The 576,716-nt window shown below is 36.7% G+C and overlaps 4 protein-coding genes and 1 long non-coding RNA gene across 17 annotated transcripts; 2 read left to right on the top strand and 3 right to left on the bottom strand.

Moving 5' to 3' along the window:
- Window positions 1-53,988: 53,988 nt before the first annotated feature.
- On the bottom strand, window positions 53,989-70,366 carry MACIR (macrophage immunometabolism regulator). Of its 3 annotated transcripts, XM_061188031.1 has the most exons (4): window positions 70,156-70,366; window positions 63,119-63,208; window positions 56,936-56,985; window positions 53,989-55,099 (listed from the first exon to the last, which is right to left on the bottom strand). In XM_061188031.1, exon 4 carries the CDS (start codon window positions 55,074-55,076, stop codon window positions 54,453-54,455), a length of 624 nt encoding a protein of 207 aa, XP_061044014.1. In that variant the 5' UTR covers window positions 55,077-55,099; window positions 56,936-56,985; window positions 63,119-63,208; window positions 70,156-70,366; the 3' UTR covers window positions 53,989-54,452. The 3 variants fall into 3 exon arrangements, with proteins under 3 accessions (XP_061044014.1, XP_061044015.1, XP_061044016.1); XM_061188032.1 differs by lacking the exon at window positions 56,936-56,985; XM_061188033.1 differs by lacking the exons at window positions 56,936-56,985; window positions 63,119-63,208.
- Window positions 70,367-107,555: 37,189 nt separating this feature from the next.
- On the bottom strand, window positions 107,556-187,446 carry PPIP5K2 (diphosphoinositol pentakisphosphate kinase 2). 3 transcript variants are annotated; one of them, XM_061188027.1, is made up of 31 exons: window positions 187,176-187,446; window positions 179,251-179,636; window positions 176,222-176,417; window positions 173,655-173,745; window positions 172,317-172,402; window positions 170,794-170,948; window positions 169,464-169,565; window positions 168,164-168,325; window positions 166,623-166,744; window positions 165,259-165,360; window positions 156,889-156,975; window positions 156,214-156,289; window positions 156,021-156,130; window positions 155,209-155,294; window positions 152,713-152,838; window positions 152,453-152,574; window positions 151,999-152,181; window positions 146,764-146,905; window positions 145,937-146,160; window positions 135,647-135,774; window positions 134,948-135,062; window positions 129,520-129,627; window positions 129,314-129,430; window positions 126,238-126,405; window positions 123,705-123,878; window positions 122,333-122,405; window positions 120,644-120,763; window positions 119,683-119,745; window positions 115,912-116,052; window positions 112,638-112,763; window positions 107,556-108,269 (listed from the first exon to the last, which is right to left on the bottom strand). In XM_061188027.1, the coding sequence occupies exons 2-31, from the start codon at window positions 179,362-179,364 to the stop codon at window positions 108,157-108,159; spliced, it is 3,732 nt and encodes a 1,243-aa protein (XP_061044010.1). In that variant the 5' UTR covers window positions 179,365-179,636; window positions 187,176-187,446; the 3' UTR covers window positions 107,556-108,156. The 3 variants fall into 3 exon arrangements, with proteins under 3 accessions (XP_061044010.1, XP_061044011.1, XP_061044012.1); XM_061188028.1 differs by lacking the exons at window positions 119,683-119,745; window positions 187,176-187,446 and having other exon boundaries at window positions 179,251-179,376; XM_061188029.1 differs by lacking the exons at window positions 119,683-119,745; window positions 120,644-120,763; window positions 123,705-123,878; window positions 187,176-187,446 and having other exon boundaries at window positions 179,251-179,376.
- A 149-nt stretch (window positions 187,447-187,595) lies between these two features.
- GIN1 (gypsy retrotransposon integrase 1) lies at window positions 187,596-217,483 on the top strand. Of its 2 annotated transcripts, XM_061188025.1 has the most exons (8): window positions 187,596-187,660; window positions 196,867-197,012; window positions 198,624-198,817; window positions 200,436-200,741; window positions 209,090-209,281; window positions 209,377-209,553; window positions 210,034-210,319; window positions 217,208-217,483. In XM_061188025.1, the coding sequence occupies exons 2-8, from the start codon at window positions 196,871-196,873 to the stop codon at window positions 217,480-217,482; spliced, it is 1,572 nt and encodes a 523-aa protein (XP_061044008.1). In that variant the 5' UTR covers window positions 187,596-187,660; window positions 196,867-196,870; the 3' UTR covers window position 217,483. The 2 variants fall into 2 exon arrangements, with proteins under 2 accessions (XP_061044008.1, XP_061044009.1); XM_061188026.1 differs by lacking the exons at window positions 187,596-187,660; window positions 196,867-197,012 and having other exon boundaries at window positions 198,779-198,813.
- Window positions 217,484-252,691: 35,208 nt separating this feature from the next.
- On the bottom strand, window positions 252,692-533,225 carry PAM (peptidylglycine alpha-amidating monooxygenase). 8 transcript variants are annotated; one of them, XM_061189486.1, is made up of 27 exons: window positions 533,029-533,225; window positions 492,235-492,342; window positions 404,323-404,767; window positions 403,251-403,371; window positions 366,488-366,545; window positions 354,735-354,822; window positions 342,800-342,885; window positions 341,204-341,287; window positions 317,656-317,704; window positions 316,232-316,299; window positions 315,068-315,148; window positions 314,717-314,793; window positions 314,266-314,369; window positions 308,095-308,279; window positions 306,605-306,670; window positions 294,184-294,504; window positions 286,077-286,206; window positions 275,625-275,741; window positions 273,856-273,928; window positions 272,586-272,796; window positions 271,990-272,190; window positions 269,912-270,027; window positions 265,277-265,376; window positions 263,146-263,199; window positions 257,283-257,486; window positions 254,163-254,219; window positions 252,692-253,519 (listed from the first exon to the last, which is right to left on the bottom strand). In XM_061189486.1, the coding sequence occupies exons 3-27, from the start codon at window positions 404,409-404,411 to the stop codon at window positions 253,344-253,346; spliced, it is 2,916 nt and encodes a 971-aa protein (XP_061045469.1). In that variant the 5' UTR covers window positions 404,412-404,767; window positions 492,235-492,342; window positions 533,029-533,225; the 3' UTR covers window positions 252,692-253,343. The 8 variants fall into 8 exon arrangements, with proteins under 8 accessions (XP_061045469.1, XP_061045472.1, XP_061045473.1 ...); XM_061189489.1 differs by having other exon boundaries at window positions 254,163-254,216; XM_061189490.1 differs by lacking the exon at window positions 254,163-254,219.
- Window positions 533,226-535,123: 1,898 nt separating this feature from the next.
- Window positions 535,124-535,587, top strand: LOC133090888 (uncharacterized). Its single transcript, XR_009700826.1, has 2 exons — window positions 535,124-535,274; window positions 535,446-535,587. It is a non-coding gene; the product is annotated as an uncharacterized LOC133090888 (long non-coding RNA).
- Window positions 535,588-576,716: the final 41,129 nt, after the last annotated feature.

Below are 576,716 nucleotides of genomic sequence, written 5' to 3'. Positions count from 1 at the left end.
TTCTGTTGGCTAGTATTTTGTTGAGGATTTTTGCATCTATGTTCATCAGTGACATTGGCCTGTAGTTTTCTTTCTTTGTAACATCTTTGTCTGGTTTTGGTATCAGGGTGATGGTGACCTTGTACAATGAGTTTGGGAGTGTTCCTCCCTCTGCTATATTTTGGAAGAGTTTGAGAAGGATAGGTGTTAGCTCTTCTCTAAATGATTGATAGAATTCGCCTGTGAAGCCATCTGTTCCTGGGCTTTTGTTTGTTGGAAAATTTTTAATCACAGTTTCAATTTCAGTGCTTGTGATTGGTCTGTTTATATTTTCTATTTCTTCCTGGTTCAGTCTCAGAAGGTTGTGCTTTTCTAAGAATTTGTCCATTTCTTCCAGGTTGTCCATTTTATTGGCATAGAGTTGCTTGTAGTAATCTCTCATGATCCTTTGTATTTCTGCAGTGTCAGCTGTTATTTCTCCTTTTTCATTTCTAATTCTATTGATTTGAGTCTTCTCCCTTTTTTCTTGATGGGTCTAGCTAATGGTTTATCAATTTTCTTTACCTTCTCAAAGAACCAGCTTGTAGTTTTAATGATCTTTGCTATCATTTCCTTCATTTCTTTTTCATTTATTTCTGATCTGATCTTTATGATTTCTTTCCTTCCGCTAATTTTGGGGTTTTTTTGTTCTTCTCTCTCTAATTGCTTTAGGTGTAAGGTTAGGTTGTTTATTTGAGATTTTTCTTATTTCTTAAGGTAGGATTGTATTGCTATAAACTTCCCTCATAGAACTGCTTTTGCTGCATCCCATAGGTTTTGGGTCGTCGTGTTTTCATTGTCATTTGTTTCTATGTATTTTTGATTTCCTCTTTAATTTCTTCAGTGATCTCTTGGTTATTAAGTAGTGTATTGTTTAGCCTCCATGTGTTTGTATTTTTTACAGACTTTTTCCTGTAATTGATATCTAGTCTCATAGCGTTGTGGTCAGTAAAGATACTTGATATGATTTCAATTGTCTTAAATTTACCAAGGCTTGATTTGTGACCCACGATATGATCTATCTTGGAGAATGCTCCATGAGCACTTGAGAAGAATGTGTATTCTGTTGTTTTTGGATGGAATGTCCTATAAATATCAATCAAGTCCATCTTGTTTAATGTATCATTTAAAGCTTGTGTTTCCTTATTTATTTTCATTTTGGATGATCTGTCCATTGGTGAAAGTGGGGTGTTAAAGTCCCCTACTATGCTTGCATTACTGTTGATTTCCCCTTTTATGGCTGTTGGTATTTGACTTATGTATTGAGGTTCTCCTGTGTTGGGTGCATAAATATTTACAATTGTTATATCTTCTTCTTGGATTGATCCCTTGATCATTATGTAGTGTCCTTCTTTGTCTCTTGTAATAGTCTTTGTTTTAAAGCCTATTTTATCTGATATGAGAATTGCTACTCCAGCTTTCTTTTGATTTCCATTTGCATGGAATATCTTTTTCCATCCCCACACTTTCAGTCTGTATGTGTCCCTAGTTCTGAAGTGGGTCTCTTGTAGACAGCATATATACGGGTCTTGTTTTTGTATCCATTCAGCCAGTCTATGTCTTCTGGTTGGAGCATTTAATCCATTTATATTTAAGGTAATTATCAATATGTATGTTCCTATTACCATTTTCTTAATTGTTTTGGGTTTCTTATTGTAGATATTTTCCTTCTCTTGTGTTTCCTGCCTAGAGAGGTTCCTTTAGCATTCGTTGTAAGGTTGGTTTGGTGGTGCTGAATTCTCTTAGCTTTTGTTTGTCTGTAAAGGTTTTAATTTCTCTGTCAAATCTGAATGAGATCCTTGGTGGGTAGAGTAATCTTGGTTGTAGGTTTTTCTCCTTTCATCACTTTAAATATGTCTTGCCACTCGCTTCTGGCTTGCAGAGTTTCTGCTGAAAGATCAGCTGTTTACCTTATGGGGATTCCCTTGTGTGTTATTTGTTGTTTTTCCCTTGCTGCTTTTAATATTTTTTCTTTGTATTTAATTTTTGATAGTTTGATTAATATGTGTCTTGGTGTGTTTCTCCTTGGATTTATCCTGTATGAGACTCTCTGTGCTTCCTGGACTTGACTATTTCCTTTCCCATATTAGGGACGTTTTCGACTATAATCTCTTCAAATATTTTCTCAGTCCCTTTCTTTTTCTCTTCTTCTTCTGGGACCCCTATAATTCGAATGTTGGTGTGTTTAATGTTGTCCTAGAGGTCTCTGAGACTGTCCTCTATTCTTTGCATTCTTTTTTCTTTATTCTGCTCTGCAGTAGTTATTTCCACTATTTTATCTTCCAGGTCACTTATCCGTTCTTTTGCCTACGTTATTCTGCTATTGATCCCTTCTAGAGAATTTTTAATTTCATTTATTGTGTTGTTCATCACTGTTTGTTTGCTCTTTAATTCTTCTAGGTCCTTGTTAAACGTTTCTTGTATTTTCTCCATTCTATTTCCAAGATTTTGGATCATCTTTACTATCATTTTTCTGAATTCTTTTTCAGGTAGACTGCCTATTTCCTCTTCATTTGTTAGGTCTGGTGCGTTTTTGCCTTGCTCCTTCATCTGCTGTGTGTTTCTCTGTCTTCTCATTTTGCTTATCTTACTGTGTTTGGGGTCTCCTTTTTGCAGGCTGCAGGTTCGTAGTTCCTGTTGTTTTTGGTGTCTGTCCCCAGTGGCTAAGGTTGGTTCAGTGGGTTGTGTAGGCTTCCTGGTGGAGGGGACTAGTGCCTGTGTTCTGGTGGATGAGGCTGCATCTTGTCTTTCTGGTGGGCAGGTCCACTTCTGGTGGTGTGTTTTGGGGTGTCTGTGGCCTTATTATGATTTTAGGCAGCCTCTCTGCTTATGGATGGGTTTGTGTTCCTGTCTTGTTAGTTGTTTGGCATAGGGTGTCCAGCACTGTAGCTTGCTGGTCGTTGAGTGAAGCTGGGTCTTGATGTTGAGATGGAGATCTCTGGGAGATTTTTGCCATTTGATATTACATGGAGCTGGGAGGTCTCTTGTGGACCAGTGTCCTGAAGTTGGCTCTCCCACCTCAGAGGCACAGCCCTGATGCCTGGCTGGAGCACCAAGAGCCTGTCATCCACGTGGCTCAGAATAAAAGGGAGGGAAAAAAAGGAAAGAAAGAAAGAAGAAGATAAAATAAAGTAAAATAAAATAAAAGTTATTAAAATAAAAAATAAAAAATAATTATTAAAAAAATTTTTTAAGTAATAAAAAAAAAAAGGAGAGACAGAACCCTAGGACAAATGGTAAAAGCAAAGCTACACAGACAAAATCACACACAGAAGCATACACATACACACTCACAAAAAGAGAAAAAGGGAAAAAAATATTTATATCGTTGCGCCCAAAGTCGACCTCCTCAATTTGGGATGATTCGTTCTCTTCAGGTATTCCACAGATGCAGCGTACATCAAGTTGATTGTGGAGATTTAATCCGCTGCTCCTGAGGCTGCTGGGAGAGATTTCCCTTTCTCTTCTTTGTTCGCACAGCTCCCGGGGTTCAGCTTTGGATTTGGACCCGCCTCTGCGTGTAGGTCGCCTGAGGGCTTCTGTTTTTCGCTCAGACAGGACGGGGTTAAAGGAGCAGCTGATTCGGGGGATCTGGCTCACTCAGGCCAGGGGGAGGGACGGGTAGGGAATGCAGGGCAAGCCTGCGGCGGCAGAGGCCGGCGTGACGTTGCACCAGCCTGAGGCGCGCCGTGCGTTCTCCCGGGGAAGTTGTCCCTGGATCACGGGAGCCTGGCCGTGGCGGGCTGCACAGGCTCCCGGGAGGGGCGGTGTGGATAGTGACCTGTGCTTGCACACAGGCTTCTTGGTGGCGGCAGCAGCAGCCTTAGCGTCTCATGCCCGTCTCTGGGGTCCGCGCTGATCGCCGCGGCTCGCGCCCGTCTCTGGAGTTCGTTTAGGCGGCGCTCTGAATCCCCTCTCCTTGCGCGCCGTGAAACAAAGAGGCAAGAAAAAGTCTCTTGCCTCTTCGGCAGCTGCAGACTTTTTCCCGGACTCCCTCCCGGCTAGCTGTGGTGCGCTAACCCCTTCAGGCTGTGTTCACGCCGCCAACCCCAGTCCTCTCCCTGGGATCCGACCTCCGAAGCCCGAGCCTCAGCTCCCAGCCCCCGCCCGCCCCGGCGGGTGAGCAGACAAGCCTCTTGGGCTGGTGAGTGCTGCTCAGCACCGATCCTCTGTGCGGGAATCTCTCCGTTTTTCCCTCTGCGTCCCTGTTGCTGTGGGATCCGCGCTGATAGCCGCGGCTCGCGCCCGTCTCTGGAGTTCGTTTAGGCGGCGCTCTGAATCCCCTCTCCTTGCGCGCCGTGAAACAAAGAGGCAAGAAAAAGTCTCTTGCCTCTTCGGCAGCTGCAGACTTTTTCCCGGACTCCCTCCCGGCTAGCTGTGGTGCGCTAACCCCTTCAGGCTGTGTTCACGCAGCCAACCCCAGTCCTCTCCCTGGGATCCGACCTCCAAAGCCCGAGCCTCAGCTCCCAGCCCCCGCCCGCCCCGGCGGGTGAGCAGACAAGCCTCTCGGGCTGGTGAGTGCTGCTCGGCGCCGAGCCTCTGTGCGGGAATCTCTCCGCTTTGCCCTCCGCACCCCTGTGGCTGCGCTCTCCTCCGTGGCTCCGAAGCTTCTCCCCTCCGCCACCCGCAGTCTCCGCCCGCGAAGGGCCTTCCTAGTGTGTGGAAACCTTTCCTTCTTCACAGCTCCCTCCCACTGGTGCGGGTCCCGTCCCTATTCTTTGTCTCTGTTATTTCTTTTTTCTTTTGCCCTACCCAGGTACCTGGGGAGTTTCTTGCCTTTTGGGAGGTCTGAGGTCTTCTGCCAGCATTCAGTAGGTGTTCTGTAGGAGTTGTTCCACATGTAGATGTATTTCTGATGTATTTGTGGAGAGGAAGGTGATCTCCGCGTCTTACTCTTCCGCCATCTTGAAGCTCCTCCGAAGCTCGAATATTGATTCAATCATTCTTTAAATCTCAGTTTCTTCATGTGAAAATAAATTTGCTGAACTAGATGATCTCTAAGTCCCTACTAGAAGTAAGATTCAGTTTGAAACTCTGATCCTAATACTAATATATCACATATATGGTATAACTTGATGCTAAGAAATTTCCTCCATTTGAATATTATCCTCAAAAATATTTTGAAAACTATAATGCACCTTCTTTTTTCCCCTAACTATGCCAACAAGAACTGATCATGTCCTTTTTTCTTTCTGAGGCAGCCACTGTGAGCCAGGCTGGGAGAACAGCTCCTTGTTCCTAAGCTAACAAAACAATCAGGCTGGAAGTGGGTTCCTAGAGACAGCTGTCCTGGGGAATGGGATATAAGATCTCGAATGGATTTCAGAAACTGAGAAGATGTTTACTGTTGGTTTAATTCCACTTAAACTTTTTAATCACCCAAGATTTTTTATTCACTATTTACTCCTTTTTCTCTAGACTTCCTTTCATTCCTTTAGCAGTTTAAAATATTGACTGCAATTAAAAGAAAAATGAGGATGTCTTTTGTTTTACACTTATTTTGTGATTACCAAAGCACGACATACCTATTATAGAGACAGAAAAGACCTTCGCACCTATAGAAAAGTATAGAAAAGACTTTCTTGTCACCTATAACTACTTCTTATCTAAAGTCACTTATTCAAGAATTCCATTTTTTGACAAAAACTTCTACATTTGGAGCTTGCTTATTCAACTACTCCAAATTACGGTCAATCTTCAACCTTTTTGGAAACACATGTCCACTGAACCCTCTGTTTAGTGTCAATACATCAGGAGCACGTTAGGAGCCTCCCCTTTTCTTCATGTATCCAGCTTAGGTTACTTGGTCCATCATTACAGGAAAAGTCCTGTCAGTATTCTAAACTCTCTTGCTCCTCTGTCTTTATATCTCAGTGGTGTGGCAAAATCCCACCTCTGCATGTTTTCTTTCTCCATTCCTGCCCTGAGTGCTGAGCACTGCTGGAGAAAGTCCACCATCAGGGCAGACTAACATCACTATGAATTCATAGTATCAACTCCAAATGAGCTCTACCTGACCGCCTTCTACCTGCCTGCCTATGGTATTCCTCAGAACCTCATGCTCACTTTCTAAAATGACTACATAAAGTGCCCTCATTTTTCTCAAGCCTCCAACATTCCCACTCTAAATTATCCTCTTTACATGAAGGACATGACGTGTCCTTCTATTTCACAGAGGAAACAAAGATCATCTTGCTCAGTATGTCAGCTTACTTCTAAACCCTTCCCATGACACCAGTAAGAAAAAAGATACTGCCCATCTCCCCTCTGAGAACTAACTCTCTTCCTCGGCTTTTATTTATTATCCTCAAAAATATTCATTCAGGACCATGGTAGTATAGATAGATAGTTTCATCTAGTAGTTTCATCTCCACTGACCTTCACAAAAACTTTATATAATAGATTATTTCTTATCTTTCTTATATTTTCAAATCACACACATGCACACACAGACACATACACACACACACAGTCTGAATTCATCTTTCCCAGTGGGACTTAACCAAAGTCAAATCCCTGGCAATCAATCAATCAATCACTTCCCTTTATCCCCACATCACCCTTTATATATTATCCTTATCCCCTTACTTCCCACTCACTCTTTATCAAAATAGCTCTTGCTAAGTTAACCAAAGGCATTCACTATCTAAACCCAAAGGGCATTTTTGTCCTCACCATACACAACTTATCAGCAGTTTTGACATGGTTGACCTCTCCCTCCTGGTTTTCAAGACAGCATCTCATCTAGTTTTCTTGCAATCTCTCTATTTCTCTGTGTTCTTCCCCCTTCTTCAGAGTCATTAAATGGAGGATTTTCTATGGGTTTTTTCTATGTCATCTTTTCTCCTCATTCTATATTCTGCTCTTAGGAATTTTATCCAGTAGGATTCAGTTATCAATCATAAGCCAATGACTCCAGTGAATTTATTTCTCCAGCCCATTCATTCATTCATTCTATAAATATTTATTAAATGCATACAATATTCTAGTCACTAGAGATAAGAGAGTGAATGAATTCAGACTTTTCTGAGTTTAAACCCATATATCAACTGCCTGCTAGTATATCCACTTGGATGTTTCAAAGGCAATTAACATGTCTTAAACCAAACACATAATCTCCCTCTCAAGTCTAATTCTCTTCCCAAATACTTACCTTAATAACTGACACCACCTTCCAAACAGTTGCTCAAACTAGAAACCTAGGAGTCCTCTTCAGTTTTCCCTGATCCTTCACCTCCATATATAATCCATCATCAAGTCCATTTCATTGTTACCTCCTAAATATATTTTGATTCAATCCATTTGATGCTGTGTTTCCACCTTCATCTCCTTAATCCAATGTACCACCATCACTTAGCTATACTGCTGCTATAATCCCCCAGTTAGGTTCCCTGATTCTGCTTCTCCTCCTTCTAATCTCTTTTCTATACTGCACAAGAGAATGAAATTTTAAAAACACAAATCTTATATTATGCTCCCTAACCCCTATGCACTACCATACTCGGCCCCCTTTCACTTCTTCAAATGCTCCATCCTACTACAGGGATTGTACAATGCTGTTCCTCTGTGAAAGAATGCTCTCTTAATCGTCCTACCCCATGCACCTGCTAAAATCTCCTACCCACAAGTCAGGTTTTCGTACATTTGTCAGTTCTTCAGTGAACTAAACCCCCAATTATGCTAGGTTCCCTATTGTATGCTCTCACGGTGCCCTTCTTAGCACTTATCACAGTTGTAATTTTACATTTATTTGTGTGACTTTTTAAAATTAATGTCCAAACATTTCTCTGGATAAATTAATCGAGGTCCAGTGTCCTGGGATAGGGTAAGAGGTTAAATAAAACATTAAGGGCTAAGGCTTCAGGAAGGTGAAAATATCTGGAATGCTGTATACTCTCTCCCTGCCTTCTCCAATTATAGGATTTCCCTTTGGGAGGTTTTCACGCAAGAGTCTCAATTAGAAGAGTCTATTAACAAAAACAAAGCCTTCTAGACAAGTGTTTTTTGCAAGAATATTACATTCAAAACAATTGCAGCAACACTTTCAATAATATGTTTATAATATTTCCGATGCTTGCTATAAAAGTCACAATCAGCCATTTTTCATTCTGAGAAGATTCAATTCTCAGTCTACTATGTAAGCACACATCAAGCTAGGAAAAGAAATCTATGCACAGCATGACCTACTTTTGATGTACTGAATTTCTTCTCAAAAAGAATTAAAAACTGTCATTAAAAAAATCTAGCCAGAACTGCATTAATACTATGGATATAAAAGCATATTTCACCATAGTAAGAATGAGTTGTATTTTTCATGAGGTTGTACAACAATAACTTTTAGGTGTATTTTGCTGTTATATACACTAATATAAATCCTCTCAGTTCTCAGAATATATTTAAATTCATAGTCATATCCTCAGTTGCCTATTCTGGCACACAATTCTTTTTGTAAATGAAAGAACAGCCTTTATTAAGGTAGGTTAAATTTTGGTACTATGACTATTCACATTTTTGTCATACTATTACCATGTTTTTCATTTAGACATGCTCAGAGATACCCTTGCTTTTATAGCAGAATTTTATTTTTATTACCTAATTCTTCTGCTTTTGTTGTTATAAAATGCATTATAGGTTTTAAAAATTTTTTTCTAACATTCACAACTCCATGACATATGCATATATACCCATTTTACAGATGAGGATATTGAAGTTCATAAATATTAAATAATCTGCCTAGAGTTCAGTAACTAGAAAAGAATAAAAGCAGGAGTTGAACCAAGTTCTTTTGGGCTCTACACCTCTGCTCTTTCTACTACATCAGGTAACAAATCACACGACTGTGCTACCTGTAGTTGTGAGCATCACTGATGATGTAATTTTTGGCCTGTTTTTGGCATTCAGTAAATGACAGCTACATATCATCATCATTTCTATTGTGTCATCTAGATATGAGCGTGACTTCACCAGAAAAATATCCTATCAACAAGTCCTTTTCAATCATAGCATATTCTTTTCCTTGCCTATGCCTCCTCTCTCTTACCCTAAACAACCTACTACATGAATGATGTATCATTCCATATTTTCTCCTCCACGTACACAAGTTAAGGACAGTAGTAGTAGAGCAGAAAGAACACAGGTTTTTGAGTCAGGTAGATCTGCACTTGACTCCCAACATCACCACTTACAGGTAAATAACTATGGACATTACTTAACTTCTCTGAGATGAAGATCTTTTCATCTATTAAGGGAATAACGATGCCTGTCTTAGAGCGTTTGTAGATTAGAAACAATGCATGCATATAGTAGGTACTCTGTCAATAACTTCTCTTAATACCCTGTTTCAGTTAAATCAGACCACATACCATCCCCCCCCAACCCTACTGTCTGTGCTTTGCCACACCACTGGTCTGTAATTCTCTCCCCAGCCCACTGTCATCCAATTCATTATTCAACCTTAGTTCAAAAGTCACTTCCATTAAGCTTTCCCAAGTCCCACTAACCAGAAAACAGCTCTCTTTTATCTGAACTGCTGTAGCACTTGGAACATGCTTATTTTTTTAGATCCACTGTATCTTATTTCAAAATGTTTATTTTTATCTAACTATGTCATTAAACTGTAAGAACTGTAATTACATGGACAACAATTTAATCTTCTGTTTTCTCCAAAGCACCTAGGTAGTACCTGGCACTCAATAAATGGGTGAATATATTAAATATATAACGTTTTTATGAAATCTGTTTTCTTTCTTTAATAGTCTCAAAATCACTTAATTTAAAATGTGCAGGAACTCTTGAGTTAACAGTTTTAAAGATATGACCCATTTTTAAAGTGACTAAATAAAAAATTCTACTCCTTGACCCTTCTCTAGAGAACATCTCTACGAGGATAGATATGAATAAACTGGAATTTCCAGAAGAGCCTTAAAAGCACTGAGGTACACTGTGGAAATGCAGCCTGAAACAAAAGGGTTGGGAAGATTGCAACGTTGTGGTCTAAAAAGGAGAAGTGATGTGGAAAATCAGGCGGAAAAAAAAGTGATTCTAATGAGAATGAACATCTTTTGGTCAAGAAAACTTCTTAATGTATTTGTGAGAAATCAAACAATTTTATTCGTTATTGACTCTGTATTAGTAAGGGTTCTCCAGAGAAACAGAACCAGTAAGTGTGTGTGTGTGTGTGTGTGTGTGTGTGTGTGTGTGTGTAAAAAATAAGGAATTGACTGACGTGATTATGGAGGCTGAGAAGTCCCATGATCTGCCATCTGCAAGCTGGAATCACAGGAGAGCCTGGCGGGTAGTTCCAGTCTAAGTCTAAAGGCCTGAGAACCAGGATCCCCAACGGTGTCAGTCCCAGCCTGAGAGCAGGAGAAGGTCAATGTCCCAGCTCAAGTAGTTAGGAAGAGAGGGAGGCAAAGAGGGAGGGAGGGTGAGAGGGAAGGAGAGAGAGAGAAAGAGAGAGAGAGAGGGAAATTGAGATTGAGAGAGTTCTCCCTTCCTCCATCTTTTTGTTCTAATCAGGCTCTCTAGGGATTGGATAATGCCCAGCTGCATTTGGGGAGGAAAATCCGCTTTATTCTGTCTACTGATTCAAATGCTAATCTCATCTAGAAACACCATCACAAACACACCTAAAAATAATGCTTAGCCAAATACCTGGGCACCCCATGATCCAGTCAAGCTAACAAATAAAATTAACCATCACAATCCTCAAGTTTAAGAGGATGTAATTTTGGCAAAAATAGGAAATTCAGCAACCCAAACCACAGAAGCTAATAGCTCCTCAGCCTGTTGCTGAACACAGCCACAAGTCTGCAGGTGAATCACTGAAGAAAGGCCCTGGGCTGAGGCACAAAGTAGGCACTGAAACTCAGCAGGTACTCAGCCTGCCAAGCCCTACCAAGCTGGCCTGGGGCTGCCCGCACCCGGAGGAAAGGTGCCTTTTTAAAATTTGCTGAGTAGCTAAAACCTGAAGGGTTGTAACAGGAGACCTGGAAAGCTGTTCCAAATTGTCTCCTATGATCGACAACAGCCTGTCGATAAACACTTCTGGCATTCTGATAAAAGGTTGCCTCTTCTTTTCCCTAGTAGATATGATTCCCTTAAAACTGCCTGCTTGTAAACTGGGGCTGTAAATGCTAAAAGGGTTCAAAAATATTCAGTGTGGCAAGACCTCACCTGTGCTTTCACTATATATAAATTATTTTAGGGCAAGAAAAACATCTAAAAGTATTAAATATAGATAGTTCTTTGATGAATCTTTGAGAATAGACATGCTTTCAATCTATTGTTTTACTTAAGAATAAAAGAGTCTTAAGTGGGAATCCCACTATTTCTGCATAAGGCATCAGATAAAGACTTGTCACATGTGCTCCTGAGAAGGAAACTTTCCCCCTACTCCTCCCACTTCTAAAGAGGCACTCTCTCAAGCTTGTTTCTTTAAAAGCTTTAGAAAGTAGGGGGAAGAAAAAAGGATGACAATGTCATTCCATGTGACAGGCATAGCGTACAATGAAAACTCCTCTGCCACTCACCTAAGTGTATTACATTCCACTGAGAAAAATTCTGATTCTCTGCAATCTTGACCTCAAACCACTAATAAAGTTATCGTAATTGTGAACTTGCATCCTGGCTTGCTTAGAGCCTCCCTCCCACACAAGCCATAAAAGCAGCAGTATCAGGAAGCCTGAGGGTAGGATCACTTTGTGTGGGACAGTGAGAGAACAGAGGGCAAGAGCGCAGAATGTAGGGTCTGTGCTCTAGGGCGTCACAGAACCTTAGGGAGGTGATGGGAGGAGCCTTCCCTCCCTCAAAGGCTGGAACAATGTGGAAACAATTACACAGGTGAGAACACTGAACAAAATAGGCCAGGAGAAGCACCACGTAGTTCCTGCTCCCTGGGGTGCCCTGCTCTTCACCCTACCCTGATGGGAATTCCACCCACCCTTGAGGACCAGATAAATGCCCCTCCAGGAAGTCTTTCCTAATCTTCCTCTTCTCTCTTTCCCCTCCTTCTTCCTCTCCTCCGCTAGTACATGCTGAGAATTCAGCTTGACTTCCTCAGTAATATCAACCTATATTGCACTTACCCTCTTTAGCTGTATTTAAGTTTGTCTTGTTCATTGTGGTGGTATCCTTCTGTATTTATCCCCCATATAAACCACAGATGACTTGGGGGTGGGACCAAACCCTGTTCATTCCTATACACACCCAGCACTAGGCACATACAGTGCTAGGCATACATAGGCCCTCCCACGGGCTGCTCCACCTCCCCAGAAAACACCTCCCTATTCTTGACCCACCCACCAACCCTTTAACCTAGTTTACTACTACTTCTTAAGAGGGAAACATTTATCACCCCACTCCTCATACATCTGTTTGTGAGGAACTCCCATCGTGATATTTATGGCCTTTGGTCCCGCTCTGACTCATTCCTCCATCCTAGGACAAGGACTGCCACCTGCAGTGTTTGTGAGAAGGGAATAAGTACACCCAGCCCTGCCCTTGTCTTACTCCCTATTCCAGGTTTCATGAGGTTGTATTCTGGTCTGCAATCTCGCCCTCAGTCTTCAAGCACAAACTCAGTTCAGAGGTGCATCAGCAGGCTTACCTGACTACATATGTAAGCCATATCCTAAACTGTATCAGTAATAAGTTGACATTTTGATTTCCATCTGTCTGACTCCTTTGTCTTTCTCTCAATTGTTTTCAAACTCAAGCAGGAGGGGGTGTTATGTACTGTCCACCTAATATCTCAATACTAACTAGTCATACTTCAGATTGTAACAAACATTTCACTTCCTTGGAAATGCTTTCCTGACCATTGACACTTGGTTGGGTCTTCCTGTACTATATATATATATATATATATATATATATATTTTTTTTTTTTTTTCCCTCATGGAACTTATTTAATAGCATATTTGTCTGTAGGACTGCTTTCTTAAACTTTTTATTACAGAACATTTCAAACATACCCAGAAGTAGAGATCCCCACACACCCATCAACGAGCTTCATCAATTATCTACTCAATTTCATTTCATCTACAACCCCAACCTCCCCCACAAACCCAGACAACTTTGAAGAAAATATGCCAGACATCACATCATTTTATCTGTAAATATTTTATCTGTAAATATTCTAGCACATACCTCTAATAGATAAGCACTACCCTCTGTTAGTTTTTTTTACTTAACCTATTTGTGGGATCATTTATTTTGATGATTGTTTCTACACACACCCAATCCCTCTCTAGGATTAAAAACTTCATATGTCAGAGATATTGTCCATTTTGTCCCAACTATATACCTGGTACATGGTAGGTGCTTGATAAATTAAATGTAAAGAAGAAATTTTAAAAGGGAATACAGAAAACCACTTGCAACTTGGGGGCCAGCCAGCATCTAGTCCCCTTCTTTTGGTAACAGTATCCCAAATTTTCCCCAACTCTCAGTTCCTATGATGCAAAAAGTACTGGCTACCACCCCCAGCTCCAGGGGTATGGCACATGGATCAGGTCTGACAAAACAGAACAATGCAACCTCCTGGTCAACAAAATTGGTTTAGTGATGAGCACAGGACCCAATCAAAAACAATGCAATGCTGGGAACTTGCTGGGAAGCCAGGAGAGAGGCAAGTACTTTCTCCTACTGGACCTGAACCTGGAGAATGAGAGGCTAATGTCACTGCAAGGACAGAGTGTATTTGAAAATGGGTCTGACGCAGAGGAAACAGAACAAGAGATGGAGGGAAAAATCAGGTCCTGGAGAAAGCACTTAAGTACATGAGTCAGACCTCATGGGAGTCAAACCTACCTGTGGATTTTTAAAGTTTCATTACTCAATAAACACACTGTTGGCTTAAACAAGCTTCAGTTACGTTTTCCTGTAACTCAACTTAAAGTTCCTGTCAGATTACAAGGGAAGAGGGAAAAGATAAAAAGCAAAGAGAAACCCCAAAGCCGCTTGAACGATAAAGTATATCCTTTTTCAGTCTAGTACTGTGTCTAGTACTCACATATCCTGAGTCCTCACGGCAGATCAAGCCTCTAGGTCTCAGATCCCTCATTTATAAGATAAGGGGAACTAAGTGGTCTTTAAATCCCCTTTGAGAGATTCTGTGAGTTTAGTGGGGAAAGCCTGGGAAAGCACATGAGGGATCTGGACTTCCTTGCTGGAATAGCATCTGCTTACTGGCATGTCTATTTTTTGGTTTAATTAATTTTTTTTGGGGGGGGGTGGTGGTGTTTATTTATTTATTTATTTATTTATTTTATGGCTGTGTTGGGTCTTCATTTCTGTGCGAGGGCTTTCTCTAGTTGCGGCAAGTGGGGGCCACTCTTCATCGCGGTGCGCAGGCCTCTCACTATCGCGGCCTCTCTTGTTGCGGAGCACAGGCTCCAGACGCGCAGGCTCAGTAATTGTGGCTCACGGGCCTAGTTGCTCCGCGGCATGTGGGATCTTCCCAGACCAGGGCTCGAACCCGTGTCCCCTGCATTGGCAGTCAGACTCTCAACCACTGTGCCACCAGGGAAGCCCGGTTTAATTAATTTTTAAAGCATTTTATATCTTCCAGGAAAAAAAAAACCTTCCAAAATGAGAAAGACCCCTGCTCAGCATTTCTCTGATAGGCAGTACATTCTCTGTAGGAAAAATAAGTTTTTCCTCGCTCGCTGTGGCCCAAGATTGTAAGGTCAGCATCATGAAAACACATTCAGATATTAGACATGATCAACAGGGAGTCAGAGGTATGCATTTTTAAATTTTCCCCAGCAGAGACTTTGCCTTCTGCAAAGAATAAGCTCGCCTTAGCTGCCATGGAAATCACTTGTTTCCTCTTAAACACATGTGTCTTTATTTCAAACACCTCTTTTTGGAACAGTATGAAAATGTGCACCTGGTTGAGAGACAAATCTCAGAATACTTAAAGGAAACAAAAAAATTCAGCTATATTTAGGATTCTCTTGGCTTTAAAGTCTGACATGATTCTTAAATTCTGTTAGGTGAAAATACATTTACGGAATTGCATCTGGAATTTACTTTTATTGAAGGGGGTCAGAATAAAGTGTGGTGGAAAAAATGACCTCAAGAAGCACAGAGACAGGTCCTTGGCTATAGGCCTCCTATTTGCTACCTGGTCTCCCACTGTGTCGGAAGGAAAGATACCTAGACAATTAAACAACCCACTTCCCCTTTATATTCTCCTCCACAAGAGGATACATGAGCTGAAAATATCGGTCATTTGAAAGACACCTCCCTTGATCTCGCTGAGTCTGTAGTTATCCAAATTTCTAGTTGTAAAGATTCATACAATCTTTCTAGGGGGCAGTTTGACAATATAGATATCAAAGCCTTAAAAAGTAGGCATACCCTTTGTGGCATCTCAAATGGCTCCAAATAGTCCTTGCTGCCTGTATTCAACCCTTCGTGTAGTTCCCTGCCGCCAGGAAGTGTGGGTATGAGCCTGCATTAGCATCCTATGGCTGCCGTAATAAATTATTACAAACTGAGTGGCTTAAAACAACACAAAGTTTATTATCTTAGACTTCTGGGAGTCAGAAGTTCAAAATGGGTCACAATGGGCTAATATCAAGGTGCTGATAGGGGTTCATGTCTCTGGAGGCTCTAAAGGAGAATCTGTTTCCTTGCTTTTTTCATCTTCTAGAGGCTGCCTGCATTTTTTGGCTCGTGGCCTCCTTCCAGATAGCAATCATTATCACCCCAACATCTGCTTCTGTAGTCACATCTCCTCCTCTGCCTATAATTCTCCTGACTCCCTGTTTTACTTATAGGGACCCTTGTGGTTACATTGGACCCACCTGGATAATCCAGGATAATCTACCTGTCTCAAAATCCTAATTTAGTAATATTTGCAAATTCCCTTTGGTGATAAAAGATAATATATTCACAAGTTCCATTGTTTTAGGACATCTTTGAGGGGCCATTGTTCTGCTTACCACAGTGACCAATAGAAAATGGCAGAACTAACAGTATGTGATTTCCTTTATGTGGTCATGAAAGGCATTGCAACGTCTGTCTTGCTTTCTGGAATGTTTTGTTCTGTGGAAGTCAGCTGCCACATATGAGGACACTCAGGCAGCGCTGTCGAGAGGCTCACGTGGAGGAGAACAAAGCCTTCCCACCCACAGCAAGCACCAGTTTACCAGCCATGTGCATGAGCCACTATGCAGTGGATTCTCCAGCCTTGGTCAAGCTTTTAGATGACTGCAGCCCAGCCAACATCTGACTGCAGCCTCAGAAAAGACCCTGCCTAGCCACTCCTGAATCCCTGATCTAATAATAAAGGGTTATTTTCATTTTATGTCTCTAAGGTTTGGGGTGATTTATTATGCAGCATTATAACTAATATACCCTTTAACCCAACTATTTCACTCCTAGGAATGGAGTCAGTTGTATGTGGAAAGTATCCATATAAAGGATGAAAATGTATCATGTTGCATAACATAAAAATCATGTTGTCAAACAATGGTTTTCAAATTATTTCTAGGTAGAACCTCTTGTTTAAGTAAAAAATTTAAGAGAAGCTTGTACAATAAAAGCTGACAGCAGAAACTAACACAACATTGTAAAGCAACTATACCCCAATTAAAAAAAAAAAAAAAAAAGGCTGAGTCTTTCCAGGTTGATGTTCAGGTTGAGATAGGTCAGATTCCCAGAGCCAGAGCCTGGCTCATGATGGGATTCGTGTCCTTATAAGAAGGAGAAGAGACCAAAGCTCTTTCTTTCTCTTATGACCATGTGAGGATATACTGAGAAGATGGCTGTCTGCAGGCCAGGAAGAGAGCTCTCACCAGGAACCAGATCTACTGGCACCTTGATTTTGTACTTCCCAGAAATAAGGGAAATAAATGTCTATTGTTTAAGACAGCCAGCCCATGGTATTTCATTATAGCAGCCCAAGCTGACTAAAAAAGGGCCCACTCTAATGCTGTCACTTAACCGTGATTACTTCTTTAAAAGTCCTATCACAGTCACATTCTAGGTACTGGGGGTTATGATTTCAACATATGAACTTGGGGGAGGACACAATTCAGCCCATAATAGCATTAAATACCTATTCCAACTAAAAAAATAATTAGCTAAAAAATAATAAACTGACGCCATGATTGCTAGGATCCGTGATACTCAGGAATGTCATTGTATGCTATTACATGTTCATACTGGTTATAACAGACTTTTTAACATAAGTAAAAGTATAGCTCTCTTAAGAGTGGCTATCAGACCTTCACAAAAGTTAACTCAAAATTAATCACATTTTGTAAAATGCAAAACTATAAAACTCCTAGAAAATAACATAGGAGAAAACCTAGATGAACTTGGGTATAGCAATAACTTTTTAGATACAACACCAAAGGAACAATTCATGAAGGAAATAATCGATAAGCTGGGCTTTATTAAAATTAAAAACTTATGTTCTGCAAAAAACAATGTCAAGAGAATAAGTCAAGCCACAGATTGGGAGGAAATATTTGCAAAACATACATCTGATAAAGGATTGTTATCCAAAATAGATAAGAACTCTCAAAACTCAACAACAAGAAAACAAACAACCCAATTAAAAAATGGGCCAAAGACATGAACAGATACCTCAACAAAGAAGATAAACAGATGGCAAATAAGCATATGAAAAGATGCTCCATAGCAAATGTCATCAAGGAAAGGCAAATTAAAACAATAAGATCCCACTACACACCTATTAGAATGGTCCAAATCCAGAACACTGACAAACCAAATGCTGGTGAGGACGTAGAGCAAGAGGAACTCTCATTCCTGACGGAAATGAAAAATGATGCAGCCACTTTGAAAGGTAGTTTGGCAGTTTCTTACAAAACTCCATATGATCCAGCAATCCTGGTCCTTAGTATTTAACCCAAAGGAGTTGAAAACTTATGTCCACACAAAAATGTGCAAAAAGATGTTTATAGCAGCTTTATTCATGATTTCCAAAACTTGGAAGCAACAAAGATATTCTTCAGTAGTAGAATGTGTAAATAAACTGTGGTATATCTGTATAATGGAATATTATTCAACACTAAAAAGAAATGAGCTATCAAGCCATGAAAAGACATGAAAAAACTTTAAATGCATATTACCAAGTGAAAGAAGTCAATCTGAAAAGGCTACATTACATACTGTATGAATCCAACTATTTGACATTCTGGAAAAGCCAAGACTAGGAAGACAGTAAGAAGATCAGTGGTTGCCAGGGTTTGAGGGGGGAGGAATGAATAGGCAGGGCACAGAGGATTTTTAAGACAGTGAAAATACTCTGAATCCATAATGATAGATACATGCACCTATACATTTGTCCAAACCCATAGAATGTACACCACCAAGAATGAACCCTAATGTAAACTGAGGACTTTGGGTGATTATGATTGCCAGTGTATGCTCATCATTTGTAACAAATGTACCACTCTGATGGGGAAATGTTAATGAGGGAGGCTATGCATGTGTTGGAGCAGGGAATACATGGGAAATCTACCTTCCCTTCATTTTTGCTGTGAACCTAAAACTGCTCTTAAAAAACTGTCTTGATAAAAAATTTTTAAAGTGCCTATTAGCTGAATCTGAGAAAGAGCATCTTGTGTTCCCAGAAAATAAGAAAGTGCTAAAAAAACAAAAAGCAAACAAACAAAAAAAAACACACACAACAAAAGTTGAGGTTATGTCAAAAGGACACAAAAAGCCACCTGAAAGAGTTCCCAACTGCGAAAGTTGGAACATTTTGAGCAACAAAATAAAGCAGTATTGGATTATAACCCATTGTATAACATAAATATACATGAATTCACACTGATATAAATAAATTATTGAATAAATAAATAAATAGGTAGAAAAGACAAATCTTCCTTACAGAATTCCAAGTAGTACATGCAGATACACACCCCCTTCAAGAAGTGAAATTTAAATTAACCAAGATGGCGGAGTAGAAGGACGTGCTCTCACTCCCTCTGGCGAGAACACCAGAATCACAACTAGCTGCTGGACAATCATCGACAGGAAGACACTGGAACTCACCAAAAAAGATACCCCACATCCAAAGACAAAGGAGAAGCCACAATGAGATGGTAGGAGGGGCGCAATCAGAGTAAAATCAAATCCCATAACTGCTGGGTGGGTGACTCACAGACTGGTGAACACTTATACTGCAGAAGTCTACCCACTGGAATGAAGGTTCTGAGCCCCACGTCAGGCTTCCCAACCTGGGGGTCCAGCAAGGGGAGGAGGAATTCATAGAGAATCAGACTTTGAAGCCTAGTGGGAATTGATTGCAGGACTTTGACAGGACTGGGGGAAACAGAGACTCCATTCTTGGAGGGCGCACACAAAATAGTGTGCGCATCGGGACCCGGGGGAAGAAGCAGTGACCCCGGGAGAGACTGAACCAGACCTACTTGCTAGTGTTGGAAGGTCTCCTACAGAGGCGGGGGTGGCTCTGTTTCACCGTGGGGACAAGGACATTGGCAGCAGAAGTTCTGGGAAGTACTCCTTGGCATGAGCTCTCCCAGAGTCTGTCATTAGCCCCACCAAAGAGCCCAGGTAGGCTCCAGTGTTGGGTTGCCTCAGGCAAAACAACCAACAGGGAGGGAACCCAGCCGCACCCATCAACAGTCAAGTGGATTAAAGTTTTACTGAGCTCTGACCGCCACAGCAACAGTCAGCTCTACCCACCACCAGAGCCTCCCATCAAGCCTCTTAGATAGCCTCAAACACCAGAGGGCAGACAGCAGAAGCAAGAAAAACTACAATCCTGCAGCCTGTGGAACAAAAACCACATTCACAGAAAGATAGACAAAATGAAAATGCAGAGGGCTATATACCAGATGAAGGAACAAGATAAAACCCCAGAAAAACAACTAAATGAAGTGGAGATAGGCAACCTTCCAGAAAAAGAATTCAGAATAATGATAGTGAAGATGATCCAGGACCTCGGAATAAGAATGGAGGCAAAGATCGAGAAGATGCAAGAAATGTTTAACAAAGACCTAGAAGAATTTAAGAACAAACAAACAGAGGTGAACAATACAATAACTGAAATGAAGAATACACTAGAAGGAATCAATAGCAGAATAACTGAGGCAGAAGAACGGATAAGTGACCTGGAAGACAGAATGGTGGAGTTCACTGCTGTGGAACAGACTAAAGAAAAAAGAATGAAAAGAAATGAAGACAGCCTAAGAGACCTCTGGGACAACATTAAATGCAACAACATTCGCATTATAGGGGTCCCAGAAGGAGAAGAGAGAGAGAAAGGACCAGAGAAAATATTTGAAGAGATTATAGTCGAAAACTTCCCTAACATGGGAAAGGAAATAGCCACCCAAGTCCAGGAAGCACAGAGAGTCCCATACAGGATAAACTCAAGGAGAAACACGCCGAGACACATAGTAATCAAATTGGCAAAAATTAAAGACAAAGAAAAATTATTGAAAGCAGCAAGGGAAAAACGACAAATAACATACAAGGGAACTCCCATAAGGTTAATAGCTGATTTCTCAGCGGAAACTCTACAAGCCAGAAGGGAGTGGCATGATATACTTAAAGTGATGAAAGGGAAAAACCTACAACCAAGATTACTCTACCCGGCAAGGATCTCATTTAGATTTGATGGAGAAATCAAAAGCTTTACAGACAAGCAAAAGCTAAGAGAATTCAGCACCACCAAACCAGCTCTACAACAAATGCTAAAGGAACTTCTCTAAGTCGGAAACACAAGAGAAGAAAAGGACCTACAAAAACAAACCCAAAACAATTAAGAAAATGGTCATAGGAACACACATATCGATAATTACCTTAAAAGTGAATGGATTAAATGCTCCAGCCAAAAGACACAGGCTTGCTGAATGGATACAAAAACAAGACCCATATATATGCTGTCTACAAGAGACCCACTTTAGACCTAGGGACACATACAGACTGAAAGTGAGGGGATGGAAAAAGATATTCCATGCAAATGGAAATCAAAAGAAAGCTGGAGTAGCTATACTCATATCAGATAAAATAGACTTTAAAATAAAGAATGTTACAAGAGACAAGGAAGGACACTACACAATGATCAAGGGATCAATCCAAGAAGAAGATATAACAATTATAAATATATATGCACCCAACATAGGAGCACCTCAATACGTAAGGCAACTGCTAACAGCTATAAAAGACGAAATCGACAGTAACACAATAATAGTGGGGGACTTTAACACCTCACTTACACCAATGGACAGATCATCCAAAATGAAAATAAATAAGGAAACAGAAGCTTTAAATGACATGATAGACCAGATAGATTTAATTGGTATTCATAGGACATTCCATCCAAAAACAGCAGATTACACTTTCTTCTCAAGTGCGCACGGAACATTCTCCAGGATAGATCACATCTTGGGTCACAAATCAAGCCTCAGTAAATTTAAGAAAATTGAAATCATATCAAGCATCTTTTCTGACCACAACGCTATGAGATTAGAAATGAATTACAGGGAAAAAAACGTGAAAAGCACAAACACATGGAGGCCAAACAATACGTTACTAAATAACCAAGAGATCACTGAAGAAATCAAAGAGGAAATCAAAAAATACCTAGAGGCAAATGACAATGAAAACACGACAATCCAAAACCTATGGGATGCAGCAAAAGCAGTTCTAAGAGGGAAGTTTATAGCTATACAAGCCTACCTAAAGAAACAAGAAAAATCTCAAGTAAACAATCTAACCTTACACCTAAAGGAACTAGAGAAAGAAGAGCAAACAAAACCCAAAGTTAGCAGAAGGAAAGAGATCATAAAGATCAGAGCAGAAATAAATGAAATAGAAACAAAGAAAACAATAGCAAATATCAATAAAACTAAAAGCTGGTTCTTTGAGAAGATAAACAAAATTGATAAGCCATTAGCCAGACTCATCAAGAAAAAGAGGGAGAGGACTCAAATCAATAAAATTAGAAATGAAAAAGGAGAATTTACAACAGACACCGCAGAAATACAAAGCATCCTAAGAGACGACTACAAGCAACTCTATGCCAATAAAATGGACAACCTGGAAGAAATGGACAAATTCTTAGAAAGATATAACCTTCCAAGACTGAACCAGGAAGAAACAGAAAATATGAACAGACCAATCACAAGTAATGAAATTGAAACTGTGATTAAAAATATTACAACAAACAAAAGTCCAGGACCAGATGGCTTAGTAGGTGAATTCTATCAAACATTTAGAGAAGAGCTAACACCCATCCTTCTCAAACTCTTCCAAAAAATTGCAGAGGAAGGAACACTCCCAAACTCATTCTATGAGGCCACCATCACCCTGATACCAAAACCAGACAAAGATACTACAAAAAAAGAAAATTACAGACCAATATCACTGATGAATATAGATGCAAAAATCCTCAACAAAATACTAGCAAACAGAATCCAACAACACATTAAAAGGATCATACACCACGATCAAGTGGGATTTATCCCAGGGATGCACGGATTCTTCAATATACGCAAATCAATCAACGTGATACATCATATTAACAAATCGAAGGAGAAAAACCATATGATCATCTCAATAGATGCAGAAAAAGCTTGTGACAAAATTCAACACCCATTTATGATAAAAACTCTCCAGAAAGTGGGCATAGAGGGAACATACCTCAACATAATAAAGGCCATATACGACAAACCCACAGCAAACATCATTCTCAATGGTGAAAAACTGAAAGCATTTCCTCTAAGATCAGGAATGAGACAAGGATGTCCACTCTCACCATTATTATTCAACATAGTTTTGGAGGTCCTAGTCACGGCAATCAGAGAAGAAAAAGAAATAAAAGGAATACAAATTGGAAAAGAAGTAAAACTGTCACTGTTTGCAGATGACATGATACTATACATAGAGAATCCTAAAAATGCCACCAGAAAACTACTAGAGCTAATCAATGAATTTGGTTAAGTTGCAGGATACAAAATTAATGCACAGAAATCTCTTGCATTCCTATACACTAATGATGAAAAATCTGAAAGAGAAATTATGGAAACACTGCCATTTACCATTGCAACAAAAAGAATAAAATACCTAGGAATAAACCTACCTAGGGAGACAAAAGACCTGTATGCAGAAAACTATAAGACACTGATGAAAGAAATTAAAGATGATACCAACAGATGGAGAGATATACCATGTTCTTGGATTGGAAGGATCAATATCGTGAAAATGACTATACTACCCAAAGCAATCTATAGATTCAATGCAATCCCTTTCAAATTACCAATGGCATTTTTTACGGAACTAGAACAAATCATCTTAAAATTTGTATGGAGACACAAAAGACCCCGAATAGCCAAAGCAGTCTTGAGGGAAAAAAATGGAGCTGGAGGAATCAGACTCCCTGACTTCATACTATACTGCAAAGCTACAGTAATCAAGACAATATGGTACTGGCACAAAAACAGAAACATAGATCAATGGAACAAGATAGAAAGCCCAGAGATAAACCCATGCACCTATGGTCAACTAATATATGACAAAGGAGGCAAAGATATTCAATGGAGGAAAGACAGTCTCTTCAATAAGTGGTGCTGGGAAAACTGGACAGCTACAGGTAAAAGAATGAAATTAGAACACTCCCTAACACCATGCACAAAAATAAACTCAAAATGGATTCGAGACCTAAATGTAAGACCGGACACTATAAAACTCTTAGAGGAAAACATAGGAAGAACACTCTTTGACATAAATCACAGCAAGATCTTTTTTGATCCACCTCCTAGAGTAATGGAAATAAAAACAAAAATAAACAAATGGGACCTAATGAGACTTAAAAGCTTTTGCACAGCAAAGGAAACCATAAACAAGACAAAAAGACAAGACCCTCAGAATGGGAGAGAATATTTGCAAACGAATCAACAGACAAACGATTAATCTCCAAAATATATAAACAGCTCATTAAGCTCGATATTAAGGAAACAAACAACCCAATCCAAAAATGGGCAGAAGAGCTAAATAGACATTTCTCCAAAGAAGACATACAGATGGCCAAGAAGCACATGAAAAGATGCTCAACATCACTAATTATTACAGAAATGTAAATCAAAACTACAATGAGGTATCACCTCACACCAGTTAGAATGGGCATCATCAGAAAATCTACAAACAACAAATGCTGGAGAGGGTGTGGAGAAAAGGGAACCCTCTTGCACTGTTGGTGGGAATGTAAATTGATACAGCCACTATGGAGAACAGTATGGAGGTTCCTTAAAAAACTAAAAATAGAATTACCATATGATCCAGCAATCCCACTACTGGGCATATACCCTGAGAAAACCATAATTCAAAAAGACACATGCACCCGAATGTTCATTGCAGCACTATTTACAATAGCCAGGTCATGGAAGCAACCTAAATGCCCATCGACAGACGAATGGATAAAGAAGTAGTGGTACATATATACAATGGAATATTACTCAGCCATAAAAAGAAATGAAATGGAGGTGTTTGTAATGAGGTGGATGGAGTTAGAGTCTGTCATACAGAGTGAAGTAAGTCAGAAAGAGAAAAACAAATATCGTATATTAACGCATGTATGTGGAACCTAGAAAAATGGTACAAATGAACCAGTTTGCAGGGCAGAAGTTGAGACACAGATGTAGAGAACAAAAGTATGGACACCAAGGGGGGAAAACCGCGGTGGGGTGGGGATGGTGGTGTGCTGAATTAGGCGATTGGGATTGACATGTATACACTGATGTGTATAAAATTGATGACTGATTAAAAAAAAAAAAGAAGTGAAATTTAATTCCCACCTCGTCCCCTTGAGTGTTGTCTGGACTTCGAGACTCCTTTCTGAAGAATAAACCAGGGAAAGGAAAAATAGTACCTTTATAGTGGATGAGCCTGGCAGATATCATCACCTTGACCACATGATGAAGGTTAACACCCCCAGCAGTGGCATGTGAATATCATGTTCCCCTGATATGATATAACGAAAAGGGCACTTTGCCTCTAAGATATTCTTTCCAGAAACCCGTAACCGTAGTATAGCCATGAAAAAAAGAAAACCAGACAAATCTAGATTTGAGATATTCTATAGGATATCTGTTCAGTATTCCTCAAGACTGTCAAGGTCTTGTGGGGGGAAAAAGTAAAGATTGAGAAACAGTCCAAGACCAGGAGAGACTAGGGAGAGAGGATGATGAAATACAATGTGGTTCCCTGTACTGGATCCTGACACAGAAAGATGACATCAATGGGAAAACTGGTAAAATCCAAATAAAGTCTAGAGTTTAGTTTTAAAGGAAAAATAAAAATTAAAAAAAGCCTGTAAAGAATAGAAACTATATTCTGATATCTAACTTCGCAGAAAAAATTCTCACAACTCCCTAGAAGCAGGTAATATTCTCAATACAGGAACGGCAAATGGGTCAATAACCTCATCAAATCCACAGAGGAAGTCTCTATTACAATTCAAAGTAACTTGTTGGGGCCCATGTTTGTGCAAAGTGTCCTTTAAATACAGTGATTTTGTGGATGTATTTGGGGACCTTATTTAGAAGGTCTACAGCTTGATAATCATTTTTTATTTGGATTATCTGCATTCCTTGTAATACGTAATTCCAACATGGAATGCACTTCATTCAATATGAGACAGGAAATATAAACTAAAGAGACCAGTTGTTTTATGGAATTTGTTCATGAGGAAGCCAGGGCTTAGTAGATGATGGCCTTGGTCATAGCACTGAACTCAGAGAAAAAGGTGGATCCCATCAATTCAGGACACAATGCCCTCGGAGTTAAATGACTACCTCACAGAGGGATTTTCATCTTTAAACTGACTCTTGTTGTCAATACTAATGCAAAATCACTCCCAACACCTTGTATTTATGTGGTACTTTACTTTTTAAAAGCAATAGTTCATTCCATAAACAGGTAATGTGATCCTACAGTAACTGAGATATAAAGGAAAAATGGCATTAGAAGAATGTACAATGTAGTGGGGAAGATAAACATAAAAGTAGGCTAAATACATAATATTCTAATAAATAATTCTAAATAGAAAAGATGGGGATGCTACTAAATTTGTTATCTTATTAGAACCCTCCTGTAATTCCTTGAGATAAGTAAGGAAAGCATTGCTATCTGCATGTGATAGATGAGGAAACAGTCTCTCTGTTGAGTGAAGGGCTTTGCCTGAGGTCACGCAGCTGCTTGCTGGCATAGCTGGGGTCCTATGATCCCTCAGTCGGTGCTCTTTGTACTCTGTGGCACTGACCCAAATCACAACACAGTATTCTGGCATAGAATTGATCTGCTTCCATAATTGCTATACACTTGGTACAAAGAAGAAGTTAGCTGTCAAAAGTTGGCCTGTTAAGAGCTTTCTCTGATGTGAATTCAAATCACATTTTGGAGGGCACATTTCAGATGGTATCTAAATAAGGCATCCTTGGGTTTTTGCATTTTCATTAAAAAAGGACTATTAAAAAAAGATAACTTGGAAAATTTGCCTCCCGTTCTGTGTACATTAGAATCCTCTTGATAATTCTTGTAAAGGTATATTAGAAAAATAACAAATTCCTTTCCATTCTCCCTTACACATGCCACAACCAGAAAGCCAATTCAGCTTTAAGCTATGTTAAGAGGTATATTACTTACTCAAAAAAAAAATTCAAGTTGAATTAATGGAAATCTAAAGCTATTCACATAATGTGCCCAATGTTAATACAGCTTTAACCCCTTTAAGGAAGATTGTCAAGAGGTACAAAACTTCCAAGAAAAAAATTAGTTAATGATTTAACAAAAAGAAAAAGTCATGTATAATCTTGTATAAGCATATCAGAAGAGAAATTCTTATAAACTTAAACAAATCAGCAGAATAATACTCTTTCATTTCAGTGGTACTATAAAAAGCCACCAAATTTAGAAACTGTTCAAGGACTCTTTCAGGGAGGGAGCTACTAAAAAAAAAATGCAAGTACATTGTCTTTTGCTCAGATAATCCTTTACATTATTCAAGCTGCTGCCCTCTTTTTCTGGCCTTTTCCTTTTTTAATTCCTTAAATCTATCTTTCTCCTCCATCTAAAATCAGAGAGCATAGTTAGAGGGCATGTGGCTCCACCTTTTATGGAAATATCTATACTCCTTATTTGCATGTGTTTGGACCCATTACCAGCTGTCCATAAAAGCAGCAGAGTGACCATTCCTCCTTGTTATCCAGGCAGATTCTGTTCAAAGCCAAAAAGATTAGAACAGTGCAAATGGTAGAAAATAGCTTTTTTTCTCTGAAAAATACAAGAGCAGTTTAAAGTGAATAGAAATTAGTGGATCAGTGAACTGGAAGGAAATGTTATTGCCTCTGAAATAGCCTTGCTCCCACTCAACTTTGCATAACAATATTCCGTTTGCTATTATGCAGCACGACTTCCAGCCTGCTTCCCAGCCCAAATCAGGAAAAGTTCCCCCTCTCTACCGTTAGACTGGTGGGAATGAAATACACAATGTGACCAAACATAGTTAAACCTTTTAGAGAGGACATTTTTTAAATCCAAGCAATTATTTCTGCTATTAACAGGTGTAAAATGTCTTCTAACAAGAAAGTGCAAAACAGCAAATGTGCTTTGGAAATATGCAGCACAAGTTGCATATAAATAAGACATTCTAGGAGTCGATCTGCTTCAATTTTATAAAGCAGATGTCTGCTGTCCTAAGCAAACAGTTCAAGTTGTTTCCAAAATATGGAAGCAAAAAGCAATAGAGGTACCATTTACACACTCATTAGTAAGAGAGGAAATGCATCTGCTTTGGAAAATTGCTGCTCACTAAAAAGCAAGTTTCCCTAGCAACGGGTACATCACGAAACTCTTAGACCACTTCTAAGCTGTGAGAGAAATTATAGGAAGACATATAAAAAGATTTTTATCAAATATATTTTATCTTTTCCATGGGAACATTTCCCCTAAATTTAGAAATACCTAGGGAACTTAAAACTTGCCATGCATTAAAAAAAAAAAAATAGATGTATCTAGAATCACCCCTCCTTTGTTAAGGGCAAATCTAAGGACAAAGAGAAGGAAAGCCATTCTATATCATCAGATAAGAGAGAAAGAAAGAGAGAGAGAGAGAGAGAAAAGTAAGAACAGGGAAATGGATAGGGAGAAGATTCACTACCAAAGGCACCATCTCAGTATGGGGTAAGTTTGGTTTGGTGACCTCTGACTCCATTCTTTTCTTTGTCATTAGCCAAAGGATTGTTACAATCAAAGAATTTCTAATTGGATGATAACAGAGTTGATAGGTAGAGGCTTTAATCCCATAATTCTGTTTATAGTTACTTCATTTCACTCCCTCCCCCAGCCTTACCCACAGCTGCCAGAGGTGACATCAACACAGGAGGTGGGCATCTCTTTTGTCATTCCTCCATTTAAAGCGTTCATTACTTAAAAAGGCATTTAGAATTCTCTCAAAGTTCATAAAAATCCAATAGGGAATATCTTAATTTTTCCAGAAAAAAAAAACTATAAGTCTTTTTGCCATGAGTATTGAACTATGTCTAAAAATAAAGTGGAACATCTAAATTTGTCAGCATTTCTGGGTTGTTCTGATATGTATGTGCTGTTTTAACTGAAATATTACTTGGGAACATAGCATATTTATTTTCTCTCAGTGAATTGTTCCCTTGTAATACCATACTTGAATGTATTTAATTGCTGATACCTGTTTTAACACCATTAACAACAGCTTGTTTGAAATGTCTTTTAATCGTACCAAGTAACTGTTAATACAGCTTATCTCTTTCTAAAGAATCATTTTCAGTCCTGGATATGAGGGAGCCAAGATAGTAGGAGCAGTTTTCAACTCACCACTTTCACGGTACTCTGAGACAGAAACAAAGAAACAAAGCAACAAGTACATAGATGTAAATTCAAATGCACCATCCTACAAAACCCAAGAGGGCAGCAACAGAGAAAAAAATGGAGTTGAGATCTTCGCAGTACCTATTCTGTGCCAAGCGTTGTACCTACATTCTCACTTTGGTCCTCACATCAACACCCTAAGGTATTATTAAAGGCATGCTTCAGATGAGGGTTTTGAAACTCAGAGATGAAGTAATTTGGGCACTATCACATATGAGTAATAGGAGAACTGAGATTCACATCCAAGTTTGCCTAAAACCAAAGCTTGTGCTCTTTCTGCCCCTCCAGTAGGAGGAGTGGTATTGGTCAGCTGTTCATTTTTTCACTTGGAGTTCTCCTCGGCAGGGGTCACAGATTGTTGAGGTTTTGTTCTCTTCAGACAAAACAGTTTTATTTAGAAATGTGAATTAACAGCCAAATTTAAAGCAAGAGGATTTCATATAAAGATTTGGGGCTTCTCCTTAAAAATAAAAGCATCAAAAGATACGACAGCATCAGGAATCCCTCATGGCAACTGACAACTAGAGCTGAGGAATGGCTGTGCTCTTTCTTCAGGGTTGATTGTCTCCAGGACACCCCAGCCTGTCACACACAGTTAAGTGCCTGGCTCCGATGAGCATCTGAGTTTGCCATCTCTGGATGAATGGTATCAAGTAGAGTCACCTAACATTCACTGAACATTATCTACAAGCAAGGCCAGTGCCTTACAACTTGGAAACAAGTGCAGGGGGTAATGGCTGGGAGCTGTAAGACAGAATGAAGGAAATAGGACTGAAGTGAATTCATTGAGACTTGGTCATATTCTAATCAAGGGAGAGAATGGGTCAATATGTTTGAAAAGTAGTCATAAAAAAATTAAAAACCTGTCCTAAGCTGAGTAATGATCTTCCATGAATTTAACTAAGATGATTAAGAAGAACAGGGATCCAAGAATCCAAAAGCTAGAATTCTCATCTTCATTCAGTTACTAACTCACTTTTCAATCTGTAAGTAGCCCTAAGCCTAGATTGGCTTCAGGTCCCATATCTGCGCATGGAGATAACTGGACTATTATGTGAGCAGCAGCTATGTAGATAAATAAAGGAATAAAGGAAGACAGTGGTGGGGGACTCGGTCTAAGCATAGGACACTAAAGTAAAGGGCAGCTGCTGTTCTACTCCAGACCATTGTCTCCTAGGAGAGTCTGGGCTTAGGGTTGTCAGATCATCCCACTTTGCCAGAATAGCCAGAAATATGTGTGAGTTCTGTAGGTGTGTGTTTTAATTTGAAACGTCTGACTTTTGAAAATATTACTGACTAATTCAAAATTTTAAAAACACCACGTAAGCCAACCCTTGACAGTGAAGCAAAATATCTCTGGACTACCCTGGCCCTCAGGCCCTCCGTTTTCTGCCATTCTATTTAGCATTAGGATTCTGTGATTTTAAGGACTGAGGAGATATGATCATCTTTGAGAAGAAGAGAGGGGTGTCGATGGGTATATTTTCAGTGGAAAAGCTCAAAAAGATTAGCATTCACTAAGTGGCCCATTTTGCCATCCTCCTCTGAATTTCGCATTTCGTGAACACGAAGCAGGACACGTGGGCAGATGCAGCGTGTGAGCTTCACTCAGCGGAGACTGTGTGCGGAGAAGCTGCTGGAGAGGAGAAAAGGGAGAAGAAGGTGGAATTACTCTCCGGGGAAGGATGAGAATTACACCCATTTCGAGGAAAGCCGAAAAAGGAAGTAGGTAAGAACATTTTAAAAACATGTACTATGTGCTAGGTGCTTCCGATATCTCATTTAGCCCCTAGATCTTTTAAGGTGGATGCTGGTATTACCCATCATTATAGCGACAACAATGTACTGTGCGTTTTTCATGTACCAAGCATGGTACAAAGTGACTTAATTTATGTCTTGTCTCACCAGCGCTGTGAGAGAGATTCTTTTATGGCCAATATACAGATGAGAACATTAAGACAAGAGAGACTCAGCAATTTGGCCCCAAATCCTCAGGTAATTAATTAGCAGTGTTGAGGTAGGAGATAGATGGGCCCCTGGGCTGGACAGCTGGTGTCTGTCAAGTGGAGTAAAACCGAAGCTGTGTTCTCACCCAGACACTCCAAGACAAAGCTAGTGGCAGAAGCTGAGCTCTGCTCAAGGAAAGAGATAAGATGACCACTCCTGAGGTCAAGGAAAACTTCCCTGTCTGCACATGCGCAGGAAGGCTCCTTGGGGGTCAAAAAGGGAGGGGGCGCCACCCCATAATAAGTGTGGACATACCCCAGCAAAAATTTGCGCATGCATGTTGGGGAGGATCCTCGGACAGGTCAGATGTGGGAAAAAGGAAACAAGATAATTGGCCAAAGTGAACAAAGACCCGGAAGGACTGTCCTATGTAAGTGATTTAAATCACCTCTTTACTGCGCTCCTCCTTCAGGACGCCCACACTCCTCTCCCGGTGTGTTTCTCTGCCTAGTTTCTGACTTACTGAGCTCCTCCTCAGTAGAGAGGACGTCCACACCCTTTCTCTCTGGGTGTGTATCTCTGCCTAGCTTCAGTCTTAAACTGTTTCTCTGTCTGCTCTCCCATACATTGTGCTGTGTCTCTAATAATAAACTTTGCACCTGTTTTTACAGTTTCTGCCTCCTTGAAACATTCTTGCTTTCAAATGGGGGAAAGAGCCGGGGCCGCTTTGCTTCTAGCCTCCAGCCCCTGGTGGTCTAGTGACTAGGATTCCTGCTTTTTACCCAGGCTATCCAGGTTCAATTCCTGGGCAGGGAACTAAGATCTCTCTTCAGGACCGTTCACTGCCATCTCTCTGAGATCAGTGGGATTCAAACTGAGGTCTCTGTCTACACAGCACTCACTCATCACACTTTTCTTCTTCTCTAAAAAGTCAGGGGACTGGTTCAAGATCCCATTACCAGAAAGCAAGAGTAGAATGGAGATTCCATCACAACTTGGAGTCCTCAGAGCCTCTGGTTTCTTGTCCTACTTTCTATCCCCCAGTAGCACCATGCCAGACTACCTATCCCCAGGGGATGATGCACTTGAAAACTGTCCCCCTGAATTTTTCTTGAATTCACAAACTTCTATCCTTTAGTTTTCAGTTATCCTTCTATGCTTTATGTTTCTGGAACATAGTGTACATAATCCCTGGCTCACTCAGAGAGTGAAAGCAACACTGGGCTAAGATAATTAGATAATGTTTAATAATGATTATTTTTCCTTCCCCAATGAGGCAAAAATATTGGACAGTGTGAATGACACAGTACTTAATTTTAAAAACCAAACAAATGTCGAACATCTGAAAAAACGTGCTAGTGCATAGAATATATTTTCTATTCAATTTGCCACTTGCTTCCAGTGTGAGAAAAATATTAGACATTATTTCTGAATACATACAAATGCAAAAACAAGCTAAGTATAGAAACTATTTTGATCTAGGTAGATCACACACCAACACAAACACCAACGAGCACACACTATGTGCCAGGCGCTATTCTAGGCACTTTACTTGTATTATCTCATTTCATCCTCACCACAGCCCAACTTTTCAGATGCACACTCTGAGGTACAAAAAGGCTAGAGAACATGCTCAAAATGACACAGTTAGTAAGTGGTGGATCCAGCTTTTAAGCTCAGGCATGTGCTCCCAACACCTTAACAGCCTCTCAAAATTGTCAAGTGACAGAAAGCATGGTCTAATTTGGCCAGGTACATCATGATTCCAAGAGGGTGCTTGGAATTGCACATTTAATAAAGTGTTAAGTAAATGGATATACTCACAAACCAAGATAGGTACTTACTTATATGAGGCAGAATCACACAGTGTCTGCTTAATAAATGTCTGATGAATGCATATTGTATCTTTTTAAATTAATTTATTTATTTATTCATTCAACAAATGTTTATGTGGTGCACCAGGCACTGTTCTAGGCAATGGAGATACAGTGCTGAGCAAAACAGACGAATCCCTACCTTCATGGAGTTTACATTCTGATAGAAATAGAAAATAAACAGAATAAGTTAGATATTTAATATGTTAGATATACAAAAAAACTGAGAGAAAAAAATAAAGCAAAGAATGTACTGGGACAGTTGGAAGCGGTTTTTCAGTTTTAGATATCCCTGATATCTAAAAGGGAGGGTATCCTTGCTATAAAGGGTCAGTGCTTTTATTTATTTTTATTTTTTTATTTTTTAATTGAACTATAGTCGATTTACAATGTTGTGTTAGTTTCTGGTGTACAGTGAAGTGATTCAGATATATATACATATTCTTTTTCATATTCTTTTCCATTATGGTTTACTAGAGGATATTGAATATAGTTCCCTGTGCTATACAGTAGGACCTTGTTGTTTATTTTATATATAGTATTTAATAGTTTGTATCTGCTAATCCCAAACTCCTAATTTATCCCTCCCCCACCCCCTTTCCCCTTTGGTAGCCGTAAGTCTCTTTTCTATGTCTGTGAGTCTGTTTCTGTTTTGTAAAAAAGTTCATTTGCATCATACTTTAGATTCCACATATAAGTATTATCATATGGTATTTGTCTTTCTCTTTCCGACTTACTTCACTTGGTATGATAATCTCTAGGTCCATCCATGTTACTGCAAATAGCATTAATTCTTTTTTACAGCTGAGTAGTATTCCATTGTATATATATTTATATATATGTACACCACATCTTTATCCATTCATCTGTCAGTGGACATTTAGGTTGTTTCCATATACTGGCTATTGTAAATAATGTTGCTATGATCATCGGGGTGCATGTATGCTTTCAAATTAGTGTTTTCTCCAGATATATGCCCAGGAGTGGGATTGCTGGATAATACAGTAACTCTATTTTTAGTTTTTTAAGGAATGTCCATACTTTTTTCCATAGTGGCTGCACCAATTTACATTCCCACCAACAGTGTGGAAGGGTTCCTTTTTCTTCACGCCCTCTCCAGCACTTGTTATTTGTAGACATTTTTTGTTGTTGTTGTTGAGGCAAACTTTATTTATTTATTTATTTACATCTTTATTGGAGTATAATTGCTTTATGTTGGTGTGTTAGTTTCTGCTGTATAACAAAGTGAATCAGCTATACCTATACATATATCCCCATATCCCCTCCCTCTTGTGTCTCCCTCCCACCCTCCCTATCCCACCCCTCTAGGTGGTCACAAAGCACCGAGCTGATCTCCCTGTGCTATGCAGCTGCTTCCCACTATGTATTTTACATTTGGTAGTGTATATATGTCCATGCCACTCTCTCACTTTGTCCCAGCTTACCCTTCCCCCTCCCCGTTTCCTCAAGTCCATTCTCTACGTCTGCGTCTTTATTCCTGTCCTGCCCGTAGATTCTTCGTGACCATTTTTGTGTTTGTTTTTTTAGATTCCATATATATGTGTTAGCATATGGTATTTGTTTTTCTCTTTCTGACTCACTTCACTCTGTATGACAGACTCTAGGTCCATCCACCTCACTACAAATAACTCAATTTCGTTTCTTTTTATGGCTGAGTAATATTCCATTGTATATATGTGCCCCATCTTCTTTATCCATTCATCTGTTGATGGACACTTAGGTTGCTTCCATGTCCTGGCTATTGTAGATAGAGCTGCAGTGAACATTGTGGTGCATGACTCTTTTTGAATTATGGTTTTCTCAGGGTATATGCCCAGTAGTGGGATTGCTGGGTCGTATGGTAGTTCTGTTTTTATTTTTTTAAGGAACCTCCATACTGTTCTCCATAGTGGCTGTGACAATTTACATTCCCACCAACAGTGCAAGAGGGTTCCCTTTTCTCCACACCCTCTCCAGCATTAATTGTTTGTAGATTTTTTGATATGGTCATTCTGACCGGTGTTAGGTGATACCTCATGGTAGTTTTGACTTGCGTTTCTCTAATAATTAGTGATGTTGAGCATCTTTTCATGGGCCTCTTGGCCATCTGTATGTCTTCTTTGGAGAAATGTCTATTTAGGTCTACCCATTTTTTAACTGGGTTTTTTTTGTTATTGTTATTGAGTTGTATGAGCTGTATATTTTGGAAATTAATCCCTTGTCTGTAGCATAATTTGCAAATATTTTCTCCCAGTCCATAGGTTGTCTTTTCGTTTTGTTTATGGTTTCCTTTGCTGTGCAAAAGCTTGTAAGTTTGATTAGGTCCCATTTGTTTACTTTTGCTTTTATTTCTATTGCCTTGGGAGACTAAGAGTCAGTGCTTTTAAAATAGTGACCTTGGTAAATATTTTTAAACTTACTATTAAACATTTAAATTTTTAGTGCCCCTATATGTGTGGTAAATTCAGCCTAATAACATATTCGATTAATAATGTTGGGTATTTTTTATGTTATGTATGAGAGATGTGATTTTTCTAGACTCTTCCAGAATAAATTGTAGAAAATTATAAAGCATGATAGAAAAATAGGATAACTTACAAATCACTAAAGACAGGTCCAGATCATTATGTTTTGCTTATTTATATCTATGTCTGATGCATCAAAACTGGATGTATCTCCAAATCAACTCTAAATAAATAAGTAAAATGCCATCTGGAGCCTTCTTGAAAATAATCCACTCTTGCAGATTCCTGCTGTCCTTGTGTGACCCCTATGTAGTCTGAGTAGCATTTGAGGGAAAGACTGTGTGACATGGTCTGTAACCCACACACAACCCTCCCTAGTGTCAGCAAAGCAAATCATGATGCAAAGTGCTTATGACCACCAAGCAGATAAAGCAGTTTTGATTTTTTTCATCTCTCTCTCTCTAATGTGAAGACTCACTAATGAAAAAACATCTAGTACTAAATTGAAATAATTTCACAATATCAAGGCCTTTGAAAGTGGATATTATGGAACTTGGGGTTAAAACTGAGGCTGGGATTATCACTCAAGACAAAACCATCTGTAGCTAATTCTATATGAATGATGAGAAAAAGCCCTATGCACCTTCTCAGGGTTTACCAGCCTTATGAGTACTCAGTACTGCGAAATTGCCCATTGGGCTTGGCAAACATGTTTAAAGGGTTTTTTTATTTTCCATTTTTATTATCATTTTATTTGTCCAGAGAAACTTTTATCAAGCTTTCAGTCTGTGAATTTGTCTTCATTTGTTCATTGCTTCCTACAATATGTGTCCACTTCAAAATAAATAAATAGGGCTTCCCTGGTGGCGCAGTGGTTGAGAGTCTGCCTGCCGGTGCGGGGGACACGGGTTCGGGCCCTGGTCTGGGGGGATCCCACATGCCGCGGAGCAACTGGGCCCGTGAGCCACAATTACTGAGCCTGCGCGTCTGGAGCCTGTGCTCCGCAACAGGAGAGGCCGCGATAATGGGAGGCCCGTGCACCGCGATGAAGAGTGGCCCCCACTTGCCGCAACTAGAGAAGGCCCTTGCACAGAAACGGGGACCTAACACAGCCATAAATAAATATATGAAATTATTTTGTTTTTTAAAACCTACTAAGCATTAATGGTTTCTCCCTTTGTCATACATTTCAGTTATCTTTCTGATTTTAAGTTCATTTTCACACACAATATATGGTTGCATTCTAATAACTGAAATGTGCAATTTAGATATTTAAAAATATATCCCAAACTTAATTATCTGACCAGTAAGCCTTCTAAATCCATTTGAATAAAGATTGCATATTTACCATTTAGGAAATCTACAAAATTCTTTATTTATTATTAGGCACATGGAGAACTACCCAAATGCATTAGAAGTGAGACCATTCAAGTACTTAGCCCTCACCACTTCAGCTCTACTAAAGATATTTCACTCCAGTTTCTAACAGTTAAATGTCACAGTTCCATGCCAAACACATCAAGGACTTTCCTGGCACCAGTGTGCCTACTTTAGAATGAGCGATATTTCAGAGTCATCAGAATTAATCACCCACTAAATTCAATTTAATAAGGCTGCATCATCCTCAGTGTTTCACCTTCATGCACAATTTATTATAATTTCATATGAAAAGCTAAAAGCTCAGAACACACATATACTATCTTATTCCTAAAAAGAAAGCCCTTTTCTTGAGCAGTTCTAGACACTGGATAGCAATTCAGACTGTAATTGGGTGTCTTCTCAGATCATCTGACAGAGTTCACATTGAAAAAGAGATTAAAGACAAAATGTCAGGGTATTCCAATTGTGAGGAAATCCCTGCATTCTCCTTCAGCCTTCAGCCCTTCAGCACTGACAAGATGAGAAGCCTCAAACAAGGACTCCCAGGGCCTTTCTGAAAGCAGACACAGTCTCTAGCTGTCCTCAGGAGCTCCCTGTATACCTCGGAGCAAGGGAAGACATGACCACCTTATGTGATTTCAAATTAAGTCTAGAAATGCACCTAATCTGCATGTGTGTCTTTTCTTAACTTTTATTTTTTATTACTTTCTTCTGTTTTACAAGAAGGAAAAACAACAGACACCACAGTACACACAAAAATTGAGAAATTCTTTATTTAAATTAATAAAGTAGTGTGTATCTCTTATTCCCATATTCCTGATTTGTCCCTCCCTTATTCCCTCTCCCCTTTGGTAACCATAAGTTTGTTTTCTATGTCTGTGAGTCTGTTTTTATTTTGTATATAGATACATAAATAGATAAGCAACAAGGATTTACTGTATAGCACAGGGAATTATACCCAATATCTTGTAATAACCTATAATGGAATATATTCTGCAAAAAACAATGAATAACTATGCTACATACCTGAAACTAACACAATATTATAAATCAACTATACTCCAATAAAAAAGAAAAGAGAAAAGAAAAGAAAGAAGTAAACTATAAGTAGGGACTGTCAAAAAAATCTATATTGGAAACATTAACAAGGATGTAACATCTTTTGTTGGCCTCTAGGTAAAATGGCGCATCCCAGGTTATTTTAAATTCAGGATAATGGCTACATTGAGACTTCATAGGAAGGTGCTAGTTAGATGTAGGTAATTCAGATACAAAACTCCTGTATTTAAAAAACAGGAACTTTGGGACTTCCCTGGTGGTGCAGTGGTTAAGAATCCGCCTGCCAATGCAGGGGGCATGGGTTCGATCCCTGGTTGGGGAAATAAGATCCCACATGCCACGGTGCAACTAAGCCCATGCATCACAACTCCTGAGTCTGCGCTCTAGAGCCCGTGAGCCACAAATACTGAGCCCGCGTGCCACAACTATTGAAGCCCACGCGCCTAGAGCCTGTGCTCCGCAACAAGAGAAGTCATCGCAATGAAAAGCCCGTGCACCGCAATGAAGAGTAGCCCCCCGCTGACTCGCCGCAACTAGAGGAAGCCTGTGCACAGCAACAAAGACCCAACGCAACCAAAAATAAAAAATAAATAAATAAATTTATTTAAATAAATAAATAATTAATTTAAAAAAATTTTAAAACAGGAACTTTAAGGATGGGGGAGGGGAACTGAATCTTCTCCATGCTGACCTAATTCATTAGGTCGGTCACTTGTTACCAACTAGATATGCAGGTTGTGTGCTCATCTTAAAAAAGGGCTATGTTTCCACTGGAAAAGCAGAAACCAACCACAAGAATGTCATTTTCCCGACAGTACCAGTGTGCAAACAGGTATCTATAACGGGCAAGGCAGCGGGCGCCACAGCACACCAGAGGTTTCCAGCAGTGCTGACACGCTGTTGCGGTACTCGCCCTAGTCTTACACATTGAACAATAACTCAGATCCATCACAAGATCACTTGTCATTCCTCCTCGGTTAAATGGGTCTTTATTTTTAGAGAACAATGGGAATTAAAGGAAACTGGAGGCCTTACATCACAGAACTATAAATAGTTGCTGTTAAATGCAGCCTCATGTTTTTGTTTTTCAATTTTAAAATGAAGTTGATATTTGAGAGGGGTTATTCATCTGCTGAACAGTTTATGATGCCCCGGTGATGTCATCTTATCTAGGTGATTAAGGACCTATTTAGTTTTTCAATCAGACAAATCACTAGCTCTCAACAGAAATTTTAATCAGGATTGCTTGCTGTGCTGAGATTGTCCCCAGCAAACACAATGTTACTGACCTTTCCTCCACAGGAAATTTAAATTTGCATCATTTGGCTGGTTAGGATTTCTGCCATTTCCCTGTGGATCAAGATTAGAGATGAACTTTCAGGTTCAGTCATACATTAAAAACACAAACATAAGCTGTGAAAAGCCAGAAGCAGAATGATGTCTTTCCCCTGATGCAAAGGTCACTGCTGTTTTTTTCTCATTCATTCCAGCTGACCACAGGCTTCTACACCTACTGCCCCCATTTAGGGAACTCAAACTGGAAAACAGCCATACTTACAGGCCCTCAGCATGTTCACTGCATTAAGATTATCTACTACATTTAACTTTGCTCTCTCATTTGTATGTTAAAGGAAAAATTATTTTCCTTGTGACAAACTAGACCTAACAGGACATTTTTTTAAAGTGTGTAAATGAGGTTATATTTATTAGAATAATTCTGTTTTGGTCTAGAAAGTTCCTGCCTTGTACCACCAAGGGAAAAAAGAAAAAAGTCCCAAGTAAACATTCCCTGGAGAAACCTGCTACTCTCAAAATAAGCAATTTCAGGGCGCAAACTCATAAAACTGCTGTGACATCAAGTTTTTAATTAAGTAAAACTTGTTTAGGGAATCACACAGAAAACACATCCCCGACCCCAACAGTGTCAATAAAAAGTAACTTAGGAAAGCTAGTTACCATGATCTCCAGTTTTAAATTTGCAATTGTTTTCATATTTCCAAAAGTGAATTCATAGATCTGTATAATTACAAAACACTGCAATCTCTTAGGATCCTATACAACATTCACTTAATGATTTAGGACTAAGAGAGAAAAGGTTAAAAAGTCTTACCCTAGAATTATACTAAAAATGAAGCCAATTTAATAACCAAAAAAAGGACTCAGGACTAACGCTTTATTATACCTTATTTAAAAGTAATGTTGTTTGAAACCAAGGTAAGCCTACATTTATTTCTACCTCAACACTTAGCCTCTAAACAAATTTTCAATTTAATCTGTTTAGCTACACTACGATAACTGATTCCAAGAGAACATGCATTTAATTATCACTACATATCAGAAAACATTAAGAAAATATTTAAGAAGTGTAACCCATTATAACTAACCCATAAGTCTAAGCTCGGAAGCAATTTAGAAATGCCTTTTAAAAGTTTATCTATAAATTATGTAATTCCATTAATTTTGTAATCTGTATAAAAGATGCTTTGTGGTTTAGTCATGGAAGGGCAGGGTTTTTTTGTTTGTTCTTAAAGAAATTTAAATTAGTGGGCTAGAGCCTGTTTCATCTTAATAAACAGGTTTGATTATGCATTGTTTTTATGAATTGCCTTCACCATTAAAATGAAGCACACAAATGAGAAAGAGGAAAATCATTTCAGCAATCAGCTAGGAGCAAATGCACAACTGCTTGATTCAGATTTGACATCAGCCATATCACTTCTATTGCACAATATCAAATATAAAAGACATCTTGATAGGATAACTTCTTCATAACAGAAGAAAATGCCCCAAACTGTTCTTTTTAAATTTATTTTATTTATTTATTTTTGGCTGTGTTGGGTCTTCGTTGCTGCGCACTGGCTTTCTCTAGTTGCAGTGAGCGGGGGCTACTCTTTGTTGCGGTGCATGGACTTCTCATTGCGGTGGCTTCTCTTGTTGCAAAGCACGGGCTCTAGGCGCCCAGGCTTCAGTAGTGGTGGCTCGTGGGCTCTAGAGCGCAAGCTCAGTAGTTGTGGTGCACGGGCTTAGCTGCTTAGAGGCATGTGAGATATCTTCCCGGACAAGGGCTCGAACCCGTGTCCCCTGCATTGGCAGGCGGATTCTTAACCCCCGTGCCACCAGGGAAGCCATCCCAAACTGTTTGTAAACTGAGCTTTCATGGTCTGTGACATGCCATGGCATTACTTTAATTATAAAAAAAAAGAAAATTAATAAAAGTCAATAAAAATGAATGACGCAAACATCCTTAATTACATTCCAAAGGCGAATAGATGTCTGTTTCTTTATCATAAGTTGGAAAAAAAATGAGTAACTATTGCACCATACACTGTGCTAAGTGATTACCTGGCTTACATCCTGCACAATAAATTTTTAAAAAGTGAGTCCCAAAGATAGCTCAAGGTCATAGAGCTTCAAGTGTCAGAGCCAGGGTTCAAGCCCAGAATACAAATCCAAGTTCTGTCCGATTTCAAGGCCCATGTTCTTTCCATTGCATATTCTGCTGTTTGGTTTCAGATTGACCTGGCTCCTTAGAGTTGTATAGCTTTCAATGGGATGACCAACCTTAGCAGCACTGTATAGATGAACTGCATGCAGAACAAAGATAACTGCTTCCCCAAATTCACCTTGCTCTTTCCCGGGAGGTTTCCTCGGACCGCCCTACCCTGTGAATTCTGGGTAGGACACTCTGGTCCCTCTCTAAGTGATTACAAGAAGTGCCCAAGCTAAACAGTGCATGCAAAGAGATTTTAAAGTCATTCCAGCGTAATTATCCTAATCAACAAAAACCAACTACAGCTCAATCAAACTTTAGAGAAGAAAAGCTTGTGTGGGAGTTAAATAAATTGAAGTGTAAGGTCAGGCTTTCATAAGGCGTTCCAGATTCTATCACCTTGCTCTAATTCTTGCATATTTCAGCAGTCACGTTTTTTGTGACTTCACAGAAATAACAAGACATTTTAAAACTCCCAAGATGGTTACAAAGTACTGTTAACACACACTGTGCATCCACATATAGCCCAGGGCACTGAGAACATTGGGATAAACTTGGAAGTCTGCAATTGAAAAGTTATTTTTAAATATAAACCAGGTGATAATTAAAAAAGGGGGGGGAGGTGAGTGTAACTGAACCAACTTAGATTTTTTTCTCAGTTTCCATACTGTTTGCATTGCTCCTTTCATTCCTGACACTATCAATGTCATAAGCGTTTGAACAAATCTAGAGCAATTATTCGGAAACCCTCACATACAGGCTGACTTGATCATTCTGAGGCCTTTTATTCACATACTTCTTCAAACATTGAGTGAAATTATTTACTTGCAAAGATTTTTTATCTCTTTTTAGAAAAATAATTTCAAAGTTTCTTGACTAGTACATCAATAATAGCATATGACTATTATCAAGTTGTCAAACCGATGGTAAAACTATCATGACAACTCAACTCCATGATACCTTTGGTTATATGTACACAAAACAAAGAGAATGGAATATTTAACTAAAAGAAAATTCATATTCTGAACATTAACTGTTATACTTAAGAGCCACCTACTACCTAATTTGGTTCAAAGTCAAAGCATTGTGTGCACACAGTAGATTCTCAATATATAACTTACATAAACCTAAACACTCAATCTAGGAAATGGTCAGAGGAAATAAATATACTAACCCTGTAACAGTGACTGACTTCAAAACAAAACACTGATAGAATGAGTATGAGGCATGGCAAGTATGAGGCAAATATTGAGAAGGGGCAACAAGACTTCCCAGGTACACTGAATGCAGGCTGTGAATGGGAAGTTATTCATTAAATAGCCCACACAAAGACGCGTGTTAGCACAAAGTTTTGATGGAAGAACCAACTGCACAGAGGGTTGTTACAAACTCTGATTGTGTGTCTAAATATGTATGAATGGAATACTAAAAGCCTTTAGGTAGAAAATGTTTTGAGAATTTCTGTAATTTCTAAAAGGTCCAATCACACACTCAGCAGAGCCCTCCTCCACCCCAATTTTCCATTGCTTCAGCTGTTTTTTATTAAAACTAGCAGCTACAGAGGAATAGTGAATGCAGATTTAAGCTAAACAGGCTATTTTGCCTTTTCCATTTGCAACCAAATAAAATTTTATTTTTTAATTTTTTGCCAGTTTGTCCATTTTTCAGATATATCACCAAGCCTCAAAGGTAAGAATTGATATCATTTTGAGTCTTTGTCACAGAATGAACAATTCTACAGTTGTGCATAAAAAAGACAAATTTGCTTTTACGTCAGAAAGTACGAAAAAGTAAGCTGCACCAGGCATAGAGATTTTTGGAAAAAAGATCAAAAGATGGCTAATATACTTCTATACGAAAAATGAAGACAAGCTGAAGTCTCAACAGTCCTCGTCAAAGTCAGTTTGCACAGTGGCTAGATGACAAATAAGGGCATTGTTAGCAACTCAGGAAAACTCCAGCAGAAATAACTGAAAATTTCCCCTCTGGGTTCTCAGCTTACCGCAGGCAAACTAAAACAACCCTAAAAACAGAAATACACACTAGTAACAGGAACAGGCATTGGGATGACAGCCAAACAAGTCTAATGGAGAGATGTAAATATGCAGGTTATGGTACACACAAATATTTTCTTCATTATAAGGAGAGTAAAGAAACAATGAAAATGGATCTCCTTTCTTATTAAGTAAAAGTAACATGTATGCTTTACAGGAAGTTAACCGGGCTGTAGCTAACTGTAGCAAAGTTAACTATAGCAAATACAGTAGTCCCGCTTATCCGCAGGATACGTTTCAAGATCACCAGTGGATGCCTGAAACCTTCGATAGTACCGGACCCTATATGTACTATATTTTTTCCTATACATACATACCTATGATAAAGTTTAATTTACAAACTAGGCATAAAAAGAGATTAACAATAACAACTAATAATAAAACAGAACAATTATAACAATATACGTAACAAAAGTTATGTGAATGGGGTCTCTCTCTCTCAAAATATCTTATTGTACAAATTTAATGCCTTTCCATCTTAACTAAGCACTTATCACGCAACTGTGACCATAACTTTTGCAGTGTGAGGTGTGACAGCAAAACCAGCAAGTTTCTTTCTCCTTCTTGCAGTTTCACGGATAGAAGATTCATTCTTGCCGTAGATCTTAGCAACCTGAGCATATGATTTTTTTTCTTTATTAAGTTGAGAACTTTCACCTTTTCACTTAAAGGAAGCACTTTACGGCCTCTCTTTGGCATATCTGAATTGCCAGCACTGCTACTTTTCCACTTTGGGACCATTATGAAGTAAAATAAATTACCTGAACACAGTGATACGTCCACAGTCGATCCGGTAACCAAGATGGCGGCTGAGCGACTAACGGGGACGTCAGATCTAGACAGCATGAGATTTCATCACGCTACTCAGAATAGCTGTGCAATCTTAAACATATGAATTATTTCTGGAATTTTCCATTTAATATTTTTGGATCTCATATCACCTCACACCAGTCAGAATGGCCATCATCAGAAAATCTACAAACAATAAATGCTGGAGAGGGTGTGAAGAAAAGGGAACCCTCTTGCACTGTTGGTGGGAATGTAAATTGTTGCAGCCACTATGGAGAACAGTATGGAGGTTCCTTAAAAAACTAAAAATAGAATTACCATATGACTCAGCAATCCCACTACTGGGCATATACCCTGAGAAAACCATAATTCAAAAGGACACATGTACCCCAATGTTCATTGCAGCACTATTTACAATAGCCAGGAAGCATGGAAGCAACCTAAATGTCCATCGACAGATGAATGGATAAAGAAGATGTAGTACATATAAACAATGGAATATTACTTGGCCATAAAAGGAACGAAATTGGGTCATTTGTAGTGAGGTGGATGGACCTAGAGTCTGTCATACAGAGTGAAGTAAGTCAGAAAGAGAAAAACAAACATCATATATTAATGCATATATGTGGAATCTAGAAAAATGGTACAGATGAACCTATTTGTAAAGCAGGAACAGAGACGTAGACATAAAGAATGGACATGAGGACACGGGGGGAAGGGGAGGGTGGGATGAACTGGGAGACTAGGTTCGACGTAAATACACTACCATGTGTAAAATAGATAGCTAGTGGGAACCTGCTGTATTGCACAGGGAGCTCAGCTCAGTGCTCTGTGACGACCTAGATGGGTGGCATGTGGGGGGGGGGTGAGGGAGGGGATACATGTATACATAAAGCTGATTCACTTCATTGTACAACAGAAACTAACACAACATCGTAAAGCAATTTTACTCCAATAAAAATAATAATAAAAATAGTATTGTCGGACCTCAGTTGACCTCGGGTAACTGAAAATGTGGGAAGGGAAACCGTGGATGAGGGGGCAACGACTATAGTTGTTTCTGGGGTACGTTACACTGTATAGTTTGATGAGAGCAGGACGGTGGTAAAGATGGAGAGAATAGTGTAGGTTACCTGGAGGAAGCGCTATGGACCACACCTAACTCCTTGCCTTGAGCTGGAGCAGCCTGGGTGTACAGAGGGTGGGGGTCAACTCTGGCTCTTAGAAGTTGCAGCAACACAGGGAAAAGAGGGCAAGCAGCTGGAGAGGGAGACGAGTGGGAGGAAGAAGTCACCTTCTAGACACTTTGTCATTGTTGCCAAAGTTCCTGACAACAAAGTGTATCAGAACACAGTCTCTGACTCAACTCTTTTTTTTTTTTTTTCAGGATAGGATAGGACACTAATCATATGAATAATTTAGCTGTCAGCACAAGAGAAATCGACCACTGGGGAGACATATGCTGTAAGGGTGTCACACGCCAAAGAATGAGATTAGGAATTCTGCCAATCTTCTTTAAAAGAGATCTTCAAATTATCAGAGATGGCTGCCTGAAAGAACTGTGGGATGAGAAGTAGAAAGTTCTGCAGGGCAAAGCAGTATCATGCTCTTAAAAGACACGACTAAACAACCATCACCAAGAACACAACCTCACTCGAGGCACTAATAATGGATTCTGAAAGTAGGATGTTCAGCAAATATTTCACCACATGGTTCAGAAGTCCCTAACCAAAAATATAACATGTGCACAAGAAAAGGTTCACAAACTTCAGAAACCTATCAAGACAGGTGGGTTCTCTTCTACTATTTTTTCTTTCCCAAATTGTATCAAGACCTCAAATTAGGAACTAGAAAGCAAATCCAAGAAATTGAGGAACGTACTGCATTGGATAGAAAATAACTAGCAAAAGAATGTAGAATAAGAATCAAAATAAAACTGTCCACAAATATTTTTAAATGGTCCTTATTTTTTAATCTTCCTAAATCTCAAGGCTATGTTCAAACATTTAATAAGATAAAATTCTAAGAAAATATTTTGACCTCAACAAGAAGAATTTTCAGGATATAATAGATGTGGCTATTTACTTCAGCGATTTTCAAACTCATGGTCACGAGTTAAAAAAAAAGTTTAAAAAAACTGAGTTGATATTTCCAATATATTATATTATATTTCCAATATAATGTTTACTTATTCATCTATTTCATGCATTTATTATTATACTGGCAAACTACATACACGATGTATACAACAAATAAAAAGGTTTTAAGGATAAAATTAAAAATATTTTAAAAGCAGTCTAATATTTTCTTCCCTCTCCCAGGTGGATCATGTTTGCACCGCTTGGGATGTTCGCAGTTCAGAAAGCACAAATTTAGTTCATTAATTGGATGTGATGGGCAACATATATTCACCCATAACTTACACTCACACACACGTTTGAGATTTTGCAGTATTTTATCCAAAAAACTTGAATTTAAATGTAGTGCTTTCATATTACTATGTAGAACCTTTTTAAAGCAGTTGTGGGGTGAATGAAGATACAGCAAATCAGGGTTTCAAAGACTTTTTATTACTGCCGATGGCTACACTTTACTCAGCAACTACTATGTGACAGGCATTTTATATTACATGTATTATATCTAATTCTCACAAGAACTATGAAGTAAAAATTATTTTTCCCATTTTATTAAAAAAAATGAAATTAATGATCAACCACATCCTGCAAGTAAGTGGTAGAGCCAGGGTGGGTATCTTTAAAATCACAAAATCAAGATGATCACAATTACAGGACATTATGTGAAGGGCCAAGCATTTTAACTGTTTAGTATTTTCTTTGTTTACAGCTGGCTCCTTAAAGCAAAGAGAGGGGAACTGAGAAATAAGCTGTTAACTATTAAAAATTCTTTAGATTAAAAAAATAACCGCTCCCAGACATTTCCACCTGCTTCTCTTCCCCTCTCCTTCAGCAAACAGTACTTTTAAGTCCTAGAAAGACACCTGCAGGAGAGATTTCTGGGAGTGGTTACAGCAGGTACATTTCTACTGATGCAGTTGCCCGAAACCTTAGAGCTTTGAGTATTGTTTCCCAAAACATCCTTTAATCTTAAAAGACAATTTTTTAAAATTTGTTTTTATTTATTTATTTTTGGCCACGCAGCTTGTGGGATCTTAGTTCCTCGATCAGGGATTGAACCTGCGCCCTCAACAAAGAAAGTGCAGAGTCCTAACCACTGGACTGCCAGGGAATTCCCTTAAAAGAGAATTTATTAAGGATAAGTTTTGGAGCTTGCAGAGCAGGGCATTCATTCTGTTCTGCACTGAAGAATAAGAGCAGGAGAGAGAAAGCCAGCTAGATTCCCTCCCCACTCTTCTTACCAGGCTGATTGTGCACTAGGAGCATCTTGGACTTCCACTCAGGACACAGAGTTTCCAGCTATGTTCCCGAACAGGGCCTGAAACTGGCTACTTGGTACCAAAATGCTTATTCCTCGTCCAGACACAGATGCAGCTAATATCTATGAAGTCTCCGGGCTGCCAAAGTCCCACAAAAGATGAGAAGGGTCCATGAGCCTGGAGAGGCTACTTTACAGTTAAAAGTTGGTTGAATTAGGAGAAATGCTAACTGTAAAATGTTGTTTGCCAGTTTAAGTACCATGATTTGAAATTTCACTGCTAAATTCACCAGAAAACATGGATTAAACTACAGTAGTGATTCAGCATGATTTCCTTTGCTGGAGATTTTTTAAAAGCTATATGACTGCTGTCCATTCAGGCATTCTCTTCTGCCTGGGAAGTCCTCACCTCCCCTACCCACCTGGCAGATTTCTCTTCACTCTCCACACCCAAGCATGGTTTCCCTAGTGAAGCTTTCCTCACACGTAAGCTAGAATTAGGAACTTTCTCGTCTGTGTGCTCAAAAAAATCTTAAATCTGTATTTAATTAGAACCACTCATTTTAAAATGCAACTATTTGTTCTTGACTATGGCTTCTGTGTTTACTCACCTTGTATTCCCATCACTTACTACTGTGCCTGGCACATAATATATCACAACAAATATTTGGTGGATGAAGAAATAAAGGTTGAATCATGAATCTGAAGGAGCACTAATTCCTACAGATAAATTATAATAGATTCGTCTCAATGGTTCTATTTCAAACAAGGATTTGTTTGCTTTTATACACCTTATATAAAATCCAGAGGCTTCCCTGGTGGCACAGTGGTTGACAATCTGCCTGCTAACGCAGGGGACACGGGTTCGAGCCCTGGTCTGGGAAGATCCCACATGCCGCGGAGCAACTAGGCCCGTGAGCCACAATTACTGAGCCTGCGCTTCTGGAGCCTGTGCTCCGCAACAAGAGAGGCCGCGATGGTGAGAGGCCCGCGCACCGCGATGAAGAGTGGTCCCCGCTTGCCGCAACTAGAGAAAGCCCTCGTACAGAAACGAAGACCCAACACAGCCAAAAATAAATATAAAAATAAATAAATAAATAAATAATACCCGGCACAACCAAATAAATAAATAAATATTTTTTAAAAAATAATAAATAAAAAAATAAAATCCACCATAGTTCTTTGAACATTCTCTTTGTAGCCTTATAAGATCACTATATCTGGTTGTCAACATACAAAGGAACCCTCTCTCATTACTAGTCACACCACAAGTCTAGCCTAACACAAATGAGATAGCTCTTACAACTTTTCTATTCACAAATTAGGAACCATTATCATCTGCAGCATTTCCTATAATTTCTAAACAGAGTAACCCGGCCCAGTGGGGAAAGTCATGTTTTCAATTGTTTATTCTCTGGCATCTCTATTCTAGTCAAAAGGTTCCTCAAAAAAAAAAAAAGGAAAATTTTAAAGAAAATCTGAAGGAAAAATACACAATCTCACCTATTTACTTTGAAGGCTTGATCTAGCAAACATTTAAGAAATGAATTTCTGGTGAAAAAAAAGTAGTTAGGCAATGTTATACCAAATGTAATGTGTGCTCTTGCCCTTAAAAAAAAAGAGTCAGTCTGTCACGTTTAGAGAATATCTTTCTGAACTACGAGTGGATTACCTGATGTGGCCTGCCAGAAAACAGTATTCACTTCTATAAATACCTAATCCCTTAAACATTTCCCCCATAACTGCATTAATTTCTCATTAGATGAGCATGTCACTAAACATATATGTGAAACATAAGAATAACAAAACTCAAACTTTATAAATATTAGAAAGTAAAATACAGAAATCTACCAACAAATGCAGGGTTCTAGGTGGTCATTTCAAAAACAATCTGTATTAGGAAACTTCTTGAGCAAAACACTTACCATATAGTAGTTTCATTTCTTAACACAAACTACATCAAGGATACACATTTTTAAATGTACTTCAGACCCTAAATAATTAAAGCAAACCTCTCAGTCACCGCCCCCCCCCAACCCCAGGATAAAGGGCAATGCAAGAGAAAACAAATCACTAAAATATCCATTTATTCTCTCATAGGTCTCACCTCCCCTGTCCCCAACTCCAATATTTCAGTTCTTTAACTACCCCACCACCTTAACTCTTCTCTTCTAGAAAGTGGGTCAGTCCATCTTAGCAGGCCACCTGGAAGAAAGGTGGAGGTAACCACTGAACGTTACTGGCATGCCCTGATCCTTCTCAGATTCAATTATTTTAAGATCTTGCCTTCCCCATATTTTTCATCTCCCCAAACTTCCCCATCAAGTCACTTTTTTTCACTTTCTACACAGACAGCAATGTTAAGTGAGCACATTCAGTATATAGGCCAAGCTACTGACAGAAAAATGAATAAGATAGTTCTCAGATTTCAGTCCCATAGGATTTAAGCTCCTATCTTAAATTAATATTTATTCTACAAAACACTCACTTGGCATACATCTTATGCTACCTCGCCCTACCTCTCCCAATAACAGGCATGTCCTTGAAGGTGAAATCCATCTTAATCTCTTTTGTCCCCAGAATGCCTGCATATTCTCAGTAGGCGCCTTGTGAATTCTCCTCCGTTCTCTGGTTAGAAGACTGGGCCCAGAATGGTCTCCTCAAAAACGTTCAGACCATTTTTAAATTCACACTGTAACCCATTGCAGAGGGTGTGGTGGGCAAACAGGTTTTATCTCCACTGTAATGTTGATCAATTCACTAGCAGCTGCCTAAAGTGCTGGGTTAAGAAAGATAATAGGGTCACATTTGGACTCAGAGAGAGAATGTACACTGATACTAATAATGGATTAGTGATGTCTGCCATATGCATAGGTGAGGAGCATGGTGGTATGCATGCTCAGTATTTGCCACCTCAACTCTAAACCCTGAGCCAAAATCTGAATTTCATTAAGTTCAAGAACTTCTTACTGCCTAAGTTCCTTTCCCTAACTGAAGCAATAGACCAGGCACGGAGGGTTCAAGGTCTTCCAAATATATATTTCCATGTATAATCCTTTTACGTAAAAGTTTGGTGAAGAATACTCTTCCCGGTGAATTAGACTTAAAGGTCAACATCATGGACCCAGTGTTCCCCTCCCTCTTGCACCGGCACACAGTAAGAACACTTTCTCGAGCATTGGGTAGCAACTTTTAAAGTGCCGCTAAACTTTTCCACAAAATCAAAAGCATCGAAGCTCTTTATTCCAGAAGCAACCCCAGCCAGGATCACTTAAGGATTCCACTGTCTGTGCAGCAACTCTTTCATTCCAGTAGATGTTGCGTTCTTCTGTTTAAAGAGTTCCCTTTTCTCATCCTGTGCTCTCCGATAAATCTGTACATCAAAGACAACCCCAAGATCGGGGTGACAACATTTAGGAGATCTGGTTTCAGATCTTTCCTCTGAAATAATTTAACAAAACCTGACACAAAGTCATTTTACCATGGCGAGAATACAAATTCAACATTTTCCCCCCAACTAAAGAAGTGACCTGTGAGCCCAGCAAACTCAAAATAACAAATCAAACCCATTCTTATTTTGTTTCTAGTAGTGTTCTCGTGAGCCAGAAAAATCCTTAATTTTTTTCTAATGTAATGCATCACAAGAACCATTTCATAATTCTAAAGCACACTACAAAGTAGAAGGTGCATCCTTAAGGGCTGACAACCTCCACTTCTAGCTTTATAATCATATTTATTTCCAAGGCAATCTTCCTCATTAATTTCCATTACCCTAATCCAATTACATTGTTTAAAAAGGCAATTCTACTTAATACTTGCTGTCCTCTCTGCATTACAGTGACGTACATCCTTGCTCTCTCTCCACTCCAACTCTTCTAGAGCATTTAGGCCATTTATGCTTGACAGTCTTGTCTCCTCCCTTCCATGACTGAGAACAAACCACTTAGGCCACAGTCATTTCAAAGTTCCCTTAAAAAAATTTTAACAGCTATAATGGAATAAAAGCCCTTCCAAGACAAAAGTATGTTAGAATGAGAAAATTAGTAAACATAGGTTGCTTTTCCCAAGATCTCAAGTAATATTTTCTTCAGTGAAAGGCCGATTTGCCTTTAGAAGTTCACTTAGAATCTTCTAAAAGCTCCCACACCTCAAATATTGAAATCATTTAAATAAATATCTCAGGGAAGGAGAAGACACAGCGAGCCACACTTGGGCATTAAAGGGCACACTGGGCAATGGAGAGGACTCAATGGGTCTCAACAGTAGCCTAGCTGAGCCAGAGGCAGGAAGACATGGGGGTTCTGAACAGGTTTACATTTTAATCCATCCCCATAGTCTTTTCTTCCCTGACTGCCGACGCTGGGAGCCCTGGAACCAGAAGTACAAATGCAGCAAAAGTCGAGGAGCAAAAGAAGCTCACCTGAGACTGAGGCAAGGACTGAACTCTATTACTACTTTAATGCATCAGCTGAGCCTCTAAAACATGGTATTTTTGCCAAAAAAAAAAAATAATTAAAAGTTATGTGATACTGCAATGTATTTTAAGATAATATCAGCAGGTATATGATGGACAGAAGTATGCCCTGTTTAGTACAGAATATCAAATTGAATGAAAATGGAGGGAAAAAGAATTTAAAAATAGAAACCATATTAAAAGGCTAAAGAAAATGTGATTTTTTCCCCCCCAGCTTAGAGATCCTCCCTAACCTTTTTTCTTGATAGGATACTACTACCTACTACTGGAGCATATGCACAAAGTGTAGGGAAAGCAAGACTGAGCTAGTGAAGGGGCTCTGCAAACACATTCTGAAAACCACTGACCTTGAGTTTCGAAACTTTCTTTCTAGGACACCAAACTTTAAATTATATATATTTACTAATCACATAATAGAAAATATATCTCAAACTTTTAACCTCCCCTCATTTTTGCTACAGAGTTTCACACCTGTCTTTAAAAACAAAATGAAACAGCTACATATTTTTATTTAGCTTAAGAAATTATGTAGGCGCATGGGCAGAGACAGATCTCACAGTCACACAGTTGTGTGACTCAACACATACCATTGCCATGAATACATCCTTTACCTTGAAATGTGAACGAGCACCAAATGCAAAATTATTATTTTATTTTCTTTAACAAAAATGGAATCTAAAAATAAGTGCTTCGGTGAATCCTTGAACAGTAACTGGCCTGTTGATGATGGACCTCTTTAAAGCACAACACAACAATGTGTGTTTATATCACCCTTTTATTTCATAGTTAGAAATAATACAGTTCCACAGGGTAAGTCATCAATAAATAATGGTGTTTAATCATTAAACGTAAAAATCCCAACTCTTTGGCATCTGACAGGATTCTATTTCTTGTCAAACTAATGACTGTATAGATATAGTTAATCTTAGTGATCATTCGTCAATACAATATGTTACAAAGGTGCAATTTACTTTAAAATGTACAATAGCTGAAAATTTCCAGCCCATCAAGAAATCTGATCAACTCAGTAAGATATGGGCCAACTTCCCTGAGGCTCTTTCACATGATTTGCCTCAGTGGAAGTATAATAAATGTTGATTAAGAGTTCCTAGGGTTTTCTAATACTTATTCTGCTCTAAATAGAGTTTGTCATTCATTCTGGCCAAAGAAAAGTCACAACTACACCAGGAATGACCCACTCATTTAAATTAAAAGGTGTTCTTATTTTATAAGCAAGATTGCTGACACCTTAGAAACTCACAGCCCCCAAAATAAACTTTAAAATAAGGAGGTCTATGCTGCCAGAAATGCCAATTCAGTAATAAATTGCACCTTCAAGAGTCAAAAAAGAAAAAAAAGAAATAGAAACTTTTACAAAAGGTACATTACATACATATTTTTTTCAAAATATATTCAAGAATAGTTGAGCTGTATTTGTTACTAAAGCCAGGGCATTATTTCTTTAGCAACAAATTAAACCAGTGCAATTGACATAAATTGTTAAGTAATCCAGGATTAACCCATTAAAACTGCAGAAGCACTTTAGGCTCCTGCACTAATCCTAGAAAGTGGAATTTCAATGAGTGCCTGTGCTGCACAGAACTAAAACTGAAATGACCCGATGCCATGCTGAATGGTATCACTTCATACTTAGTTTAAGCATTTGAGAGTAGAAATCATGAGTTCCTCTATTAGAGTTCCATTCACTTACAGAACATTCAGATGCAATCAGTATTATGCCTATAATCCACAATTTAAAGAATCCTTTCCATTTTAAAGTTCCAGATGAATTTTAAATTAGAAAATAAGCACTAAGGAAACTTTTTCAACTTATGAAAACTTCATATTGGAAACTTTCCTGTAAAGTTTCCCCCCACCCACTGTAAAATAAATACTTTGTATCCCAAATTTAATTTTATTAAGACACACTTTAATAACGCTATAAAGAAATATTTTACAGCCATAGAGATCAATAACTTTCCATGCGGAAATAAAAAATTCATTGCTCAATAATATTATTGAAGCAAATGAAGAAAGATTATTCTCTTGTCAATTTGAAATGTTAATTTTTTTCAGTGCAAAACCAGTTATAAAATATTTAAACTCAATATTTAAAAATAAAACGTGGTCCAATTTAGCAATGTTCAAGTTCTAAATTTCATAAAACAAATCATTACATATATTTTATAGTAAAGTACAGAGATTAAAGAAGTACTTGAGTACTTAAGATATAAATTTCTAATGAATCATACATACCAAGTCAGCAACAACCAAGCAGATAACATTCCCAATTTGAATATTAGAATTTTAAAGACGATATTACTGTACCAAAGCCTTTTTTTTCCCAGCTAAAAAGCGATACAAACTAATGGTCAACATTCTGTTTTCCTTGCAGTTGCGTGCTCTAGAATGATTTCACCTCAAGTACCTGTGATTTCATTCCTGTATTCAAAATTTGATCCAATTTTTATGTTTCAGGAACACTTAGCTGATTTAACCATCTATAATGTAAAGAGTCCTGTACAGAGTACAACAGTGGAATTTTCAAGCCAAGTGTAGGCTGACCTAAACTGGTTTACATCCCCTGCAAGTCACTCATGTATTATTCCTAGCAAACACACGGTCCCCTCTGAGGGTTAGGTGTTGAAGCTGGTACTGTAGCACTTCTGTGTCAGCTGGCTCCTTGATGTTCATTTTATCTAGATTGAGGTAGTCCAGAGATTTGGAGTGAGCCCTCTTACCTTTAAGCAGACAGAGAGGCAGAGGCCCATGGAGGGCCTTATAAGGTTCATAAGGTAAAGATTTAGTGCACTTGTCTCCTGAGCTGGGCATCCGCCTTCGCCTCCTGCCATTGACAGCTGGAATCTCGTACGGCTGGTAGTACCTACTTCTGGTTTTATACAAACGAGAGGAACGAGCAAGTCCTGCATCCAGCTGCTTGGCGCGCAAGGAAGGCACGGCTTCCCCCTTACTCTCTTCACCTCCGGTGCACTTCTGGGCTAACTTCAGGAGCTCCTCACCAGTGGCGAAGCCAACCAAATAGTTAGAGTCCATGTGGAGGATCTGGTAGCCTGACACAGTCCGGCGCATTGGCGAGCACGGAGTGCTGGAACAGCGGGGCTTCTCCACCTCTGCCTTTCCCGGGGAGCTCACCTCGGCCGCGGGCAAGGGCAGGGTGGTCAGGGTACTTCTGGACTCTCCATTAACATCTACTTCCATTTTAGGCACCAGTCTGCACACTCCTAAAAGCAGACAGACTCAGATTAGAAGAGTGTAACGCTCAGAACCTCGGGCCAAGCTGGGTGGTTTGAGAAGGCTCAGGGAGCATGAAGTTAACACCGGCCTGAAAAACAGCCAATGTACATCTGACAGATTTTTATCTATGTCTATTAAATGTTCCACAGCAAGCATGAAATAACTACTACTTCTCTGCCTTCAAGAACTCAAAGGCAGGTTAAATTAAAGTCTGAAGGACTACTGAAAGGTTCGTGTGGAGAAGCGTTAACAGAAAACAACAGCAATACTTCTCTAAATGCAGCGCTCCATTCAATCACACAAAGTTTATTCCTTGATGCGATTATTCAGCAAATCAAATACAGAGCTCAACATAACGAAGCAAATAAAAATAATCATACACAATTTCACAAGAATCCACACAATATTTCCAACATAAAAATTAACTTTAAAATTAACCCTTCAACTGTGTTTAAGGGGCATACCATAAAAGATAAAAGCTGATCAATTTCTCCAAAGAATCCAATTTAGACCTAAAAAAATTTTTAAGGTATGGAGGAGTCTTAAGGGAAGGTTCCCACAAACCTTGTAAATGTTCCTTATTCCATATCTCCAATCAATTATTTAAAGAAAACCATTTTGTAGTTTAAAAGTTAATCCTAAATCCAGTAAATCAGGCCAATTTTAATATTAAACATATATAAAAATCAAATGTTATTTGACTATTTAATCCTAAAATATACCACAGATTTGACAGTTATTTTATTCTGTAACACCTAAGACAGTGCACTTTTGAATAGTTTGGTAAATGGCAGAACAATTCACAATGAATACTAGTATTATTTATTCATCACAATGATCACATTACATAACTTGGAAAACCCTAGCAACCAGAAGTACCACAAACAATGGCCAGGTTCCTAGAAACTTGTAGATAAATCGAATTTTGGAAAATAAAATCCAAGGGAAACTGAGTGACAATGTCACTTCTGATAAACTTTACTTCTACTTGATCTTCAATTAGAAGTAGGTGGCACAGTTTTAAATGTCTCAGATCACTAATAAAAACGATGTCAACTAATAACATGTCAAAAAATAATGTGATTTTAAGATTAAATATTTATTGAATTAGGCTATTATATTAAATAACTCTCACGAATCCCTTTGTAAAACAAATAACCTTTTCCTAATTGAATCATTTTCTAAAATTTGGGTATTCATTCAAAATCTAAGCAATCAGAAAGCTAAAAAAAAACGTCCCAACCTTATTCCTTCATTTGCATGCTGTATTTTCTTTTCCCTCATTAGAAAATAAATAAACCAAGACTATGAAGAAGTTACCAGATGCCATCCTGTCCTCACTATGGTTCACACATCTCTAGTACAACTGAAAACTAATATCAAGAATGATTCCTGAGATAAAGTAAATGTCAAAGGGATCCATATAGTTTTGCTTATTACTTACTTTTTACTCTAAATCTTAGACTATTTCCAATTTTAATTTAACCAAAATACCTTAGTCCCTCAACACTTCTAGATTTAAATTAATTGGCTTTACTCTGTTTTATTAATGTAAAAATAAATTTATATTTAATTGCATAATTTATTTCTCTGTTGAGAGGATGGGAATAGGAGGTGACTACCATGCATACTTTGATATGCATGCAAAAACCTGAAGATTTCTCATCTAATAAACTTTAGAGGGCCATATGAAACCTCATCAGATTTTATGCTGAACAAACAAATGTTTACTCTAAGCCAAATGACAAATTAATCCTTCCTTTCCCACTAATTCTGCAGTCCAGAAAGAGCACAAGAGGACAGATCCAAGGCCTCCAACATACCTAACCTGACAGGCAGCTACAGGCGGGAAGTGTTTCTCTGATACTTCATTCTGAAAGAGAAGGAGAGGAGGGTCAGTGAAACCTAAATAATCAGGGCTGTGGCGGAGATGGAGACCACCCAAGGAGAGTTACCCAGGTGGTGACACTCAAGCAATCAGTCCACATTAAGTGACACACCGGTCTAGGTTTCTTCCAAATCTGGCAGTCCATGACAGTCCATGGATTTCCACCAGTCACCTTACTGCATTCCCTGGTATATTATAAACTTCCTAAAATTCATGAATTCACACTTCACCCATTCTGAATTGGGTGATAATTCAAAAAGAGGCTAAGCTGGAAGTCATCTTATTTGCCCCTTAGTATAAAAATTGCTAAGCAAGCTAACAGTGTGCAAAGTCACAGTAAAGAAGAGTGGGCACAGGCTTCTCTGGTCAACGCAATCATCAAAAGTTTGCTCCCTCACTAAGTCAATCCTGCTCCATCAAGGCAGACCAAGAGGAATACTTAGAATCTCTAGGGGTTGAGGATAATGAATGGCAGGATACAAAAGTTTGAGAGAAAAAGCCAGAAATTATACACCGGCTTAAAAATAAGTACCTGGAAAATTAGAAAAGTGAAGAAAGTGAGTGAGACAATGTATAAAGGTCAAGATTTGACGTAACAAGAAAAAGACACTTCTGTTAGATGAGTAACTATGACTGGTTAAGTTTCCAGCAGCCAAAACACCATAAAAAATATCACCTGGCTTGGGCAAAACTATCCAACAGGATCTTCAGACATCTAACCTGATAGACAATGATTTAACCTAGATTGTTCAGCAGAAAATGTAGTTTAAGAACTCTGGAAATTTCAACCAAGCAGCCTACCATACTTTAAGAAAACTTACCATATGTAAGAAACCTACTACACTTTACTAACATAAACAACACACTCCCTGTAGAAAACACTACTTAACCAGAAAGTTAAAGAAATAAGCACTTCTAATATCCTCTAACAAAAATTTTTAACCTAGGAACTAAGGATCAATACTCTATGTAACACTTCTGAATGAGAGTCCTGCTGTACTGGAACATGAAAAAGCTCATTTTAGATATTACATACATAATAGCTGCTGCCTGCTGAACCTCTGATGAGTAATTCTAAGGGCTGGAAAACTGCAGTTTTTAGTTATAAAACCTCAGGACTCCTGCTCCCAACAATTGCATATTCTCAAAACTAACAGCTCTTTGAGGTGCTTTCGTGGTCTCTGTAGCATACTGTCCTATATACAAGAATATCTTCAGATCTTGACACTCATGTAAGAATATGAATGGTGCAACCAGGACTCAGCAAATTGCATAGATTTTTTAAAATGATCCTTTTTACTTATATTTTGCCTCTCTAAAGAACATCTACTGTGTGGCACTAAGAAAGCTATGTGGAGGCTAGCTGATTGGCAAGTAAGTATTTCATTTTTAGCTGGGGAGAGTGTTGACTAAGCAGCATAACCTTCCATTCCTCAATGTGACCGAAAACAAAACTTTTTATGCTATTAAATTGCCGAAAATTTCCTGAGTATATTTAAATATTGGAGCAAGATCCTGAGAGCAGTTACACAATCAACGTTTACTTATCTTTTTAATGGGCAGAAGTAGTGTAGGTACTGTCCCATCAGAAGAGGGGGAAGTACCCTCTAAAAAAATAGGGGTGACGTGAAAGACAATAAAGACTGAAAGGTCTCAAAGTCAGCATATATGAATGTCCAATAATTTTCACTGCAAAATTTCTTATTAAAGGCATTCATCAGGGAACTCGGCTACCGTGACTACATCGGATGTAGCCTGTGTTAGCAGTATATTCTTTCTCTATTTTTTTTTTTTAAGTAACTATTTTTAATTTTTTAAATTTATTTATTTATTTATTTATGGCTGTGTTGGGTCTTCGTTTCTGTGCGAGGGCTTTCTCTAGTTGTGGCGAGCGGGGGCCACTCTTCATCGCGGTGCGCGGGCCTCTCACTATCGCGGCCTCTCTTGTTGTGGAGCACAGGCTCCAGACGCGCAGGCTCAGTAATTGTGGCTCACGGGCCCAGTTGCTCCGCGGCATGTGGGATCTTCCCAGACCAGGGCTCGAACCCGTGTTCCCTGCATTGGCAGGCAGATTCTCAACCACTGCGCCACCAGGGAAGCCCAGCAGTATATTCTTTGTATTTTACCATGAAAACTCTGCTTATGGGTTTGTTATTTTTAACAATATTCATGACTAAGCATTTTGTTTTATATTCTAAAATAAAACTTGTATCAAAAAAACATACTGCCAAGATAAACAATTACAAAGCACTCTCTGTAAATATTGCAGATATATGTGCAACAGGCACCACGCCCACTGCATCCTTAAGAATAAATGTGAACCGAGAAATCAGGCCCACTGCTAACTTCTGCACCGCAGAACACTACAAATTGGAGACCAGCAACAGAGACCCTTACTGTTTCCATTAATGCCTTTCATATGCAGTTTAGAGCAAAAATAAAAACTGGAAACAGAAAATATGATACCAGAAGCAGCAATATTCTGTGGAATAGAGTCTAGAACAGAAAATGCAACAAGCATAAAAAAGTCAACTTGTAGTTGAACACTGCTTTTATAACTGAGTTTCATAAACAAGTACCAGAAACAACTGTAATTTTTTTAAATGACACCTAAGGGTCTTCAATATCAAAGTCCCTCACAATCCAATCAGCAACAGTGGCACTCAAGTATATTTATACAGCATAGGGAAGACCTGGCAATGTTCACAGGCACCACTCTGTTTCTTTGAAATATATGAGGACTCCAAACTAGACAACGCTAAACAAGGAAACACTTTAATATTTACCAGGAAAATGTACACAGTGTACATTTTAAAAACACTGGGTACAGCATGCAATTGTGAAGTTTAGCTGAAACTAAAGCAAAAAGTCCAAACCACAACACACATGTAGGGGAACCTGATGCATCAAGACCAGCACATTCAAAAGACCGTGACCGTGTGGAATCTACTCAGCTCTGAACACCCTCCAAGAGGCCAAACTTCCTATACATTGGGCACCAGGAGCAACATTTTGAAAATATAACCTAGATGCCTCAGCTCCTTAGACCAGCTCTGAAAATAGCTGATAAGTTTCACAACTACTATACAAAGAATTCTTTTGAGAAGTACTGCATTCTGGAAGTATTTTTTTTTTTTTTAATCAGGCTTATCAAAAAAAGTCACCCTCTGTAATCAAAAAACTGCTCCAGTATGCTTGAACTGTTTTTAGCAACACATAGCAACAAAATTTAAGATAAAACAGATGTAACATAACTGTCTAAATATACAGAAGAAAGATATCATGTGAACAAAATCCTTTTCAAGAGGTACCTGAAATGAACCATTCAGAACAGAGTCATTGCTTGGGAAATGGAGTCCTTCCTAAGCATGACCATTATCAGTCCAGTGATATCTAGAACCATCTAGTTTTAGTGCCAGAGTCATCTAGGAGTTCATTTTCCCAGAACCTCCGATTACAGAGAAGAGGACATGTAAGCTGTGAAGGCAAGGGCCTACCCAGAGCCAGGTGTGCAGTTCCAGGTCTCCTGGCTTCAAGTCCAGTTCTCCTTCAATGTCATCATGCTGTGCCTCTAGCACATGGTTCCCAAAGCTATCTACACACTGACACATCCAAGGAGCTTCAATAAATACTGATGTCTGTGCTCTATCCCAGATCTGTGACTTAAATCATCTGTGGTATAGCCTGGGCTCTGATATTTTTAAAAGATACCGCAGGTGATTCTAATATGCAGACATGTTTGGGAACTTGTCTTATAGACATAGAACTTAACAGATAGAAGAATTTCACTCCTGTAAGTTCCTGCCTTCTTTTCCTTAATCAGTAATTATAGTCACATTAGTGAATATCGTTTTTGGCTGCTTCCAACTGCTAACAACCTATCCCTAAGGCCTTCTAATTTACTGTTTCTAATCCACTGCTGTGCTTAAAAAACATCTGCTAATCAAACTTGTTAAAACTGGATATAAAATATAAATAAATTAATGCACTGAATGAGAATTGGGCTTCTTCATCTGCACATACTTTGGTATAGTTATAGTTATTTTAGCTTCTTAGAAGCCTCTGTCAGGTACAGCCACTTTGGATCACAGTTGGGCAATTTCTTATAAAGTTAAATAAATGTTTATTAAACAACCCACCCACCTCACCTGTAGGTATTTACCTAAGAAAACTGAAAATATATGTTCACACAAAGACCTGAACATGAATGTTTATGACAGTTTCATTCATAACCACAAAAAAAACTGGAAACAATCCAAACATCCACCAACAGCGTAACGGACAAAGAGACTGTGGTGCACGTATAAAATGGAATACCACTCAGCAACGAAAAGGAACAAACCAGGATTACACTAAGTGAAAGAAGCAGACAGAAAATGTTATATACTCTGTGATTCCATTTATATGACATTCTGGAAAAGGTAAAACTGCTGGCACAGAAATCAATCGATGGCTGCCAAGGGCTGAGGCTGGGAGGAGAGGGCATACTACAAAGGGGCACAAGGGAATTTTGGGGGGGGGGAATGAAAATATTCTACACATTGACACTACACAAATGGATACATTTGTCAAAAGTCATCAAACTGTACACCTTAAAAGGGTGAATTTTACTGCATATAAATTATACTTCAATAAACCTGACTTTAAAAATAAGCCTGTCACACCAAGTTTTTGATGGTCCTCCAAATTTTAAAACTCTAAAATCCTTCTGTGGACTTCCTTGGCAGTCCAGTGGTTAAGACTCCATGCTTCCAACGCAGGGGGCACGGGTTCAATCCCTGGTCAGGGAACTACGATCCCACATACCGTGCAGTGTGGCCAAAAAAAAAAATCCTTCTGATACTGTTTAATCCCAGAATCCAAAGGAATCTTAACGGTTGTCCGGTCTATGTTTGAACACCTTCAATGACAGGTAACTCACCACCTCTCAAGTTGGTTCATTTCCCCTTTTGCAGCTCTGCTAGAATGTCTTTTAATGTACATATATAAGTACATCTATAACTATGCATACATACATATGTACACATATATGTATACTGTATGGAAAGAGAGATACATACACACACATTTCTGTAGCTTCTACTCATTGTTCCTTGTTTTGTGCTTTATTTCAATTGAATGAGTTAATGACCCAGCCACATCATTTCTTATTCAATATCCTCTAAAAGTACTTTGTACCTATAGTTCTCAAACTTCTTGCTCTTTTCCTCAAAACTGAAAACTTTAGTTATGCTTCCATTTTTCAATGTCTTAAATTACATTTCATAAATTTGACAGGTTATATCTATTAAATGAAACAACAGTGTTTGTTTTTCCCCCATCATTCTCTTGAATCATTCTACTGCTGACTGCTAATTTGGAGACCACTTACTATGAAACTGCTTTTTCAAAACATTATAAGCACTCTACGTGATTCCAAGACAGGACCTACAAAGATATTGAGCAAGTAGAATAACATACCAAAGCATGAACTCACACTAATATAATTTTTTAAATGCTAAAAAGGTCATTATTAAATTTTTTCCCCTTCAAAGACTTGGAGCCACATGGACAACTGTGTCAGCCCAGGTACAACAGACACACTGAAAAAAGACAACTAAAGAAAGACAACAACAGCATTGCCTATTTTTAACAGTTTAAATTCATGGTGTGATAAAAGGAACGTCACACTTGCAGTAAACTGAGAAACGACTAAGTGAAAATGATATTCCTTTCAGTTTCTTGTTTGCCATTCTTTATGTATAATACACAACCAAACCTTCTACAAATTACTTCAACAATCTTTGGAGATTAACAGTTTTACTAAAATTTCCCTGAAATTAGAGCAACTACCTCTTTACTATATTTCAAAATATTATTCCATAAGACCTCCTTTATCTTACAAGAATAAAAAAAGGAAAATCTACTCAAAAGGTCAAACATTTCAATTATAATAACGTTAGCATTTTGTAATAATAATTTCAGTTCTCACTATTAAAAATTTCATAATTACACTATATATATTTATAATAATATACTGACATTTCATATTCATCTGGTTTATATAGTACTTAAAACACATTATAGTATTATGTTCATACAACTGGTTAACAAACAGAAAAAGCAAAATATAACTCACCAGCCTAAATCCCAGAAGATGTCACTGTACAATTTCCAATGAGTCCCAAGGGAACACAGGCATAATAATTTTTCTGCTCTACTCCAGATACTAAACATGAAATATAAAAATAAACCTTTAATTTAACAAGTAATACAACTTATAAAGCAGTTATATCAATTCTAACTGCAAAGCATGATGAAGCAGGAGATACTAACACCAGGTAAAGGTTACATAGGATACAATATTAATTAATTAAAGTAATTTTGAGTTTGTTCAGCTAAATGCAACCTCAAACATTTTATCATGCTTGTTTCTCTGTGTTCTGTTGCTTAAACTCTACCTGGAGCCTAATAGTAGCTACTGGGGCTAAATGAAGAGCCAAGAAAACTTAGGGGTTTAAATGTTGGTTCCACCATCCAAATCCTATTCATGTGTTCAACAGATTTGCAGTATCCTATGGAAAATATAATGCTGAGACTGGGGTCAAAAGAAAACGTCCTAGACCTTACCTTGCTAAGAACTCTGCCTCTTGATCTGGCACAAGTAGGAATTTTTAAAATGAGGACAATTCCATCCTTCCTCCCTCATAAAGTTGTTATGTGGATCAAATGAGAAGTAGGTGAACGTGTTTTGCATGCTGCAAACCCCTTTACGAATGTGTGATATTATTATGCAATTAATTTTTAATGTCTACTCTTTTTAGCCATAAAATAGCAACAGTCCTCCCTAAGACTGCTCTGAGGCAAATGATTGAAAGGCTCATGGAAAAACATTTTTTTAAAAGAGAACAACTCAAAAACACTTCTTTATAGTTATTACATTGCTTATGGTTTCTAACATCTCTTCTGTGCCTTTCACCTCTTACTTGGGGAGAAATGTATAAGAAAATCTATCTTTATCTCGTACCTCCCTAATTAACTGGGTTAATTTCTTGAGACCAAGAAAACTCAAAGTTTCTGCCACCTGTAAAGGTTTCTTTGGTTGGTGGGTTTTCTGTTGTGCTTAACTTGTTGGGGGCAGATGGTGGCTCAAATGAGTTGAATAGATTCATTTTACCTATGTAAGTGCACAAAGCCTGAAGTGGCAACAGTTCAACTCACTCCCAAAAAGATTTGTTACTTCATTATTTTTCTAACCAGCACATAAGAGTTTTATCCAAAGGAAATGGATTATTACTGAATTAATAAAGGTATGTGCTTCCTCCGCTTGGGACCCTGGAAGGAGTTAACACACCCAGAACTATCATTCCAAGAAACCAACATGATTATTGACCTTTGAAACTTCTTTAGATTTAGTTTAGACACCTTCCCTTTCATTTTTTGTCACAAACTATTTTCAAATTGGGTAACCAAGAAACCTAGATAATTAAGTCTGTTCCACCAAGGAAGCCTCTGGTTTTAACATAAAATGAATTACAGTGTAACAAAAATTGTTACCTAACAATAATTTTTTAATATAATTACCCCCAAAGAATCTCCCCAATCCTAATGTTATAAAGTTCAAATTGATTTCTTATTCAAGTAAATGGATTTTTAATGGGGAAGGGAAATTTTTAAAACCATTTTAAAAATTTTTAGCACCTTCTACAAGCCAAAAGCTATATGCAATTTATATCAGTTAATCTTAACAACTATATAGTCCCATCAGGAAAATATTACCCCCGTTTTAAAGTATTTAATCAAGTAATACTATTTGAAAGTCAGAGCAAAAATCCAAACCCCAATTTGTCTGGTTCCAAAGCCCACTGACATCACTTTATACACACAGGGCTCTGTTTAGTGATAAGCCCAGGTGTGTAGCTTTTTACACAATAATCATGTTCCTGAAAAATGTATATTAATTTCTGTGAGTGGGATCCTATTTTAAATGTGTGGAGGGTTATTTTATTTAAAAGCTCTATTGCCTCATTTGTGAAACGGTTGGAGGACGGCAGTTTTAATTACTAACTCTAGGGTTATTTCCAGCGTGAAAAATGTTGGAATTCTAAAGCACATACAGGAGAGTCTTATACAAAACCATTCTAAATCATAGACCCTTTCTCCTCAGACCTTATAAGATTTTTTTAAATCAAAAATTCTAAGGCAGGAAAAAATGTATCAGCCAATATTTGCTGGTTATATGGTTGGATGCCAGATATAGAAAGATATCTCCACTTGATTTTTCAGGGCTACATCTATCACAAGTGAGATAGATTTCATTCAGACTTTTAGAAATCTAGACTGAAAACCCAGAAACAGGAACATTAGAAAATATAAAAAAATGTTTGATTTTAAATAAAGAATAGTTTTATAAAGCAGTGTAAAATCTCAAACTTTCATATAATTTGCACCATGTTTCTGGTGATATGTTCTTCTTTTCAAGCTTTTAAATGCATTGGAAAAATATATTTTCCAATATTTTTTCAATACTAAAAGGAAAATCAACCTAAAACTTCATTCTGGATTTGAAAGCAGAGGAGCTTTAAAGTAATTATCCAACTCTTGCACTAGAGCTGATGTGGAAGTCTAGGAAATGGTCGTAATTTCACAGTAAACAAAGTGTAGTAACTAATTATCCCTATTATGCCAGTGCCAAGCCAAAAACAGAAATACAAACAAGAGTCCAAGGGAGCAACACAGGGCGAAACCAAGGTGTAGGAACTTGGTTCCATTTTTTACTCATTTCTGACTCGGCTTACTGTTTGGTGTGTAATTGCACGTTATCCATGCACAGGTGCTAAGAGGATGGTGATGATAAAGATGGTGAAAAAGAGAAAAAATTTTAAAATAAAAAGAACGAGGTCAGAAACTAGTATAAGAATATAGCTTCTTTAAGAGACTTCCTATAAAAGAACCTAGTAAAAATTATAATAAGGATTTTATTCTCATCTCCCATTAGAAAGAACTAAAAGACTGTAATTCAAAAGTCCCCAAAATATATACCCTCCAAATAACACTTTTAGGATACTTTAAAATCTGTAAACCTCTAGCACTTGCAATTGATTTTGGCCAATGTTTTGAACATGAAGCTTTGGCAAAGTATCAATGGATCTTCTCTCAAAAACAGCCAAAGGGAAAAGAGCTCATGTGAAATTCTTACAAGATGGACTAAATACTGCATAAAAAACAAAAGGAAGTAAAACTAACACAACAATGTAAAGCAACTATACTCCAATAAAAATTAATTAAAAACAAAAAGCAAAAAAAACAAAGGGAAGTAAACAGAGCAAAGGCTAGAGTACATAACGCTTCCAGCTATAAGCAGCTGAAACAAGCAGAAAGTCCTGTGACATAATCCTGTAAGCAATGAAAATAGGAAAAATTAAGCCTGGCCAAGAGCTACCCATAGGCCTCTGGACAGGGAAGCCATGGGTGACTAAGCAAAAGACACCCAACATCTGACTGCAAATGAAGCTTCTACAAACAGAAAAGTCTGCAAACATTAACTAGCAAGTGTGTCAAATTTTCTCAGGCAAGGTGATAGATACCATCACAGGAAAATAAAGAAGAATGTCCTTCAAAAGTCGGGTGACCATATGCCTCAGTTTATAGCCAGTGCCCTGGCATAATTATTTACAGCACCCCCTTTATCTCTCAAACCTGTCCCAGTTTGCTAATTGTATTATCATCCTACTCAAAAGTAATATATAACAATGGAAAGGCAATGAATTAAAAAAAAGGGAAGAAAGACCCTTCTGCTTGCATAGTGGCTTTCTTTACAGTTCCAAGTAGTATTTCTTTGGGTGTATCCACTCAGCCATTCAATTATTCATTTACTCATTCAGCAATATTTCTTGGGTCTTACTGTGTCCCAGCATTGTACAGGTACTGGTGCAAATATAAAAAGTGAAGCCTGAGACCAGACAAGAGGGGAAGACAAACAGACATGGAAATACATAAATCTAACACATATAACAGTAAACTTGAATGGCACTGGGAACCTAAAGGGAGTGATTTTCCCCAAAATATAGAAGCTCCATATGGAAATTTTCAAGCCCACACAAAATCCCTACACAGAAAAAAAGCCACAAATCTCTGGCTTCATCATAGATCCATTAACAACATAGCAATATGAAAAAAATTAACAAAATATCACTTCCAAAAATCATAAGGTTATAAATATGAAGGCGAGCATATAGCCCTCAAGAATTTTGGTAAATAAATCTCACAAATCATTAAAGGTTATATTACGAAAAGCAAGATAAACTTCAGGCAAAGAAAATTGGTAGAGAAGTTACAGGTTCTAATTCTAGTTCCCAAAACAGGAAGGAAAAAAAAAAAAATGGAAGCAGGTAGTTTCCTCAGAGTGGCTATTTGAGGAGAGACACATAGTGAAAAAGGACTTGGCAAAAAATAGCAATTTTTAAAAGTTCCATTCAGACTAATGAAAATATTTTGCTACCAATGGTCTCAGAGATTACTCTAATAATAAAAAAAAGAGGACTAAAACATCTCTCAAGTAAGAGAACACGGAGCAGAAATAAAATGGTTTAACTGCCAAAGTACAACATTCACAATGAAAGTAAAATGCTTAGCTATACTTATGTGCTCGTATTAAAGGTTACTTTACAATTATCTTACTTTTCCACTTGCAACTCATAAAAACTAAATCATCAATAATTTTCAAGAAGAGTTAAGTAGGGTGTGACTTTTCTGAAACCATTCTTGACCTTACAAACAAATCATTAACCACACCAACCTGGAAAGACAACCCATAATTGGTTCAGAAGAAAAATTGTGTTTCTCTTTCTAATATCAGTTCTTTTAATAGCAAATTCCTTAAAGGGCAGCATTCATTTTCTTTCTATTTCTACTAGTAGAAATTAAAGAAATTACCAATGGCTTATCATTATGTGAAATCATCCTTCTACTTTTAGAAAAAAATTCAGTTTCACTACAAATATGACTGACAGTAACTGGAACTGCAGGTCTACATGCAGTCTTTACAAGAAATTTGCCCCTTAGGAAACATAACTGAAATAGGACAGGTGTACACAGTGGAATCGGCTAACGTTCCAGATGAAAGCTTAAAACCAAGAACTTATTTTGATACGCTGGTGACGAAATCAGAGCTCTCTCTAGAGGAAACGAGCTGATTTTCCCCCAGAGGATATAAATCAGCAAAAAAAAAAAAAAATTAATCCTGTATATAAGGTTTTATTACTCCCACCACCCTAAATACTTTTAAGGGTTAATGTGCCCACTAGCTCTCCAAAGTATACAAAATTATACAGAGAAAGTAAACAAAATCACTGACCATTATGTAAGGTCAGTAAATACCCTCTGTCTTATACCCTGGAAGAGATACTACTAAACAGTCTCATTTACAATTAAATAACCTAAAATGTTGGCAGAAGCATATTTTAAACACCAGTTCTTATCAAATCAAGAGGTCTCCGGGCTCATTAATCCTTGTATTTCATGCTGGTCATTTTATTAAGTTTATAATACATACACAGTTACATAATAAAAACAGAGAAATCTGTGAAACATTCATTAAGTATAATTGTGTAAGCATAAATCATGGTCTTGAATTAAGAAAGTACCAAAAGCTTCACAATAATAACCAATACTGTATTTTGAAATGACTGGGAAAACAAACTTTGGGAAGAGGTCATTTCTATCTCCTTAGTGTCTAATCTGCTCTACAGGGTTAAAAAAAATAAATAAAGCAACTTACAACTGAACTGTAGTGTGGCTTATCTGAGAAAAACAATGTAAAATGAAGAGTCTATAGAAACGTCGGAAATGTTGTGCAAGAACTGTTCTTTCGGCTAGGAGTAGCGAGCACGCTATAAAATGCTACTGCCTCCATTCTTCCTCTTTCCTCGAATGATTAAAAAGTTCCCAGTCCAAGTGTTAACCTGTGCGCCACAGCCATACACATACACACTCAGCATCTTGGCTCGACACAAATCAGTAACCAACCCGAGTGCAAACTGGCGTGACTGGAGAAGCGGAGACACCCTAAGGATGTGGAACATTTACAAGGAGAAAGGGACGGGGCCATCATTCCCTTCGTGTTCCCATCTCCTTTCTGGCAGAGATTTGCAGATTCCACCACTAGAGTTTGGCAGCTTCACAATGGGGCCGCCTTCTCAAGGTCTGACTGCCGCCCGCCCGGAAACCCCTTTCCTCCGCTTCCCACCTGGCCCAAAGTTCATCCGCGACAGGTGGGGCGAGGGCGGCGATGCCCAAGGACATCTGCCGCTTTCGCTTCTGGCCAGCACCCGGCCCCAATCCACACGCGCGCCCACGGCCACGGCCGGTCTGCCCGCCCCCGCCAAATCAGCAGACGCGCAGCGGGCGCTGGCTGCGGGTTCCCGGACGGCCTCGCCCCCCAGACTGCTGCGCGGACGAGGAGGGCAGGCGAGATAAGGCTGCCAGGGATTGCCCCGAGGTGCTATCTGGCCCGGGCAGTCGCACCCGGCGCGCGGCCCGGGCAGACAGCCAGAGGCGCAGCAGGCCCGGGAAGGACCTACTTCTCAATGGGGCCCCCAGGCCCGCTGCCCCGCGATGCGGCCACGGCGGCGGAGGAGCCAGCGTGCGCGCCAACGCGCGCCGACTTCCGCACCGCCGCACCGCGGGAGACGCGCGATGGGTCGTCGAGTCCCGCACCACCCCGGCGAGCGCACGCCGCGCGCACACGGGGGCGCACGCCCCTGCACCCTCACTCACACGCGCTGCACACTCACGGCGTCTCCAACCCCACCCTGGGCCAAGAAACTGCGGGCTCCCGGCACCCCGCCAGGGCCCCACCCAGTCCACCAGACCCTATCCCCCTGCTCGGGCGCCGGGGAACCAGACCGCCGCGGCCAAGGGCCGCTGAGGCCGCCCGCCGTCCATCCCGGAGGCCCGCCCGGTCAGGGTTCCCCAGCACCGCGCGGGCACCGCGCGCCCGACCCCGAGACGAGGCAGGGAGGAAGGGGCGGCGCCACGACTGGAGCTGGCACCGAGGATCGATGACTGAGGCAACCCCCCTAACCCACGCACCCACCCACCCATCATCATCATCACCACCACCTTTTCTGCAGCACAAAAGGTTGCAGAAGGAACCGCCGTCCCCGTGCAACCTACCAGTGGCCCACAGCTCCGCCGCCTCCGCCGTGCTTGGGACCGCGGAGACTGAGACAAGGGATCGGGAGGCGCAGGGCTGCGGCGTCGAGATCCGGGCTGAGGCCGCCAGCCGAGCCAGCCGGGTACCCTCTCCGCTCCCACCGCGCTCGGCGCCAGCTACGGCCCGGCGTAGTCCCCGCCTCCTTCTCCTCCTCCGCCGCCGCCGCACGCCTTCCCGCCCTCCTCCCTCTGGCTGCAGAGGCGCAGCCCGTCAGCGCTGAGCCCGCCTCCTGCGCCCAGCTCACACACCCTGAGGAAGGGCGGACCCGAAAGAGAAAGGCGCTCGGGAACTGGAAGAAGGGGGCTGGGGCGAGGGGGGTGGAGCTGCCGGCTGCGGTGGTTGAGGGGGAGGAGGAGTCGTAACCCCCGCTGCCCAGTCCAAACCCGCGCACAACAATTCAAGTGCTCCCACTCGCAGGCCTGGCAACACTCAAGTTGCCCTACTTATGTGTTGTGGCGATGTTTGTCGCTGGTGAGTCTCCGCTTTAAGGACGCAGCACTGAGCTGAAGTAGAGAAGACTAGAAGCCCATGAAATTACAAATTATAGGGTCAATCTTAGAAAAATGCTAAATATCTAGTGAATGTGGGGAGGAGGGTAAAATTAAGATTCTGATTTGATTAGCCCCTTTTTGAATCCTCAAGCTTGATCTTTTCCATTCTTGTAAGAAATTCTTTCCTTTGATCATTCTTTCCTATTCTCGATTCATGTACATCTATCTCCTCTGCCAAACCGGTTATCAAACTCAGAGATAAGAATAATTACGGACATTTATTTAGCCCTCACTGTGTGCCAGGCCTTTTTACATGCATTTTCTAATTTACACTCCTCAACAATTCTTAAGAGAGTGACCAATTATGATTCGCGTTTTAAAGATGCAGAAAATTTAATTTCCTCGAGGTCACACACACGGAGTTAGTGGCTGAGGTGGGTTTGAACCCAGGCAGTGGAACCCCAGAATTGTTTATAAATGATGATAATTTGTGTTCCAGTCTCAATCCAAGAGAGTTTGTTGTTCTTTCTTCTTGTTTTTTTTTTTAAGAAAATACTTTATCTGAACATAAAAGGCATAATCTTGGTGTAAATTAATACAAATGTAAACAAATATTGATTCACACTTGTTCCAAAATCTATATATGCCCCTGAAACTATAAAGACAAATCTGAACACCCTTATTTCAACAGTGATGTCTGGAGGCTCCTCAGCTAGAAGACATTTTATACTACTTTATGTGCCCTAAAATATGTATGGGAAGATTATAGAACAATTTTAGGAAAACAAATTATTTCTAACAGATATGTGTAACTTCTCAAATATAGAACCTGGCACGACGTAGTATGTGTTAAATGAATAAATGAATGGACTTTTTTTTCATCAGCACTTTAGGAGAACACTGAAAGTTATTTCAGACTATAATCTGTTTGACACAGTAGTATATTGTTCTGATGATCACTTCTCATAAAACCACCTCCAAAACATAGTATATTTTATATTCAGAAACTTACTTTCATTCTGTTCTGTCTGAAATCTTGTAACCTTTTCAGAAGAATGCCTTGTACTTGCCCTTTGCTCTGAAAGGTTGTCAATGTTCTTTGGCCAAAAGCAGTAAAGTTCTGATTTGCCTTTAAATTTATGAGGCTCAAGGCTAGCTCTCTTGAGGGGACATTGTGTCCAAATTGCCTCCCTCCCTGGGTGGTGCTTTGTTTTCCCATCCTAGCCCTGACTCATCACCCAATCAAAACTTCAGTCAGTTCTTGAGTGTCACAAACACCCAATAAACCAATTCACCAGGTAGTTAATGGCTGATAATAGCTTTATGTGTGGCCCCTCCTGATGTGTCTATGCCACCTAAAGACTCTGACTGGGTACTGTCTTAATTCAGATCAGTTGTGGCTTGCAAGGACGTGGCTGAAGAGGGGAATCGGGGTGGGGGTAATGCAGAAGCCCAGAACAGAGCTTTTCCATGTTCTGTGAAGATCTTTCAATCTATAAAGAAAAATGGCATGCTTATAAAGAATTAGGCGCAAGTGTACCATAGATAGACCTTGTGACCTGAAAGGCCTTCTGAACCTGGGGAGTCAAGACACTCCATCTCAAATGCCCCTTTTGTAAGTTACATCTTTGCCTCAAGCCTCCTTCCCAGAAAAATCACTTTAAAATGATGGTTGTCTGGAATTCCCTACCGGTCCAGTGGTCAGGACTCCGCGGATTCGATCCCTAGTCGGGGAACTAAGATCCCACAAGGCACAGGGCGCAGCCAAAAAAAAAAAAAAAGAAAAAGATGGTTGTCTGGGAAAGATTATACATTGGTTTAAAGAGCATCGCCTAGCAAATAGTCAGTTTGAGAGAACAGGATAGGTAGATTTGATAACAACATAGTGGGTATAAAACAGAAACTACAAAGCCAGGTGTGCAAGAAATGCCACATCACCACTTTTCTTTAAATCCACTTGTTTCAGGCAGGGGCTAACAGGGAAAATAGAGATCATTTCAAATATTTACAAAGACAATTGATGCAAGGAATTGATAACACAGGCCACGGAAGAACTCAGAAGCTAAGCAGGGGTTGACGAGGTAATCCAGAAATTAGCAAGTGCAGCTCCTAACTGGAGAAACAAAGAGAAGAGGCAGGGTTACTGGAGCCCAGAGGTCACCCTGATGGAAGCTGTAGCCACAGAAGGAGAGACAGCTACTGCCAAGGAAGCCTTGGTTATGTAAATGCTCTGTATCCTGGTTGTGCTATTGAACTATAGCATAGTATTGAATATAGTGTTCCATATTGAACTATAGTTGTATAGTATAGAATACTATATCGTATTCTACTGTAAATTACCAATGGGGAAATCTGGGTAAAGGGTATATGGATCTCTCTGTATTACTTCCTATAACAGCATGTGAACATACAATAACATGTTCTTAAAAACTGAAGGAGTTTAAAAGCAACACATCTGTATATTTAGAACATATCTCTAGAAGCATAGCCAGGAAGAGAAAAATATTAGTTGCCCCTAGGGATGAAAAGTTGATGGCTGGGGAACAGAGGTAAGAGGTCAACCTTTTACTATATATTCCTTTGTATATTTTGAATTTTCAACCATGCAAAATTAATGCCTAGTCAAAAAATAAAATTTTAAATATCAGTTTTTAAATTCCTCAACCAATCAAACCTTGATGCTTTCCAGTTGTTAACAGTCTTGATTACACTATTACTTTCTATTCAGAAATTATATAAAGTGGCTTTTTTACCATTCTAATCATTAACCTACTACAGTATTGCAATTTCTTGTTATTCCTGAACACGTAGCCAAAATCCTTATCTTTTTTAATTATGAAGATTCACTTCTGTATACTCAATCTTTTCCAGAATAAAAAGAGTTTATGGAAAAATCTTTTTTCCTATTTGTTACTATTGCTGTGAACTATTTGCACATTTATGGGTCAATTGACCCATACCTACCTTGTCATCGAATTACTTTACAAGATACGATGTGATAAAATCAAGATAGCCTGGACTTTGAAATCATGCAGTCCAGAATTTCTAGCCATGTGACCTTGTTCAAATGATTTAACCTACCGAACCATATTTGCTTCCTCATCTAGAAAACAAACATAATAATACCCATTTTTCCAGATTGCTTTGAGTATTAATATCACCTACATACAGTACCTAAGACATGGTAGTGACTCAGAGCTAAAATTATTGAAAGCAAAAAGCTTAGATGCAAAAAACAGAGGTCCACCAAAGTAAGGGTGGGAATATTTTATGGACACATATCTCAGAAAACAAGGGCAGAAAACAAAGTACAGCCAACCTTGTGGAAACTTAAAAGTTAGCAGGACCTTAGAAGTCTTTTCTCTCTATCAGAGGCTTCATGGTCTGTGTCTCTGTTATATTCAGCTTCTCCTCCAAGAACAATATTGGGGAATAGAAGCTCCTACAGCAAGGAAGTACCGGGTGCTATGGAAGTCTGTGGAAGGGGCACCTAATCTCACCTTGATGAAGCCACTTTTTAAGTAACACCGTGATGATATTCATCTTATAGAGAGAGGACATCTTTAGAATATTTGAGACATGAGGTAATGTCACATTTTTCTGTTATAATGTGGCAGATACATATTGTTTTCTGTAGAGCCTCATGCTTCTATTTATAGTCATTGCTGGCTCTTTCATAGAAATTTTTTCACTGGTACCTATAAACATATGGTTTCCTTGAGCACAATATTTAAAACCACAGTTCTCTGACATCTCCAGCAAGTCCATATCCACCTTTCTTGTTCTGCTTGCCTTGAAAGTATTTATGGCATAACCCATTCATTTAATTGATCTTCTTTAGCATCTGTTTCCACCTCTAAAATGTAAGCTCTATGAAGGTAGATATATTTATTCCTTTTATTTACTGCTATATTTCCTAGCACCTTAAATGTTCCTGGCACATATTAAGCACCTGGTAAATATTTGTTGAGTGGAAAAAAAGAATTCCTCCATTTCTCATTCACCATAAAGAGACCTCCTCATTGTTGTTTAGATATTTATATCTTAGTCTTTCAGAAATCTTATAATGTATTATGTTAATTCTAGATTTAATTCTAAAATTTCCTTTCAGAGATGTTCCTCTGAAGTCTTCAACATTTTTTCATTTAATTTGTTTGTTAACTCAGGCTATCCAATGAAAAACCACTTCTACATCTTTGGACTACCAATTATACTTTTTTCCAATTTAATGACTGTGCAGTTATTAGGTCTTTGAGGCTCAACTCCAAACCCAGGCTTCTTCACTCTGCTCTGCAATGCCTGGCCTCTGCAGACATTTCTGCTTTGCCTGGTGAGCTCTGCCAGGACTTTCTGATGAAGTTCTCTTGATATTGTTCCAGATCAAATATGTCATTGAAAATATATGATTGAAGATGATTTCATTTTCTGGATTATACTCTTTGGAGGAAGGGGATGGAAACTAGGGCAAAACAAATCCCTGTAGGGGCTGGCAATAGAGTTTTACTAAAAGGAGAGGGGTGCACATTGAAGGTAAAGAAAAAGAAGGCAGGAGAGCAAGACAGACATGGTAAATGGATGTCGCCCAGGGTGTTGGTGGTGTATATGCCTAGTTACCTAGCAAAATGGTTCCCTCTGCAGGCAAATACTTTGTGATTATATGATGCTAAACATGGATGATAATTGTATCACAGTTTTATTGGGGATCATTCAAGAATGCACAGCACACAGACTCATCCCTCAACTTCACTCCTCCATCCCTATTCTAATATACATCACCGGAATGATGACATTCAGGACCATAATTCATCAGCACATGTCTTTCTCCTGATGTATTGTGTTTCATACCATCTCTTTGAAAGCGACACAGAATTCCTAGTGAGCAAAAACCCATAAATAATATTACAATTAAAAATAAAAGATTACTTACAAGGTAAAAAAAAAAAAAGACAGACATGGTGTGTGCCCTTAAATGGCCCTTTGTGAGGGGCTGAATTTGTCTTTTTTTCTTCTCTTGGACTAGGGAAACAGACATATTTGGGATATAATATTAAAAGGTTTTTAAAATATTATTTCTGTTGTAATTAATTTTCTTTAATTACTCCCAATTCTTCAGGGAAAACTGTTTCACCCATACAGCCTTGACTGCTGGTGCTCTGGGGGAATTAGACTATACAGTAATAAAACAAGGTGTGGGATTTTCACATCACAGCAACATGTAGTCCAGCCCAGTACCCTAGCATGGAGCAGGGAGCTCTAGACGGCAGTGGCCAAAAGTGAAACTGGGAGCGGTGAAGAGGATGTAGTGTGGAGGAGTGGTTGCCAAATTGAGGCCCCAGGGGTGGATGTAAATTGAACCTTCTCCTTTGCAAATCTCATAAAGAGACAGCAGAGCCTATAAAATGGGAGATTTCCACATAGATCACACTGGGTAGACACAAAATACCCCTACTCACAACATGAAAATCACCATTGTGACTTCCCTGGTGGTCCAGTGGTTAAGACTTGGCCCTTCCACTGCAGGGGGCTCGGGTTCAGTCCCTGGTCGGAGGAAGTAAGAGCCTGCATGTGGCACGGCACGGCCAAAAAAAAAAATCACCCTTAATAAAAGCAACCTGATTCCCACATTTGCATCCCCCCTTCTTATCTTTGGTGCTTTCTTTCATTACAAGTAAACTGCCAATGTCAGAGAATTGTCAGATGTGTAGCCACCTAACCAAATAAGACAACAAATCAATCTGAGCCCATTTTAACAGGTTAATTCCTATTAAATCGGTAGGGTAACACTGGTAATATGTTGATCTACATGAGCATCCACCTTAATTGAGGATGGCACCGACAGAGCAGTTCCATAAGACATTAAGCTGGTGTACATCAAATCAAACTTATGAATATATAAGTGATATTTCCTTGATATTTCTGTATTTTCATATTACTTCAATAGGCACATGTGTTAGATGTGTTTCTGAAATGCTGAAGGTAAAGAATACATTTTTAAGATGCACCTTTTACCATAAGTTTGCAGTTGCCATTTAGAAGTTTCCACAATAACACATAACTCTTAACATTCACTACCCAAAGTATTCCGCCCTGGTTGATAACTGGCAAGTGTTAAGTTCTTAGGTCAAGCTATAATTTAGTCAAAAGGACAGTCAAATCACAGAACTTTCATATACCCATTTCAATAATAGTACAAACATTAATGTTGTTAATGTGTGCCACACAGGTGATTACCATTTCTTAGACTTCTTTTAACTCTAAGAGATTTTTATATTGAAGTAATCATTCTACCTCAGTATTCAGCAGAATTCATGAATAGAAAACTCCCAGAGACAGAACTGTATAGATCTCAATGTTCACTAATCTCAGTGTCACTCTATTATTTATGAAAGAGATTGTCTTATTCCAAGACTGGACTCTCCTCTGTTGTACATGACAAAGGCTTTGAAATGTTGTTGCGAGGTATGTAGTTTTGAAGGATAAACGGGTGCTCTAAAAGTATTGTGCAGTTTCTTTTCTCTCAGACTATGCTACTGTTTGTGATTTTCCAACTATCAAGATCAACTCACCCACTTCCTGGAAAAATTCACTACCCAAAGTCATACAAGATGAATTTGGAGTAGAAAGTCCACTTAATCACTTCTGAAGGGAAATATTTCTTCCTGGTAGAGAAAACCAATTTGACATTAGAAGCCTACTTATTTAGGACTTGGGTGAGAACTGCACATACCATCATAGGTTTGGGCAGATTATCAAGGTCCCCTTGTTGGCCCATTTGAACCTCTGTCCTGGGGAACCCTGAAGACAAGAGCCGTAAATTGTTCCCAAGCCTAGATTCCATTTCTTCAAGCTACACTTTCTGTTCTTTGAACATCTAACTACTTACTTGAAAAAGACCCCTGGCTGTCTTACAGAGAGATCCTCCCTGTATTAACCTCTTTTACATCTGACAGTTTCTGGTCTTTTAAGGAAGTGGTACATACACCCCCATCAATTTAGTGAGTTTAATCAACGTATTATCATGTTAAGTACCATTAGCAAACGGTTGGATGACTGTGACTTCCTTATAAGGTGCTGTGATTTTTGTACTATCACTTTATTGATTATTTTTGAAACTTAAACCCATTACTAGTGACTCATCAGCTAGAAACCATAAATCTGCACTTTGGTTCCTATGCTCCTCAGTAGCATAGCCATCTCAGAGACACTACATTTTTAACCATAGCATAGTTACCAGGCAAATGAAGGCCTTTGTTTCTCAGTGCTAAATCATTAGAGTCAGATAGAAAGAGTTGGTTCTTAAAATCACAGTATATGTGCTTAAGGTTAGTCCTTGAGTCGAACCTCGGGTGTGTTTGTGTATGTGTGTGATATCTGTGAGAGAATGAGAGAGAGAGAGTACATGCCTACATTCCTGGAGGAGTTGCTGATCATCTTTTCTTCCCTAAAAGCTAGCTTACCTTTATCATATCTCTGTAGTCACATTTTCTCCCTTGTTTTTCTATTGCTGCATATCCTGGACTAGCAACATTCTTTGTTCCCACATCCTGGGAACATACCTGTGACATATAATCAGTATCTCTGTGGTCCGGAATTTCTGCTTCCTCAAATCCCCTAGCTCCCAGGACATTCAGCATAGGACAGCTGAGCATGGAACAGTTGTTCACCAATCCTTGAGGTCTTGTAAAAGTCAGGGGCCATAGGTTTTTTTTTTCTCTTTTATCACCGACATCATTCAGTGCTGGTACATAGTGACTGCTCAGTAAATGTTGAGGAAAGGAAAGAAGGAAGGAAGAAAGGAAGGACGGAACATTTTGAAAATGATTTGGCAAAAAACAAACAAACAAAAAACTGGGCACTTATGCTTTAAGGCATGGTATAAGGAGGTTGGTGGCAAGGAAATCCCAATACTTACACAATCAGAAACAAGCCTTTGCCATTTTATATGTTTGTGGATAAGGAGGGGGCTGGGAATACTAACACCCATGAGGGTGGTGATGATAAAGATGATGGTGAAGATGATGACGACAATGATGATAATTCTTACTTAAAACACTGATTTTTAGCTGGGAGACCAAAAAATGAGAACAAAAATTTCGATTGACTATAAAATGTTACAATCATTTACAGGAACTGCTACCTATCTAAGCCAGGTTACTTTGCAATATGATAATGATGATAAACACTATTAAATGGATATGATTACTTTTATTATAATTTTCTCCCATTAGAATATTATTCTATATATACTTCTTCATAGTTATCACACAGCATAATGATATGTTCATTCAGAATGTTATATGCTTATGACTTTAAAATAATCAAAAAATATGGCATCTATCCAAGGAAAAATATATTTTCCCTGTTCTTGTTGAATAAGTTGTTTCACTCTCATATTAATTATTCATGTCCTCAAACCAGGTTGGACTATCTTTATAATCAGCCTTGGTAAACAAGGCTATTTTGTTTCAATTAACAGGCAAATTGATAGCTTAGAAAAATAACAATTTCTTATGAACAATATATCACCTTCATATTGCTTAACTTTTCTATTTTCTATATCATTATCTTTTCCTGTTTCCTTCTGGGAGAGTGCCTCAATCAAATTTTCCAATTTATTAATCAATTCCTCAGCTGTATCAATTCTACATTTTACCTCATCTATTGTGTTCTGTATTTCAACTACTGCATTTTTTACACATAATATTTCCACTTTGTTCTTTTTTTTTTTTACATTTCCTTATGTTTCATATTGCTCCTGTCTTTCCTTATCTGTTTTGCTATATTTTAAATGCTTATTTTGAGTCTTTGTCCCATCAGTTATAAAACTTTTTTTTTTTGATGGACTCTGACATCTACTTTGCTGTTTTCTTTTGAAAGAGCTGTGCTCCCCAGCTATCCTCTTATTTTAACTTGTCAGTTAATATTCCTCTTGGGATATTCATTGCTCTGTCCAGAAATATATATGGGGGAAAGCTAAAAGTCAAACTTCAATCTGTCTCAGACCTGATGTTTGTGGGGTAGAATCTCCATTGAGCCTGCAGGTGGAGCAGCTTGGGTACCAGAAAACCATCCTAGTGTGTATCACCCATCCTGGAGGTTTGGGTGAGGGGGCGGGGAAGAGACATGACTATCCAAGGCTTATCAATCATCGCAAGTTTTTGATGCTCTTAATCAGAATTTGTGCTGCCAACATTTTATGCCTGAGGGCAGTTGCATTTACGTGGATTCTGGCACCATTGATAGCCCCAAGGCAAAGTAGAGAAAAATGATATCCAGAGCAAAATGCCCTAGACTAGGACCATCATCCCCTCACACAACAGCCCTCCATTTTCCCAGGAATTTCTGACAGTTTCATGTCCCTCTTGATGTTTCTATTTCGGCTGGAGTTGATCTTGGGGGAGTGACTTTGTGGTACTTAATAATACAATGTCTTGACTGGAAGAGGTGATTAAAACTTACTTTACTCAAGCTCTGTAGAAAATCATTTTTTAGTGCTCCAGGTACTTCATGGAATTGTTAAAATTTTGTATAGCCCACAGTGGTAAGATGCCTACTGCAACGTGCTGATAATTGCAATGTGGAACTTTTAGGTATGTAAATTGTGTTCCATGATTAAATATATTAAGGATGTGAGATTGGACATGGTAAATCAATACATACCACCAAAAAATGTTGCTATGTGTTTGTTTTATCTCTTCTATCTGAGCCACGTGATTATGTTGTTTTTCCAATTTACACGGAGAAAACACTTTAAGATAGCATCATACCTGTTTGTAAGAAAACACTTTAAGATAGCATCATACCTGTTTGTAAGCCAACACCACCAATGGGATGGACATTTCACCACCCCAACACTTGGCAGGGAAAGAGAGTGAAAGGACATCTTCTATCTGCTCTTCCTGTACCTTGGCACGGACACCAGCCACTGCTGCTCAAAGCTCATTGGCTACATGTAATCGAATTTCCATGTCTGCCTACAAGGGGGCTGGAAAATGTTTTCTACATTCCTGGAAGGAGAGCAGAACGGGATACAAGTGACCACCAGTAATGTCTCTCATATGTCCTAAATGCCATGTCAATTATATTAATAATATAAGCTCGATTTCCAAGATGACATGCTGCTCAGATTCTCCTCTTATCTTTCTTATTCTCTCTTTTCTCTTTTTGTCCACTGGATTTACTTCTTCCATATCCCTTATAAATGTGTTTACCAGGGTTCGGCTACCTTTCTTATATGTGCTTTCTTGTAGATTTAAGAATCATGCATCATGGTGTCTCTCAGAGTTCCTTAACTGTAGAATTTTAATAAATTTTGAATGATCAATGAACTAAATGAAACATCAGCTCAAGGCTAAACAGTGATTTTAGAAATTACATATTTGGCATGCATGTTTAGTAATCTTTCACACTGAATAGTAGAAATCTTCAGCCTTCCACCTCCTCTTTCTCATATTTCTTCCCTCTCCAACTTTTTTCACCTTAACACCTTAACTTTAATAGTTTTTGAAAAAGTATTAGCTCTACAATGAGCTCTGTCCTTTGATAAACCAGAGTTTGTAAGTAATAACAGCATGAGGATATTCAAATTATGAAAAACTAGATAAGAAAAGATAGTATTACTTTTTTTTTTAATGTCTTTATTGGAGTATAATTGCTCTACAATGGTGTGTTTGTTTCTGCTTTATAACAAAGTGAATCAGCCATACATATACATATATCCCCATATCTCCTCCCTCTTGTGTCTCCCTCCCACCTTCCCTATCCCACCCCTCTAGGTGGTCACAAAGCAAAGAGCTGATCTCCCTGTGCTATATGGCTGCTTCCCACTAGCTATCAATTTTACATTTGGTAGTATATATAATGTCCATGTCACTCTCTCACTTTGTCCCAGCTTACCCTTCCGCCTCCCTGTGTCCTCAAGTCCATTCTCTACGTCTGCGTCTTTATTCCTGTCCTGCCCCTAGGTTCTTCAGAACCATTTTCTTTTTTTGATTCCATATATATGTGTTAGCATACGGTATTTGATTTTCTCTTTCTGACTTACTTCACTCTGTATGACAGACTCTAGGTCCATCCATCTCACTACAAATAACTCAATTTCGTTTCTTTTTATGGCTGAGTAATATTCCATTGTATATGTGTGCCATATCTTCTTTATCCATTCATCTGTCGATGGACACTTAGGTTGCTTCAATTTCCTGGCTATTGTAAATAGAGCTGCAATGAACATTGTGGTGCATGACTCTTTTTGAATTATGGTTTTCTCAGGGTATATGCCCAGTAGTGGGATTGCTGGGTCATATGGGAGTTCTATTTTTAGTTTTTTAAGGAACCTCCATACTGTTCTCCATAGTGGTTGTATCAATTTACATTCCCACCAACAGTGCAAGAGGGTTCCCTTTTCTCCACACCCTCTCCAGCATTTATTGTTTGTAGTTTTTTTGATGATGGCCATACTGACCGGTGTGAGGTGATACCTCATTGTAGTTTTGATTTGCATTTCTCAATTGATTAGTGATGTTGAGCCTCCTTTCATGTGTTTGTTGGCTATCTGTATATCTTCTTTGGAGAAATGTCTATTTAGGTCTTCTGCCCAGTTTTGGATTGGGTTGTTTGTTTTTTTGATATTGAGCTGCTTGTAAATTTTGGAGATCAATCGTTTGTCAGTTGCTTCGTTTGCAAATATTTTCTCCCATTGTGAGGGTTGTCTTTTCGTCTTGTTTATGGTTTCCTTTGCTGTGCAAAAGCTTTTAAGTTTCATTAGGTCCCATTTGTTTATTTTTGCTTTTATTTCCATTTCTCTAGGAGGTGGGTCAAAAAGGATCTTGCTGTGATTTATGTCATAGAGCGTTCTGCCTATGTTTTCCTCTAAGAGTTTGATAGTGTCTGGCCTTACATTTAGGTCTTTAATCCATTTTGAGTTTATTTTTGTGTATGGTGTTAGGGAGTGTTCTAATTTCATTCTTTTACATGTAGCTGTCCAGTTTTCCCAGCACCACTTATTGAAGAGGCTGTCTTTTCTCCATTGTATATCCTTGCCTCCTTTATCAAAAATAAGGTGACCATATGTGCGTGGGTTTATCTCTGGGCTTTCTATAAAGTATTACTTTTTATTTCCTGATATTAAACCATTGAATGACTATTTTCATTTTTAGTTGTTTCCAATTAGTGTTGCACAAATAATGCTAACTTCAATACCAAACAATTTTGGAAACAGCATTTATTTTATTTAGCATCTTGAACTTGGAGCTATTTAAGACTGGTGTTTTTCATAAATAGTAGCAACTCTTAGGGCTATAGGACCAAAACAAAGTTACTTTTTAAATATTGGAAGACATTTTCACTAAAAGTCTTCTACATGAATATGAAAGTAAATTGAGAAACAAGATTGCTCATTGATTCATTTGTTTTCATTGATTCATTTTTAAAAAATCTTTATTGAACACTAACTGTGCTTTAGACATCTTATTAATAAATTGACTTTGTGATCTCTGACATCCAGATACCAATGACTAGTTTCCAAAGAATCTATTTAATCTCTAGATGGATTTAAATTTTTACATCTCTGTATGTTATATGTCTGTATGAATATATATATATATACATACATGTATGTATACATATGTGCATATGTGTCTATATATATTTTTAGAGACTAAGGCAGATGATTGTGGCTCTCTTCTTGCTGTTTTGTCATTGGGTTTCACCGGCCAGAAAATTTTTATTCTTGCTTTTATGTTTGTTTTTTGTTTAGTCTAAATATGTATCAAAGGGAAACTGATTCTATATGAAATTAGAGATAACATTTTTACTCTATGCCAAACATTTTCATAGAAAAAATTTACATAAATCAGATTCATTTTCAAGTAACATATATTGAGTGCCTACTATAAGTGCCTACTATAGTGCTAAATGCTTTTATATCTTTTATGTTTTATAAAGAGCCAGAAAACAGTACCTGATATACAACAAATACTTTATGTCTGCTATTACACATTTTTACAGGTTTACTCAAGTATAATTAAAATACAAACTGCACTTATTTAAAAAGTACAATTTGATAAGTATTAATACATGTACACACTTGTGAAGGCATCCCAACAATCAGGATAATGAAGATATCCATCAACTCCAAAAGTTGCCTTGTGCCTCTGTCATCCTTTTCTCCCACACCTCTCTGCACTACCACCCGACCCCCCATCCAGGCAACCAGTGATCTGCTTTCTGTCATTAGATTTGTTTTTATATCCTATAATGCTATGCACATGAAATGAAAGTATGCTTTTCTGGGGGGTCTTGGTTTCTTAGCCTCGTAATTATCATAATCATGTGGAGATTCATTAATACAGCTGCATGTATCTACAGTTGGTTCTACTTTAATGCTGAATTGTATTCCGTGGTATGGATATATCATAATTTGTTTATCTATTCACCTATTTATAGATTTTACAAATAAAGCTGCTATGAACATTCATGTTCAGGTATTTGTTGCATATGCTTTCAATTATCTTGAGTGGATATCTAGGAGTGAGATGACCAGGCATATGATAGACATATGTTTAATTTTTAAGGAAGTTGTCAAACTCTTTTCCCAAAGTGGTCATCCCATTTTACATTTCCACCAGCAGTGTATGAGGGTTCCAGTTGTTTTGCTTCCTTGACAACACTTAGTATAATCAGTACTTTTAATTTTACTCATTCTAACAAAGGTGTAGTGGTATCTCATTGTGGGTTTAATTTACAATTGCCTAATGATTAATGATGTTACATATTTTTCACATGCTTATTTAATATCTATATATCTCTTTGGTGAAGTATATATTAAATATATTGAAATATTTTGCAAATCTTGGTGGAGATTAAAGGAGTGTTCTTTATACTACTTTTTGTTTTGCAATATTTTAAAAGTCTCAAATTATGTCTGAATAAAAAGGTAAAAAATTATAAATATGGTCACAATAATTATTACAAATGTTAACAAATCATCTTTATATATATGTATATATGTAAAATATTAAATAATACTTTAAACCCCAAAATGATGTATGAAGAAATAGAAACACAGAAAACTTCTCATCCATATAAGTGGGCTGAGTCAAAAAAGTGCAATTTCAATCTTGACTTGCATAATTAAGTCCTATTTGTTCAATGCAAGTACAAACAAGAAGTGAAAACCGGGCTTCCCTGGTGGCGCAGTGGTTGAGAATCTGCCTGCCAATGCAGGGCACACGGGTTCGAGCCCTGGTCTGGGAAAATCCCACAGGCCGTGGAGCAACTAGGCCCGTGAGCCACAACTACTGAGCCTGCACGTCTGGAGCCTGTGCCCCGCAACAGGAGAGGCCAGGACAGTGAAAGGCCCACGCACCGCGATGAAGAGTGGCCCCCGCTCGCAGCAACTAGAGAAAGCCCTCGCACAGAAACAAAGACCCAACACAGCCAAAAATAAATAAATTAATTAATTAATTAAAAAAAAAAAAAAAAGAAGTGAAAACTATACAAATCACTGTAGAAGACAAAGCCAAAGAACCATATTCCTTATATTAGAAGACAAAGAACACAGAACATGGCACCAAAACAAAAATAAACAACTTAAAACAAGATAACAGACAGAACAATACTACAGTTATACAAAGATTTTCTTGAGACATGGGAAAATATCCACAACATAATGTTAAGTAAAATGTGTAAGATGTAAAATGTATTCAGACTTCAATTGTGTTAAACACACACATATATATTCAATAGAGAAAAAAAAAGGAATAGAAGTAAACACATCAAAGTAATTGTTTTTAGGTGGTAGAATTATGCATAATTTTTATTTTCTTAATTATAATTTATGTGTTTCCAAAATTGTCTGTAGTGAGCATGAATTACTTTTATACCAAAATATGTGTTGTATTTTTAAAAAAGAAAAATATAGCTTTCCAAATCCCCCTGTCTCTTGAGCTAAATCTGATTAAATGGTGCATGAAATGACATCAAGACCTTCTGCCTAACATTTTTCATGAAAAATGTAAGTCTGCCCCTCGGGCAACATTGCTGAGGTAACAAGTTTTATCACTTAAGTTTTACCTGGAACGCGATCCCTCACATCAATTTTAGTTTCATCTTGGGTATATAAAAGGTCATATCAAGACGTTATAGGAATAAACATTAATGTCAGTTTTGATTAAAGTGGAGAACTTTCTCCCATTTCAGAGAACCTAGAAGAGGGGGAGTTTTTCCTTAGTATTTGTAATTGTTTGTACTATTAAATGGCTTGGGATCACCTCCAGCAGCATCCCGTTCTACTTCATGTATTCACAAAGGCCGCACAAGCACAGATTAAGAGCATGGATCATGGAGACATGATCTGGACTTGAGTCCTGGCCCTTGAACAAGTTAAATATCTTTGTGTCCTAGTTCCCTCATCTTTGAAATGGGGATGAAAGTAATAGTACCTACCTTACAGTTAATGTTGAGAATTTAATGAAGTAATATTTGTAATCTGCTCTGAACAGTGCCTGGTACATAGTGAGTGCTAGAGAAGTCTTAATTAAATAGATAACATTTACTGTAACTAAATTATAGGCTGTGGCACTTTGATCTTCTTCCAGTCTTTTGTTCCCTACAGCAACATGAAATAATATTTCTGAACCTTGTCACATACAGAATTGTGAAATACACTGCATTTCACCATTGGGCTGCTGCTCCCTTTGACCTCTTAATCTTCCAGATACAGTAATCTCCAATCCTTTCTTGATCCTCCATCATCTCATCAAAAACTACCTCTCCCGATGGATCCTGCTTCCTGGCAGCCCTGCTCTCTACTTTCCATAATCTAGGCTGGGGAGAATCTCCACGCTAACTTATTTACATATTGTTCCTTTGCGCAGGGCCTTTCTGGAGATGATGCCTTAGTCCTATGTAACCAGAATGGCGTGACACAGAACACCAGTCAGAGGGATGTTAGCAAGTGTGCTGAGAGATAAGGTGTTCTGAGCTCCTATAAGGTCAGTAAACACACCGAGTTTAGCAAAATTAACCTATGCAATTTTGAAGACTCTATAATATGCTAATATGTATGTCCTAGTAGTGAGGACAATGTGTGCAGAATTTCCCAAACATTTGTCCTGATAGAAACTTTTACTTTCTCTCTGTATCCCTGGCAGAGTTAGCAGAACACCACGGAAAAATGCTGCCTTTGCTGAAAGGAGGGATGCTCTGTGTGAAAACACCCGTCTTGTAGGACAGGAATGTTTCTGAAGGCACCATTCAAATGACACCATCTTACTTTGGTGTCCAGAATTGCTTCATCCCCAAAATCCCAGAAGTAATTCAATCCCCCTCATCCTGCCCCAGTTCGTCATGCAAGTACTCAATCTACAAATGCTTGGGGAGGGCCCACTCACGCCAGGAGCTGTTCTGGATGAGCACTCCTGCCTTTGTTTCCTTGCTCGTGACTACACATCTTACCCAACAGCTCACAAGGACTATGTGCTGAAGATTGGAAAATATGAATCAGACTTTCAGGAGAGAGACTTGCCCCCTCCTTTGGGACCCTAAAGAGCAGAGCCAGCCTCTGGGTGTGGATGGATGTTGAGGGAACTAAGGAGTAGTGTGAGTTCTGCTTGGTCCACTCTTCACTGTTATTTTGGCGTCCTTGGCAACCTTCTTTTAATCTTTAGTATAAGAGCTGTACAACTGGGAGTCCAACAAGCTACAAGGGCTGATCATAAGAACAATGATGAAAATAGAAAATATTTACCACATTAAGCCCTTCATATATGTTAAATCTATTTTTACTCTACTTGGAGGGCTAAGTATTTTCTTGTCCCTGGTTGAAATCTCAGGCAGGTGCCATAATAATTTTTAGAATTTTAATAATAACATGAATCCTCTAATCCCTTCTAGGCACAGGAATGTTCTCATTTTAATAATTAAAATGTTCAGTGCAATTATTAATGTTCTAAACTTTCTTCCGAGGTAGTGTTCCTTCCCTGTCCTAGTGGGGGCAAATCCTCACGCCCTCACTTCAGAGTTGGAATGAGGATGGGAGAAGTAAGGGATGGAAAAGCTCTACTTGGCTGGCACAGACATAACCTCTGGGGCTCTTCTGTGTTTGTGGATCCCCAGGGCTGATTCTTTCCCTAGTAGAGCTCCTCAAAGGCACTGCTACTGGGGCCTTCACACTGTGATGCTGACAATGCCTGGCCCCAGCTGGTCATCATGATTCCTCCCTCATGCCCTGGGCAACTACCTGGCAGCCCATCTCCTTTGTGGTGTTAAAGTAATTAAATAAGGACGCCATTATACCAGGTGGCTCTAATGCCTTGGTAGTCTACAAACCGAAACCTAAGCCAGAGTCAATTCTGTAAATGCACTTGTGTGGAGAAAACAAAATTTAAGAATAACCAATCACAAACAACCAACTAGGTTCTCCCAAATAAGGCAACCACTTAAGCTGTAGCCAATAAAATAATTTCCTTGCTTTGCTTCCTTCCATGTCTGCTCTATAAAAGCCTTTCCCCTGGCTCCTGTCAGAAGAGGCTCCTCACCACTTTGTTGACCTGAAACAAATTTACTGCCAAATATTTCTCCAGTAAAGATGAGTTCACTGGGGATCAGCAGAGAACTGCAATTGGGGTCTACAACGACAAGCCACATGCAAGCCCCCACTTGGCAAGGGAAGGAGAACTCTCCTATAGAGAGGAAAGGGAAGATGGGAGGGCTATAGTAAACATAGAGTCCATGGCTTTTCATTGGCTGTGTCCTTGTCAGGAAAGAAGAGGAGCTTTCTTCTTCCTGTTGGGCTCTGTTACTATCACAGGGCATGAGAGCTCCCCTTTCTGGTCTCCGAGCTCTATTTAATTGAGGTTTCTGTTTACTAACTTTTTACAACTTCCAGTTTGGCACTGCCTGATTCCAACTGTTTGCTCATCTAAACCCTTGAAAATTTTAATGTGCCTCACTTTATAACAGAGGATATCACATTGTCCTTCCAGATAGGGATTCCTCAGAGTGCACATCTGGTCCATGAGACACGCCTGTGCTTTTATGCCAGTCGGCTACGGCAGTGTACCTTACTTCCAGTGCAGCTCTCTTCTCTCAGCTCTGTCACCTCAGGCTTGAGCAGCCACAGCCTCTCACCCAGTTTTTATGTGCCTCAACTCCAGGGGACTCATGAAGTGATTCTCTTGAAGATCCCTTTCTCATTTAGGTGAGAAAGCATGTTTCCCACTCTTCACTATGGTGATGTGATGGATATGTGCAGTCCTCCAACAACTTTCTCCAAATAAATTATCTTTAAAAACAATCCTTTCTTTCAACCTATCCAAGCTTTCTTATATGCTTGAGGTAGGTGCTAAGCTGAGCTTTGCAGTTGTTGACATCGCCTTTCCAGGTTCTTCATCAATGGTCTATTGAATACCTTGCCATAAAATGTAGAGCTACTTTAAACCCATTGTTTTGTTCTGCACCTTTGGGAATTCAGTGAACACTGAGGTAGAGTGTCACTTTAACATCCTGGTACACAATCAGTCTGATTTTAAATGTTAACAGTTCTTTGCTTATTCACTAGAGTCTAGTGACTAGAGTATAGGCCTCATGAAGGCAAGGATATCTGTTCTTTTTTAAAATGTTATATCCCCAGCACCTGGAACAATGCCTGACATATAGAAGCTCAACAACATTTTGTTAAATGCATATATTATTTTACAGATAAGAAAACTGAGGCTTAGAAAAGGAAAGTAACTTGTTCAAGCTTATTCAGCTAGAAAACCATGGAGTTATGATTTGAATAACTAGTGATGGAAAGCAACTAATGATAATCAGATGCATTTTACTTAAGCTTCTCCTTTTTAAAAAAAAAAAAGCTTTTGTGTATATTTCTGTGACCTTATATAGGATTATTTGCACAGAGGTTTTAAATTTGTCTTAGTTTCATAGAAATCTTCTAGAATTTTGCTACCTTGTGTTTCAGATACTGATGTTGGCTCATCAACCTGATTACATGGCAACCTAACCTTGGATGGCCACACTGCCATCTGGTGTTGGATATATGAATTGCAAGTTCAATGTCTGTACTGTACATCTTTACATCCATTAACTCATTTAATTTTCACAACAACCCTACAAAATAGGTACTATTTGCATACCTATTTTATGGATGACATACAGTGGCAGGACCAGGACTTGATCCCAGGCTAATTAGCTCCAAATATTACTCCTTATTATAGTCTACTGTTTCTCTAATACAGGAATATTCAAGACTTTCAGATTTAGGAACCCACCACTGAGTAAGCCACATAAACTTTTATTAGATAACAATGGTATGTAAAAGGGCAGATTTGATTAAAACATGAATCACGTACAAGCCTCCATAAAGAGTTATCAATATCTATTTTCTTTTGTCCTTCCAAGATCATGGTATTGGCAGGTTTGGCTTCCTCTAAGTCCTCTGTCCTTGGCTTATAGATGGCCATCTTCTCACTGTGTCCACAGAGGGTTTCCCCTAGGTCTATGTCTTAATCTCCTCTTCTTATAAGGACCTCTGTCATATTGGATTAGGGCCCACCCATATGACCTCATTTTATCTTACCTCTTTGAAGACCCTGTCTCCAAATATACTCACATTCTTAGGCACTGAGGGTTAGGACTTCAACATATGAATTTGAGGGGGACACAATTCAGCCCATAACAATTATATTCCATTTTAAGGGAATATTATCAACCAACTCACTCTATTTCAGTAATGCTAAATGTCTTAGGACCTCTGCTTCCTCGCTTTTCTACAACCTGCTTATTGTCATTTTATGAGGTTATCAATATCTCCACCAGCCTTCTAGGTGATAAATGCTAGGAGGATGAAACTCAAAATCATTTTATTATTTACTCACATAATTTTCCTTCCTCATTTCTAAGTATTTTAATGCTAATCCAAGTGAGAAAAATTTTAGTCTGGTATTTCACCAACTATATGAAGCCTACTCTTTAACATTTATCATCTCTAGTTCAATAAACACTATGCAAGAATTCACATGTGATAGTGTGACAGAATAATGAACCACATGGAAACCTTTGCCTCATTACTTTATGGTTATTTCCCCTAAAGTTAATACTTCACTATCTGAATGGCTTGGAAGAGAACAACTCTCCTTTGCTGAATCAGGGAATCTGATTATTACACATCATTAATCTAATGTCAAAGCACATTCTTAAAAAATGAGCAGGTCAATAATTCTTAGTGAGATCAACTTTTAAAGCTGTAACCATAATTTTCATAATGCTTATATCTTTAAAATGCCTTGAAATTTACAGAACATTTTTGCACAGTTTTTTTTGTAATCCTCATAATTATGATTTGAAGTATTCTCATTTTCATTTACAGATGAGGAAACTGAGGTTCAGAAAAGTTTTTGTGACACGTCCAGGGACATAGTTAATAAACAGCCGAGCTCAGACTATAACTCTGATTCTAGTCCAGAGTTAGCCTGTTTTAAAGGCTTTCCTAATATTTATACTAATGTCAATTTCTAAATGATCTCTCTTTCCCAAAAGATGCCTTCATGAGAAAAGAATTTCATGGTCAAATACATTTGGGGAACACTGTCTATTAAACTCCCCATTGGAAGAATCACAGACTTGTTATTTTTAAAGGCTGCGAGGACTCCTGTAATAATGAAGCCCATTTAAGTTTGTTTAATCTAAGCTTATTCCCAGATTTAATTAATCGTTGAACTTTTTTCCCCAAGTAATTGCTACTAACATCCAGAGGACCTGCATTAATAACGGTTCTAAATGAACTGCTTTTCATCAACCACTCAAAAAGGCCTGGGTGCTACCAATACTATTACATGTGAACAGGCCGTATTTTGGATAAGAGTTTAGTAAAATTAGAGGAAGTGGCCAGAAAGAACAAAAAGAAGTGTTTGCTTTTGTTTTTTGGTTCTTAGTCAAAAGAATTTGCTACACTATAAATGCCATGAAACGAAGAACCATTTCTAAACTTTTTTTGTGAGACATATAGTGCAATCCACTATCAAAAACATGTGTTTAAAGGAGAAAAATTGCATTAATTTCTCAAGTCAGTTTTACTAACCATAAATAATTGTTTATCAGAAAATAGAACAAATTTAGCTTATTTTTCTACTTATCAAGTGGCATAGCACTGAGGTATTCTGATGGAGAAAGATCATTTGAAAAACTGCTATATGTTTAAGGGGCTTTAAGGGTCTTGTCATCATCACCACTCAGTGATGTGATAAATGTCCCATACAAAATTTTCTCAAAGGGCCACATTGTTGCCAATGATATACTAGAGGGTCTTCAAATATATTAGAAAATAAATTATCTTGCAATTGGAGAGAGGAACAATTATTTTCTATGGTACTTTTTTGACTTAAAAAATCAATCTCTTTCCTTTTTTACCCCCTTTTCTATTCACTCTCGTTCACCTACCTTAATCGATCCAAATTCCTTATTTCAGAACTCTACAGTAAAGGAATTTAAAAAGTCAGGCAGAGTGGGTAGAAATTGATAGGGTTATATATATCCTCTTCAGTACATCAAAAGTGCTGGGACCTTTGAACAATCACAAATACAATCCACCGCACAGATACATATTAATTGGCAGATTCTGCTCACCTCTCCCTCTACCAGAGTGGAACAGAAAGCTTAAATCTAAAACTTTTCAGTCAGTTCTCTCAGATGAGTATTCCATGCTGGGCACTAGACTCTATTCTTAGCTCCATTAATCTTCCAGGAATGATAACTCTGCTTGTGATAAAAGGTCAAAAACAATTTTGACCAATTCAATTTTTCTCTAAACATTTAGTTCTTGCCTGCATGAGTGCCTACATGTACACACACACACACACACACACACACATACACAGAGACACAGAATTTATTAAATTATTTCTTTCAAAAAATGGTGTTCCCATTGGTAAGAGAATTTGAAAACCCAGCAGCCAGAGAGAAAAATCTGAAAACAACTGGTGGACTACCAAATTATAGTGAACTTGGATTTAACCCTTGAGCTTTCTCCCTATTACTCTCATACATGAAGACTAAGAATTTCACCTTGCTCTGATGTTAAGCACCCTTAAATTGCTGTCATAGTGGAGATTTTTACTAAAGGTCAACTTGTATCATTCAAGCAAATGAATCCTAACAACAGTTCAGGCTGAAATTTCTTAAATGGCCTTTCACTTTCTTCCTTATATTAGCCCAAGAGGTATCTCTTCACCTGTTCTGTGGTACTGAGGAAATAATACTATCTTACCTAGGTGGTGTGCTTTACAATTTACCAAACATGTTCCCAAGTATCATCTTATTGTTGCTCATCACAAAAAGCCTAGTAGAGCAGGAAAAGTAGACGTTATTCTCAGTTTTACCTATGATGCCACCAAGGCTAGAGAAGGATGACCAATTTGCCCAGAGTCACGTACCAGCAGAGGACAGGGCTAAGACAGACATGCTGCCCAGATCGTCATCCAGTTCTCTTCCCATAACCACACCACAAAGAGTTGAAATGGAGGCTAAATAAAAGACAAAACTGAGCTATGTTTCTTGAATGAGGACTTCTAGAACCAAGTCTAGCTACCAGAATTTCTGTGCACTAAACTACTTCTTTTAATTTAGAAAATTCATTTTTAATTGTTGCATCATGAATTACAAAAACCAAATGATATTCCCCGAGAACTATGGCCACTGAGCAAGGTTAGAAAGTTAAAGTAATAAGCACTGAGAGAGATAATTACTGAGAGCTAATTCTGTGAGACAAAAATGCACAGGAGTTATGGCACTGCAATTCATTCTCTGACTCACTATGTTTCCTCTGGCAAACTCTCTGGACGTCAGCTTCCTTATCTGTCAAGTAAGAATACATGCTCTGCTAACCTCCTAGGGCTCTTTGAAGAACCCGGCAAACTAATTTATGATGAAGTTGAAAAGAATGTCTCTCTACAAATGAAAGTCCTGTGGTTGAATTGCCCGACTAGAACTTCAGCTCTTTAAGCCATGGGAATAATACATAGGCTTAGCATTTTTAATTGTGTATTTTGTTTATGGTAAAATGCACGAACAGTCAGAAAAATGTGATTAATTTTATGTTCCTTTCTGATGTTCTAATGACTACTCCCATCTACTCTGTTTTTGCTTGTACTTTTCTTTTTTAAAAAAGTGCCATTGAAGGTGAGATGTATACTCAAGGAAATATTTAATGGTTCATCTGTAGTTTGAGGAGAGTGAAGCAAGAACAAAAAATTGGGCAGGTTTCGATTCAAACAGATTTTGTAGTAAACTAGTCTCTTTAAAATGAAAGCAGAAACAGAAAAGCTAGGAATCTGTTCTGTGCAGTTTTGGCAATCAACTTTTTGGTAATATAAGTAGGACGATGAGGCAAGGAAACCATTTTCCCATTCATTCTAGTTTAATGTCATTACCTAAAAGCTGGCAAGACTCTGGAAAGGTACAATAACTTTGCATGTGTATTACAAAAGACAGTGAGAGAACTTGTTTTTATTATAATACCACTTGCTAAGCTTTAATTAGGTGCAAAAAGCACTGTTCAACCTTCAGATGCCTACCCTAGAAAGCCTTGAGGTCGTGGACACTTTAATAAAACTTAGAATTGATTTGATACATTGAAAGTTTCAAAATGAGAGACATTTTAAGGATGGAAAATGGTAAATAATGGAATTAAATTTATTAAGGAGGTTATGGAACAGGATATTAACACCAAGGGGTCTACTTTTTTTTTTTTTAAGCCATATTTATACTTAAAATTTTACTTATTTACTTTTATTTTACTTTATTTACTTTGCAGAGTATTTTGATTTTTGGAATAAATATTATTCCTTAATCTGAATTTGGGTACTGGGACTCAGGTAGATTAAAAAATAATTGCTTATCACACTGATGGCAATAAATAGAATTAACCGTTGAATTGTACCAAAGCCCACACCCTTTCTACTACCCCACATTGTATCCTTTTATAACTTTTGTCCCCATAATTCCACCTCTTGTAATCTACTGCAAGGAAATAATTCACCAGAAAACAAGCTGAGAGGAAAGAAAAAGAAGAAATTTAAGTGCTCTACAATAGGGACTTTAAACAAATTATGGTAGTTCAGCTAGTAGACTGTTAATACATACTGTAAAAATGATGGGAGTTCCCAATAATGAAAGTTGAACTCATGCAATTTAACTACAACTCCTTCCCAAACCACTCTAAAATGACAAGAAAGGAAGAATAAAAAACAATAAATCATAAAGAGAGTATGAATGCAAAGAACATCAGACGAGAGGTGTCAACAGATTTCTGGAAAGTAGAAAGCACACAATTCACATTACTGGATTTAGAGAGCAGAGGCAACTGCAACCGAAGGCACCGCAGATGGAAACACCAAAGAAAAGCAAACCAGCTGCTCCAGGAAACCAATAAACCCTGAGGGCTTGGGGTATACGGTATACGGGAGGCAAGGATGGGATGGGGCTTGGGGGAAAGGTAGCAGACACCAATGGTTTTCTACTCAACATCTATTTCTCACCCAGCCCCTGACATGCTCACCCTTCCTCCTTCCTGGAAGAATGCTGAGTCCTTCTCTTAGTGTGACGGTGTGGCCATGGGACTCAGAGGAAGACATGGGCATAGAATCTGAAAAACATGGAGCTAACACAGGAAAGTAGTGGAAGCAGGCTTAGAGAGTAATCAGCCCAGACTGGAACAGAAGGACAGCAGACTTTGTTAATGTGAGAGTTCTGTAATGCCCTCAAGGGCAGCCTGGGGGCACAAAAAATTATTCAGAGCGCACTTTGATTTTTAAAATGTTCCATTTAGTAAAGTTACAAATTCAAAATTCCTAAGCACTTAAGTTGACTTTAACATATTATTCTATTTGTAAATCTAGCAAATTTTAATTACTTTTGAAGGATCCTTTTATTAATATTCAGTCCCATTTACTAGCTTGGTCCATAACACCTGTTTAAGTATTTTAAATATTTAAATGTCTGACAAATGTTCCAAGGTGCTCACAGAATTCTTATAAATCTAATAAATTAAGTTTGATTTCAGCTTAAAATCAAATTAAATCAATTACACATCTTAAAATTGGAATCGCAAGCTGATCTAACTCCAACTGACCAAGTTTTCTTAAATATCATACTTACATAAAATACAAAAATGCAGAGATTCTCTAACAAAAAAAAAAATTGTTATTTTAAGTTTGAGTCCCTTAAATATTCCTCTACTTAATTCTAAATCTTCCCAAAGTTAAAAGATAAATGACTCTTTGCCAGTACGGAAAACAATTGTTACCCACCACCAAAATCTTAAAGTTACCATCCCATGTCATTTTTGTGGCCAGCCTTTCAGCTTGTTCAAAGTTTATGTTAAAACAAAACAAAACAACCCCAAAGTTTCTTTAGGTTCAGAGAAGACTTTGGCCTCTCTTCAGAGAGATTCTTGCCTTCAACACTGACGGGATTTACTGAGTACCATTTTATAGTTGCTGTATTAAGCACTCTGTGCCTAAAGAAGAAGTAGGTTTTTAAGTAGTCTGCCATCTCTTAGACTGGAAATGTATATACCTTTCTGTCTACTCATAGACGTCTTTAAGTCTGTCACCTCCATCTAACTGACCATGTGACTTGACTGGATTTTGTATTTCTCTGGCTCTTCTTAAAGTATAAATATCTCCCTGCCTAGCTTTAAAACCTGAACTTTATAAATCATTCATTCATTTCAAATTTTTCCTGACTGGTAGGACCACACAACTCTTAGGAATAGTATGATAACATTGGATTGATTTCTGCATATCTGCCATTGCTTTTTTCTAACTTGGTGGGCCCAACTTCTAAAGTTATTCTACTGACAAGATACAGGAAGGATATATTCAGGGGAAGAAAATGGAACTAATTGGTTTTCTATTATGTTGAAAATAACATTAAAATCTGCTCCACATATACACTGGAGAAACTGAAGAACTAGCAATGTAGTAACTGAATGAAAACCGATGAAACAATTAATTCCAAGAAGAAACCAAAATTGTACAAGACAGGAAACAATCATAGTATACTACTTGGCTCATCAATAAGCAATATTTACATAGCCACGAACACTGATTAATGATTTTAAAATATTATAATTTTCGAGGGTAGGAAGGAAAAGTAGAGTTTAGAAAGTTAAATTCTTACCGTAACAAGAAGTCAACAGATAATATCTAAAATTGGTAAATCAAAACACAGATGTATAAGATTATTATATAGAAATACGGAGGCAAATATATGAAGAAAAAGCTAGAAAACTTGTAGGGAGAAAATGAGACTTTAAGAAACGAGAGAAGGGATAAGGGTGGATAAAGGTCAAGGAAAAGAAGAGGCAGGGAACTGAAGCTCTTTTGTTACATTTTAGTAACATTTGACCTAATGTGCTATATTAGTTAATAAATATATTTTTAAAAATTTTAAATAAAATACCAGAGTTTATTTCCTAGGAATAAAGAACCTGGGAAAAACAAAATTGTATGTTTATGGCACAATGATTAAAACTATGTAAAGATGCAATAACTGGAAGAGACAATGGAAAAATGAAAAGTTTTATTAGGGTAATGGGATAATAAATGACTTAAAAATATTTTAACTTCATGTTATATTAGCTTAACATCACTTTATTTTGAAAAGCTTTTACAACTTGCAGAATAACATTTTAGAGTATACACTTTATTCGGGATCCAATTAGGAGGACAACCATCCCTGTCTCCAGTAGTTTATACTCCAGCGTTTTGAAATTCTTGAAGCCTCCTAAATTAAAGCCTCCCAACCAAGACCAGCCCAGGAATATTTATGAAGTCATCATTGTCTGCCTCTCCTAGCTTCCCCTCTAAATGCCTCTTCCTACCCCAACCTTATTTTGTTCCTTATATGCCACAATCACACACCACCAGCTAGTTCCTCAGATAAGAAGTCTCCTCTCCTAGGTTGCCAACTGTCTCTTGCGGTTTGCTCAGGGGATTTTTGAGTTGTTTAACTGCGAGATTCCCTTGAGTGTGATTTTCTATTGTGGGAATGCCCTGTGTGTGCTCTGGATTGTGAAAGTGTCCCCACTGTATGTTTTGGTACTTGCTTCTTTTTATGGTCCCACAGGACTTATCAAGATAATGAGCAGGCATGAGATTCTAACAGTTCTGATTACCAACAGTGAAGAGTGTTTCCTGCTCTCTCCTTTATGAATGGAGCCCAGCTCCAGTAACTTGCCATGCATATAGTTTGCAACCACAATCCCTATTATATCTTCTCAGGAGTACCCTTAGCTATAGCCCATGTTGACTAAATAAATTACCCCTGAAAAATCAGAGATTGAGGTACCCTTTGAATCCCTTGGATAAAAAGACTTCAAGCTTGATTTAGCTGTTGATTGTTTTTATATTTTGGATACCCTCTGGTTTTAATTTGTTTTTGAACTGTTGCATTTATTTTCAAAATATTTTATCCAGAAGTTTTAAGTGTTTGGAATGGAAGAGCTAATTACTCAGTCATTTTGCCATGGATTCTGATTACTTTAGAGCACTTGGTCCTCAGTGGACAGTAAATTCCTTAAAGAATGAAAACAGAACTTTTCACCTTTGTTATCACCAGGGCTTAGCACAGTAACTGGTTTATAATAGGCATTCAACACACACTTGGTGAAGAAATGACTATTCTCAGATGACTGAGAAAACCATTTGATTAATTATGGGGTTAATGGCTAGCTTAATGAGTTAAACCTTCCAAGGGTATTTGCATTTTAAAAGGGGCTATCTATGTGTTCACAGGGGAGTTCACTGAGCTTTCTTAATGATTTTTTCCCTCAAACCATCTCCAGTGTTGACACTTCAGACACTAAATCTAGCAAGTAGGTGAGATATTTTGAGCAGATAAATTCCCACACCTTACTCGGCAACCAAATTTTCTGCTTATGTAGTAGCCTCTTGGCCCAACCCAGTAATATGAGGTCATCTGATTCCTACGGAGTCACTCTAGTTTTTTAGGGATAATTTGTGTGTGTGTTTGTGTGTGTGTGTGTGAAAATGAGTTACAGCCATTTATAACCAAGTGTTATGATGAAATGATACCATGTACTTATTTGTGATTGCAGGATTGGTCAGAATATAGAAGACAGAAGATAACAAGGGAAAGAACTTCCTTAGAATCACAGCATCATAGACTGTAAGTGAGAGGTCAGAACCCACATGATCATTCTACAGATTAATTTTACTGATGTTGGTTTAAACAACCAGTTGGACAAGGGTAATAATGCATGTGTAGTAGGAATATGGAACATATTCTATACACTCAAAGATTTCCCCTTACAGTCATTTGCTTTTACACAGCCCATAGGACTACATCACCCATAAGGATACTGTGTATAAATATTTTTTTCTTGCTACAAAAACATTTCCATAACTGTATTTCATTTTATTAAGGCTAATATGAAGAAGAGTTTGCATTTACAATACCAACCAACATCCAGAAGTAAATGCATTCTGGGTAATAAAGGGAAGCTATTAAGTAAATATTCTCATGTTGATAATTCTCAAAGTTATTATTATAAATATTGTAGCATTAACTCTATTAACAGTAAATTCCTCAAAAGAACATCTGGGGAACAAGAGGGAGTAGTAATGTGAATTAGTACCACTAGCTGTTTTTTGAGTTATGCTATCTACCTAAATAAGTGTTCAAAAAAACACTTGTTGACTATGATAGAAGAAGAGGGAGCTAGTGATATTAGAGAGAAAGGTTAAGGTTCTAGAATTCTGTGGAAGGGAAGATAAAGCAAGTTCATAAAAAGTTTTAGAAGAAAGGGCCTCAGGCAAAACCTCTGGATGCAGAGATAAGGGATCTGGGGACCAAAGAAGTATGGAGCATCACAGTCTCCCAGACAGCCAGTAGCAGACCCGGGAGGCAAAACCAGGTCTCCTTTCTCCCAGTCCCGTATTCTACCTTTCATAGCAATGACTTTGCTCTTTCTTCCTGAAGAGGCTTTGAAAAAATGTGGAAAAAAGCATTATAGCCAGGCAGTTCAACATGCATGTTTTTACATACACAAATTTCATTGCTAAAAATGGAATTAAAGCATCTATCTATTCAGTGCTCTATACTCTTGCCCAGCCTGTGGAATGATCACATGAGGGCATTTCAGTCACATAATTCCAATCTGGACATTTAACATTTCATACAGGATTTCTGAAATGACTCCGTGCTTTCTTTGAGCTATTGATTCTTTCAATTTTCACATTTTTAAAGTGATTGCATTTCCCACAGGTGGAGCAGACAGTTCTCTTTCAATATGGGTACTATTGTGTGGTTTATTCTCTCTTTGTGGCTTTTCCATCTATTCCACTGGGATGTAGGTATGGTATATGGGACTTTCAAAAAGGTTTCTACCTGACCAATGAAGAATCAGTAATAAAAAAATTGTGATGAGTTATAACATTTGAGACTGGCAGGTCTCATTTTATTGTCATGAATCTTGTGTCAGACATTATAGGACAAATTAGCATTTCTATGTGTAATGAAAGAGAGTCTTTAATTATTTGGTTTCCAATTTCTTCACATCAGCAATGATGCTTTTTGATAACAGTAGAGCCTGTGTTCTTTTATTCTCTGCCTCACCTCTCCCTCACTTTCTCTCTTTTCTCCCCATTTTTCCATCCATCCATTTACCTTTATCACTGAGCTTTCTATTCAGCAATGACTAGCTGGAGAAAAATCTATGGGTTTTAAAAGCAGCAAAACCCTTTCAGAAGGCACATTGGGTTTCTTTTTTCTTTTAAAAATCATCCTTCCATATGTCAAGCACTCCTGAAGCACCTTACATAGAATGATAAAGAAGTAGCTCACTTTCCTCATCAAGATACATGCTTGTAAGTGCTTGAAAATAGGTATCTAAACTGTACAACCATTATCCCACCAGGGTCATACAACTGTTGTCATTCACACCACACACAATATGAGATGGATGGGTGGGAGGGCAGGCCTGATTAAATACTGTGTTGCTTTTTTTTTAACCTGCTTTAAGAAGGACTGTACTGCCTTATTTTAAACATTTTATTTTTAAAAAGGGAAAGATGGCAGAATAACCTTGATTTGGGGGTGGGGGTTAGGTTTTGTTAGATTGTTACTAGGCAGGCTGTTCCCATGGCAACAAGAGCAACCATAAAGGAGTATTAGGAGCTGTCCAGAACATCCTTGACTGAAAAATGCTGAAACACCATTGAAAACAGGCCTGGTCGACATTTGGACTATATACAACTCTAGTACAACAAAAGAATGCAAACAATGCTTCGATTTTGTTCTTCCCTTTATGGTTTACCAAATTAACATTTCATTTGATCCTGCCAACATTGTACTGCAGGCAGGACTGGCATTATTAACTTCATTAATAAAATATAACTGTGATGAGCAGACATGGGCTTCTCCTTTTCTCCTTCCTCCTCCTCCTCTTCCTTCTTGTTAAAGGACAGTAACAAAAAAAGAAGCAATTCCCAGTTTGAAAATAAAGGAGGAATTATTTCTCAATAAAAAAATTATCCCCAAATATAAAACAGAAATATAAACTGTCTTCAACACAACCAGAAGACACCTGTAACCTTAACCACAATATATGAGAAAGGGATGACATATGTAGTCAAGGTCAAACAGGATGATGCCTGGAGAGGATGCTCACACTGCAGATCTCAAAGTCACTAGACCAAAGACTCCAAAATAGATGGCATAATCGGAGGGGCAAAACCAATTCCTTGTCTGAAAAAATGGAAATGGGCTGAGTGCCAGCAGGAGGGAATTTTCTTAATACTACCTGGTACCACAGAGTAGCAGGAGAGGCAAAGCCAAAGAAGGAAATATAGACATGCCACGTACAAGAAGCAATCTGTGGATGAGTCAGAAGGGAGGAAAGAGATTCCAAAGGTGAGTAGCTCTGCAGTTGCCAATCCTTGTTAGCAGGAGAGAACAAAAGGCTCAAAAAGCTCTCTCAGACCCACAATCCTGTCATAAGTAGCTTCACTGTAACCCAGGAAGAACTATTAATCCAAAATGGTGCCCTAGGGACTTCCCTGGTGGCGCAGTGGTTGGGAATCGCCTGCCAATGTAGGAGACACGGGTTCGAGCCCTGATCTGGGAAGATCCCACATGCCGCGGAGCAACGAAGCCCGTGCGCCACAGCTACTGAGCCTGCACTCTAGAGCCCGCGAGCCACAACTACTGAGCCCACATACCAAAACTACTGAAGCCCACACGCCTAGAGCCCGTGCTCCGCAGCAGGAGAGGCCACCGCAATGAGAGGCCCGCGCACCGCAATGAAGAGTAGCCCCCGCTCACCGCAACTAGAGAGGGCCCGCGTGCAGCAACGAAGACCAACGCAGCCAAATAAATAAATAAATAAAACAAAATGGTGCCCTATCCACCATATGAATTTATACCAAATAGGTGAGCCAGAAAGAAACTTACCTCATTTAAAGAAGAGTAATAAATGAGAATGACCTCGCACAGTGCTAACATAAACACGCTTCAAGAAAAGGAGGAAAGTAACAGGAGAAACAACAGCAGATAAAACCATTCAACAGAGAAAATGAATTCGCTGAGCATACAAAATATGTGACCAAACATACCATCAAAATTCAAAAAATTTAAGGAAGTGAAAAGTTCATCCAGACATACAGGTGATCAGAAACCACCTGGCAAAACAACCAAAGGCAATGCAATATGAGCTAACAGAGTTCAGGAAAGAAAGAGAAAAAATAAAGATATCCTGGGCTTCCCTGGTGGTGCAGTGGTTGAGAATCTGCCTGCTAATGCAGGGGACACGGGTTCGAGCCCTGGTCTGGGAAGATCCCACATGCCGCGGAGCAACTAGGCCCGTGAGCCACAACTACTGAGCCTGCGCGTCTGGAGCCTGTGCTCCGCAACAAGAGAGGCCACGATAGTGAGAGGCCCGCGCACTGCGATGAAGAGTGGCCCCCGCTTGCCGCAACTAGAGAAAGCCCTCGCACAGAAACGAAGACCCAACACAGCCAAAAATAAATAAATAAATAAAATTAACTAAATTTAAAAAAAAAAACTGTTAAGTAGGTAAACATTAAAAAAAAAAAAAAAAAGACATCCCAGAAATAAGGTCACACCAGAAAGAATACAGAGGAAATAAGCTAAACTAAGAGAAGGCAAAGAAGAGATAAGGTGAAATGATTTCTTCATCTTGATTAACCAGGGGTTCAAAATACAACATTTAAATTGATAAGCATGTAATAAGGCATAAAAATATTTATAAAAGTTAAACACAGGAAGAACCAAGGAAATCAACCAAAATTGTGAAGTAGAGAAAAGGTAGAAGTATACTAATTGGACATTGCTCATAGCAGGGAGTCAGTAGCACCTAAAAAATTAAATGTATAATACAAAATTATAGTTAAAAAGAAAACTATTAGTGGAACCAAAGAAACTATAGCAAACATGGATAATATAATTGATAGTGTACAGTTTATATTGATTACTTATTCGTTATCCATCCCCCTACCTCTCCCTCCTATCAGAACCCTAATTTGTGTCATATATCCATCCTTTCTTCATACTGTCATGGGCTCTAGGGCACTGTTTCTTAACTGAAGGTGATTCTGCCCCTCCAGGGGACACCTGATCGTGTCTGGAGATGTTGACTCTCACAATTTCGGGGGGGATGCTACTGGCATTTAGGGTAGAGGCCAGGATGACGTGACTGGCTCCAGGCCAAAATCCTGTATGTGATCTTTCAGACCTTATCATAGGCAATTACAAAGGCTTTGCCTGACAGGATTCATGGGGAAAAGCTGCCCTTCCCACATACAGTCTTCCAAGGGAGTTATAATCAATAACCTCTGGGCCTGCATGCTCATATGCATATCTGCATTCCTAGCCCAGGCACCTCCATTCACAGGCCTCCTTATCAGGAGACCTTGGCTGAGACACATTTTAGATCTCTCCACTGAGACCTCCTTATGGGGCAGGCCTTGACCAAGACACTTTTCTCCACTATGACTCAGTTTTTTCACTCATAGCCTTTCCTCTAGTCCCCTTGGTTCATAAAATGGCAGGAACCTTTTATTCCAGGCTCCTCAGCAGTAAGACAATTTCCTCCACCTGTACTACCTGTCACTTGATTGACCCTTGCTCAGTGCCATTCTACGGGGAGTGGGGGTTTGGAGCAGTGAGGAGCGGGCACTGTTTTCCTACTTTCCTTTTTGGCCTCTCGCTTCTCACAGTCAGTAAATAAAGACTTGATTGTTACTTTCATTTTGGCTCACTGTCTTAACCCTTCCAGCTTGGTGCAGGGATACTGCTAAACATCCTACAACGCACATAACAAGCCTCCCACAATGAATTAACTGGTCCAGAATACCAACACTGCTGAGGCTTTTGGGGATATCTGACCCCATCACCAGCTCTAGGGCCAATAAGTTCATAGAATTCTCCTGGTGAATGTTATTCATCCAGAAAGTGGACAAATGACCAAATAAGTTAGCCCAATCACACTGAAGAAGACGACTTACTATTCCATGGTTGAAGGAGAATTTTCCTCAATTTCTGTTGTGTTGGACGTGAACAAGGCAACATGAAGCCACTGGCAACCATCTTGTGAACATGACGGAAAACAACTTTGGGATAACGTTTATTCTATGCTAGAGGAAACAGGGAGAGAACCTGGGCCCTTGATGACATGACTGATAGAACTGTGGCTGAAGCTCACCATCTTTGGACCTTCAGAAATGTTTAACAGTGAATTTCCTTATGATTTTAAGTCAGTTTCAACTGCAGTTTTTCCTACTTGCAATGAAAAGTATTCTTTTACAAAAAGATAAACTAAATAAGCAATAAAAACAGAAAACATAACTAAAAGCAAAGATATATTACATATAAATAAATACAATTAGACTATACTAATAAATGAAATAAGATACTAAAATAGAATCACAAAGCAAAACCCACTATATAGTAAATTAAAATCAAATACCTAAATAAATTGACACTATAAAAAATAAAAGGATGAATAAGGGTATATCAGGCAAATGCAAGCCAAAATAAAACAGGTCATAATCTTAATATCTGACATTTCAAAAGCATCCAATGAGGAAAACAAATATTGTTTTAATGGTAAAGGTAAAACCCACAATGGAAATTTAACAGTTGTGAATTCATATGCAACAGAAAACATAGCCACGTACTGTACAGAAAAAAGTAAAGTAAAAATCACAGATAATAAGAGGAGAACTTAACAGTAATCTGTAAGTGGAGAGTTTAACTTACCTCTCTCTCAAGTCATGACTAAGCATGTGGACCAAAGGAAAAGGCTATAGAAAATCTAAATAATATCTTTAATCAGGATATAATATATATATAGTATAAAACAATAAAGAGATTTTGTATAGTCCTCCATTCTCTGAAAATAGAGACTAGATCTTCCACAAAAATTGACCCATGTAAAGAAAACTTTACATGCCAATAGTTTGGTACCCAGGATTCCATACAAAGGGACAGCTGTTTCTACTTGGACTCCTTATCACAAGGGACTCCTTCAGAAGGAGTGTAAAAATTGTTCCCATGGGCAAGAATGCTGCTGTTTGTGGTAGCACCAGGTACAGAGAAAGAGAATTAGAGAGAGGCTAGAGAGGGAACTGCTGGGCCATCACAGAAGTGATCCCAACCTGACCAAGAATAGTATGGCTGCCTGCACTGTCCAGATAATAAGGCAAGGGTAAACTGACAGAAAACTAATGAATGCTCTATGTAAGGCAAACTTTGATAAGCACACAAGTAAAGATTGAGAACTTTTTACCAAAGTATGAACACAAGACAAAAACGTAAAATCTTAGTTCAAACTGGCATGGAAATAAATAATAGTGGAAGTGTAGGGTAGATCAGAGTCAGCAGAACCTGGAGAAAAATCTAGGTGAGCTTGATCAAAAAACTCTTCCTTTGTCTAAAGAGTTTTAACAAGAGAGTTCTTGAAGAACTATCATTTAACTTTTCTCTCATAATTGCCATCTATCACCCTCTTGCTCTAGGTATGTATATATTAAGCATACTGCCACATGTTCTCTGTTCATTTACTGTCTACCTTCTGCCTCCATTTCCTACTCAAAGGAAACATGATATAAAGTGTTCAGCATACTTTTCTCCATAACCCAAGATTGTACAACACCGCCAAAACATTTTCTAGTGGTTAAGAATGGACTGCAAGAACTCATTAGAACCAGAGCAGCAGAACCTGCTGGCACTGGACTTCAAGGGCAAAAATTAGGTTTGAGTTCATATGCAGGGTTTTTAAGGGGAAAAGATTGAATAATGCATTATGAAGACTAACATGCCAGGATAACTGAACAGTACCTCAAGCTGGGTTTTCTCATCTCTTTGCTGGTTGGAGGATTAGCTATGAGAAGAAATATCTTCTAGTATTTAAAACAAGCAAAAAACACACTTTACAGGGATAGAATCAAGTGAGAAACAGATGCTTCAGTCAAACTTCCATTGAATGGTGATAACTATAATTTCTTTTTGTTTGTTTTGGGAAATGAATCTAAGGTTCTTGCAAATAAAACTGTCCTGTCTACACAGCAGTTATTACCAAGTTTGGCGACTACAGTGAAATCATAGTTCTTGTATATCAATGGAAAAATGTGACTTGTACTGAACTTTCTAGTTAGTTCCTATTGCGATAACTATGGCCAATACTAAGAAATTTTATCTAATATCTAAGATGAGCATTGTTTAATATTAAAATACTTTTCCTCATTCTACTTTGAAAGTTAAAAGTAAAGGGTCAAAGAAAAGAATAAAAAATAACTTGCCATTTAAGCCACCCTCTGATTCTAGAAATAAAATATTTTAATTCAGTTCCACTTAAAAAATAAAAGTAGTTTCTTTACTCTGACAATGAGCACATTAACCACATTTTCACATACAGAAAGCTTAGGTACATTCAACTGTTTACAAGACATGTCTCCATATAATACATTTACATTCATGTGAAATATATGAACTTATAGAATTGTATATATTTGTGGCTTTTGCATCTGGTACCTTTTAAAATAAACACGTACTATGCTTATTTTCTAAAGTCAATTCATTATGATAATTTAAGGTTAGGAGAGTCTCTACTGAAGGATTTTAATAGCTGCATTCATACGAGAATTCAATAATTTTTCTAAACATAAGCCTCAAACTAAAGCTTTAGCAATTTAAGTTACCTAACTGGCAATGGATGCAATTCTTATCAGGATGTACTGTTTGGTTTACAGTTTAAGTCATTTCAAGTGGTTTATACAATAATTATTTGTGCATCAGGGGAAAGTAAGCACCAAGGATAATAAATATTTTTTCACATCATAGATGAAATCACAATGCAATAATCTCAATTTCCCTTCAAAATCTAATCATTTGAAATGAGCATGTATTTCAAATGCTCAATCTTTAAGTTATCTTAGTGAGATCAACTGATATTCTAGAGATAAGAATGGAAATGGTAAAAATAGGTGCTATACATAATATCTACTAACAATGGAATTCAGATACTCTTCTTACATTGATTACCTCCATTCTGGAACTCAGTTTTTTAGATCTAAAAAGAACTCTGAAAATAACTAACATTTATAAACTTGTCAACTATATCTTAAAAAGAAACTCTAAAGATCTCTTTCTTGCCAATATACGAAGAAAAATTGTCCTGATGAACAAAAGCACCTTATGGTAAGGAAATATATAAAGAAAATATTTTCTACAAATTAATATACAAATTTATGTGCATAAAGGTATAGTTATCCCAGCTGCATATGTAATATTTTAAATAATACACAATAAAAATTCAAAGCATAGATTGAAAAAATAACCCATATGCCAATACTCCAGTTATTAAATATTGCAGCATATATGTAATCATAACAAACAATTGGGGAAAAAAAGGTTTCTAATCTAAATGGTCAATGAAATCTCTTTGGAAATATGCTTTTTAAAAGTTCCCAGTATGGCCATCAAATTTCAAGCTATAGGTTTTTGCAGCCCAGATGTGATCCTGTGAAAGTGAAAATGTGTACAGAGGCCACCTCACAGGTTCTTCAGCAAACAGCATTACTGTGTGACATTGGCACAGGCCGTCTGGGCTTTTCCGTTCCTCTTCTTTACCACAGGCACACGGTAAACATCACATTCAGAACAACAGACCTTTATCACTATAAGTTTTACTACTCATAAAATGCTAATAAACATTGTTTTAAACATTTCCAGATCATGACAAAGGCCTTACCTGAATATATACAAAGAATTCTCTAGATGTCATATATCTTTAAATTAATACAGAGATGTATAAGGAGACACAAATTACTTGCTTTGATACTTTTCAGTCAAGGTTTATTATGTGTCTCTTTCTACTGAACACGTGATTTTTTATAAGTATAATGAGTTCCAGCTTCTGCTAAGAAGATTTCATTTTTTTTTCGCAGTGTTTTTTTTGTGTTCATGCATTTCTGTTTTGCTACTCACACCCTTTTTCCGAGATGAGGTATTAGGAACAACCGTACTAGAAGGTCCACTGGGAGCTATACATAAAAAGAAAAACTACTGTTTAGATTTTCACAAGCAATCCAAGCTCAGATAATACAAAACAATCAACAGAAGTTCAAATAACATAAAACAAACTTCTCTTTTTCCCCCGCATTCTTCCTGGGAAACTAATTTATTCCATCATTTTTAATTAACATCTAATGTCCTAACGACCTTCAAATTTATACTTCTGGCCCAGGCCTTTTCCCTTACCTCAAGATCTGTATATCCTGTACATCCTACTACAAACCTCTATATAGACACTTGACAGGAAATATAAACTTACCATGTTTAAAACTGAACTCATCATTTTCCCTATAAACACCTATTTTCTTCAGTATCTCCTATCTTACCACTATCTAAAAAGCTGAAAGATTAGAGAACTAGAAACATTCTTGACTTGGGAATCAGCCTTTTATATCCAAACCAACATCAAGCCCCAATGAGTTATCAAAAAGTTATTCTAAGCCAGGTTACACTTTTGTATGGATGGGTAAATTCCTGCCAGACCAATCCTCCTCCTGCAGGTAACAAGTTTAAGCGCAGGATAAAATATGAAAAAAACAACTACCTGAAGACATTGAAGAGTGAACAAAAGCAGGCATATACTAGAAAAGAATCAATATTTGGAAGAAGGGAACAACATGGAGTTAGTCCCCCGTGCCCTTTTTAAAAAAGCTTTAGGCTTATGGACAGGATCCAGTCTGCCCCATGTGGAATGGCTAAAACTACAACATAAAACTCAGTCCTACTAGCATGAAGAACCAGAAGAAAAGTATTGGGGCAAAAATAGCTGCTTGGAAGTCCAGTGGGGAATCCCAAATCTTTGTGTAAACCCTGATCAAGTGTGTGACTTGAGCAGAGTAAGCTCCTAAGAAGTTCGGCTCAGGCTAAAAGAAGTGAAGTGAAATTTGAGCTGTCAGTCACTTCAGAAGACATAGGTTTGCAATCTGAGTTCAGCCAAGGTTAACTCTTTGCTTTAAAAACAACCTAATACTCTTTGGAGGAACATAAGAGAAACAACAGAGTCCAGCGTTTGTCTAGGATACAATCCAAAATTACTCAGTATATGAAAAACAGGAAATAAACCTTCCTTCTTGGGAATGAGAAAACTTATGAGACCAATCTTGAGATCAGCCAGATTAACAGACAAGAATTTTGAAGCAACTATTTTAACTATGCTCAAGAACAAAGGAAAATATGCTTATAATGAATAAAAATATAGGAAATCTCTGAAGGAAAAAAAACTACAAAGAAGAATCAAAACAAATGTCTAAAACTAAAGAATAAATATATGAAATAAAATTTCACTGGATGGGTTTAACAGCAGAATAGAGATGACAGGTAAAAGTGACTATCAACCAGGATTTTATTACCAAAAAAAAAAAAGTCCTAAGCATGCCATAGTCAGACTTCTGAGAAGCAAAGATAAAGGGAAAACACTGAAAGCAGGCAGAGAAAAATAATCCATTAACCCATTGCATACATAGGAACAACAATTCAAATTAACAAAGACTTCTCATCAGAAACAAGGGGAATGACAAGATAGTGGAATAACATCCTTAAAATGCTGAAAGAAAAAACTTTCTTCCCAAATTCTCTGTCCAGCAAAACTACCTTTCAAGAATGAAGGTAAAATAAAGATTTTTTTTCAGATATAGTAACAGATCTGAAGTATAAGAAATGGTAAAAAGATTCTGGTTGAGGGGTAATGAAACCAGATGGAAACAAACACTTAAAAGAAGAAATAAAGAACATTAAAAATAGCAAATATGTGGATAATTAAAGACTTCTTTCTCTTTTTAATTTCTTTAAAATACATATGACTCTTTAAAGCAAATATCATAACATTGTACTGTAGCCTTTATAATACATGTGGAAGTAACACATAAGGGTAACTATGTGTAAAAGATGGGAAGAAGGGAAGGTAAACACACCTGTACAGTTGGAAGGTTTCTACATTTTACGTTAAGTGGCACAAAATTGACTCGAAGTAGACCATGAAAAGCCAGAAATGTGTATTTACTGCTACCAATAAAAGAATAATGCAAAAAGGTATAGCTAAAAAGCCAATAGATAAGTTAAAATGAAATTCTAAAAAATACTGAATTAATAAAAAAAAACAGGCAGGAAAGAATAAAGGAATAATAATCAGAAGGAATAAACAGAAAATATAATAAAAGAGTAGACCTAACTCAACCATATCAATAATTACATTAAATGTTAATGGACTATAAACACTAACTATAAGGCACATATTGTTAGAATTGCCTTTTCAAAAAGCCAAATATATGCTGTCTAAAAAAGATCCCCTTAAATATGAAGACAGTTTGGTTAAAAAAAATATACACACGCATGAAGACCTAAATAGTCATTTCTTCAAAGAAGACATACAGATGACCAATAGGCAAATGAAAAGATGCTCATCATTGCTCATTATTAGAGAAATGCAAATCAAAACTACAATGAAGTACCACCTCACACCAGTCAGAATGGCCATCATTAAAAAGTCTACAAATAACAAGTGCTAGCGAGGGTGTGGAGAAAAGGGAACCCTCCTACACTGTTGGTGGGAATGTAAACTGGCGCAGCCACTATGGAATACAGTTTGGAGGTTCCTCAAAAAACTAAAAATAGAGTTATCATATGATACAGCAATCCCATTCCTGGGCATATATCCGGAAAAAACTATAATTCAAAAAGATACATGCACCCCTATGTTCATAGCAGCACTATTTACAATAGCCAAGACATGGAAACAACCTAAATGTCCATCGACAGATGAATGGATAAAGAAGATATGGTATATATATACAATGGAATACTACTCAGCCACAAAAAGAATGAAATAATGCCATTTGCAGCAATATGGACGGACCTAGAGATTATCACACTAAGTGAAGTAAGTCAGAAAGACAAATACCATATGATATCACTTATATGTGGAATCTAAAATATGACATAAATGAACTTATCTACGAAACAGAAACAGACTCACAGATACAGAGAACAGACCTGTGATTGCCAAGGGGGAGGGTGGGTGGGGGAGGGATGGACTGGGAGTTTGGGATTAGCAGATGTAAACTATTATATATAGAATGGATAAACAAGGTCCACCTTTAAATTAAAGCACAGGGAACTATATTCAATATCCTGTAATAAACCATAATGGAAAAGAATATGAAAAAGTATATACATATAAAACTGAATCACTTTGCTGTACAGCAGATAGTAACACAACATTGTAAATCAACTATACTTCAATAAAATAAATTAAATATATATATATATATATACCATGCATACAGTAGTCATAAGAAAGCTGAAGTAGCTAAATTCACATTAGATAAAATAAACTTTAAGACAAAGCGTTACTAGAAATCAAAGAGGGAAATTTCATGATGATATTGGGGCAATACATTAGGAAGTCATAACAATCAAATGTGTATGCACCTAATAACAGGGTTTCAAAATTCACAAAGTAAAAACTGACCAAATTAAAGAGGGAAGCAGACAATTCCACAGTTGTGAGTAGAAACTGCTCTCTAAGCAACTGCTAGAACAATCAGAACCTCCTCTCCCTTGTACGTGTTGCCATCCCCCCAAAATGGTAAATATGCAGAAGATCTGAGTAACATTATCAACAATCTTGACCTAATGGATACTTACAGAACATCAATATACTATGATGTATTATTAGTGTATTATTAGTGTATAATTAGTGTATTATTCCATAATACACTATGGAATAGCTACATCAATAAACTATGGAATAATTCTTTTTTAGTGTACTTGGTACATTTATTATGCATCTAAAATATAGAGAACAATGTACCATGATTCAAAGAGTATTCAACTCTTAGGTCTACTGACTACTAGCTACATGAACAGGGACAAGTCATAACCTCTCTGCAACTTTCTTCATCTGTAATGGGCAACAACACAATCAAATATGCCAAGTAAAAACAGAAAAAAGCTGATAAAAGGTAGTTGAATTTGGTAGTTACAGCACCAGACTGAGAATGGAGAGATTAAAATACTCTAAAGAAAGAGAAAAAAAAAATCTTTCAAACAAAATGATTAAAGTGATGCCTTGGCTCAACAGAAAAGCAAAAGAAGACAAGACAGTCCATAAATCAGTTTAGAAAAGTATGAGTATGAAATATATTTTATTAACATATGTGAGGGGAAGGGGGGATAATTAACGGAGGAAAAAACCCCCCAAATATGTAAATAGGCTACAATAACAGAGTTCCTAGAGTCTAATGATCCTACTTAAAAACAGATCTTTACATCTACAAAGCAAGCTATTATTACTCCTCTAATTGTTATATCGAATCCACAAATTCACACACACTCCTAACCTGGTTTGCTGCTTGCTTTAGTACTCTTTATGGTAGCTGCTGGCATTGGGAGGATCTTTGCAGGTGTATATGTATTTAAAGATACTTTTCTTCTTATTATTGGACTGGAACGTGAAGCCGAAGAGGCTGGAAAAAAACAAACAAACAAACCCAACATGGTAATTCAATAATTTTCTGACAATTCTATCAAATCTAAACTAACTAGATTACAAATAATTAAATCAGATTGTCTTCCTATATCACCCAGATGAGATTTATCTTCAAGCAAAAGAAATTTAAAGATTTTTTTTTTTCTTTCTAATTAAGGTGGGGAGATTGAGAGGTGTGAAAAGGACAAGTAGGTACAATTCTTAAGTATGAAGTCCTCTGGGAAAGGATAGGCTGGAGTGGGGGAGCTATTGGCATGAGCTTTTGGGTTCCTAAACAAAGGGAGTTAAGGAGATAACAAAAGACCAATTTGCCTATTTTTGCAATTTTGGAAGAGGACCTGATAGCAATAAACACTGTGTCTCTGAAAAATCAATATGTGGGCCAATTATGGCAAATGTGCCTTTGGTGGTTGATACCTACACTGAATGAGTATAAATTTCACTGGCAGAAGATCAAAGTAGCCACTAATAAAATAATACACAAGTGATTAAAAAGTGCCTAAAACATCCTATAAAGCACCACATCATTACCTAGCTCTTTTCTGCTTGCATTTTTTATCCTATCATAACTTCCACCTCTAACTTATCCAATTAGTATTCTCACACCTTTTCCACCAACCTGATATTGTCAGTGCCTCATTGTAAGCTATCTACTAGTTACCACAAAATTAATTCTGTCCTAGGTGAGAAAAAAATCTGTGAATGACAGATATTAACAATGTCTTCTCCCTTGTTATGAATGCCACAAATTCAGTATAGTTCTATATTATGATGTTACTTCCTTGACAATCCAGGGAATTAAGTATAAATTACATAAATATATTGTGATTACTAAATATTTATTCTGCAGTTACCCTATAAAATACAGGATTCAGATACTTCCACCATAATTGGAACCCTATTTTCTTTAATCAAAGAGAATGGAAAAACCATACACTTTAGGAGACCTGGGTTTCAGTCTTGCTTGAGCACTAACTGGTTAATTTCCTCAATGGTGTCTCTAAGTTTTTCTCTTAAAACAGTAAGCTTTTCTCAAATGAAATCTTAAATAAAACGGATCAAAGCAGATACTCTGATTGAAGCAACCACAGAAGACATAGGCCTAATCACTCAGCATCCTTCTCTTCCTCATGGAACTTCCTAAAGCTCTTGGGAATATAGTTTGAAGACCAATGAATTAGATTAACTCTAAGGTTTATCCAACTCTATGAACTGCATTAACTATATTTACTTTCTCATCTAGTTCCCTTAGTAAGTAATGGAATGAAATTTTAAGAGAACTAGAGGGGTTGGGGTACAACTTGTGTCCATAATATAGAGAAGAGTTAATGAGAACTAGAAAAGGAATTTAATATCCTTCATTTCATTAATATACCTCAATAATACACTCTGAGGAACTGAATTCACTAACCACAGAAATGAAGCCATCATAAGATAGCAATGCCACAGCATAAACATTCAAAGGTTATCTTTTTGTAAATATTCCACCAAAATTCTCTTTCCAAAACAGATGTCATTACTGCTACTTTACCTTTAAGTCATTTACTGAAGATCTGCTAAATTCAAAGCAGCATTAATGCCTACCCTAAATTCTTATTTACTAATTACAGTCTTTCTTTAATCTCTATTTTAAGATTATAAATCCCTGACCCAGGGAAGCATTGACATGTCAAGTATAAAGAAGGGTAAAAGAGAAAATGAGAATTTATTTATTCAGGTTCTCTACTGCGTTCTGAGGAGCAGCATTGTCCATTCTATCAGCTAACAGAGAACATAAAAGGAAGAACATCCTTCAGTTTCCTGACTTTGACTTTATAGCTTGCAGGTTATTTCATTTGGAGTATTATCGAGTCTCAGAATCAGACACATTCATATGTACATTTAAAACTGAAACCTACTTCCCCAAACCATTCCTAAAGAGAAATGTTTTAGAACATTCACACCAAGATACCACTCCATTACCCTTAATGGTTAAAAGCTGACCTCTACCACCAGATGTGAAAGAGAAAGGCAAAAATGCAGGGGGCACTGTTTGGACAGAATACACTGAATAGAACTCTGTAGAATAATACATTGTGGTTCCCCAGGAAAGGGAAGAGAGTAACAGCAACACACGAAAGTGGCTTTCATCCCAAGACCTCCAATTTCATTCTTGGGAAAAACTTAGTTACAGCATTCTTCTTACAAAAAGGATTTGGTATACATAGAAAGTTTGTACCTTTCCTAAGATATGACTAGGACTAGCAAGACTCTTAACTCTAAGCAGAGCATTCTCTTCCAGAATGAATGCTTCCTAAACTGGAAATTCCAATGTGTCAAAGGATCCTACAGAGCTGAAAATGACAACAGCCAGCTGACTTCTCACATCTAAAAAGGTAGCCCTGAACATTTCCCAAACTGAAGTCCCTCAGAATAGTTCTACATGATGTTTAAATGCATTACCAAAAAAGTGTTTTCTCAGCAAGTAAGTTCTGGGAAATGTGGGTATATAGTTTTCTTTATAGAAAGAAGAACCTTAGCTGTTTATATGCTGATGAAACTACACCTCTCGAAAGGGAGGTGGGATATAATAAAGTTTCCAAAACTTACTTAGCCACAAACCCCCCCTTTTTTTTTTTTTGTTTTACACAGAGGAATTAACCTCTTCAGAATATTTTCTGCAGAACACAATTTAAAAAACTGTTGTCCTAATTTGCTCTCTTTAGTTAAGGGCTCTTTCTGAGTCTATATGACTGCTTATCAAAAGTGGTGAAGGGATGGGCATGTGGCATGTGTAGGTTAATATAGACTGATGTTTTGTCATTTTTAAAAAGCTTATTATAAAATGACATACAATAGGAATGTGAAAATAAGACCATGACTCTATATTACATGTTGCTGATTTTATTGCTGGGTCTTAGATTTTTCCCCCCTTTCTATAAAAAAAAAAAAAAAGTCTTTGCGGAAGAGTCAAGACAACAGCCTGGTACATTGCATATTACACCAAAGAATTCTAAATAATGTTCTTCTCTTTCTCTCCTAAAATTCTATTTACTATCACTATTGAATTTATGTTTTTATAATTATTTTTATATTCAGATAATCTCTATTGCCTAAAAATCAAATAATAATAATAATTTTCCTACAAATTTCAGGGGTCTTCTGTGGAACTTCACTTGATGGAGAAGCAATGGAAGCAAGAAATTCATCCACCTGCTTTAAAGACAGGGCATTGTGAAGAGTTTCTAGAGGACAAATAGATGGCACCATCGAATACAATTCAAAGCCTGAGGGGAAAAAAACAAAAACAAAAACAAAAACAAGAGTTGGATATCTTAAAAATCATTAATTAAAAAGGAAGAAGACCACTGCTTAGAACTAGACAGTTTAGGTCTTTTCAATCTATCACATGCAAACACACGAGATCGCTGAAGTCATGACACCAGATGCTATGCAGTATGGGGTTGGATCAAGATGTGACAAAGATTTCATTTTAAATGTAACCACATAGTACAGCATGCACACAATTTCATTCTGTATTTTGGTAAAATCTAAGAATACTACTTAAAGAAAAAAACCTGGGGGAATAATAAACAGAAAAAAATACAGGTTTTTCAGTTTTTACTTTTTAGAATCAGGTCTATTTGATAGGTGAATAAGCTGATGCCATAATGTGTCCCTGATGCCAGAATGCTAAAGGTAACTTCTTGTTGAAAAACAATTAAGCGATTACTTGTGAAGAGTGATTTTAAATACTTTTCTAGTCATAACAAGGCCAATAATACTCTCTAGTGTGACCCCAAAATAACATCCATTCATTTACGCTGCAATTAAAATTCCAAAACATATTTCACCTACCTTTATTGAATTAACACAATAATTCTATTGTTGGAAATTGCTAGCTGAGTGAAGTCAGGCCAAGTAAAAAGTAATACAAAATACAAATATGTTTGCATTCAACAATGGCACAGAAATACAAAAATTTCATGAAACAAACCATGCAGATATGTATTAATACCATCAGTGAAACAAAAGCACTTAAATATACAGTTTTTTTAAAACAAATAGGACATAGGTTATTCACTTTTTATAAATATTGCCTATTTATTTAAACTTTATTCAACTGAACGGATTTTAAAATTGCTTTTATATACAACTAAAATAACAAGTCTTTCTGCATGTACTTTTTCAAAAATTTAAACTAGTTTCCCTCCAAAAGGAATACTTTTAATGTTTAGTTTCTACATAAAGTCTAATATTCTTAACTTAAAAGTAAAAATTAATTAAACTCAAATAGACTGGAAAACTCTCTGCTTCAATAGGCATGTGCTCATTTTAACACTGACTGATATTTATTTAATTTTGGGAGAAAATACTGATCCAAGAACAGTCTAATTCTTAGTTGCAATAGGGAAACTCTGGTTAAAAGAGAATCTAATCTTTCAATGAAAACAACAAATCCTTTGATTAACAAAACTGGTATGTTTGATTTTCAGGTGCAAACCAAAGCATGACAGAACATTACATATACTTAAAACAAAACAAAACTATAATACCATAACAGCAGCTAAAGCACCTAAGTTAAGCACTAAAGAAATTAGGCTTCCACAAGTACTACATTTCTTTAAAAGTACAAGATTCATGCAAATAAGCGCAAACCCTTTCCTTGCATTACGCTAAACTTAATACTGTGGCTTTTTTATCCTTTCCTCAGAATGTTTATAAGTCTTTTGTAACAACTATTTTCTTGCACTTGCCTGTTAGATTTTATAACAGGCAAATGACAATATAATCAAGTCCCTTTGGACTACATCTTTTTCCAGCTATCCTTAGTAAACTTTTTCTTTAATGCACAGTGAAAGGGTTAGCGCAGCAGTTTAAAAAGCCACCCTGCTGTCATGTTTAGAAGCTATAAAAACATACCACTGGAGCCTAGAAATTCCACAGAGGAAACGGACCAGCACCTATAGAGGTGTAGGTGTTCTGCACAGAGGCCCAGAAAATAAGGTAAAGCACTGTCAGAAGATACTTGTTTCACCATGTTCTTTGAACTAAAGATGAAGGGGAGGGGTAAGTCCATAATATGTGTTAAGATGGAAAAAACATGAAAGTTAAGGAAAATAAAAAGAAAGCATCAAATGACAACTCATAGGACAGATAAGACAATACAGCATAAAAAAGAAAATTTGAAACCCATAAGAAATATTTATAGAATTGAAAGGGATGCATTTTATATGCATCAAGTCACACAATGTGTGGAAAATCCACATTTTTTAAAAAGTCTAAACCAAAAGAATATAAAATTACTCTATTTTCTGTTAAACTTAACAAAAGCTTTTTTTTTTTTTAAGCTTCAGTAAACAAAGATTTCTCCTAAATAAAACTTGCAATACTGGCTATAAACACATAAGCATTTTGTACAAAAACTATAGTCAGTCTTAAAGCTTCAATGTCTCTTCTTTAGAATTTTGTGACTTCGGTTTTCTTGTGACTTCGGTTTTTCTTGTGACTTCAGTTTTTCTTCTAAGAAGTTCTTATGCATGTGGGTTCTTTAGAAGTTGCAGCTGTATCAAATAAGGACCTTTTTCTTCAAAAAGTAGCATTTAAACAGCTACAATGGAGGGAAAGCACATTTAGCTTTAAGGCTAAATTTTCACTTGTTGAGGATTAGATCTTCTTACTCCACCTTCAAGAAGTATTAGTGCACTGTTAACTCAGGTGTGCTGTTAAAGGATCCAGAAGGAGAAGAATGGCTACAAACTTGTGTTCAATCCTTGAGCTTCATAATAGTTTCTGAAAGACCTGACTTGAGTTTTTGAAAGACTTACTTACAATTAAAAAGAAAAAGAAAAAAAAATTGCATGGATAAAAACAACTTCATTCCGAATAAAAGCAAAAATGTGTATGTTTTCTTTTAAATTCTTTGATTCTGAGTTATTTAAAAATTATTAGTAAATATTCCCTCTTGTCCCACATGAAAAAAGCTCTATGTAAGAAAGCCGTAATAGTGCAAAATTCAGCTTATAAATAATGGCCACAAAACCATCCTGTTCAGCCTCAAAAACTGAATTTAATTGAACTGGTTGTCTAGATTTTTAGCCTAGTCTTCTTCCTATCAGGAGCCCTCCCAATTCTAACAAAAAGCAATGGTACCCCCCCAAAATTGGTTGCTTGACAGCAGCAAACCATATTGCCACTTTATTGAGGACGAAGTGAATGCTGAATGAAGTTTTCAGAGTGCTCCAGACCAAGTTGGGTTTTGCTTTAGACAGCCAGGGATAAATAACGTTACACAGTGAAACCTGCATCCCCTGGTTCTCAAGAAGTTTGCAAAGACACATCTCATTTGGCTATTTGACAAGTGTGGTTCTGTATTTTTGTTAAATAGCTCAATGAAACAACCATGTGATCATGGATGGGAGAATTGGAAGATTGGGAGTGACCTATATATAATAATATGTATAAAATAGATAACTAATAAGAACCTGCTGTATAAAAAAATAAAATAAAATTCAAAAATTCAAAAAAAAAGAAAATAAATTAGGAAGAAAAACACATTAAAATTATTAAGAATTAAAAAGAAAATAAATAATACTAATTGTATTTTTTAAATTACGTAGATTGATCACTTGAGAAATCAGAAGGAATTTTTAGGTGCTAATTAAGTATTAAAACTCATCATCATTGTGGCATTTAAAAGTTTGATGAGTAGTGCTAAATTATTGTGTAAATTACAGATGAAAAAGGGAGCTAGACAGTATCAATATTTTGGGTGAATAATAAGTTAGAATTGTATGCCAATTGAAATTAAGGACTGAGAAATGAATGATACTGTATACCCCACATATTTTGAAACAGAAGAAAAATAAAAAAGGATGAAGCAGGGGATTATCTTTTAAAATAAAAGCAAAACGTACCATTGGTTGGGTGTCGAGCAAATGAGATAGAAAACCTTTTAACAGCAGAACCGCGTGTGGCGTCTGAGAAAGAGAAAAACAGGTACCTGAAATTCGTAACAGCTACCAAAAGAAGGACACTTAAAAAAAGAGGAGGAAAAACAAATATATAAGGAGGTTAGAATTAGGTGACATGCAGAAGGGACAATGAGAGAGGGAAATAAGCCAAAAACTGGTTAAGAGAAGTAAATGGCTTGATGACAGAGGCAAAGTGTTTAATGAAATATACAAAAGAAAGAAAAGCAGGATGAGCTGGCAATTCTGGGAAAGCCATGTTTTACTGAGTAAAATAAATTTGTGGATACATGAGAAAAAGTTTCAAATAAAGCTAATTCAGAAAGGGCTAATAAACACTCCTATTAACAAAAGGCGCAAGCTTCTGTGAGCCTCAAGAGATGTTCTGAATACTATAATTTAAGGTGTATTAACAATAATGAGAGGATTTCCTTCTACTAGGGGTCCTAAAATATTCTCATCTTATGTTTATTCTTATAAAAATATTGCCAATATGATATTTTCTTCTACTTATAAACATTCCATTCACTTCATTTATTTAGATCAATACTAGTAAATAAAATAAGGTTTAATAATGAACAAACGTTTAAAAGATCAAAGATTTACTCTTTATAATATGGCTTATCAACTATTTAAAAGAAGAATACACATGATGTAGTTCTAAATTTCATATTTCAGTGAAATAGTCACTGAACAAGTACTGTAAGTCTAACTACAATTAACTGTTTGATGAAACATGGACCCAAGTAGTGAATAACAGAGAGCACTGATAGTCACTTAGGCAAAGGGTGCTAGGATTCCACTTGCATCAGTCAGTGGCCTTAGGCTTGCCTTTGAGAAATATCGTATGCTCATGGGTGTGTGCATGGGTGTAGGTATGAATCTGTGTGTGCATGTGTGCACATACCATCTATGCAGCCAGAAGAGGTCAGCTTTTTACGATGAGTACGAGCATAATCCTGTAGGTTAGGTGCGCTTGAAGAACCCCCGAGCACCGAGGTGCTAAACAGGCCCGCACAGTGAGACCCTGATGGGAGTTAGAGAAAATACATACAACAACGGGTGTTCTTCTATTCACATTGGGAATTCATGCAGCATGCAATAACATGGCTCTTACCACACATATTTGGCAGTGTCCTGAACAGGCTCACAATTCACTTTTAATGTCAACTTAATACAATCACCACCACCATTTATCGTATGTACAAATGGAGGCATTTTACACTGGAGAAAATGTTCTTTGAGGAAAATAATATGCCCACACAGCAATTAGATATATACATATTAAAAAAAACGCTATCATGAAAATTAATTTAGGATAATAAGGAATTCTGTCAATCAATTTGCATGAGCAGGCCATATAAAAAAACTTCTAGCATAAATTAAATCATACTAAATCAATATTTTTGAATGTATATCTGTAAATGAAGAAGCTTTCCTGATGCCCTTGAATTTGAGTTATCAATATCTATTATGAAATTTGTGAGAAGATCAGGTGAAACAATTCCTTTTAAGTGGTCATTCAGGCCTAAATCACTCTAAATTCCTAATACTTAGATGATTTAAGATCTTAATTAATAAGACCCCAATTTGATGCTTAACTTGTAGTAAAAGTCTTTATACCCAAGTAAAACTTTTACCACTGGGTAAGGATTAAGTAAATTTTTATCAGATACATTATGATACATAAAGAAAGGAGTTATATATATATACACATATATATATATACACACACCCACACACATACGTGTGTGTGTGTGTGTGTATATGGCAAGACACTGTGGGAATATCAAAAGGTATCAAATTAACATATATGTAATTAAAGAGAGATTTTTCAAGTATGTAGGCATCAATGGACGGTTCATAAACTTAGTATAGAGATATAGTACATACATAGTCGAAACATAATGAAATTTATTTATGCTGTTATTAAACTGATTTAGACAACTATTTACAGAAAATAATATGTCATTATCTCATGTAGTTTATCTATCATGAGCTTAAAACTAAAATAAGTTTAGAAAGGTCTTTTTCAATGTTGCTTTGCTTGAGTGTTAACAAAGAAACAATTATGTTATATAGGTCAATAAAGAATTAACATTGTCACTGTACATTAGTTTTGCTTTGGCTTTCCTTAAGAGATGACCAAAACCAAAAAGATAATTAATATACCCAGATAGGGTTTGAAACACTCTCCACTTAAAAAATTTTTTAATCAGAATAGTAGATTATTTTTGTATGCAATAGCATATTTTCATCTTTATCAGCTGGGAAAAATGAAGTTTCCTTCCTAAATTAAAACATGTTGGGATTTTAACTTATAGAATACAAGATTAAAAATGAGCACTGGCAATTAGACTAAGTAGTTTACATTATGGGCATTCAAAAGGGTTATGAAACAAAATTAATGCTATTTCATATTTATTTCATCAAAACTTTATATTTTGAGCTTTATGACTCAACATTTCTGAATTAGTGTATGTTAAATAAAAACTAAAGCATAGCATTTGGTCATGCTTTCACCTCTGAGGAGTTTTACATGTGTGCAAAATAGTGAGTTTAAGGTTTGGAATACAACTTCCTTTAGACCACATACCTACAGTAGGGTTCTGCTTCTGTTCTACAAGAGTTCTTGGTGTTCGCAAGTAATTAGCATTTTCAGATACAACCTGCACAAGGAAAGCAAAATAAATGAACTAAAACAGTAAAATAAATTAAAAAGTCCATACTTCATTTGCAGCCTGTTCCAGACAGACAAAGGTTAATAAGCTGTATGATAAATATTAGTAGAAATACACAAATTATGAAAGATCATGCAAGATCCCCTTCTGAAGGGAGTCCATTTCATATGAGGTCCTTGCAATGAAGTGGTGCGAAGCAGGCATTCAGAATTAAATATCATGTATGAAACAAGACAGATGAAAAGAAACAATTAATAGACTGATATAATTTCACTCTCTCTTAAAAGAAGCCAAATGCCCACTCTTAAACGGCTCCTGTATTTGAAGGGGGAAAAAACAATCACAAACAAAAGAAAGGACAGACAGACTGTTGAGATCACCATACAATTACTGATCCATGCACAGGCTTTATCAGAGTAACCTTTAAATATTCACAGCCTTAATGGATACCATAATCCCTTTTCCTACAATCAATGCATTATATTTCCAAAAGGAAATTGCTGAAATTCTCGGAAAAGTCACGTGTAAGAGCAGACCTTCCATTGTGAAAAAACAGAAAACCAAAAAAACCCATAGTATTTTAAGTTTCCAAATGTCATCACAAAAAGTCCTTCTGAAGTAATTTTATTTTGACCCCTTTTGTTGGGGCATATTGTTGATGGGCACATATACATTGTCCCCTTTTATCTTAAAGAGAGCATTAAGATATTATACAACTAAAAAAAACCCATACTGTATGTAATTATTAGATACTTCCAGATAATAGAAAGCGAGGGAGAGAACCATCAGTATTAGATGTATCCTGCTAATTAACACAGGGCCATATAAATTTTGATATTTAAAAAAATGTTCACATTCTCAGCAAATTCCAAATGGAATCTATTTTTCAATTATGGGGGAAAAGGTTATTAAATTTTCTTACCATAAAATTATGTAATTTCATTTCTGAATGTTTTAAAGAATAAATAAGTCAAAAAAAGATTTCTTTACATTTAAAAAATTTTAATTAACAAGCTAAAGTTCCAGGAGTATAAAATTTATTGACTAATTTTAAAATCCTGGATATTTAAACCCCCCCCAGTAAAAATGTTAAACACATGCAATGTAAGTGGTTTCTTTCCCTCAAATATTGTGAGACATTACAAGCATTTTTAAGTGAATTCAAAATTTAAAAACAGAAGGATTTACTCTGATGTAAAATATAAGGGATTAGATGTCCTCAAAGACAGCTGTTTGTTGCTCTGAATGCGGGGAGGAAAAATGTTTAATGAAGTAAAGTTTAAAAACCTGTTGCCATGAGCCAAAAATACTGGATGTGAAAGCCAATGATTTGGGGGAGACAGGGGAAGAAGTGATTTGTTCCCCTGATCTGCGTCTTCGACGCCCAGTACCCACACCACTGGTGTAATGCAGCCAGGTACCAGTACCCTCTGGGCTAGACACACTCAGGGGGCTCTCTTCCTGGAAGTGAGAAAGGGGCAAAAAAAAAAAAAAAAAAAAAAAAAGCAGAGCATGCAAAGTTAGATACAACAGAGCCAAATGATCAGAAAGAAAAAAAAATACAGTTTGTTTGCATTTGTTTATCAATTTTTAAAAAACTATTAAACAGTAATTTGGGAGCCAAATATTTTAATATTTGAGAGATTGATAGGAATCACTTATAAATCTAATTGTAAGTAATAATGATTATGAGAATTACATTACTATCTTAAATATACAAAATATTTATACTGCTTAATAGTTGTCGCTTCCCTCTTAGAACTGGAAAGATTTTAACAATTTTTTATCTTAGCAATGTTAAAAATATGATATTCAAGAGGTTTTATGCTACACTGGGCAAACTTTTCAACCCAAAGCACTAAAGAATCCTGCAAAGGGTTAAAGAGACTTCATTGTATATATGTATGAAAGGAAATCTGTCTGCCAGACAAAAAAAATTAGAGATCATAAGATGGAGGATTCAAATTGCACTTGTTTACACTTTCAAGCTATCTATTTATTTACCCCCTCCAAAGATTATTTATAGAGTTCAGTAGGCAAAACATGCAGCAAACATTCTCATTTTACATGTTTGCATGTTCAGGTTTCAGACAGTGAGGACAGAGTAAAATCTACTTGCACAAAATGAAGAGAATAGTCTTTTTCTCTGTATGTCTTTTGGAAGTACAAACTTCTGATATCCATGGAGATGATGGACGCTGGAAAAAGTCTTCAAGGTTTTACTTGAATAATTTACCTTATGGAAGTAAAAGTTTAGCATGGCATAGAAATAATCTCTTGAAAGCAACTATTTAAGTATTTACGAGAAAAAGGTTTATAAATGTGTTCTGCGTTTTAAGAGTTAACAAAGGGCAGTGATTTTGTTGAAGATTTCACAAATACAGATGAGGTGCAAAATGAAGACTCAGAATACGTTTGACTGTATCAGTGTTACAGACTTCTTCTGTAGTTCAGAAAAAGGTTTAATGGAGAAATTCTGAACAGTCTGATGAATTGCAGATTGCTTTGTTCAACAACACCAAAATCACTGCCCTCACACAAATGGTATTTTAGGTTACATTAATAAATGTCATTTCCCAATTTTCTGAAATTAAAGATAACTGAACATAACCCCAGGTTTCTCATTCTTTAATTAAGCTATAATAGAACAAATAATCCCAAATTCTACGATTGTTAATCATCCTCTTTTATATTGGGTTGGCCGAAAGAGCGCACGGAAAAACCGGAACGAACTTTTTGGCCAACGCATAATTAACTTAAAATATCCCATTCACAGGAACCCTAACTAGTATACATTTTCCATTGTAAACTTACAACAATCTATTTTATTGAGATGTTTTTCCTATACATAATTGTCAAATTGGGACACACACATTTGAAATTTGAGAATCAAAAGCACATATGTTTGGATAATTTGGGGCTATAGAAATGAGCATAATTCTCATTTGTTGGTGTTTATGTTCTTACCAACTGCTAGATGTTATACCTAACTCTTAAGATTGGCATATTTAATCATCAACAAAAAATATTTTTCTAACTTAAAAGTTGATGGTTCTTCCTATCTTATACTTTTACTCGAGCATTTAGAAAACATTTATAAGCACTGATCTCAAATCAGTGCTGGGGGAATCATCCTATAGAGAATATAAATAACCCAAAAAGAAGGTATTCAGAGTATAAAAATGTATACAGATGTTAAAGATTTACTTAAACTTTATTCCAACTGCTCAACTTTCCTTTTAAATGTTATTTTAGTAGTTATTTAAATGTTATTTTGTTAGTGAGCATAAGAATTAGCCTAAGTTATTTCATTATAGACCTTAATACAAAGGTAAATTTTTCAACCATAGCATCAAATTTTCAAATTCCTATACTGACTTTTGCAATCAGGTTAACAATTCAGAATTTCACATCTTAATCTACAGTGTCATTGGAATCAGTTGTTGCTGAAGCATCTCTGGCAATTCCTCACTACTTTTAACCAAAAATTATTCCTGATCCATTAAATCAGACTTTTAAAAAAGTTCTTTATTAGAATAACTTAAAGTGACAAGAAAATAATGGATCAAGTCTTCGAAAGGCCTTATTTTACTATTTCTATTCAACTTTGCTATGAAAACTATAAAGCTCCAAATTCTAAAATTAATCTTTGTATTTTCTAACTGCCTCTATATTTTAAAAAATTTATTTGAAAAATAAAGTTGACAATTAAAAATCTGTTAGGTTCCCAAGCTTGATAATTAAAGCTGTATTTTCTTTTCTGTTTTATTAAAATATAGTTAGTTTACTTAATAAAAGACATGCTCTGACATATACTTACTTCATTTGCAGCCATCTTCCTAGATCTTGGAAGTGGAGACTTCCTGTGTATATGAATTGGCTCTGATACCATAGGTTTAAACAATATCACAGCTCGATCAACCTCATCTTTTTTAGAAGTATGTGGCTCATCATCACTATCAATTTTAAAAGATCTCCTGCCTTCATTCTGTGCAGAAAGAATATAACATAATAAAATTCAGATAAAACAAATCAATCTCTTCAGATGAACAAATTCAACCACCAACTGGTGTAGTCACTTGCAGTACATATACAAGTTTGTTTATTCAAGTGAATTAATAATTGAATTCTTATGACAGCGTAGTATTATTCTGGATATTGTAAGACAGATGATAGAGTTCCCGACTTCAAGAAATACATACTCTTTGGATAAATTAAACCATAAAACGACAATAAAAAGCCATATAAAACAAAGTACTTAATTAAATTTCATCCAATGCCCAAATAAATAAGCAATAATAATAAATGACAGTAAGAAAAAAGAGATCAGTTTTGTTACCAGTAATGCCATCAACTCAACCACAAACTGAAACAGTATCTGAAGTTATAAATTTTAGAAAATTCAAACTCTATGCCAAATATTTCCAACAAATGTGATGACTGCATACTTAAATAACAACCATTTGATGACTCACTGAATATTTAGTATGTACCATGTGCCAAGACACAGATGAATAAGATACTGTCTCAAATTATAAGACTCTCACAGTATAGTACAGAAAACAGATACGTTTTAAAAAGTTACACTAAATATCCATCTAAATAGAACGGGTAGGGCTTCCCTGGTGGCGCAGTGGTTAAGAATCTGCCTGCCAATGCAGGGGACACGGGTTCAAGCCCTGGTCCGGGAAGATACCACATGCCGCGGAGCAACTAAGCCCGTGTGCCACAACTACTGAGCCTGTGCTCTAGAGCCTGCAAGCCACAACTACTGAGCCCGCGTGCCACAACTACTGAAGCCCACATGTCTAGAGCCCGTGCTCCACAACAAGAGAAGCCACCACAATGAGAAGCCCACACACCGCAACCAAGAGTCACCCATGCTCGCCACAACTAGAGAAAGCCCGCGCACAGCAACGAAGACCCAACGCAGCCAAAAATAAATAAACAAAATAAATAAATTTAAAAATAAATAAACAGGACGGATAAATTGGGTAAATTACACTAAAATACATATTTTAAAGCACTAAGAATGGGCAAACTAAAACTAATTACATCAATGAATCTTATGAACGTACGTTAGCTAAAAGAAGCCAAGTAGAAGTACATAAAAACCTTCATCAAACTAAGGGGTATAGAAAATAAAGATAAACTTCTTCAACCAGGTAAGGGATATCTAAAAACTTGAAACAATCATCACAATTAATAAATCACTGAAAGACAAGAGTGCCCACCATCACTAAATCTATTCAATATTTTGCTGGACATTTGTCATCATTCACAGATACGATGATATACACAGAAAATTCAAATGACTCTATGGATAAATTATTAGAATGAATAAACAGCATGCAGTAAGGTTGTTAGTTGTAAAATCTCGATATAAAAATGAGTTAAAATTCAATATGAAAATAGCAAACAGAAAATGAAATTTAAATAAGCCATTTATGATAACATAAAGAATTTAGGAATTACTCTGACAAAGAAAATACAAGACATTAAAAAAAGTCTTAATTTTATCAAGAACATATAAAGAATAGCTCACTAAATTCAGAGCTGTATACCAAGTCCTTGGACTAGAAGATTCAATTCTGTAAAAGTGTTATTTCTCTCAACACTGATCTGCAGAGTTTATGTAATTTCAATCAAAATTCCAAAAAGTTCACTTTGAAACATGACCTTTTGCTTTAGTTTGGGAATGCACAAGGATGATACTAAGGATGCTTAGTATCAACACTTCTACTCAACACCATACTAGTCCTAGCCAGTAGCACTTCACAAAAAGCATATTCAAATGACCAATGAATATAAGAAAAGGTACTAATCCTTATTGGTCGTGAGGGTAATGTAAATTTAAGCCACAACAAGATATCACTACATAGTCTCCAAAATAGCCTTATTAAAAACACTAATCATACCAAGTGCTGATAAAGATATGGTAGTATCTTTGGAAAGTTATTTAACTGTATTTTAAAAAGTTGAACATATGCATGCCCTATAACCCAGCAATTTTACACCTACATATATACCCAAAAGAAATGTGTATGTATGTTCAGAAAAAGACCTGAACAAGAATCTTCATAAAAGCATCCATCTTCAAACCTTGAACTGGAAACAAATCAAATGATCATCATAGTGAAATGGATTAATAAACTGCACCATATTTATTTAATGTAATCCTACATGGCAACAAAAATGAAGAACAGATGAATCTCAAACACATAATGAAAGAAGCCAAACCCACTCTCCACCCCAAAAAAGCACATATTTTGTGATTTCATTTGTGATCATAAAGTCCAAAAATAGACAAAATTAATCTATGGTGCCAAAAGTCATGATAGTAGGTAACTTTGGGGAGAAGGCAGGGAGGTTGTGAGACAGAGGGGGCACAACTGGTTCTTCTAGAATGATATTCTATCTATAACCTGGCTAGTTGTTTTACAATTGTGTTCATTTTGTGATATATCATTAAACTACACACTTATGATTTAGGTATGTTTACGAATATGTATTATAGTTTAGTAAAAAAAGTTTAAAGCTGAGTACATATTTAACTTTTGTAAGGTTAAGAATTAAAATGCAGTAATTCATAACAAGTGCTTAGCACAGTAAAGAATGGACTAGTCCTCAAGTAGGACTTGGGGACAAAAACAAAAATTATAGTTATCCATTCTAAGTACTGATCTTAAAAATCCAAAAAATCTAGAGAAAAGATAAAATATAAAATTCTAATATGCGTAAAAATGTTGTCTACCCAAATCATACTTCAAGAAATTTAAACCATCTTGCTACTTAGTTGAGATAAGAATTATAGTACATAATAGAAAATTCTTAAAGAAACCTCATTTATATTTAGAACTGTAGTAACTAAGCAATGAAAATTTCCTCTTCATTACCTCCCTTGAAGCTGGTCTATATCCATAGCCAGATGGTAAATTTTTGTCTTCTTCACATCCTTTGGCTCCTGGACTAAAATGTAATTCAACATGAAAGCGTTCCTCAGAGGAAAGATCCTAAAAAATATTACAGAACACTTTCAAAATGAGAAACTTCGAATTATTTATTTACCTCTGGTAACACACGCAAATCAAGACTCTGTTACCTTGTTAGGATCCTCGTAAAGCATGATAACAATCTGAGTCATGTAGTTGAGTTCACTGACAACATTTAAATAATCCATAGCTCGTTTCCACTGTTCATCCTTTGATTCCTGAACAAAAGGTAAATGGTAAGCATTTTCTCATATTATGTTACTTTAAAACCACTTTATTTTCATTATGGTAATTTGTTTAATCCTGATTGATACCACACAAATGAGGTGAATACTTATACACACAGTCTTTCAAAATAACTCCACTTATTTAAATCTCAATAAATTACTTAAGCTTAAATAAATTAGTTTTAAAATCTCTAAGCAGTAGTATTAGACACTCCAGTGGTAATTTTTTTTAAAAAAATAACTCAAAGTAAAAATAAAGAATCTCTTGAAATATGATACCTATAACTGAATTCTAAGGGTAAGGGGCAGTTGTTAACCCTAAGTCCCAAAGTAACTAATATAGTGTCATGCTTCATAAACAGAATACTATCGCATAAAAGTAGTGCCTATCAGTAAATATCCCTCATTAACACTATAGAGATATTTTAAAACAATCAGCAGGAGGAGGCATAGGCAGATTCTTAAAACCATCTCCTTCACCACCCCACCTGCATTTAGAGAATCAATGGTCTTTAAACATGTAATTAAAGAGCATCAGAACTGAAAGGGATCTTAGAGAACATGTATTACAAGCATTCAAAGCAGAAAATTCTATCTGAAAAGGCAAAACTATTCAAAGTTCAAACTCTACAGTCAATAGTCAACAGGGTCCACTTAGACCTTATGTACATGAGAGATAATAGCCTTCATTTTATGTCATAAATATTACAAATACAGAAAAGCATCCAACAATTTTTTTGTATACAGTAAGATATACAATATTTTGGAATTTAGTATGGAATATGCTTTGTTTTAAAAAAATAAAATTTGAATGCAAAAGCCCAAACTCAAGACCACATGCTGATTACCTATTTTTTTAAAATTCAGCACATATTTCCTTCTTAAATTTAGACATTATATATCTCTGAGGAAGCATTCCACTTCTGAAGTTTTTGGAAAAGTAAAGTTAAAGCCACATCATGTAATTTGTGTAATTACATGTATTCTTAGCTTTATTTCAACAAATGGCTATTCATACCTCTAAATGCTCTAGAGCAGTTGCTCCCAACTTAAGCAACACTCCAGAGTACAAACTCCATCTGTGTGTGTTTGTGTGTGTATGTCTATGTCTGTGTTTGAGGAGGGGATGTGTGCAAAGATGTATATACTTTTTTTTTTCAAAATTGATAGGAAAAACATAAATTAGCATAGCATTACTGAGTTTCACTAGGTGTGAATTATTATAAGTGATGGGTTTTAATTAAATACTAAAATTTTTCAAGATTGAAAAGATCTATTAGACTCTGTGATATGGCATTATTAATAAGAACACCATCTAATATCTAATTCAGTGGTGCAGTTACAGACTTTGCTAGGTCTGCTGTAATGAACAAATAAAATTACATATTTTGTAGCATCTTCCTGAATACAATTAATATACAAGAATTCATACAAATCTTTTTTTTAACAATTAAGGATCATTAAATATATTCCTTGAAATCTTGTTTATAATCTTATTTCCTTAACAAACCTTTTTAAAAGTCTATTATGGAGAGAGAGATTTTACCAAGTCTACATTGAAAAATGAAAAATTTCAACTGGGAAGAGACCAAACAAGGTTTTAAGTACATTAGCTACAGGCTCTTATTAGGATAATATGAGTTGGGATAATTAATTATAGTTCAAATAAATTTTTAAAAGTTTTAAAATTAGAAAACAGGACATCATTTTGGTATAGATCTTAATTTTCACTTTAGTAAACACATGTAATTTTTTTAAACCCCAGATTTTTATGAGAATGGAGTTGTTCAGCTTTTGTTTTAGAAATGTAGCTGAATGCAATATATACTCAACAAGCTTTCATTCTACTGCCACCACCCTAAGTCTAAACTACATCATCTTTCTTTAGATCACTGTGATAGCTCCCTAAATGGTTTCCTCATATCTACTTCTACCTATCTATTGTCTACACAGCAACCAAAGCCATTCACTTCCCTGCTCAAAACCTTTTAATGGCTTCCCAATCCTCTTAGATTCCTCAAGGCATGCCTCTCCAAACTTATGTTACAATTTTATCCATCACTCACTATTATGCTCCAATTATAGGCTTTCTCTCCATTCTTACATCTTCTATGTTCTTTCTACCTTATAAATAAGTGCAATAAAGTTAAAAGGTGACCACATAAGAGATGTATCTCTCCTCCCCTAAAACAATTCCATCATTACTAATGGATATATAAGCTCTTGCCTTGCTAATTAAGGGTCATTTTTTTCTCTATTTCTTTTATTAAATCTCCACTAATCCTCATATGTATGTGAGGGATGCCACTTTGCTATTCTATTAAGGAATAAAAAAGAAATAAAAACAAGAGAAAAGAACATATGAATTGGAAAATTTGATGGGAACAGAACACTTACATAGTCTTAGGGTAACTCTGATAATAACTATTCATCAAGGCCCAATGATAAGAGAAATTAAGAATCAGGAGACATACACCAAATCTTCATACATTTCACTGCCCTTTATTTTAAAAAGTACAAAAGAAAACAAAGTTGAATTCATTTTCTTTTAAAGATTTTTTTTTATAGATGTGTATAAATGTATATGCCAATATATACATAGAAAAAGTTTTTTAATTCTTATTTTTTGCTAGTTTGGAGATGGCTGAAAAGATATTTTTGATATATAATAGAAGTGACATTGTATTCTAGATAATCTGTGGTTTGAGTGTACTGAGAAAGAAAGGGGATATTAAAATTTCTAAGTCTGTCTGGTTATCACTTCCACTGCCAATCTCTAAAACATCATTTTTTAAATTTTTTCAAATACAAACTTCCTGGGAATCTTATTAATAGCCACTGCCTCAGCCATCATTAATATGTTGGCTTCCCAACTCTGTACCTTTAACCCAAACCTCTAGCCTTACATATAAACATACTACTGGTCATCTTCACTTGACTAGCCTACTAGTGCCTCAAATTCAAGCTATCTAACCTCATTACTTTCCTTCTAATGCCTGATACTCCCCCAAGTGTTACTTTCAGTGAATGATGGGTAATTTTGTAGATGATGCTGTTAGAAATATGGGAACCTTTCTTGACTCTCTTTTCTTTCTTACCTTCCACACCTGTAAGCAAAGAAAGGGCCTCAAGGAGAGTGTTGGTGAAAGTTAAAATGCCTCAAAAAGAGAGTGTTAGTGAAAGCCTGCAAGGGCACTGAGGAGGTTGTTGGTGAGGGACTATAGGAAGGTTAAAAAAAAATGTTACTGGAAACTATAGGAAAAAGAACCCTTGCTATGTAGTGGCATAAAGTGTAGAAACACTGTAGCCTGTAGACTGTGGAACTCAATGAGCTAGCTAACAAAAGTTCCAGGAAAAATTCTCAAAAGGCCACCAAGATTCTTCTCACTGCCTGTGATGAACTATGAGAGGAGGGAGATAAACTACAGGGAAATGGTTAATTAAAGGAGCCAAGACTTGCAGAGTTCAGAAATAAAACTGTTTCTCATTCCTAGCCTCTCCAGAGAGCAAAAAATGCTATAGTTAAAAAGTGGCTTCCAGGAAGAACAGAAACGCAGGAATCTGTCATGAAGACATGGGTGTGATTGTAAAAACGCTAAGACTTCAGAAAGATTTAAGGCTCACAGACCTTTCAAAGACGCAAAGACTTTCTCAGGATTTTACTAGCATGTCTCTCAGATACTCACTATTAAGCAATAAGGACTGCTGAGTACTATCCCTCAGTAGACACAGAGGGAGCCCAATGTAGAAATGGGCTTATTCTTAAGATTTGTGGGTGTGAACTGTTTAATAAAGTAGATTATAAATTACTCCTTTTTGTTTTGTTTTTTAAATTATACCATCTTGAACTAAAAATAAACAGACCTTTGGATCCCCAAACTTCCTTGGACAGGAAGCAGGTTAAAGAAAACTACTTAGCTGCAAATGTGAGCTACTTTTTATGGAAAAGGAAGGATGACCTAGATGAAGCAACCAAGAACCCAAAGTATGAAGCCATGAACCATTATAAACAACTCCCTGGCAGTATGACAGAGCCCTAATTAAGGAATGGGCAGTAAGTACCTAAGCAGATTTCAAAATTGCTATGGACCAGTGACCATGGTGTACCTTCTGTTTTCCCCTCTTTTGAAAAGGTTATCTACAGCAGTTATTCTATGCTTATCCCACCACTGTATGTCGAATGTATGAAGGACAGACAATTGGTATCTTCAGTTCACAGGTCTTTGAAATGAGATTGAGTTCTCTTGAGCACTCAAGGAGCTCTGCCCAAGGAGTCCCATCCATACCTGGACCTGATTTAGATAATGAGATCTTGGATGTCAAGTTTATGCTATAATAGATAAGCCTGAGGGAATACTGGAGGAGAGATTACGTGAATTTTGCATGAGGGAGAAATATGGATTGTGTGGGTAATGGACATACTGTGATAGACTCTGTTTTCCAAATATGGCCACCAAAATACATCCAATCCCAAGTATTCATCTTACAATAAGAAGTGACAGTGATACTCCACTCATCTAGTAATATGGGTCTATTCCCCACCCCTTGAACCTGGATGGACCTCTGTGACTGCCTCCACCAAAAAAGCTCAGCAGAAGTGATACTACATAACTTCATAAGTTAGGTCATAAAAATTCTTTGTGCTTGCTCCTTGCTCTTTTAGGAAGTTCACTTTTGGAACTCAGCTGCTATGTTCTGAGGAAGCAGGTCACCGGAAGAGGCCATTGTAGGTATTCTTGTCAACAACCCCAGCCAAGGTCCCACGTGACAGCCAGCGCATCAAGCACCAGACGTGAGAAGAAAGTTGTGAGATGACTTGAGCCCGAGCCACTGTCTGACTGCAACCTCACGAGAGACCCAATGCAAAACTGCCTGATCACAGTCAGCCTTTAAACCATGAGAGAGAAAAATAAAATGACTGTGGTTGTTTTAAGGCAGTAACCTTTGGTATGATTCATTACATAACAGTAAATAAGAGTCACAATGTCCAACCAAACACCAAGTCCTATTGATTCTAACCCCTAAATAATGCAAATTCATCAGCTTCTCTTTATCTCACTGCCACTGGCCTGTAACATCACCTACAATATTTTGTATTATTGTTTGCTTAAATGGATCTTCTCCAAAGGGAAGAGAACATGTCATTATCTCCAACATCTAGCAGAGTGCTTGGTATACAGTAGACCCTTGACAAATGATGGTAAATAATGAATTATTAAAAACTGCACAGTAAAAAATGGTGTTAGTGATTCGATTACAAATTCAATAACACATATTTGTTAAATAGATTTATATAACTTATTCTACTTACATCACATAAGGCACCATAGCGAAGAATAGACAGTAAAGAATGTACATGACTTTCACTGGTGAAATATAATCTGGTACGGACATGACGTTCAGGTGACAGAACACCTCTGGAATACCTAAAGTAAGGAGCAGACTGTGTTAAAACGTAACCATGCAGTTAAAACTTAACTAATGAAATTATTTTGTAAAATGGAATTTAATCTTACTAGAAGTAAAAGAACATAGTAAGCAAATCTATCACTCTTCCAATCACAATTGAGGCGTTATCTTAGCAGCTATTCCTCTAACATGAAGATAACTGGAACTAACTGGGACCACTGAGATTAGTCAAAGAAGTGTTAATATTAGTCAAGTTCACTGTAAATAGGTCATTTAAGCACCTTTATTAACAATGAAAGAGGTCATAGCACTAAAGAAGCTCACAGATGTTAATACTGCTGAATGAGGATGATCACTGATGATCACATGTGAATGATAACACACATCACCTTTCCCTGTTTGCCTCAGTTTTTTCTCCAATTTGGAGCCCAAAAGAACCTTGGTTGGAAGTTAACTATTAGAAATACCTAGGTAATATTTATTTCCACAGGGTGCCAAGTGATACACTCCTGATTTAGCCATAGGAACATTAAAAAGTAATTAGATTTGAAGAATGCAAAAACAGATGCCTATAGACTTAAATACCAGTACAGTCTCTTACACAGGATGGAGTTTATTTACAGTGTCATCATCTTGTGTCCTTTGAAGATCTGAGCGAATTTTTCTAACTAGAGGAGTACAGTAGCCTTTGGCAATCTCCAGTTTTTCAGCTTTAGTTATACCATATTCCTGAGCAGAAAATACACAACATTAGAAAAAGGGTATAATAATAAAGAACTCCAATAAAGGTACTACTAAATTTAAGAATTTTAGTGAGCGACAAGTATTTTTATTAAGCCTCTTTTGAACATTATACAATGTTCCTAGTTTACATTTCTGCAACTTCAAGTACACTATTCCCCAAAGTATTGAGTATAATTAGAAGAATTTTTTTTTGGTGGAAATGAAAAAGAAAGTAATTTCTAAAGAGGAAAGGATGAATGGATGAATGTAATCTTTATGAACAGTATTCAACTCATTCAGGTTTTAAATGTAGAAACAACCCTAAAAGAAAGATGGATTAAGGGCACAAACACTAAAGCACAGAACAAATAGTCAATAAACATACAGAAAGAAATATAAATTGAAACCATGAAATTTTTGTCTATTTGGATGTCAAAGATTAAAAAGGTTAACAAATTATTTAAAAGCCTTTGGCCAATACTGTAAAAGTTTTAACTAGTGGTTAGCCAAAAATGCCATGAAATTATCAAACTTAATGAGCTCTATAACCATTATAAGTTAATTAAATGAGGAATTACAATCCAAAGTGTTAAGAAAACATAGTAATTGTAGTAATTATAATAAAAATTACAGTTCAAAGGGGTAGATGAGAAAATGACCTGATATAAGAAAAAAATCTGTGATGTGTGTGTAGATGGGAAGAGAGGGTATATGAGGAAGAGGGCAGAAAGTGGGGTGGAGGCGGAGGGAGGCAGGGACAGAGAGGGAAAGAAGGAAGAGTAGAAAAGGGGGAAGAAATAGGCACACTCTTTCTCTCCAAGTTCCTTCTGGGATACCTGTATTTAAAGGCTACTTCCTGTTATCAGGTACTTCCCAGATGGCAAAACTTTAGTATGGATAATAAATCTCAAAACTGCCTAATAAAGAAAAGGCTGATTGATTAGATGGAAGACGTATGAAAATGGAACCTCTTGGGTCATTTACCTTAAACACAAAAGCTTGGTTGGTTAAATAATCTCACCAACATAGATGACTGTGAAATTGGTATGAAAAAAAGAAATATGTATGCAATTGTGTATGTATGTTTAAACAAAAGGAAAATGTTGAAATTAAAATCATCAAAGGAAATTTTTCTGTTGTTATTAGCAAGGTGTAATGAAACAGGCACTCTCATACACTGCTAGTCTGTAACAAAACTGGTAAAAGAGTTCTGGAAATCTTCTTGATTGTATGTAGAAGACATATGTATAAGGAGAGTGAAAGAAAGTAAAAGAATCCACATTTCCAAATGTGAGAAATTGGTTAAATAGTTATTATTACATCACATCATTCAGCCATTAGGAAAAATGAAGTATATTTAGCTTTACTGATTTGGAAAAAATTTCTTGATGCCAAGAAAATAAAATCAGGTTATAAAATAGTATGCATTTCCTGGTTCCATTTTTGCAAAGAATACATTTGTTATATATACGAATTTATGAAAAAAATTTTATCCATGAATTTAAGGGAAAAGGCCTTTTAGAATTTTCCAAAACAGTGAAATGTTTTTCTCTAGTTGGTAATGGCATACTGATTTTTTTTTTTGGCTATATCTATATTTTCTAATTTTATAACAAAGATATATTACTTTCATAATAAAAAAAACCTTTCCCTTCAAAACAGTGACATATTTTGTAGAGCTGAAAAAGCAAGCTGCCACAACCAACTAGGACCAAATAATTAATTGTTAGATACCCAAGTTCTCTTATAATTATAATATTTCTGCCATAAAAAGAACTGATTAAAATAACAGATGAAGATATTTGAAAGCTTATTATGTGGTGATATTTAATGAGAGTATCATTGGACTTTATATTGCAAATGCTATTATAAAGAATCCTCTGCATTTCATAATACAATCACCAAAGAAATGATCTTCAAACTTCAATAAATGTGTGCCATATCAATTAAGACTCTTAATAACAAATATAATCTTTAGATGTTCTTATCTTCCATCATACCATCGAGGCTCTTTTACTATTTATTTAATTTACTGAGGTAACATTGGTTTATAACATGTCTCATGCGTACATTATATTTTGACTTCTGTATAAACTACAGTATGCTCAACACCAAAAGTTGTTTCTACCCATCACCATACAGTTTACCCCCTATACTCAATTCACCCCCTTTCCCTTCTGGTAATTATTACTCTCTTCTCTATAAATACATGTTTGTTTTGCTTGGTTTGTTCATTTATTTAAAAAAATTTTTAATATTTCACATTTGAGTGAAATCATATAGTATTAGTTTTTCTTTGAATGACTTATTTATCATAACACCCTCAAGGTCCATCCATGTTGCCACAAATGGCAAGATTGTATCTTTTTTATGTATTCCATTGTATTATATATACTACTTCTTCATCCATCCATTCATCAATGGGCACTTTCCATATCTTGGCTATTGTAAATAACGCCACAATGAACACAGGGTGCATGTATCTGTTCGAATTAGAGTCTTCATATTCTTCAGATAAATACCCAGAAGTGGAATACCTGGATCATAGGGTAGTTCTAGTCTTAATTTTTTGAGGAATCTCCATACTGTTTTCCATAGTGGCTGCACCAATTTACATTCCCACCAACAGTGTACCACACTTTTTTCCACATCCTCTCCAGTACTAGTTATTTCTTGCCTTTTTGATAACAGCCATTCTAACAGGCCTGAGGTGATCTCTCACTGTGGTTTTGATTTGCATTTCTCTAATAATTAGTGATGTTGAATATCTTTTCATGAGCCTCCTGGCAATCTGTATGTCTTCTTTGGAAAAATATTTAGCTCCTCTACCCATTGTTTAATCAGGTTGTTTTTTTGTTGTTGCTGAGTTGTATGAGTTCTTCATATATTTTGGATATTACCCCCAAATTGAATATATGATTTGTAAATATCTTCTCCCATTCGGTAGGTTGTCTTTTCATTTAGTTGACGATTTACTTTACTGTACAGAGCTTTTTAGTTTGATGTAGTCCCATTTGTTTATTTTTGCTTCTGTTTCCCTGCCCAAGGAAACATATCCAAAAAGATATTGCTAAGACCAACTTCAAGGAGCATACTATGTTTTCTTTTAGTTTTATGGTTTCAGGTCTTACATTCTAGTCTTTAATGCATTTTGAGTTTTGTGTATGGTGTGATATAGTGGTCTAGTTTCATTCTTTGGCATGTGGCTGTCCAGTTTTCCCAATACTATATTGAAAACACTATGCTTTTTCCATTGTATGTTCTTGGCTCCTTCATCATAAACTAATTGTCCATATATGTGCGGGTTTGTTTCTGGGCTCTCAATTCTGTTCCATTCATCTACATGTCTGCTTTTCTGTCAATGTCATACTGTTTTGATTACTATTGCTTTGTAGTATAATTTGAAATCAGCGAGTGTGATAACTCCAGCTTTGTTCTTTTTTTCTTAGGACTGCTTTGGCTATTTGGGGTCTTTTGTTCCATATAAATTTTAGAATTTTTTGTTCTATTTCTGTGAAAAATGTCACTAGGAGTTTGATAGGAATTGCATTAAATCTATAGACTGCTTTAGGTAATATGGTCACATTCACAATGTTAATTCTTCCAATCCACGAGCACGGGATATCTTTCCATTTCTTTGGGTCTTCAAATTCTTTCAACAATGTCTTACAGTTTTTAGTGCACAGGTCTCTTATTACCTTGCTTAAATTTATTCCTAGGTACTTTATTCTTTCTGTTGAGATTGTAAATGAGGTTTTCTTAATTTCGTTTTCTGTTAGTTTGTTGTTAGTGTATAGACATGCGGCAAATTTTTGTATGTTGATTTTATGCCCTGCAACTTTTCTGTATTTATTACTTCTAACAGTTTTTTTGAGGAGTCTTCAGGGTTTTCTAAACATAAAATCATATCATTGCCAATAGTCACAGTTTAACTTCTTCCTTTTCAATTTGGATCCCTTTTATTTCTTTTTCTTGCCAAATTATTCTGGCTAGGACTTCCAATACTATATTGAATAAGAATGGTGAGAATGGGCATCTTTGTGTTGCTCCTGATCTTAGAGGGATAGGTTACAGTTTTTTCACCATTTAGGGATTTAGGAATTCTTTTAGCTTCATGAACTTGTATATCCAGTTCCATCCCTAGATTTGGGAAGTTCTCAGTTATTATTTCTTTAAATAAACTTTCTGTTCCCTTCTCCCTCTCTTCTCCTTCTGGGACAGCCAGCATCCTGATGTTGCCCTTCCAAATAGAATCAGACAGTTCTCAAAGAATTCCCTCATTGTTTTAGATCTTAATTCTCTCTCCTCTCCTACCTGTAGCACTTCCATAATTCTATCTTCAAGCTAATTCTCTCTTCCTTATAGTCTGCTCTATTTCCAATACTTTCTAATGCATTCTCCATCTCATTTCTTGAATTCTTCAGATCCAGAATTTCTGTTTGGTTTTTTTTTTTTAATATCTTTATTGGAGTATAATTGCTTTACAATGGTATGTTAGGTTCTGCTTTATAACAAAGTGAATCAGGTATACATATTTTTAAGAGTTTTTTTGGTCTCTTTGGTAAAGTATTTCTTCTATTCACTCATTTTATTCCTGAGCTCACTGGACTACCTTTCTGAGTTTTCTTGAAGCTCGTTGAGTTTCTTCATGATAGCTTTTTTTTTTTTAAATGATAGCCATTTTGAATTCTCTACCAGTTAGTTTGCAATATTCCAAGACTTTAAGTTCAGTTTCTGGGGAACTGTCATTTTCTCTTTGTGATACTGTGTTACCGTGGTTCTTTATGGTGTTTTATGTTCCTCTGCTGGCACGTTTGAAGTGTGAAGAGTTTTCTTCTTTAAGTAAAGTGTTTTTTTAAACTTCGTTCTCACAATTCAACAGATTAGTATTTAGAGGCCTTTTTTCTCTTTTCCAGTAGGTTGCACTATAGCACAAGCTTTTGGTTTTTCTTACGTGAGCTGCCTTTGGTCATATTTGAGAAATGACACTTTTGACACTCCACCACACCTGCTAGAGTTGTTACCCGGTGTGCTCATTGTCGCTATTGTGCCTCCAGGGTCGTTGGTGCCTTGTTGTTGCTGGTGGTGCTGGTGTCATTGCCTAGGGCACTGGAAGAGGAGGCACCTCCACGGTGTTCAGGGTCTCAAAGGTTTTAGGCTCCACCATTACAAGGGGACCAATAAGGTGGGGGAGGGAGCCAGGGTCACAGGTACCCCTGCTGTGTCCAGGATTGTAGCATTCAAGGGCACTGCCACTACGGGCAGTTGCAGGGGGTAGTGAGAGCTACAGGGACTTCCCTGGCTGGGGTTGCAGGCCCCACTGTCACTAATGCCCGGTTCCTTGTGGCCATGGATGCCACTGAAGCTGAGAGGCTGGAATCGTGTGTGCCACCGCTCCTGGGTTCTCTGAGGCTGCAGGCTCAGCCAACTGTGGCTAGGAGTCTGGGATCACAGGTACCGCCTGTACTGTTCCCCTGGTTCCACCTCCTCTATATGTTTCAGTCCAGCCACTTTCAGGTATACAGATGTATGGAATTTTGTGGCATGCTGGTGTGTTGAGCAGAGGCACCTTTGTTGAGTTATGCATGTTTTACTGTTGTAGATTGAAGGGGAGAGACAAAGGGAGCATGTCACACCACCATGATGCTGATGTCACATTCCACTGTGATTATTTTTAAGTACCATTTTTTTTTTTGGCCACGCCGTGCGGCTTGCAAGATCTTAGTTCCCCGACCAGTAATTGATCCCAGGCCCTTGGCAGTGAAAGCGCAGAGTCCACACCACTGGACCGCCAGGGAATTCCCAATTTTTAAGTATCATTTGTAAATCAGGGCTATTTTCTGAGCACTGAGGCTTAAAAGTTGATTTTATCACAGCAAAAATATCTACCATAATTAAAACTATTAATTCTCAAAGTAATTAAAAAATCATGTTGATCATACTTAAGCTTACATATGATTAGAATTACATAATTCACACACCATAGCTATAAGAATTAATGCAATGTAAGAGTGAAAATTGATTTTTTGGAGACATAGCAGAACACATATACATTTTTCCTGAAAAGATAGCAATACTCTCTTAATCTAGTCAAAATATTACACTATTTGACTAAGTCATCAAGTCTCTAAGCTTGAAATATTCTTTGTCAAGTAAACGTGCAAATTTCTCATTTTTTCCATTACAAATTACAGCTTTATTACAATTACTATAAGTATGTTTACAATTTGAGGTATCTGTTCAGTGATTGAAAATACCTAAATCTTGTCCATGGAGACTAAAGTAACAAAGCATAATATTTACTTAACTGAATTCAACAGTTCTTTAAAAAGGAAGAAATCCCAAGTTTCTGCCACAATAAGGAATGTCAAAGCAAAAAGTTAGGGAGGTAAATCCCAAGTTGTCCTCTCCTCAATTTATAATCTTGGAACTCGAGGAAAGCATAATAAAAAGACCTTTGTTTTTAAAGTTATAAAATTTAATTATGAATTGAACAAAACTAAGACTGATTCCTGGAAGCTTGGGCATAATATTGTCCAAAGAGCCCTAAGACTTCAAAGATAATTTATCCAAGATAAATAATTGGAGATGTCTTCAAATAAGTTCTCAGACTGTTGAGAAAATCTAACCTAATTGCATCATAAGACAATTACTATAAGTGAGACTGAGAATAGCTGAGCATGACAGATAAGTTGAGTGATACAAATGATGTCTCAAATCTTTCCTAACCATCTCTAATCTTTAGTGTTTCTTCTAATTATAATGCTTTAAAAAAATTCATTATAAAAATTTAAGTTACAAGGAGATGGTGGAAATTTCTTCAGCTATGTAACTAATGTACCTAAAATACAGACACTATGTAAGTAGGAAAAATTATCATCTAAAACTCATTAATACTTAAGTTTTCTTTTGAGCCCAACTCTTAGAAACAAACTTTTCATTCCCAATTCTAGAATGCTTAGTATACATAACTGAGAAAGAAGAGGCTTGAGATTAAATAAGCCATGTAACAACACAGACATGATTATGCTAATAAATCATTAGTGTATTTATTTAGCCACTGAGTAGGTGAAACATTCAGATATACTGAAAGCCTACCTTGAAAAATGCATATAGCTACAATAAATATTTTAGAGGGTCACATATTTACAGCCTATCTGTTAAAAGTATACTTTGAAATAATCTTCATTGTGAGAATAAGTACAACTAAGATGCACTGAGCTTGGAATAATGTCAAAGCAATCCAAAATGATGAAAAATAATCAGTCTTATGTATACTTCCAATGCAAACTAATTACATGCTTACCAGAATTAAGAGTAACCATTCTTTCTCAGATTTACTAGTAAGTAAAATTTGAATGAATTCTCTATCTTGAATTTCATAACAAAGATGGATGTTGATTTAGTAACTTTACCGAACGAGTTATAATGAAATCAGTGTTAGTTCTATAATATCTATACCATGTAGCTAAAACCGAGTTCTGCAGAATTTAGTGTGTTCATTTTGATGTTAATCTTAAAATATCTTATCTGTTATAAAAATACAACTTTTTATTGTGTAAAATAAAACCTCTTTTGCAGAATAAAACTTCTCTTCTATTTAGCAAATGAAAGATGTTGTCAGAGACTAAGTCCTTGTTTTCTAAGTCTATGTTTCTTATAGTGAGGCCCAAAGACATATTCCTGCAGTATGAGATATTTTTATCCTCTTTTAAAGAGAATTTATCTTCAAATCACTGATTTATACAATATACTTAAACCTGTCTATATCATGTATACTGACCAAACAAATAAATAGTTGTTCTTTCACGCTGAAAGAATAAGCTAAACTTTAACATGTACAGAAATACTTATAGGTAAGTTGTGCAGTCTGAATTCCCAGTTTTTCAAAGTCTCTAGTTTTTCCTGGATACTCTGTGAATATTAGGAAAAGGACACTGAAGTATAGTTTTTTTTTTTGTTTTTTTGCTGCGCTGGGTCTTCATTGCAGTGCATGCATTTCTCATTGTGGTGGCTTCCCTTGTTGCGGAGCACGGGCTCTAGGCGTGCCGGCTTCAGTAGTTGCAGAACGCAGGCTTAGTAGTTGTGGCTTGCAGGCCCCAGAGTACGCGGGCTTCAGTAGTTGCGGCTCATGGGCTCTAGAGCATGTGGGCTTCAGTAGTTGTGGTGCGCAGGCTCACTAGTTGCAGCTTGCGGGCTCTAGAGCACAGGCTCAGTAGTTGTGGCACATGAGCTTAGTTGTTTCTCAGCATGTAGGATCTTCCCGGACCAGGGATCAAACTCATGTCCCCTGCATTGGCAGGCGGATTCTTAACCACTGTGCCACCAGGGAAGTCCTGAAGTATAGTTTTAATTGTAGTAGATTTACAGTATTGTGTTGGTTTCAATTGTACAGCAAAGTGATTCAGTTATATATTGGGTTGGCCAAAAGGTTCGTTCGGGTTTTTCTAGAACATAAAAACCGAACGAACTTTTTGGCCAATCCAATATTTTCTCAGATAATTTTCCATTATAGGTTATTACAAGATATTGAATATAGTTCCCTGTGCTATACAGTAAATCCTTGTTGCTTATCTATTTTATGTATAGCAGTGTGTATCCCATACTCTTTATCATTCCCCCTCTCCCTTTCCCCTTTGGTAACCATAAGTTTGTTTTCTATGTCTATGAGTCTGTTTCCACTTTTTAATATAGATTCATTTGTATTATTTTTTTAGATTCCACATACAAGTGATATCATATAATATTTGTCTTCCTCTGACTTAATTCACTTAGTACGATGCTCTCTAGGTCCATCCATGTTGCTGCAAATGGCAATATTTTGTTTTTATGGCTGAGTAATATTCCATGGTGTGTGTGTATATGTATGTGGTGTGTGTATGTATATATATGTATATGTGTGTAGATATATATATATGTATATATACATACACATACCACATCTTCTGAAACCAATCATCCATCGATGGGCACTTCAGTTGTTTCCATGTCTTGGCTATTGTAAACGGTGTTGCTATGAACACTGGAATGCATGTATCTTTCTGAATTAAGAGTTTTTATCTTTTCTGGATATATGGGAGTGGGATTGCTGGATCATAAAATAGCTCTATTTTTAGTTATTAAGGAACCTTCCCACTGTTTTCTATATATGAGTATCTTTAAGTGAGGCTACTTTTATATACAATCTTTACACTTTTCATGTACAGTGACCCTTGAACAACGTGGAGGTTAGGAGCACCAACCCTGCACACCATTGAAAATTCGAGAATAACTTATTTGTGGTTCTGCATCCATGGCAGATTCACCTGTGGATATGTGGATCGTGCAGTACTGTAGTATTTACTATTGTAAAAAATCTGCATGTAAGTGGACCCACTACAGTTCAAACCCACATTGTTCAAAAATCAACTGTATTTCATTTTTCCTGCTTTTTAACTTTGGTTCACAGTTGGAATGTGTGATTTACTCCAATCTCCCTTTTACAATGTCCAAATGATCTTTTAGTAATTGAGTTGAAAAAAGTTCTCCAAAGGGCATCTGCAACTGTTTTCTTCTAACACATCTCTTATCTCAACTTGTCTTGTCACCTGTCTCTTTATTATCATCTGATTCCCTGTTTAATTACATTTCAGTTATCTGAATTTTGGTTACACCTCTATTTTTACTCTCCTATAATGAAAAGGCCCCCCTTCCACCTCTACCACACCCCACAAATAACTACTTACATCCTGGCCTCTAAATATTATTTTCAAAATACTTCCACATAAAGTAAAAAAAACTTCCAAAATTTATATAGGTACACAACTACCTTTTTCTCCCACTTTGCACACATTCCCATAGCACAGAGCTGGTAGGTGCACAATAAATGCCCAATAAATACTTAAGTGATTTATCCCATCCTATTTTCAGTTGTCTTGTTTGTTGTTAGCATATTATTATTAAGAGTATCAATTCTTAAATTTTAAAAAGTCACTACAAACTATTAAAAAAACAAACAATGATTTAATATAACAAAAAGTTTAAAATATAAATTCATAATTAGTTACTCGCCTTTTTAAAATTATAGGTTTACTGGGACACAAAAACCAACTATCTTTTATCCACTGATAGACTTTTTGAAAGTATCTATATAACAGTACAAGAAAATTGATATGTAGGAATTACTTACCTGAGGGATAACAATATCTGCTAATGCCTTTGAAAGCCTATATAATTCCATTGTGTTTTCTAATTTCAAGGAACCATTATGCTGGACATCATATTTTATACAGTCATATATGTCAGGGATTTTACTAATATCATATCTTCCATTCTTTGTTTTAAAGTCTTTCTCCAACTTGGACCATCTACGTAGCATGAGCTCTAAGGTCTCACTATGATAAAGCTGAATATCTAAAACAACATAACAGTTTTAGTATATTAAACTTAAAAATCAGTTAAAGAATATATATTAAAAATTGGTAGTTAGAAACTTCTTAAATATCAAAGGTAAAATTGTTAACAAGCTAGGAAATGTTATCATAGGCATATACCATTAGCAACTATATATTTTGTAGACTTGAATAAAGGTATAAATACATGGGTTAGGAACTGGTTTTATAGAAGACCTTCCATATGTTACATACGTTAGTTGCCCAAGTTATGAACTAAGCTAATCTCAGAGCCAGAGCACTGATCACCTTCCTGTTGCTTGCTCCTTCTTATTATGCTGCCTATTTGCTGCTGAACTGTACAGTAATGCTACATAATTAACCAAATAAAAATGTTTTATTATCCCTTTCATGCTACCACAGATAAAAGCAATTATAACTTCACTATTATTTTTTTGCTGAATATATATTAACTCAAATTATACCTAGACATACCTATCTAATGCTAGATATAGCATTAAAGGCTTGATTTTTTTATGATTGGCGCATTTTATTTAAAAATGTTTATAGCAACTGGATAGTGCTTTTTATTTGTTTTCTAATCTAAGGAAAACAAAATATTTACCTGATGATTTGGGATCTTCCATTCGATGTCTGATTTGAGAAGTCAAACTTTGTATCAAGAAATACACTTTGTCACAGGTCTTCACAGGATTTTTAATTAAATGCATTGATTTGATAAGAGAAATGCTTCCAGATGGAGTAAGCTACAAATGAATAGAGTATATATTTTTACATCTGGTTATGCTCAATTGGCCAAGAGAACAATACATAAAATTTTCCAGTAGCTGGAGAATAACTTCAAACTACAAATTAAGATGACCCCCAAAATACAGAAATAAGATCAAGGAGGAAATTAAAACCACAAAATTTCATGTTAAAAAAATCCTAAACCTTAGCTAACATTAGATTATCCACAGGGAAAATCTAATAGAAGTACTCTAACTTACAAGGAGATTTTATTCTAACATTTTGCAGACATTTTGCTGATTCACTTGGTATTTGCAAATATGGTTTAACCATTTGACATATATTGATTGACATGTAATAACCTTGAGATTATTATTTTCATCACTTTTTCCAGATGAGGTACTTAACAGAGGTTAAAGCACCTTCCCTAAGATCAAACCACTAGTATGCAAAGCATGAGATAAAAAAGCAGGTAATCTGGCTGAAGAGCTGTGCTCTTAACCACCATGTAAATGCCTTTGTGATGAGATTTTTTACAAGTCAACAAAAGCCATTAATGACAAATAGTTTCAATTTTCACTGTTGAAACTTTGCTTGGCAAGTAATTTAACCCCATCAAATAAGTTTGTATAAATATAAAAGTGTAAAGTGGAATTCCACTTCTTGTTATGGTGAACTAGGTAGTTTAGGCCAATCTAACCACTGAAGATTAGTAAAAATCCTGGGCAAAGAACTTCTATACTTCTGCTTTAAGGTATCTGAGAGATAAGATATTAAGAATTATGGAAACCAAACTCATAGGTCAGAGATCCAGAGAATGATACTGGCTTTTAAGGCTGTTTTTGCATTGGAGACATTTGTTGATTCTGAATAGACAGCAGAGAAGAAGAGTAGAGCTTTAATATCCTTTCAGGTTAAGGGGACAAAAGTGAAGTCCAGGATTTTCAAAGGTGAGACAATGGTAAACTCTGCATTTAGGGTTCAAAAAGGGGTAAACTGGAGTCTTCATTTTTAACAAGACCCCAGATGATTCTTAGTCAAGTAAGTTTGAAAAACACTTTAGTTCTAGAGTCCTTGCTTTGTCCAGGAAGAGGATAAAAGCATGATGTAAACATTCAATTTGCAGATGTCACAGAAGCCTATTGTTATCTCTTGGGTAGTGACAAAACAAACAGTAAAATCAAATATAATTTTCAAACTACCAGGGAAATAAATAAAAAGTACCAATTCCAATGAAGCAAGAAAGGAGAGAAAAATAAAAATAGGCAGTATAAATATAAAGCACTTAAAAGGATAATAGATTCATATACAAATTACAGTAATTTATAATATAAATGAAATAATTGTCCTAAACAAAGATTTTCATGACAAATTTTTTTAAAATCTATATGCAGATTTTAAGAGATACATCTAAAAGTATAGTTTCAGAAAGACTGAAAGTTAAAAGATAAAAAAGATACTGTACAAACACCAAGTAAAAGAAAAAACAACTGTTGTAGCTATATTAATCTCAAAGTAAATTTTGAGGCAAAAATACTGACTGAAATATACCAATTCTTAATTTGTATGCATTTAATAGCATGACATCAAAACATGTAAAGCAAGGCTTAAGAGATTACAAAGACAAGAAAAATCCACAATTATAGTGGGAAATTTTAACACACAACAGTAAAGAAAGAAAAAACAGACCAAAAAAAAAATCAGCAAGAATTTTTGTTTTTACCAAAATGATACAAAGTTAGAAATAACAAAAATATAACTTAAGGGCTTCCCTGGTGGTGCAGTGGTTGAGAATCTGCCTGCTAATGCAGGGGACACGGGTTCGAGCCCTGGTCTGGGAGGATCCCACAGGCCGCGGAGTAACTAGGCCTGTGAGCCACAACTGCTGAGCCTGCGCGTCTGGAGCCTGTGCTCCGCAACAAGAGAGGCCACGATGGTGAGAGGCCCGCACACCGCGATGAAGAGTGGCCCCCGCTCACCACAACTAGAGAAAGCCCTCGCACAGAAACGAAGACCCAACACAGCCAAAAATAAATAAATTAATTAATTTAAAAAAATATATATATATATAACAAAAATGCATAGGTTTGGAAATTTTAAAAGTACACTTCTAAATAATGTATGATCAAAGAAATCACTAAGGAAATTAGAAAATGTCCCAGATGGCATAAACCTCAATTTATGAACAGTCAAAACAGTGCATAAAGGGAAATTTATGGCCTAGAGTGTGTATTTTACAAAAGATTGAACATTCATGAGTTAATAAGCATCCATCTAGTGACATTAGTTTTTAAGAATTAGAAAAAGAGCAAAATAAAATTACAGAAGTAGAAGGAATAAAATATTAAACAATTAATAAAATAGAAAACAAGTGCATAATTTAGTGAACCAACAAATCTGAAAGACAGTTCTTTTAAAGGACTAATAAAGCTGATCAACTATGGCAAAACTGATCACGGAAAAAAAAGGGGGGGGGGAAGACTGTACAATGTTATGAAACAAAAAGGAATATCTCTACTGATCTTGCAGACATTACAAACAACTTAAGAGGACTGTATACACAAATTTCTAGAAGAATGTAACTTAATACAGACACAAGATATAATAAATGGAAACTACTAAATTACTCTGGTAACCACAATTACAAGCTTTCCCATAAAGAAAATGCCCATGGGATTTACCAGTAAATTTTACCAAACATTTACTGAAACATATATACATGAATTATTCCCCCCAAACAGGACTCTCTAACTAATTTTATGAGAACAGCATAATCTTGATATTGAAAGCAGCAAAGACAACAAGAATAAAAAAGTAAAGGTCAGTATGACTCATGAACACAGATGTAAAACTCCTAACCAAAAATATTAGTAAACCCAAACCAGTGATATATATATATATATATTTTTTAAATGAGCTTATTCTAGGAACCAAGGTAGCCTCTCCCCCAAATCATATGATGTTTAACAGATAAGAAAATATAAAATTTAAAAACTTGTCATGATAAAACCTCTTAAGAAAACAGGAGTAGAATGGATTTTCCTTATTTTGAAAAAGAGTAGCTTTAAAAAAATCTACAGAGACCATACTTAATGGACAGTGTTAAAAAGATTTCCCTTTGAGAATATGAATAAAAACAGAAAAGCCACTTCTATTTACTATCACTTCGATGGTACTAGCTATTAAAGTAAAGCAAGAAAAAGAATTAAAAACATCAGAACTGGAAAGGAAGACAAAAACCTGGGGATATGCTTTGAAAAGATTTTTTTAAATCTACAGATAAATTACTAAGTTAATAAATAAGTTCAATAAAGTTGACACATATAAAGTAAATATTAAAAAAAACTATTTGTACATAGCAGCAACAGACAGTAACCTTTTTAGAGGGAGCGCTTACAAGTACACAAAATTTTTTTTTAAAGATGTAAGTTTTCACAAACTATAGATCTAATGCAATCTAAATCAATATTCCAACAGGATTTTGGGCCAGGTTATTTTAAAATTTATACAGAAATACAAGAAAAGCCAAGAAGAATTTGAAGAAGGACCCATGTGGGATTTGGGAGATCTTATTCAATGGCCTAAGAGTCAACAAAAGAATACATTCTAGAAATAGAGAACACACATATGATAAAGCTGGCACTACAGAGTAGTGGGGAAAGGATGGTCTTTTCAGTATGTGGTGTTGAGACACCTGAATGTACATATGGTTGGGGGGAAAACATCAATTTTGACATCCTTATCTAATAGCACACACAAAAGTCAATTTTAGCTAGATTGTAGATAAATGTGCAGGGAAAAACAGTAAAGTTTATAGAAGATCATATATGGGAATATCTTATGACCCCACATTAGAAAAAGGTATTATAAATAATGCATTAAAATGCACTGAACATAAAGGAAAAAATTGACCTTGAAATACATGGGAAAAAAAAAAAGAAATACATGGAAAATAAGAATTTCTGCTTATCAAAGGAAATCATTAAGGCTCAGAGTAGGTGGTAGTATTTAGAACACATAACAAAGAGCTCATATCCAAAATAAACAAAGAAATTCTACTATTCAATACGAAAAACACAGGCAACTAGTAGAAAAAAAGGACAAGACTTGAAGAGCAGGCCTTATGAAAGAAGATACCTAAATGGTCAACGAATATTAAAACCACAATGAGGTACTACTATACATCCACCTTCAGAATAGGCAAAATTGAATGGTCTGAAAATACCAAGAATAGAGACTATGTAGAGGAATAACAATTTCCATGGACTTCTGGTGGGAGTATAAATTGCTTCAGTGACTTTGGAAAACAGTTTGACATCTACTAATATCGAAATATTAGCACACTGTGGGGCACAACACTTCCACTCCTAGAATACACCGAAGAGAAACATATGCTCATATACACTAGGAGGCATATATAGATATTCACAGCAGTATTAGCATAACAGCCCCAAACTATAACAATATTAGAAAGCATATATAAATTTGCATATACTCATAAAATAGAATATGGATCAACAAACTAGGCCAAACATGACCTGTGATAGCCTGTGAGCTAATAAATGGTTTTTACATTTTTAAAAGGTGGTTTAAAAAAGAAAAGAATATGCAACAAGCAACTATATGTGATCTACAAAGCCTGAAATATTTACTATCTGGTCTTTTACAGAAAAAGTTTGCCAACCTCTGAAAACAATACTACACAGAAATGAAAATTAATTCTGAAAATTCTCAAAACTATGGATGAATTTCACAAACATAATATTGAGAAAAAGAAGCCAGACATAAAAGAAAACATTCTATTACATGAAGCTTAAAAAATACCCCAAACTGAGACTATGGTAGGTACAGATACATACTTAGCCAAATAAGCATTCTGGGTATAAGACTATAAAAAGTTAGGATAGTGATTATTTCTAGCAGATAGGGAAGGGGCTGCAACTAGGAAGGGACACACAGAGGCTAGAGTTGTTCCAACGTTCTGTATCTCTGTAGTGATTATACAACTCTTTGCTTTATAATATGATAAGCTCTAAGTTTACATTTTATGCACTTTTCTATGTGTATGTGCATGTAATATTTGACAATGTAAGAGTTTGGTAAGACCCACCTTTTCATAATCTTCAGCAGTAAAATCTCTGTCTTTCTGAAGTATTTCATGAAGTCTTGCTTTCACACGTTGCTGACAACTGCTCAAAGAGTCACTATCACTATCCAAAAGGCCATTCATGTTTGCACTTTTCACCATCTGAACAAGAATGGGTGTAAGTTCTCCTTCTAGAGCTAATAGCCCCTAAATACATAAAATAAAGCCAAAACAGATTAAGAATTAGTATGCAAAATAGAAGGTATCTTAATAATTATCTTGTTACATGCTGAATTTCACAAGGTATAAGCTTACTATTTACAATAAACTTTATTAATAATGCAATTTGTCACTGCCATTTCAGGGCTTTAGTTAGAAGTTTCAAATTTAGAATATTAAAATAATACCTTAGTAAAAATCTTTTAAAATGCTATATTAGATGAAAATTCTAATAATTCTAAAAAACATTTATTTATACCTTTGCAAAAGCAGCTGCAGTCATCTGGACTCGTCCTTCATCAGAGGCGTATATTTTAAGGTCATGTCGGTAGGTACTATGTAATCTAAGTAAACCACAACCAGGAAATCCTGCATAATCTCCTGAAAATAAATCCTCAAATCACTTAAGCTATATTTTTATCTCACTGTATTTCTATAAATATTTAATAACATCTCAGAATTAGGATTTGAAAATATGATGTATGAATTTAACTGAATTAAAGAAACTCCAAGATTTACCTTGACCTCCAGGATACATACACCTGAAAGCTCTTCCAAGTTCTTCAGCCTGGACCCTGCCTGCAGGGGTTAGTTCTCCTCCCCATTTTAGAACCAGAAGTAAGGATGGCTCTTCTCTTCGGCTGTCTAAGATACATGTGAATGAATAAAGCAAATGTCAAGTTTTTTTCTTCTAAACAGACATATTTCAAGATTAATTTTTTCTTTGTGTCTCTTCTGCAGTGGAATATGGCCCTTATGTAAATTATTTTGTTCCTTAAACATACGTATCTTGTAGGCTGTTGCTTCTGCTAGGAATACCCCTTGCTCCACCTGTTAAAATCTTACTAAAATTTCAAAATCTCTCCCACACTCTAGAAAGAAGCCTCCTTCCCAGTTCTCTAAAAGGAAACTTCTCCCTTCCCTGCCCTCAGTGGTATGAGAGCAATGGTATTTGCCCAATGTATTTAGTTGTACTACATATACTAGATTAAGAGCTCCTTGATGACAGGATTCAGATCTTGGCTTTACATTAAGAGCCTCCTGCAGTGCTGTCACATAAAAGTTAATGTTATCTGAAGTGAAGAAGATATACACATTTTTATGATTAGTAATCAGTGATTTGCATAACTTTCAAGAAGATGTGAGATGACAGAGCTTAATATTTATTATAATTTAAACTTATGGGTGACATATACAATAAAATATAGCCAAGAACAGCTTTTTAAATTTGGAGTTGTAGAATCTGTATGTTCCAGACCAAAGTATTTTCTCAGATATAGGGGAGGTCTGAGTTTCTATATTTAATTTTGACTTGCTCTTTATCACGTCCTAAGATCTGTGTTGGATTACAGAAACAAAGGTCATTTAAAAATTAGCACTATAAGCACTAAAGAATTTGATGATTCATTAAAAGTGATAGAAAATCACCCTTTCCCCTGGGGCTAGTTAGTAGTTGTATGTGCTTTACCATGCAAGCCAACATTCATTTATAGAAAGGTAATTAATTGACTTGTTAATTATAGTTGTTTATGGATTTTGATATAAACATCAAAATATAGAAAATTAATCTGTGTTGCTATTAATCACAAGGTGTGACAAGAGCAATATATCAAATTTTAGAATATATAAAGATCAACATAATCAAATTTGTTTGCATTTAAAATAATCATTACTTCAATTTTTGCTACTATAAATAATGCCACTATGAATATCCCTATAGAACAATCTTTCCCTCAATATCTGATTACCCCCTTGGGATAGATTCTTATAAGTAGAATTAAGGTCAAAGCATATGAAAAATTTCTGAAGTGTTTTTTTTTCCCCAGCCGCACTGCGTAACATGCCAGATCTTAGTTCCCCGACCAGGGCTCGAAACCATGTCCCCTGCAGTGGAAGAGTGGAGGCTTAACCACTGGACTGCCAGGGAAGTCCACTGAAATTTTGATATATATTGCCAAATTACTTTTCAAAGAATTATGTCAAAGCTTCCCTGGTGGCACAGTGGTTAAGAATCTGCCTGCCAATGCAGGGGACACGGGTTGGAGCCCTGGTCCAGGAAGATCCCACATGCCACAGAGCAACCAAGCCCGTGTGCCACAACTACAGAGCCTGAGCTCTAGAGCCCACGAGCCACAACTACTGAGCCCACAAGCCACAACTACTGAAGCCCACACACCTAGAGCCCGTGCTCCGCAACAAAAGAAGCCACCGCAATAAGAAGCCGGCGCACCGCAAAGAAGAGTAGCCCGCACTCGCCACATCTAGAGAAAGCCCACGCACAGCAACAAAGACCCAATGCAGCCAAAAATAAAATAAAACAAAGTAAAAAAAAAAAAAAAAAGTTATGTCAATTTACAATCCTACCAGTAAACTGAAATCCTGTCACATTGTACTCTCATCAGCATTCTTTATTATCATTTGAAAAAGAACAAAATAAGAAAACACTTTGCCAGTGTGATAGGCAAGACTGATTATTATTATTATCATTATTGTATTGGGCATCTCCATTTCTCCGTAAAATGGCTTCCCAACCCCTGCCCATTTTTCTTTTGAAAAGTAAATGAACTTTTGTGCTCACTGCTCTTAGGAGACTAATTTTAAATGCTTATTCTGATTTATTGGGTGGAGAAAAATATCTATTTTAGAAATATGGTGATTACGTATTTTTTTAAACAGTCTTTTCATAGTTCTTAAGTTTTCTTCCTGTATACCCTGTATGGGATAGGGACCCATTAAGTAACATTTAGTTATAAATAAATAAGCTTTCAGAAGAGTAAAAGAGAAGTCCTAAGCAGTTTTCAAAATAATAAAAGGTACCCTTTACCTAAAGGATAAAAAGTAAAACATCTTTTATTTAAAGGATAGAAGGCATAGTTAACACAACTCCATGTTATTTTTCCTCTGTTCAGCATGCCAACCCCTAAACTATTAGACAGAAGATTACAAAGGTAATCAACAACGAGTAGTAAGTCCCTACATATAAATAAAACACAATAGGCATTAATAGTGACATACCTTCTTCTTCACTAGATGTCTTAGGACAACCATGAGGGAGATAGGTTAATTGGACCTTACGATTTATTCCAGAAAAATGGCCATACCTGAAAAATAAAGTGGCAAACAGAACAGACAATATTCAATAAGCATGCAATGCAACCTCCTAAAGAAAAACTAAAATCCACCTAGACAAAAACTAAATCTTACATATTAATGCTTCCTATTTGTAATTACCTTGCTGAATTCTTCAAAATATCCTAGCACAAAATCTGTATCCTAGGTAATTATTCTAACCACATTAAAAATAAAAATACAATAAAGTTTCTCTTTAAAAGTTGGAGAATTTTGAATAGATGCCAAAGTATATAAACATATAAAAACATAAATGTATGTGTCTTTAAAAAAATAAAAGAAATAACGATTTTAAGTGGTCAAAGAAATAAAGCTTATAAGAGGAATATTGGTGGTACCAATTTCACTTGATTAAAACATAGTTCAAAATTATTTTTCACTTAAACAGCACTGAATCTGTGGTTAACTTAGCAATGTGGCCTTCATCCTAAGTAGTACTTCATACAAGATCTAAATGTGATGCCCTCTTTTGATCTTCTCATCAAAATTAAAACTAAAACAGAACCTTCAATACAACAATCTCTTTTCTCACTGGTGAAAATAAAATTCTTGTTAGACTTCCACTAATTTCTCCTCAGCTCCAGTGATAAAGAGAAAAAAGTTCAAACTGTGAAGGAAATTAACATGAAGTCACACATATTAAAAAAAAAAGCACTATAAGTAGTTACCAAAATTATGGGTTTCAAAAAGATACTTACATCTCTAACACGGTCTTAAGTTGTTCAAGTTTAGACTTGTTTTCTTCAATTTCAGAATCATTATTTTGTCCCAACTCTATAAGAAGTTGTCGTGCAATATCCAGCACTTCCTGTAAAATAAATAAAGAATTGAATTTTTATGTAACTTTGCGATTAGCAATTTAAAACCCAACAAGAAATCAGATGCACTTGCCTGTAATTGTTTTGGTTTTTTGAGCTTTAATTTCCCAGATTTATATCCATCACACTTTTCAAAAAGATCAAAGAATCTTATAAGAAAGACAGAGCACTGTTAGGCATTTGCAACAATATTACCTCTATAAACTAAAACAAATAATTACAATAAATGATAGATATGGGACTAAAACAATAATTAATAATAGATATGGGACTTGGGGTCTATGGACTCACTGTGTGCCCTCTTTCACTATATGATGTTGCTCCTCTACTTTGATTGATAAAACTTAGTATTTTCCTAAACCGTATCAAACTAATAATCACTAGATTAACTGAAAAGAAGTAACAAACTTTCATTCTACTAATTTTCATCTAGAAGGCTGAGAAGTTAATGATTCTCAGAAAGCAATGTAAGAGAATAATAACACAAGACTGAATATTTACAACAATAAATAAAAGCTAGGTCAGGATGATGACCATATATGGATATTGCCACAGTAATTTTCAGACGCTAAAATACACAATTTAAAATGGATTTTGTTGGATTTTATTTTTTTCCAGTGGTTTAAATATTAATGGCCAAGTAGTGGTAAACAGTTTTCCTATATGAGGTATTAATCAAAATAACTAAGCACCTATCAGAAATCTTAACTTATCTCTGAAGGGTTAAATTATTCCCCTTTAAACATACTTTTGATGCCTCACTTCCATTTTCATTTTTTGTTTTGGTGTTCGGTCTCCATGACGTATGACAGCTATGACACATCTAAGTTCCATCCTAAAATTTAAAAATAACGTTCAACTTTCTGACAAAGATTTGTGTTATATAATTCAGGCTAATACATCTAATTATTTATTTAGAACCATCTTTTACCACTTTAAGATATTCTCCATGAAGCATAGTGCTTGTAACAACTAGTCTTAATTTTATCAAATCAAACCCTAAAAAGAATTTAAGAGGCTGAAGGGGGAGTAATATTAAGCTACACAATACCTGCTTCTTCTCTTGAGATGACTATGCTAACTCTGGGATAAAAGTAAATGGAGGGGAGACCTTCAAGATGGTGGAAGGGTAAGACATGGAGATGACCTTCCTCCCCACAAACACATCAGAAATACATCTACATGTGGAACAACTCCTACAGAACACCTACTGAATGCTGGCAGAAGACCTCAGACCTCCCAAAAGGCAAGAAACTCCCCACGTACCTGGGTAGGGCAAAAGAAAAAAGAAAAAACAGAGACAAAAGAATAGGGACAGGACATGCACCAGTGGGAGGGAGCTGTGAAGGAGGAAAGGTTTCCACACACTAGGAAGCCCCTTCGCGGGCGAAGACTGTGGGTGGCGGAGGGGGGACGCTTCGGAGCCATGGAGGAGAGCACAGCCACAGGGGTGCAGAGGGCAAAGCGAAGAGATTCCCGCACAGAGGATCAGTGCCGACCAGCACTCACCAGCCAGAGAGGCTTGTCTGTTCACCCGCCGGGGCGGGCGGGGGCTGGGAGCTGAGGCTCGGGCTTCGGAGGTCAGATCCCAGGGAGAGGACTGGGGTTGGCTGCGTGAACACAGCCTGAAGGGGGCTAGTGCGCCACAGCTAGCTGGGAGTGAGTCAGGGAAAAAGCCTGGACCTGCCTAAGAGGCAAGAGACTTTTTCTTGCCTCTTTGTTTCACGGTGTGAGAGGAGAGGGAATTAAGAGTGCCGCTTCAAGGAGCTCCAGAGATGGGCGCAAGCCGTGGCTATCAGCGCAGACCTCAGAGACGGGCATGAAATGCTAAGGCTGCTGCTGCAGCCACCAAGAAGTCTGTGTGCAAGCACAGGTCACTATCCACACCTCCCCTCCCGGAGCCTGTGCCAGGGTCCCATGACCCAGGGACAACTTCCCCGGGAGAACACAAGGCATTCCTCAGGCCGCTGCAACATCACGCTGGCCTCTGCCACTGCGGGCTCACCCCGCGTTCCGTACGCTTCCCTCCCCCCAGCCTGAGTGAGCCAGAGCACCCTAATCAGCTGCTCCTTGAACCCCGTCCTGTCTGAGTGAAGAACAGACGCCCTCAGGCGATGCAGAGGAGGGGCCAAATCCAAAGCTGAACCCCAGGAGCTGTGCGAACAAAGAAGAGAAAGGGAAATCTCTCCCGGCAGCCTCAGGAGCAGCGGATTAAATCTCCACAATCAACTTGATGTACGCTGCATCTCTGGAATACCTGAAGAGACAACGAGTCATCCCAAATTGAGGCAGTGGACTTTGGGAGCACCGATATATATATATATATATTTCCTTTTTCTCTTTTTGTGAGTGTGTATGTGTATGCTTCTGTGTGTAATTTTGTCTGTGTAGCTTTGTTTTTACCATTTGTCCTAGGATTCTATCTGCCCATTTTTTTTTTTAGTATAGTGTTTTAGCACTTCTTAACATTAGTGGATTTGTTTTATGGTTTCCTTGTTCTCTTCTTTCTTTCTTTTTTTTATTATTTAAATTTTTTTTATTTTTAATAATTATTTTTTATTTTAATAACTTTATTTTATTTTATTTATTTACTTATTTTTTTCTCCCTTTTATTCAGAGCTGTGTGGACGACAGGGTCTTGGTGCTCCGGCCGCATGTCAGGACTGTGCCTCTGAGGTGGGAGAGCAGATTTCAGGACATTGGTCCATCAGAGACCTCCCAGCTCCACGTAATGTCAAACGGCAAAAATCTCCCAGAGATCTCCATCTCAACGCCAACACCCAGCTCCACTCAATGACCAGCAAACTACAGTGCTGGACACCCTATGCCAAACAACTAGCAAGACAGGAACACAACCCCACCCACTAGCAGAAAGGCTGCCTAAACTCTTAATAGGTGACAGACACCCAAAAACACACCACCGGACGCGGACCTGCCCACCAGAAAGACAAGATCCAGCCTCATCCACCAGAACATAGGCACTAGTCCCCTCCACCAGGAAGCCTACACAACCCACTGAACCAACCTTAGCCACTGGAGGCAGACACCAAAAAAAACGGGAACTACGAACCTGCAGCCTGAGAAAAGGAGACCCCAAACACAGTAAGTGAAGCAAAATGAGAAGACAGAGAAACACACAGCAGATGGAAGGAGCAAGGTAAAAACCCACCAGACCAAACAAATGAAGAGTAAATAGGCAGTCTACCTGGAAAAGAATTCAGAGTAAGCATAGTAAAGATGGTCCAAAATCCTGGATACACAATGGAGAAAATACAAGAAATGTTTAACAAGGACCTAGAAGACCTAAAAAGCAAACAAACAATGATGAAAAACACAATAAATGAAATTAAAAATTCTCTAGAAGGAATCAATACCAGAATAACTGCGGCAGAAAAACGGGTAAGTGACCTGGAAGATAAAATAGTGGAAATAACTACTGCAGAGCAGAAGAAAGAAAAAAGAATGAAAAGAATTGAGGACACTCTCAGAGACCTCTGGAACAACATTAAATGCACCAACATTCGAATTATAGGGATCCGAGAAGAAGAAGAGAAAAAGAAAGGGACTGAGAAAATATGTGAAGAGATTATAGTTGAAAACTTCCCTAATATGAGAAAGGAAATAGTTAATCAAGTCCAGGAAGCGCAGAGTCCCATACAGGATAAATCCAAGGAGAAACACGCCAAGACACATATTAATCAAACTATCAAAAATTAAATACAAAGAAAAAATATTAAAAGCAGCAAGGGAAAAACAACAAATAACACACAAGGGAATCCCCATAAGGTTACAGCTGATCTTTCAGCAGAAACTCCGCAAGCCAGAAGGAGGTGGCAGGACATACTTAAAGTGATGAAAGGAGAAAACCTACAACCAAGATTACTCTACCCAGCAAGGATCTCATTCAGATTTGATGGAGAAATTAAAACCTTTACAGACAAGCAAAAGATGAGAGAGTTCAGCACCACCAAACCAGCTTTACAACAAATGCTAAAGGAACTTCTCTAGGCAAGAAACACAAGAGAAGGAAAACACCTACAATAACAAACCCAAAACATTTAAGAAAATGGGAATAGGAACATACATATCGATAATTACCTTAAATGTAAATGGATTATATGCTCCCACCAAAAGACACAGACTGGCTGAATGGATACAAAAACAAGACCCATATATATGCTGTCTACAAGAGACCCACTTCAGACCTAGAAACACATACACACTGAAAGTGAGGGGATGGAAAAAGGTATTCCATGCAAATGGAAATCAAAAGAAAGCTGGAGTAGCAATGCTCATATCAGACAAAATAGACTTTAAAATAAAGACTATTACAAGAGACAAAGAAGGACACTACATAATGATCAAGGGATCAATCAAAGAAGAAGATATAACAATTGTAAACATTTATGCACCCAACATAGGAGCAACCTCAATACATAAGGCAAATGCTAACAGCCATAAAAGGGGAAATCGCCAGTAACACAATCATAACAGGGGACTTTAACACCCCACTTTCACCAATGGACAGATCATCCAAAATGAAAATAAATAAGGAAACACAAGCTTTAAATGATACATTAAACAAGATGGACTTAATTGATATTTATAGTACATTCCATCCAAAAACAACAGAATACACTTTCTTCTCAAGTGCTCATGGAACATTCTCCAGGATAGATCATATCTTGGGTCACCAATCAAGCCTTGGTAAATTTAAGAATATTGAAATCGTATCAAGTATCTTTTCCAACCACAATGCCATGAGACTAGATATCAATTACAGGAAAAAAATCTGTAAAAATACAAACACATGGAGGCTAAACAATACACTACTTAATAACCAAGAGATCACTGAAGAAATTAAAGAGGAAATCAAAAAACACCTAGAAACAAATGGCAATGAAAACACGACGACCCAAAACCTATGGAATGCAGCAAAAGCAGTTCTAAGAGGGAAGTTTATAGCAATACAATCCTACCTTAAGAAACAAGAAACATCTCAAATAAACAACCTAACCTTACACCTAAAGCAATTAGAGAAAGAAGAACAAAAAAACCCCAAAGTTAGCAGAAGGAAAGAAATCATAAAGATCAGATCAGAAATAAATGAAAAAGAAATGAAGGAAACAATAGCAAAGATCAATAAAACTAAAAGCTCGTTCTTTGAGAAGATAAACAAAATTGATAAACCATTAGCCAGACTCATCAAGAAAAAAGGGAGAAGACTCAAATCAATCGAATTAGAAATGAAAAACGAGAAGTAACAACTGACACTGAGAAATACAGAGGATCATGAGAGATTACTACAAGCACCTACACGCCAATAAAATGGACAACCACAAAGAAACGGACAAATTCTTAGAAAAGCACAGCCTTCCGAGACTAAACCAGAAAGAAACAGAAAATATAAACAGACCAATCACAAGCACTGAAATTGAGACTGTGATTAAAAATCTTCCAACAAACAAAAGCCCAGGACCAGATGGCTTCACAGGCGAATTTTATCAAACATTTAGAGGAGAGCTAACCCCTATCCTTCTCAAACTCTTCCAAAATATAGCAGAGGGAGGAACACTCCCAAAGTCATTCTACGAGGCCACCATCACCCTGATACCAAAGATGTCACAAAGAAAGAAAACTACAGGCCAATATCACTGATGAACATAGATGCAAAAATCCTCAACAAAATACTAGCAAACAGAATCCAACAGCATATTAAAAGGATCGTACACTATGATCAAGTGGGGTTTATCCCAGGAATGCAAGGATTCTTCAATATATGCAAATCAATCAATGTGATACACCATATTAACAAACGGAAGAATAAAAACCATATGATCATCTCAATAGATGCAGAAAAAGCTTTCGACAAAATTCAACACCCATTTATGATAAAAAACCTCCAGAAAGTAGGCATGGAGGGAACTTACCTCAACATAATCAAGGCCATATATGACAAACCCGCAGCCAACATCGTCCTCAATGGTGAAAAACTGAAACCATTTCCACTAAGATCAGGAACAAGACAAGGTTGCCCACTCTCACCACTATTATTCAACATTGTTCTGGAAGTTTTAGCCACAGCAATCAGAGAAGAAAAAGAAATAAAAGGAATCCAAATCGGAAAAGAAGAAGTAAAGCTGTCACAGTTTGCAGATGACATACTATGCATAGGGAATCCTAAAGATGCTACCAGAAAACTACTAGAGCTAATCAATGAATTTGGTAGAGTAGCAGGACACAAAATAAATGAACAGAAATCTCTTGCATTCCTATACACTTATGATGAAAAATCTGAAAGAGAAATTAAGGAAACACTCCCATTTACCACTGTAACAAAAAGAATAAAATACCTAGGAATAAACCTACCTAAGGAGACCAAAGACCTGTATACAGAAAATTATAAGACACTGATGAAAGAAATTAAAGATGATACAAACAGATGGAGAGATATACCATGTTCTTGGATTGGCAGAATCAACATTGTGAAAATGACTATACTACCCAAAGCAAGCTACAGATTAAATGCAATCTCTATCAAATTACCAATGGCATTTTTCACAGAACTAGAACAAAAAATTTCACAATTTGTATGGAAACACAAAAGACCCCGAATAGCCAAAGCAATCTTGAGAACGAAAAATGGAGCTGGAGGAATCAGGCTCCCTGACTTCAGACTATACTACAAAGCTACAGTAATCAACACAGTATGGTACTTGCACAAAAACAGAAATATAGATCAATGGAACAGGACAGAAAGCCCAGAGATAAACCCACGCACATATGGTCACCTTATTTTTGATAAAGGAGGCAAGAATATACAACAGAGAAAAGACAACCTCTTCAATAAGTGGTGCTGGGAAAACTGGACAGCTACATGTAGAAGAATCAAATTAGAACACTCCCTAACACCATACACAAAAATAAACTCAAAATGGATTAACTACCTAAATGTAAGGCCAGACACTATCAAACTCTTAGAGGAAAACATAGGCAGAACACTCTATGACATAAATCACAGCAAGATCCTTTTTGACCCACCTTCTACAGAAATGGAAATAAAAACAAAAATAAACAAATGGGACCTAATGAAACTGAAAAGCTTTTGCACAGCAAAGGAAACCATAAACAAGACGAAAAGACAACCCTCAGAATGGGAGAAAATATTTGCAAAGGAAGCAACTGACAAAGGATTAATCTCCAAAATTTATAAGCAGCTCATGCAGCTCAATATCAAAAAAACAAACAACCTAATCCAAAAATGGGCAGAAGACCTAAACAGACATTTCTCCAAAAAAGATATACAGATTGCCAACAAACACATGAATGGATGCTCAACATCAGTAATCATTAGAGAAATGCAAATCAAAACTACAATGAGGTATCACCTCACACCAGTCAGAATGGCCATCATCAAAAAATCTACAAACAATAAATGCTGGAGAGGGTGTGGAGAAAAGGGAACCCTCCTGCACTGTTGGTGGGAATGTAAATTGATACAGCCACTATGGAGAACAGTATGGACGTTTCTTAAAAAACTAAAAATAGAACTACCATACAACCCAGCAATCCCACTACTGGGCATATACCCTGAGAAAACCATAATTCAAAAAGGGTCATGTACCACAATGTTCATTGCAGCTCTATTTACAATAGCCAGGACATGGAAGCAACCTATGTGTCCATCGACAGATGAATGGATAAAGAAGATGTGGCACATATATACAATGGAATATTACTCAGGCATAAAAGGAAACGAAATTGAGTTATTTGTAGTGAGGTGGATGGACCTAGAGTCTGTCATACAGAGTGAAGTAAGTCAGAAACAGAAAAACAAATACCATATGCTAACACATATACATGGAATCTAAGAAAAAAAAATGGTTATGAAGAACCTAGGGGCAGGACGGGAATAAAAACGCAGACCTACTAGAGAATGGACTTGAGGACACAGGGAGGGGGAAGGGTAAGCTGGGACAAAGTGAGAGAGTGGCATGGACATATATACACTACCAAATGTAAAATAGATAGCTAGTGGGAAGCAGCCGCATAGCACAGGGAGATCAGCTCGGTGCTTTGTGACCACCTAGAGGGGTGGGATAGGGAGTGTGGGAGGGAGGGAGACGCAAGAGGGAAGAGATATGGGGATATATGCATATGTATAGCTGATTCACTTTGTTATAAAGCAGAAACTAACACACCATAGCAAAGCAATTATACTCCAATAAAGATGTTAAAATAAATAAAGAAATTAAATAAATATTAAAAAAAAAAAAAGTAAATGGACTGTAATCCCCTAACTTCCTTAATTATCTGTCCTGTAGCATAGATCACTATAGACTGAGATTTCATTAAATCAAACAAGATAAAGCTGCTATATTTATCTTGCGCACGTAAGAAGAAAAATATATCAAACTCAAGTTACTGGAAGATAAAACTGTCTTAGCAAGAATGGTAGGGTATAATTTAACATTTGCCAAACTGTGAGACACAGAACACAACTCTATAGAATAAGTTACCCAAAAACATGTTTTGAGTTAAATAAGTTTGGAAATATTGGTTTAAAAACAAAATTAAGTATTTTTGTCCTCCTCTCCGCCCCAATCAGGACTCCTAAGAATATTTAATACGTTAACATAAAGCTCTAAGCTGGGAATATGAAGCATTTGGTCAACTCACCTGACAGGTGAATTTCAAGCAGTAACTTTCACTAGAATTTATGAAACACTTTGGCAATGTTGGTCTAATTAATTTACTTCAAGATATAACTGTATATTTTTCCTTTACATGCTGAGAGCACCAAAGTTGTATGACCACTGACCACGAACCTTTAGGGAGCACATCTGCTGGCACCTCCTTTATTCTTATGGCTTAATTCAATAGTTCTCTAATTATCTAAGCATTTTTCAGGATTTTATTTGTAACAACAGAAAAGATCTTTAGTCTAAATAGCCCCATGTAAAAGCATATAATCTATTTCTCCATCTGCAAAGTCAATCATATGAAAACATACACAGTAGAGTGTCTAATAATTATTCAGAAATGTAATCTTCCCTGTAATAGCACAAACCAATGGGGAAAACCCAAGGAGTTTCTAAATGAAAATATTTAAACTTACATAGTTCCAGATGTAGTTGGTACAATCGGGATATCTTCAGCTTCTAAGGGTATCGACCAGGGGATATGAAACTGTGGAGCAAGCTCTCGCATTACAATATTCCTTCAAGAGAAAAAGAAAAGAAAAATTAAACTAGTTCATTTTAAGACAAACCTGGGTATTTAATGACAAATAACTGAGTATTATAGGAGTTAAAGTCAAACTATCTAGTGATTATGTGAATACAGCACATAAAAAGTAACCTAAAAAATCAATCCTGATGAAGAAAAATTAGATCAGCAGTGCTAAACTGTTGTATAGAACACACTAACAGGATGTCATGAATTTGGCTTTACTTATTTACTCTCATTTTAAAAATATAAATTACATAGGATTCAAGTAAATCACTGTAACTGCGTATCTACTTACAAAGATTCTGAAATCCAAGATTATCTCTTCTGTGTGGCCATTGATCATTTCTTTCAGTTTTTATTTATCACCTGCAAAGCTATTTTAAACACTATTGCTCATGTTTAACAAATTTCTTACTACTCTTTGCTAATAAGGTTAATAATGAAAACATGTTTAAGTAATTATAAGACATTTTTTGTTTTGTTTAAATTTAGCATTTATTTATGCTAAAATTTAGTAAGCTCCCCCAAATTTCACTTTAAGAGTAAGTTCACAAACCTTTGAAATATACTATAACAGCTGACCCCAATTATTAAAATACATTTTAAAATGTAAGTTTTTTACGGCTTTGTCAAATATACTTTGAAATGGTTTAAAAATAGTTCTTGTCTTTCAAGTCGTCTAAATCAGGATATAAGAAAATAAGTCAAAGAATATAAAAATGGCATTTCTATATGCAATAATTTCTTTTATATTCACTTCATAATCTCATGAGATTATTTTAAAGTAACATATGCGTGTAGAAAGCAGAATCATTCAAAAGAATTCTAAATTCCAAATATTTCTATTTTATTCTGGTTACTTATTCTGGTTAATTTTGTACCATTAAGTACTATAATTACATATCAAAAACTTGAGAAACAAAATAATCAAATAAATTAGCCATTTTGATGAATAACCACTGTAATAATCACTAAAAATCACTGTTACAGCATTTCTAAATCTATGAAGTTAAATACCTTTAAGCCTTTATCTATACTGGTCATATATTGATTTGTCTTTCATAACCCAAAGTGTAATTCAGAATTTGGCATGGTCTTTGGGGATGTCATTTTATGAACACTGATTTTTACTCTGCAGTGTTTACAAAACCCTGATCACTTGACGTTTACCATTATTTGGTTTCTGAATAACTAGTATGCATTAGCTGTAACAAAAGTAAAGAGGAAGAAATATAAAGAAGAAAATCTTACCCAAGTATCTTTGCACAATCATCATAATACTTCATGGAATTTTTCACAAAACTGAAGCCATTGACATCACAGACATAGGACTGTCCATTGGCCCGTAACAGATCAAAGCCACAAACTGTTTGCTATTTAAAATAAATTATAAACTTTAAATTTCCATTTGAATTATGACTTAGTTTTCCAGTCTTATTAGAACACATCAAATTTTATAACTGCCTAAAAGTATATTACTGTTTATCAGTTTACTTCATAGTAAGTAAAAACAAAGAAACTACTTATCTGTAACTTGAATACTCTGAAAATATACATGTCATATGATTATTTAAGTTCTTCCTATGAAGTAGATGTACAACAATAATGCTTACGGGACTAGAGAGGCCAAGAAATCAAGAAGTTCTTCAATTAACATTTTATTAAAAAACAAAAGTAAAAATTTTTAAAGGCTTCGATAAATTCTGTGCTAGTAGAAATTATATCATTTTAATCCAAAAAATAAATAAATAAATAAACAGGAGAAAGTTTTGAAGACATATCCCGGAGAAAATGTCCCATTATCCCCATGAATCTTTTAAACCCTGATAACCACAACCACAGGTGCTCATCAGGTGTGAGCACCTGAAATAAATTTACTTTATTTGGGAGAAAACAGTTGAAAGGTATGAATTTCCTGCTTGGGCTCCAGGAATTTTCTGATCTTCTACATTTTATATTCATATATCACATATTGGTATAATGTGATTTTAAGTCAAGGCTTTTGGGATCCTGGTATTACAAAATTAAAACAATTCAAATAAAGCTATTAAAACATATTTCAGGCTAAGATTCCTTCCATGAGAGACTTCAAATTATTAAAACACAAAGAACTTATTTATTATTTAATAACCAGTAATGTACACTAGTCTTTAAGTTACATATCCAAGGCAAGGCTTCAACAAGGTACAGTTTATCCTTTATTAGATGCAAGTTGAACTACTCTATTTAAATCTTTACTGTACAGTACAGGCAAAGTCTAATAATACAGATTGAGAGAACTAGTCAAATGTCATAAGTAAAAAGTTTTCTTTAAGAAGTGTATTAGTATAGCTTTCATGAACATATTTTACTATATATAATAGGCTAAAGGATCAATTGCAAAGGCTAGAAGACTGATGATATTTTTTATTTAAAAAAATCATTTATCAACTCTGAATAGATACTTATAACCAGTTTTGGTTATAGGGGTATGTTAAATAATACTCCTGTAATTCTACTGTTTCAGTTAAGTTTTTCCTCTGTAATTGTAGTTTCTGAATAAATTGACAAGGTTTCCTTCTATATAATACAGAAAGAATAAAGAGAAACAAAGGTCTTCATTTATTATATATTTTTAATATTAATGGTACTACAAGAATCCCTTGAAAAGTACATAAACCATTCAGATATACCACTTTATTTTCTCTGCTGATCTCTCCTGTTATAAACCCAAATAACATCTCATTTACTCAAAAAAAAAAAAAAAAATTAGAATTTTTACAAGGGTCTATATGGCCTGCATAACATCTTACCTTAAATGCAAGGCAGACTTTCCAAGCAATTAATTTCTCTCGTGCATTGAGAATAACAGGGTATCTTACTTCTTTTCCTTCACTATCTCGCTCCACCTTGCCATCAAGTGCAGGAGATTTTCGAGCTTCAGCATGGGCATAATCTGGACCTACTGTATAAACCTTTCAGAAATATTAAAATACATATTTTACTTAAAAAATATATATATATATAAATAAAAACAGCAGACAAATTCAAATAAAAAATAATAAATAAAAAATACCTCAGTGTCCAGACTATTTTTTCACACATCTTTCTATTTTACATGTGAAAATTTTCAATACACTGGAAAAGGTTCTAAATAATTAATTATACAGCAAAAATTGGTAAAGTGAGGTTCTGTTCTCTATAAAAAATAATTATACTGAACATTATGAGGGAATACTAGAATGCATATGATGTGATACTTCTCAAATTGTTTTAGTTTAACAAAGTAGAGGTACAAATAAATAAAAAAATTACAGAAGGAAGTAACTGCCAAAATAAAGATTTAAAAGGGGGTGGGGGATGAGGGACAGCATGAATTCAAAAGCAGACAAGAGAGGGAAACGCACTCTAAGCAAAGGTAATAAACACAGAAAAAGGGCAGAGAAACAAAACAGCATGATGTATTCAGGTAACAGTACGTTATTTGGTATGGTTTATAATGTAAGAAATAAGGTTTGTAGGACAGAGGGCAGACTGTGAAGTATCTATGCCAGCCTTATAAATCTGATTATCACCCTGTGGTCAATGAGGATCCACAAGAGAATTTTTAAAAAGAAGTTCATAATCAGGTTTACACCTAAGAAAGAACTCTCTAGACACAGACTGGTTGAAGGTAAAGCAGTTAAGACCTTATTTGTCACCAACAGAAATCACACCTATTTTTTTTTTAATCACATTATAGTTGTCAAAGTTCTCAAAATATCATTTACACTGATCAATGCCTGGAAACATCGTGGTGGCTATTAGACCCTTACCCACTATATTTTGGGTTGGTTTTTAAATATTCTGATAACTTTATTTCAATAAAATTTGTCTCCTTGGTAATCCTGTGTGGTTTATTTTAAGCATTTAAGAACATTATCCTATATAAAGGGTCCATAGGCTTCAGACTGCCAATGGCATTCATAATACAAAACAGATTAAGAATCCCTAGTTAAAAAGAAAGAGATTCAGAATAGAGGTTAGATATAGCTAACTAAAGGGTAATCTCTTTTTCTGAGATCACTGGTAAACTCAAACTACAAAATAAAAATATACTTTAATCAATCCTACCTTAACATCAGTACCATCTGTGGGCATAAACTCTTCATATATATATGAGCCTGTTTTTCGTACATTGCTTTCTGGGGAATAAACACTACTTCTACTGCCAATCTGAAAATAAAAGAAGTCTATCAATGTAAAAACTAAATTATTCTCCTCATTTTTATAAAATAACCCTTTTTACCATCTATTTCCATCACTGATATTTCCAAAAATTTTTTTAATCTACAAATATTTAACAACACATTACATAGTTGACACTATATTATTTTCTGCTGTAATTATAACTTGAATAGCATAAAAATACAATGAACACTAAGAACAGTGTTTCTAAGATTCAACCATATTGCTGCATGTAACTACTTTCTTAATACTATAGAACTTTCCTCTGTATAAATAGCCCATAATTCATTCATTTGCCTATCAATATATATTTAGGTTGTTTTCTAAGCTTTAGCTAGTAGAGCAACGTTGCTTCGAACTTTCTTTTAAATATCCCCGTGGCACATGCGTGCAGGAGTGTTTCTAAGGCATATACTAGAAGTGGAATCGCTAGGTGATAGAATATGCTCACATTCAACTTACAAAATAACGCCAAAATCTTTTAAAAACTGTTTTAATAATTTCCAGTCTCTCCAGCAATGTATAAGAGTTTCTACTGATCTACAATTATCTATATTTGGTATTATCAGACTTCCTAATATTTGCCACTCTAATGAATATAAAACAAGTACCTCATTGTGTTCTTACTTTGCATTTCCATGATTGTTTATGAGTGAACGTGCACTTTTAATCCTGATATATTGCTAAGTTATATTGCTAAGAAGAAATGTTGCTAACAACGTTTGGGCTTGTACTTGTTTTCCAACTACCTCAATCTTTTTGATCTTGCTAATTCAAAAAGTAATTCAATGTCATTATCTTTTAGACTTGATTTACATTTATTCTATTATGGGTGTAAAATTTTGAGCATACTTTCATGTATTTAAGAGTTCATTGGCATTACTTTTTCTATGAACTATCCATTTGGGAGGCCATTTTTCTTAAAAAAATGCTGATCTTTACCAAATTTCTCACATGACAGATACATAAATGGAAGGTAGAAAGAAGATCAAATAACTTTCTTGGTATTCTGTAGGTAAGCTTTTGCATAAACAACATTAAATAACTAAAATGATGACTTGCTTTTCTAACAAAGTATTGATATGATATCAGTTTTATTAATTTATCTCTAAATGATACATTGTTAATCTTAGTTTTACTAAATCTTGATTACTTTTAGTAAAATTTATACAACAATGTATTTAGAATAGTATTCACTAGGGTAACAAAGGTTTACCTTTCGAAAAAGTCTTTGACTTCCACCACCAGCAGATGTTGGATAATAAATGTAAACATTGTGGTCTTCTGCACTGACTGGCTTTTCTACAAATGGCTTTTGGAAAACTTCCCCATTTACTTCCACATGATCTTCCCCTTCAATCAGATTACATTCTATAAATCAAACACAATAGCAAGGAAAATTATATTTTGTATATTACCTAGATATAATATGATTATTGAGGACTTTTTTTTTTTTTTTTTTACTATAATAGAGATTATAAAGAAAAGTAACCTTGGACAATGTACTGATTTGATTTTAATTAAAAATATTTATGCAGGGCTTCCCTGGTGGCGCAGTGGTTGAGAATCTGCCTGCCAATGCAGGGGACACAGGTTCGAGCCCTGGTCTGGGAAGATCCCACATGCCGCGGAGCAACTAGGCCCGTGAGCCACAACTACTGAGCCTGCGCGTCTGGAGCCTGTGCTCCGCAACAAGAGAAGCCGCGAGGCCCGCGCACTGCAATGAAGAGTGGCCCCCGCTTGCCCCAACTAGAGAAAGCCCTCGCACAGAAACGAAGACCCAACACAGCCAAAAATAAATAAATAAATTTTTTTAAAATTTAAAAAATAAATATTTATGCAAACATATGATCTAATAGTTCCTAATGCAAACATTAGGAACTATATTCTTCAAAAATCTGATGGACCTGCCATTTTACCCTGTCACCCCATAGAATTCAAAGTTAGATATGAAATGATACACAAGAAAGATCGAGAAATAACTCCATAATGCTATCATCTTCCGAAAAATGTATGGAATCATTATACCACAGATACCATAAAACATGAAATTATTTAAGTTAGAAAATTAACCAATATACAGAGTAAGCAAGCAATCCAATCAGCAAGTTGTACCTCTAGACAAATGAGAAAAGTTCCCTGTTACAGATGGTACTATGTCTGGTTTTTAATAAAAGTTGCTCTAATGTACAATAAAGTCATCAAAATTCCCCAAAATAGTTATCAGAATATTAAATATTAAAACATATAAACATTTATCTTGCCTTTTTAGACTAAGTGTAACTTACATGCTATGTTTTGATAACCAGGAAAATGAAGCAAAGGGTACTTTAAAATATTAATAAATAGTAGTATTTCAAAATTCCTACTCATCAGAAGTTTAGTTGTGGCATACTAACATGAAGTTTCTAATACTTAATTCAATAGTCATAGATGAATCACTCATTTACCCCAATCAATACAAATTTATTAAGCATGTAATTTAAAAATTCTTCTTTATGATTCTGATACGTCAAACGTAGACCAAAGAAATGTAGGATATACAACTCCTGATTATTAGTTAGCCTTGTAGTTCATAGTGTCACATTTTAATTGAAATTTAATTGCCTCTTTGGATCATTTTTAAAAAATTGAATAGAATACCATAATTTAAATCCTTTCCATTTAATTATAGAAGAGAGTGGCTCAAAAGTATGTTAAGTGACAAAAGATAGCTTGTTTAAAATCTCTTACTCTTACCTTTGGGATTATTTGGGTCACGATTCAAAATTGCGTAACGAGGAAGTAAAATACCTTCAGCTTGAAGAATACTATATACTTCTCTCCTGAAGAAAAAAGAAAATATCCTTATTGTTTTATTGCTCTGTTTCACAATGAGTATATTACTGTACTGTTCATAAAGTACATTATTACTGTTCTATCACTAAAAAAGGCATGCATATAAAGTCTTTAAGTAAACAAATATGTCATTTAAAATATTGAAAAACTGTATTCTAAGTAAATATTCAGCAATATTAGAACAAAAGTGTATGCACAATACTTTTGTGGCATATTAAAATACTAATTTTTAAAATTGGGAATGTAAATGTATAAAAAGAAATGGTTAAAGTTACTATATCACAATGACAGAATATTACCTAAGTATTAAAAACCTTATACAGTACTCAAAGAATATTTAACAATGTGGGAAAATGTTTATAGTCTTTTAATAGAAAGGTGATCCTAATTTTGTAAAATGTAAGTGCATATATGTATTGCTTTCTATATTAAAAAAATATGGTAAACGTAGTGGCAGGGTTAAATGCCTTTCCTCATGATTTTATTTTCTAAATTTCTTAAAATGAACATGCATTTATATATATACATATATATTTATAATATATAAACATGTAAACCTAGGAAAAATGTTATAAAAATTGAGATATTAATAACATTACTATCTGGAAAAGGAAAAAAAAACAAAAATAGAAAAACAAAAAACTATAGGGCCTTACACTTCATACAGCATTTTCATATGTATAACCTCATATTGTAATGCTAAGACAGAATAAAATAGAATACTGGTGAAATTATAAGGGTAGCCAGTAGAGTGAAACACCAATTAAATTAAATATATAAATGCATTTGTATTTTACAATTTCTTTTAAATATCTATGCTTTTGACCTGTTAAATGAATTGCTAAGATATACAGTAAAATATTTCTCAAAATGGTTCCACTTTACCATTAAAAACCTAGTTATAATGGGTAAAGCTGTAGCTTCATCATCAGTCACATGACAGAAAAACTGTTCATAATTTTCAATGGTTTAGTAGGGTCTGGAAATTAAACAGACCTGGTTTAAGTCCTTGTCCCACTACCTGAGAAACTACTTGTGACTTTTGGCAAACTAAATGATCTGCCTGATTCTCAAGTTTCGTCACCTGTAAAACTGGGTATAAATACCTATTTCTAAGTATTATTTCAAGGATACCACAAATTTATATATGTATAAAAACACCTGATACCATGTCAGCCTAAGTAGATACTAAATAAATGTTAATTTTCCTTCCTTAATTTAGCCAACTTAACCACTCACCTATCTTGTATGAGATACTGCATATTCAAGTCATTGATTACAAATGGATTCCTGAGTTTTGCATAGGCAACTGCTTTGTCCAGTGGAAATCCTAAGAACACATATTATTAACATTCTGTAGAATCTCAAGATAAGTTGACATCTATAACTTAATCAACTTGAATTTATGCCACTTCCTATAAAAGACTAATTCATTATGCATGTAACTGCTTTCTTTATAAGACAGAATCATAAATACACAAAACTTGATTTATCTTGTACTAGTAAATAAATCTTATTTTTTCTTAGTGAATTTGATTGATAAGGCACAGCAAGCCAGTGGTTACGTAACCCAATTTAGAGCACTGACATGTTAGTTGATGCCTGATTATTCAAAGTCACCTGACAGAAGCTAAGACTACCTCATACACAAATAGAAATCTATATATAAATAAGTGTATCACAATCACCTAGTGATTTTTTAAAAATTTATATAACTCCTCTTCTTCTCACTAATGATATTTTGATGCATATATATATAAATTAGCTGATAATTCAAAGAACTTAAGCATCTTCAAAAACAGCAGAAGAAAAATTAGTTTACATTCAACAGATATGCTCAAAATATAAAATATATGAGCAGAATCATGCTTGCTGTTAACTAGGTCAATGTTAACACAGCAGAAATTAAGTCCTTAAAGACTAGACTTTGGTAAAATTACTAATTACAATGAAAACAAATCAAATGGCAGATATAGTAAGAGATCTAAAAAAAAAAATCTAAATAATTTTAATGATTAAAGACTAAAAGACTCCAATTTTAACCATCAACGTATAGTATATGATTAAGAATGGCAGATGTTAAGAGCATAAACCAAGGTTCAAATCCTAACTCCATATTTCATTAGCTATGCGACCGTGGGCAAATTTATTTAATATCTCCAAGTCTCTGATTCCCAGCTGTAAAGGGGTATTTTAACTAAAAGGGTTTTGGGGAAATTAAATATAATAGTGTATATAAAACACTTATTACAATACCTGGCATAATAAGTGCTCAATAAATATTAACTATAATTATTCCCTAAATAACAATATTTTAATAAATATCTAAGCAAAAGGGTAACAATCATCAGGCATACATAGCTTTAGCATTTAACTATAGTATGCTACAGTGTATCTGTGAAGACACTATTTTGTAGCATTATCAGAATAGTTAGTAGAGGAAGGAAGTGTTAAAGCCTACTGAAGTTAAAAAAACAAAAACAAAACAAAAAGCTATGGTCCGTTAAAAAAAAGATTTATTCCTAAATTCCTCTTAGCTTTTAACATTTAATTAGAAGTTCTCTATACCAAGAATCAATGAGCCACAAATCACAAACCCATCTAGTTTTATAGACTCTAAGAGTTCATCACTTACTGTAAAGATGTCTCAATGTCTATGGTTTGAAGCCTTCTAACAGAATTCAGGAAATAAGAAATGCCTATATAGTCATTACCCTGCTTTTGTTGCTGTTAAAAAGGCAGCATGTGGGATATGACCTTAGGTAGTATCTAGTTTTTACAAGCAAATAACTAGCTTTAACTTAAATAGGAAGACCCATGTGATAGTAAGTGAAGAACACCTTACCACCAAGCATAAGCAAATTTTAAGATTCTCTAAAATGAATGACTTCAGTCTGTAAAGAAGACCAGGGACTTGACTTCTCTATGAAATAATGAAAATCAATATAGTGTATGGGAGCACAAAAAGTCTTAACCTGCTGCATCCTCTTCTTGCTGAAGGGGATGCTTTTTAAACACCTAACTAAAGTGAGACTTTAACACACCTGGAGGCTACATTACTTTGGTAACAAAAACGATTTAATATGAATACATTTATAACTGAGTGTATATCTTTTAAATTAGAGCTCTTAATGAAAATTCACTTAATTCACAGATTCTTAGGTTATAAATTTTCAGACACATACTTAATAACTTTTGATTAGTGGACTTTACTATGAATACTTAAGCTTAATTGATATTCCAGTTTGATTTATAAAAGATAGCAAGGAAAATATAAAATTCAAATATTAAGTTCTTAAGAAATAAAGCATGAATATGTATTGAGGAATGACAGATTATCTTCTATATGGCAAAACATATGGGCTTATAATATTTAAAAAATCAAGAATTTGTCCTAAGAAACTTAGAGTTGTAAACAAAGACATACATTCAAAAAGTTCATCACAACCTTATTTTTAATAGTAAAAATTGGAAACCATCTAACTTTTAAGATATTGGTTAAGTATGATATAGTACATCCACAGGATGATATACTATGACACCATTAAAGATCAGGTTTTTGACAAATGATATAGAAGGGGAAAACCTCTTGATGTAATTAGGTTAAAAATTAAATATAGTATTACATATATAACACAAAATGTGTTTTTAAAAAATACACACAGAAAAAAAGATTGGAAAGAAGTATATCAAAATGTTAATATCACTTATCTGTGAGACTAGGTGAGTTTAATTTTATTTTTCTATTTTATCTATTAGTTTTATAGTTAGAAAGGATAAAGAGGTTTCCCTCCCTGTTTTACTACCTTTAGAATGAAAAGAAATAAGACAATCACACAAAGGCCAGTTTTCCACGGGTTCATTCAAAATAACATCTTCTTCAAATACTACTACTGTGATATATTTAAATAAGGAGATCCGTTCAAGAATTTCCTTCATTGGTTTGGATTTGGATTTCTTTGCCATGGAACATATTCCAACCACAATCTGCCTTTCCGGTGGCTAAAACAGAAAGAAAGCAAAAAATCAGGTTGACTTGATAACAACTCCAAAGTACAGCTATCTTAAATCTCTGTCCGAAGTACATAAAGCATGTGATGAATCAATAAAAGTGACACATTACCCAAACAGGCATTTTTCAAGATTATATTGTTATAATAAATACTTAATAATAATAGTTTTCTACAAAGGTCTGGAAAAATTTTTTTAAAGTTTCAGAACACTGTTACTGTTTTCATTCAAATTTCAAACTTAAATACTTCCTTAACTGTCTCTAGCATTTATTTGCTAACTAACAATTTAGCAAACTGTTAAATTGCTAAAGGAGCAAATAAGGCCTAAAGGGCCAATAGGAGTGAGATAAAGAATTATCTTGCCTAAAATAAGATATTTTCACTACAAAGCTATGCAGTGTTAAACTATTTTTGTAGATTGAGCTTAAATATGAGTTGGTCACCAATGACAACTCAGAAGGAAATTTTGGAGAAAGCCACGCTGCTAAACAGAGGTGTCTATGCTCTTTGACACCCCAATCTTCGTACTCAACATTCCTAGTTTACGGTGTTGCTCTCCTCTGGCACCCTTGCTACAGCTCAAAGGCCATGATTCAGCCTGAAATTTAAAACGCAGAATATAGAAACAACTTATGAGTAGCTCATGGGTTTATAAAATTACTCAAGATTCATTCTGAGGTCTTTGCATTTAGGTACTTTGAGAGTTTTATCAAATATAAAGCTGTGTCCAGTTTTCCATTTCAGTTCTTCTCTCTTCTATATTTATTTATTTCATACGACATTATAATCTGGGCCCAAAAGTGTTTTACTAGACTTTCTCTTATTATAAATCTAAAAATAAAACGGGGCAACATCTGAATTCTTCTTCTTCTTTATGCTCAGCATTATTCCTCTCACTCATATGAAATTTAGAGTTCAAATTGGTATTGGATTTGATGTTACCATCAAAGATTGTAAATCCTAACCTCCCTGGGATCTGCTGTCTTTCACCCTCTGATCATCTACTTTTACGTTCCCTTATTCAATTCTTTCCTGATCAAAAGCCTCGACATAGCTCATTATGATGTTCCTTAAGTAGATTTCCCTAGACAACAAGAGTACTCAACCTAACGTCACTGATATCTTAACAGAACGATCTGGAACAAATCATTTTATCAATCTACAGGTCAAATGAACCAAATCAAGCTCCTCAAAATGTGAACTCAATTTAATTAGTACCAATATTCCAAGAACTATGCTAAGCACTGAAGAGTTACATATACAGAAACTACCTGTCATCAAGCACTTTGAATCTAACAGGAAACAAAGTAATTATACAGTACATAGTGATACACAGAATAGAAGTATATAGTCAAGGTATAGAAATGGTATTGAGGAAAAAATGTTCAAGTTTCTCATGCGGAAAAGAGTAAGGAGAGGGGGAAGACTGAACAACATGAAATCTGAGGTTTTGAAGAACGAAAAATGATTCACAAATTATCCAAAAAGGAGGGGCATTTCACAGAGATAAAGAAGTACATACAACAGCAAACAGGCATGGTACAAGATGGAATATGTGGGAAATAAAAATCTGATATTGCTAAAACATAAAAGGTAAAAGAGAAGAGAGACAAGTACAGTTCTAGACATAGGAGAGAAATAAAAATCCTTATATGGAAGAAGACTGGACTTGATTTATCAGTGGTGTTCTCATGTGCTCAGAAGAACTCTAAAGAAAAGGGGTAAGCGTAGCAGAGGCAGAATCAAAAGTACTTCTAGTCTAAGTCAGTTAGAGAAGCTCTGCTTTTATGTTTTAGTTACTGGACTTCTACATAAGACTTTAGATGAAGAAAAGTTTTGGCTGGCATGAGAAATTTGAAAACCATCATTTTTTTCTAGGGGTGAGGTGGGGGGGGTGGGATAGATTTTAAATGGGTGACAGTCTGATTTTGCATTTCAGATGTATAACTGCACTGTGAAAGGTGTTGTTAAATAACAGTGAAAAAGAATTTGAAGAGTCATCTAATAGCTATTTTTGGTTCATTTTTACTACTTACATCAAGTAAAACAGGTTTTTGTTTTAAAACAAAATTCTCTTTTCAATTGGAAATATAAGAAACACATATTTTAAGTTTGTATTTTAAATAGGTTCTCAAAGTAAAGCAATCTCTAATTGTAAAGGGACAAAAATGATGAGTAATAAAAATGTTGAGCTAACATAACCATAGCAAAATAAACATAATAAATGTGTGTTACTCCTAAAGATCCAGTATGGTTTACACACACACACACACACACACACACACACACTCACGTAGATACTTGAGGTAGTTTCTCCTAGCCACACAGTTTAGACTTCTGAATAGCTAATAAAAGGGATATCTTCAGGTCAACCACTACTTGTGTTGACAACATGACAAACTTAATGAAGCTGGTTAAGCAGTTCTTTTTTAATACCTTTAAAATTCTTTATCTTGATGTATTTGTTGTAGCACTTCTACATACAAGGAACCCTTTTGATTTATGGCCCTGATTACTCTTTCTCCTTGTCACTTTTTCTACCCAACCCTGTGTTATACTAGGCATATCACCGAAAGACACTAAATTAGTCATTATTAAACAACTTAGAAATCTGACCTCTAATTGTCTTTCTTGAAGCACTACAGATTCAGTAATGTTACTAATGAAACACAGTATGCTTTTTCAGTTTAAAAATTTCCAACAAATTTCTATGTGAAGAAAAAAGTCTTAATACTTTAAGACAATGGTATCAATTCCCCTTCCCAGTGATCAGTAAAAAGCCTAGACTGTATTGGTCTTCACTAAACAAACAAACAACTTACAGATTCATCCTCCTCCTCATCATCTTCATCTGCATGGTGGAAGAAGTGTCGATAATTTCCAGGGTTTATTTCTGTATCCTCAGGTCCAACAAAGAATCTGGGGGCTTCACTCATTTTTATTTCATTTGATATAAATATAACTTAAATGTGATATACTAGAACTGTTTCTAAATAAACAGCATCTGAAAAAAGCATTCTCTCTGTAAGAGTTGACACATGGGTCTGTTGCAGCTTGTTTCTGCTTATACAATCACTTGAAATTGTGATGACAGTTAGTTGGCAAATGTTCATTTGTTCTCAGATATTATTGCTTCATTGTTGATGCAGTTTAAAAGACAAGACAGTGACACTATTGCTTCAGTGAGTTGATATGGCAATCTTTTTACCTAAAATGCAATTAAAAAATTAATTTTGGAGACGGTACTTCAAAATCACTCATGTAAAAATAACTTTAAATGACACTTGTAAAATCATTACCAATAACTTGATGTATACCTTCAAATGAAAAGACATTTTTTTCCATAAATTTAAGAAATTTAGACTCTCATCTTCAATAATATATATCTTGGCAATTTGACAAACTGATACAAAATAACAAAAAAGAGTACACTAAATTCCTCAAGTCTAAAAATATCTAAGGAATTAGGAGAAAATTATTCAAATTATAACAAAATTACACTAAAAGCTAAATCCCTCTGCGCATTGTTCAGTAATATCTGAATAGAATGGAAAAGGATAAAATATAATGTGGATTTAAAAATCATTAACAACTATATAGCAATCTGAAATTACATTAAATCAATTTTTAAAAGGCTTCAATTTGTAAAAGTTCAATTTGCAAACAGGTTTTTTGGGGTACATAACCATTCTGCATTTTGGTCTCACATATAAATCAACAAAACAAGATTAGAATGAAAACAAGATTTCATTATAACAGCAGCTCAAAGTTTTAGAGTCAAAAACTCTTTTGCAATATTTTATAATAACCATAAATGGAGTATAACCTTTAAAAATTGTGAATCACTGTATTGTACACCTGTAACTTACATATTATATGTCAACTATACCTCAATTTAAGAAAATAAAGGGGCTTCCCTGGTGGCGCAGTGGTTGGGAGTCCGCCTGCCGATGCAGGGGACGCGGGTTCGAGCCCTGGTCCGGGAGGATCCCACATGCCGCGGGGCGACTGGGCCCGTGAGCCACAGCTGCTGAGCCTGCGCGCCTGGAGCCTGTGCTCCGCAACAAGAGAGGCTGCGACAGTGAGAGGCCCGCGCACCGCGATGAAGAGTGGCCCCCACTCGCCGCAACTGGGGAAAGCCCTCGCACAGAGGCAAGGACCCAACACAGCCAAAAATAAATATAAATAAAAATAAATAAATTTATAAAAAAATAAAAAGAAAAAAAAGGAAATTAAAGATAAAGCCTAAAAAAAACAAACCTGCGGCAAATCTACTAAAATCTATGGATCGTCTCAGAAAAAATGCACATGTACACTAAATTCTGCAAGCAATTTTATGTGATTGACAGACATCCAAACTTTTCCACAAAAACAGATGCCCATGAACATCAGTTTAAGAACTATCATACAACAGTGATATAACCTCAGAATATTCCTTAGCAAAGCTGTTTACATGTACTTGGTTCCTTGGTCATATAAAAACTAATCACCCACCAAGATGAAACTACATATCAAATACTTTATTTGATTACTGGCAATACCAGAAATTACTTGATAAAATATTCTTAAGAGCTGAATAAGCTAGCTAGAATTGCAAAGTACAATGCCAAAAGTCCTATCCCTAAAGATCTAATTCCAGTTTAATTGGTGGCTCCCTATGAAACATTAAAACTAGTTTACCTTGGGCTTCCCTGGTGATGCAGTGGTTAAGAATCTGCCTGTCAATGCAAGGGACATGGGTTCGAGCCCTGGCCTGGGAAGATCCCACATGCCGCGAAGCAACTAAGCCCGTGCACTACAACTACTGAGCCTGAGCTCTAGAGCCCGCAAGCCACAACTACTGAGCCCATGTGCACAACTACTGTGGAGCCCGTGCTCCACAACGAGAAGCCACGACAATGCGAAGCCCGCGCACCGCAACGAAGAGTAGCCCCCACTCACCACAACTAAAGAAAGCTTGTGCACAGCAACGAAGACCCAACACAGCCAAAAATAAATAAATAAATAAATAAATTTATATTAAAAAAAAAACAACTAGTTTACCTAGCCAGGCAACTACATTGTTATGAAATTTAAAACTTTGTGATTAAAGAATAAAAGCAGAAATAATTCATTTTATGTATCAGTGCTTTTTATTCCTATTTCCCTTGCACTGTTTCATATATAAAAGATGTTTGCTGAAAAATAAAAAGAGAAAGTTTCCAACTGTTGTAAAACTTGATGGTAGTGAATAAGCTGATCTCAGTTCTTCTGTTTTGTATCAAAAGGCAAACTTCTTTGGTTTCTTTTTAGTTTTTAACCCCTCCCATCCACCTAAAACCAGCCCTAATATTGAATATTTAGTAGCAGAAAGGGCATGTGTTTTAGAGTCAGATATACCTATTTAAATCTGTCATTACATAACAAGCAACTTACGCTAGTTTCTCTAAATTTCTTCATCTATAAAAAAGGGGGTATCATAGTACCCTGTAACTTTGTGAAGAGTAAGTAAATGTTTGGCATACACTAAACACTCAATAAACCTTAGTTTCTATAGGCACTCTATAAACCAAGCTCCCTACTAACATAACATAAAATCTAACAAAATGAATATTGCTCATTATTTGTTGACCTAAATCACAAATAACTTTTAACCTATTACAGAAGGCACAGTATTAGGTGCTGGCAATATAAAGTCAAAGTAAACATGAACCTTTTTCTTAAGCAGCTTAAGGTCTAGAAAGAAGACAGCCAAGTAAATTAACGTTTTCTGTTTTAGTGTGATAAGCACACCAACAAAACTGACAATAGAAATATGCAATAATGTCTCACTTTTCATTTCAGAACGGCAACAGTGGGAGATGTATTTCAGTGCATATAAAGATATATGTCTACTTATATATATGCATGTATGTACATGTGTACACTTTTTTTTTTTTTTTATGGCTGTGTTGGGTCTTCGTTTCTGTGCGAGGGCTTTCTCTAGTTGCGGCAAGCGGGGGCCACTCTTCGTCGCGGTGCGCGGGCCTCTCACTATCGCGGCCTCTCTTGTTGCGGAGCACAGGCTCCAGACGCGCAGGCTCAGTAATTGTGGCTCACGGGCCCAGTTGCTCCGCGGCATGTGGGATCTTCCCAGACCAGGGCTCGAACCCGTGTCCCCTGCATTGGCAGGCAGATTCTCAACCACTGCGCCACCAGGGAAGCCCGTATATGTGTACACTTTATGGCATGATTTTAAAATTGTACTTTCTTCTAATTTAGGTGCTTTAATGAAAGTGATAATAATCCTGTTCTACAGGCAGAGCTGAAAATTAATTTTCAAAAACTGTAATTTTAGAGTGTTCATCGTGAAAAGTCTAGAATGCATAAAAATGAAATTTTAAAAGTCAGTTAATAATACCATGACCCAGTGGCAGAACTACTGGTTGTAGTTCTTAGTTGTGGAATTATTGGGTTGTATTTTCTACTAGTCCCTTTACTATATATTCTCCCAAATTTTTGAGCTACTTTATACGTGTATTATGTGAGTAGAAATCAGCTTTTGGAAAAAAATGTGTATCCTGCACATTTTTTTCCAAGAGTATAAATGAATGACTGATCTGTCCCCTTCTCTTCACTTAGTCAAATTCTGTTTGTCTTCAATGCTGCTTCAAATACATATATGTCTTCAAATACATATATGTATGTCCCCCATCTGATTATGGGTTTAGGTCTGAAACCATGTCTCATTCACTCATCTGGAGAGAGACAATAGACAAATCAACAAATAAATATATGTTAGGAAGACCTCCCTAATATGGTGACATTTGAGTAGAAATCTGAATTAATGAGGAAACCAGCCATGGGGTTATATGACAAGAGCATTCCAGACAAGAAACAAACTCTAAAGGCCCTAAAACATAAATATTTGGTATATTTCACATGATAAAGGAAAAGTAAGGAGAACATTGCAGCTGGAGCAGAGCAAGCAAGTAAAGGAAAAATGGTAGAAAATAAAGTCCGAGAAGTAGCTAAGATACATACAGAGGACTGAGAAGCCACGGTAAGAATTTTCAATTTTATTAAATGTGATTGGATTGCTTTTAAAAGAACGGGAGAAGAAGAAGTAGAGACAAGCTATACTGACAATTCTTTTGAAGGGCTTTGTTATAAAGGTAGGCAAAGGCTTTCTTTTTTGTTTTCTCTTCTGATATATGAACGATACTTACAAATACTAGAAACAGACTGAACAGGCTAGTGGTTAATAGTATGGATCCTGGAGCCAAAAACACTTGGTGTTAAATCTTAACTCCAGTAGCTGTGTGACCTTGAGCAAGTTAATTAACCTCTAAGAGCCTCAGTAAATCGTACCTATCTTTCAAGTTGTTTTACAGATTAAATTATATTTAGAAACTTCTTATATCCCACCGCTCAGGCAATACTCCATACCAATTTTATCAAAATATTTGGGTGAAAGGCCCAGGTATTTTTAAGGCTTCTCAGATTCTAATGTGCACCCAAGTTTGAGAACCCCTGTATAACTCAAAAAAAGGAGGGGGAGTGTAGAACAATGGGAAGTACATGGCACGCAAAACCTGTGTTTGCCATTGTTATGAGAGCATGCTATTATTACAGGAGATCTGATGATCTGATAAAAAAGCAGACAAAGCTGATGAAGCAGAGTCTTTGTCTTCTTGATGCTTGGCACATCTCAAGTACCCAAAAAATATTCCCTCACAAACCTTTCCTTAACAATTTCCAAGATTTCTTCTCTGAATCATTCATTTTGCCCTTTGGTCACCTCTAACCTTGGCATTATTTAGCTGTTTTGGTTGTGTACATCCCTTCAAAACACAATAAGCTTCAAGAGAATGAACATTTATTCACCATTGCTACCTGGTACGTACTTAATTTGTTAACCCAGAGCCTCCCAACACATTGCCTCACCATGAATGAATACTTTAAGTATGCCAAGTATGGCAGCTGGAACCCCCTGGCCAGTTGCCTACAACACCACTCTCTTCGTTTCTCCTGGAAACAATGTACAAATACTATCACTTTCTATGCATACTCTAATATGAAAAAAGTTGGGAAGCAGTTATGACTTTGTGATTTAACAATTATTCTCAGCAATCCTGGGATCAGAGAGATTTTCCTCGTTTTACAAATGCTTGCAGTACATAGATAAATGTCCATCATTTGATTATAAATGAGGACTTGAAGCTCACAAAGTTCAAGAAATTTGACTGTAACCACACAGCCAATAAGACTTGTAAAAAGAAATCAAATCCAGGTCTGTTTAAACCAAAGGCCATCATGATCACTTAAGGGCAAAATCAGGACTCCACAGTCCTTACCACAGCATTATACATATTGAATAAATACTTATAACACTAAAAGTATGAAATAAATGTACTTTTTGTTTCCCCTACCCAAGTGATATGTATACTGTAGTACAAGATGAAATTTTATGGGCATGATAGGAAATCCAGGATATTCTAAATGAATTGCTATTTCACCTGAACCCCTGACAAACCAAATATACCTTATGCATTTCCACATTATTTAGCATTTCGACCAACCTACATCCTCCATCATAAATTCCAAAACATATAACTGGCCTTAAAGATATTACATTATTCAAGTATCAAAGTTGAGCCTTTCTTATTTTTAAGATTCTTTCTATAGCAGTAGTCCCATAATAGACTAGCTACATCAGAATTATCGGGGACATCTGTAAAAACTCAAGTTAATAGACCTCCCACAAATTTTCTACAGCAGCATTTCTTAACCAGATAATCTATATTTTAACAAATCAAAGTGTAGCCAGGTTTGGTAATCTGTTTAAATTTGTGCAAAAGACAAATACCTATTAAGGCTGATTTCTAAATTTGAAATCAGTATAATGCTACTAAAGTACCCACACTCAAAGCACTGGTTCTCAAACTCTAGAATGCACTGGAATCACCTGGAGGGCTTGTTAAACTACTAAACTAAAAAGTCTGGAAGTCACGCTTTTGCTAACCCCCAAATACACATCAGCACCCTCTCCCATCCTCTATGCTCCACAGCATTTTGGATCTATCTTTACAAATATGTTTCCACTACAGTTATGGTTTTCCTCCCCAACTTTTTATTGTGAACATTTTCAAATATTCACAGAAATTGAAAGAACAGTTTACTGTAAACACCCATATACCCACCACTGGACTCAACAGTTGCTCTACCATTTGAAAGTAAGTTGTAGACATCAATATGTGTCATCTCTAAATACTTTACTATGCATCTCCTAAAAATAAGGACATGCTCTTACATAACCACAGTATCATTTCCACATAAGAACATTAATAGTTCCCCAATACTATTCATATGTAGTTGCATGGGAGCTTTTCGAGAACGAGGATGTCATCTATATATTCCCAGTACTTAATTGGTGCATAGCATTTATTTGGGTGATGAATAAGTGTTCCACCAATTGTTAAGTTTAATACCCTCACAACAACTACCCTGCAAGTCGTGAGTTTAAAACTTAAACAGCAAGCTTTGATTGTACAACCTGCACCTTCTGCCCATCAGTTTAATCACCTGCTTTAAACAAACCCATGCAAGTTTAAGTATTTTGGTTTCTGAACTATTTAATTCTGCATCAATACTGAAGCTCCATGAAGACAGACATCACATCTGTCTGCCTTCAGACACCTAAATAGGCATACCAAATATTTTTCTAATGAATACTTTCAGCTACTGAAAATGTTAGTGAAGAAGTTGGAAGCAATGAAGCACAACGGTAGGACAATGGTAATGTAATAGTTAAGAATACAGATTTTGAAGTCTGAAAAACCTGCTTTCTAGTACAGGTTTGTTCAAACGTTTACTAGTAGCAAAAATTTACTAGGGCAAGTTAAGTGAGGCTTAGAGATAAGGCTCAGTTCCTACCTCTGTAAAATGAGAATAATAATCTAATACACCTCATGGAATTGTTGAGAGAAGTATATGAGAAACTATGTAAAGCACTTGGCACACATAAGAACTCAGCGAATGGCAGCTATCATTATTTTTTTTATTTGCTTGAAACAAAACCTTTATTTTTCATGAAGAATTTTCAGTAGCAAAGCAAAACCCTATCCCACTGTAGAGCAAGGATGCTAGGTGCTTAAGTCAGCAAGGAGGCTTCCTACTCCCACAACGAAGCTTTTCAATAAGCTAAAGCCAAGGTAAGTATCATGCACGGGACTCTAAAGGTCGCAAACTCCCAGGAAGTCCTAGTATATGAGATCCAGTGGTCACCACCCTCGCCCCTTCTCCCTCGAAGCGCGCGAGGATGCAACACTCCAACCGATTAGGGGCGGCAGTGACCTGCAGCCTCCTTCCCTACTCTGGAAAGCTGCAAGGGAAGGGGCTTTTGGTCTCTTGGAGTGGAGAAGGCGAGGTGCAGAAGGACAAAGACTGAGGAATGAAAATGAAAATAGCCATCTCTACCCACAGCAGTCCCCAAACTCGAGACTGCCTACTTCGGTGGAACGAGACCGCAGCCTGGCGTACCAGCCAGAACCTCGGCAGTTCCCTTCAAGCTAAGATGAAACCTCCGGTATCTCAAACCCAAGAAATGCAAAAGGAAAGTAATGGAGGAGGAGGAGAAATTAAGACACGGAAGGACCCTCAAGGCTGTACTGTCACTCCTCCACACCCACGCTGCCTCTCTGGCACATGCCCCTAGGAGAAGCGCGTGTCTAGGCTCCCCCCAGAGTGCAGCAGGAGACAAAACAACTGCCCAGCAGCGGCCGCAAACCTCGGGGGACCAGGTTCCGCATCTTGATTCCTTCGGTCTCGGGGCCCGCACCTGCCACGGCTGCGGTCGTCACGCGAACTGCAGGAAATGACCGCGCCCATTCAGGCCTCGGTTTCCCCTTTAATCCCCGGGACAGAACTGAGGTGTTCGTCAAAGAGACTCCAGCTGTTAGCTTGAACCTGGGTCTTCTCTCTTCAATAGCAGCTGGAAGGAAGGCCACAGAGAGATACTGTAGGCAGCACTACACCTCGCCGAACACTGGTCACGCCTCTTCCCCTCCCGCCTCGGGTCTCACACAGAAACCTCACCGGGCGGAACGATTTCCGGCAAGAACCAAACGATCCGCCCTAACCTTTTCTGACCGGAGCTCCGAGGCCCCCGTTATCACGCCTCTCTTAACCACACGGGTAGTTCCGCTTCCGGCAGCACCACATAAGTCGCGAGAGGAAGCTTAAATCTTGACGCTTGCGTTTAGGACCACTTCGGTGAGTGGTCGTTTTGGTGTGTTCACACCTGATGATTTTTTAAAATGAGGCGTGAGCTGACAGTAATTTCAAAACCATTCGCGTCAACTGGTTTAAAGAAGGGTTTAATTGACTTTGTGGAGATTGCGCACGCGCCCTTGGAGCGGGAGGGCCTTGCTTGGGCGTTGCGATGCCCGCGACAGCTGAGCAGAAAAGGGAACGAGTTCCGTTGTCGGGCCTAGGGAGGTGCTTTCTCCGTGTGACCGAGTTTTACTTATTGGTCATTTTCTTGCCTACGCTAAACTTAGCTGGACCTTGCCCTTAAGAATTAGTTAACGAGTAACCCAGACTCTGGAAATGCTCCCTCAGAGTAGCAAATTCAGAAGTTGAGTGCTGCCTTTGGCTGACAGTAAAGAATTCTCCTCCTTACTTTATCATAGTTGTCATTTCATCTTTTGCCCCAGATTAAAATCTCCTGTGGCGGAGAGAAATGCGAGTTTAAGGGAGAATCTTGCCCTGTTGTTTTAAAGGAAAATTACTATCTCTGTGGATGTTCTTTGAGCATTTCTGAACCAAAGTAGAGAAATAATTTTTAAAATTTAAATTCATTTATCACACGTGGCTTCATGTGTATGCATATGGAGATGAAGGCGTTTTTGTTAAATGAATTTGCACGTTGAAGTGAAGCAGATTATAGGGAAGTGTATTGTGTAATTAGATTTCCCAGTCGTTTTCGTTACATAAAATTGTGCACTTCCAATTTTTCAGAGATTATAATAGAATAATTCGGAAGTAAAATTAATGATCCCAAGTAAATATGTTTATCGAAATATTACAGATTTTAAGTTTTGAAGTTGGGACATATGCATATTATAACCTTTAGAGGCTTAAATTTGGTTTTGCCCTTGGTGAAACAGTTCAATCCTAATTTTATTTAAAGTGGTACCTAACTGCCTTTATTGCACACACAAGATAAAATTATTAAAGGAATCAAGTAATAAGTATTTACACCTACAATAAGTATTCATTGATTTCATTTAATATTGTACCAGGGACACAGTGTAAAAAGCTCAACCAAATTTGACCCTGACAGTTCCTCAATTAGGATTTGTAATAAGACACCTTTACTGCCTTTTCTCATCCCTACGTATTTTAATACACGAGTAATTATTTTTTTTAAGAATTCTTGAAAATATGAGCATATCCAAAAAAGGTGTAATGTAATCTTCGTGTTTATAACTCAAACTACTTAATTCTCCCTTGTAAATGATACCTTTGTTTAATAATATTTGGGAATAGGAAGATATTTATCATTGTTCTGAGTATTATAGCCTAAAGCCATTTGCTCATATTAACTATTCCACTGGATGGTTTCTAGGGACCAAATAGTTCTTTTGAAAAGGAAAAAACTATTAGTTCTTTAAGTTATACCTATATATAAATAGCAAACATTAGCAGGAAACTTTTAACCTTCCACTTAGAGGACTATACTTCTTGTGAACTGATTTTTCTTTCTTATTCCTTTTCTATTTCTCCTTGTCATCTGTCTTTACTGCCAGAACCATAAGCTTGTGAACCCAATTAGACTATAAACTCATTATAAAGTATACAACTCTTGATTCTTCTGGGTTTCGTGTTTAGCAGTAAAACGTAAATAAACATTGCTATGAAACATTAATCTTGTTCCATTAATGAAAGGAATGAGATTTTAAAATCTTTTTTTCCTTGAAGATAAAGGTTTTGAGACAAGAAAGTTCTCTGCTGCTTTAAACAGTTTTATATGGATGATAATACTTAAACATTTTAACAATAATTATATATTGCTTTACCATTTGCAAAGGACTTTTCAAATTCATAATTATCTCATTGATCTTCATAATTGTGAAAAAGAAAAGATAAGTATTATTTCCTTTTTGTCAAACATGGATACTGAGACTTAGGTAACTGTCACATGCTAGAAATTCTGACTCCTAAAAGCCATACCTTCTTAGACAGGCCCTACTTGTAGTGCCATATATCAATACATGCAAGTGAAGTAATGTTTTCTGAAGTGAAATAATAGTCACCTTTGGAACGTGTGCTCTTTTTAAATTCAATGCTACCTCTCCTGTCAGGAAATGCAAGTAATTCTTACTCATTTACAAATAGTTGAATGTCCACTGTGTCCTGAATACTATATGAAACAATGTAATCATTAAAAACTAACAAGACCTTCTCATTCCTCATTTATAGCCTAAATTATTTATTACAAAAATCATTTTAAAACTTTTCTAGCAGAGGCCTGAACCAAGTATTATGAAAGCTGAGGATGACAGATAATTAAATTTAGAGAGACCAGAGCAACAGAGACCAAGGTTTAAATTGAAGTCAATGGATGCATTCACTAACTGTGTTGCCTTGAGTAAAGTGGATAATCTCTCTCAACCTCCATTTTCTTATCTCTAAAACAGATGTAAAACTAGTACCTGCTCCGTAGCATGTTGTGAGGATCATCACAGTAAAGTGCTGTATAAATGTTTGCAATTATTTTTTAAATCTGCTTTAGTACTTATTTTTCAAAAATTAGTTCAAAAAATTGTTTCCTCTCTTTATAGTTTCAGCTTTTCCAGATGTCATAAAAAGACTGGCATGTAGTATGTATGTAGCCTTTTGTGTCTGCTTTCACAACACAATGATTTTGAGATTCCTCCCTATTGTTAAATGTATTTGTAGTACCTTATTGCTGAGTGGTATTCCACTGTGTGGATCTACCACAGTTTGTTTATCCATTCACCTGTTGATGAACTTCTGGATTGTATTCAGGTTTTGGCTGTTATGAATAAAGCTTCTAGAAACATTCACGTACAGATTTTTGTGTGAACATATACTTTCATTTCTCTTGGGTTAAACTGTTTTCCAACATGTTTACACCATTTTTTATTCTTACCAGCAATGCTTTGCATGCTTGGTAGTACTTAGTATTGCCAGGTTTTGTTTTGTTTGTGTTGTTTTTTGCCATTTTGGTGGATTTGTAGTGGTATCTTATTGTGGTTTTAATTTGCGTTTTTCATTGTCTCATGGTGTTGAACATCTTTCCATGTTTTTATTTGCTAACCATATCTTCTTTGATGAAGTGTCTGTTCACACCTTTTGCCCATTTTAAAAATTGGATTGTTTGTTTTCTTATTATTGAGCTTTGAGAATTCTTTATAAATTCTGGACCCAGGTTTTTCATCATATATGTGTACTGCAAATACTTCCTCCGGGCTGTGATTTCTCTTATTTTCTTAAATTAAAACAGAAGTTTTAATTTTTTCTTTTATGGGTGGTTCTTTCTGTTTGCTATCTGGGAGTCATTGCCTAACCTAAGCTTACAAAAATATTCTTTTTTGTTGTCTTCTAGGAGTTCTATAACTTTAGGTGTTACATTTAGGTCTGTGACCATCGTGAATAATTTTAATTTCTTCATATGGTGCAAGGTATGAGTTGAGATTCATGTTTTTTCACATGGATGTTTAGTTAGTTGCTCCAGCATCATTTGTTATAAATATTATCCTTTTTCTATTGAATTACCTTGGCACCTATGTCAAAAGTCAGTAAACACCATTTCTGTGTGGCTGTATTTCTGGACACTCTGTTCTGTTCTGTAGATCGATGGCTGTCATTTTGCCAGTACCACACAGTTTTGATTACCATAACATTAAAGTAAGTCTTGAAACCAGGTAATGTAAAATTTTTCAACTATATTCTTGTTTTTCAAACTCGTTTTAGCTATTCTGAGTCCTTTGGTTTTCCATATCAATTTTAGAATCAGCTTGTCAGTTCCTACAAAAGAGCTTGTTGGGTTCCTGATTGCATTGCTTTGATTCTATAGATCAGTTTGTGGAGAATTGACATCTTAGTGACCTTATCCAGTTCTTTTCTCATTGTTAGGGTAGGAGTGACTTTTTTTCCAGCTTTCTGCCTTCTAGGCAGAAGCCTGTATGGGAATTTTTAAATGCTGTTTCAGAAAGGAATAATTTAGTTCCATTGTTGAGTATTATAATTTACCAGTCAATTTCAATCTGAATTAACCACTTGAAGTCTTTTTTCTTATCTGGAAAATGGGATATTGAATCACAGTCGCTGGGCTTCCTTTCGGTGCTATATTAATGTGTTCTTTAGTCAAGATCTAATTTTTCAGTGTGTGATGTGGTATATTTAATTTTTCAAAAATCTGTTCATCTTTCCCTACTTCTTGAAGATTAAATGTATTTTAATATCCTTTGCTATATTATAATTGTGTGAAAGATGCAAAAGAATAGAAATAATGAAATAAACTAACTCTCCTGTTAATAATGATTGGTCTTTCAAATTAGAAAGCCTTATTTCCTGAACTTTTTGGAAGTTAGAAGTACACATCATCAAGAATGATGTGTATGTTTTAAGAAGTGTAAAAATTAATTTTACAAAGAGAAAATGAAATAAGAAACCTTTTTCTTCTGTGAAATTACCTCTTGCCTTTTTTCTTTATTTAGGAAGTGCTTAGAAAAGAGATATATGGAATTGACCTGATAGGTGCATTTTGTTATACACTTATAGAACTTAGTATTAACATTGTCATCTGCCAGGTTTTTTTGATTCCAGTGAAAGGAATGTCGAAAACTTTTAGTCTGTACCTCTGAGCGACCTATAATTTATAAATATCAGTGTTATCAGTCTACAACCTTTCAACATCCAAAAATTTAACTTAATAAATCCAATTTGTATTCACTTGTTAAATGCCTTAACTCACAATTGTCAAGCTGTGTGCCAAGGCTTCCTAGGGCATCATAGTGAATTCACAGGGTGCCATGAAACATTTTAAACTTTCAAAGGAAACACAGGTGTATTCAACATCTATCATATCCCTTATGGACTACTAGTTCACAGTTTCAACATTAGGTCACACTACAGTCCTTTTTTTATATCTTTGCAAAACTGGTTTTTGGATGTTTGCTGTGGTAATAATGCAGATACTGTATGAAAATCAGTATGGAAGAAGAAATGAGGGTGGCAGTGTCTAATCTAATTCCAAGGTTTGAGAAGTTGTACACTGACCAGAGGTGCAGGCATGCCATTAGTAAGTAACTATAGTTACCTCAATGCTATAGACAATGTTTGTGTGCCCCCAAAATTCATGTGTTGAAATTCTAACCCCTAATGTGATGGTATTAGTAGGTGGCATCTTTGGTAGATGATTAGATCCTGAGGGTAGAACTCTCAAGAATGGGTTAAGTGTCTTTATAAGAGAGAGCTCAGAGAGCTTCTGAACCCCTTCTACCATGTGAGGACGTAGCAAAGATGCCATTTATGAACCCGGAAGCAAGCTCTTACCAGACACCGAATCCACCAGATTGTTCTTGAACTTCCCAGCCTCTAGAATTATCAGAAACAAATGTTTGTTATTATTAAGCCACCTAGTCTATAATAAATTACTATAGCAGCCCAAATGGACTAAGATAGCCAGGAGAAGGGAAATGGGAGGGGTTTGGTGGGAACTTAGAAGAGAGAGGTTTTTAAGTATAAGGGCAAGATATAGACATCACTGTGCTTTATGCAGACATTCATGTTTTCCAATGGCCAATTTTTTTCTACCAGTTACAATTACCCACATCCCTCTGTGTTTTAGTATGGTGTATCACATTGATTGATTTGCGTATATTGAAGAATCCTTGTATCCCCTGGGATAAACCTCTGTGTTTTAGGACCTGTACTTCCTTTGAGGTGTGAGAGTTTGGTCTTTTGCTCCTGCGGGCTTTTTAGAGGCCTGAAAAGGCTTCTCCCCTTTTCTTTTTAATGTCCTTCAGGAAATTTTGCAACCTTTACTGGTCTCTGAAATGGAGGTAACAAAGGATTTTACCTTTTTTAAATAAATTTCATCCTCCTACAGGTACCATGCTCCCAGTGGCTAGGCTGGGATGTTTTAATGTTCTTTTAGGTGATTTAGAACATTGGTGGTCCCAAAAGCCATTAAGGGAAAACAAGAATTTGGGGTCATTTATAGTATATTATAAATTTTACAGAATATAGACCATAATGATTTAATGTAAACTAAGAAAGAACGGGTCTTTCTATCTCTTGGACTTGGAAGAGCTTGTGTCAGTGTATCCTAGAGATGAAAATAAGACAGAGAAAAATGATTTTTGCCTGTTTTTTGGTTGATTTTTTAAGAGTTAAGGAGAATTATTAATAATACAGAGCTAGAATGACAGGCAGGCAAATGGATAGGTAGACTGACAGTCTATATTCCATACTTAAAACCACACAAGTCTTCCTAAATTGAAAATTGATGAAGGGTGGGAGTTTGCCACAGAATCTTTTGGCAGAGGAAAGGCTGTAGATAGGATGACATGAAAATAAAGGCATCAAGGGGTCTATTGTCACAGATTTCACAGTTAGTTTGAAAAGCACTGAGATTTAGAGCAACACGGAACTGGAAAACAACAGAAGTGTCTAGGGCAAGGACTGAGGATACACAGGGTAAAACCTCTTGATGCCTTTACTGTTTCCGGTTAGGCATATTATGACTATAAAACATCTATGAAAATTTTTATACACGTCTTCTGATACTCATATACTCATTTCACTAGGATATAAACTTAAAAATAGAATTGCCAAGTCCTTAGGGTAAACATGTTTAGCTTTAGAAGAAACTGACCGTTTTCCAAGGTGGCTGTACCATTTTTACACTTCCACAGTGTATGAGAGTTTCGGTTACCTGTCCTCACAACCCCTGGTGTTGTCTCTGTTTTTAAATTTAACCTTTTTAATAGTGTGTAGTTGTAAATCATTTTGGCTTTAATTTGCATTGCCCTAGGGGTAATGATGTTGAGCACATTTTCACTTGCTTATTAACCATTTGGATATTCACTTCTTTGAAATATCATGTAAGATTTTCTTCCCCATTTTTTTGTATTGAGTTTTATCCTTTTCTTCTTGATTTTGTAGTAGTTCATTATATATGCTGGGTATGAGTCTTTCGTGAGATATATATATATTAAAGATATCTTCTCCCAATCTGTGGATTACCCTTTCCCTTCTTAATGGTCTTTTGATGAACAGGTTTTGATTTTAATGAAATCCAACGTGTTATAATTTTTTTCTTTTATGAATAGTGCTTTTTCTGTCCTGTTTAAGAAATCTTTGCTTATCCCAAGGTTTTGAAGATCTTCTTCTGTGTTTTCTTCCAGAAGCTTTATAGTTTACTTTTCACTTTTAGGTTTATGATTTATCTGGAATTAATTTTGTTGATGTAGGTAGGTGGTCAATATTAATTTTTTTTTCTGATACAGATATCCAATTGCTTCAGCATCATTTATCGAAAAGACCATCTCTTCCCCCATTGTATTGATGCCTTTGTTGTAAATTAATTGACTGCATACATGTGGATTTAATTTTGGACTCCCTGTTCTATTTCAGTGACCTGTTTTTCCATCCATAAGTACTGGCTTATGCCAATACTTCACTGTCTTATTTACTGTAGTTTTATAGATGGTCTTAAAATCTGATCCATTCATTTTTGAGATGTTTTAGAAACTATAAGGTGCATTTGTTTGATTTAGGGGTACAACCATTTATTATAAAATGAAAAAAATTTATGTATTTAATTGAAAGTGAATTAAACTTAGAATAAGCTAACTGTTTTATAGAGATAATTGACCTGTTTTTTAGGTTATGATAGGAGAGAATTAGCTTTGCAGAACCTTTGCTTTTCAAATGGCTTACACTTTATGCTAACCTAAGGTTAAGGGATGTTAGAAATGTACTGATATCCCAAAGTTATGAAAAGATCGGAAAGATGGTTATTAAATGTGCAAAGTGCTGTATCATTGGGAAAGAGAATTAATAAGCTTTTTAAGCCATAGTTTATAAGCATGGTCTATTCTGCTTTGTTCTAACTTTCTCTCTGCAGTAATATTTTCTTGTAGCCTTATCCCTGCATCTTCTAGTGGTCAGTAAACATCTGTATCGTTTTTTGAAATTCAGAATTTTAAGCATTTGTATCAGTTATAGTTCTAGCAGGAAACAGAAGATATACTCTGCTAGGATTTTAAAGAAAATTTAATGAAGTTCCTGTTTATAAACATATGATGGAAAGGGTCAAAGAAACCAACATGGCACCTGGAGACTAGCAACAGCAGAAAATAGCAACCACCTCTAGGGCTGAAGCAGCAAGAAGAAGAAATGTCATTACAGACTTCCAGTGAGAACTAGAGACACAGAAGATGGGCTTCCTGACAGGAGCTATGATTGTAGAGGGTTGCAGCTTAAACCAAGGAAGGAGCCGGGAAATAAATATCCTGACCTCTTTCTTCTGCCATCTGATTTGCCTGCTCGTACCTCCCATTGGACAAGTCCAACCAGAAAACTATAAATGCAGTCTGTAAGGGTCAGTCTTTTAGGGTACAGCAGCAGGGAGAGAAAGGCCAAACATGTATCTGGATCAATGGGGATGGTGGCAAACAGAATAACCAGCACAGAATAGTTCGTTTTGACTGAAAATATGAAAGAAAAGGTTTTTTCTTTTGAATGTAGTAATGGTTTTCCATATGGCTTAGGGTCTAAAATAGAGAAGTTTTGTTTTGGCCAGTCCAGCCAGATTTTCCTTTATAACATAGGGAAAGTACACACAGAACAAAAATCATTTCTGTTCAAGAAAAATTAGCTTACATGTAGTTCAGAAGAGTGTATGAGATCTAGCATAGCTAAATATCTTCTTTGCCATTTATCATTTGAACATTTCTAAAATGTATCTTTCTCATAAATGATTTGAGAATTTTTTGCATTTTGCAATGACCATGAATATATTTAGAAGTAATATAAAATTACATTTTCCCTCTTATAAGCTGTCATTTGTTTAAATGTCACATAACAGAACCATCCTATGTAAGTAACATTTCAGTTGATGGTAATTAGAGACTTTAAGCAAAACTTCTTGAAGTGTGCTTGTTCATTTCCTTTTTTCCCAGTATGTGGAAATTTTTCAGTATTTCTTTTCATATGGAAAGAGACAAGATAATGTGTCATGTTGTGTCTCAAAAATAGCATTTGAATATTTTAGTTCATATACATCACACACTTTTCTGTACTACAATTATCTCTGTCACAGATAATATTCCGGGAATGTTCAGGTCACATGTAAGCAGAAATATGACAGAAGGCTAAACTGAAATAGCAACTGAATTAGTTTATCATTTAAATTATATCTTTAAATACCTTTTACCTAGGTTCATGATGGTTCGTAGTGGAAAAAATGGTGACCTTCATCTTAAACAGATTGCATATTATAAACGAATTGGTGAATATCATCCAACTACACTGCCTAGTGAGAGAAGTGGCATAAGAAGAGCAGCAAAAAAATTTGCCTTCAAAGGTAAAATTAATGCCCCCAATTTTTAGTATAGAGTTTATATAGATGTTTCTCCATATGTAATTCTTTGTGGAATCCTGAGAATTTCTGTAGTAATTGGTCGTTGCTTAACAATTACCATTTAAATTGATAATGCCATTCAGTCAAAAGCAAAATAAAAATCACATTGAAGCTAACTGAAGGCCAGTAAATGTGAAAAGTGTATTTTAAATCATAGAAAATGATACCATGAACAAAACAAAGCACTTACCTAAATTAATGTCACCTGCTTTTGTCCTCAGGTGATTCCTACTCTAGTGGTACACTTGCAGGCACTCGTGTCACTCTCAATGAAGAACTTATTTGATGCCGAATATGAAAATGTTGACAAAGTTAACTTATTTACTATACTTATTTCTGTGGTTCCTCCCTCTCAGTGCCATTAAATAGTCTCAGGATCATATTTATTTTTGAACTCCTAATCCCCCTGAATGAATTAAATATTTGAAAGACAGTAGAATATTTATCTTGAAAGATTATGATAATTTTCCCCTCTTTCTCCTCCTCCTTCAAAGGGGAAGAGAAGTTTGGGATGAGATAAGCAAAGAAGTACAATGACCAGATGACTAAATGAATGTTGGTACTATTAATGGGAATCAGGCTTTTCTCAAAGCAGGTCAAGAAAATTCTAAGATAATAAATAAATACCTGCTTATTTCTTCCTGTGTACACCCCTTCCAGTAACTCCCTTAAGCTTAAGAACAGGCATACCTATTACATCTTAGACTAAAGAGGACTCATTCATTCATTTATTTAATCATTTATGCAAGAAATGTTTACTGAGTTCCTACTGTGTGCCAATCACATTTTAGGCCTTGGGAACATGTTGATGAATAAGATAGATAACTCCTGCCCTTAAGTTGCTTACTTTCTAATTCAAGTAAGGAATGTTCCACTCAGCATGTGCTTAATTAAGCACACTAATAGCTTACTGGTGTATTTTGGAGTTTGAATAGCTACTCATCCACACTGGAGAATTGGCGATTCTCTTCCTGCCCTGATTACTTCCCAGCCGTAGACTCTTTCCAGGTCTCCAAAGGAAAACAACTGTCCTGAGGATTAAGGTTTGCCCACTTTCTTGGCTTTATGAACCCTATTTCCTACCCAAATCCGGAAAAACTTAAGAGAGGTGGTTGCTTACAAAAATACAGCTATGATGAAATGCTATTTTGGAAAATTCTGTCCCAGAAGTTGCTTATTTGTACATAATTTATTTGCTAATTCCTGCCTTTTTTAGGAGGTGCCTGCTGCAAGTATTTTTCTACTTTGATTACTCCCATAGAAAGATAATTTTATACTCCCATATTTATCATGTGCTTTGGTGAACAAGCTAGCCCTACTTGTGTTGATAGCTACAAAACTATAGCAGCTAGTTCTCCTACATATCTATTAGTAAGTGTAACAGCTGAGGACCTTTCAGATTGTATGGTAGCATCTTCACAAATATTCTATCTTAGAGGGAAAAAGATTTAACAAAAAAAACCTCATGGTTTGAAGATAAGGCTATGATTATCTTAAAACTATATAGATATCTAAAATTTTCAATTATATCTTTTTGGTATTTTTTTATTTCAGAAAAAAAGCTGTTTTATGTCGGAAAAGACAGAAAACAAAATCGTTTGGTAATTGTTTCAGAAGAAGAAAAAAAGAAAGTCCTGAGAGAATGCCATGAAAATGACACTGGAGCCCATCATGGCATATCCAGAACCCTTACTCTAGTGGAATCCAGCTACTATTGGACTTCTGTGACCAATGATGTCAAACAGTGGGTATGGCTTATGTATTTAGAATATTTTGAATAATGTTTTTGTAGTATATATCCAAAATTCATTTTTGCTCCAGATTAACTCTAGCTATCACTTCTCATTAAGTACTTTTTGTCTGGGTAGTTTTTCTGCAAAACATTTAAAGGGAGTTTTATTTCCCCTCAAAAATCTTCTTTAAAATCACTGAAATATAATTTGAACTAGAATAAAGCATTATTTAAATATTTGAAAATACTCTGTTTAGATAGATTATCTAGAACCAGATTTTCGTCATTGAACTATCTTGTGTAGGCAGAATTTAAATGGGGCTGAAATTTCTTTGACCAAAAGTTAATCATTACCTCTTTGATGGCAGTCATATAATCTTTTCTTGAGAGGAGAATATGTTCATTATAAGTCAGGCCCCATGTGTGTCTCCTCTTTTGTCCCTATATTGTCTTGACATAGAAAATGTCAAATATGGCAGAAACCCCAAACCAACTAATTGCAAAATCAAGTTGTGAAGATAATGAAATTAGTCTGAGTTTTGTAACTTTATAACCCATTAGGACCTCAACTTCTTCTAATAGAAAATTCACCTAGGAGTTCTGGGATTCTTGCTGCTAGGTCAATTGATCCCTACTCTTTCTAGTGTGCTCCATATGGCAAATGATAGAAATTCCTTAGTATGTATGTGAGAACCCTTTAATAATCGTAATAGTGCATTAAAAAGACTGTCATTTCAGGCAAAAGAATTAACCCAACATTTAATTTAAAACTAAGTATCATTTGTGAGTCTGTGCAGGTACTCCAAAGACCTCAGTTTTTGTATTTGCCCTTAGAACCTGCCACACATTCCTTTACAGACGTTCAATGAAATCTTTGTCACATCTTTATCATTTGAAAAATGATTTTTGGAAATAAGGTTATTTGTGATGAGAACTAGTTTAAGTTAGAAAAGCTAGAAAATAAAAATTTTGATCAAAAGTAACTATAATGCAATAAGATCGGTTTAAAAATTTTGTTCAGGACTTGGTTTGAAAGTAGTTTCCAAAGTGTAATTCCAGAAATATGTTGAACAATGGCACCATCCATATGTTGATCAATTGATCTCTTCTCTTCTCACACAAATGAAAGCTCCATGACAGCATGGGCTTTGTTTTTGTTCATTCTCTTTTTCCAGGACCTAGAGGAATTTCTGGCATCTATAAATATTGTTTGAATAAAGTTATATTTTAATGAATATTACTGCATACATGAATGAATGAACTTAGTAGAGTGATAACTTTAAAAGAAAAAAATTTTTTTGCTTATAGAAATTATATACTCACATATTGATTTAAAATTATAGCAAACATGTTTTAAGATCTATTCATTTAATAAATATTTATTGATTGTAAACCAGAATTATGTTCCATGTGAATAAGACCCCTTAAGGCGGTCATTGAATAGTAGTAGCAAGTAATATTTGCTTATATTCTGAATAGGTTTTATTTTATTATGAGAATAGTCCAAAAGTTTCTCCTTCAAAACACAAAATACCTATCAACCATTTCAAAGTTCAGATTTATAAGACTGCTTTTATTATATTGAATATATTAACATTTGTATACCTTTTCTTTATTGTATGCCTGTTTTATAGGTATATGCTTGTCAGCATTGCCAAGTGGCAAAAAATACGGTTATTCTAGCACCTAAACAGCACCTTCTCAAAGTGGAGAATCCATGGAGTATAGTTACTGTTGATCTGATGGGCCCATTTCATACAAGCAGCAGAAGTCATGTATATGCTATAATCATGACAGATTTGTTCACAAAATGGGTTGTGATTTTGCCTCTTTGTGATGTTTCAGCATCAGAAATTTCTAAAGCTATTATCAATATATTTTTCTTATATGGACCTCCTCAGAAAATAATAATGGACCAAAGAGATGAGTTCATTCATCAGGTAAGACAAACTACTTAGATCTAGGAGCATATTTTACTCACCTTTCAGTGAGCAGCGCAACTTATATGGTACTTAATAAGTTTAGATAAATTCCTACAGATATAGAGGTTTAATATTGTATAGTACAAAGGTAGTTGGACTGGAAATTAAGGATTTTAGTACTTAATGTGCCACTAAGTAATTGTAAACCTATCTTTAGTTTTCTTCAAACTAAAATGAGGAGGTTGGACCAAAGAGTCTTTTTTTGCTTCTAGCTTAAAAATTCTATGATTGACATGTAGAGGGAGAATTGACTAAATGGAGAAATACAGTCATGTTCGTGAATGAGAATATTCAATATTGAAAGATACCAATTTTTCCCAAATCAAAATTAATTTATATGTTAATGGATTTCTAATCAGCATTAAAAAGGAGGGAGCATTTTCCCTTGCCCTGGCCTTTATCCGGATTAAAGTTAACCTGAAAGAATAAGCAGACAGGAATACATACAAAAATTCTAAAAAAGGAATATAACTACTATACTTAAGGCATATTATTAAATTTTTATAATTGACAGGGTACTGGTGTAAGAAAATAACCAGACTGTCTAGGTTCACAGCACCTTTGATATCTCAGTCCAAAAGAAATACTTAAACTGATACTTATCAAATAGTTAGGGCCTGTGCCGGGGGTCCCTAAGGTTATCTCCAGGTTTTATAATTCACTAGGAGTCCTAGGAGGACTCAGCAGATGGTCATACTATGGCTAAGATTTATTATAACTAAAGGATACAAAGCAAAATCAGCAGACAAAAGGCTCATGGGGATAAGTCCAGGGGAAACTAGGAACAAGCTTCTAAGACATCCTCTCCCAGTGTAATCACACAGGACATGCTCAATTCTCCCAGCAGAGTTATAGCAACCCATGTAAATTGTTGTCTACCAGGGAAGCTCACTAGAGACTCGGTGCCTAGGATTTTTACTGGGAGCTGATCACATAAGCACCAAAAATTCTAGATTCTCAAAAGAAAGAAGGTGTTCAGCATAAGCCACCTTGATTGTATAAACAGTTTAGGCACTGTGAGCCACCCTTAATCAGTTAGGGAATGGTGGAAACCCACACGAAATCCAAGGTCCTAGACACCAGCCAAGGGCCAACTTTGTAAGCAGGACTTTCACAGGATAGCAGCCTTAGTTCTGCTATGTTAACTCTTTTTCTGCACAGGTCCAAACAACTTAGTATTTATGTCCTAACCACTTAGCCATTTTAAAAAATAGTAGTTATAAATTGAAAGAAATAATATTTTCATTTCATTCTTAAATAACCACAGTTAGTTACTAATGGGATGTGTATACCTGTTTACCACTGCTAAGCTTTTCAAACTTTGGAATCAGTTTAGACACTGCCATCCTCATTTCCTGTTTCGCATTGATTTTTATACAGTCGTTGCTTTTTATCATAGCACCTGTCAAAAAACAGTTCTGTAAAGATACAACATCATCAAAAGGAATATAGTCTTATCTAATGTTGAAACCATAAACTACCTTAAGCTAGTAGTTTTCAAGGTGTCCAACAGATGTTAAGGAGGCCCTTTGGCACAGAGTTTAGTAACCATGTTTAAAATGGTAGAGCTGGTATCACAAATGCGTGGAGTTAGGGAAGGATTATTTAATAAATTTGATTTAATTAACAGCATAGATAACAATTTTCTAATTATTTCTAGTTATTTCTATAATATGATTTTAAAATTACTGCATACCAAAATTGTTTTCAGGTAAATTAAAAATTTTGGTTTTTTTAATTGAAACAAAAAAAAATACAATTGACTTTTTTTTTTCAATCTCTAGAGACTGAGTTAACTTTCCAAGCTTAGGGAATAGTGGCATAAATTTAAATGGAAAAATCACCAACTTTGGCTGTTTAAAAATTAGAAATTTATATGTGGTAAAATAACCAAAACATACAGGCCAAGAAATAGGCCAACAAAAATAAAGCACATTCATGCAGGAAAGGGCTAATGCCTTTATTATAAAAGATTCAAACAAATTAAAAAATTTAGTCAATGGCAGAAATGTAATTCACAAGAGGGAATAAAAATAATAAATATGGAAAAATGTTCAAACCCAATAGTAATGAGTAATATAAATTAAGACCATTTTTTGTTTATCTAAATCAAGAAAAATAGTAGTAATACCAAAAATACCAAATAGAGTACAGATAAAATAATATAGCCTTACATTACAGGTAGTATAGCAACTTGAAACTAACTCTTGTAAAGCAGTCTGCCAAAGGTCCAGTAAGAACCATATATATATATATATATATATATATACTGATGAACGATCCTATTCCTAAGAATTCTAAGGTGATTATCCAAAGTATAGAAAAATAGCTCTTTTATGATATTATTTACCACAATGCTATGTATATTAACGAGAAACAGGAAATGACCTAAATATCCAAACAAAGTGTTTCAGAAAAATGTCAAGCCACATGATGAAATATTTTGTAGTCATTAAAAATGTTGACAAAGAAAAGGAAATAACATGGACACTGATTAAAACATGTTCAGTTAAAACTCTGGATAAAAGATTTTATTACATATATTATGTATACATATTTTACATAGATGTAAAGAAACTAAAATAAAAATTTATATGGTTAACCATGGAGTTTTTAAGAGTAATGAGATTATAGGTTTTTTCCCTTAACTTTTCAGTTTATATGTTATCATTATGTTGCTTTTATAACTATTAGTGATTAAAATATACATAATCATCTGTTGTTTTGTGATATAAATTACTAGTGCTTAGCAATAACTAGTTCTCCTAGCCTTCCAAACATAGACGACTGTCCTAGCCTCTTGCAGGTGGGCAAGCCCAAGTAACACATCTGGGCAAAGAAGTTGAATGGATGAATGTGTGCCCCTTTCAGCCTGAGGTATTGAAAACTTCATCCTCGATTCTTCCTTCTCCCAGTCTTATTCTGTCTCTGGAGAATTAACTGCATATTTCAGATATTACCTTAAAGGGTAGTGGATTTTCTCTCATCCAGGATTTCTGAGGCACCTAGGTGCTTTGGAGAGACACCCTGACCTACAGCTGACCTTGTCTGAGCAAGTAGTAAAATTTTTGAGTTAAACCACTGAGCCTTGAATGTGTTTTTTAACTGCAGTATAATGTTGCCTACCTTGACTGACATAGCAGTGGTCTGCAAAATGGGGTGTGCAAGACAATCTAGTTTGTAGGATGACAATATTAGAACTTTTGTTTGTAATTTTTATCTAATAAATAAGAAAGAAATGAAGCTTTTACTAATAATATATAGAGATTGATAATAGCATCCTGAATCAACAAAGCAGATGATTGTGTGTCACACATGGTATGGGAAGGTATCTTGGGAGAAAAGTGAGAATCTGCAACATGTGGGAATCCATAGTGGTTCCCTCACTCATTCTTTTGCTTTAGCAGCAGTAATTAAATTTATGGATATTGTCCAGTTTTTGCCAAACTACCCTTCATAGAATAGCTAGGTGGCTTAATTTTCTTGCAGTGAAACAAGATCATACGAATAATAATGCAATCACCTTTCAACCACAGGAAATGATAGAGCTGACACAAGTAACTTCTAGTACTAGCTCTTTCACAGATACATTAATGATATAAAAATAAATGTGGACTAATCAGATCTGATAGGAAATTGGCCACCAAAATTCAAAATTATCAAGAAATCTATTTGAAATATTGTCTTACTTTCACCTTTATTAATGAAAAGCCTCATCCTAAATGCATATAGTACTTCAAGATACTAGGTAATGACAATATGAAACCATTATGAATCACCAGCAGTCTTTCTAGTCGTGTTTAAAGTCATATGATATATACATTATTGGTACTATGTATAAAATAGACAACTGATGGGAACATACTGTGTAGCACAGGGAACTCTACCTAATGCACTCTGATAACCTAAATGGGAGGGAAGTCCAATAGGGAGGGGATATCTGTATGTGCATGGCTGATTCATTTTGTTGTGTTGTTAATTAAAAAAAATTAATTAAATCTGAAAGTGAAATTAAGAAAACACTCCCGTTTACCATTGCAACAAAAAGAATAAAATATCTAGGAATAAACCTACCTAAGGAGACAAAAGACCTGTATGCAGAAAATTATAAGACACTGATGAAAGAAATTAAAGATGATACAAATAGATGGAGAGATATACCATGTTCTTGGATTGGAAGAATCAACATTGTGAAAATGACTCTACTACCCAAAGCAATCTACAGATTCAATGCAATCCCTATCAAACTACCACTGGCATTTTTCACAGAACTAGAACAAAAAATTTCACAATTTGTATGGAAACACAAAAGACCCCAAATAGCCAAAGCAATCTTGAGAACGAAAAATGGAGCTGGAGGAATCAGGCTCCCTGACTTCAGACTATATTACAAAGCTACAGTAATCAAGACAGTTTGGTACTGGCACAAACACAGAAATATAGATCAATGGAACAGGATAGAAAGCCCAGAGATAAACCCACGCACATATGGTCACCTTATCTTTGATAAAGGAGGCAAGCATATACAGTGGAGAAAAGACAGCCTCTTCAAAAAGTGGTGCTGGGAAAATTGGACAGATACATGTAAAAGTATGAAATTAGAACACTCCCTGACACCATACACAAAAATAAACTCAAAATGGATTAAAGACCTAAGTGTAAGGCCAGACACTATCAAACTCTTAGAGGAAAACTTAGGCAGAACACTCTATGACATAAATCACAGCAAGATCCTTTTTGACCCACCTTCTACAGAAATGGAAATAAAAACACAAATAAACAAATGGGACCTAATGAAACTGAAAAGCTTTTGCACAGCAAAGGAAACCATAAACAAGACCAAAAGACAACCCTCAGAATGGGAGAAAATATTTGCAAATGAAGCAACTGACAAAGGATTAATCTCCAAGATTTACAAGCAGCTCATGCAGCTCAATAACAAAAAAACGAACAACCCAATCCAAAAATGGGCAGAAGACCTAAATAGACATTTCTCCAAAGAAGATATACAGATTGCCAACAGACACATGAAAGAATGCTCAACATCATTAATCATTAGAGAAATGCAAATCAAAACTACAATGAGATATCATCTCACACCAGTCAGAATGGCCATCATCAAAAAATCTAGAAACAATAAATGCTGGAGAGGGTGTGGAGGAAAGGGAACACTCTTGCACTGTTGGTGGGAATGTAAATTGATACAGCCACTATGGAGAACAGTATGGAGGTTCCTTAAAAAACTAAAAATAGAGCTACCATACGACCCAGCAATCCCACTACTGGGCATATACCCTGAGAAAACCATAATTCAGAAAGAGTCATGTACCAAAATATTCATTGCAGCTCTGTTTACAATAGCCAGGACATGGAAGCAACCTAGGTGTCCATCATCAGATGAATGGATAAAGAAGATGTGGCACATATATACAATGGAATATTACTCAGCCATAAAAAGAAATGAAATGGAGGTATTTGTAATGAGGTGCATGGAGTTAGAGTCTGTCATACAGAGTGAAGTAAGTCAGAAAGAGAAAAACAAATACAGTATGCTAACATATATATGGAATCTAAGGAAAAAAAAAAAGGTCATGAAGAACCTAGTGGCAAGACGGGAATAAAGACACAGACCTACTAGAGAATGGACTTGAGGATATGGGGAGGGGGAGGGGTGAGATGTGACAGGGTGAGAGAGTGTCATGGACATATATACACTACCAAATGTAAAATAGATAGCTAGTGGGAAGCAGCCGCATAGTACAGGGAGATCAGCTCGGTGCTTTGTGACCACCTAGAGGGGTGGGATAGGGAGGGTGGGAGGGAGGGAGATGCAAGAGGGAAGAGATATGGGAACATATGTATATGTATAACTGATTCACTTTGTTATAAAGCAGAAACTAACACACCATTGTAAAGCAATTATACTTCAATAAAGATGTTTAAAAAAAAAAAGTCATATGATAATCCAAGACTTTGAAAATTTTACCAAAAGTAACAATAAATGTTTATAAGCCTCTTTTCTGAGGTTTAACAAAAAAACTAAAAATCACATGTGATTAAGAAAATGTGTTCTTTTTGCTGTGATTTAAATGGCTTAAATATTATACAGCAGGCATAATCGTGACAAAATAAAATATTTTGTCAGCATATACTGACATAGAAAACACTGCTAAAGTATTGAAATAAGATTTAGAACATTATACACAATGTGGGAGGTTTATTATAAAGTTGATGAAAGTACAGATGTTTCTAACATATCTCAGCTTAGAGCATTTGAGTATTTGTTAAATTGTTTCAATAAAATACACAAAAACCTTTTTATAAACTTCTGAAGAAAAGAGAATTAACGTTTGTAAAGGAAAAATTATTTCTTTAACTTTAAAAATGTGTCTTATGGAAAACTAAAATTGTGACCACTAATGGAATGTCTGGTTTGATGGGGAGAAAAAAAGGCTCTTGGGGTAAGGATATATAGGTAGCATCTCACAAATGGATTCACTGGATCAGTTCTAGGCAACCTCTTCAAACAAGTTGAAGCCTTTTCCAAAAGTCAGTCATTTTTAAAACCATTAATTATGACCTCAGATTGAGGCTGACCCAAATGATACCTATTTTCTGGGATTTCTTTTAGATTACTTTTGAATTAAAAGGAGGTGGCCTAACATATATACAATGGAATACTACTCAGCCATAAAAAGAAACGAAATTGAGTTATTTGTAGTGAGGTGGATGGACCTAGAGTCTGTCATACAGAGTGAAGTCAGAAAGAAAAACATACCGTATGCTAACACATATATATGGAATCTAAAAAAAAACAAAATGGTTATGAAGAACCTAGGGACAGGATAGGAATAATGACACAGATGTAGAGAATGGACTTGAGGACACGGGGAGGGGGAAGGGTAGGCTGGGATGAAGTGAGAGAGTGGCACGGACTAATATATACTACCAAATGTGAAATAGCTAGCTAGTGGGAAGCAGCCGCATAGCACAGGGAGATCAGCTCAGTGCTTTGTGTCCGCCTAGAGGGGTGGGATAGAGAGGGTGGGAGGGAGACGCAAGAGGGAGGAGATATGGGGATATATGTATATGTATAGCTGATTCACTTTGTTATACAGCAGAAACTAACACACCATTGTAACGCAATTATACTCCAATAAAGATGTTAAAAAAAAAAAGGCGGCCTTAATTAGTACATATATTAGGTAGGAATTGTATTCCACTGCGAGTAACAGAGAACCCTTCTCTTCCCTCCAATATATAAACTCCAATAGGAGTTTATTTTATACTTAGGGAAAAGAAGACCAGGCTCTCCAGGGTTGGAAGGGTAACTCTGAATGTCATTGGGAACCCATGCTTCTAGCATTCTGTTCCACCATCTTTGAGATGTGACTCTCAATCTTATGCTTACAATATGGCATGCCACAAATTCTACATTTCTGGCAGAAAGAAAGGGGAGGTTAATGGGCAAAAAAAGCTAGAACTAGCTGAGTCTGCCCAACAACTTTCACTTAAATCTTTTTGGCCAGTACTGTATCACTACCCCACTACTATATCACTACTATCTGACTACCCCAACTAAAAATAATAAGAAAAAATAGTTTGAGGTGTAAATAAGGTAGGAAAAATAAGTTAACAGGCTTATTCTTAGAAGTTTTCTAAACTCATTTTGACTTATTAGGCCCTGCCCATAATAAATATAACAACAAAAATAATAGTAACATTAAGAGTTATAAAGTGCTTACTACTTGCCAAGCACTGTTTTAAGTGCCTTATAAACATTTATTCATTTAATCCTCAAGAGAGTCGTGGGTAGGATTTTCCTCATTTTACAGATGAAGAAACTGAGTACACAGAGGTTTGGTGATTTGGCCAAGGTCATGTAGCTGTCAAGTGGATTATGTTAACTGTGTTTGAGAAACTGTCTACTGAATTAAAATGTTATCTGAACTCAGAGTTAGTGTTAAATTCTGTTCTTCCATTTCCTTGCTGTATGTGTGTGTCTGGCAAGGCACTTAACCTCCCAGAGCTTCAACCTCCCAGAGCTTCAGCTTCTTATCTTTAAAATGGGGTTAATAATATCTCATAAGATTTTTGTCAGGTATAATGACTGTAATGTAAAGCATCAGCACATAGTAAGGACTCAATAAATGGTAATTACTCTTTTAAACAAAATATGTGTGTTTTCATAAAGACTGGCTATGGTCAAGGAAAAGGCAAGATTCAAATTCTTTTGCAACCTTTCAATCCAGGGAAAAATAAAATACAGATTTTAAAATCAGCTTTGTTTTTTGTATGTTTTTCAGATCAATGTAGAACTGTGTGAATTGTTTGGTACAAAGCAAATTGTAATTTCTCATGCCTCCCAAACTATTAATCCAACTGTAAGTACACCTAGCACAATCAAAACATTTCTTTCCAAACACTGTGCTGACTACCCAAACAACTGGGATGATCACCTAGCAGCTGTTTCATTTGCCTTCAATGTTACTCACTTGGTATGTACCTTTTTATAATCTGTACTTGTGAATTATGACTATTTCTTGGCTACATAAATGTTTTATTACAAATTGTTGTTTATTTTTCTTAATAGGAACCTACTAAAAATACACCATATTTTCAAATGTTTAATCGAAATCTTTACATGCCTGAGACTTCAGATATTCTTCGTGAAGTGGATGGTAATAATACAAGTATGTTTGCCAGAATTCTAGGTGCAATTAAAGAAGCTGATAAAATAATGGAGAATAAGACAACTTCAGTGGGCCAGGTGATTCTATCTAATAGAAAAAAACTCTATAATCTAAAAATCTATAAAGTGATTTTTAAAAAAAATTTCAGCATACACTCACATACATATGATATACCCTTAAACCAAATTTTTTCTATTGAATTCTGCATGTTTTGATTAAACAGTATGTTTATTAGCTATGAAATTCTGAGAGACATTAATAGGAAAACTATGTGTTTTGGAATCAAGGTAGAGCTGAATTCAAATCCCTGGTCTTGCTTTCTAGTTGTTTAACTTGGGCATATTACTTTATCTCACATTACTTTATTTTCTTTATAAAGTTGAGGTAATAATACTGACTTTGAAATATTGTTTTAAAAAATTAAGTGGGATTCTTGCCTAGCTTTCAGTAGCATCTCAATAAGTAATCTTTTTATTATAATGTTATCTGTATATACCTTCAAGAAACTCTAGCTCTTTCATCCCTTTGTTCTTTTTTTTTTGTTTTTACACTTGCAGATGGAGAACAACAGTTTTGATGAACTAAATAAAAGCAAAATCATTGTTAAAAAGAAACCAAAGCAATTAAATCCATTTCATCTAAAAGTGGGTCATGAAGTTTTAAGACAAAGGAAAAACTGGTGGAAGGATGGTCGTTTCCAATCTGAATGGGTTGGTCCTTGTGTCATAGACTATATTACAGAAAATGGATGTGCTGTTCTGAGAGACAACACTGGGACTAGACTTAAAAGACCCATCAAAATGTCCCACCTCAAGCCCTATGTAAGAGAATCCAGTGAACAAGGTAAATATCTGTCACTTCTCTACATTTTTACTTTCTTTGAATGAAGAGAGAAGTTAATATAAGAAATCTCCCCTGCCCCGCACCCCTCCTTTGGTTAGTTTTTCTTTTCCCTTCTCATTTTTATAAAATTTTGTACAGTATTGGAGCCCAGGTAGTCTTTTTTATTAGCATGTGTCTTCTGGAACTGTCAGGTTTGTAAGAGATTTTATTTTGATTTCTAGTGTACTTTTCACACACTTTCCCACAGTTCATGTGGGAGACACTGAACGTGTTTCACAGAAGGAAGAATTATATCTTCATTATTTTCACTTCCAGAATATTTTGTCACTTTTAGCATGAAATGATAGTAACTAAGATCAATAATGCCAAAAACAAACATACTGTCTGGAATTCTGTTGTGAGATAAATATATTAGGGGACATTTTAAAATGTGATTAATTTTTAATGTTACGTCTTAGTCACAGTCATGGTGGATGCAGGGGAGGGTGAGAGTGGGAGATACTCAGAATGCTATAAAGTGCCTTTATAAGAAGAGGTAATAGCACACTGGACAAGGTAATACTTGCCTCAAATGTGATTACGAATAGTCAAGATATCCTGATCTTCTCTAACCCTTTCTTTCATAGACTGGAGCTAAATGACATGGCTTTCAGATTAAATCCCACTTTATTGAGGCTTTTATTTTGTCCTATTGTATGTGCTCCCTAGAGTTTCTTTGGGGTGGATAACTTAGAGGGAGTGAATTGGTACCTTAGCTAGTTAATTTTGTTTTTTCTATAAAGAAAGATAAAGCATCAATATTATTTGAATCTGAGTAGCAATTAAGGAAGATACAATTTAGTACATTTTTAAACAATATAAACAACTGAGTTATTTAACAGGCTTAAGTAAATAATAATTATAAAAATGATGATCATAGATAACCCTCTTTCTTAGGATATGAAGCCCTTGGGGCTGCTTTGTAATAGCTCAACTCTGTTTCTGATCTGGGTCACAACTCTCATGTTAAAAGCTCTGAGTACCCTCCTTTCTGCTTATGGCAGAACCAGTTGCTCTAGTAGTAAACTTAGCTTGGACTGTTCCAATTCAGAAAGCTCACAGTACCTTCATTCTCGTTGTTAGAAGATAAGCACTTTTATTCCTTGTGCCTCTTCGTAGTTCTAAGCTGCCCTATATGATTTCTCCCTTCTGCAAGTTAAGTAGGAACAAAAGATTATACAGGTGCATGTTGTCCTTTCTTCTTCTTTTGATTTTCCCCTTAATCTTTGGCTTTCAGGACTTGCTCCCTTCTAATGTGTTAACCTTCCTTAATTAATACAAAATCTGTGCTTAAAATGTTGCTGTATCAGGATCTGTTTCAACATTTTGCAATTTGCTCTTGCCGAAGAATTTCTTAAGGAGACTTAACATTTTGCTACTGCTGAATATTTCAGAATCCAATTGAATAGAACAATTTCTAAACAGAAGCAGTACAATTTTTGCCTCATGCTTGAATTCTCTGCAGATTATTCTTCCAGTAATACTAAGGAAATTGCAGTATTAGTACTAGTGTATGCATATAAGGAACCTGAGATTGATGGGTAAAATTGTTTTTTCTTATTAATCAAAGGAAGTACTAATCTAGCTATCCTAGAGTCTGGTTCTTGTTTACTCTTTGGTCCGTTTTTGTCTGTTTCTCTTATTTGTAGAAAATTCAAAATAAATGTGATTTCTATCACATATTTTCCTGAAAATCTTCACGTCAAAAGCTGATTTTAAAGAGTCTTTGAACTGAATTTAAACCAAACAAAATGTCTTTGAATAGTCATCCCATTCTTTTGACATAAATTTGAACAAGGTATAGCCAAAAGAACTATGACTTTGTCTGCATTGTTGCTCTTACCAGCATTGAGATTTCATAGCTGTCTTAAAGCTCACTGTACAAAGCAGATATGCTTCCGTTGCGAACTTCTTATCCATTCTTATCTAGAACATAATGTTGAGGGAGCACATTCAGTACTAGGTTGACATTGCTATTTTAAGCAGGCCTATTTGCCTTTTTGTCTAGTTCAGTGCCAGGCACCTTTTCAAGACTGAGTATTTTAACAAGAAATTTTTTGACATACCATAGTGTCTCTTCATAATCGTAATGTTTCCCTTTGAAAGGAAAAATGTTATTGACCCATTATTCTATCTGACATAGATTTTGAGTAGTGTTTTTTGTTTTGAGTGGGAATTATTGTAATCAGTTTGTGTCTGCCTCCCCTAAAGGCTTTGGTCTGATTGCCCTTCACAGTTTGTGAAATGGTTTTTATTCTTTTATAAGTTTCCTATTGCTGCCATAACAATTTACCACAAATTTAGTGGCTTAGAACAACACAAGTTTATTATCTTACAGTTCTATACTTAGAAATCCAATGTAGGTCTCATTGGGCTAAAATTGAGGCATTGGCAGGGCTGTGTTTCTTTCTGAAGGCTCAAGAAGATGGTGCTTCTGTGCATTTTCCACCTTCTAGAGGCTGTTCACATTGCTTGGCTGTGGTCCTCTTCCTCTATCTTAAAAGCCAGCAGTGGGGGTAGAGTTCTCACATTACATCACTCCATCCTCCTATTCTTCCTTCCCCTTCCACATTTAAGGACTCTTATCCTTGGGCCCATCCTGATAATCCAGGATAATCTCCCTGGTTCAAGGTTGGTTGGTTAGCAACCATAATCCTATCACTACCCTAATTCTCCTTTGCCATGTAAGGTAACGTAATCACAAGTTTCATGAATTAGTACATGGCTATCTTTAGGGGCCCATTATTCTGCCTACCACAATTATGGTCTACACTCGCAAAACAAAATAAAGCTTAGTCCCTGTATTAGTATCAAGCCCATGAGCTTGACTTTATTATTAATACACAGTCATCAGTTGGTATCCACAAGGGATCAGTTCCAGGAGCCCTGTGGATACCAAAATACACTCGTGCTCAGGCCCCTTACATAAAATGGCATAGTACAGTACCCCCAACCTTTATCCCTTACCCCACCCGCACATCCATGGATCCGAACCCTGGGATATGGAGAGCCAACTGTAGTTTTAGCAAAGCACCTCTCTTTGGCCTCTAATTATGTAATCTCACAATTAAAAGTCATTCAGTTCTCTGTGTTAGTATTGGTTATCTGTTATGACAATTATGTGGTATGTATCAAATTGTAGTTATTTGTTATTTTATCATGAGAAAAGATGTAGTAGTATGGCAACATATTGTAATAGTTTTAGGATATCAGGCCATGTATAGGATTAGTCAAGACACCTCTCTTCACAATAAGAAAATTAATTATTCTGAAACCTTGTACTTTTCTTTCTATTTGAAAAAATAAATTAATCCAAATCACTCAGACTTTTCTGAGGCTTTGGTTTTAACTTATTTTTCTCCTTAGGGAAATTTTAATACTCTTAATCTCATTTTTTTTCTCCTTAAAACTGAATAAGAAAAAGTATGTCAAAACTGCTGATAACACCTTCCTGAAATGTCTTGAAAATACCTCTGCTTCTAAGAAACTAAAGACTTAAGTATTCAGTCCAGACAAAACTGAAATAATGCTTTCATCAAACATGTCATAATAGTAACTAAATCAATAGAATGAGAAAATTAAAATAATTAAATTCTATCATGTAATGTGACTGAGTAGAAAAGTCCTTTAATATGGTTTTGTTTGTTTATCTCTCTGTCTTTTTATCTTGGATGCAAAAACTTATCTTGTTCTTTTCTATATCCCTAACTCAGGATTGTTCTAGATCAGTACTGTCCAATGAATATATAATGCAAAAACTATGTAATATATAATTTAAAATTTTCTAGTAGCCATGTTTAAAAAGTAGGTGAAAAAAATTTTAATAATATATTTTACAGTTACCCAATATATCTAAGATAGCATTATTTCAACATGTATGTAAGGCCTCAAAAAATCTCCTTCTGGTAAGTCTTTGGTAATCTTTTTTTGAAGTTAAAGAGCATTTCTGTTGGGTCCACTAGATTTAGAACATAGTAGGAATTGAAACATATTTGACCTTTATGAATGAATGAGAATTTTGTTTTTTCCTACACAAAGAAGGCTTGAAATCTCCAGAGTAGTTTTCCATTGCATATAGAGTGATTTGCGTAGAATTTGCTGAGTATAATCTTTATTCTCTACAGTTTTATCACACTAAATTACTTTAAAGTTTATTTAAAAGAAAGTGCGTGTGTGTGTGTGTGTGTATGTATATATATTCAGATATATATTGGTTACTTTCATATAGAAGCTGTCCTCTTACAAACAGGTGAGGTTGGTAAAGTCCATTTGTTTCTAAGTCTACTGTAATTAGGAGATGCTTATGCTCAAGGTCTTTGAATGCATTTGCAGGAAATCAAAGTGATAACTTCCAAGAGCTTTACATCTATCCATAGTCTCCCTGTTGATACATGTTTACTGGACATATTTTACTACAATAGACCTGCTTTCTGTATGGAAAAAATTTTTTGAGACAGAAAACTTCCTTCATCAAAGATCTCTGCAAAGATCCAATTTGGAAATACTTTAAATGCTATATTGTAGCTGCTGTCACTAATACATTGCAGCAGTGTACCCTGAACCTATGAAATTCTTCATGGCTTATTAGAAAAATTTCATCAGCAACATTTTTACCATACCTAACCTTTTTAAGTTCTCTTTTAAATTACAACCTATCTTTCTCTAGTATTAACAAGCTAATAGCAGACTTTGATGTTGAAGCTCTAGCACACATTCTAAAAGTGTTTCAATTTCACTGATCATTTTTTCTTCTTTCCTGCTACTCTTGGGCATAGCACTTCTCATGGGTTGCATGATTTTTTTATCTTTCAGAATTGTTCTCTTGTTCAGCAATTCATCCCCTGCTAACATACAAAAATCATTTTCTTATCACCTTCAATTACCCATACTTTTATTTCCATCATAAGTATGTGTATCTTCTTAACAGCATTTTCAATCTAATTACTACTTTTGCATTAATAAGAATTGGTGGGGTTAAACTTAGAAAGCCTCTCAAAACTAAAATACCAAGTACACTTTGCCTAATGAAGAAGTAAATGGGCACAACTAAATGTCCATACAAGCCCAAGTCTACTTATGCCATCTGTTGGGAGAGAACATAGCTTTGTTTGATCTTTTTTTTTTTAAGTTTATTTATTTATTTATTTATTTATTTTGGCTGCGTTGGGTCTTCGTTGCTGTGTGGGGGCTTTCTTTTAGTTGCGGCGAGCGGGGGCTACTCTTTGTTGCAGTGCGCGGGCTTCTCATTGCGGTGGCTTCTCTTGTTGCGGAGCACGGGCTCTAGGCGTGCGTAGTTGTGGCCCACAGGCTCTAGAGTGCAGGCTCAGTAGTTATGGCACACGGGCTTAGTTGCTCCGCAGCATGTGGGATCTTCCCGGACCAGGGCTCGAACCCATGTCCCCTGCATTGGCAGGCGGATTCTTAACCACTGCTCCACCAGGGAAGTCCTGTTTGATCTTTTGATGTTTGTAAATTTAAAGTTCATAAATGTGTAACTTATAGGGTTGGAATAGATTCAGTTAGCTTTTCACATATTAGTATGAGGATGGGTAGGGGGGAATCATGTTCTGGGATATATTAGCAAATTTATCTGCTCTGAGAAACTTTCATTGATCTCTAATCTAAATGGGTAATTAATGTTCCTTTTGCTATTTCTTGAACTTAAAATTTGAGGATTCTTTAAGGTATTAAAATCTTTAAGAGAATCTGTTAAAGTTTTGGGAGAAAATCCAGAAAGAGAAGGCAGGGGTCCAGGAAGTTAATCAGCTGCGGTGGAATAGTTCCTTGTTGTAATGAATTAAAATATTATGTAGGGAGAAATTCTTTTATATAATTAACCTTTATTTATAAAGATGCTGCTGCTTTGCCATGTGTTTTTCATTTTGAGCATTTTTTTTCCTGATAGTGATGATAAATTTGCTCAAAATAGAATGAAATGCTGACAAGGAAGATTCCTTGTCACATTTTAGTATGGATTTAGCTACACCTTAAAAGGTCATGAGCATTTTAATAGTAAATTAGACTTAAGTAAGCTAAGCTTTTTAGTCTAATTCGTTGTAGCCCGCCTACTTTCACATTCCTATTATATAAGCCTGATGCTAGGAACTTAATCTTCATTTTAGTTTATCATTTCATATTGTGACAATTTAACATTATTGCCCTAATATGGATTCTATAAAGACTGGGGTATTATCTAAAGTTGTAAATGTAAGGCCTTAACAATTCCATTTGTTAAAACATCTTTCATGACCCCGTTAATTCACCCAGAAATGCTTTGCAGAAGTATATTAAGAATATCATCAACATCAAAAATATAGTTTTATAACTTTTGTTTTTAATCTATACCATGATTCTCACCCCCTCACCCACACCTACCACCCCCTCCACCCACACCTACCAAACATAGGTCAAGAGAATACTCTGTAATGGCCAAATGGGAAAAGAATCCAAAAAAGAGTGGATATATGTGTATGTATAACAGATTCACTTTGCTGTACACCTGAAACTAATACAACATTGTAAATCAACTATACCCCAATAAAAAAATTTTTTTAATCCTGTAAAAAAAAATCCCTTTATATTATTCCTTTTTTTTTAATTGGAAAAAAAAAAGTTTGGCTCTTTTAAAACCCTTGATCTTTCCTGCATTCTGTATGTATGAACTGTCAAATTCATATATCATTTTATTCATTCTTTGACATATTTATTTAGGAGATACGAGAACCCACCAGAAATTAATCTTGATAGTTAATTTGTATTACTTGGGATTTTGTTCCTCATTTAACAGTATTTAATTTTAAAGTGATTTAATTATAATTCTAAAAGGCAAACTTATGTTTCTTCTTTCAGACAGTCTTTATCTCTTACAAGGTTCAGTAGTGGCAGATCATGACTACATTGGAATGCCTGAAATTTCAGTTGGAGCATACCAAGCAAATATTCTGGTAGAAGATGCAACTATTGGAGTAGTCGACAATGAATTACTGACATCAAGCAAGGATCGTGAACTGTTAGAATATAGAAATGCCAAAATTTCTCCCTTGATAGACGATCATAGTACTCTTGAAAAGCAGACTTTTAGTCTCTTGGACTCTTCAAACCAAGTCCTTGAGTACTTAAGTTAGTGAACACCAAAATTCATTTAAAGTGCTTGTTTAGAAAGTATATCTCCTTGAATCTTGTTATCTTTTCCATTCAAAAAGGTTACTTAGAAAAAGTATCTTGACAAACTCTTAATGACTAAATCCTGAAGATTTATTTTATAACTATTTATTTATCTAAAGTTGTGCCTCATTTGAATGTCAGTGCATATATATATATATATATATATATATATATATATATATAAAAAGGCAAAGGAAGTATATTACATAGATATCATTTTTTCTTCTAAAAAGAGAACAGGCAAAGCATGCTTGCTTCTTAGGAAGTAAACTAAATTCTAGCTCAAAACTCTCAAAACTTTGTTTGATATTGGTACCATGTTTTCAGTTTTAATTTTTTTTTAATATTCCCCCCTTTTAAAAAATAAGTTTGAACTACCTAGAATTGTGTTAATAAATATTTATTAAATGTGATAAATGAAACCTCTTTCTGTGTCATTGGAACTTCTAAAAACAATATTGTAGGAAAAAATTTAGAGTTGTTTAATGGGCTCCTACAGTGTATTAGTAAGTTCACCTTGTTAGACAGGCTCAGGATTAGGATCTGAAACTATATATTGGTTTGAAAACATTTGTGCATTTCCATAGTATAAAAGTCAGAAGCATCCATTAATAAGATTTTTTCTGCAGTCTTAAAGAAGTAAATAATAATTATAAAATAACATATCAAAGATTTTAAACTATAATTTCTATGATAGTTATAACTTTGCTCAACAAATATTTGTTATAAAGCACTTTGAAGAATACTGTGGGAAAAATAAATGCTGTGTGTGCCTTGTCCCCAAGAGATACATACAGTCCAGTAGGGAATATAGATCATATAAGCCATGTACAACAGTAGTTACAAGTTATGTGCTAAGTTCCATAAGAAAAGTGCAAATAATATATTTAGGGAGGAAGAAAAGAAAGAGCTTATTTCTGGATAGGAAACTTAGGCTATTAATGGAAGAAGGATCTTTTGAGCTTGATCCTGAAGAATGAATAGGATTTGGTGAGAGGGTCCAAAAAATTAGAGGAAAAGAAATGCACAGAGACAAAGTATTGTAATGATTTACAGAAAGACAGGGCTTTTTGTTGTCTACATTGCCTCAGGTGTAAGGTGAAATGGTAAGGTATGGGGAGATAAAGCTGAAGGGGAAGTAGGAAACCTTGTGGAGGACTTTGAATACTGTTAGGGGTTGAATTGTGTCCCCCTCCCTCCAAATTCATATGTTGAAGTTCTAAACCCTAGTACCTTAGAATGTGACCTTATTTGGAAACAAGGTTATTGCAGATATTGATTAGTTAAGATGAGGTCATATTGACGTGGAGTGGGGCCTAATCCAGTATGACTGATATCCTTACAAGAGGGGGAAATGTGGTCATAGAGTCAGGGACAATGCCATGTGAAGATGAAGGCAGAGATTGGGGTAATTCATCCACAAGCCAAGGAATGCCAGAGATTACCAGAAAACCACCAGAAACTAAAGGAGAGGCTTGGAATAGGCTCTTCCTCAGAGCCCAGAGAAGGAAGCAACCCTGTCAACACCTTCATTTCAGCTTTGTAGCCTCCAGAACTGTGAGACAGTATCTTTTGTTTAAGCCACCAGGTTTGTGGCACTTTGTTACAGCAGCCCCAGCAAAGTAATATAAATACCTAGTTAAATTATTTTTTATTTTCTGAGAGCCATTGAAGGTCTTTGTATAGGCAAGTGTCATCAGGACTATGCTTTAGGAAGTTTAATCTGGCAACTAGTAAAGAACTGATTAGAGGAGGAGAGAAGCAAAGCATGGAGGATTAGTTGTTATGACTTTGAAGTGATGATGAATAATAGGAACCTGAACTATTCTAGTAGCATTAGTAATGAATGGAGCATATCTCAAGATCTACAGAATATCTAATATTTTTTGCATCAACCATACTGAACAGTGGTATTGAAAATGGAAACCTGAGGTGAGGTATTACAGTTACTCATTTAAGAAAGGTTACATTATGTTTAATATAGGCTAAAGGAAAAGTGATTGGAGGAAAGAAATCAAGGACTCCATCTTATACCACAGAACAAATGAATTCCAAGTAGAATTCCAGACAGAAACCTTAAGAAAACAGAAGCTAAACCAAGATGGTGGAGTAGAAGGATGTGCTCTCACTCCCTCTTGTGAGAACACCAGAATCACAACTAGCTGCTGGACAATCATCGACAGGGAGACACTGGAACTCACCAAAAAAGATACCCCATATCGAAAGACAAAGGAGAAGCCACAATGAGACAGTAGGAGGGGCGCAATAACAGTAAAATCAAATCCCATAACTGCTGGGTGGGTGACTCACAGACTGGAGAACACTTATACCACAGAAGTCCACCCACTGGAGTGAAGGTTCTGAGCCCTACGTCAGGCTTCCCAACCTGTGGGTCCGGCAACAGGAAGAGGAATTCCCAGAGAATCAGACTTTGAAGGCTAGTGGGATTTGATTACACGACTTCGACAGGACTGGGGGAAACAGACTCCACTCTTGGGGGGCACACACAAAGTAGTGTGTGCATCAGGACCCAGGGAGAAGGAGCAGTGACCCCAGGGGAGACTGAACCAGACCTACCTGCTAGTGTTGGAGGGTCTCCTGCAGAGGGGGGCGGTGGCTGTGGCTCACCATGGGGACAAGGACACTGGCAGCAGAAGTTCTGGGAAGTACTCCTTGGCGTGAGCCCTCCCAGACTCTGCCATTAGCCCCACCAAAGAGCCCAGGTAGGCTCCAGTGTTGGGTTGCCTCAGGCCAAATAACCAACAGGAAGGGAACCCAGCGCCACCCATCAGCATTCAAGCGGATTAAAGTTTTACTGAGCTCTGCCCACCAGAGCAACGCCCAGCTCCACCCACCACCAGTCCCTCCCATCAGGAAACCTGCACAAGCCTCTCAGCCTCATCCACCAGAGGACAGACAGCAGAAGCAAAAAGAACTACAGTCCTGAAGCCTCTGCAACAAAAATCACATTCACAGAAAGATAGACAAGATGAAAAGGCAGAGGGCTATGTACCAGATGAAGGAACAAAATAAAACCCCAGAAAAACAACTAAATGAAGTGGAGATAGGCAACCTTCCAGAAAAAGAATTCAGAATAATAATAGTGAAGATGATCCAGGACCTCGGAAAAACAATGGAGGCAAAGATCGAGAAGATGCAAGAAATGTTTAACAAAGACCTAGAAGAATTAAAGAACAAACAAACAGAGATGAACAATACAATAACTGAAATGAAAACTACACTGGAAGGAATCAATAGAATAACTGAGGCAGAAGAACGGATAAGTGACCTGGAAGAGAGAATGGTGGAATTTACTGCTGCGGAACAGACTAAAGAAAAAAGAATGAAAAGAAATGAAGACAGCCTAAGAGACCTCTGGGACAACATTAAATGCAACAACATTCGCATTATAGGGGTCCCAGAAGGAGGAGAGAGAGAGAAAAGACCAGAGAAAATATTTGAAGAGATTATAGTCAAGGAAAGGAAAAGAAATAGCCACTCGAGTCCAGGAAGCGCAGCAAGTCCCATACAGGATAAACCCAAGAAGAAACACACCAAGACACGTAATCAAATTGGCAAAAATTAAAGATAAAGAAAAATTATTGAAATCAGCAAGGGAAAAACAACAAATAACATACAAGGGAACTCCCATAAGGTTAACAGCTGATTTCTCAGCAGAAACTCTACAAGCCAGAAGGGAGTGGCATGATATACTTAAAATGATGAAAGGGAAGAACCTACAACCAAGATTACTCTACCCAGCAAGGATCTCATTCAGATTTGATGGAGAAATCAAAAGCTTTACAGACAAGCAAAAGCTAAGAGAATTCAGCACCACCAAACCAGCTCTACAACAAATGCTAAAGGAACTTCTCTAAGTGGGAAACACAAGAGAAGAAAAGGACCTACAAAAACAAACCCAAAACAATTAAGAAAATGGTCATAGGAACATACATATCAATAATTATCTTAAATGTGAATGGATTAAATGCTCCAACCAAAAGACACAGGCTTGCCGAATGGATACAGAAACAAGACCCATCTATATGCTGTCTACAAGACACCCACTTCAGACCTAGGGACACATACAGACTGAAAGTGAGGGGATGGAAAAAGATATTCCATGCAAATGGAAATCAAAAGAAAGCTGGAGTAGCAATACTCATATCAGATAAAATAGACTTTAAAATAAAGAATGTTACAAGAGACAAGGAAGGACACTACGTAATGATCAAGGGATCATTCCAAGAAGAAGATATAACAATTATAAATATATATGCACCCAACATAGGAGCACCTCAATACATAAGGCAACTGCTAACAGCTGTAAAAGAGGAAATGGACAGTAACACAATAATAGAGGGAGACTTTAACACCTCACTTACACCAATGGACAGATCATCCAAAATGAAAATAAATAAGGAAACAGAAGCTTTAAATGACACAATAGACCAGATAGATTTAATTGATATTTAAAGGACATTCCATCCATAAACAGCAGATTACACATTCTTCTCAAGTGCGCACGGAACATTCTCCAGGATAGATCACATTTTGGGTCACAAATCAAGCCTCAGTAAATTTAAGAAAATTGAAATCATATCAAGCATCTTTTCTGACAAAAATGCTATGAGATTGGAAATGAATTACAGGGGAAAAAACATAAAAAACACAAACACATGGAGGCTAAACACTACGTTACTAAATAGCCAAAAGATCACTGAAGAAATCAAAGAGGAAATCAAAAAGTACCTAGAGACAAATGACAATGAAAACACGACAATCCAAAACCTATGGGATGCAGCAAAAGCAGTTCTAAGAGGGACGTTTATAGCTATACAAGCCTACCTCAAGAAACAAGAAAAATCTCCAATAAACAATCTAACCTTACACCTAAAGGAACTAGAGAAAGAAGAACAAACAAAACCCAAAGTTAGCAGAAGGAAAGAACTCATAAAGATCAGACCAGAAATAAATGAAATAGAAACAAAGAAAACAATAGCAAAGATCAATAAAACTAACAGCTGGTTCTTTGAGAAGATAAACAAAATTGATAAACCTTTAGCCAGACTCATCAAGAAAAAGAGGGAGAGGACTCAAATCAATAAAATCAGAAATGAAAAAGGAGAAGTTACAACAGACACCGCAGAAATACAAAGCATCCTAAGAGACTACTACAAGCAACTCTATGCCAATAAAATGGACAACCTGGAAGAAATGGACAAATTCTTAGAAAGGTATAACCTTCCAAGACTGAACCAGGAAGAAATAGAAAATATGAACAGACCAATCACAAGTAATGAAATTGAAACTGTGATTAAAAATCTTCCAACAAACAAAAGTCCAGGACCAGATGGCTTCACAGGTGAATACTATCAAACATTTAGAGAAGAGCTAACACCCATCCTTCTCAAACTCTTCCAAAAAATTGCAGAGGAAGGAACACTCCCAAACTCATTCTATGAGGCCACCATCACCCAGATACCAAAACCAGACAAAGATACTACAAAAAAAGAAAATCACAGACCAATATCACTGATGAATATAGATGCAAAAATCCTCAACAAACTACTAGCAAACAGAATCCAACAACACATTAAAAGTATCATACAACACAATCAAGTGGGATTTATCCCAGGGATGCAAGGATTCTTCAATATATGCAAATCAATCAATGTGATACACCATATTAACAAATTGAAGAATAAAAACCATATGATCATCTCAATAGATGCAGAAAAAGCTTTTGACAAAATTCAACACCCATATATGATAAAAACTCTCCAGAAAGTGGCCATAGAGGGAACCTACCTCAACATAATAAAGTCCGCATATGACAAACCCACAGAAAACATCATTCTCAATGGTGAAAAACTAAAAGCATTTGTTCTAAGATCAGGAACAAGACAAGGATGTCCACTCTCACTGTTATTATTCAACATAGTTTTGGAAGTGTTAGCCACAGCAATCAGAGAAGAAAAAGAAATAAAAGGAATACAAATTGGAAAAGAAGAAGTAAAACTGTCACTGTTTGCAGATGACATGATACTATACATAGAGAATCCTAAAGATGCCACCAGAAAACTACTAGAGCTAATCAATGAATTTGGTAAAGTTGCAGGATACAATATTAATGCACAGAAATCTCTTGCATTCCTATACACTAATGATGAAAAATCTGAAAGAGAAATTAAGGAAACACTCCCATTTACCATTGCAACAAAAAGAATGAAATACCTAGGAATAAACCTACCTAGGGAGACAAAAGACCTGTATGCAGAAAACTGTAAGACACTGATGAAAGAAATTAAAGATGATACCAACAGATGGAGAGATATACCATGTTCTTGGATTGGAAGAATCAATATTGTGAAAATGACTATACTACCCACAGCAATCTACAGATTCAATGCAATCCCTATCAAATTACCAATGGCATTTTTTACAGAACTAGAACAAAAAATCTTAAAATTTGTATGGAGACACAAAAGACCCCATATAGCCAAAGCAGTCTTGAGGGAAAAAAACGGAGCTGGAGGAATCAGACTCCCTGACTTCAGACTATACTACAAAGCTACAGTAATCAAGACATTATGGTACTGGCACAAAAACAGAAACGTAGATCAATGGAACAAGATAGAAAGCCCAGAGGTAAACCCACGCACCTATGGTCAACTAGTCTATGACAAAGGAGGCAAGGATATACAATGGAGAAAAGACAGTCTCTTCAATAAGTGGTGCTGGGAAAACTGGACAGCTACATGTAAAAGAATGAAATTAGAACACTCCCTAACACCATACACAAAAATAAACTCAAAATAGATTAGAGACCTAAATGTAAGACCGGACAGTATAAAACTCTTAGAGGAAAACATAGGAAGAACACTCTTTGACATAAATCACAGCAAGATCTTTTTTGATCCACCTCCTAGAGTAATGGAAATAAAAACAAAAATAAACAAATGGGACCTAATGAAACTTCAAAGCTTTTGCACAGCAAAGGAAACCATAAACAAGACGAAAAGACATCCCTCAGAATGGGAGAAAATATATGCAGACGAATCAACGGACAAAGGATTAATCTCCAAAATATATAAACAGCTCATGCAGCTCGATATTAAAAAAACAAACAACCCAATCCAAAAATGGGCAGAAGACCTAAATAGACACTTCTCCAAAGAACACATATAGATGTCCAAGAAGCACATGAAAAGCTGCTCAACATCACTAATTATTAGAGAAATGCAAATCAAAACTACAGTGAGGTATCCTCACACCAGTTAGAATGGGCTTCATCAGAAAATCTACAAACAACAAATGCTGGAGAGGGTGTGGAGAAAAGGGAACCCTCTTGCACTGTTGGTGGGAATATAAATTGATACAGCCACTATGGAGAACAGTATGGAGGTTCCTTAAAAAACTAAAAATAGTATTACCATATGATCCAGCAATCCCAGTACTGGGCATACACCCAGAGAAAACCACAATTCAAAAAGACACATGCACCCGAATGTTCATTGCAGCACTATTTACAATAGCCAGGTCATGGAAGCAACCTAAACGCCCATCGACAGACGAATGGATAAAGAAGACGTGGTACATATATACAATGGAATGTTACTCAGCCATAAAAAGGAACGAAATTGAGTCATTTGTAGAGACGTGGATGGATCTAGAAACTCTCATACAGAGTGAAGTAAGTCAGAAAGAGAAAAACAAATATCACATATTAACGCATATATGTGGAACCTAGAAAAATGGTACAGATGAACCGGTTTTCAGGGCAGAAACTGAGACACAGTTATAGAGAACAAACGTAAGGGCACCATGGGGGGAAAGCCGCGGGGGGTTGGGGGTGGTGGTGTGATGAATTGGACGATTGGGATTGACATGTATACACTGATGTGTATAAAACTGATGACTAATAAGAACCTGCTGTATTAAAAAAAAAAAAACCTTAAGAAAACATAGTTGTCTCAAACACTGATACATATCCTGCTCCTATTAGCAGAACAAAGTTCATGATGGAGTCGTACTGAATTCTCTCTGGTAAATATAAGTGGTCAAGTGCCCTTTTCTTAGCTCAAATAAAGTGACTTTTCTTCAATGATCATCTGACTCAAAATAAATCTTTTTCCATTGTAACAGGGTAATTAGTAACGAGTCATTTTAGAATTACAATTCCTAAGCTTTTTTTTTTTTTTAGAATTCTATCTCTTCTAAATACTTTCTCATCAAACAGACCTTTATCCTGTGTGCACTGGTCATGTTGGGTTACACCATGTTGTGTCTACAAACCACCCTAAAATCTTAGTGGCTTAAAACAACAGAGTTTTATTTCTTAGCCACCCTCTTGGTTCATTAAGCCTCCATTTTCACCCTCACTCCAAGATGCAGGCTGAAGGAACCTGACTTCTGGAATACACCAGTCACCATGGCAAGGGGAGAATATGGTGAACTGAGCACTAGCTGTGAAAAGACTTGGTGTGTAATTATGCACATCCTTCCTACTCACATAACAAGGGTCAAACCTAATCACACACTGCTAATAGGTACAGGTTTCTTTTTGTAGTGATAACAATGTTCTAAAGTTAATGGTGCTGGATGCATAACTGAAAAAATACTAAGATCCACTGAATTGTATTCTTTAAAAGGGTGAATTTTATGAGAATTATATCTCAATAAAATTGTTATAAAAAGAGTCTAAACCAAAGTTTTAAAAAAAGAACTAGCCACATAGCCACACCTAATATAGTCCTACTATATTCCTTGAAGGAGGAAAACTAGAATGTAACTGCAATAACTGCCATACTCGTCTTTGTTTGCAAATTCTATTAAAGGCCACTTATGATGAAAGTTATTTTTATTTCCTGATAGTGAATATAAGCTATTCAAATAAAATGCTGATTTTATTACTGAAATCTCAGGATTCTAACGTAGAGATTCCAAATACAGATGTTAAGTAAACAAATAACAAATTATATACATGTACATAGTCTTGTCTCTAATGTTTGCAGGGCCCTGTCAAGAGTGAAAATGGATTTCAATATACCATATACCTAAATATTTAGAAGTTATAAATTGAGCTAATAAACTATTCCTACCTTGGCAAATATGCCTTAAGGTTCCTAGAATTCTTGGACTCTTCAAGCTTCACACTAATGAGTGGCAAAGCAGGGAGAGCTGGTCATAGAGAGTTCTTTGTCTCAACTCCATCCTCTCCCAAGAACAACTCTCCCCCCCTCCACTGCTGCCCCTCTCCCCCATTCAAGCTCCTGCAGATGCACCCTTTGACCAGCCCAAGCCTTTGGGATGTGCTCTCTACCTCTCTATACACCCCACTAGGAGGGAGGCCTTTGAAGAGGTTCTCCAGGGGGGGAGGGGCACGTCCCTGGGCCCTGTGATCTTTTCACCCTACAGGGAGGAACATATGCTCAAGGGGGACAGAGCCTAGCCCTCCAGCAAAGGGTCCAGAGTGAGGTCCCTCTTGCCTGGATTTAAGGGAGGTTTTCTATAAGTATATAGTAAAATTTTGACCAAAAAAATTCCAATGTCTTTATAAGGTTTTATATGCCACCTTGTGGTATTTTTATGAACACTTAAAACCATGATATAGAAAGAAATGGAAATGCTAAGCTATAATAAAGGAAAAAATTTTTTATAATTTCCTCATTTGCAAAGTTATTTTTAAATATCATAATTAACATTCCAAGTGTAAAATTTTTCTTACATCACCATCTTTAAAAAAGAAGTAACTCACTAAGATTTACAAAATAAAACTTACTAGATATTTAGTTATGGGATTCATTCATACACTCAAAAAAGATATGTATTAAATGTCTACTATGTCCATGTACTGTTTTGGCACTGAGGATATATCAATGAGAAACAAATATCTCTGCCCTCCTAGAGCTTGCATTCCAATAGAATAGTGACCAGTAGTTCTTAACGAATACATTACTTACATCCAATCTTAAAATTTCATTGATAGCCTTTTGCACAGACATCTTGTTGGGATCCCTACCGTAAGCCTCTTCCACTTATTTTTTGACTGTGTAGAAAGTTCTAACAGTGTTTTTGTTCAGAGGTCTAAAAAGGACTGGGCCACTTCCAGCTGGAGTTTCTAACCATTATGATTAGTAATTAAAAACAAAATAAGCATTTAAAAAGCAAATTTTTTCCAAACTTTTGTTTTCCACAAATGCGTCTGTTATTGAGAGGGAAATGCCAGCTTTGTGCAATGTTACAATTGATGTTAAACAGGCAAGGATCAATTCAATGTCATCAAATTAAAAAGTATCTAAATTGGTAGCTTGCCGTGAACGTGAGGACCAGATCAAATGGTTCTCCTGCTTCCTCTAATCCCTCAATTTCCTCCTCTCTCCCCTTTCTTACTTCCTCACCCCCCATTAATACTACTTCCTTTGTGTACTCACCCAAAACTTGTTTAGAAGTTAAGGAGCATTGGGTCCAGGGAACTTCCCTTATCTGACCGCCTCACTGTCCACACGTTGAAGGTCCTTGTGAAGAGCTCATAGTGAGGAGAGCCATTTTCTTGGCCTGGTGGGTAGCTGGAGGAGACCAGATAGCCAATGACCACTTCACTCCCTCCTCTCCCCCACAGCCCAGTGAAGCCTCTGTTAGTTCTGAGAAGAGGTCCCAGGAAATGAAGTGGAGAACAGAAGAGAAATGAAAGGAAAGGGAATCTGACTTCATTCCTTCCTGTGTATTATTTTGAAATAGAGGTGAAGAGAAAAATACTAAATGGAATGGTTCTCTTCCTCCAATATGTTTTCCTACTTCATTGTAATATATAATCTACAGTCTCTGGATTTCTGGAGAGTGTTTTATTCTGGGTTTTTGCTCTTTCCATTTAGAATTTCATCCTTACAAACATATGCATATATTATTCATTTAAAAATTGCATGTGGTAAATAAACAGTGATAAAATAATCATAGTGGTGGTTTATGTGACTTGGTCATAGCTAGAAACAAGTCAGTGGCAAATCTGCCTAGACTTTGAGAATAGGACTTACAGTCAATCCCCTGTTAAGCCACACTGATCACAAACTATGTTTAATAATCACTAATTCTACCTGAGGTAGTTAATATGTTATCAGTTAAAAGGGTAATGATTTCTTTTTATGTAATGTGAAAAGTCATAATATCAAGAATATATAAAAACTCCTATAACTCAACACACAAAAAGACAAGAACCCAATTTAAAAATGGGCAAAATACTTGATTATACATTTCTCTAAAGAAGATATACAAATGAGATACCACTTCACACTTACTAGAATGGCTGTGATAGTTGGGGGGAAAAAAAAGGAAAATAAGAAGTGTTGATGAGAATGTGGAGAAACTGGAACCCTTGTATATTGCTGATAGGAATGTAAAATGGTTCAGCCACTATGGGAAACTGTTTGTTCCTCAAAAAGCTAAACATAGTATTACCATATGACCCAGCAATTCCACTTGTAGGTATATACCCAAAGGAATTGAAAAAAGGGACTGGAACAGATAATTGTATGCCAATGTTTATTGTAGCATTATTCAATAGCCAAAAGGTAGAAACAACCCAAGTGTCTATCAACAGATGAATGAATAAATAAAATGTGGTATATACATGCAATGGAATATTATTCGGCCATCAAAAGGAATGAATTTCTGAATAATGCTACATGATTGACCCTTGAAGACATTATGCTAAGTGAAATATGTCAGACATAAAATGAAAAATATTGTATGAGTCCACCTACATGAAATATCTAGAATAGGCAAATTCATAGAGATAGAAAATAGATTAGTGTTTACCAGGGAATAGGGGAGGGGAAATGGGGAGTTGATGATTAATGGCTACAAGGTTTCTGTTTGAAGTAATGAAGACATTTTGGGAATAGTGGTAATGGTTGCACAACATTGTGAATGTAATTAATGTCACTGAACTGTACACTTAAAATGGTTACAATGGCAACGTTTATGTTATATATATTTTACCACAATTTAGAAAAATTAATAATGTAATATACCAAAAACTACTGAGTTATTCACTTTAAATTGGTGAATTGTATGGTATGTGAATTATATCTTAATAAAGCTGTTTTTAAAAGTTTGTGGGATATAGCTCAAATTGTGCTTAGATGAAAATTTATGACCTACATGCTTATACTGCAAAAAAATAATGGTTATAAAGTAATGAGCTAAGCATCCAATTTAATGTGGTATAAAAAGAACAAGTGAATAAGCCTAAAGAAAATAGGTTTGAAATCATGAACATAATAGAAATTAATGGAATAGAAAATAAGCTTATAATGACAGGATGAACTGAGCCAAAATTGCTTTTTTGAAAACACTAATAAATTGAGACAAATCTAGCAAGTTCTAATTAAGAAAATAATCTTAGAGAATTTATAAACAATATTGTGATATAAAAAGGGTCAGAACCACATATAATGCAGATATTTAAAAGATAAATGATATTATAACTTTATTCTAATAATTTTGAAACCTTAATAAAACTGATAAATTCTAGAAAAATTTAACCTGCAAAAGTGGTTCAAGAAGAAATAATAAGCCATATGATTTTACCAAACATTTATAACAAAATTTAAGGAATACATAATTTTAATCTTACACAAATTATTCATGGTGTAGAAGCAGAAGGACTGCTCCTTAAATCTTTGGCATGAGGGTAGCATAATCTTGATACCAAAATCTGCAAAGGACAGAATGAGAAAGGAAAATAACAGGTCATTCTCCCATGAACACAAAGACCTAAAAATAAATTAGCAAACCAAATCCAGTGACCTATATGACCAAATTGAGTGGATCCCCAAAATGCAAGTTTGGTTTAATTAATGACTGCATTTCTAAGAGATCTGGCAAAAAAGAGATGAAACACACAAAACGTTTTAACTGAAGAGAATTTAAGGAACTATTTAAAGATTAATGGAACCCACAAGGGATGGTGGGACATTTAGTAACCAGTAATAGCCAGAAACCTCTAGGCTTGAAGGGGCAAAGAGTGAAAATGTCCATTGAGAGATGAATTCATGGAAAAGAGTTTAACCATCAGTGGTGGTAGTCATAGAGGAAAGCAACATCTGCCAGAACAATACAAGTTAGAACTGTAACAACCATTGTTAAAACTGTGACCAGGGCTTCCCTGGTGGCACAGTGGTTAAGAATCCGCCTGCCAATGCAGGGGACACGGGTTCAAGCCCTGGTCCGGGAAGTTCCCACACGCCGCAGAGCAATGTAAGCCTGTGCGCCACAACTACTGAGCCTGCGCTCTAGAGCCCAAAAGCCACAACTACTGAGTCCTCGTGCCCCAACTACTGAAGCCCGCGCGCCTAGAGCCCGTGCTCCGCAAAAAGAGAAGCCACCGCAATGAGAAGCCCACGCACCGCAACGAAGAGTAGCCCCCGCTCACTGCAACTGGAGAAAGCACGCACGCAGCAAGGAAGACCCAATGCAGCCAAAAATAAATAAATAAAATAAATTAATTAATTAAAAATAAAACAAAAAACTGTGACCATAGGAGGGTACAACCCTCCCATCTCCTGCTAGAGCCTCTCATTTGTTAGCCCCCATAGGAAGTCAGTGGCAGGGAGCTTGGCGATGCAAGCAGTTAAGATCAGCCTCCTAGGGAACAGAGCAGAAAAGGGCAGAGAATGGATGTTGGCGTGTGACTTGAGAAGAACAGGCAAAACCACATGCTCAGATGTAAAAAAGAAAAGTTACGTAATCATCTAGTTAGGTGGCAAACATTTTCTGTAAAGGGCTTAGCTAGATAGTAAATATTTTTCAGCTTTGCAGACCAAACATTCTGTTGGAACTACACAATTCTGACATTGTAGTGTAAGCAGCCATATATACATACTAAACAAATGGGTGTATCTGTTTTCCAGTAAAATTTTATTCCCCCCCAAAAAATTGTGGACTGGATTTGGCCTGTGGGGTAGTAGTTTGTAGACGCTTGATCTAGTAGATGCAGAAAAAGTATTTGCTGAATGTTAACATCCATGTGAAATTTAAAAAAATTCTTGGCAAACTCAGAAGGGCATTTCCTTATCCTGATAAAGTGTATTTTATTAAGAAATAAACTATAGTAAGCATTTCTACTGAATGAAGAAAATATTAAAAGTATTCTCTTTAAGATCATGAACAAGACAAGATTACTACTATTGTATTGGAGGCTCTAGCCAGCATATTAAGGCAAGAAAAGGAAAAGTTATAAGAATTAGAAAGAAAACTAATCTTGTTTGCAATAGAAATAATTGTCCACCTGAAGAACTAATCTAAATAAATATGAAAAAGATACCCTAATATAAAAATGGGCAATAGTCTTGAATTGGTACTTCATAGAAGAGAAAGAGAACGGCTCCTGCAAGTGTCTCTTGTTTGCCCCTATATACCAACTTCCCACTGTTCCTCACCTTGTGCTCCACCCAGGATCCTGGCCTCAGCAGAGTTCCCACTCCCTCCGACTTCCAGGTGGATTTGGCCAATGGGGATTCCTGGCAAAAGAGCAGAAGGAAGGAGGAGAATGAGGTTGAGATATTTGTTCTTGTTCCCGTCCTCATTCTGGCTGTTACTTTCAAGAAAAGGCCCCTGTTTTACAGTATTCTACTCTTCTGGGTTTCCAGTAACCTCTCCTTCCTCTGGTCCATTTGGATCTAGGCGTGGAAATAGGTCTATTGGTAACAGTCCGGGTTTCTCCTACATCCCATGCACATCTTTGTACTTAGTCCCTTTGATTATCCTAACTTGTCATTTGTTCACTGTTGAAATCCAGATACAACCAATAAACACATTATAAGATGCTCAGTCTCATTAATAGCCAGAAAAAATGCAAATTAAAACCATTATTAAAGATGATTTAAAACCTACCAGATTGAGGATAATTTAAAATATTGACAAGGATGAGAACAGACAATACAATTATACATTATTGGTGAGTGTATAAATTGATACAACCATTTTTGAAAACCAATTTAGTATTATATAGCAAAGTTGAAGAGTCACAAGCCTATAATCCAGCAATTTTGCACCAGGAGCCGTGTTCAAGGAGGAATTTTTGTAATAGCAAAACATTGGAAACAACATAGATATCTATCAACAGAATGGATAAATGGATTGTGGCATATTCATACAATGGAATACTTAATAGCAATGAAAATGAATAAATTACAGGTACATAAAAAAGCATGGAGGAAGTCAAGAACACAAAAGGGAGCAGAAAAATCAACTTAAAGAAGGTGAGACATGGGCAAAGTTTTGAAGAAAGTGAGAAAAGGAGGCATGTGCATATCTGGGGGGAAAGCATTCCAGAGGAGAAGACACAGCAAGTGCAAAGGTGCTGAGGGGTTTGTGTTTGGTGCTTTGAGGAACAGCAGGGGGCCCAGGAGACTTAGAACAGAGTAAGAGGGAATACTGTATAACAAAAGATCAGAGAGGCAAAGGGGTAGAATAAGTTGTTTCAGGCCTTGTAGGCCATGGTATGGAATCTGTTTTTAGTGTGAGTAATATGGTAACTCACTCAAAGTATTTGAGAAAAGTGACACGATCTGACGTGTTTTTAGATAATCGCTTTGGAAGCTGGAATGAAAATGGACTGAGAAAGGGCGATGGAGGACTGAGAAAGGTTAGGAGGGTGTTGCAGTAATTCAGGTGAGAGATGACATGGCACTGGTAGCAACGGGTGTGGCGAGAAACGCTTAGTATCTGTTATATTTTAAAGCTAGATTACATGGAATTTGCTTATATTGAATGTAGGTATCTAGAGGAAGACAGGGGTCTGTGATGACTCTAAACATTTTAGGTTTGCATAACCGGAAGGATGGAGTTGCCACTAAATGAGATGAGGAAGACTTGGAAGAGGCGAGTTTGGGAAAGAAGAAAGAACTTCAGTTTTGAACATGTTGCATTTGTGATAAACATGCAGATGGATATGTTGGGTAGACATTTGGATATAAGAGCCTGAAGTTCAAGGGATAGGAATTTGGCATTCGTTTATGCACATTTCAGAACTCTCCAAAATAAAACTTTAATATGTGTCCTTTTGGGAGACCAAGACATTCTCTTTGCTGCAGAGAACTGCACTTGCTGTCGAGCCGCCACACTTCTCGTTAATTATTGCTGAGGCAGCGATCCAAAGCATCTGGTGATTGATTACACCTACTCGATGGCATTAGTTATACTACCTGGCAGAGCAAACAGATGCTTAAGCAAGGTTCCTAGCTTTATGAATGATGGCAGCAGAGCATTCAGCTCTCTTCCCCCTTTTGATGGCTATAGCTGATGCTAACACCACATTTAAGGGACTACAAATAAAGCAGATAAGTTCTCAAGAATCTCATTCTCATCCGCCAGTGGGAACTGAATGAGGCAGAACATTAGCCTCTGCAGCAACTTATTATTTTGCCATCACATCGTACTTTGTCTTTCCTAAGGAATTTGCAATCCAATGTAATTTACATAGAATTTCTGAAGTTGTTCTTATATCACTTTCCTATTTCCAACTCAATTTGCATTTGAAAACTGGAGAGAGAAATTTTTTCCCCAGAATAAAGATCAGATTCTTTGGAATATCTTCTCAAACTTGAAGTTATTCACCCTTAATTCTAATCTTCCTTTGAATTCCTGTCAGTGAATTATAGATTCTAAAAGTCTTAGCATTGTACATAATTTTACTAAGATACCTAAATTATCAAGGTTACTGGGATACAGGGCTTTGCTGAAGCAATACAACATTTCTGTTCACTCAGAGGAAGACAGTGTGTTTGGCTCCAGTGGTAAAAGGGCTTCATTCGAATTGTGATCAATGACTGGAAGGTCATGTACAACTAGGGAAGACAGAGTGGGCACTGAAGGCAGCACAGCAGCAGGAAGATGAATATTTTCTGTTCTCCCCACACACCTCGTTAGCTCTTTCCATAGTTAGCTTCACATCTCTCCCCACTAAGAGGCCTCTTGGGCTTTAGGTTTCCAGTCTCACAGACTGAGTCTCCCTGAGCTGAGAAAGCTAAAGTAGGGAGTAGATCTGCCTGATGGTGGGATGCAGGGGCTGGGGGCATGGTTTAATCCATGGCAAAAGGACACCACCTGGCAGGGAGATTCTGCTGTGGGACGACACAGACTTCCAAGCAAAAATGACCCCATATCTGTGAGCCTCTCCCTAAGCAAGGAAGGCAATGTTGCAGGACACCTTGGGGAAAGGTATAGAATTGGCCTAAGCAGACCATCCACAGATGTTTTCACCAGTGTAGCTTAGGTAATTACTTAACTAGGCCCCTGGAAGGAGTTGGAATAATTCAGTATTCAAAGGAGCCATGACGCAGTTTGTGGAAGCCAACAATGCATTTCCACGTGGCCCAGCTGTGACTGGGAGTTTTCAGGCCTTGGAGATGGACAATAATTTATCTGGCTTGAAGGTTATTGGACAGTTTTTTTTTTTTTAAGAGCTTTGTTGAGATAGTTTACATACCATACAATTCACTCATTTAAGGTGAAAATTCAAAGGCTTTTAGCATTCAGAGCTGTGATTTTAGTCATGTGATACAGAAACTTTAACTGTAAACAACTTGAAACCAGCTGTCGGAGGGGTGGCAGTAAAGAGCAGAAGAGAGGGATGCCTGCTAGCTGCACTCCCCTGTTCATTATTCCTCCTCTTCTTCCTCTTCTGCTTCCCTGGAATCCACGCCCATCTCTTTGTAATCTTTCTCTAGAGCTGCAAGGTCCTCTTGGGCCTCAGAGAGCTTTCCTTGCTCCATGCCTCCCGCATCTTAGCAGTGCACAAAGGTTTGCTTTGTGTGTCTAAGATCAACCTTATGGTCCGGGTGGGTCCAGGCCTCGGCGAGGGCAGTGGTGTCACTTTTATTTTTTAAAATGGCAATAGATAAGCATTCAGTGATTTTTGAATGGCATTATGTATGTACGTTTATTTTTGCCTCCTTAAGTGTTCATGTGAAAAATAGCTACGCAATTTCACAATTTTCTGTTTTCTGGTTAGAAAACAGCAGTTAGAGAAGAGCGGGCATGGGTACTGTCAGTATCTATGTGACACCTGACGTTTCAGATATTTTCAGATACCCGCTTGGCATGTATTAAACTGCACCCTGCAGGCTTGCAAGCCTTGTAGTTGCACAGCCTCGAGACTGAAGTAAGAGCTCAGAGACAGTGACAGCAACATCAATGGTTTATTGGACGGGAGATCTTACTTGTCTGAAGCAAAAAGGTCCTGGAGTGACCTCCCCACCGTATACAGCAGGCAGGACACGGCAGCAATCTTCACTGCTTGTGGGAGAAAGAGGCCACCATTTATAGAGGGAATTGATGTCAGTTCGGCTCATCAGTTACCAGAGAAACCGGCAGCTAGGGGCATTTCCTCACAGACCCTCAGGTTAACAAGTATCACAAGGGCAGATGTTTCTCTTTAATAAACTAGCAGGTGGAGACAAGCATGTTCAAGTGCGTAGGGACTGCTGGAGCAAGGGATGTACAAAGAGCAAGGGCGCAGCTGTCTTGAATGACCTGACTGTATACTCCACCCATACAGACCCTGCATGACCCTTACGATCTTGGTCCAACCCTCTTCCTCGCTAGCCCTGGAGTCAGTTATGTAGAGGTGCATTGCAACCAAATACCACAAATGCAACACAGGTAATAGCAGCTAAAGAGTATCAAGCGTTCACGAGCCAGGTGCTTATTGAGTCAATTTTTCACAGGAGTTCAGAGGACGACAACAACATCTCGTTGTAGACCCCACAATCAAATTCATTTCACAGTGGGGCCACTGTTGTCACCCAGTCAGAAGAAATTCCCTCCACTTAGACTAGGGGTGAAATGGGAGATGTTTAACAGGCACAGTGCAGGGAAGATCATGACCATTAAGTAAAAAAAAGCGGTGACCACATTCTGAGATAATACCACCCCGTGTGTCGTTTTTGTCCTGACCTGCAGAACCGTCCCACCTGTTCACCCTCAGAGCCCACAGCCCAAGCTGAATCCTGGACAGGCAGTGTAATAGAATGGCACCTTTCTCCAGTAGAGGGCCCGGATTAATTACTTTAGCAGTCTTAGGCGAGGCTGGTAGAACACCCGTGAAATCGGTAAATCTCTTTCTAATCCTCTTCCCCACAGGGCAGCAAATCCAAACCACCGGGGACTCACCTGCCGGTCCCGGAGCCATTTTATACTGTGTTCCCCCGCGGGTAGCTCCCGTGGCAAGGGCAGAAGTGAGCTATTGTCCCGACTGATAGTTGGCCATGGTCTGGTGGTCAACAGCTGAACTTGGCTGGTATTGACTAGTTGCCTCTGGGTTAACACGGCGTAGGCACTGGGATGATTGCTCCTGGATGTTCAGTTATAGCTCATACGGCTTCAGTTAGCCTCCTGGCCCACACGTTGAGAGATCAGATTTCTGGCTCACTCGTTGCTTAAGTCCATTCCTCCTTTTGATTATCTAGCAGCAGTGGGGTTCTAAGGCAGGTGGAAATGCCAGTGTATGGCTTTCTTATCAGCTCATTCCTGAACTTCATGGCCTGTGAAATGGGCTCTTTGGTCACTATTGATGTCCACTGGGGTCCCCTATTTCACACATAGCTGTTCTAGACCCGGAACAGTGTTGTTTTGCCTTTTGCTCCAGGACTCGGGTAAGCGTTTTGTAACGTCTTCCACCTGTTTATGATGCACTGTAGACTGCATATAGCTGTTGTTCCATCACACTATATGGTGGCTCTGTCCCCTTCCATAGCTGGGATCAGAAACCCAAGAGTACTCTTTTTATTATTTTGCTCTCGGAACAGGCCCCAACCAAACCCTTCGGGAAAACTGGTCACGTCAAATACACAAGCCTGTACCTGAGTGAATATCGCTAAAGACTGTGTCTGTAATTGTTTAGGGGTAATGGGTTGGGGGTATCCAGGTCCTTGCATTTTGTCTGTACTCACCAGCTATCCCGTTGCAGTCAGATGAGCCATGAGTGCAAGGCTCTGAGGTTAACAGGATGTCACCAATATAATGGAAGAGAAAGACATCTCTCATGGTAGACAGCTGTCACAGGGCCCCATATGCTAGTGGACGGCCACCTCTGAATTACCCCTGCAACCTTCCATTCTCCGTCCTTATTTCCCGACAGCTTGGTGCTCACGGGAGTTTCCCCGGCCTCCTGGCTGGCTCGTCAGTTGTTGGGCTGCACCCCGCAGGCCTGCAAGCCTTTGTAGTTGCCCAGCCACAAGACCGAAGTAAGAGCCCAGAGCCAGCAACAGAAACATCAGTGGTTTATTGGACAGGGGACTCTTACTTGTCTGAAACCAAAGGTTCTGCAGCAACACCCCTACTATAGATGGCTGGCGGCAGGCAGCATATGGCAGCAATCTATGCTACTTGGGAAGAAGGAGGCTACCAATTATAGGGGAATTGATGTCAGGTTGGCTCATCAGTTACCAGGGAAACTGGCAGAGGGGCATGGCCCTCACAGCCCCTCAGGTTAATGCCCATCACCAGGGCAGATGTTTCCCTTTAATAAACTAGCAGGTGGAGATGTTCTCACCTGAGAATTAGAACAATTACCAGCTGGGGCAAGGGGTAAGCACATTCACGTGAGTAGGGTGTAAGTGGAGCAGGGGATGTACAAAGAGCAAGAGAACAGCCATCTTGAGTGGCCTGATTATACAGCATGATGTAACCATAAAAACTAGATGACTAGCAGCATTTTAAATTATTCTTGAAGACAGAGCCGTCATTCACTGAATAGCACCTGTTTCATGAGTGCAAAAATCCATGCAAAATTTTTACTAAGTTTTACCACCAGGTGTCAGCCATTCACTGCACTGGTAACAACTACCCTGAAGCAATCTTGAAGAGGAATCTATAAATGTGGATGTCTCTTTTGTCGCTCTTTCCCTCTGTCTCTCTTTCACCCCTTCCTGCTAATGACTGTCAGTCTATCAATCAATCATCTATTGATCTAGCATCAATTTATTTACTTGCAATGCACATATTTATTTTAATCTATCTAAATAATAAAAGGGATATACTAGGTATTTTAAGAAAAGTAACATGATAAAGAGTTTAACTATTTACATATACAAATGTGAAAACTTCACTAAAAACATTTTCTAAACTTTGGTCTATAATTCAGACTCTTTTCAGCCCAGGAACTGTGGGACCAATGCAATGTTTTGCAGCCTTTGTTTTCAGAACATACTTTCAGCTGTCACCTGGAAGTTTTGTTTTTTGGAACTTTTTTTAGATTCTTGTTGTTACTCTGGAATTATATTCTTATTGAAAAAGTATCAACAATATATTGAGAAAACCATACAATACTTGATTTTTAGAAAGGCTCTAGGGTGTTTGATTAAAAAGCTATTGAAGAACTATGGAAAGAGAATTTTTCCCTACCAACAACTATCGGCAACTTCCATTTTAATTTTTTTTCTATCAAATGCCTTCTTAAACATTAACATATACTTTCTATGATCCCTTACTCCAAACTTTGTCAGGTCCCTGGTTCTACTTCTATCACTGAACTTAACACAGAGAAATTATGCTTTCTTTCTTCTCTAGATTGTGAACTACTTGAGGTTTGGGAGCTTAGCAGGTATCTATCAATAAATGATTTTTATTCTCTAGACATGGAATGCAGCCAGCCTACGGTGGATTGTTGATTGCCTACTCAGAAACCATTTTCTTCTATCTTTTCTTCCTATCTGAATTTTGTTTAGGTGTATAGGACTTCTCTTGTGGCGCCATGGGACTTAAGGAAAGTTGATTCCACCCAAGCTTTATGCATGGGACTGAGTGATCTAAAAAGAATTCCATTCCCTTTGCTAAGGATTAGCTCAGAAATCACCATGTGATACATGTTAGGGAACATTTTCTTAGAAGGTTCAAGAAAAACTTTCCTCACTCCTGAAAGAGTAGACTACAAGGAGGACTGGTGGATAAATCTTTGCAAATCCATTGTCATTTCTGAAAAAGAAACACTAGTGTTCTTGTGTTTCTGAGTTCTTTTGGGGGTTTATATGGATAAGGGGAGAGTAGGGGAGTCTCTCTCAAAATTTCAGACACCTACTAGACACATCTTTCATATCCCATAGAAAAAGCATTCAAGAGAATGAAATCAACACGGAGGAAAACAGCTGTGGTGGGGGGGGTGGGTGGGGGAGAGAGAACAAGAGACCTGATGTTATTTATCCTCTGTGTCCCTTTATCCTCTTACCCTAGAATTTTTATGAGCCAAGGAACCAAGAAATTTCTCTCTCTCTCTCATTTTATACCATTATAATCCAATGATATAAGAGCTTTGATAGGGGAAGTCTGTCTAAGCAGCTGGAAAAACGTCTAGAAGCTAGCAGGGCAGTAAGGGCATGGCCTTTTGAGAAAGAAGTTGAATATGGCTTCCTCTTGGAGTGAGAATGTAAGGAGGCCTCTGGGGGTAGAAGTCTCCTTGCTGTTCACCTATCTTTTCTGAGTTGAAACAAAATTCAGAGCCTTAGTGAAATTCTTAAAGATTTCTATGAATTTTACGGCTGTTGGAAAATATAGTAAATTGAACTTCACCAACATTAAAAACTTAGAAAAACAGAGTTGAGAGAATGAAAAGATAACCCATAAACTGAGATTAAATATTTATAAATCAAATATCTGATAAAGGGCATTTATCCAATACATATAATGAACACCACCTCATTTTCTAAAACTTTGGACTAACTTGAGATTTTATTACAAGTATAATTTGTTTTTTTCTTTGTCCTGTTCAGTAGATAAAGTACAGTTTTTAACTCTTACTAGCAGACCTCAGTAAATTATTATATGAGATAACATCAAGTATATCAGATGCAGTTAAATCCAAATTCCTCCTCATGGTTTTGATACCCTTTTTGTTGCAGCAACCTGGCTTTCCAACCCATCCACCACTGCTCACCTAAACTATCCTGACCTCTGGCCCTGCTGCTAATCCCATGACCTGACCAGCATTGTCCTTTAGCCCTCCTCTCCCTTACTTAAATATCACCTTCTTTATTTAAACTCTCTGTTCTTTTTTATCATAACTAATATTTATTATGTTTATCTTTTACCAAATATATATAAACAATAAAATACATATTTACCAGTGTAATATATAAAATGTTATATTCCTGTAAATTTTCTAAACTCAGTGCTCTTGTATCAGAGGTTTAACATTGGGTAAAAGCTGTTGGGGAACACGGTATTCACATGTCTTAAAGTGTTTTCTCTCAGAAGCACTTTCTAAAGACAAAGTGGAATGTATGGAACGTATATAATATAATGGAGAAATTTGTTGGACACCATCTTACTTAAGTGATCAAAAGTAGCATCACCAACAGTGGGGCAAGCTGACATTATGGGCCTCCTGATATGAGGCAGTGGGAGTCAGGCAACATCACAATCATGAATCAATCATGAGGAAACAGGATTGGTTCAAGATGGCGGAGTAGAAGGAAGTGGGCTTACTCCCTCTTGCGAGAGCACTGGAATCACAACTAACTGCTGAACAATCATCGACAGGGAGACACTGGAACTCACCAAAAAAGATACCCCACATCCAAAGATAAAGGAGAAGCCACAATGAGACGGTAGGAGGGGCACAATCACAATAAAATCAAATGCCATAACCACTGGGTGGGTGACTCACAGACTGGAGAACACTTAACCACAGAAATCCACCCACTGGAGTGAAGTTTCTGAGCCCCACGTCAGGCTTCCCAACCTGAGGGTCCAGCAACGGGAGTAGGAATTCCTAGAGAATCAGACTTTGAAGGCTAGCAGGATTTGATTGCAGGACTTTGACAGGAGTGGAGGGAACAGAGACTACGTTACTTGGAGGGCACACACAAAGTAGTGTGCACATCAGGACCTGGGGAAGGAGCAGTGACCCCATAGGAGGCTGAACCAGACCTACCTGCTTGTGTTGAAGGGTCTCCTGTGGAGGCGGGGTGTGGCTGTGGCTCACCACAGGGAATAGGACACTGGCAGCAGAGGTTCTGGGAAGTACTCCTTGGTGTGAGCCCTCCCAGAGTCTGTCATTAGCCCCACCAAAAAGCCTGGTAGGCTCTAATGTTACATCTCCTCAGGCCAAACAACCAATAGGGAGGGAACGCAGCCCCACCCATCAGCAGACAAGCAGATTAAAGTTTCACTGAGCTCTGCCCACCAGAGCAACATCCAGCTCTACCCACCACCAGTCGCTCCCATCAGGAAGCTTGCACAAGCCTGTTAGATAGCCTCATCCACCAGAGGGCAGACAGCAGAAGCAAGAAGAACTACTATCCTGCAGCTTGTGGAATGAAAACCACATTCACAGAAAGACAGACAAAATGAAAAGGCAGAGGACCATGTACCAGATGAAGGAACAAGATAAAACCCCAGAAAAACAACTAAATGAAGTGGAAATAGGCAACCCCCCCAGAAAAAGAATTCAGAATAATGATAGTGAAGATGATCCAGGACCTCAGAAAAAGAATGGAGCCAAAGATTGAGAAGATGCAAGAAATGTTTAACAAAGATCTAGAAGAGTTAAAGAACAAACAAACAGAGATGAACAATACAATAACTGAAATGAAAACTACACTAGGAGGAATCAATAGCAGAATAAATGAGGCAGAAGAATGGAAAAGTGACCTGGAAGACAGAATGGTGGAATTCACTGCCACAGAACAGAATAAAGAAAGAATGAAAAGAAATGAAGACAGCCTAAGAGACCTCTGGGACAACAGTAAACACAACAACATTCGTATTATAGGGGGTCCCAGAAGGAGAAGAAACAGAGAAAGACCTGAGAAAATATTTGAGGAGATTATAGTTGAAAACTTCCCTAACATGGGAAAGGAAATAGCCACCCAAGTCAAGGAAGTGCAGAGAGTCCCAGGCAGGATAACCCAAGGAGAAACACACCGAGACAAATATTAATCAAATTGACAAAAATTAAAGACAAAGAAAAATTATTAAAAGCAACAAGGGAAAAAAAACAAATAACATACAAGGGAACTCCCATAAGGTTAACAGCTGATTTCTCAGCAGAAACTCTACAAGCTAGAAGGGAGTGGCATGATATATTTAAAGTGATGAAAGGGAAGAACCTACAAACAAGGTTACTGTACCAGGCAAGGATCTCATTCAGATTTGACTGAGAAATCAAAAGCTTTACAGAAAAGCAAAAGCTAAGAGAATTCACCACCACCAAATCAGCTCTACAACAAATGCTAAAGGAACTTCTCTAAGTGGGAAACACAAGAGGAGAAAAGGACCTACAAAAACAAACCCAAAACAATTACGTAAATGGTAATAGGAACATACATATCGATAATTACCTTAAATGTGAATGGATTAAATGCTCCAACCAAAAGACACAAGCTCGCTGAATGGATACAGAAAAAAGACCCATCTATATGCTGTCTATAAATACCCATATCAGACCTAGGGACACATACAGACTGAAAGTGAGGGGATGGAAAAAGATATTCCATGCAAATGGAAATCAAAAGAAAGCTGGAGTAGCAATGCTCATATCAGACAAAATAGACTTTAAAATAAAGAATGTTACAAGAGACACGGAGGGACACTACATTGTGATCAAGGGATCAGTTGAAGAAGAAGATATAACAATTATAAATATTTATGCACCCAACACAGGAACACCTCAATACATAAGGCAAATGCTAGCAGTTATAATAGAGGAAATAGACAGTAACACAATTATAGTGGGGGACTTTAACACCTCACTTACACCAATGGACAGACCATCCAGACAGAAAATTAATAAGGAAACACAAGCTTTAAATGGCACAATAGACCAGATAGATTTAACTGATATTTACAGGTCATTCCATCCAAAAACAGCAGATTACACTTTCTTCTCAAGTGCACATGGAACATTCTCCAGGATAGATCACATCTTGGGTCACAAATCGAGCCTTCGTAAATTTAAGAAAATTGATATCATATCAAGCATCTTTTCCGACCACAAAGCTATGAGATTAGAAATCAATTACAGGGAAAAAAAGTAAAAAACACAAACACATGGAGGTTAAACAATACACTATTAAATAACCAAGAGATCACTAAAGAAACCAAAGAAGAAATCAAAAAATACGGAGAGAAAAATGACAATGAAAACACGACGATCCAAAACCTATGGGATGCAGCAAAAGCAGTTCTAAGAAGGAAGCTTATAGCAATACAATCCTACCTCAAGAAATAAGAAAAATCTCAAATAACCAATCTACCCTTACACCTAAAGGAATTAGAAAGAGGAGAACAAACAAAACCCAAAGTTAGTAGAAAGAAAGAACTCATAAAGATCAGAGCAGAAATAAATGAAATAGAAATAGAGAAAACAATAGCAAAGATCAATAAAACTAAAAGCTGGTTCTTTGAGAAGATAAACAAAATTGATAAACCTTTAGCCAGACTCATCAAGAAAAAGAGGGAGAGGACTCAAATCAATAAAATTGGAAATGAAAAAGGAGACGTTACAACAGACACCACAGAAATACAAAGCATCCTAAGAGACTAGTACAAGCAACTCTATGCCAATAAAATGGACAACTTGGAAGAAAGGGACAAATTCTTAGAAAGGTATAACCTTCTAAGACTGAACCAGGAAGAAATAGAAAATATGAACAGACCAATCACAAGTAATGAAATTGACACTGTGATTAAAAATCTTCCAACAAACAAAAGTCCAGGACCAGATGGCTTCACAGGTGAATTCTAGCAAATATTTAGAGAAGAGCTAACATCCATCCTTCTCAAACTCTTCCAAAATATAGCAGAGGGAGGAACACTCCCAAACTCATTGTACAAGGTCACCATCACCCTGATACCAAAACCAGACAAAGATGTTACAAAGAAAGAAAACTACAGGCCAATGTCACTGATGAACATAGATGCAAAAATCCTCAACAAAATACTAGCAAACAGAATCCAACAGCACATTAAAAGGATCATACACCATGATCAAGTGGGGTTTATCCCAGGAATGCAAGGATTCTTCAATATACGCAAATCAATGTGATACACCATATTAAGAAATTGAAGGAGAAAAACCATATAATCATCTCAATAGATGCAGAAAAAGCTTTTGACAAAATTCAACACCCATTTATGATAAAAGCCCTGCAGAAAGTAGGCATAGAGGGAACTTTCCTCAACATAATAAGGGCCATATATGACAAACCCACAGCCAACATCATCCTCAATGGTGAAAACTGAAACCATTTCCACTAAGATCAGGAACAAGACAAGGTTGCCCACTCTCACCACTATTATTCAACATTGTTCTGGAAGTTTTAGCCACAGCAATCAGAGAAGAAAAAGAAATAAAAGGAATACAAATTGGAAAAGAAGAAGTAAAGCTGTCACTGTTTGCAGATGACATGATACTATGCGTAGAGAATCCTAAAGATGCCACCAGAAAACTACTAGAGCTAATCAATGAATCTGGTAAAGTTGCAGGATACAAAATTAATGCACAGAAATCTCTTGCATTCCTATACACTAATGATGAAAAATCTGAAAGAGAAATTAAGGAAACACTCCCATTCACCATTGTAACAAAAAGAATAAAATACCTAGGGATAAACCTACCTAAGGAGGTCAAAGACATATACTCAGAAAACTATAAGACACTGAAGAAAGAAATCAAAGATGACACAAACAGATGGAGTGATATACCATGCTCTCGGAATGGAAGAATCGATATTATGAAAATGACTATACTACCCAAAGCAATCTACAGATTCAATGCAATCCCTATCAAATTACCAATGGCATTTTTTACAGAACTAGAACAAAAAATCTTAAAATCTGTATGGAGACAGAAAAGACCCCCAATAGCCAAAGCAATCTTGAGGGAAAAATAGGGAGGTGGAGGAATCAGACGCCCTGACTTCAGACTATACTACAAAGCTACAGTAATCAAGACAATATGGTACTGGCACAAAAACAGAAATATAGATCAATGGAACAGGATAGAAAGCCCAGAGATAAACCCACACACATATGGTCAACTAATCTATGATAACGGAGGCATGGATATACAATGGAGGAAAGACAGTCTCTTCAATAAGTGGGTCTGGGAAAACTGGACAGCTACATGTAAAAGAATGAAATTAGAACACTCCCTAACACCATACACAAAAATAAACTCAAAATGGATTAAAGAACTAAATGTGAGATCAGACACTATAAATCTCAGAGGAAAACATAGGAAGAACACTCTGACATCAATCACAGCAAGATCTTTTTTGATTCACCTCCTAGAGTAATGGAAATAAAAACAAAAATAAACAAATGGGACCAAATGAAACTTAAAAGCTTTTGCACAGCAAAGTAAACTATAAACAAGATGAAAAGACAACCCTCAGAATGGGAGAAAATATTTACAAAGGAATCAACAAAGGATTAATCTCCAAAATATATAAACAGCTCATGCAGCTCAATATTAAAAGAACAAACAACCCAATCCAAAAATGGTCAGAAGACCTAAATAGACATCTCTCTAAAGAAGACATACAGATGGCCAAGAGGCACATGAAAATTTGCTCAACATCACTAATTATTAGAGAAATGCAAATCAAAACTACAATGAGGTATCACCTCACACCGGTTAGAATGGGCATCATCAGAAAATCTACAAACAACAAATGCTGGAGAGGGTGTGGAGAAAAGGGAACCCTCTTGCACTATTGGTAGGAATGTAAACGGATACAGCCACTATAGAGAACAGTATGGACATTCCTTAAAAAACTAACTATAGAATTACCATATGATCCAGCAATCTCACTACTGGGCATATACCAAGAGAAAACCATAATTCCAAAAGACATATGCACCCCTATGTTCATTGCAGCACTATTTACAATAGCCAGGTCATGGAAGCAACCTAAATGACCATCGACAGGTGAATGGATAAAGAAGTTGTGGTACATATATACAATGGAAGATTACTCAGCCATAAAAAGGAAATTGGGTCATTTGCAGAGATGTGGATGGACCTGTAGACTGTCATGCAGAGTGAAGTAAGGCAGAAATAGAAAAACAAATATCGTATATTAACGCATATATGTGGAACCTAGAAAAATGGTACAGAGGAACCAGTTTGCAAGGCAGAAATAGAGATACAGATGTAGAGAACAAACGTATGGACACCAAGGTGGGGCATGTGGCAGGGTGTTGGGGAGGTTGTGGTGGGATGAATTGGGAGATTGGGATTGACATGTATACACTAATATGTATAAAATAGAAAACTAATAAGAACCTGCTGTATAAAAAATAAATAAAATAAAATTCAAAAAAAAATCATGAGGAAACAGATGAAGCTACGCTGTGAGACCTCGTGCAAGACATCTGGCCTGGACTCTTAAAAATGTCCATGTTTTGGAAGAAAAAAATGACAAGAGAATTACTCTAAAGGAGACTAAAGAGATATGATAAATACATCATGTAAATCTTAATTGGATCCTGGATCAAAAACAGAAAGCTCCAAAGGTCATTTAGGGGACATTGGGGGTTTGAATGTGGGCTACATATTGGTTGATATTAAGGAATCAGTGTTAACTTCTTGGTTGTAATAGTGGTTTTGTGGTTATGCAGAAGAATGCCTAGTTCTTAGGTGATACGTGTTGAAATATTTAGGGTAAAGGTTATGACGTCCTCAACTTATTTTCAAATGGTTCAGCAGAAGTTATAAATTACGGCATGTGCGTGTTTATGTGTGTGTGTGTGTGTGCACAGGTGAGGAATGGAAAGCAAGTATGGCAAAATGTTAATCACTGGTGAATCTAAGTGAAGGGTATGTGGATGTTCTTTGTAATAGTCTTCAGTGTTTCTGTAGCTTTGAAATTGTTGGGGAAAAAGATGGGGACAAAAGAACATCATATTTTGCTTTCATGTTTGTTTTGGAATGAATAGGATTGAATGAACAGCAATGATTTATCTTTTTATAACTAAAGCAACCACCTCTTTTATTAATTGTAAGCTACCTGTTTCAATCAACCTTGGTTGAGTAGAAATCATAGTATAGATATGGATTTTAGGCCTCAAATCTCTGCTCTTGGTCCTTTGTATATTTTTTATTGTCATTATTATTGTGACAAGCCAAAGCTGAGCATTTGTTCTTATGTTCAGTATTGCCTGTGGGCATTTGAGACTACTTTCACGAATACATTGGTGTAGACTTAATCACTCAATGTCCCTTTTTAATGCTATAGTTTAACCATCACACACATAGCTATTTCAGTAAACCCCTTTATCTGAAAATATGGTTAAGTGGTTATGGTCTTAAGGTAATAGTAATGAATATCTGCTATTTTTTTCTTCCCAGAATCTACCCTATTCAACTGGCAACAGTATCTGAAATTTTCTTGGGGGGAATGAATCCTTTATAAATCGGCAGTGTGGTTACTGTGGGACATGACCCTGCCCAGGTTCAATGCATCACACTTTCCCTGCCCAGAGAGACTAGTTCTGAGGTTCGTGCATGAACCGGATCAGGCCAATTAGTCAACGTATTGGAACCCTTTAGAAAGAGAAGCTATTTGTCTCAGAGTTACTGCTGGTAGGATTTAAACTTAGAGCTGCCGAATGCCACTTTTATTACCACATGTGGAGAGTCTGCATGAAAGTGAATCCTAGAGGGAGGGGAGCCAAACTGAGTGATGGAAGGAGGCAGAATCCTGATAGCATCATCTGAGTCTTGGAATCTAGCCATGCTTGGGCTTTTCAGTTATGTGTATGTCAGTAATAATCCTTTTTCTTGATACATTATTAGTTCTTGATTATTATTTTCATTATTATATATTATTAATTCTTAACAAATAAAAGTTGTTCTTCAGCCTATTTTTTTTAGGGTTTTTTTTTGGGTTTTTAAATTGAAGTATAGTTGATTTACAATGTTGTGTTAGTTTCAGGTGTACAGCAAAGTGATATATATATATATAGGTTACTACAAAATATTGAGTATAGTTCACTGTAGGTCCTTGTTAGTTTTCTATTTTACGTATAGTGGTGTGTATATGTTCCAGCCTATTTGAATTGAGCTGTAATTAATGACTGAAGAAGTCTGACTAGAACTTGTTTGCAGAGCAGAGGTAGAGTCACAGATGTGGAGGGCAAACTTGTGGTTGCTGGAGGTTGGGCGGGGAGCAGTGGGGGAGGATGGGTTGGGAGACTGGGATTGACATATACATACTACTATATGTAAGCGTAGATAACTAATAGGGACCTGCTGTGTAGCTCGGGGAGCTCTTCTCAATACTCTAGAATGACCTGTATGGGAGGGGAATGTAAAGAAGAGTGTATATGTGTATGTGTGGCCAATTCACTTTGCTGTGCAGTAGAAACTAACACAACATTGTAGATGAACTATACTCCAATAAAAATTAAAAAAAGAAAAGAAGCCTGACTAATACAATGGCATATAAAATCATCAATTCTAGAACTTGGAATTTCAGATCATTCTGATCTTAACCCAGTGTCTTTCCAAACTGAACACTGGCTAAAACTGGGCCATGCTAATGAATAACACTTTCTCCTTATCTAGAAGTGAGCTGTAAGAACCAGTGCAATTGTGCTGTTCCATCCACAGGCATGCTTATCCCATAGTTACCGCACAATATCTTTTTTTCAAAAGACATGGAGAATGTTGTAGTATAAGAGAGGAAATAAACAGAGCATTCTCAATTGACCAGTTTATTTATTTTAGGAGAGAGTATGTATAACGAAATGCATTTTTGCTCAGAAATGAAAAGGGTCCTCTCTGGTATTGTCAAACTTGTTTTTATAAACTCCTATTTTATATTTTATTTTGGTATATCAATCTTGAGTACTTTATTTTCAGGTTTTCATTGGTAAACCCCTTCCCTATGACAGTACAGTGTGTACTCAATTTTGGAGCATGGAAAATACATGTACTTGTTTTGTACCTGTAGTTTGGATATATAATTGACATCTTTGTGCTTTGGTATTTCAAAAATTTTAAGGCTGTAATGAGGAGTCACATTTACAATCATCAATATATTCTCTACAATGAATATGCTCCCTTAATTAAATCATGATGCTGGAAAAACACACTAAATGGGTTTGGTTGATTCTTGTCTCCTTTAGATGTGATCCAACCCGCCCCCAACCCCTTCACTGCCACAAAAAAACCCCACAAAAAACAAAAAGCAAACAAACAAAAAAAAACACCCACAAAAAAACAAAAACACAAAGTCTAGCATGGTGACCTGTTGAAGACATGAAGATATCACTTGCATTTTATCTTTTGTCTGATGCTTTTTTTAAAGGAGGTTATAGGGAGGCCCCTAGTAGCCTTTCTGTGTATGCATCTAAGTTATTTCCCATGGTGGGATAATCGGTGTTAGGGAACTATAGAAAGAAGCTGCTGGTAGGTAAGTTCTGGCCCTGAAGGTAATTTGCATCTACGTTTTCTGTGATCTAGGTTTGAGGAACTGGGGTGGATCACTTCTGGGCCAAACCATCACTCTACAGAGACCACATATTTGAGAAAATGGTTTTGTGTACCTAATAATTTGTTTTAAGGCTCAGCTACTCTCTGGAGAACTGTATTGCTTGGAGACAGTCCATGTAACACCTGGATCCAAATCACCAGGGATGCTTTTAAAAAATGCAGCTCTCTAGGCCCCATCCAATGTAGTGAATCAGAAACTCTGGGAATGGGACCAAGAGTCAGTCCTCTTCAAATAAGTACCCCAGTTGATTCTTACATTCATTGAAGTCTGAGAAGTATTGCTATAGGCTACATCAACTTTGACTTACATCAACTTTGAGCTACTAGGTGATGACAGTCAGGGGAGTAAGCTCAAATACCACTTCTGTGGCTTCCCTTGTCAGTCAGGTACTTAAATATTTAATTTATATAACATCTGAGTGAGACTTTAAAGATGCATGGGAACTTTGAAAAAGAATATGCTGATTTAATAAACTAAGAAGAAAGCTTAGAACAAAAGATTTTATGCATATGATAATTCAGCGCCAACTCAGTGAATGAAAAAGCTGTTTTTTTAACTCCCCCAAATAATATTCTATGGATAATTTGTTGTAATAAAAAAAAAAATCAAGCACAGCTGTTTCCCTTTGCCTTATTAAGTCAATTATGCCTATTTTAATTATCCAATTTAAAGCATTTAGCAATTAAGGCATTCAAATCTTGGTACTAACGGTCATATCAAAACACCTCAGACCCCATCTTCTCTCTCCAAACATCTGTAAACTATAATTTATGTGAAAATACAGCTATCCACTTGTAGAAACTGGCAAAGTAAAATAGCCATTCTCAAAGACAGTGGTTTTCAACTCTGGCTGCACATTAGAATTACCTGGAGAAATTAAAAAATATGACCTATAGCAATATCCTATGGTAAGCCAATCAAATCAGAATTTCTGGAGGTAGTGTCCAATCATTTTTTTCTTAAATTCCCCAGTGATTCTACTGTGAAGGAGGATCCATTCCTTTAGGCACTTCCCAGGCAGTGCAATATCTAACTCAATAAATGAAGTTCAGCTAAGAACAAAGATCAGCAAAGAGACTGCCTGAAGTCAGTGCAGTTCATTCATTTCTAGTCCGCCATCTTTATTTAAGCCAGGTTAGTAGAATAAGGGTGGTGTTCTAGGACAGGATGGTAATGCAGACTTTCTTTTTCTGAATTTTCTTTTTTATAATGCCATGTGCTTACATTAGGCATATAATGCCATGTGCTATATTAAGGGACATATGTAAGAACAGACCTGCAAATGTATTTGTCTATTCTATGGATATTGTTGAAGATTTTAATTACACAACATGGTGCTATCTTTCAGAAGATACTTGGGAGCAAATTTTTCTGATCTTATTATTAGGAATTCTAAATGTTTAACTGGCTCATGAATCATGTAACTAGTCAAGTTTTACTTAATGAGCTGCTAGAAAGTTTAGAGCCAAATTCTCCCCATGAACAACTGTAATAACAATTATTCTTGTATAAATTTTCCCATTTTTATCTTTGTTTTCCCTTTTTCTTTACCACCTCCTTATAATTTATCATTTTGATCTAGTTTTCTTTTTTTTTTTGCATCCATGAGCCACTGTAAAACTGTTTAGGAACAAAATTAGGCATACATAACTTTAAAGATATGTAACTAATAGAGCTGATGATCATCATACAGTACCACAAAAGATGGCTTAGTGCAAGTCAACTAATTTCCCCAACGTAAGAAAAGTTGAACAGCATCAAAGTCAACCTATAACATAACACATTCTGATGTTGAAATACAAACATGTAAGATATAGTGAACAGGCACACATACACCAGAATAGTGCTGCTGTGATTCTACATTTACACGTTTACCACTAACGTGGTGAAAGGGGCATAAAGGAGGGGTCAGAGGGAGGAAAAGTGTGTTCTTCATTTGAGAAGGAAAAAAAAATCTTTCAATTAGATCAATTTGGTGTCAATTATGAGGGAAAAAAATCTAGGTTAAGTTAGATATTTTAAATAACTTAGCTGGAAGACAATTTAATTTTTTTGCAAAGTACTCTATATTACTTTCATGATTAGTCAGTTAAATCTATAATATGCCACTACTAAGATACCTGAATTGCAAGTAGGCATTTTGAAGAAAGGGTTCTAGAATCTGATTATTATAAAAAGAAAAGTTATCAGGTTCTTACTAAATTGCATCGATTATGAAAAAGGTGTTTCAAAAGTAATTTGTAGTCACTGTAAGAGATGAATATTCCTACAAATACATGCGTATTTGGAATAAAATTATTCTTTAAAAAGAAAACCATTAGTAGTAACCTACACTGATGGATTAATTTGCGTATGTAATTTGAGACACAGGTTTCCTCTTAGCTATGATCACCTTTTATTAAAGTATTTACCTTCTGATTGATATACAGGCAAAAACCCTCTTTGAATGTTAAAAGAAAGCCTGGTTTTACACATGTATGTAAACTCTTAGGCTAGTTTTTAATTTATATCAGCTACATAATAAAATACCATCTTAATTTTAATACATTTCTTTTGGTTGAAGACATTGAATAGGTTTCACTATATCTGTGGTTTGTGTAATTATTACAAAAGTTGTATACAAACCCTGCAAATATGCAAAAATTGCAAAATACACTCTGACAGCTAATGCTCTGAAAACACTTTATTACACAAATTACATTCAGATTCTGAAAATAGTGATCTAACAGTGTAACCATCTAAAAATAAGACATCCCCAAAACACACCGAGGAAGAAAATTTAAAAAAAGAATTTAAATAGAGACTTCTTTTTCTTTCCCTCGTTGCAATATAATGTTAGTGATTTTAAAAAAATAGAAGGAGATTTAGCAGCTTTGTTGTCATGTAGCACAAAGTTTCTCTTTACTGCCACAGGCTGAGAATGCTGAACAGGAAAGGCACCAAAGAAAGACACTGGCAATGGAGGTGCTATTGGGAAAATACTGTGTTCAAGCAGAGAATGGGGTTATTTACAAACTACAGAAAAGTCTCAAAAATGCAGATGAGCAAACCTTCCATCATTAAATTACTAGTGTGATGGAAGAAGAGAACTGTTTATTCTACGTTCATATAAAGACAATGGCACTGTTATGAACTTTTAGGAAACTCCTCAACTAGAACCAGAAGCCAACTAAATCAAAACGAAGTAAATAAAATGTGTACAGTCCCACACAGACTAGTACAGTTTACAATTAAATACACAAAACGCTAAACGTGCTAAAGGGAAAGGAATCTGGCATTCTTGGCAAATTTCATCAACCTAAATCAAAGCCCCGTTTTCAGGAGGAAGGTGCGGGTACAGGCAGAGGTGCTGAATACTCCTCTTCTGATTCACTTCCGTCATCATCTTTCTCCTGGTCACTTCCCTCCGTGCTAAGGCGGTCAAAGCCTTTTCGGCTGTAGCCTTTCCGGCTTGCGAAGAAGTTTCCGAGGTTTAAGCCTCCACTTCCCTTTCCTGAAGAAATCGAACAATGACAGAGGATTGAGGTAACGTTTGCACAAATGATTCTCAGTTTCCTTGTAAATTCTTATGGGGATGGGAAAGGGTAGATATTAGCGGGAAAAAAAGAAGTGACATAGAGAGATACTTATCCTACAGAGTCGGAAAGATACAATTCCACAGATTCATTAAAATAAATAAGGAAAAAACCCAAAGCTCCCCAGGATTATGTGTTTCTGCAGGATTGTTTCAGATTCACTTTTCACCTCCTGCCTTTTCCAGGCTCTCGGGAATGGGCATCCCCTTGAGCAGCTCTTCATTTCAGTGACTTTACGAAAAGGTCATCTTCACCGAGACATGCACTGACACACTGACAGAAGTGATAGAAAATATAGTGAAGACAAATGAAGCCAGATACAAAGGCAGGGGAAGAGAATTCGATAATACAGAAGAGCAAGCTGGGAAAACGAAGCTGGAGAACCTGCACCGGAGCCACACACTTCGGTTGGTTCATGGTTTGCATTCTGGGGATGCTGTGCTGCACACAAGGAGTTTAATTTCCAGAGAGAAAATAAAAAATATCTCCCTGCTTTTTAAAAGACACGCACTTGTTGACTTTGAATCACATGTGAAGGATTCTAAAAGGTCACAGGCATACCTCTAAGTCTTCCCAGAACTCTTCCCGAACTTCCCTCAAGTTTATGTTCAGAATCTGCTAGAAAAAGATGGCATATTTCAAAATGAGTCCCAGTCACCTTCCTCAATCCATGGGCTCAACTTTCAACACAAAATAAGGAATTAATTCATGAATGATTAATAACAAGGCCTGGCTCTTGTCTGTATGTATTCTTAGAATTCTAAGGGAAAATAAAGGCAATATGTTATTGTGATGTATACAAAGGCCAGAGCTGGGTTTGACTCCTGCCTGTGTCTCTTACAGGCTGTGCGATCACAATAAATTACTTCTCTGAGCCTCAATTTTCTCTTCTGAGAAAAGAGAGATCAATGACAATCCCTACCTCTCTGTAAGGTTTAGATGGGATACTGCATGTGACACGCTTATAACAGGGCCTGTACACACATAGTAAATGCTCAGTAAATATTAGTTACCTTTATGAAGACAAAATTCAGTCACCAGTAATGTGTAAAAATTTGGAAGCTTATTACAATTTTAGGAATATTGGTCTGAGGTTTTTGTCTTTCTATTAAGAACAGTACCTGTCCTGCTTGAGAAAGCTTTGGATCCATGTACACCATTACCTTTGTATGTAAGACGGAAGGCAAAAAACCTGAAACCCTGAGTACTTTCAGCCATACAAGGTGACCCCAATTCCAAAATTTGGGCTCCCCAAATTCCAGCCCATCTCCATGAAGAATTGACTTTCTTTCCTTAGTCGGAGGCAGAACTCCTTATGGACTTCATTTCTCAGTGTGCTGTGTATCTCCCTGCACTCTTTGCCCTGCTTCCAACACTCCCTTAAAGGCTGTGGTCAGGGAAAGAAGGCTCAAAGTCTCTAACCAGGAGAGGGGGCAGCATCGTGGAGAAAGCTCACAGGCAGAGGACAGAGCAAAGGCAGGAGTTGATGGGGAGAGAAATAGGCAAGAAGGGAAGAAAAATCTGGTGAGACCGTTAGAAAGCCAACTAATTAGGCTGTAAATTCCATAAGGATGCGGGACAGTCCCTAGTCAGTTTTGCATCCCCTGTGCCTAGGACAGTGTCTGATACGGAGCTGACATGCTGTAAGGGTGTGCTGAATAAGTGGAAGGTCTTTCATGAGGGTTATTATTATTATTTTTTTTAATCAGTCATCAATTTTATACACATCAGTGTATACATGTCAATCCCAACCGCCCAATTCAGCACACCACCATCCCCACCCCACCGCGGTTTTCCCCCCTTGGTGTCCATACGTTTGTTCTCTACATCTGTGTCCATGAGGGTTATTAAATACCCTCAGAGACTGGATAAGATCTATCAGGAGCAAACATTGAAAAAAGGTGAGAGGCTGATCTACTTTTAGAATTAAATGTATTAGACTGAACCGTATAAAACTGTAGTTTTCTAAATAAAACATGATTGAACAATGGCAGTTTCATATGGTTCGACCTGGGTCCCTGTCTTCCCAACACACGCCTGTAAACTCAGTATCCTGGTAACAGTGCCACCCACGCGTGCTAACAGCAAACAGGGGACACCAAACCTTCTCTACTCCCCAGCCACTCCTCCTCCAGTGTGGATTGATTACCAACATTCCTGCTACCTGCCCCCAGGCCCCATGTGTTCCTGATACTCTGTGTATTTATCACTGTACTTACCACCCTCTCTTAATACCTTTATGTGTCATTTCTTTTTTATGTGTCATCTATTCTGTGAGCTCCATTTATTTATTCAGTCATTTTCCCAGTGACTATTTATCAAACCCCTAGTGCCAGGAACTGTTATTTGTGCTGGGGATATATCAGTAAACAAGTAAACATACAAGATTCTTGCTCTTTTGAAGCTTCCATCTAACTCCATGAAGATAATGACTACATTTACTTATCTTTGCCTCTGCTTAACACAGTTCCATATCCATAACAAGGGCTCCATAGCAGTCCCTTTTGGGAAGAGTTAGCTGTATTTTTGCAGAGCTTTACTGATTGCAGATGAAAAGCAAAAGAAGTCCTAGAAAAATTCCCTTTCACAAATTATTAAATTAAATCCTCTGGTTTTGTATCTGTGTCAGGGCTTTGCCATGGGCACTGAATCCCTGCCATGGTCGCCTTGGCCTGAAATACGATCAGATGCTGTTTCTTGATCAAATGCTTCCTTCCACCCTGGTCCATGGATGCCTTCCCAGGCATAGCTGTAGCCTCCTGCCTTAGGACCTGGGGACCCAGCTAAGGGACTGTTCCTGACAGGTGAGGATCACAAGTTGGATTATTTGTTTATTTATGTGGATACCTTGAAAGGAGCTCAGCTACTGGGTCCTATAATGTGATAATGATTTGATAAAATACTGACACCAGTATTGGACCCTCCCTTGTTTGGTTAGGGAAGGCTGCTGGCCTAAATTATGACTATTTAAAAACTATCAAATGGTTTCTTATAGAAATAGTTGGTTTCCTGAGAGAGCTGAGGTTTAAGACAAGTATCTTTTATGACTTATGACGTTTATTACTTTATTACCAATTATTATTCCTAATAATTATTGGTGGTATTAATTGAGCACTTACTAAGTGCCAGGTACTGTGATAAATGCTTTACGTACATTATTTCATTTAATCCTTACACAACCTTGTGAGTATTTTATCCCCACTTTATAGATGAAGTGGCTTAGAGAGATTAAGTAATTTGCCCAAGGTCATGTAGCTAGGAGCTAGAGCCAGGACTAAGGAAAAATACAACTTCTAAAAAACTGACCCAGGCATTTTGAGGACTGGGCCTGTTTCTAACAGAAGGGATCTCCTCCTTCCTGACCCTTCAGCTAATTTATACTGACTCTACTTATCTACGCAGTTTCATATGGAGACATTAAATGGGTTTAAGCCAATGTTAAAAGGCAATAATAAACGTTATATTTTAATCTAACTATCCAAATTTTGAAGCTCCAGATATATTTTCCACTGTGATACTAACTATAGACAATATGTGGAACATAGACAATGTTGAAAAAGGTAGAGAACACAAGAAAAAATAAAAAACACTGAAAAACATCACAACCAAACTTTGAGGATAATCAGGCCAAACATTCTTTCGAAGGTAAGGTTCCAAGTTCAAGGGGCTCATTTTACTTGCCTCCAAAGGCCCTTGATTTTTTCCACCGAATAAATAAGGCAATGGCCAGCAGGACAACCACCGGAATAACCAGAAGGGTTGTAACGAGAATCACGGGCACTCCCGAGCCTGGCTCTTTGATCAGTTTCTGTTTCTCTTGCATCTTCTGCAATTCTGAGGAGGCGGGTTTGTTCTCCATTTTGGTTTCAACAACTGCCTCGGATTCTTCAGGGAAAGAAGAGTTTACAATATTCAACTAACTCAAAGACTCCAAAACACTCCCACCCGCCCCTACCCAGTCAAATTAACAGCTGCTCACGAAGAACTTGTTGAGCTCAATGCATGTGGGGTTCATATTTCAATATCTGCATCTACCAAGCTGGCAATTGTGACTAGCAAATTCCCAGTGAATGATTTTTCACCTTTAAATTGGGTTTCTTTGGTTCTGCCCTTTGTTCCCTCTTTAACTATAATTCCACAAAAGATACATCCTACTTTTGCATTTTTTCAAAGTTAAAATGGACAGGCAGCATGGTGTAGGGGACAGAACTGGTGTGCACAGTGGAGTCAGATGAATCTGGGCTCAAATCCCAGTTCTCCTACATAGCCAGCGTGTGTAACTTTGGGCAAGTTACTTAAGTGATCTGGGCCTTGGAAACCTCCTCTGTATAACTGTGATGATGATAACAACCTCCTTCATGAAATTATTGAGGATAAATGTTTATCATAAAAAAGGTGCTTAGTAAGTATTTGTTTCCTTGTGTCTTCAGTTTATGAACCTCTTTCATGTTCAATGAATTATTGGTACCTCACATGCATAGTTGCACATATTAATTCTAGAATTATGAAATGGAAAAAGGAACTGTGTCCTTTCCAGGTTCTTTTCTACCATTCCCAGCAAGTTGTAAGTGCACACAGATGCACTGTATGTCCATTTGTTGTTGATGAAAATAACTTACACAACTATTCTGTGATATTGGCATATACTGGGTAGATATCAGGCCTAAAGTACTGCTTGGGAAATTGATACAATAAAATCATATAAGCAGCTGCAGGAATCTTAATAACTACTGACTTGAAAATGAGGTTGAACCTTGAGGCATTCCTGCCCCCAAGAAGCACATATATGTGTTTGTACAGGAACCCTGTGTGTGAAGGCTGGAAGTCACAACCATGTTTGCCAAAAGGCTCACAAGGTTTCTGAACTTCACCTTCTTGGTGTGCCCTCTGCTCTATGATACAGAGTGCATCATATGGCCTCATAGAAATTTTCACAAAATGGCAGGGATAAGTGGTTTAACATGATCAGGAAAATCTTCGGTTAATATTTAATATGTATGGACACAGCTTAGTAGCTTGCTGGACACTTCTCCAAGGAAGCATTTCTTAAATTACTTAAGGCATTGTAAACACAATTTATGATACACACAATTGGGAGGTCCCAGGTTTTTGCCTCAAAATTCTGAGCCAGCCTCCTTCCCAGTCTCAGTTAAATTTATCAAGCACGTACTCTGTTTCAGGCATTGTTCTCATTTAATCATCACACCAAGCCTATGAGTGGGCATTGTTATTATCACCATTTTACAGATGGCCTCACAGTATTCATTTCCTTCCCTGTACTGTGATTAAGGGGAGACCATTATTTCTCTTCCTTTATCCACTGAAGTGGGTCTTGAAACTTCAGTGGGAAAGAAGGAAAGGGATTGGTTCATAGATCTAAATGGTTCAAATTTAATCTTTCTAAGTCTCAGTTTCCAAGAGGAATATGAATGTGATTCTTACTCTTCCTGACCACTAGCTGTTTTGTCTTTTTCTTCACTGTTGTAGAAAAGGTATCCAAATTGTTCTATATTTAAGCAAAAAATAACAATAAAGAGATGATAGGATTAAAAAATATAGGCCAAAGGTATAGATTGGTAGTCAAGAACTTGTTGCCTTGGAAGAAGGGTTTATTTCTATTTGAAAGTGACTATAATCAGAGTAATTACATAGCACTTTCTACTTGTCATTTAGTGGTTTACCTACACCTAAGACATTGGCTGTACCAGTTCATATCTAGTTTCATCGATAAGGCAGAGCTAGGATTGGGCTCCAATAAAAGGAAAGAAGAACTATGAAGTAGGTGACAGACTAACAGAATCATTTTACCATTCATAGTAAGTGTGCTGAGAATAAGGTAATGAACTTGCTAAGATATGCACACTGCACTTTAGAAATTCTTGATTTCCACATCCCTTCTGTACGCTGAGTGCCATCTACTAAAAATAGTTGAACGTTCTAACTTTTGGAACCAGTTGAAGTATGTTTAGATTTTAAAAGATGCTCTACATTTTAAAGAAAGAGGATAAAAAAATTTTAATTTCCCAATATAAAAGAAAAAATTGCTGCTCTTCTTAGAAGCCTTTATAAGTGGAGTAAAAAGCCTAAAAAATCGTTATCACTTAAGAGACTAAGAATTCCATTCAAAGCGTAAAGAACAATCTAAATTCTGTCACTTTTACTCTTTATCCTAAATCCTTTAATTAAAACCCCCAGTAATTTAGAGCATCCCGGATGAAGATGGAATGGAGAAGCTCTAAGATTAGCCAGGACCTGGGGCTTCTGGAAGGTGGGGGTACCCCATGTGACATTGTGACATTCTCCTATATAAGAGGCCAGATGTATTCAATCTGCAACAAAATATGTCTTCAAACAAGCCTTCTTGGCATCTCTAGAGATACTTGGAATTAAAAAGAATTTTGAAAGCTGATGTATAGGAAGTTTTTCCCTTCTTCTTTAAAGCAATGCATTTAGAAAGAGAGGCTAGGTGCACTCCTGTGTGAGCTCACACATACAAGCACGTGCAAGTCTCTCCCCCCTTGACAGAAGGGGAGAAGCCCAGAGACCACTTGGGGGAACCGGGACAGGAAAGGAGAGACATTCTTAATACAGCAACATAGCAATTATGACCCAGTCCATCACAGCTGGAACTGAAGGCTGAAGGTTGTAGACGGCATACTGGCAAGTAACATGTTAGAAGACATGAAAAGTACATATAGCACCAATGAGATTACAGGCATACTTTGGAGCTATTGCGGGTTCAGTTCTGGACCAACTCAATAAAGCAAATATTGCAATTAAGCAAGTCACATAAATTTTTTTGTTTGCCAGTGCATATAAAAGTTATCTTTACACTATACTGTAGTCTATTAAGGGTGCAACAGCATTATGTCTTAAAAAACAATGTATATACTTTAATTAAAAAATAGTTTCTTGCTAAAAATGCTAACCATTATATGAGCCTTCAGCGAGTTCATAGTAGTAACATCAAAGATGGTGATCACAGATCACCATAACAAATAATATTGAAAAAGTTTGAAATATTTCAAGAATTTCCGAAATGTGACACAGAGACACGAAGTGAGCAAATGCTGTTGGAAAATGGCGCTGATAGACTTGCTCAATGCAGGGCTGCCATAAACCTTCAATTTGTAAAAAACACAAAGTGTGTATCTGCAAAGTACAATAAAACGAGTATTCCTGTACTCATTTTTTGGTTTGTTTGTCAAATGCAATGTGCTTCCCCTACAATGTGCTGCTCTCCATAAGGTCTAAGATGCTAACTGCTAAAAATAGAGAATTTATTTTTATTTTCTTAAGTCTGATTTGCCATCATCATCTTGTACAGTGGGGGTGGGGATGGGGTGAAGGGCTATGCTTTTGGTGGGATATTGGCATATCTATTTTATCCCTAGTAACTTTATTCGAAAGTTTCAATCCCTTTCCTAAGTTTCTATCATCACAAATTCTCTTATCCCTGAAACTCCCTGAGAACACAACACTGGTTCTGAAACTCTATTCCTGATCGGTTGTGTAACCTTTCACAGTGGGGATGAGTGTCATCAAAGGTTACTCGAATTTCAAAATTTATAATTACCATGTATCTACAGGGCTGTTAAATCTGGGATGGTGTTTCTCCCCCTCTTTGTAAGAGGTGGTTTAAATTAAGCTTCCAGATTTTGATAAAAGACAAACTCTTGGAGATCCAGAATGATTTATATTCCTTTTTGTAATAAGAAAATAATCTTTTAAAAAAAAGTTTAATGAGAGTCATACGGGTTCAAAGAGGACTAGAACAAGTTCATTTGGGTTTGGGTATGCCTAACTATTAAAATGGAACTGTCATGACAAGGCATTTCAATTAAATTGACTATCTGAGCTGCTGAGAGGTTTCTCGACCAAACAGACTCAGTGGTGTGCAGGAGAGAGGATGTGGCCAATGGGTGAGATCGGTGTGGGTGGGCTGTTCACAGCAGGTCAACCAGTATAGTCTCAGAGTTTTGGTGGGATCTATTTAAATAGAAATGGTCTGAGGCCACTTCGAAATCCCAGAGATTTCAGAGTAAACTGCAACCTTCCGCAACCTGTAGTTCCTGGAAGAATTTATGGTGAATGAATTGGTGGTATTGATCTCTCCTCAGCAGTACAGTAATAGTGGTTAAGAGCATAGCTTTGGTGCCAGACTGGTTTAAATTCTGGCTCTACCATTTAATATCTTAGTAGTAATTCTGATCCTCAATTTTCTCACATATGTAAAATGGGGATAATAGCAATTATCATATGGTTGGTGTAAGGATTAACCTTAATTCTCTGTATAGCCCATTTTTTGTGCTCCATAAATGATAGCTCTTATTAATAACAGTATCTTTTCCAACGTCTTTATTCCAGGGCGAATAGAACTTATCAATAACTCTTTATATAACAATAACAGAAAAATAGTGGATCAGGAACTTCTTCAGTATGTGTAGTATGACTGTCACTCAGTAGTGTCACCTGGGTAGAATCTCTACAAATGCCAAACAGTTGCTATTTATTTATTTTATAATATTATCTTACCCCTTTCAACCTTGAGCCGGCTATATTTTCTTATCTGCCTATATAAAATCCCTAAACTGCCTCTTGGTTCTTGCTTCTTTTCATCTCTTTTCCACCTGCTTTCATGAAAAAGGAAAACAAGTAAGCCGAGGCTTAAGTCTTAATATCTGGGAGAATCAGTTGTAAAGCAACTAAGAATTGAATCACCTTGCTACTTAAACATTAGGAACACCTCTAGTGAGTTCTTAACTACACGACAATGTCAAATCCCTGCAAATAGTAGAAAATGTATAAATATAAACTGATCCTAAGAAAGGGAGAAAATAATTTGACTGGGATTCCAAATGAACCCAGTAGTTTTGCCAGTAGCTAAATTCCATTTCCCCATGTCTTACAATACATACCAATGATATAATACTTATTTCTATATATGAATATACATGTATGTATGTACACACACACACAGAGTCCTTATAGGCTATAAGTCTCTTGAAGTCAGGCAGTTTCATTGCTATAGTGCCTTACACATAGATGGCCCTCAGTAAATGTTGGGGACTGAATGGTACTAAGATTGGAGCTTAGGGAGCAGCTAATCTTTTCAGGCCCCTATATTATTAACTCTCCAAAGATATTTTTCACTCTAAAGATTAGAGCCCATTAAGGAAGGCCTTTCCCAGTATGCTGGATGTTATTTTTCTACTTGCCTGAGGTTAAAATACTTCCAAAAGTGACTGACTGACTTTTTTTCCTCTCTGTCTCTGACCCACTTGTTGTAGATTTCTTACATCCCCAATCACTTTTCATCACTTGAAATCAGTGAGTTTGAGCTCATTATTACTATTCCATTTTATCAGAAAAAGCAGTGGCAGCATGTAGGTTTAAAGGCTCAAGTACATAGTAGAAGTTATAGATAATTTACCAGATTATATTATATTTTTAGCCTGATAATTTTTAAGTGCAATCAAGAGTCATAAAAAAATTCAACACAAATAGCCTTGGGTTTCATAGTCACAAGAGGAATCTGACCAACCTTTGATTTCCTGGACCTCAATGCCAGCCTTTTTAACTGATCGATGTTCCATTTCTGTAACACAGCACAGCAAGGAGAGAGAAAATCAGAATCCCCAAAAATAATATTTGAAAAGTTAATTTTGATATTAATTTTTCTCCGTAGATAATATTTCTTTAATTCATCAAATACATTATTATATTAGAAAAGAGTTTGATACAAATCACTAATTAGGTGCCAGGTCCATGAATCCTGGATAAAATCCTCCTAGGGAAAGCTGAAACAATATTTCTAAGGTCTTCGTATCTAAAATGAGATTTTCCATGTGGAGTTTACAATTCTGTATTATTTCTGAAATATCAAGCAGTTCTGTTTTCATGTGGACATCTTAGACTGACTACTAGTCTGCCATGTTTGATTATCAGTCTTCTAGTTGACAAATTGATTTGACTAGTTAAATACTACAATATAAATACACAAGACACTTGTTTAGTCTTCTATGGCAGTCTTATTATTCCCAAGGTACTGTTTTTTTCAGATTTATTATTTGGTTGCATTCTGGACTGCGCAGACGGCTTTTTCTCTTTCATAGCTGAATGCTATATTGTAGTGCTTCTCAATCAGGGGATATTTCAAAACAACTTGGGAAGTCTTTCCAAAATACCCATATTATAACCCTTCTTCTTTCTATAGATCTTGAATGGGGTCTGGCCATGTGTGCTTTGAAAACCTTCTCCAGGTGACTTGGATATGCATCTCTGTTTAGTACCAACCGCTAGGGTGGAATAAAGAGCCTTAGCCGGGAATCTTAACGAGTTCAAGTATCATATTCTTATCTGTAAAATGAAGATACTAGTTAGATTTCTGAAGTTGTTTCCATCTTGAAAGGTATTTATTCATTTTTTATTCTGAAAAGCCTGGGTTCAGTCATGCAATTGGGAATTATCCATCTCTCTTTGCCTTCCTGTCTGCCTACACCTTCTGGTTCTTCTTTGGGGAGGCAGGTGGTAGGAGAGGCACACCTGCAGGGGAATGTGCAGCTACTGCTGCAGGGGAATAGTCCGTGGGCACCTCTGTGCACTCAGCCCTAACTGGGTCCTTATTACAAAAGAGCAAAAATTACTCAAAGGACAATTCTGAAGACAACAGTTACCAAATTTACTTGGGCTCCAAGACCTGTACAGTTTATGATTAAAGTTTTTGGACTCATGATTTTACTTTTCTTTGTTACACCCTGTATTTTTTCCTTGTTATAATTTGCATTTTTCCTTATTATAAGTAGTATTTCTTATCTTCATCAAGTCCACAAGTCTTTATTATTTCTCTATTTAAAACTGCTGTTGTAGCTCCTGATACCTCAAATTTATTATCCGCAATTCTTTTCCTTAACCTCATCTTCTCCTACTGTTTGGACCCTGCCATATTTTAAAAGTATCTCTGGACATTCAGGTTTGTGGCCTACTAAGCATTTGGTACTGTTCAATTTAGAAAACTTAAGTTTTTAGTATGATACCGGTGGCTACGTTAGTATACTTTTTAAGAATTAGAAATAGTGCCCAAATTGCAATTAGAAATCTCCAAACTATCTGGCCTGATCCTGAGAGAGAAACTCTTCTGTCCCCAGACATAATTTTGGAGTTACATGAAAACATAGTTCAGTATTTTGAACAAGCTGAAGTCTAAAGGGAAAATGCAGAGGGCTTCCTGTTTGGGATGATATGTGTCTGACTCAGATGCTGGTCTTCCAAGATGCTCAGCAGCTACTGAGAGCTGAAGAGCCACGGGGGAAGTGATGCCTCAGTCAGGCCCTCTGCTTTGCCAGAGTCATCTCCTCCTTCTGGAACTAAGTTGGAATTAACATTGGCTTTCAATGTAATAGACATTACTTCAGGCATCAAGAATTTCCTGTGGAATATCTGTGGAAACAAGGGGATGACTGCCAGCAGAAAAAAAAAAAAAAAGTTCCTTTCCGGTTTTAAAAAAGTTAATCCCTGAAATGACTACCAACAGGTCTCTTAACAACTGCCAGTCATACCTTGATTTCCTACTCTACTCCTAGCAATAAAAAGAGACGGACATGCAAATTTTTTGACATGTTTTTAAGCAATAAAACTGAGGGAAAATGTGGACAATAATGCTGTAAAAGTCATACTTTCAGTTGAGGTGAACTTCCACACGGTGTTGCTGTGAGCGTCTCCAACATACACGGTCCCGTCTTCAGACGCAGTGACATCATGAGGCATGTCAAAGTGCTGCCAAAACAAGAAGCACATAGTGCGGTGGTGAGCCTATACTTGAGTTCTTCATGAAAAGGCAGACAAACACAGTACAGCACACAAGAAAACCATAAGCATGTTACTCAAACCAGAGAAAAAATGATTCCCATCAAAGCAACTCTAGGCCAAAAAGAGTCATCCCTTCACGCACTGGGCACTGCCTCTGCCAGACATAATTCTGTGTGCTGGGAAACACTGAGGCCTCATCACTGACTTTCAAGTCTCTTAAGAAGTGAACATTTACAAGCAGATTATTTTTTTACCCTCTTGTTTAGTTGCTGTTCATTATGTACCTAATTATTTATATTTATAAATAATAATAATATTTTTTGCCTTCATATTTCTTCTACCTTTAGTCATTGTCAAATTTGCCTGTTTTAATTTATACAACTAAAAAGGAACAGGTCTTAATTTTTGTTATTATTCTCATCAAGCTATCATAAGCTTCCTTAAAATGTATTTTTATATTACTGATAAGAGGAATCCTTTCAAAGATTCAGGACATTCAGATTATTTCTGAAATGCATACTAGGAGATAAGCAGTAAGGTCGGGTTTTCTACTCTGAAGCCCAATGTTGTCAGCAAAGGAAACAAACTGAGTGTGCCCTTCAGTATTTCCTGGCTTTTGTACTTACTTCAGATACACTGGTGTTTTAATACGTCTTCCTTCATGACACATTTCCATATCAAATCATGCCATCCCAATCATGAGGACACAGGAGACAGGGGAGCCCTTTATGTGACTTTATTGGGGTCACCGAGTTAGTTTCTTGAAGAGCAGGCTTAAAATGTGCTGCTGCCATTTCCATCTGTCTACTGAAGATTTCAAGGGTGCCACGTGTTGGCTAGTTGGCAGGATGTGGATGATTTTTTTCACCTTTGAGGCCAGGAGGCCTGCTTGAGTGTACCATTCTCAAAAATATGATCAGTGAGTATGAATAGGAACATTATCCTGACTTATGGGCTTACCAGATAGCACCTGTCCACTTTGGTTTGCTGAGTACAAAGGGCGCTAATGAGGCGAACTTCTCTTCTTAGCCCACTGTAGGAGGGGCAGAATACATGCTTTGGAGAAACCACTGGGCTTTGAAAATCAGCAACAATTTGTCACATTGAAAAGAAAAATCAGACAGCCACGCTGAGGAGGCTCATTCCTTCAAACTATCAAATGAGCTTGACAAATGTGCAGGAGAAGGACAGAGAGCCAGAAATCAAAACACTGCCTTGCTGAAATCTCCCTAGCCAGTCGTTAAACATTCATCTTTATTTTGGGTTCAGCTAATAGGTGGCAACAGAATTGCATATCACAGGGAGTTCTTCCTCTATGCCAAAATATGTTTTTAGAAACTGCTTTGCAAAACATGTGGTTGTAAAGTACTTCATATTTTCTGATGGGAAAAATATTATAATAGGTGGAGAAACAAAGGTGAGGGGGTAATGTTTGAACTATTCATTGGTAAGGACTTTGCTTTAAATTAATCACAATATGTCATCAGTTCAAGGCTAGAATAACAATTAACCTCTACCTGTGGTTCTCAAACTGATCCAGGGAGACAGGGGTTCAGCTGGAAATATTTTGGGGCCACAGGAGCGGTTCAGGGGGAAGCTTAGTGGATGGGACTTTGGGACCTCTATTCCTACTGCAATCACAGGCACTCAACTATAATCTTTTAAATGAATTATTCTACTGCTCTGTGTCATTTGAAACAAAATTATGCTGTAAGATTTAGTGTTAGGTTTTAAGACTTCAGAGTTCGACAGATTTAAAGATCTACTCTAGGCTTTGAAATCTTCTCTTGAGGTACTTCTCCCTAACAAAATAAAAGTGATCAGAGAAAAGAATGATAGCATCTTCCTGGGCATCTGGTGACACAGCCCAGGGCAATTTGCCCTCAAAATCTTATATTCTGTCTTAAAAATTCATAAGGAATTTGTGTTCTCCATATCCTATGTTTGCTCTAACACAAAATAATGTTTAAACTTACTTCATATTAAGCAAAATCAATCTCTAAGAAGTTGTACCAAGTTATGTTATGGTTTAATATATCCCGTGGCCTCAATATTAAACACATTTTAGAGTCAAAAAGACCTGAGTTTAAGATCCAGGTGTGCTACTTACTGTGTAGCTTTGGATATGTAATTTCACTTGTGTGAACCTTAGGCTCAAACACTGTCAAATATTGTGATTTTAATCTCCATTGTTAAGGTTGGAGAAATAACACGAATCTGGGGTTACTATTCCCTTCTTTCTATCTTTCTTATTTATTTTATTTTATTTTTTTGGTATGGATCAGTGGGGATTATTCCCTTCCTTTTCCACATGAGCATCCTTGCAGAAGAAAGAAGACCAAAAAACGCCTGCCTGAAGGGTGTATGAAAGCCGATGACAGGGACCATAGTCTTTGCTATGATTATGGGAGCAAGAAAGTGGGGGTGAGGGCAACTATGTATCTTTTGCCCTCAGAACTTTTTGACACCATTTGGTAGAATCATCTTCTTTATTGTCCTACTGTCTCAGCTTCCCTGCATAGAGATAAAGATGGAGATCATACATTCAGACATAAACATTCCTAAAGAATGTAATAGAAGAGGGAGAACTGAAGTATATGAGGAGATAAGTAGTGGACAGGCACAAACAGTGGCATAGACACATTATGTAAAAGTTGACTTTTGACTTGCAGGAAAAATCACTTCTTACATAGGAGTCAATACACCATATTATTCCCTTCACCCAAACTTAATCTTTGTGATGATAATCTAATTAAGTGAAAATTCTGAGAGATTCATAAACCGGTTTCAGTTTACTGAGTCAACACAGAACACATTTCTATGTTTTGGTGTAATATCAAGTCTTGTTTATTGAAAGGAAAAGCAAATTTCATCTTGGAGTTAGACTCTCTTTTCAAGTTTGCTGTATTGACTCATATATTGTGACTTATTCATCGCTGAATGTCTGATGAATACTGATGTTTAGGCACAAGGCTGTCTGAAATTTTCATTCAGGGCTGCTCACATTTTTACGAGAGCACGGCTCATTTAGAATCTAGCCTCTAGCTTAGCACTTAGTGTTGATTTCTAGATGCATAGTTGAATTAAAAGTTAATATCATGATTGACATAGTTCATTATTATTAAAAGAACAATCAAACAAACACTGTGTTAATGCAAAGTGAAGACCTGAAAGGAAGTGAAGTATCTCACTTTCTTTATCAATAGATATGAAGAAGCTCAAAGCGGCAAAACAATGAAGATCAGATAATCAGTCAGGATCTGAAGCACTACTGAGGTAAAATACCTATTATCAATGTAATGAATTTCTTTCTGAAGGGCTATTATGATTGGATATTTGATTGCTTATTGCTTTTCAGGTGAAATACTTCTACAAAAAGTCCTGTTTGTTATCTGTCAATAGAAACTCCAAAAAAAAAAAAAAAAAAAAGAAATTTGTACAGGAATCTTTACTTCAGATTCAGCTTGGTTCAACTTGGATCCTGTAAGTTTTGTTAAACTTCAACTGAGGGAAAGGCTGTGCCCTGTTCTGTTCACCATCGTATCCTTAGTATCTAGCATAATGCCTGACACAGGGTAGGTACTTAATAAATACCTCTAGAATGAATTTTAATAAATCCCAGACTGGCTGTCAGTGTTCTAACATTGGCATTGTAAAGTTTTTTTTTTTAAGCTAGTAAATTTGGTGTCTTAGGGAATACTATAAGAATTTGAGTATGGAAATACGGTTTATCCAGTGGCTTACGCTAGTTGCATTTTGATCCATTAAAGCCGATAAATCTTTACAAATTTTGAAAAATAACTCTTATTTGCAGCATTTTAGCTAAAATTTATGTACCACAAGCACATTCAGGCAGCATATGTGAGCATTCTGATCATGCTGGCAATCATTTTGCAAAGAAAGCAAACTGAGGAGACAGAGGGCTATGGGCACACTGCACCACAGTCCCTGTGTTTGTAAAAAGCACTGTTAGAATAAACAGTGGTATACCATTGTGAGGCCAAAACTAGACTTTAGTCTTTTACCTAAACCAAATCTCTAGAACTTGAATACATTCTAAGAAGTGCTATTTTCAAGTCTTGTTGCTCAGTGTAGTCATAGCATAAAAAAAGCAAACAAGATTTCTGTTGAATCTAAGAGAACTATAAAATTATAGTTTAACATATTGTGGTATCTTCTTTACTTGGAAGAAACCAAGAAAAGACTTACATTTTAGATAATCTAACTACAGTGAATTTAAACCTGCTCTTGTGTGCAAATCAACTAAGAACCTTAGAATTGCGTACAGTGTTAATTTGCATCTGAAGAAATTCATTGAGGAATAGATAAGGACATTTATTCTAAATAAAACATAGTATACAGCACTCCCATCAACCCTGCTAAGAAAGTAATCCCATGTCCTTTAAGTTTTTAAAAAATTATTCAAGTATAAATCAAATTCCAGGATTCATGTTTAGTTTTATTCTCATGAAAACTGATACATAGTTAATGTATGTGAATACCTTGCGCACTGGCTTGAAGACGTCTATAATTTCCCCATTGGAAAAGTTCATCACAAATCCTTGTACAGGTTCTTGGTCCTCAAAGTAAGGCTTCCCATTCACCGCAAAGAGCAAACCTGTGACAACATATCCCGTCAACCTTCCTTTAAAATATGGATAAGACTGGCTTTTCAATACATGCTTGTACATCACACAAACAAGAAATGTAGGGTCAACCTGGTTCCTCCAACTGGCAACAAAAGTAGAAAACAAAATACTTAGCAGATGCCTCTTTCTGAGTAATAAGATAAGGGGCAACAGGTTAGGAGACTAACTTCCTTGTAATAGAAAAACCAGGAACTGCAAAGCTTGTTCCACTTAGGAAGCCAGTAGAAATCAGGAATACATAGATATGGAGGAGATGACATAGGTAGAGGAATAGATATATAGATATCGCAGGTATTCTAAATAGGGATGGAAAGAGTCAGGTTATTTAAGGCAATCATTTTGGGGTATCAGATCTTTTAAAAAATATGTAATATCTACTATAGCTACAAGTAGAATCAGAGAAAAATACGCAAAGAAAGTGAAGTTACAGTGTAGATAGAAGAATGATCTGATTTTAAACAACTAACACTTGAAAATGTGAGATGCATATTTCAGATTATCAAAGACATTTTTTCCTAATTAAAAAAATTAGACCATCTTTTTATATTAATTCCATGAACACTCTTTGTAGTAAAATTATATTTTTTAGTATAGTAGTGTTTATCCAAAGTAATGGAAACTGTGATGTTTTGGTTAAATAAATACTTCAGATGAATATTATGTTTAAAGAATTAAAACACTAAAATATACACAATACTAAACCAGTGTTGAAGGGTTTTTCATCTTTCTTTAAGGATTTCAGGATAGGGGTCTTTAGCACATCATATTAAGAAAAAATCAACACTATCAACATCAATTACTATTGTGTAACGTTGTAGAGAGAATTCCAATTATAATACACTTTGTCTTTTGCTGAGATTCTCTTTTTAACCAGATTTCCTCTCATCTTTTCTCCTGATGTTTTTCTCCTCATATTTGATTTATTTTTTTTCATTATGAACTGGATCACCCTCTTTGTTAAGTAAATGGTCTTGCCAAATTTATTCTTTAAATATGAGGTAAAAACCAACATGAGAATTTATCTTTCATTGACATTAATGAGTCCTTTATTACATTTTTTTCTTTCTTATTCCTTAGTGAAGCCAAACTTGTTCCTATTTCAGTCACTTGAGTCCTTTTATTCCATGTCCTAAATAAATTGGGGGCTGCCTGGGAAGATAGTAGCCATACACAACTTTAATAGCATAAGAAATATAAATATTATAGTGATAATTATGTTGTTAATGCAACTGTAATATAGGTATAGATATATTTACTAAATATATTGCAAAAATTGTATATAAATTCTAGAAATATATTTTCAGTTGTTCAGTATTCATGATATAAAGAAATCTTATGCTAACTTATTTTTTAATATGAATTAAATGAACCTTATTTTGTAAGTTTGGATTATTTTTCTGAGTTTCTTTAAATCAAGAAATCTATTTTGAAAATGAGAAAAAAATTCCAGATTTCATTGATCATTTCTCCTGACATTTACACATAAGCCTCACTTACGTCACCTATTTATCTTAAAAAAATTGGCTGACACTCTTTAAAAAAATGTGAAGCAGAAGTATTTTGAATACTGGTTTTATCAACATAACCATCTGTTGATGATGTGTGAAGACATAATATTAATCATTTAATAACTAAAGCAAATGACCATAATTAAGGAAAAATAAAAATCAATGTTTGGGAACAATTTTTTAATCCATCACAAACAGTTGCTAAATCTTTTGAGTTCTTCATTATTTCCATATAAAGAACAGTGGCACTTGAGTTGAAAATGATTTACAATGCATTAACAGTTTTAAATATTTTAAGATCTGATATATGTCATCTTCAATCCCTTAATAAAAAAATTACAATAAGAGCATATAAGGATAAGACAAACACTTTTTAAGAATAGAGTGTAGTATGAAAAAACACAAAAAATAAACATGAAATACCTGGTATATATGAAATTGCAAATACACTTCTTCCAAATGATGCATGCTTAATCTCTCGCACAAATTCTTTGGTGTCAGTTTTAAAACACTGGATCCGACCGTTTTCCCTGTCTGCCACACATAATTGGCCCAAATGAGGCACTAGGGCCAAGCTGTGAGGAACACTGAACTGGCCTGGTTTAGGATTGCTCTCAGTAGACTCTACAGAACAAAGAAAAACCTCAGATTTACAATTTGTAAAATCACCCAAAGTCTGACTCTAAAGTTTTATAATTTTCAAAATTCATGATAGTAAACCACTAAGTATCTGGAACCAGGGGAAAAATAAGTTAAAGCAGTTAATGTCTCTTACCCACAAACACATTACAGATTTTCTCCCTATTTGGACAAACTTTAAAGTTTTTGGGTAGAAGCATTCTTTTTCCTCTTATAAGACTCGTGTGTGTGTGAACAGCCAACTGGATGCATATGGAGGCCCTGTTTTCCTCACTCCAGGGGACAATTACATCCTAAAGAATGTGAGGGGTGGCCAATCTCTTGATCCTAATGATGTTGGCCAATAATCATAATTAGAGATCAAGAGTCTTACTGAGTACCTTCTCCCCACTGTGTGATGAACTTTCCACTTGGTGAAAACTGCACAATCCGACTGTTGCAGTAACCATCTGATACATAGATGGTTCCTGTGTCTGGATCCACAGCTACATCAGTAGGTTGACAGAAGTGATTCTGGTCACTGCCTGGTTGCATGCTCTTTCCCAGGATTAACAGAGGGGCTTCTTTATTGTTTGCATTCAGTTTGAACACCTTTTAAAAAAAGAACAAAAGCCTTACCCACTTTGCATGGTTATAATTGACACACACCCACCTGACTAAGGCAATCAGGGTGTAAGCTCTCAGAGACTTATTTGAAAGTGGGTACTTTTCAGAACTGGATGGGACTCTAGAAATCATCTGGTCTGATTCCTTCATATGAAAAATGAGGCTTATAGAGATTAAGTGACCTGCCCAAGGTCATCCAGGTCATTAGTGGTGAATGGAGACTAGTATGGATGTCCTGTTCCACCCATCCCCACACTTCCTTTTTGTCTTTCCTTAGCTAATAGTAGAATGCTCTCCAGACAATACAAGAACAATAAATGTTTACTGAGATGATGTCTGAAGACTAGCTATGCCTTCTGAGCTCTAGTTTCTTTTCCTACTTCTTTCCCACCTACTCATTAAACAGGTATTAAACATGAGCTTATCTTTTAAGGGAAAGACATTATGATATACCCTAATGGAAATATAACTTCCTTTAAAAAGAACAAAGATTTGCTGTTTTACATATAAACGTATACAATAGAGACCTTGGTTCAATTTATAGAAGATTAAGGTAGCTTAAGAAAAATACATAAAACACATAAAGTGATTAAAAAAAAGAACTAAGACCTGGGGACAGAGGAAAGAAAAGCAGATATGGAAAGCTAAGGAGGTTGGGAGAGCCCAAACAGTTGGTAGAGTGAAGCTTCACATCTGGCCCTAAGATTCCTGCCAGCCACACAGAGAAGGGTGACTTGATCATTTACATGTAAGTTTTTCCTAGCACTGAGTTCTAAAAGCACCATTTCAGATATGGCTGTTCCATTCTTTTGTTATAAATGTTCTGGGTCACAAAGAAAGACCCAGGGGGTGGTGGTGGTGGAATGAACTGGGAGATTGGGATTAACATATATACACTAATATATATAAAACAGATAACTAATAAGAACATGCTGTGTAAAAAAATAAATAAAATTAAAAAAAAAAGACCCAGACAACTCCACAGCATTTTGAAAGCATTACTTCATTAACTTCTATTTGAATAACTGCCAAATGGAAGATTACCTGATGAAGAGCCACATCTGTGACCCAATAATTTCCATCTTTATCTATACTTAAGCCATGTGGCAAGTAAAACCTGCAAAATAAAGACAATTGTCTTAATTATATAATTACTGCCAAAGCATACATGAGAGGAAATTTTTTTGCTAATTAATTTGTAAAGGCAATATAAATTTAAAAACTGATAAATGTATACCTGTATTACTAAAGAAAAGACCAAAATGAATTGTTAAATGAAAATACCCATTTTAATAGAGACCTCCTTGTGAAAAATCTTAAGCAGTATTTAATCATCTAAAAATCTATAAATGAAGCCTATGTATCAATTACAAATATTATAAAGTATGGTATATTAAATAACACAAATAACATCAATTTGAAAACAAGTTCTAAGATCATAAAGAAATGTGTATAAAACAAATTGTCAAGAGAATTATAAATGGATTTATATGGTTTGAATAGCTTAAATATGCTGCAAGGTAATATAATGCTGTACTAATATAAAATATTAAATATATGACTGAAAAGCTTTAAGAGTACCTCCTAAAGACAGTAAAACCCAAAGAAAACAACTTCCAGCAGACATGGGCTGTGATCATCTAAGCAAAGAGAAGTGGTGTGCTGGATAATCATTAGAGAAGGTTAATCTGTTTAACAAATCAATTGGAACGACCTGGGTAAGAGAACTGTAACGTGGTCAGAGGCTCACAGGCTTAAGGAACTTGGACAGAGTTAAAAACACATGGACAATGTCTTAATGTGATTGTGGTCAAACCTGACAATCCACAAGCTACGTCTGTCAGCTTCTAGCCTTTCCAAGGTGTTGGCATCACAGATCTTTTTTTTTCATGAGCCAAGAATGTAACACCCTGATCTTGACTAATAAACTGAACTAGATCTCTCTTTTGGTGACTGAATGTGAGGGTTATGATTTGCTTTCAACATAGAAACCCTGCTGTTGGCCACGCTGATTTAGCAGCAGTTGCTCTGCCTTCCTCTTTAATTCCTTTCTGGAATGAGATGCTTCTGATTAATGGGTAGAGCACTGAAGAGACAGGTTCAGACACAATGAGTGGTGGGGCTGGTATATTAGAATTTGGCCCCTGACTCACCATCTTAGAATCCTATAAAAAGCTAATTATTACCATCTCCATAAGCAGCTGCATTCAAAGTGGATGGCTCCCCGCCTTTCAAAGAAGCTGGCTTTCCCCGTGCCTAAGCAGGTGGAGTAGGGTATAGCTCCTAAAGCTGCCAGGTTATAGCTGTTGTGGACACTCTGTAAGCAGGTGCCCCTTTCTTTCAATGACCATGATATCAGCCAACTTTTTTTGGCTACCAAATGCCATCTAGGAATAAGACCAAATAATGAGCAGCTTTCAAAGCCAAATTACCTGTGCATGCTATGGAAAGCTGAAAGTGACATTTGTTTAGTCTTCCCTTTGAGATGGGAAGAGAGAAACCTTTTTTCTTAATGGTGATTGGTTGGTGAATTTGGTTATGTAACTTTTCTGCTCAAGAATTTTTTTTTTTTATCCTTCAGATCTAGCTGAGTAGCAAGTCACTTCATTAGCATGTGTATCAATTCTCTCTGAAGCTTGACTACCTACTAGAATCACCTGGGGAGCTTTCAAACTACTATTTTGATACCTGGGCCCCCTTCCAGACTAAATCTGAATCTAATTTTTGGAAGCTTCCCAGGTGATTCTAATATTCCGTCAGTGTTTAGAACCACCTCTTTAGAAAATGAAAGACAGTCAAGTAATTTAACTCACAGATTTTTTCCACTGGACTGGAGTACTGCGGCATTATTTGGATCTATGACAAGAATAGTGTCTTCTTCAATTGGCCCGAGACCTCTTTGCTGGTAAATAAACTTACTGTCAAAAGAGCTAAAAAAAAAAAAAAAGCATTAGAATGGAAAATAAACCAATCAGAAACATCAGTGAACTTGAGAAATGCAGACCATTCACTTGAGATTTTAAATACAGAATCAAGAGAAGGGCTCAGATGTGCCTGACTTCACTCTTTGCCCTTCACACTTCAGCTATACCATTAGCCTGAAGAACTAGTGAATGGTCAGTGGGGCAGCAGCATGGGCAGTGCCTGGAGATGCAAGGTTTCAGACATACCAAATATGAATGGGCACTTTCACAAGATCCCCAGGTGAGTCATATTCACATGAGAGTTTGAGAAACACTACCTAGAACTCTTAAACTAATTTTTTTCAAAGGCTCCTCAAAATGTTTTAATTCAATAGTTATTTTCTTTCAAGCTACAAAAGAAGGCATAACAACTTTCTGTGCAATGATAAGGAAAGTGTAAATGATAGCAGGAAGGATAGTGATCAAAACTATGTTTGCTCTTTTACTTGCTGTAGGTACAACATGCAAATACATATTATTAGGATGTAGAACGGAATGTTCAAAATATTTCAAAAATAGAAAACATAATTGATTCTTGAAACAAAAATGTGTTTAGAGACATAAAACTTTTTCCATATAACAATTTTTCTATAAGTACAAAATGGACATCTATATAATAATTAATGTAAACACTAAAATGAATATGACAATTTCTGCTTTTTTAACTCTGTACCTTCCAGGTTATTATAAAATATTATGAACATGTATGTTTATACATATTTTTCATTTATATTTCTATCTGAATTGTTAGTAATATCTTTCTTTAAGTTGACAGTTATCACAGACATTGTACTTATTTAAATACCTGTTTTGGAAATTATTGGGGATAAATAACAAAGATAAGCTCTTCTAATGTAAGCTTATGTGAAAGAGGAAAATATACAAAGCGCCAAGAGACCAACTTATATTTTCAAAAGCAAAGAATTGATCAGCACATAGTTAAGCCATATGTGTGTGGGTGTTGGGGGGGGCATTAAAATATATAATATATATATTTTGCCAGATGAATATTTCTGTAAAATAGAATTTCCCTTATAGAATCAGACAAGTCTGTGAAAAAAACTATTAATATTTTGTAGTTCAACTGTATAAGCAAAAGAATCTGAAAAATATTAAATATTTATGGAGAAACATTTGCAAATTTGGAAGGCGACAGACTGCTCAAATCTGTCATACCTCTATTGATTAGTTGGTTATTATTTCTATGGAACTTATGCAGAGTCCCAGTAGGAGAACAAAAATTTCAAAATTACATTCTCTTGCCATTAAAAATATACATCACACAATTATTTGAGCTTCTTGACTGTCATAGTCTTTTGGGTATATTTTTCCTGAAAGATACTAATAAGTCCCTGAAGCAGTTCTTATTAATGATGCATTCAACTGAATAAAAAATATTGATTCAGCTTTCTCAACCTAAAACTTAAATAATATTGCTTACATACGCTATTACGTGTAGTTAAAACCACACACCAGTACGTAGAAAAAAAATACATAAGTTAACGAAATGGAAGTAACATCACTAACAGAGCAGATTTTATAAGATAGTCATGAGATCATTATTAAATTGAAATATAAAATTTTATTAGTTCAAACCAATGTAAGAATATACAAGGTATTATTAAATCAGGAGACACTGGTAAGGGGCAAACGTGAAGTAACTCTCAGTACTATGAAACACCAGAGTTTATCCTATATCTGAAACTGTATTTTCAATGTGACTTTCTGTACTAAAAACATCATACCAATTCCCCTAGAAAACAAAGGTATTGGATTCAACCATCAATGATCTATCTTTTTAACAACTTGTCTGTGATACTGGATAACTTAAGTTCAGTATGTCTAAGACTCATAGTATGCTACAGTTTTATATTCATATGTAATAGGATAAAGTCTCTTCATTTATCATTTCTTTTAAGGCCTAAGTCATATTTCTCATTATTCAGAAACATTTCATGATTTGTAGTGGCATAATGGTAATTTAAATAATGTGAAAATTATGTTTTCTCTGACTTTAAGGTGTTAAAATTTGTTTTCCCTTTTTTTTTAAAAGAAAATTTGAGATAACTGTAGATTTACATGCAGTTGCAAGAAAAAATAATACAGAGAGATTCTGTGTACACTTTACCTAGTTTCCTCCATGGTAGCATTTTGCACAACTACAGTACAATATCATAACCAGGATATTGATATTGATAAAATCCACTGATTATACTTTGAGTTCCCTTTCCATTTTGTATTTCCTAAAATTTTCTTTTATTCTTGCAGTTTATTTACTTGGGCATGGAATATACTAGTACATTACTTCACCCCACCCCCACCTAGGAGTTAGTAATATGGAAAGTTACCGAGTCCTATTAATTCTTACCAAGTGCTATCCACTTGACATGCAGACAGTGTTCTGACCCACTATGGACAGCGAATAACAGTGGCAGTCCAATTGCCTATTGCATATCTTGATAAAACTGGAGCCTATCAGACCTCAGCATCCCTAATTCCGTATCTCTTATTTGCAAAATGACAAACCATCCAGGAAGCCTGACATATTTACTTGTTCATGATTTCCCCAAGCAATAGGTTGCAGCAACAGCAATTCTTTGGTCTGTCTTGTCATTCACTTAAATATTCACCATCAGTCTTAAATCTCTGGTTCTACTATTTTAGGAAATAACATTCCTACAACTTATGATGGAGAGAAAGTAGATTTCCCCACCCCCACCTTCAGGAGCATATGTTGACCTCCTCTAATTTAAATCATGTTTTTTATAGCTTCAGCTTATTTCTCCAGACACTTAAATATTTAAAAATGCAAACTCTAGTTTAAATTACTCTCTGGCAGCCATGTAAGCTCAAAGTCAAGAACCTGCGATATTGAGCTTGGCTTCCAAGGAAACAAGCTATGTCAAGGAAGAAATATAAATAAACCCCGACTCACAGTCCTTATGCTAGTCAGAGCGAATGAAATGTTGTAGCTGATGCGTAGGTAAGAGAAAACATCCTTTATCAATGGTGCTGTTCTGCACTGCTCATGAATACAGAAAAAAGTGTATCAAGTAGTTGATATTTTGCTGTCACAAACCTAAATTGTGTGTGGGCATCTATACTCACAATCTAGAAATGTCAGATTTCTAATGGTGGGAAAAATAGCAAAATTAACTAATTTGAGGATCATACTCTTTTATTTTATTAACCATTTTTTGGTGATGTTATAGTAAATTGTGAAATAGCAAATGAAAGAGCCAAAAGAAAAATAAGTAACAAAGTAAATAAGCTACAGAGTAAATAAATCAGATTTTTATAATAAAAATTTGGATACACAGAAAATATCAGATCTCTCAACTTATCAAGATTTTTTTCTTAGTATCTCATTACAATGTAACAACTAATAATATGGTTTGTTTTTTAGTGTTTTTCTTTTTAATTATCACAAATTACTCCCATGTCATTAGCATGTACAGAGGGCATTTTATGTGATGCTTTAGACTAACCATTTTCCTATGGTATTTGGCTCTATGATTATTAGTCATAGTATTACTACACTTCCCCTGTATCCATTAAGGATCTCAGTGATTAGGCAAGTTCTTGAATTTACTGATATTAGCATCATTTGAATATATTAATTTACTTCAGTAACATAAATCACAAATAATAACATTCTAGAATTCTTAGAAAGATCATAGCTTTAAGGAATTAACCACAACACAGTAGGCCCAACCGTTTCACTGAAAATCTTTTGTGATACCATTTACCAGATGTCTATATGTTTAAACTGGCAGTATCAAGGGACATTCAGTCCCTCAGTGGATTGGTTGATGAGTCCTAATCCTTTCACTTGGGATCACTGGAGCCTCATGCAACTAACAGCTGGCCCCTGGCAGTTACACAGGGCAAGTAATAAAAGGAATTGATGTTTTTCTGAAATGGGAAAATCACACACACACACACACACACTCACATTAAATCTGCCAAATAAAGTAATTTATAAACTCTCTTCTAATTCAAAGAAAAGTAACGCTCTAACAGTTCACAAACAGATGTCAGATTATAGAGCTGGATACACTGTTGCTATAGCAAACTGCTTATTTAGTGTTCTAAAGCAGCTACCCTGCATTATATGCTGCAGAGAGGTCTTTATTTCAACCACATTTAACTTTTTACAGGATATAATAATACCCTGCACATTTCACATAGTGCCTGAAGCACTGCTGATTTCTGTCTGCTTCTCTGAAAAAGCACTCAGCGGAAAAGACTGAACTGCGGCCTGTGGGCTGGAATTCATCAGTTCTTTATTTTAGCAGTTTGAATCCCCCATTAATGATTTTGCACATTAGCAGCTAATCAAACAGTTTAGATAAGGCTGAAAAGAAATGCTTTGCAATATTCTCACACAAAAGAACTAGAATATGGAGAAAATAAACTTCTGTGCCATCAATCAAAATTAAGGAAATGCAAAATAAATAATAGCAACTGAAGACAGAAGTAAAATATAATGTTGTAATTATATAAATTAAGAGGCTAGAGAAAGGACCATAGGTTTTCAAGTGAGAAAATAAGTGGAAATGTACCCTCAACATTAGGAAAGCAAAGACATACCATAATAAGACCAAAGACTTTAAATGGAATATAATTTAATACTATGTTAAAAACACTTACTTCTGAATATATACACATTGAAAAATTCCTATGAGGAAGAAAAAAGGTGGGAAAAGAAACCAGTATGACTATTTAGTGTCCTGATGGACCTAGCACTAGAGACATCCCAAATAGGGATGAAAAGAACAAAGAACTAGGTATCACAGCACTGGGCTCTGTTCCGTCAATAAGGCCACTAGGAATAAGTCACTTAACAAAGGGCTTTTTGTTACTCAACAGAGTGAGGCACTTTTTAAAGTCTTCATTTTTTTGGACTAGGGAACAGAGTCAGGGAGTTCAAATGTCTTGATACAGGTCTCAAAGGTAGGAGATGGTAACCAAGATTCAAACCCAGGTCTCCTGTCTTCAAAAACATGTGGTTTTCTCTTACTAGGATTGACCTCACTGGACTGGAGAATCTCCCCTCCAGTTATCAAATTTAATTTGTAGATGTAGAAGAGATAGGAAGAATAGTCACATAGCCAAGAAGAATCAGAGAAAGTGGCATAAAACTGGAAGAAAATGGCTTGAGTAAAACCGGAAATGGCAATATGAGAGAAAAGGGTAGACTATGGAAACATTCTTTTTGTAGAACTCCTTACAATTTTCTCTCAGATGTGAAGATACTAAGGTACCACTCAGTCATTTTGAGTTTAATTTTCCAGGCCCAATTAATTCTTAAGATATGAAAGAATTTGCAGATACAGAAGCAGGACCTCAAGCAGATATATCTTAACTGAGACTCCAGAAACTAGGGAGGCAAAGCTTGAACTGATTTTTATGAAAGTTAGAAAGCAGACAGATTTCTGAAACAATAGAACCTCACAAGGTTCCATAAAACATTGATGAAGAGGTGGTTTGTGAACAAATTATTTGGAGGGCAAATGGGAGAAGATTCCCAGAAGACCACATCTCTAAGGACAAAACTTGCTAAACCAATCATTCAACTATTCAAATTTTATAAACAACATGTACAAAGATGTGAAAGGCAAGCTCATCAAACAGACCTAATACCAGGCTGGAAGGGACAGCTCATTCTCTGGTTAATTAAGAATAAAATAATATCTGTAAATTGAAGCAATGCTAAACCTAATGAAGTGAAATGTAATTGGAATAAAATCCTGAATTCAGTGTTTTTAAAGCACTGCATAAGTATAAATTTCCAGTAAACACTTCAGCACAATTTCATGAAATACATTTGGAGATTCTAGTAGATTACAAATTCAACACAGAGTAACAAGGTAACACAAGATATGACTGCTGAAGAAAAGTGAATAGAACCCTTTTACACTAATAGATATCTAGGATACACATCAAGGAAAGTAATTGCATTGCTGATCAGCTAACACATGAGGTATTGTGGCCACTTCTCAACCAAACACTTTAAAGGACTGAGAAACCAGAGCACCTTCAGATGAAAGTATCATGTCAGTATGAAGACTGGCTGAGGGCCTGGGGGATATTTAGTCTGGAGAAGATAAGACTTTCTTTAAATATGCAAATAATTGACATGAATAAATGGGAGTAAATTCACTTTGCATTTGGCTGTCATGAAGGTGAAGTTACAGGACACAGATGTGAGTTTAACATAATGAAGAACTTTATGACATCTAGATGAGTTCCATAACTGGAAAGTATGTCTCACATCTAGGGAATTTGTTGGCACTGAGAGTTCAAGCTCCAGATGACTATGGAAGATTTTGTTTAGAGATGTCCCAGCAGGAAGCTGGAGATGAGCTCTCTGGTGGACATTTGCTATTCTGGGTGCCCAGTGTCTACTGCCCCATTTTGTGCTAATGAAACCTCAGTTTTTTGTTTAGTTGACCCAACATTCTGAGCCTCACTCTCAGTCCACTTGCTTTTGATAATGTCAACTCTACTCTCACATTCCAAGGATAGAACAAAAAGTCAGGCTAAGCCAAAGAGTGGATTTCATTCCTCTGCCCACAGTGACTGGTTTAGGATGCAAGAAATATGACCTAAAGTCAGGTAGAACACTGACAGTGTTTTAGAACACTGAAAGTCTCCATTTAAGGATCTCCTGTTGACCTACATCAAGGACACAGACTACCTCTTCTGTAATTCTGAAGCTGCAAGTGGGGAGGAGGATCAATCAGGGTCTAAGAATGGAGCCAACCAGGAGAAAATGTGTCAAATAGGTGCTGGTGGTGTCGTTTGAGCTACCATACCCTTAAAGTTTTTATTTATACAAACTAATAAATTTCTTTCCCTAAGCTAGTTTGTGTTGGGTTTTCTCCCTTATTGGTTACAGAAAGAATTCCAAGTGATACAACTTCCAAAATCCCTTCCAACTCCATGTGAAGAAATGACAAGTGGTATAATAGAAACACCTTTTAGCACCTAAAAATTAGGGATAAAACCCATAGTTTACTTAAGAGGGTATGTGATGTGAGGCCTGCACAGTAGAACCTCAGCCATAGCTGAGATAAATAAAAGAAAGGCCAAGAAGCAAGCCTCTGACAATGGTGGTGATTTTGACAGAGACCGAGGAACAGCTGTTACTGAGGCAGGAGCTACCCAGCTCCTGCTGGGAGGCATTTAAACAGCTCTAGCTGCCATGCTGCCCGAGCACCAGGGCAGACAAGAGGCTCTTTAAAGTTTCATTACACCCTGCTGGTAATAGGCATTTCCTATTTTAGCTAGAAGAAGCATCTTAAAGTAGCCATATTGACAGACAGGGAAGAAAATGGAAATCAAATTGAGAAAGGGAGTTGACAGTCATCTTTCAGGAGGGTAAGTGTTTTATCATCATCATCATTATATTACTATTATTACTACTACTATTATTATTATTTTGTTGCTATGCTTATTTAGCATGATTAAGTAGAAAAGTAAGAGCTGATCAAGGCTATCAGGTAGAAATGAAGAGTAATACTACTTATAAAGACAGTTTTTGTGATGATATCAAAAGAGCTTTGAGTACTGAGTATTAATTAGGGATTATTATTAACTCCAAGCACTGTCTGATACTTAAAGAATGATCAACTACAAAAAATTAGGGCATATAGACTACTAAGATTTGATTTAGAACAAGCTCTAGCCTTATGGAACTTATAATTTTGTGAACATGAGAAGTATCAGGATGGGAAAGATTCTGAGGAAAATTAATACAGGATTTCTCATCTTTCTATCCAAACAGTGGTAGCAACAAGAATGCAATTTCCACCCCATTTTTAATTTCCATTGTCTCTCACTAGCACATAATAAATTTTTCTGGCAAGTGCTGTCTTTTTCTTTGTATAATCCTTGGATAGTCAATGAGGAAAAAGAAAAATTATGTACATTGTCTATTCTATATAATGTGACTTATACATGTAGGAAGGATGGTCACGTATGACCATTCAACGAGCAGGGCCCACACATCCGAATCTATTTTCCTACAAAATAACTAACAGAGTAATCCACTTCTTATTCCCTTTGTGAATAATAAAGCAGACAGTGTTAAAAGCAGAGATCCGAGTGCCAGAAGAGAACTTCCTCACAACCATGGATTGCAAAGGCTGCTAGAGGCCAACAGGAAATACAAGAGAGGCAGAAGGAAAGAGAGATAACAAATATTCTTACACCTGAAAGATAAAGAAGAAGAAAGAAGAAACAGATTTAATGAGTTAAATCAGCACGCCTGCCCTGAAGAAGTCTTGCATTTTTGGCCCTTTGTCAGTGCCATTTATCAGGGTAAACACACCGGGGCTTTGGCAATGGAACTGGAATCTATTTACACATGATACTGGTTATCTAGATGAAAGCAAGATGCCAGGAAAAAGCAGGTCTTCAGCTAGGACAGCCATATACGTCCCAGAAAATGTTCTTATGTGGCTCTTGTTTCACAGTCTTGTGTCATCTACCCCAAGCTGGCCTTTACTGATCCCTTTTTTTTTTTCTTCTATTAAACTATTCCAGCCTCTGCCGTTTACTTGGAATGAATATCACATTAAAATGGAAAATTGGACTTTGTCCAATTTAGCTTTAGCCAGCTGAAACAGTATCAATGGGAGAAAATGATGCTGTAATTTTCTTGTCTGGTAAAATGTGGCTAGAAATCCATGTGGAAAATGTAGCAACATTCATTAAAATGAAGAATATGCTACAATGAATAGTAATAGTTTGCTTTTGAAAGCACTTGTGAAAATATCATTAGATGTTCAATAATGACTAAGATGATGTAACAGAGATGTATGAATAGGGATGCTGAGTTCGACGGCTTTGAACTCTGAAGTGATCTCTTTCTCAGATTCCATTTTTGAGTGTGACAATTGGAAAGGACAATTAAACAGTAACAAAGCTATCAATCTATTTTGAAATGCTAATTGAATTCCATCTTCAACTGCACAAAGAAAACTACATACATGTGTATGTGACAGAGCAGGTTTAGCCTTAGTTTAATCAGCATCTCTGAAAATGGGGGAAGAAAACAATTGAACTGTATATGTGGATCCTCAATTTTCCAAATGAAACCCTGAAGTTGTACACTTGAAAGGAGAGATTCATTACACTTAATTCATAAGATATTAAAAAATTTACCTTCATATGTAAATTTGTGATAAAACATGAATAAATGGATATTCATTACTCAGGAGAATTAAGATAACCTGCTAAATTTTGGAATAAGCTTTTAAAAATACAATCATGTAAATGTGCTCGTAATCCTCTAAAAGGCAGTAAGTATAACAAACTGGGTAAGTGGGCCAACTCTGGAGTCAGATGGAAAGGAACTGAAGCCTGACTTTGCCAGGCTAACTGTGAGGTCTGGGGCAAAACACTTACTTTCTCTTGGTTTCTTCACCTGTAAAACATGAATGATGATGATAATAACAGTGCCTAAATGTTGTGAGGTAATTTATGTAAACAGAACAGTCACAGGAGCACAGTAAACACTCAATGAATGTTAGACTTTTTTACCAAAACTCCCTATAAGACGATAGTGGAAGATAGAATAAAAGGTTGGAAAGAGAAACCCAGAGGGAAAAGCGGGACATTAGTCTTAGTGCTATTCTTAAGTCTTGTTATTCTTAAGTCTTCGGTGCTCATGAAAAATGCAAATTTGAGTAATAAAATTAATCTGTATGGAAATGTGAAGGCCAAGGTACTGACTATTTCTATAATATGGTGATCAAGCTGCTCTAACTACAATCTCCAGAAGGCACTGTTATCATGCCAGGGAGCAGTCTGATGGAAAGGGAGAGTCCAATGGCCTTAATATGGTTCTCTACCCAGTACATGAAAATAATGAAGTGCTTTATTGTAGTCAACTAATAATTTTCTTCGTTGATCATTGATCATGATGCACTTTTTCTGAAGTCTTGAAATGCCTCAGCCATGTACTATCTTAACTGCCTTTAATGTTACTTTCCTTAGGAATGTGAAGGTAGCTTCAAGAGGGAGAGAGCAAAATGCTAAGCAGGCAGAATCACAGACTGTTATTGCCTTCCTTCCATAAACTAGTTTGTGAAACTACCTTGTTTTCAAATGCACAAGACTTTCTCTTTTCTATGTGTCACAGTCATATACTAGAAGAACAAATACGTTTTGCTCACAAAAATCAAGTTCAAAGAAAACCTTGATAGTTCTCTCACCATTATTCTTAGTTTAATGAAAAGCAATGCATGCTATTTTTATCTTCACTTACTCCTTCAAGGAAAAATTACTTACTTTCCATCCCAGACATGGTCACCTCTGTGGAAAATCACCAGATTATTCTTAGGGTCCAGAGCCACCCCAGAAACCTGGCCTGGTAACAAGTATACTCCAGGCCAATCCAGTGCCTCTTCTACATGGAAATCTAAAAGATAAATCCATACATTTAGTGTAAAAAAGAAAGCTAGTATAACCTCATGAAGATTCACAATGATTATAAGAAGTTCATGCAGTAATGTCACTAGATGCAAAGAAAAATAATCAAGCCATGCTCTACATAAAATATACCACAGGCACATGCCAAGGAGCCTCCTGAGCTATATGAATAAAGTTAAGTGACTGTGAACTTGTTTGGGGATATGCTCTTTTCCTGTTGATAAGATGCCTTGTAAAACCAGTTTATCCTTAAGTCATTAAGGGGCAAATTTGAGACTGTCTTCTTAACAAGATTCTTACTTTAAATTAGTGTCTTTGGAAAATATGGCAACATGGATGGCATCATTTTAATACAAAGCTTTTAAATGTTGTAAATAAATAGTATTCTTAGGCAATAAACCCATTTCTGTGTGTGTGTGTGTCTGTCTGCCTTTCTCATCTAACTTCTGTGTAAATTGTGGATGTTCAGAATACATTAGACCCTATAATAAACCATCATGGATAATACCTTGTACAAGGAACTATGTAAGACACCAATCTCATTCCACCTAACTTTAGTGTTCCTATAACAATGGGCATGGAGAGATATTCTTTCACTGCTTATATTTCACTGTTTCCTAACATGAGAAAGGAAAAAATAACAGAAACTCTATGAATGAGTGATTTACAATCACTCTCACTTCTGATCAGAATACATTTATACTTAGAGAATACCTAGGTTCAATTGTTAACCCCTTTTATAAAAATGCTCATGAATAAAGAGGTACCATGTACAGAGTAGCTATACTAACTGAGGATATAAAGTTCTGAAGATGCTGTGAAATCCTTTGTATCAGTGTCAATATTTCTTTCCCTCTGAAACGCTTCAACAGAGATGCTGAGAAGTAAAAAAGCAGCAGTTTGAGTCTCCTTTCTCCTTCCCATACTCTGGAGGATGTGGCAACACGCAGTGAAATCCTCAAAGATAAACATTAAAGACTGGAGATAAACATTAAAGAAAGGGAAACACAGGGCTTGTACAGTCAGCTTCTGAAAGCCTGAGAGGATGCTGGTGTGAGAGTAAACACTTTAAAATAATTCTCTCAACTATACAACAGGAAACAGCAACTTTTCACTCAAAATATTCTTACCTTTGCTCATTTAATTTTTTAAAACAAAAATTAATAACACAGCACAATCAATAGGACGCCTGGAACAGTTTTGTCTACAACCTTTGCTGAAGCATATTCCCTAAGTGTATTGTCTACGTAAGGTGTTATGTTAGATTCTGGGGACACAAAGAAATAAAGCATGGCTTTGGTCCTAGAGGGACTCATAGGATAAAATGAAAAAAAACAAAACAAAACCAAAAAAACCCAAAAAACAAACAAACAAACAAAAACCAGAAAGCAAATATTTATGACACAGTGCAATGCAGGAACACAGGAAAGGGCCCATAATCCTTCCTGAGGCTTGGCTGGGAGAGGGTAGGTGTTCTCACTTAAAGTTTATTGAATATAGAAGTAGGCAGAGAATATTTCAGTCAGAAAGACGGAAAGTGAGGATGATTATAATTGAAGAATGTGTTTCAAGATCTTTAAGTAATTTGTATGTCTTTAAGGATATCTGTGTATGTCAGGAGGGGGTATGAGAGTGACAGGCAGGATTAACAGACCCCAAGATCTAGTTTAGACTGGAAAATATACATTGTAGAGCACATGAAGGTATGGATTTAACAATGACTTAATGAATGTAGTTCTGAGCTGTGGTGTCTTGATCTATACTGTGATTAATTTTGAGGTATGCTGCAAGTACTTTATTAATAGCAGTAAAGCACAAAGCTTGGGAATAATTTATTTTGAAATATATCAGAGCACGTGAGAATGTCATTCTCACTCATGTGTGTTTTGCTATGTCTTCCTGAGTTGGGGAGAAGGGGGGCAGAGTAATAACTGGCGTGCCTAAATTTGCACAGCAGTGGATGCAAATGGGGCTGCTAGGATGAATAGCATTCATCATCTATCATGCTTATTATCTATCATAATAGGAGAAAAGGATGCAAATTGTGACTACAGGCGACTGGGAACCACTGAAGGTTTTCAAGCATGGGGTGACATGAAAAAAACTGTTTCTGAAAGTGAACTCAGGAAGCAGGGTATAATTATTATAATTAGAGATGTATGGATGGATTCCCCAAAGAAAATGTTTCAAATTATTTTTAAGTTGCTTGAATCTCAGGTTGTACTTCATTCATTCTCATCTCAGTTACAGCTTGTCTTTTTGGTGGTCATTCTGTACTCATTCAGCAGCTCCTGAAGATTCTGGATGGGCTCCAAGGGAGACTTGAACCTCATAACAATACAGATATTTAGTCGCTTTCATCAGCTTCTCAGAGCCCAGCACCACTACAACTAGATGGAATTTTGTAAGGGCAAGGATCATGTCTTATTCACTGTTTTGTCACTAATTCTTGCACAGGGCCTGGCCCACTGTAATGGCCTAAAAAATGCACTAAATTGAACTCTATGCTCCAGTCTCTACTTGCTTATGTTGTCAACTAGCATTTAAACACCTTTATAATCTTTTAGTTCACTTGTACTACCTCTTTTTACCCCTAGTATTGTGCTGAAGCTACTGTGAAGAGACTAAAAAAAAATGCTAATTGGCTAATTATTTTCATTAAAGACAATAAATAAATGGCAGGTTTCCTGGAACTTTTCTATTCAGTGGTCCACCAACAGGTATTGGAAGCGAGGTGCTCATGAAGATTCAGAGATATTAATTCTGATAGAAATATGCAATGTCCCAAATATCAATAAATATACTATTCTGGCTTCAAATGTGGATTTCATAAAATATTGGAAATACTGTATAAAGAACCTTAATCTGGCTGTGAATAACCCTAATTATCATTGATCTTAGATTGGTAAGCACTCAAAAAGCACTGCCTAATGGGTTGTTAACCTATTTTGTCACTTATAAGAATCCCTTTTGGTTGGGAATTTTCAAGAAGAAAAAGCAGTGTAAATATCTAGAACATATTTATATACTTTTGGTAAATTTTCAAAACAGCAAAGGTGATATGTGAGGAAATATATAAGAGGGTTAACACTGTAAGAAACCTTGCTCTTTTTGTCAATGCAAAGAAGAACTATTTTGTGCACGGCAAGAACATTCAGAGAAATTATATTAAATTATTTCAAATTTCACTTAAAAATATCATTGTACATTTATTAAGATTACCCAGCCAAGACCTCAAAACTTTCAGGACCTCAAAACCTAGGTCTCTGTGTTAATTACAAATTCTAAAATATTTAAAGGAAAACTGAGTTCACATCCTCTTCTGTGAACACTACCCTCAGTTAATTGATGTTTTTGCTTCCAGTGTCATCTTTTTCATTATTAGGCAGTTAAAGGCTGTTCTCTTTAAGATTAAATGATCAAGAACAAAGCAGTCATTGAGGACGAGTGCTGTATGGATATGGAATAAATACTGATGTTTTCCCAATCCCTGCCCATCTTTATAAGAGAATCACAGAATGCTAGAACAGGACTGGCTCATGCCAGGTCATTTTCTCTATTCATAAAAAAGGAAATACAGGCTTGGGCAAGACTTCAGTTATCAATAGCAAGGGTGATTATTTCCTAATCCTCAATTACAAACACTTCAAATCCTTATTAAAAATTGTATGACAAAATATATTTGGGTTCTAACTTAAACTTAACATTTTCAATCATGGAAAAGTTAAAAATTTGAGTTCAGATTCCTCTTAGTTTTTATCTAAGAAGTAATTCAGTATATGACTAATGTTGTAGACTTACAGTTTTAATTTGAAAATTAAATACAAATTTCTTACATGTGACCTTGGGCAAGCCAACTCCAAGTGTCAGCTGCTCTAAATTCAGATGTCAAACGATAGGATTATTTCAGAAGAATCTTTGTATTCATTATAAATAAAGGTAATTGTGCAGCCTCATATTCCACCATATATTTAGAAAAAAAGTTACTACTTTCAAAAAAAATTAAACATTACTATTAAAATTGTATCAATAAATCACTAAGAGGATTAGTGAATTACACCTTTCCAGGAAAGATTAATGTTAGTAATCAATGCTGCTTTCATATGAAATTATTAATAAGCATTTAAAAGGGGATTTTCATTTATCTGTGTACATAAGGACTAAGAGGGACAGACAAAGTTGTCTGTCTAAAGGGACAGACTGAGGACAGACAAAGTTGAGAAAAAACATAATTTCAAACCTAGGACTATGACTTAACTTCACCATAACAAGGCTCTTCATATTTAATCTTAAGGAAAAGACTCTAGTGAAATCAGTAGAAGATTTCAACAACAAGAACAAAATAAAGTGGTTGCTTTTTCTATACTTGCAAATTCTCATTTAGTGAGGAAAAGATGCCTTATTTTGGTCAGGGATTGTTATTCATCAGAAGTGCCAACAATAACTATTATTAACTGAAACTATAGGAGAAATATTTATACTCAAGTGAGAAAGAAAACAGGAATAATTATAAGGTCTTATTTAGTGGGTGTGAAGTGAGGAAGAGAATTAAGACATAACTAGGGGCTCAGAAGTATTAGCAGAGTTCCTTTTCTTTTAAAAATTTAACTGCAAATGAATCCTCACCTTAGTCAAATTGTTTGGATATTGATTGAGAAAGTATTACCAAAGGCAATCTACACCTAGAGTTATTACAGTTGTAGATAAGATGATGGGATGATTGGAAAAAACCAGCATATCTATCTTATCTATCTATCTATCTATTATTTTATTTTATTGTGAGAGGCAGAGTAATAAAGTGATTAAAAACCAAGACTTGGAGCAAACCTGCCTGGCTTTGAATGTTGGTTTATTGAGCTGTGGCACTTTGGATCCATGGCATGACCTTTCTATGCCTCAGTTTCTTCCTCTATAAATGGGTTTATAAATAGGGTTGTTATGAGAATTAAATGAGTTAATGCATCTAAAACACTTAGCCTGGCTCATAGTAAGGGCTATGTATGGGTTTGTTTTCATTATTCTCCTCTCCTCCAGAGATGAAAATTCAGCCTACTGAATGCTTTATTTTACCCTGGGAATTCTATTAAGACTTGAACCTAGGGGTCAGCATATGACTGAAATATGTTAAAAGTAATGGACTCTGAGTCAAGAAAAAGTTGTCCATAGAAATTAAGTAAAATGTAAATGTATCATAACAATATTTAAAGACTCTGTGCATTCTCTAATCAGATGGGAAGCATCACACAAATGCAGATGTATTTTCTTATGTCCAAGGGTGTGTAACAAATGTTGAATCAGGCTTCCATATGCTAGCAAATAGTAGTCCAATCAGATCTGACAGCACGAGAATAGCTGTCTGCAGTTTTAAATTTATTTTTCAATGAATCTAGTTTCCAGAAGGCAACTAGAATAAAGACTATGATTTTCTTTCTACTCTATTAATGCTGTCTCAATATAGATGTCAAACTAATGGTAGAAACCAAACTATGTTAAGTGTAAAAAGGACTGCATTTGCCTCTCAATTTACCAGGTTGCATATTTTCACACTGTACATCATATATTACAGGAAAACATCAAGGCAGATCAATGTAAGTGATCAGCGATTTGAAGAGCCACAAACTCCCATTATGATAGAACACTGCCAAGTCATTTTCTCAATTTATCAACTCAGAGTGCCAATTTTTGCAGCTTTCCTACACATTGCAAGAAAATTCTCTCATGGATGCTACTTAAGCTAAAATAATTAATACTTAGTTCTACTACTTTGGTGTTTAAATTTTTGAAATCTTAGTCCAACTTGACATTAATGGTAGCAATTATAATCATAATTATTGTTAACATATTATAGCATTTATTAAGTGCTTTTCTTTAATTAAAGTTAGATATTAGATAGTGTTATGGTAAACAGTGAAAGAAAATTGAAAAGACTTTTAGAAATAGCTTACCTAAATATGAGTTTTGTTATTTTGCATTTAATTTTTTAAAAATTTTGAATCAGAGTAGTGAAGTAACACTAAAATAAGTCATTTCAGAAAGGAAATACATGCACATTTTCTTCCTGTAACTAGAATTTGTGCTGTATGTTTCTGTAACTCATTGCTTTATTTATTTCAGTGACATTCACCCACATACTTAAAATGAAAGGAAACTTCCTGAACCAGATCCTGGAGAAACATTTTTTTCCTGGGCACTGCCATTCTGACTACCTTGGAAGGTATAAGGAGATTTGGCCAGTTAGTGTATTTTGAGTATTTTAAGCATTTCTTTCTTAGAAAAACTAAGTAGGTTTTAGGAATACAATTCCTTAAGTCAAACTGTGATTTTTACATTGACAGTTATGATGCCTATAAATGACCATGATATTATTTCAAATCATAGAGTAACAAAGGCAAGTCATAGATAACTAGAAACTAAATTTTTGGTGGTGAGCACACTGTAGGGTATACAGAAATAAAAATATAATATTGTACACATGAAACATATATAATGTTATAAACCAATGTTACTTCAATAAAAAATAAATACTTCAATAAAAAAAAAAGACAAGTCATGGAATAAAGCATGATGCAACTCTAACATTTCATGCTTGAATAGAATTGTATTCTCACCAAAGAGGCCCTTTTCCCTTTTATATTTATGTGTTGTTCGGGTTACAATTTACTGTCCTTAATATAGATGTTCAGACAGACACTCCAGTCTTTCTATGAAATGGATAGGGGCATGATAAACTGCAGATTTCTAGACACCATACTCAGAGATGTCAATTCAGTTGCTCTTAGTAGGATTCAGGAGTCTAGATTTTTCATAATTACCCTAGGTGATTCTGATGCAAGAGGGTCCAGGGACCACCTCTTGAGAAACACAGTTCTATTAGGTAAATTTAGAAGGAGTTAGAGCAGGGCTGACCCTGTTTAAATACGAAGAGGTAAAAATCTGGGTTCCATTTAACATCTCATAGAGACTATTAGGCCAGTCCTAAGGGACAATGCTTGAAACTCCTGTGTGAGCAAAAGGCACTGCATCCTAATTTTTTTCAATTATAAATAAAAATCAGTTGGGTGTTGAATAATTTATGGCTTCCTGCAAAGCTGTATTTGAAAACATCAAGCTGGCAGCCTGTGCCATTCCAGCCCACGCATGGACAGCTGCCATGCATGCATATCCGTTACTTTTTGGGGGATTATCTCCACATGCTGTATTATCTGGCTTTCCACATTAGCAAGTAACATGAAACACAATCAATATCACAGAAGCCACAACACAATTAAAGACAAAGATGAGGCATCCATAGCTTGCTGGTACAGAAACCTGAAGGGAATAAGGTATTGTCCTCTAATTACAGAAGCCAATCCTGGTTAGAAGTAAAGATACATCTGACAGTTACTGACTTGCTGGAGGTCCCTTCAGATATAACTACTCAACTTTCCAATTAAGATAGTAATTGATAACGGAACTTAAGAAATCAAAGTCATAAAAATGGTTACATTTTACAAGTCAATTGGATGAGAATGTTGGAAGTGTTAAGATTCCTCTGAGAGGAATTTAATTACCTTAAAGGAAGGTAGTGTATAACCATTTCATACACCAGGACTTTACATATCAGGTTTGAATTTTCAGTTTATTCCCATTGAGCTAAATGGAGAATGTTGATTTGGTAAGAATCTGTTACCCTGAATTTCATATGCCACCCACCCCAATATGATCGAAAGATTTTGGGTCTTAGTAATTCTGGCTCATCAACTGAACAGAAACTGAATTTACATATTGATAGTACTGGACCAAAACAAAAAGGAAAACTCAAACAAAGGTGATATCTGACAACCCAAATATGAGTCATGTTTTTTCTAATGATAAGTCCTTTTCATTGGTGAGCTTTCTCACCCATTAATTTTTATTCCCTTCAGATTTTGCTTATGTGGATTGTAGCATTTCACATTTTATTCTTTAAAAGAAGCCCTAAACGCACCTCCTGTGTGTTCTGGTTCCCAGGTGCCTTCACCGGGTAGCGGCTGCTGTAATGACAAAACTCTGCTCTCTGCTGGCCTCAAAGTAGATGCTAGTCTGTGGAATTTGTGAATTCTGTCTCTGACAAGAAGAGCATTGTCCCTCTCATGTTCTGCACTCTCTCTGGCATCAGACTGACCAAGATCCTTCTTTTGGACTACATTTGCAATCTCAGCTACCAGGTCTGACTCTGATTCTGCCTTTTCTGTAGGATTATATTTATGCACATGAACAACATCTTCCCTTTCTCCTAGCAGCTTGGAAAGTAGTGAATAGAAATCACCTGTGAAAAAAAGAGAAGAGATAAGGGGTGGAGAGTTGATAAGATTGCAAAATTTACAAAATTTTGTGCCTTAAATAATATCACCTCCTGATTCCTCATACTAAGTGAGAGAGAAGGTTGCTCTCAGATGTTCAAGCATGGGGAGAAAAAGATGATTTTCCAGAACAATGAAAAAATAATATGCTTCACATTTCATTTTACAAACCACCCATTTCCTTCTGTTATCTCAGGAGCCAACAACACTAAATAACCTCTATTAGCATAATAGTAGAAACAAAATAATACATATGTGACTGCAGGGCATGTTTCAATAAATGGTTTTCACCAGGTTAGTTTGGATTGATTTGGAAGTCAGAGTTCAACAGCTTTCTAAAATAAAATATTATCAACAGCTACATCAGAAAACAGCTATCTTCACAGGCAAACCCTTTGAAGTTGTCTTCTAAAAGCCTATTAAAGTGTAATCCACAAAAAATTAAATGTATATTTTTGAGCAGGTGCTATAAAACACAGAAAATCTAACATCCACTTGGCAACTGGAAAACCAAAGTTTTATTATTTTGTTAACTGTGTTACTGTAAGTAGCTCCAGTTGTTTATTTTAAATAAGAAATGAATAAATTCCAGAAAAATAATTTTGTGAGAAAAGAATATTTTGAAATCAGTTTCAAGCAAAAGAGATTTTAACAAACTAGTATCATTGGAATGATACATCACTGAAATGTATTTCATGTCTTCCTGTACTAAGAAGTAAACTTGGATATGATAATATAATTCCATGAAAACAAATTATTTCTAAAATATTACAACAGATACAACATACGACTATGGAAGGCTCATGAAGCATTTTAATCCTCATCAGTTACATCTGTGGCTTCAAATCCATTCACATCAACTGTGTGAATGGGAAACAGGTATATTCTCAATGGAATCATAAATCTGCTTTTCTAACCCAAACCCAAAGGAAACCCACAGTTCTTCCTTTTCTCACTCTATACTAAGTGCTGCTAATGAAACTTATGATTGTGGAGTCCTTTTGCTTAAGTTTTAATTACATTTATAGCACGATCAGATAACATTTATAAAATCTTTTTTATGACCATTAGGAAATAAAAATAATAACTGGTTTAGCCAGGATACATTCCACTAAAGAATATGTTATTAAAATATTGGTGCAAGGGGATATGAAGTCTTTCCAAAATGATGCTGAGATCCTGTCATGTTTATAAATAATCTTGGTTTAATGATTCAAAGTAGGTTTTCAATTCTTGCCCATGAAAGCAGCTTATCCTAGGTGAGATCTTCAATCAGAAAATAATTACCAAGTATTAGGGCCAATATCAGTAAAATGAACAAAGCAAATTACAATGCAACCAATTCCGGTAGGCCACAGTGGCATTCTGCCTTACAGAAGAGAAATTAACCCATTACTGTGTAATTCTCCTGCCCCACACACTAAATATAAATAGCTTAATATGCTGTTGTGCAATGAAACATTTTATATAGAAGATAAAAACAAGATGATTTCAGGAACAGAAAAAGAACACAATTTTAAAACTTAAATCTATGACATTAGGCTAATGTTGATGGAGGAACACAGGCTTAGAACTATGAATAGTTATTCAGGTTTGTCAGTAAAAATCTAAAAGCTGTGATAAAATACCAAATACAGAGTACTCGGTTCCTTTGAAATGATCATTTACAATGATCACTGGGTTAGGAAAACAAAAATTTAGCAATGTAAGAGGCTTGGCTCCACACAAATGCACTGGCCTTGTGAGAACATAGCTTCAGAGCAGCATCTCACTTCTAGAGATTACATGCAGGAGACCACTAGATGGCTATCTCTTACATTCTTATACACAAACCAGAAAGGTTTCTTTTTTTTTCTCTTCCGGTGTATGGAATATATGAAATCCCAAAACGTTAACCGTCTTTCTTAGTCATATTAAGATCTTGATTGAGGAAATCTACCTAACCTTGAGTACAATGGATGGAATAGAATATAAACAGAGGAAGTTGGGTGGTCTCTACCCCAGTTTCATTTCTCAATATTCTCTTTTTCTTTTCAGTTTATATTATAGCCATTTTGGACTTTTACTTCCTTGAATGTCAACTCTAAGATGTTGTTTCTTCTTCCTGGGACATTCTCTCCCTAGTAATCAACTAGTTCCTCAACCTTCAGATGTTACTTAGGCGTCACTTACATCCAAGAAGCCTGCCTTGACAATCAGATTACGGGTTGCTGCTATGTGCACCTACAGCACTCTGCTCTTTCCTTGTATTGTTATTACCCAATGTCTGGTCTGCATTTCACACTAGTGTTCGTATCCAACCCCTGACACTTAATAGCTATTCTGTGCCTTTAAGCAAGTTACTTAACCTTTTAAAATAGATAATGAAAACTACCCTTAAAAATTGTTTTGTGGATTTAAAGAAGATAGTTAATGTAAAATGCCCAGTCCAGTGTATTTCATAAAGTAGATATCACTAAATTATAGCTATTATAATTACTAACGACAAAGATATAAACTCTAGTTGCAACATGCATCTGATTCAATCTATTGTTTACCTAAAATTTAAAAAAATCAGTTTCTGTTTCGTATTGAAGTATTGGGATTTTCATAATGGAAAAAAGCCACCTTTAAGTATACAGCCCTCTATTTTCTCAACAAGTCATTACGGCTGCCTTTGTGATTTGCTTCCTGATTTTGCCAAAGAAGGTTGTACCTGCACTTCTGCACTTTCTTTCTCTCTCCTTTTTTTTTTTTTTTAATTAGTCTATTTTTGGAGAAAGAACTATCCCTACCCCAGTGTTCTGGATGCCAGCCCTCCCTGAGCCTTTTGAAGCCTTTCCCATCTCCTTTTTCTTTCTTTTCTAATACAATTACTCTGCCAAAGATTTGACTCAGGCTATAAACACACTCACTTCAGGCTTATCTTGAGTGGTCATGGAGGCGAGAAGAGACCCTCCTCTGACAAAGCATGTCTTTCAAGCTTTTTCATTTTCCCTCTTTCTTTAACAAGTTCCAGCACCATCTACAAGAGCTTTCTATGATAATGGAAATAGTCTATACCTGTGCTGCCAATATAATAGCTCCTAGACACATGGGACTATTGAGTATTTGTAATGTGGCCAGTAAGACTGAGAAACTTAACTTTTAAGTTTACTTACTTTTAATTCATTAATATTCAAAGTTAAATAGCCACATGCGGTTAGTATCTACCATACTGGACAGTGTGGGGTTATGTGCTGCTTCATCCTTCCTCATATCCTCTTTCTTGCTAAATCGAAGGCATTTGCTTCCACTCCCTACTTCACTCCTGTATGGCTTCTGCATGAGTTGCTCAAGAGCTCCTAGTTGCCAAAGCCAATAGACTCTTCATCCTGACCTACTGGTGGCATATACCCCTTTATAGTTCCTTCAGAACCTCTCTCCTTATAATATTGTTCTTTCCAGATCTTCACCTGTCATCTTGGCTTCTTCTTATTCTGCCCAACATATGGAATGTTCCTGTTTTCTGAGGTCTTTCCCTGGCATACTTTTATTGTCCCTGGCTAAGGCTTCTTCCTACTAAGTGATCTCAGCCACTCACAAAGCTTAAGCTGCTACATTCAGACAAGTGACTCCAAAATCTGGAGATTTCCTAGAACCTAGAACTTAGTGGTATATAAAACTGCCATCTGGAAATTTCCACTTGGATTGAATGTCTATTTCAATGGGATTTTGAACTCAACATGTCTAAATCTGGGCTCTTAATCTTCTCCCCATACTTTATTTTTTTTATAGTATCTCTCTCAGTGATGAAACCATGTTTTGGGACAATCAATCCAGAAAACTAGATTCATTTTTCTCTCACCAGTGAATCACAAAGGCATTTGATTCATCGATGCCGATTTGTCAACATCACCTTTTCCCTCCCTCCCACCAGTACTCACCTGAGATTCTTATCACCCCATAATTGTCATGCTGAAGGACTACCCCTTCTTCATCAGAACAGACTCTCACCCCTGCCTTCGATGGAAAGGTCTGTCTGGAATGGTATTAAAGCTGCTCGACCTTTGTGCAACTGACTTGTGATTGAGGGTAACCTGCGTCCCCTAGATACTTCCCAGTTATGACCCCTTTTCCTCAGCTCAGTTAACCTATGTGTTTCGGGGTAGTATTCTCTAATTCTATTCTGGGTCCTGCTGCTAAGCAGACCATATAATTTAATTACCAAACTGGGACACATTTGAGAAAAGAAAGGGGTGTTGTTAATATTTATACTAGGCATAAACTGGTACAATCCTGGAAAAACTGGGAGGTATAATTACCCTACTTATTCTCAACAGAGATAACATATAAAGAAGTACTTTATAAACTACAAATGACAATAATAGTAATAGCAGCTAATACTTTTTGAGAGCTCAGCATGACCAAGTCACTTTACTGAGTGCTTTATATGACAGAACACATTTAACCTCTGTGAAATACTTACTGTCCTCATTTTAGATGAGGAATCTAATGGCACAGTACTAAGGTGCACAGCCGGTAGCATGTTGAACTTGGATTTGAAGGAGACAGCCTGACTGAGGGATCCACCTTCTAAGTATCACTATACTGGATCCAGGTTCCCTTATCTTTTCTGTACTGGCCGTATCTCTTTCCTGTGAATTCACCTCAGACCTGTCAATCTTACTATATTAAATTTTTTTTTTCTTTTTAAAGTAACAGTCTACTGAGCTCAGGTGCCAGGTTTATGATTTAACCGAACAAGTTTCTTTTTTTTGTCTTATCCTGGCTTGTCTTCTTTTTATTATAACTGATAAGACTCTAATAAATTAGTCAATACATACATATACAATAGTAATTTGCACAAAGCTGGCCTAAAGAATAATGACTGGTTTCTTTTTGGCTTGAAAAAGTAGAAAAGTTTCCTATTTTCTATTCTCTTTAATAGTTTTCACTTACCACTGGCAATATACCTTACATGTATGATAAAATTCTCTAAGATGATCTAAAAAAACTTTTTTCATACATTAAAATTATCTGAGAAGGGACAAATGGCAAGGTATAAATGTGATTTTATATAAAAATAACCCCCCTCTCATTTCTTATATATTGTCATATTTCCAGTGATTAGTACTGTTCCTATCATAGCAGATACTCAATAAATGATTCTGGAATGAATACTGTGTTATAAATGGCTTCTGCATTAGTAAAGATAAAAATTTTTCCCTGATGATTTTAGGCTGCAGTGAGTTCCATTTCTTTCTTTTCCTCACTTCAAACTTTGATTCTTATCTGAAGAAATGCAGAAATGCTCTAGGCCTTTAAGTTATTTGGCTGAGTGGGTTTGGTATTTGGGAAACACTAGTGAAGTAGCAGCTAATGTGTCAGGAAAAGGAACACAGCATAACACAAGAGAGTCTAAAACACTACCAACTAAACTCCAAGTTTGTTAGCTGTGTGCTTGTGTTAACTATTTCATGGCTCAATGGACATTTTTCTATTTAGTTGGGATCACTCACTATTCCCTCCCACCAGCATGGAAGTTTCTCTGGTTTACTTTCAGGAATATGGTAAGATCAAACTAAACAAGATGGAAACATACCTTGAAAAAAGTGCCCCATGCTTTTTTCTTTTAATAAAATGTTTTAAGATTATTGGATTAAAAAATAAGTATCCCTACTCTTAGACAGCATAAAATCTTAATTGTGGCAGGCATTTTTATTTTTAAAGTGATCAAGAGCCTCTTGGTAATGTTTCAGAATATAAACTGCCATTTCCCACACAAATCACTAGTACTTCATTACCTAAAAAAACAGCTTTTGTTACTGCTTATTGCTCTGTGATTTCTATGGTACATGGAGAGTAAATAGGATATTCATTAGCAGTTTAACCACTAACAAAATATGCCAAGTAACCAAGCTAATGAGATCACAATCATGCAACAACAACTGATTAATAAGAGGGATACAAGGAATGAAAAGATAAAAGCATTTCTTTTTAGATTTTCATATTTTAGTTTATGAGTCAGTCATAGCTGACACTTCGCCTTCTGGTTAAAGTTGATTTGGCTTACTGACTGTTTACTTATTACTAACCCACAACATTTATCCTACTAGCCTTAGAGAAATAAAACACATGATCATGATGACCAGCTCAAGGATCAAACTTTATTACTTTTTCCTCCTATAGGACTCATCTGATTGGGAAACAATCAGAAATGGGCCTTTTAACTCTTTTCTTTTTTTAAGAAAATGAGACAAATGTGAAAAAGGAGAAGTTAGGAGATGATGACTTTTGCAACTGCCATACACGCTGATCTATATCTATACCATGCGATAAATGATCATTCATATCTGCCTATTCTGTTATTAGGAAACCAATTCAAAAGAGCATCCACTCAGCTTCCCAGAGTCTTGGGGGGTATTTAAAGTTGTGTTTGATAGATGAGTTCAATAAATAAAGACTTGTGAGCTGCTCATAAATCATAACAAACTGAACGGAAATATAAACAAGACTTGTATCTTCTTTAAAACAGCAAAGTGGTATTGAGAATGCTTGGAATAAGCTAAGAAGATGCTACTAAAATCATTTGGACTTTATTAGGGGATGAAGGGAGTGTCCTATTTTGAACAACAAAGGAATATAAATTTTAACTACTAAGCCCAGCCTGTGTTTTGTTCTTCTCATAAATGGTTTATCAACTGTTACTTTAATAAGCTTTTACAGTAGACTACTGTCGTGTTAAGTTGCAACCTTGTTCCCTTGATTCTACTTATTTGGTAAAACATGCCAATGGTAATTCATTTTTGTTAGCATAAAACCATTGTGAAATTACTCTGTTTCACAGACGTGTCTGAAGACCTTTAACTATCTGGGGCCATGGAGTGTTTTCCCTCTACAAATTGTATTTTTGTTAGATTCCTCCCGCTTTGGGAATATAGTAGCTCATGCGGACCTTTGAGTATAAAGATTGATTATATGAGGGCATGAAGACTACAATGAGAAGAGTTTGGAGCAAACTGAATAAAACATGCTAAAGGTCCTATCTGCAGCAAAAGAAATGCTGTCCAGAGAATAACGTACAATAACAAGGACATACTGGTATTGCAGATTTGACTTTCAATTCTGCCCTGAGGTTTTTTAAAAAAATTAATTAATTAATTAATTAATTTTTGGCTGCGTTGGGTCCTTGTTGCTGTGCGCGGGCCCTTTCCAGCTGTGGCAAGCGGGGGCTACCCTTCGCTGTGGTGCGTGGGCCTCTCACTGCGGTGGCCTCTCCCGTTGTGGAGCACCGGCTCCAGGCGTGTGGGCTTCAGCAGTTGTGGCTCGCAGGCTCTAGAGCGCAGGCTCAGTAGTTGTGGCGCACGGGCTTAGTTGCTCCGCGGCATGTGGGATCCTCCAGGATCAGGGCTCAAACCCATGTCCCCTGCTCTCGCAGGCAGATTCCCAACCACTGGCCACCAGGGAAGTCCCTGCCTTGAGTTTTTTTAAGACATAAAATCTTCCCAATACAACTGACATAAGTTTCAACAGTAGATCTACACTTTGAACTTTAAAGGAGAGAAACACCCAAATTCAGAACTCCTAAATGTAGTTGTATAGATTCGTGCTTGAAGCTGGCATGCCTTTTAGTTTCAGCCCACATTCCTTGCCTAAACAATGTTGATAGAACGTTCAGGTTGTACCTTTAGTATAGTGCACATATATAAAAAATCATAATGCATAAGAAATAAAGAGGAAAAAAACATGCCTTAGTTTCCTAAAAGTGCCAACCAGAACATATAAGTAAAGGATACATTTGTGTGTGAAAAATCTCAACATCTTTCTCATTCTGTATAGTCTCATAGGATTCATTTCCTCCACCCAGAATCACTGTCTAGTTGGGTTTTATTGTTTAGCTTATTGTACTTATTACATACCCAGGGAATTCTTCACTTACAGCGTTTTCAAAGCTTGGTGACATTTCCGTTTGTTTTGAATAGCCATTAGTGTTTTTCTGCATAGAAGCAGGCATAATCAACTCATTCACCTAAGCTCACCTGTAGACAAATAGGCTATTTTCAAAGCACTATGGGCAGGAATATACACATATTATGCAGTCATTAAAAATCCTGCATGCCAATAATTTTTATAGTTGGAGGAAATAGTCAAGATATGGTATTTTAAAAAGAAGATATAAAAATGTGCATACATTATGATCTAAATATTTTAAAAATAATATACATATATATGTAAAATATATATTTCACACAGGGTGTACATATACACCCATATTTCTGGGGATTATGGATGATTTTTGTTTACTTCTTCATACTTTTCTATAACTTCCATATATTCTGTAATGAATATGATTAAAAAATTCTAATAAGCATTATTTAAAAAAAATCTCTGCAGATTTAATTAAAGCCTCATTAAAAAGTTTTCCACTGTTGGGCTTCCCTGGTGGCACAGTGGTTAAGAATCCGCCTGCCAATGCAGGGGACATGGGTTCGAGCCCTGGTCCGGGAAGATGCCGCGGAGCAACTAAGTCCGTGTGCCACAACTACTGAGCCTGCACTCTAGAGCCTGCAAGCCACAACTACAGAGCCTGCGCTCTAGAACCCACAAGCCACAACTACTGAGCCCGCAAGCCACAACTACTGAAGCCCATGCACCTAGAGTCCATGTTCTGCAACAAGAGAAGCCACCGCAATGAGAAGCCCGCGCACCGCAACGAAGAGTAGCCCCCCTTCGCCGCAACTAGAGAAAGCCCGCGCGCAGCAACAAAGACCCAATGCAGACAAAAATAAATAAATAAAATAAATAAATTTATTAAAAAAAATGTTTTCCACTGTTGCATGATCCAGGACAACCTGATAGGTAAAGATGTCCATATAATGAGGTTCCTCTGGTGTCTCCATAAGTATACTTTTTGAGATAGAGTCTGAGATACATTTGCCTTCGGCCAAATTTTGTTCAAGAGGCAGCAAAGGCAGACAAGGACGCTGCAGCAGGTTAGTGTGCTTGTGAGTAAGCACAGGATGGGCAATTCTACATGGATTCACACAACTCAGATGTCTCTTTCAAACTAGTTAACTTCTGGTCAAGGTTAATATTCTGGTGAAAATTAATAGCTAGCAATTTTAGTGGTAAGAATTTCAAAGGAAATAAAACACTTATATTTCTCCTGCGGAAATAGAGTATTAGATAAACCTGTGTTAAATAGATTATTAGTTTGCTTCGGTTTTTTTTTTTTCTCTCCATGTTGGAGGTACCTACTACTTCCCATCCATTTGTGGCACTGCTACATTTCTTTTTTTCAGCCTATGGCATATGAGTCTTTCTCTCTCTCTCTTTTTTTTTTTACTACCTCAGTAAAGGTCATCCCTTCTTTCCAACACAGCATTTATGACACATCATGACCTTTATCTTCCTGTCTGCTTTGCCAATGTATTAAGACAGGAAGCAAAAAAAAAAAAAATATTGTTTGTATTATCCAGGTAGAACTTTCTCTATTATTTAGTCACTGATGGGTACAGAGCTTGCCTTTGGGTACATATCCTCTTATGTTTTGGCTCTTTTCTTTCCTGCCCCTCAACTGTTCTATTTCCAATGGGAGTTTTATATCCTGTGTGACCAACATAGATGCTGTCTGTTAGTTTATGGCTAGCACAACTGAAATAATTCAGGGCTTTTATGTATCGGAGATTTAAAATATTGAAAGAATCAATACAACCAGGAGGAGTACTTGAACGTAACTTGTTTTTGCCAGAACACCAAAATAAGGCAAAGGGTTAACTCTGAGGGATTTCTTTAAAAATCAGCCTACATGGTGTAATTTATTTGAATAATTAGAGCCCTCCTATCATCTACTTGGTCAATTTAACACCCCAGGGAATGAATACAAATAGACATTTTGTGCAAACATCTCTCAGAAGAATGGGATACTCTCTCAGTAATGAGTAGATTTGCCCTGTGTATTGCAAGGAGATAGATTGATCTAACTAGCAAATCAAATGAACTATGTGTACAAATATGCATTTGGAATATTTCTATATTTCTCTTTAAATTCCAGGCTGGCGATCCCCAAAGACTAATAGAATAACAGAGAGGCTACAACGGCCATTGAAATAGCTTTTGGTGAGGTATTTGTCTTCACATAATCTAGGAGGTGACATTCTGATGGACCTACAAATTTCAACATATGAATGCCACAGCCTATTTTCTGCAGTATGAAAATTGAGTCAGACTACTGGTTTTTTCTTCCCAAGTTAAATCACTTTACAGCATTTTTATTCATAAGTAGAATAAAATGGTGACTACAGGAAAATAATTTATGTATCCATAGAATTCTTCTCTGAAACCATTAAGACTATACTGGGTATATAGCCCAATATATCAATAAATATATAAGGGTATATTTAAGCTTCTTAATACTATATGTATATGCTATCAAACATAAAAGGGTAAATGAATGGCAATATGTGAAAGTGTATTAAAGGATTTGGTTTTTAGGCATACCTGACACCTCCTAAAATCCTATGGTTTGAAAAGAACAGATTAAATCTAATATTTAAGGTTCCTCTGCTAATAAAACCTCCGGGTTTCTAATCTTTTAGGGGTTTCAATGTCTTTCTTGATCAACTCAAATAACTTCAAAAGGAAAAAAGTCCAGCCTCAGTTTCCATAGAAACATTTTACAACCTGCACCTACTAAATGGTGATCTCATTCCACACTGTACCACATATGTTGGTATTTGGAAATGTGTTCTAAGATGACTCCAATTATTTCAAAGACATACAGTTCAAACAGTGTGTGCAATGTCAAAATAATTCATTTTAAGTCTGATTAAATTTCTGGACAGTTACAGTAAACACTTAAAACTACTATATTTAGGCTACAATTATTGACTTCCTTACAAATTATATACACAGGATTGATAAATTTAGCTATTTTAAGTCATACTCAATAGCTTAGTAGGAACCACTTAGCATAAATTATTCACTATAAAATCATCTCCCTTTTTTTGACTTAATACAAAAATAGAAACAACTTCGAGCTAAGTTTATTTTTAAGCCACTTTGTTAGAATGAGATGTTATGGAACATACTCTATATAATTTCAAAACTTTTATATTACAGTTTACCTTATTCTCCTTTCAGAATGCATTTTTTTCCTTTAAAAAGTCTGAGTTTTTAATTTTGCAATACTATTAGTGCAAGAGTAATATCTTTGACCTAGACTTAACAGAACACATTTTGAATAATTCCTATAGTGGTTTACAATACCCAAAGAGTCACAAATTTCTATAAGTTGCTAATAGAAAAATCCTATCTATTTCCTATACACTTTATGTTGTCAGTAGAAGCATGTTTGCATTAACATTAAACTAATGTTTTTAAATATATTACATCTAGGCCAAAAACGACTTGATAACATACTTCAACACCTAACACAAAGTACTATCTTCCAATTTAACTGGCAAGAAAGCAAGATTCAGGAGAATAAATTTTCAGTGCCAGCACATACAGTACATGACCTACAACATCAAATATTACCACTTTAAATAAATAGAACAGAGGAAGAATGAAGCTTTCCTAACTCATCAGATGGCAACTTAACACAAAACTACAAATGCCTAAGATGATAATCCCGCCTACCTTAACTGAAGGCAGAGAAGAATGACTTAAAAGAGAGGCAAGATATGTTTAATTCTTAATTTCTTTTTTTCTTGAACCTCAAATATAGTTATGAACACACCATACAAAACATACAAGAATTTAAATGTTAAAGGTCATAAGGTTTCAAAAGCAGCTCACTGATGGTTTCTAATGATTATATCTGCACTTACTTGCACTATATATAAAAGTTACAACATTAAATAAGGTAAAACAAAGACAGAAAAATCTAATGGGACTAAATTACATTAACGCATTTTATTTTCAAAGCCAAAGTGCAACAGCTGACCATTTTCTCATGAATTATGTATTACATAAAATCAGCAATATGTAGGGTATTAGGCTGATAAAGAAAGACCTAAAATACCTCAAGAACTTTAAAATTTGGTTGCCTATTTGGATAATGAATACTTTTATAGGCCTAGTTACAGAAGTAAGCATACATACCCTGTTCTAATACTTCTTCTCGTTTTGGCTGCTGTAGTAAAGAAGTCTTATCTTTATTCACTGTTTCTGTAAAGGATCAAAAGAGCTGAGTATAAATTTGCAGTATATATTACATACTTTAAATAGTTTATTGGAAATATGTTATCAACATAAAAATATTTTCAGGGTCTTGTATTTCATAAAAACAATAGTATTAAGAATTGATATGGCAGAAATGCTCTAATTCACAAAAAACTCTAGCATAACTACCAAGTACCAGACTCTGACTTAATAACTGGATCAACTACCCTTTCAGTAATATATAAATGACACAGAATTTTAAAGATGCATTAATAAAACTGCCCGTATTTTTTAAAAAGTTGAATATAGTAATATTTTTAGGATATTTTCAGAACATTTTAAGGTACATTTTATAAATATATTATGATTTTTATAAATGACCTGATTGCTATGTTAATTTCTTTTATAAAATTTCCTATAGAAAGAAATAAGAAGTTCTTTTCTTTTTATTTTTAAAACATCTTTATTGGAGTATAATTGCTTTACAGTGTTGTGTTGGCTTCTGCTGTATAACAAAGTGAATCAGCTATATGTATACATATATCCCCATATCCCCTCCCTCTTGTGCCTCCCTCCCACCCTCCCTATCCTACCCCTCTAGGTGGTCACAAAGCACGGAGCTGATCTCCCTGTGCTATGTAGTTGCTTCCCACTAGCTATCTATTTTACATTTGGTAGTGTATGTATGTCCATGCCACTCTCTCACTTCGTCCCAGCTTCCCCTTCCCCCTCCCCATGTCCTCAAGTCCATTCTCAACGTCTGCGTCTTTAGAAATAAGAAGTTCTGGCATTAAGACTGAACTTGTAATACTCAGTAAAGTCTCAGCATACTTCCTCCAATAAAAAAGTATGTGGGTTTTGCAATTTTAAACTAAAGAAGTGACAATCAATATGACCATTTTGCAGATGAACAGTAAATTAAAGAACAATTTAGAGAATGAGACCAAAAAGACTAAGGCTAGTAATGCCTCATAAATCAAGAACTGCTCTTTGCTTGAAGACTCATTCAACAGATAATTTAGGGTATGGTCGGAGATGATAACCATTTTCATTGGCAAACTGTAGCACTCTTTAGAACATGGTGTATAAATTCATAAACTGAATAATTCATTACTGGTTATGGGAAGAATGAAATGAGGAAACTAGAAACACAAATTAAATGAAGAAAGATCTACATTTATGGAATTGGTCTCAAATGAATCTGTTTCATCACTAGTTGACAGTTTTCACTTTAACTGTTTCGATGGGGGAATGTCAGGAGGGGAGATAGAGGATAAAGAGGGAAAAGAGGGAATCAGATTATGTGTACATATGCGATTGTTTGACAGAAGGAGGATGATTTTAAACATTAATCATATAGTCAAGTGAGACACATAAGAAAATATAAAATACAAAATCATACGTTGATTTAAATTAAACACCAATTTTACCTTTGTGATGTCCATGCATCATAACCATATCAGACTTCACAGGAATTGGAATGTTGGCCTCTGGTGGTATGGCTCTGAACAAATCCGGAGCGATATTCTGTGTACAGGTCATGAAAGAAACTGCATGCTTGGCTTCCATGTAATACATAATGTATAAGTTGCACATTTCATCACTAGATGTGCCACTGCAGGCAAAACAAAAACCAAAAAAAAAAACCAAAAAAAACCCCAACCAAACAAACAAAAAAACCCATAGACATGACAAATCAGTCATTCACATAAAACACATTCTTAATGCAAGAAAAATGCAACCGGTAAATCTTCCAACAATGGATTCAAAGGTGGAAATATTGTACATTTATTTTATAGCTTTCATTAAAACCCATCACAGTTTTCAACATCAAAAGCACACTGTCAAAGGCATATTTCCACTTAATAATGGAGTATTCTTTTGCAGTCACTCCATGGATATCACCAAATACTACTGACGGTAATGGCATTTCAGTTGCAATGAGATGCTTTCTTTCCTCTTCTAAATCCTTTTATTCTTTAGTCCTTCTTCTATTTGTTAAAACTCATAGATTGAGTAAAGTATTTTTCTCATGGAAAATCTTATTTACTTAATAACAATAAAATTCAGAACAGTTCAACAGAAACATCATATATTAATTACAAGTTTATATAAAAGTGGCTTTTTCCATTTAACCCTGAGAGTCAGGGATCTTGGTTTTGGTAACTGCCTGTTCCTCAGGGTGAGATGAATCAAGAATCATGTGTTGATACTAAGACATCATAAACGTTATCTCTGGTATCTGACTTGGCACCTTGACTTCTATAGCAGGGAAGAAAAGAATGCCTTAGGAATGATACAAAATGAAACCAGGCTTAATGTCTTCTAAGGGCTCAGACCTGAATGGGGTAGTGCCGTACAACTGAATAACTCAATGTTAAAAATAGATTTTAAAACAGTTGGGTGGTCATTTCCAAGAAAAAGTTTCGAATAATATAAATCATGCCTAATAGTTTATAGAACATGTTTTCTTCTTCCTCAATTCACATGGGTTACTATGTATTTCATTCTCTTCACTATCATTAGGAAGGAAATATTTAGGTGCACCTTCACATAAACCACCTTTTATATACCAGCGTGGTTTGGGCAAAGGAACATTTCCTTTTTGGTGTTAGTTCTGACAATTTTTAGCAAGCCTTTACTAATAAAAAAACAAGCTCTGAAATGGATTATTTGCCGTACAGAAATACATCAGTGTTGATTTTTCCAGCAATGTCATGCGGCACTTATTTCCTCTCCATAGCAACAGTAATGACACCAGCAAGGGAAGGAAAAAAAAGAAAAATCTTTTCCAAACAGGGATGTGGTTCCTCTAAGCTCTGAAAATGTAGAGCCCCTGAGAGACCACAGGAATGAGCCCCTGTTATGGGAAGCTCCGTTTATGCTTTTGAAAATAAGTTGTCTTCTCACTCTCTAATCTGATACCTGCCAGTGTAATTGCCTTTCCCATGAAATAAAAGCAAAGAGTGAAGTGCAATCCCAAGCAAACACCTGTTCACTACACATATCTTCATGTGTCAAAATGCCATTGCTAAGAATTACATTTTAGCAGCTTTGGAGTTGGTCAGAAAATTATGTGCTATAAAAGGAATGGCTGGTGCCAAAGTAATAAGCCAGAGCCTCCCACCATATTATCCACTCTCCTCTCATTCAAAATGAGGAAAAAGGTATAGATCAAGAGAGTGAAATGAGGGAAAAGTAATTTAAGATGTGGCCCTGGCTTAGAAAACCTTGAATCATTGTGCAGAGAGGGAAAGCAAAATGAAATATTCCCAAATTAATGAAAGGAAAAAAACTGAATAAATTTGTATGGTAATAAATGAAACTTGCAATTAACCAATGGATAGATGCTTCTATATTTTCTGTTTGGGAATGTCATGCCCATGTTCATCTCTAAACACACGTGATTTTGTGAAACAGCCTAATCAGCTCACTAATATAGCTCATTTAAGGTACTGACTCTATGATACAATATTGAGCTGATTAAATAATTTAAGAATCTTCGTAATCACAAAGAAAATTTCGTTAAACAGCTGAAGAAAAAGAAAAGAGTCATACTTTATTCCTTTCCATCTATAATTGAACTTGTAGTCAAAGTAACTCTGAGCTCCTATCTGACACAGAAACTATCATATCCTAAACATGGTAGGATTCAAATCATTATTAGTATCAGCAACGCGGTTTGCCTGTTTTATTGCACATTCATCTTTCTTTCACCCAAAAAATATCTTGACTTTAAACCAAACTGCTTTCTATGTTCCTAAGGGAGAACTGTGACACATCTACCCTTCTTCTCCATAGAAAACAACATATGCAATTCAACTCTGTCAATCTAATGCTTGTTAACATGAGAAAGTATGGAGGGACACTGTGTTCAGACTTCTGCGCTGGCTCCGCTGAATGGTCCTTTCAACACTCCCTAATGCCAATGTGATTCCCTAAATGATGACGGCTGGCATCACCTATATCCCCAAATTACAGTGGTGCATTTCTTTCCTCTTCATGCATAATAAGGTGCTTAAGTGAGAACTACTTCTTTTATATAGGCTAGCTTTAAATCTGACAAAGTCTGGTGAGCCTGAAAATAGTACATGCTCAATAAATATATGTTGAATGAGGAAGAAGGAATAATCTATCTTAACAGATGTTTATATGTATTACAGCATAACCTGTTGCCCCTAATACATCATACTGCTGAGTCAGGTCAATATTACAAACTCAATTTACAGCATTTCTGAAAAATATTGAGGTCTATCTGTTTATCTATCTTTCTTTTATCTATCTATCTATCATCTATCAGGGTTTTTATAAAAATATATCATTTCATATTATAAAGATATGTAATAGACATTTAAGAAAGTATCAAATATTCTGAAATGTATCATTTATAAAAACCCAAATATTATGGAACACCATGATGATGTTTCAGACAGTGATACTGCACTCTGGTGATTCCCTCATCCCTAGCCCCTGCCCCTTACACTCAACAGATGCTAGACTTGAAAATAACCAATGACAGTAAAAGACTAATTTTGGAAAGAAATATGAACAGATGCTAGACTTGAAAATAACCAATGACAGTAAAAGACTAATTCTGGAAAGAAATATGAAAACTTTAAAGAAGTTATTTTACAAAGCTTTGAATTATTTCTTAAGAGGTTTCACGGTGCTTTAAAACTTGTACATTAAGAGGCTATTGATCATAAAACTTTATTTGCATATAATACACTTTAAATGCTGATTAAACTGTTGTGCTTGGTAACTATGAATATTTATTAGACCTGCTCATATGTATATGAAATAACTGGTCCCAAATGAAAAATATGACCAACAAATTGACCAAACTGGTAAATATTACCTACCAATTCTCAAGAATTAATTTAAAATTTTAGCATATACACTTTTAGGCTAATTAGCTGACTTAATTAGCTTATTTGGCTGACTCAATTAAATTCTTTTTTTGTTTGTTATTTAAACTTGACTAAACATCTGAAATGAATTTAGAGGAGCATCATGTTTAATATAAAATATGTAATGCAGTCAGGTACAAAATATTGTTTCTTGGTAGGTTAATTAGTACTGTACTGTCAATATATACATTAGTGCAACTTTGCCTAAGATATATTACTCATATTTACTATTTAAAAAGAAACATAATATATCTGGATTTAAAATGTTACCATTAAGTAAATTTATTAACATAATTTGTCTTAAATTCACCTGTTTTTTAATGGTTATATTTTGAGATGAATCCCTGGTATGGAAAAATCTGTCCCTAGTTTTTTAAGGGCTTTTTATTAGTTAACTATGATTGCTCTACTTAAGCTAAGTTTTCTCCAGTCCTAAAATTTCTAGCTTAATACAGAGTTAAGCTAGGATTGGGTAGAAGAATCACTCAAGTGAAAATCTTCCTAGTAGGCCACTGATGGTACAATTTTCCAGTAAAACCTAGTTTCCAGGTGGCTGCAGAACAAGAAGGTGAAAAACTTGAAGCCCATTTTTCTTCCAGTGCTTGAAGGGGGCACCTGCTGGCCCCATATGACCTTTGGGTAAGTGGGATTTGTATTTAAGTCAGCTTCATGCTCAGGGCTCAAACCTGTGCCAGTGGGAGTACATGTTTGTGTATGTGGGTTGGGGGTTAGATGGGAACAGAGAAGAGAGAGAGGAGATTTACAGAGTATCATTTAATTTAAAAGACATCATAAAAATACTAGTTTTCTCTTTATACTGGTTACATTCTCAATTGTGATTCTATAGTACCCTATGGAGGTGGTATCTTTTACTTTACAAAACAGATGCATTATTGTTATTAATAAAAAGCATATTAAGTGCTATAAGAATGCTTTGCATTATTACGAGGATTTAATTCATATTTAAGTTTATTCACAATTTTCTGCTTCCTTAGTATAAATTAAATATTCAGAATATGGACTCACCCAATAAGTTAATTTCCTGTAATTTCTTTCTATTTCATTTATAATTACAAAGTGGCATTTTCTTTAGTCCACATGAGATTTACAAAAAGATAGATTGGTATAGTCATTTTAGGGTATTATTTTAAAGCAAAATGCACATTTTAAAAAAGACTAGAATTATTCTGGACTCATGAAACCGAAAGAGGCCCCTAGAGATCACTTTGACCTCTCATCCTGGTACTATAACAAGTCATTAATTTCTATGGCTGATATTGCCTCACAGAGGATACTCAAAGGATAGAATCTGGCCAAAGTTACAAGCCCTCCAAAATTGTACAGGAACCTCTAAGCAAAAATATTCTACTTATTCCACACTTAAACTTGTAAACTAGTACAAAGAATGTATTGAAAGGGATTTTTTTACTCCTTTGTTTGTCTATTTCAAAGGTTAATAGAATAACCAATGGCGTTTAAGTTCCAGAGGCTCTACACTTCATGTATTTAAAGATTGTTAATAAGTGAATTATTAGACTTTTCAAATCTTATTATGTCTACTTTGTCAGTCCTTTTGTTACCATTTTATGTAACTCAATAATTTTATTGCTTTCCTCAAGTCTCCTTTCCAAATTTATCATTCATCCAAAAGCAAAGCTGTTAAAAACTTATTTAATATAACTTGATGATTTTTTCTATTTGTTTTATCTTTAGCCTTAAAATTGATGCTTTTTAATATAAAACCCTTTTAGACTGACATAAAAAAGTCCTATTCCACCATCTTGAATGCTTTTTTTTTCTTTTACCTGCATCAGTACCTTTTCTGTTTCCCCTGACAACCAACAGCTAGTGTTGTCATCATAAGAATCATCTTCTGTGCATCTAATGCATATTTTCAGATGCTTACTCTCTGTAATTTCTCTTTGATCAAAAGATAAATGGTTTGAAGCTCCATCTTCTAGGTGGCATCAGTAAATATTTTATAACCTAGTTTAATATGGAAAGGAGGCTCCTTGGTTCTTTTCTAACAGAAAGAAATGATACGAGACTTTATCTTTCATTTTTAATTTAGGCAAACCTTTTTTGAAAGAATTCATAGTGTTTTGAAAAATTTACGTGGTGTTATAAAGTATACTTATTTCAAAGCAGCTCAGTATTTTGAAAATTATTTAAAAATTCAACATTCTCTTATGGAAAAGGTACTGCATAGTATTATTCTCATTTGGTTTCTTATCTGGAAAACAATGAATACATAAAAGTTTTAACAGGCAGAAAAAAATCAATGGTTCTGAGTAATTAAGGGCCACCACTGCATGCAAAACCTATATGTTCACCTAAATTTGAACACAGGGCAAAAGGACACTTGAGAAAAAAAAAATTATAATCATTACATTTTTCTTTATTAAGATGTACAGGAAGTAATACACACTCTTGTGGCAACTATAATATGTAGAGGTGTGATCCTGAAGGTCTTGAATAAGCAGGAAGAAAGGAAGCATGAAAAAGTAAGCACATGTTCTGGAGTTTATCCAAATCAATCAGTTCTAAAATCATAAAATGCTATAGTTTGTTGTAATTGTTCATAATAGAGAAAAATGTGCCTGCCATTCATTCACAAAGATAACTGTCACCTATACTCGTGCCTTGTCCTAATGAAAATCATTTTAAGTAGTGGAATTTGTGAAATCATACCCAATGTGTGTGGCTTCTGTCCTTCCTTCACCAGTGAATACACATCTTGCGGCCAGTATGTCACCGAAACTAACATCTACTGGGTGTTCTACAGGGTAGAAAGCCTGCAAAGAAGATAAATACAATGATTCATTAAAATTATCAATAAAACCCAGAACCACATGCCTTAATAACGTGAGGCTTGGGGCACCCTGGGTAGAGAGGATGAACACACACACACATCACACACACACACTTCACCACCCTGCTTAGAAATATTAAGAGAACTGATAAGGAAACCATCAAGTTGGAAATTATAAAAAAAGAGGTTATATACAACTTAGATATACAGTAAAGGTAGATTTAGAGATGTTTAGATCCTAGAGAAACTCACAAGGGTTCTATGAGGGTTTTTTAAATTACTATCTGATTAATATTCTTTTCTCTCAAAATTGTACTAGGTTCTACACACCTGTGGCAGCTGGGGGCTTTGGTGTCCAATCAGTGTCCACTGTCCATTTCTTACTCTGTATCCACTTACTACCTTACCTGTAATGAACACAAATTATAATTATATAAGGTATTAGAAAAATAAAAGGCATTTTTTTTCTTATTTCAAAATAAAATATGAATATTTTCAGAACTCCAAATGCTAGGCATTTTCATGAATACAATATGATCAAAAAACATGCAGAATTTCAAGGTATTGCACAAAATCTCTTTCACTGAAACAGATTTAAGGTCAAATATAATTTACATTTTACATTTATAGCATCAGCAAGGACAGCGGTATATCATCTAATACGTAGTTTAAAGTTCTTACCTAAATGGTGAGTGTGAACTCTGTAGGCAAAGACATGCATTGGATACTTTTTATAATGGCATGAAATATCAGAATTCACCACTGTTAGAAATGAAAACACAGAAAAAAGCCACTATTCAACTGGAAAATAACATTATTCTTGACTAAAAGTATGTATAGAGTATTCACAAGTAGCTAAGCATGGGGGTTTTGAGTAAACACATACTCATGTACTCAGCAGATATTAAGCACTTATTATGTGCCAGCTACTTTACTAAGATGAGTTAAGAACCCCTTACCCTCATATTTTATTTCACTCATAAACAAAATGACTAGGCCAAATCAACAGTGAAAACGTAGGCTTAATTTGATAACTTTATCATGAAATTTACACAGTTGAAAAAGCGTAAACATTGGTTTTTATTTTTAGAACAGAAGGAGTTTTGAAAAACTGATTACAGATACCTAAGATAACAAGATTGACAGTTCCTGTTGAGAAGGAAACATTTCATATACTTTTCCTTCCTTGCAGACTAACACATAGTAGCTATTCAATAAACATCTTTTAAAATAAGCCAATGAAAAGTAATGAGATCATACTTGTCATTAACTTTAAAAGATTCCCAGTAAAAACAAACAAATAATATTTAATATGATACTTTCACCAAAGGATAAGATATACTGATGAATAATATTATACTTATTCCAATAGCTTTTTGTAAGTTTAGGAGAAATCAGCTATTATTACCCCCATTTTACAAATGGAGAAATAAGCCCAGTAAATCTGTGTTCAAAGACTTGAGTTGCTACTGGGTTTGCTGGCTTTTGATTCTGAATCTGATATTCTCTGCAGTAGTTTATGCCACAGTATGATATGAAATTTGTTTCTGGCATCAGAAGAATGGATGACTGATTTGTAAAATACTCAAGAATTATTCTTTAATTTGTACAACCCTCTACTTACCCATGGGCCTCAATTCTTAACATAAAAACTGGAAAATAATAAACTACTGGCTTGGAATAATACAAAAACCTATTTTAACTCCAAGGATAATAAAGAACTGGTTTATTTTTTCAGGGACTCAAAAATATTGGTCATTTCAAGTGTTTTAAAAAAGATACTGTAAATCCATTCTTAAAGATTAGGTAATGAGGTAACGGTAATTCTGAAAGATCATTACTCACCTTTCTCTCCTGCTGGTATAACAGTGTCAACAGACATCATAAGGTACATGCCAGCAATTAAAGGCTGTCTGCAGAAAACAGTAATATTTATCTCAACTATTTGCAAAGTCAAAACTATTGCCTTGGAAAAATAAGGTATACTTCAATACATTGGTCTGTAAAATATGATTCATGTGAAAATTAAAATAATATGGTAAAAGAGGTAGAATATATATTTCTTTCTGGAGAAAACTTTATTTTCTTGGGCAAATAATACACATTTTTGTGGCATGGTAAATGTGGAAAGCAGTCTCTAAGTGGCTCCTGTGATGGTTAATTGTATATGTCAAGTTGGCTAGGCTGCAGTGCCCAGCTGTTTGGTCAAGCACTAATTCAGATGTTGCTGTGAAGGTATTTTTTAAGAAGTAGTTAATATTTAAAACACTGACTTTGGGTAAAGCAGATTATGGTCCACAACGTGGATGGGTCTCTTAAGGGAAAAGACTGAGGTCCCGGGAAGAGGAAGGAATTCTGCCTCCAGACTGTCTTTGGACCCAAGATTGCAATATTGATTCCTGCCAGGATTTTCCACCTGCCAGCCTGCCTTGAAGATTTCAGACTTGCCAGATCCGACAATTGTGTGGGTCAATTCCTTAAAGTAAATCTCAATTTCTCTTTCTCTTTCATTCTCTCTCTCTCATACATTCTGTTAGTTCAGTTTCTCTGGAGAACCCTGACCTATACAGCTCCCAAAGACCTACAGCTCTGACATTCGTGCCCTTGCCCAATCTTCTTCCCTTGATGTGGGCTGGACCCAGTAACCAGACCCAGTACTTTGTTATTTCTAACAAACAGAATATAGCAAAAATGACTTCTTTTTTTTTTCTCCGTTGGATTCAGAGTATGAAGATTTGTTGTTAACTATTTTCTTCACCTATCAGGCTTATATATTATATTCAGTAACTTCTGAGATGAGGATACAAAATGACTCTCTGGCTTCCATCCTGCTCACCCTCTTGCTTTCTCCCTTGCTATCTGTGATGGACACCAGCTGCCATGCTGTGAGCTGCCCTGTTTAGAGCCCACACAGGGAGGAAAGGAGGGAGTCCTCCAGCCCACAGCCAGCAAGGAATTGAATCCCGTCAATAGCCACATGAGTGATCTTGGAAGCGAATCCTCCTCGGTCAAGTCTCCAGATGGCTGAAACCCTGGCCAAGACTTTGACTGCAGCCTTTGTGCGAGACTGCCAGCCCTAGCACCTAGCTAAGCTGTGCCCAAATTCCTGAGCCACAGGAAAACGAGACAATAAACATTCGTTGTTTTAAGCCACTACGTTTAGAATAATTTGTTATACAGCAGTAGATAACTAGCACAATGGATTTCCCACTTTTAAGCTCTTGAAGATCTTAAAGTTGTCACTCAGCTAGGATAACGGTAGTACTTACGGCAGGCGTGTAAGGTGTAAGGAAACACCAGAGCAGTCCTTGTGATTATCTGAAAACACACACACAAAATACACATCTTAAATATAAAAATGTGAAAAATGGATTTCAAACTAAAAATGTTAACTAATCACAACCCAATACTACATAAAAAACCCTACATATTTCATTTGTATGGTGTTTTATAGTTTACAGCATACTTTCATATTCATGAAATCCATTTATTTCCAATGTATCCCAGAGCAACAACAAAACTATCATTTCAAGCAGTCTGTAGTTTTTTTTCTTGACTCATCAAACTGACTAGTTATCTGCTTTCCTGCACATACACTAAATACTAGTCATAAGCTCACAGAAGAAAGCTGTGGCTTCTCTCTATGCATTATCTGTATTGTTGAAACATCCAGAAAAGCTTGTGAACTGAATGGTTTGTTCCATGGGGCTCCAAACAACTAGCTTTTCTACTTTTCAAAAACTTATGTAGTCCATAATTTGGGCTTTCAAGATATAACCATTTTTTAGAGTCTGTAATGTCTCAAATTTATGTATAGGGATCACCTTATTTGGTTTCTAAGCCTCGTTCATTCCCACCTTCTAAACAGGAACCTGATGTTCATTCTTTTTACACCCTAACTTCAGTTGAGAGCCGCTAAGTATCGGCATCTTTGCCAAGGACACTTCAGAGACCTCTTACAAATCCTCTCTTCTTTCTTCGTCTTCCCCAAATAGAATGAAAGTAAAAATTTAAATTACTCATCCAAATTCTGATCTCTTTTGAAGTTGCTGATCTCTAACCACAGAGACCATGAATAGTAACTCAGACTTACTCATTCCTTCCATTTCTGTATATGTTAAATTCTTACTATTTCACATTTTATTCTAGTAATTATAAAACTCTATATCTCAACTTCAAGAGTTCATTTTAATGTAACTATTGTGTATGTGTGTGCAAGATTGATAGATTTATATGAGCAATTAAGAAGTGAAGTATACTGGACTTCCTTGGTGGCGCAGTGGTTAAGAATCTGCCTGCCAATGCAGAGGACACGGGTTCGAGCCCTGGTCCGGGAAGATCCCACATGCCGCGGAGCAACTAAGCCCGTGCGCCACAACTACTGAGCCTGCGTTCTAGAGCCCACGAGCCACAACTACTGAAGCCCGCTCGCCTAGAGCCCGTGCTCCGCAAGAAGAGAAGCCACCGCAGTAAGAAGCCCACGCACCGCAATGAAGAGTAGCCCCGCTTGCCACAACTAGAGAAAGCCTGCGTGCAGCAACGAAGACCCAACACAGCCAAAAATAAATTAATTAATTAATTTAAAAAAGTGAAGTATACTAATAAATAACAGCACATGCAATAATTCTTTTAAGAAAATTTTTTCCTTTCATCTGTAATTCTCATGAGAAAAGCAAAGGTAGCTTCACATAAAAATACATAATAACAGGTAACTTAACTAACAAGATATGCATTTTTATTTACCATAGATAAAGTTTAGAAAGAAAATATAACAAATCATGTTTAATACTTTGGTAATAAAACACAAAGGAAATGTCTCTGTATAGTATTAAGCTTGATCTTAAAAACAGTACAGAAATAAATTCAATGATAAACATTTTATATTTAATCAGTTGGATTTATTTTTGTCATTTTACAAAGGGACTTTATCCAATCTCCTAAATCAATTTCAGTGAGATTTTATTTTCATAATAATTCCACTGTTCTTTTTTTTTTTAATTTCAATTGAGTTTTAAATAGATGAGGAGAAAATAATAGCAAAAAGAAAAAATTACAGGTTTATCTTAATTTTTGCCTATGCTTTTAAATAGAGGAAGGATAATTGAGTATTTTTTAAATTTATTTAAATTTTTTTTTATTTTTGAGAACAAGTTTTCCTAAATGTACTGATTGAGATTTAGTAAATATGCCTAGTCTGTACTACTTGCAAAATGATTAGCCATAGAATTTACCCAGAATTACCTAAATATCTCCACTGATCAAAAGAGAATAGTGGGGCTTCCCTGGTGGCGCAGTGGTTGAGAGTCTGCCTGCCAATGCAGGGGACACGGGTTCGAGCCCTGGTCCGGGAGGATCCCACATGGCGCGGAGCAACTAAGCCCGTGAGCCACAACTACTGAGCCTGCACGTCTGGAGCCTGTGCTCCGCAACAAGAGAGGCCGCGACAGTGAGAGGCCCGCGTACCGCGATGAAGAGTGGCCCCCGCTCACCACAACTAGAGAAAGCCCTTGCACAGAAATGAAGACCCAACACAGCCAAAAAAAAAAAAAAAAAAAAAAATTAAAAAAAAAAAAAAAAAAAGAGAGTAGTGGATAGGACTTCCCTGGTGGCGCAGTGGATAAGAATCTGCCTGCCAATGCAGGGGACTCAGGTTCGAGCCCTGGTCCGGGAAGATCCCACATGCCATGGAGCAACTAAGCCTGTGCGCCACAACTATTGAGCCTGTGCTCTAGAGCCCACGAGCCACAACTACTGAAGCCCGTGCGCCACAACTATTGAAGCCTGCACACATGGAGCCCGTGCTCCGCAACAAGAGAAGCCACCGCAAGGAGAAGCCCGCGCACCACAACGAAGAGTAGCCCCCACTTGCCACAACTAGAGAAAGCCCGTGCGCAGCAACGAAGACCCAACGTAGCCAAAAATAAATAAAATAAAATAAAATAAAATGAGAATAGTGGAAAGTATACCATTCATTCATACCAAACGAATTCTAAACTCCAGAGACTCACCTAATTAGCTTGGTTGTTTTCAGAAAACATTTCTCCTGTATATAAAAAATGTCATATCTATCTTCTAAGGCTATTTTGAGAAATGGTAATCATCCATTCATTCAGTTAATATTCACTGAGCAATTGCTATACTCAGGCACTGTTCTACACAATGGGGATTCAGTGAAAAACAGTATGTTCAAAATTCCTGCTCTCATGGTGCTTATGCTCTAATGGAAGTGGAGGAGATAGGGAAATGGGGTAGGTGGGACAGGGAAAAACAAAACACCAAATACATAAACATGATAATGTCACACAGTGAACTCAACAGGATAATATGACACTGGGTAGCTTTTTTCTCTCCTGTGGTCCAGGAAGGATATGGTGGCCAAGAGGCTGGAGACTGTCCGGGCCATGCAGAGTGTGTTAAGAGCCTGGGTTTTATTTTCTGTCTGCAAAGAAGCCATTGGAAGATTTTAAGCAATGCAGGACAGGATCATATAAGGTGTCCACCTAGCACATTACCCAGCACTTACAGATTACTCACTAATTACTTAATGTCGGATTTTGTAATTTTTTATTTTAATTAACAATACCAAGTGAGAGCTTTTTTTCCCCCTACAATGTCCATCCAAGCAAAAAGTTCTATGTACAATGAGAACTGTCTCTTGGTTTTACATCATATCCTTGTGTTGAAAGAATCAAGTTAATCACATTTTGATAACCAACTTGGCTGATTTTCTTTACCATGACTTAAAAAAAAAGTAAATGGGAAAAATAAATAAGTTAACACATTTCAGGAACTATTAAATAAGTTTATCATTAAAGCTGAAATGTGTCACCAAATTAAGAGTAGCAGGAGTGTTACTAATAGTAACATGCCAGCTATTGCCAGTAACAAGGCATCTTCCTGTTAGATAATGTTCTTCATTAGAACTGTCTAAATTGAGTAGATTTTTACTCAAAGAAATGCATGAAAATAAGTCAAAAACAAATTTTAATTTGAAGACATTTTCTAAGCACACATCAAAGTTTTCTCTAAATTAAATAATAGCAAATAGCCAATTAAATAATTTCTATATAATTGTTGTCTATTTGCCTCCCTGTAGAGATTAAAAAGTGAGCCACAGTCTCACCACTCCAGTGTAAAGACAAAGTACCAGGTTTTCTTTTGATCCCACATGTTTATCAACTACATGCCATATCCTGTAAGGAAGTCAAGGATATCACACAATAATAACAAATCAGCTAAAAACTCAAGTAGTAATATGAGATGTTCAACACATTCTGGAGAAAAATATACTGAACTTCCGACTTAATGTATTATAACATAATGACTTTGGGGAAAACTGAATTTTAGAGACTCTAAGTTTTGTCTTAGAGAATGTAAATCTTACATGGGTAGAGGGCTGGTGAATATACAAAGATCCAAAGTGAAAATCTTACCTGTTTTACAAAAAACTCCAGAAATCAAAATATACAGAAGGAAAATTAGTGAAGAAATACACTTAAGAGCCACCCTAAATAGAGTTTCTTAGAGATGAAAGAATTTGTTTACATCAAATTTATCTTGTCAATCTGATCCACTGAGTCAGCAAAAAATGAGGCATTCTAAAAACTGCTGTGTGCATGTGTGCCTGTGTGTATGAATGTGTAGATATTATGCTTTACACTTTAGATAATCATCATTATTTATCCATGGGGTAACAGAATTACAATACTAACTGTGTGACCTGAGGAAATTCTGCTACTTAGTAATGGATAAACATTTTAATGACGATACTTAAGTTGAGCAAAATTCTAGGAGTTATCACAAAGTAAAGAAAATACTTATAAAGCATATTCATATACATTTTAGACATCATTTCAGTCAATTGCTATTTCATAGAGTCATTATTTCAAAATCAAATTTTATTATTGTAAATCATTGTGATTTCTTCTAGTTCGACTTTCTACAGTTTGACCTAAAGAGCCCATGTGTTTGCATATATACACAGAGAGAAGTCCCAGCAGGAGCAACTTGAACTCCCTCAAACAAGGCTGTCTGGAAGTCTGGAGGGCTCTCGGACCACAGCTATTCCTATAGCAAGTGGCAGCTTTGGAGAGAAGCATATTCAGCCGAGTGTTTGGTGTGAAGATTGTGACCTTTTAACTCCAACATGATCTTTACCACAGTGATGCATTATTATTTCCATAACCTCCACATTGATCTTACTTCTGGCAAACTCAGAAACTTCAGCTAGTTTTGCATATTTTACTGATGATTTCCCAGTGTGCTCTGACTTGCTTGCCCTTCTATTGTAACACAGTGCTTCAGCCACGATATGAAGCCTCATAAGAATTAATTCATTTCAATTCACTAGGCTATAAATGAAATCTGTCTCTTAAAATGGATGAGACTTTAAAGGTTTATTATCATAAAGAAACACATCAGTGCTTCTGCTAATATTTTACCACATAAGATGAAAAACGAAATCAGAACAGAGGTAGTTAAGAAACAGAGAGAAAATGAACTCAGAGTATCAAAATCATATGCTGGCTGAAAAAGCTAGTCAAAAAGACTAATTCTGTGACTAGAATAAAAGTAAACAGAAGAGAGGAGAGGAAATAGATGGGAAAATTAATGCAGAGCCGAAGACCAGAGAAATGGAATCCCACAGCTTAAATAAAGATCGGACAGCAATGAATGAAATAACTAAAATGGCCTGAAATCACAGGACTGAATTTGTCCTAATGAAAGGCAGAACAGGTAGAACAGGAAATGAGGACTATTCCCTGATTTATATTTCAGCATAAATATTGTACATTTCCAACATACAATATGTAAGATTTGTTGGGTGGAATGTTTGGAATTAATTTTTACATTTTCATCACACACAGTTATTTGACCATAGTGCCTTACAAGATCATGACCAGTTTCAACTGGGTGCTCAATGAGTTCCTTTGTTCAAAATGAGCAGGATCTAGAAAGTTATCTATTTAATACTTGGTAGATCAGTACTCGTGATCAATATTGATACCACTAAGAAACTCCAGTCTATAAATGAGACAATCTATAATATGTAAAGAATGTAGCACTCTATTTGGAGCATAGAAAAAATCCAATAAATATTAGTTCTTCTTCTTCTTCTTCTTTTTATTGGTAGATTCAAAACAATTTCAGCACATGAATATTTTACTTTTAAGAAATACGTTTTCATAGCTATAGGTCAGGAATTTTTTTAACTGAAGAAACTAAAGCACATCAAATTTTTCCAACTTAACAACAGGAATAGAAAAAAGGGGGAAAACATGGGAATATTAAATGAGTAAGGAGACAGTTAAAAAAGGAATTAGAATTGAAATGGTATGTTAAAGATATTGCACAAAATAGATATTTTCAAAATGTAAATAGAAATGCTGATTCAGAAAGGTATGACCTAGGGAGATACAGAACAGCGTCATCAGTGATATAGTGAAATTGTAGTAAGACATAAGCATCACAGTCTGGCTAAAATGAAATTCTTGGATTAGGGACAGTAGGATCTCAAAGAAGTTGATAATACATTGTTTCAAAGGCCTTCCATGACTTTTAGCAATAAAGCTCCCCTTGACCAGACTCAAGACAACCTGCTTCTTTCTGAGTTCTGGGCCAGAAGAAGTTAGTTCAATAGGATTCTGTGTTTGTAGAAAAAAGAGTGAGGCAATTTTTATATTGATATTGAAATTGTTCTTTTAATCTATGTTTATTCATTTATCCTGTACAGCTATCATTATGCAAAAATCCTGACAGCTCTTCTTTCCAGGTATCTTTATTTTATTTTAGTCTTCTTCTTCAAAAACAGATTGTTCTTTCACTGTACTGGGCTATAGGTGCACTCTCTCTCCAAGGTATACTGGTGAATACTTGACTTTTAGTTATTAATGTTCTGTGTTTACAGAGGATTGAACCCAAGATATCACTGTTAAAGGGATCTTTCATGATTGCTGTTCTCTTTCAGTAAGAAATACTTTTAGCCTGATTGATTTCAAGATATGATGATGAAACTTCATTCACCAGATAGGTATCAGATGACACTGGGAGGTATATTTCATTTTATGTCATTACCATCCATTATAATGTCATATGTATGTACTAGAAGCTTTTGTAATGGTAAAGATATTAACAGTGAAAACATTAAGAGAATCATTTTTAAAAAGAAATGTAAAGTCAAGTCAAATGATGCCTTAGAAGCGTATCATGGCATAGGAGGGCACTGCAGTACTGTTGGTTGAATGGTAAGACTTCTAAAGAGTAGTCTGATGATGAAAGAAACAAGTATTTACAGACACTGGATGAAACTTGAAAATAGCACTCAACCCAAATCTAATCTTGAGTAAGATGAAAACTGGATGACTGCTCGTTCCACAAGGGTCTCAGTTTCCCTTTTTCGAGAAATTGTTCTCCTCTGCTTAGGCAGAGATGTATAACCACAGTAAAGTATTTTATCAAATATATAGACTCATAGAATTTCAGAATTGGAAGGGACCCTGGAGATGAAGGAGTTCAAATCTTGCACTTTATAGACAGGGGAAAAGAGGCTACCGAGACTGAGTGTTGGCCAAAGCAATTCAGCTAACTGGTGACACACCTGGGTATCAATACTAATTCTCGAATGTTAGTATTTAGTAAACATTATTTACGCAAAAAAAAGAGTTCTACTTCTTAGAGACTTCCAAAGCATTTTATCTATGAAATGTCCTGAAGTTAAAATAAAGGAATTAAGCAAGAATTGATAAGTAACCAGTGGTACTTAAGGATATCCACTTAAGTAGGAAGTATATTTCTCTTAATGGGAGGTGAATGCATGGGATATGAGGTTATCCATTCCATACTATTTAGCTTGCTTTTCTAATAATAGCTTTTAGTTCCTGCCTGGATTCATAGCTAAGTAGTAAAGTAAGTATGTGGAATAATGCATGATAATAACCTATTACATCTTAGGTCCTTAACAGTCTGTTGATGTCTCCTAATCTTTCCCTCAAGAGATACACTTCATGAGCTCATCTTGTCCTGGTTGTTTCCTACTTCAATTAAAAAAAATAGGTTAATCATCGATCCTGAGGGAACCAATGTGTTGTTATACACTACATCCCACTAACTGGAAAAGTCCTTCAGAAAGACAGTTGTAGAGTGGATTTTAATTCACTGCACTCTCCTCAGAAGATAAAGATAAAGGATAAAGCACACCCATTATCTACTATCCCACCCACAGGTTTAGATGATGGATCCTTTCCTTATGGAAGTACTGAAAAAGCATGCCTGGAACCATTGCCAAGTCTTATGAAAAATAAAGAAGTAACATCTTTAATAATAAAAATGTATTTTAGGAAATTTGTGAGCAAACAGTAAACTGTATCATACCTTTCCACCCTCTCAGAGTGTTCTGACATAATTTAAAGACCATCTTCCTGACTTTCTGCCTATCTTGAATTAACAGACAAGAATGAATCAAGGATATAATACACACCAATATTTTTTCAATAATATATGTACACAGATTTTGTAATAACTATTTGACTGTCAAGCTGGTTTGATCTTTACCTTATGGTTCTTTGTTCTGAATTAACAACATTAAATTGATGGGACAGATCAATTGATGGGACTTTGCTGAGATTAAATCATGGCTCCCAAGGTGACGAAGAATAGGAGATTACTTGGGGATTCATTTCTATAGTCAGGAAAAATTTCATAGAGTCAAAATTACTTGGAAAATCCCACAGGAGAGTGGAGAGTGAGGCCTCTTAATAGATCGAACACAGCCAGTTTTCTTGGCACTGGAGCAGATTGCTGTCAGTTTTGTCAGTTGGGCCATGTTGTTTTTAAAAAATGTTATTTCTATATAGTTGGACTGTGTTGCTATATAAGAAAGGTTATTTCTGTACATTTGAAATCCTGCAGCAGCAGAGAGATGGACACAAGCACAAGAGGCAAATAGGAAACCGCAGAGGGAATAGCAGGTAAGGGTCTCGCGTTCATTCTGGGTACAGGCACACTGAATGAAACCCTGGTTTTAATGAAGGTAAGACACAGCTCCTTTATTGTTTTTTTGGTACCACTGGATTATAAATGCAGGTCCTACACTCACTTAACAGTACTCAGTAAAAAGATGATTCTCCAAATTAACCAGAAAATGCATATATTAAAGTGTTTTGTTAGAGTTTCCTCAAAACAAATTCTCAGTCACCAAACTTCTCCTAGGGAAATCACTGAAAACATATTTTCGTAGCTGGACTCTCCAGTTACAGATACATTGATATAAAATAGTCTCCACTCAAAAAGCACTAACACCTTAAGCTGTCACGGCAAACGTGTATCTGCTTAGCAAATATAACTGAAATAGGTGCACTGTTAATACACGACACAAACTGCACAGAGGTTTCCCTGGGGGCTGCTGAAAGCTGGCTTAGCAGACAAGCCTCGGTGCTAAACAAACCAGCACTACCAAAAAAAAAAAATCTTCAAAAAAGAATTCCTTTTGAAGCTGTCACCGCAGTGAGTTAGCCTCTTTTGATTTTGTACTCACTGCTGTGGGACTAGAAATTACTAGCTTCCATTTGTCCTGTGGCAAGGAAGAGAAAATGCATTTTATCCATGCTGCAAGAAGACGGCTTTCACAAATGATGGCCTGTGCTGTTCCCAAAAGAGATCAAACAGAAGGCAGGCAGGCAGGCTCACCGACGAGCTTTTATAATCGCTCTGTGTGTGGAGAATGTTGCGGCGGGACTAATGTCAGAGCACTTTCCTCTTTCCATCTTTTATGAATGCAAAGAAAAGAATCCATAGTGAAGCTTATCATTTATATTATTTCTTCTCTCAGAATTATGAGCCTGCTCCAGAATCATACTTCCAAGAAAGTAAAATTAAAAGACAAAAACCCACGAATCCTAGGTAAATACAGAATTTTTAAAAACGTGGCACAGAGTTTTTTGTTTTTTTTAAAATTATATTAGCACTTTAATATCCATGCTTTTCAAGGTGGAAGTGAAAGGTATTAAACACTTGACATGGTGATTACTTCTTTTTTTTTTAATTTTTAAATTTAATTAATTTTTTTATACAGCATGGTCTTATTAGTCATCAGTTTTATACACATCAGTGTATACATGTCAATCCCAGTCACCCAATTCATCACACCACTCCCCCCACCCCCCTCCACTTTCTCTGCTTGGTGTCCATACGTTTGTTCTCTACATCTGTGTCTCAATTTCTGCCCTGCAAACCGGTTCATCTGTACCATTTTTCTAGGTTCCACATATATGCATTAATAGAGTTTTTAAATTAATGATTGTTTTTTGAACTTTTCATTGAACTATATAATATACAGAAAATTGCACAAATCAGAAGTTACAGCTTCAGGAATTTTAAAAAACTAACACACTCCTGTAACCAGCACCCAAATCAAGAAGCAAAAACCCTCCACTTGGGGCCCCTCCCTGAGGCATTAAGTTTTAAATCTTAATTTTGTGTACACAGCATATTTAAACATTTATTTGCCTTTCCGAAGGTGCTGTCTTCTGGCACCTTTAACTAGCTTGTCCACTAGCTTCACGGGCTTTGGTCGGCAGTTTTTAAATATTATATCTGGTTACTAAGAGTTATTTTATTATTTCCCCTTTCTCTCAGTGAAAAGTCCTATCAACCACTTTTTACTTCTGCATCTCAGTTTTTAATATATATTCATTTTTTAAGTGAAAGTCTAAATTTTCTTTTGCATTCTCCCAATTATTGTCTGTTCTCCCTACTGAGGGCAGAATGTAACTGCAAAAGTCTAGGAACCACAGTAAAGGTAATGGAATAAGTAATGGAATGAAGAATAAGTAATGGAATGAAAAGGAACTTTAAGAGTAATGGAATGAAAAGGAATTTTAAGAGTTTTAATCAAAGAAATTTTTAAATTCAATTTGAAATATAAAGCTAAAAATCATATTTCTCATATAAAATGGTCTATTATGAATTTTTGAATTGTCTGGAGGCTATTTTTTATATACATAAAAGGTTTACCTTTCACCCCCTTTGGAATTCAACTACTTTGTGCAACAGTGTATTCTCCCTCTTTTATTTAACTTAAACCTCTAAGTGTTCATGAATGATAAGCAAAGAGAGGGTAACCTAGTGGCAATAACATCCTGTTTTGTTTTGCAAACAGGAAGTTTATAGTCTGCAAAAGCGGTAATTTAATTGGAATATATGCTTTTTGAAGCTCAACCTAAAATCAGTGGCTGTATTTTCAATCCAATTATCTTCATCAGCTTAAAATACTATATCGTGTATTGATTTTGGTTCTTCAATGAAAAAATAAATTCAAAGTATCTAATTTACATATAATTATGCATGCATGTAGTCCTCGGTATTAATTAGGAAATATACTTTGAATATTATAGCTCATATATTTGATTTAGCATTAATTTCCAGTCATTCAATATGTTTATGTTGTAATTGGTATGAGGATTAATAAAGTAATCTTCATAAAGCACTTGTGAGTTGAGACGTAATACGGAAAACACTGAAACTGCTCAGTGACCCAAATTATCTCTCAAAATTCCCTGAGACCTTAAGCAAATCTTCATAATGTAAGATAAAGGGTTTGTTTAGAAGGGTTTGCAGTTACTGCTCAGATTTTATTCTCCTTTCTGTTATTATAGGTGATACATTACACTTAAGTTGGGGAAACAAGGGTAAGGAATACTTGCAAAGAAATGGAGCTAGGAAAGTGTTGGGTCGGGGAGATATCCCTACAAGAAGACAGCCTCTGGAAAATTTTCAAAGATGGAGAAAAGAAGAATTAACATAGAATGAGAAGAAACGGGGAGCAGGATAAAGGGTTTCCAAATGGGATGAAGAGGAGAGCAATGTTTCGTTGGCAGAAAGAGGGAGGTTAGAAGGGTCTCTTCCAGGCCTAAGGAAGGCTGGATTTTATTTTTCTAACAGAATTATTTTATAAATGTCATGAGATGTCATATTTGAATGGTTTTCATCAAATGTCTTTTTGGTCACGTATTTAGTTAGGGTATCTCTCGCATTTTACACGTAAGACAGTCAACTAACATAAAAAAGGAATTAATAGAAAATAGGAAATAGAATGTACAAATCCTAGCCTTTCTAATGACTTCCATCTTTTACCGGACTTCCTAGAACACAGTAAACAAACGTAAACATGCCAAAGCAATGAGGGGATTAGTGAGGGACAGGGTGTGGAAACCAGCCTGAGTGTTTGTGGAGTGTGTGAAAAAATGCCTTGGATCTCCTAATTTTGATGTGAACCCATGAGCAAGTAACTTTATTTTTCCTCTTAATTTCTTTTGGTTAAAAAATAAAATATTATCTGCTATTAATTTAAATGAAAGTAATTAGTTAATGATTATGTACCCTGACCAGTTTCAAAAAAAGAGTTAATAATTATGGGTGATTAAAAAAGCATGAGCTGCAAAGGGGTAAGTGAAGGTAAAGTATAAGGTTGTCTCAAAAACAACTAGAAAATAAAAGCGAAATGTGAGAAACTAAATAGTATTAGGGAAACTTTTTTTCCCTAAAAGACATCACTTAAGCTAAACATTATATTGTTCAATGTTACACTGCTCTAAAAAATACATTTTAAGGAAAAAAGAACATTCTGAATATATTCTTTAAAAAGCAATAATACTGCAGTGCTTTACATATCTTTTCATAACCAAATGAATGAAAATGCAATTCCTGATACTTAATGACCATATTTAGGTATTAAAATAAACAGGTGTCCCATGGAATGAATGAGATGAATAAGGACCATTAGTCTTCCAAACTGAAGATGATTAACAAAACTGAAATGCAGGAAGCTAGAGAATCAGGGAGCTTACACTGGCAAAAGCCAAAAAATATTTCAGGATAATAGGCTTCTTTTGGATCATTTGAGAGGCACTGAATAGTCCTAAAATCATTCCCATGACTCATAACAAGCTGCTAGTGTATAATGAAGGTTAGAGAAGAACATGAAGAACATCCTATTATAATTCTTCTGAAATCAGTGGGATTATCAAGTAACCTAGTGTAGAAATATCCCTACATAAGGGAAGTGGATTCCTTCATACATCAGAATGAAAAGGCATAAATGAGATGAGGTAAGCAACTCCAATCTTTATCCATATTTATTCTATTGTGCAAGGATAATTTCATTCCTCTTCCTTCCTAGTGGTTCAAAGGACTTTTAGAAGGACTGACTCCATTATTTGTTTTATATGGTTAGGACATGAACTTTGATAAACTACAAATTAGAAATTCAGCACAAATTAAATTCTTTTAGCTTTTAATACCATTGGACTAGTAGCTATACCACCTCTGGCAAGTCACTTAACCTTTCTGAGTATCGATTTCCATTTCTGTAAAATAGAGGGGCTGGGCTAGATGGTCCCTTCCAGTCACACTGCTCTCCTTCTATCACTCCAAAGACTCAGTCTCTGTGTTAAAAACCAGTGCTTTAAAAATGAATTAGTACACAACACATAAGATCTACGGTTTTTACTATTTTCAGAAGAAAAGAAAATCAAAGTCATGGTTTCGTTTTCAATAATGCCTTTTCAGCCATGTTGCAATCTCTTCCCTTTATCTGAAAAGGCCTAAGAGGCTATGGAATTTCATGCAGGTTGAATGTTACCTTCTTGCCAATCATTTCTCTCTCCGAGTTGGTCTCATGGTCTCTGCCTTTCATTTTCTAGTCCCTGTCACCCCATATATTCCACTTAAAAATAAAAAATGTAAAAAAATGGAAGGATATAACTTATTTTTGTTCATTGTTCAAAAAGGTTTATCTAGAATAAGTGTCATGAAGGAAGATTTGCACCCCTATATATGAAGAGGATTGTGTCCAAGAAAGCCATATATGCGTTGTGTCTTCTTCCATAATAGTAAAATAGCATTTTAAATCCAAACACCAAATTTTGTGAAAAAGTTAAGAATAATTATAAACTCTCCTTCAAATTTCTAAGTGAAATAAAAAAGTGCTACAATAACCAGACAGTAATTAAATGCATTTTCTTCTTTCAAAGCACCCCTTTTCTTAGGAGAATTGAGATTTAATTATACTTATTTTGATAAATGCAAATTATTCTGCTCATGTCCCAAGCCCCAGGAGACTTCCCTGATACACCTGTAGTACAGGAAAAAAAAATGTGTAGAAGTAACTTCAATCCTCTAGGAAACTTTGCGCCTCAGTTGTCAAACTTTAGTTTGCATAAAAATCAACTGGGGAGCTTGTTAAAATTTCAGAATGCTGGGCTCAGTGATGTGCTGGTAACACATAGGCTCTCTGAAAAAAATATGCATGCATGTGTAAATATACATTTATTATAGTTTTACTAATATAAAATATGTGTAGGACACAATTTACAAAAAATAATAAAATAAATAATATTCTTTATCATAAATTCCATATAACCAGTTGAATTTCACAGAATTATTTCCTTAATTTTGTTTTTGTTTTTTGATTTTTTTAAACCAGATAGAAAGTTTACTTCTGACTCACATTAAAGTCCAATCTGATAGGAGTCCAGTGAGGTGGGGCTTGATGATCTTCTAGGGATCCGTCTGTATTTTTGCTTTCTCCCCTAGGATATTGCCCTCTTCTGCAAAGCCAAAGTTGGCTCACCACCACCATGTCTAAATGAATGCCCCTTAGAAGTGGAAAGAGCTATGTCCTTAATTTTTCCCTAGCCAACCTATGGTTATAACTGACGAGTGAGTCTTTGGACAAGAATGTTTGTTGATATCCTTGTTTACTGAAAAACAAAGATATATGTTGCAACTGCACTTGCTCGTCAACAAAGTGAGCAAAATCTTTGCAGTACTGGATAGTAGTTTTTGAATACTGAAAAAAATATCTCTTCAAATTTTTTGGCTATTCACAGTAATCGGCATTACTAACACTTTTTTCATTGTTTTCTTAAATCTAAACAACCAACAAAATAATTTATGAAGCACTGATTTGTAGCATTTTTCAATTTCGATGGTGTAAATTTTCCCACTACGGTTGATTTCAAGCTACCAATGTGACATTACTGAACACTGGGTTGGAAAGACACACTATTTTATAGTATTTCCACGATACAGATACAATAGACATAAATACCCTCCAGAGCAAAGATAGTAGTAAAATGTAGTAAAATAGTTAGGGAAGGATGACCTTTGAGTATTTATTGCCTTTAGTTTTAATCAGGGCTATACTTAACAATCAGCTCACTAACTATCTGAAAATTAGCAATTGGCTCTTACGGGTCAATATGAACCAGCCCTAGTACACCACTGCCTAGCCTCTACTTTTTGTGCATTTGATTCAGTAGGTCTGGTTGGAACCAGGAATTTTCATTTTAAAAAGCACTCCAAGAAGATTCTGGCACAAGTAGTCCACAGATCAGATTTTGACTGTACATGGACTATGTACTATAGAGGCAATTCTATTAAGAACTTCCAGCTAATTCTAATCCTTTTAATGAAACAGTAAGAGGAGTTCCTTGGTTTAAGTAAACACTGGGCAAAATGTTTTAATTGTGAAAACATCTAGTGCAGGTAAGGATATGAGGTTTGCTCATTCACTATGGATTGTAAATTGGAAAAACTGTTTCATCAGGTAATTTGGTGGAATCCATTAAGGTTTCAACACTCCATAACCCCCAAATCCCATTTCTAGAAATCTACCCTGCAGTAGCAATACATGGTTACCTAAAACATTTCTAACGTTAAAGTTCACTGCAGCATTGCTTGTAATAGCAAAAAACTCAGAACTTAAACGTCTTTAATGGGGAACAGGATATATGAATTATAATATATCCACACAACAGAATACTAGGCAGTCATTACAAATAATGAAAGAGCTTTACGTGTGCTGCCTTAGAAATATTCCCAGAGTACGCTGTTAAATTAAAGACAACGGCAGATGCAGATCTGTGGAGAGTGTGATCTGAATTTTGTCCAAAAAAGAAAAAAAGTGCAGATATACATACATATCTGTGCTTTCTGTGTGTATATAGAAATGCTGGGATAAGCATATGAAAAATTGGCAGATATAAATTCAGTTACCTGGGGGTCGGGGTTGGGGTAGAAGGAAGATGGGATTGAAGAAGGTATAGTATAGATTTTTTTTCTTTTGAATCCATAGACCTTTTCTTCAATAGCTTTACTGAGATATAATCTACATACGTTACAATTCACCCCTTTAAAGTGTACAATTCAATGTTTTTTTAGTATATTCACAGATCATATGCAACTGTCACCTCATATTATAGATTTTTAAATAGTTAGGTACTGTGAGTAACTTTACTTTTCTTTTTAATGGCTTTTTGTATTTTCCAAAAAATGAAAAATAAAGTTTGGGAGAGATTATTTTAATGGGAAAATATTCAGATATATCCAGAGTCCTCCAATCCTTGTTAGTATTTTAACCAATTAAGTCAAGTATTAAGGAACAGGTTTCTTTGTTCCCATACTAGAACTATTTGCAATTCTGAAACCTGAAAAGCTTTGGAAGCCTAAAGTTTTTTTTTTTCATAGTGTTTGGCAGCAAAATCTGATCTGAATGAATGTGATGCTACCTACGTCTGTCTTTATCCCTTGTAGTGTGACCATTTGAACGTTTTGCTAAAGGAATATTAGCATATTTGACTAGGGATAGTGTCTCAGACGCCCAGAGGTGATATAATGTAATATATGATTTAGGTACTTGAAAACCTTTCAAAAAGGTTTAAAGTTCTTAATTCCAAATTGCATCTGTCCCAAAGCACGTGAATAAAAGTCTGTGCCCCTACATCAAGGAATATTAGACAAATAGAAAGTGGGAGGTGGGCAAGGAAGAAAGGAGACTTGCTGAATGGCACAGGTATCCCAGCCTTGGGAGAGAAAAGGGAAACTGACGTCAAGTGCACCCATCCTGGGACCACAGGGCTGCTGTCCCTGGAGTTGAACTTGGAAACATTATGTGTTCCCTGGAACAAAATATCATGTTGAGAACTAACCTTCTATATGCCGGAAGGGATTAGGCTTGCTGGAATGTGTGCATGTCAGGGTCTTATTCAGAGAAGGCCAGGCTGAATGCTAGAAAGGTGCCATCTCTGTCTCCTTTAGTGTAGAGACTCAATGGCTTTCAGGCATCTCCCTGGGGGAGGGGAATCATTAATAACACCCTCCACATTTGGAATTTCAAAGGAGATTCTTAAACATGGAAAGTAATCCAGAGCACCTGAAAATACGTGGGTTTAAATACCCCGATCCATAGCATCCCTCACTTTGCAAAGGAGAGAGTAAAAGCAGGCTTGGTACATATCTCCCTGGAAAGCATGCAGGAGGAAGCTACTTCAACAGATTTAGAAAAGACAACACAGGCAGCAACAGGGAGCAATCGTCCACCAGTTTCCCACTATCTCTGCAATCAGGTATCAGGGAGTCAAGAGCACCTCTAATGCTTACTCTGAAGTCAGAGTAGTCTGCTTTATACTGGAATGAAATAATTTGAAGTGTAGCTGCCCTGCCACTGATCTATGCTCCACTTTGTTCAAAAATGCATTAGCAAGGGATTCTTTCCTGGCCCACAATTTCAAAGCTTTTTCCATAGCTTCCCAGCAGAGTCTTGTAAGAGGCAGACATGCAGCAGGAGTCACAGTGGCATTAGAATTCCTCCAGAGTCCTCTGTTTTCCCTTCTGCCTGCCACTGTCTCCCTTCCCTCATGCTCACCCTACTACTCCTTCAGTTGTGGCGAGGAAGGAGCCCCTTGTGTGTGTTCGTGTACAAGTATGGAGCGTGCATTTTACAAATGCATGACCTATGTCTAGTAACACCCATCTGTCTGGAACTAAGCTATTCAGAAGCCACACCAAAACGGATCATAGCCAGGATGGAACAACACAGGAGGGCAAGAAGAAATCAAATCTGAAGGTTACCAAGTCCAGGCACTCGTGTTCCCATGATTTTATTCAAAAAGTTCCCTCTAAGGGTTTCAGTTCAGAGGCTGTTTACCCTAAATTTATAAACAATTATATGAAATTTAGCTGCCTAGATTCCGTATCATCAATTTAGTACAAGGGAGAAGGATGCCTGTAGGAAATCAATCTGGCAACATGAAATCTTTTTCTAAACTAGGTGTGGTCTTGTTTGCTTCTAAACCCCTCTCTTATTGCACTGACTGTACTGGCTCATGTAATTACAGTTACTGTTTTATTTTCAATTGCCCCCATTGGATGAAGGCAAACATTTGTTCTTACTCATCTTTGCCTCCATGCGCTGCTGTTTGAATTAAAATGAGTTGAAGTGGTAGCTTGACAACAGAAGAAGTTACATAAAATAGAGAGAAGCAGATAGAAGAAGGCAACAAGCCCAGTAAGATGAAAAAACTCTATCTACTCCTAAAATTTGGAGGGAAATAATTGTGCAGTAGCTGATATCCAGAATGATATCCCAAAATTATGAAGGAAAGGGAAAAAGGGATAAGGAAGACAACTAACATTTATTGCCAGTCTGCTCTGTGTTGGGCACAGCATTAGGTATTTAACATCTGCACCTATTTTAATTTCATGAGATGCATTATATATTTGGGAAAGATTTCTGTCCAAAATGTTTTAAGGCTATAGTACTTAGAGCATTAAAACCTTAGCTTTCTGGAAAACTTGGCTACTGAAAATGATTTGTTCTTTAAGGGTTCTAACTAGAATTTTGTGATCTGATTTTACTAATATAACCCCAGAAATTTGGAGATGAAACTTCTTAGAGCTCACCCTTACATAATGGAGAGTCAAAAACAGGATCCCTCGGTTTCATTCATCTCATTTAGAATATAAGTATTAAACATTCACTCTAAGGAAAATGAATCGTTTAGCTGTACTCCCAGGAACATGCTAAAATGTAGGTGTACTTTGAGGGCTGTGATGAAGGAGTAGAAGCAAGCTCTGGATATGTGTGTGTGTGTGTGTGTGTGATCTGTATCCTTGATAACACCTGTTAGTTTTCTTATACGCACCAAGAGCTTAAGGACAGTAAATAGTTTATAGCATGGAAATTTTGCCAACTCAAAGACAGAGACTATGCACTTGGGAAGAAATTCTTGCCTCCTTTTTAAGATATCAGCTCCAAACTTCAGTTGGTGAGTGCAAGAGTTTTCTAATTTGAGAAATGAGTTATTGTTGGAGACTAGTAAGCTAATGCCGGAAACTCTGCAAAGAAGAGGCCACTTTTCTTGAGATTCCCCTGGGCCAAGACATCCAGAAGAAAAGTGGCAAATTTCTGCAACAATCTCAGCAGAATTTTCTCTATGGAATAAAACTTTATAGAAAAAATTTGGCAATGAAAAAAAGAAGGAAAGAAAGCAAAAGGAACAGGAGGAATCTCTAGTTCCTGCTATTCTAATTTCCTTTAGGGCAGGAACTTGGTCTTACAGTTTATCTCTGTATAACTGAACTATGAATAACGAAAAAGTCTGTGGAGAACAGGAAACAGAGCATAACTAGGAAAAGTCCACTGGCAACGTGACAGACATAAATACAGTTCTGTGTCTAAACATAACAAGAAATTTTGACACCCTTGAAAAGTAACCAACATATTCTTTATACTATGGGCAACTATGACAAAAGGTTGCATTTAGGGGAATTTATATCACTTTAAAGCCTTTTACAGGAACTATAATGATAGTAGCTAACATCGAGTGCTTACCAGATAACTTTATAGGAACCATTATGATCCCATTTTATAGATGAGGAGGGCAGAGAAGTTTAGAAGCTTGGTGAGGATAACAAAATTATCAAGTGCCATTGCCAGGCCATCTGGTCTTAGAGTTTAATCATGTAACCAAATACTACGCTTATACTGGACACACATTTATAATTGGGTTATATTCTGTTTTCCACAGAATATTAATTTATAAAAAGTTATAAAGCTTACATTTAAAAAAGAACTCATTCTGGCCTTCCAGAGCCCCATCCAGGCTCGCCCTGGCCTCCTAACACCCCAATCTTTCTTCATAAGGCTGGTAGCTTTCCCATGCACTCAAGCCTAGGACTGAAGTGAAAATCTGATCGGGTTACTGCTGATAAGCACTCTGGGTGCTTTCAGAATAAAGTCCTAACACGGATCTGTATGGTCTGGTCTCCACCTTTCAGCTCTCTTCTCATTTCTTGCCACTTACCCCTTTGCATTTCACACTCCAGTAAGGCCAAATCACCAAGAGTTCCTTGCAGACATGAGGCTTTTCACTCCCCCATGGCCATGCACATACTTCTACTTCGTCGGGAACACGTCTTTCCCCTGCCCCCACTTATCTGCAGCCTCCTGATCACCATTCAAATCTTTGCAATGGTTCCATCTTCTAAGAAGCCTTTCCCAGACAACGTCCCACTGCCCTTCCAGGTAGACCTGTTCCGCCCCACCTCTCCACGGCCTCCATATCTGGTGTGTGCTTCTATTACTACCTATAAACGCACTGTTCCTGTGCTTGTCTCTCCTGCTAGAATGTACTATACTCCTTTGGGCAAGAAGATCAGTATACCCAGCACTAGCCCAGGTCTGACATTATGATTGACATGGCATTTAATAAAGTTGGCTCCTTTTAAATGACACTTCACAGTTTCACATTCTGCTCAATTTCCAAACCAAACAACAACCAAAACAAAACCAATATTTTGGGTGTCCCACAGACCTGTCTTTTCCTACTACTAGGCCTCCCAGTCCAAGATATAACCAGCTGGCTTCAGGTTATGTTCTCTCTGATACTTTATCACATTCCAACAAATTTGAGAAGATATTTTACCTTCACTGTTGATGCTTTACTAAAGAGAAGTCCTAGGCTTCTCAACGCTCTAAAACCTTCCCTATGTGGAAAAACGCTCATACCCTTAAGCCAAACATTTTCCCACTTTTCAGTAGAGTGCAGTGATTTCCCCATAGTGTTAATCTTTTTCCGATTTATAATTTATATTCTTAAAAATATCATCAATAGTTCTAACACCGTGAAGTTCAAATCTTCACTGACACTAAGATGATTATGTATATATATATAATACATATGTAACATATCTATAATGCATTTTTAATCATTAAAAGATATGTTATAATTCCACTTCTGGGTTCATCTGGAGATAAGTGTGTGATCACAATATAGAACCTTTTTAAAGTATAAGTCACTTCTTATGGTTAATCAGGCACATAGAGATTTACTTTAACTCTTTTTTGTCAGGAGGGTACGAGTGGGAATGCAGTGCACAAACTGGCAGGTACTGGCAGGTACTTAACATAGTGCTTATATTTGTGGAATTTAAAAACATGAAGAGAATGTTATAACATTGTAAAGGAAAAAAAAAAATCACATGATCCTGTCTCTCATGCTTATTGACGGTTTCCGTTTATTCCTTGTTCCTTATAATCCTTGGAAACATACAAGCATACATACGGTTTTATGTAGTCTGTATAAAATTTTATGATTTGCTATTTTTGTTGTTATACCATTTATTTAATTAGTCCCCTATTAAGGGACGTTTGTTAACTTTCCAGGTTTTCATATTACTAGTTAATGGTATATAAATAACTGTGGGTAGGTAGCTCATTAGAAAACAAACAAACCAAGAAATCCAACAAAACCCTTCCTTTAGTTTAGGATGAAAGCCTAGAGAAAGATTGTAATGTATTATATAAAATGTATATAATATGATAAAGTTGCTTTCTAAAACACTGCACTAATTCACAAAGCTCCCCAAACTGTAGCATATTCATCTAAAGCCTGGCAGTCCTGGGTTTTATAATTCAATCTCCACTCACACCCAATTAAGTAAACACAAAATGCTCTCTCGTTGTTTTAGTGAGATCTGATATTTTCCCGTGTGTTTACTTACTATTCTAAGCCATGTATAGTTTAAGGCACAAGATAGTATCTAATGCTACTGAAAGAATTATACGGGTGAAATTTTTTTGTTTACATTTTTATTACATTATCATAAGATCTATGAATTATAGGTCCTACCTCATATGCACCTTCCTTTAGAAAAATGGTTCTCAAAAAAGTAAAAAATGAAAAACTAGTATGAAAGTTTCTAATCAGTCTCTTATAGTAAATAATTATATATTTATATATTAAATATCAATACTTTTTAATTAGCCCATATTACACATAAATTATAAAATAAAATTAATTCCTCATTGGTAAGAAGTTAATTTAAATTAAATTATTACAGTAATATGTTTTAAAAAGCTAGCATATTATGTATCATCCATTTCCCCTGGGGTATCAGTACGGTATCTGTTAGGAGGTACTTCAAAGCTCAGAGGAATTAGGTTGAAAAGTCAAGTCTAGGGTTCTATAGAAGGATGGAGAGTAGGGGTGGGGGCCATGTATGTGTGGACACTACCAGCTACTTTAGTTGTGGTAATTGGGGAAAGCCTTCCTCGCTTCTCTGGAAAAATAATAGTCTTGTCAATGCTTTGGAAGTCAGCAGTCTTAGAATCTGCCTGTTCCCCTGACACCAACATGGTAAATTTTTAGAGCAGATAATTTGTGTCTTTGTTTCTCAAACACGAACATTATTTATTCCTCTGTTTTCAACAAAACCTTGGCTCAGCACTACAATTAACAACTCAAGATTTTAGGTCCTGTTCCAAAAATGGAAAGCTATTTATATATAACTCAAAGCATATTTTTTATAAAAAACAGGTTTTACTTGGAAGTTAGGTTCATGAGCTGGTCCACAGGAGCTTGTTTAATCGATAATATATCTGATTGTAGTACTAATTATAATTTTTCATTATATAAATTTATTCTTTTTTAAAAAAATTTTATTGGAGTATAGTTGACATAAATTTATTCTTTCCAACATCCTTTTCCAGAGGAAGACTGCATTTATTGTCCCAGTCCTGAAGGCTGAGAACCTATGGAAACTTTCAGCAAGGGGTGCTCTCAGCAAGGGCCCCAGAGGATATTTCATAGGCAGAGATGGATATGTACTTCTAAACTTAGCTGCCGGATAGAAAGCTAATGCATCTAGAGAGCAAAATGTATTAGGTTAGTTAGTAGAAAAATAGTGTTAGAGAACTCAAGAAAACATGTAGAAGTCAGCAAGACAAAGTAGAAAGGCTGACAAGCCAAGAAGAAGACTGCTTAATATTTACACTCCTGTGAACACCAAAGTGTGAACCTGGAATGCAGTTGGAGTTTGACTAAATGCAGCAGAAGGAATAATATGCACAGTTTGGCTGCCTTGGGAACAGGGTCCCTTCCTCATGTTAATGATTCTACGATAAGAAAAGGAGCACTTAAACAAAGTGCATGGTAATATGGGTAGACCAGCAAGTGTCTAAGGCAGTGTTCAGCAGCCTCTATGGAGTGGGTGGGGTCCGCGCATCGGTGCAGTGGGCAACAGATGAAGTGGCAAGTGTGGATAACAGATAAACCACTGACATGAACCTGAGCATTTGAGAACTTCCCTGGTGTTACAAAACATGCTGACTCTCCAGTGGCTTGCTTCTAGTAATATAAATAAATTACTAGTCCCTATTCTTTCTGACAATGCTGCTAAGAAGGAATCTTTTAATAGGAGATGGTGGATAAGATAACACATTGGAAAGGAAGAGAACCCTGAAGTCAGCATAAGAGAAAGCACAGTAGGATGCATAAGAGAATATGTGCATAAGAGATTACAACTTTCAAAATAAAAGTCATTTCTTCAATAGTCTCAAATTCCAGGAGACAAAAGCAGCTGTTTACTAGTGGGCAGAGGGTGTAGTCAATTCTTCATTTTATTATATAGAAAATAGTATATATATTTTAAACAATATAGTATTGAAGTTGAGCTTAGTTCCAACATTTCAAAACTTACCTCTAAAAGCACTAATATCCCCATAGTGTACTTGTAGTACAAAGTATTTGCTTCCAGTCTCTCCTCCAACTCTGAATCCAACACCTGAAGATATTCAAAAGAAGATAAATTAATATTTTAGAAATGGAAGCTAAATAGAGCTAATCAAAGGTTGCTGATCTATGAAATCCAAAGGGAAAGAAAAGAGCACATAATATATGAAATTATGTTACATGAAAATGGAAATAAACTAGGCATTCAATGAAAATCTCTAATATAACCTATCATTCCTTATCTAAGCTCTGATAGAATTCTATTCGTAGTCTCCACTTCAGAACCAGAGTGATCACTTACACTTTAAGAGGACAATTCACTCATTTTTCAAGAAACAGAACAAAATAAAACAAAACAAAATTCTGTCCCTGTTGATTACATAACAGACATACATAAACCCATTCTTTCATTTTGTTTTGTATATACTCATATTCATTTTTATTTTCTGATTGAATATAGGAAATAGACTTCTTAGGACCATCTCAGGAAATTGTTTTTCTTCCCATATGAAAACAGGTATCTGCAAAAATATCACTGAAGAAACCAATTACCTACTAGATTACAATGTCAATAAAGTTTTGGAATCTGAAGGGTGCCTAAGAGTCTTACTGTTAGTAGAGTTTGCTAGTAAGCTAAAAAAAATCTACAGAGAAAATATTTATAGACACGGAAAAAAAATTTTTTTAATCTTCTCTACCAATGGATCTTAAAAACATCAACAAATCTATGACAAACCTCTCTATTAGTTTCCAAACTTGTTTGATAGTGGCTGCCTGGTAAACTCCAGAGAGTATTCTGACACTTATTTGAAGTAAAGCAAAACCGAAATCAAACTATTGGGTGAAAGAGAGGCTCAAGGATGTATTGCACAATGCATGGAATATAGTCAATATTTTGTAATAACTATAAATAGAAAGCAACCTTTAAAACTGTATAAAAAGATTAAAAATATAAAAAAAATTAAAAATTAGTGCAGGCATGAGTTAGGGAGGCATCACAAGATGCCATCCCTCCATCCCTAAACAACGGCAGTCCTATTCTGTTTCAGAACTATACATTCACTTTGATACTAAGAAAGATCCAGGTAATAAAGGAGAGTCCGGTAATTCACTCACACATTGGAAGCTATGAACAGTTTAGAGGTGAATTCAGAAAGCCAGCTGAGGTTTGGCATCACATTAAATACCCAGGTTCCAGGACTATTAAAAATCTGTTTGCTGAAATGGCAATTTATTTAATTCCTAGCTCTCTTGGCTCGTGAAATGTTCCTGCTGTCAAGAACCAATGTGCCTCAGGCCAAAGGTGGCTTGAGGTATACTCGTTATTTCTAATTCTATCTAAACTGTTGTGCGAGCCAATTACTTATCAAAGAGAGGCAGAGAAAGAATAACAACCTAAATGAAACCTTTTCAATACAAAGCAGGCAATAAGGGTACTTTTTAGTGTGAAATTGCAACATAGAACATGGTCAACAGCTGTTGGAAAGAACATATAATAAAAAGTACTTTGGAATCAAAAACTAAGCAGTTCAATATAAGGCTATCCAAGAGGCCTCAGGTATACCTTTGGGGAGTCTGGTTGGGGGAGCATTTCTTGCCCAGGCATATAGAATATTGGCTTTATCTGTACAGGTTCCTTCATCACAAAACCTGAAGAAAAAAAAGTAGCTATAAGTGAAGATTCAATTAGTAAAATGCATAAATCTCTTCCCATGGGAGGAGTGGGGAGGGAGAGGTATTTGAAAACAAGGTAAGGAAAAGTACATCAACATACCATCACTATAGTCATATCAGCTTTAAGACTGTAAGGAACACTGGAGCGAAGAACAATTTTATATGTGAAAAAAGCACCTATAAAGGGAGATCTGTTTGTTAGTTGCCTGATGTGAAACAATCCTGTGAGGTAGATAATACAGTTTAAATCAATATGTCCATCCTTGGAATGTATTCTATGTAATCAGTTAGAAAAGTAAGCATTACACAAAGGGTGTGTAAACCAAAGCCAATGCACTGGAAATTTGGAAGTGGACTAAAGAAACATCATACGCATTTCCCATTTGGGGATCGGTGGCATTTATAGTGCCTACCCTCAGTAGGGTGAACAATACAAGTACATCCCACTCACAGGGTTCTTGTGGCTGTTTTAAAGTTCATGAATACTGGTTATGTCATTTATAAATTGTTTCAAGTCACTTAATCTTACAGAGCCTCAGTTTTCTCTCTTGTAAAACAGGGATAGTTACACTTACTTCACAGAGTTGTTCTATAAAGTAAATGATATAGAAACGAAAGCACTTCATGAACCTCAAAGCACTATACCAGGGTTCTGCATTATTTAACAAAACATTCACTTTATCTAAAGACTCACTGTTGAGAGGCAGTGTTATATGGTCAAAGGAGCACAGGCAGAAAGACATATCTGGAGTTGAATCCCACAACCTCCCCTTAATAGCTGTGTATCTTGGACACGTACATCAGCCCTCAAGGGCCCAGTTTGTGTGTGGAAACCTCTCTGATGGGGAGTGGTGGTGGTAATACGTGTAAGGCACCCAGCACAGTAACTAGCACGTTGGTATCTATATGGTAGATCCAATTTCACAAATGGTAAGCTGTCTGACTCCAAACCACACATGTTTTCCCCATTACACTACATCTCTTAGTTGGTTCTGTCATATAATTTGACTTGTTCAAAACACCGTTGGGTGACATTTTCATGTTGCTTTTATATATTTGTGTTTTGAGAAAGTGGCACCAAGCAAGGTCAGGGTCAGGAGTTTAGGCAGATCTGAAAGGTCTGAGGACCGTCAAGGACAAGGACAAAAACAGCTTCTTGGCCGGGAGGTTGGCTCACACAGGAGAAAAAGTGCATTGCCCATGGCCTGGAAGGGAAGTGAAGGCAGACCGTGGCAGCTTCCTAAACAGGTTAGAAACTGAGCCTAGAAACCTGGAGAAACTGAGCCTAGAAACCTGGAGAACACCCAGGCCAGGTCAGAGGCAGGGACTCCTAACATGCTTCCTGCTTACAGCCAGAAATGGTGGGAGAGGATAGGCAGTAAGTGCAGACAACGGTTATGCATCTGAATAAAGGGCCAGGAACCAGGAGGTCCCTCTAAGGTTATATTTAGCAAATGCTCTAGCTTCTCTAAATCAGGCTGTAGGAAGAAACTGGGTAATGTGCAATGTAAAGCACATCAACCAGTGGTTTCTTACTGTTCACTGTCAAAAACGATATACTTATCATACAGAATCATTAGCATGTGAGACGCGTGCATTGGAACAAATGTCTGTGACATCCTTGTGCCAAGTGTGCTAAAAGGCTTGGGGTATTGGACAGTACCCAAAAGCAGAACTTCCCTCCTTGGCCTCATGCTATAATAGTTTAAGAAACGAGATTGTCAGATGCGATGAACTTGGTATCTCACTGCTGTGAGCTACTAAAATTTAAAGATCTTGATGGCAATTTTCATAGCTTTCAACAAAGATCATAAATATACAAGTGCTTAACAGCAATGTGATGACAGTCTTAGGTTAAACAAGATAATTGCTTCCTCTGATATGGAAGTCAATTCAGTGTATGACTAGAAAGAAGCAGAATGAAACATAACAGAGAAAACTGGTTTAGTAAAATTTTCTAAGCTACATATTTGATTATGTCATTTGCTGGCACAAATTCTTTCAAATGCTTCCCAAAAATAACACCAAAATAAAATCTAAACATTGTAGTATAACACATGAGGCTTTTATGACCTGGGCCCCTGTTATATCCCCAGAAAAAAAAAAACCCTTTTCAGTCATGCCAAGTTGCTGCCAGTTTCTAACCTCTCTCTTCTCCACTGTTCTCTTTCTGGAAAACCCCTTCTCCAACTCTCTGCCTGACAACCTTGTTCTCACCTTCTCATTCAAGATTCACTTCAAGTCTTCCTCCTCAGGGAAGCTTTCTCTGATGCCCTTCCCACCCAACTTGCATTTTTTAACCATAGCACGCATCCTAAGTATCAGCTTGCTTATCTCCTCTCCAACCAGACTGTGTAGACTTTGAGGTTTCGGTCATATCTTTCACCCTGTACTCCCAGCACCTGCAGCCCTGCCTGGCATTTAGTAAATATTTAAGAAATGTTTGGGGAAGTTAACGTCTAAATACATTTTTAACTTTTTATATACAAACACTTAAATAATTGAACTGGCCTTAGTTTTATTGTACTGTCAAGTATAACATTTAAAAAAATTTTAGTTAAAAAGTTTTAACTAAAATACTAAATGACAATAAATTTGAATTATCATTTGCCTGGAATTCTGTACATATCGGCTCATACTCACTCTCACAAGACATTGCAAGTAGGTTATACTTTACAGCTGAATAAGCTCAGAGACTTTAAGTAACTTTCAAAAGGTCACACAGCCAAGCCATGATTCAAAGCTCTGGCTGTCACACTCCCTTATATCTCTATTCATGAGACTGACTTACAGGCGGAGACTTCATGGTATTATATGAAGATCAGCTTTGATGATTACTATCATACCTGAACTAAGTTGCAATTCGAGTATGTAATTCTAAAATCAAATTTTAGATAAAATAACTTCTTATTTGCGAAGAGACAATGTTTCATGCTCTCATCAGGTCTGGTAAAAGAAGAGCTCCAAAAGCAAACTTTGATTTGATTTTAAAATCCTGTTTTATAATTTTAAAAAACTGTATAAACCTCAAGGCTGAGTAAACGATGACTCACTGGAGGGCCCTGGGATATTGAGACTCATTCTAAAACTTAATGAGTGAGAGGACTAAGTGAAGAGGAAAAACAAGAGACCAAGAGAAATGAGTTCTACAATGGATAACATAAAGGAGTGGTAAAGAACATTTGGATAAACTCTCCGCATCTTTTCACTTTCAAATTTCCATTTCCCATTTTAAATGGAAACAGTATCACATTTTCTCCACATAAAATGCCCAACAGAATAAAGATAGTATTGCATATGTTGGCTTTCCAAACAGTGTCCTGTAAAAATAGTGAGAATTTTTACTATTCTTATTGAGAAGAAGAGTATTAAGGCTAGGAAGCAAAGTAACCCTTGATCAACGGCTGTTGTAATTTCAGGCCTCATTGACCAGGTTTCTTATTCTTATAATTCTAGCAGCTTCCCCTAAAGGCTCGTCTAGATTAAGCCAATTAATTGTGAAAAGATTCACATAGCTCCCTAGTGGTTTCTTAGTATTCATAGCAAAAATGATGAGAATTAACATTTGAAAATAAAACTACTCTGGATTCTTGGACCTTTGCTATAGAACCTTTTCACCTCTAATCCATGGGGAAACCATTCAGATGGCATGAATATTTCCAGACTATGCCAAGCTCTGAAAAGTGCTAGCCTGTCATTTTGAATTATCCAAATAGAGCATGATTGACTGTTAAAGTACTCCTCTGGTTCTATCTGTGAAAGTTTAGTTAAAACCCAAGGTTACTCAGAGAAAATCAGAACTGATAAGTCATTTCTTCTTTGGTCTGAAAAAACTTGTTTTAATAAAATTGTCATGCCCTAAAGTTAAGTCTGTACAGTCTTAAATTCCAATTTTAATGCATTAAGCATCTAACAGAATCGCAGGAAAATTAATCCAAAGTCAGAAAGTTTCTTTAAGAAACACACATAAAAATCAATGGCATATGTGGAATGTCCTTACTTTTCAAAATTACATCCAGCGTGAGTCAGGTATTCAAATTTCATTAACTGCTCTATAAACCCATAGAACACATTTCCCAATTCAGACAAATCCTATGTGAATTTCAATGCAATGTGTATGCATTAACATAGTAATTAGAAGGATACTTAATGGGAAAGCTAAATAAGAGAAGTGATTAAAAGGCACCAGCCTGAAAAATAGCACCACAATATTGAGGCATCATTCTCACTCCCCACCCTACCCCTCTCCACCAACAGATTAGAGAGGCTCTAAAGTCTACAACAGCAGAAGGTATATCTGTTTTGTTCACACCAAATTCTCAGTGCCTAAGAATGCCCTTGGTACGTAGTGGATGGTTAATAAATATCTTATTAATAAACGAATAAAGAGAATAGTTACCATTTATTAAGTACCTCTATGTGCCAGGCACTGCACCAACCATATTACTGACATCCCCTCACTTACTCTTTGTGATGGTCCAATCAGGCGGGATTAGTAGCCCCATTTTATAGATGAGGAAACAGACCAATACAGATTAAATAATTTGACCAATGTTTATTACAACTATCAAGTAGTAGAACTGAGATTTGAACCCAAGATGCTCTGATTTCAAAGTTCTGGCTCTACATTAAATGTTATAGCACTGTGCTATAACACTGCCATCCTATTTAACATAAATACTCGTCTTGTGAGAAAATAATAATGTTCAAAATTATGTAATGCTGGTTTCTGTTTAAACTCTCAAAACGGTTACAACCATGCCATTCTACTTTATTAAAGTTGACACTAGTCCACTAAGAATTGGTCAGTTGCTAAGGAACTCCTATCAACACCTCTATTACAGGCACCTAAAACTTAGACAAGGAATATGATCATTGGTGACCAGAAGTTAGAGCAAGATGCCAACTATATTTTAATGAAGATTCTTTATACCATCAGATATGCAATATAATAATATGAATCTATTACAATATTAAAGGAGAAAAAGGAAATGGATGCAATTAATTTTAGCCTAGCAGTAATTCATGTCTAAACTTTGCTGCTACACTCAAAAGACACATTTTATAGTGCTTAGAACAAGGGATATCACAGATTTTGGAGACTGTGTTACTTTTATTTATACTGACAAGGATGTTATGTATGTTAAACTTTAGAAGTTTCATTACGGCAGAAGAAACAGAGGGGATTGCAGAAGACATGCTGTGAATCTTGCTGTATAGTGTATGGATGACAGGTAGCTAGGATGTGGAGAGGGTGCATAAAGGCAGTGTATGCAAATACCATTCTCAACCAAAGAAGCATTATCATCATAAGGGAGGCAACAAAGCTGTAGACTTTTCTGGAAAGTAACATCACCCTAAAAAAAACGGTCATTTAAATGAGTAACCAAGCAGGGTGTCTCACATACAGGCCTCTCTCTCTCTCTCTATATATATATATATTTATATTTATATATATTTATATGTTTTAGCTACTTTTCTCTTTCCCCTCATCAGCATCTGTAACCCTGTGAAGACAGTGGCATTTAAAAAGACACAGCAGGTGGTTAATAAATAGAAGCAGTTGAAAGGGATCTTAGCTAAAGCTTCATAGGATGGTAAAGCACTACTGCTTTAGCTTGAGAATGATTCCAAGTTAGAACAGCTGGAAACAGCCTCATTTAACCAGCTGGGATTCTTCTTTTCAAAAAGATTCAACAACCTGTAGAAGCCCCCTTAGATTTGTAAACAGTAGCTGGTCATAAGCATCATTAGAAATAGTTTCCAAATCAAATATTAATTAATAAGACTGAAAACAATAATTTTAGCTCTGCATAGATTTCGTCAAAGTACAAGACGTAATACAGAAGAAGCCCATTCAACTTAATCACCCAGTATTGTAAACACACAATCTTGGGGCTTGCAGTCATAAGTTGCCTTAAGCCCTAAGTCCTGTGCTCAGCAGAATAGAAAGTGTATAAGACTATACAACCTCACATCACAAAGAGAAAGTGCTCCAGAATTACTCCAAATGCCAAAACAATGTGTATAAACAAAACTATGACTTTCAAAGCTTGAAACTCTGAGTAGCTAACCACTCATTATTTTAAAAAAATGTTTGTTACAGTAAGAATAAAGAAAGGTATTCATTGAATAGATAAATGGATATTTCAATTTCCAAGGTCTCCTAAAATTTACCGTATTTTCATGGAGAGCAGGAATAAATTTTTTAATATCTAAATTACCTAGTTTTCAGCACCTCATTTCCCTACTGACTCCAAAAAGCCACAAAGAGCATCTGCTCAGTTATGGCTCATATTCAGCCAACAAATCTGGGGAACTTAGAACTGCTATACCTTGACTTAAGTCTGCAAGCACAAATGGAGTCCAACAAATCGTGCTATTGCTATGCTTGCTCCAATCCTGGTGCTATTACTTTCCCTTGGTGCCTAGATGCAGTAATTGTCTCCTCCTTTAAAAGCCTGGGAAAGAAGGGATGAGACCTAATCTGACAGGTACTGCTGCCTTCCTGACATGGGCCAGCAGAGCTGCTGCTTTTCCATCAGCTGGTCCTCGAGAGGTCTGTTAATTTGGAATTGAGCACCAGGCCCACTCTAACTAGAAAGGGACCACCCCACAGTATATTAAAAGGTTCACATCAATGTATGCAATTTAAATGCACATGCATATAATTAACTAGACATATTACCAGTGTGAGCTGCTAATTTGGAACGAGACACAAAAGACTGGATGGAATATGTGGAAGAAAAAAAAAACTTTAAAATTAAAATGACTAAATAATGAAAACTGCTTCACGCTGTGTCTACTATTTTCATGTGAACTTAATATAACTGTAAATATATTTTAATGAACAGTAGAAAGAGGCAATTACAAAGAGCAAAGGAGGGCAGCACAGCAGTGAAGCATCATCAGAATAGCTCTTTGCCGTCATATTAAAAGTGCTGCCTGAAGACAGGATGAAGTATAACTTCATAATTTCAGGGGAAAAAAATGTTTATTACAGACACACACTTATTTGCCAACTTGCTGGCAATGAAAACAGAAAACTAAAGTGAAAATGGGGAAATTCTAGCTAACAAACAGAAAAGAGAGGAAATCTGAGCTTGACGCTTTGGTTGTCAACAACAAAAACTTAATCAATGGTGAATCTAAGAAAGAAATGGAAAATTTTATTCGAGCCAAACTGAGGTTTATAAGCTGGGAGACAGTCTCTCAGAGAGCTCTGAGAACTGTTTGGAAAAGGTCAGTATATATGTGATTTTGGTGCAGGGAGTATGTACAATCAAGCACACATCTCAGTAGAAGGTTGCTGTTAGTCACAAGGAACAGACATCTTAGTTAATGGTTTTAATGCTTTTCTAACTATGCGAAGATGCAAGAAACTGAGTTCATAAAATTTTCTCCTGAAAATGTCTATCTGAGGGCCAGTTTTGCCAGTTTTCCCAGAGCACAAAGTGCTTCATTGTGACCTTCACCCTGAACTCCTTTCAGGGTGTACTGTAGGTCAGCAACTGCAGTGGCTAATGGCTTGACTCTTGTAGAACTGGATGGTGGGCAACATTCTCTATCTTACAATTCCTTCTCTTTCAGTCTTAATTTCGACCAAAGTTTGGGAGGCATTTCGTGACCAATTTGTCCCATGTTGCTAGGGATGCTCATTCCCAGACCAGGCAAATATTTTGTTGATAGGCCACTCAATGTGCTATTACTGGACTGGGTCCTGTTAGCAGTAGCCAAAAGCCTCTGGACCATCTGTCTTACTAAGCTGTTATGGTTCAGGATATGGTTTCCTCTTGTTGCTTTTTCCCGTATCTGGAGTTAACACTATTACAATCATTGATCTTATAGGACTATATATTTGGTCAATGGTTTCAAGTCGCCTAATCATCATTAATTTTATCTGAGGCTCAGTCATATATTTGGTAGCATAAGAAACAATTATCTTGTAAAATAGGCAGAATACAAATAATATTGCTAGTGGCATGAATAAGGTCATAGGTGAGTATTTAAGCTAAGGACTTACATTAGGTGTAGCCCAGCATCTCCCAGATTGTCTGACCAGTCAGTTCTGCACCAATCTCTATCGTTAAGGAAAATGATAATTGCCACTGTACATAAAGTTTACCAAAGATGTCTGCACGTACAAGGTGAGTGGTGGGTCATCGTGAGCCCTGACAGGATTGAGGAAGGAATGTTATCTTCTAAAGAAGTACACGGCTGTTGCCAGAAGAAGAAAAATTGATCTTTATGATTGACCAGGTATTTCTGTCATTGGGGAGGTATGATTAACACATAATGCAGATGCACAATGCACACTAGAGGGGAGGGAGGAGGCCAAAGGGCAGAGAAAAAATTTCTGTTTAAATTTTTCTTGTCTTGCCTTAAAATGTGAATTTTTAATCGCATCATGGTGTTAAAATATCCTCTTTGCTTTATCTTCTTTCACTAAAACAGCTTTGTATTCTCAAAACGATTTCCTTAGGGTGTGAATGAGTTCTTGATATTCTTACACATCAAAAGCCACTACTGGTATCATAACGAAAAATATATGTGAAAGTCTGGGAATCTTCATTTAAGTACTGTCTATATCTTGGAGCAACTGAAGAATAGATTTGCAGCTATAGAATGAGTGTGATAAAGTCCATGACTCAATGTAGAAAAATAATGCAAGGCTTTTGACACTGATAGATTTTTGTTATTAGTGTTATAATTCAGGTGGGAGGATAAGAGGCTAAGCAGTTGGAAAACACCCGCTGACTGTCTCCAGGGCTGAGCCTGAGTGGCATCAGGGGCAGGGAGTAGAGGATGCTTCTGTGAAGCAACTGAAAAGTTCAGCCCATGATATATGCTGTGAGCTCTAATGCTTTAAAGAGGCATGGATTTTGCCAAATATTGGGGGATAAAAAGCCTATCCCATTTTTAAATGGAGAATAAGGCTGGATTGTGAAAGCCAGGTCACTAGAACAGTTTTACTTAATGTACATTTACTAGTTTGCATATTGAACAGATCCTATATACGTAGTGAAAAGATCCTACTTTTAAATGTTAGATGAACACTTTGAGCTGGTTAAAAGCATCAATTATTGTCCTTGGTGTACGGTTATAAAGTCGATTATAACTACTCTATAGATTAACAGGGAATATGTGCTGCAAGGCAGATTTAAAAAATCCATTTGAAATGACATGGGTATAGGGACTTCCCTGGTGGTCCAGCGGTAAAGAACCCGCCTTCCAATGCAGGGGACGTGGTTTTGATCCCTGGTCGGGGAACTAAGATCCCACATGCCGCAAGGCAAATAAGCCCGTGCGCCACAACTACCGAGCTCTCACCCCTCAACGAGAGAGCCCGTGTGCTGCAAACTACAGAGCCCACGCACCCTGGAACCCACACATGACAACTAGAGAGAGAAAATCCACGTGCCACAACTAGAGAGAAGCCAACACGCCACAATGAAGAGCCCGCACCACAACGAAAGATCCTGCATGCCTCAACAAAGATCCCACGTACCACAACTAAGACCTGACGCAGCCAGAAAAAAAATAAAGAAAATAAATAAAATAATTTAAAAAATAAACAAAATGACATGGGTATAATGTCATTAAGAATTCTAATTATTCAGTGATGCAACTCAATGGCAAAACACAGTGGCCTGTCTGCTTGAGGTGAGTTATTAACAAGTGCAACTTACTCATGTCTCCAACTCCTAATAAAGATGTCTTTCCAATCTGACTCAGCATTTGTATGCAATTTATATTCATAGAATTATGGAATTTTAGAGCACAGAGGAGTTCTATAAATGATCTAGTGTTAGTCCCTTGCTAAAATGAAAAAATCAAGGCCAGCCCACATGGGATAAATAATTTACCCATGGAATCTAGACAGTTAGCTACACGTTCACTCTATAATGCTGTCTTTCAAGTAATAGTTTTAGCAAAAAAAATACGTGCAGCAATTACTTTACTCAAAATTGCTGTTTTCACTCTCACATTTTTCTTTGAATTCTCTCTTTCCCCAACCTGGAAGTCTTTTGGAAATATATTTTACAAACTTAATTTCAAAATAATATATTTAAGAATATTAATATTTTAAAGGAGGCAACATAATGTGTTTGCTCTGATATTCCCTTAACATGAGAATGGTGAACTACGCTTAGTTCATTTTATATAAATTTTCTTAACAATTAGGGCCATAATAACATTTAAGTGATGTTTTATTTTTTCACTCACTCTCTTGAACCAAGAGAATCTGCTAAAGCAGGTTTTAAAAGCTTACATTGCCTCTAGCCATTTTCACTAATTCTAGTTCAAAGGTAAATATTGCTAATTTCACAAGAAATATTTTTAAAACATAAAGACCAAAATGTGTGATTTGCTGAATAAGATTCAGAAAAGGCTGTCACAGAATAATCTTTTAATGCCAGGATTTTATTTACAAAAATTTACTGAAGAGCAAAAACAGGAATGTTGATATCAAAGGGTATTAACTGTGATTTGCTGACTCCATTTTTATATAAACCCAGTCATGTGAGCTGGGTTCCCATGTGATACGCCCCTTTCATCAAATAACTTAAGCCTATTAACAAATGCTTTGATGGTACTTGGTCCATGGAGATTTCCACTAATTGCCCTGTGCTTTTAACACTTCCAAATACATATTACAATTGTTTATTATAAAAATGACTAGAAAGCAGTCGCTGCATGCCTCGAATCAGCCTGATGAATATTAGGATGCACAGAGAAAGGTCTATCAGTCTACATGATTATGCAGGGGCAGGACCACAGAACAGATCCCTTTCCGGTGCAAAGCAGGACACACCCGTCATTCTGGATTGTTAAATATGTTGTTTAACAAACAACACACCCGTCATTCTGGATTGTTAAATATGTTGTTTAACAAAATTGTTAAATACCTATAGGCAGTGATTCTGCCTATAGGTGCAAAACATGAGGCTTAAAACACACGGCTATTTTCAAAGATCACTGATCTTCATGAACTACCAAAGAATAAAATGAAAGGGAAGATCTCAAGCCATAATTATGCTGTAAGCTTCTGGGGGGTAGAAAATTATTTATCCTAGAACATCCCACAGCACCTGCTGCAGTTCTGGCATATAACAGGCATTTAATAGATGTTTATTGATTGTTCAAGACATGATATTAAGATTCACTGCAGTGATTAAATTCTAAAACTGCAACAGTTACTTGAATAAATGGGAGGCACTGTGGTAAAAGAGAAATAACTTTAGATTTGGAATCAAACAACCCAGGGTTCAATCCTGGTGTGACACCAACCAGCCATGTTACTTTGAGCAAGTCACTGAATCTTTGAGCTTCAGACTCCTTGCCTGTAAAGTGGGGACAATAATACCATCTTTGCAAAGATGTTAGGCTAAATTTTAATTTTCATTTTAAATGGGGTATACAGATCACCTAGCACAATGTCTGGGATAAAAGAGTACTCAGTGAACAGATCCGTGGTGCTCTTTGGGTTGAATCATGAACTTAAAGAAATAAACATCAGAGTATCCATTATCTCAATTTCAATCTTTCTTCACAAGCTGTCTCCACCTTGACACATTATCTATGACAACAGACATATATTTATAAAGTCAGTGACAAAGACTGATGGTTGTGTTCCATAGCAGACTAAATAACTGTGATAATCAACCCATGATAACCATGTGATGCAAAAGAACAATATTGTTTTCTAAAAAAGAAATGTTCTGCCTATTTATTAATCAGTTGTAAAATACCTGCAGAGATGCACTTTGTACTTATAAAAAACACATTTTCTCACCCCTTTGTACTATGAACCCATCCCTTACCAGTAATTTTCAGTGGACGCTGGCATATTGCATCCAAAAAGTAGCATATGATGGACAGTATCCATGCTGGCACGGGGTTTGAAGTCAACTGTTAAGAGAAAATGATACACGATCGTCAATACAAGTTATACTTCTGTGCACAAGTGTCACAAGAGACGCCAGCATTCAGCATTTCAAGTAGCTGTATAACAAAGATATTTTGATGCTCTTATGACAGAATGCTCTGGTTGTATAAATTATCTTATTCCTTAAGATGAACATGATTTGATAACTTAATTTAGTAGGATAATGAACTATTATATAACAAAAGAGAAGATAATAGGCTGAAACTACAGATATACCCACACACACATTAATGAAAGCCCCCTTTTAAAGTGATGAGAGCATTGTGTGGGTACAAAATGAAAGCTCCAGGCTACGTATTCACAATATATTTCCTTCCAGAATTCGGTAGAGTTCTGAGCACCATACAACACTGCACAACATTGCACTGAAACAGAAGCCACAGGGAGTGGTCACAACATAAGCAAAAGGATTCAGAACACAAATTTATTACCATCTTAAAATAACAGTAGCCAGTGGATTGTGATATGGAGGAACAAGTTACTAGAAAAGAAAATAAAAGTGGAAAGTGTATCTTTACAGAAATACACAAGAAGAAAAATGTCCTGGATGAGTCCTGTGCACTTGTTAAAGGGAAACTGAAACTTACACATTGTCATTTCTCTTTTTGTCCTAATAATAGTGGTTGAAAGACATTAAAATAAACAAAAGTCAGTTCAGAGGTAGAACAAAGAAAAATCAGGGATAAGTTATATTATTTAGTATGATCAATACCGAGCATGAGCTTTCTTTTCTTGTTTGGGTGTGGCTCATCCCTTTTTGTCCACATTCAAAATGCTGCCCTACCGGGCAGTTTTCAAGTCACCTTTACACATAAAAATGTTAAGTAGTCTAAAATGATCTTGAGTCTTGGGTGTGTGCAAAACTGCATCTTTTAGCTCTTTTTGTCTATTTGATAAAATTAATAAAACACCTTTTATTGCTGAAATATGTATCTGAGACATAGGTATTTATAAAATAAAAGATGTTCTACATCAAACTATAGCACCATGGCTTGCATAGTGTGGCTGATCAGAAAACACAAGGTGCCTACTGTGAGCCATCTTGACTCCCAACTTTCAGGGAAAATAAAAAGCCTTTCATTTACTGCACTGAAAATAAGAATTTAAAGCCTAAAAATCACATCTTGAGATTTTCATACTGCTATTTAAAAAACCAACAAACAGAGGTTAGCTGGAAAATGGACTTGATATAACTTGAGGCTTCGTTTTCTGTTACCAAAGAATATAGTAAGCCTAGGAAACTGAAGAAGACACTTTGGAAGGAAAGAAACAATTAGAAATTACAATAGTTCCCAAATCATAGAAAATCATATCATTACCAAGCCTAAATTTGTTACATAAGAAATGGAAGAGGGATTCTACCTCCATAGGCTCACTCTCAAGTTGAGTGCGGGATTTCTTTCCCCCCTTCCAGAATCTTCCCAGGGGATCATTCCTCTAAAGAGGCAAATTGAAAAGGCCCTGAGGTGAGAGTACCTAGCCTTTGTCTTTTACTCACTTTACATTTATTTTGGTATGTGATGCAATTTGCTATCGTATATTCATTTTTATCAAATGGCTTCTATCATTCTATGGATGTCTATAACTTTTTGGTCTGATTAAATCTACCTCCCACTCTTTTTTTTTTTTTTTTAAATATATATCCCTATGCCAGTCTATGAGGGGCTGTCAAATGAGAGGCTGGCTCCTCTGCTTTTTCAGAACCTATGTAGATGATCATAGGGTTCCCATCCCTCTTAGATTCTTTGATTATGGATGGATTATATTAATAGATTTCCCATGATTGAATCATTCTGGGAATTTTGGTAATAAATCAACATGGCCACGTGCATTTTATCAAGAATTAAACTGTTGGATGAAAAACAATGTGAGTTCGAGGTGTCAGCTAAAAATCCAGGTGTGATGATCCAGCAGAAGATTGGAATTCCATAACTCTTATTCAAGGAAGAGATCAGAGAATTACATACTTGGGAATCACTCAAAAATTGAACCCTGAAGCCATGAGGGTAAACAAAAGCACCAAAGGTGATAGTAGGAACCACAGCTAAGGCTCAGGACAGTTTTAGGGAAAGCCTTGAGCTGTCAGGGTCTGTGTAGGAGACCCTAACAGTGTTTTGGGGTTTTTTTTTCTTTTTTAATATTAATGCAGAGTGTGTACTGTTGTGAAACAAAGCAAAAACCTTTTTGAAAGAAGAGTGGGCTACCATTAAATTTAAAAAGTCAAATATTAAGCAAAAGATTCAGGTAAGGACAGAGAAGAGACCTATTGGGAGAAGAATAGATCATGAAGACAACAACATACAGTCTCTGTGGCTTTTCACTAGGAAGGAAAGCCAGAAGTTTTGCTTGGGCCCCTGCTTATGCAAGAGGATCTTCTTATTGTCCTTTGTAGACGGCAAACATTATTCAAAGTATAACTTCTCTAGCCATTTTCTGATTTTTTTTTTCTTCTCTGACATACTATTTTAAGAACCACTTACTTGTTCCACAGTGAACTCTTAGTAGACATGTGTTTAATTTTAGCTTCTATAGTGAGAAAGAAATCAATATCTTTAAGTGGTAGTAAAAGAAAATCTCTCAAAGTTCCCTCTCATAAAAACTTATTCTCACTGACTCATACATTCCTCCAGAAACTCAAGATCTAATTTAAATGCCAAGTAAATTATTGGTATAGAGTGAAAACAAACAACTAACCATCTTTTTCATCTCCTAAAGAAAGAGTATAATATCAAACTATTCATATAATTGTAACTGAAAGTAAAATTCATTGCAAGTTGAAATGAAAAACACGTCCAGCAAAAGAAATGTCATATCAAAATGTAAATCTAAACCAAACAGTAGATGCCATAAAATAGAGCAAAGATAAAGCAGGACTTGGACAATTTCACTGAAGGGCCTGCTGCCAGTAGTGGGCAGAGGTCAACTGGGAAAACATTAGGCTGACAGGTCCATTTCCTGGGTTTGTACCACTCCTACTTATTATTCCTGCCTTTGCAAAATAAGACCCCACCCCTAGGGAGTAAGAAAAATGTCCACTGAGCACAGGATACACAGATAACTATGCTAGAGATTTCAACACTACACAAAATATAATATGGAAACATATTTTAAAATCACATCTTAAATTCCCCCTTCTTTCTTTTTCTCCCATCATACACCAAAAGAAATAAAGGATCCAAGGGGAAGGGAGCTAGAGGATAATAATGAAAACAACTGCATTTAAGTGTGCGATTCTGACAGGCAGAATAAACAAAGGCAGCCTTGGGATGGCGACAAACAGGCAAAAACCACAGCCTTGCGAGAATGCAAGGGTGTACTATATCCGATAAGATTAAACGTGCCACTGACTCTTCTAACTCAATAATAAGATGGCAGTTGCTTAAGTGGAAATGGTTCTTCAGCCTCAATGGGTGTTAGCAGTTCAGACGGCCTGATGGATAAGACCAGGGAAATTTTTATAGGCAAGTAAGTGCGGGTGAGTCCTGGGAACCAAATACTTTTGAAGGACTAATACTCCAGAAATAGTGACTCAAGCACATTAATTAAAGGAAATGTGATAATACTGAATGTGCATAGGTTGGAGGATTTCTCAAAGAATAATGTCATCTGAAATGAAAGACTTGAAAGTACATGTGCGGTTGACATATTGAGGAGAGAGATAACTAGGTCTATTTTCTGGAGTTCTAAGCAAAATTTGTTCTAACTGCATGAGCTTGTTCAGGATTTATGGCCTCTTTTAGCTAACATCAGACTACAATCAGGGCCATAAAATTTTCTAAAAATGTGACCTAGGAGAGAATTTCATTTAGCACTTGGCTTTCTCTCCATTTTTCCCTTCCAAGTGGATATCCAGGTCTGCATGTCAAATTTTGATGTATCTGCCAGACCTAGGACGTGGAAATATTTCAAAGAACTCACATAGCCAAGTGGAGGAATATGCAATTTAGGAGATATCTATGTACACATATAACCAACCCCAAAATACCACTGGAAATGGGAGGAACACCCTTTTTAGCCAAAGGAAGGCAGTAAAGAAATACTACAGACCATGGATAAATAACCTATCGAATAAAAAAGAACTGACTTGCAAATGCAAGTTTGAATCTCCAAAACTTAGGCACTCCTGAATTGTTACCTATATATATCATCAGAGAAAACTGTTAACTTTATTTCTTTTTTCCTCTTACTGGAATCATATTACACACAGTAAACAGCTTATTTCATATACTGTGGATATTTTTACATGTTATTAAACATTTTTTATCAATGATACTTTTCAGCTAGTGCTGTGCATTAGAACTATCTTATGGAGTTTGTTAAAAATACAAGTGCTCAGGGTCAATCCTAGATCAGTCCTGCCCCTTCCCCCATCAATATCTTATTTGAATCTCCAAAAGTTGTTCCAGGCAAGTGTGTCTTTGCAAAATTTCAAAGGTGAATCAGAGTTGATTCTGACAACAGTCAACATTTTCAGTGGCATTGGCTGAATATATTCTATTAACGTGAGCATATGCAAAGTTTACTCAACTTAATTAACTTGGGTTGTATAGCTCTTTTAAATGTACAGAGTAAACAGTAAAAACAAGGTTTCTTTTAAAACGAATTTATAAATGTTTCTGAAGGCAAAAATTAGTTGATCCTTTAGAATTGTTTTATTAAAAGAGATCATTGGAACTGTACATTACGTCATGCAGTTTTAGCTGTATCACCTAAAATCGTTTTAGGGCTGAGATCTGAAGCAAGCATACAAATGTAACCCCTGGTATGTTCATGTCTGTGATAGAGTCCGTTTTCTAATAATCCTAGTGCTTTCAAGCCATTTTCAATATTGAGAAAATAGAGAGGTGTAAGGTTCAAGAAACAATAATGTAAAAGAGTTGTCATAATTTTTAAAAAATTATCAGTTCCCCAATCTTAATATCACTCCCATAAACATTTCTTTATTTCCAAAAAATAAAGATTATACTTCAGAAACCATTCATAGGAACTGAAGATAATGCTCTAAATTGTAATTTAAGTGTAGGCTATGATCAACCTTAATGTTCATAATCTTGCAGTTGGGCAAGAAAAGTTCAGACAAATGTAAAGCTCACAGCAGCGGAGTCCATTTGGCTGCATGTTGAAAACCCACAGCAATGGCATATTATATTACCTTCTGCCAGCTTTCTGCAAACCATAAAGCAATTCTACACTAAAATAAAGACCTCTGCTTGAACATTTTTAATCAGAAAGTTTAATAGAAAAGTTGTCGTTAGCTCTCGCTAGCTTGGACAATGATATACAATTCAGAAAGAATCCTTAACGTGGTTTATGAGGACTTTAAGCTGTTGTTGCCAAATTAACCAAGAAATAAGACACCCAAGCAAGGCTATAAATTGAACACAAATTTCAAGTGAAATAATCCTTACCGCTGAATAAAGGAATTTCAGCACAAAAAGAATTAAACTTCTAGATGAAATACCTTTTAAAAAGGAACTTTCTGGTATATGTCAGAACCAACTAAACAGTCAATAAATAGACTTTACCAGCCAGACTATGCAAGATAAAATAGCATAAGCTTCATTAAGCCCTGTTTTTGTAATGTCATCTCTGTAATATCCCCCTATTAATTTCCCACAGAATCAAATCCACATTCCCCTCTTGCCTTTCCAGAATATCGCAGCAGTCTCCGATTCCCCTACATTTCCAACAAGACAACCTCCAACATACACTCTGTGCTCTCACTGGCTGCCCTTCTCACCTAGCAACCATAACCACTAACGTTTACTGAGGGCTTACCCTGTGCATGGCTCATTTACTGCTCACAGCAACCCTATGAGTCTGGTCCTTTCCCCCTCAAACAGAGGAGCCTGAGTAACAACCGCCCATGGCCATGCAGCCAGCAAGTGGCCAGGCTCACGCGTGTGCCCAGTACGCTCCTTCCGTGCTCATATGGTTGGCAGCTGGAATATTCTCCTCCTTCTGCAGATCCAAATAGACCGTCTTCCCAGACCCAGATCAAACACTGCCATCTCTCTCATGAAATTTTCTCTGACTAAAACAGTTCACACTGGTCTTTTTAGAGTTGGCCACTGAAACTGTCCCCACTGAAATAGCTGAAATGGATACTTCAGAATGACTGTCAAAATGCCAAGAACCCCTAGACACTGAAGGACGTTTTACACATCAAACCTGATCCAACCCTGGGCTTTCGGAATTGGCCATTTTCTGGGGAGTGGGGAGGGGTGGCATTTTGACATTACTGCATTAAAACAGCTTTGTCAACATGTCAGTTACTTTCTGGTGACCTCTAGATGCATTGAATTGAAGACATTCCTAAGTCTCAGCTTCATAAAATAAAATGAAATGGTTCCTACCCCTCTTCTCTTTTTTATTACCTGACAAAACTCTGGGGGTTTGGGGGGGTTGTCATGTTGGAAATGTGGGTATTTGGGTGACCAAAGGATAGAGGACATTTAAGAAATATGCTGAGACAGAGTGTATAGCAACAGCTTCTCCTTCTTGATTATGACCAAGCAAATGAGGTTTTAGCCACTCATCAGAGACCTCCAGTACAGTGTATCTTATTGGTGCTATTTCAGCTCTCTCCAAGTAGCTTTCACTAAGAAACTAGAATAGCCTCCGAGTGTGGCTGCTGGGAGGTACCCAACAGTCATGTGGAAGTCAGAGACTAAATTATTCATGTTGGAGAAAATCCTAGGTGAAGAGAGAAGGGAACGTATATGTAGTCAATTAATTGGAAGCAAAAAGGTGACAGGATGATTGCATTGGGATGGGGACTCACACACACAAACACACACACACCCCCTTCTATTTACTTCTGTCAAAGCCGTAAAATGTGGATAAATGAGCACTGAACCCTGCCAGACCTTGGTCTTTACAGTCATACTATGTAGCTGACCCATAAGCATGATCAAAATTAGATTGCTTCTGTAGTTTTTGAAGTATCCCAACATCACCTTAACATGTGCTTTGTTTAAGACAGGTCACGTTTGGAAATATTCAAGTCTAACTGTACAATTCTGCAGTAGGAATTATTTCACATTCAACAGAGAAGTCCAAGAAAATGAAAAGCAATGAATCATTAGATTAATTTTCATCTATTTCTAAATTCAATGCTTCTATCTGATTTGTATAGTGCAATTTGATAGATAGGGACCTGCCATCATTCACTAAGGAAAAGACACATTTATTTACTGGTCATCCATGTGAGGGAAAGCAAGTGGATGAAGATGACAGTCAAATTTCTTGGCTGAGTGGGCTGCTGTCACAGCCAATTCTTCTGAGTGTCTATAAAACACCTTTTAGACAGCAACACAGTTCAGTGGTCAAACGTAGATTTTATCATACCCTCACCCATTCCAGTTCTGTGGTTCTTTATTAAAACAACAAACAAAAGCAGTGCTCTAGGGAAAGCTATAATTTTGTTCAGAATATGAAAATTATACTTATCTTCATTATAGTATTTTCTCAAACACCTACTTTAATTCATATTTAATAATTCAATGTTAACATATAAACACATCAAACATGTTAGGCTTATATGTATATATTACAGGCATATGCACATGAAATTCCATGATAATTGTGATGGTATCTTCTCAAAATTAAGAAATATGTTTATTTAAATGAGTTACATAATTAGTCACACAAGGGTAAAAATTATAAATTACTCAAATGCAATTTTGGCTTTTACCACCATCAAGAGAGGTTGTTTTAGTCCTAATAAGCAGTCTTTTTGTAATTTTCTTCAGAAATTTGAAAAGCAAAAGAAGAAAGTCCTTTTTATATGTTGTAACATTTGTATTCTTGTCTTCTAGAATTCTGCCAGGCTGTGATTTCCTTGAATTTGTATCATACTACATCTCCACCGCCTAGCCCAATAACTGGCACACGGCAGAATTTTAAAAGTTTGCTAAACTATTTACAATAGCCAGGCCATGGAAGCAACCTAAATGTCCATCAACAGATGAACGGATAAAGAAGACGTGGCACACATATACAGTGGAATATTACTCAGCCATAAAAAGAAACGAAATTGAGTTATTTGTAGTGAGGTGGATGGACCTAGAGTCTGTCATACAGAGTGAAGTAAGTCAGAAAGAGAAAAACAAATACCGTATGCTAACACATATATATGGAATCTAAGAAAAAAAAAAAGAAAAGAAAAAAATGGTACTGATGAACCTAGTGGCAGGGCAAGAATAAAGACGTAGATGTAGAGAATGGACTTGAGGACACGGGGCGGTGGGGGGGAAGCTGGGGCGAAGTGAGAGTAGCATTGACATATACACACTACCAAATGTGAAACAGCTAGTGGGAAGCAGCTGCATAGCACAGGGAGATCAGCTCGGTGCTTTGTGACCACCTAGAGGGGTGGGATAGGGAGGGTGGGAGGGAGACACAAGAGGGAGGGGATATGGGGATATATGTATACATATGGCTGATTCACTTTGTTGTACAACAGAAACTAACACAGTACTGTGAAGCAATTATACTCCAATAAAGATCTATTAAAAAATTTTTTTAAGTTTGCTGAATTTATGAACAAGTGCCTTTCTTAAAAAAAAATTATTCCGTTATATTTAAATGAGTATAATTTAAGACAAAAGAGTAAATTGTCTACTATTCAATATGTTGCCTTATAAAATGGCCAAACAAAACACTTTTTTAGGGTCCACTCATGTATAAGCAAGCAATTACTGAGTCCCTACCATATCCTATGGCACATATCCTGCTGGCATTCAAAAATTTTAAGGGCACAGATAATGAAAACAGAAGGTATAAAATGATAAGTGTCTTAAAAAAAATGAACAAAGTTTTATAGGTGTTTACAAGTCTTCATTTTTAACCATATTTAATCTTATGATAAGGCACCCCGAGACCCAAAATTTCAGACAACGCACAAAAAAGCCAAAATTTCATTCATGGAAAAGCCTTGGTTACCCAACAACTAAAACTTTCACTTTGGGAATTGGGATAAGCTATGTATAATCACCCTCCCAACATATAACCTGTATATCCAAGCCCTTTGCCTTCTGCAAATGTTTAAATCTTCATGTGTATTGGGTTTTATTTCGTAAGATGGTTTGAGGTTTATTTTACTTTTTGGCAGAACTGACCAGAGTGTTCCCAGTAGGGAATGAAGGTAAGGGAATGAAAGAATAATTGTTTTTAATGTGAGGAAGACAGAGATGTGTGATTGCTGTATTTCAGCTCCTTCTATCCATTTGATAACTTCTTCCCTTTATCCCCTGTATCACTATCCCCACATCTAAATCTGTTATGATTTAAATGGCATACATGTAGGGAGCACATATATAGTAAAAGCTTCTTAACCTCTCTGACCTTCTGTTTCTTTTTCTCTAAAATGGCTTAAATGCGCTTAGTTTTCAGTATCTTAGTGTCTGGCAAGTCCTCAGTAAACGATGGCTGGTGGTGGGCTGATTATAGGAACAAGCATTCCTATAATAGGACAAACTATTGTCCTAGCACCTGATTAAATCACAGACACAGATGTTCCTGTCTCTGTTTCTCTATATAAAATAGGACAACCTACAGGGCTGTCCTAAGAATTAATGAGATTATACATGCAAATTTTTCCTTACTTATTCCCTTATATAAATCACTGTTGGTACTTCTCTTTGGTTTTCAATTTTCCAGTTCTATTTTGCCTACACCTAAACTTCTGTGGTTGCTGAATTATGTAAACAACGGTAACCACAAATCTCCTGGGGGTAGTATATTAAAGGACTAACACCGAAGGTGAAATAATCATGTTTTGAACAGGTGACAAAATGTTTAGTATTCATGCAATCCTCCCAGCAATAAAGTATAGAAGAAATACTGAAAATAGTTATAATTCTTATAAGATCCTTTAAGGATCCTAGAACTGGAAAACAGTTTAATCTTAGATGAGAGTTACCTAAGAAAAATGGACAAATGTTTAACACCTGGTTGTAATATAGCCTTTTATGTGTTTCCTGTGAATATTTTTCTTGACTGAATATATTGACTTGTACTTTCAATTTTAAGTTATGTGAAAGTAAACACATTTATATTAGGAGAGCAATAACACATTCCAGGATATATATTTACAGGCCTTAGAGTCACCAGCTCTGAAATCATTTACTACCACTACCTCCAGAAACAAGCCAGTAACCTATTAATGTGAGACCTGTAATACTGCTCTGAAACATGACTACCATATTTATACAGGTGTGTAGAGGGGCCTTCTCTTCAAAAACAGGAGGAAGAAAGTCTACTCCTGAACTTGGACAAAGAAACTATAAAATTAGTAAAGAAAAACTTCAGGTATTGTTCCTTTTTATTAGTAAACATTATTTTCTCCTAAGCTATCGAATATGTGGACATGGAATTGAGGAAAGCTTTACTGTTAATATTTTAATTATGAATTTATATCCTAAATCACTTTGGGTGTTACTCAAAGCACGACAATTAGGAACTTAAATTATTTTTCTCCCTTTAAAGTTAAAGTTCAGGATCTGGAAGCACCATACTTCCGAACTTTTTTCCTGGTAATGTTCAATTGTTACACAAAGGAACATCACTCAGGCAATGTTCAACTTCCCAAGGTCTGACTTATTTTTAGGAGTTAACTATGGAGCAAATTTTGTTTAGAGTGTTGATACAGGTTGTATTTTCTGTTGCGATTGCCACCAAAGTGTGTGAAAAAAATAGATGCACATTGTTCTGGCTTTGAAGATCTATAATGTATTTTCCTGTGGGGAACACCTCATGAAAGTTCATCCTCAGATGGCCCCAAGGCTACTGTACACATTTTACAATTCATATAACAGCCATTTCAGACAGCCCACTTGAAGATTAGTTTCAAGGGAACAAAGTACAACTCTCATTACCATCACTTTCTCTCCAAAATCAACGTCTCAAAGCAGAAAAACAAGGGATGGGGGCAAATCCATGAATAATTTGCCAATCACATGTCTTCCCTAAACAGTTAAATGTCTGTCATAAGGGATGTTTAAATAAAAACCACCTAGATGAAAACAGATGGTGCTTTGTCACATTTTCTACCTGATTTATTCAGCTGGGGAAGGAGCTGTCATTTAAGAGCCCTCTTATTCTTTAATATAGACAACAGGACTGAGGTTCCTTCTGTCCTCCCTCCCTCCCTCTCTCTTTCCCTTCTTTCCTTCTCTCATTCACTCCTACTTTCATTCCTTCCTATCCATCTACTTGTCTGACAGGTAAAATCTTACATTCCCCAATGTTGATTCTGAGTGCAGTTGATTTATAGCATGAACCAGCAGGTATATAGACTCTGTTGAGTGGAGCGGAATTAAGCATCCAGCCACAGACAGAAAGCCAATACTCTACAAATGGGACCACATGGCATTGGGAGCCATCGACATCTGCATGCAACTCCTTAACTACTATTACTCATAAGTCTCTCCAGATACAGTTTGTAATCTCGTCTCTCAGTGGCTCACTGGTTTGTTTCTGCATTAGGCATTATAAATGCATTTTTAGAAACTGACAGTAAAAGATTAATATGCTCATAACCATCAAAGAGAACCTTTCACTGATTTCCAATAGCTGCCCTTCCTTCAACTGCCCACCCCTCCACACCATCCAATTAATACTTACTCACGAAGGCTTCCTCATCCATTGGCAAATGCATTGACATGCAGAAGTACGTATCAGACTATTAAAGAAAGAAAGATACAAAATATGAATTAAACTGCTGCTAGGAAAGAAGAAATAACTCGTAAAAGCATGGGCTCTATGACTGAAAAAGAACTACTGGTCCAGTGAGGTGAAGTTGTCTGCCAAATGCGGGGTGCCAGGTTAATGGAAGGGCTAAGCCTAGAACTCAGGTTCCCTAAACATTTTTCTATGATTCTTTCCTAAACGACGTCAAATCCTGTTTATAAAACCAATTATCATGAGTAATATTTCTAGAACTGTCACAGTTAAAAGGCAACATTTTAAATGCTTCTATATAAAGTAAAACAATTCAATGCATTTGACTTTAAAATGGTAGGAGTTAGTTTTGACCATCTTTATCATTTGCATAATTAAATATTTAATTTCTTGAATCACTCTACAACTTCCCAAAATATTAATTAAAAAGATACAACGGGGACTTCCCTGGTGGCACAGTGGTTAAGAATCCGCCTGCCAATGCAGGGGACATGGGTTCTATCCCTGGTCCAGGAAGATCTCACATGCCACGGAGCAACTAAGCCCATGCACCACAACTACTGACCCTGTGCTCTAGAGCCAGCGAGCCACAACTATTGAGCCCGTGTGCCATAACTACTGAAGCCTGCGCACCTAGAGCCCATGCTCCGCAACAAGAGAAGCCACCGCAATGAGAAGCCAGCACACCGCAATGAAGGGTAGCCCCCGCTCGCCACGACTAGAGAAAGCCCAAGCGCAGCAATGAAGGCGTAACGCAGCCAAAAAAATAAATTAATTTAAAAAAAGATACAATGAATAAATGTTGGTTTTAAAATATATTATATTTGGTTGTTCTCCCTTTATTTTTTTTTAAAGATTTTTTTTTGATGTGGACCATTTTTTTTTAAAGTCTTTATAGAATTTGTTACAATATTGCTTCTGTTTTATATTCTGGTTTTTCGGCCCTGAGCCCTGAGGCATGTAGGAACTTAGCTCCCCAACCACGGACCGAACCCACACCCCTTACACTGGAAAGCGAAGTCTTAACCACTGGACCCACAAGGAAGTCCCTGTTTTCCCTTACTTTAAAATTTTTATGTAGTGCATTGAAGAAATCAACATTAACTCGTTATTCTTTCTTTTCCAGTTACTAGTCTCTTATCTAAATTGCCATTTTCTACTATCAAATATACTAACATCAAGAATTTTTAGTGATAAAAATCGCAAATTAAGGAGAATGGGCATCTGTTGATCTATGTATTCCACTTCCTTAATGGAAATCCATATGTAGTGAAGTATGTGCTATGATTTATAATATACCCAACACAAATAGAGACTGAACTCATTTAATAATTCATACTTCATGGATTATTACTGCACAGTGGTGGAATCAAGAGACTCCACAAACGTGGATAGAGATAATCTGGGTTTCTCTAAACCAACTGGTCAGCACCAAAAATTGTGAAATTTGTACTTCTTTTTTCATTTCTGTGTTGGCTGGGAAGCAAGGAGATTCAAATACACATCAAAGAAGTATCTTAAAATTTAAAAAATTACAGAAATATGATTCAGTCTTTATTACTACTTTTATATATACCATTTCTTCTACTGGTACAAATTGTTTCATTTCTTAAAAGGCTTTATAATTATTTAGATTCACTCTTATTTTGATAAGGAGGAAGCAGGCTGGGAAATGTTGAAGGTTGCATAGCAAGAAGGTTAAGCCACATAAATGCTGGAGATGTGACCTCTGTATCCAAAACCCAATATATTGGGTTTGGAAATATATTGGCAAAATACTGCTTAAAGATCTTACCATCATGTACAAGATTGCTCATAAATATTTTGCCAACCTCTGAATTACTAACGTTATAAAACAGACCTACTCTGTTCTAACAGAAATAAGAAATTCAAGATTCCCTTAGTTGAACATCCTGAGCTATGAGTAATTCGGGACTGAAAGATATTTAGTGGCAGACTATAGCTGCTGCTGCTACTAATACTACTTCTAGCCAACAGTTATTGAATTCTTACTATGAGCCAGCCATGGTTCTCAATGTTATATATGTATTGTATCATTTAATAACAAAAACAATCCAATATAGACCCAACAGTATCCATAGATACTATTATTAACTCCTTTAAAGACAGTAAGAGTAAAAATTAGCATTTGTTGAGAGCTTACTATGTGTAAGCACTGCTCTAAGTGCTTTACATGTATTAACTCCTTTAATCCTTAAAACACATTCCCATGACACAGGTACTATTATTATCCCCATTTTATAGATGAGGAAACTGAGGCACACCAAGATTAAGTAGCTTTACTATTCATTCTGGCCAAAACCTGGTAATAGGCAGATAGGCTTCTGAACCCATCTTAGTGCAGTTACTTTAGAAAGCTGGCAATTGTAAATCTTTTCTCTGCCTCTTTGAGTTGTAAATCTTCTATCCAGAACTGTCTTCTCACATCAAGGAGATAGTTCTCAGCCAATGGATGTCCTGCTCTAACTTACATCACTGCCTCCTGTCATAAAGATAGGAGAAGTTTGTTTTTCCTCTGGATAAGTGCCAACCAACAAACCCAGATGGCCTAGTCACATGGAATAACCCCTCCAATCCCCCTCAGTGCCTTTCCCTTAGCACAGCTCAGCCTTTAAAATAACGTCTCCTGCTTTTTTTTTCCAGCAAAGTTGAATTCAGTTCATGCTGGAGCTCCTTCCTTATTTGCAATAGTTTTTATTGAGAAAAATCTGTCCTTCCCACTTTAACTAGTGACCACCTGCACTAACAAGTGTAGGAGCTGGGATCTGAACACAGGCAGCCTGCCTAATGCATCACAGATCACTCAAAGCAATATGAACAATTAATGACTTAGAAGCAAATATGAAACAGAAGTAAATTTAAAGTAGCTAAGCATATATTTAAAACAAGAAATGATCCAAAGGAGCCAAAGGTTGCAATGAAATGCAAACCAAACAAGTTCTATTAAATTTGTACTTATAATTTTGGGGTTTTATTTTATCTGTGATTTTATTATAAGCCACCTCAAGTTGTTTTTGGAATAGAGAAGTTATGGGCATAAATAGGTATGCCAAATTCAGCAAGTTTGTTCTTTTGATTAAAAAAAAACTAAGCACAATAATGGTTACATATACAGAATAAAGAAAACTACTTTTTGTACTCAGAATTGATCAGAACCGTATTATAATTCTTGCTCTTATCATCAGCTGCATAATTTTAAATGGCAGAACAACTTGGGAATGTCTTTCTTCTATAGATTTATATTTCTTGGCTTATAACTTCTCTAATAATAAGAATGTGTTCAGATTTCAAATGTTTCTGTCCTATTCTGTTAAAGCCAGTTTAAAAGAAAAGAGAAGAGATGACATAGATCCTCCACAGAATAAAGAGTATCCTACAAAATTATTTTCGGAGAGTCTATATTAGACATTGCATCAGTGGTCTACCATGCACCATCATACTCTGATTTAGGATTTTACTTATGCCCCATTTTCACGATAAAGAATAATTCTGTTAGAAAAAAAGAAGGTAAAACTCTTCTTTTTAAAAAATGTGCACATTAAAAAATACAGTGTGTATCAGATCAACAATTAGCCTTCAGCTGAAAGCTCTGAAGACCACAGTGCAATAGAACAAAGAATAGCAAAAAGTAATTTATTCTTCCTCTGCAACTATAAAAGGTATCAGTGATTTTGTTCTCAAGTATTCTGGTACCATAGTTTGGTTTCTAGAATTAAGTTGAAAGCTCAAGTTCTTTGGAAAGAAGATATGTTCCTAAGGTCATTTACATGGTTCGATGGGAAAAGCCAAATCGCCAAGGTCTGCTTTCCTTAAACGGGCTGAGTAGAAGTAAGCACACTTTTGTGTTACTTCATTTTCTTCTCACAATTATGCTGTGAGTAGGTCTAACAGGCACTGCAACTGTTTTATAGAAATGCAAACTTTCACAGAAAGGTTACTGATCCACCTAAGGCCAAGTAGTTAGTGTCAGAACTAGGATTAAAAATCTTCAAGTTTAAAAAATAAACAAATGGGACCTAATGAAACTGAAAAGCTTTTGCACAGCAAAGGAAACCATAAACAAGATGAAAAGACAACCATCAGAATGGGAGAAAATACTTGCAAACGAAGCAACTGACAAAGGATTAATCCCCAAAATATATGAGCAGCTCATGCAGCTCAGTATCAAGAAAACAAACAACCAACCCAAAAATGGGCAGAAGACCTAAATAGACATTTCTCCAAAGAAGACATACAGATTGCCAACAAACACATGAAAAGATGCTCAACATCACTAATCATCAGAGAAATGCAAATCAAAACTACAATAAGGTATCACCTCACACCGGTCAGAATGGCCATCATCAAAAAGTCTACAAACAATAAATGCTGGAGAGGGTGTGGAGAAAAGGGAACCCTCCTGCGCTGTTGGTGGGAATGTAAATTGATACAGCCACTATGGAGAACAGTATGGAGGTTCCTTAAAAAACTAAAAATAGAACTACCATATGACCCAGCAATCCCACTACTGGGCATATACCCTGAGAAAACCATAATTCAAAAAGAGTCATGTACCACAATGTTCATTGCAGCTCTATTTACAATAGCCAGGACATGGAAGCAACCTAAGTGTCCATCAACAGATGAGTGGATAAAGAAGACGAGGCACATATATACAATGGAATATTACTCAGCCATAAAAACAAACGAAATTGAGCTATATGTAATGAGGTGGATGGACCTAGAGTCTGTCATACAGAGTGAAGTAAGTCAGAAAGAGAAAAACAAATACCATACACTAACGCACATATATGGAATCTAAAAAAAGCAGTACTGATGAACCTAGTGGCTGGGCAGGAATAAAGACGCAGACTTTTCTACGCAGACATAGAGAACGGACTTGAGGACACAGAGGGGGAAGGGGAAGCTGGGACGAAGTGAGAGAGTAGCGTTGACATATACACTACCAAACGTAAAACAGACAGCTAGTGGGAAGTTGCTGCATAGCACAGGGAGATCAAGTCGATGCTTTGTGATGACCTAGAGGGGTGGGATAGGGAGGGTGGGAGGGAAGCTCAAGAGGGAGGGGATATATGTATACATATAGCTGATTCACTTTGTTGTACAGCAGGAACTACCACAACATTGTAAAGCAATTATACTCCAATAAAGATGTAAAAAAAAAAAAAAAAGTCAAGTTTATGCCTTCCAGATGATTAGAAATAATTACGTATCTTTCTTGCCACTTTCTTGCCATTAACTTTTAATCCAGTTAAACTGTGATTCTGGCGAGTCTTTCAACCTTCATACCTCTGTTTTTTTAACTATGAGACTAAGTCCTATATTTTAAATAAAATTTAAGACTCTTCATAAGTAAATGAATAACTTTTTTTTTAATAAGATATGTAATTTGTTCAAGAATGGAGTAGACAATGCCTTTGCCAAACTATTATAAGCTCACTACAGCATGGGGAGAAAAAGATTATTTAGGTGATTACAATAAACTGTTTTATCAGTACAGGTTAATTTCTATAGCAGGTCACCAAGAATGGACAGTACTTTCAATTCCATACTGTAAGCAGCAGTCAGTTTAAGAATTTAAGACTATACTAACATGTAATCACACAGTTAACTACAACCAACTCTTTGATGAGAAACATTTTTTTTTTAAAGCAAACCCTTGTGAGGCAACAACATTAAGAAAATTGGAACAATACATCTCTCAAAGTAATAAAATCATTACATCACTGATATAAATAAGCGACTGTGTTTTTTTTTTCAGGATGAACACCAAGAACACTATTTAACAATATCCTGATTAGGTAAATATGATCCCACAACCTCTATCATTCAACAATCCAAAAAAATTCAACTGATTTAAACATACGATCAGTACTTAGCATATGATACCCTGTAAAAGGGAGAACATTTACCGCGCCTTCTAACTTCATTCTAGAAGCTTCTCATCATAATTATTTATCATGGTAACATCACCAGGTAGGTATTACAGACACTACTTTAAAGATGGAAAAACTGAAGTTCAAGAAGGTAAGTAACTTGTGATTAAAAAAAAAATTCTCAAAACTGATGAAATGGAATTTGAACCCAGTTCTCTAAAGCAGTTCTCTTTCCACTATAGAAAGATAGCTATTAAAAGGTTGTTTTTCAAATCTCTCTAATATTTGAAAAGAAAATGTCAGTTCTTAGACACAATGTTAATTGTTTATTTGATTAATGGGATAAATAAAGGAATCAAAGGCATAAAATTTAACAAGAAGTTTTAGTCCAAGTCCTCTAAATTTTCAAGGGCACCTGAGAACATTTCATGACAGCTTGTTGACAAACTGCAGTGAACCAGACTAGAGCCACAGCTATTTAATTTGGTCATCATTTTGTTTCTTCAAGGTAAAGCAATTTGAAAACGTACACATAATTCAGATCAATGTTTCTCTCTAACACTCTCTAACATTCTGAAGACACAAATACAGCACCTAATTGCCCATTATAATAGGTTCTTCATTTGAACACACTGTCCTAGAAAGGATGCTTCTATAATTCAACCTAAACTGCCAGTGCAACCTTTCACAATTTTCCATATATCATCATCATGAATCTTCTTTTTCTCTCTGTGGGAAGAACACCGTATCTGAGCTTGGTGCCAGGTGACTGTTTGTAAAATACTGCAGATTCAAACTGCTAACATAAGGCTCAGATGTACAAAAAGGGAGAAATAATGTGAATCTACATAGCCATGTCTCTCCTTGCTATCTCTTATGGCACATCAGCCAAGTCTGAATTAAGAGGGATATGATATTGCTGATACCTCTTTACTGCTGCTTACTGGAAACTATCCAAGAAAAGCACATTTTCCTGACAAAAGAAGATAGTGTGGTAAAAATGAAAAAAAACTCACTTATTACTAAAGAACTCCTATTACATTCTATTATTACCCCCTTTTTTTTTTTAAATTTTATTTATTTATTTATTTTTGCTGTGTTGGGTCTCCGTTTCTGTGCGAGGGCTTTCTCCAGTTGCGGCAAGCCGGGGCCACTCTTCATCGCGGTGCGCAGGCCTCTCACTGTCGCGGCCTCTCTTGTTGCGGAGCACAGGCTCCAAACGTGCAGGCTCAGTAGTTGTGGCTCACGGGCCTAGTTGCTCCGCGGCATGTGGGATCTTCCCAGACCAGGGCTCGAACCCGTGTCCCCTGCATTGGCAGGCAGATTCTTAACCACTGCGCCACCAGGGAAGCCCTATTACCCATTTTAAACCGAGTTCTCATGTAGACAATAGTGTTCAGTAACACTTTGCTTACATTATTTAACAAAAAAGTGTTCTTTATTTTGATTTAGTCATTTGTGAGACAGAGATGCAGTGGATTCCATGGAACAAGTAGTTAATAAAACTGACTCCTTATTTAAATTTATATGGGACAGACAAAACTATCTATATACTATTACACATGAAAACTGTTCACATAAAACCAGTAGTTTTTGTTTTGGGAAACCAGAGGTACCATTCAGATTCTAGTATTGAGCACTATGATTAGATCCTGGCTGGATAATATCCTCACTGCCCTTTTATTGTTCAGGCTTAAAGAGTCCCTGCAGACTACCTTTCTTAAGGAGACTATACAATGTGGTGACACAAACAGATGTAGAAACAGACAACACAACCCAGTTTTACCTGAATGTGGCCCTTTTGCTTATATCTGTGGCTATTTGCAAGTTGGTTGTTCTCTGTAAATAGGCCATAACCCATAGAAATGTTATATTGTGTATTAGGTCTCTGGTAACTTTTCTCAGTCATCCTTTGTTAAATAGCCAAAGCACGGCAACCATCTCATGGTGGCAATAGTGACTTTGTGCTTTAGAGTAGTTGCCCAAAAAGTAGGTAGTAACCTTTTTCCTAACCCAGACCATGCACAGTTTAAATCTGATCTAGACAAACCACAAAGGATCCATCAAGCCCTACATTTTCACACAGTACCACTTAGGGTTCAAATAACTTGAATTCTGCAAAGAAGGAGAGGAAATCTCAGGGACTGACAGTAGTACTGCCAGACCAACAAGAGAAAAGTACAGAAAGGGACCAGATCTCTTTGACAAGAATTTTGGTTATTGGAGGGAGGAAGCATTTGGAAAATTACTTTTCAAAGTTTTCTTTTAACTGATCCAGATAGATAACAGAATCAAATTGCTATTTCCCAAAATAATTTTAATACATGCATAGTAAGTTTATACTGATTCAGTGGTGTTTGTACTTTCAACATTTTCCTAGAATAAAAGGAAGCTAGGGCAAAAGAAAACTATACCAAAGCATGCACGATTTTTTGCAGTGAAAAATTCAGGTTTAAAAAATCTACCTCTCTTACACCAGAATTTAAAGACACTTAATTACAGATAAAATTCCTTAAACTGTCACTTTTGGATGTAGTCTGTTCTAATTTTCCTTTTCCTATTGTCTTTCTCTTACCATATAAATAAAAGATATGTTGCCTATTTATATTTATTAGGCTCTGGCAGAATAATCAGATCTTATGTTAAAACATTCCCAACTGACTAAAAAAGAGAGTGTTTTCCAAAATGCTCTACTCTGTTCCTTACCATTAAACTACACTCCATCCTCACCAACTTTTCGGATGTTTATCCCAACCTACAAAGTAATCTTGTTGTAATAATGTCTGCTATCATCCTAAGCATTTAGAACAATATCTGGCACATACTGGAAGCTCTATAAATATTTGTTGAATTTTGCATGTACCTTCCTCTTTTGCTGGCAATAAACTCACAGTTTAAGAAAGGCTGAACTGAAACCTGTATTATAGATGTCACCTAATTAGGGTTTTATACAGCATCACTTTTTCATATGAATTTTACCCTTCAGTTGATTCATCCCAGAATCCCATTTGCATTTTTAAACTATAATCACACTGGGCTGATGATGACAAGATTCTCAATGCCAAGTAGTTCAAATGAAAGCTACTTTCCTGGCAAGAGCTTTTCTTTGGGAATTACAAATCTGTGCAAGCAAATGATGAAGGAAAAAATATTGTGGTGAGGGAACATCTGTCTTAGAGCTCTCACACACTTTCATTTAAGAGGAAACAAGAAGGAGCATATTAATAATGGTCTATAATTAATCGCCTATGCACAACAGGTGGTGACAATGGCAGGTTCTTCCTTGGCTTCCTGGTTATAGGGGGAGTTACGTGAGGGGAAACTACTGTTCTGAACAGGGGTTGCTGTTGACCTACACCACTCACCTTCCCCAAGCTTAAGCCAGTGGTTTACGCTTTTCATAAGTTTCCCTTAATATGAAAGCGGTCAACTTTCTGAACCTTCTGCTAAAATTAACTGCTCCACCCATGTTTCTCTCCTTTAGCACAGATGATTGGAAACTGACTCTATCCAACCTGTCTGGAGATGCTGTCGAACAAAAAAGCCTCCACAATCACTACCCCCAGACATCATATTTCTTGCTAACTGGCTACATTTGATTTGGGGACAAAACAGCATCGTGGAAGAGAAGCTCTAGACTTGAATGGGTCTGTCAGCTCATTTACTGATTGAGTTGTATTCTATTCTCTTAAAGTTTTAAATGAACCACCTGACACCAAAGTGGTATACACAATTTCTGTTCTTTCTGGGCCTGTTCTCATATATCTTGCCATAGTTATCCCATTAATACTTGCCTACCTTTAAATCTCTTTTAATGCCTATGTAGAAATCCATTCTTCCATCCATCTACTCATGCATCCAACAAACATATATGTTAAGCAACTCCCAGGAACCAGACACTGTGCTAAACTCATAAAACTGTTGAGCAGAAGTACACATGGTCTCAGTCCTCACAGAGTTAGAGGCTACTAGTATAACAAATAATCACACAAATAAGTATTAAATGTTTTCTGTTTTAAATGATACATGGGAGAAGTACAGGTTACCACAAGAGCCAGTAATTCAAAGGAAATGATCTTCAGTGAAGGGAGTTGGCAATTGTTTTAGGCATAGGAAATAGCATTTTCAAAGGCCCTGTAATTGGAGAGAGCTAGGTGTGATTGAGAAAAAGACCAGTACATACAGAAAGGGAGAACATGTTTTAAATTAGACTGGAAAAGTAGATGTGGCACACAATGAAGGACTTCATTTATAGTCCATGTTAAGGACTTTGGTTGTTTTATTTTGTTTTTCTTGAGAACAACAGAAAGCCAATGAAAACTTTTTGTAGGAAACTGACATGGAGGCTAGAATTAATTAGACGAGGCCAATGAAAAGTCACGTAGTTCTTCAGAAAAGTGATGATAGTAGCTTGAAAATGAGTGATGGTGGTAGAGAAGGAAAAAAGAGGACAGATTCTGGAGACATTTAAAAGATAAAATAGACATGACTTGGGAGTGGATTTGAATAGAAGGCAAGGCAGCAGTGCTGAGGATGATTCCTAGATTTCTGGTTTGCGTAACTGAATATATTCGTGGTAGCATTCATTGAGACATAAAACACAAGAGGACCAGATTTGAAGATGATGAATTTGTCATTGGACATATTAAGTTTAAGAAGCCTTTGAAAAACCTACATGTAAATATCAAATGAGCAGCTGGGTCAAAAAGAGTTTGAAGGAAAGGTTGGCCAAGAGATATAAATTCATGTGACACGAAAGTTGGGCAGTGGGTATGGAAGAGGCTGCTTTGTGAGAGTAGAGAGTAAAACAGAACAGAGAAAGGCCAGAGCTGTGAAGTAGTCAGCCAAAGAGAGAGCAGCCAGGGAGTTTACAGAAAAAACCCACAAAAGTGTTACATCATAGAAGCCTAAAGAAGAGAATGTTTCAAGGAGGGAGCAGCTGACAACGTCACTAATCAAAATCCATATGTTAACAGTGTTCTACTGGGGATGGCACTGTAAACACTAACATCTGGGCATCGACTTTCTTGTGTGTTAATATTCCGGATTTATTTAAGGAGCCCAGCTCTTCCCTGCCGCTCCTCCTGTAAGGACTATGACTGTGGAGACTCTGGCCTCACGACCCAAGCCTTCTCATAGCTCCAGCCACACTCACGATCCGAGTTACTCACAGCCCCTCTAGAGCTGTCCTCTACACTGTCTCCCAGTAAAGGAATGCCTGCAGCAACTGTATACAGCAGAGTCACCACAGACTTCCCCCACCAGCTCCTTCAGTGACGGTCACAGAGCATAGGGTGACCTGGGAAATAGGAAAGAAGCACACCAGCAGAAAAAACAAAGATTTAGAAGGCTGATGAAAAAAGATGGGCCAATAAGTCAGTTTTTAAAATTCCAAATATTCAAAATAAAACAATATAAGGAAAAATTATTTGAAGAAATACTGGTATTATATAAGCTCCAACAGAGTATAGCGCCACCACGCAGTGAATCTCTGTGACGGCCTGCCGATTTCCAATCTAGGAAACTACTCGTGTTCTATTGACTAGTGGTGTCAACACAAACCCAAGAATCTGAATGCCTGAGGTACCCTTTTAGCACAAACTGATTTAATTTCTTACAATGTATTAAGAACTAATGAGGTGATGTACTATAAAAGTACATACTTTTCACATAGAGTTAGAAAAGAGCAAATATTACAATATTAAAATAAGCAACTTTTAGTAACAATCCGACAGACTTTAGCATAACTGTATAAATGCTACGAGTTCTGGGCAAGGCTTCTGGCTTTCAGGCATTACATATTTGTAAGGAGACTAATATTTTGAAAATATTAAACTGTTGTATTCACACTCCTCTTCCAAATAAATCACACTTGGTTCCCTAACAGCCATTCTGCTATCATGGCCCCAAGAAAGGAGGCAGGGCTAATGCTAGCTAAGAAAGGGAGAAAACATGACATAGTGGAATACCCTTAAAGGAAGGAGGCGGAAATTAATGAAAGTCTCTGGCCAAGGGGAAATTAATTTCATAGTCACAGATGAGGTGCCAGAGTTGACACCAATAAAGGGAACAAAGCCCATAGGTCCCATTCATTTGGGATCTCTTCCACTGTCCAAGGCCATTCATAGATCACCCCTTTGTGTACACCCAGATATTATCCTGATGAATAAAAAAGGGAGTAGGTGGGGAAACAGCTTAATCAAAAGCTGAGCTGATTGTCTTGAACCCAAAGAGAGTGGGATTCCTTCAATAGATACTTTTAAGGCTTTCTTCCCTTGCTACCCAGAGGGTCAGGGGTTTAAGAAGGTAAGTTAGATCGGTTTTAAAAATTAAAATCCTGGGCTTCCCTGGTGGCGCAGTGGCTGAGAATCTGCCTGCCAATGCAGGGGTCACGGGTTCGAGCCCTGGTCTGGGAAGATCCCACATGCCGCGGAGCAACTAGGCCCGTGCGCCACAACTACTGAGCCTGCGCGTCTGGAGCCTGTGCTCCGCAACGAGAGAGGCCGCGACAGTGAGAGGCCCGCGCACCGCGATGAAGAGTGGCCCCCACTTGCCGCAACTAGAGAAAGCCCTCGCACATAAACGAAGACCCAACACAGGCAAAAATAAATATAAAAAAATTTATAAATAAATAAATAAATAAAAATGCAATAAAATTTTTAAAAAAAGCTATTATTGTTATAAAGCAGAAACTAACACACCATTGTAAAGCAATTATACTCCAATAAAGATGCTGAAAAAAAAATATAAAAAAAAAAATTAAAATCCTATTTTCTTTGCATACTTGAAGAATAGTGTGTCAATTGTGACTCTGCTACATACATAAGCAAAGAACAATTTATAAATTAATGTATTACTTGCATTTTTACTTTTTGTTATGCATTGATAACTGGCATTAGCAAAGTATACCACTGACTGATAGGTTTCCTGTAGAAGAAAAGATGTAAAATATGCAAATAATCTTGTAAAGCTCAAATATTTTTATGTACTCCTGGCACCTATTAGCAGAATTTTCGATCTGAAATATGATTAATTTTTTATTTTATTGCTGGTGGCACTTAAAATTGGTACAAAGATTTTTAAGAAAGCAATATGGAAATGCATAGTTAGGAGGAAACCCTTTTTTCCTTAGAGTGGATTGAGCATACAGTCATCAGGACATATCACAAAGACCACAGTAAATCAAATATATGCCATCTCAGTCATATGCAGGAGGTCTAAGAAAATGTTAATCATCACTAAGAATAAACCTGCAAATTACAGAAGACCAACTCAAAATGGCTTAAGCTAACAGAGATGAGGCTTTCACGTAATGAGAAGTCCAGAAGTAGGACAGATGCAAGAATGGTTATTTCATCCAGAAACTCAAGAACATCATTAAGGACCTAGGTTCTTTCCATCTTCCAATCTTGTCATATTCAATATATTGCCTTTCATCTGCAGAATTCTTTCTTCATGATCACAAGATGGTTGCAGCAGCTTCCAGTATCATATTCTCACAAAGCAATTCCTAAAGGCCAGCAGTGGGAGAGTCTCTTCCTTAAGTTCCTTTTCAAAAGCAAAACTTTCCCAGAAGCACTTCACCTCCAACAGAATTCCCTTCACATATAAATGGCCAGAACTGCGTCACATGCCCATCTCTAAACCAATCACTAGCAAGGGACATTTTCTGGGCAAGGGAAGGCCAATGCTGGATCAAAAGTGGGGTTCTGTTAGCAAGAAAGAAAGGGAGGAGATGTATGTGGGGTAGGCAACCAATATGTCCTGACAAGCACATTTTTGAAAGCAAAAACAAAAACTTCATAATTCTAAATTTAACCAGAGGTAGATAATCTTTGGGCAACTTGGTCCATTTCCATGTATTAATCTTCAATGTTCAGAATTTTTGGAACCTTGTCTTCCTGTCTAATAAGATAACTATGTCAATTCTATATTTTCAGTTAGACATTTTCTGCTGCATCTCTTAATTAGATGCTACAATACACTTAGACATAGGGATCAAGAATGGATAAAATGCCAATTCCCAGTTCAGCAAGCCTGACAATCTTGAGGGAAATAAGACATAGAAAGCCAATTCCATTCTAAATTAAATAAAGGCAACTGTGCCTTCTAAAAACCAAACTTTTTTCTTCAAAATAACAGGTATAACAGGCATAGGGTACTTATGTTTAATGACGAAGTCATATATTTAAATATAACGATCAAGGGGGAAGTCATTCTGCTTCTGTCCACCTCCCTCACAGCAATTCCGTTACCTATTCATTTTCCTTAGACTTCCAACTCATAAAGAAAACATTACAACAGATTTGCATCCTTTGACTTGAACTTCTAAGAGGAACTATAAGATCAAATATAAAAATATTCTTTGGAATGTCCTTTGCGTTTCCTTTTCACTTCATAAACATCTCTGTTTCAACATTAGGCAATTACAACAAAGCTCCTTGTTCGCTAGTCTGCCTCCTGCTATTGGACTATGTTTTAAGGGCTGAAACCCTGACTTATTCTTGTTTGTATTCCTAAAGACCACCTGGCATTAGCACTGGGTGTGCAGTGAATGTTGGTTGAATTAGTTCATTGAATTTTGTTATGCTACATGACTAAGAACCTTTCATAAAAGACCTATTCCTACAAAAATAGCTCCAGAGCATTGAGTCATTTTTTCCTTTAAGGATTTTATATATGCTTTTCTGAAAGGCTATCAAACCAAATTTATCCCACTGTAATTTTCCAACTTCCATTAAAAGACAATATTAATAATTCAAGAAAAGGAATGATGCTACAAAGGTTGACTTCTCTTTGTACCGAAACTCCCAGGGGTGAATACTTGTCATAAAGTTAATGGAGCTATTATTATAATGAACCAAATAGCTGTAGAAACTGCAAATGTTCATTTTCCAAATATGTTTTTACTTGTCATCAGTTCATTTTACATTATAAACATAAACACAGCACTTCAGTGCATCCTTCTTTAAGTCAGCTTGGAAACTTCCTAACACTAAATGAAAAAGTAAATTCAATGCTTTACAATTAAAATCAGCTTTATTTGCTTAAATTTTCCCAGACTCACACACACACACACACACACACACACAAACATGCAGCATGATAAGTACAATAAAACTAAATAATCCTAAATGATCATTAAATAATTAGGTTTGTATAGTCAGTGGCCCTTAGTTGGTGTTAAAGGAAAACTTAACCTTTTATATCCAGCAGTTTATAGAATATAAACTGTACAAACAATATAAACTGAATTTAAGAGTGATAAAATAGTTTACGGGGGAACCCTTCTTTTTATAGAAATATTTCCACTGACAAATTCAGGAGGAATGACAGAATTAGAATACTCATGATATACAACTTCTAATGAAACTAGGCAATGATAAATATCCATGGCTGCTAAAACCAAAAGATGAAAAGTTGATAGGAAACTTTATAATGGATTAATCAATCTCACAATTCCTAATGTAATAAGATTAACATCATAAGAAGAAAGATAATCACACATTAGATGTTTCCTGTTGGTACTATATAACATCACCTTTGAAATATTCTTGCCAAAAACCCTAACCTAAATCTGATCAAGCCTGTAGATGTTCCACTACAGGCAAACAAAGGTCAGAGGGACATGTTAAATGATATTCTAATGATGCAATCAGCAAATCCTAGAATGCAGAAAACTCTTTAGGACAAATATCGCAAAGGAAAAAAACGAGACAAAGGGAATCTCAAGATTATTTTTTTTTTTGAATTTTTGAATTTTATTTATTTTTTTTATACAGCAGGTTCTTATTACTTAGCCATTTTACACATATTAGTGTATATATGTCAATCCTAATCTCCCAATTCATCACACCACCACCACCCACCCGTCACTTTCTCCCCTTGGTGTCCATACGTTTGTTCTCTACATCTGTGTCTCAATTTCTGCCCTGCAAACCGGTTCATCTGTACCATTTTTCTAAGTTCCACATATATGTGTTAATATACGATATTTGTTTTTCTCTTTCTGACTTACTTCACTCTGTAGGACAGTCTCTAGATCCATCCATGTCTCTATAAATGACCCAATTTCGTTCCTTTTTATGGTTGAGTAATATCCCATTGTATATATGTACCACAACTTCTTTATCCATTCATCTGTCGATGGGCATTTAGGTTGCTTCCATGACCTGGGTATTGTAAATAGAGCTGCAATGAACATTGGGGTGTATGTGTCTTTTTGAATTATGGTTTTCTCTGGGTATATGCCCAGTAGTGGGATTGCTGGGTCATATGGTAATTCTATTCTTAGTTTTTTAAGGAACCTCCATACTGTTCTCCATAGTGGCTGTATCAATTTACATTCCCACCAACAGTGCAAGAGGGTTCCCTTTTCTCCACACCCTCTCCAGCATTTATTGTTTGTAGATTTTCTGATGATGCCCATTCTAACTGGTGTGAGGTGATACCTCATTGTAGTTCTGATTTGCATTTCTCTAATAACTAGGGATGTTGAGCAGCTTTTCATGTGCTTCTTGGCCATCTGTATGTCTTCTTTGGAGAAATGTCTATTTAGGTCTTCTGCCCATTTTTGGATTGGGTTGTTTGTTTGTTTAATATTGAGCTGTATGAGCTGTTTATATATTTTGGAGATTAATCCTTTGTCCGTTGATTCGTTTGCAAATATTTTCTCCCATTCTGAGGGCTGTCTTTTCATCTTGTTTGTAGTTTCCTTTGCTTTGCAAAAGCTTTTAAGTTTCACTAGGTCTCATTTGTTTATTTTTGTTTTTATTTCATTACTCTAGGAGGTGGATCAAAAAAGATCTTGCTGTGATTTATGTCAAAGAGTGTTCTTCCTATGTTTTCCTCTAAGAGTTTTACAGTGTCCAGTCTTACATTTAGTTCTCTAATCCATTTTGAGTTTATTTTTGTGTATGGTGTTAGGGATCAAGATTCTTAAAAGAGACGTATCAGTAAGATTTACCATGTGGACTACATTTGGATCCTGATGCAAATGAACCAACATTTTAAAATATAACAATCAGAGAAATTTGACACTGACTAGATATTTGATGATATAATGGTAATAATGGTGATTGTGGTTATATTTAAAAATAAAGTACTTACCTTTTGAAAATATATAACAAAGTACTATGAAATGAAATGAAATGATGTCTGGTAGACACCTCCAAATAATTCAGTGTGTGTGTGTGTTGGGGAGGAATCAAGTAGAGGAATATAGACAAAACATGAATGTTGATAATCATTGATGGGTACATGGGGGCTCATTATACAAGCTCTTCAATTTTGCGTATATTAGAAGTCTTCCATTAAAATGTTTAAAACTAAAAAAATACAGTTTGTTCCCAAGAATCTTTGCTAACAACCTACCAACCAATTAATGTAACAGCCAACAAACTGAACAACAAATATACATTGAATCTATATATATTTTGCTCCTGGGACATAAAATTAGATAGGAAAAGTCCTCTTCCTTCAGAAACTTTAGAATCTAATAACGGAAACAAAGCCTACCCACCATTAGGAAATAGTGAAGTGTTAAGCTTTGCGTTAAGGGCTGGGAGAGTGATAGGAGTTCAGAGAAGGGAGAGATCCAAAGGGATGACCTGGTTCCAGATAGGACCTGTCAGGATTCAGGGGAAGAGGGCCACTTGGCTGGGCCTAATATTCAGAGCGTCTTTTCTCCTAACAAGTTTAAGCAGAAAGTGAGAAATACAGACAGGATTGAAAAAAGACGACACTTATCTTACAACTTTTAACTTGTGTCCAGATTTCACCACTTGTAATGCACAGACTTAAAATATTTTACAAATCCTGTAATTTTATTGTGAATGACAATATATATGGTACTGCATCATTTCTAAAATGTAAGCATTAATTTGCTGTGTTTAATATTTAAAATATGTCAAGATTCCCTTAGGAAACAGAGGGTACAAACAAAGGCGGCAATTGAGGAGCATTTAACCAAAGAACCAAGGACATAGCTGTTGGCTAGGTTAAGAGAAGCATGTAAGGGATGTTGAAACACCCTAGGGATTCATAAAGTAGCAAGCTGTTACCACTCAAAGATATATGAGTCAAGAAGAGAAAGAGTTATCAAACCCAGAAATTGTTACAGCCATAGATGACAGGAGCTATGACATAGGGAGAGAACCCAAATCACTGTCAACCTGTTGCTCAACAGAGAAAAAACCAAGGAAATAAATAACCTGATCTCATGCTGCTGCTTTCCAGCCTTCTGCCAGTTCCTCTAACTGACTAAAGTCAACTGGAAGCCAGAGAGCAAGGGAGCCTATTGATGGCACCCATAAAGGTCAGTCTCCTGGAGCCTGGAGTAGGCCGGAGTGGAAAGTACATCAGGAGAGGCCAACGGAGGACAGCCAGCATGTAGTATCCATACCTGCTTTTATATTCCTGCTTTGGCATTTCTTAATATTTAAAAACAATGATCAAATGGAAGCTCAAAAACAAAAGGAAGTGACCGAGGCTTCTCTTAGCATTTGAGAGGCCCTGAACAGAGAAGCTGAGTCTCTACAAAGGAGAAGACTTCAGACAAACAAAGGTAATAAGAAGACCTGAGCTGAAAAATTAGTCTGAACAAAACCCAGAAATGGGAGTAAGTGTGGTGGAAGCAGAGATAAGGAGGTGAATGGACAAACAGGCACAAAGGTAACATTTTAGGGAGTTCTAAGAAAGGAAGTTGGATAAATTTGAATTAAGCCAGATAATAAAAGAGCTTGGGGGATGAGGGGTATTTAGATTTGATCTGTTTATATGTGACGTTGGTCACTGTGAGTGAGTGAGATGTGGCGCATGAAACTATGAGTGCAGTCTTTTAGGAAGAACACTTTGATGGAACTGAGGATGAGCAATGAGGATACAATGGGAGGGGGAAGGCAGTGGAGTCTGGAACCAAACCAGAAGATGCTGCTATCAAATTGGGTTAGGTCTATAACAGGAGAGTAGCAGTGGAAATCCACACATTTACCCAGCCATATGTCCCATAGTCTATCTATCCCACAAATGTATATTGAGTCTACTATTAGCTGACCCTGGACTAGACAGGGAGGACACAATGGTGAGCAAAGACAGATGTGTTTCCTGCTCTCACACAGTCTGCAGTCTGATGAGGAAATAAAGGTATGAATGGAGTAATGACATAAGCAAATGTAAAATCGCAGTTGTGAAGGATATTCTGGAAAAGAGGCATGAGGTGCTATGAGAGCTATGACAGCTCTCTGAAAGGTGGGAGTGGGGAGTGGAGTAGGAAAGATGGGGGAATGCGAGATGGTCAGGAATAGGTTCTCTGAGAGAATGATGCTTAGGTTGACATCTGAAAGCTGGGAAGGCATCACCCAGGGCAGACAGGGAGGGAAGAGCAAGCACAGCAAGGACAGGCAAGGGCAAAGACTCTGGAAAGGAAGAAGAGGCAGCACAGGGAATGAAGAAACCAGTGTCACTGGGACAGAGCGGAAAAGGCACAAATCTGGAAGACATCTCAAAGGAAGAAATAAAAAGAACTGTAGATACCTAGAATACAGACCATTAAGGAGGTAAAACAGTCTAATGCGGTTCCAACCATTTTAAGCAAGGAGATGAGATATTTAATCAATCCGTATATGCCAATGTGCTCTGTGCCTTGACCAAAGAACACAACCAGTTCTTAACAAATATTTACTAGGCAAGGAATTGGGAATATAGCCTTAACTAGACAGACAATCTTTATTATATCATATGGGTCATCACCCAACTTGCTTTCCTACATGTCCCCAAGAGCAGAAGAGATAGCTAGGCATAGACTCCAGGAAGATCTATTAATCAACAAATATTCACTGGGTACCTTCCATGTGCAAGACATGATATAAAATATTGTGAAAACAATATCTTGTCTGAAGGACAGGTATGAGCTGGCTTCTTTTAAATATAGATTATGATGTTTGTTTGCTCAGCATGAGCATAAACTGACAAAAATATGCACAAAGATGAATAAGATGCAGTCATTGGTTTCAGAGATGCTTTAGCGGGAGAGATTCAAAACATGAGAATGAATCACTGTAAGTGACAATACAATAGGTTTATAAGAGTGGTGTAAATTATTATGGCACTAGATCAGATCACTCTTGAGGAAATCAGTTAGGTTCATGGGGAAAGGAACACAGATTCTGTAACTTAATGGGGTATGATTTCAATAGGTGAAGATGCAGGGTAAAGAAATTATAATAAGCAGAAATAACATCAGGGGGTTCAAAGGTATCTACCTATAGGAATAATAAACAGGCTAAGTGTGGCAGAAAATGGGGAATTCAGAAAAAAGCAATGCAGGGAATAAAAAGTAAAGTGGCATAGATGGGGACCATAGGGCAGAGAATTTAAAAACCAGAATATGGACTAGGAAATGTATTTGGTCAGAATAAGGAGTTGCTGAAGATTTCTGAGTTGGAGAACAGCATTATCAGAGATGATTAAGAAAATTATACGGAATGAAAAACTGCATAACATAACGGTTTAAAAGCACAGGGTCTGGAGCCAGTCTTGCCTGAGTTTAGAGTCCAGACTCTCCCACAGCTAAGACTTGCAATAAAAATGAACAAACTACTGATAAACACAATGTCATGGATGAATCTCAAAAGCATCATGTTAGGGGCTTCCCTGGTGGCACAGTGGTTGAGAATCTGCCTGCCAATGCAGGGGACACGGGTTCGAGCCCTGGCCTGGGAAGATCCCACATGCCGCGGAGCGACTAGGCCCGTGAGCCACAACTACTGAGCCTGCGCGTCTGGAGCCTGTGCTCTGCAACAAGAGAGGCCGAGATAGTGAGAGGCCCGCGCACCGCAATGAAGAGTGGCCCCCACTCGCCGCAACTAGAGAAAGCCCTTGCACAGGAACGAAGACCCAACACAGCAATAAATAAATAAATTAAATAAATAAATAAAAAAAAAAAAAAAAAAAAAAGCATCATGTTAAGTGAAAGAAGCCAGACACCAAAGACTATATACTCTTGTGATTACATCTATATGTAAATCTATAAAAGGCTAAACTAGTGATGGAAAGACCAGCAGTTGCCAGGGGATAAGGGATAGGGATGGGGATGGGGAAAAGCATGGGAGTAGGGAGAATGAAGGGGCACGAGGGAACGTTTTGGGGTGATGGAAATGTTCTTTATCATGTCTTGGTGGCAGTTACACAACTGCATATTATTTGCCAGCATTCATCAAATTGTATACTTAAAATTGGTGAATTTTTATTTTTAAGTAAATTATATCTTAAATATGCCAATAGAAATGAAAATATCATGCAAGAGGAAAAAGTTAGGTAGCAGTTAAAATAAAAACATTGAACTTCAGAATATTTCTTCTGTATGAAGAGCACAGCAGCAGGGGACTCCTAAGTTGTGATCAATGTGGAGACATGAAAATACTACAGTCACTGGTGTATATGTGTGCATTGTGTGTGTGAGGGCGCGTGCACGCTTGGGACTATTGAGGAGGGGCAGGAAACATTCATTTTTTTTTTTTTAATTAATTAATTAATTAATTTATTTGCTCCGGGTCTTAGTTGCAGCAGGTGGGCTCCTTAGTTGTGGCATGCAAACTCTTAGTTGCAGCATGCATGTGGGATCTAGTTCCCTGATCACGGATCAAACCCGGGCTCCCTGCATTGGGAGGGGCGAGTCTTAACCACTGCACCACCAGGGAAGTCCCAGAAATATTCTTGATATGAAGATAATATCCGTCCCTTCTAAAAAGAATTTATTCAATTAATCTTTATTGGACACAGCACTGTTTTCAGGCCCAGGGAACAGAATAATGAACAAAACAGACCAGTCTTTCCTCTTAAGGAACTTGACAGTATATCTCAAGAATGATAGAGGTGGAGATGATGTTTCGGTGAAGAGGCATGAAATGGAGGTTTGTTCCTGTAGTGATTAATACTCAGATGGAATTCAGGCTTCACCCCAGGCCCACAAAAGTAATACTGTAAATAATGGCTGGCTAACAAGGCTATCTTATTCACTGCATTACGCAATAGGTTAGGTATGTTATGGTGACTGCTGTACACTGGTGTTACAATGGCGACATAAGATTATTTTATAAAACATTTTATTATGTTTAAAACCATTTTATAAAATGGTCTGGCAGACTGATATTTAGAAAATGAAGAGTTGGAAAAATCATTTCAATCTTGTTTACATTTCAATATTTGAGCAAAATTACTATAAAATTTTTATATATCCCTGAATTAACTGTACTAATACTAATATACATGCAATAATATTTTTGGATTTCGCTAGTAGGTTTGAATATACTTAGAAGAAAAAATTCATTCTCGGTCAATGAGTTCCTGAACTGACTACAATAAAGATTGGAGATCATTCTTTTTTTTTTTTTAAGATCACTCTTAATTTAATTAATGTCCTCCTTCATAATATAGTGATTCACAGGTTTGCAAATCTCTATTCTCTATAAAGTTCTTAACCACCATAAATAGGTTTTAGAGGTTTTATTTTAAAAATGCAAGGAAACGAACTTGGACTCATATTTGTCAGCTTTTTTTGGACAATTGACATTTTTTTATCTTGGGGAATACATGTTGTGGAAAGAAGGAATGTGGGGAAATAAATGACATACAGTCTTCCAATAAACTTGGAGTCTTCCAATAGCAGCAGACTTGGAAGCATTAAAAGAATGCTAGATTTGGCTTTTATTTGCTTCAGTGGCACTTCAAATCTCTTTGGCTATTGTAGAAGGTTTTCAGGTCATCACAAACCAAAGTGAAAAGGGAATATTGTGGGCAGTAACTGTATGAAATGCCTTATTTATTTCAACTGACTCCTGCCACAATTGATTGAAGGACTAAAGTCCCCTTATGCCTAAGAGCTGTGGGCTTCTAGACCCAAGCTTACTGTGCTGATTAAATAAACTCTAGGCAGAAGATTGAACAGTATATACCTCTGGCAGAGTCAAAGAATTCACGTTGAGCAAGATAAATTTTTTACTCTCAACTCTGAGCTATTCAGGGCAGGAAGTTAATTTCCTCACCCCTGAGCACAGTTTTCTCCATTTTGTATTATGGAGCAGTTATGACTGCAGAAAAACCATACAGAGACTATTTGTTAACTTTTAAACTTGTTTGACCTCACTACAGTCACCTCTTTAATACTTGCATTTACCCAGACTACCAATCTATCTTCTTTCTTAACACCTACTGTGTCTACCTTCAAAGTCTGAGGCAAGGGTCTTCCCTGGTGGCGCAGTGGTGAAGAATCCGCCTGCCAATGCAGTGGACACGGGTTCGATCCCTGGTCCGGAAAGATCCCACATGCCATGGAGCAACTAAGCCCGTGCGCCACAACTATTGAGCCTGCGCTCTAGAGCCTGTGAGCCACAACTACTGAGCCCATGTGCCACAACGACTGAAGCCCGCACGCCTAGAGCCTGTGCTCCGCAACAAGAGAAGCCACCGCAATGAGATGCCCGTGCACCGCCAAGAAGAGTAGCCCCCGCTCGCCGCAACTAGAGAAAGCCTGCGCGCAGCAACATAGACCCAACGCAGCCAAAAATAAATAAATAAACAAATACAAAGTCTGAGGCAAGTAGATGAAACCACAACAGTAAAATATCTGTGAATACTACCTTAGCATTTATGAAAAATACATTAAGGAGATGAAGTTAATATTTTAACATGTCCAAAATAGGAAAGGTAAATATTATAACTAAAAAATCAATTGTAGAAATAGTAAACAGAGAATCTGCATCTTCATAGCAAAATGATCACTCAGCTGGAAGCAAATGATTTAACCATAGTTCAATACAGCTTACCACAAAATGAAAATTTTTTATTTCCACAAATAGTGAAGACTGAAATATTTTAGTGGTATTTATCTGCCTGTATTTAATTTGATGTCACTTTTGTTAAGAGTTTCTTGTTCTGTTTTGGATTCTATTTCCAAATTAAAACATTTAAAAATAATCTATTATAAAGCGTTAGCTTTTTCAGTCATATAAAATTACTAAATCAGGGTGTTAAAGTGTTAACTGTGTGCACCTCTGAGATCTATGAAAGGAAATATTCTAATCTCGCAGAAACATCATTGGCCCTTTATAAATCAATGTTGCCATGGTAAATGTTTTCATTTAATACTGGATTAGCTGAGGTGGGAGGATGACACGGTGTATAGCGGCAATGTACTCCCTATGTTTATATACTTTCCTCTTCAAAAATGCTCTGAGGTTTGTTGGATGGGTTGACTTCTGCATGCTAAGACAGAGCCATGCCTTTAGTGTGTACATCAGATTTGTCCCTTTATACAAGATTGAGCAGATTACATTATCTGTGAAAGGCAATCGGTGCCTGGAAAGAGTGTGTTCTGCACTTTTGCTTAAAGAATGCAACATTCATGTAGAATGGCTCCAAATGCTCCTCTTAAAATAGGGTTATTGAAATATTAATTCAGACTACATAAATCCAGAAATAAGTGAAACAAAGAGGATTTTTCTCGTGGCTAATAAGTGCAAAGAGAATCACTTTTGTTGCCAGTGTGGAAGGATAGGCATGGCTGCCTTCCACAAATATTTTCAGACCGACTATAACAGAAGAATGACCCCCCTACAAATCTGGCTTTATTTGTTTCTAAACGTGTACCAAATTTCCTAAATTCTTTCATTAATCAGGCTCTCTTAATAGCACTGTTGCAAAGCAGAGGAATAGGAATTAAAAATTTATCAATTAGAGGCATTGTGTGGAAAACCCCTCTAGAGATTTCTAGAACATTAGGGGTTTATATCAGGAAGGTAGAAGATCCTTTTTGTTGGTATTCTTTTTGTTAGTGATATTGTTTATTTCTTTCTTTGTTAATTTTTAACAATTATAAAATAATAGATGATTTTTTTAAATGATAAAACAACTTGGATATATACTAAAAATCTGTTGTCATCCTCCTTCATTGCTGCCTCTCCAAGGGAACCAGCATTTACAGCTTAAAGTGCCTCTTTCCAACTTCCTCCATGCTTGTACAAAAATGTATATCCAAACAGACACACATATATAGAAATTTTGTTATTATTTATTTTTATTAAGATGGGGTCACACTCTGCACATGACTCTGCCGTTTGCTTCTCTCACTTAATACACAACAATACTTCTAAGGCAAGGTACACAGACATATCTTAGTTTTTCACTTATTGCATAATATTTTATAAAATGATCTCTCACAATTTTAGAGAAATGAATATTTTTACTTTAAAAGATAATTCCAGATAACTTTATTAAAAAGCTTGTGGCAATGCATCCTCCACCAACAATGTATGAGCCTGCCCATGTCTTTTCATCCTTAAAAGCTCTATTATAGCTCTTTTTAATTTTTTTTGCCGTGTTAATGGGTTAAAAAAATATATACTTTATTTTTTCTTTAGTTTTAATTTTTATGATTATTAACAGGGTTGAACTTTTTTCCATTCTGTTAATTTAACATTAATATCCTTCATTTGCTTTTCTTTTAGGTTGCTTGTCTTCTCAGTAGTCTGTGCAACCTCTTTTTATATTGGGCATATTAGCCTTTTTACTGTCATGTGTGTTTTTTTACTCATTCTCAGTCTATTCTTAGTTAAATAACTCTTATCTTTAAAAGTTTGTGTGTGTGTGTGTATGTAACCTTTTTACCTTTCTAGTTTCTTCTATAGTTAGTGGTCTGTTCAGTTTTTTAAAGACCTTTTTAGGTCAATTTGGATAGCTAAGTATTTTCTAGAAAATCACCATTTCCTCAAGATTATAAAAGTTACCAACAGATGGGACTTCCCTGGTGGCGCAGTGGTTAAGAATCCACCTGCCAATGCAGGGGACACAGGTTCGATCACTGGTCTGGGAAGATCCCACATGCCGTGGAGCAACTAAGCCCACGAGCCACAACTACTGAAGCCTGCACGCCTAGAGCCTGTGCTACGCAACAAGAGAAGCCACCGCAATGAGATGCCCGTGCCCCGCAACGAAGAGTAGCCCCTGCTCGCCACAACTAGAGAAAGCCTGCACACAGCAACGAAGACCCAATGCAGCCAAAAATGAATAAATACATTTATTTAAAAAAAAATTTACCAACAGAGGTGCACATAATGGTATCTAAAATGTTTTCTTTACATTTCCTAATAATAATGTATAATTTTTGCACTTTTTAAACTTTAGTTAGGCTTGCCGTGAGCTTATGCATTTTAATGGATATTCAAAGAAATGATTTCTTATTTCATTTATATTATTATTTGACCTATTTTATAAATTTCAGCTTTTATCTTTATTAAGTCTTCCTTTTCACTGATTTGATTGCTATCTTCCTCATTTTTAAGTTGAATTATCTATATAATTTTACTTTCATTCTACTTTTTCATTATAAAAGAATTTAAGGCTATCAGTTTTTCTCTGAGTACTGCTTTAGCTGGGTCTCATGGGTTTTGTTATAAAGTATTTGCCTTGCCGTTACTCTCTAGATAATTTATAATTTCAGTTTTTATTTTTCTCCTTGTTTCATGGGTTGTATAGAAGAATGGTCCTTAATTTCTAAGTAGCAAAGTTTTCCATGGCATCTCTTAATAGTCTATTTCTAGTTTTATTGGATTATCATCAGAGGGTAAGAGCTATAAAACTCTAATTATTGTAGTAAGCTGAAGTTTCTTAATGTCTAGCTATGTGATTTTTAAAAAATATTTTATATACATTCAAAAATGTATATTCTCTTTCTAAAATGTAAAATTTTATGTCTACATATCTATTAAATTACATTTACTGTATGTTTAAAATATTAAATTATTCTGTTGACTGAAATATTCAAGTTCTTTACACATTTCCTTTTTGGAGTCTATTTGATATACCAAATATCCCTCTGTAATTGTATTATAACCAACTTCACCCTGAATTTTTGTTTTACATGTTTCACAGTGATGGTTTTGGTGCCTAAAGGTATATTACTGTTCTCTTAGTAAACTGTACCTAGTAGATTCTTTTAAAGACAAAATGATAAAAGTTGAGGCTCTGATTATGTCATCTGTTTACAGCACTATTTCTAGAATGGTGCCCTTTATAGGGATTCTATATTGCTTCTGTTTTATGTTTTGTTTTTTTGGCTGCGAGGCATGTGGGATCTCAGCTCCCGACCACGGATCAAACCCGCACCCCCTGCTTTGGAAGGCGAAGTCTTAACCATTGGACCACCAGGGAAGCCCCTTTATAGGGATTCTAAATGTTTGTTTCCAAATCTCTCTCTCTATCCATGAACTACATTCTTCAAATCCTACTGCCTCCACACAGATTTTCCTAATGAAGAAAGAGAGAAATGCAGAGTCTAATCTGCTTGTATAATGTGCTTTAGAAAATTATGATTGTGGTCCTGACCAAAGTATTGTTGCAATCACCCTCTTCATGCTCAACTTGATCCTTTCTAATTCTTTATTTCAACTATTCTAAGGTATTTATAATACCTTGGTGCCTTGCAGTAGTTACTTGATAACATGCCTTAACTCATCCATTGTAATGTACTTTAGGGCAAAAATAATAATAACTAATTATTTCCTGAGTGGTATTGGGCTTTACACATATTAATTCCCTTAACTACAATCCTATCAGGTAAGAACTATTATTATCCCCATTTTACAGATGAGGAAACTGAAGCTCATTAAGGGTTAAATATCTTGCCTAAGATCTTGCAGCCAGCAAGTTGCAGAACTAGAGTTCTGATTTGTCTTTTCCCCATAATGACTTATAACAGAAATAAGGGATGAGAGAGATGAAGGAGTAGAAAAAGATTGCAGGAAAAATGAAGAACTTTGGAGGTTGCTATAAAGTCTTTGGTTTTAAACGTGAGGGGTATGAAAAGTTCTTAAAGGGTATTTGTAGAAGGGTGATGTGATCTGATTTCTGTTTTAACAGCATCCCTGTGGCTGCAGTATAGAGCACAGACTCTAGGGATATAAGAGTGCAAGGCGGATCAGTTGGGAGAGCTATTGTTAATAATCCAGGAAAGAGGATGGTGCATGGGCCAGAGTGGGAAAGATGGGTGTGGTGACAAAGGGCTGGATTCTGGATATATTTGGAAGGTAGAACCAAAAAGATTTTCTGGCATATCGTTTATGGGGTGTGAGAAAGAGGAGCCAAGAAAGACGCCTGTCTATTTGGCCTAGAGAAACTATAACACAGGAATTGTCATTTACCGAGATGGAGAAGTATGAAATACAATATTTCAAATGAGAACTCTTGTTTATGACCATTTACTTATGAAAACTGAATAGGTAACTAAGGAACAAAGACCATAATGCTATTAACCACACATTGGTATTTTTATTCTCTATGTTCTATAAGTCAGAAGACACAGTTCATGAGATGTCAAAGGTTAAGTCCATTTATTAGCCTAAATGGCATATGCAGTGGTTTCAATCAGGGATCAAGAAACAACAGCCCATGGGTGGCTGCCCGTTTTAGTAAGTAAAGTTTTTTATTGGAACATAGCCAAGCTATTCATTTCCATATTGTCTACGGCTGCTTTCTAACTACAGCAGCTACAACTGGGACCTTATGGCTGACTGGCAAGCCAAAAATATTTACTATCTGACACTTTAAGAGATAACTTTCTAATCTCTGGCTTAGATTTAGACTGGAATAATTCAAAATTGTGTTAAAATAAACTGAATTAGGTTGATTGCAATATGTCTTTTAACAGCCAGGTGATCAGGAATATTTTATCAGAATTCAGATTAGTAGCCTTTCTTTCTGGATAGACATTAGAAAACATTTTTTTAAAGTTATTGAACAATTTAGGATGGAGCCAGTAAATTATATTTTGTCTTTTTAACTAAAGGAAGCTTTTATTTTACCATATATGTGTAATAAAAAAAATGTCTATAATAGTAACATTTTCTGGGAAACACACAGGCCATTAACAGACTGTCAGCACAGAATTATGAAATAAGCATGCATCTCAGGTTCAAATAAATCTGTATTTAAATCCTTGTTCTTCAATTTACTGGCTATTTGGCTATGGACTTATAGCTTATTTAATCTCCCTTAGTTTCAATTTCTCATACAAAAAAATTGGAATGACAGTACCTTGAACACAAAGTTTTTATGAGAATTAATGAGCCAGTGCTTGTAAAGTGCCTAATACAGTAGCGTGACATAATGAGCACTGAATAAATGTTTTCTCCTTTAAAAAATTTACCAGAAAAAAACAAAACAAAAAGGACTCTAAATCTTACTGAGAAAACAGGTGATCATAAGGGGGTCTCTTACACTGTAGTTACTTTTTCTAATATCCTCTTCAGGTATCGTGTTAATTCAAAAATATCAAAGATTAATTGAAAATAAAAGTCTCCTTTCTATTTCTCATTTTTAATAAAGAAAGGAAAAAATGGTCAATGTATATTTGCAGCTCTGAACTCAGATATATGACATGTTTAGATTATTCTCACAGTGGCAAACATTGTTAATAGTTCAACCATATGTTCCCTAAGTGGACATTAAATAGGTTTTAGTAAAAATAAAGATGAAGCACCATAATTTAAACTTAACAATTAGCAATGAGCTACATGAGACTTTAATTTGCCATTTACAAGATCCATTTAACATTTTTGTATTCTATTTATTTGTATAGTTGAGCCTTGCTGTTAAAACAAGGGGTGAATTATACAAATAAATACAACTTAAGAATTTGACATGTAGCATCCTAAATGATACCAATCCTGAACGTTCAAAAGAGAAAGTGGAAAAAACAATTTAATGTGACGCAGCTAAGTAAACAAAAAAGGGCCTGGTAACCGTCCTTTCTAATAATCACAAAATTCTCTTTGCTATTAGCTTCTCCATTGGTAAAATAGATAATATTACGTCCTCAGTTTGGGGAAGGGAAAGGGTATAGCATTTTAATCTCTTTTGTTGCTCTTTTTCCAAATCTTGGAATTTTATACACTTTGCCTAAGTCTTCCTAAATAAAAGGCAAATACTAGTCCAGAATTTGGATATTTCTTGATTTCCCTTCTTCAATAACAAGATCACCATGCTCTTTCTATTGTTTCATAAAGGGAGAAAAAACTAAGAACAGAGGAAAAAGAAACACTAAAAGCTGTAAGTCATGTTCATTTTAAGACAATGACTTAATGGAACCAGTTTTCACTCATAGTCTATTTTTTCCTGCAACACAAACGCACTGGCGCAGGACTTGCTACTGGAGCCACCACTTCTGTCTTTCACACTCTTGGCCTCACAATTCTTAATATTTTCCAGACAACTTCTCGCAGTCAAATCCCATTAGCCATGTTTGTTCAAGTGTACAGATTGAATCAGAAGAGGTGTAGGGGCAGACAGGCCAGAGGACTAGAGAAGGTAAGAAGGAACGTGATTGCTAATCACACAGAGGTGGTCAGGGAATCCACGGGGGTTGCAAGTTCAAGCTCTGGAGTCAGGTGGGGATAGCCCCTGGCATTTCCCAGCAATCACCCAGCTGCTTTAGGAAGAGCTCGGATCCATTCTCTACAATGAGTATAACAGATAACCTACGGCTGATGCCCAGAAGGCTGAGATTAATTTTCTCCTTTTGCGCAATGAGGCTTAAGCGGAAAGTCAAGTTGGCCCGTGAGGGGAAATGGAGAAATGGAAGTGTGGGGTGTCTCCCTTCCTTTAATTTTTGTGTCCAAAAGAAAAAAGAGTTTTTATTTTTTAAAAATGCAAATATTATTACATACTAATAACTAGAGAGGAGACAAGTAAATTACAAACCCCGAAGAACTGAAAATTATTCCAGTAAAGCCTCACTTTTCTGGGCTCCTTTCTAATTTTGTCCTGAATTTTAAGCACTAACTAGGGACACGTTTTTTTTTTCCCCATAATGATTGAATTAAAAATATATAGATTTGGGACTTCCCTGGTGGCGCAGTGGTTGCGAGTCCGCCTGCCAGTGCAGGGGACAAGGGTTCGATCCCTGGTCCGGGAAGATCCCACATGCTGCAGAGCAACTAAGCCTGTGCGCCACAACTACTGAGCCTGTGCTCTAGAGCCCGTGAGCCACAACTGCTGAGCCTGCGTGCCGTGACTGCTGAGGTCCGCGTGCCTGGAGCCCGTGCTCCACAACAGAAGAGGCCACCGCAGTGAGAAGCCCACACACCGCAGCAAAGAGTAGCCCCCGCTCGCCGCAACTACAGAAAGCCCATGTGCAGCAACAAAGACCCAACGCAACCAAAAATAAATAAATAAAATTGATTCTTAAAAAAAAAATATATATATATATATATATATTTAACATGTTACAATATCCCCCAAATCAGCCATAAGGCAAACTTCTGTATAACTAAGTGACTTTACATGAAAAAGTTTAATCAGCATTCCGAACATAAAATGAAAGCACCGCAACAATTCTGCATTTACCTTGTGTATTACCTCTTTGATAAACATATATCCTGAGGAAATGCTGTTTATAAGTGATGTTATGATAATAGCTTGATATTTTAAAACTGATTTCTTAAACTAGTGCAGTAAGAAAAGCCTGTGAAAGCTAGGTTCTCATTATGTGGTTGTACATGCCTTGTGGAGGTAAGCGGACTTTCTCCCTTCTTCTGCTAGAAAACGAAAAAGTTAAAATATATTAGTAAACATTTCCTAATGGTTCTTCATTGGGGAGAAAAAAGCAAAGGGAAACATCATGGAAAGCTCTTGAGAAAATTTTGTAGGGAGTATTTTGTTCATTCTGGTTTTATTTCAACGACTACATTCTTTCGCCATTATTTTAAAATAAGTGACAACTTAAGGCTCTAATTTCAAGTTTTTCAACTTGTTGCTCTGGGGTGTCTGATCTTTAAACTCAGAATTGTTCTATTTTCTTTCATTCCTGGTGATAGATATTTGTGCTTAGGAACACAGAGGAAGACCGCTTTCTGATTTTAAAGCATGATCTGTGACTCTTCAAAAGATAAATAAAGAATGAGACCATAATTTGCAAGAGGTTCAGAAAGGAAACAGTGTATTCCTTCATAGTTCTCAAATCGCTCCCAAAATAAGGGAGGAAAATGGCAGCCTAACACATCCTAATGGAAAGAAATTCAATTATTACATGGTTTCAAGTTATTAGGTTCAAGAGAAAATATTTAATTTTTGTAAAATTATATTTTTTACAAATTAGTTTACATTTGTGAATCCTTAAACCAAGACTGCAGAGGACCTATGTGGCACAAATAACAATTAAATAAAATGCTATGTAAACACAGGATTTGAAAGGGCTTGCACTAGATAAGAGTAATTTTTTAATAAGGTCAATGTACAAAGTTCTCAGCAAAGTGAGGAAATCTAGGCTGATTTCAAATAAATACAGAAAAAAATTAAGGTTTCATACTTATGAAATTCCTTTTGATAACTTCTTTTCTAGGCATAAAAGATATATAAGAACTTTGAGAAAAACATATATCCATTCTCAGTGTTCATTCTCTGATCATAAGGGCTATTTTTAATGGAAATTACTTAAGAATAAGCACACTGAAAGATTTACTTCCTTGCTTACTTTCCCCAGGTTTCTTTTACCCCAGTTCATACTTCCTATTTTTCTACATTGGCCACCTTTCCTCTCCTTATTATGATGTCTTACCTTCTCCGTGAAGTAATTACTGAAAGTAAAGGGCTGGCAATTTCTTTCTCATCTTAAGGCTCTTTCACATTTCCCTCAACACACAAAATAACAATGAATTCATATTTTGTAAGAACTTAGCACATACAGGGCAACTGAACAATGCCACTGGTATTACCTTGCTCAGTCCTCAGAATAACCCTGGGTACGTACTATTATTATTCTGTCTACAGATAAAGGAGCAGGACCAGCTAGTTAAGAAAATTCCTGAGTTGACACTACAAGAGCTGGGACAAAAATGCTGTCAGCCTGGTTCCAAAACCTACATTCTAGCCCACTACATTTGGCTGATATTGAGACAATATACTTTATGTAAAATCACTGCAATTATGTCTTATTTATTTTATTTTATAATCAAACCCCCATGGGATAGTTAACACATCAAATTGATGATAGCACCTTACAATGACCATGAGCTGGCAGTTTATCAAATTATTTTGTTTGTTGATATGAGAGCTGGTGACAGCAAAAACCCACAGGGGCCCTTGGTTAGAAAGAAAATCAAATGAGGAAGAAAAAGTGCTATAAGAAAAGAGTCTCAAAATATCACCACTTCAAGGCTCTGGATTTGAAGCCAGTGCCATCAGACACCAGATTCTACTTACTTTACCTCTGTTCTAGGCTACTTAAAAGCTGCTTACTCTTCTCCCTAATCTTCCCAAAGCCTGAAAAACACTGATTAACAAGAAATTTATTAAAGAGGATGGAAATTATTTTTTAAAATTTCAAGTCAGAAGACAAGAGTGAGCTCACTTTGAATATAAAATTGACATTGCAATAGATAATAAACTACTTTCCCTAGGCTCTCCGAAGCTGGTTTAATGCGAGCAATTTTTTAAAAGGCTGCTTTGAAGCCTATGGTATGGCTGAATGGACTGCGTCTCAGAGGTCTGACATGACTGGATATTCTTTGGTAAGACACCAATCTAGATCTGTATTCCATCAACAAAATTAGTTAGTTGTACTATCTGAATTATAGCTAAGGTCCTTTCCAGCTCTACTCTACATCTGCTTGTTTCGCTATCCAAGCCTACCTAACAATCTCAAGTTCCCCAAGGAAAACACTTAAATCAGATTCATTGATGCATCATTCGTTATTGCCAAAACTTAAGATTTACTTTATGAAAAAAAAAATCTGTTGAGTGAATATATCTCTTAACCAACTTGGTCTGCCTCAATTAACAACTCAAGTTCTGGGTCCTCAGTTCCTTCTTTCCTTAACCTTTGTTGCTCTTCTTGATCTTCTGCCATTAAAAAAAATACATTTCAACTTCTCTAGGCCCTTCCTTGTTTCTATGTTTTCCTTATATGATTTTTTCTTATATGATTTTTTAAATGTTCTGGTCTTCATATTATAGTTATTCTTGATTTCTTTTTCCTTTATTTTGTTGTTGTTCTTTATCATTTTCTCCATGTTTTTTGGCCAACTGTTCTTATTCTCTCCCATCGTTTATTTCTGTCCTCTAATAGTTGTTCTTTCTTTCTTTCCTTGCCTTCTTAGCTCCTTTCCTCTTAAGGATCTGTATTAAACTTAGTTTCATCTGCATTTTAAGAAAAGAATACTTTCTTCACCAAAAATATTCACACTATCACAGTTCTGGATCTTCCTCACTAAGAACACAGAGTTTAGGAGGAAAGGGTTTCTGGGGTTTCTGTATCCATCTCTTCCTGGGTACACTCAACAGGAGTATAATTACCACTTCTCATGAAGGTTTATGAGGTATATGACCTATATGTCAGCCAGATCAAGTCAGTAAATACTCGTGGCATGTGGTCAATAGAAAGTGGTAGGGAAAGTGGAAGAAACATTCAACAACCAGTTCTGAGCTGACCGGACAGAATAAGGGAATCACTTACCCAGTTAGGCAGTTTCAGTTACAAGTCAGAGAAAACCCAACTTAGTCTGGTTGAAACAAGAAAGGCTAACATAAAGGAAAACTGCCTAAGTAGCAACGTCAGCAAGAACCTCTATTCTTTCAGTCTCTCTGCATTGACGTCTATGGTATTAGTTTTGTTCTAGACATGGCTCCTCTCATGAACTCAGCAGACCCTAGGACTACATGCCGTTTGCTCACATGCAACAAAAACATGCGTTCCCAGCAATAGATTTGATTGGACTGGTCTAGGTCACACACCTTCTTCTCAACCAGTCACTGTGGAAGGAGAAGTGGAATGCAGTGATTTGCTAATCCTAGTCTATGTACTCTACCTCTGGATCCTGGGTAGACAGCTCCAGGAACCACATGGTTTCAGAGAAGCAGCAATGAGGAACTGTATTCTGGGAAGGCAACCAGCAAATGTCCACTGCATGAGGCAAAGCTGAACGCAGCTAGTGCAAAATAACAAGCTGTAATTTACTTATTAATATATGTTCTTTTTTCCACAGAGTTATTTTGCTAATTATAAGATTATAAAAAAATGAGTTAACACATTTTACTTTATGAAAATAGAGTTCCTTTTCAGTCTTTTATAATCAATTCCTTTAGGACTCTTTCTGAGAATGTTCACCCCAACACAGTTACCTATTATTATTATTATTAAATAATTTAAATGTTTTTACTGTAAAATAATAAGAAGAAACACAGTAATAACAAACTACAACAAATGATTATTTGAGAAAATAATGATATTCTTGTAGGAAAAGAGTGCTTAAAGACTAATCAGTGAATTTTTTTTTTTTAATATTTATTTATTTGGTTGTGCCGGGTCTTAGTTGCAACAGGCGGGCTCCTTAGTTGTGGCATGCAAACTCTTAGTTGCGGCATGCATGTGGGATCTAGTTCCCTGAACAGGGATCAAGCCCAGGCCCCCTGCACCACCAGGGAAGTCCCATGAATATTTTTAAAAAGTAATATAACGCCACTTTAAACAAATATACAGGAAAAATCACTTTTAAAAGTGAGAAGAGAAAGAAGAATCACATTTCATAAGTGAGCAACTATCATTGTTCTCTCCTATTCCCAATCTCATTATATCTCTTTTTACTAAGTACTAAATAAAGACCTTATAAAATTAAAGGCCAGGACACTAATAACTAAACATACAGAAAAGTAATTTGCCTGGTCATTTGTGGATGGGCAGGGGTGAGGAGGTGAGGGCCAATTTGACAACAGTAGTTATTTATAGATACTTAGACCATACACGGGTATTGTATTCAAATAAATGCCTGTCAATCCTCAGTCCTTCAAAAAGACCACGTGTATTTTCTTAGAGCTTCCGAATGTCAATTTCAAAAGAATTCTCCCCAATACCTAGAATACCTGTATTTTCTCAGTACTTTAAAACAGAAGAAAGAAAAGAAAAATAGAATGTTGTTATCTGCAACAATGAGTCATCAGCCACTGCAGCTCTACAACACCCAGGTCTTCCCCTGTCTCTGCAGCCCTTCAGAAGAGGAAGACTATTTTTTAATGACGCACATAAATCCCTGCACTACCTGGCTGAAAAGCATAATTAATTCTGGCCTTTTTATGCTTAATGAAACACGTTGCTCACATGACAGCAGTGGGTTTGAGCTTCCTGTGTATACCTAAAATAGGGAAAGCCCTAGCAACAACCCAGTTCTACTCAAAACGCTGTGTAAGTCACAGTGGTATGAATTCTGCTACTACTTCAAAATATATCTCTTATGACAAGCAAATCACGCTAAAGAAAACTCACAGTCAACCACCTGCATGAACAGTTTTTTTTAAACTTTTAAAAGTGTGGAATGTTTTATTTTTCGAATTCTTGGCAGTAAACACATGCTTTTATTTCTCAACTTGTGGCTGCGATAGAAGGGTATTTAAACAACCTAATCTCTTAGATGCAGCTGCTCAATATCATTTCCCTTTATTAGAATAATTTTTCATATTTTAATATACACTTACATGCTGCATTACGAAGGCTATTACTCCACTGAGAATTTCAAAACAAATTTTCAAGGTTACATTTCAAAACACAAATAATATGGGGAAACTTTTTAGAAAGAAATTTAACTGAAAGATTTACCTTAAAAATTTTACTCCTCTTTATAATATTCAATTATTCTAGCCCTATTTGAGGAGTCCTGAAAGCAAATGCCTACTTTTCAAACACGTTACTACTGCTGTAAATGCAGTTTCTTTGCTTTAATTATAGATTGTATACAGAACATGCGAATAATGAAATACAGAATTCCTCTCACCTGTTTGGGTGTAACCCCAGGCATGCGAATATCCAATGCAAAATCTGATGAATCAACAGGAATTACTGGTCTGGTGGTACCAAGACATTCATTAGAAAATGATCTGGTAGTTTCTTTAAACCTGAAAAAAGAAGACAATTTCAATATCCTTGAACATAATGGTATCTTACCTGGATGTGAGAAAGGGAAAAAAAAACGAATTCTATGACTAAAGATTGTTGATTTAGACCCAATGAAAAGATGTAATAACCACATAACATTCTATAATAGTCTCAGAACTGCATTGTATATAGTTCAAGAGCAATATATACCCAACTTGAGAGCAAAATATAATCAAAGCAACCTAGCAGCCTACATTTAAAACTTAATTCAATAAAAATTTGTCAAATATACATTTGTTTCTAGTTAATGAAAGTACAGTATAAATAAATTATAATTATCACAGGCCTGTCAATCCTCTAATGGCAGAAATATTAACTACAAGCCAGTAAGTGACTATTTTATGAATGTCCAGTATTACTAGTCAGCAACAAAAAACCAACAGTAATATTGCTAGGAGGTGGAGTTTTATGGGGGTGGGGGGAAGATTGTGATGTGAATTACAAATGTACAGGTGCATAAATATTTAACATGGTAATTATGAGGCGCGTGTATACAGCTCAATGTTTCCTCGTGGAGCTATTACAGTCCATGATCTGCTTCTCCCCACCAGTTACCTACCTTTATATTTTATTCTTCGGGCTGTTATAAACATGAAGGCATTCAAGTCTAAACGACTATATTGTAGTTTCTGAAATATCTCCCCAAGAGGGAGTGATTAGTATTGGAGATCACAACTTCTAAGTGGAGTTTTGAAAGCCAGTGCAGCTTGGCTACAAAACAGTGGGCTTTTTCTGCAAGGGGGACTTTTACAAGAAGTTACTGTGCTAAAACTCCAAGTGATTCCAGCAGTTAATCAACCATGTATATTTCTCCAACACTCCGGTTCATAAGTGATTACATTTTTCAGCAGCATAACAGAAACCATCCAAACAACATTTCGCCTGTTTAAAAACAAAAAACAAACACCCACCTCTTAAAGACAGAAAGTGGGCTTCTGAAACCCAAACAGCTGCTTTGAAAAACAAGGAGGAGAACTAGCAGGCGACGAAAGCCAGCCATGGCCACGCCGCTCCGGCCCCGCCGGGAGGACCCGGCAGCGCAGCGCTGGGCTGGGGCCGGCGGTCGGGCAGCGGCGCCGCCAGCAGCCGCTACTTCATGGCCGGGGCGCGGCGGGCGTCCGGCGGCGGCCACACACCATCTGCCTGCGAGAGCTGCGAGGTGTCTGGATCAAGAGCCGCAGGCAGAACCCCGTAGGAAGGCGGTACTTTTGTCGGGTCCGCGAGCGGAAGCTCTCCTCCCTTCAGAGCTGCTCTCTGCCCTGGTGCTGGGGCTAGACGTGAGTGTTCCTTATCACTCGGGGATGACAGGGACTGTGAGGGATATCACACAAACCCGCGTCAGTCATCATTCAGAACCTGCAAAAATAGAAGCAGATAATGGATGACTAACACGTTACAAGGTTTGTGCTCAGCAAATCCCAGCTGAGGTTCTTCAATACATTAGTAGTTGCACGAGCTTGAGCCCAAGCCTGGTGAAAATGCTGGTCTGTTGATCTCCCTCCCCCAAGACCAGCCCCCAAGATTTCAAAAACCCCCAAAGCCCCTGTTCTGCCTTTTCCTCTTTCCTCCTCCCTCACACCCACTCTCTCCTTTTCTCTCCTACTTCTTTACCCCTTTTACCTCACATCCACCCCGGGCTCGGGATTTCTTCTCCTTACTGCCTATGTCACTCCCTTCTATTATCAAAAATGCACTTAATACCTCTGCTGAATGTAAACAAAGATACTCACACAAATGATAGGCTAAGGCACAAGAAAAGGAAAAAAAGAAACTAAGGCACAGACAAAGCACTTGGATACAACAGTAATCAGAAAGAAAAAGACTTTGAGAACAAAGGCATGTTTACATATATGCATCACAGAGCTATAGATCGAAGGAGAAAGATACCCTCGGCCAAGAATGATCACCACAGAAGTAATCGCTGAAGTTCTCAGAATTACTTTAAAACAAATCAAAAATCTATAGCTAACACAATATATGAAATGTAAGCACCTACTAAAAAATCCTGCATCTAATATACCAAGTAATAATTCCTTACTTATTAGGCATGCCTCCCAAAAGATATTCTTTCCTGAATAAGGTTTGGAGACTTACAATGCAATGCAATTAGAAGCAGTAAGGAGAATCTCAGCTGGCTCCCACATGAATTTTATATACAAAGGATATGATCAAAACCTTTACATTAATATAAATGACAGGCCATACGGAACTAATGCAACATCTCAACATTTTGTCAAGAGGACTCAACTAGGCTAAATTTTAAAATATGTGCGTTTAGACTTTACTCTTGTTTTGAATATATTTCAGACTATGTATCAAGTATGTACATTTTAGCAAGGTATTATTTTAAAATGTATCATTCACAATATAAAAATACATTCAAAGGAAAAGATGTCTTAAAGTTCTATTTTAATCACTAATTATAAACATGATTTGGTGAATCACAAATAAATCCATTGGCCAGATGAATAACGGTAAGAAGGAAAAATCAGTAAGATCTTTAGAAGTGCTCCACAATAATAAGTTAGCCTCTAAATCATCCTCTGGAAATCACAAGATACTGAAGCTAATCTAAACAAAACAAAACAAAAAATCAAACAAAAACTAAGCTAAAACAAACAAAGTATGACCTAAACTTTAAATCAGAAGAGTTCATGGTCATTGCTTTCTAGAAGAAACATACCTTACACCAAATATAAATAAAACATGATTGAATATCCAACCTATCCAAGGATGCTTGAGGCTCACCAGCAACCAAGGACCACAGTTAATTTACACAAGCAATGACATTTTTAAAAGACTGATGATATTTGTTTGAACTTTCTCTTTGGCTTGCTATGTGAGCTTTCAGAACAAAAGCCTTTAGCTTTGTCTGAATCCTGTGGGTAAAGGAAAGAACTTACGGGGGAAGAGAAACAACTGGCCTGAAGGCTATGCTATTGCTTTTGTTTACAACAAAATATAATCCTGTAAAATGACAATGCTTAACATTCCCTGAAGTTCTTCTTTTTCTTTAAATATATGTGAAGAAGGGATTATATTTTATTATTTCATGCAGAACAGGATTCAAGGACAGTCCTTCTTCTAGTTGGCAGGGAGATTTGGTATTACACAAACACTTGAAAACAAATTTAGTATTAAAATTCTCTAACAGGAACACACCCTTAAGTACTAGTCTTTGAAAAAAATTCCACTTATCCCTCTGATTGATTTTATTACCTTTGATGTCCCTGAACCGCCCACTAAAAGAAAAGGGAACTGAAGTTGTGGGTAAAAGCAAAGTTGCTATTTGTAGCCATGAACAGAACAAAAAAGGTCTTATAGAAATGAAAGCTAATTATGCTTTTTGCTTCTTGATGCCTTGTAAACTAAAGACAAAATACAAATCATCATATGAAAAAAAATCATGTCTAATCATTTCATTTATTTTACAATGACTGATAATTGAGGAATATATGTGTGTGTGTATGTATGTGTGTATATATATAATATTCAAATCTTAGTATTCTTGTTTAGGATAAAAAAATTCAACATAGATTTCCTTGAGATAATTCAAAAAAACATACTTAATTTCATATTTTGTACAAAGTATTATATTTTGGAGTTTTATAAAATGAATAAAAGTAAAAGAGAATGTAGTCTATTAAGGGAGCTCCTCATCTTCTCACAGGTAATATAAGGTATGTTTAGAATGTATTATTCCTGTGAGAGTACTATAAAAGGGGCTCAGGGAATTTTGAGGAGGGAAAGATCATTTCAATCTTCAAGAGGAGGGTAAGAAAAAAGAGAAAGGTAAAGCAGTCTTCAGTGGAAGAGGTGGTTCTGAGCAAGAGCTTGAGTGTGGTTGGGTTTCCGCTGTGAGAGACAAAGAGTGTGTATTCCAAGTGCAGGGCACGGGAGCCCACATGGGGAGCAGAGAATGTTTGAGAAACGAGTAATAAAGGTTCTGCCTCCTAGACTCAAGCTGCAGACCCAGATTTACTATTTTATTTGTAATACAAAGCAAATATTCTGTTTATACATTATAAATTCTTAGTAAGAATGATGTATAGTTTATACCTGTACAAATATTAATTCCAGGAGCAGTACTATTATGTAGTAAGTACAGCCTAGTACAGAGGACCATAAAACTCATTTGGCTTTTACAAAGTGAGCAGTCCATTCTTTTCCATTTTTATTTGAAAAAAGAAAAAAACCCAAAAAGATAGTTTAAATTTGTAATTGATCAAAGAATCAAATAAATATATTGGCCATTCACTTATCGATTCATTTATCAACAAGAAAGAACGATTATAACATTGAGGATGACAGCTTGTAAACTGAAGAAAAACTGCCTGGACTCCTGGCTCCACCATTGACTAGCCCTGTGAAACTGGGCAAGTACTTAGCCTCTCTTTGCCTCAATTTTCTCATCTGCAAAATGGAAATAATCCTACCACCTATCTCATAGGCTTGTTACAAGGAATAAATGAATTCATATCCTTAGAACAACGCCAGACACATAATAAATGTTTGCTTTTACTGTTGCTGTAACAAATATTTACTGAATGCCTAGGACTATCTTAATGCTGGGAATGGTGATAATCAAGACAGATAAAGTTTCCACTCTTATAGAGATTACTTTCTAGTGGGGGAAAAAACAAATGAAAATAATGACCAAATTATTGATTTCATTTTCTTTCAAGGAGATTTTATGTGGTTTCCTACAATGACTTATGATTAAACTGATTAAAGAATGCATATCCATTTACTTAGAAATTCAAGTCTAGGAATTTGTTCTTGGGCAAAAACAGAACAAGGGCACAAACATGTTTATGAGGATATTTACTAACATTGTTTATAATAACATATAACTGGATGTTCATAATAGCAAAGAATTGGAATCAATTTAAATGCCATCAATAAGAGATTGGTAAAATTTGGGGGGTGGTACTATACATCCCTTAAAAAAGGATAGGTGGGTCTATTTTTATAGGCGAGGTCATATTCCATGACACATTGTTTTCTTTTTATGTAATTTTAAAAAATGTTTAAACAATCTCAAACTTGTAGAAATGTTGCAAGTACAGTACAAAAAACTTTTTTTTCTTTAACCATTTGAGAGTAACCAATTGCTGACCTGATGTCTCATCACCCCTGAATTCTTTAGTGTGTAATTCCTAAAGTATATCTACTATATAACCACAATACAATCATCAAAATAAAAATATTCACATTGACACATTACTATCATCTAATCCTCAGTCTCCAAACTTTGCCAGCTGTCCCAATAGTATCCCTTATAGCAAAAGAATCAAGTTCAGAATGGACAATTGCATGTAAAGTTGTCACGTCTCTATTTAGTCTCCTTCACTCCAGGACAGTTTCTGTCTTTAACTTTTATGCCCTTGACTCTATTGAAGATTGCAGGCCAGTTATTTTGCAGAATGCCTCTCAATTAGTGTTTGTTTTCTGCTTATTAGGACTAGATTCAGGTTGTGCATCTCTGGCAGGAATATCACAGAAGTAACGCTGTGTTCTTTTCACTGCATCTGTATTAGTTGCCCATAGCTGCATATCAAATTACTCCAAAACTTAATAGTTGAAAACAATAAACATTCTCTTGCATAGTTTCTGTGCATCGGGTAAAGAAGTAGCTTAGCTGGGTGATTCTCTCATGAGGTTTCAAGCAAGATGTTGGCAAAGGCTGCAGTCATCTGAAGGCTTGACTGGGGCTCGAGAATTTGCTTGCATGATGGCTCACTCACAAGGCTGGCAAGTTAGTGCTGGCTATTGGCAAAAACAACATCTCCTCACTATGTGGCCCTCTCTCTAGGGCTGCTTGAATGTCTTTACAACATGGCAGCTGGCTTCTCCCAAAGTAAGCAATATTTTTGGGGACTAAGCATCAGAAGTCACATACCATCACTTCTATAATATGCTATCCATTACACAAGTCGGCCAAACTCAGCATGGATGAAGACTACCCCAGGGCATGAATACTAGGAGATGAGAAGCCGGCTACCACAGCATCTTATTAGGTGGCTTGCAATTTTGATTTGTGCCACTACTGATGATGTTAACTTTGATCATATAATTAAGGTGACATCTTCCAGGCTTTTCCACAGTAAAGTTACCATTTTTCCCTTTTTAATTAATATTTTTTGGTGGAGAGGTTATTTATTGACTTATAAATATTCCATTTCTCATCAAACTTTCATTTTATTCATTTATTTATTATACCATAATGGACGCAAAGTTTCTTATTTTATTCAGTGGGTTTTAATCTGTTACTAACTTTATTTACTTCACTTACTTTGATGCTCAAATTATCTCAGTTGTGACTCCTTTAAGCTAGCTTTTGTGTCCTTTTGACATGTCCCATCATCCTTTGAGCACTTCCTTGCTTTTTGTGTCCTCTCTCCTCTGGGCTCAAAATCCTCCACCAGGCCTTGCTTTTTGTGTTTTTCATTCCACTTGGCCTTTGCTGACACCTTACACTGGGCTGCCTACACACATGGATGCCCTCCTCACCCTGCTTGGGCCATGACATCACATGCCAGGCCACCCGTCCTGAACGCCTACCTTGCTCTGCCCCACATAGCAGCTCTAGGACTGAGTTTTTCAGGAACAGAAAAGAAAGACATTAACTTTAAAAAATCAAATTATAGAACAGTATACACATGTATTTAAAATTCTGAAGTAATATAACTCAATTAGATTTCCAATGGTCTTCAATGGGAATAGATTAAAAAAAAAAACAACAGAGAGGGGGATGTTCACTGTCCATTTATATGCTTTTGCAGTCTTTTAACTTTCACAAGCTTATATTACTTTTGTAACCAGAAGAAAATAGGGATATTTATACACATACATATTTATATTTAAAATACTGAATGTGATTCCACAGATTTCAATTTATGTGTTAATTTCTATCTGAGTTTAGGTTGTGTTTTGACATATAACTAACTCTCCTTCTTTTCCTTGTCAAGAACTTTACAAACTAAATTTTATGGTAGTTATAGCTGTACTGCAGAGTTCCTCAAGCTCAGCACTAGCAACATTTTGAGCTGAATAATTCTCTGTTGCAGAGACTGTCTTGTTCATCACAAGATGTCTAGCAGCATCTGTGGACTCTACCCACTAGATTCCAGTTGCACTCCCTGCAGTGTGACAACCAAAAATGTCTCCAGACATTGCCAAATATCTTCTAGAAGGTCAAATCAAAAATCGCCCTTGTTGAAAACTGCTGTTGTAATATGGTTCATTAGGATAAAGCTTAATTTAAATAAAATGATATAATTACACCTGAATCATTGTAAATCAATTATACTTCAATTTTTTAGGTGATATAATTCCTTCAAATACATATAATGAGATATAAATGGATTTTTTTTGGTTTATAAATTTATTTTTATTTATATTATTTATTTTTTTGGCTGCGTTGGGTCTTCGTTGCTGCATGCGGGCTTCAGTAGCTGTGGCTCGTGGGCTCTAGAGCGCAGGCTCAGTAGTTGTGGTGCACAGACTTAGTTGCTCCGTGGCATGTGGGATCTTCCCAGACCAGGGCTCGAACCTATGTCCCCTGCATTGGCAAGCTGCGCCACCAGGGAAGCCTCTATAGACTGATTTTTAAAAGTGCTTTCGGGGACTTCCCTGGTGGCGCAGTGGTTGAGAATCCGCCTGCCAAGGCAGGGGGCACAGGTTCGAGCCCTGGTCCGGGAAGATCCCACATGCCACGGAGCAACTAAGCCCGTGCGCCACAACTACTGAGCCTGTGCTCTAGAGCCCACTCGCCACAACTACTGATCTCACGTGCCACAACTACTGAAGCCCACGCACCTAGAGCCTGTGCTCCACAACAAGAGAAACACCGCAATGAGAAGCCCGCGCACCGCAATGAAGAGTAGCCCCTGCTCGCCACAACTAGAGAAAGCCCACGCGCAGCAACAAAGACCCAACGCAACCAAAAAAATAAATAAAATTAAAAAAAAAAGATTCCACGTTAAAAATAAATAAATAAATAAATGAGTAAAAAGTGCTTGCAGGGCTTCCCTGGTGGCGCAGTGGTTGAGAGTCTGCCTGCCAATGCAGGGGACACGGGTTCGAGCCCTGGTCTGGGAAGATCCCACATGCCGTGGAGCAACTGGGCCCGTGAGCCACAATTACTGAGCCTCCGCGTCTGGAGCCTGTGCTCCGCAACAAGAGAGGCCGCGATAGTCAGAGGCCCGCGCACTGCGATGAAGAGTGGCCCCCACTTGCCGCAACTAGAGAAAGCCCTCGCACAGAAACGAAGACCCAACACAGCCATAAAGAAAGAAAGTCTTTAAAAAAAAAAAAAAAAGTGCTTGCAAATATGGAACTTCTAAAGAATGGGAAAAGAATATTCATAACAGCAAGTAACACTTATCGACTTATACGCCAGGTGTTGACCTTATGCGTTATTATCTCACTGAATTCTTATGATTTTTAAGTACCAGTTATTATTCCCATTTTATAGATAACAGATCTAAAGCTTAGGAAAATTAATTAACTTGCTCTGGTTACACAACAGTAGAGTAGGGATTTAAATCCTGGCTTGCAGCCTCCAGAATCTATCCTCTTAAAGCATATTCCTCAACATAAAACAAATTCTCTACATTCTTAGGGGATGTTTTCTTCAAGCTCAACAAAAAGCAAATCCTCTGAATATCATTTTATTGTGAAGTAACAACAGCCAATGTTATCGAGCAATTACTATATGCCAGGCACTGTACTAATAAGCACTATATATAGATTAGTTCATCTGAATCCTTACAGCAACTCTATGAAGTTTGTACCATTATCGTTCCCACTTTACTGAAGTGAAAACTGGACACACAGAGTATTGGTAACTTGCCTACGGAACACAGCCAAAATATAAACACAGGCAATCTGATGTCACAGTTAAAGCCCTCACCTACTCAGCAATAAATGTAACCTAGTCTCTTTTTTCATTCATATATTAGGAAGCATTAACATTTCCTCTACAACCTTACAAACATAACTCATTTAGCTAACTCAGAAAGAACAAATTGAAGATCTATGACAAGGGTCTAAATCTAGTCCCCAAAGTAGATTTTGTTTGGCTTGCAAGAATTTTTCCTAACTCTTCCCTTGAATTTGAATTCTGAGTAAACATTTCAAAAGGAAAAGATTTCACATAAAAAGTGTCTCTTGAAGAGTTGTAAAAAATCTGGCATCACTGGACCCATATCTCCACATGGGAACAATTAGTCCCCTCTGCTCCCTATGTATTCCCAGATCCTGAGGCCAAGGGTACTTGTTTTAACTGACACTCAACACTGAGGTGCAGTTTTGTCTGCCCAATTGTTTAGTTGTCGTTTTTTACATCTGGCCAGTTTTTCTCATTAACATTACTAGCTATACCCTAAAGTCATTTGTGTTGTGACCCCAGAGGTGCACCCTTTCTTTATGTAAGAAGGTAAACTTCACCCCACACATAGCATAGCGTTTGCCACACTCAGATATACTAAGTTGCTACTTCTTCTCTTTCCTTTTCTCTTCTTTCCTTTCCTTTCCTTTCCTTCCTTTCTTTATTTTTTAAGGCTCTCTTTTAGCAAGGCACACGAAATTGAATGGCATTTTCTGCACGTGGGTTTGTTTGGGATTCATCTCGTCTAACAGGTAGTCAATTTGAAGTATTCTTCCCTTGTAAGTCAAAATTGGCTGGGTACCTATTAGGATATATAATGTTAAACAATCTCAGGGGTACCATTCAGCATATGATTCTACTGCAATAAGAACTTGCCAACGGTAACACATTTTATTTATTTATTTTTTTGGTTGCCATGATCCGTACCAGATGGCCTTTAAATATGTCCATTAGTCAACAAATTGCTCAGTCCTGTAAATATTTCTGTGGGGGAAAAAACAAGAGACATTATTCTTAATTAAGTTTCTCAACTTTGACTAATTCAAATGTTACTTCATAACACATGAATCTAAATTCAGTGCTAGCATATTTTAATGTAAGATAAAACAGATCCCTGTGTTCCAATCAGCACACATCCTCTCGTTCTAAGGATGCACTGCAAGTTCTCAAGAGACTAGTGCACTGCACAGGAGAGCATTAAGTTACTGATGATGTCAGAGAGGTAGAACGGCTCCTTTGCATGTGACTCATTTACCCACCAGTATCTTTTTTAATTTATAAACGTGACAAAGAATTCAGTTTCATAAGTAGAGCACAAAACACTTCTGCAGCTATAGCTGCCTTCTCCTTTAAATATTCTTGTTGAGTTGGGGGCGCAGGCCACGAGCCTGGTCCTGCAGTCATTTAGCAAGGTGGGGATTTCTGTCCTAACTCATGGAGCAAGTCAGAGATGAGGGCCTGAACTTATAGGCTATCTCTATAATATGCCAATTCAAAAATTAATAAACTCTCTTCTTCCTCTTCAGTGAAGTTTTTGAGGAACTGGTTTGAAACTAATATCCAAGACTTGACTAAATTTCAAAAGTCTGTTTGTTTTTTTTTTTAATGAAGTATGAATCACTGGCTGATTTAAGTACTGAAAGATCTTTCCATTACCTTTGTAATGCTTCCTTTGTGGGTCTGTGCATTATTATTTTCTGCTATTTTCAAGAGGAAGTTGTTATAGAATGAAGGATGGAAGGGTGCCACACTTAAGAGCAAATATTCAGTGCCAGGCACTGGGCTTGGATGGATGTGGTCACAAGGCGGGGATCTGCCTTTCCTTCCGTCTTTCTTGCAACTAATCAACATATTTTTTAATGAGATGTCCTCTTTTGTAGGGATTTTTTTTTCCTGTTTATACTTCCACATCCTTAGGCAGAGTTATTCCCGAAGCATTTCAATACATATTTTGTTAAATGCCTCCCTATGACTTCAGAGGCAGGAGTTATTAACTACACATGAACGTGGCTCAGATCCAGAACATGCAGTTACAAAATAAATATCCTCTTTCTTGATAAGTAAAATCTACAGGAAATGTCTAGATTTTCACTCCAAAATTACACTGAACTTTATCTTTTGTGTCGTGTGTTGTTCACATAGAAGCATTTTCTCCCATAGCAGAATCAAATTTTCAAGTGATTCTTATGTTTTCCATTTCAAATGTTCAAATACTTACAGTAAAATGCCCATAAACATACCCTTTGCTATAATAAAAGTTTTGGTATCCTTGTCTTTAAGCCTCTCAGCTGTATAATTATAGTACTTAAAGTGGAATCTACAATCATATAATGTTATTGTATAATTGAAAAACTTATGGGAAATTTTCCTAAAGATCATGAAAGAATGTTAAAACATTCTCTCATTTATATAATTCTGTTCAACTGAGTTTACAGTAACCTAGAGGGCTTCTATAAAATATACACTATACACTGCCCCCTCAATCCATCTCAACTATATAATTTGAAAGCCATTAACAAAAGAAACACAGTTGCTTAAAAACATTTTAATGTTTTTTATTTTGGGGTATACAAGCTATACTAAAATACAGCTTAATCATAACAAGACTATTTGAATTTTTAAATATGCAATTCAGCATTGAAAGAAGTACGATGTACTGAGTAGCTTATATTCAAATATTTTAACTTCTCATCTATAATAATAACAGTTTTCTTTGATCAGTGTCCCCAAACTCCCCATGAACTATCAATTCAGAGCTTCATAATTTTCTTCTGGCTCAAAAGGATCAAAGCATTCTTATGTTTGCTAGAAGTCTCTGATACTGCTGCACAAACAGGTGGTGAATTTATTTCATAGTTATTAAACTGTTTCTTGCTGTCTTGAGCTTAGGAAGAAGTGGTTTATTTTAACAAGGTGCTTACAGACTGGCTTTCCCTTCCTCAGTTTTTAATCTTCTTTACAAGGTTTCCCACAGTGATGTGCACTACACCCTGGAAATGAAATAAGAGCTGAAAAAAAGATGAGGGCCATGATCGTCTGGGTGTGAGAGAACACACTGGATGCCGTCCACGTCATATCACTCCAAGGAAGTGAGGTCCAAGCATGCCCAGTAGATCTTGCTCACCTTCTATCTCCATTACTGAAGTTATATGACCTAACCTTGAGTTTTATCATTAAAAAAAGTAGAATTTTTAAAAACAATTATCATCGAAGAGTTAGGGGGAAAAAAGCATTGAAACCCCCAAATTTAAACACTCTTTCTAACATTAAAAGTAAGAGCAAAAACAGTAATTCTATACATGATACAAAGGATCATGAGAGATTACTACAAGCAACTATATGCCAATAAAATGGACAACATGGAAGAAATGGACAAATTCTTAGAAAAGCACAACCTTCCAAGACTGAACCAGGAAGAAATAGAAAATATAAACAGACCAATCACAAGCACTGAAATTGAAACTGTGATTAAAAATCTTCCAACAAACAAAAGCCCAAGACCAGATGGCTTCACGGGCGACTTCTATCAAACATTTAGAGAAGAGCTAACACCTATCCTTCTCAAACTCTTCCAAAATATAGCAGAGAGAGGAACACTCCCAAACTCATTCTATGAGGCCACCATCACCCTGATACCAAAACCAGACAAAGACCTCACAGAAAAAGAAAACTACAGGCCAATATCACTGATGAACATAGATGCAAAAATCCTCAACAAAATACTAGCAAACAGAATCCAACAGCACATTAAACGGATCATACACCATGATCAAGTGGGGTTTATCCCAGGAATGCAAGGATTCTTCAATATACGCAAATCAATTAATGTGATACACCATATTAACAAATTGAAGGATAAAAACCATATGATAACCTCAATAGATGTAGAAAAAGCTTTTGACAAAATTCAACACCCATTTATGATAAAATCCCTCCAGAAAGTAGGCATAGAGGGAATTTACCTCAACATAATAAAGGCCATATATGACAAACCCACAGCCAACATCATTCTCAATGGTGAAAAACTGAAACCATTTCCTCTAAGATCAGGAACAAGACAAGGTTGCCCACTCTCACCACTATTATTCAACATAGTTTTGGAAGTTTTAGCCACAGCAATCAGAGAAGAAAAAGAAACAAAAGGAATCCAAATCGGAAAAAAAGAAGTAAAACTGTCACTGTTTACAGATGACATGATACTATATGTAGAGAATTCTAAAGATGCCACCAGAAAACTACTAGAAATAATCAATGAATTTGGTAGAGTAGCGGGACACAAAATTAATGCACAGAAATCTCTTGCATTCCTATACACTAATGATGAAAAATCTGAAAGAGAAATTATGGAAACACTCCCATTTACCACTGCAACAAAAAGAATCAAATACCTAGGAACAAACCTACCTAAGGAGACAAAAGACCTGTATGCAGAAAACTATAAGACACTGATGAAAGAAATTAAAGATGATACCAACAGATGGAGAGATATACCATGTTCTTGGATTGGAAGAATCCACATTGTGAAAATGACTATACTACCCAAAGCAATCTACAGATTCAACGCAATCCCTATCAAACTACCAATGGCATTTTTCACAGAACTAGAACAAAAAATTTCACAATTTGTATGGAAACACAAAAGATCCTGAATAGCCAAAGCAACCTTGGGAAAGAAAAACGGAGCTGGAGGAATCAGGCTCCCGGACTTTAGACTATGCTACAAAGCTACAGTAATCGAGACAGTATGATACTGGCACAAAAACAGAAATATAGATCAATGGAACAGGATAGAAAGCCCAGAGATAAACCCAAGCCACCTATGGTCAACTAATCTATGACAATGGAGGCAAGGATATACAATGGAGAAAAGACAGTCTCTTCAATAAGTGGTGCTGGGAAAACTGGACAGCTACATGTAAAAGAATGAAATTAGAACACTCCCTAACACCATACACAAAAATAAACTCAAAATGGATTAAAGACCTAAATGTAAGGCCAGACACTATCAAACTCTTAGAGGAAAACATAGGCAGAACACTCTTGACATAAATCACAGCAAGATCTTTTTTGACCCACCTCCTAGAGAAATGGAAATAAAAACAAAAATAAACAAATGGGACCTAATGACACTTAAAAGCATTTGCACAGCAAAGGAAACCATAAACAAGATGAAAAGACAACCCTTAGAATGGGAGAAAATATTTGCAAATGAAGCAACTGACAAAGGATTAGTCTCCAAAATATACAAGCAGCTCATGCAGCTCAATATCAAAAAAGCAAACAACTCAATCCAAAAATGGGCAGAAGACCTAAATAGACATTTCTCCAAAGAATATATACAGATTGCCAACAAACACAAGAAAGGATGCTCAACATCACTCATCATTAGAGAAATGCAAATCAGAACTACAATGAGGTATCACCTCACACCGGTCAGAATGGCCATCATCAAAAAGTCTACAAACAATAAATGCTGGAGAGGGTGTGGAGAAAAGGGAACCCTCTTGCACTGTTGGTGGGAATGTAAATTGATACAACCACTATGGAGAACAGTATGGAGGTTCCTTAAAAAACTAAAAATAGAACTCCCATATGACCCAGCAATCCCACTACTGGGCATATACCCTGAGAAAACCATAATTCAAAAAGAGTCATGTACCACAATATTCATTGCAGCACTATTTACAATAGCCCGGTCATGGAAACAACCTAAGTGTCCATCAACAGATGAATGGATAAAGAAGATGTGGCACATATATACAATGGAATATTACTCAGCCATAAAAAGAAACGAAACTGAGTCATTTGTAGTGAGGTGAATGGACCTAGAGTCTGTCATACAGCGTGAAGTAAGTCAGAAAGAGAAAAACAAATACCGTATGCTAACACATATATATGGAATCTAAAAAGAAAAAGAAAAATGGTTCTGAAGAACCTAGGGGCAGGACAGGAATAAAGACGCAGACATAAAGAATGGAATTTAGGACACGGGGTGGGGGGGGGAAGGGTAAGCTGGGACAAAGTGAGAGAGTGGCATGGACATATATACACAACCAAATATAAAATAGATAGCTAGTGGGAAGCAACCGCATAGCACAGGGAGACCAGCTCGGTGCTTTGTGACCACCTAGAGGGGTGGGATAGGGAGGGTGGGAGGGAGACGCAAGAGGGAGGGGATATGGGGATATATGTATATGTATAGCTGACTCACTTTGTTATACAGAAGAAACTAACACAACAATGTAAAGCAATTATACTCCAATAACGATGTTAAAAAAATACAATAAAAAACAAAAAAACAGTAATTCTGTCATTCAGCAAAAATAGAACTAAAATCTTAACCTATATCATTTGAAATATGTGCCACTAATCAGGAATAACAATTTATGTTTCAAGGGAATTACCACTGTTACGTCAAGATTATTAGGAAATATTTACTGGGTACCGGCACTGACAGGTATTTTATGTCATGGCTCAAGTTTGTGTTGCACGACTTAAGGAAACTATATAGAGGCAGATTTGTAGAACCAACAGCCCAAAGAAATTAGCAGTGGAGGTAAATAACACGCATTCATATTCCAAAAGCAGTTAGACATTTTCTTAGAACAAACAAATATAAAATGGTAGACCCAACTAGGTGTTTGGGATTTAAATAAGACAAACGGATTCTTATTAGTAATACTTGCCTACCTCTTTATAGTAGTATTGACAAGAAATGTAACTTATTGTTGCTAAAGCATTTTAAAGATGAAATGTGCTATATGACTACTAAGTACTACACAAGTACTAACTGCTAAATGAGTAATCAGTTTTACTACTCTTTACTTGATCCTACTGAATTTAATATTTATTCCTAAATAGAGGAATTATGTGAATTACCTTATTGGAAGATGATTCTTTTGAAAAACATTTTTTTTAGTTTTTGAAATGGAATTTTTAAAGTCAGTATATATGCATTAATTTTACTTTTTAAAAGTTTTGCTTCCCATTATGATGAATTTCTATTATCCTAAGACTAAATCTCTCAAACAGTGAAGAAGTCATGCAGATACCAAAACTTGGATCATTATACAAGTAACTCATGGCAATGTGTAAAATTCTATTGATAAAGCAAACAATGTACTTTCAGTCCAGTAATTCCACCAAAAGACTGTTACCTCTTTTGAAATGACATATTCCTAAAGATTTGGTAAAAATAGAAACCAAACAGAAAAACAGGACTTAAGCCTTTAAATATACTATTCATAAAAGTACAAAAGGTGTAGATTTAGTAGTGATTATTTATTGTTACTTAAAAATACATCAAGGTCAACATCAAACCTTTTAAAATTCCTTTAACAAAATAAAACTATAAAATAAAGAGTGGTTCCTATAACAGCCCCGAGGTATATCAGAATATCCTTAAAAGAAGCTGGCCATTTTATCTTTCAATATGATTTTCAGGGAAATTTATGTCTCCATCAATGCATTCAAAATTAACGGCCCATGCTTGACCGGCTGGTGATTTCCACTATCATAGTGGCTGGCAGATGACTGCTTCATTGATTCAGGGATGGATACCAACTGGGAAGGCAGCTTCTAGATTGGTCACCCTGGCTTACATCTAGCAAAATACTGTACTGATTACTGCTCTTTTGGCATGGTGGAAATTGTATTCTATTTCATGATTTCTTCATCAATGATTAAAGAAAAGATAAGTTGAATGGCAGAGATGAAAGAATGATATTGTTAAATATGAGTGGAGTTATTCAAACATAATAGAAAAATATGCTTTAAATTATTTGATCAATTAAGTTAAGGTTAAAAAAATAAGGTAAAACTTCTTCCTCCATAAATAATAATATAGCACTAACATATGCTGTCTTTGTTTTAACTAGGCCACAGATTTGTTTTAAGATATTTTAAAAAATACTATTAACCATTTCATTCTGATTTAGCTGAATTAACATTTTAAGATGGCCTACTTTATTTCTTGTTCCTGAAACTTTGTAATTATCTCCTTCTCTTTTTATAAAATATCAAAAATTTTCTTGCTACCAAAGAGGTCAACATCTTTTATCAGTAAGTTTTATCTTAACCAAATGCTAATTTTCAAATCAGAAAAATAAATGGATTAAGCAGTATTAATTTGCCAAAAAGAGAATAAAACTGTGATAAAATTTCCCTTTCATTTTGATATTTAAATCACTATCAGTATTACATTATAATGAGATAAAGGTTCATTAAGGCAGCCTTTGTTATGTAAAAACACAACACACTAGAGGGGAAATTCTTCACTGAGTTACAATTATCCTCCAAGGTATATAGCAAATGAGATATCATTAAAATATTTTAGTTTAATTATGCAATGTGTTCCAATACATAATCAAAATACATATGCACACAACCTAAGCATTTTACTCACTTCTGAAACCTGAATTTTTCTCCTAATGAGAAAGTCAACATTAATAAAATTATAGAAAAATTCTAAGGAGAAGCAATCACACTTTTATGTACATAAAACAGTATTTCCTAAACTAATTGGAGAGGGCATCTGATTACTGAGCAGAATTCTCCCCACACATACAGTTTCAGTTTCTCTCAATCCTACATTCCTATTGCTCCACACCAATCCAATCAGTACATTATTCTGCTTTTTGCTTTCCCCCAAATGAAACCCGATATTTTGAGTCTCCTGTCCCCTCACATTTTCCCCACAAATTAATTTATTTGAATCTGAGACCTAATGGTAGTCAATGGTTACTCCTGCTTTTCTTTCTACCCGTACATTTCTTTTTTCTCTATTCTTCCTATCAAAATTTCCCAAGAGTATGATTTGTGTAGGGCACTGTATCTGCTGTGACAGAGACACACCTCAATCGCCCACAGCTGGGTGGCACAGGAGTACTGTGCACCCAACGGCCATGTGACTTCCTTTAACCAATGAAAGGGGGACAGAAGTGAATTGTGTCCATCCAAGCTGACGTTTCAAAAGCCACTGCTAGTTCACCACGCTCAGTTTTCCTGTTTCCTTCTATGTTACCCGTGTGTCTTCTACTCAGTGACTGGTGATGTTCAGAGAGAGACTACTTCCATCAGCCTGAATCCAAACACTCCCTGAGGAAGGCAGAAGGCAAAAGAAGGAACAGTCCCCCTCACAGGGACTTGAATTTAGAAACTGTGCAAAGATGTACATGAAAAGACCATGTTAAAGCAGAAGAACTAGATAACTCTAATGGGCAAATTTAATTACTTCCCAGCTACTCAGCGGGATGGAGGGTTATGAAGTTTATACGAGTTACAGAGAAAAAAGGTTGTGAATTTCAATATACACTCCCATGCCTACACCTACCCAAGGCATTATGTTTGTGAAAGCCTCATATTCATCTCCACTTAGAAAAAAAGCTCTTTTTTCTTTTTTTTTTTTAAATCCAGTGAGAGTGGAGCATCATCCTACCTGTTCCAACATGACATAATTAATAAATATTAAGCAAATGCATGGGAGCAAGGGATGCAAAGAAATACATCACCCAGTTCTCCAGGGTCTCACAGTAAAGTTTAAGAGAAACTATACATACCAAAGTTGGATATACATAAAGTTTCAGAAAAAGCAAATAAACTTTTTAAAAAGAATTTTTAAATCAAAGTACTGTAGTATGTACACATAGTTAAAAGTCAAATAGTGCTAAGATCCTACAATGAAAACAGCAGTCTTTGCCCAACTACCACAAGTCCTACTCATCACATATAACACTTTGGCACTCTTTTAGCAGACTATTCTGGTATTTACCTTCATTTTTCCAAATGTGTTGATGTTCTCATTTACCAATTCACAGATCTATTCATTATCTACTGACTTCCTACTTTCGTAGATGAGGACTAAGTCTCTTACAGCCCCGTTTCCAATCCCACCAGCTTTCCAAAATACATACCAAAATTTTTAGTAAAATCAATATTTAAATTGTTAAAGCTATATAAACACTGTTTCCCACTGAACCAAGTAACTGTCCTATGATTGTTAACTTTCTTGTATACCTTTTTATTTTTATGGAGTTCAGGAACTAGAGCATGGTTCCCGAACCATGTGTGGAATATCTTTATTTTAGCATCATCCTTCATTGTGTTTGGCTGAATATAGATTTACAAGATGAAAATCACTTCTAAGAATTTAAAAGGTATCACTCCTCTATCTTCTTTCTTATAATCCTGTTGTTGAGAATTCAGGTACCATTCTGATTTTTCATACTTTATTACTAATCTCTCAATACCTCCCCAGTCTGGAAGCTTTAAAATATTTCTCTTTAGCTTTCTGTTCTGAATTTTTACTGATGTTCCCTAATATGAGTCTTTTCTCATTCATTCTCCTGGGCACTGCTCATTCAACTTGCTAGGTCATTTTAATCTAAAGACTTATGAACTACTATATTGATAAATATTCTTAAATATTTCTTTGATAATTTCTTTTCTTCAATAATCTGTTTTTTTTAAAGAACTTTTTCTACTTTCTAGTTTCAACTTTTTCTATTTTCTCTTCCTTTCTACACTGTTTGTTCCAGCTGAGTTCCTTTTTTTCTTTTTTTTTTTTAATTCTCTCTTTCAAGTTAGACATTTCCCTAAGTCCCCCATCAACCTGGGGGTTTTCAGTTCTCTAGAGAAGAGTCACCCATATTCTGAAAGGGTGAAGTATGCTGCTCACGTTCAGGGAGCAGGGCAGGGAGAGGGGGCCAGAGGAGACTCCCACATTATCCCCCGATTTTAGCGCCACACAGCATCCCTACTTTCCATGGCACTGGTATCACCAAGGCTTGAAGCTTCCATGTGGTTTTTGAAGCCGAACAGCTTGATTCTCATGGGTCTTTCCTCTCTAGGGCACTTATATGAAACAGCTCCTGCTGTACTAAGTCTGTTATCAGTCCTCTACTTTCCGCTTTCCGAAGATATATTAATCTCTTACTCGCTGTGGAATCTCTCCTTTATCTTTGCAAGTTTATAACTTTTAAAATTCTTTTACCATCCTTTTTAGAGGGATTTGGGGAGGTCAAGAGATGAAATCATGTACCCAATCTGCCACATTGAACCTGAAGTCCCAGAAATACAATTTTAAAGTGGATTATCTGGAGATTATCTAGTTCAGTTTCCTCATTTAATAGCTGAGGAAAGAAACAAAGGTAGGTTAAATGCTCTGCTCAAAGTTCCTTCTCCAAATTCAGAGCAGAACCAGGGGTAACATGTCTCCTGTCTATCAGTCCAGTGTTTCGTTGACTCCTAACATAATGTCTTTCTAAGAAAAGCATTTTGTTGGCCTTCTGGATGAGAGACAAGAAATACACGACTGAACCATCCATGAATAACATAATTAAAGAGAAAACTAATAACCAGGGGAGTATACACTGAATGCTGTGTGTCAGAAGTAATAAGCAACACACGTTGAGAGAAGGGAAGATCCATGAGGGTTAGGATGATTTCAAAAGGCTCCATGAAGCAGCTGAGATTTGTATTTGATCTTGCGGCAGGAACTCCAGGTAAGGGGCGACTAAGGGCAGTACGTTGGCAGAGGATATATACTGGGAGCAGTGAGGGACTGGTGCCTCACAGACTTTCACCAAGGCTGCTTTCATGAAAGATAGAAACCTCTCCTGCAACGAGTCCCTTTCCCACCCCATGTTCTGACAAGCACTCAGGACACGCAAAACACCAGAATCACAGAATCACTGCTTGCTCTTCTGGACTCTGTCCATCTGTACAAGTGAATAAGATTATGTTGACTCTTACTCTCTGAAGTTTGTATTGTGGAATCAATGGATAGTTTTTCATTTTTTATTAAAGTTACATTATCTGAAAGCCATTTTCAGACTATTCAACCTGAAATTTATGACTCAGCTTCAATACTTCTAGGTATGACACTGTGTTTAAGGACTCAAACAGTAATTATAGGACAAAAATAGGACTAGATGAGGTAGAACTTTAAAAATTCAACTGAAAGCCAGCCAAAACATCCACAATTTGGCACTTTCTTTCTATGTCATATGCCAAAAGAAAGCAGAAAGCAGGAATAAACACTTTTTAACAATCAATAAAAGTTTAAAATAATGTATTCAATACTTATCTCTCTTAGGAAAATAACTAAACGTTTAACTCTAAATAGTAAGACAGTGGTAAAACGCAGCATCACTTATTTTTGTTGTTGGTATTTAAAGGCAGTTTTCATAGCTAAAATATCACTAAACCTCCACTGCTCCCTGACCTTGGCATATACACTGTCTCTTTCAATGGAAAAAGGCTAGTTTCTACTTAATTTCGTCAGCCTAAGTATAAAGGTGTAACTGGATTTTTCACAATAAAACAATGCTTTCAATTAATGAGGCATAAACAAACAAAAAGCACTTACTCTTTGGCAAAACATTTCCATACACTTTCAATTTTTTTGCTTATCTAATGCCATTGAAATTGTAGGAATATTTAGAGATTTTAAATATGTGTGCTTTAACCATTTGTTCAGAATTGCAGTGGGAGGACTTCCCTGGTGGCGCAGTGGTTAAGAATCCACCTGCCAATGCAGGGGACATGGGTTCGATCCCTAGTCCAGGAAGATCCCACATGCCGTGGAGCAACTAAGCCCGTACGCCACAACTATTGAAGCCCGTGTGCCTAGAGCCTGTGCTCCACAACCAGAGAAGCCACCGCAATGAGAAGCCCATGCACCGCAATGAAGAGTAGCCCCTGTTACCTAGAATACAATTAGACTGTATTTTGATGAAACTATAATTTAATTGAAAGGAGGAAAGAGATAGATTTTTCAAATCCCTTTAGATTTAGTAATAGCAGTAGACCTGAGTATCCTATAACTGTGGATTCACTAGTGGTCAAGAAACATTCTTGAATTTGCTCTTGAAGCAAGCTAATTCAAGTCTATGTATCATGTCCAAGCTTGCTCTGACACAGAATTTTCCACCACTCACTCTGATTACAAGCATTTAAAGGAGAACAATAAAACCTATTGTTGTCCTCTTTACCTCAAAGGGATTCTGGGAGGACAAAGGAAGACAACAACCATGAAAGAGCTCTGCATATTTTTCTTTTAAAAACTTACTCCCGTGAGGATCAATCATAAGGAGAGAAACTGCTCTAAAAAGACCAATATACTCTAGCATCAATCTTGCAGTATCAAAATCTGGTCTGTGTCCACCTGCTGAGCTACTCCAGCACTTTTAAAAGGTCAAAAAGCAAACTAAGAGATAGGAATATCTTGGAGGCTGTTTTCGAAGCAAAATTAGACTAGGTAAGCAAAATCAAAAGCTTGCTTAGCCCAAGAATCCTCTGACTATAGATCTTATATCAATGCTTGAGCCCAGACCTACTCAGTCAAAAACTGATGGGAACGGTACAAGGAATGTATGATTTTAAAGTTCTTCAGGTTAAGAACCTCTGCTCTCCAGGTCATTGTTCTTACTGAAGCCTATCTGCTCAGGTCTAGATGGGTCAGGTCAGAGGCAAAATCAGGAAGTTGTTTCCAGCAGAACGTCTTCGGGATTTAGGTCACTTTGGGTCTTCCGAAATTTGAGTTTAATTCCTGCAACCCCATAACACAATGTTGTTCAAATTCTAGAATCATCCAGACCTTAAAATGCAGATTCCAGGGTCCACATTTAGTGGACACATTTAGATTCCAATTCAGTAACTTTGGTGAAGGCCCTGGAATACGTATTTTCTATTGCAGGTTGGGTGAAGATCAATTTAAAAAACGATGGCCTAGGAGTTTTGATCACTCTGCAACAGGCAGAGCATTCCAGGGTTTTGCAGAAGTCTGACCATCATCTTAAATTTAATGCATAATGATCCATGCTACTGACCAGATCCCCAAACCAACAGGATCTCCTCAAGGCCATTTGGGACCAAAGTATAACTATTATTCCCAGGTACCTCTCCCTCCTTGATCTTCCTTCCCCAGGTCTTCATTTTCTTGTGCCAACCACATCTAGACTGTTCTACAACACAGGGTGTATGTACTGAAGAACCATTTCATTTGCACTCATCTAGGATTCTGTATCTTGTTTCTAAATGTGGTATCTGGATGAGAATAAAAGGCTCAGAGGCTACCATGAGGGCACAGGTGGGGTTCTGATGTATAAGGGAAACGAGATATAGCCGAATAGTGTTCCCGTCACAGTCCTCTGCCCCGACCCCCATCCCCTTCCAACAATGATACGCTAAAATCTCTCAACGTTAGTGGCTGCGAATGAAACAGAGCAATATGACAAGAGAAGGCCTCCTGAGCACACGGTAAGTGCACTTCAGTTCTCCCTGACCCCTCCTCAGTCCAGACCACAGTATGTTCAAGGATGCATACAGCCTTTACAACCATCTCCTTGGCAAGAGCAGAAGCTTCATATGGCCTAAAAGGAACATGAAATGTCAGGGGTGTCCCACCTTGCACAATTACAAAAAAACCCACTATTTGTTTTGCACAACTTTGCTCATTTTCCATGCAATATGTTTGTTCCCAGAAGGCAGAAAACTCTTCTATTAGTTGAGTGATAATAAGGTGAACTTGGATAATTGCCTAACCATCTAAAAATGTTAAAAACAAATCAACGTATATCCAAATATAAGTTATGATAGCTGATAAACATAGAAGATGCAGACAACTGACAAAGGACTTGTTAATTAGAAGCTAATTTATATATGTCTACTCTGAATCCAATAATATTTTTTCTGGAAAATAATATGTTCATTAATGACTTTCATTTGATAAAAATGTGTTCAAATTTCTATCCAAAACCAAAACTATTTTAAGGTGAAGAAAACTGTTTCTGAAACGAAATGATTGAAAATAGAACCAAAAGAATTCTTATGCATAAAAGTGCTAAATGTCTTTAGTGTAGCATCTACACCATCAATGAACTACACAAATAGCACTAATTTTCACAAAGGTGTACAGTGCTAATTCTCAGCTTTGGGAGTTGGTGAAGACATCACACATTTGTGCTCAAGAACAATGCCTCTAAAATGTAATAATGGCCTCTCTCTTCCTACCACCTTAAGGTTCCTGCTGCTAGTTATTACTAGGCCTGGTTTTCTTGACTATTTCTGTTATCACAACAGTTCAACAAGAGTAACTGGCTTTTTGGTACTTTGTCAAAATCCTCTGACGTATTGCCAGTGCCATCTGTACAAAAAGAGTCCTTGGCAAAACAAATAAGCTATAGACTAGGAACAAAATGGTCAGTACAATAATCTACTTATATGTTAGTCTTGATAGTAATTAACTGGTTGCTGGCCAACTGTGGTTGACTAATTCAATTACCTGCCTGATGATAATGAAGGTGGTATATCCTTACTTCTCCCCTCACCTTCACCTTCATTATCAATGCCCTGCCTTCAAAACATATCTATGCACACAATGTGGACCTGTTAAATTTGTTATGTTCCATGGTCCATGACTACAAGTCTAACCACCACCAAGTACTTCAAAACATAAGCCCTGGCTTACAAGAGGGATTTAATAAAAGCATGTGCTTGGATCAGACACTCATCAATCAATCACCATTTCTAGAAAAGTAAACAGTGGCACACACTCACTGTGCATCAACAGCTACCAAATGTATATACAATGGGCAACATCAACAATATCTCCTAAGAGCCCTGGGGTCCCTTCCAGCTAAGACCCATGATTTTGATTCTGTGGCTCCAGGCAAACAGTTAAAGCTCTAGAAATTTATATCTCTGCCATGGTCAGAACATATAAATCAGACAACAGGACTGGAAGACTTTTTATTACAGCATAATAATGGCTCTCATTTCTTGAGCACGGACCATGTGGTGATGTTTTGCTTCTTCCTTTTTCACTGCTATATCCCTAGCATCCAGAACAATGTCAAACAGATAGCAGGTGCTCAGAAATATTTGTTGAATGAATGAATGGATGGATGGATGACTGCTTTATTGCCTGACAACATCCTATCAGTTAGGTTTTATTATTATCCTTATTATCTAAATGAGAAAACTGATGCATATGTGGTTAACTGACATGTTCCAGGTTACTTAGCTATTAAAAGAAAAAGCCAGGATTTGAAACCAAGTTTTATAGGACCAAGTTCTATAAACTACCAGAGTCTGCCCACTAAACCCACCACATGCACCACTTCTCATAGTGATAGGCCAGCAGAGGGGACTCCTCTCCTCCCTTTCCCAAACAAAAGCTCTTGTTCCTACCGCTCTGAATCACCAGGACACTTTATTTGCACTTCCCTTAGGGGTCTGGTCAATTCCTTCTTCATTTTATTGAAAGGAAGGAGAACTACCATTTATTAATTACCCATCGAGTTCCAAGCACCATGTGGGTACCTTATTCATACCTTGTCATGATCTACTGGCTAGGCATTTTGTTTTATTTCCCATTTCACTTCATGAATGAAGAAAATGAGAGTAAAATCTTTTGTCAGTATTTCCCAAACTTGCCCAATAATAATCTGGGGCGGGGGCTGCTTAAAATAGTAGCAGGCCCTATTCCAAATCTTTTGACTCAGAATGTTGCAGAAAGGAGCCTGGATTTGTCTGACTCCCAAGCTAAGGGTTAACCCTTTAGGGCAGGACCCATGTGTTTGGCATCTTTGTTCCCGTCACTGTACATACGAGGCCCCAACAGTGTCTCACCTTTCTAAAACGCAACAGTTTATAAAGTACATTCACATGATTCCCCAAAATAATCATAAGAAGCAAGCATAACAGATCTCAATATCCTCCTCTTATAGATGGGAAAAGTAAAGCAAAATCAAGTTCTATGGCTCCTGGTTAAAAGAAAAAAAAGAGGGAGAAAAAAAGAAGGTTATGTGGAGAGAGAAAGATAGATGATGATTCAAAAAAATTTACCCAGTTCTTCTTCTATTCAGGTATAGCTTTCTTTTGATACCCCCAGCAGGAAATCACTCTATATATTCTGCAAATCCCAGCATGAAGCAAGAGGTTTGTCAAGAAGATCATGCAGGCTATTTGGAATAGGCCCCTCAAAAATAGTATTTTTCATTGGTAATAATCAATAAAATCTTCACCATATTCTTATTCTCCCTATTACAGAACTGGTATTCTCTAAGATAAATTCTCAAAATAGGGCATCATGAGAGAATTTATAGGATGTGGTATGTATTCGAAGAAAAAAACTCTGTAATTCTCTGACCAATTTCAGCTTTGAGTTTCTTTAGGATTTCCACTTAAATAAGTTTTCCTAGAAAAAATTTTCCCCTTATCATCTAAAGCACTCTCACTGGCATAGTCTTAGGAACTAGTTTAGAGAGCTGAATGATATTAACATAAACGTAATTTTACTATCTTTAGCTCACTCAAGTAGATAAATTTTCACAGCACAAGGGGTAAAAAATCCAATTTCCTTTTAAATTTTATTGCAAGTTTCCCGCAAATAAAGAATTGAGCACCTTGCACCAACCAAAAAGGAAAAAAAAAACGATTTTATAATAATCCCAGTGAGAGCATGCCCATTCCAAAAAGTGAACTTGCTCTTCTTATTTGGCAAGGAAACCCTGAGAGGGAAAACAACCTTAGAATTTGGAGAAGGGTTTCCTAATATGAAGTGAGATGCTGTGCCCTAAAATCTGAGAACCTTATACCCTTTGAGTGAAGGGTAAGTAAAACTGTGTTTAGAAGCTCAGTAAAGTGGGACTTGGGAGAAAGAGGATCATCTACCTCTGAGTGATGGAATCAGAGCAACAGAACCAAACACAACCTTTCACCCTTGAAAGATGTTTCCCATGTAAGGTGGGACCCCACTCCCCAGCCATAGCTAATTCGCCACTTGACTTAACGGTGCCAATCCAAATCTCTGTCCCTGGGAATTTGAAATTGGGAAAATGAGAAGACAGCTGAGTTGAAATTCACATAGAATTAGAGCCAAACTGACATAGGGTAAGTCCAAGCAAAGCCAGGAACAAGCTGAAATGACAAAAGGGTAGAGAAGCTAAAACATCACTTTGCAAATGAAAAGAGTGGAGCAGACACAGAGAGAAGTGATAGAAACCAGGCGTCACCACATGAGCAACCTTGGTTCCTGACTGTCCTCTTCTCTCCCTGAAGTCCTAGCTATATTTACAGACCTATTTGGGAATGTCCATGGAGTGGCCTGCTCTGTCGTTTATATAAATGTTTTTATTTGCAATAATTTGAGTGGGTTCCTATGCCCTGAAACCAAACAGCTTTGACTAAGACAGGCAGCTTCATGGAAGAAGTGACATCTGAGCTAAATATCAGGTGTTCACCAGGTGGCCAATGGAGAGAAAGCATCCCAACTGGAGGAAACAGCTTACAGGTCAATCCTGAGGAAGGAGAAAGCAAGTTGAGTTCTAAGGACCAGAAATACAGCCAGGAACACCGGAAGGGGGAGGGGCAGGAATGAGGCTGAAGAGAAAGGCAGGAGCCAAAGCACAAAGGACCTGTAATCCATGCCAAGGTATTTTGCCTTTATCCTGTAGCTGATGGGATCAGAGGTGTATTGTAGGAGATCATTCTGGCTGTGATGTGGAGGCTGAATGCAGGAGGCTGGGGGCAAGACTGGAGGCAGGAGGCCAGTGAGAAAGTGAGCTTCTCAAGGAGAGATGTGTGTGTCACTAGTTCCACCATCAGAGACTATTCAAAGGGAAGAGAAAAACAAAAACAGCAACAACTTGGTCCTAAGAAGCAGGTCAGCACAACACCCTGTGAAATGAGAGTTTTGCAGCTTGGCCAATGGCAGAGTTGTACATCATTCCACCTTTCATGCCTGATGTTTTAAAGAAGCAATGACAGCCTAAGGGCTTGTTGACCCACGAGCAAACCCACCAGCAAATGTGACCCAGAACGTGATAAAACACAGATCACAAAAGAAGCTCACACTGTGAAATACCACACAATTTCACACTTCATTTCCCCAGTTCGCATACTCATTTATTAATTTCCCATCATAACATAAAGCCATATCAAGCTTTAGTTACTTCAGGAAACATGGCACCTTTCATAAAGCCTGATAAAAGCATTAATAATTAAAGGATGACTTTGAAAGAAGGGCATCTAAACCTCTCTGGCACAATGTTTTTGTTCTATTCAGAAATACAAAAGGGAAACCTGCATACCCCTGAATAAACGGAAGCTGTGGATGTTCTGATCTTAATTAGTTTAGATAACAGGACAAATCAAATCCCCAAATACTTAAATGGATGGAAATGGAGCTGTCAGGCCTGATGACCGTCTAGGCTGTGGTCACAATAAACTTCCTACCTTATCAGTAATTTCTCTTACACATGAATGAAGAAAGTAGACATCGCATGCATGACAAACAGCTGTTATTATTGCAACTGACTGCAAAGCACCACTTTAACTTTTTATACTTTGACTCTAGTTTTTCTCTTTCCACTCAAAATGCCTGTCAACTGTCTTCACTTATGGATGAGATTGCCAGGCTTAAGCTACACTCCGACAATGGATTCCTTCCTCTCTCATTCCATTTGCTGTTGGAGTGCAGGATCCTAACCACATCTGAAATGCTGTTTGTTGTAAGGCATTCTTTTAGTTACAGACAGCTATGTTAGAAGTCCCTTTCATCCTTGCTGCTTAGTGAGTGGTCCACGGATCACAGCTTTAGCATCACCTGGGAGCTTATTAGAAACAGGCAGTCTCGGGCCCCATCCAAGACTGACTGAATTAGAATCTGCATTTTATCAAAATCTCCAGGGGGTCTTGTGATGATGAGAGGCACTGCCAGATATTTTTGGAAAACACAGTTGAGAAGAGTTTGACTAGAACCTAAGATCTGATCTCAATTTTCTTTGCTAGTCTGGAGAAGTGGCTTCCAAAGCCTGCATGTAAAAATTACTGCCATTTACCTTGAGTGGGACCTTCTAGGAAGATGGCAAGTGCTGTGCAAATACAGACAAGCCTTAAAGTCAGAGAGACCTGAGTTCAAATCTAAGCTCTGCTACTCATAGGCTGTGGGACTCTGGGCAAGTTACCTAAACACACTGTTGAGTCTTTTGTCCCTTTTCACTTAGTTGAGAAAAAAACATTAGGTTTTTGTTTGCTATTGTTTCTTTTTTTTTTTTAAGATCACTGTAGACTCACTTATACAGAGTTCCCATATACCCTTCAGCCAGTTTCCCCTGATGGTAACATCTTGCAAAACTCTAATACAACAGTATAACAAGGAAATATGTTCTCCCTCTCTTATAAGTTTGTCATTTCAAGCATGTTATAAAAGCAGGATCTTATAGTGGGTAATCTTCTAGATTGGCTTTTCACTTAGCATAATTCCCTTGGGATCCATCCAAGGTGTTTCATGAATCAATAGTTCATTCTTTTGTACTGCTGAGTCTTATTTCATAGTATAGATGTACTACAGTTTGTATAACTATTCACCTTTCGAAGGACATTTACATTGTTTCCAGTTTTAGGCTTCTACAAATAATGCTGCTATGAGTAAGCATGTACAGGTTTTTGTGTGAACATAAATTTCTATTTCTCTGGGATAAATGCTCAAGAATGTAATAACAGGGTCACATGATAATTTTGTGAAAACGTGCTACTCTTTCCCAAAGTGACTACACCACTTTACATTCCCACTAGCAATGTAAGAGTGATCCAATTCTCCATATCCCTGCCAATATTTGATGTTATCACTAATTTTTAATTTTAGCCAGTGTGAAAGGTATGTAGTATTTTCTCATTGTGCTTTTAATTTGCATTTCCCAAGTGGGTAGTGATGTTGAGCATCTTTTCATGTGCTTATTTGCCATCTATCTTTTCAGTGAAATGTCCATTCATGTCTTTTTTCCATTCTCTAATTGGATTGCTTGTTTTAACCACAATTTTGTGAGCTTTTGTGAATTTGAGAGCTCGTCAGATAATGTGGTTTGCAGATATTTTCTTCCAGTATGTAGCATGTCTTTACATCTTCTTCACAGGGAGTTTTGTGGAGCAAAGTTTTTAGATTTGATGAGGTCCAATTTATCAATTTTTCCTTTTATGGATTGTGATTTTAATGTCAAGTCTAAGAACTTTTTGCATAGTCCTGAAGATTTTCTCATTTTTCCCTAAGTTTTAGAGTTTTATGTCTTACATTTAACTCTGTGATCCATTTTGAGTTAATTTTTGTATAAGCTGTGAGGTTTAGATTTTTATTTTTATTTTATTGCTTTTGAATGCCCATTTGCTTGGACCATTCATTTTGAGATGTACCCTAACTTAACAGTAGCTTTGCAAAGAGAAAAAATCAAGTCATCACACTAATTGTACATATCAAATATAAGAAACCACAGTTCTAGAAACTGGAACCACCTAAAACCTAGTATCACTGTGCATATCCAATGGAGAAATTATGTCTGGCTCAGAGTCTGACTCATAAAAGTCATTCAATAAGCCTGTGCATTAATTGTTTGCTTTTTCTCACATTTGTAATTGTTTTGATCTAATAAATAATGATTAAATCATTACATTGTTGTTGTTGTCTTAAAATAACATAGCAATACTTGGAGTAAATTGTGACAGACCACATCACACAACACTCCACATCAATCCCATTTACTTAAATAAAGTAACTTCTTTTAACAAATTTACATGTGTTCTTTAGTCCCTTTCAATGCATTTACATATATGTGAATATACATATACATAAATTTAGGTTGTATTTTGTGAAATCAAATGATCAATATTTTACCCTCTGTTTTTTTCTCCCATTTTTAAGTCCTTCCTCCACCCTGAGGTTAGTTGAATCATGACTTAATTTTTGTCAGTAATTTTTTAATCCATCAGGAATATATTTTTGTGTATTGCATGCAACAGGAGTCAAGTTTTATTTTTCACAAATAATTACCCAGTTTGGGGTATAACTGAATGAAATGTTATCTAGACAGTCTTGACACATGCTATGTACCTATATAAATTTAAGCATATTTTCCAGATGTTTATTCTTTTTCATTGACTTAACTATCATTTTTATTGTCAGATTTTAACTTTAGATATCTGACAGTTCAAGTTCTCCTTGTCTTATTTGTCAATATTTTGTCAGATACTACTATTTCTGCTTATTTTTCAAGACAAATTAATAAATCTATATTTTCAAGTTCAAAAAAACATTCCTAGTGAGTTTCTGATTATGAGCAAATTTATAAATACTTTTAGGACATGCTCTATATTTTTGCAACTGTTCATTTACACTCCTTAGTAAAGTTATGAAAAGCAGATTAAGAGAAATGCTTAAGAACATTCTCTAAACTTACTTTAAGCATTAAAATTCTCTTTTAACCTTTAAAGCTCTTTAAGTTTTTACGTACACACAACAAAACTGACACAGTCTTCAAAGGACAGAAGAACCATGGACTGTGCATGTTCTGATAAGTACTTGGTTCTGATTAAAAAAAAGAAAAGAGGAAATAATGATCCTTATGCTACAACGTGGAGAAACAACACTGCGTGTGTGTGTGTGTGTGTGTGTGTGTGTGTGTGTTTGCAGGAGTTTGAGGGTGAAGCAGGTGGAGAGAGTAGAAAAAGCAAGGCTTGATTCTGGGCCCTAGAATATATAAATAAACAGTATGTTATTACTCCAAGTGCAGAGGACAACTGTCATAATAAATGCAAATTGAAACCATTTAATCTGGAAAAAAGAGATCGTATAAACCCAGTAATTATGCTGAGTACAATTTGTTAGCATGAGTTGCCCGAAAGAATTAGGTAATTTCACTCTAAATAACTGAATTTTAATGAAGCTTATTGTGTGTTATTTCTTATTTCTATCCTAGTTTGTTTACTATTCACAATGACAAAATTGTCTTAAAAAAAACCCCAGCTCAATGACAGACACTATTCCTGTACTGAAAGGGACAAGGTAAAATCAAGTAAAGAATATGTTTCTTCTAACTTTCCAACAGCTAAACCAGTTTAATTATTAAGTGAAAATGTGCTCCTGTAACGAAGACCACTAGCCTTATAATATCGCTTTCTGCCTACCACCTTCATCACAAGAATCTAATTTTTAGTTGGTCATAATGCTGCTCAATTAAAGGACAACATGGCCCAGCCTCAACTGCAGATGGGTAAAGCCATGTGGCAAAGTTTGGTTGTGTGCCCCTTTTTTGCCCCTTCTTCATTTTTGCTGGTTAAAAGGGGCATATGCTGACTGGAGGCTCAACAGCTGTACTGGACCAAAAGGACAGGGGTTATACTGTAAAGATAAAAGGATGCTGAGCCAGAAGGAGTCTGGGTCCTTGATGAATATAAGGAAAAGCCATACCACCTTATCTCCAAAATTCTTTCATTTGTGATAGCAATTAAGTTCTATCTTATTCAAGATATTTCACATGTTTTGTTATATGCCGCTGAACCCAATCCCAAATTACATAGCACTACTGCTGCCCAGTAAGATCAAAGATTGTGGGACCCAATGTATTAAACTACTCTTATACAGAAATTTCTTTTTAAGTTTTCATTGTTATAAAGATTCGCTATGTCCAAGTCAATACATTTTAATTTTATGTCAAAAATTTCCAGCAAAATAGACAATTATTTTCTCTAGACTTTGTTTTATCCATCAATATCAACACTTCTGAATACAAACAAAGAATATACAGTCATCCCTCAGAATCCATGGGGGATTGGTTCAAGACCCCCATGGATACCAACGTATACTTTCACTACATTTTCTGTTGATCTATATTTTTTCATTAATTTATGAGATCTTTACTCTTTCATTTAGAATCCTTACTGTCTTCAAATGTTATCATGCAAGTTCACTTAAAATCTTCTAATATATCGACCCAAATAATAACACTTCTCAGCTATGCCATAATATGTAGAGTTGTTTCCTTAAAAATATTGCCATAAACCAATTTTTTCCATATTTTTGTGGTTATTATTTAATGTCAAACTCTCTCCTAAAAACTTTCATCCTTTAATCCTGCTGTTTTACTTCCAAATCTATGAAATAGAAAGGTACTATAGACAGAAAGTATATGTCCCCCCAAAATTCATATGTTTAATCCTAATCCCCAATGTGATCGTATTTGGAGGTGGGGTCTCGGGTAGACAATTAGGGCTTGAGAGCAGAGCCCTCATGAATGAGATTAGTGTTCTAATAAAGGAGGCACTAGAGAGCTCCCTCACTCCTTCCTCCATGTGAGGATGAATGTGAAGATGGCCATCTATGAATCAAGAAGTAGGTTCTCACCAAATCTACTGGAACCTTGATTTTGGACTTCTTGCCTCCAGAACTGTGAGAAACACATATCTGTTTATATGCCATACAATCAATGGTATTCTGTTATAGCAGCCCAACTGGACTAAGACAAGAGGATTAGGATCCATTTTCTTATACTATTCTGCATTTATTCTGGAGATTCTCATTCTTCACTCCCATCTATAAATTAAAGGAAACCTGTATTAATTACACTTACAGTTGCACAAAAATCAAGAAGGACATGAAATCTAGATCAAAAATGTCTCTTGTCCTTTAGCAATTCCTTTTTGGAGCCAAAAGAGTTGATGAAGTGTTTGTGGATGTTTTTGACAGACAGAAACAAGGCTGTTATGATCACTTAAAATAGTTAAAAGATACTTATATTCAAGATTCACCTTCCTTTTTAAGTTTCAGTTTTAGTATTTGGTTTAGGATGCTACATCTAAGAAAGTAGATTCATTTGTCTAGTTACAGATAAGGGTGGCTGTGAGACTCTGGAAGGGAGAAAAGTAATAAGAAGTGGGGAGTACACCAATCATTTATTTTATAAATATTCATTTGTTCAATAAATAATTTATAGGGGTTTAAAATATATCATTGGCAAGGGCTTCCCTGGTGGCGCAGTGGTTGAGAATCTGCCTGCCAATGCAGGGCACACGGGTTCGAGCCCTGGTCTGGGAAGATCCCACATGCCGCGGAGCAACTAGGCCCGTGAGCCACAATTACTGAGCCTGCGCGTCTGGAGCCTGTGCTCCGCAACAAGAGAGGTCGCAATAGTGAGAGGCCCGCGCACCGCGATGAAGAGTGGCCCCCGCTTGCCGCAACTAGAGAAAGCCCTCGCACAGAAACGAAGACCCAACACAGCCATAAATAAATAAATAAATAAATAAAATATATCATTGGCAAAATACATAAAGATCCTGGCCCTCATGAAGCTTATATTCCAGCAGGAAAATGGACAATAAACATACCTAAGTCAATAACATAGTATGTTAAAAGGTGATAATCATCATGGAAAAAAAGAAAAACGGAAGAAGAGTAATGGAGAGATGGACAGCTGGGTGAGGTGTGGGGTAAGGTGCAAGCCTGTAAGGGGGACATTTGACTAAGACTCATAGGTAGTTAGGGAATGAGCATAGTGCGTATCTGTAGATGTCTCCAGGTAGATAAAAGAGCTGGAGCTAAGCAGCTACAAGGAGGCGAATGCGGTTGAACCAAGAAGGGGGTGCAGATCGGGCAGGTAATGGAGAATGGATTGTAGATACTTGTAGGTCACTCACTGTAGGGACTTTGGTTTGTTCCCTGAGTCAAATGCAGAGTCACCGCAGAGTCTGGGAAGAATGGCGTGATTGGGTTTCCATTTTAAAAAGATCACTTTGGCTCCTTTATTGAGAATGGACCTGGGGGAAGGGAAGGGAAAGGGTTTATACCCTTCCTGCTTAGACAAGGAAATTATATGATATTGTTGTTTTCTGCTGTAATCCCGGTGGTCCAATCAGGGTGGGTGAGATAACAAGTGGTTGAAACCTGGATATATTTTGAAGGTAGAGACAATAGGATATCCTAATGGATTGTGTATGAGATGTGAGAGAATTTAACTACAGAAGACCTCACCCAGGAAAAGTAAACGAGAAACAAGAAACAAACAGATGGGGTTGTAAGACATCCAGGGAGAGAACTAGGAAAGAATATTGATTAGTTTTTGTTCTTCACCCCAGGTAGTGATGACAAAACCCATGACCCTTTAACATGTTAAAGAATATACCCTAACAAGAAAACGGAGTACTCCACTCAGAGATGCCTCTGAAGCCAGACAAGTTGTTTCAAAATTGATATATAGTAGAGTGAATCCACTTAGTTTTCTTTCCAAAATGTAAAGAAGAGGAGGAGGCAAAAAAAATACAGTAATAAAATACAGTGCAAACCTTGAAGATGGATATCATCCAGAGTTACTGGCTGAAGATATTTTTGTGAAGCGATATTTTTCACAATAGCATCTATGTTTTATAGGTCAAAATAAAGAAGACCTGTTCTGTCTTACACCATATTTAATGTCCTCTGTGTCTTGGAAAGCCAAAACATCTCTCTTTGTGAATTGTCACCTCTGCCTGATGACAGCTTTATCCTGGTAGCAATGATTATTAAACAGATCTGCAACAGAGCCATAGAAGTGAACAAGGAGGGCAAGGGAGAATGAAAACAAAGAACGAAGTAGAAGAGGTATAATATTAAATCTTACAGGAGAAGTACTTATACCTTATAATTTTAATAAATACATATATTTAAAGCAATGTTTTTTTTTCTCTTTTTAGAAAAATATATGTAGACTTGCATGTGGCTAATTTACTTTTTTTCCCTCCTTTTTTCTTTCTGTTCCCGTAATCTAATTACCGATTGTTATACTTTGCCAACAGCTCTCCCAGGGGAATAATTTTTTTTTAAAAAACTGCAAAAACCAGCACCCATCTGCTCTTTCATCCCTAGCACCGTTTTGATGATGTTTATAATTCATTTTACAGTAATAAAGTATCTGCTGTAAAAGAAAGTAAAAGAAAAGAAACAAATGGCTCAATGTAAGAAAGCGGAATAAGAAATAAGTTTGAACACAATGTAGTGTCTGTCAAAATGAAGAAAAGCAACATGTTTTATGGGCAGAGCAACTGAGCTGTATATTTAAAAATCTAGTATCTAGTCAAGAATGGCAGTGGACAGTTTTTCCTTCTGAAAAACCTGATTATATTACTGTTACATCATTTGTCTGATGTCTTATTAATTGAAAATTGCCTTCTAGTAGCTGCCTTCTACCCTGCTATTTCAACTACTGATTGTAGTTCTACTGGATTTGTGATATCATCATGAAAGATGGATTTAATTGGTCTCAATCCAAGACTCTCTTCTCAACCTCATCCACCCAAACTTCTTTAACTTTTCATCTTAAGCCTCTGCATTTTAAAGATGGAAAGAAGGATGCTCTCTGCAGCTTATCCACCAAATGCATCAACTGACACAATTATCTAACTGATCCACTTTTACTTTCAGCCACTAAATGCATTTCAAAAGAACCAGGAATGGAAATACGTCTTGCCTCTTCAGGCTTTCTATGGAGTTTAACTCTTTCCAATAATAAATCTCTGAAAGTGTGGGGGGGGAAACAATGATTCTACATGGAACCCTTGAGTATAGACTGAAAAACAACTGGAGCTAGTTTTGATAGAAAGTGAATGAAATTTCACATGGAGAGGACTTCGGGGATACTAGCAATGTTCTGTTTCTTGACCTGGGTGGTGGTTCGATAGGAGTTTATAGCTATTCTTTAAACTGTCTAAGCTCTATGCGTCTGTACGTATGATATATATCACAATAAAAAGTGATATTTCAAGGATTATTCCAGACCTCTGATTCTGTATTTATTACATGCTAGTCAATCCATCACTGTCAACTTTCCATATTAAAGAATATTTAAAGGTGAAAAACCAGAAACTCTTCCATCTTAATCAAGATTTTTAATCAAGAATTAAGGACATTCATGATATATGTGTTATCACTAATGGATTAGAATACGAAGCAGAGGCTGCAATTCTGCCCTCTCCTCACTATTTTCTTCTTATTATTTACTGATCATGGACAGAAACTCATTATGAAACAACCATTCCCTTTGAAGTCACAATAAAATAAAAGCAAAAGAAAACCAGACATTTACCTCGGGAGTACAATTACAATGATGCTATGTTTCTCTTTTAAATAATAAGAATTATTATTCAACCAAAATCTTAGGAATTTAAGTAAGTTTCTCTGCCATATATGAAGAAAACAAAAGTTAGGAAATTATTAAATCATATTCATATATTTTTCTCTTTTCTCTATTACATTCAGCTGAATTTAACTTTTTACTATCTAGTAATTGACATTTTAGAAAGAACAATATAAAAATGGTCTTTAAATGTAGCTATTTTCACAAAAAACAAACTTAAGCATTTGTGTTGTTTATATTCTTCCCCCTTTGGGGGAGTAATTCATGTCCAAAGAACATAATGGCCAACCTTTAAGACTAGTATGACTAAAAACGGTGAAATCATATACAGACATAAAAAGACTACCAGAAGTAGTGGGAAAATGCCATGTTGTTTAAAGGCAATGACTGCTAATCTGTAAACTGATGATACTCATGTACTTTCTTTTAACTAATGAAAAAAGATTGCAAACAGTTTTAAAACTGTAAGAATGAACTCACTGTGATTAATTTCTTTCCATCTTAGGAGGGGGCAAACAAGGCAACTAAATATTCAAAATGTAATTTTCTTTTTAAATGTTGTTTTAAAATGTTTAAAATTTTTCCATGAAAAGTTATAAATATCTATACTGATTCCTGTAAATGCATGATGACATCATCCACATAAAATATTTCTTTAGGTCATGGCATTTTTCTCAGCGTTAAATTATAATTTAAGGTAAGCCACATAATTGATTGCATTATAATGAATCACACAGATCTTCAAACGACTTATCTAATTTCACTTTGCAGTCTAAAAGTGCATATATAATTATGCTGTTTTCTACGTGTCTCTAATGTTTCTTCTGATTAACTCTAAATGTGGTTCAGCATCCTGCTCTCTTCGGTTAAGAAAAATATAAATAGCAAAAGAGAGGAAACTAGTTATTAAAGTACCGTTTACATTTTACTTAATTGACAAGAATACATTAAGTTACTTGAATTAACCCCTTACATTTTATGTTTTCATTTAATCACTTAGATATTAGAAAGGAGAGAAGTATATATGTGGGTTGAAGTTATCATAAGGGCAAGCAGTATAAGATTAAACAATTTATTAATTTGGTTAAAAAATACAATACTTTCTGAAAGTTACTTGTTTCAGGCACTGTGTTAGCCTCTGGAAAAACAAAGATGAATAGAAATGATGCTTACCTGAGGACTTCCCTAGTGACACAGTGGTTAAGACTCCGTGCTCCCAATGCAGGGGGCCCGGGTTCAATCCCTGGTCAGGGAACTAGATCTCACATGCATGCTGCAACTAAGACTTCGGCCACAACTAAAGAGCCCTCAAGCCGCAACTAAGGAGCCCACTGCCACAACTAAGACCCAGCGCAACCAAATAAAGAAAGAAATGTTTAAAAAAAAAAAAAAAAAGAAATGATGCTCACCTGGCTTTTAATGGGGCAGGTGGGGATGGCATTTTGGAAAGGAATGGAAGACAAATATTGCAAGGCAACGTGAGAAGGCCTATAATATTTATAGAAGCAAATTCAACGTGTTGTGTGGTACTGGGGGATGAAGCAAGGGGCTGGTGGAAGAAGAGGAAAACCTTCTAAAATACATAATAATTAGTGAATTCTTATAGGGAGTAAGAAAGTGAAGGCCTATAAAGGAAGGACAGTCTATCTGTATCTCCTGCATATCCCTGGAGACGGAGAAGAGGTATGGCGTGCCATTGGCTTCAACTCTGGGTACGTGGAAAGCTGTGAATGCAGCCAGGCTATTATGAGTCTGTGGCCTAGAGTGAAGGCAACAAGGGCACAAGAAGGAAAAAACAGCTTGCTCTTTCTTATCATTCAGGATTCAGCTTCCCTGTGGGGTGAGTGGCCCTCCCTCCCCACCCAGTACAGTATCACACTGCTCTGCCACTACTCCTTGCCTTGGCCTGTTCATAGTGAACATTATCCCTTGTTTAAGTTGTTCATTGTTCACCCTCCTCACAAGATGGTAAGTTTCCAGAGAGCAGGGAGGTGTATTTCTAGCCCCTAGAATAATGCCTGGCATACAGTAGGCACTTGATAATAGACTGGAGGAATTAAATCAGCAAGAAAAGAGAAAGGAAAAGGATACAGGAGGACATGAAGAGTGGTCCACATAAAAAATGGACAGGGATAGAGAATAATAACAATAAACCACTGTCTCAAATGTTCCCCATGTCACCAATCCCTCAGCTGCCCCAGAAAACATTCCCTACCAAAAACTTCAGAAAAAACACTTTGAAGGCACCAGGCCTGCCACATATTCTACATATTGCAAAAGCTTGTCAGGTTGAAAGCCAGAACATCAATTGCATTTTATACATATTGCTATTTCAACTGAAAAGTGAAAAAAATACATCTTTAATGGAGAATATTATAATTGAGAGCTCATTCAAATAAGTAGGTTTTTCAACATAAACTATTAATCTGTTCAATAATCATATCTGTTAGAAAGTAATGGAATACTATTGTGTGAACCACAAGTTCAAATTCCTATCCCGAGCACTTAAATTTTTTTCACAAACATCACTATATTAATCTGCCTTTTTTGCATTTACTGCTGTTATATTCAAAAATTCAATCTCTTAGACAAATGGCAATTCAAGAACACAATTCAAGTGATATATTATTCCTTTTGACTACAAACGTATATTTGCCCATTCAGTTTTTTTTTCATTCAAATTTTGCAACAGCTGTTACATGATATATTCCTGAATACAAAATACACACTCTGCTTTCTCAACTACTATAATATATAAGAATTTCTACAATCTCTCATCTTCTCTGAAACACTTAAAATATATTATAAATTTAAATTAAATCACACAGAAAAGTTATTTATGCTACCTTCTCTGACTTAACTTGAATATGTTAATTGTATTCAACGTATCTTGCAGGTTAAAAGTAAAATGTCACGAGCCTCATTATTTAAATTCCATATAAGAAAACCACCTTTGCTGAAATATTTTGACATATACAAAGAAACACTCTACCTAGTGTTACTGATCAGCAAAAATTAAATATCTTTTGGTATTATAATTCCCTCAACATTTGGGGGATTCTTCCAGTTTTGGTACACTTTTTTTCTATTCCATCTTTAGAGATGTGAATCTTATAAAGAGATAAGATGAAATTAAAAGGAAAAATTTATGAATGCTCTTGTTTGTAAAGAATCCCCTTTGAACAATTTACGGATTCAATTCCAATAACAATGAAGTTTTTTTAGCTTGACAACAACCCAGTGACCACCAAAGACAGAGACCACAACAATGCTCATTACTCTTTAATGAGTTGGCAGCTGAGTAAATTTCTTTAAGTGTACCCAAGTCCCATCCTCCTGGAAGAGATGATTATTGGTCACTGCTTAGTTTGTATGTATTTACTGAAGCCAATATGCACACCACCGAAGAGAAGGGGCCAGCTGTGTGACCCTGACATGTCTTATAAACCTGGAAACTGTCATCCGTTAAACAGGCCATTGTGAGGGCTAGATGTGGCAATACATATAAGAATGGCTTGAAAACTGTAAAATGCCATATACATGCAAGACTCATATTACTACCAGTAATGGCTAAAAAAGAAAAAGTGAAGTCATTGATTTCTCTCTTTCCCTTCCATGGAAGACTTGAACCACAGGGGAAAAAAAACAGACTGAAAAATATACCCAAATGGTCCCTTGCACCAGTGTCTGTATACAATACACACAGCAGTAAATGCACAGTAAGTAGATAGATACCATCTTCTCATGCCTGGGTTATTGTAATTGCCTCCTAACTCATCTCCCTGCTTTTGCCCTTGCCACCTTATAATCTGTTCTCAATACACAGCAATCACAGCAAGCCTTTGAAGCTAAAGCAGTCCATATCACTCCTCTGCCTAACACCTCCTGCAGCTTCTCATTTGGGTCAGAGTAAAAAAAGCGAGAGTCCTTTCACTGGCATGCAAGGCCCTACAAAACCAGCCTCTTAGGCCCCTACCCCACACTGGCCCCTTGCTGTTCTTTACACAGCACGTTCCCACTTCAGGGTCTCCGTACTTGCTGTTTCCTCTGCCTAGAATATTCTCGCTCCTTGTAGCCAAGTGGTTTCCTCTCTTGATCACCTTCAGGTCTCTGTTCAATTGTCACCTTCTCTGTGAGGTCTTCATTGACCTCCACATTTCAAATTGCAACCTCCCTGTGCTCCTAGCCTCCCCCACCTCCCTTTACTACTCCAAAATACTTAGTCTCATTACAGTATTTTAGTAACAGTGTTTAATCTCTGACTATAAGCTCTATGCGAGCAGGGATTTTTGTATATTTCATTCACCATTATACCTCCAATCGCTAGCTCAGGACATAGCAGGACATCAGTAAATATTTGTTAAATTAATAGATATGCAACTTCCACATCATAAATATATGTGAGCCACCTGTAAACTACTACAATATTATAGCAAACTTTATTAAACTCAGGTTCAAGCCAAATGTTCCAAAAAGACGGGGAAAAGATTATACAAATAATGCAGAAAGAAAATGAGACTTTTCTCTTTTTAAAAATCATCACAAAGCAAAAACACCAAATCATGCCTAGTGAATCAATAAACTGATTAAACTCAGGTGAGTTCCAACATATTCATAAAATCTTTCATTTAACCAAATACTCAATGTAAAATTAAAGAACACATTTCAAGTCCATCTTTGACTAAAATTTTCAAAAACGAAAATGGGAACCATTTAATGTCGAACACATTCAATAATTAAATTAATTATATATGCCTTTGATTCTCCTCTACATGGAATCAGAATTGTCACTAAAACAAGTAGGAGATACCAGTACCTCTGCATTTTGGTCCCACAAACACATAAACACATAAAAATAAAGTTTGTATTTTGGCCATTCTATTATAACAGCTTATTGGACAATCACAAATAGCTCAATGTAGGATCTGTTGTCAGAAAACGTGGGTCTCTGGGGGACAGGGGTAGGATGCCACCTTGGTAGTTCTGAGCTCCACTTATCAGAATGTGAAGAAGCCAAGCCTCTAGCTGCCTTTCAAGTACTGATGGCAAATGAATCAAATACTTAAAACAAAAAACTAATTTCTTCTAGGAAATCAAAACCTTGCAAACAAGATCTGGTAAAATTATGATTTTTACAGTAGCTGTTTCAAGATTAAGCTTATTGAATCCTGGTGTCAAACATACTTTTATGCCATTTTATTTCAATGGCCACATCAAAACAGAAAAGTAGAGCTGTCATTCATACGATGTTTGATCCCAACAATGCGTTCATTCCCTTTCCCAATATCCTGTAGCACTGATGATCTTTATAAAACAAGCTTTTGTACTTTATTTCTTGTATGTCCATATTATTTCTACACAAGAGTTCCTTGAGGGTAGAAATCCTCAATTAATAAATACTTAATTTGACAAGGATGAATCCCTGTTTATAATATCATCAAAGAAAAACAAGCTAAAATGTTTATAAATAATGGGAAGCAAAGCTGTAGGCACCGGCAGGGTATAACAAGTGGGGCCTCTACATTCCCCCAACCAATAGCAGGTAAACAGGACTTCTGGAAAAGATACGATACCTACAAAATTTGCCTTTAGAGTCCTCAGCTTCTCCTTTATTCACCTTCTCTCCCTCTTCTATAGTCCAATGCATTGTTATTTTGTTGTCACACTAATTGACATTTTCAGGTATTGACTAAAAACCAAGCAAGTTGCTCAATTTTTTCATAGACTTTTCTTTTAATCTTTCTAATAATACAGTTGATGAGACAGTATTACTTTCATTTTACAGATGAGGAAACAGTGGTCTAAGTGAAGTTATGTAACTTAACTTGTTCCGTGACATAATGTCTCAAAGAAAAGGCTTAATCTCAGGACTGACTCAAAGCCTATGTTCCTAGTTCCTTACCTGTTCTGTCTCCTGTTTGTCTAGAGTTGGTTATGTGCCCAGCTGTGCAGTTTATACACTTTCATGTGAATGAGCTTCCCATGACTTATCGCTGCAACCAGTTCTTGCAAGGAAGCTGGTATCTAATTACAGAATAAAGGGCAGTATATAAGAATAAAAGAAAATGGGGATAATATTTGGAAAAAAGAGAATATGCAAGCCCCTGAAAATACACTGGACTAGCTTGGCCTTGTCCTAGGTGTGAGCATGGGTTAGTGTTGGGCCTGCATTGAGAGGATGCTAGCTCCAATAATATTTTAGTATTCTTGTTAAAAAGGAATTACTGTGTATCCCCCAAATAATTAACACAGCGATAGACACAAAGTAGAACTCAAATGCCAGGACACAGAAAAGTTTGGAAAGTTGTGATCGTGGCTAAATTTGATCATTTCCCAATTTTTCAAGCTACAAAGAACCACAAAAGAAGTAGAGGGAACAGCCTGAGACCATCTTTAAAGTCTGGGTTTCAATGGAATGTAGGACTTCAGTACCTCTGGTTACTAAGATGATAAGATGAAAACATAGAGCATGTCACAGGAAAGGCAAATGGCTGGAGGAAGGTGAAGTGTGTATGACAGGGAGAGAGAGAGAGTTCTAATTAAAAAATGATAATACCATAACAGAATGCCAAGAAATTCATTTAGCATCTTAACAAACTTTAAAAATTGTACAACATGAGCACAGCAGTAAGTTTTTTCTAGTTAAAGTAAATACTGTATGGGAAAAGAGTTATTATTGTTAGATATTTACCGTGTGCCAACAATGTTATCCAGGGAAATACACAAACTACACCCACAGGGCTTAAAAATGGTATGAAATACAGTTGAATTATTCATAACATCACAAGACAAACAATTACTCTTAGCTATTGATAAATATATTTCTACTCCACACACATATATGTGCATGTTTTGGCAATTATAGGCATACCTTGTTTTATTGTGATTAGCGAATAATTTTTTACAAACTGAAAGTCTGTGGCAACCCTGCATCCAGCAAGTCTATCAGCACCATTTTTCCAACAGCATTTGCTTATTTCGTCTCTCTGTGTCACATTTCAGTAATTCTTGCAATATCTCAAACTTTTTCATTATTAATTATTATATTTGTTATGATGATCTATGATCAGTGATCTTTAACTTACTATTGCAAAAATATTACGACTCACTGACGAATCAGATGATGGTTAGCATATTTTAGCAATAAAGTATTTTTTAATTAAGTATGTACTTTTTAGACATAATGCTATTGCACACTTAGCAGACTGCAGTAAAGTATAAACATATCTTTTGTATGCACTGGGAAACAAAAAAATTCGTGTGACTCCATTGATTGTGATATTCGCTTTACTGTGGTGGTCTGGAACTGAATCTGCAGTATCTTTGAGGTATGCCTGTACTTATAAATAATTCAAGCTAATTTCCCAAAGATTTAATCCATGTTGAAATGTGTCCTTTAAAAAGCTGATGGCACACTTTGTAAAAAAGAGCTTAGTAACGAAGGTTCATGCTTAAAAAGATATGCATATGAAACTACATTTTTCTTTCTCACATTATTTCTGCACTTTCAAAACTGAATAATAAGCATGATATTTTTAACAAGATAATTTTCACTTTCTTTGCATATAATAAAAATGTCAGAATCTTAACTTTTCATGCCTACACGATGGATTACAAGGTTATAAAAATGTATTCAAAATAAAGGTTTTCATGAGGTTTATAATAAAATGACTAGGAGAAATGAAAATGAGATTAGAAGCCAAAAGAACTGGGTTCTAGTCCAGACTCTACTTCAAACTAGTTATGTGACCTTGATCTAATTGAAGAATATCAAACTTATGGCTTCCAACAGCCCAAATCCCAGAGCTGACATGGAAGTTGAAACTTATCCATCCCTGGGCTAGTAAGTTAACTGCTGTGAACTTTGTATTCTGAACTATAAATCAAGAGAGTTGGCTTCTGAGTTACTTTGCAACCCTAAGACTCTCAGATACCCAAAAAGCCAGAGTCAGAGATCTAACATCTGTTAAAAGCGCTGCTCCTATTAAATCTGTGAGACTCCTTTAACCACACACCCCCATCTTTTTCAAAGCAAAAATGCTTAATTTGACATGTACTGTAATATTCTTAATTAACAGAAGAAGAATACCATTCAGTAATACAGACAACATAACAGGGGAAATAGACACGGGCCACATTCTTGGCAACCTAGGTATTTGATGGTGTCAAATAACCAGTTAGAATGTTAACTGACTAAGATGATTTAAATGCTCCTTATGATGTGAATCTGATTTCTAGTATTATCACATCTCCTATAAAGACCTCTACCACTCAAGCTTAATGATCAGGACTTTCTAGGGTATCTTCAATTCAGAGGAATTTAAGGTAATAGGAGAGTCATGGAGAAGAAGAGACAAGTAGTTATGAGTCTATATCTAAAAATACCCGGAAAAAGTCAATAAAGCACAATAAAGGTGGCCCAAGAACACATTTCAGTGCTGATGCTGACGTACCACACCTTGTATAAAGTACTGAGGTTCAGTACAGTGACAAATTAAGCCACAAGCCAGCAGATACTGCAGTTCTTCAACAGAAAGATCTAGCCAAATGCTAAAAACTATCTCACTCTAATGACTTCAACCTTCCTGTAGTAAAAGACAAAGAAAGAATGCATAACAAGATTATATTACTCTTACGTGAGAAAACAGGGATGTAGATATAAATAGTTCTGGGCAGGGGTAATATTCAAAACATTTAACAACTGGTACTACATGCGTACTGATCAGTCAGAATGAATGCCAGGGCTTCCCTGGTGGCGCAGTGGTTAAGAATCTGCCTGCCAATGCAGGGAACACGAGTTCGAGCCCTGGTCCGGGAAGATCCCACATGCCGCAGAGCAACTAAGCCTGTGTGCCACAACTACTGAGCCTGTGCACTAGAGCCCGTGAGCCACAACTACTGAGCCCACGTGCCACAACTACTGAAGCCCGGGCGCCTAGAGCCCGTGCTCCACAAGACAAGCCACTGCAATGAGAAGCCCGCACACCGCAACGAAGAATAGCCCCCGCTCGCCGCAACTAGAGAAAGCCCCCGCGCAGCAACAAAGACCCAGTGCAGCCAAAAGTAAATAAATAAATTAAATAAATTAAAAAAAAAAAAGAATGAATGCCAGCCACACAACTATGACAGTCACACCAGTGCATGCCAGCTAGATCTAAGCTCTGGTTACAGATAGACATATTTACCTAATAGATTGAAAGAAATTTATGTATATTGTTAGATTAGTTTAATATTGACCTAGTATAATGCCAGAGCCCAGAAAGAGGGACTAATCTATCCTTTCCAGATTCTGAGATTTCTAAAGGTAATACGCACATGAACAATCTGTATACATTTGAATAAAAGATAACGTATATTCAGAATTATTTCTCACAAGTACAATTTTCTAAAAACAAAAACTTCCTATCTGCTAATTTTTGGCTTTTTAATTTAAAGACTACATATTAAAGATCCAAAAGGGGGCAGCTGTTTATATGAATATATTCTGAAATATATGTCCTAAATTTAGCTACTTTACTTATTAATTATAACCATTTAAAGATTAGTTTTTTGGGGTTTTTTTTTTATGAAATACAGAAACATCAGCCTAAATTGGAGTACCTGGAAAATGTTTTGTACATATGACTCTTAGCTAAATTTGGAGTACCCAAAGCTCTATCACAAAGATCTCATCTTTACATTACTAATAACTTACCTTTACTGAGTGCTTCACATGTGCTAAGGTCTTTGAATTGTTATATATCATTGAGTCTTTAAAATAACTCTGTAAGGTACGAACTTCTCATTTGTAAATGCAGTTGATTTAGTCATATATCTATATTTTAAGCCTAGGCTGAGGGCCTTATCTACATTGGAGATTACATAGCTTCATTCACTTTTTTTTTCTTTTAAACTAAAAGCAAACAAAGAAATGACCAACAATCAAACAATCAAGGCCACAGCTGAAGTCAGCATGTATTCAGCTCCAAACCCAACCATTTGCATTTCCGTTTCCATTTACCACGAACTAGGGAACTAAATTTACTGAGCGTTTTCCATATGCCAGACATTGTTAGACACGATTCAATCTCATGTAACCCTCACCACCACGTTAAGATGGGTATCACTAGCCCCATTTACAGATGAGAAAACCGAAGCTCAGAGAGGCTAAGTAATTTACACTAGGTAGTCAGAGAGCAGGTAGTAAATCAGGGCTCTGATGCTGAACTCAGTGTTCCCCAGGTTGTACTCCGTGGTTTCTACAGCACAGACACAACCGATATTCAAAGTCATGACCAGATGCCATCAAGACAAGGTAAATGTAGAGTCAATAAAATACATCCAAGAAGTAAGGGAAATAAATAGAACATTTTAGAAAAAAATTGAGAACAGTTTCAAAAGAAAAAATTACAATAAGTATGATGTAAAGTTTTACTATACAATAAACTTTGTTTTTTAAATCTAAATTATTCAGTGTAGTCTGAGTGGTTTTTATATTAAATTCATAGTGACCTTCAAAAGATACTGTAATTTATATTTTATATTCCATTGGAATCTTAGCTATAGAAAAGTAGGCTTCATGAAAACAGACTTGGGATATTTCAAATTTATAGACATTTTCTAAAAGTAATAATATTTATTTAAAATGTTCATTATTCATATTAGGATATAATTTAAAATAAAAGGGAAAAAGAATTATAGAATATGATCAGGCATGTGTCATAAAACAAGTTTACTAATATTTTAACTTCTTTTATTTTCCAAGGATCATAACGTCTCAACATACCTATATTATCATCCCAGGGATTAACAGCTGGCTTGTTGAAAGAGGATAGAAAAGAGAAGAATAGAATGGTTCTTGACTTTTATTCCTTTTGTAATGAATTCCAACCAAACAAACTGCCTCAGAACATTTTAAATTATCAAGTGATATACTTAAACTGAAAATATTTCTTAGCATATTTTCTTTTAAAAGCAGTAAAAATTAAGGACATTAAAAGGAAAATTTTTCATTACTGGCTTATAAAAGCATCTATATGTCACTGTCTTCTTAAATTCAGGTTACTCATCACATTCCTTCAATACCAACATCAAAGAAAAAAGATGAGGAGCAACTAATTTTAAGTATCTCAAGACAGAATACTTTCTGTTAAAGTCCTTGAATTTCCTAATCCAGCATAGGGAAAGAGGTCTGAGGTCTGTGTTTTCCATTCCAAGAGTGTCAGTTACACTGTAAAACCTGTCAAGGAGCATAGGATTACTATCTGGAACATTTAGAAACAAATTTGTATCCTTAAAGATTGCAGTCCCAACAGAGTGCTAATCCCATTACCTCAGGGAAAAGGCTTGAGGTTGACTCTTTAAATGGATTGTTAAGTGGTAGGCAATCGCTGGTGCATCTCAAATATGTTCTCTAGAGAGGGCACATAGCATAGAGGGCATAGTGCCCTCAAAGGTTTTTTTCCTCTCAAAATTAAAAAAAATAATAAAAACTTACACTTATAGAATCATACAAGTTCTTGTTTTATACCAAATCCACCAACAAAACAATTTAAATTATTATGGTAAACTATAAACAATGAGAGGATCCTGGACATCCATTCCTTCTTAGTCTCTTATATCAGAAAGCTAAAACAATACATATAGGGGACATTATTTGTTTAGGAAGAAAATTTCTCATTCTACATACAAACTTAGCTTAAAAGTTATTCTAATTTACAGGAAAGTGTGTGCAGTACCAAGTTTTCAAGTAAAAATAAATACCTATTGGGATAGACTTTAAATAACTTTAAACAAAATTTTATGTCATTGTATAGATTATAATAAATACATTCACAGAGATTTAGTAAAAATAATAGTGATAACAGCAACTAACATTTTTTGAGCTCCTACTCTGTAACAGTCAGTTTGCAAACATTGTATACTTATCCTCATTTTAAGTTGTAGAAAATAAGGCTTTATTGGATTAGGTAATTTATCCAAAACTACAATGCAAGAAAGTGGTAGAGTCAGAATTCAAGCCCAGGTTTTACAATGCACAAATAACTTGCATAAACAATCTATGTCTCATAATACTGTAATGCTAGAAAGTAGTATTATTCTCATATGTACTCTTATTACCTGTGGCGAAATTGAGACTCAAAGAGGTTCCATGACTTGGCCAAGTTCACACAGCCTGTTCTCCTGGAGCTTGAACTCCAGGCCAGTGCCTCATAAGTAAACATTAAATGGTCTTTCCAGCACAGAATGCTGACATTAAAACCTGGTATTCGACATGTGATCTCATACACAGGCAAAAAGTAAATGGTCAGGTTCTTATGAAGATTGCTGTTGATTCTCTTCTGAGTCTGTTCTCCTGAACTATTAATAATATATTTGATTTGGGTAATATTTAATTTCCCACCCAAAGCGTAGATCTAAAACTTGCAATATTGAAGGAAAGATGACTTTATTAGAGAATCCAAAACCAACGGTACCTAGGGAGATCCACTACCCAAAATTTCTTCTAAGGAGTTCAGTAAGGAAATGTTTGATTTTGAAAACAAAACTATTAGCCATTTAATACATATATTTGAAAATGGTTTAAATTAGATTCTTTCTCTTTCTGTTAACTTACACAAGAGGCTGACATGTTACAGGTCAGGAGCCTACAGGGCTGACACTGAGCACCGATGCTCAGGTAGAAAAGGCACTTGCTCTCCAGCTGCCAAGTCTCTTGCATCTTAAGATACCCTCACAGGTTTGTCCTCAAATTGGGACCAATATCAGTAGTGGATGATTTCCTGTTTCCTGACCATTCAGCATCCTGCAGGGTCTCCAGAAGTCTAATTTGGAATCTGGACATGGGTTTTTAGATCTAGCAACAATATGCTAACTACATGGGTTATAACACAAAAATGTTTATTTAGAGAGAATCCTTATTCCAGAAAGTTTACATTTCTTTAAAAAAAAAAAAAAAAAGAGGTCAAAGGAGCTCATGAATTTTTAAGTGATTTATTTCTGCTCTCATAAAACTAATTAAGAAACGCTGTCACCTGTATTTAACATTGCTTTGAACCCTCATTCTTTCCCTCACCGGAAAAAAAAAAAAAAATTTAGCATGTATTAAGTAGGAAGCATAAAAATTTTCACAGAATTGTTATAGTAAAAGAATAAAAAGAATAACAGGAAAAGTAACTAGATGCCAGCTATCACAGTTATACATGGTACCAATTAATTATACTAATTATACTTTTTAATATTGTAAGTGTTGGGAAAATATTTAAAGACAAAAACTTGGGGATTCTATATTTGGTGTGAGGGAGTTTAAATACATTGACTATTTTCAGTGACTATTACAAATAAAAACATCCATTTGTACAGAGAATGAATAAAATAAAGCAACAAAGCTATAAAGTTTTGACTGGATTCATTATAAAATTCTGTTCTCCATAGGTTTATTAAAATGTTACATGAATAAATACTACAGATTTAGAGATGTGTGCAGAACCCTCCTCCCATGCAATATCTATTTGGTTTCATATACTATGCTCATGAACACCTGCTTCTTATTTTCCTAAATATTTACGAATAACATAGTCTTTAACCCAACAGCACGGTTCCTGGCATAGCTCTTCTTCCAGATACAGCATCAAGTATGGTCTTGAATTAAGGATCAAGTAGCATCCTTAGTGCTGCTTCCCTAAACCATCTGCTAGTTTTGTGGGGTTTTAATAAATCAAATGTCATTTTAAATGTTTCCATTTCCAGTGCTCCTAACCACAATAAAAGTGTTAAGTAAAATTAATGTAATGCTTAGTAAACTAGAAACACACAAAAAAGGTAAAATAATGAAAGTTTAAATGTATTTCTCCTTAATAGAGAAGGGGACAGAACTGATATATTTTTCATGGTCAGAGTCTATTTGACATACAGTTAGTCCCTTTCTGTGGCTGGATTATCACAAGGTCAGACTCTGCTTTATAAAATATACATGAGAATAGGTCTATTAAAAGTTAATAAGCATGGGATGTAAGGGTTTATAGTAAACTTAAACTCAGAACCACCAGAGTTTAGAATTTCATTCTGGGTCATTTTCCATTTCTTTCTTCATACCCATTTTTGGAAAAAATGCCCACAGGAAAAAAAGGATCTAAACTATAATTCTTAGTCAAGTGTGCCCTAAGATTACTTGATTTTAATTGCTCACCCTGACTGTAGTTTGACACCTGCTCCAGTGTTCCTTCCAGGAATCAAGTCACAGATGTAAGAAAGCCTGAACCATCTAGTTGCTCAGTCTTTCATGTCTAATTATTTCCCAAACATGAGAGTCAGATACTTAAAATGAAACCTATTAAGGAGAAAAAATATTTTAAACTCTGATTTAATTTTTTTAAATGTGGGGTATAATATACCACTAATCCCTACTTTGTTTTAAAAAATATTTTTAAAAAAATTCTCTTGTAACTTTTCTTCCTTAAAGTTTAGTAAGACTTTACAGCAATTTATGACTCTATTTCAACTCAAGTGTTGCTAAATAAACATTGTTATTTTATTCTCATCTATAACAACCTGTGATACTCTTAAAATTCCCTGCTTTGGTGATAAAATTTTAAAATGTGAAAGAGTTTATTTTTGTGATGCTGTTAGGGAGTGTTCTAATTTCATTCTTTTACATGTAGCTGTCCAGGTTTCCCAGCACCATTTATTGAAGAGACTGCCTTTTCTCCATTGTTTACCCTTGCCTCCTTTGTCATAGACTAGTTGACCATAGGTGCGTGTATTTATCTCTGTGCTTTCTATCCTGTTCCATTGATCTATATTTCTGTTTTTGTGCCAGTATCATATTGTCTTGATTACTGTAGCTTTGTAGTATAGTCTGAAGTCAGGGAGTCTGATTCCTCCAGCTCTGGGTTTTTTCCCTCAAGATTGCTTTGGCTATTCAGGGTCTTTTGTGTTTCCATACAAATTTTAAGATTTTTCGTTCTAGTTCTGTAAAAAATGCCATTGGTGCTTTGATAGGGATTGCATTGAATCTGCAGATTGCTTTGGGTAGTATAGTCATTTTCACAATGTGGATTCTTCCAGTCCAAGAACATGGTATATCTCTCCATCTGTTTGTATCATCTTTAATTTCTTTCATCAGTGTCTTATAGTTTTCTGCATACAGGTCTTTTGTCTCCTTAGATAGGTTTATTCCTAGGTATTTTATTCTTTTTGTTGCAGTGGTAAATGGGAGTGTTTCCTTAATTTCTCTTTCAGATTTTTCATCATTAGTGTATAGGAATGCAAGAGATTTCTGTGCATTAATGTTGTATCCTGCTACTTTACGAAATGCATTGGTTAGCTCTAGTAGTTTTCTGGTACCATCTTTAGGATTCTCTATGTATAGCATCATGTCGTCTGCAAACAGTGACAGTTTTACTTCTTCTTTTCCAATTTGTATTCCTTTTATTTCTTTTTCTTCTCTGATTGCTGTGGCTAGGACTTCCAAAACTATGTTGAATAATAGTGGTCAGAGTGGACATCCTTGTCTTGTTCCTGATCTTAGAGGAAATGCTTTCAGTTTTTCACCACTGAGAATGATGTTGGCTGTGGGTTTGTTGTATATGGCCTTTATTATGTTGAGGTAGGTTCCCTCTATGCCCACTTTCTGGAGAGCTTTTATCATATATGGGTGTTGAATTTTGTCAAAAGCTTTTTCTGCATCTACTGAGATGATCATATGGTTTTCATTCTTCAATTTGTTAATATGGTGTATCACATTGATTGATTTGCTTATATTGAAGGATCCTTGCATCCCTGGGATAAACCCCACTTGATCATGGTGTATGATCCTTTTAATGTGTTGTTGGATTCTGTTCGTTAGTATTTTGTTGACGATTTTTGCATCTATGTTCATCAGTGATATTGGTCTGTAATTTTCTTCTCTTGTAGTATCTTTGTCTGGTTTTGGTATCAGGGTGATGGTGGCCTCATAGAATGAGTTTGGGAGTGTTCCTTCCTCTGCAATTTTTTGGAAGAGTTTGAGAAGGATGGGTGTTAGCTCTTCTCTAAATGTTTGATAGAATTCACCTGTGAAGCCATCTGGTCCTGGACTTTTGTTTGTTGGAAGATTTTTAATCACAGTTTCAATTTCATTACTTGTGATTGGTCTGTTCATATTTTCTGTTTCTTCCTGGTTCAGTCTTGGAAGGTTATACCTTTCTAAGAATTTGTCCATTTCTTCCAGGTTGTCCATTTTATTGGCATAGAGTTGCTTGTAGCGGTCTCTTAGGATGCTTTGTATTTCTGCGGTGTCTGTTGTAACTTCTTCTTTTTCATTTCTGATTTTATTGATTTGAGTCCTCTCCCTCTTTTTCTTGATGAGTCTGGCTAATGGCTTATCAATTTTGTTTATCTTCTCAAAGAACCAGCTTTTAGTTTTATTGATCTTTGCTATTGTTTTCTTTGTTTCTATTTCATTTATTTCCACTCTGATCTTTATGATTTCTTTCCTTCTGCTAACTTTGGGTTTTGTTTGTTCTTCTTTCTCTAGTTCCTTTAGGTGTAAGGTTAGATGGTTTACTTGAGATTTTTCTTGTTTCTTTAGGTAGGCTTGTATAGCTATAAACTTCCCTCTTAGAACTGCTTTTGCTGCATCCCAAAGGTTTTGGATCGTCGTGTTTTAATTGTCATTTGCCTCTAGGTATTTTTTGATTTCCTCTTTGATTTCTTCAGTGATCTCTTGGTTATTTAGTAAAGTATTGTTTAGCCTCCATGTGTTTGTGTTTTTTACGTTTTTTCCCCTGTAATTGATTTCTAATCTCATAGCGTTGTGGTCAGAAAAGATGCTTGATATGATTTCAATTTTCTTAAATTTACTGAAGCTTGATTTGTGACCCAAGATGTGATCTACCCTGGAGAATGTTCCATGCACACTTGAGAAGAAAGTGTAATCTGCTGTTTTTGGATGGAATGTCCTATAAATATCAATTAAATCTATCTGGTCTATTGTGTCATTTAAAGCTTGTGTTTCCTTATTAATTTTCTGTTTGGATGATCTGTCCATTGGTGTAAGTGAGGTGTTAAAGTCCCACACTATTATTGTGTTACTGTTGATTTCCTCTTTTAGAGTTGTTAGCAGTTGCCTTATGTATTGAGGTGCTCCTATGCTGGGTGCATATATATTTATAATTGTTATATCTTCTTCTTGGATTGATCCATTGATCATAATGTAATGTCCCACCTTGTCTCTTGTAAAATTTTTTATTTTAAAGTCTATTTTACCTGATATGAGTATTGCTACTCCAGCTTTCTGGAGTTCACATAGAATATCTTTTGCATAGAATATCTTTGCATAGAATATCTTTTGCATAGAATATCTTTTTCCATCCCCTCACTTTCAGTCTGTATGTATCCCTAGGTCTGAAGTGCGTTTCTTGTAGACAGCATATAGATGGGTCTTGTTTTTGTATCCATTCAGCGAGCCTGTGTCTTTTGGTTGAAGCATTTAATCCATTCACGTTTAAGGTAATTATCGATATGTATGTTCCTATGACCATTTTCTTAATTGTTATGGGTTTGTTTTTGTAGGTCCTTTTCTTCTCTTGTGTTTCCCACTTAGAGAAGTTCCTTTGGCATTTGTTGTAGAGCTGGTTTGGTGGTGCTGAATTCTCTCAGCTTTTGCTTGTCTGTAAAGCTTTTGATTTCTCTGTCAAATCTGAATGAGATCCTTGCCAGGTAGAGTAATCTTGGTTGCAAGTTCTTCCTTTTCATCACTTTAAATATATCATGCCACTCCCTTCTGGCTTGTAGAGTTTCTGCTGAGAAATCAGCTGCTAACCTTATGGAAGTTCCCTTGTATGTTATTTGTCGTTTTTCCCTTGTTGCTTTTCATAATTTTTCTTTGTCTTTAATTTTTGTCAGTTTGATTAATATGTGTCTCGGTGTGTTTCTCCTTGGGTTTATCCTGTCTGGGACTCTCTGTACTTCCTGGACTTGGGTGGCTATTTCCTTTCCCATGTTAGGGAAGTTTTCGACTATAATCTCTTCAAATATTTTCTCGGGTGCTTTCTCTCTCTCTCTTCTCCTTCTGGGACCCCTATAATGCAAATGTTGTTGCATTTAATGTTGTCCCAGAGGTCTCTTAGGCTGTTTTCACTTCTTTTCATGCTTTTTTCTTTATTCTGTTACGTGGCAGTGAATTCCACCATTCTGTCTTCCAGGTCAATTATCCGTTCTTCTGCCTCAGTTATTCTGCTATTGATTCCTTCTAGTGTATTTTTCATTTCAGTTATTGTATTGTTCAGCTCTGTTTGTTTGTCCTTTAATTCTTCTAGGTGTTTGTTCTTTAATTCTTCTAGGTCTTTGTTAAACATTTCTTGCATCTTCTCGATCTTTGCCTCCATTCTTTTTCCGAGGTCCTGGATCATCTTCACTATCATTATTCTGAATTCTTTTTCTGGAAGGTTGCCTATCTCCACTTCATTTAGTTGTTTTTCTGGGGTTTTATCGTGTTCCTTCATCTGGTACATAGCCCTCTGCCTTTTCATCTTGTCTATCTTTCTGTGAATGTGGTTTTTGTTCCACAGCCTGCAGGACTGTAGTTCTTCTTGCTTCTGCTGTCTGCCCCAATACTTCATTTTTTTAAGATGAGCATTATTCCAATTTTTAGGTCTGTTCCCTTTCCTTCAATCTTTCCATCTTGTTTAAAGGAAGACATTTTAGTATAATGCATTTTAATTATATTATTTTCTAATACTGGTGTCATCTAACACAGCAGATCATGCATTGCCAATCACTTTTTTTACTTTTCGATGGGATATAACAAAAGAACCAGTTTCAAGCAACATCACTCATAATTTGTTATTTGTACCTATGGATAAGTTAGTTGACCACCAGGGTGAAGGAGGCAGTAAAATAATAGTTTAAGATTTTAAACAAAGATAAGAATTTTAAATAAGAAAGAACAAAGGAAACGTTTTAATGAGCAGTCAAAAGTATACTAACACATCTCTCTACAGGAAAAGGATAAAAATGTAGGTGAATGCTTAATTGATTAAACAGAAAAACATGTAGCATGCTGAAGCACAAATAAATACTGAAATAAACTCAACAGTTCTGTGTAGCTAATATTTATGAAGTGTTAACTATGTGCCAGGAACTGTCTAGATGTGTAAGCTTCACACAGTAACTGCCAGATTTAAAAAAGAAAGAAACTAAGGGGGGTCATTTAAAGAAATAGCAGCTAATATTAAAAAAAAAGGGGGGGGAAGGATTAACAAAAATGTTGTGATGTAATTTTAAAAAGACAAGGGAAAAGAAAAACCACATAGTCTCAAAAACATTTCATGAAACAACAATACTTAAGGGAAGCTAAATAATAGTTTACACATACACAAAGTCAGTGTCTGTTACTGGGCTATCTTAGGCCACCTTCCTAATGCAGCACCATTCCAGAATTTTTAGCCCTAATGTATCATTATATTGGTGTTTTTTGTTGTTGTTGTTCCTTTTTGCTTTGCTTTGTATTTGAGATGAAATGCACACCTTAAGTGTACAGTTTGATGAGTAACCACCATATCAGTAAGCAACTTCTACTCCAGTCAATCTCCACACACTCATGGGCAGCCTCTATTCTTATTTCTTTCACCATATATAAGTTTTTCCCTATATTTAACTTCTTACACACATTTCTTATGTCTTCTCAGATAGACTATAAGCTCCTTATCATCACGTACATTTTTTCAGAGTTGGTAGGGACTCTAGAACTTTTAACCCAGTTCCCTCATATTACCCACAAGGAAATAAAGAACCAGAGAAAGTTAGTGTAAAACCTGGGACTGATTCAAGGGAACACTCCCCTCAGGCCTGTGCACCCTCAGGCCTGTGCACTTTCTATCATATTTGAAGTAGGAGATTCACTTTTGCACATCCCATTCAATACCTAGTCCAGGTGTTCAGAAATCCCTTTTAATTGGAAAAAAAATTAATGAAGTGAAACTCCTGTCCCACTCAGGAATACTGTGCCTCACCTTGTCTCTCAGTTGCCCATCAGCCTTTAAAATGGACATAGGTGGAGGAGCATTGACTGGAATGAGGTGGAGAGAACTGATGGGCAAGTCTGGCAGCAGGGGGTCTGTGTACCACCAAAGGTAGCTGTGTGCCGGGTGGGTGCCTGAGCATAAACAGCCTCTTCTGACTGTTAATTGCCCTTCTCAGTCCCTCTTTTTAGTTTAATGTCTCACCGTAAGGCTGTCTTCTCAGTTTCTACTGTCCCTTCCTTGGGTTTAATCCAGAGGCGGTGGGGATGGGGAGGACATTTACTCTTTACACACAGGGCAGTTTTAGGAGCTGGGTGGGTTTAAATGGCACTAGAATACAGTCATCTGGAGTCAGTCTGTCTGGAGTAACCCCAATCCCTCTACTGAATTAGCTGGGTTATTTTAGGTAGTTTCCTCATTTGCAAAATAAGGTGAGAACAAAATGAGAAAGTACTTTGAAAAGTGTCAGACACACAGTAAGTACTCAATAAATGTTGGTTGTTATCATCCAAATGACATTGGATAAAGTTCTCTGGAGATCCATATTATATATTAATGTTATATAACCATAATAAGATGGGTGTTTACAAATGTAAACTACGTAGAAAATGTCGATACAATAAAACTGGCACAGAAAGAAGAAACAGGTTGGGAAAGAAGACAGTGCAAGTTAGAGCAGGGGAACCTAAGTGAATGAGTGTATGTAGTTCAGGTGGTCGGGGGCTCCTCTTAATTTGGGAACTCCCTTCTCTGAACTTCTGCAGCACCTTGTTTAGTACATATCCTAGTCCGTTGTATCAAAATTATTCATATCCTTCCCCCCATGAGAATGTAGACTTCTCAGGATAAATGTTTACCAAATAAACTAAAATGCATTTTAAATAAAATTAAAACTTTTTCTTCCTTCCCAACCCCACTCTTTACCTTGAAAAATTCCAAGCTTGAATAGAGGTGATTATATATTCAAACAAGATGAGAAGCTAATTCAAAGTTTATCTTTAAAGGTTTCTGGTAATAGGAGATGGTAAATTTCTATATATTCATAATTATTTTCCTTCTTTTCTGTTGATTCACCTCCAAAACTCATCTTATTTTTCACTCCAAGTGGGGTGATAAGCTTTATAAATTAATCTTAAAATTCTTGCCAAAGTCCCAAGTCACTCTTGCCCTTTACCATAAGTGCATTTCCACAGGAACCATAAGCAATGAGTGTATTCCAGGGTTCTTCAGAATGTTTTTCGATCTAATTCCTTTATTCTTTGTTCTAACATTCTGGGAGCAATAGTTTAATTCATTCAATTTCCCCCATAAGTACTACATAGCACATTTTTCATCTTGGCAATCATAATTATGTATCCATTTGGACAGCGAAGTTTTCCATTATTTAATTATATATAGAATTCATGTTATTATGCATAATACATGTGTATTCTTTATAAACCCAGGCTATATGTTTGCACAAGTATACATTTCAAAATATATTTCTAGGACAATAAAATAATTATCTTTTACTTCTTGTTCAAAAGCCATTCTTTCTGTGCTTCCAATGTCTTGAATTTATGCTTTTCTACATAATAATCAACCCACATTCACTTAGCTTCATCAAAATTGGATGAACCAGGCTTTCCTGGTGGTGCAGTGGTTAAGAATCCACCTGCCAATGCAGGGGACATGGGTTCGAGCCCTGGTCTGGGAAAATTCCACATGCCGCACAGCAACTAAGCCCGTGCACCACAACTAGTGAGCCCGTGTGCCACAACTACTGAAGCCCATGCGCCTAGAGCCCATGCTCCGCAACAAGAGAAGCCACCGCAATGAGAAGCCCACACACCGCAAGGAAGACTAGCCCCTGCTCGCCCCAACTAGAGAAAGCCCATGCGCAGCAACAAAGACCCAACTCAGTCATAAATAAATAAATAAACAAACAAACAACAACAAAATTGGGCGAACCTAAATTTCTATCCAATTCTTACCCTGATATTTAAATAAAGAAGTACCATCTATCATAATCTATTTCTAACAGTTATAAATATACAAAAACTTTAAAATTAGCATATTCTTCTATACTATTTGTATTGGGTTTAGGAGACAGCATAATAAAGTATTTTTATTTGTAACTAATACTTGCACTGAGGTCCAAAACACAGGACCCTGATTTGAAATAATCTCTAACAACCTCACTAAAAACAAAATGCCCCATCAGCTAAATTTGTTTAGAAACTTTTTTTTAAGATGTAGTGATTTTGTTATACTCTAAATATTTTAATCAGAGAAAGGGAATAGTGGATTTCAAAAAAATTTATTAATGAATATTTCATTAAGCTGCAAACCAACTTCATGAAAACCCTATATATTATATGTAATTTTTCATAAATCATTTGATGGCTTCAGCAAGAGGAATATCATCTATTTAAACTGGCTCATGAAATGATCAGGAAACTCAGCTGCAACCACTCTCTCTAAGTCAACTGAAGGCAGATGGTGCCGATGTGTTCAGCTGAAAGAAGTGTTGATCACAAAGTATCTGCCAATCAAACACTTGGGAAAGAAATGAGCGCCATCTGTGTTTTAATTACTACAGCAAAACCATCCAGTGTAACTGCCAGAGCTGCACATTTTCATAAGAGTACAAGAGACATAACACGTACTTTCTTTCATAAATGAAAGTAGAAATTGCCATATACAGTACTGGCCAGAAAAACAAAACAAGAGTACTGTCAATTTAGAATAAAATCTAGTGACAATATGAATATCCTCTCAAAAATATTATTTTACCGCAGCTCTACATTTTACACTCTTTCTCTAAGGCAATTCTAGTATATGAAAGAATTATACACATAAAAGTGAAGATATGAGATTTGAAAATTAAAATATTATTCAAATGTTTTGGACACCTAAGAGTAATCCCACTAAAATTTAATAGAGTGAGAAAATTTACAAATTTATAAATATACAAATTTACATTATATTTTTATGATCACATAGTATATATTATGTGTGTTAATATATTCTTATATTCATATTATTATAAAAATTTATTTTATTAAAAGAAATACAGAACTTTCAGAACTTTTCTAGCAAGGGACACCCTGTTCCATCTTCTCTCAAATGATATCAGGTTGTTTCACTGTTGTTCTATTTTGTTTTTCTGTTTGCTATTGTTCTCATAAATGAATTTATTCTGGGACTCACCTTATTTCATCACTGTGTAAACGAAAAATGTAAGCATACAAATATAACTTAAAGTTGGCACTTCTACCGTGGAGGTTTCAGGAGCTCTTTACAACTGGGAGGTGCAAACAAGCAGAAAGGAATAGAGGGTGGGATTAAGGGGAAAGAGCTCTCTTTTGTCTTTCCACTCTCTCACCAGCACCAAATATTTGGCATTAAGGATTAGAAAGTAAGTTCAGAGATTCATATCAATCTCAAAGTTTCAGTTACCTTTTGAAATTCGAGAAGAGGTATGAGCATACACAAATATTGACAATGTAAAGATTTCTAAGCCCTAAATGTGCATCATAACAAAATAAATTCATTCTTTCAATAAGCATTTATCAAGTGCTTATTATATGTTGAGAGTTGGACCACAAAGGTGAATAAAGAGGTCCCTGCCCTAAAGGATCTCAGAGTCTCACTAGGTGGCCATCCCCTTAAGTAACTGAACACAAAACAAGATTACACATATAAGATGTAAGAACAAGGTGCATGACTGGTGCCAAAACAAGGGAAGAATTAATCTTGTTGGGATTTGGGGAGACTTTCAAAGGGATTAGTGGGCTTTCACTAGGACAAATAAGGCAGAGGGGAAGAACATACCAGACAGGAGGTAGCATGTGGAAAGGCAGGCATGCTTAATAGTTCATAATGCTTCTTCAAGCCTACTTATCTCTTGGGAATGGCGATCTACAGTGTCAAATGCTACCAAGAGATGTGGTGTGAAAAGGCCATATTACGTTTAGCCACTTGATAGTTATTGGTGACTTTTTACAGAATAGTTTTAGGTTTGAAGCAGGTTGAAACGAGTGAATGAGAAGTGAAAAAGTGGGCAGCAGTTTGAATGAGTGAGAAGTCAAGAAGTAGGTAGCAGTTTGGCAGTGGAAAGAAGAGAGGAGAGAGGAGAAGGGTGGGGGGAAAGTAGGAGGGGGGAAGGGAAGGGAGAGATGGAAAGGGAGCAAGAAGAGGGACTTGAAGAGAGAAGGGAGAGGGGAGGCAGATGGGTGAGTATCTTGAAAAGGAGACAGGGTGGAAAAAGGTTTAAGATTTAAGCATTTTGAAGCTCATACAGATACAGAGAAGAGACTGGTGGTTGCCAGAGGCATGAAGTGGGAGGTAGGCAGAATATGTGTAGTGTGTCGAAAAAAGGTGTAAACTTCCAGTTACAAAATAAATAAGTCACGGGGATGTAATGTACAACATATGACTATAGTTAATAATATTGGATTGCATATTTGAAAGTTGCTAAGAGAGTAGCTCTTAAAAGTCCTCAACACAAGAAAAATACTTTTTTGTAACTACATATGGTGAGGGATGTTAACTGGACTTATTGTGGTGATCACTTTGCAATATATACAAATATTGATATCATTATGCTGTACACCTGAAACTGATATAAAGTTATATGTAAATTATACCTCAATTAAAAAAAAAAGATTTGAGCATGTTGACATGTGACAGAAATGGCCACTCAGTGACACTGTGTAGAAGTTTCATTTATTTTTATAATTAATTGAAGAATTATATTTTTATATTGAATAATCAGAAAAGTTTATATAATCATATAGAAAATGTTTATCTTTTTCTAAAATAATTCAGTTGATTTTTTTTCTTATTCAAATTATCCCCCATACTTAATGCTACCCACCTTCTCGTTATTTTAATTCTTATTTGCATCCCCAGAATAACTAGTGACAAGACAGTTACCAACCTTTTCATAGCATTAGTAAAAAGATTTGGTCTTGCCTTGAGTCAAGTTTCACATTTACTATGGAATTCAGATATCAATTCATTATCAGACTCCCATAAGCATAGATAATTCAGAATTGACTGTATTAAGATAAACACTTTAAAAATGTTCTAAAAAACACAGAACTTTAGAAATAGGTCACAGATCACCATTATAACCTTAAAATTACCACCATTTTATAATTATCAGAACCTTGATCCTCAATTAAATGCTACCTCATCCACCTGCAAAGGATTACTAGGTAACCAATCTAATATTGACAGTGAAACTTTTCAATAACTGGTATACTTTCTTTTCCCTTTTTTAAATTTAAATTTTTATAAGACTAGAAGCCACATTACCCAATACCTTTTCCCTGCTCTAACAAATCATGATTATTTTTTAAATAAAATGTGTTCTCTATATAACATTATTTATTAGACCAAATTACTAAATATGGAATAGAAGAAAATACATTATATTCTTTGTTATATTGTTACATTAAAGATTCTTCCCCACACACAAGTAAATGTATATGATGATAGATCTATAATTGCAGCCAATATTCCAATTACATAAAATGGTGAGGAGGCAACTATAATCCATTACAGCAGTGGATGAAATTTTCAGAAAATAAGAGATTCTTTACACAGGGGGAAGAGAAAATTTTAAATTAAAAGTAAAAAAGAAGAATTTGGGGAAATGACAGGTAAGTGAAAATAAATTCTTTGACATTCATAAATCTTTGAAACTAAAAAATGACTCAAAGCTACCAAAAACCAACCCAAGTAAACTATTTTATATTTCATTGAAAACAATATGGAAATTTCACACAAGGCTTTATGATTTGCTATATAGATACTCTATCCCGCCAGTTGTTCAGGCCAAAAAATTCTGTCATTCTTAGTCCTCTCTTTCTTTCATACTCCAATCTTTCAGCAATTCCTCTCCACTCTACCTTCAAAATATATTCAGAATCTGATCTCTTATTTCCATTGCTACCCTGGTTCCCATCATCTCTTGACAAGATCATCACAGTTCCTCCCAACTCATCTCCCCATTACCATTCTTGGCTCCTAGTGTCTAGTTTCAAAAGAACAGACAAGGTGAGCCTTGTGAAAGGCAAGTCAGACTGTGTTTCCCCCATGCTCAAACCTCCCAGTGGTTTCTCCTCTTCAGGACCTACAGGCCTTGAACAATCTGGTCCTCATTACCTGTCTGACCAAATCTCTGGCTACTCTCATCATCATTCAGCCCACTCGAGACACAGCGACCTCCTGGTTGTTACTCATGTCTGGCACTCTCCTGTTCCAAGGCCTGTGCCCTTGCTCTTCCTTATGACTGAAAAGCTCCTCCTGCAGCCCTCTGCTTGGCTTGCTCTTTCATCCATCACCTCCTTTAGATCTTTGTTTAATTATAACCCTCTCAGTGAGTCATGCTCTGACCACCAAAACTAAAACTGCAAACCCAACCACAAACACCTCATTACCCCTTCCCAAATTGTTTTTCTACCTAGGGCTAACCATCCTGTAACAATCAGTGTATTTTAATTATTTGTTTATTCTCAGTCTTCTCTCACTAGAATGTAAACTCCATGAAGGCAGGAATTTTTGTTTGTAACAATAGCACTTGACAAACAGCTGATTCACAATAAATATTTGTTGGATGAATCAAATCAGACAGTTCAGGGTGCAGAGAGTTGCTAACAATACATAAATCTCTATTTCCTGTACAGTGGTTAAAAGTTTAGCCTGATTAAATTTTATGAGTGTTCTTTACAACTTATGCTTTAGGTGAAAAACCCCGTAACAAGCTACCTCTGAGGTACAGTCATGACTTTAAATGAAGACCTGGCACTAATAATCAAAAATAAGAGAGAATGTCAATGGTAATGTTAATAATTTGAGTCTATCCTTAAACAACCAGAAGAAATTGATGAGATTATCCCTGATACCCACAAACACTGGCCAAACATTCAAAGCACCTTTATGTAAGGCTCCTTGATGTCAGTACATAAAGCTTTTGAACAGGCAAGGACGTGGCAGACTTCAGTTTTTAAAGACTATATGAAGTCAAAAAACAAAATAACAAAACCAAAATAATGTATAATGTAGTCTCTGACATTCTTTGCAAACATGACTGAAATAATTCAATTTGAGTCCCATTGGCCGCTCCAATCATGCCAATCCTAATTAGCAGCAAGCAAGCAAATACTCCAAGGTTTTGAGCTGAGCAATTAAAACAGCATTGTCTGAGAGGACCTTCAAGATGGCGAAGGAGTAAGACGTGGAGATCACCTTCCTCCCCACAAATACATCAAAAATACATCTACATGTGGAACAACGCCTACAGAACACCTACTGAATGCTGGCAGAAGACCTCAGACTTCCCAAAAGGCAAGAAACTCCCCATGTACCTGGGTAGGGCAAAAGGAAAAAAGATAAAACAGAGACAAAAGAATAGGGATGGGACCTGCGCCTCTGGGAAGGAGCTGTGAAGGAGGAAAAGTTTCAACACACTAGGGAGTCCCTTCACTGGTGGAGACGGGGGGGGTGGGTGGGGGGAAGCTTCAGAGCCACGGAGGAGAACGCAGCAACAGGGGTGCAGAGGGCAAAGCGGAGAGATTCCCGCATAGAGGATCGGTACCGACCAGCACTCAACAGCCTGAGAGGCTTGTCTCCTCACCTGCCGGGGCGGGTGGGGGCTGGGAGTTGAGGCTCGGGCTTTGGAGGTCAGACCCCAGGGAGAGGACTGGGGTTGGCTGCGTGAACACAGCCTGAAGGGGGCTAGTGCGCCACAGCTAGCCGAGAGGGAGTCAGGAAAAAGTCTGGACCTGCCTAAGAGGCAAGAGACCAGTGTTTTGGGGGGCACGAGGAGAGGGGATTCCTTCCCTGTCTGCCCAGAGAAGGCAGAGCACCACCTAAATGAGCTCCAGAGATGGGCGCGAGCCGCGGCTATCAGCTCAGACCCCACAGATGGGCATGAAATGCTAATGCTGCTGCTGCCGCCACCAAGAACCCTGTGTGCAAGCACAGGTCACTATCCACATGCCCCCGACCCAGAAGCCTGTGCAGCCTGCCACTGCCAGGGTCCTGTGATCCAGGGACAACTTCCCCGGGAGAACACACGGCGTGCCTCAGGCTGTTGAAACATCACGCCGGCCTCTGCCACTGCAGGTTCGCCCCACATTCCAACTATAACTATCGTACCCCTCCCTCCCCCTGGCATGAGTGAGCAAGAGCCCCCTAATCAACCGCTGCTTTAACCCACTCCTGTCTGGGTGGGGAACAAATGCCTGAGGGCGACCTACATGCAGAGGTGGGGCCAAACCAAAGCTGAACCCCAGGAGCTGTGTGAACAAAGAAGAGAAAGGGAAATCTCTCTCAGCAACCTCAGGAGCAGTGGATTAAATCTCCACAGTCAACTTGATATACCCTGCATCTGTGGAATACCTGAACAGACAACAAATCATCCCAAAACTGAGGCGGTGGGCTTTGGGAGCAACTGTAGACTTGGGGTTTGCTTTCTGCATCTAATTTGTTTCTAGTTTTACGTTTATTTTAGTTTAGTATTTAGAGCTTATTATCACTGGTAGATGTGTTTATTGCTTTGGTTGCTCTCTTCCTTTTATATATACATATATTTTTTTCTTTTCCTTTTTCTCTTTTTGTGTTTATGTGTATGCTTCTTTGTGTGATTTTGTCTGTATAGGTTTGCTTTTACCATTTGTCCTAGGGTTCTGTCTGTCCGTTTTTTATTTTTAGTAGAGCTATTATGCTTGTTATCATTGGTGGATTTGTTTACTGGTTCGGTTGCACTCTTCTTTTTTTTTTTAATTACTTTTATATTTTTTTACTTTAATAATTTTTTTTAATTTTTTATTTTAATAATTTTATTTATTTATTTACTTTTTATTTCTTTCTTTTTTCTTTTCTCCCTTTTCTTCTGAGCCATGTGGCTGACCGGGTCTTGGTGCTCCGGCCAGGTGTCAAGCTTGAGCCTCTGTGGTGGGAGACCCGAGTTCAGGACATTGGTACACCAGAGACCTCCCAGCCCCTCATAATATCAATCAGCGAGAGCTCTCCCAGATATCTCCGTCTCAACGTTAAGACCCAACTCCACTCAACGACCAGCAAGCTCCAGTGCTGGATGCCTCATGGCAAACAACTAGCAAGACAGGAACACAACCGCACTCATTAAGAGAGAGGCTGCCTAAAGTCATACTAACTTCACAGACACCCCAAAACACCCCACAGGATGCAGCCCTGCCCATCAGAAAGACAAGATCCAGCCTCATCAACCAGAAAACAGGCACCAGTCCCCTCCACCAGGAAGCCTACACAACCCACTGAACCAACCTTACCCACTGGGGGCAAACACCAAAGACAACGGAAACGATGAACCTGCAGCTTGTGAAAAGGAGACCCCAAACACTGTAAGTGAAGCAAAATGAGAAGACAGAGAAATACACAGCAGATGAAGGAGCAAGGTAAAAACCCACCAGAACAAACAAATGAAGAAGAAATAGGCAGTCTACCTGAAAAACAATTTAGAGTAATGATAGTAAAGACAATGCAAAATCTTGGAAATAGAATGGAGAAAATACAAGAAACATTTAACAAGGACCCAGAAGAACTAAACAGCAAACAAACAATGATGAACAACACAATAAAAGAAATTAAAAATTCTCTACAAGGAATCAATAGCAGAATAACAGGCAAAAGAATGGATAAGTGACCTGGAAGATAAAATAGTGGAAATAACTACCGCAGAGCAGAATAAAGAAGAAAGAATGAAAAGAATTGAGGACAGTCTCAGAGACCACTGGCACAACATTAAATGCACCAAAATTCAAATTATAGGTGTCCCAGAAGAAGAAGAGAAAAAGAAAGGGACTGAGAAAATATTTGAAGAGATTATAGTTGAAAACTTCCCTAATATGGGAAAGGAAATAGTTAATCAAGTCCAGGAAGCACAGAGAGTCCCATACAGGATAAATCCAAGGAGAAACATGCCAAGACACATATTAATCAAACTATCAAAAATTAAATACAAAGAAAAAAATATTAGAAGCAGCAAGGGAAAAGCAACAAATAACATACAAGGGAATCCCCATAAGGTTAACAGCTGATCTTTCAGCAGAAACTCTGTAAGCCAGAAGGGAGGGGCAGGACATATTTAAAGTGATGAAAGGGAAAAAACCTACAACCAAGTTTACTCTACCCAGCAAGGATCTCATTCATATTCGACGGAGAAATTAAAACCTTTACAGACAAGCAAAAGCTAAGAGAATGCAGCACCACCAAACCAGCTTTACAACAAATGCTAAAGGAACTTCTCTAGGCAGGAAACACAAGAGAAAAAAAAGACCTACAATAACAAACCCAAAACAATTAAGAAAATGGTAATAGGAACATACATATCGATAATTACCTTAAATGTAAATGGATTAAAGGCTCCAACCAAAAGACACAGACTGGCTGAAAGGAAACAAAAACAAGACCCGTATACATGTTGTCTACAAGAGACCCACTTCAGACCTAGGGACACATACAGACTGAAAGTGAGGGGATGGAAAAAGATATTCCATGCAAATGGAAATCAAAAGAAAGCTGGTGTAGCAATTCTCATATCAGACAAAATAGACTTTAAAACAAAGACTATTACAAGAGACAAAGAAGGACACTACATAATGATCAAGGGATCAATCCAAGAAGAAGATATAACAATTGTAAATATTTATGCACCCAACATAGGAGCACCTCAATACATAAGGCAAATGCTAACAGCCATAAAGGGGAAATTGACAGTAACACAATAATAGTAGGGGACTTTAACACCCCACTTTCAACAATGAACAGATCATCCAAAATGAAAATGAAGAAGGAAACACAAGCTTTAAATGACACATTAAACAAGATGGACTTAATTGATATTTATAGGACATTCTATCCCAAAACAACAAAATACACTTTCTTCTCAAGTGCTCATGGGACATTCTCCAGGATAGATCATATCTTGGGTCACAAATCAACCCTCGGTAAATTTAAGAAAACTGAAATCGTATCAGGTATCTTTTCTGACCACAATGCTATAAGACTAGATATCAATTATGGGGAAAAAAACTGTAAAAATACAGACACAAGGAGGCTAAACAATGCACTACTAAATAACAAAGAGATCACTGAAGAAATCAAAGAGGAAATCAAAAAATACCTAGAAGCAAATGACAATGAAAACACGACGACCCAAAACCTTTGGGATGCAACAAAAGCAGTTCTAAGAGGGAAGTTTATAGCAATACAATCCTACTACAAGAAACAAGAAAAATCTCAAATAAACAACCTAAACTTACACCTAAAGCAATTAGAGAAAGAAGAACAAAAAAAACCCAAAGTTAGCAAAAGGAAAGAAATCATAAAGATCAGATCAGAAATAAATGAAAAAAAAATGAAGGACACAATAGCAAAGATCAATAAAACTAAAAGCTGGTTCTGTGAGAAGATAAAATTGATAAACCATTAGCCAGACTCATCAAGAAAAAAAGGGAAAAGACTCAAATCAACAGAATTAGAAATGAAAAAGGGGAAATAACAACTGACACTGCAGAAATACAAAGGATCATGAGAGATTACTACAAGCAACTGTATGCCAATAAAATGGAAAACCTGGAAGAAACGGACGAATTCCTAGAAAAGCACAACCTTCCGAGACTGAACCAGGAAGAAATAGAAAATATAACAGACCAATCACAAGCACTGAAATTGAGACTGTGATTAAAAATCTTCCAACAAAGAAAAGCCCAGGACCAGACGACTTCACAGGTGAATTCTATCAAACATTTAGAGAAGAGCTAACACCTATCCTTCTCAAACTCTTCCAAAATAAAGCAGAGGAAGGAACACTCCCAAACTCATTCTACGAGGCCACCATCACCCTGATACCAAAACCAGACAAAGATGTCACAAAAAAAGAAAACTACAGGCCAATATCACTGATGAACACAGATGGAAAAATCCTCAACAAAATACTAGCAAACAGAATCCAACAGCACATTAAACGGATCATACACCATGATCAAGTGGGGTTTATCCCAGCAATGCAAGGATTCTTCAATATACACAAATCAATCAATGTGATACACCATATTAACAAACTGAAGAATGAAAACCATATGATAACCTCAATAGATGCAGAAAAAGCTTTCAACAAAATTCAACACCCGTTTATGATAAAAACCCTCTAGAAAGTAGGCATAGAGGGAATTTACCTCAACATAATAAGGGTCATATATGACAAACCCACAGCCAACATCATTTTCAATGGTGAAAAACTGAAACCATTTCCACTAAGATCAGGAACAAGACAAGGTTGCCCACTCTCACTACTATTATTCAACACAGTTTTGGAAGTTTTAGCCACAGCAATAAGAGAAGAAAAAGAAATAAAAGGAATTCAGATCAGAAAAGAAGTAAAGCTTTCACTGTTTGCAGATGACATGATACTATACATAGAGAATCCTAAAGATGCTACCAGAAAACTACTAGAGCTAATCAATGAATTTGGTAAAGTAGCAGGAGACAAAATTAATGAACAGAAATCTCTTGCATTCCTATACACCAATAATGAAAAATCTGAAAGAGAAATTATGGAAACACTCCCATATCCCACTGCAACAAAAAGAATAAAATACCTAGGAATAAACCTACCTAAGGAGACCAAAGACCTGTATGCAGAAAACTATAAGACACTGATGAAAGAAATGAAAGATGATGCAAACAGATGGAGACATATACCATGTTCTTGCATTGGAAGAATCCCCATTGTGAAAATGACTATACTACCCAAAGCAATCTACAGGTTCAATGCAATCCCTATCAAAGCACCAATGGCATTTTTCACAGAACTAGAACAAAAAAATTCACAATTTGTATGGAAACACAAAAGACCCCGAATAGCCAAAGCAATCTTGAGAAAGAAAAACGGAGCTGGAAGAAGCAGGCTCCCGGACTTCAGACTATACTACAAAGCTACAGTAATCAAGACAGTATGGTAGTGGCACTAAAACAGAAATATAGATCAATGGAACAGGATAGAAAGCCCAGAGATAAACGCACACACATATGGTCACCTTGTCTTTGATAAAGGAGGCAAGAATATACAATGGAGAAAAGACAGCCTCTTCAATAAGTGGTGCTGGGAAAGCTCAACAGCTGCATGTAAAAGACTGAAATTAGAACACTTCCTAACACCATACACAAAAATACACTCAAAATGGATTAAAGACCTAAATGTAAAACCAGACACTATAAAACTCTTAGAGGAAAATATAGGCAGAACACTCTACGACATAAATCACAGCAAGATCCTTTTTGACCCACCTCTTAGAGAAAGGGAAATAAAAACAAAAATAAACAAATGGGACCTAATGAAACTTAAAAGCTTTTGCACAGGAAAGGAAACCTCAAAAAAGAGGAAAAGACAACCCTCAGAATGGGAGAAAATATTTGCAAACGAAGCAACTGACAAAGAATTAATCTCCAAAATATGCAAGCAGCTCATGCAGCTCAATATCAAAACAACAAACAACCCAATCCAAAAATGGGCAGAAGACCTAAATAGACATTTCTCCAAAGAAGATATAGATTGCCAACAAACACATGAAAGGATGCTCAACATCACTAATCATTAGAGAAATGAAAATCAAAAGTACAATGAGGTATCACCTCACACCAGGCAGAATGGCCATCATCAAAAAATCTACAAACAATAAGTGCTGGAGAGGGTGTGGAGAAAAGGGAACCCTCTTGCACTGCTGGTGGGAATGTAAATTGATATAGTCACTATGGAGAACAGTATGGAGATTCCTTAAAAAACTAAAAATAGAACTCCCATATGACCCAGCAATCCCACTACTGGGCATATACCCTGAGAAAACCATAATTCAAAAAGAGTCATGTACCACAATATTCATTGCAGTACTCTTTACAATAGGCAGGACATGGAAGCAACCTAAGTGTCCATCGACAGATGAATGGATAAAGAAGATGTGGCACATATATACAATGGAATATTACTCAGCCATAAAAAGAAACGAAATTGAGTCATTTGTAGTGAGGTGGATGGACCTAGAGTCTGTCATACAGAGTGAAGTAAGTCAGAAAGAGAAAACAAATACCGTATGCTAACACATATATATGGAATCAAAAAAATAAAAATGGTTCTGAGGAACCTAGGGGCAGGACAGGAATAAAGATGCAGACGTAGACAATGGACTTGATGACATGGGGAGAGGGAAGGGTAAGCTGGGACAAAGTGAGAGATTGGCATGAACATATATACATCTACCAAATGTAAAATAGACAGCTAGTGGGGAGCAACCGCATAGTACAGGGAGATCAGCTTCGTGCTTTGTGACCATCTAGAGGGGTGGATAGGGAGGGTGGGAGGGAGACGCAAGGGGGAGGGGATATGGGGATATATATATATATACGTATAGCTGACTCAGTTTGTTATGCAGCAGAAACTAACGCACCGTTGTAAAGCAATTATACTCCAATAAAGATATTTTTTTTTTAAACATCTTTATTGAAGTATAATTGCTTTACAATGGTGTGCTAGCTTCTGCTTTACAACAAAGTGAATCAGTTACACATATACATATGTTGCCATATCTCTTCCCTCTTGCATCTCCCTCCCTCCCACCCTCCCTATCCTACCCCTCTAGGTGGTCACAAAGCACCGAGCTGATCTCCCTGTGCTATGCGGCTGCTTCCCACTAGTTATCTATTTTACATTTGGTAGTGTATATATGTCCATGACACTCTCTCACCCTGTCACATCTCACCCCTCCCCCTCCCCATATCCTCAAGTCCATTCTCTAGTAGGTCTGTGTCTTTATTCCCATCTTGCCACTAGGTTCTTCATGACCTCTTTTTTTTTTTTTTTTTTTTCCCTTAGATTCCATATATATGTGTTAGCATACTGTATTTGTTTTTCTCTTTCTGACTAGCATCGTCCTATAGAAATATAATGTGAGCCACACATATAATTTTTAATTTGCTGATAGTCACACTTAAAAAAGTAAAAAGACAAAGATGAAGTCAATTGTTAAAGTATATCTTATTTAGTCCAATAAAAGAAAGTATTTCAACAACTAATCAATACAAAAAATTATTAACAAGATTTGTTTTTTCAAACTAAGTCTTTGAAATCTGTATTTTACTTTTTATGGCCCATCTTAGTTTGGACTAGCCACGTTTAAGCGCTCAACAGCTACTTGTGGTTTGTAACTACCATGTTGGGATAGTGCAGAACTAGAATCATGAAGTGTTTTTTTCTTTCTTTTTTGTAACAAGGATACGAAATGAAATGGGGATACTAGTCATAGTTTACATTTTAATAGTAAGTCATGGAAGGTAATGCAATGTTCACAAAAAAGGTTAGTTAGTAAATGATGGTACAACCAAGTAGCTACTAAAAGCTAGGTTTCCAAAGAATATACAAGGGTGTATAAAACATGTTCATAGTAAAGGGGGTGAGGTAGATTTAGAGAAAGAAAACAGTGCACACAAAATTATCTCATGAGTGGTAGTTAGAAATAAACATACATACCCACATGAGCCCGGAAAGGCATATCCCAAAATGTTAACATTGATTATCTGCGGGATAACTGATATAGGAAAGACTGTAGATGTGACACAAGGGAATCATCAGGAGTTTGGGACACATTATATTTAAGATACCTATTAGATATCCCAAGTGGAAATATGTTGTCTAGAGTTCAGGAGAGAGGTTCAGATGAGAAATGTAAATTTGGAAACTGTCAGTGTATTACAGAACTTAAAACCAAGAAAGAAACTGCATGAGTTGCAAACTCTCGCAAAGAGAGTGAGTTTCAACAGAGATGAAACCAGGACCAGGGACTTCATCTTAGAATATGCCAACTTTTAGAGTCAGGAAGATGATGAAGAACCGGCAGATTGGGAAGAATAGCAAACTAAGTTGAAGCAAAAAGCCAGAAGATGCAGTGCTTGAAGGAGTAGAGAAAGACCACCTGCTTCAAATGATAACTACAAGTCCAGTCAGGGAGGACTGAGAACTGACCCTGGTTTTGACCTGAAAGCCACTCGTGATCCTGACTGAAGCAGTTTTGGTGGAAAGTTGGGTTCTAAAAGGAGTGGATTCAGAGAGATTAGGAGGAAATGAACTGCAGAGAACATGCATGCACTTCACGCGAGCAGTTTTGCTGTGAAGGGGGACAAAAAATAGGGGTATTTGTATCAGTCTGCCATCATATTCCTTGTGTTCTCATCCCTCCCACTCTAATGTAAGTTCCCGGAGGCAGGGAATGCTTTAATTCTCTGAGCCCAATGTTACTTTTGTGGCAAAAAAAATCTGTGTCCAGCAGTAACGGCAGCAATTTTACACAGGCTATGGCTGAGGTGAACTACTGGATCACCATGAGAGTTAATCCATGATTCAGATCATCAATAGGAGGAACCTTCAACTCGGGGTAAACACCTCTGAAAAGTAACTGCAATCTGGTAATTACTGGCTGCCAGGGAGGCAGAGCATAAATTACTTTGTAACTCAGTGAAAGCTTTCATCAAGAATGATCTTTTTCTTTTTGGCAAATCCCAAGTTTAAAAACCACTAAACCCTACATTTCTTTGTCATTACTGCAAAGATGAAAAAAACCCAAATATTGAAACTTCAGGCAGATAACTAACTAGTGAAATATCTATATAACACAAAAGACCATAGATTGAAAACCAAATCAATACAGGGGTTGTTACAATGAAAAATACACTGACCAGAAAAATCAGTTATTCTTCAAATTTTCAACATTTTACTAAGTCTGGACAAACCTCAAACTATTGTTTCTGCACAATCAGTCTTTCAACAACAGTTCAACCTAACTGGAAAAATCATCACAGAGCTAACATGTTAGAAGGTAATTCTAGATAATTATCAAGTTCAATATATTTGAATCTTGGCATAAGAACATCTTCCTCTTTAAGATTTATTTAGAAAACACAGGTTGTTTCTAAATAGAATGTAGGGACTTATTTCAAAAACTTAGCCCCCTAGGTTGAGAAATGATGGCCAGAGAATTGGCAGGATAGTGAAATAATTGCACTGATGTCAAAGAAATGTAAAGTTCTGAGGTTTATAAACTTAGATTTTAATTAGTTGAAAAGGTTAAACTGGTAACTCAGTGCAGAAGTTTCTATGTGTACATATGGCAATCTATTTTGCTCACCATAAAATGCCTGATAAAACACAAAATAATTCGGTTGATGCTGCTTCTTTACTTGGTCCTATTGACCTAACAAGACTCCACTTTCCCAACATAATCTCAGTGTTCTGTTTCAGTTCTCCTTTTCCTGGCTTACAGATTCTAACTTCAACGTCTTCTCTCCATAACCAACCATGTCCCTTCCCTCTGCCCACTCTATCCTTTAATTTTACCAACCTCCTACCCGTCAGAAGGAAATACTGATAACTGTACAAACAAAGGACTGCAGCGGAAGAAAATGAGGCGCAGAGCCCTCACTGTGTAGCACGATCCTTCATACTCAGTAGGGGCTCAAGAATCAGGATTTGGGTTGCTTAAAATAAATATTATAGACAGGCTAAAGGAATACGGAAACAAGAGTAAAGAGAAGGACTAGGACATGACTCGTTCACTGCAAAGTAATTCTGTGTGTGTGAGTGTGTGTGAGCTGCATGTGTGGGTGTGCATGAAAAAAGAGAAAAAGACATTCTATGATATAACACAAGAGAAAGATATGTGTTTTAAAGTCAGGCAAATGGGACTAAGAGAGGTGGGGGGATAAAAAGCTTAGCAAGATAACAATAGGTCCGCCATCAAGTAAAGATATCAGTTCATATACAATTTTAGAAAAAATTTACTTTTTAGTAAAATGCAAATAAAATGAATTTATCAAATCCCAACTAGGCAAACTGGAATTTGCCACTTGGCAAAAATTACCATGAAAATAAAACAATAATAATTATTAAGTAATAAGGAAGTTATTCTTAATATATGTTATTCTGTTTTAGCTGAAACTCCTTGAAATTTGAGGTCACGTTGTCCTTTGATTAATTCTGCATTGTGCTTAGTGCACCATCATGCACGTGAGGGCATTCAATAGTAATTACTGAGATTGCATTTTGATTGAAGAGGACAAGACTGACCTTTGCCAATAAGGAAAACAATGCCACCTGCCTCCTGTGATACTCTAATATTCCAACTGGTAAGTCATATTCCTCTAAATTAGTGATATGTATTTGTTATTGGTAGGTTTGAATTTATAAAATTCTTTGGGCTGGTGAGCTCATTCTCATACTTATGAATCCTGAAGGCTGCCTGACGGTCTCCCATTGCCTCCCCTCTTTTGCACCCTTCGTGGAGAAAAGGCATCTATCTCTCAGCATGGCTGTGGCTAAAACCCAGGAACCAACCCCCTGCCCCCAGCACAGGCTTACCTTTTTCAAAGTCCTCTAGGACAGACAGTAAGCACCAGGCATGCGGCACAGTTCTTACTAAACCTCCTCACCTCCTGACTAGTCCTACACTGCAGTGGCCACAGCAACATATCCCACCCCCACGCTCCACCACCACGCAGAAGACGGCAAGCATCAGTCCCCTTGTCTTTGCGCCCTTTCAGGTACTGCTGCTCAAACTTTCTTCTTTCTACTTGCCCCAGCCCACAGATTTTGCGTGCAAAACCGATACCCTTTATTTCCATTAATCCTCACTCCAAAGCTGACTACCCTAGAGGAGTTAATGAAAAAATTGGTCCGGTTATAGAACCTCATGTCCATAGCAGAAATTGGCAGAAATAGGAGCATTCCACAAATTAAAATAACAGAATTTTCTTCGTAAATAATTCCAATAATTGCTTTTCTTTTTGCAAGTATGACCCAAAGATGGAAGTCAAATTAAAGCAATAAAAAAAGTAAAGAAAAGCAAGTGAATGCAACGTCAGTGAGGAAAATGAGTAGAGTTTATGCTACTGTGATCTGCAAAGCCTGTGGAGCGGGAAAGACTTAGGATAACTTCCTAGATCCATCACTTACTTGCTGATTGCCTTTACTCCTGTTACTGGGAAAAATCCCCCTAGACATAAAACCCTGAGCTAGTTTTCAAAACAGGCAATGAGAAATCATAACAATCTTTCAAGTTTCTGATTCTGAAGTCTCCTTCCATCTTATCCATCACCCACTGACCAAATACAATTCAGAACCTCAAAACTCTCATCTCCATTAGTTCCTTTATCTCTGATTTGTTTCAAAGATAAACTTTAAAGATAATTTTAACAAAGTTAAAGGATCAGTAAAGCAACTGAGCCAGTTCAAAATGATTTAAAGATTAAACAGTCTCTTCTATCACAGAGAAGGCAGCTGCTCTGTGGTTTCTTTTTTTTTCTTTCTTTAACAAAACAGAGAGCTTTCATCTCTATTCTCTCTAATTTACCATAGCTGGGAAAATTCAGTATTAAACTGAATATTCTGTATACATTTAAAGAAATGTTTAAAGGTGTTTGGGTTTTATTTATTTATATTTTGCCTTTTATTTATTTATATCATTTATCAAATTGTGTAACTCACTGATTTTAATTTTTAAGTTCATTGTCAAATAACAGTTTTCCTTTAATGATATTTTGATTGACAAATAAATCCCATGACAGCATAAATTCAGATTTCACTTTTACATAAAATCCTAAGGTTGTTTTACTCTCTACGACCAAAGAGAATCAATGTCAAAATAATTGCCTCTTGCAAAGATATGTATGGTGTTCCACAAGCCCTTTTCTTCCAAATAAGGGTCTTAAGGTACTGTTTAGTCTTCCACCAGAAAATTATTCCAAAACTAAAAGGAATACTTGCAGGAAAACAGTCGGTTTTCTTTCCATCTCCTTTCCTTGAGAGAACCACAGCAAAATGTACTTTGAGGCTTCCTGTCCCAAAATAATATGCCTGAGCACTTTCTCCTCTGCATCTTTTACCACTAGTGTTTAGCAAACAAGGTTTAAAAACTACTACTAGATACAAATTATCTTATGCTTAGTACAGATGGATACATGTGCCATGAATTGGCTTAAACTTAAGATAAATACAGGATGTAAACAATAAGAGAAACTATTTTTGCAGCTGTTGGCCTCAAGTCTAGCATTATTGATTGTGGTAATAGATTGTGCCTTTCCTAGGAAACCGTGCAAGGCATACCTGCCAGGCTCATTTGCTGAGTCCTGTGACTCATAGGGCTTAATGCCAGATCAATGAACGACAGTGTTATTCAAAACTCAGGGTTACTAGATCTCACATTTTGGTCTCTAGTGGCCTTGCTATTACCCTTCGGCTTCTAAAGAAACCCAGGCTCATCCACATAGGAGTTAACTAATGGAATTTTCGCAATCCCAAATCAGCTTTGTTTAATTAACTTCATCTGATGTGAGCCTCTCACTAAAAATATTAAGCTGAGAATAGTGTCACTTTATAAGACTCACATCTTTACCTCAGAGTTCTGAACATTTGAGTTGGTGAAATATTTCTTTCTAATATGATTTTCCCTCATTAATTATCTTGAGGCATTTTAATATCCTTAGGGATGACTGCATCCACGGAATTAGGTCAAGATTTCATGGCCTCTGTTGGCAATCACGAGTTTAAGTTATAGTTATCAGTAAAAATATCTGATTTGTGAATTTAATGTTGATAGAATCAGACATATATTTTGCAGTCTCTGAGGGGGGCAGAATTATGGTCCCCAAAGATGTCCACATCCTAACCCCCCCACCCTGTGAATATGTTACCCTACATGACAGAGAGGATTTTGCAGATGTGATTAAGGATAAGGATCTTGTCCTAAAATGGGCTGATTATCCTAGGTTATCCAGTGGGCCGCATCTAATCACGAGTTCCTTAAAACAGGGGTCCCCAATGCCCCCCCGCCCCCCGTACCGGTAACAGTACCAGTCCGTTGCCTGTTAGGACCCAGGCCGCAGAGCAGGAGGTGAGCTGCAGGTAAGCAAGCAAAGCTTCATCTGTATTTACAGCCGCACCCCATCGCTCGCATCACCACCTGAGCTCCGCCTCCTCTCAGATCAGCAGCGGCATTAGATTCTCATAGGAGCGTGAACCCTACTGTGAACTGTGCATGTGAGGGATCTAGGTTGCGTGCTCCTTATGAGAATCTAATGCCTGATGATCTGAGGTGGAGCTGAGGTGGTGATGCTAGTGCTGGGGAGTGGTTGCAAATACAGATTTTCATTAGCAGAAAGGTTTCACTGCACAGAGAGCATAACAAATCAATTGCTTGCAGACTCATATCAAAACCCTATCAGTGAGTGGCAGGTGAAAACAAGCTCAGGGCTCCCACTGATTCTGCATTATGGTGAGTTGTATAATTATTTCATTATATATTACAATGTAATAATGATAGAAATAAAGTGCACAATAAATGTAATGCACTTGAATCATCCCGAAACCATCCCCACTCTCCGGTCCATGGAAATATTGTCTTCTACGAAACCGGTCCCTGGTACCAAAAACGTTGGGGACCGCTGCCTTAAAATGAAGGTCGCTTCCCGGCCTTGAAGAACCAGAGAGATGGCCGCATAAGGATTCGGTCTGTACTTGCTAGCTGTTAAGGTAAAGGAGGGTGGCCATGAGCCAAGGAATGCAGGTGACCCCTAGAAGCTGGAAAAGACAAACAAATGGATTCTCCCCTGGAGCCTCCAGAAGGGGATACAGCCCTGACACCTTGATTTTCTAGTCCACTGAGACCCGTGTCAGACTTCTAACCAATAGAGCTCTAAGATAACAAATTTTATTCACCAAGTTTGCAGTAATTTGTTACCGCAACAAAAGAAAAATAATACACTTTCCTAGTTTTTATACTGTTTCATCACTCCTTTTTTGGGAGAAAGTAAAAGCTGACTAGGAAAAAGTGCTCTACTCCAACTGGGGCATGTGGGGTCACATAAATGAAAACCGGCCTGTTTGAGTGTAGGCATCCAGGTCCCAGCCCTGGCTTTGCCATTAAACGAACACAGACAACTGGGCTAAGCATTTAACCAAGCCCTCACAGCTTGAGCTTCTTTCCTCTCACTGGACAAAATGTTCATTTCCAGGTCCATGCTCTCTATTACAGCTTCCTCTCATTCTTCTGGATACTGGTTTTATTTGTCTTTCTAGTAAAAGCCAAAATGATCCTTTTTCTGCCATGTTTCATTGTCTCACACTGGTAAAGTCTACAGACCTGGCATTTCCATATTTCAGCAGGAGCAAGTTTAAGTATGTATAAAACTTAAAACATTCTTATTAGGACATAAAAATAAAATGAAAACTCTCCTAAACCAATTTTTAAAATCACCCTGCCTAAAACTGCTTGGAACCACTTCCTGCCTGAAGCATGAAGGAAACTGTAATCTTTATAGTACACTCTGTATAAACTGCTACTTGTATTGGTTAAGTCAGCAGGAGGAGATATACATGGATATCTTAAGGGTTCAAAACTGCAGAAGTACTTTTCTTATTACAAAGAGTTAGCTACTCAATAGATTACATTATATTACCCAAAACATTAATACAACAAAGAGCAAAAACCTGATGTAACATAGCCTAGAATATAATAGTCTTCTTTCCAACACAAACATATGAAAAGTGTTTCAATAAAAATGTTTTAAAAAGTATGGAAAGTTTATATTGACTTAATTTCTTTAACATTTAACCTACCGTAATCTAAACTAGGTGGTATCATAATTTCTCTCTACTTTTCAGGAACTTTTTTTAATTAACTAGCAAATTTTCAAACACATAAGCAGGATTAAGTATTCAAAACAGTAAAGAAATTAAAAGTCAAAGCATTTTAGCATATTTTAGGGTAGAAAGGAATTCATTCATAAATAAGTATTTACGATATTCAAGATAAGACAGATATCCTTTATGTGAAAGTAACTAAATTTTTAATTTTTAACCTTTTTTTACACTCTCACAACTATGTTTTTCACTGATTCTTTAAAGAAAGGTGAATGAAGAACATTATCAGTCCACTAACATAATATTGCACAAAAACAAAGCAAAGGTAGAGAGCAGGGTATATTCCAGAAGACTCCAAAAATACAAGAAAGAAAAGGCCAGTTTTAATCAGTCTCTCTAGAAACGGACAGTCTAGACCATTTACTGACCTCTTAAAAGAGCCATCTGTCTACCTCCTACATACAATAAAGGTTCAGGTACATAAAGAAATGGCCGAGTCCCCATCCTACCTACTCCCCTCTTCTTCATTCTCCTGCAAAGCTATCCATTAATTAATTAGAAACTGCCTTTACCTACCACCTCCATTTAAATACAGTATTACATTCTTCACAGAGTATACTGAAATAGTCCCTTGGGGATAAGGAAGAGGAAATAAATGCACAACTAACATTGTCATATGGACAGAACTCTCGGAACGGAGAGAGTCAGACATAGGCAGTAGAGAGAAACCTGTGCGTCTCATCACTTAGTGTTTATTGATAGGGCACATTGTGGTAGAAAACTAACTTTTCAAGGGAAATATTCATTCATGGCTCTTCTATTTGAATGTTGTAAATGGTTCTACAATATTCTTTTCATAAAGCTGAACACAGCTGGCTTATCCTTAAGGAGCATGGGTATGTGTTAAAGGGGAACTTTTATGAAGCGCTGATTTCATTTGTCACAATAATAGAAGCATTATTTTTATTATCAAATTGGGAGATTTTTGAAAAGCATTAAAAGTATGAAATTAGCATGAAATGATGGTTATCAATATACTTTAAACTTCATCTATCCCCCTGTAACTAAATCTTTGTTTTAACAATTTAAGTTTCAATTTCCCTAACATGCAAATTCTCAATGTAACTTGGCCCTTCTTTCTAATAATATCTTCCCATAACCTCTTAGACCTTTCAAATGTTAATACTGTTTAAAACTGGATAAAATATACAAAGTATCAATAAAAAATACATAATTCACACTCTTAGAAAACTGCAGTTGTGCTGTGACACCTGTCAAAATATTTTAAGGAATTTGTATATTTCAAATCATTTGAAATAAAAAGCTCTACTGTGTTTGCTATTGCTGCTTACCAGGGAGAGTAGCCAGCATTACATTGTACACCCACAGTTATTTTTATAAGCCCACCCCATGTATGTGCGCATACAGACGCACACAAACATATACACACACTTTAAGTACAAACTGTAAGTCTGTTCTAGGTAATTGGCTGAAATGCTCCCATATACTATGTTCTCAGTCAGTAGTATACAGTAGAAAGCAAGAAACCATTCATTCACCTGAAAGAGAAAAATAGAGGCATTTGGTAATTCTCCAATATGCAAAACAAGGTACTTACCTTCCATTTCTAGGGATGTCTGAAATAGAACTGGAAACCGAGCAACGGGTGAGGGGCTTTATTGCGGGGTGAATCATCCCCACGTAGATGCTCTGAACAACCCCTGTATGCATACTGACATCATCAGGACAGACTTGGAGGCAGAGGATACTATGGTAACCAAGCAATGTGCTGGGAGACAGAAGCCTTTAATTGCTTTAACAACTTCCTGGGGCTGGAGCTACCAGGCTTGGATTTACTAAGTAGGAAATGAAGGTTGTCACAGAAGCAGCGAGTGTGACACAGAGCAAGGGGACTCAATGAATTCTGAATCTATTCACTGCAATGTGACTTTTTAGTGACAACTGTCATTACATGATTCCATTAGCAATATTCTTCTCACAGCTGAAGCTCTGACGAAGTCACAGGTCAATAAATAATGCTCCCAGGTAGCAACAGTATAAGTATTCACAGATGGTTTTCTCACTTAACAAGCATTAATATTATTACATTACAAACATCCTTTTCCTTGAGGGTGAATACTTGATTCCCTTTGAAAAGAAAGCTCACATCTGTGCCTTCGGAGGTCAGAGTACTGATAACAATGAAAACTGATGCTCTGCGTTTACTTCTCCAGGAGATGGCATCTGCCCATTCCACTTACCTCCGAGCTCCAGTAAATCCCCGCCAATACATCACTTATCCAGAAAACACCCCCAAGCCAAATGCCCAATTATGACACCCAGATAAAATCAGAAGAAATCTACCATCTTACTGCCCCACAGTCTTCCTGATTAAGTCTTCCATCACAGGCAGAATTACTTCTACTTCTAAGAACTCCCAAAACTATACATAATTTAAATCTTCCCTTTGAACTATTGGTCCTCCCGTGCATCTGGCACCCCATTCACAAGAACATAACCCCTCTTAAAAATACCAGGTTTAAAGTAATTGCTTAAAATAACAACGTTTCAACATCAAACTGAGTCTATAATGATATATCATGCTTATTTGATCACATGCGATGTTTTAATAAGTATATAATTTATCATCTGTACTATAAAAACTATTGTTTTCTTCTCTATATTGGATTGACATGTTTTTAAACAATACCATGGTCTAATTTTTTCTACTGTAGTAGAATACTGTAATTGCAAGAATAATCAAGTAACTTGGCAGATCCTCTTTAAGATACTCATAACACAATAAAAAATGAAGGTTGTCATTCTGTACTGTATACTCCAAGCTACTACAAAGAAATTATTATTCTCTCTATTTCAATTCAGATGAAGCTAAGCCTGCCTTTTAATGTTTCCCTTGTGAGTAAATTCCATACAAATGTATGGCAATAATACTGCTTACAAAAATAGTAAAATGGGGCTTCCCTGGTGGCGCAGTGGTTGAGAGTCTGCCTGCCGGTGTAGGGGGCGCGGGTTCGAGCCCTGGTCTGGGGGGATCCCACATGCCGCGGAGCAACTAGGCCCGTGAGCCACAACTACTGAGCCTGCGCGTCTGGAGCCTGTGCTCCGCAACAAGAGAGGCCGCGATGGTGAGAGGCCCGCGCACTGTGATGAAGAGTGGCCCCCACTTGCCGCAACTAGAGAAAGCCCTTGCAAAAAAAAAAAAAAAAAAAAAAATAGTAAAATGGAATACCACAGCACCAATTTACAGTCTGGAAAAATATAGAGAATTTTAACCTAATTGACAAGTTGGACTTTTTGCTACCATAGAGGTTGGGGAGAATTCTGAAAATAGAATAGTAAGGTCAGCTCTCATGAAAAACATAATAATTCAGTTTTCCTTAATTTAGGTAAAGTGAAAAGGCTTTCCAACAAAATGGAATTACTCCTATCCTTTCACTTGTTTTTCCTGAGATACCGAGTCTGAGAAGCAAAACACGCAAAGTTTACCATGAAATTCATGAAAATAGTGTGTATGTACATATATATGTGTATATATAGATGTATGTGTATATATTTGTGTGTATGTATATATATATTTGGTTGGCCAAAAAGTTCGTTCACATTTTTCTGTAAGATCGCATGGAAAAACCTAAGCGAAATTTTTGGCCAACCCTCCTATATATATGATTCACACACACCTCTACATATATATATATACATTATATATATGATTCAAATTTTAAAATAAATGCATTTGTTTATTTGAAAATGCCCAAAAGATATACACCCAATTTCTGAGAGTGGTTACTTCTGGCAGTTTCAATTATAGACTGAGAGAGTCCTCCAATTCTTATATTACATAACTTTAAACTTTTAAAAGTTTTTCTAACCACCATGGATATGAATTACTACTGTAATTCAAAAAATGAAAATTCATCTAAATGTGTTCTGAACTTGCAATCCTGATTTACTTGCTCTCAGAGAAGACCAATGACAGCTTCAGTGGACTAGATCCTAACATACCAGCCAGACTATTTCAAGGTTGTTTCGAACAACTCTTACTGGGAGATGATCCACCTGTCTAAACAAAACTAGCTTGGGAAAGGTAAATAAAGGTTATCTGGACAGCATGCACACAAAAGGGAACAGGTGTATCGACTACTCCAGAGATGGGATGGTCATAAAGTAAGAGTGCAACAGTAAAGCTAGTTTGTTAGGGTTTTTTTAAAAAAAGGTAGAGTTTAGAAAAGAGTCTCTCCAAGTCCCTCACGTGCTGAATGCTGAGGCTAAGCAGGATGCCCTAGGTCACCGGCTCCTGCGCTGCAGCACTCACCCACTGGGCTGCCTGCTAACCAAAAATTACTTTTGAGTGTTCTTGAATTTGATCTTAATATTGTAATTGTTTTTTAAAATTGTCTATGTTAATCCATATGATCTTTTCATTGCACTGGTTCTTCTTATACATATGTAATTTAATTAAATATTCTATACATCATTAAAAAAATAGCCTATCCAAAAATAAGACCAAACCAAAAGATGTCCGCCCACTACAGAAGGCTGAAGGGAATACGGAAGACCACCAGCAGGAATAGAGAAATCAAGGGTCAGTGAGACAAATGGCCCCAGGTGGCCAGATTTTGTGTCCTGTTAAAGATGCTTGCTTTAGGGAAAAGGGGCCTCGTATCGCCAACGTTCATTCCCTAAATCCAGGCTTTATTTAGTTTTTATTCTCCTCTTACGCTACAAAAACTGCTTAATATGTCATGTTCTCATGAGTGTTCTATATCCTCTTGCCACTCCACTAAATCTCTTGATCAATGCAATCTCATTCCCACCTTCTTAGGGAAGATGACAAACTCCTTCTTAAATGATAACTACCTCCTTTACTTGGATTCCCAAGGATAGCACAGAGAAGCCCTGTGAAGCACACACCCACATTAGGCCACTCACAGCACAGAGCTGGGAGCTGGGACAAAGTACCGCATAACAGCACTAGCTCCACCAAGCTCTGACATATTCTTTCTGCATAACTGTATACCCCCTTTTATCTGTCCTAAGTGTCAGAACATCCACTTCTTATTTCCCAATGGATCTTAAGGCTTCACAGACATCCAAACAATATTATAATATCTCAGACTGAAAGACAACAAAAGTTAGAAGGTAAAATACTCTTTCACAGGAAACAAAGACACAGCAAAGAAATCACCCCTTGACTGTCGAAAGTATTATAAATCTCATCTACAAACCACCTTAATCCTTAAATTGAAGTTTAGGGTTCAACGAGACTCTGAGCTTAACTTATTTCTTCAACTAAATTCATGTTGGCAAGTGCCAATTCAGAAGCAAATGTAAGTTAAAGCGCCACTTCTGAGGGGATATTTGGCCAGAATTTCTAAAGCCTTGACTAGTCAGCTACAGTGCCCCCTCCTGGAAACCACCTTTCTGATAAGGCAAAACACGCTCCGTTCTATTTTTTTTTTTTTTAGGTAAGAAGTGGATTTATTTAGAGAAACACACTCCACAGACAGAGTGTGGGCCATCGCAGAAGGTGAGAAAGGCACCAGGGTATGGGGTTGTCAGGTTTTATAGTGGTGGGTAATTTCACAAGCTATTGAGTGGGAGGAGTATCCCAGCTATTTCAGGAAGGGGTGGGGATTTCAAAACACCCTCAGTTCTAACCTAGCTTTGCCTCATGATTTACGCTGAACTTCCTCTTAGCCCAGAGAAGCAACATTCTTGGCTCCTCTGGTCTTAATATAACACTTTTCCTAATTCCAATTAAAGATAGTATAAGGACTAAAAAATGACAGTGTATATGGGATTTTATTATTAGCATATGAGCTTAAATTTTTTAACTAAAACAAATTCATACTGATTTAATGAAAAAGTATCACACTAACTTCCAATGGCAAAAGGCTTCTAACTCTCCATCACTGGCCAAACCCACTCGGTGGCCAAATTTCACAGATGTATCTTCTCTTTGCTCCAGCCCCACAGTTGCCCCTCTAGCTTAGATCTTCTCTATCAGTCATCTCATAACGTTCTGGTCCATGGTCTTCCTGACTTCAGTGTCCCACCTCTTTAATCATTCTTTGTATCACTTTGTCCTTAATGAGTCTTCACAAATCATGGCCTTGACCACATTACCACAAAACTCAAAATCCTAAAAAGCTCCTCCTGTGCACCACTGAATAAAGTGCAGAGTTCACAGCTTCCATGTGAACGCATCTTTGCCAACCTTACCTCCAGGCACCTTCAGCTACAGCCAATTAGACAATCTGATACACTAATATGTCCCCATACCTTCCCTCCTCTAAGCCTTTGCTCTTACTGTCTCTTCTTCCTGGAATCCCACACCTACCTCCTCATTCCACCCCCGCACACACACTCCTCCTGTGTCTCCTCCCTGGCAGCCCAAATCCTACCATCCTTCAAGATCTATCTCCTCCATCAGGGACTGGTTCCACCCCAGAAATTCCACAGTATTCTCCACCTGGCTAACTGCATTTAAAACATTCTACTACCTAGTTATCATCTTGCGTCTTATTTCCCTCTCCCTTCAATCTTCTGAAAAGTAGAGACAAAGTCTATATTTGCCTCCTATTCCCAATATAGCACCTATGATTTGCCTTTGGCATTCACTTGGTAAATATTTATTGAATAAAAAAACAAAAAAAATGTATTATGTCCTAATTTGTTTCATTTTCCAAAGTGATTTTTTGATTTTCCAAAGATTAAATTATTTTACTTAATCTCTGAAACAACCTAGTGTGGTAGGGTAAGGTAGAAATTGGAATTTCACCTTTAGAAATGAAAATAAAAAACAGAGTCTCAAAACGATGCAATGATTTCTCTTGAACCACATAGCTTCTAGGTCCTCTGGTTCCCCAATAGGCTCCTCACCTGGACGTCTACTGCTTCTGATGACGGCCGGAAAGGAGGTGCTTTCATATTCCCTCACAACAAATCCACTGTTTCTAAAGAATTAAGAACGGCCTTAATTTTTCCTCCTTACCAGTGACCCATGGCAGAGTCATTCACATCACCATAATATTCTCAAGGCAACTCATGAGGCTTGGGAGAAACATTTCTTATTACCCGTTTCTCCTCCCTATATCTAGCTACAAGCCTACCTTCTCAAAGGAAAAAAAAAAAAAAAAAAGTATCTTATCTCATGATTCAGCTATTCTGGGCAAATCCTTGACTTTTCTAAACATCATATCCTCATTTTCAAAAAGAGAAGAACACTAGTACTACCTCATACGGTAGTTATGAAGATAAAGATAATGCATAAAGTACTGGCACATCAAAAGCTCTCAATTAAAAAGTTATTACAATTAATAATAATGAACAAAACCACAGAGAATCAAATTATACCACCTTCTTTGAAAGGCTTCATTTGTATTCCAGTACAGTCTGTAATTGGGTGATGAGGAGGCAGAAATTGGCCAAGTAAGAGCTTGAATAATTAAGTGGGGACCTTAGTTTTTTTGTTGTTCAAAATGAGGGTGTTGATCTTTTCCAGTCTAACATTCTATGTGCTAGGAAAGCATTCTAAGGCAATGCTTTTGTTTCTCCCACACAAATATCTGCCCTCTTCTGCAACCAAGCCCATCAGAGTGCCCAATGTATGGGTACTTTTCTTAGTCCCTGTAATAGACTGAAATAATTCAAAGTTTTATCCTTAAAGAATTTAAACTTTGCTTTCATTTAAACATTCAGGATCTCTATACTACCACTGAACTCACCCATGAGTCAATTAACTTTAATGTTTTCCCAAAACTAAACAATGATTATAAAACCTTCAATGTTTTGAATCTAAAAGTCAAAGGAATTATAGATGATGGCTTACTCTAATACCAAGAACTTATTTCAACATTTCATGATTCTAATTTTGATTATAGTTCCCAAAGGAACCACTGGATTAAGTTCTAATATAGTTTCTCTAAAGAAGCCAGTTTAAGTTCCCATTTTAGTCTCTCAATTAGTGGAACTTTAAAATACCTTTTCCCTGGGATACAAATAAAGAACTTTGCCGAAAATGTAGAGCATTTGTATGAATCCAAACATAGATATTGTTTTTATGAAATAATAGGAAGCATAAGAGGGGTTAAAGATGATGCCTGCAGCCTAAGAAGACCAACTGAGCTGAAAGGGTCTGACAGCAGGATGTGGGTTATAATGCCTCTGAATGAAATCCTTTTGTGCGAGGGTCTCACAAAGGGCATCCAGGCAGGACTGTGTGTGTTTGGATTTAAATTAATCAACCAGTCAGTTCCACAATGCTAAGATTCCTTCTGTTTAACAGATTAAGGCAGGTTTACTGGCAGTTCCCAAATGATGTCAATAGCTTCTAAAAGGTCAAATGCAGCAACGCACACCAAATGTCCTAGAGTAAAGAGCACCAATAACTCCTCCCTCTATAATCTGCTAGGTGTGACTTATTAAATGCAGTGGATTATCCCATTTTAATCAGCTGTCCTGGTTTAAATTTTCTTTTTTTCTCTTTTCCCAAAAAGCTGAAACACATTTATACATTTTAATGATATACACTGCAAGACTGCCTGTTTTATTCTATAGTATATCTGGTTAAAACAATATAAATAGCCCAGCTTCACCACCGCATCTTGCAAGGGGGTTGGGTGATGGGGCAGAAAGGCACAGAGGTGGAACTATTTTAGTCAATAGGGGCCAAGTACAACCAAAGCATTATCTGTGTTGTTAGCACAAACTCACAAAAAGAAAGTTATAGCTGCAACCACTGCCAAGTAAAAAATGCTCAAAAAACAGCATGTATATAAAAAGGAAGGACCCTGGCCAGGTGGAAGATTCCATCTGGGTTCAAACTCATGGATTCTAGCCCTTTGGGAACTTCTTTAAAATCTCGTGTTTCACTGTTTTTCCCAAGCAGTAAAGGATTGAATGCATTCTTGTAAAATATTAATCATGCGTGTCTTGGGCACTGAGTCGAAAAGGAAAAGGGAAGAGAATATAAGCCAAGGATACTAGAGTATAAGGTGATCAGGACCAGCTCTTGTCTGACAATGCTGTAGAAACATTAACCGCTGGCCCTGGGACTCAAAGGAAGCTCCAAGAACCAACACGGCCCCCTGCCTCCCACTGACGTTCCTGACCTTCAACTAAGGAAAGCAAGGCATTGTGGCATAGGTTATTAGAGCACAGCATTGAGTCTAAATCCCGGCCCTGCCACCTCTAATCCCTGTGATCTTGGGCAAGCTACTTAAACTCCCTGATCATCACTTCTCTCCACTATAAAACGAAGGAAAGAATAATCATACCTCTGAAGGTTGTTCAGAGCACTCCTGTGAGCCAGGCACAGTTTCAGGTATCAGGAATACAGTGTTGAGTAAACCATACAAGGCCACTGATCTCAAGGAGCTTGCATTCTGGGTTGGGAGATAAAATAATAAACAATTAAATGAATAACGTAATTTTATATATATGGGAAAAGGCTCTGAAGAAACACATCATAGGATGACAAGATAAAAAAACTGACTAGATGGAAGAATGACAAGAGTTGTCAGAGAGAAACGTCAGTCTCAGTAGAAATGGCATTTGAATAAGGAGAAGGAGCAGGATGCATCAAATAAAAGGACAGAGCCTTCCAGGCATAGCGATCAGCAAGAACAAAGGTCCCAAGACAGAAAGGAGCTCAGGATGTTCAAGGAACATGAGGAAGCCCAGAGTAACTGAAGGACAGTGAACAGTGAGCAGTAAGTGTAGACACCTATTAGACAGTTAACTGGAGTCAAGTAATAAGGTGATTCATGAACGGAGCTTGGGGTACAGAGCTGGAAATATAAATGTGGGAGTAACTTAACACAATTTTCTGTAAAGCACCCACCACAGTGCCTGAACATTATGATTATGGATAACCAATCTCTCCATTCCCACTTTTCCAAATAAGTAAATTGATATTTGCATTAGGGAGACTGTCAGCAAAATAGAAAAAAAGAAGGAAGACAGGTAGCACTGGATTGGCTCAGGGAAAACAAAGACGTTTTATGCTGAGTGCCAACTTCTACAAAATAGTAGGAGCTTCCTGCTGTTCTGAGTTGAGCAGGATTCTGAGGCCAGCTATGGCCTGTGCATTACTTGCAAAATATATAAATGTAACAGATTTCCAAGGCTTTGGAATTGGCAGTTCTTGTTCACTATAGGTTTTAAAAAGTTTTAATTTTGGTAATTATTTCTCAGAATAATAGTATGAATTAGATACCATCACTATCCCTATTTTACAGTTAAGAAATTTGAGGCTCAGAGAGAATAACTTATTTGCCCAAAGTGACCAGCCTTCCAATAGTTAAAACTGAGAACCAAATTTGGGTGTCTCTAACTCCTAAGACCATATTCCTACCTACTGTCATATACATGCGTAATTTTGCTAAATACGCTCCTTATTTGCATTCCCCCAACTGCACTTTAAGGGTCTTCCCAATGGGGCCTGGCTCCAGGATGGAGTATCTTGTACTGTCATCACTCTAGCTCTGGCATGTTCTTTGGTTTCTAAATTCTCATGTCTCATTCGGAAGGAAGCATCCAGGCACAATTCTTTTCTGTGTTGATGTTGGTGGAAAACATCTTATTTGTTAAAATGTCAAATCCTATTTGATTTAGTGATTAGGTCATCTTATAAGCAAGCTGAAAATTTTAGCCATGTCAGAATTCCAAATTATTTTAGCAATCACCTACCTATTATTCATCACCTATCCTATTTTTCAGCTGATAGGCGTCTCATCTAGCTGTATTTAAAAACACACACATAGGGACTTCCCTGGTGACACATTGGTTAAGAATCCACCTGCCAATGCAGGGGACACAGGTTCGATCCCTGGTCCGGGAAGATCCCACATGCCGTGGAGCAACTAAGCCCGTGCGCCACAACTACTGAGCCTGCGCTCTAGAGCCCACGAGCCACAACTAATGAGCCCACGTGCTGCAACAACTGAAGCCCGCGCACCTAGAGCCTGTGCTCTGCAACAAGAGAAGCCACCGCAATGAGAAGCCCGCGCACCGCAACAAAGAGTAGCCCCCGCTCGTCACAACTAGAGAAAGCCCGCGTGCAGCAATGAAGACCCAATGCAGCCAAATAATAATAATAATAATTAATTAATTAATAAAAAAACACATACCTACACTATCAAATTAAGTTAGTGCCACTGTTATTGTTACCTCACCCACACAACAGCATATTCATATACTTTGACTAAAGAACAGGAATTTTTTGGAGGTTAGTTCTAAGGAATAGGAATTTTATTTTTAAGGATTCCAAGGCAATAAGAAGTAAAAACTCTTGTACAGCTTACAGACTTACCACAACATAGGCAGAAAAGCTAAAATATATTTAACCCTGAATTGCTTTGTCCTTTCCCTCCACCCCATGCTTTCTTTCCCTCCCATCTATTTTCTACGAGAGGGCCTCATAACAGGAGAAAAGTATGCCATATACTACCTTGATTTGATTCCAGCAAACTAACCAGAATTTGAATTTTTATTAGCAAGAGCCATAGGCAAGAGCAATAATACGCTACACCTATCAGAGTGTTTAGTTTTATTCATGAACCCATGCTGGGTTAAGAAAAAAAGAAGAAAACTAACTTCAAAGCATTATTGAAAGATGGTTAACTCTCTAGCCACAAATGAGAATCACAAGCTACTTTGATGTTGTGAGAATTTTTAGATGTCCTAAATTTAAAGAAAGGACATCTATGATACAGGTTTAACCATTTAAAAAATTCCAATAATATACTTCTTTTGCATCTCGAAAAACCAGTAATTACCTAAGGGAATAAATAAATTAGAACTCAGCCTCAGAAATTAAGCCTTAAATGCTAAGCATACGAACAATATTCCTCCCTCATCATATGGTTCAGTGGCAAAATGCCAGCTCTAATATGTTCAGTACAGGAAATATAACTCTTCATATTGTCATTTTCTCACAGTCATCACTCCACCAAGGACTTTGGGCATTAACCAAGCTGCATACACATCTTCACCTCAAAATTTAAACTAAGTATAAATCGGAGCATTACTCAATGTATAAACTATGTGGCACATGACTGCAAAGACTGTGATTGCACAGAAACTTGTGCCAATACTTAATTTGAAACTAACCTTGACAATGACCTAAAATTGCTAACCTTCGAACCCTAACCAATCTCCGTCATTTATATAGTGCATGCCATGATCTACTTTCACACAACATTTGAGAATTATTATTCGGTACGTATAATTCGTAAACGTTGTATGAAAATAGGCCATGGAATATACTGTATAAGTTTCAAAAGAAAATGGAAATTACTAAGGAGAAAAGTGAGTGGATTAAAATGTGTGATTTTTCATAATAATGGTCCAAAGATATGGGAAAGGTGGAAAGTTGACACCACGTACTTTATATGGCTTTTAACTTATAAATATATTAGATCTGATATTATTTATTAAAATACTTGTATTTACCAATCTGAATATATTTAAACAGTCTTCAACCCTAAATGCTGGAACATCACAGTTTTCTCTTCTCTCTCTTACCAAATTGACATGTCTCCATCAATAACTACTAGGAAAAATATTCAAGGCAATCTCAAAAAGAATTATTGTGCTTCATTATGCAAAACAACATTCAGTTCTGTATGCTGCTACAGCAGGTCAAAAGCCATTAGCCACCTACTGAAAATACATACTAGGAAATAAAATGTCCTTCAAAATTATTTCACATACAGTATCCTCAAAGTAAAATGGGTGAGGTTATATTCTAAATGTTTAAAAACGTGATGCCTCAAAAAGAAATACACTCACCATGTCAGAAATTAATTTGAACATAGATTTAATAATGGTCATATAATTTAGAACACTCACATTAGATAAACAAAGTACTGTGTCTGCTATGAGAGAAATGAATACATAACATAACCAACCATCTCAACACTATATGGCTATTATTTTCTCCTTTTCCAATAAAAGTAACAGATTCAATATGATTCCTCGGATACTTAGGACATTCTCACTATTCAACAGTCTTCTGGGGACTGACCCAACAGTCCTCTTGTATCTTTAAGACATTCTACACATCTATTTGGGCAGAAGAAGCAAAACAGGAGCCCCTGTGCTACTGGACATTAAAAAGAATTCACAAGTCTATCTTATTTAACATTTTGAAACTTGGCAATGAAGTCTATGGTTTTCTATGATTTTTCCACTAATAGATTCTATTAGCAATTATTAGCTAATTAGCCACTTGGCATTTTGTACAACCAGGTACAGAGCTAAGTGCTTGACACATCTTAATGCATTTAATCCTCATAACAACTTTATGATGTAGATAATATCCTATTGCCATCTTACAAGTAAGGAAACCAAGGCACCAAGAGGTCAAGTAATTTGCTCATAGTTATACAGATAGCAGGTGGCTACTTTTCAATGAGGGAAACATAGTTTATAGAACGTGTGGTCCCAAATAGGATGAGGAAACCAAGGGAAAGAAACTGAAAAGGCAAAAGTACAAGGGGAGTCAATGACAGGATGGAGAAATGCTTTCTCTTTCACTATTTTCTCTAATCTTAGCTGGCTGACTATGGTGCTTAATAAACAAAAATAAAGAGGTAACATAATTGTAACCCAGTTTTCAAGAGCAAAGATGACTCCTACTTAAAAACTAGGAAGCTCAAATTTTCTTGCCTTACTTAAAAGATGGATTTCTGCTGTGTGGAAATGCAAATACCCAATCTCACTGCCCAAGCTCTGAGATAACATCTGGTGGATAAATACACATTTTGGTGCCATGTCAGATTCATAGTCACAGGCTGTAGGGGCAGAGATGGGTCTGTAAGAGCCCTAGACTATTCACCTATAAACCTGGTTCCTAACATAGATCCAGGGCAACCCCTGATGACTGACCTCCTGAAGGATCAGTGGGGTAACAGACGATTAGTTCTAGAGGTTCCACCTCTCATGGACTTCAGCCAATCTAAACCTGTTTATAGAAATCTTGAACTGGCTCCCCAATATAATGCCACTGTCGCTTCCAGGGGTCCTATTCCAAAATCTATCATCAGATCACAGGAGTTTTTTGTTGACACCATTGGGTATTTGGATTTTGTTTGATTATTTAATAAAAAGACATTTCTCCCTTAAAAACAATATTGCAGGCCTCTAAATCTCCAAGTATAAATTAAACAAAATAACTCCTGGTTAATAAAATATGAATTCAAACAAAATGCTTCTGTTGAAATGGAGTATCTAAAATATTTCAGGAAAAAATTCACTAATCCCGCTGATAATAAGGTTGGAAAAGATTCCCTTTTCCACACCCAACCCAAAGGAAATTGAATCCCTGCTTTAACTGGAGACTGTTGCTATTTGTCTTATGGGTAAAGGTCAAATTATGCGTATTTTTGGGACTTCAGTCAAGAATCAAGTTCGGTCACCAGATTTTCTCCCATATCAACAACATAGCGGCAGCATGAATACAGACGTTCCTTATCCCTTTCACCATGATTTTTCAAACTCAGTTTTCGCTCTCAGAGCAGCTAAGATTTCTTCGTTTGTCAAAAGGATAGCCATTAAGAAAATCACTTAGCTAATAAACAAGGAAATTAGCTAGCAGGCCTGATACAAAACAGATAGTAGCAACACTAACAGCAAACTGTACACACAAAGTAAGGCAGCAAGAGTGGCTCTGATAAGCACTTTTAAACTGCAAGTGGTACTCAAAAAACTGAGTGTCACTAGTACTAGGGGTCAGACAGCAGTTGTAAACTTTTCTCCTTGTCTCACTTGGTTCCCCCAAAAATCTCAATTAGTTTTGAGTTTTATCGAAGTATGTGAAGAGAAAGAAAGCAGCAGAAAAGAGGAAACAGGGAAAGTATCTGGGCAGGATAACTCTTCTCCCTTTCCAACCACTTTTCTGTATCTTCTTTTGTCAATGTTTGAAGGAACCAGCTAAACACTTGTTTAATTTTGAGAAAAGCTACATAACCTAAATAAACAACATGATGGAAATAGGACTTGTGAATCCCATGAAGGATGGTGCCAGATTTTGAAGCACATGATTATCAAGCAAAAAGATAAGGGCAGAATGTTTATATTTACATTTTACATGATCAATAGATATGTATTTTTAAAACTAACAATCTTTAATTTTTTTTTTTTTTTTTTTTTTGCTTTTAACTTGTATACAATTGGGTTTCTATCCTCAACAGTAACTGATTATGGAATAAACAGTTGAAGAGTAAAAAAAAATTATACACTCAATTTTTTGGTGGGGAAATTGTAAATTTTACTAAATTTCGTATTTCATCAAAATGTCTTCAGTTCTCTACAAAAATTAAACTTTTCCTAAAAGTCTACATTGATATCTTCTCTCTGATTTTACAATAGGAAGCTTCCCTGACTTAATCACTTCTTACAAAATGCTTGAAATGCTTTATTCAACCCTGGGTTTAATAATTCCTCCCTTCAGTTGGTCAGAAATGTATCTAAATCAGTAAGAATCTACTTCTGCCAGTTCATTCCAGGAGAACATTCATTTCCACCTGCCCAAATCACACCTCCGCTCCAGGCTGACCCTTCCTGACCTTCACTGAGATGATGTCTTGCCTCCCCCTCTCACCTCCATGTTACCCGGTCGTCATAGGGCTGCATGACCCTCAATACACCAGAAATAGAAGAAAACCAGTAACAGTAATTCATGTTTAAATGATCGTTTAAATTAGCTTTACAAAATAGAGTCTCAAGTGGTAACTAGCCAAGGATAAATAAACCACTTCACGTACATTCTAAATATGGGGATATATATATATATATATATATATAGCTGATTCACTTTGTTACAAAGCAGAAACTAACACACCATTGTAAAGCAATTATACTCCAATAAAGATGTTTAAAAAAAAAAAACGGAAACCAAAAAATAAATAAAATAAAAAAATAAATAAAAATGGGGAAAAAAATTCAAAAGTATTAAATAAGTAATGAATTTTAGTCAAAGTTCCCCTAGAGATCAGTGAGTATATGAATATTCTTAATGAATTTTAAAAAAGAAAGAAATGGGCCTTTAATTTGTTAAGGCAGAAATTCTCAGGTAAATATAATACAACACATTCAATATGTTTCACATATTGCTGAATTTTTAAGTTTTAAGTTCAAAATGTAAAAATCATCTGCTCTAACTCTAATCACTTTACAAAACTGATAAATTAATTTTGTATATAAATCTAGGATAAAAGTGTTCCTATAATTACTTATTCATTTAATATTTTCAAAATTCTTTTAAAATCTTTTACTAGTTCAGTTTTTTAAATGAGGAAGGATATTACTACATCACTTAAATAAAATGAGCTTTAAAATAAAACCACTACTTATGTACTTACTATACTGAAGTACATTAATATATATGTATACAACATACTTAAAATACTGCACTAACCAACTTTTTAAAAGATTTTCCAATAGTTTCACAATTTTTTAAATTTCCATTTACAAAAAGCTTTTGATTTAAGCATTAAAATCAGAAACACCTAGACACTTTATATAGATATTTAAATACGTATCTATGTGTTTTTTCTAGGAATTTTAAAAGCAAAGAAGCAGGTGTTCTAGAAAAAATTCACAAGTTCAGGTAAGTTATCTTACATTATTTTAAGAGGAAGAAAGGAAAAATAGGTCTAAGACATTATTTTAGTGTAGAAAGAAAAAAATGTATGTATTCTATTCCTATGAGGACCAAGACTCCTAACCGACCATGATGCCAAAGGGGAGATTTTTTTAGAGAGAAAAGAAAAATTATCTCCATGTTACTTGATTAAAGCCAAACTCCACTTGGCAGAACTCTTATCTGCTACTGGAGACTTCTGTGTTACCTTTTTTTTTCTAAGATGGCTAAAGAAAGCACATTTCCTGCTCACAATCAAGTTATCAGCCGGTATGAGATTACCATAAGCCTCAAAAACTGTGAACCTGTATTCTGATTTGCAAGAAGAATAAACCAATGGTAATTACATGCTACAAACTCTTCACTTGACAAAATTATGGTTTGTAGAGCTCCTTTAGATAGGGAGCACCTCGACTGTATTTAGAAGAGATTTCAAATTACTAAATTTGCCATAAAATTATGTTAGTATACTGCCCCCTCCCAACTCTTCATAATGCCAGTCAATGGCAAATGGGTGACCATGTATCATATTGTTTTTGAAAGCTTATGGAAGCCAAGAGATCTTAATAATCAATTTTTTGGTAAACAGATAAAAAGGCTTGTGCATTTGTCAGGTGTTTTTTATACAAATACATTCATTTCCTGGAACTTGGTAAATGCTTGAAAGTAACCTTATAGTCTCTTCACATGCCTTTTATCACTATTGAATTGGAGAGCAATTTATGACAATAAAGATTTCATTTACCTTTAATGTTTTTCTCAATGATTTTGGCATTACTTTTGCCACCTCCCATATGTTTTAACACATACACAAACCCACATATATACACACATCAATGTTTACTTTGATATATCTGAAGTGAATTTCCTAAATTCCATAATACTATGTGTAAATATAAATTATAACTCCAAAACAACAAATGGTTGTAATCTTCATTCATGGAAAAAAGGGCCAGAGAGTTGCTCAAATACTTTGCTGTAAGAAATACTCAATAATCAATTTATTATTATCTTCCTTATTAGGATGGGGAAAACTTCTCTCAATGTTTGCATATTGCTCAGTAAAAATGTCAACTGCTGTTGCATTTCAGCAATACTTGGTTTAATGGAGCACACCCAAATGGAAATGTTCACTACAGCTACACTTTCCTTCGAGAAACGCCTAGCATATCCTAGATAAAACCCTAGAGACAAGTTATCCGAAGTTATCTGGTTACGTATCATAAAACTGAATGCTTTACAACTAATTGACAAGGTAAGTTTTTCTCACCTGAGGTTGAAGGAAGGTAATTTACCTTATCTATCTTGTATTCAGAAACAAACCCCAAACAGAGTTAAGTAATCTATCTGAAAGGTTTCTGTTGTTTTTTTGGTTTTTTTTGTTTTTTCCTTGGTAACGCTTGGCAAAATGCTGAAAACAGAAAAATCCACTGGGGAAAAAGTAGTTGCAAAAGAAACTACATACAGCCAGGTTAATGTCTTTAACACATAAACACATCTCACAAATAGAAAAAAGGAACACATCAGATTAACCATGACATGAATAATACATATGCTAAAAAATCATATACAAATGCTCACCACCAATGTAAATTAAAATAAATGATTACAATTCTTCACTTCTCAAATTGGTGTTTAAAAAAACCCTAATTCTGGGATAGGCAATGGGTGTTCTGATACAGACCACTAGAAAAGTATAAACTTGCACAGTCTTTCTGTGCAGGACAATTTGACACATACATATCAAACACCTTTGAAAAATGTTCATATCTTTTTACTTAATTTTTATCCTAGGAATTTATTCTTAAAAAATAAATAGAGATAGGGAAAAGATTAATCTAAAAGTATTTTCATCATAGTGTCACTTATGATAGCAAAAAAAGAAGAATATTCTAAAATCCTAGTAATAGAGGATTGGTGCAGGCATAAAATCAAAGGAAATATAGCTACTTAGAAGGCAGCTGTGAAAGAATATTTAGGGATATGAGAAAATGTCACTATTTAATGCTCAGTGAAAAAATACGCAGGTTATAAAATAGAATAATCATTACAATCCTAATTTTATGTCTCCCGGTTTTGTGTGTCTGTTTGTTAATGTGTGTGCACATATGCATGGACAGAACAGTAGAATTGCTGACATGCAAACAAATGGTATCAGTGCCTATCTCTGCGTGGTAAAATAATGGGTAATTTTTTTTTTTTGGGCTGCGCCACGTGGCTTGTGGAACCTCAGTTCCCCGACCAGGGATTGAACCTGGGCCACAGCAATGAAAGCCCAGAATCCTAACCACTGGACCACCAGGGAACTCCCAATAATGGGTAATTTTTAAAATACGACAGAGCTTTTTTTTTGCATTAGCCAATATTCCATAATGAACAAATATAATTCAAGAAACAATGGGGGGAAAACATAGTTACTCACGTTCCTATAAGAGGCTTAAAATAGACTCTGTCCACAAAATGAATAGAGTGGCATCACTTCTCCGCCTGGCAAAAGCAGCCATCTGAAGCAGCGTTAGGTAACCTAATACCACACTGTTTAGATAGGTTTTTCACACCACCACTTGGATCTCAGGATAAGAGTCAAATCATCCTCATAAGAACCAGAGGGTTAGATGAAGAAGCTACTGTCTGGGACTCCCGTGGCAATCCAGTGGTTAAGACTCCATGCTTCCAACGCAGGGGGCGTGTGTTTTATCCCTGGTCAAGGCACTAAGATCCCACATGCCGTGGGGTGCAGCCAAAAAGATAAAAAAATAAATAAATAAAAATAAAATATTTTTAAAAAAAGAAGCTACTGTCTTAGTAAAATAAGCATGAAGATGGCCATGAGATCCACCATGATCTTTGTACAGCTATTAAATGGGGACAATAGCACTAGCTATCCTAGAGGCAGTCTTTCAGGCAAATAACTGCTCATTTCTTGAGATAACATCAATATTGTTTTTACATCAACAACAAAAATTCGTGGCATATTTTATAATAACTAAGATACATTAGTTCCCATAATCTAGTATATCTATACTACATTTTTGATTGCCTGTATTTTAAAGGTTATATTTGCTACCTGTTCACTGAGCTTATAAGTAAGCTTAACGAGTTACAGTTAAGCTGATTATTTTGCACATGATGCTATAACTATAATTTCCTAAATAAACAAATATCAATCAACAAATATTTATTGAGCATCTTCCATGCTCCAAGAATTATGTCAAGTACTGAAAGACAATATTTTTAAATATGGGCAAATCATTCCCCGGATCATATACAAGATAAGGAAAATGTGTTTTTCCCAAATTCAGTCTAATGATGACTACTGAATATTTATGAATATGAATAGTTAGCTAACCCTTTTATTTGTCTCATTAGTTTGTTCTCTAACTGGAAGCATTTTATTACTTTATATTACCATTTTAGTAAGTTTTGTTTTCTTTAGTGCAGTAAAATATACATAACATAAATGTACCTTTTTAACCATTTTTAGGTGTACAGTTCAGTTGCATTAAATACATTCACACTGTCATGCAACCATCACCACCACCCATCTTCAGAGCTTTTTCATCTTCTAAAACTAAAACTCTGTACCCATTAAACAACTTTCCCCATCCTCCACCCCCACCCACCCACCCTTGGCAACCACCATTTTATTTTCTATCTTTATGAAGTTGACCACTCCAGGTACCTCGTGTAAGCGAGATCATGCAATATTTGGCCTTTTGTGTCTGGCTTATTTCGCTTAGCACAATGTCTTCAGGATTCATCCATGTTGTAGCATATGTCAGAATTTCATTCCTTTTTAATACTGAGTAATATTTCACTGTCTGTATATAACACACTTTGTTTATCCATTCAACCGTCGATGGACATTTGGGTTATTTACACCTTTTGGCTTTTGTGAATATCGCTGCTATGAAAATTGGTGTACAAATACCCATTCAAGTACTTGCTTCCAAATTGTTTGAGAATATACCCAGAAGTGGAACTGCTAGATAAGTTTTGCTTTTAAAAATACCAACTTTCAATAAACGTGTCTCTTGAGTTTTTAAAAATCAATATCATCAAATTCAGTCTCTAGACTGAATTTTTAGCAGCAAAACAGCTATTTTATTTCCTTTCATTGTACGCTTCAAAGGCCCAAGTTAAAAATAAAAATACTTTTCATACCTATGACTCGAAGGTGAATCTCCCAATAATTCCAATGTTAGCCAACTTCCCTCTAGCAAAGCGCATCGCCCTTCAGTAATGTCATCTATAAATATTCTTCCTGTTTCCCCACACCTTCTAGCCTCTGCCCTTGAGTGTCAGCCATCAGGGCACTTAACCACCAAACCATTATGTTCTTGTGGCTGATATGTTCCCCTCCAACTATTAACACATTCTTATCTCACATATCCTGATAACACATACTTGTTTTAATAATGCCACCACAATGCTCTCAGTTTTTCTGTTAAACTAATAGTTACTTAATTGGAAGAATTCCAGCCAAATGAAATAAAACAAAGCTGTATGTTTCAGATAAAATTATGAGCCTCTCTCAACACAATATCTGATTTCATACCATCATAAAAACCAGACGTAACACAGCCCATAATACAGATATTATCATCTGTTACTCAGTCGTGTTACAAAAGAATTCCACCTTATTTTTAAAAATTCATATGAAGGATTCCACTCACACTAATGTATGAGTAGTTCTTTAAAAGTATGTAAATATCAATAAGGCATTTCATTGCTGTTGTGAGTAGAGAAATCACCTAGAGATGCAAAGCCACCATTTTTGAATCCCTAACTGTGAATTACTGACCACTTGAAAAGAGAAATGTAGTTCCTATCAAAAAGAAAAAGTTATTATGCCTTGCATGCAATCCATAACTTTATGACACCAGTGGCATGATGAAGTTATTAAAGTTTTTCTGACAAAGTCAAGACCATAATAACTCACTGCCACCTTCATCAAAGCTAGTGAGTTATGGAGTATATGAAGGGTAATTACCCTTTAAGTAAAGTATGTGGGCGGTTTCTTATTATAAATTTTTATCTTTAATACATAAATTGCCACATTTTGTTAACAATTTAAAGTAGGCTGAATTATGTGATTAAATTATAAAAGAAAATTACTTCCTATCTGCTCATTTCTCATCTAAGACATCAAACATATGATCTCTGTTACTAGGGTCCAGTGATTTGTTTGAAGTCAATCAGAGCTGTGGAAGTACAAATTAACTGAAATAGGACTTGCCTCAAGTATTTTTTTTTAATTTTTTATTTTATAGTGGAGTATAGCTGATTAACAATGTTGTGATAGTTTCAGGTGCACAGCAAACCCTCAAGTATTTTTATAGTGAGAAAGAGCAAAAGATTTTTCACAGATGTGATATAATTTTAGTTCTTAAACCAAAAGCTAATGTATCTATTTTGCCTACTGCCAATGATGATAGTAGCAACCTTGAAATGTCTATATATATGTATCATTTAATAAATCCTGATTTATGCACTTACTATACATGCTAAATCATGACTTAGAGAATTCCAACTTCTTAGATGGGGAGCTACAAATAGATACTGGAAATACCCAGTATTTCTGAGAATATCCAATATTAGTATTTATCTATGTAAAGCCCAACATTTCCATTCATTCACTAAGGGATCCACACCTCTAAAATTGCTACTGGCCCCCATCCATATCATGAAATATGGATTTCCTTGATGAGAGTTGCACAATAGTTTCCTTCCAGGAGAAAAGCTGATTGGGGTCTTTGTCAGGGCCGATGTTAGACACTTGTACCATAAAGTGGCATATTTTCAATATCTTTTTCTGAGCCTAGGAAGTTTGTCCCAACTGTGGACCGTTCCCAGAACACAAGAACTCCAAGTAGCACAAGAGAGTGTTAGATATATTTAGAACCTGCCTGGACATATGCCCAAGTTACAAGAGTTCTGTGGATCTGACAGGGCCTAGACATAGTATCCTGAATTACATCTATCCCTCTGCTGCCAGTTGCCAACCCCTATTGAAATAGGTTGAAAAATGTGGATTGTACCACTACTTTGAGGAGGATAAGTAAAATGTTAAAGATGAAGCATTTCTCCTTGGCCTTTACACCAGCATAATGATTTCTAAACTGAGGGAAGATTTTAAATGAAATTCAGATCATTATAATTCAAGAGTGGTGAGGAACAGCCTTAATTTACAAATCTCAGATGCTCCCAGAGGCACTGCCTTCTTCTCATTGTACTGTAAGGGTCAAATGTATCCTGTGGGAATTACCATTGTTATTACTAATTATAATCATACGTTGCTTGGTAGCTTTCCTTTATATAATTTTTGATGCAGAAACTGTTACGATATATTCTTGACCTTTACACTATGCATCAAAAGAGTAGTAATTTACTTATTCCTGTTCAGAGTAAATTATTGACTTGCTACTGACTACGCTCAAAATGAGGATTAATGAAACACGATATAAAATCGTAAAGAATTTGGAGCCCAGTTCCTCCTAACCCTCAACTTTGAGCCAAATATCTAGAACGTGTCTACATTAAAACGTACATTTTAATTTCTATATGTTTAGAAATTTCTATATGTTTTTGGTACATATCTACAATTTCTCCATGAATGATTCAGAATTTAATTCCTAGAAATCTGCTGGTTTGTAATCTTTCCCTTCAATATTCAGAAGTTCATAAAGCTGACAAAAATAACATAAGAAAGACTCAGAAACTATCAATAGCAACAATTTAGAAAATAAGACTAAGTAGAGACTGAGAAAAATTGTTTCCAATATTAATAACAGCTTACATGTACAGATTACTAACTAAATGCTAACCACTTTTCAAAGTACTTTGACAAGTATTTACTCATTCAATGCTTACAAAAAACCCTACAACATGGGTAATATCAAGTTAGCCATTTTGTAGATGAGGAAACCAAAGCACATGGAGTTTAAGTAACGTGTCCCAAGTCAGACCTCCTCTAAGTGAATGGAACTCAGCTGGCTCCAGGACCGACAGGCTTAATCATGACACAAAACTCCCTCCTTTAACAGCTGCAATGAGAGATTTATTCTCGTTTTTTCCATTTCAATTCTTTCTCTGAAAATGAATGTGTTTGGTGTACACCTGACACAAGAATGTAAAGTAAGTTTATAAAAAGTAACTTTTCTTTTATTATAATTTTGCTAACGTATTCTACAGATTCTATTAATTACTACAAATAACTTCATATAAATGATCCAAAGATAAGAGATTATAGACTTTAAAATTCATCATCTTTGGCTCAATCTGAAATGAAGTGGACATGTTTAAAAATAAATTATTTAGTGCATATATAACCATTAGAATGAATGGTTTTAAAATGTAAATACCATAGTGAGAATTCCCAATGCCATACCCCCATCTCCATTTGCTTTCAAAGTTCTAGAACCAAATTTTCAACTAGGCAAGACGTCTCCTGAATGCTTTAGGGCACCTCATGTTCAATACTTTTATCACTTCCCCAAGCTTACACTTTCTAAAGATATTCCTGCCTTATTTAATAACATGGCTTAATCCACTCAGAAAGAAACTTAAACTTTCTTTGACCAAGTTCTCTCCTTCAACCTCAATGCAATCATTCAATCACAAAATTCCACCAATTCTGTCTCTGAAATATCTCCTGATCTGTCACCTCCCTTCATTCCTCTATTCACTGCTCTAGTTCTTAGCCCCATCTTCCCACACCCACGATCCTATAAAGATAGCAGCTTCTAACAGTTTGCCTTGTCCTCTCTGGTTTGTTCCTTAAGTTCCCCACATATCTAGCAGAATTATCTTTTAAAACACAATTTTTTAGAAGCTTTTAACAGTTTCCAGTTGTTTATCACAAAGGTTCCAAACTTTAAAGTACGTTAGGGCTTGTTAAAACAAACACAGATTGCTGGGGGGATACCTCCAACTTTCCAATTCAACAGGACTGGGAGGGGGCCCAAGAATCGGCATTTCCTACAAGTTCCTAAGTGGTGCTAATGCTACTGAGCCAGAGAACACACTTTAGCTTCTCAACTGATGTTGTGCATTAAAATTACTTGGGGAAGTTTTATAAAATACCCTGCCACACCCCAAACCAATTATCAATACATACAGGCACAGGTTTGGTTTTTTTTTTTTTTTCAATCCTTCAGGTAATTCTGGTTTGCAGACAGTATTATATACTTGAAATTTGCTAAGAGGGTAGGTAAGTGTTCTCACCACACGTGAAAAATGGTAACCAAATGTGGTGACGGATATGTTAATTAACTTGACTGTGGTAATGATTTCACAATGTATACATACAGGAAAACATCAAGTTATAGACCTTAAACATACAATTTTTATTTGTCAATTATACCTCAATAGAGCTGAAATAAAGCCAAATTTAACCAGGTGTCCTCTATTTTCATTTTCTAAATCTGGCAGGCCTACCCACGTTTTCAATTCAAACCGGGCCCTACAAAATGTGTAACCAATCCTGATCATGACAACAGATTTAAATATTCATTTCATAAGGCAAATGGATGAACTGAGTAATAAATGTCATCGGCTAAGATTATACTGAATGAAAAACTTTCTTGCTTTTTATTTGAGCATCATCCTTTCCTGCCCTCACACCCCCCCCACACAAACACACCCTGATGTACAACTTTCCTGCCAAGTCTCCATCTGCGAGAAGGTGTAAAAGCGGTACTGCCAACTAGGAAATAAAAAATTGGAAATGGAGACCCATTAGAGTTTCAGATACAACCAAACAATATGATGAGAATAACAGAAAGAAAGAAAACTTAAAAAAGAAACATTTTTCACAAGAGCACAATTTCTTAAAAATAAGAGTTAAGTGGAAAAAAGAAGCTAATGTGTTGCCTGTGCAGTAAAATATAAAATATTTTATATTTTATATAAATAAAATCACCAGTAAAATATAAAATTAGAGACAGAGAGCAAGCGCTGGGAATACAGAACTTAATTGATTCTGCCTTTTCTCCTACCTGAAACTTAAAAACCTAATATTGACTCTGGAAATATTTCTAAACCCTGTGATGCTATTTTCATTTTTAAATATTATGTGTGAAAGGTTTGCATCCACTTCTCAATAAATATAGATGTTTTTCCTTCAAGTGTCTTGCTAAAATAAGGGCTGGATTTTTTTTCTTTCTTCTTTATAGCTGTCAATCATATATATTATTTGTGTCTACTTCAAACTCATTGTGCAATAAAGGATTTCAAAAACTTCTCTCCTTCCTCAGGGGGAAAAATGAAAGGTAAAACAAACAAGGAAAATGACTTTATATAATCCTTTCATTTCAGATCCTGGTTCCTTGCTACGAACTTCATGCCAGAGGTTCTGCTTTACTGTGCTTCAGATATGGACAAGATGAAAGAAGCTCTTATATCCATAAGGAGCAAGTTCACCTTTGGTATAAATGTTGGAGAAGAGTGAAGAATGATTTAATCTTTGAAGAAAATATAATGTGCTCTGAAAGTGTTCAGGTTTGAAATTCTCCAAATGTTTAGCTCTTAAGAATGTCAATTTCACAAGCAAGCTATAACAGCAATCTGTCCTTCATCAGTTCAATGCTTAAGGCTTAAAGCAAGTAGACTAGAGCAGACTAGGTAGGAGACAAGAGCATGGACATGGGCAACAGACTGCATGGCTTCAGAGCCCAGCTCAGCCACTTATGAACTCTATGACCTTGAGCAAGTTTCTTAGACTCTTGGTACCTCGTCCATATAAGGTGGATGATAATAACAGCGTCTATTTAATACAGTTGTTGTAAGCATTAAAAGGTACAGTTTGTAGAACAATGCCTAGTCCACCAAAGCACCACAAAAGTATTGTTATTACATTAGTATTAAAAACATTTCTGGGTTCAATCTATGAATGCAAGACCCACTATATAATAGCTACCCATCTCATTTATTTTTCCTGGCATACATAATGGAGACCAAGATTTTAAAGAAAACCGTTATTTTGTCTTTTATTTCCTATCAAGAGTCGGTGCTTGCAGAAAGCTAAAACTATTTTACAAATACAGCCGGTTGAGAGGCATCGTAATGTACAGGCGGGGTGCCCAAGGCATGGATTCAAGTCCTGGTTCACAGTTAAGCTGTGACTGCACTTTAGCATTTACTGCTTTTCTCATCTGTAAAATGAGAAGGGACCCATTGAATTTCTAATATTTCTTGCACACCTAGAATTCTGATTTTTTAACCTTTAACATTAATGTCAAACTTGTCAAAAAGGAATTTGGTGAACTCCTACTTTTAAAAGGGCCTTCCTGGGGCAGTTTTTCTTGAAATTTTCATTCTCTATGCTCTCATACTACAAAATTTACCATCCTATGCTGTACATACTTCCCACCCCTCCAAAGCCAGGCAGTAAAATAATTCCAATGTTAAACAGCCAGAAAAACAAGAATGAAGAATTAGCAAAAGCGTCCATTACTAGCAGAGCCTGGCAGAAAAATTAATAATACCTATTATGTGGTATGCAATGTTTTTATGCATATTAATGAATATTATAGTATCCTAAGTTCACATTTTTGGAGCTGGTAAAGACCTCAGAGTAGTGTTTCTCAATCTGGGCAAGTTTACCCCCCAGGAGACATGTGGTAATGTCTGGAGTCATTTTTGGCTATCACAACTAGATGAGTGCACCGGCACCAAATGAGTAGAAGCCAGAGATGCTGCTAAACATCCTCCACTGCAAAGGACAGACCCCACAACAAAGAATTCCCTGATTCAAAATGTTTAAAGTGCTGATGTTGAGAATTCCTGCCCTAGAGCAACGGTTTTTCCGTGAAGGCAGCACTGCCCCCTAGAGAGCAATTTGGAAATCTGGTTATCGGGGTTGGTGTGGGGAGAGAGCTACTGGCATGAACAGGCAGGGGTCCAGAGATACATCATGCAAGGTGCATTACTTCTTAATGAAGCACTGTACCACATTCTACTCAACTTTCAAACATTCCATGAATCACACAGGTGATAAACTTGTTTATGATTACGTAAGCCTAGAATCTAATTCCATTTTGCATAAAAACACAGAGAATTTTTTGCACGGTTTTAAAACTTCTATGTTTAGAAATGAAACTGTGTAAATCAAGAGAAGATGGTTATTTTGTTTGATTTGGAACTTCTCCAAGAGGTGCTCATCATTCTGGAAAAACAGCATAACCAACAACACCACCATTTGCAGTATTTGAGTGGCCAATGCAACAAAAATCAATCTGCATTTGTAGCCTTCACATACAGTTATTCTACATATAGGCACAAGCTTCTGAATAATTCATTATGTCTTCCCATGTAATCATAACTAAACATTTACATATTAGAACACATATTTTATTGTAAACTACTTGATTTGTATTGCTCTTTTATGTTACAGTTAGAGATTTTATATATACATATTTTTTTTAATTATGCATGTAGGCAGGTTATATTATATATGAATTTCATTTCATGGTAGTAAAGAGGGTACTACAAAACATATGCTATAAAAAAGAGGCACTGGATCCAATAGAGTTGGGAATCTTTGCTTTACAGATTACTTCATTCAATTCCTTCACTTTATGGAAGTCAAGCTGGAGGCCCAGAGAGGAGCCCAGGGTCTTCTGATGGCAGGTTCAGGGGGTTTCCACAACAGGTCATTCTCTTCTATTCTGATCTTAGATCCATGCTGTCAATACATCTGAGTTCTAGGGACTGCTCCATTCAAGTTCACACAAAATATTCCCTCCAAACACACAAACCTGACCTGTACAGCATCAACATATAAAATATTACCATGGGAACCATGACAAGGACAAACTGAGGAAATTGTCATCGCCAACCCATAGGAAAGCTAAGCTTCATTCATTGCGTGGTTTGTCTATGCAATTTTCCATGTAAAAACAAAATGAAGAAAAATGAGAATGATTCATTTCAGAGGTTTCTAATTTGGCAAGATTAAATTACCACAGGTCTAGAATTTCCTCTGGAACAAAATGCCACAGACCAGGCTTTTGAAGGAAACAATAACAACAATCTACTTGAGCAGTCCCATAACTCACTGTATCCATTCATATGGGGTCCAGTTTTCATTTCACTCTAAATGCCCGGGAGACCAAATGCCTGTTTTGATTACTCTGACTCCTTAATATGATTTTTGGTAATATAACAATCTCCTTCCTGAAACCTTAATTTTCCCTCTTGTTTACTTGTGACGCAAACATTAATTGTTTCTTGTTTAAAACACTGTACAGAATGCTCTAGGGAATTATAAAGTAGAAGACAAACTGTCTGCCTTTGACAATGTTACCGCCTAAAAAAGGAGACAACAAATATAAACATATAAACACAAGTAGAGGGTAAAATCAAGGAGATGTCAGAAGAGCAATATGCAAGTATTAAAGGGGAAGACAAATCAAATCTTAAAAAACAACAACAAAACCCATGTGGGAAGCTGAGTAGCTGAAAGGCAATCCTCCCAAGTCTTCTTTTTAATTTTCTGTGATGCAGGTTTTCTCCTTTGAACTTGTTCTATCTAGTGAGGGGTCCAAGAGGTACTCCTGGATACTTCATCACATCTTCTTGTGTAATTGTAACTAAGCATTTACATAATGAAATATTATTTTGTTATAAACTCCTTGATTTGTATTGCCCTTCTAAATTACAGTGGGGTATATACATATGTTTTAAAATATATATTTTTATATTTGTGTTAAATATATATTATGTATATGTATATATATTTAAGCAGATACCCAGTCTGCTTACCCCAAGATGGCATGATGCCGTTCAAATGTTAAGTCACAATTAACACAGTTCTGCCTGCAGAATAAATGACTGCAGGTCTTTCAAGGTCAGATAAAAATTTGGCAGATGACCTTGCATTTACAGCACCACAGAAGAAATAAACAGAACCATCCCATATTAATCTCTAATCTAGTGAAACAGCTTTTCTCCTTCTCTTTTATTTTCATCTCTAAAAATGGAGAAAGATAACTTCAATGACCTCTATTTTGTAGGGGAAATAAAATAAGAGGTTAAACCAACATCCTCTCCATTTCTCAGAGAAAATAAGAGACCTCCACATGGTAAACAGGGCCCTGGGAATGAACAGCAACACCCTTGTTCCTCACATATTCAAATATAAATCTCTCACCTCTTAGCTGAAAAGCTATCTTCTTAACGTGCATTTTACCCACAGATTTCTTCTGGAAGAAAAAGCCAAATTTGGGCTAATTTTTAAGTTCTCTAGTAGAATCAAATTTCTCACCCTTACTCACACACTTAAGTCAGTATTTTCAGAAACCCTCACTTAAATACTTGATTTTTCTCCAACTAACGTTTTATTCATTCAACTAAAATTTATAGAACATTTGCTATGTTCCAGGCACTGTTCTAAAAATCCCAGCCCAATGGAGCTTCGATTTTAGTAGGAACAAGCAATAAAGGGAAAAATTTTTTAAGTAAATTATATAATATGTTAGACAATAACAAGTTCTATGGGGGAAAAATGAGAGCAGGGTAAAGGGATCAAGAATTAGAGGTGAAGGTTTACTAATTTAAATAGAGTAGTCAAGGTAGGTCTCTGAAAAAGTAACTTGAACAGTCTCCAATTTATACAAAATTCCCTTTCTCTCTAGATTAATAAGTCAATTAACATGTTGCTTCATTTTTTGCATTTTCATATTACTATTTTTATTGTTACATGTCGATTTTGAAAAAGATCCATTTCAATTATGTTGATGCTCCACGTAAAGAAAAAGACTTTATAAGCAACCCTGCACGCTCCCCCCCAAAATTTTCTACATACCCACAAAAACAAAATAGAAAATATGAGGGAGGAAGAGGGAAACAGTGCCCATACACAAAATTTTTTAAATAAATAAACAAACAAATAAAGCAAACGAACAAATATAACCCTCATAAGAAATGTGTGGGATACAAAGAAAAACAGCAAAATTTTTGCTGAGAACTATAAATGCAGTTATGCACCAATGGGAAATACATATTGTTACCCAGTATGAGAAGACTAAATACTGTAAAAATGTTATTTCTCCCAAAAATTATTGCTAAGTTTAATGCAGTTCCATTAAAAATATCAAGGTAGAGTAGAACAATACTAATGTAGCTGAACTGTGGTTCTTAAACATGGACACATATAAGACTCCATCACGGAGTTTTCTCGGAATACACATGCCTGTGTCCCACCTTAGACTTACTAACCTGTAATTTGCAAAGATTAGGTATATTTTGCCAAAGCTTCCCAGATAATTCTGATACACAACATTAGTTAAGAATAAATGATCAGGAATACTAAATGTAAGGAAAGTTAACTAAAAGAAAAAGGATAGGAAGTACAACTTACCAGTCATTACAACCCATGTTCAAGCTACAAAAATAAGATCAATGCAGTAGTTGAAGAATAGACAGATACATCAATGCAGAAGAATAAACTTATAAACTTTCCAGGAAGGCTCTATATTCACATATGATAAAAGTCACAGACCAATGGGGAAGAAATAGGCTGTTGTCTAAATTGTTTTAAGAAAAGTGGGGAGGGAATCAAACTTCAATTATACCTCCCACTACAAAGACCTACACACACACACACACACACACACAGACTCACACAACCAGGTGTATGAAAAACTAAGTGGGATGGAGGGTCAAAGAGACAGGCCTTAAAGAAATGACTGAAAAAGAAAAAAATAAGAAAATTAGGTCATTTTTACCAGATCACTTAAAAGGAAGAAAAAGGGGCAACAGACAAGGGCCCACAAATTAGATCAGAATACAAATGGTGAGTAAACAGATGAGAGATTACAAAACAGTAAGCAGAGTATGATTCTATTCTGTATTATCAACTCACCAATTTGTAAGGATATATACTCATATGTTAACAGTAATTGACTCTGATTTTTTTCCCTCTTAGTTTATGTTCAGTTTCTTAATGTCATGCAATGAATTTGTATCACATTTTAATTTTTTTAAATGGTAATTTTTTCAAAGCTATTTAATTTGTTCACTGATTTTTTTTTTCATATAATGGCAATTTTGGCACATAATAGGGTAGGCTTAAACTCTTCATGTGTTTTTAAGTGTTTTGTTCATCTTAAAAAGTGTTTTCTGTTAATTATTGCTTTGCAATTTCTTATTAATTTTCATCCTGCTGAAAATTCCTGCTCTAACAGATCATAATTTTTTTAAGCTGCAATAACTAAATGTCCAACCACAACAGTAAGTTATGACAACTGAGTATTCAATGAAAAGGACATATTGGGGCAAACCAAATTTCTACGATAGAGGATAACTGAGTTTCACACAGAGGGGACCTGGTAAATAGCTGTTCAATAAATGAGCCAGAATAGGACTGTTGACCAGCTTAAGAGTCCTACCATAACAGATTAGCAGGAACAACCTGAAAGTCCAACAACAGAATTCTTGCAGCATTTTTTTTCTACAAAATGTATGCATGCTCTTTAAGATAAATCCAAAGCTACAAAACATAAAGGACATTTACCATCCCATCAGATTACAGACTAGATTTAAAACATTTCTATTTGACCCAGAATTAGCAAGATATTTTTAAAAAGGAAAAAATGTTTGCAAAAAGTTCTAAGTGACATTATGTTAAGTAAAATAAGCCAGTTACCAAAAGACAAATACTGTCTGATTCCATTTATATGAGGTATCTAAAGTAGTCAAATTCATAGAAACATAAAGTAGAATGGTAGTTACCAGGGGCAGTGGGAGGAGCAAGTGGGAAGTTGTTGTCTACTGGGTAAGAATTTCAGTTTTGCAAGATAAAAAGTTTGGGAGATCTGTTGTATTATCACTACTGAACTATACACTTAAAAAAGGTTAAGATGGTAAGCTTTGTGACGTGTATTTTTACTACAACTAAAAGTAGATAAAAATACTTAAAGTAAAATAAAATGCTTCATATTATACCAAATTACCAATACTAAAGACCAGAGCATGGTGTCATATTGACAGCCTTGTTTTAAATTTTTTTTTCAGGCCAAATTCCATTCAACTAAATTATTTAGAGTCTCATAAAAGTGGCATTTAAATCAGTAGGGAATAAATAATTATTCAATTAATGATGCTGAACTAACTTGTAAAATCTATGTAAAATATACACATTTAGAAACTTATGACTTACAGGGCTTCCTTGGTGGCGCAGTGGTTGCGAATCTGCCTGCCAATGCAGGGGACACGGGTTCGAGCCCTGGTCTGGGAGGATCCCACATGCGGAGCAACTAGGCCCGTGAGCCACAATTACTGAGCCTGCGCGTCTGGAGCTTGTGCTCCGCAACAAGAGAGGCCACGATAGAGAGAGGCCTGCGCACCGCAATGAAGAGTGGCCCCCACTTGCCGCAACTAGAGAAAGCCCTCGCACAGAAACGAAGACCCAACACAACCATTAAATAAATAAATAAATAAATAGATTAAAAAAAGATCAAAAGGCTGACTTAATTCAGGCTGAGAATAATGTGGAGTCAGTCTCGGGCAAAACTTTAAAAAAAAAAAAAAAGAAACTTATGACTTACATAAAATTTAATTTCAGAATTAAAGATGTGAAATTATAAAATGTGAAATAAAATGACTAGACTAAAAATACAGGTAAACAATATCTAACCTTTGATTAAGAATATTTTTATAAAAATAAAAATGAAAATAAATGTATTGAACTTACCTTCAATAACTGAAATAACTGAAATAATTACCATCAATAACTGAAATACATAAAAATGAAAGATCTTATCTTTTTTTCCAAAAAAAACCCGAAAAACCCACCACTACAAAACCAGAAGGCAAAAAGCAGGAAAAAAAATAATCTGCAAAATATCTGGCAATGGGTTGATAACCTTAATATACAAATATTGTGTCAATATATAAAGAACAAATAATAGATATAAATGTAGAATTCACAAAAGAACTAATAAAAAATTTTTAAATGGCCAATAAGCACATGAAAATCTATATAACCTCAACAGTAATTATAGAAATAATAAGAGCAAAAGCTACAGACTACTTCTCTGTGTTACACATTATACATCCAGTCTTTCATTTCATCTCCTGCAAATGATCGAGGTACAAAGAAAAAATTTCCCCTATTTTCCAGTTGAGAAAACTGAGTCAAAAATAGGTCACATTCCAGTCTCACTTCAGAGTTACTGTGTTAATCACCACACCAAAACGCCTCCATAAACAAACGGGAAAAAGAGATCCCCTCTCTACTCTATCAAATGGCATCTAGGGCAGGCCTCCATAAACAGGTTCTCAAGTCAAATGCCCTGCTGTTTTCATTCAGCCTTCAAGCTAAGAATGAATGGTTTTCACATTTTTTAATTGTTGGGAAAAAATTAAAAGAAGAATAATATTTTGTGACACATGAAAATTGTATGAAGTTTAAATTTCAACGTCCATAAATAAAGTTTTATGTATTGTCTATGGCTGCTTTCATGCTGTAATAACAGGGCTAAGTAGTTGCTACAGAGACTGTATGTGGCCTGCAAAGCCTAAAATATTTACCCTACTGGCACTTTATAGGAAATGTTTTCTGATTTCTGATGTGGGATGTGGTAAACTGGGCTCTCTTCTACATGCTGACTGTAAATAGCAATCAAACACAATACAAAGCAAGAACTTCATAGCTTCATACTTGTTAACCCAGCAGTTTTAGTTTATCACAAAGAAATGTAAAATTCACAGAAATTTTTATGTAAAATATATTGTTGCAGCAAGATGAACCCAGGAAGTCTGATTCTACACCCTAAGCTCAGGGCCAAGACCAGGGTGAAGTCTACACTTAAACACTGACACCAAAGGGAATAAAACAGCTTTTCATGTTTTATCAAGTAACACCCATTAAAACTGGTATTCCTGAAGTTCTATTACTCTGAACTATCAAACTACACCTTAAAATGATTACTACCAAGTTATGTAACATATTTATTTTAAAAGACTTTTTTTTAGGTTGAACCATATGAAACTACAGATATTCAAACGTTTATAATACATTAATATCATGAAATCAAAAGGCAGATGCAGATTAAACAAAATCCATCCAGAGTATGGATGAGCCCAAAATTGAGTTTACTTGCAGCAAAACGACATATCTGTCACATAAATTAATGTAATTACTTGAATTTTTATTGGTTGTATAGTTTTGTTGGCATTTAATTTGTAAATTTGCATTCTTTTATAATGACATAAGTGCTATAAACTGACATTTATTCTGCATTGGAATGTATTTATGTAACATTATGACAAACATAATTAAGTCAAACTGGAAGTAAGTGAGGATGTTTTCCTTGGAAAAGGAACTACATATTTCCAAATTTGAGGACACTGTGTGTATCTCGTGAACTTCATAAGCATCCTGGCACATAATTTTGAGAAAAAATAAATCAATCTATTTCTGCTCTATCTTATAAACTTGGTGTTGATGGGCAACTGCAGAGCACAGCCATCAGGATGAGGGGGATGGCAAGAGAAAGACCATTTTCACAAGCTTTCACATTCAAAACAAAGCGCTTCACCCCTGTGCCTCAGTTTTCTCTTCTGTGAAACAGGGATAATGGTTTACACTGCAGGGTTATAGAAAGCATCAGAGGTACTCTAGGTAAAGTACATAACATATAATAATAAATATACCTAATATTTACTGAGCAGTTAATCATGTAGCAGGTATTTTGTATGCATTTTTTTATGCATATAACATCATTTTATACACATCACCTCAAAGAATAATTAGAACCACCACACTCCATGAAAATCCCTTGTTTTAAAGAAGATAAAGCCAAGGCACTGAGACAGTCAGTCATTTGCCCAAGGTCACATAGCTAGTAAGAGGCAGAGCCAAGACTTGCCCATAATGTCTAACACTAGGAAGCTGGTTTTCTTCTCCTCCATACAAAACTACCTCAATAAGTGGAAGCAATTATTATGATATTGCTGTCCATAGTTTACCAGAATGAGAACACATCAACGTTTCTTCTTTTAAACCCAGCCACAGACCTTCTAGTGCACTGCAGCCTCTGAGGGGGACCTGAGCCACTCAGGTCATAAAACTTTCCGGAATATTATTTTCCAATTGGTGTTAGGCTTCTCTCTATAAAATCTGGGGCATACAGTGTAACTTTCTTTTTGAAAGGCTTCAAAATTCTAGCTGACAGCAGTGTAAACATCAATTTCCTCTTCTCAGGATGCTAAAGGGTCCCTCCCCCAGTCTTTCCTCCCTTTGTGTTCCTTAGTTGAAAACTCTAGACTAAGCCACTAGGCATAAGTACACAGTGCTCATGGGAAGGAGCCAGAAACATCGTCACCAGCAAGTATGCTGTATAGATGAAAAACTACTTGGTTAACATTACACAGTGGTGAGCCTAAACCCCAAAAAGGCTATGCTTTAAAAAATAAAACTGTTTTCTTCTTAACTTCTATGTTTCTCCTGCTTAGAATGGAGCAAAAATGACAAAGATTTCCAATTTCATTCCCAACTGGCAAATGGATTTATTTTCATTTTTAAAAGGCATCCTAAATGAGTATTATAATAGAATGATAATTTTTAGAAATGGGCAAAATAGTTATTAGGTGATATAGCTCCCAACCACCCTCAAACCTTACACCCTGGAATCAAGCATACACTGTACTGAAAAATAAAGGTTTTAAATTGCTACAGGGCCTAACTTTTTTGGAGAAAATCTAAAATAGCCACCAGCAATTTATAACTCCCAAAAAGTTTAACCAAAGCCCTGTAGCTTTTTTTCCACCTGCATAGCCTCAACCTTTAAGTGGTTGCACTGTACAAAATACTTTATTACATGGACCTGCTAAAATATTAGGTTTAAAAACAAATGGAAACCCCTTTAAGAATCAATGCAAGTGTTAGTGCATTGCTGGGAAAAAAACATGAGAGAGACACTACTAATGCCATTTTTCAGAGAGAGTATTTGGGAAAATTATTAACTACTATTAAAATGTGGTTAAGTATGAATCAGAGTGGACAATATTAATAGCAGTAAATGATACAAATAAACGTATTTATAAAACAGAAATAGACTCACAGACATAGAAAACAAACTTATGGTTACCAAAGCAGAAACGAGGGGAGGGACAGATTAGAAGTTTGGAATTAACAGATATATACTACTATATATAAAATAAACAACAAGGACCAACTGAATAGCAGGGGGAACTGTACTCAATATCTTGTAATAACCTATAATGGAAAAGAATCTGAAAAAGAATATAACACTTTGCTATACACCTGAAACTAACACAACACTGTAAATCAACTATACTTCAATAAAAAAAATTAACAGCAGTCATTGCCATCACAGCAGTAGCTGTAATAGGGGTGGGGAGAAGCAGTAGACTTGAGTGCTTGCTATGTGCCAGACTCCATTCTAAGTGCACTACATGATCATCTCATTTATTCCCAGGTGACACAGACCCCTAAGGCAGAGTCTATGGATTCAAATCCTTGCCCCACTACTTAATACCAGAACAGTGTCTGGCCCATAATAAATACCATAAGGGCCAGTTTACTATTATTATTATTTGGTTTCAGAGATGAAGAAACTGAGGCATACAGAGGGTAAGTCACTTCTCCAAAGTCACACAGCTGGTAAATGTCAGACCTGGGGTTTGACCCCAAGGCTGTCTGACTCTCAAGTCCATACACTTAACCACTTCAAAAAAGTCCCTGTAGTTTTCAAGTATATATATATTTTTATATTCGTATCTCAGGAAAATGTGTAGGGAATTCACCAAATAGGGTAAATGGTATCAGTGAGGTTATGACTGTCCTGGAACCTAGTAGCTAAGCACCCCCAGGGTCCAACACCTCCACCAGATGCTGAGATTACACAAAACACCAGATGGTCCCAGGTGTGGCCTGAAGTTCATGTTTCAGGGAGAAAGAACATACATATAAATATTTTAACTTGGAACAACAATGGAAGATTGCAAAACCAAAAACAGCAAAAAGAACATTTAAAATGGTCAGAAACAAGGTCTTTCCAGACTCCAGGAATAAACACACTTTTTAAAATGTCCTGCCCTAACCCTCCCCCCACCCAGCCCCACCACCTCACTGCCTCACTCCTCAGCCCATTAAATTTTCTATCTGATACACTCTCTCTTCAACACATTTCTTGGTCACTTCAGTAACTATTTTGACCTTCTGGTATTTATGTTTTGGAGGGAAAATATTTGCCAAAAAACTTTACTTAAGAACAAGGAAGAATCAAACTTTGCAGATGATGATAATGAAGTAGCAATAAATTTAATCTCCTGTCCATTATTTTATCCTTTTCATATAACTCTTTCACTCTTTTATAGTTTCAGAAAGAAGGTATCCTGTTAGATTTGGAAGAATAATATCAAAATATTTTTTTCTCCAGGTAATACCTACTTGATAAGACACCAAGAAGAAATTTATTTCTATAATAACACTGAAACCTGGAATTCATTGTCTTTGACTTTAAATTGTTTTTTCACAAAAAAACTATAAGCAGAAATAACAATTTATGGCTGATTTTTCCTTTAGGGAAAATCTCAATGCAGCAATAATAATGAAGTAAATTAATGGAAGTGCAACAATTAAAAACCTTCTCTGTCATGTAGTTTTTTGGAATATAGGAGCTGTGCTCTTCTGGTTGACAAAAAATAGCCACTTTTTAGGTAAAGGTCAAGTATTCAATTTCTATTCACTAAGTCTGAATGACTTCCTACAGTAAGCTTCTCAGATGTGAACTGGTGTGAAAAACCTATGTGCCAGACTGTTAGGAAACAAAAAATGGTTAAACTTTTAAATTGGTCAGCCAGATACACAGGAAAATACCACCACACCAGCTTCAGGTGCCTTCCCCAATGTCCCTAAAGCAAAGGCTGTCCTAAATGACAATAAGAGAGCATATGAAGATTAACACAGGTTCACCAAATAAAATGTAACATCATAATGTCAAATCTGATAAAACTCTACTACTTAGGTATTCTCCAACATCAACTGGTAACAATGCATCAAACTCTCCCCTGCACTATCAAAAAATAACAAAACAAAACAACAGTAACAAAAAAAAAACTGATGAGAAAAAAATACATCAATGAGATTTTTAAGTCTAAGAGAGGAATGAGTTTTAGCAACAAGGCTGGGGCACTGAATAGGAGAAAAACAACAGACCCTTCTGGGTGTGTAGCAGAGAAGGGTCACTTTGTCATAGGACCACATGTGGCCTTCCAGAAAGTCAAAGAGAAGCATGCTGGGCCAAAAAAAAAAATCAATTGAAGCAATAAAATTTTTCACACAAAAAAGTTCACATAAAGATTATATGAATAAGCACATGCACTGCACATTTTTTCCATTCACATCAGTACAATAACTGAATGTACTATTACAATTTGGAAGAAAAGTTACTGGGTTCTTTTGTTCCTTCTCTTGGCTGGCCCTCTATGCTCTAATTTAAACCAATTTGAAATTAACAGGACTTGCAGAACTCTGAAATAAGTATTTATGAATGTTCAGATTTCACACATATTTTTTACCAAGTATTTCATTTATTTTGCCCTACATCATACAGGAAACTAGCTCTTCCATACCTAATTCATCTCTGTGAGTCATTCTAGTAATACAGAGCTAATTCACCAAGTTTGTGATTTCCCTTTCTTGTATGTGTGTTGAATCATGTTAATATGGGTTGAATTCTGTTCTGTAAAAAGATTAGTTAAAGTCTTAATTTCTAGTACCTGTGAATGTGACCTTATTTGGAAATAGGGTCTATGGAGATGATCAAGTTCAGATTAGGTCACAAGGGTGGCCTACAATCCAATGACTGTATCCTTATAAAAACAGGAAACATGGACACAGTGACACAGAAGAAAGGCAATGTGAAGACACAGGGAGAGTTCCATTTACAAGCCAAGAAATGCCTGGAGCTACCAGAAGCCAAGAGAGAGGACGAAAACAGATTCTCCCTCACAGCCCTCAGAAGGAACCAGCCCTGCCAATACATTGACCTCAGAGCCTCCAGAGCTATGAGACAATAAACTTCTGTTGTTTAAGCCACCTAGTTTGTGGCATTTTGTTACAGCAGCCCTAGGAGACTAATACACATGCCATGGATTGAGTTGTCCCCAGCTTGCAGAGTGTGGCTGGAAGCTCGAGATACCTCACAGAACTCCTGCAGCACACATAATTCCACGCTGGTGGGAACTGGTGTGAAAAACCTGCAATTTAGATGAGGATATGAAATACGCCCATCTAAAATATTAAAAAATGTCTTGCATGTATTTAAAACACATTTTCCATGTTTTACTTCATTTGCTCCTTACAACCACACTGGGGAAGAAATAGGGGAGTGGACAGGGAAACTGAACCTCCGTCAGGTGAATGCTCTGGCCAATGTCACATATACACATAGCAGAGCTGGCAGTAGTGCCAATTTTTTTCTAGGAAGAAAGAATATGATCATAAATATCTTAATCTGGAACAGTGGTGGCACGTTTAAGCAGTGCATTTTCAAGTGACACAAGGAAGGAAGAAAAAAATGACATCACACAGACTGAGTAGGCTGAGGGGCTCAGTGATCCAGGTAAGGTGGAATAAATCAGAAGAAACTAGTAGAAAAGGTAACACTTCACTTGTGAACTTGGTCTTGAAGGAAGAGATGGAAACAGACTAACAGGAAGGAAAGAGGTGCCATGGTGAATAAATGTAACACCAAGGAGAAAAACAATAAATTATGTGGAAGGTCTAAACAAACACTGGAGGAGGGTCTTCAACTGCCTAATTGAGAAGTCCAGAGAGGGTTGTAATGGGAAGTGGGCTTAAAGTAGGAGAGGAGCCCTTCCACCGAGCTGACTGAAGGGTCATGATTGACAGGATGGACATGCAAATATCACCATCAGGTTTTTAGCAAGGTGTGCAGAGGAAGCTGTTCCAATAGCAGTGTTAAAAACAGGTTAGGGGGCTTCCCTGGTGGCGCAGTGGTTGAGAATCTGCCTGCCGATGCAGGGGACACGGGTTCGAGCCCTGGTCTGGGAAGATCCCACATGCCGCGGAGCAACTGGGCCCGTGAGCCACAATTACTGAGCCTGCGCGTCTGGAGACTGTGCTCCGCAACAAGAGAGGCCGCGATAGTGAGAGGCCCGCGCACCGCCACAACTACAGAAAGCCCTCGCACAGAAACGAAGACCCAACACAGCCATAAATAAAATAAATAAATAAAATTAAAAAAACAGGTTAGGGGCCAAGCAACCTGGGATTGTGTGGCTTATGACTGAGGAGAATATAATGAGCCTATTTAGATGTTTTAAGTTTCAAGTATTGGCAAGGCATCCTCGACATCTGTCTTTCTTCCCTCCTCCCATATTTCTACACATATTGACCTCCTTGGTATTCTTGGAAGGTGAGGGGTCCCCGTTCCAGCCTCAAGACCTTGTACTTGTTGTTCCCTCTGCGGGGTAGACGATTTTTTGTATGGTTAGCTCCCTCACTTCATTTGGGTCTTTGCTGAAATGCCACCTCTTCAAAACGTCTTTCTTGACCACCCTATATGAGGACTCTCCTCTGTCATTCTCCATTCCCTTGTACAGCTTCGTTTTTCTTTATAAGACTTGTTATTATTATCTGAAATTATATTTATTTTTTATTTCCTATTAGCTGTCATTCCCATTAATATGTAAACTCTGTGAGTGCAGGGATCTTGTATATCTTGGTCATAGCTGTATTCCCAGAGCTTGGCACAGAGTTTGGCATACAGTTTAAAACTCACTAAATATCTGTTGAATGAATAAAAAATAATCCCATCTTATTCCCAAGTATAATTGATGTTATCCGCTAAAACACTTTTTAATCTATTTTCACTGCCACTTTGCAGTATACACAACAGGCTTAGTACATCCTGTCATTCTACTTGGATTAATGCAGAAGCCACCTAACATCTCCCCACTGCCAACCTGGGCCCCTCTCCAATTCATTCCCCTACAGATGATCTTACCCACACACGAATCTCATGGGGTCACCAGCCCCTACTTAAAACACTCTCCACGGTCCTTAGGATAAAGAACAAATTCTTGACTGGCCCCAGCCTAGGTGCCCAGCCTCATCTCATTCCATTCTCCCCTGAATTCTCCTCAGTTACTTGATCTCACTCTGTTCCCTTCTGTTGCAGGGCCTCTGCACAAACTTCCCTCTGCTGTGGGGAACGCCCTTCCTCCCACCCTCTCTCACATTCTCCTACTCATGCTTCCGCTATCAAGCAAGTGTCACTTCCTTGGGTTGCTGTTATACAAGCCCACAAAAGTATTGCTCTATTCAGAGCATTTATCTCTGTTTGTAACTATGTAATTGTTAATTGCTGTGCTTTTTAAAAAACTGATTAATGATTGTCTTTATCTTGGACTCTTCACTCCATGATAGCACAGACCATGAATGTTTTGCTCACTCTCAAATTTCTAGGGTCAAGAATAGTGCTTAGAACATGGCTTGGCACTGAATAAATATTTGTTGAATAAGTGAAAGAAGGTACCCTATTAGGAACCAAAAAGCTAGAAGTCAATATCAAATACACAGATATAAAAACTTTCCACAAATACTGAAGTAAAGCCAAAGACAAAGATATTAGTGAACATCTGTAATAGGATGACAAGCTGCTGTTAAAAACAGGAGAGAGGGAAAGCCTAGGGCAATGCAAACTTTGAAATGGCAGTGACTGTAGACTGGAAAAGAACAGGAACAAGACAATCTGTTTCATTAAGGAACTAGAACCAGTTCAAAGAATTTGCTAAAACTACATAGTTATGATTTAGGTAATGACAGTAACTAGGTGAAAGGTTACATTTACATATCCTACTAGCAACTCCTTGACTCTTCAGTCTCTCTGGAAACATTTAACTATGCACAGAAACCATTCAAACTTTCCTTCTCGGCATCTTCCTTTATAAAAATTCTCCCCAAAGTCCTTAGTCCCCTAGAAAATGTTTTAAAGACATTTCACTGTGGTCGATTAGGCATACAGTAATAGCTAAGTGAGGCAAGGGCCATGGAGGAAATGGCTTATAATAGAAAGAACCTACTTTGCTCCTGATTAAAATCACTCATGTGCAAGATGAGAAGTGTACACCCTAAAAAGTTCTCAGCACCACAGGAAATCACAGGTTAAAGGACAAGGCCTAATTTGTGACCCTCATTGTTACTGTTTTAATCACCTAACACTAGAACCCATATAATTCTAAATTCTCTGGGGAAAAGAAAGAGCTTATCAGTTTATTTTATTTCCTTATTTCAGGCCTATTTTAAAATAAGATGTAATAATGACGTGCATGAAAAGCAATCTGGTATCATTTCCTTTCATTTGAACCCATAAGTGACTCATGCAATAAACAGCAAGTCTCCTGCGTTTGTTTCAACTGCATACTCCAGTTTTACTGGAGCCAGTTTTCCAAAGATGATTTACCACACCCGGTCTGAGAAGGGACAGCATGAAACTGGTGAAATTCTGATCTTCAGAAATACAACAGACAATGATTATTTCTAATTTCATGCTCTCTGCATGAAGAGAAGGGAGGCACAAGGAAATGCAAGCCTGAAGCACGAGTTAGGAACTATGGCAAACCAAACAGAAAGAGAAAAATGAAAGCACACTGAACAACTGATGTTACCACATTTAGGGGGACGAGGAGGGGAGAATGTAGGGGGGACAACCAAGCTTTTCCATCCCTACAGAAATATTTTTAATTCACAATTTAAAAAATAAGACATTTAGCAAAGTATAATAGCATTAAAACACTAAATGGAGTAAAACCTCACTGACTGAGACATTTATGTAAGGGACTCTACGTTGGTACAAACCCTAATAGCACCTGACCTTGGCTCTCCCAAAAGTTACTGAAACTTGAGAAGGATTATCTGTGAAAATAAGGGTTTGTTGATGCAATTAGTATCGTAAACAAGAGGTAAACGTGGGCTTCCCTGGTGGCGCAGTGGTTAAGAATCCGCCTGCCAATGCAGGGGACACAGGTTCGAGCCCTGGTCTGGGAAGATCCCACATGCCACAGAGCAACTAAGCCCGTGTGCCACAACTACTGAGCCTGCGCTCTAGCGCCCATGAACCAAAACTACTGAGCCTGCGTGCCACAACTACTGAAGCCCACGCGCCTAGAGCCCGTGCTCCGTAACAAGAGAAGCCACCGCAGTGAGAAGCCCACGCACCGCAACGAAGAATAGCCCCCCTCGCCACGACTAGAGAAAGCCCGCGCGCAGCAACAAAGACCCAAGGCAACCAAAGATAAATAAATAAATAATTTTTTTTAAAAAAGGAGGTAAATGTATAACCCACATAAGTTTTCTTTAAACACTCTAGAAGCCTCCAGTTACATGCAAACAATCATCATTCTACTTCAAAATTAACGTATCTCTTTATAAAAACTTTCTTCAAAACAGTTCTACAAGGTAACAGGCTTAGCAGGTTCTGGGTTATGTATGTAAGCACTTTAATAAGTTCAATCTTTAAAATATTCTAAAACTTAGATTTTTAAAAATATGAATTAGTCTTCATATAAGTAAAATTTTACCACACTACAAATAGGTACTATTCTGAAGCAAATTTCTTCCAGCATAGGTAAACGAAATTTGTAATATCTGAAATTTTTGAAAAGGCATTTTTACCCATGGAAATAGCAGGTGGTAGTATGATTCTTCTATAAGGGCCCCTGTGTTTATTATTTAACATTTCAACCACTGTCCTTTGTTTTGCTTATGTTGTAATGACAGGACTAGCAGTCAACTGCACACTCAATGCAGGTAAAACACTGTCCTTTGTGGCTGCAGCAGCTGTTGGCTGGGCTGACAGAAATACAGAATGACAGAAAGAACACTGTGCTTTCACTTTCCAGTACTTGTGGTCCATGCCCTCCTCAAAATGAGCTTCCCCCAACGGATAGGGAAGCAGGGATCTACTGCTTTTATTGTTTCCTGGCATCCTCCCCCATCTCTGCTGTGACACTTCAGGTTGTGCTTTTCAGTACTACTGTGTTTTGCTGGGTTTGGAGTTTGTTTTTTGGTTTTTCTTTTGAGTCCAGTTCCTTCTTTTCTTGAGGCCGTCCTCTTAAACTCCCTGAGCAAGAGCCATGTGGAAATCTTGTTCCTGTCCTCCATCCTTTATGTGAGTGCAGGCAGCACAGCTGGCTGCTGTGGACTGGCTGTTGGACTGGCTGTGTTGCAGAACCTCGCTGCAAACGTGCCAATCTTGTCCTTTGATGTTAAGCATGGCTAGTAGATGAAGCTGAAGACAGTGCTCAGAAGTTCAAGCTCCTTTTAGCACAGATCCCTATCTCACGGTCACACATGATTTTGAAGAATGCCATAAATCTGGAGAACTTACGTTGCCACATGGCTCCAGTCTGCCCAGTCTCCAAGTTGACATTGCAGATAATTCTCTACTTGTTTTTTCCCCAGCAGGTGTGAACTAAATACTGTACTAACTATTCAAACTGAAATATTTCCTTTGTATGAAAGAACCCCGATGAACCTAACACAAAAACAAGCATCATTTGTATGCTGTCATAATCAACAACTTCTGCCTCTACTCATCCAAGAAGACAAAAAATCTGAAGCTTTAAACCAACAACATCCAACAGAACTTTCTGCGGTGATGGAAATGTTCTGTGTCTGCTCTACCCACTATAGTAGCCACCCGCCACATGTGGCTATTAAGCATTTGAAATGTGGCTAGTGTGACTGAGGAAGTAACATTTTTTATTTTAATTAACTGAAACAAATCTAAACAATGTGGCTAGTGGCTAAACTGGTGGCTAGTGCTAACAAATAAGCACACCACAGTTTCATGGATGCCAGCACAAGGAATGAGATTCCTAGGTCAGAGACAAAGGATTACATTACTCACAGAAAAAGCAGTAGCAGGAATATTAGCATAGCATACCTACACACTAAATGATTTGCATTAGAGAAGTGGACCCCTGAGCTTAGAGTACCAAATCTTTTACAATGGACAGTAAACCTACCTGCCCTTTGCTCCATAGAGAAAGGCTACCTCTATCTTCCATAGCTATCTGCTATATAAAAGTCCTTAAAAAGATAGTCTGGAATGAAAACAGTCAGTGCCTCTGCTCACAAGACGTGCAGAAACATGAGTGACTAATGGAGAGTTATCTCCCAACAGTGGAAGTTCATACACTCGTCTGAAATCTACCCATCTCTCTCCATCCTGCTTGAATACCCTGTTTCTAGACATATTTATTTCTTGCTAGGACCATTGCAATAGCTTCCTAAATGGTTATCACTATAGCCTCTTCCCAGGCATTTTCCATACAGTAGCCAGAATGTATCAATACCTTGTAAACACAAATCTAAGCATGCCACTCTTGTTTCAGTCTTTGATGTTATCCGTTGCTCTTAGGATCAAGCCAACCCTCCTTGGCAAGTGCCACAAGGCCCTGAATGATGTGGCTCTGCCCCTACCTGTGGGCTCTTCCCTTGCCTCTTCTTCTAAGATGCATTCCTTTAGCCACACTAAACTTATTTCATTTCCTAAAATACAGGTCATAAAGTAGTGGCCCTGAGTTGAATACCAACTACAAAATGCATCTGGTTTTTGGCCCACACAATAGTTTTAAAAACATTTGGGCCATTTCACATTTATGAAATATGAATTTTAAGCTCCTCTTAAAAAAAATCAGGGCATCTGGCAACACTTGGCCTGCATCCCAACCTGACAACGCTTGGCTGGAGCTGAGTATCTACTGTTCCCTTTAGACAAAGCCTGGGTTCGCCAGTTGCCACACCTCTCTCTCCAGCTCTCACTTATTTATTCTTTTACATTATCTACCTGAGTTCCATTCTAAGCATCATGCTCTGTTCCCCTTGGTCTGGAACACTCTTCAGTCCTCCAACTTCTTCAGTTGTTAACTATCACTCATTCTTCAGGTCTTAGTGTATTCATGGGAAGTCTTCTCTGACTACCACCAACCCCAGTTAGGATGTGACGCACAGTATGACACCATTCCATCCTACCTTCTGTGGTTCTCTGCATTACTCCACACACAAATCACATAAGATTATAATTTTCTGTTTACAAATCTATATCCCTCCCCAGGCTTTTAGACCATAAGAGACTGACTGTGACCGTCTTGTATCCCATTGTATGCCACTGCCTAGGAAAAGGCCCAACATAGTAGGAGCTCAATAAACACTTGTGAAATAAATTAACAAAGCCATTGGGAATGGCTAATTCAAAATATGGAGAGTGGTGCTGTATTTATATTTTTATGCACTTATTTATTTTAAAACTTTGGACCTTTGCATTGTCATCCCCCTCCCCTCAGAAAACTGAAATAACTACTTGAGTTTCAGGTATGTACTAAGTAACAGGCAATGTGCTAAGCACTTCACATCAATTAGTTCATTTAATCCTTACAACCGTCCTTTGAGCTAAGTACTTCCTTTATTCCCACTCTGCAGATGAGGAAACTGAGAACTCGGGAGGTTAAGTAACTTACCCAGGGTTACACGACTAGTAAATGCCTGGCAGAACTCCAACCCATGCCCATCAGAACCCAAAGCCAAAATTCTTAACCATACACAACTTATAAATGTGAGATTTTTAATGTGTCCTGGATGATAAGAGACCACACAGGGTAAGGAGAAACCAGAGAACTATTTTCAGGCAATTGAAATTATAGTTCTACTCCTGCCACTAGCTGTTCAACCTTGGATAAGATGAAGGTCTTATTCTCTACATCAGTAAATTGTAGGAGATAAAATGATGGAAACTTCTCTCATGAGACTTGAGAGCACAGGACGCCACTATCAACTTTATGCAGAGCCCTTCTTTTCAGCTATTTGTATGTGATTTTCACAATTAGCTTTTACTGGCTAAAGGAGTTAAAGGGGGAAAGAAAGTTCTTATACACACAAGAAGCTTTCTGGCTCGATATTCATGACTATTACACCAAACCACACAGTTCCAAGGCAATGACACAATCTTTCATCTTATTTCACAAATAGGAAAACAAAGGTACTGAGCAATAAGTCCAAGTGTAAAGTTAACTTCATATCCCTCAGGCTGCCCCGAAACCTGTCTAGCCTCACTGTGTGAGTTGAACCCAAGCTCTTAAACCCAAGTACTGGTGGTATGTTAAGCCTATGAAATTCTACACATACCCTGCAGATGGATGAATTCTTCCTAGGAGCAGGAAAAGAATCAGAAATGTCACCAAGTCACACCAAATACAACCTAGTCTGGTCAATCTTTTCCATGTGGGATTCCTGCCCATTCTTTGCACCAAGCCAAACTTTTTAAAGTGGTTTTCTTAAAAAAAAAGTCTCACTAAGAATCTTGTAACTTTTTAAGCCATATTTCCAGAATCAATCCAGGGCCCACCAGGCCATTGTGTTCAAGTGTTCAAGTTTCAGCTTATTCCATCTCTGTATTTTTTCTAGGCATTATAGTATAATTTCCTTTCTCAAGGAGTTGAGAAAAAATTGTATATGGACACCATAAATTGACTTATTGACTAGTTAGAATTGAAATTTCTATAGCTTTTAACATTTGATTACTACATCATACATACATGGATGCTTTTCTGAGCTTTCATTCTAAAAATACAGAATTCATTTTATTTCCAAGTATGCCTCCCATTTGATGATGTAGAAGCACTTGAAATTTTATTTCAGAAAACACTGGCTTATCTAAACTTATTTTTTTCCAATCTATTAAGTATATTCACCAAACAGTGATCTTAAAGGGCCTTCAGTAATGTATTCTTGGCATCATTTTACTTGCCATATATAGTTGTTAGAATACATGACGTTTATATAAAAATATGAAATAAAAATATTAGTCTCTAAGCTGGATTGGAAGTCCCTCTAGGGTAAGGAACATATTCTATTATCTCTCTTTAAAAGCACATAGCACAATGCACTGCACAATACAGGAACTCATGAAATGCCTATTAAATCATGAATTCATGAAAGACAGGCCATAGCTATTTAACTTCAAGTCTAAAGCTGACTTTCTTAGGCCATTTACTTGTTTTCTTCATAAAGCGATAAGAGTGGTGCTAACAATGCTTCTTGTGCCTGTGATTTTAAACTGAAAATTTACAAATGATAGGGCACAAGTAATCTGACCTAAATATCTGAACTTACTTTACTAAAATAAAAGTATACTTCCTGAACTGTTAAAATTAAAAGCAAATTTAAATTTGCACTTAAGATGGAAAAGAGGTTTTAAAGATTGGCAAACATCTGAAGCAAGCACACTTCTTATTTCCAAAGACTTGTGCCAATAACGATCTTCTGCTATTTGAAATCCTATGACCACAGAAATATGTAGGGTCCTAGCTTTGTACATTGATTGCGTTGGGTGGGGAAGAGACGATTTCAATTCTGAACACTAATTATCAGATACAGGAACACGAGTTTTTACCCTAACAAAGCTATTGGCCAAATCACCTAGAAAGACATAATTACATCTCAGCTGAAGGACCTGAACTCTGACGATGAGAACGAACACAGGACCTGCCATCAGGCACCTTCATAAGACCAGAGACCGGTGGCTCAAGATCAAGTAACACACCTAAGTGATCCGACTGGATCGTCACAACGACCTCAGGGGTGGGCAAAGCAGACCCACTTTTTACAGAACAGAACATAGGGTGTCCAAAGGGTCGCGACCAAGGCCACACAGATAGGAATGTGACTGAAAGCAGTCTTAAATCCCTATTTTCCAAGTCTCCGAGGGGTGGTTACTTTCCATCCCGCCTCTGCGATCACCCAGCGTATTATACTCCATGGCAGGAAGGACCGCCGAGCTGGGCCGGGACTCGAGAGAAGAGGAGAGGGAATTGCCAGCGCTTCCCGGCACGCGCCGATACTCAGGCACCTCGGGTCGCTGCTCGGCTCCAGTCCAGCTCTACCCTCGCGGCGCCCCCGCTGCGACCCGAAACTAGTCTCGGGGGTGGGTCTGGGAACCGGGGAGCCTTTCTCACCGGCACGGAGAGTTTGTCCAAGTTGGGGGCAGAAAGGCCGAATGAACAATTTTACCCACAGGGTGACGGCGCCAGGAGAAGTGCGAAGGTGAGGAGGACGGGAGGGTGGCCCCTTACCAACTGGCCACAGCTGTGGTGGTGCTGAGGGGTGGTCAGAGAGGGGCTCGGGGAGTGCGAGGAAGGCTCAGTGCCCGAGACCCTCCCCGGCCGCGCCGCCGGATCCCCCGCGACCCCAGCAGCCAGGGAGGAAATCAACGACCGCCTCGGGCGCGGGGAAGCGGAGGGAGCTGAGACAGCAGGATTCCCGTCCCCGCCCAGCATCTGCCAACTTCCCGAGCCCCCTTCAGCGCTCCCACCCCCGCCCTTGCCCTGCCCGCCGGCCGGCAGCGGAGACGACGGCGGCACCAACCTGCGCGGCGGCGAGCACAGTCCGAGACGGAAGCGGGAGCCTGCGGACGGCGGAGCGGCGGGCGCGGCGGGCGGAGTTAGTTGGGAGGCTCCGGCCCCCTGGGCGGGGACAGGCCGAGCACGCGGCGGCCGCGAAGGCGGCTGGAGCTCCCTCCTGGCGCACGCGGGGCCCAACCGCGTCCGCCGCTCGCCCTCAGCTCCGGGGGACAGCTCCCGGTCCCTCCCCCGGGGCGGCTCCGCGATTCCCGGCCGCCCCCGAGCCCGCCCCGTGCTCGACGCCTCCGCTCCGCCCCTGCCCCCTCGCGCGCCGGGGCCGCGGGGGTTGGGAACGAGGTCCCCGCAGAGTCAGCTCCAGGTCGCGCGCAGCGTCCCGGGGGTTCCCTGCGGGGATCGCCGTCCTGGGTGTTCGGACTCACGAGCGGGCAGGAGGTGGCCAAGAGCTGGAACTCTCGCCCGGGGAAGGGGGTCAAGGCCCGGCCTGAAAGTCTCCTTTTGCTCCGCCCGAGTCCCGAGTCGCTAAAAGCAGCCCTGCGAGGTGGCCACGCCGGCTGCCCGGAGAGAGGCCGAGGAAAATGTCGGACTCTCCCTCCGCCCAGCGCGGGGCTGGGAGGACTTTTCCCGAGAGAATCAAGGACCCCTCCCTCCTGTTCCCGCCCAGGGTTAGGGACTCCGGCAAAGAAAGTATGCAGAACCGGCAAACGGGGCACAGGGGTTGAACCTGTGGAAAAAGTGCAATTTCTTTCACATGCACACGCCTGCCGGTCGCTGGATTCAGGCCACCTCGCTCAGGTCTTCGCAGTGCTTCCGTGCCCGCACCCCAGGCCTGGCGCGGGGAACCCCCTTTCCTAGCTTGGTTTCCCACCTCTGCACATCTCTTTTCGAAACCCTTTTCGTCCCGCAGAGCGCCCAACGCGCACGCTCTGACCGCTTCTCCCCTAAACTGCAGGCAGGGAACCCAGAAATCAACCCCCTCCCCGCCTCACCCCGAAGCAGGACAAAACTGGAAGCCAGGGATCTGGGATGTTCCAGTCGGAAGGGTTTCTACCCAAGTGGCTTGGTGCTGTGCATTACTGACCTCACACAAATTGATACGCCTTTAGTTCAAGGGCAGGTGTTTGCCAGTGCCTTTACCTCCCCGAAGGTAACCTGTAGAGTGCGTTCACCGCGCCTTTTCCTTCCCAGCACCAGCCGCTTATCATCTTCCAAAGTCCTATCCTCCTTTCCCCCAACCTCTCCCATCCAGGTTCCCGGCACAGATCCCCAGCGCAGTGAGCTCTGGTCTTTCCAGGCACTTTCTCCTTCTGGGGCCCTCGGGTTGGGGGATGGAGGAGGAGCAGACCTGGAGAAGGGATCTCGAAGAAGGTGAGGTAGAAGCCAGTGGAAGGCGAGGAAGGAAAGTGAGAACGAACTAAGAGGGTGAGAGGCTGGCTGCATGAAGGAGGCAAAGCTCTCCAGCCATCGGGGAACTCCCAGGAAGAAAATCCATTTCTCTATAGGGAAAACACCGATGCTTGTAGTGGATAGATTGCAAAATCTGGACCGCCTCCCAAAAGAATTCTCAGCGAGCGGTGGTGAGTCAAGGATAAACTTCAGGACTCAGAGCAGGCCATCACCCGCCCCACTTCCCAAATTCCAGAGAAGGCTGATGACGTCAAGCTCTTGGCCAGTGATGAGAAATCCATCCTGTAAATGATGGTCGCTGACAAGATGCAAGGAAACAGAGCTGGGTCAGTTTACAGCTCGTTGGGCTGTTCTTTTGTTTAGACATCCCATAAGACACTTATTCCTCCCCCCTGGCCTGCGTTATTAACTAAAGCAAGCAGTTGGGACCCTCCCTTAAATAAGAAGTCACTCTTTGTGGGAAGGAAAGGAAATGGGGATGGACAGGAGTCCTATGGCTGTGGTGGTTGTTATTTTTAAGATAAATTCTGTGCATTTTTATGTCAAGATAATTTTTCTGTTCAGTGGGTGACCACATTTTTACCTTAAAATGTAGGAGAATGGCTGGGATGACACATCCAACGTTACCTGATGGCAGCCTTCTCTCACACCCTCAAGGTCCTGGTGGGCACAGCGACAGCTTCAGCTGCGCTGACAGCCAATGTGCCTGAGGAAGCCACCGCCAAGCCTGGATGTCAGACATTACAGCCTTAGGGCGTTCCAGTCTGTATGCAGTCCAGCCACTGAAGGCTCAAGCTTAGCATGTACTTAGTGACGCCAGCCACCCCTACCACTTTGCATTCACAGGTAAGGAGAAGACTCCTTTCTCCTGGCCTCAGGGCTCCACCTCACCTGAGGTTGGCTGTGCACTCTGGAAGTGTCATTACAAAACCAGTCCTTAGTGTCCCAGTTTTTCTTTTGTAAAGACTACTTCCAATTTAATTGTAAAATCTCCTTTCCTTCCCTTATTTCCTCTAGTGCACAAAAGGCTAAGCCGTTGAAAGTTCAAGAGGCTAGAAGAGACCTGCCTGGATAAAGTTTCTCTTTCTCTTCTCACTAGAAGAAAAATCGTCTCTGAAATGAAACCTTATTAAACTTACATCCTTTCTGAATATAGTAATCCCTCTGTATCTATTAGTTATTTTAATTTTATATTCATGATAGAATCTTACTGCAAGTATCTAGTCAGCTGATGGGGATAAAGAGCCCAGTTTCCCCTGGGAAAAATTCTGGTAGAAAAAAAAAAACGAAAGAAAAAATTGAGAGAGTTCATTTACAGGCAGCAGAATTGGTCTCAGGCAGTGTTAAAAGTAGGTGCAGAGGGACATTCATCCATAAACCTCCCCTTTTCTCAGTTTCCCTTCACAGCAGCCTTGTTCACCTAACACTGCCAATTCTCCAAGCCAGTCCACCTCACACAAAAGTGTCAGAGTCTTCAGATGCTGTCGCCTACTAGTTTTTGTCTTGGAAAAGAGTGGCATTTTGAGCACAAGTAACAGAGTAAAGGAAGCTCCATGGAGAATCTTTCTTTCTCGTACTCCTTATCTTTAGACTTTTCTGATAGTCATTTCATTGTAAAGATGGGTCCAGTGGACAGAACTTATCCTGGGCAATTTGAGGAATGTGCTGGCCTGTAGACTTCCCTGAAAAGAAATAAAAGTGCACCCTTCCTCATTACACAGCACTTCAAGTAATATCTAAGAGCTCCCAACTTTTATTGAGAACAGAAAGTTACATTCAAATAGTAGAATAAGCTTCAAATTGGTTATATCAAACAGTAAAATTTGCTTATGCACATTCAGAACGACAAGAGAAAATATTAATTTCAATTTACAAGTCGTCAATAAGCACCTTCTGGGCCACATAATGAATAGCCCCATGTTAAATCAGTAATATATGTTTCTTCTTTCGCAAATAAATTTTCCTCTGAAATATAGACATCTGTCATGGAGTCAATTATCTTGCACTGCATGTACTATAAAAGCACATAAAAGAAATAATATACTACAGTGCTTATTTGAAAGTGATCAGGAATACACAGCTCAATGCTGGCATGTCTTTAATTTCATGGTGTTAAGAAAAAACTATAGGAGTATGAAATAGCAAACGCTTTCCTACTTGTGTACTAATTCAATTACCTATCATGATATATACAGGAGGAAACATTTTTCCCATTAACTGACAGAAATATTATGGGACTATTTTCTTGTCTTCCTCTACTAACCCCTGTAGAATGTGAACATGAAGTCTCCTTTGAAAACAAAGGGATCACCACACTCTGATCAGCTCTGGGGTGTGCAGAAGAACAAGGCTAGAAATGGCATTCTAAGTACATAAATTATTTAAATGAGGCTAGACTTTTAAGAAATTTATGCATCAAACAGGCCTCAAGATGTGAAAAGTGCAATAAGAGATAGTTAGACCAAGTCAAACTCCCTTGATGTAATGCTAATGTGAAAACTTTCTCTCTCTTTTCTCAGGCAAACTCCCACTCTCCCTTCTTTCACTGAATGATGCACATATAAATAAAATACCAAAATATTTTGCAGAAAGCTCTGCCAGATTAGGTACGCAGAGCCTTCTTGAATACCTCACATTACTTTGTCTTGTGACACTTTAAAATAGACTTGAGAGAATTCCCTGGTGGTGCAGTGGTTAAGAATCCACCTGCCAACACAGGGGGCAAGGGTTCAATCCATCCCTGGCCCGGGAAGATCCCACATGCCACGGAGCAACTAAACTAGAGTATAGCTTAGTTGGTAGAGTATAAACACCTTGCAAATAAAAATAAAACCATTCTTGTTTAATATGCTATTTAATATGAGCTCATCTACCTATTAGGTGCAGTTTTTTACTTTTTTTAATCAAGAAAGTTGTTAATTTGTTTTGGCATGGTAAGTTTTTCATACCAAATTATGTTCTCTCTACCTAGCTTTCTGGCTAAGATAGCAAGACCGGCTCACAATGAAAGTCCATGACCTACTCTCATTTTGGTGGGTTTGTTACTAAAATCAAAGCCATAGATCAGTGCAGAAAAACAGACTTGGGGGGAAAGTGAATCTTATAAGTCTTAAATTCCCACAAGTAATACCCTTGAGCTATTAAACCATTATCCAATTTAGCAGTTAAAAAACAGACACATGTTATAATTAATTCTTTCTATAAAGTCCAAGGTTTAGAAACAAAATAATTACAAAGACAACCAGGATCATCAATTTTATGTAGATTCAGCACTAATGAAGAACCGAATATTTGATTCTGAAAAAAAGAGTGTTAAAATGCTGCCAGCAATATCACACAAGTAGTTAGTACTTTGAATATGCTTGTGGACTGAAAATAAACCTGACCCAAAAGAGAATACATGATAGGTTTTATATATAATATTATAATGTAAGCTATAAAAACTTGCCCCATACGCAATTTAGTATGATGGAACTAAGGAGGGGGGAGGTGGAATAGGGAGATATAAGAAGGAAATCAATTAATAGGAAATGTATTTATTGGAGAAGCTGAAGAGGCTAATAGTATTTGACTGGACAGTAGAGATTACAAGGTCAAGTAAAGTCTGAGTAAATACTGCTTTTCTCCACTGCCTTTTTTGGAAAGGTTACTAGCAGGGTGAGAAGCTGGTATGGCAGAGACAAGGGCTACAATAACCACTGAATCACTAGAAATTTCTGGAAATCACTGTCTCCAACACTGCTCCACAAACTTTGATTTTTTTTTTTTAAATAAGAAATTAATTTAGGGAATTCCCTGGCAGTCCAGTGTTTAAGACTCCAAACTCTCACTGCTGAGGGCCCAGGTCCAGTCCCTGGTCAGGGAACTAAGATCCCACAAGCCAAAAAGAAAAAAAAAAAAAAAGAAATTAATTTCTTGTCAGATGGACTAATTTAATTTCTGATAAAAAATGGAAATCCCACATATTTTTCAAGTGAAAAATATTCAGTTATTAACACCGGTAGATGAAATTAGAAGGACTGATAGACTCTTCAAAGATATTTGAGTGTATGATCTCAATTTTGTTGAATATGAAAAAAATCTATCATACTTTTCTGGACTTTCCAAAATAAGTATGTAATACATTTATTGTTAGAAAAATGATTGATGTTATTTTTAAAAGGCATAATCTCTACCCTTTGTCATAGCATTCTGTTTCTTTTCAGTGACTTGAAAACTGAAAGTGAGGTACATTTGCTACACAGTTTTCTTTCTCATCATATTTGTATTTTATTTTCATTTTGCAGCTGTAGATTTGCATCTCTATTTAAGTTCTTAGCGGGATGGCATTGGAGATTTGGTTTCAATAAGAAAAAGCCCTGGATGTATAAAAAAATGACATAGATTTTCCAGTCATATTTAGAAGCAGAAGAAGACTACATAAGGGTGTTGAAAATTTTTGTTTTTAACATGAATTGGAAAAAAAAAAAAAAAGCTTTTCAAAGTAGCCTACAGGAAGTCAGAACACCTGACTCTCATTATTGTGCATTTGTTGCTATGAGTTATGTGACATGCACATCATTTCTCCTCTCTGGGTCTCATTTTTTCCAATACACAGTGAGAGGTTGGCCTAGGGGACTGAAATTTTCTTTCAAAATTAACATGAGATTATTTTATGAAAAAAATACAAAAATTAATAAAAGGAGATGTTTTGAGATTAGACCCCTATGTTTCTGAAATATTGATGGCTACAACAAATAACTATTTTTAAATGCCAGCATTTTCTTGATGCTTGAGAAGCCAGGTACTATGCTGTTGCCTTTGTAGGAGGGTGTTGTGCTCGGTGGATGCTCCAGTGGGCATTTATACTCTCCTGAGATAAAGGCCTGAACCTCCCGAAAGGACACCTGAGACACTGAATGCTTGAATACCTGAAGCAGGTATGGAGGAACTGGTCAAAGTGTACTCTGGTCAGTGGCAGCCACATTGGTCCCAGCAGCAGAGCAATCAGAGAGAAATGGTCAGTGGGGAGTCATTGTTTAGGGGTACAGGAAGTAGACTCTGTGAATAGTCATAACAAATATCCAAGTTTGTTTCCTTGTCTGCATTGTATCCATTTTCTCATCCCTGTATCCTAGCTTTGCTGAGTTTTAGAGAATGAAGGGAAAGGTGTGGGTCAATGCTTAGGTAAGAGCTGGGACAGACATCTGCAGCAGTGGGGAAATTATGGTGGTGTGACCTGAAGAGCAGCCCTGGGTCACAGTGCAGAGGGAGAGGCAAGGAAGAATCCCAGGACCGATTTGTGAAACATGTAGTGGTCCTTGAATTGCCTGGGAAGGGGAACATAGCAAAAGGCAGTCCTTCCTATCAATCCAGCAAAGTGGAGGATTGGATTATTGTTTGAGTATTAAAGAGACGGCATCTGAGGGTGGGATAATTGATTATTGAGGACATTTGGGTAACAAGAGACAGCCTATCTGTTGAATGCTTGTTATGTGGCAGGCACTGTGCTATGTTCCTCACTTACTGCATCTTGCTGTCTTCCCAGGGGGGGAAAAAATTTAGAAAAATATAATCATTCAAAGGATAGTTCTCGTCCTTTCTTACCCTGGCTGCTTCATTAATCACCAGTCCATGGCTATGCATTAAAAAGTATGTGGCCTTTATTTTTCATTTTACAATTTTAAAAAAATCCATTGTGGTAGGCAGAACAATGGCTTCCAAATATGTTTACACCCTAATCCCTGGAGCCTGTGAATATGTTACTTTATTTGGCAAAAGGGACTTTGCAGATGTGATTAAGGTTAAGGACTTTGAGACGGGGAGATTTTTCTGGATTATCTGGGTGGGCCCAATCTAATCATATGAGTCCTTCAAAGTGGATGAGGAAGGCAGGAAGGTTGGTCAGAAAGATTCAATGATGGAAGAAGAGGCAGGAGAGATGAGATATGAGAATGACTCAACTGCCATTTCTGACTTTGAAGTCATGGAATGCAGGTGGGTCTAGAAGCTGAGAATGACTCCTGGCCAACAGCCAGCAAGGAAACAGGGCCTCAGTCCTACAACCCCAAGAAACTGAAGTCTGCCAGCAACCTAAATGTGCAAGAATATGGATGCTTCACTAGAGCCTCCGAAAAGGAGCGCAGCCCTCCAACACCTTCATTTTGGCCTGGTGAGACCTGCTTTGGACTTCTGACTTACAGAACTGTAAGATAAAAAATTTGTGTGTTCCAAGGTGCTGAGTTTGTGGTAATTTGTTACATCAGCAATAGAAAAGCAGTGCACCCACTAGATTTTGAATGGAAGCTTAGACCCATGGCTATTCACTTTTGACTCCCGGTAACTTGCATGAGATTGACATTTAGTTAGAGTGAATATCAGACGAAGAAAGTGAAATAAAAAGGGAGGAAGGGAGAGAGGGAGTAATCTAGATTCCTGGACCCCAATTTCAATGTGTGTGTGTGTGTGTGTGTGTGTGTGTGTGGTCTTCCCCACACCAGCAAGCACTTCTCAGATACCAGCAATTCTGACATTATCGACCGAGAGATATTGTCAGATTCCACATGTAAAGAGCTCAGCCTCACAAAACTGCCCTCCACTACAGCCGGCTTCACAATCCAGGTTGTTATTTGTTCTTCTGACTGACTGGCTACAAATGGAGGTTCTTAGGACCCCCTCCAACTCAGGATGCCAATGGCAAGTCCAGGTTGTTACTTGTACTTCTGACCAACTGGCTATAAGTCAGAGGTTTCCACAACCCTCTCCTTGGGTTCTACTAATTTGCTTGAGTGGCTCACAGAACTCAGGAAACCCATTTACTCTCTAGATGACTGATTTGTTACAAAGGATATTAAAGGATACAGATGAAGAGTTACATAGGGCTAGGCCTATGCATCAAGGAGCTTCCGTCCTTCTGGAACTTAGAACCCGGTATGGTGGCACGTGGCAGCTCTCTGAACCCCCTCTTTTTGGGAGTTTTTACGGAGGCTTCATTACATAAGCATCATTGATTAATTCATTGGCCATGAGGTGATTGATTCAACTTCCAACCTCTCTCCCTTCCCTGAAAGTCAAGGGGTGGTACTGAAAGTTGGTTCCCCTGGCAACCAGCTGCCATCCTTAGGTACTTTCCCAAAGTCACCTCATTAACATAAAACCAGTTGTGGTAGAAAGGAGCTTGTTATGAACAACAAGACACCCATTTCAACTTTATGGCTCTAAAAGCATTTTCTGGAACTGAGGACAAGAGACCAAATATTATAGCAAAAGATATTCCCATTGCTCTTATTACTCAGGAAATTCCAAGGGGCTTGGGAGCTATGCACCAAAAACTGTGGATAAAGACCAAATATATATGAGAAATATTTTTTGGTCATCTGAATGACCAAATATATATATTTCTTATTATAAATCAGAATATCACCAGAAGACATAGCATAAGTCTTTAATTTCCATAAATATTTTTGGAAACATAAAAGAGCAAATCTGTATCTAGGCAATCAACTACAGGTATGGAGATGGTGGGACAGAAGAGGAGTGGAATGGAAGGTCAATATGTCACAGCTCATGTTTGGAGAACCTCTGCACCAGTATTGCTAGATGAAAATTAACTCTTGTTTTAATTTTACCCAAATGGATCATGAATTACACATCACACATGTACTTCCTTATATGCCCACTATGACCACCCTTGATCAAGTCCTTATTATTTGTTTTCAACTTTTCAACTTGTGAAATGTATCACAACTACTAAAGTGCATATAAAATGGACCTATACAGTTAAATAATAACAAAATAAACTCAGCTGTTGTGAAAGAAAATCAAAATGGAGTTGGTATAGCTAAGCAAGCCCTGTAAAGTGGAGCTGGGAGGTCATTAAGGAAGTGTGACTTGTGCATGTCTCAGCCTGGAAGGAATCCGACCTTCTGACCTGATGAAGTCATCAGAACACCTGCCAGAAATTCAAGATACTTATTGAACTCTTACCTTAAAATAACTGGTGACAGTCTATCTACTTATCAGACTCCTATCCTAAAACAACTTGTGATTTTTTTAAGTTGTTTTAAATATTTTCTGACTCAAGTCGCAGTCAATCACAATTCTTGCCAGGCAACTTTCAACAACCTCGTGGCTTTTTGTCTTTTTGTCTTTATAAGCCCCTGACTCTTTTTCTTCCCCAGAATACTCTTTCGGGGTTACCTGAATCTGTGTCTCCTGAACTGCAATTCTTAAGACCCCAAATAAACTCTTTTCTTATTTGCATCCTCCTGCATTATTTTTTGGCTAACACTATACACGCCCAGTTTAAGAAGTAGGATGTCGCCAGAACCTCAGAAAGATCCTGTGGGCTCCTCCTCAGTCATACACGCCTCCTTTCCCCAGAGATGAACAACACCCTGAACTTTATGTCATTCCCTTACCATTCCTTATAGGTTTTCCACATTTGTATGTATTCCTAAAGGAAATATAGTTGTTTTATATGTCTTTGAAATTAGTAAAAGTGAAACATGCTATTAAAACAATTCACAAGAGAATTTATGTATGTATACACACATAAATATATAAATAAATATTTAACTGTGTATGTATAATTAACAAAGTAATATATACAATTCTCACAAGAGAATTTATATATGTATATACACATAAATATATTAATACATTTAAATGTGTATTATATAATTAACAAGATTATATATAACATTCTCTTGTGAATTGTCTTTTTTCCAGTCAACATTATGATTGGGTGGTTCTTACATGTTGATGGAACTGTAGTTCACTCATTTTCATTGCTCTGTGTGAATATGCTACAATGTATTCTACTCTTAATGAATATTTGAGAGATTTCCAAGATTTTACTGATACAAATAATACTGCAGCACACATTCATATCTAGGTTTTCTAATGCATATGTGAGAGTTTCTTCAGGGACTGCACCAAAGAGCAGAATCGCTGTGCCATGGAGTACGTGTCTGTGCAGCTGTACCAGGTAGTGCCAAATTGTTTTGCAAAGTGGTCGCACTAATTCACCCATATTACTTTTCTAAGACTCTTAACTGGTGTTTCTGCCTCCAGTTCTTCTCTAAATCAGTCTATCCTGTCTACTACTGTTAGTCTGGTCTACCTAAAATGCTACTTTCAGCATGTTTTCCTTACATCCTAAATGCTAATTTTAGTGTAGCAACTTAATGTCTACATCAACAAATCCAAACTCCTGACATCTTTTCAAGGCTCTTTTGACCTCTCAGTGAAAATCCTCTGTGCTACTGATCTTTGTAGTTTTTTTTCCCGTAATGCATGTTCTTTTTTGCTTTTGAGCTTTTGCTACTAAAACTCCCTGCCCAGAATCCATCTCTTTCTTCTCTGCTTCCTAAGTACTACCCATTCTTCAAAGCCCATTGATGTAATTTGAAGATCCAAATGACTTTATTCCATGCTTCATGAATGGGGCATCCTCCCATCTAGTATCAATAAGTGGAAGCCACTCTGAGGAGTTGTACAAAATGGAAGGTTTTTATAGAAGGAGGGTGGGGCAAAGAAGTTATTAGCAAAAGAAAAGAAAGAATTGTTTCAGGCCAGGTCACCTTCTCCTGGGGGAAAGGCAAGATCTGTCATGCAGATTACCTCTTCTACTTTTGAGGGATGGAGATGGCCCACATGACAGATTATCTCACTAATGCTAACCAGAAAATTCTAGACTGGTGGACTAAGATTACATTCCCAGGGAAGGCTGAAACTGCAGTCAGGTCAGGTATTAAATCTAGGTTTGGTATCATGGGCTTTAGCACAAGTGATGTCATTTTAGGCCTGTGGTTTTCTCTTTAACACCTGCTTTTCTATGAAATTTTCCCCAGCTATTATCATCTGAATTCCTTGAAGTAGATTATTCAGTCATTAAAACACAATTTGAGGGTTCATATTATATGAATTCATGATGTATGCAAAGAGAAAAACCAGGGGAAGGAGGTTGCTTTTAGAACAATATGCCCATCAATTATGCATCATTCTTCAAGCAGAAGCTAGATGATAATTTGTCATGGATGCTTAAAGAGGGAATCAAGGGTTACCTGGTAAGTTGGGCCTGATCATCACCACTGTCCCCTTCACTGTATGATTCTATGGATCTTTGACTTGCCATGAGAGATCTGGCATGCAGCACTCTACATTCTGATCTCAACCTTCCTTTCCTTCTTCTTCTGTCAGCAGGCACTGACAGGACCCTGTGCTCTAATCCGGTTGGTCTTCTTCCTATCTTCCAAACTCATTCTTCTGGCCTGTTTCCAAGTGTCTGCTTGGGCACCTTCCTCTATAAAGAGGACCTCAACACTCCACCCTGCTGAGCTAAGTGCTCTCCGTCCTTCAAGAACTGTCTAGGAAGCCCTTCCAGACCATCCTAGCTTACTATGATCCTCTTCTCTCATAGAATTTTTGGTGCTTAACACATATTGCCTTGTACAGTTAGCTGTCTTTTTATGCATAAACATCAAAATCAAGAACCATGTCTTAAACTCAGCTGAACACAGGGTCTTGAACAGTGGTGTTGTTCAAAGACTAACTCTTGATTGACAGATGATGGATACTGTTGAAATAACTCTGGTACTGGTTTCTATTTTGGTTTTATCGGTGGCAGATACATTTTACATTCAAAGAAGATTATATTTCCTATGTTGGATTTACTCACATCAGCAAGAATTACGCTTGAATTCTTAACTGGAATATTGTTTTGTGTTGGTTATTTTTGTTTTGTTTTGTTTTTTACTTTACCAGGCTGCTAATATTAAATACATAATGAAAATCAGTATATGGGACACAAACAATCCATGAATATTACCAGACTTCTATTGTATCCAAAGTTGGAATACTTGACATCTGTGCTATTTCAATATGATGTAAGTCCCCTATTTCTAACCTAATCTTTAAGCTTTTTGAATATTTGCTACTGTTGTTTTCTTTGTGTTAGACCTAAGAAAGACCAGCTTCTAATACAAGATCGTTTGACCTAGGATTGCTGAAAAATTGTATCTTAGTTTTCTTTTTTTTTATATAAATTTATTTATTTTATTTATTTTTGGCTGGGTTGGGTCTTGGTTGCTGTGTGCGGGCTTTTTCTAGTTGCAGCGAGCGGGGGCTACTCTTTGTTGCAGAGCACGGGCTTCTCATTGCGGTGGCTTCTCTTGTTGTGGAGCACGGGCTCTAGGCATGTAGGCTTCAGTAGTTGTGGCACGCAGGCTCAGTAGTTGTGGCACGCAGGCTCAGTAGTTGTGGCTCGCAGGCTCTAGAGCGCAGGCTCAGTAGTTGTGGCACACGGGATTAGTTGCTCCACAGCATGTGGGATCTTCCCGGACCAGGGCTCTAACCCGTGTCCCCTGCATTGGCAGGCGGATTCTTAACCACTGCGCCACCAGGGAAGCCCTGTATCTTAGTTTTCAAATCTTAGTGTTTTTTGGTGCATAAATTTTCTTTTAAGTCTAGCCTCATTTAAATGCTAATGTCTGTTTTCAGGCAGCCAGTTTCTTGTTCTCCTCTATATATTCTCAGAACTGATCTGAGTGTGGAGATTCCATTCACTTCAAAGGAAACTTCACGCTTGGATCCTCTCCACAGGGGTGCTCAGACTAAGACAAGAAATGATCCCTATAGCTTTCCCCCCACCGCATTTTTGAGGAAAATAAAATAAAAAGAAAGATTTCCAAATGCATTTAACATTCTAAGTAATTGAATCAGTAGCATATACTGGAGCATTCATACACTATTGTTAGTTCACAGTCTTAAAGACATTAACACTGGGACATTAAAGGTATGTCAGTATGGTAATAGAATATTCTAGATAGAATATTACTTTCAAACAAACCGTATACCATGTTATTACTCTCATGTGTGTATGTTGGGAATGGTCTCATGCTGTGGAGATAATTGACTGCATGATAGATAGACATACTTTACTTGCAAAAAATATTTTAAAGGGAGGACAAAATACATTACCTTAATGTGGTCATAGATAGTTGTTAGCTATTAAATGTCCAATAGGTGTTTTTATCAGTGGTTTGTAAATTGCAATTAATCCTTTATTCAGCTGATATCTTGAATCTTAAAATTCTTTTCCTCTGTTTTTTATTGTGAGCCTTAGAACATGCATGATTCAGAGCTCATCAGTTTGGAGATAGGAAATGATTATTTAAATTGCCAATACTCTTTGTTCTCAAAGATAGAGTGGTAAAGAAATTCCAACCAAGTGTCTGCGGGGCTAATTCATTCATCCATTAATTCTTTATCCAACAAATATTTGTTGAACACCTATTGTGTGCTAGTTACTGTTCTAGTAGCTGGGAAATTCTAGTTGAACAAAGAAAAGATTTCTTTTCTTTTGCTTTAAAGAAGCAAAAGATTTGTTCTAACAGAGCAGTGGCTGTCAAAAATGTAGTCCCTAGAACCCTGGGGGTCTCTTACCCCTTTCAGGGGGGGTCCATGAAGTCAAAACATGTCAACATTTGAAAGATTTGCATAACTCAGTGAACCAATATTTTTCAAATGACTACCTGTGATGTTAATGAATGATTTTGGGGTAAAAGATTCATTTAAAATGCAAGATGGACTAATTGATTTTAATGTAAAGAATTGTTGTGTGGAATGTTTTATAAATGTCTCTTAGACCTGGTGATTGATTATGCTTTAAATTCTTCTATATTTTTGCTGATTTTTGTCTAAATGTATTATCAGTTGTTGAAAGAGGTGTGTTGAAATCTCCAGCTGTCTTGTGGCTTTGTCTATATCTCCTGCAACATTTCTTTCTTTCTTTTCTTTTTTTCCGACAACTCTACATCCTTCCCAAATCTGTGAGCCAACAAATTATCTTATTGTTATGCCAGTTTCAGTTGCATTTCTACCACTTACAGTAAACTTGACTTAGGTCCTGGACTGAAGTGAAGTTCCAACCAGTCATTCCATGATAACATTATTTCTCAAACTGGTGTCTACAAACACATTTTTAGAATGTCCAGAAAACTATACAGATTTTAAAATGTTCATTTTTATTTCAATTCTAACTTAAAATAATTAATGTAAAAATAGTCTGGAATAATTGAGGACTGCCATGTAATTTCATTGCTTTTGTTTGTCACAAGTCATTTTTGTAAACTGAAGAGAAAGAAATACCGGTGGTTTAATTAGACATCAAGCTCTGGAACTCCACTGCCTGGGTTTGAATCCTGACAATATCTCTTATAATTTACTCTAATCTTTGGTTGCTAGTATCCTTGTCCGTAAAATAGAGAAAATGCTAGTACTAATCTCATAATGTTGGTGTGAATATTAAAGGAGTTGGTATGTATAGTGATCTTAGAATATTTTCTGCCACATAGTAAATGCTCAACAATGTTCTTCTTATTACATAAATAATGTTTTTGAGTCAAGTGAAGGACATGTAACATCAGATATGCTATAAGCTTTGCTACAGTTTTAATAGAGAAAAATGGTCAAAGAAATGACTTATTTCACACATATGCATTCAATGGAATATTATACAGTAGTTAAAATGAATGAAGTGAAGCATCATGCAGGAATATCATATGGATAGGTATTGCCATTTAATAATAAAGGAAAAAAAGTCTCCAAATATTATAATATCACATTTCTCCTTCTATGAAGTTATAAACGATAAAATTAAAATAGGTACTTTTTAGAAATACACAAACCTTTTTAAAGCATATGTAAAACTATGTATTGAAATAAAATTATATTTTAAAAAGCAAAAAGGATGATAAGTACAGAGTTTAGGGTGGGTGCCATGAGTGGGAGGAGCCTAGGGAATAGAATGAGAGGGCTGTATTGTGAGTAAATTATTGTCAAGATCTTAAGTTTTATTTTGAGTGGTGGGTTTACTGTCTTTTATAACACTGTAAAAATTAACTAGATAACTAAATAAAAGGGGGACATGAAGAGATCAATGATGAGAATGTGTCCTTAACTAAAGATTACAATTTATTTAATTTCGTGCATCTGCATCTGAGTTCCAATGAAAAAGAGAGAGAGAGAAATGTGTTATACATGGCACAGGGTAGTACATACATGCTGATGAACCTTGCTACCAGAGCAGTATTATATTCTTGTTAGAAGAGGCGATTTTGTTTCAGCAAAAATCATCTGTCACATCAAGTCGATGTTAAGAATTTGTGGGTTTTTTTGTTTATATTTACTTTATAATTTTAAATTTGAATTTAACAGTTGTCCAAGTGGCTATGCAATGGAATTTCCAGCTAGTTTTTAGTTTATATTATGTTGGAGATGACTTAAGGAATCATCGGAGAGTCTGTGAAATTATTTTTTACTTCAAGAGGATTCTATTCTTTATTCACCTTTAAGAGACACAGCACTGTACTTTCAATGGTTCCATTCTCAAGTTCCTTATCCCAGAGATTCTCAAAATGAAATCCAGGGATGGCTGAGGGATGCTGAGACACTTTCAGGATTATGCCACACAAAGTATAAAAGACCCCACAGTCGTGAGGTTAAACTACAACAAGGTGGTTATTCGTCTTTTTTACTCTAACTCACAAGTGTACAGTGGAGTTTTCCAGAATCTATAAGATGTGGTACCACAAGAGATGAACTGTAGAAGTAGATTAAGAGAAGCCAGAATTTACATTTAATGCTGGCTATTAAGTCAGACATTAAAGAGTTTTGCCAAAATGTAAATAACGACATTTTTCTCACTGTATTTCTTTCACTGTGGAAAATATAGGGTATATTTTCATAAATACATTATTAGTGTTACCATGTAATGGGTTTATGATGGTTATTTTTGAGATGAATGAATAAATAAATTTTTAAGAATTTCTGCTTTACTTTCTAATACAATAAATATTAATAGATATTGTCCATATATACAAAAATTCTTTGCGGTCCTCAATAATTTTTAAGAGTATGAAGAGATACAGAGACCAAAACCTTTGAGAATTGCTGCTTTAACCTACCTCCTCTTATTTTTATATTCTAACTAGGAGTACACTGAAATTCATAAAACATGAAGTACTGTCATGTCTCTTACTATATTGAGCAGCTGGGAATTTATACATAACAGAGGACACAGGGGAAGCACAGAAGGCTGTAAAGGCGACAGGCTCATGAGAAGACTAGGAGGCAGTCTCTTGGTTGAGAGGAAGCAGGTGGGCAGGTATGCACTATTAGATAGACAGACACTTAAAACCTGAGGAATTTCTGAAGAATAAGATCAGAATTTCCACGTGAATGGCATAAAAGAACACCAAAGAAAGCAGGGGAGGGGGAAACAAGAGGTTGTGGTCGTGGGTGTCTGCCCTTCGTTTGGCAACTCATTGTGCTTTCCATGGCCTGACATGGCCTGCTGAGTAATGTCTCTGGTCAGTTTGCCTGGAGGCCCAGAACATTGAGAGCAGGAGGGCATTTTTGTTTAAAATATGTTCAAGCATACACACACACACACACACACACACACACGCATACACAATGAAGGATGCTCAGATCTCTGTCAGATACATACAAATCCCTTCCCATAAGCTCCTGGAAAAAACTGCATTTACTATAGATATCTCTATTTCTATTTGATGGAAAATGCAATGTCAGGTTTTTGTTTTTTGCTTTGGCATTCATGTCACTGGAGTGAGATGAGCCATATTTTAGGCATTAATAAAGGTTTCTCAGTCTTTGCCTAAATCACATAGAGATATAACTCTGAACAATAAACTCAACAAGAAACAGATTTTTAAACAAAATTGTGCCATGTGTGGAAGGCTCAATAATAAAACCTGTGAAAATATATATATTTTAAAATTTAATATAGTTTTCATTTCATGAAACTAGTTAGCAACATCATCTTGCCTGCTTTTTGGCCCCTCGGCTTTGTCGTTTCCTCAGAAAAAAATGGGCACTGTTCATTTTATTAAGACTTGGAATATTTTTAGACCCATGCACCATTCCTCATGTAACTGACATATTACTTCTCAGACATTTAAAAAAAGAATTCTGCTCCCTTAAGTACTTCACCAATAAACTTTGATCACATTTATCATGCTTTATGTAATTGTCTCACACAGACATTTGTCTTAAGCATATAAATACCACCCACATAGCAGAATTTATGACAGGATATTTGAGGCCATGGCATGTACAAAGCTTGCCACTTTTGTCTGTCCTTAACTCAGGCTGTCATTCTGTTTAGTTTGGTGTCTTAGGAAGAATATGCCAATGTCTCTATTTTTCCTATTGCTCTTCTGAAGTTCAAAAACACAGAAATTATCTTATTTTAACAGAAGACCCTGCTGGCAACAAGAAAGCATGAGAATCTTCAAAGATCTCTTTTAAGGATGGAAATTATCCCATAAATTCCTGCAGGCTTAAGAATCCTTCATGATATTTTCTCTGCAGGCCCTCACCTTTGTCCTCCATCCTCCCCCAACCCACCCTGCATCCTAATAGCTCACCCTAAATTTCATTGCTTCCAGTAGAAAGAGAAGCTGCTGCGATCCGACTCTCTGTCCATCAGGGCACAGTTCTCTTAAACTGATGTGCTGAGCCACTAATACTAAGGAGAGGAACAAATTGATTTTAAAAAGTCAATAAAATGTAAACTTTGTGAATTCAAAAACAATGTTTACGATTTCTATATTTTAATGCATTTTTTGGTATCTGCACAAGTAAGACGCTGCAGAAAAAGTGGAGAGGTGTTGGAATGAGCTAAAGAAGAGGATGAAATACTCCTCATTTCATATATCTATCATAAACAACTGGAAAACAAAATTTTTTTTCTGTTCAGCAGTTAATGTAGTTTTCACAATTCCAGTTTTACTTTAAAATGCACTCAAAGGAAAACAGAAACAATTATATGCAGATAATCTGGGAAATGAGATATTTAAAAAGCATTTGATATTGAATTATAATTGCCCATCCAGTAAAATGCCTTACTTTCTGCCTCTTGTTTATATGTTGTATATTCTACATTCTATATTCCAGTCTCATAAGCTCAATTTAAGTGGTTGGACTTGCTAGCTATTGTCTTGATATTATACCCTTTCCTAACTATTTGAGAAAAGAAAATTGCTTTTGCCAAAACAAAAAGTTCAATTGATCCTGGAATCTTTAAACATAAAGATCACTGAGAGCTTCATCGGCAACTCGTTCCTGTCTGGGTCCAATTTTTCTCACATATTGTCCATCAAAAATATAGATCATCTTTTTATTTATTTATTTTTATTTATTTATTTTTATTTTTTATTTTATTTTTTTTAAATGAGTTTTAATTTTTATTTATTTATTTATTTATTTATTTATTTATTTATTTATGGCTGTGCTGGGTCTTCGTTTTCTGTGCGAGGGCTTTCTCTAGTTGCGGCAAGCGGGGTCCACTCTTCATCACGGTGCGCGGGCCTCTCACTATCACAGCCTCTCGTTGCGGAGCACAGGCTCCAGATGCGCATGCTCAGTAATTGTGGCTCTCGGGCCCAGTTGCTCCGCGGCATGTGGGATCTGCCCAGACCAGGGCTCGAACCCGTGTCCCCTGCATTGGCAGGCAGATTCTCAACCACTGCGCCACCAGGCAAATGCTCATCTTTTATATTTATTAAGAAAGTTCAAGTTTATCTCATATTTGTCAATATTGCGAGGCATTCATCAAGAATGCCACACAAGAGATGACTCTTTCAAAGACATGGCTCTAAATTAACTTGAGAGCTTGAAAAGTAAAATACTATGGAGAGCACTACTGTACATTGATAAGGTTAAATAGAATGACAACATGGTAATATACCCTGCTCAGTCAGAGACTTGTTAACATAACTTAGTTGTTCATGAATGTGTGTGTGTGTGTGTCTAATGAAAATGTCAGTGACCTCTAAGTTTTTATTTATTAATTTATTATTTCATAAAAAGTTTTTTGAACTACTACAAGCCAATAACCCTTATGCTGATATCCTAAATGAACCCAACCGTGCTTTTTCCTGTAAATTGTATTGGTTGAGGTCCTGGATTTGCAGTGGGCTTTTTGGTATCCTTTGTTTTTAAAGTCCAGTCTTTCCTTTCTTTTAAAATACAGTTGAGAGATAAAACTTATCTTGCTTTAAGTGGAAGGGCTAATTCAATTCTAATGCTGACCAATGTTTATGAAGTGCTTATAAATGAAAGGGTTGCTATAGAGCTCAGGAAGGAGACAAGAGCAAGAACACTGGTAGATGCTTACACATAAAGCCTTGCCTCTATTCTTACTACCGGTTTGAATTTGGGCAAGTTACTGAACCTCTTTGTCTCCCTATTTTCTCACTAGTAAAATGGAGCTAAAAGTAGAGCTTACTTTTTAAGGATATGGTAAAGATTAAATGAGACCATGCATTTAAATTGCTTAGCAGACTATCTGGTACATAGGTATCCACTATGCCACACACTGAATGTTTGTGTCCTCTCAAAATTCACATGTTGAAGCTTAATCCCCCATGTGATGGTATTTGGAGGTGGGGGCCTTTGGGAGGTGATTAGAGCAAGCAGGCACTAATGAGATTAGTGCCCTTATAAAAGAAGCCATCTTCTTCCTGTCTTGACATTTTCTGTCCAGATTGCTTCTGAATGCTGTTGGTTTATGTGTAGATGGTTTAGGAAGCTCAGGAGAGGGAACTCTGTAGTGGGCCATAAACTGAAGATGAGTCAACTGTATTGCAAATCAGATCCTCCAATTACACATACCTCTTCAGAATTTTTTTTTCTTTTATGATCCCCTAGCCTTTGGTAAAGTCAGGTTTAAATATTTCAGCATTGTTTCTGGTGGGCCATGGGGTGTAAAGGGGAGATCCATTTGTTTTTGCGGGGTAAATGATACAGGTGAAACAGTGCTTCTTCCTATGCAGTGGAAGGATTAGTCTTGGAATGGAATGACATCCCTGCCTTAAGCTCACGGAGGAATTAAAAAGAATAGATTGGGCTTCCCTGGTGGCACAGTGGTTGAGAATCTGCCTGCCAATGCAGGGGACACGGGTTCGAGCCCGCGTCTGGGAAGATCCCACATGCCGCGGAGCAACTAGGCCCGTGAGCCACAACTACTGAGTCTGCGCGTCTGGAGCCTGTGCTCCGCAACAAAAGAGGCCGCAACAGTGAGAGGCCCGCACACCGCGATGAAGAGTGGCCCCCGCTTGCCGCAACTAGAGAAAGCCCTCGCACAGAAACGAAGACCCAACACAGCCAAAAATAAATAAATAAATTTATATTAAAAAAAAATACTGACTCTGCAGTTTAAAAAAAAAAAAAAAAGAATAGATTTCCCCAAGAAAATTTGAAATGATGGGTGGATACCAGAATAGGAATTTGCTTCAGAGGGCTTTGGTTTTCCTTGTAATTTAGGTGAATGGCAAAGTTATTTACTGAGAATAAGGATGACAGGTGTGGGTTAGGGGCCTTGAGATGCATTTTCCAACAGTTATTGTGGCAAATGCAATAAAGGCTCAATTACAGTTAAATAGAATTGCTGAATAGTGCTTGGGGCCTAGCTGAGGTATTTAATGCAATGCAATTAAAAAGAAGGGAGAGAGAGAGACACTATTCTTTATATTACTTATAAAAAAGGTGAATATAGAAGAGGGGCTGTTCTGAAGGAGCTCAGTTTAAAGCCTACAAGGAGGAAAATGTTATCAATGGTAATCAAGAAGGATGTGGAAGAGGTTTAAAAACAGAGTACAGTTTCCAGTTGAGATCAAGCAGAGTAGTTTACATGTTGGCTGTACATCTAAGTGAATTTTTAAAATAGGATAATCTAAAATAAACTGGTAAAGTCCATTGAACAAGCAGTTAAGTTACTTAATGGTCTGTGCCTTTGTTTAATGGGCTAATTTCTGAAAAGACTGTAGGTTATAGGCAATTTTAAGAGGATAATAGATAGAATGAAACAAGTAGCAGGAATATGAAAAAAATTAAGTACAATTAACCAATTGAGATATAAGTCTGATAATTAAAATCAGTCCTTGAATGTAAAGGTGGGATAAAAGTTTTATACATTATTGTTCCTATTAATTGTGTTTTACTTTTCCTAAAATTTCAGAAGCAGTGCTGTAGACTATAAGCGTAAGTGGGAATAAGAAGACATGGAAATAATCCGAAAACAATAGCCTACTTTACAGTTTCTACATGATTTCACTTATTAACCAGGTAGCAGGAGCTACTGACCATGTATAGCCTGCACTGCTAACTTCATAAACTGATTTTGGAAGCAGGTCTGGCTTCTTGTTTCAGAAATTCAGAGATACTGTACGGCACATGGTAGGACCTGGAACTCATTCGTGTAGGTACTGAAGGCACTAAAAATGTTAAGAGAAGCCTGTTAAAAGGAAGCCATCTTGGTAAAGAACAAACTGGGTGTGAGGAATAGCTACTGTTCATTTTCCAGCCCTGATACAGAGCAAATCCTTCTGTAGAGAGAGAGCGAGAGAGAGAAGTCAAGAGACTGGGTACTGGTGGAGAGACTGGAAGAGAATCAAAGGCATATTTCTACTTCACATTTTTCCCTAGGACTGGGAAATACTAAGGCTCTTTTAGAATTCTTTTGCTAGCATACAAATGCCAACAAGCATATCCCTCTGTACGTATTGTTAAATTCTCCATGTGATTTCTTTTACCATCTTTCAAGTTCTTTTTTAGTAAAAAAATTATTTTTAATGAAGAAAAAAACAGTTTTTCATTTAAGTTTTCTAACTTATATATTAAAAACTGCATGACTGAAAATTAGGACTAATACAAGAGTTGTAATTTAACCCAATTACACGGTACTAGCCATGCAGAAGCTTATACTTTTACAGTCACTTGGCTAAAGCTATTTTTTTTTTTTACAGAATGACATCAGCTCTATTTTAAGGTTGTCAAATATGCATCATTTCCCCCTTCCAATATCTTATTATAAAGTATTTAAAAATTTAGAAAAGTTAAAAGAAAAAGTGTACAACAAACAGCCACATATCTACTTTCCAGATTCTACAATTAGCATGTTGCTATTTTTGCTTTATTATATACTTACTCATCTGTTCATCCTTCTATCCATTCGTTGTTTCATCTTTTTTTGAGCTTTGCATCTTTTTATAAAATAGGAATAAAATTACTAATATGTGCATGTATTTTGAGACTAACCAGAAGGATTGTAAACATATTTTGTATTTTTCAGAGGATACTTCTTATAGAGGATTGTATTAATTTCCTACTGCTGCTGTAAAAAAAATTATACAAACACAAAGTTAGAGGCCTAAAAACAACACAAATTTATTTCTCTTACAGTTCTGGAGGTCAGAGATCTGAAATGGGTCTAACAGGCTATAATCAAAGTGTCGGCAGAGCTACATTTCTTCTGAAAGCTTGAGAGGAAAATCTGTTCCCTTGCCTTTTCCAGCCTCTAAAGGATCGCTTCATTCATTGGCTCATGGGCCCTTTATCCAGCTTCAAGGTACATCCCTCTAACCTTTTCTTCCATGCTTTAAGCTTGTCTAACTCTCATCCTCCAGCCTCCCTGTTGTAAGGACCCTTATGATTACATTGGACCCACCCAGATGATCCAGGATAATCTCCCTATAGTACACCCTTAATTTAGTCACACCTGCAAAATTCCTTTTGACAGGTAAAGTAAAATAGTCACTGATTCTGAGGGTCAGCATGTGGACATCTATTGGAAGCCAATATTCAGCTTACCACAGGATACTGTGTTGTGGTCTCTACCTTGTGTTTTGTCATCAGTATCCTTTAGTGCTAGGAGAACACATATGCTGCGTTTAATTCTTTATCTGTTTGGCGCATTCCATGAAATAAGTAATGCTCTCTTAAGACTGGTTCTTACCATACGAGACAACAAAGTCATAAATAATCTACCATTTATCATGATCACAAGGATGTACTGTTATGTTATGTTGAAAGAAAAAAAGAAAACACTGCCAATTAAACTGATTCACTCCCTAACCTAAGATGCATTTTGATTTGATACATGTTAAAATGTGATAAAATGTATCTTAAAATGGATGAAATGTTTGATATTGTGGTTTCAGTGGACTGCATGGCACAGAGGTGGCCCAAGAAGTTCCTTCCTTTTCTAATAACAGTATGACTATTATAAAGTTCCCATTTCAGGTAGGAAATCTGCTTCTGTTAACATGCAGCATTGAAAGAAATACCCCAAGTGATTTAGTGCTTGCAATGACTAAATGTATGCACATTTCTACTGTAGGTTATATTTAGCAATTTCCTTTATTCCAGTACTCTGGACACTAAAATTAAAAATACTAGTCCTGTTAAGGCCATGTCTTTTAAAGATGGACTTATTATTTTGTACCTCCCAGTGATAAAATAACAGTGCAATCATCTACAGTATGCACTAGATACCTAAAGGGCACCGAAGTGATTAAGTCTGCATTATTTAATTGGAGCTTCCAGATCTCTGGGTTGACAGTTGCTTCATAGCCAGGATGGATAGGAATAGAATGGAAACATAATTTTCTTTAAATAAAAAAGCAAATAGGCTGCATCTTGATGTTCCTTATCTGCATTTCACCTTTATTGTCTCAGGAGCAATTCGTCCAGTACACAGCACAGCCCTTGTGTTTTCATTATTTTCTGCCAGCAATCCCTTTCTCTTTCCTGTGAGAAACATCTAAAGTTAATAAAGAGATAAAACCTATTTTCTTCCAGCTGTGTTTTTTTTTTTTCCAGATTTTTCAATATTCAATTAAGAAAGGGCAAAAGTTGCAGACCACCTTAGAGGAACACTGCTAGCCTACTCTGATTTTTTTCCCCCTCATAATGGTATTTCTTAGCTTGGATTGTGAAAAGAAACCTTATAAACAATGATAACGCTTCTGAAGCCCAGAAAAACTTGGAACAAAAAGAAGATTCTCATTTCTCAAACCTCTGCTTTGTGAAGGGCTCCCCTACATTCAAGAATATGTTTCTGAAAATTCTTCTTGGCATAAAAGTTTAAACCTTATGTTTTCTTGTCTATTGCAGTGAGTAGCATGACTTGAGATGTTGGTCTCATGAGTTAGGACCACCTGAAAATGCAACTTTGTTTCCTAGCTCAACCAAGAGGAGAAAGGATCATAGAATGTTTAAAATAGTGAGAACTGTAGACTTAATCTAGTCCCAAATCCTTAATTTTACATATTAAGGAATCATATCAGACCTGGTGCTGTAGATCAATTTTTCCATTTGGGAGGTAAATTCTCACTTATTTACTATTCGATTTCTTTTAGTTCTTGGGTATACAGAGCTAAGTTAATTTGCAACTCTAAATTAAGGCTGCTACTGAGAATTCAAGCTGTCACACATACTGAGACAGGTTTTGTTCATTTATTTTGCACTTTTTGGAGGCAAATGTCTGGGGCAGAATTTCCACTAGCTGAGAGCTTTACGCAGCAGAGTTGAAAGTACTTATTCTTTGGGACTGATATATAAATAACTTCTATGAAAAGTGATTCCTTTTCTCTCCCTCAGAATTTATTTGGATATAAAACTAAAAAAATTATTTGGCTTATGGAACTTTATGGTTTCAAGAGTAAATATAGAAGTCCCCTCCGATCCGCGGTTTTGCTTTCTGCGGTTTCAACTTTCCCCGCAGTTACCCGCAGTCAACTTTCGACTGAAAGTATTTAGTAGAAAATTCCAGACGAAAAACATTTCTGTTTTAAATTGTGCCGCTGTTCTGAGTAGCGTGATGAAATCTCGCGCTGTCTCGCTCCCGCCCGCCCGTTAGTCGCTCAGCCGCCATCTTGCTTACCAGAGCTACTGTCGAGGTATGGCTGTGGCAGCGCTGTGTTCAGGTAACTCTAATTTGACTTAAAAATGGCCCCAAAGTGCAAGAGTCGCGATGCTGGCAATTCGGATATGCCAAAGAGAAGCCGTAAAGTGCTTCCTTTAAGTGAAAAGTGAAAGTTCTTGCCTTAAGAAGAAGAGGAAAAAAAAATCGTGTGCCGAGGTTGCTAAGATCTATGGTAAGAACGAATCTTCTAACTCTGAAATTGTGAAGAAGGAAAAAGAAATTCATGCTAGTTTTGCTATCGCACCTCAGACTGCAAAAGTCACGGCCACGGTTCCGTGATAAGTGCTTAGTTAAGATGGAAAAGGTATTAAATTTGGACAATAAGGTATTTTGAGAGACAGACCACATTCATATAACTTTTTTATTACAGTATGTTGTTATAATTGTTTTTTTTTATTATTAGTTATTCTTGTTAATCTCTTACTGTGCCTAATTTATAAATTAAACTTTAAAATAGGTATGTGTGTATAGGAAAAAACATAGTATGTAAAAGGTTCGGTACTATCCAAGGTTTCAGGCATCCACTGGGGACCTTGGAATGTATCCCCCCAGATAAGAGGGGACTACTGTATTCGTCTTCTTACTAAAAAGCAAAGTGTATTTCCAAAGACTTGGACTTTGTGTCCAAGGAGTTCAGAACATGAACAAAAGGGAACTGGGCAGTTGATGTCCTTCTGGGGTTCAGGGTAATGTGTTGGTGAGCACTTGTATTTCCTGTTTTGATGGTATAAATTGCTAGGAATTGTCTCACGTTGTAAGAGTGTGATACCAACAATTTGAGATTTGTAGATGACGTATCTATTTTTTTGTTTTTTTCGGTACACTCGAGCAGCATTTGCTAACCTTGTTGCCATTCCGCAATCAATGTGACCATAATATTTACATATGGGTCACATTCCCAAGGTACCTACAGTTTATGGACTTCCTTGTAGCCAGTAGAGACCAAAATAACATCACTTCCAAATTCCCAGCAAGCGGTTGTAATCCCTCCTCTTTCTCTCCTAGTCAAGAAAGCACATTGGACATCAAGTGCGTGAGAGTATTGGAGAAAACATTGGCTCTACTATAATTTATTTTTTAAAAAATCATTCCTAAGCTTTAATATTTTATCATACAGAATACTTCATATCTGATAGAGACAAAATGTTTTGGAGCATTATGCCTGAGAACAACTTTTATGCAGCATTCACTAATTAGATCATGAAATGGGTTAGGAGTGCAAACAATAGATTTTGTTTCATTTTTCTTTCAGTGCCCTTATTTTTTTAATAGCTAACATAGTTATTCAAAAATCAGGTTGATGTAAAAAGCTATACACCGAGAAGTCTAATTCTCACATCTGTTCTCATTAACCCTTTTCCCTTTCTTGCTATCTTGGTAACCTTTGTTTAGGTTTTTACCTGTATTTCTTCATATAAATACAAACTTATACAAATATATAAACTTACTTTTCCCCTTTTCTTTCACATATGAAGGCTACTATATTCATTGTTTTGCATAATGCTTTAAAAATTTTTTTTAACCATCTAACCTATATCATATACTGTGATAATATACCACTACACAGAATATACATATATATAATAAATTATGTATATATAATTTCCTTTTTACAGCTACACAGTCTGTATCATAAGCTATTTAATCAGTTCAGTATTGATGGACACAAGAAATTCTAATCTTTTACTATTGTAAACAATGTTGCAACAAGTAACATTGTATATATGTTATTTTGCATGTGAGTGATATAAATATCTTCTTACTAAAAAACAGGAAGTGTTTCAAATGACATGAGTTGTGGGGTCCAAGAAGTTACAGAATCTGAAAAATGAAAGCAATCCTGGCAGCCCAAGCCCTTTTTTTGGTTCAGTATAGGATAAACTACCAGAAATGGGATTGAAGATAAAGGGTTAATGAATTTGTAGTTTTTATATTTTGCAAAATTCCCTTTCTTAAGGTTTCAACAGTAACATAGGAGTTCAAAGTTGTCAAACTTTTGCATTTTTGCCAATTTTATGGGTTAAAAGCAGTATCTCCATGTACTTTTTTTTTTAACATCTTTATTGGAGTATAATTGCTTTACAATGGTGTGTTAGTTTCAGCTTTATAACAGAGTGAATCAGCTATACATATACATATATCCCTCCATATACTTTTCATTTGCATTTCTCTTGTTGTGAGTGAAGTTACGTATCTTTTTATATGTTGGTTTAAGAGCCAGTTGTATTTGCTTTCCTGTGAACTGTCTGCTCATATAGTATGTCTGTTTTTATTGATTGTTGGTGATATTTTTATGGAGTTCAAGGAGCCCTGTATGTATTAGGAGATTAGCTGTTTCTAATATGAAGGGCGTATATTCTTTTCCAGTATGTTTACTTGTTTAATTACTTAGCTATGGCATAACTCATCCACATTTTTTTCAGAGGCTTTCCCTTGCAGGGGCTCCAGCTCTTTCCAGTTTCTCCACTTTTGCTCTGGACCCCATGATCCCCAACATCCTGTATTAGTTACCTCCTTTCTCCATCTCATATCTCTCCCTTGTTGCTGGAAGTTACTGAATTATCCTCACTGTATACACATATTTACATATCTCCTATCTTAAACGCATAAAATGCCTTTATCTTACATTGTCCTTACTTCTACATTCTTTCCTTTGTATCCAAGTTGCTTGAGAGAGGAGTTTTCACTCCATGTCTCCATTGTCTCTTTCCAGAGCTCTGAGCTTAAAGAGTTAATTCTATGACTTTACCAATTGACGCCTAGTTCTCAAATGATTGTGTACTTTCCCTTCTCATCCTACTTCATCTCTCTCGCAGAATCTGACACTTCAATCACTCTTTCTTGACATCATTTCCTTCTTTGGTTGTTTTCATGATACTCTCCCCTCTGTATTCTTTAACTATTCTACTCACCCTATCTTATTCTTCTTTGTTGTCCTCATTAAAGGTGTTAAAGGATTTGACTATCACATGTAAGTGAAGGACTCCTAATCTATGTCTACATTCCATACCCTGGCCTCCAAGGACCATATCTTCATATCCAAATGCCCCTGACGGATGGGCCATAGACAGCACTCTCTCCCTCCTCTGCCTCTCTCCACCCAGTCACTTCTATTTCTCAGACAACTTTGATCAAGTTACTTAATGCCTTTGCATCTTGATTTACTAATAAGTAAAATGGGGTCTATAATGTTACCTACCTCATAGAGTTATGATAAGGATTAAACAGGAAAAGAAACACTGGCAATTAGGAATCCCTTCAGATTTCCCCTTCTCCTTTCCCTCCTCTTTCTTAGTATTATAATTATTATTAATAGTATAATTACCATTAGGGAGTTTTGAAATTTTGTTCAAATATTTCCTTCTCTGGGAAGTTGTTACTGGCAAGGACTGTGCTGACAGTGATTTTGCTTTTAAGAAACATAAGTCTACTTGAAAAGGCAGATAAGAGAATGAATCATTCTTGTAATATGTGAAAAGTGCTAGGTTAGAGGTAAGCCATGCATTGCTAAGGCTACCAATATGTCTGGTACATAGTAGGTGTGCAATAAATATTTGGAAGGAGTGTTTATAAGCTGGTATAACAATACATGTCAAAAGAATATACTTAAAATTACATGCAGTGGTTTATAAATCTGTTTAATTTCCATGACAGTAGGATGTGCTAATATTGGGTTTATGATTTTGCTTCGTACTAGTATTTGTATTTGTAGGGGATATATTAGAGGCAATTTAAACTGTTAATTCTCTCTTTCTGTAGAATAAAAAAAATTCTGTCCACTGTAGTTAGAACCTTTGGGTTTATAATAAATGAGGACAAGTTAAACAACCAGATATATTTTTCTATTAGCCCTTAAAGAATTTCTTTGGTCCTGGAATTATTGTCAAAAATCATTAATTCTATAATTTGGTAGAGGAAGAAATTTTACATTGTCTCAAATGAATGGTATTTCTTCTCCCCCTCACCATATCCTTTATATTCATCTAGTTTTCATGTCACTAGATCAAGAAAACTAAAGGCACTCTACAGAAAAGGTTCTCATAAACAGGATCTTATGAAAACCAAATAAACTGGAACAAAAGAAAGAGGCATAGATATAAATGCTCTAAAACCATCTGAATTTTTCTTTAAGTCCCAGGGTTTATTTTCATGTCTGTAACATAATATAAACAGAAATATAGCTTTCTGACCACTGCCTCATTGTTATTTCACATTTCCCAACACTGGGAAGCATAATCTATGTGTTGATAATTTATCTTTGAAGTATAAATTGTTTGATATTTTCAGGGTAGAAGTCATATGGTTTAGAGTCACAAGAAAATTGCATCAGCATTCTATCTTTATGATGAAAGACTAGGGATTATTATTCCATTGACCTATGAAGACACTTTAGAGAATTAATGTACTGTACTGTAGGTGTTATATACTAGGGTTGACATGTATAAATATTCTGAAAAATTACGCATTTAGTTAGCTGGATCATTTAACAGATTTAGCAGAAATAATAATACTTTTAGCAAATATTTGTTAATGTTGGCTAAATGTTTAAATCTTTTTAAAATATGTATGCAATTTGCGTACAGTAGCATTTGAAAGAAAGATTAAAGCAATCATGTTTCTGTAACAAGTTACTACATCTCTAGTTTCCTGTATACATGAAGCGATTCCTATCTTCCTTAATCTCTAAAATTCCATTAAATAACTTGACCCAGACTAAAATCAAATATGATGCCTGGCACTGTGTCATATTTAGTGCTGGACTGCAGCTCAGAAACAAATTAGACCATTGTTTTGAAGTTCAAATGGTAGCTTCCTTTCTGAGGCTTAACATGAAGAATCATATAATCTGTCCAAGTTGAGGACACTGATATTCCAAGGAAAGCAGAGCTCTCCTTATTTGTTTTTCAGACAGCCTTAACAAATTATTTTAATATTGTTAAAGAATATTCAAGATTAAAAATAAAATGGAATTATGTTTTTTCCTCTACTTCTAAATAAGAAAAAAGAGGAAGAAACCAAATCTCCCTATTACTTCTCAGTTCTAACGTGCTGAAGTTAGGCAACAGAAATATATGTAACTTAAAAAATTGGGTATCAGAGTAGAGAGTAGTAATTTGTGGTGTTAGCAATATTCTGAAAAATGGCAATAATTCTAGGCTCACGTGTGTGTGCACAAATGTGTGTGTGGTTTCAAATCCAAATCCACACAATGCAAAATGTGTCACCTCTCTTCAGTATTCCCAAGGGGGAAAAATGGACCTAGATTTTAAACAAAGAAAATGATGTATTTAGATGTTAAATCTTGAATCAAATCTTTAGTAATTTCAAAGTTTGTAATATAGTCATGTTGCTTTGAAGGTTATAACAATTATTATCTTATTAACTGATAGCCCAGGCACTATGTCTAAGTGAATGTTATTTGGCAGAATTTTAGCTTTTTTCTCACAACGGTACACCAAAGGAGGGAAGGTGATACAGCACAGGTGAGGTCAATGAACTTGATGGCTGGAACATGTCTTCCATTTCTTCTGAAAGTTAAAAATTTCATACTTTTAAATTTCTCTAGGGCTCTGTACATCATGGACATTCAATAAATAATTTGGATGTAGCTGATATGAGCACAGAAGATAAAAGTTCTAGAATCTGTTTCCTACAATTATTACTCTGAAGATGGGAGACTATTGGATATCCTTATAACCTCTCCCCCTTTTTTTCCTTCTCATTATCTCAGGAATTTTTGCAAATTTTCTATTTGTAATCAGTAAAGCTATCCTTACATGTTCAGTAGCAGAAACATTAAACAGTTGTTCTTAGTGTAACTTTCCTTATGCACTTTATACTCATAGCAACCTGACTGACAATCAGTGAAGAGTCAGTGTTTACCACACTCATGGTGCCATTCGTCTAACTCAGGGTTTCTCAATCCTGGAGCTATTGAAATCTGGAGCCATATAATTCTTTGCCATGGGGGATGTCCTGTGCCTTGTAATATGTTCAGCAGTATCCCTGGCCTTTACCACTAGATGAGCAACACTATACCAGTTGTGATAAGCGGAAATGCCTCCAGATACTGCCAAATGTCCTCTGAGAGCCAAGTCACCCTCAGTTGACAACTATTGCTCTAACTGGTTGGTTTGATGATAATTTGTATTTTGAATGTCTCTGTTGCCAAATATGTAAGTGACCTCTTCATGGGCCTGTTGTTTCTTGAATCATATGTGTAAGGTAGTTCTGGTCTCACACATCTTCACAGGGCTGCCCAAGCATCCCAGTAAAGATATAGATAAAGAAATAGAGTTTCCTAGTGAAAAATGTGTTGTGCCTTTATTGTGTAGAGTCAGAAGATACCTTTCCTTATTTACACAAGAGTCAGGATTATAAGCAGAGCTCTCTGCACAATGACTTGCACATTAAAAAAATGACTAATAAATCAACAGCTACTTTTGTTTTTGCACTCTTATTATTAATACATTGTAGAACTGTACATTCTCTTCACTCCTGAAATCTGGAATATCACCATACTTGGCAAGTTTTTGGAACAGCAATGATCTCTTTGTCCTGTGTCTTTTGGCCTACGTAAGAATATTTAAGTGCTCTAACCAGCTGACTCACTAATGAAGTTATGTTGCCTTTCCTTTACCTAGTGACAAATAGAAAGTGGAGGAATTTCCACTAAGAACATAGTACATGCAGTTTTTCTTCTAGAGCCACAGTAGTTTTCCTATAAATTCACTGGAGTTAAGAGTAGAGAGTTCAGCTTTCTAGAGATATTTTCTCATTTCTTAGGCTACTTAAGAAGGCCTTAGAGCTATTGTCAATAATCCAAACTCAGCAGCAGTTCCTAGTTTTTGTTTGTTTGTTTGTTTTTTTAATTGGCTGAGCCTGGCATATAGTAAGGGCTCAAGAAATATTTGCTGGTGAGTGAATGAATGATTAAATATTCTGTGCTTTTCTGTCCGAGACATTTGATTTAAAACCAAAGACATTTTGTAACAACTTAATGGCACATGTAATATTTCATCATTCAATTCAATTCAAGTCAGAGCATTTAATTGAGGCTAGGGTGCCAAAGGCAGGGTGAGAAAATTCATGTTCACGGGCTTTGTTTGGCTTCATTTCCTTTTTGCTTTCATTTACTTCATAATAACATCTATCAGTCACTGTTGCTGGTGGGCTGGGGGATGGGGTGGTACATACAGAAGCAATAGTAACTTCTGGATTAAGAGTTATTGTTAGTTTGTTTCTCAGTATAGGTAAAAGCAAATTTGCTACAAACCTTTACTGAGTGGTGGCAACAACTTAATCTTTCTAAAGGGATAATGAAAGGGTAAATGAAGTTCACTCTTAGTCACTCAATAGGTAAAAGCATATGGGAACTATACTTCAGAAGAAAGAATACTGTCTCATATGGAAAAGAATACATTTACATTTCCTTTAGGAAAGCATATTTCATGGAAGCAACCTAAGGTGTTCTTTAATTGAAATATTATTCTAGATGTTATCTTAAAAACATGAACACTCTCACTTATATCATATTCCTTGAGATAAGTCAAATGCCAAAATTTATGTATGTTTGTGTATATGAGTGTGTATGTGTGTGTGTATTCTAAGGTTTTTCTCTCTCTGTCTAAATTTCTGGTTTTCTTCTTTGTCTCTGTCACCAGCCAAACTAAATAGATGTGAAAGAATGTGGTAAGAGGGTCTACAAACAACTATCCCACAAAAGTTGTCATAAGAAATAAGATTTTTGCTTGTGTTTTTTTTTTGTTGTTGTTGTTGTTTTCTTTTTGCTTTTGTTTTTTAGTAAAGCACATAACACAAAGTCTGTCACATGAGTTTAGTAAATATTAATAGTATGTCAATTACAGTGCTGCCCTTTCACTGTGATTATGCCTCCTCCATGGTTTAGAGTTTTCTGCAGAGAGAATATTAAAAACAAATCCAAGGCATTTTCTTGAGGTTTGACTCTGTTTATATGGGCAAGGAGAAAACAGTTTTAGAAACTTGTACTCTCCCCTGGCTTAAAGTCTTTTCCTGTCGTTATCCCAACCTTCATTATGTCAATTGGAATATAGGAACAAGAAAAGAAAAAGAATCTACTTTTAATAAAATCTGTTTCTATCTCATTACATTGAACATTAAAATAGAAAAAGCAATAATGAAAAAAGTTAAGAACAGGGAGAACAACCAGTATGCTTCCATGCAGGCATCATGACCTCTAGTCCTGGTTATTGCTGGCACTCCCTTGTTCAGGTACGACTATCTACTTCAGCCTGCTTGAGAGACCACACTACAGTGTTCACTTAGTGAGGGATGGTGCACATATTTCAGGGGTGTAGACACAGTGGGAGTTAAAAACAAGGACCATTTCCTTTACTGCATTTTTCCTACTGCTGCTAAGAACTTTCCAGTAAAATGAATTTCTTGTATAGCTTTCCATGCTTCTTTTCTAAACTTTGGTAGTACTTTTTACATTTTTTTTTTCTCCTGGAAAGCACAGATGACAGGGCAAGGCCAAGGCCAAGACCTGACTGATTTGACACTGATTTGACAACAAACCACTTATAGATTTACAGAGTTTATTACTTACACAGATAGCTAAAGGAAGAGTAACAAAAGATGCCAGCTGCCAGGACCTATTCCTGCACACCAAAGAGGACGACGTCTTGGTTACCCTGTTGCTGAGCAGCCCATTCTGGATGGAAGCTAAGTGGTTTGATGGTCTGCCATTATACCCTGCAGGAAGCGTGGCCAAAATCCTCATATTTCATCAGAAGAAATGAGAAACTGTCTCCTGACAGCCTCCTGGGAGAGACAGAAAGGCAGGTGGGAGACGGCCCTGAAGTAACACCTCCTCAGCCTCCCATTCACCTCAGTTCTAGGAGGATCACAAGGCCTCCTGCCACAGAACGGCTCTGGTTCAAGCCTCATGTGGATCTTTGCAAAGTTGCCAGGGCATCATGGAGAAGTCATTCCCCTACATTTCTTTCTTTTCTTTTTTTTTTTTAAACATCTTTATTGGAGTATAATTGCTTTACAATGGTGTGGTAGATTCTGCTTTATAACAAAGTGAATCAGTAATACATATACATATGTTCCCATATCTCTTCCCTCTTGCGTCTCCTTCTCTCCCACCCTCCCTATCCCACCCCGCTATGTGATCACAAAGCACCGAACTGATCTCCCTGTGCTATGCAGCTGCTTCCCACAAGCTATCTATTTTACGTTTGGCAGTGTATATATGTCCATGCCACTCTCTCACTTTGTCCCAGCTTACCCTTCCCCCTCCCCGTATCCTCAAGTCCATTTTCTAGTAGGTCTCTGTCTTTATTCCCATCTTGCCCCTAGGTTCTTCATGAATTGTTTGTTTTTTTTTTTTTTTTTAGATTCCATATATATGTGTTAGCATACGGAATTTGTTTTTCTCTTTCTGACTTACTTCACTCTGTATGACAGACTCTAGGTCCATCCACCTCACTACAAATAACTCGATTTCGTTTCTTTTTATGGCTGAGTAATATTCCATTGTATATATGTGCCACATCTTCTTTACCCATTCATCTCTTGATGGACACTTAGGTTGCTTCCAAGTCCTGGCTATTGTAAATAGAGCTGCAGTGAACATTTTGGTATATGACTCTTTTGGAATTATGGTTTTCTCCGGGTATATGCCCAGTAGTGGGATTGCTGGGTCGTATGGTAGTTCTATTTTTAGTTTTTTAAGGAACCTCCATACTGTTCTCCATAGTGGCTGTATCAATTTACATTCCCACCAACAGTGCAAGAGAGTTCTCTTTTCTCCACACCCTCTCCAGCATTTATTGTTTGTAGATTTTTTGATGATGGCCATTCTGACTGCTGTGAGATGATATCTCATTGTAGTTTTGACTTGCATTTCTCTAATGATTAATGATGTTGAGCATTCTTTCATGTGTTTGTTGGCAATCTGTATATCTTCTTTGGAGAAGTATCTATTTAGGTCTTCTGCCCATTTTTGGATTGGGTTGTTTGTTTTTTTGATATTGAGCTGCATGAGCTGCTTGTAAATTTTGGAGATTAATCCTTTGTCAGTTGCTTCATTTGCAAATATTTTCTCCCATTCTGAGGGTTGTCTTTTTGTCTTGTTTATGGTTTCCTTTGCTGTGCAAAAGCTTATAAGTTTCATTAGGTCCCATTTGTTTATTTTTGTTTTTATTTCCATTTCTCTAGGAGATGGGTCAAAAAGGATCTTGCTGTGATTTATGTCATAGAGTGTTCTTCCTATGTTTTCCTCTAAGAGTTTTAGAGTGTCTGGCCTTACATTAGGGTCTTTAATCCATTTTGAGTTTATTTTTGTGTATGGTGTTAGGGAGTGTTCTAATTTCATTCTTTAACATGTAGCTGTCCAGTTTTCCCAGCACCACTTATTGAAGAGGCTGTCTTTTCTCCACTGTATATTCTTGCCTCCTTTATCAAACATAAGGTGACCATATGTGCATGGGTTTATCTCTGGGCTTTCTGTCCTGTTCCATTGATCTATATTTCTGTTTTTGTGCCAGTACCATACTGTCTTGCTTACTGTAGCTTTGTAGTATAGTCTGAAGTCCAGGAGCCTGAATCCTCCAGCTCAGTTTTTCTTTCTCAAGATTGCTTTGGCTATTGGGGTCTTTTGTGTTTCCATACAAATTGTGAAATTTTTTGTTCTAGTTCTGTGAAAAATGCCATTGGTAGTTTGATAAGGATTGCATTGAATCTGTAGATTGCTTTGGGTAGTATAGTCATTTTCACAATGTTGATTCTTCCAATCCAAGAACACGGTATATCTCTCCATCTATTTGTATCATCTTTAATTTCTTTCATCAGTGTCTTATACTTTTCTGCATACAGGTCTTTTGTCTCCTTAGGTAGGTTTATTCCTAGATATTTTATTCTTTTTGTTGCAATGGTAAATGAGAGTGTTTCCTTAATTTCAATTTCAGATTTTTCATCATTAGTATATTGGAATGCAAGAGATTTCTGTGCATTAATTTTGTATCCTGCAACTTTACCAAATTCATTGATTAGCTCTAGTAGTTTTCTGGTAGCATCTTTAGGATTCTCTATGTATAGTATCATGTCATCTGCAAACAGTGACAGCTTTACTACTTCTTTTCCGATTTGGATTCCTTTTATTTCTCTTTCTTCTCTGATTACTGTGGCTAAAACTTCCAAAACTATGTTGAGTAATAGTGGTGAGAGTGGGCAACCTTGTCTTGTTCCTGATCTTAGTGGAAATGGTTTCAGTTTTTCACCATTGAGGACGATGTTTGCTGTGGGTTTGTCATATATGGCCTTTATTATGTTGAGGAAAGTTCCCCCTATGCCTACTTTCTGGAGGGTTTTTATCATAAATGGGTGTTGAATTTTGTCAAAAGCTTTCTCTGCATCTATTGAGATGATCATATGGTTTTTCTCCTTCAATTTGTTAATATGGTGTATCACATTGATTGATTTGCGTATATTGAAGAATCCTTGCATTCCTGGGATAAACCCCACTTGATCATGGTGTATGATCCTTTTAATGTGCTGTTGGATTCTGTTGGCTAGTATTTTGTTGAGGATTTTTGCATCTATGGTCGTCAGTGATATTGGCCTGTAGTTTTCTTTCTTTGTGACATCTTTGTCTGGTTTTGGTATCAGAGTAATGGTGGCCTCGTAGAATGAGTTAGGGAGTGTTCCTCCCTTGCTATATTTTGGAAGAGTTTGAGAAGGATAGGTGTTAGCTCTTCTCTAAATGTTTGATAGAATTCGCCTGTGAAGCCATCTGGTCTTGGGCTTTTGTTTGTTGGAAGATTTTAAATCACAGTCTCAATTTCAGTGCTTGTGATTGGTCTGGTCATATTTTCTATCTCTTCCTGGTTCAGTCTCGGAAAGTTTTGCTTTTGTAAGAATTTGTCCATTTCTTCCAGGTTGTCCATTTTATTGGCATATAGTTGCTTGTAGTAATCTCTCATGATCCTTTGTATTTCTGCAGTGTCAGTTGTTACTTCTCCTTTTTAAATTTCTAATTCTATTGATTTGAGTCTTCTCCCTTTTTTTCTTGATGAGTCTGGCTAATGGTTTATCAATTTTGTTTATCTTCTCAAAGAACGAGCTTTTAGTTTTATTGATCTTTGCTGTCGTTTCCTTCATTTCTTTTTTATTTATTTCTGCTCTGATCTTTATGATTCCTTTCCTTCTGCTAACTTTGGGGTTTTTTTGTTCTTCTTTCTCTAATTGCTTTAGGTGTAAGGTTACGTTGTTGATTTGAGATGTTTCTTGTTTCTTGAGGTAGGATTGTTTTGCTATAAACTTCCCTCATAGAACTGCTTTTGCTGCATCCCATAGGTTTTGGTTCGTCGTGTTTTCATTGTCATTTGTTTCTAGGTATTTTTTGATTTCCTCTTTGATTTCTTCAGTGATCTGTTGTTATTAAGTAGTGTATTGTTTAGCCTCCATGTGTTTGTATTTTTTACAGATTTTTCCCTGTAATTGATATCTAGTCTCATAGCATTGTGGTCGGAAAAGATACTTGATACGATTTCAATTTTCTTAAATTTAGCAAGGCTTGATTTGTGACCCAAGATATGATCTATCCTGGAGAAAGTTCCATGATCACTTGAGAAGAATGTGTATTCTGTTGTTTTTGGATGGAATGTCCTGTAAATGTCAATTAAGTCCATCTTGTTTAATGTATCATTTAAAGCTTGTGTTTCCATATTTATTTTCATTTTGGATGGTCTGTCCATTGGTGAAAGTGGGGTGTTAAAGTCCCCTACTATGATTGTGTTACTGTCAATTTCCCGTTTTATGGCTGTTAGTGTTTGCCTTATGTATCGAGGTGCTCCTGTGTTGGGTGCATAAATACAATAGTTATATCTTCTTCTAGGATTGATCCCTTGATCATTATGTAGTGTCCTTCTTTGTCTCTTGTAATAGTCTTTGTTTTGAAGTCTATTTTGTCTGATATGAGAATTGCTACCCCAGCTTTCTTTTGATTTCCATTTGCATGGAATATCTTTTTCCATCCCCTCACTTTCAGTCTGTATGTGTCCCTAGGTCTGAGGTCGGTCTCTTGTAGACAGCATATATACGGGTCTTGTTTTTGTATCCATTCAGCCAGTCTGTGTCTTTTGGTTGGAGCATTTAATCCATTTACATTTAAGGTAATTATTGATATGTATGTTCCTATTACCTTTTTCTTAGTTGTTTTGGGTTTGTTGTTGTAGGTCTTTTCCTTCTCTTGTGTTTCCTGCCTAGAGAAGTTCCTTTAGAATTTGTTGTAAAGCTGCTTTGGTGGTGCTGAATTCTCTTAGCTTTTGCTTGTCTGTAAAGGTTTTAATTTCTCCATCATATCTGAATGAGATCCTTGCTGGGTATAGTAGTCTTGGTTGTAGGTTTTTCTCCTTCACCACTTTAAATATGTCCTGCCACTCCCTTCTGGCTTGCAGAGTTTCTGCTGAAAGATCAGCTGTTAACCTTATGGGGATTCCCTTGTGTGTGATTTATTGTTTTTCCCTTGCTGCTTTTAATATTTTCTCTTTGTATTTAATTTTGATAGTTTGATTAATATGTGTCTTGACGTGTTTCTCCTTGGATTTATCCTGTATGGGACTCTCTGTGCTTCCTGGACTTGATTAACTATTTCCTTTCCCACATTAGGGAAGTTTTCAACTATAATCTCTTCACATATTTTCTCAGTCCCTTTCTTTTTCTCTTCTTCTCCTGGGACCCCTATAATTCGAATGTTGATGTGTTTAATGTTGTCCCAGACGTCTCTGAGACTGTCCTCTATTCTTTGCATTCGTTTTTCTTTATTCTGCTCTGCAGTAGTTATTTCCACTATTTTATCTTCCAGGTCACTTATCCATTCTTCTGCCTCAGTTATTCTGCTATTGATCCCTTCTAGAGAATTTTTAATTTCATTTATTGTGTTGTTCATCACTGTTTGTTTGCTCTTATTTCTTCTAGGTCCTTGTTAATGTTTCTTGTATTTTCTCCATTCTATTTCCAAGATTTTGGATCATCTTTACTATCATTATTCTGAATTCTTTTTAAGGTAGACTGCCTATTTCCTCTTCATTTGTTAGGTCTGGTGGGGTTTTGCCTTGCTCCTTCATCTGCTGTATGTTTCTCTGTCTTCTCATTTTGCTTAACTTACTGTGTTTGGGGTCTCAGGCTGCAGGTTCGTAGTTCCTGTTGTTTTTGGTGTCTGTCCCCAGTGGCTAAGGTTGGTTCAGTGGGTTGTGTAGGCTTCGTGGTGGAGGGGACTAGTGCCTGTGTTCTGGTGGATGAGACTGGATCTTGTCTTTCTGGTAGGCAGGTCCACGTCTGGTGGTGTGTTTTGGGGTGTCTGTGGCCTTATTATGATTTTAGGCAGCCTCTCTACTAATAGATGCAGTTGTGTTCCTGTCTTGCTAGTTTTTTGGCATAGGGTGTCCAGCAGTGTAGCTTGCTGGTTGTTGAGTGGAGCTGGGTCTTGGCGTTGAGATGGAGATCTCTGGGAGATTTTCACCGTTTGATATTATGTGGAGCTGGGAGGTCTCTTGTGGACCAATGTCCTGAACTTGGCTCTCCCACCTCAGTGGCACAGCCCTGACACCTGGCTGGAGCACCAAAAACCTGTCATCCACACGGCTCAGAATAAAAGGGAGAAAAAAAAGAAAGAAAGAAGAAGATAAAATAAAATAAAATAAAAGTTATTAAAATAAAAAATAACAAATAATTATTTTAAAAAATTTTAAAGAAGTAATAAAAAGAAAGAAGAGAGAAAGAAAGAAAGAAGAGAGCAACCAAACTGAAAAACAATTCACCAATGATAACAAGTGCTAAAAACTATACCAAAAAAACCCCAAAAAACAAACTAACGGACAGACAGAACCCTAGGACAAATGGTAAAAGCAAAGCTATACAGACAAAATCACACACAGAAGCATATATATACACACTCACAAAAAGAGAAAAAGGGAAAAAGTATATATATCGTTGCTCCCAAAGTCCACCTCCTCAATTTGGGATCTTTCGTTGTATATTCATGTATTCCACAGATGCAGCGTACATCCAGCTGACTGTGGAGATTTAATCCGCTGTTCCTGAGGCTGTTGGGAGAGATTTCCCTTTCTCTTCTTTGTTCACACTGCTCCTGGGGTTCAGCTTTGTATTTGGACCCGCCTCTGTGTGTAGGTCGCCTGAGGGCATCTTTTCTTCCCTCAGACAGGACGGGGCCACAGTAGCAGCTGATTCGGGGGCTGTGGCTCACTCAGGCCCAGGGGAGGGAGGGGTACGGAGTGCTGGGCGAGCCTGCGGCGGCAGAGGCCGGCGTGACGTTGCACCAGCCTGAGGCGCGCCGTGTGTTCTCCCCGGGAAGTTGTCCCTGGATCACGGGACCCTGGCAGTGGCGGGCTGCGCAGGCTCCCGGGAGGGGAGGTCCCCTACATTTCTTTATTCTTTTTCTGCAAACCTTTTCCCACTACCTTTTAGGATGGTTTATTTGTGTCCTTATACAAACACAAAGTTTGAAGATATTTTTAGTCTATAACATGGGCAGTGGGTATAAATCTTACCATCCTCTAAACTTGGATGAAAAAATTTTTACAATCCTTCATTTTTCAAAAACAAATTACATTTGCCTTTAAAGCGAGATTCTTCAGGGATGCCCAGAAATTCAGTCTCAGTCATTAATGTGACTCCCTTTCCTTCAGGACTATGCTAAAGTGAGAGGGTTTGAAGCAGTCCAGGAGAGGAGAGAGGGTGTTCTCAACTTTGCTCCCTACTGGACATAGGGGATACCACCACTGTCTAAGCCTTCTTTGACTCTTCATCTGCTCTGCTTGCACGTGTGATCTGTGATGAGGTTGTCAGTTTCAGTCTGGTGTGCAGCTTTTCTGGGGGTTAAGGGGGGGCACCAAATCATTCTTCACGGCCCTGCCAGATACCCTGAGTGCAATGTCTGCTACTCCCCTAAACCCACCAAAACCTTCCCATATGTTTCTCTTTGTAGCTTCCTCTTGACCCCCTTTCCTCATGAGTTAATCAACATAATCTCTCATGTTGAAAGATTCTTCCTTTTAGGAACACCATGTTCTCCTTTTTAGGAGTGGGTGTGAATGAACTACAAGCTAAAACCAATATTTTTTTTACTAACTCACCCTGTTAAACATGTTGATTCATCAACAGATCACATGGAACAGAAATGACACACTTACAGAGAGTTGACCTCATCCTCGAAGTTTCTGATGTTTTTTCCAGCATTTGCTAAATAGATAAACATTTATAGAGCTCAAAACTTATTACAAGTTATTTTAAAGGTAGGCCAATGACTCATGGAAATATTATTCCACTGTTTTGTCTCCAGATTTTTCTATTCTCTAATTACTTGAGAAGAAAATGTTATTTGTGACATCTTAAAGCAAGGCCCCACCCTAACTATTCCTATTTACTGATAATTGTGTGAGTTCACTGATTACACTGGATAATTATATTCATGCTGAGAGTGGGGTCAATATAATTACGGACTGAGAGCTGGGATTGGGATGATGGACAATTTTTTAAGGACAGTCTTCTCAGGTGTGTGTATAGAGACAGTCAGGACTCTCAAAGTGAAAAATGTAATACATTGCAGCTTGTAGGGTGGTGGCCAAGTACCAAGAATGAGGAGATAAAGACTTAGGCCAAGGGCAATATGCTTGTGGGTGTGGACAGGTCCAGGACCAAAGTCCTGCCAGATGCCAGTCCTTCCCTTTTCAGATCTTGCTCAGCAGCATTCATTGAGGGTTGTAGACAGGTTCGAACCACCTAGTCCCTGGGCCAATACTGGCCAAGTCTGCCAATACATATAATAGGATGCTTCTGCTTCCTACAAGTAGGGGTTTGGAATTTATCTTGCTTCTATAAGCTGGGGGTCCCTGAAATGAGCCCCTAATCACCTGATCACCATATTGTGGCTTTCTTCTCAATCTGCACTGTGATATACTCAACTCCTCAGGTGCTCTGTCTGCATTACGAATACCTACCTGGAACGGAGCTCTAACACCAGCTCGCTTATTTGGAGACTGGGTGTCTTGGTTATCTCTTAATGCTCCTTGCTTCCTGTGCCTATGGTAACCAGTTCAGATCTTTCTCTCAACCAGAATTGCCACTCACAGCTGGGAAACTCCTGTCTCTTATATCACTAGCCTGTTAGGTGTTAGTTCTGGTCTGGTTGGAGCCGGAGTTCACTCTGATACTTTGGCAACCATGGTTTAGAGCACTGGTTACACTCTGAGCCATGGGCTCTGGCCCTTCCTGACTCCCTTTCCCCAGCATCCATCATTAACTGAAGTCTCCATATGCCTCATGGTTAAGTCCACATAGATTCACTGGCTGGCTACCATTCTACCTGTTCAATTTGTCCTAGGTACACACACACATTTTTTTGGAAGTCTTCAGCCGGCTTTCTTAACAAACCTAAACTCAGGAATCACACTGAAAATATCAACCTGTTTCAATTTGTGCAGAAGTAGAGGGTTTTGAGTTTAAAATTTTTAAATTTTTGGTCACAAAGCCTCCTATCATAAACACTTTTTCTTTAGAGATTATTTCAGGGGAAGATTTCTAACTATTGTCCATGCTGAGATAATTCATTGTTTTCTCACCATGGAGAAAGGTGAAGAAAGATCAGGACAGGGATAAGGTTCACTGATTCTCAGCTTCCTCCCACACTCCCCTTAAGACACCAACAATATAAAGATTTAAGGATCATCTCCAAGATGCAGTCACAGATTTGAGATTCACACTCAAGTGACCCCAGTGCTTTCAGTGAGTGCTAAGATATAGAGACATCAACTAGGGGTTTTAGAGGCACAGGTTTTGTTTTAAGGACATTGGGATTCTCACTTGTGTACGTGTCTAGACTCAGTTAACTGTTGAATTTTCACCAGGTTTGGCTGATACAGATGTTCCACTTGTACTGGCAGTGTGACCGCCAGTTAACAAAGCATCTCAGTTCATGACAAGTTGGAGAGGAAAAGGCTGCCTACAGATGGTGTTTCAAGTGTGTACAATATAGTGGGTTCCAAACACATGGGGGCTTTATTCAGGTTGCCGAAACTCACTGTGCTCTCACACGTAGTAGATGCATTTGATTAAAGGGGATCAATCTATAAGCAGTGTTTCATGATTAGAGGAGAAAATATTGCCTTTCTTGGCTAAGGAGCAAATTTAAACTGAGCCCTATGGAGAAGAGAGGAAGCAAGAGTTACTAATTTTAAAGAAGTAGCTTGTCCTAGATACTCTTTTGTCACTTTACTTCATTCGTATAGGAGGTCTCACTAGTGTGGCTTTGTCAGATTGCAAGTTAACTGTGATTGTGGACAATGGCACCAAAATGTGATTGCAGTGGTTCCCTGTTCCTTAACTCTCTGCAGACTTTTCATGAGTCACAGCTATCATTCCCTCACCACTGGCAAAGAGATGAATGTTAATTTCCATGTTGAATGAGGGATCCAAAGTTGGAACAAAAATTTGTATTAAAGACCTGT

Source organism: Eubalaena glacialis, chromosome 4, assembly GCF_028564815.1.
Source record: "Eubalaena glacialis isolate mEubGla1 chromosome 4, mEubGla1.1.hap2.+ XY, whole genome shotgun sequence".
NCBI lineage: Eukaryota > Metazoa > Chordata > Mammalia > Artiodactyla > Balaenidae > Eubalaena > Eubalaena glacialis.
This window is presented reverse-complemented; position numbering and strand designations above follow the sequence as displayed.

Coding starts and splice junctions, on each gene's coding strand:
- GIN1 (XM_061188025.1), top strand. CDS start 196,871: ATGATGGTTCGTAGTGGAAAAAATGGTGACCTTCATCTTAAACAGATT. Junction 200,742..209,089: donor GAGATGAGTTCATTCATCAG/GTAAGACAAACT, acceptor TATGTTTTTCAG/ATCAATGTAGAACTGTGTGA. Junction 210,320..217,207: donor AAGAGAATCCAGTGAACAAG/GTAAATATCTGT, acceptor TTCTTCTTTCAG/ACAGTCTTTATCTCTTACAA.
- PPIP5K2 (XM_061188027.1), bottom strand. CDS start 179,364: ATGAGTGAAGCCCCCAGATTCTTTGTTGGACCTGAGGATACAGAAATA. Junction 169,566..170,793: donor GTCAAAGACTTTTTCGAAAG/GTAAACCTTTGT, acceptor TTTTATTTTCAG/ATTGGCAGTAGAAGTAGTGT. Junction 129,628..134,947: donor GCTATGGTGCCTTATGTGAT/GTAAGTAGAATA, acceptor CCTTTTGTTCAG/GAATCAAAGGATGAACAGTG.
- MACIR (XM_061188031.1), bottom strand. CDS start 55,076: ATGGAAGTAGATGTTAATGGAGAGTCCAGAAGTACCCTGACCACCCTG.
- PAM (XM_061189486.1), bottom strand. CDS start 404,411: ATGGCTGGCTTTCGTCGCCTGCTAGTTCTCCTCCTTGTTTTTCAAAGC. Junction 366,546..403,250: donor CTGGGGTTACACCCAAACAG/GTGAGAGGAATT, acceptor TTTCTTTAATAG/TCTGATACGTACTTCTGCAT. Junction 265,377..269,911: donor TCTTCAAGCCAGTGCGCAAG/GTATTCACATAC, acceptor TTGTTTTGGCAG/CACTTTGACATGCCTCATGA.